This window comes from Podarcis cretensis (assembly GCF_951804945.1).
Source record: "Podarcis cretensis genome assembly, chromosome: 10".
Lineage (NCBI taxonomy): Eukaryota > Metazoa > Chordata > Lepidosauria > Squamata > Lacertidae > Podarcis > Podarcis cretensis.
In genome coordinates this window covers 23,763,768-24,249,178 of record NC_137179.1, presented here as the reverse complement: position 1 = coordinate 24,249,178, position 485,411 = coordinate 23,763,768, and the positions used below count along the sequence as shown (strand labels likewise).

Here is a 485,411-nt window from a genome sequence, read left to right as displayed (position 1 = left end):
TACAGGGCTGTTCAGAAGAAAGTCCCATTGAGTTCCATATGGGTTTCACTCCCAGGTAGGTGGAGAGACAACTGCACCCTTAGTTTTCTTTTAAGTAATTCCCTTTTTATAAGTGCAGCTACAGCATACATAAGCCCATGCACTTGATCCATCTAGTGACCATGCACTCATATAAGTAGACAGCCACATGCATATCTCCGGCCTATCTATCTATTGATTGATTGACTGAATGATTGAATTTATATCCCACCTTTTTCTCCAAGGAGCTCAACGTGGTATACATGGTTTCCCCCCTCCCCATTTAATCCCCACAAGTTAGGTTGAGAGGGAGTGGTTGGCCCAGCTTCATAACTGTGTGGAAATTTGAACTTTGGTCTCCCAAGTCCTAGTCTGAGACTCTAACCACTACACCACACTGGCTAAAATCTGGGTGATCAGCTATTTGGGTTTCAGTCCCTCTCCCTCCCCTTCACTCTCAAACAGCTGATTAATGATATTTCAGCTTTTTTAAAAAGTCTATACATGCATAGTCCCAAATACACTCTACTAGACTGGAGGTTTAAATTTTTAGCTCTATATTTAGAAGATGTTGTATTCACAGTAGTTTTTTGTTTTTATAACCTAACTATATGAAGTGGCTCTAAACAAGCTTTCCCAAACTTGGTGCCCTGGAGATATTTTAGACTACAATTCCCATCAACCCCAGCCAGTACAAGCAGGGAGTTGTAGTTGTAGTCTAAAAACATCTGGAGGGTGCCACGTTGGTAAACAAGCTCCGCTGATGTGACAGTGTTTGCTACAGAGGCATTATGAGTACATCCCTGGTCATATCCTTTATTATCAGGGGAAATGTTATTCCTCTGTCTAACAGATAATTGGCCATATTTTCTACCATGGAGATATCAATTTATTTCTAATAGATCTATAAATCAATGCATTCTCAAACCTTGTTCATAAGGTTCACACAAGACCCCCTTTTCTAATGCATTGCATCTATGCCCTCATTTGCATTATGACCCCAGGAGGCTAAAAGTTTTAATTGGCAAATCAATTGGATATTTTGTTTTCTAGTTCCACCTCAATATATGCTGAATATACAAACATCGTCTTAATGATACCCTTCTCTAATTATACATGTCACATCCATTGTGACCTTCAAATTGCAAAATCTGAGCGATCTCATTCCAAAGTTGGAGAGATTCCCTCCTTCTAATACCAAATCATAGTTCTTCCCCAAGCAGAGCTACATGGGTTTTAGAGCTTGAGCTCCCACCAATAAGCTGTTGACGTCATCACTTTGAGCTCCGGCAGCAGGTGTCCCAGAGAGACGGAGCTCATCCGGAATTGTAGCTATGTTGGCACCAGATACTTGGGACGGGACAAGCTGCCTCCATTAGGGAAGTATGTAACCGTCAGATGAGGGTGAGGAGGAGAGCCAGGAGTGCTGCTAACACCAAGCATGATCCAGCAGCGGAGGGCAAGAGCTTGTTGCAACACAAGCGGTGGCTTTATATTTTAACTTTGCAGCGTGCTCCTGTAATGCAGAATTAACAGTGGTGATGCAAATAATGGCATGTCCTTCTGCTGCTACAGCACAACACGTGGCTAATAAGTATGGTAAATGTTTCTGTCACACAGCATTGTCCCAGGCAGGTCACAGTTATTTGGCTCATAGCTAGAGAGAACTTTTATAAAGGATTAGACAAATCCATGGAGGATAAGGCTATCAGTGGCTACTAGCCGTGATGGCTATGTTCGCCCTACAAGGTCAAAGATGGTATGTTTCTGAGTATCAGTCACTGGGCATTGTACTTATGGCCTTCTGAGAGGCATGTCACTGGCCACTGAGAAAGGGAGACTGGTCTAGAGACTGGGCTTTTAGCCTGAGCCATCAGGCCTCTTCTTGTATTTTACCCCAGACCCTAATTACAGGGAAAACTAAACAGGCAGGATTTCTTTCTGTGGACGAGAAGCTGAAAGGCCAGTATGACTTGTGTATTTATTTTTGCATTCATGCATAAGCTACTATTTATAGATCAGCCTACAATGGAGGATTTCTGGATAGACTTACAAAGATAAGAATGAGTTAAAATAAACACAATTACAATAAAGATACAATAAAACACAGCAAGCAAAAACACTACTATAGCATCAGAAAGACCACTTTAAAAAAAAAACAGAACAGAGGGTCACCACAGATTAAGTAAGTTAAAAACACTAAGCAACTTCACAAAGGGAAATTTGTGGTAAACTACTGCATACGTTTAAAGGACTGGGTAAATAGAAAAGATATTTTCCTTGTGCCAGAAATCCATCAGTGTAGGTGCCCGGTGAAGGGACTGCATTTCACAGCCATGAGGCCATTGCTGAAAAGGCCTCTTCACATCTGGTCACCTGCTGCTCAAAGGGGCACTTGGAGAATGGCTTCAAGACATAGATAGGTAGGCACATGGGAGAAGGGGCAATGCTTCCAGAGCTCAAACTGTGAAAGGCTTTAAAGATAAATCTCAACACTTAATTAGAACCAGGATCCAGTATGGGTGGCTTAATATACCCATAATGCCCAGCCTCTTTCAATGCAGTAGCAGAAGTATTGTGTACCCTTCCCAGCCTATATTTGTTAAGATCTTCTGGATCCAATGATGTTTTTTCTGGAGTGATCACACTACCACCTCCTTTAAGGAGCATAGAACCATAGCATCTTTTAATGACGTATTCCCCACCTCCTGCACCAGCCAAGCTATCCTTTCCTCACTAGATGCAATGAGCGGGTGTGTGTGTGGGTGTGTGGGTGTGTGTGTGCGCGCGTCCAAGCATACATGTGGATGGTTGGGCTTCTACAAACACCTTTTCCACATCCTCAGGTCCTAAGAACTGAAAATCATCCAGTAAACAAAAATCAGACAGTGCCACTGACACCTCCACTGATTGGAATTAAATATGGAGTCCAAATTGTGACAGATACTAATGCTATTTCCTACTGTGTCGTATTTTAAAAGACCACAGACCACTCAGAAAAGCTCCGCAGTGACATTCGGCAGACAATGATGGTGGAGAACAACAGCTTTTTCGATGCCATTGCCACTAGAGCCAAAGCAGTCGTGATTTGTTTCTGGTTGGACTGGAAGTTTTGTGAGTGGGAGGGAGAGAGGGAATATTCTAGAATGCATCTCATTCCAGTTCTGAATCAAGCAGCATTACCTTCTGTCATAGGCATATAGAAGTGTTTCACATTACCTCTGATGTAGCTTCACTCCTCAGCTCCTACCATCAGAAGACTTGGAAATTTGTCAGCTAAGCTTAATGTTACACTACAGTTTACCTTAACTGTTGGGTGTTTGCCGACTTCCCGTAATAACAGCATCTGCCACTGATTAATTAGGTGTTGCTTTTCTCACCAGTCTTCAGGACAGCCATGAGGTGAATTACTGTTCAGGGTTTGAAGAAAACACCTCAGAAACTGAGCAGACTTCAATGTATAGAGCAAAATCTCTGAAAATAAACCACTGTGCAATAATGAATGCATGGAGCTAGTGGATATTGTTTGTTTTTATTCCTCCAGAACTAAATACTTGTTCAAACAACACATTCCAGATATGGCAGTAGCATTCATACCTACAAGGTGCTAGTACCCATGGGACTCTGTGTGCCTCTGTGGATCATTTGCAAGCCACTGAGGTAAATCAGCCCTATAGGCATTCTCTTACTGTGTAAGTTCAGCTAATATTCACATTTCCAGCATCCCAACAGGAATAATGGAAATCAGCTACATTCATGCATCATACAGTGATAATGTATTGAACTGATTATGGTGACCTATATATCTCTTCCTTACAGCCAATCAAGGGTTGGCTCTGCCTGTCATTGGTTCTATCTCCATCTACTGCTGGTCTCCCTGCCACCAACCCTCCTACCACTGGTAGAGGGAATATTCTAGAATGTATTTAGTAACTTTGCCCAGTGCACTCCAATCCTGAAGCAGTGAGATGTTTTGGGGTCCCAACAAGATCTGGAGGGCACAATGGACAGACAGCAGGTATGTGGCAGCCCTCAGCATCCCTACTCATTGTATCATCATATGAGCCAGACCTAAGCTGGGATAAAGCCTAATCATTCTAAGCGACAATCCCAGGATTTCAGAGGTCACAAAATGAACTGAAATACATTTTCTTAATGATAATGATTAGTAGTATATTACAGAAGTGCAATTAAGGACTTGAAGTCAAATATCAAATCCTCACAATATATAACAATTATATGGTAGCTAACTTTAGGAATATTGGAAGTCTCATAGTTTCAAGATTGTTAATGGATGATGAAGAAACACATATAGTTTGGATTATTGCAATGCTAGGTTGATTTTCCAGGATAGTCCATTAAATTGTGACTCACAGTTCAGGGATTTATGCTATGAAGACCTTGTAACTCATTTGAAAAGAATATTCAAGGGGACCTGCAACAAATTGTTGCAATGCAGTGTGTTTCTGTTCAGGTTTCAAGCCACTCCAATCCATTCCCCCTTTATCCTGCCTGCCCTCATCAGTATCCTGTGGCCATTCAATATGCTCAGCCCCCATTAGGGGTGCCACAGAATTCCAACAAAAGTGGGAAAGGGAACTGAAATTGTTGCTGCTTTCAGTCTGCACACAATACATAACTGATTACAACCCCTCTCCATTTGTGTGGTGTTTCCTTTGCATTGAAATGAACAGGGTGGAACAACATCATGACAAGGTAATTAGTTACACAAATTACATAGTTTCACCACAGCAGACAGCAAGACAAATGGTGTAGTCTTTGGTGGAAGATGAACTGCAGCAGGACAGAAACGGTGTTGTATGTGAGGAATACACAGCACAGTGGAAAACAACACCTTCTTACATCCCTTGTCCTCATAGGGATTAGGAATTATGTCCTCTCCCACTTCCGTTTCCCCCCTCTAAAGATTTGTTCCACTTCTGCAAATTGTGGGGTTCTCCCATGCCTGCCAATGCCTGTGTGTGTGTGTGTGTGTGATTCCATTTTTGCTACCTATTGATCCACACTCACCACGGAACATCAAAAACTGAGGGGTTGATGATTAATAAAGTAACAATTCTACTGGTTTCCGGGGATTCTTTTCCTCCCAGCAATTCTTCTGGGACTTGTGGCCAGCTGCTTTTTCTCTTACTTCTCCATTGGTCTTCGACCCTTGGCTTGTATTATGTGACTTTGGAATGTCCAAAGGGATCTGTTTTTCCACCCACCAATTTACACTCTGTCTGCGTGCCGATGGCATCTTGCTAATACAGTCCAGTCGCACTGAGGTTCATCTTCTAATCCACAGTATTAACAGAAGTTGTTCCATGCACACATTCTTAATAAGATAGCTCTTTCCTCTCATGAGAAATATTGGCCCCATGTTGTTCATAGTGAAAATGGGCATTTTTCCTCTTCTTCCTTCAGAGTCAGCCTATATGTTGGGTTAATAGTATGGATTAAAAAATAATAATGAGCATAGGCATGTGGGTGGATGTTATTAAGACCACAGCACACGAAGGGAGGTCTTATTCATCCCTCTCCTGTTGTAATTTAAATGAAAAGCACCACATCCAGCATATGCTGCAGTTGCTGTTAGTAAAAAGCTCCCATTGGTGCCAATGTGAGCTTTCCCCCTTAAAGTCTTAACTGCATTGTGTATGGAAAATTTCAGTGGGAATCCATTCGGGAAAGGAAAAACTAAACCTCCGGTCCCTGAGTGCTAAAGTCCCAATGAAAACTAGGAGCTTACAACTCAAAGGAGGTTGCCATGTGACTGATGATTCAGTCACATCTACACCATACATTTAAAATACGTGGCTTCCCCCAAAGAATCCTTGGAGCTTCAGTTTTGTTAAAGATGATAGAAATTGTAGCTTTGTGAGGGGTGAACTGCGGTTGCCATGATTCTTTTAGGGGAGCCATGTGCTTTAAATAGTGCTTCGAATGCATGATGTGAATGTGCGCCTGTGAACCATTACCCATCTCCAGCCAGAGGTATATTGCTAAGTACAGGATCTGTTCATCTGTCTGAAGTCCTCCCATTATACAGATGCAGTAGCTCAGGTGTGGGTTTAGTCCTCCATATGTTGGTGAACTACAATTCTCATCAACTCTGACCATTGACCACCCATCTCGGGCTGATGGGAGTTGTAGTTCAGCAACATCTGGAGGACCAAAGACTTTCTAAATCCTGTGTTAGCCAGTCTATACTGTGTGAGTCTATAAAATTGGAGTGTCTTCCTTTTAGAACGTGGACTTTGGACCTATACAGGAATGAGCTAGCTGTATAATGGGATGCCAACTGGTGGGGCAGGGAGGGTGTGTGGCCTCACCTTCATCAGTTCTTTTAAAAGGTATGCAGAATCCAGCAACTAGTGCTTTAAAAATATCCATGAAAAGAGGGCATTTCAATATTAAACATTTAATATAATGAGTGCACGGCACCTACCAGTAAGTCATAATAAATGTGTTACTTTTTAAGATGCCACAAGATTCTTTGTTCCTTAAAAAAATGTTACCACCTGTTAGTTGCTGAAGGTGAAACTGGTGTTAAAAGCTGCAGAGGGGTCTGGTTCAAACGCTGACAGCCCTGTGCGGATGTACAGTAGTTGAAATAATGGTGAAAGATAAGGAGAAGGACAGGGAAGCCAGATTCAGGGCCAAACCAGATGTTAAAGGGGGCCTTGCATTTAATGTGTCTTTTTTTTGTAAATGCAAATCACATCAGCTAGCAGAAAGTGATGATTAAGGAGATCAGGGCAGGCATTCCTTCTCCCTGCCACTGTCTTGAGGAAATTCTCTCTTGGAAGGGGGTAGTTGCATTACTAGGAACTCCCCCGTTGCCACCAATTGGGTATTACCTTCCAAGGCAAATACCAGCTTCAGAAGGAAATTCTTCAGGATTGATGCACAGGAGGAAGTGGTCCATGCATACTCTGGCCCTGTTAACTATCACTTGCCTCTGAGCTGTTGCAACCTGCATTTTGCAAAATCCTGCATGTTTTCAAGTCTAGTTTGGTCCTTATAGTGCCGAATGATAACCAGTTTAGCTTGAAAACAAGGTTGACATATAGCACCACCATGTGGCATCTGACAACATTAAAGCAGTAATATAAAGTCTTGTTCACACTACCTACTGTGTCGGCATAGCTGGTTATATAGCATCAGCCCTAAAGGTCCAGATGCTGGAGCAAAAGCCACACATATAGTATCCTCACAGCCATGGTAGGAACTGCACAGTAGCGACCGTCACCATCCAGTCTCTTTTCAAATGGTGCAGCAATAAAATGGCTAGCACATTTGCAAAGCTAAGCAGGGTCCAGCATGGTTTCGAGCTGGATGGAGGACCACGTGTTGAGATTCCAGAATTGCAGGGGGTTAAACTAGATAATCCTCAGAATCCCTTCCAACTCTATAATTCTATGATTCTATGATCATTGCTATTCCAGCATACACACAACCTGTTCCTATCAAAGCATACCTGTCCGGCACAAGGGCTCCTGCTAATAAGGCTGATATCCCTCTTCTTGCCTAAGAAGTAACATAAGAAAAGCCCCATTGGATCAGGCCAAAGGCTCATCTAAGCCAGCACCATGTTCTCGCAATGGCCTGTGATGTCCATTAAGGCAAATCAGTCACTCTCCCACCAACCCAATTCTTCCAAGCCCACCAGCCTTTGTACAAACTACAGGGTCCAGAAAAGAGAGGGGAAATGTGTCTTGAATGTGTGTTGAAAGTATTGTGTGTACACAGCCCAGGAAGCGTCTCTTTAGGGTTCGTGTAGGGGTTATTCCCAGCCTTACCAGGAGATGCCAGGACTGAACCTGGGGCCTTCTGCAGGGAAGGTGGTGCTCTATCACAGAGCTATCCCTCTTCCCTCCTCCCCAGACTTCTACCTGGCAGCATTTCTTTCCATCGTCAAAAGGGAAACTCCTATGAGGATATGTGCAAGATTCAGATATGGATGCAGAGCCTTCCTGAATCAAGGTTCCCCCTTTGCATGTTACAAAGAAGCACCACCAGCTGCATGCTCCTGTCACTGACCTCTTATGTCCAACACTCCTCTTAGTTGCTGTAAATGACTGTTTAAGGGGGTGGGAGTGGTTATTTGGAGAGTTTAAAGTGCTATTTGTCTGACTTGCTAGTTTTGCAATGCAAACAAGGGCTTGTCTGCTCTCATGTTGGTTAGAGGGTTGGGCTTGGTCCAGAGGGTTAAAAAAAAGGGGTAAAGGACCCCTGGACCAGGGGTCAGCAATTTTTTTCAGCAGGGGGGCAGTCCACTGTCCCTCAGACCTTGTGGGGGGCTGGACTATATTTTTTTGGGGGGGCAATGAATTCCTATGCCCCACAAATAACCCAGAGATGCGTTTTAAATAAAAGGACACATTCTACTCATGTAAAAACAAGCTGATTCCCGGTCCGTCTACTGGCCGGATTTAGAAGGCGATTGGGCTGGATCCGGTCCCCGGGCCTTAGTTTGCCTACCCATGCACCTGGACAGTTAAGTCCAGTCAAAGGCAACTATGGGGTTGCGGCGCTCATCTCACTTTCAGGCCGAGGGAGCTGGCGTTTGTCCACAGACAACTTTCCGGCTCATGTGGCCAGCATGACTAAACTGCTTCTGGTGCAACGGAACACCGTGACGGAAACCAGAGCGCATGGAAACAGCAGTACCTATTTGCTTGCACTGGTATGCTTTTGAACGGCTAGGTTGGCAGGAGCTGGGACAGGGCAACGGGAGCTCACTCCGTCACGGGGATTCAAACCGCCGACCTTCCGATCGGCAAGTCGAAGTGGCACCCAGGTTCAAATGCCCTCACAGCCATGAAGCTCAATGGGTAACCTTGGGCCAATCATCGTTGTGCATGCTAATCTACTCTACAAGGTGTGGTGAGGACAACAGAAAAAGAAGATCCCCATAAGAACCTTTGAGCAAGGGTGGAATAATCATACAATAAATAAAAGGGAAATGTACATTGAGCAGCTTAATGGTGTAAATTGCACAAAAGAAGTGCACAGTTGATTTACACCTTACGTGTGAAAACTTTTGTTGTAGTACTGCAATCAAAGCAGAGGTATAGGACACCTTTTATAGATTTCAGTTGATTTAGTATGGAGTGGGGAATACTTTCCTAATGCTTGCTTATGTTTAAATTCACTGATCACTGATATGGGAAGTTAGATACATCTTTAAATGGGTTTCATGGGTACACTAAGAAGAACAAACTTGAGAAAGTTTGGTGTGAGTTGAAATGCCTGTTCTTTAATTACTGTGCTTGCTAGCTTCTCATGTGGCATAAAACTAGAGACTTTAAAAAACCTAAACCTCTTGAGATAGACTGTATTATGCTATGAATCTGGTTGCTACTTCTCTCACAAGTTACTGTGGGAGTCATCTGATAGCAACACACAGTAATTTCGCCCATATACAGTGTGATATTACTTTACTTGCAAATCCTCTTTCTAATTTGGTGCCAATCATCATTTGCTAGCCTCAAGTCCCTCTAAATGATTATAACTTGTGATGACTGAGTTTAGACTACCACTAAAATATTTAAACAAGCCTTTAGATCAGAGGCACTGTCTTAGGTTTCTGCAGGAGCAGGGCAAAGGGATTTCAGTAGGGGAGGAAGGATTTGCAGCAAGGATCAAAGGCCTGCCCTTGGATCTATTTATTTCAAGTGCAAAAGGGAGACAGGAGAGTATTTTAGGACGTTTCTGTATTGAAGGCTTTAGATGTAAATATGTATAAAATAAACCATAATTATTTGGAGGGGCTAATTATTATTACTTCCATGCAAGCAACATTTCTGAAGATTTTTGAACTATCATAGTTAATGACCCACTTGTGCTTATGAGGATTTTAGTACATGCTGGATGTTGCTGAATATTAATAACAAAAAGGTCCCATATAATAATGCCTGTTAGATAAAGTGATATTTAATGAGATACATACAGTAAGAAGCAAAGTAAATGCACAAACCATTGTAGACACACAAGCCACAGTAATTCGTGATGTGTTATATGCATTAGGATGCTCAGAGATCTTAACATTTGGGTTTGTGATTATAATATGCCATTAAACCCTACCATTAAGGCAACAGACCTGTACACACCTACTGGGGATACACAGTTCAGTGGAGTTTACTTCTGAGTAAACATGCTTAAGAGGTTGCAGTTAATTGGAAGAAAGATCTGTTGAAATAAATAGATCCTCTAAATCAATATTGTTAAAATTTAGATGCTCTTACAATAGTCTGTTCCCTGTGTTATTGATCTCTCCTTTCTCCTTCTTTTAGGAGCTTTGTGGCACAATTCTGTGCATGTCTGTGTAGAAGTAAGCCTTGCTAAGTTTCTGTGGGCACATGTTCCCAGGCACATGTGGAGTATAACCTTAGACATCTCCTATGACCATCACAGCTAAGACTGAAGAACGGTTTACGTGAATCTGAAAGCTTGCATATGTTTTCAGGTTTCTAGTGAGTTAATCGTTTAGGGAGCATAAAAAATAAAAAACGTGCAGATGCATAATGTGATATCTCAAGAGGCTGGGGGAATATACACTGGAGAAGATTTGCTGTCGTTCAAAGTTTCTTTAAGACTCATAACAAAATGGATTTGTATTGCTATAAAGCTGCTGTAGTTCATGATCCTTGTTATACATGTAATAATGATAAGAAAGCCAGCTGCCTGCATACTGGCACTTTTGATCACCTTGGTGATAGAGATCAAAATCTCCCTCTTTCCCAGGAAAGCAAGCCAGAGAAAGCCTTTGCAAAGCCATGGCACCAAACTGATAGGTCAGTTTCCTTCGGATTTTGATTATTTCTCCTGTTCTTCCGTAATTCCTCAGAGCTCTGGCCATTTTCTGGTAGGTCATGATCTTCCGATTTCCCTTGCGTTCCCCCCACAGTTCTGCCAATTTCTCCTTGTGTTTGGAAACAAACTGGAAGACTCCATTGGGCTTATCTAACCACTGGATGCAGTTTGCCAGGTCTGGATTATGGAGAGATTCGTGAAGATATTCAAACAGGCGTAGCTTCTTCCTGCCTATCAGGAAATTTAAAATAATAATAATAATAATAATAATAATAATAATAATAATAATAATAATAATAATAAACAGGTCCAATACCTTGCCCCAAAATGGGATATTGGAGACTGGCTGATAATTATCCAACATGGTGGGATTCAAGGGAGGCTTTTTCAATAGAGGTCTTATAACTGCCTCCTTCAGGCATGCTGGAACCATGCCTTGCTGTAAGAAGGCACTGACCACTCCCTTTACCCCTGCTGGCCCTTTTGATGAGCCAGGAAGGACAAGGATCTAGCATCCTTGGGCTGTACAAAATAAAAAGTATCCATTAACACCAGACAAGAAGAGGCCAGTTACATCCACCAGATCTGTATCAACTATAGCATCCAAGTCAGAATGGATCCAAGTGATTTTGTCAGCAAAGTGCAGAACGACTTGTTCACAGTGGTCCATTGAGTGGTCTAAATTCTCCTCACGATGGCCAAATTGTAAAATACCCCTGACCCCACATCTCATTGGATGTCAGGATTTGACACCTACCTTTCCTTTCCATTCTGAACAGAGGAGCTTCTCTGTGTGAGTGAGCACAGCGGTAGCTGATATAAGTGCCTTCCACCACCCATAAAATTGATGGGGCATGCCCATATAATTTTGTGGTCCTCTCTTTCTACTATTTTAGATACCCATTTAGATGTGGCAGACATAATGCCATGCCTCTTCGGCAACCATTTTATGTTATGCCACATCCCCATGGCAGCCATTTTGTGTTATGTCATGTTCCCACAGCTGCCATTTTGTGACTGGTGCCCATGGTGCTTAGTCCAAATGCCCACTCACCCCCCAAAAGTTGACGAACCCTGATCTAGAATCAAAACAATGCACACATGTAATTTCCAGAAAGTTCACAAACCTTTCCTGCCTTTTTGCTGCAAAGGTAAGACATACATCTCTGGATTTTCTGGAACGGTCTGCAGAGTATGGTACTCAGCTGCACCCAGATAGAAATCTGCCTCTGTATTCTTAAAGAAATGTACAATAATAGTGCGAGGAGACATGAAACGGAGTGAAGTTATTTATCTGCTCTCTAGAATTCCACAGTGACCCAAGCTTTCTTCAAGTGAAAGAGCAAAGGTCTGTGAAGCTATGCCTTTGACCTTGCTTCTGATGATGAAGGGCTTTGGCAAATCCCACAGTGGCTATCTGTTATGGGAGTAACTGGGGGGGCAGGGAAGGGCAGCTGCCCCCCTAAATCAATAAAAATACATAAAAATACATAGCAAACTGAGGTTCTATCCCCCCCACCCCAGCAAAAGGTCTGCCCCCCAAACAAAAATCCTGGCTATGGCCGTGCTGTGTCTCTGAGGTGAGGAGGACTTCACACATAGACTTCTATGCACACAGCTTTCCCAGGCTCTAGGGAACTCTACGCACGTAGAGGTCTACATGCAAAGTCTTCCACACCTCAGTTTTTCATGCTAAAGTGAGGATGGTAGGAGCAGGGCAGGGGAAACTAGTCAGGGGTGAGACTTGAGACTCTCTCAAAGCCACACACCTCCCTGGGTCCTACCTATTAAGTAGTGGGTTGACAAAGCAGACGACACAGAGATTTCTCCAAGTAGTTCTTTATAAGTAAGCTGAAACTGAACTGAACTGAACACAGCTCAGCCTTTTATAGGCAGCCGGCTGTCAACATTGTAACAACAACAGCCCAGGGTTTCCTGCCTAAATTAACTGACGTGGACCTGAGTGAAAACTATGTACACAATACCCCCTGGTGGCCAGGGTGAGAACTTCAATATATAACACCACCCATCAGTGGTCCTGTTCTGCACTCTCCTCCTGCTTTTGCTCAGCTGGAAAGCGTCCTTGAACTCTTGCTTGCCTGGATAGAGAGATGTGGGTTGTGTACATGTAGAAACTTCTGATTTTGTGTGACTGGAATATAGCCTACTGAACAAAGATGGGGCATAGGCATCACTTGTTACCTCTGGCCCCACTCTCTATAAGCATGTGGCCCCCAGAAGGGAAATATGGCCCTTGGGCTGAAACAGGCTTCCCACCTCTGATGTCAAGAATGCAATAGAATAGAATGCATTTTTCATTTCTCCGCCGCCACCCCTGCCCTTAAATACTGAGTTTTACTTACTAGTAAAGTCGGTGTTTCACTCCAACTATATATTGGTTTATCTGATAGGTAACTTGGGTTTGCTTGGAGAGAATGGTGATGGTAAGTCAGACAGTTTTTAAAGTCTTCTTGGGGGAAATAGACAGAATATGTCAGCAAGAGGTAAAGAATAAGTGTAAACGCTCATTCATTTACAATATTTATTTGCTGCCCAATAGCAATATGCTGAGAGGATTACAGTTAAATGCTAAATTACAAGTATAAGCAATAAAATGCTAAGCAGAGAATACAAACCGTTTAAAACTAAGAGTATAAAAGAAAATAATCTCCACATGGAGGATAATTCCTGAATAGGGCTGTCCAAAACTCTACTTTATTGGAGAGCTCACTCTGAGATGTGTCTCATTTTACATAACGCAGCCCAAATCCAGGACACCATTTTCCGAGTCCAATATCCCATGCAAGTTGCATGACCCATGCAAGATCATGGACCCAGAAACAACATTTTTGGGGTGCACAGTGCCCAATCTCTTTTTTCCTGGGTTAAGATCTTGGCCCAAAATCACGCAAGAGCGAGGCACCCAAAATGGCCACCATACTCTCGTGGGGGGAAATGGGATGTCACAGTTTTTCCAGGGCAATTGATGGGTATGGCTTACTGTACTGGACTAGGAAGGCCTAGGTTCAGATTTTCACTCAGCCACAAAGCTGAATAGAAGACGGTGCTGCACCAACCATAATTGCCCAGCCAAACAAACCTCACAGGGCTATTGTGCAGATTAAAATGGGAGGGAATAAGTATGCCATCCTGAGGTCTTTCAAGGAACGGACAGGATGTGTGTGGAAATGAAAATATAAATAATTAGATTTAATGCACATTATACTCCAGCAATTGTTTGCTGGATTCTTTCTCCATAATGTAATTTACCATAAGTTTTTTTATGCTGAACACATCAGATTTGGGGGACAGGTGGGGAAACAGACAGTGCATCTTTTTCATGTATATTCTGACATTCGGAAATAATTGGAACTTACACATAATCAGAACCTGGGACTCTGGGCTCATTTGGGAAGAAGAACAGGATAAAGATGTAACAAATAAAATAAAACAAAGCTGGAATATAACTAGTATTGCTTTTTTACCTGGCGCATAATTACAGTCACCATAGGAATGTTGCTGTAACACCTCCAAGGCATCTTCAAGGGCTTGTCCTAGCAAGTCTTGGTCTGTAAAGCTCTGTGACAAACATATAACTGAAAATGTGCAAGATGCAGCTTTGTATACACTATGTCATTATATATATATATATTTCCAAAATATCTCTTTGGGAGTTGCCAGACTTGCTCTGAATTCGAGGTGGGGGGGGCATTTTACAGAATGACAAAAAGCCTGCTGCCCAAATTAGGAGAGCAGTCGGCAGGATAATGTGCAGTTCACCAGGCGCAGCTATCTAGAGACATGCAACCGTTGCATTCATAGTGATGAGTTTCTGAGAGAAGATTTGACTAGGGCTGGGCTGGGTTGAAGTCCATATCATGACAATGCTTTCATAATTTTTGACCTGGTAATATATTGCGAATCATGATGAGTCTATGTGTGCTATGCAGAACTCACAATGTGGGGAAAACCATGAAGCCAGCCAATGCATCTTTTGATTCCTGCACACCCCGTTAACTCTGCCAGCTCAGCTCTCCCCGCCTCCTTCAGGGGGCAGTGAATCACAAGAGCAGGCGCTGGCAAAAATCACAATGAGAGAAAAACCATGAAGCCAGCCAACTACCTATTAAACTACAGAATGGCGGATAAAGTTTATATCTTCACCACATTTTGGTAATTTTCGTAAGCGTACACTGCTCTGCATCTGACAGATCTCCAGCTGATGGATGACTAAGCATTGACAGCAATTAAAGTGACTTTATAAAGAATTCCTTGGAAAAATTGGAAAGCTTTTCTCAAAGAAAGAAACCAATGGCTTGCAAACTTACCATTTCTTTTTTTAAAAAGCAAATATCAGATCTTCAAGCCTGTGTGAAAGCAAAACAGCTTTATTTAGAGCTGGAGTTACTGTTCAAAATCAAAAAATGACATTGAGGTGTAATTTCTCTTCCATAATTGATGGCAGATTCCACTCCTATTACCAATTTAGTTTATTTACTTATGCACTTTCCCCCATTTATTTATGGCACAGACTTAAACTGCCTTTTAGTTCCTCTTCCCAGAAAGCTCTGGGAATTGTAGTTCTGTGAGAGTGCTAAGTGTCTCCTAACAATTTCCAGTACTCTTAACATGCTACAGTTCCCAGGATTCTTTGGGGGGAACCATGACTGTTAAAGTGATATAAACTCAAAAGGAGAGTTTTACTTTATTGAAAAAACTAATCCTACTTCATTGCAAGTATGATAACAGTGAACTATGTAAATGCTTTATGGATTTCCTGAATTAGATTAGAGAAAACTATTTTGCAAAAATGTAAATATTGGGCAAAAATACATATACAAATGTGTTTACTAGGAGAAATACACACAAAAAGCTTACAAATTTTTATGAAGACAATTGTTTTTTTAAAAAACTGGTGTAGAAATGTGGCGAAATGAATTTAAGATTGGAAAAATGAGAAACTGAGAGAAACCAAAATTCACATATTTACTCATCTCTAGTGATGGGAGGGATACACATTTTTTAAAATAAAACAAACAATGATGTTTTACTGGAGTGTACATAATCACACCCAAAGGACTATGGAAAGACAGAAAGAAAGAAAGAAAGAAAGAAAGAAAGAAAGAAAGAAGAACATTACTGGTGAATTTTGATTTCACTAGCCACAATTATTGTGACTCTGCAATTTGCCATGCACAGCAAAAAAATGAAAACACGAGTATTTAAAAACGGGTTGTGACACATCCAGCTGTGTCACAGAGACTGCCCTGGACTAGATACAAAGGAAGCCTTGGCTTCTGCTTAGTGCATGGGATGGAGAATTTGCCAAAAACTGTTGTTCTCCTTGCTGGACAACAAGCTGATCATTGGTCAAAATTCTTTTCTTGCTGACTGTCCATCAAAAAGGGGAAAGAAATGTGCCAGCCTTCTCCTAAGCCTTTAATAGTGATTTTATGAACAGGAATGAGCAAGTGAAGCCTTGTATGGCTTGCAGCTAATATCCGCAGATCAAGCTGCTGTTAAAGGTGACTGTTGGTTAATGTTAGCAAACCTTTAGGGCACAGCAGCCCCTGTCCCACTTCGCACCTGGTCACAGTGCAATCAGCTGAAGTCACTGGCTTTAGAAAGGCATCACTTTTTCAGAGAGCTGGTCGTTCAGAAGAAGCGTTGCATACCCTTCAACATTTATCTGATGAAAATAGGGACGTCCCATTCCATAATGATAATTTTGCTGTTTATACCCCACACATCTTACTGGGTTGCCCCAGCTACTCTGGGAGGCTTCCAACATATATAAAAACATAATAAAACATTAAACATTATAAAAAAAAAACCTTTCTTATACAGGATTGCCTTCAGACAGCTTGGGGGTTGGATAACTCCATACCCTCTAACATTTCTCCAATGAAAATAGGGATATCCTAAGGAAAAGTGGAGGGACGCGGGTGGTGCTGTGGGTTAAACCACAGAGCCTAGGGCTTGTCGATCAGAAGGTCGGCAGTTCGAATCCCCACGACAGGGTGAGCTCCTGTTGCTCGGTCCCTGCTCCTGCCAACCTAGCAGTTCGAAAGCACCTTAAAGTGCAAGTAGATAAATAGGTACCACTCTGGCAGGAAGGTAAACGGCGTGGACCTAATGGTCAGGGGTCCCTTTACCTTTAAGGAAAAGTGGGACATTCCAGGATCAAATCAGAAATTGGGACAGCTTCTCTAAATGAGGGACATCCCTAGAAAATAGGGACATTTGGAGGGTCTTGAGTTGCCATTTATCATCCTGGGCATCAGTTATATGTGGACAGCTGCTGGTGTCCACACAGCCCTGTAGGATGCACTGGAGCATATGCCCAACTTCCACCCATCCTTGCTGCCACGGGACCCCTTGCTTGGCATTAAGAAAATAATAACAGCTGAGGTGCTGCTGCTAGTAGCCACCACTTAGAATAATAAAATTGTAGAATTGTAGAGTTGGAAGAGATCATTTTGCAATGCAGGAATCGTTTGCCCAATGTGGGGCTTGAACTCACAACCCTGAACTTAAGAGTTTCATGCTCTACCAGCTGAGCTATCCCCAAGTTATCTTGGCCCACCCAACCACATTCTGGCTGCTTGCCACACACATCACACCCTCCTCACCCCTGGATGTCCTCACTCAACAGCCGTACTTTTGAATGGGAGCCAAGTGACAGTAGGCGATAAAACAGCTAAAATCTTACAGCACTTATTCTGGAAACACTTACCTAGGAAACGGCACTGATTCAAAGTGCACAGGAACTGCCTTATAGGCAACACAGAAGAAAATTAACTCCACAGAGGGGCTGCGTTTAAATAACCCATTTTGGGGAAGTACTGTAATTGGGGATTTCTCTTTAAAACAAAAGATGCGGCACACTGCAGCCTTAGCTTTAAAAAAGCGCTTTTGCCGCCTTTTCATGAACAAAGGGGAAAAGCAGAAAGAAGAAGGAAGTTTCTTAATGCTAGGGCAAGCATGAAGGTGGACCCAAGGTTAGCTATTCTGTTGGAAAGAAATGGAATCAATGCTTTGAAGAGAAGAAGAAGAGGAGTTTGGATTTGATATCCCGCTTTGTCACTACCCGAAGGAGTCTCAAAGCGACTAACATTCCCCTTTCCCTTCCTCCCCCACAACAAACACTCTGTGAGGTGAGTGGGGCTGAGAGACCTCAGAGAAGGGTGACTAACCCAAGGTCACCCAGCAGCTGCATGTGGAGAAGTAGAGACGCGAACCCAGTTCACCAGATTACGAATCTACCGCTCTTAACCACTACACCACACTGGCTCTGAAATGGAGGAGGATTTAGGCAGTAGAGGCTGGTTCATTAGGACAACTGGGGCATTGCCCCACCAAGCTCTGTCTGCCCTCAACCAACCCCCAGATTCCTGCCCCCTTGCTTACAACCAACCAACTGCAAAAAGAGAGAGAGCTTTTGAACTGGAGGTCTAAATGCAAAAGAGGACAGCTTTAACAGTTGGTAGTTCCACCAACCTGAGAAGTTCTGGGTGGTCCTGGCCCAGGAGAAAGCATTATCTGTGGCAGCTCCCCAGTTGCGGAATTGTGTGAGGGCCACACACAGCTTCATCTGGCACCTTCACTATATAGTTTTCTGTGAATGCTTGAAGGTGCACCTCTTTAAGCCTTGGACACTTGAGGTATATATATTTCTTGTGACTTCAATTTCTTTTAAACTGTTTTTAATGTTGTGTTTTAAATTCATGGAGTTGTAGAACTGGAAGGGACTTGGAGGGTCATCCAGTCCAGTTCCCTGCAATGCCCTGGGACTTTAAGGTAAAGAGTGGGCAATGAAATAAAATAAACATAATGTAGAAGAGAGAATACATCCCTTGTCATTTTTTCTGTATCCCTGTGTATGCTTGCAGATATATGTGTGTGTGTGCGCGTCTATATGTACACACAAACATATATCTTCCTATATACATATAAATGTAAGACTGTTGTCATGCTCTGTAGTTTGCGGCAATGGCAACTCCAGTATGATGAGCAGCCGGCAAGAGAGCGGGGAACAGTGGTGGTGCCAGGCGGCCCAGGCAGGAACGGGGTCAAAGGCGCTTCTCAGAGCAGTTTAGCAAGCTGTTCTGAGAAGCACACGTCTTTATTTGAGCATGTGAACTTGAGCACTGAGCCATGTACCAAACGGCTGAACATCAGAAATGAAAAATCTATAATTAAAAGGGGGGGAGGAGAGAACAGAGAGAACGGAGGGGGAATAAGAGAAGGTCCTGTTTTATTGTGAAAACCCTAACAGGCAATAGAGAGAGAGAGGGAATGCACTTTCCTGTTTCCCACCCTCAAAGCCTAGGCCTGTGTGAGCCACATACTTCAAGCACCAAAAATAGTTAAACGGAAGGAGTTTTGAAAATGTGAGGCATGATGACTCGGCATGGGATTTGGAACCAAAGCTGACTGAGCAGTAAATTTCCTATCAATCTGCCATTCTCCTTTGTAAGTTGTTCAACCGAACTTACCAAGCGGGGCTGCCCTTGAAGCTGTCCCAGAAACTCCAGCGGGTGCAGAATGCTGCAGCGAGGCTCCTCACGGGGTCTCTGCCATGGGAGCATATTCACCCAGTGCTTTTCAAGCTGCACTGGCTCCTGGTGGCGTACAGGGTCAGATTTAAGGTGCTGCTTTTGACCTTTAAAGCCCTTCACGGCCTAGGACCCTCGTACCTACGGGACCGCCTCTCCTGGTATGCCCCACGGAGAGCCTCAAGGTCCATAAATAGCAACACCCTAGTGGTCCCGGGCCCTAAGGAAGTTAGATTGGCTTCGACCAGAGCCAGGGCCTTTTCTACTCTGGCTCCGGCCTGGTGGAACGCTCTGCCTCATGAGACCAGGGCCCTGCAGGATCTGATTTCTTTCCGCAGGGCCTGTAAGACAGAGTTGTTCCGCCTGGCCTTTGGCTTGGAGCCAATTTGATTCCCTCCCCCTCTTTCTTTTTTCTTTTCCTTCTCCTCCTGCGATGAGGCTACATTTTAATATTTCAATATTTTAATGTTGTATTTTAATGTTGTTTTTAAGTTGTAATCATTCAACTTGTTTTTATTTTGCTTGTAAGCCGCTCTGATCCCGGCCTTGGCTGGGGAGGGCGGGGTATAAATTAAAAATTATTATTATTATTATTATTATTATTATTATTATTATTATTATAGTGTAAGAAGCATGCTTAAGACCAAATGAAGTGCGTTTAATTCTTTTTGAATTATACACCCAACGAAACACATTTAAGCTGTCTATGGAAATCAGTGGGGATTAAAATGGCTCATCTTTGGCTGGATTATGGACAGTCTTTTGAAAGCCTTGCAATGGCTGAAGAAACAGAAGGCCTTCTGATATGACTATCTGGTAGCCGTGGAGGTGGGGCATTTTGTATCTGGACTCTTGTATGATATATAACTGATTGTATAGTTCTGGTGCTAAACTCCCCCCCCCCCCGCCCCCACTTTTTCTGCTGGTTAAAAAAGTTTTATGCAGCCATTTATTTGTTTTGTTCCTGTAATGTAATATTGCCTTCTAATTATTCTATTTCTTATGACCTACCCAGGGAGCATACGTCATTTGATAGTTTATATATTGGGTGCCCCCAGAATTTGCTGCCTGAGGCATTCCCCTCATTCTACCTAATGGTAGAGCTGGTCCTAGTTTCACATTGACCACACTCTCCCATTTTATTATATTAGTGCAAGGGTCAAGTTCCAGAAGGAACTTGGAGGGGCTGCATCAGCACATGGAAGGGATTTCTACAGCACACACAATGCATGTTCATGCACACCCATCATATACATCTCCCCAATGCCACAAGGTAGCCTTTTTCAAGGATAACTCCTACTCAGCAGTACTTCTCTGGCAAATGCTTCCTTGGCACCATATAACCCAAGGCAGTGCCCTCTGTTGGGAAGTCCCATTGAGAAGGGAACAATTGAAAACCGCAACAACGAGGAACAGATCTGAACAAACCATTTTTTTTTAATTTAAAAAATGTTTTACTTTTCTTCAAAGATGCTGAAAGCATCATTTCTTCTGTTCATTTCCTAGCCACCGTCACCCCAAAAATACACCTAGCCAAGCATATTTGGATTAATCATCAATCAATTTTTTAAAAAACATCCCACTGTTTTGCACTTGGTTGAAGTGCTACATTTAATATTATATTTTGCTCCAAGCAAAGAGGATGCTCATCTAAAATGCACATAAATACACAAGGAAGTCATGAACGGGGCATATTCCCCTAAAATGTACATCAAAGGTGGCCTTCCAGATGTTGAGGACCACAGTGCCCATCTTCCTTGGCAGCTGGCTAGAGCTGATAGGAACTGGGGTCCCAAAACACCTGGAGGGTCACAGGCTCCCCAGTCCTGATATACATTTGTTACACCAAGAGGACCAAGCAGCCTTACAGAATAGTTGTATGCATGTTTACTCAGAAACCCTACTGTGTGCAACAGATTTATAGCCAGGAAGGTTGTGCATAGGATTGTAAACTTCAGGTGTAATTTCATACCTTCATACTTGGAAGTAAAATCTATTGAAATTAATGGAATTTACTTCTGAATAGACATGTACAGGTTCCGTTGTTAGCAGTGCTTTTTTTTCTTCAAAAAATGTTTAGGGGTACTCTCATTTTGACTCAAAAAAAATCACCATTTTATAGTTCAACTGGAATAAATAAATACAGAACTACCTACTCTGGAAGAATGGCAAACAAAGGTGATTGACTTTATGGGACTGGCTGAGATGACGGGCAGAATCCGGGACCAGGGGAAAGAGACAGTGGAAGAGGACTGGAAGAATTTCAAAATATATCTTAAAAATAACTGTAAAATTGAGGAATGTTAAGATGTCAGGGGGTAAGAAGTAAAGAATTGCAGCAGTAAACAAAAAAAACTTAAGAAATATTTACGAAAAGGAACTAAGACAATGGACTTAAGGGTTGCTAAAGAATTTTTAAACAAGGATGCAGGGATGGGGAGGTATGGGGAAGTCAAAGAAAAAAGGCTATGAACCGATGAGTATGAAGTTATATTGTGTTACACAGTTCTTTATTTTATGTGTGGAAAATTAATAAAAATTATTATAAAAAAAAAAAAATGGAATAAATAAATACAGTAAATGGACAAAAGTACAAAGATTCACAAAATGTTTAGGGATATGCGTACCCCTGCGTCCCCCCAAGAAAAAAGCACTGGTTGTTAGTCTCACTCTGGTCATGTGTCCCACCATTATTATTATTTTTAAAAGTAGCTTTACTATGCTTATTTACCTAAAACAATGTTTTGTTTATACATTGTTAGCATCTCAGGGTGGCTTTCAAAAAAAGTTTAAATCACCATAAAATAAATCAAACCAAGAACATTAAAATGCCCCAAGATTTAAAAAAGCCGAATAAAAGCAGTCAAATGAATTTTAAAAACACAAAGCAGCATAAAAGCAACACCCAGAGGATTTAAAAGCCTACAAGAATTAATAAAAAGACTACAGCTGGAGCTAAAATGACACTAAGGCAAGCATCCCTGGGAGAACATTCCACAGTCAAGGAGCCACCACTGAATAGGCCCTTTAGGGTAGTCATGTGTCCTACTTTACAGAACAGTTCTTTGTATGAAGGAGCCTTCTGTCTGTAGGGCTGTGTGGTCCAAGTCTGCTTGAAAAATAAAAAAAACAGTGGAGAGCAGTTGTATTCTCATTTTGTATTTTTTTGTTGTGAACTGCCCTGGAATCTGATGATGATGATGATGATGAAGAAGAAGAAGAGTTTGGATTTGATATCCTGCTTTATCACTACCCGAAGGAGTCTCAAAGCAGCTAACATTCTCCTTTCCCTTCCTCTCCCACAACAAACACTCTGTGAGGTGAGTGAGGCTGAGAGACTTCAGAGAAGTGTGACTAGCCCAAGGTCACCCAGCAGCTGCATGTGGAGGAGCGGAGACGCGAACCCGGTTTACCAGATTACGAGTCTACCGCTCTTAACCACTACACCACACTGGCTCTCATGAAGAGCAGTGTACAGATTTAATACATAAATAATAAATAAATAAAATGAAAATATTAAGAAGTGGGTCCCCAACTACATGTTTTGGCCAAAGGCTCAGGTATGAAAAGGTTGGAGATGATTGATAATAATAGCTGGATATGCCTCAAGGTATATTCCATATGAAGACAGGAGTGCCTGGTGTGCTCTGGTCCATGGGGTCATGAAGAGTCGGACACGACTAAACGACTAAACAACATATTCCATATGCCTGTGAACAGTTGCCTGTTAGCTAGTGATCCCTGGATATCACTTTGCTGTAGCAGCTAAGCAGATCTGGGTTTTCTCACTACCTGAATGGGAGACCATCTGGGAATGTGTGCTGCTTTGGATTTCACAATGGGTATAAAAGTAAGGAAATAAATAGTATTAGTTGACCTCATCAGTTGCTGGGCTGTGTTAAAGCTTAATGGGTGAGGGAACTTTGCATGTCAGGAGAGAAGTATTCACAGTGCTGGTTTTAAAAGAAGCAGCTAATCCAAACAAAACCTTGTTTGAGAACACGGTTGCTATATTTTCTCTGTTTATCTTTTTCAGTGAATGCCTGGGAACCGGAAGCAAGAAGACACAATCATTGCTTTTGTAAGCAGCAAACATTCCATCCATCAATTCCTCAAGTTGCTGTGATGTACGAAGGAAAGACACTAGCTCCACAATGTGGCCTTTTTGCAGCACTGCATCTGATTTTGTGTGTGGTACACACAAATGTCATATATTTCACTGATGTGACATAAGCATATATTGAAGAACCCCACTCCCTGTCACACCTGAATTTCTCTGAGTGTGTCTCCTTCACACTATTTGATTCTCAGTCATCTGACTAAAACTTGCTATTCTGACGCTGGTAAATCTGCTTGATTCCCTACTCAGAGGGCAAGTTTTTTGGGGGAGCTGAAGTACATCATCATTACCGCAATGCTTTGTATGTAGGGCTGCTTTTGAAGACAGTTTGGAAAATGCAGCTGCATCAGACTGGGGCAAGATGATCTGAAAGCATTACACCAATCCTGGCACAACTGCATTGGCTGCCAATTCATTTTTGAGCCCAATTCAGAGTTCCAGTTTTAATCAATAAAGCCTTAAGTGGCTCAGGACATCAGTACCTTGTTAATTGTGGGGTATGAAATGACAGTATGTGTTGTATAGGTGCTTTGCATTTACTGATAAATTCCCTAGAAATGAAGGGTGCTTCTAGAAAGGGGTTAATATTACAGATGGGTCATTCTGATATCACAAAGGGTCATTCTAGAGGGTTTGAGGGTTTGTGGCTTGAAAGTCAATCACCACAGTGACAGAAATATTTCTTTGCTTCACTGGCAACAGTTTTAATTTATCAAGTTTCCTCTAAAAAGCGTAAACCTGGATTAAATTGGGAGGGGAGCGATATGTGTTCACATTTTGATGCCTAGGATATCATGTGAATTTGGCAAAAAAACACTGATCCCCCACAATAAACCCACTTTTGAAGCTGTATCTTTTTGTTACTCAGACATTTAACTTTTCTGAGGGAACTCAGCCTGGGAGATGACAACACTAGAAACCCACACTAACAAAATGTTAGCCAGATGTTTTCAATAGCCAAAAAATAGGGCAGGGAGCAGAAAATGGTGCACAATCATGCTAAAGTGGAGTATTTGCAGCAGACCTCCACTGGATAGCTTTCGTTGGAAGGATAATGATCCTTTGGCCTTTTCTGTAATCGTAATTATAAAAAGGTAAAGGGACCCCTGACCATTAGGTCCAGTCGCAGACGACTGTGGGGTTGCGGTGCTCATCTCACTTTATTGGCTGAGGGAGCCAGCGTACAGCTTCCTGGTCTGGCGAACCAGAGCAGCGCATGGAAATGCCGTTTACCTTCCCGCCGGAGCGGTACCTATATTATCAGATGCTGTGTTATTCTAAGCCAAATGTTTAAGCACTCTATCTGATGCACAGGATCTTTGCTCACACTAATGTCTGACTTCAAGTGTAAGTTGTGAGAAGGAATCAGTTCTTTAAAAGTATTTCTTAACAATCCATTAAAAGTAGGTTTCTGCTGCTGAAATGTTTTCCATGCATCTCCCTCATGTTTTGGTCTCATATACTGAAGCAAGTGTCAAGACCTAAGTGGCTGGCCATTGGTGTTATAACTTCTGCTTGGGGCTGCTAGATGTAATTGATTAATTTGTGTCATTGGTTCTGTGTGGATTGTAGATTTACTCCTTAATTGTTGAACTTACTTGTGTAAAAGATAGGTATACAGCGTTCAATGTGGTGCAATGCAGACTTACTCAGAAGTGAGTTCCAAGGAGTTCTAAATAAAGGAGCACAAGGCTGCAAGCCCTGGCATTTTCCAAAAAAGTAGACATTTGCCTGAGCACAAAAAAAACTCAGGGAAAAAAGAAGTTATTAATGGTGATCATTGGAGTGCAGCCTTGTGCATGTCTACTCAGAAGTAAGCCACTATTGGTATAATGGTTTGAGTGCTAGACAAGGACCAGGGAGACTGATTCAAATCTCCATTCAGCCACCAAGCTCACCTGAGCTAGTCCCTATCAGCCTAACCTACTTCACATGGTTGTTGTGAGGATAAAATGGAGGCTGTGCGCTGCCTTGATCTAGTAAATGAATAAAACAAAGTCCACATGAATCCAATGGGATATTTCCCAATTAAGTCTGTTGAGCTTAGCGGCAGGAAAAACATCAGGAAAAACTTTCTGACAGTAAGAGCTATTCGCCAGTGGAACAGACTCCCACGGGAAGTGCTGGTCTTTCTTTCATTGAAGATTTTAAGCAGAGGTTGAATGGCCATCTGTCTTGGATGCTTTGGTTGATATTCCTAAATTGTGCGGGTTTGAACCAGCTGAACCTTGGGGACTCCTTCCAACTTTTCAGTCCAATGATTCTGCACAGAGCACACATGAGAGCAAAAAGTCCCGGGTTCAATCCGGTATGAGCGCGCCTCTTGCTTGAAACCCTGGCCAGCGGCTGCCAGTCCGTGTACACAACACCGAGCTAGATGCATAAGCAAGCCGCGCCTCTTCCTTCGCTCCGTCGCCCTAGCAACTCATGGCTTTCGGTTTCGTTTTTCCCTCAGGCCGCAGGGAGATCACGAGAGGCAGGGGCGGAAGTGGAGAGGTGGGGAAAGGGACGGTGGTCGTCGTCTCCTAGCGAAGGCGGGAAGCGGGCGGGTCTCCTCCTAGTAGTAGCGGAGGAGGAGCAGCAGCAGCAGCAGCAGCTTCGCCGGGAGCGCCGGCCTTCTGCAAAAGCTGACCCCCAGCCAGCATGGACCGCTACACTTCGCAGAGGCTGGCCTCCCTGGCCCTGCGGGAGCTGTGCACGTCGGGGGGCTGCCTGCGCCAGGACGAGCTGTGCCGGCGCGTGGCCCTCGGCGTGAGCGCGGAGCTGCTGGGCGCGCTGTTCCAGGACGCGCGCAAGTTCACGGTGGTGACCCGGGAGGAGGCCCCCTCGGCGGCCGAAGGAGGAGGAGGAGATGGAGATGCCCAGGTCGTGGTGGCCACCACCGGGGCGCGGCTGTGCCCGGAGCACGGCAGCGGGAAGTGCCAGGGCGGCTGCCGGCAGCTGCACGTCTGTCGCTACTTCGTGGGTGGCGGGTGCCGTAACCAGGACGGCAGGTAAGGCCGGCGGATACCCCCTTCAACCCCCCCAAAAATGCTTCATCGGTTATGGGAAACGGCTATGTATAGTGAAGACTTACCTACTTTTAAAAATTTTCACCTATGATCTTTTTCTTTTACTACTTTGTTTCTTTGTTCTTTTTTTTCTGATATCTTTCATTTCACTCCTTTATTGTGAATAGCATTTTATAGAGGTATAAATAACTGTAAATATGAAAAGAGACAAAGTATTCTCTAACTTTTTCCCTTGGTTATATGTATTTTCTTTTTCTTTTGTATTTTCTTTTGTTGTAAATATGTATGTTTTCTAATTTGTACTTAAAATATTTTAAAAAAACAAAACCCCAAATACTTCATCGCCCGCGTGTTTGTTCGGAAGTTAATGGGGTGGGGTTTTTTACTCCATAGGGAGCGTCGTCTAGGATTGCCGTGGGTGGGGAGGGGAGGGTTACTATCCAGGAAGGGGGTCGTGCAATCGGGGCAGCGACCCCACGCCCTCAAATACTAGGATTGCTATTGAATGAGCTCTGTTTGGACTTGCTTCCGGGTAAACTTTTGAACCCAGGGTCGGGACCGTAAGAGTAGCAAAAGAATTGCGGTGCGTGGACGGGAGAAGATGAACCGGTTTGTAGATCCCAAGCCCAGTAGCCGGATCGGGGCGGGGCGGGCAGCTCGAGTTGTTGTTCAAGGGAGCATGTTTGAGCTGTGGGGGGCGAGACTCCTCCATCTTCCCCGACTTTTAAGTGTGGGGCGGAGCCTCTCTTGCTACCATTGTTCGAAGTCCTAATCTATACAGTAGTTTATGTGGACGTGTAAGGAAGTACGTACGGTTTTAAACGTTGCCTTTTTTGCATTCTGTTAGTATGTGCAATGGAAATAAGTTGAGTTTATCTTCTGTAGAGGGTTGCATAATTTTGAAGAGCCAAAAAGAGGACACATTTGCCGACTTTTACTTTTTACTATGGAACACCATGTGGGACGCAGGTGGCGCTGTGGGTTAAAGCCTCAGCGCCTAGGGCTTGCCGATCGAAAGGTCGGCGGTTCGAATCCCTGCGGCGGGGTGCGCTCCCGCTGCTCGGTCCCAGCGCCTGCCAACCTAGCAGTTCGAAAGCACCTCCGGGTGCAAGTAGATAAATAGGGACCGCTTACCAGCGGGAAGGTAAACGGCGTTTCCGTGTGCGGCTCTGGCTCTGGCTCTGGCTCTGGCCAGAGCAGCGATGTCACGCTGGCCACGTGACCCGGAAGTGTCTCCGGACAGCGCTGGCCCCTGGCCTCTTAAGTGAGATGGGCGCACAACCCCAGAGTCTGCCAAGACTGGCCCGTACGGGCAGGGGTACCTTTACCTTTACCTTCTAGGGAACACCATACTTTTTACTATGGAACACCAGTACGTGTCCTGTAAAAAGAGGACATATGGCAACCCATATGTGTACATATTTTTACCAAAAGCAAACTTTTGAAAGACACTGGCTTTCTTCTTATTGCCAGTATGCAAATCATTCAGGTTTTTCACTATAAAAATTAAATTTGGTGGTCTTTTGGTAAGGTGTCTTTGTCATTTTAATTTAATTTTTAAGTGGAAGTATTTAGCTTGCTTTTGTTATGCCCAATTCCCAGAGACTTAAACGACCAGTCAAAGGACAGTTTGTGATTATTGCTGCCATTAGTTTTACAGTACATCATGTTTGCATACTATTATTAATGTCTTTTTCTCTAGACGGGACTCAAGGCAACTGATAGATAAGAATGAGAACTACTGAAAACGTAGGGGAAAAACCTCAAAACCCTAGCAGGTTCCTATAAGGGAATGCAGTCCTTCAGATAGTTTGGACCTAAGCTGTATACAAGTACTAATACATAGCGCTGTAAAGGAAATTGCAACTTTGGAGTTCATGAGTTCTTTGTGGCTGCTAAAACTACCACCATCTATCTTTCTTTTTTGCTATGTTTTTACCTCCTTGCTCAGGAGAGCTTAAAACACAATGTGAACTCATTTTCCATGTTTGTTGCAGCAAAAACAACAGCCTTACAATGTCTTAAAAAAATAACCTTTTAAAATTATATAAGCCTTTGTGAGACAGTCCACTTCATTTTGCTTGAACTCATGTGACACTGCTTGCTTTCTCCATTCATTTGTCCTGTCCTAATCATGCACTTCTCCTTTTTCAGGCATCTCTCGAATTTAGGGTAATTCAAGATGATGAAACTTGATAAATTGGGCTTTAAAAAACAGAACCCGTAGTTTTACCTTCAACCTGTTTTTAACTTACAACTTTTAAAATTTTGATGTATATTTTATGTTCTGTGGAAACCCATTTAGAGGTTTCAGCAATTAAGCTGTATATAAATATATATATATATATATTATCCAAAATGCTGTTGGACAAAGATTGCTGAAACTGTAGTCCTATATGTACTTACCTGGGAGTAAGCCCCAATAAACACATTGATATTTATTCCAAGTAAACCTGCATAGAATTGGGCTGCATGATTGATTACCTTTGGCTATGAACATGCAGCTTTAGTTCATCTTTGATGGTAAAAGCAGAATGCAATTACAAGCATGTTTAATGTTTTCGAAATTTACAGGAAGCCATGCAAGTTCATCCATGACTTTCATTCACTCCATAACCTCCCTGTCCTAAAAGAGCATGGGCTCGAAAGCTTAAAGGATGATGAATTGTGTCAGCTTCTGCTTCAGAATGATTCTTCACTCTTACCTGAGGTGAGGACTTTCACTCATGAATGATACTTTTAATGAATCTAAACAACCAGTGAGCATACCCGATATCTGGACCTTTGGACCCTTCAGGAACTTGATTAGAGAACTCCAGCTTGTACTTTATTTTAAATGAAAGTTATTAAACCATGTAGCTGTGGTGTTCTAGCAGCTATTGTAAACTTGAGATAGCCATTATAATGTGTGAGCAAAACTAACCAGCATGTTGTGATTTGAGTTCAATGTGTTTCTTTCCTGGTGCAAGGAATGTGCTTTTTGCTTGGCTTAGAGAGATAAGGAAAAGGTTACAATATGCCCTGCCTAAAGCATTGCAAGAATGTGATGAAATCCCTCTTTAATGATTTGTATGTGTATGCATCCCCCACATTCTTGAAAAGGATATGTGAGTTGGTTGTGTGTTACTACAGCCTTGCAAGTACAGTGGTACCTCAGGTTAAGTACTTAATCCTTTCCAGAAACTTTAGCTAATGGGGCCTCCCGCTGCTGCCGCACCGCCGGAGCACGATTTGTGTTCTCATCCTGAAGCAAAGTTCTTAACCCGAGGTACTATTTCTGGGTTAGCGGAGTCTGTAACCTGAAGCGTATGTAACCCGAGGTACCACTGTCCTTCAGAAATTACTAGCGCAAATGCATGCCTCTTCGTTGGTTATTTTTGGTTCCAAATGGAAGGAGCATGTTTGGTAAATCTTCACTGCCTGATTGTCAGTATAGGCAATTGGCTGTTTACAAGGCTTTGTTGTTACTTAAGTTAGTTCTGCAGGGACGCAGGTGGCACTGTGGGTTAAAGCCTCAGCGCCTAGGGCTTGCCGATCGAAAGGTCGGCGGTTCGAATCCCTGCGGCGGGGTGCGCTCCCGCTGCTCGGTCCCAGCGCCTGCCAACCTAGCAGTTCGAAAGCACCTCCGGGTGCAAGTAGATAAATAGGGACCGCTTACCAGCGGGAAGGAAAACGGCGTTTCCGTGTGCGGCTCTGGCTCTGGCTCTGGCTCTGGCTCTGGCCAGAGCAGCGATGTCACGCTGGCCACGTGACCCGGAAGTGTCTCCGGCAGCGCTGGCCCCTGGCCTCTTAAGTGAGATGGGCGCACAACCCCAGAGTCTGTCAAGACTGGCCCGTACAGGCAGGGGTACCTTTACCTTTACCTTAAGTTAGTTCTGCAGCTTATGATGCTTCTGATGTGCTGGAGATGTTCTCCACTTCAGAGTGGTGGAATACAGTGGAGAAGTCTTCACAGTTGCTTCCTTGCACCTCTTTGGCACTTCAATGGCATCTGGTTGGCCACTGTCAGAACAGGATTTTTGTTCATTAGGGCATTCAGTGGCCTTAAATTGAATTTAGTTGATCTCTGCTATTATGGCTGGTTCTCTTTTTTTTAATTTTTAGGTGGTTTATTTTATTACTATACATTTCTGCCCAACAGCGTCTCAAGGAAATGTACAAGAAGAAAAAAAATTAGGGCAGATGTAAGATTATAATACCTTGAGTTCAAGCACCAGTAGTAAAGGCGATGGCTGGGTTGCCTTGAAAAACCATATTGAAATTATGAGTGGAAAATAAAAATATAGTACAGTGGTACCTCGGGTTAAGAACTTAATTTGTTCCGGAGGTCCGTTCTTAACCTGAAGCACCACCTTAGCTAATGGGGCCTCCTGCTGCCGCCGCGCCGCCGGAGCACAATTTCTGTTCTCATCCTGAAGCAAAGTTCTTAACCCGAGGTACTATTTCTGGGTTAGCGGATTCTGTAACCTGAAGCGTATGTAACCTGAAGCGTATGTAACCCGAGGTACCACTAAATAAAAAAGTTTATATATAAAAAAATATTTATATAAATAAAAAAAGCTCAAGGGCCTTGGTGTAGCTGGATTTCTCATAATGAGAAGTAGTTAAGAGTCATTGGAAGTGTATGTTTAATAATGAAATGATGGTAAGGGAACAGCTGTCGCTCAGTGGTAGAGCATCAGCATTTTATACAGAAGGTCCCATGTTTGATCCCCAGCAGCTTCAGGTACGTCTGGGAATGTTTCCTGTCTGAAATCCTGGAGAGTTGCTAGGCAGTACTTCGTGAGAAGGACCAATGGTCAGACTCTATATAAGATGTATTAATTGCCACGGGATGCTATGATGGGCTTTGCCATAAATATTTGGAGGAAATGGGTCTACAAGTGCTTACTTCTTAGCAGCAATAGCTGGGAATGAAATGGCCATGATTGGAGGCAGGGTGTACCTGGAGCTGGTGTCAGTTGCCATTTTGCCTTGTGAACTTTCTTGAAATCTCACAGGCTGTTTAGTCCAAGACAGGGTGCTGGCTAAAATGTGCTGCTCTTGTAATCCAATTACTTCCATGTGTTTTAATGATTTTATGTACTGTGGATGTAGATTTTGGTGCAAACTAGTGTTTTCACGTGTGTTGTCATTGTTCTGAGGGGGAGATAAAATAAGTAAGTTGGAATGGAAGGCAAAGATTGGCACCTGTGGCATGTCATCTCTGCTTCACATTTGCTCAAAAGTAGAGGAGAAATTATCTTGGGGGTTAAGCCAGAGGGCCCTTGTTTCATTTTAGTAATACATTGCTATTTTTCTAGGAAAAGTGGTGGTGGAACTCACCATGAACACCTCCCTTGTTCTCTTAGAATGGCAATGGTGCCCACCTAAGAGGTGTCACAACTGAGTTCTGACTGGAAAAAAAAGCCCTGGTAATAGAGATGTGAAGCCTCCAGCCCCCCCCCCCCCCAAAAAAAAAACCTGGGTTGGAGAAAAATTTAATCCACCCTTTCCAAGACTTCACATTTCTAGTAACAAGTATTCTGTTACAGAACATCTGTTGTGTTTGAATATTACTGTTTATTCAAGTGAGTTAGTAATGAAAGTTATCTAATTTTTCCTGGCAGCAAGAGATAAAACTTTGCAGCTTGCTTCCTCTTAGGGCGTAGGCAGTGTTTGAAACAGATATATAAGCTAATTGCCAAATGGCACCTTAAACCTAGGTTATGATCGTTGCAATGGAACGTCTAGGCACCCTTTTTTACCATGAAATTTGTTATTTATTATCAAAGCAGTATACAACACATTAAAACATCAAATAAAACAAATTCAAGCTTCAATGAAGATATTTTAGATCCTTCTCTAAGTGACATTTTGCCTTCCCCATATCATTATACCTACTTAATTTATAGATCTGCCCCATAGCAGATGTCTCCTAGGAAGCCAGTGTGGTGTAATGGTTAGAGCAGGGGTCAGCAACCTTTTTCAGCCGTGAGCGGGTCCACCGTCCCTCAGACCATGTGGTGGCCCAACTATATTTTTTTTGGGAAATGGACAAATTCCTATGCCCCACAAATAACCCAGAGATGCATTTTAAATAAAAGCACACATTCTGCTCATGTAAAAACACCAGGCAGGCTCCACACATAACCCAAAGATGCATTTTAAATAAAAGGACACATTCTACTCATGTAAAAATACGCTGATTCCCAGACCGTCCACGAGCCGGATTAAGAAGGCAGTTGGGATGCATCTGGCCCACGGGCCTTAGTTTGCCTACCCCTGGGTTAGAGTGTCGGACTAGGACCTGGGAGATCAGGGTTGAAATCCCCACTCGGTCATGAGGCTCACTGGGTGACTTTGGGCCAGTCACAGCCTCTTAATCTATCTCACAGGGTTGTTGTAGGGATTAACTGAGGAGAGGGGTGAACCATGTGCTCCCTGGAGAAAAACGTGGAAAATACTGCATTTTCTGGCGTATAAGACTACTTTTTAACCCAGGAAAATCTTAACAAAAAGCGGGGGTTGTCTTATACGCCGGCTACAGCAGCATCTCCTGCAGCAACTCCCCACCAAAGGATGAAACAACAGCAAATTAAATCAGAGGACACCAAGCTCTCTAGATGAAGCAGAAATATGCTTGAAAATTGGCACCAGAAGCCCCCGGCCACTGGGAAGTGGAGCGGATTTCCAAGCCGGACTGGAGACTGGTTTTTTTAATTTTTATTTAGTGTGCGTTGGAAGAGGGGTAGTCTTATATGGCGAGTATATCTCAAACTCTATATTTTAACTAGAAAAGTTGGGGGGTCGTCTTATACACCCAGTTGTCTTATACGCCGGAAAATACGGTAAATGCAATAAATAAGCTCATCTGCTTACCTGCGTAAGAAAGCTGGAGAGGCCAGCCAGGTGGAGATGTCCATTGCCAATCTGGCGTCCAGAGATCTCCATGTGGTGCCTGGGGGAATTTTGGAACACTGGGCTGAGTAATACTGACACAACTGAAAGCCACAACTGAAAAGTCACCATGTTGGCAACTAGATTTGTAATTCTTAACATACTGGGCCAGTACGATAGCTTGGTAATGACACACATGGCAGCCCCCATGACTGCTGATTCTAGACACAGAAAGGAGGAGTCCAAGAAAGCCAAGTTACTTATTGCTCAAAAGCTTTTCTCCACAGATTTTGAGAATTTGTCATTCCTAATACTAAGTCATAGTTTCTAACGCTTGAGCTCATGTAGCCAAAACAGCACCACCCATGCACAAGAAAAAGGTATGAGCAGACTTGAGGTTATCCCCAAGGTTTCCAGTTATGCAAAAAACCTTTGGCGGGGGGCAGACAGCCTATTATAACTCATTGGCATGGACTGTTGGCTGACTAAGTTGGGATGTGGAGACTGACAGCCAAATGGGAGGAAGTATAGAATGAAGAGACAGGAAAGGGAGGAGACACTCCGAATCAGGCCAATAAGGACTGAGCATGTTCAGTGAGTGCTGTGACAAGACAGAAAACAGATATGAATAGAATGGAGCTCTGATTTTGTTACAGGGCCACATTCGCGTTGCTCTTGCTCCTTGAAAACATTTAGGCATTGCTACTCCTGTGTTTACATCTTACTCTAGTCTATTTGCTTTAAATGAATTTATGTGTCTTGATTTTTTTCTTCTTCTCCTTCTTTTTGTTGTTAGATATGTCCATACTATAACAAAGGGGACGGACCCTATGGATCTTGCACCTTTAAGAAGATCTGTGTCAAACTCCACATTTGTCAGTACTACCTCCAAGGAGAGTGCAGGTTTGGGAGTACCTGCAAGCGCTCACATGACATTACTAACTCAGAGTGTTACGAGAAGCTGGAGAAGCGAGGAATGAGCCAAGCCACGATCACCAAAATTCCCTTGATCTACAGGAATGCATATGACATCAAAAATAGCTCAACAACATCAACTAGCAGAGGTAGTGCTTCATTCTCTTTTATAACACTATAGAAATCCCCAATATTGCTAGTACAGTAGCTGCTACTCACTGTGAACGTCAGGAACAGAAGGTTAATAATTATAATTATAATAATTTTATTATTTATACCCTGCCCATCTGACTGGGCTTCCCCAGCCAGATCAATATAGCAATACTGTAAATATATTGATAATCTTTTGCCCAGTGAAGGAGATGGGGAGGCAAGGGTCTGTAGCTGCTGCATTGCGAGTTTTAAGAGCTATCTTGGCTTGCCTTCTAAGAAAGGAGAAGAGAACCTTTCAGATAAAATAATGGGGCCATGTGACCAATTATTAAGTTGGCCAGCAGTTTGGACTTGCGAACATAGGAAGCTGAGTTGTACAGGAAGAATAAACAATAAAATGAGTAAAATAAATATGGCATAATAGTTGGAGACAGAACACTGGTCTGTTTCAGCTAATTGGTCTTTTTCACATCAAAGTAATATAGAGTCCTTGGGAAGAGTTTTAACAACAAAACTTCTTTGTGGGCTGTAACCAGTTTCTTTAAATGCACCTCTGACTGATAAAAGCTCATTAACCAGAGCAGCTTCTTTCTTCATGAGTTCTTCATTGTGCACATGACCTAATGTTATATATCATATACTTTTTCAAAATATGCAAGAAATACCCTTATAAAGGACGCAAATAGGAAACTTCACCCATTACATTCTCCCACTCTTCCCAGGGCTAGAACAGCATAACCACTACTTTCATGAAACATAATTTGTAATAGCTGTGAACCTGCTACCTCCTGTGACTAATTATTAGTAATTGGAAACAGATGTTACAAGAATGCAGATTGGTCAGACTTACTGTTGAGTCCATTAGGATTTACAGAGCTCAAAAGTAGAAACCCGGTATGCCTCACATTTACTTAATGTTACATGGGGATCTTGCCCTTTGTACAAAGACCTGTGTACTTGTTCTGTAGCAAAAAAAAATCTGTTTAACTCCTCAGAAGTAGGCTTGCATTAATTAATTGGGCTTCCATGATGTGGTCAGAGATTTCGCTTTGATGCTCACCAAGCAAACATTCTAGTCTATTTTGGTTTGTCCTATATACGTTAAAGGACAAGGATATAATAAGATGTATAACATTAACTGATTGGCCAATAGTGTAACTTTTCTTTTCTTTTTTAAAAAATAATATTTATTACTTTTAAAACTTACAAAAAGGAAAAAGAAGAAAAAAGGCAAAAAGAAAAAAAACAAGAAAGGGAAAAAACAATACAATACAATATATAAACAATACAAAACACAACATTAACCAAAACAAAACAAAAACAATTTTAAAACATACATCATACCATTTCAGTAGTCTATCTTTCATACCCTTGTTTCATCAACCTCCTCTCACCTCCCTTTTTGTATTCCACTTCTGTTAATTGTTTCAGCAATTCCTTTCCATCTTTCTCTATTTTCTGTCATATAAATATCTTAACATATTTTTACCCTTATTTTCCATTAATACTATAATGCTTATTTATGCTTAACTCCTTATAACATTTCTACTAAAGCCATAAGATTTCATTCCAACATTTTTCTAACACTCAGTAATTTTACAATATTTCTATTTCTGAAAATAAACTTTAAACTTTTTTCCAATCTTCTTCCACCATTTCTTCTCCCTGGTCTCGGATACTGCCAGTCATTCGTCAATTCCAAATAGTCCATCAACCTGGTGATCTTCTGTCCGAAGCTCTTAACTCTTTTCCAAGTCCCTTCTGCAGGTCTTCTTCATATTTATACATGCACTTTACTTTGTCTTCTACTGATCTTGTTCTTATTTTCCTTCCTTTGATACTGAAGAACAGATCTCGGGGAAGCTCCAACCTAGCAATGCTTTTATTCCTTCTCGACAGGTCAACCAAATCTCCATGGTTAAATCTAAAATCCATAAGGTATTTCAGGACATGTTTCAAAATTCCTCCAAATCCAAAGGCCCCCACAGCTCCAATCTCCTCACAACCCAAGTCCAAATCCCAAAAGTCAGTAAATCCCTGCATGAAGGGATCTATCCAACTTTCCTTCTCCAGTCCAGGCAGGGCTCCGATCCTCAAAATCTGACTTTTTCTATATTTACTTAATGTTACATGGGGATCTTGCCCTTTGTACAAAGACCTGTGTACTTGTTCTGTAGCAAAAAAAATCTTTTTAACTCCTCAGAAGTAGGCTTGCATCAATTAATTGGGCTTCCATGATGTGGTCAGAGATTTTGCTTTGATGCTCACCAAGCAAACATTCTAGTCTATTTTGGTTTGTCCTATATACGTTAAAGGACAAGGATATAATAAGATGTATAACATTAACTGATTGGCCAGTAGTGTAACTTTTCGATACAAACCTGCCATCTACAGAATTGAATGCATTGTTTAAGTTGTAATGATTGTGCACAATATGAACAACTGCCACATTTAAAATGTCTAGTAGGAATGACTATTATTCAAGCACTGACTTGAGGAAGACAACTCTAACTCTAACTGGGTTTTCAGATCTTGAAGTACTCAGGAACCCAGAGCAGTCAAGATGTTTATTTATTAAATTTGTATACCTCTCTTCATCTGAAAATCTCAGGGTGGTTCACAACATAAAAATACGAAAAGAGAACCCAAATTACATAATAAAATAAAAACAAACCAATAACCCCCTTCCCACGAACACATTTAAAAAGCCATGCAATGTTCATCAGTCAAAGGTTAAACCATAAATGTTTTCACCTGGCGCCTAAAGATAAGTAATGATGCTAAGAATATGCTAACAAAACAAAATGTTGGAAGAAGTATTCATCATACCAGTTGAAGATTACATGCAATAATTTTGGGTTTACTTATAAAGCCTGCAACCCACTTGCACGGGCTTTGTAGTCCAATTACCAGGTGCAATCCTCAGGTTGCGAAACACTGAGCTAGAGTCTGTGTTTTCCTGCTTTCTCAGAAAGAAAATTGAGCAGCGGTCAGGTACCATCAACCACAAACAGCAGCAAAGATTCAGATTTTATATGCTTATACCACATTAGGAAAAGTTGTAGCTTTCAAGGTAAGTGAAATAAAACCTGTGTTGGATTCTATCAAGCTTTTCTTTTGCATGTGTGCGTATGTATCACTGTCCATCCCCCCTTGTTTTTATGCACTTTCAAACTTTGCAAAAATGACCTATTGGCATCATTCCCTAAGAAATTATTATTTAAACTTTATTATTTATTTAGCCTTGAGCCACTTGAAAAATAATGTCGGCTAGTTTGCTAGCCTCTCTCTTTTACTTGCCCCTGCCTGCAACAGATGTACTTTGAAGAAGATCCCTTCATTCTGTGCTTGAGCATATGAATTGAGTGGTGTCTCTTAAATGGCCCGACATGGACTATATGCAATAATAATTCCCCTTATGCCAGGGGTGGGGAATCTCTGGCCCACAGGCCAATATTGGCCCACCAGGGGAGTCCAGTTTGGCCCATGAGGCCATTTCTCCTCCAATCATGCCAGTGTTTAAATCATCTGATGCCAATGTGTGACATCAGATACTGGCCGGGAAGGCAAGTCTCAGTCCTGCTGGGTGCTGGTTTGCAGGCCCTGGCAGAGAGCAAGATGAATGAAACCCTTCATCAGAGAGTACCGTATTGCTGGATGCTGCTTTGCCAGTGTGTTACCCCATGATGTCAGATGATTGACGTATGGGTGGCCCCACTCACTTGTCATTGTTGACCCACAGAGTGGCGGGAGACAAAGATCTGACCTGCTTGGTAGAAGAGGTCTCCCATCCATTTGTGATGGGAAGGTATTATTTGCAAATATTTAAGCATCCTTGCTCTTCTTCTGTTTTCTACCGTGTTGATTTATTAAGTGTTTACTAAACTTATTAGTTTACTTTTGGGGCTTAAACCCCCCCCCCCATGTTAATGGCCCAGAATAAGACCTTGTTATACCAACTGCTCAATATTCTCAGTAGAGAGGTTACATTAAGTAAAATATTTGAATGTTGAATGTGTAAGTTTATGTCTAGAGCAGCGTTTCCCAAACTTGGGTCTCCAGCTGTGTTTTTGGACTACAATTCCCATCATCCTTGCAACTGGTCCTGCTAGCTAGGGATGCTGGGAACTGTAGTCCAAAAAAACAGCTGGAGACCCAAGTTGGGAAACACTGGCTTAGAGGCTATTAGATATACTGCTGGATGTTTAATGGTTCTTACGTTTTTACTGTATTTGTTTAAAAACAAAAACAAAAGTTTCAAAAAAAATTCCCTCTCTCAAACCAACTTTAAATAAAAATGTGCTGCTCTTCTGTTACTCCTACAGTAGCATTAAGTTTCTGCACTTCAGCACCATATTGTAAATGGCTGGCTGTTAGATTAACTGCAAGGTGACTAAGCTGCCCATATGACTCACTGCAAAGTAGGCAGGCTGAATTCTCAGCAGGCAGCAGTAGAATCAATTCTAATAGAGACAGGGAAGTATTAATATCTTTATACTAGCAGGGCTACATCTGGACTATTATGCCATCAGCAACCATTGCACTTGGCTGCTTTGGAAGGTGAGTCAGCAAGACCCTCTCCCAGAACTGCTCCAGCCATTCCACGCGGTTGTTATGTAACTGGTTTAGACAATATCTTCAGCCTGATCTGGCTTTTGTGTAGCTATTGGGGAGTATAAACCTGTCCTCCCCTCCCCCTTGGTCCATCTGGAGATGGCATATTCCTAGTGGTCCTAATATCCAAATACTTTTACCTGTGCATAATATAACCTGTAGGCCAGTTTCGGGTGTGCTGTCCTACTTTCCATGCCATGAACAAGGTTGTCTAGAGCAGTGTTTCCCAATCTTGATTCTCTAGCTGTTTTTGGACTACAATTCCCATCATCCCTGGCCACTGGTCTTGCTAGGTAGGGATGATGGGAGTTGTAGTTCAAAAAACAGCTAGAGACCCAATGTTGGGAAACACTGGTCTAGAGGATAGGTGCTTACCTTCCTCTTCCCTTCCTTTTTCCTTTTGTGTCATGTCTCTTGGTTTGCAATCCATTATTTTAAATTGCAAACCACCTTGAGTGCTTGAGTACACCATATGAATGTAGTAACTTTAAATGACAAATGTCTCGGTTGTATTTGCATGTTTAGTATGAACGTAGATTAATCAGTCCTAAGTGAGCCATGGATTTGCAGGCTTCCCTCTCCGCAACTGGATGGAGACAACTGGTTAAATGGAAAATTCTGAACGCCTTGTCCCAGCTTTCTCCCTGCAAGCATTTGTGGTTCGCTTCACATCCTGTGTGTTTAGCACCAGCCCCTCAGTGTTTCTTCTGTAAAGCCCATGGGTAGATGACCAAGGGTTTTAACACAACTTGGTTTTATTTGTCTAGATAAGTGTATTCGAGATCACTTCCATTTGCCATACAGATGGCAAATACTTAATGGGACCCAGTGGAAAGATCTGAAGGATATGGAGAAAATAGAACAGGCCTACTGTGACCCCGTTGTTGACAGGTATAGATACATTAATAATGCGTTCTAGTTTGGCTCTGAATTTTAGTGATACAGGTCTTTTTGCTGTTTGTTTATATTTTCTTTAGTAATTAACTCTGCTGGTGGATTACTACTTGAATGTTTTATTTTGACTTTTTAATGGCTTAACTGCTTTTGTAGTGCACAGATCCTTGATTTAAGCTGGTGGGGAAACATTTGAAATCGGCTTAGGCTTCATGTGGGGAAAAGAACCAAAATGCATTGTGTGTGTGTGTGTTTGGGCTCTTTTAAAAGTATATTTGTGCAGTCTTAGAAGTCATCTTAGATTCATGGAAGTTTTTTTTCGCCATCTTGAGGTTGAAAGGGAGGGTTCTAGGTCTCAAGATGGCAGAATGGGACTTGCAGTTGTGGCATCCGCATGCTTTTTTAACACTTGGGATATGATCTGACTTTAACCGTGAATAATATCCCACTGAAAGCGAGGGCAGATCCACACCGTACATTAAAAACACGTTCAACACACATCTGAAGCATATGCCTTCCCCCGAAGAATCCTAAGAACTGTATATTCATCTGCACAGAGCTACAATTCCCAGCACCCTTAACAAACTACCGTTCCCGGGATTCTCACGGCAACATCATTACAGAACTTCATGGAGCTAGTCAAAATTGACTAGTCACTATTGTTAGGAAGAAAGCTAGTCTGGGGATGGGAAAAAAAGATTAGTGCTGCAGCAGTAGCCAACTGGGGCAGTTCATCTGTGAAAAACAATCTAAGCTTCAGGGAGTTTTGGGGAGAAGCACATCAGCCTCCTGGAAACTTCTTCATGAAAAAGGGAGAATTTGCAGTACAGCGTCACTGCTTTAAATGCTTTTAACAATGGAATTACTCTTGGTTAAGGGTGGAATAATTTTAAAAAATCATGCTGGCTTGCAGAAAGTAGCAGATCTCGACATTATTAGTAGTAAAGAATATTTAGTTCTTTGGAAATCTTTCCACCCCCACCCCACCCCCAAACCCAATTGTGCACAGAATTTACTACAACAGCACTGCAGACATCGTTTTCTCCAATATGACTTGTGGCATCGCCAAAATTAGACGGCTCTCCACTGCATCTTCTGTGACCATGGCGCCTCACTATATTCTCACAACTGATTGGATCTGGTATTGGAAGGATGAATATGGGGTGTGGAATGAATATGGAAAGGAAGTAAGTAACATGGGGTCATGCTGCGCTGAAGCAAGTCATATTGTGGTGACCCTTTTTGAGCATTGTAAACTGGTGCAGATAGACAAGCTTGAAATCTAGTTGGCATCCCTCTCTCAGCAATTGTCTTGCTTCACAACCTGCTGGAACATTTTTCTGCGTAGTCTTCCTTGAAATAGATCAGAACTCTGTTTAAGACCACACCTGTGGGTCAGATTTATTTGTTTGGAACATTTCTGCCCAGTCCTTCAGTATTGCTGTTCCCAAAACAAAATAGGAAGCATATATTTTTTTAAGTGCAACAAATAAAGCAGGAACGGTACTAAACAAAAAACAAAAATAACCAAGAGCCTTCTTGCTGGTGTTGCCACTGTTACGGAATGTTTTCCCCAAGGAGGCTCAGCTGGTGATGCCTTTGCACTCTGTTTGGTGCTAATTGAAGATCTTTTTTAGTTTCTCTGGCTTTTAAATAACAACTTCTGACTGTGGATTTTGTGCCTTTCGACTACCTGATTTTGCCGAACTTTGAAAATCTATTCCACTTAATGGAGAAACACTGTCTTGCTTTCCTTGCCTCTCTAATGTTCTGAGCAATTGTTGCAAATCCATCCCATGCATGCTTGCTTATAAAGGGCGAATATTTTTTTGTACAGTCCAGTATATCTCACGCTTTAGACCCCTGTAGATTGTAAGGTTTCCTCAAAGAAAGTTCTTGGCTATCTATTTTTAAAAAGGGATGTGATTTCTTCTCTGCTGCTAGGATGTTGATCACTCTGCCGCCACAGTGTCCTGCTTTGACTTGGAAAAAGCCTATCAGTCTGAAGCGTCTCCAACACTCACGTTTTCAGCTGGAAAACACAAATACGAGCTTGATTTCAAAGGTAGGTCTCATTGAATCAACTGAGGTGTGCTTAAATATAATCTGCTGGAACAGGGGCAAGGAACACTTTTTGGGCCAGATTTGGCTCGGCATGGGTCCCAGTTTTGCCCACCTGTCAGGCGTTCTCAAAGTAAAGGAAGGATTGAACTCTGATTAATAAGAATACACACAGAGGCTTGAACCAGCAAGACTCTGGGAAGGGTGCGTATAATAGTCTCTGTCCACCCCCTGGCCCAGGTCGTTTTATTCACAAAAGAACTTTTTACAGAGTGTTCGTACGAACCAATCAGATTTCTTCTGAGCATTTCAACAAACCCCATGTGGGGACAAAGTTAAATTACCAAAACTAATTAAGCACACATACTTTTGGGGTAAACAAAACAGAACTACAAAGGAGTGCATTTGGCAACCCCGGAGGTGATAAACAAGCAATATACATGATAAGAAGGATGGCCAGGAAGACAGCGATCATTATCACCTTCAGATGAGATCTGTTTCCTGGCCCTAAGATTAACATATCAGAAAAGCTACCGTATTTTTCCTTCTATAACACGCAGATTTTTTCTCCTAAAAAGGAAGGGGAAATGTCTGTGTGTGTTATTGAGCGAATGTGTGGTCCCTGGAGCCAAATGGCGCGAGGGGAGGCAAAAAAAATCAGGCAAAAATCAAATCGCGCGTCTCGGAGAAGGGAAACCTGAAAAGAGGAAGCGGCTGCTTTCCTGCATTCTGCCTCAGGGTCTTACTGCCCACCCACCTCTGTTTCCTTGCTGTGTTTGCTCAAACGGAACAAAGAGCAGGGAAAGCCCCTCCCCTCCAGGCAAGCAGAGGGGAAAGCAGAGTGTCGTCTCTGTGCTCCGTGCTGCTGAAAACATGCAGAAGGGAGAGAGAGAGAGCGCGAGAGAGAGAGAGAGAGAGAGAGAGAGAGAGAGAGAGAGCTGGCTGGCTTGGGTGGGTAGGTGAGGGAAAACTTTTGCCTTCCTTTCCTTCCTCCCGTTATACCCCTCTCCTGCATTCTTAGCCAGCTGCTTCTCTGCACACCCCTCTCGTGCTCCTTGTCCGTTCTATGTTTTTCCTTCCCTCCCCACTTAAAATGTGGTTAAAAAGCATGGATCCACATGGATCCTCAGGATCTTTGCATTGGGTCACCCCAAATTCACCATCAGATCACATAGCATGTCCATGGCTACAGCCTGCCCCCCAAAAATCACGCACCCACTGTTGCCTGGGGCTGCAATGGTGCAAAAATGTGGTTAAAAAGCATGGATCCTCAGGATCTTTGCATTGGGTCAGCCCAAATTCACCATCAGAGCACATAGCATGTCCATGGTTACAGCCTGCCCCCCCAAAATCACGCACCCACTGTTGCCTGGGGCTGCAATGGTGCAAAAACGTGGTTACAAAGCATGGATCCACATGGATTCTCAGGATTTTTGCATTGGGTCACCCCAAATTCACCATCAGATCACATGTCTGTGGCCACAGCATGAAGCACAAAAATGATACATCCACTGTTTCATTCAGAATGTTTTTTCCCTTGTTTTCCTCCTCTAAAAACGATGTGCGTGTTATAGAGCGAAAAATACGGTACATCAAAGAAACTTGCCCACTATCTTTATGGCCCAGGATGCCTGTCTGGCGAAGCAACTGGAAGCAACTGGGCTGCATACATGACTTGTCAAGCAAGAGAGATGGGCAGTAGAGGAAATGGCCAGAGATGCACAGGGTTGTGGGATTTGATCAGAAATTATTGTCAATGAATTAAACCCAGTCAGCACAATGCATTCATCGTGGACACAATGGCTTGATGCATATTTTATAATTCCTCACAGTTATGCCACCTGACCCCACACTCTGGATATTTGCACACCTGTCAAATGTGATGTCAGGTGTGCAGCAGGTAGAGAAACAGCTGGATCCACATCATGCATCGTATCCATGCAGATGTCTAGTTCTTTGGAAGACTTTGAAGTGCATTCCAAACCCTTTCTTTAAGCCCTGCTGTTGACAGAATTCTCTTCCCTGCTGTTGGGCGAAGCTCTACCCATGAAGAAAACCGGCTTGAAATCACCACCCATTAGTTGATAGGTGGTGACTTCCAAGTCTGCTGATCAGCCCTGCACAGGGCTCTTCGTAAGTCCCAAATCCCATGAAACATTGCATGATGTCATTGTGACATCAGGTGATTTGACAGGTGTGTAACCTCTTTTCATATTTGGCCCATGGGAGGTAGGGGAGATAAGGATCTGGCCCACTGGTTCGATCAGGTTTTCCACCCCAGCGCCAGAAATCCACCTGGTGCTGCCGTATACTGAGCTAGACCATTGATCCCTCTAGCCTGGTAATGTATACTTAAAAAGCTCTCCATAGCAGAGGTCCTTCCTAGCCATGCTATCTAGTATCTTTTTTTTACTGTAGATGCTGGAACCTTCTGCATGCAAAGCGTATGCGCTCTACCATTGAACTAAGGCCACACAATGGCCACATTCAGATGAACATATTTCCGCCTAATAAGCCAAGGTATGAATGAGCCTTGTGTCTCTGCATGCAGCCCTTTACTTAGGTGAGCAAACAAAATCAGGTGGACTTCTTCCAAGCCATGGCTTGATATTCTTGCTTGTTCTGAAGTTGGTAACCATCGTTTCCTGGTTTGGACTATAGTCAGTTGTTCCTTGGTTCATTTCAAAGAGAGAGGAGAAGGGCTGCATGCATAGCCAGAAGAGTAATTCATATTTTGTTAAGCCAAGATAGAATAAAAAGCCTTCTGCTCAACCGGAGGGATTATTCTGTTTATTAGACGGCGGTGGTCTTTTCTAGGTGTTTAGATGGCTTCTGTGGTACAGGTATAGAATGGACCTTGCATGGAGATCTATCTTCTAAATCAGGAGTTTCAGAAGCCAAATAGGCCTTCTTTCAATTTTGGTTTAATTAATTAATTGGTTTCACCTCTGCTTCATCAGCCAGCAATGAAGTTTCCTGCAGATTATATTCTAAAAGATTTTGAAGGAAGGAATGTTCTCTAGAGGTTTTCTGGCTCTTCTCGGTTTTAGGTTATAAATTGGAGCCAGTGGTATTCAGATCTCTTTTAAGAGGGAGTATAAATGACTTTGGCAGCAGAATACGTTTTCAAATGGAATAAATGTTCTTCTGTATGTAAAGGTAAAGGGACCCCTGACCATTAGGTACAGTTGTGGACGACTCTGGGGTTGCAGCTCTCATCTCGCTTTATTGGCCAAGGGAGGCAGCGTACAGCTTCCAGGTCATGTGGCCAGCATGACTAAGCCAGTTCTGGCGAACCAGAGCACGGAAACGCTGTTTACCTTCCCGTCAGAGCTATTTACTTGCACTTTGATGTGCTTTCGAACTGCTAGGTTGGCAGGAGCAGGGACCGAGCAACGGGAGCTCACCCCGTTGCAGGGATTCGAACCGCCGACCTTCTGATCGGCAAGCCCTAGGCTCTGTGGTTTAACCCACAGCGCCACCCCTGTCCCTCTTCTGTATGTAAGCACTGTTAAATATTTATTTGGCTTCCCCCTTCTCCCCAGCCATGAAACAGAAAAACCTGCGTTACCTGACAGAACGAAGTGTTCGAAGACGACCGAAGTTTGTGTCTGTAAAGGAAGTAGAGAAGAAGAAGAAAAGGTTGGTGACCAAAGTCTGTACTGTATAGAGATTATGCACTACAAAGGACATCAGTGAGGATTTCATGAAAGAAGGAAGCATTTAATGCTTGCTGTCTGCCTTTCCCATTGTCGCCACAACCTGTAATAAGGCCTGGCCACTGTGGGTGTTCCAGAGTTTTGAGTTCAACAATAGAGAACAAAGTGCACTGGGGCAGGACCTTTGAATTAAAGGAAATCCTAAAACACCTAAAGAGCGTTTTGCAATAGTTGAGGGAACCAGCCAATCTCAGTATTTTTTCTTCTAGGTTGTTGTTATTTTCCCCTGTTGTGAACCTTTATTTTAAGTGAGAGGACTGCAGCTGGAGGCTCCTGGGAGAGAGCCTGTCCTCTAAAGCAAGCCAGTGTAGTGTTGGGCTAGGATCTGCGAGACCAGGGTTCAAATCCCTATACAGTAACGATGCTCACTGAGTGACCTTGGGCCAGTCACTCACTCTCAGCCTACCCTAATTCACAGGGTTGCTGTGAGCATAAAATGGGGAGGAGGGGAGCTCTGTAAGCTACATTGAGCTCCTTTGAGGAAAGGTAGGATATAAACATAAATAAATAAAGGATTCTGGAAGGAAAAGAGGTGTGGAGAACTTCGTATCCATGGCAGGAATGTGCCTTTAGGGCTGACCCAGCTCTCATCACTTGCTTTTCAAACCGACTTCCTAGGAAACTTGACTTACTGATCAGGGTTTTAACCTCCTGATTAGTACTGTAGACGGAGAGGTTATGATTCTGGCATGGGTGTTTTGCTGAACAGGAGCTTTAATCCCTCCTTAATTTAATTGGTGTCTTTACACTTGGTTTTAAGGCAATATTCAAAACTTGAATGTGTTCACTTCGCCACATATTCAGCAGGTGTGTGTTCCTCCGGCAGCTTAATATTATATGTAAGCATTAATTCTTAATTTCTTGATCTCTTCCCATTGCAAAGTGGGGCCAAGCAGTCAACAGGAGACAATGCGCACATTCCAGCTCACTGGGACCAGTCAGCCTTGCCAGAACTTGGATATAAGGTAGGATACTCTGAAGTGTGTGGGGTCAGGCTGTCCCTGTAATGCCTCAATACCCAATATGACATCTTCCCTACTGACGTTGTGTCCAGGCACTGTGCAAGATGATGATTAAAGGTAAAGGTAAAGGTACCCCTGCCCGTACGGGCCAGTCTTGACAGACTCTGGGGTTGTGCGCCCATCTCACTTAAGAGGCCAGGGGCCAGCGCTGTCCGGAGACACTTCCGGGTCACGTGGCCAGCGTGACATCGCTGCTCTGGCCAGAGCCAGAGCCAGAGCCAGAGCCGCACACGGAAACGCCGTTTACCTTCCCGCTGGTAAGCGGTCCCTATTTATCTACTTGCACCCGGAGGTGCTTTCGAACTGCTAGGTTGGCAGGCGCTGGGACCGGGCAGCGGGAGCGCACCCCGCCGCAGGGATTCGAACCGCCGACCTTTCGATCGGCAAGTCCTAGGCGCTGAGGCTTTAACCCACAGCGCCACCTGCGTCCCAAGATGATGATTAACTTCTGCCAAAGGAAAAGGGCAGCTTTAGCACTCTCCTTGGCTGATTCTATGCTCCAGAACTATTCACTTTTACTCACATCTTTTCAGATTAGTTTAGTCTGATTATTGCAGAACCATAATTTGTGTTTTGGCAAGGTGATAGGATGAGAGATGTGCATTATTATCTATTTCCCTCCTTCGTAGCTTTCCTTTTTATTCCTCATGGCTTCCATAAAGTGATATCTAACCTATCCAGTAAAATTTAAGAACAAAGCCAGTAAAATGGAACATTGGAGAGCAATGTTAGCAGTTATTTACCCCTTCAAAGAATATAAATGTTTTGCCAGTCTCCCAAAAGTCAGGAGAAAGGCGAGATGCATTAGCCAAATGGTTTGTGGAGATGCAAGGGGTGTGTGAGGATACAGCATTAAATACTGTCTTTGAAGGGTTCCCTGACTTCTCCCATTCAGGAAGCCACTGCACCAAAGAATTAGGGTGAGTGTAGATGAGAACTCTGTGCCTTGCCATTCAGAAAGGTAGCTAAAAGCCTACTGTAGGATAGCAGGGCTTATATCTGTGTTCCATATCTAGTAACATCCTGTTGCTGAATAACTATGTTTACAAGGAATACTTCTCTCAAGCCTGATACCTTCTATACTCCTGAACCAACAGATAAAGATTAAAGAATAACAAAATAGGTCATATTTTAAGAATGATTCAGCATCAGTAATCTTACACTTTGCCCCAGAGATGAGGATGATCCAAGAGATTGTCCTTTAAGTGTCTGGTCAAAAACCTATCTCTCCTTCTCCCCCCGCCATCAATATTGAGGGGCCCGGCACCTCTGGCCTGCTACTCCAAATCTTCTTTATGCACATTTGGAATTACCTTTGTTACATGAGTTACTCTTGCTGCCGTTTTCATGAAGCATCTTTGTACCTTTTGCCTTGCAGCTGATCACCCTTCTCCCATCTTCTAAGGAGTACAGAAATGTCCAGGTTAATTTTCAGCGCACGATGCCAAATGCATTGATTATGAGCGTCAAAAGAATCCAGAATTTGGCTCTGTGGGAAGTATATCGGTGGTAAGTGCAAATTCATTGCTCTGGTGTTATGTAACTGGGTTTCTCTTTACTTTTCCAAAGCCCAGATTTACTCCTGCGTAGCGGAGATCCGAAAACATTCCCGAGTGCTGGATTGAAGTCCTGTTGTGTTCCTCAGTGTTTAAATACTCAGGCAGTGTTCATAGAATCAGAGAACTGTGGAGTTGGAAGGGACCACGAGGGCCACCTAGTCCAGCCTCCTGCAGTGCAGGGATATTTTGGTGTTTGGGCCAAGTAAGAAGGTGATAGGACATCCATGCCTAAATTTATTGCAAGCGTCTAAGCTTGGGATGGGACGCAGGTGGCGCTGTGGGTTCAACCACAGAGCCTAGGGCTTGCTGATCAGAAGGTCAGCGGTTTGAATCCCCACAACGGGGTTAGCTCCCCTTGCTCAGTCCCTGCTCCTGCCAACCTAGCAGTTCGAAAGCACGTCAAAGTGCAAGTAGATAAATAGGTACCACTCTGGCGGGAAGGTAAACGGCGTTTCTGTGTGCTGCTCTGGTTCACCAGAAGTGGCTTAGTCATGCTGACCGCATGACCCGGAAGCTGTACGCCGGCTCCCTCGGCCAATAAAGTGAGATGAGCGCCACAACCCCAGAGTTGGTCACGACTGGACCTAATGGTCAGGGTTCCCTTTACCTTTAAGCTTGGGATAGATCCAGGACCATGGTGTTGAGGAGGGACAGGGATGGGGGCAGTTCCAAGTCTTTTTCCTTGCCGTTTCCCCATCTATCCTCCCTCCTTTTTGTTTCCCCCTTGGGGAAAACATACACATATCCAACCAGCCCCCTCTGAGGTCTCTGAGATACTGCAGATGTGCAAGTATCCAGGTGGTCGATTTTGCACAGAACTTCCCATCAGAAGCTTTGAACTAGACCATGGTGCATTTTGGAAGCTGGGAGGCTGCTTCGCCACCACGGCACAATGTTTGTGCCTGTGCTTTTGCTCCACAAAGACCCTGACTTGTTTGTGTGTAGATTTCAGTTCTGTTTCTTTTGCAGTAATTGAAACAGGAAGCAAAACTGAAAGTAGACAATTATGTTGCTGTTTCTTTTCCTCAGAGTTTTGTCATTTTTGCTCTGTATATGAAACCAGTTTTGATAATCTGATCCAAGTGACTGCTTCTCAGTTTTGGAACTGGGTTCACATTGTTATAGGAATATATATGTCCCTCTCATAAGTGGCCCCTATGTTTTCTACATATCCTGATTGGCGACATTTATAATGCTATCTGGCGCCATATCAGAATACAGGAGAGTTGCTCTCTTGATTATTTCTTAATCCAAGCACATCCCTTTAGACTTGAGGTGGAAGAAAGTGATCTTAAGATACTCGAAAACAACTTCTGACAGGCACCATGCATGCGTTTAGTTATTGGATCTGAGCTCAAAACAGTGTTGAATTGTGCAAAATCACATTAGCGTGGCTGGATTGGGCAGTTGGAAAGGAACAGGCAGCCTTATACAAAGCTCCTGTATTAGTTATGAATGTTTAGCCTCTTGCACCAAAACATCTGATGATGACTTAAGAAATGTGTGATTTACTTGCTTATTTACAGTGCAGTCCCAACCATCCATACTCAGAAGTAAGTCCTGTTGAATTCAGGGGGGCTTATTCCTGTTGAATGAAGTTAGTGGTACCAGGGTTGCAGCCTTACTGTATGTATAGACTGCTTGGATCTACAAAGGCTTCCATAGTGGTTTGCAATAAATAATCATAATCATAATAATAAATAATGTGTAAAATCTAAGGGCCAGTAGGCAAAAAAGCAAGACAGAGCAAAACATCAGAGCTTAACTGCTGAAGACGCAAAGTAGAAAACACAAGTTTTCATTCACTGAGAAGATGGAGTTCTGAACAGATGGGGGCACTACAGAAAAGATGCATCATTGATGCTATCTGGAGCAGGGCTGCATTGGCAAATCTTGAGCCCTGGGTGGATGAAGCTTATGCTAAAGCAGTACTCTCTCTTGTCAGATCCTGGGTGTTTCTGCATTAGGGAACTTTGAGATATTTGCTTCTTTGTAGGCAGAAAGAACAAATGAAGAAGGCAAATGGGGGAAAGGATGTGGATGAAAGACAGTTATTTCACGGGACCAAAAATGACCACATTGATGCTATCTGCCAGCAGAACTTTGATTGGAGGATCTGCGGCGTCCACGGCACAGCCTATGGCAAAGGTAACTTCATTCTGTTAAAACTATCGTGCAGAAGGAAAAGTGGATTGTTTATAATTTAAGGGTGGGAAAGGGTGGTTTGCAAAGAACTGTGAGACTTATAAGGAAGTGTGCTTTAGATTTCTGTCTTAGAGGCAGGACAGTGAGCAGCCTAGATGGGCAGCTGATGTGAGAAAACTTGAAGAACATTCTACTTTTTGGCCTTACAGTAAAGCTTCTATTGGATGATTTGCTAATGTTGCATCTGCTGTACCACCTTGAACTAATAGTCAGTAGCCTTACTCTGCGCTGTGTCTTTTTTGTCTCTTTCCACTCCCTCTCCCCTTTGCAGGAAGCTACTTTGCAAGAGATGCTTCATATTCTGATAACTACACCAAAAGCAATTCTTCTGTCAAGACCATGTTTCTGGCCAGAGTGTTGGTTGGGGAGTTTACGAATGGTGTGTCTTCCTACCTCCGCCCTCCTGCCAAAGACAGCCAGAACTCAGTCTTCTATGACAGTTGTGTGAATAGCACCCAGAATCCATCCATCTTTGTCATTTTTGAGAAGCACCAGATCTATCCCGAATACCTCATAGAATACAGAAATTAGGAGGAGCTTTACTTTGGAGCGTATAACATTGCTTATCTGTCTTGCGGACTGCTTTCAGCAGACATTTTATATTAGGAATGTGGTGTTTTACTTATTGAGATACAGATATTTTAAAAGTGTTCCTGGTTAATTTGGGCAGCCTTTTTTTTTTAAAAAAAAAAAAAAACACCAAACCATAATTGTTTTAATGTAAGTTCCTGACACATCTGTGGGTGGTAAGCACCTCGTTAGAAAAGACCTACTTTCTCTTTCACAGGAGGGAATGACTTCTTTGAGATGGTCTCAAAGCAATTCTTCCTTCACCACGGCTATTATTTTATTTGTGAGCATAAGATTTGATTGATTAATCATACAAGCTTTAATTGGCAAAGACTATGTTAGTGAGAGGGAGGCGGGTGGCGCTGTGGGTTAAACCACTGAGCCTCTTGAGCTTGCCGATCAGAAGGTCGGCGGTTCAAATCCCCGTGACGGGGTGAGCTCCCGTTGCTCTGTCCCAGGTCCTGCCAACCTAGCAGTTCAAAAGCACGCCAGTGCAAGTAGATAAATAGGTACCACTCCAGCGGGAAGGTAAACGCCATTTCCGTGCGCTGCTCTGGTTCGCCAGAAGTGGCTTAGTCATGCTGGCCACATGACCCGGAAGCTGTACGCCGGCTCCCTCGGCCAGTAAAGCGAGATGAGCGCCGCAACCCCAGAGTCGCCCGCGACTGGATCTAACGACCAAGGGTCCCTTTACCTATGTTAGTGAAGTGCAACAGGTCTTATGTGAAACCTCTTGAAGTGGTTGTGTAATGACTTGCTACGCAGTCCAGAGACCACTGCCTCCATTTCTACCTGCCCCGCCCTCTGCAGGATGCACCTTGAAGCTTGATATCATTAGTGCAGCTTGTGAGTGTCATTTATTTTCATTCCCAACAGTGGAATATTTTGTGTGGCTTGGGTCAGTAGTACTTTATGACTCTAGGCAACGACTGCTGTTTTCCATCAGCAAGCCAAATGCCACAGCTTACTCTCCTATGACTTTTCTGCCCTTTTATTTTAGCAGTGTTGATTCCAGTTCTCCCTTGGGACATTGTAGTTTCTCCTTCCTTGGAGGCTTTTAAGCAGAGATTGGATGGCCATCTGTCATGGGTACTTTAACTGAGATTCCTGCATTGCGGGGGGTTGGGCTAGATGACCCTTCCAACTCCATGCTATAACAAAATGTGCTCACTAGGATTTCCCTTTCCTGAAACAGTGCCCCCTTAGTTTATCTGCATGACAGCCTTCATCATAAGCAACCTGGGGAAATCAGTATTGGAAAAGTTTTGGAAACTCGCCATTGCATATATACATGGGCTATATCAACAAAGGTGGCTTTAATCTGGCTGCAATAGTTTGGGCATGCGGAAGCTAAGGAACAATCAGGAGATCACTACAAACTCCTGGCTGTTCCTCTGAAATCCTGCGCTTTCCCAACCCACTCCTGAAGTTTAGCTGTTATAGCTTGGTGGATAGAGTTGGCTGGATGCATCATTTAACTTAAGCCCATTGAGGGGCTTAACTGGTTGAATAACTGATTAATACTGGGATTGGTTTTTTAAACGGCTCAGTTTTTAAGCAGTGAATGTGTTTTGCTGGTCTTGCGTTGAGTTCCTCAAGACACTGTTGAAACTCTAGTTGACATGCTCTCTAGCTTATAGCTGTAAAGCATTTCAATATTGTGAGATTCAAGTGGATACTGTCTGGTATCATTTGCATCGATCCTTTTCTCGCAATGCATCTGTCTTAAGTGAATTAAAATGACTGGAATTAGAAAGGCTCCTGAGTTTGTGGTGCTGTTTTTGCTTTTTAAGATCTCTGTTTCTGTGTTCCATAAGATGCCCCACAGCAGGACAACACCACTTAATGTTCATCTGGCATCAATAGATATGCTGCATACAGGATGTGAATTACATTGTTGCAACTAGGGCTGTAGAGAGAAAATAATACTTGAAGAAAGAGGAGTAGCAAAGAGAGGTGGTTGGTTGGCATTAACCAGGATAAAGTATGGAAGCCATTAGTTTATGGGCAATCCAGTAAATAACTTTTCTTGAAAAGATGTTATTTTGGGGGACTGGAAAGAGAAACTAGGGGTTTGCCTAGAAAGGGAGAATGATATAATCCAGAGAGCCGAATATAGAAGCTGCTTTTGGCATGTTGATGTCTCTGGATTAGTGGGTGTTGGGAGTACAGTAGATGGACATTCTAATGTAAAGGTGACCCATTCATACTTCATTGTTTTCACTTGGATGTTCATTCTGGTGCAACTAATTACATATAACTTTGTGCTGCTAGAGTTGGATTGGGGGCCACGGAAGATGTTACCAGTAGGAGAAGGTACTGCCATCGGTCAGAGGTGCTCTGTAGGGCTACAATAAAAAGATATCCATGCGAGTTTGGGGAGAGTTGTGATGAAGATGGGCTGCCTCTGCCATAGGATAAAATAGCACCACAAAGAAACACAGGAAAAACGATAAGTATATACAAACTCTTTCAAAATACCTTTATTTTGTAAATGTAAAAAATTGTCAATTAGACAGTAAAAGCAAATATACAAATGCTTCACATTTAGTAATCAATAATAGCAGTTTAAATGCTTGTTTACTCAGAAAAGTATTGTTATAGTCATCTATGAAGAAGCACAGTTCCTTTCCCCGATTATTTTTAAATGTGCAGTTTAAAGCAGACAAAAGAATTCATTGAAGATGCTTCATTGTAATAATCATAGCAACTAAAATAATCACTCTGTCACAGCAACAGGTTTTCTGCTTTTCTTTCTGGCAATTAGCCACAAATCCATGTGAAAAGCATCTTGTATGGAGCAAACTTGAGCCAAAACAACACACATCCCAAAAACATCTATATTTTGGCCCCCTTCTCCTCCCTGAGATCTTAATGTGGAAGTTTCATAGTAGAGTTCTGCCACCCTGAAACTTGATAACACTTTGAGCTTTCAGGAGTTGTGTTACCATTTGCCATGTCTATAGTGCTTACTGCGCATGCTGTAATTATCCAATGAACAAATTAATGTGATGTGTTGACTTTCTCGTTGCCAACTACCTTGTGGCTGAGCAAGTGGGAGCTGAGCCGTAGATCTTTAATCATATATGTCTGTCTAGTTCAGGCATCAGAAGAGGGCTAGGAGGAGATGCCTGATGCAAATATCAAAAAGGGGTATGCAGATGATGCAAGCTTCACCTGTTTTGTCTCCTTGGTTAACAGAATTACCTCCCCGCACCCATCCTTCATAGTTGGCTCTGATCCCAGAAGTGAGACAGCCTTGGGAGAAAAAAGCGTGAAGCAGTGGAATAGTGGAGTTTATTTTTGAGAGGTCTCTGCTCCCCTCACTGACGTACCTGTTTCATTGTTAATAGTTGAGGCGCGCACACCGCTGTATTGCTAATAATAATTTTAAAAGATTAAGCAAATCTGGCTGCACAAGTCGTGTCCAGTTTGGCCCTGAGATTCTTTAATGAGGGGCACATTCTATTTCCAGCACTCAAAAGGAAAATTGCGTCCTGCTTTTTAAGTTACACATCTGGCGTTGTGTAAAGCTCCAGTTGTGTTGTTCACGAGTGCCCCCCGTACCTCAGCATATTGCAGCACATCTAACTGCACTATTCTTGTGAATTTAGGTTCTTGGGAAGAAGGCGCTACCATTACCGGCATATGTCAGTTCAGTAACTGGCAATGGAGAATGTAGTCCTAGAATACTATACAGTCGTGCCTGTCTGGCAGCAGAATGGATTGGGCAAAAGCAGTTCCCCTTCCTAGCCTGCAGGCCTAAAGGCCCACCCCCCAGGGTAAATACCCCACAGCACAATAGAAAGGTGGAGAGAGGAATTTCCTGTTCCACAAGCAAAGGTCCACTTCTGTTATGTCACTCCTGTAGTGTACAACAATCATTGTGAATATGTATTTCAGAGACTTATTTGTTGATTTCTTTTGCTTTTCACTAGGAAGTGAACTAAATCTTGATTTACTTGGAAGGTAAGTTCAAGTTGATTGATGCAGGTGCCACTTCTGAGTGAAAGTATGGGGGGGGGGTTGCAGTTGTAACTGGGTAACCACTCTCAATATTTTCAGTTTTTAAAAGTTCCCTTCTACTGAGGAAGAGCCATAGCTTCGTGATGTAGTGCATTCCTGGCATGCAGAGTGTCCCAGGTTGAGTCCCTGGCATCTCAGCTGTGACAGGCTCCTCCCTGGAACAGTGGAGAGTTTCTGCTCATAATCTTATAATACTTGGACCTCTGGTCTGACTTTGTGTGAGGCAGCTTTGTACGTTTTCCAGCGCAATTCGTGGGACAGCCCATTAACTGAAAAGGTTAATGAATGTGCTCTAAATCATAGACTATTTCTGCAGCCAGTTAACATTCACAAAATGCCTCCATTGTTTGGTAAGATTAGATGGTTAAACTTCATTTGTCAAGATTGACTTTGGGAACTGGAGGATATCCTCATAAAACTGTACTTTCGATGGCTTGGTTTTAAAATACCCCATTTAAGTTCCTGTGTTCTCTGGTCGAAGGCCACTGAAACGACTAGGCCTTACTTTTGTGTAGACAGGACTGCATTGTAATACAACTTGCCCCCTTAAGTATTTTTCAACAGTAGCCCAATTTACTTGATATCTCTCAAGATAACAGAACATAAATTTTCTGCTTTCAAAAATGAGAGGGGAAAAGGTTACTTTGGGGTTTTTCTTGTGGTTTAAAATGGCTGCAGTTTTGCAGTTGCTACTCATTTGTAAAGTAACCTTTTCACCCCTAGGGAAACTAAACCCACCAAACCATTCCACTCCTATTATAGAAGACAGTAAGAAGCTGTAGATCAGTGGTGTCCAAACTTTTTTCAAAGAGGGCCAGATTTGATGACGTGAAGGGCCGTGAAGGCTGACCGAAGGGCTAACCAAAGTTGTTAACCTTTTCTTAGGATTTTACCCCAGGAAATAAACTGCCACGGGGCCGGATTAAACCGACTGGCGGGGCCGGATTAGGCCCCCGAAACGGACTTTGGGCATGCCTGCTGTAGATTTTCTGCTACTAGGGCCAATGTGGATTTGTAATTATTTTCTCAAAACAGCTATAATCAATTGCATACCTGTGCTGCAGACACTCACATAGGATGGCTGCACAAAGGATTTACTTGGATAAACAGAACAAATTGCTCCACCTTGTTCCTTGGTCTGGTTAGCTCCAGGATAGCACTTAAATTTGAGGCCCAAGTATATAAAATACTATCAGTGTAGCATATATGTTGGGTGCCAGTTCTGCTTATTTATTTATTTACATGCACACAACCAAGTTCAAACTCTGGCCCGTTTTGGAAAACCAAAAGTTTTTCAGAGTACATCTCAAAAATGAAAATTGTCAGTAACGTGCAATCTGCCTGATTGTTGGCACCCGTCTGTCTCATGAGGCAATGGAGTGTGTCTCCAAGGGTGAAGTCAAACAGCTGTGTTAGCAGCACTAAAGTGACTTCCCTGGGGCACAAGCCTGGGCAGCGTGTGTGGAGGTCCTGTGCCCTTGGCCTGGCTGATGTGGTCCAAAGGAAAACATAATCTTCAGGGGTAAAATTCTTCTCTTATTTTGACACCTAGAGGTAAAACAGTTCTAGTTGGAAAATGTCCTCTGGTCTTTCTATGGCTACCTATGGCTACTCTGATGTACACATCCTATTGTTGGAGAAATTATTGATTTTGGGGATGGCTCAGTTGGTAGTGCATGAGACTCCTAGGCCCATGTTTTGCAAGAGATTCCTGCATTGCAGGGGCCTGGACTGGATGACCCTTGCGGTCCCTTCCAACTCTGATTCTGTGATTATACAATGAAAACTGAAATGTGAGAGAGAAGGGCTTGGTTGGGTTGTGAAGATTGTGCTTGCAAGAAAACCATGAGAGAAGAACAGAACAACATGTATGCAGGAACTATTGCTATAACTGTTAAGTACAAAGGCAGGAGAGAAAGATAACGTTGTTGTGCCTCATGATTTAACCAGTAGAAGCAAGTGCCAGATATAGTCATAACTGCCCTTCTACTTGTAAGTGTATAAATGTTTGTACTGTTTTCATATTTGGTGTACCACTCCATAGTACTTGTTGGTTGAGGTGGTACTGGCCATGTAACACCTAACCCCCCCCCCCCCCCCGTTTTACTAGTAATTGATGTCTGGATTCTGTTGGCCGTTCCAGGCAGCACCCAAAGTATTGGGTTTTGACTGCGATAGTTCCCCAACATTATTGAATTAAATGGCACTTGCTCCTAGTAAGTGGGGTTATGATTACATCCCAAGGCCTTTTCTGCAGAAGTTGACCTTCTGCATCCTATGTTACGTTGCTTTCTGAGCTCCCATCAGAAAATTTGCTTCTCTTTTTGTCCTGAGATTCCCCTGTAGAATTTCAGGAATTGGTCTGCATAGGGCAATTTGGCCTCCTAAGATTTCTTGTAATTGTCATAGAAATTCTCTTCTAAGAAAATGTAAGGAAGTTTTCCTTTTTAAAGATCATAAACTGCTAATTATGTAATGGAATCGTAGAGTTGGAGGGGACCCTGAGCATCGCCTGGTCCAAACGCCTGCAATGCAGGAATACGCAGCTGTTCCTTACGGGGATCGAACCTGCGCATTACCATCACCAATTTCTAACCAGCTGAGGACAAAGGAAACTGATTTTGCTGTTGCTTGTAGACAACCATTAGGAGAAGTTGCCTGATCAACATGCCAGTAAATAGTTATTTACACTCAAAGAATAGGCACAAGTCATCATGGAAGCTAAGTGGATCTCAAGCATCCACATCCGTGTTGCAGCAGAAGTGGAGCAAAAATTGCAGATCTCTTGCACTGCTTCTTCTGTTTTGTTGCATGGCTTTCCGTGGCAGGGTTTGGAAGGGAGTACTAGCTCATTAGCCTACCTGTATTCCGAACTTTGCCATTAGTTCTTAAGGCAACCCCCCTCCAAAAAAAAAGTAGTAACCTGCAATTTTGATAAAGTCAGCCTGCTCTGCACCCAACACAGAAATGGAGGATACCAGCCTCTTAACAGCCTAGTTCTTTACAGTGCCTTTTACCCAATGGGCTGGTGTAAGGAGGGCAAATCACCCTCTCCCTCAGTTCACTTGCCCACATGGAATTCCTGTTTGGCTATGGCTTTTCAGTGAGTTCTTAAATACAAGGCTGTCTTACAAATCTTTTCTGGCCCAGCTAAGATATGGCAGAATCCAATAGGCACCTGTTATTTTCAAGGAAGGGGAAAGGGGAAAGGCTCTTCCAGCACATAGTTTGCAGCAGTCATACATCACACAGCAAGCTGGCATCTCCTTAGAAGGCACATCAAGATTGCTGGCCGTTTTGCTCTATCGAGGAACCACCTTGATGTAGACTCCATTTTGTGGTCCGAGTGTCATGTGAGATTTCACCTTCAAAGGAACCTGGATTGGGTTCAGAAACGGAACACAAAAAGCAAATTAAGAGGTAAACTTCCCCTAAGCCCACTGCTCACTAAATGCCAGACAGGTCTCCTTAGAACAGGTGTGAGGAACATCTTGGCCCTCCAGATGTTGCTGAGCTAATAATAATAATAATAATAAATTTTATTTATATCCCGCCCTCCCCAGCCGAAGCCGGGCTCAGGGCGGCTAACAACATTAAAACAGTGTGACATTATAAAACATTATAAAAATGAATTAAAATCAAAATTGATGGCAACCATAAACTAAAGCTTTGTAAAGATTGCCAGAGGGAGGGGGTCAGGCTGCGCCCTGACCAAATGCCAGGTGGAACAGCTCTGTCTTGCAGGCCCTGCGGAAAGATGTCAAGTCCTGCAGGGCCCTTGTCTCTTGTGACAGAGCGTTCCACCAGGTTGGCGCCGCAGCCGAAAAAGCCCTGGCTCTAGTTGAGGCCAGCCTAACCTCTCTGAGGCCTGGGACCCTCAAGGTGTTTTTATTTGAAGATCGTAAGTTCCTCTGTGGGGCATACCAGGAGAGGCGGTCCCGTAGGTACGAGGGCCCTAGGCCGTATAGGGCTTTGAAGGTTAAAACCAGCACCTTAAACCTGATCCTGTACTCCACCGGGAGCCAGTGCAGCTGGTATAGCACCGGATGAATGTGATCTCTAAGCGAGGACCCCGTAAGGAGTCTCGCTGCGGCATTCTGCACCCGCTGGAGTTTCTGGGTCAGTCTCAAGGGCAGCCCCACGTAGAGCGAGTTACAATAATCCAGTCTGGAGGTGACCGTCGCGTGGATCACAGTGGCTAGGTCAGGGCGAGAGAGGTAAGGAGCCAACTGCTTAGCTTGGCGGAGATGAAAAAATGCCGCCTTTGTTGTAGCTGCAATCTGCGCCTCCATGGAGAGGGAGGTATCGAAGATTACACCCAAACTCTTAACGGACGGTGCTGGCACTAATTGCACCCCCGCAAGAGGTGGGAGTTGCCCCCTCAGTCCCATATCGTCCCGTCCCAGCCAGAGGACCTCTGTCTTCGAAGGATTTAACTTTAGCCGGCTCCCACGTAACCATCCAGCCACAGCCTCCAAGCATCTGATCAGTGTGTCTGGGGCCGAGTCCGGGTGGCCGTCCATCAACAAATAGAGTTGGGTGTCATCAGCATACTGATGGCAGCCCAGCCCAAAACTCCGGACAAGCTGGGCGAGGGGGCGCATAAAGATGTTAAAAAGCATCGGGGAGAGTATTGCACCCTGAGGCACACCACACACCAAGGAGTGGCGGGATGACAATTCCCCCCCAAGCGCCACCCTCTGTCCCCGACCAGAGAGAAACGAGCGCAGCCATTGAAGGACTGTGCCCTGGATCCCCACGTCGGCAAGGCGGTGGTCCAGGAGTTCGTGATCGACCATGTCGAAGGCTGCTGACAGGTCTAGAAGGATCAGCAGCCCCGACCCGCCTCGATCCAGCTGCCTGCGGAGATCATCTGTTAGGGCGACCAGAGCCGTCTCGGTCCCATGACCAGCGCGGAAGCCGGACTGGAATGGATCCAGAGCTGATGTTTCATCCAGAAACCTACCAAGCTGTTCAGCAACCGCTCTCTCAATCACCTTACCCAGGAATGGAAGATTCGAAACCGGGCGGTAATTGGATAGATCTAAGGGATCTAATGATGTTTTCTTTAAGAGCGGGCTCACCACTGCCTCCTTCAGTTCCCCTGGGAATGTCCCGGTGCCAAGGGACAGATTGATGATATCCCCCAGGGGGGCCCGCACCTCTTCTGGACACGCTCTAATCAGCCAGGACGGGCACGGGTCGAGAGGACAGGTGGTGGGCTTTCCAGCTCGGAGGAATCTGTCTACATCAGCTGGGGATATCCAGTCAAAGTGGTCCAATACTGAACCCGAGGACAGTCGAGGGGCCTCCAGTTCCTTTATTGTATCCAAATTGGCAGGGAGCTACACTTCTCACCACCCCAGACATGGGTCATGTTTGTTGCAGCTGATGTGAGCTGTAGTTTTGCAGCATCTGGAGGGCTAAACGTTCCTTATACCTGCCTTAAAGGTAAAGGGACCCCTGACTATTAGGTCCAGTCATGGCCGACTCTGGGGTTGCGACGCTCATCTCACATTATTGGCTGAGGGAGCCGGCGTACAGCTTCCGGGTCATGACTAAGCCGCTACTGGCGAGCCAGAGCAGTGCACGGAAACGCTGTTTTTCCGCCGGAGCAGTACGTATTTGCTAGACTAAGGGTACCAGATTTTTTTCAATGAATCTGGAGACACCTTTAAACCTCAGTGGATTTTGTCAGGGGACTGATTTGTAAATCCGGGGACTGTCCCCAGGAAACGGGGGTGTCTGGTAACCTTACACTAGACCTGGCCCGCTTCCTTGCTTCCCGCTGAACTGATGGAATACCCTATTAAGTCATAGATCTGCAGCTATATGCAACGGGTTAATGATAGCTTTGCAGAGGTTCCTCATTCCCAAGTGTCAATGCTGAAATAAGTTCCGTGAGTGTAGAAAGTATGAAGGTTACAGTAGGGGGTAGAGCACTGGGCTGGGATACCAAGGTTCAAATCCCCCATTCAGCTATGAACTCAAGGGTGGCCTTGACTAATCACTCTCAGCCTTACCTAACTCATGGGGTTGTTGTGAGGATTCAGTGGGGAGAATCCTTTACCTTGACCTCTTTAGAGGAAAGGTGGAATATAGATGCAGTGAATATATGTTCATTTCCTATTTGTGGGCTTGTCTGGTTGGGTACTCTGGGGAGCTGGATGCTACTAGGTAGACCTTTGGTCCCATCCTGCAGTACTCCACTTATGACCATAGACGGGGGTGCCAAATCTGCTTTTGAAAGATTGGGTGGAGATCTGCACAACAGTGTTGAAGACAGACAAACAAAGACTTCTCCTTTGTAAAAACAACTCCAATTCCAACACACAGTTCCCCCTCTATAATATTCCGCTGAGCAGAGAGACATAGTTCCAGGAATCGCTACAAACCTCTGTCTTGGAGCAGGCTTTGAACTCAAACTTCTGCAAGATTCTCAGAAATGCCACCTTTATTTCCATCAAAGCCAGCTGGGTGCCAATGCATCCACGAGGGCCAGCCCCAAAGGGGAGGTAAGAAAGTGGGGGACGCTGCTGCTTGGCCTCTGCTGTAAACCTGTGAGGCAAGAAAACAAATTGATTAAAATAAACCATAAACCTTAAAACTGTATTTTTTCACTTTGTAGTGTGCCTCATCTTGTAAGCAAAATGGAATGCCAGTGAGACCCCAGACACATTAATCTGCCCGTTTGTTCTTCATTTTTAATAAACACATAAGCAGCTCCTCTTGCTAACAGATTAAGGGTGGAGCAGCAAGACCAGCCCACCCACAGTGCAACCCACCCTAACAGCTTAAATTTGCATCTCTACATATAAATTAGCATGTGCAAAATTGGGGGCCTGTTCCCAAAGTCTTAAGTAGCTAGCCATGCCCCTTTCATGCATGCATCTTCCCAGTTTAGCAGGTTCTGGAGACAATGGTAGTTGTACCTAATGGGGGAGAAGATACCATGTCGTCACCCCTGCCAGTTTCAACAGAAAGTGAGAGGTCTACAGCAGGGGAGAGGAACAGCTGTGCTCCTCCAGATGTGGGATGACAGCTCTCATCATCCCTAACCATTGGCCATGCTGGGCTGGGGGAAGTTGGAGCCCGACAGCATGTAGAGGGCCTCAGACATTCCCTATCTCTCACCTAGAGGGATGCGTACCAAGAGAAACTATTGTGGGGTGGCCAAAAGTACTATGGGAATATGTACAGAATTAGGCTAGCACAGGAGATGGTTGATTCAGGACCCCATACAGCAGCCACCAAGGGTGAAAGTAGTACTGTGAAAAAAAGCATTTGCACCAGCATTTCCATCCTGTACCTAATGGCAAAGTGCAGAGCAGCACTCAGAACCGTAGAGTTGGAAAGGGACCATGAGCGTCATCCAGTCCAACCTCCTGCAATGTAGGAATATTTGGCCCAGCGTTGGTCTCGATCCCATCACCTTGAAATTAACAGTCTTTATGCTCTACCAATTGAGCTATCCCAGCTGGCTACATTACAGACATCACTGTCTGGGTGTCAGTGTCCCAACAGCAACATGTAGGCTAGATCTTGGTGGGAGTAAAAGTACATTGTCCAGGGGTGGGCAGAGCCAGAAGCTGAGCTGGGTGTATCAATGAACGTAAAGTTTACCTCTACTATAAACACCCCTGTCAACCCTCCCTCCAAGCCAGCAAGGGTCTGGATCAGAATTCAGGGCCACAAGTCTCAAGAAGGGTGTGAAGCCAGGCTGGTGGGGATCTGGCCTGGGGAGAATCTCAAGGGCCGGAGAGAGGTCTGCAGGGCAGCATTTGACACCTGGGCCTGGTCTATATGATGGCACTTTAAGAAACGCTGGTTAAAATAACTGCTCACGTGAACCTGGCCAAAGCCTGCAAAAGTAAGAGGGCACCATAATCCTTGGTCCTACAGAAGAAGTAACGGAGAAATCAAGGCCCACCAAGTGAGCTATTCCTATCTCTCTTTCACAAATCAATGCCCTTCCATTATCAGCTGTGTAAGAAACGGGGATTGATTTTACTGGGTCTGATCAAAGGGAGAACAACAGACCACATACCTCTCGGGAATAAACTTCTCAGGTTCCGGCCAGATCCTTGGATTGTAATGGAGGTGTCCAACAGCAAATTCTATTATAGCACCAGCAGGTATACGTTGCTTCAAAACTAAGCAGTCTTTTGCTGCTTCCCGGGTGAACCTACAAGAGCAAAGATGGCACGTTTCAAGAATGCGAAGACAAATGCACAGGGAAGACGTACTTGGAGAAGCTTCTGCACGTAAACCTTTCAAGGATGGGCTGCTTTGCGTGAGGGGAGCATGGCTAGGATCACTGAAAAGTGGAGAGAGAGAGAGAGCAGGCTGCTTAGATAATGTGGCTGCCCAGATCACTTAGTTTGGCAACCTGCTTGCAGGGAGCATATTTTGACACTAAAAAGGACTGCCACTGGCTTCTAGCACACTTCAAAGAGTAGTTAGGAAACAAAAATATCTTTCCCCTTGAAATGTGTGTGTGTGTTTAGAGCAGCAGCAAGTGGGAGGAACATCCCCTTGTCAATTCCAGTGGGTGGGTAGTGTGGGTGAAATGGCACCCACAGTAACTTCCTGGCAGTATCCTGAATACCAGCTGCTGGAAACTGCAGGATGGGAAAGTAAATGTTGAGCTTAAGTCCTGCTTGTGGGCCTCCCACAGGTATCTGGCTGGCTACTGTGAGAACAGAATGCTAGACTAAGAAGGACCACTGGCCTGATCCAACAAGGCTTTTTTTATGTGAGATCCTCCTCTCATTCTGCCCACCTTACCCCTGAAAACCCTGCCTCCCAGTTTTGCACCTCTGGATATGGCAGCAGAATTTGGGTGCCCCTTTGGCTTGGCTGTATTTCTGCTTTAAAATCTCTCTAAACGGCTTGGGGGCAAGCACATCTTTAAGTATTGCCATGTCCTATATGACAAGATCCTCAGAGGAGGCCTAGTTCCAGGTCCTGATACCTTTGCTTCCCCTTCCTCACCAAGAACCAGGCCACCTCTGTGGTCTCTCCCCAACCATATTCATCTGACACTGGTGTTTGTTATCCTTTAGGCACCAGGTTACAGCTGTCCTCTCTTTCTCAAGCTTTTAATATCAGATAAGATAAACCTGCCTCTTTCTATTTTTAGTTGCTGCCGTTTGAACTGTGAATATTTTTAGGTTGTTTTGTTTCAGTCTGTTTTGAAAGTTCATCTTTGCATTGTTTCGAAATCAAATAGCAGCGTAGGCAACCTGGCTGGTAAAAAGGTAGAGTAGACATTTTTAAGAAAAAGAAAATAAATGTTAGCCTCGGCACAGGCTACGCAGTCACAGTATCTCAGCCCTGCAGGGCTCAAAAAGCACTTGTTTTGAAGGAATTACGCACCAGACATCTCGTCCCTTCTCTCTGCAGCGGCACCTGTTCAGCCCATCCCAGAGCAACACTAAGCCTTTGGAAGGGGCTAAAACAGCCCCAGTGTTTTTATATTGTATTATGTTATACAATCTTGCTTTGGCAATCCTTCTGGATCAAATGGCAGGACTGAAATCAAATAAAGCGCAGCAGCAGCAATCCAGCCGCTGCCAGATTCTGAATACCCAGTCCTGGCCTGAGAAAGCGTGCACGACAGATTCTGGAAGAGGGATTTCTACTAACCTGAATGCTGGTGGATACATGCGCAGAGTCTCTGCTATCACCATGTCCAAGTAGGGGAGTTCATGTATGTTTTCATAGTCAGGAACACCCTGTAAAAGGTGGGTGTGAGGGTAATTATTTTTTACTATGTTTTATTAAGATATTTATCTCCATCTTACTTTCTCTGATGGGACCCTTTAAGGTGGAATGAACCACCATAAAGGACCATCATAAAGATGCAGAAGAAAACAATCTCCGAGCCAGCTAGACTTTACTGCTTACCCCACCCACATAGGGGAAGGCCCAGAGCATCTGCTCTGCATGTAGAAGCTCTCAGGTTCTCGTGGGGTGGGTGGGTGTTTTGGATCAGGTTAGCCATATTGATTTGTATGCTGTTGGTGGGTTATTGTCATTGTCTTGTTGGGCTGTGTGTGTGATAAAGGGGAGCCATACCTGGGTAAAGGCGTCTTGCCACACCATAGGCCAACCCCAACCTCTCTCACCACCAAAGAAACACAAATGAACAGCAGAGAACCGGCACGAGCAACACTGACACGAAACCCTACATACATTAAGCAAAATAGAAACATCGCCACCCGACCCCACCCCCACCCATCTCCACCCCCTCCATCCCTTCCCCCCCACTAATGTCTCAACAAATGAAACGGACTTGTAAAAATGTTACATGGAAAAAATACGAGATACATTACACATACTTCTGGAAAAAAAACAAAAAACACAAAAAAGAAGCTCTCTGGTTCAATCCCTGGCATCTTCCACCAGGGCTGGAAAGACCTCTGCTCATAACCCTGGAGCACTGCTGCCTGTCAGTGTAGGCTGTACTGAGCCAATTGGTCTGTCAAAGGCAGCTTCCTACATTCCTATATTTTATGCATTCCGTAGTCCGAACTCCCATGATGAATACACTCATGCTAAAAAAAAAATAAAAAATTTGCCCCCCCCCCCCGAACTCCACATTTTTTCTAGTATTTCATCCTGATTTATTCCTGCCCACTTTTGCCGCTGGGAAAGGCCCAGAGGCATATGAGTAATTTCCCTTTCCTCCTCCTCCTCTAGGGAAATTGCTTCAACAGCACAAATGACTGCTCTGTCTTACCAGGCGAGGGCAGCAAAACTATACGCAAGACCTTGATGAATCAAGCAGAGAGTACTTGGAATTCTAGCAGGCTCTCCTAAAAATTCACGTAGGATAAACTGCTACAAGACACCTTATGCTCAGATAAGCCCATCGTTCTATGAAGATTTGAGGGAGCCCATATGGGCTTAATCATGGGATCCAAGATGGTCTGTTGTTCCTTCAGTTGTGAATTTGGCTTTGTTGCATACTTTATTGATCTCGCCTCACACATTATTAAAAGTACAAAGGAGAAGCAATCCTAATGCTAAGAGAGAGGAATGAGGCAGCAAAGCAAAGAGTGACTTATGTGGCTTTTTTCACCATCAAGAGCAGGAATGGATAAGGGTGAAGACAGACCCCTGGGAGACTTTATCCATCCGACTCCATCCAGCCATGATTTCTGAATATGGACCTGGGAATGGGGGAGGAATTCAATGGAGTTCACATTTAAGGACAAATCTATCAATCTGCACTTTTTCAAATGATTATGAAAACTGAAACACAGCCATCCTTCAAAATTCACACTTCTCCAAATTGATGTGGAGAACTGAACTTACGGGAAAATGAGGGCCCATTCCTATCTGCTTCACATGTTGAAAGGAAGCAATGCATGAATCAAGATTGCATATGTGTTTTCCACCTATGCCCCTATGTACTGTGTTGCCACCAAAATGGTAAATACTTCCGGGTTGGCGCCATCGCCGAATGGCGGACTCCCTCCGAGCTCCGGAGGGAGTCGGCTCGGCAGGGGCTGGGTTCTACCGCGCCGGCGACGCGGGGACCCTCAAAAACCATGGGCGCTGAAACCCATGGGCATGGTGACTCGGCTGGCACCATTTGCGCCCCCCCGACCACGCGAAGGAGCCTTTTTAAAGGCTGCAGAGCGGGTGACAGGGGGGTGGTGGTGCTGTGAGTCCTCCGCTTCCTCTGCCGAGCGAAGCCGCATGCCATTTGGCGGAGAGCGCTGACTTCTTCAATTGAAAATTCGGAATAAAAGAACAACCCGTGAGTAATTGGAAACTGGATTTAAAAAAGGAAAAAAATTTAAATTTTAAATTAGGAGTGAGCGGGGGAGGAGCAAAAAGGAAGTCAGCCTCCCCCCTGTTGTAGAGGATTTAAAGCAAAGGATTTAACAACTAAGATCGAGTGCTACCTAAGTTTGATAAAGTTATTAATTTCACGATGGAAAGTTATAAGATTGGGCTGGAGGAGAAAAGTAGATGTGAGCTAAAATGCAACCCCCCCCCCGGGACCGGGAGCTGTCAAAGGAGCTGTCAAAGCTGAAGAATAAAAAGAGAACTTTGCTAGAAGGACTTTGCCGGTTACATTTGTTATGAATTAGATACAAATTGTCTAAAATAAGGAATTACAAGTTACTTTGACTGTTGGGTGGATCTGGAAGGAAACTGAGTAACTATAATCCCCCTAGAGGGGCTGTGGGACATTACAAGTATTGTTGCCATGGAACTTGAACTGGATTTTTTATCTCCTGGGAAACTGCAGAAATGGAATATTATTTTGTCTACAGAGGTCTCTACACTAAAGGAGACAATAGACTTATCTATTGAAGAATGGAAGGGACTTGACGTAAGTTTTGTTCCTGAATAACAAAGCCTCTGTAGGAGAATTTAGAAGCTTTTGGAATTGGAACATTTTTGCAGGAGAGCAGGAAATGAAACTAGAGAAAAATGAGGAGAGAGAACAACAAGAACAACATGAACAATAAGAATCGGACAAAAAAAAAATGGACTTTTTTGAGATAGAATTTCTCCCAAGATTGGACGCTTGAAACTAAAGATGATTAAAAAGATGGCAAAGACTATTTAAAAAGACGGCAAAGTGGATCTCTGAAGGATTTCGGCCTAGAAGTGGGATCTCCAGGATGACAACAGGCATTGATGGACATTGGGGAACGCAACCGGGAAAGGGGGGAGGGAAATTTGGAATCCAAAGGGTGTTAAATTATACTTTATTCTTTTTTCTATCTTTTTAAAATTTTAATCTGTTCTGCATATTAAAGTGGGGAACTCGTGGAAGGGAGCAAGGTCGATTTTAGGGGAGGGAAAAACATTCTTAATATTGGGTTAATTGTAATAAGTTTAAAACTTGGGGTAAGAACTTGTTGAATTTAATTGAAAGAATTGGAATACAAAAGGGGGTGGGGGGGAAGTCCTGGAAAAATGTTAATGAAAATAAGATTTTTCTTTTTCTGTTATATTTGAAAATGCTTAATAAATATTATTTAAAAAAAACCAAAATGCTAAATACACTTGTCTTCACTTTGACAGGGAGAGCCATAAATGACACACCCACGCGACATGCAGGAAAAGCATAGAGGGAGAATACGCAAATTATCTGTACACTTTCTGTTTCTGCTTCCTCATTTTTTGTAATTGCATTTTTAATCCCCTCTGCTCAGTACACAATTCCCTCCCAGGCCATCCAAATCCCCATGAGGCTGAGAGTTACTGCTTGAGCTTCATAACGGAGTGGATTTCAGCCTGGGTCTCGCCTAACACAGTCCAAGATAACGACTTTATCACAAATTTGCAAATCAAGTGTGATAGCATGTTTGTGTGGGTGTGGGTGTGCGTAAATCAACTCTAAATTTGATTCACATCCACAGAATCCAGCACTGTAAAAGAATATTTAGGATCAACATTGACCTCATTGTCCTCCTCCCTGAAATGCATTCCTGTTGACTGCAGCCAGGGTCAGCAAAAATGCCAGCAATATTTCTTGATCACATGGATCAAAGTCTACTGAGAGATCAAAGAATGCAGCCTGGACAGCTGACCTTTGCCAGCTTCTAGGAGCAGGATAATCTACCAACAAAACTAGATCCATCTCTATTTCATACTCAGGCCAACGGAGGTCAAGGAAACCTGATAATGTTAGGCAACGTTAGAGGTGCTTCACTGCAAACTTTTGCAATAACCTTATTGATAGATGTAAGGGCTTACAGACCGAGCAGAATTCTCACACATACAGCATTTTGCAGCAGGGCTTTGCCCTTAACCAGGTCTTGTGTTTAAAGAGAATGCAGAGAGAAGGTAATACTGGATTTTTAAAGTCCACCTAAAATGCAAAGGTTAGACTTTTAGAAGTATGGAAGCTGTGAGAATCGTGGGGAAGGAAGATGATGGCCGATTGTGAAGGGGAAGGACTGCAGCTCAATGGTAGAGACCATGCATTGCATGCCAGTGTTCTGGATTCAATGCACAGAATCTCCAGCAAGGCTGCAACAGTCCTTTTGGGAATCCTGCTAGGTGGACCAAGGAGCTGATTCAGTATAAGGCAGGTTTCTATGTTTCTATGTTCTAAAAACAGGTACATATTCAGAAAAAGCACACACGTCGGTCCTCCTGAGACTCTACCAATTCAGAGCACAGGTGCCTTTTTGAACATTTGAATTCTCTCCCATTTCTAAAGCTCATTACAGTGGTATCTCAGGTTACAGACTCCGCTAACCCAGAAATAGTATCTCAGGTTAAGAACTTTGTTTCAGGAGGAGAACAGAAATCGCATGGCGGCGGCAGTGGGAGGCCCTATTAGCTAAAGTGGTACCTCAGGTTAAGAACAGTTTCAGGTTAAGAACGGACCTCCAGAATGAATTAAGTTCTTAAACCGAGGTACCACTGTACTTAAAGAAAAAATAGTGTGTGCGGGAAAGAGGTTTCCAGTTTAAGGCCCCCTCCAGTTTAAAGCAGATTCACAACACTTTAAATGGTCATGGCTTCCCCTAAAGCATCCTGAGAACTGCAGTTTGTTAAGGGTGCTGAGAGTTGTCAGAAGAATCCCTATTCCCTTCGCAGAACTACAATTCCCAGAGTGGGTTAGCAATCCCTTCACGCAGGGAACTCTCGAGTTATTTGGGAAGAGGAATTGATTGTTAAACCACACTCAGCACTGTGGCTCTGTGAGGGAAATAAGGCTTTCCTAACAGAAACCCTTGTACACTACAGTTCCCCTGATTCTTTGGTGGGGGGAACCATGGCTGTTTAAGGTGATACAGTACTGCAGGTGGGCCTAATGTTCTCCTTGATGTACTACTTTTTCCCTTTATGAATGGAGGGCTCCCCAAGGAGACATACAAGCACCCGCTGCTCCACCAACGCTCTGAAGCATTACAATCATAAGAAGGCATGCATGGGTGTGTAAATCATCCCTAAACCTGAGAATAAAGAATCTAAAATCCTACAGTTTGCAAGAAGGAAGGACTCTGTAAAAGGGAGGGGAGGGGGAAGGAAGGAAGGAAGGAAGGATCTGATTTACTTAATACTGGCTTTTGTGCTATTGCTCCTCCACTAACACCACTAATTCTCCCCCTCTCTAAAACTAGTTTTGTGTATTTCCACCATTTCACTGGTGCTCAATGAATGAAATGTTAAAAAACCTAGCAAAACCAACTGAATTCCTTGTTTTACTTGCCAGACCTTTTTATTTATAAGCCAATGGTCTGATGTAGAGGATTCAGCTGAGATCCGTGGAAAAAAGAGACACTGAACTGTCTGGAAGAGGAGTGGGCAAAAGGTAAAATGTGGTGTTTGGGTCATCTGCAGAAGGTCTGCAAGAGTTTCTGACTCCAGACAATCTCAATAACAAAACAACTTTTCCTATCTAAGGTAGCCTGCTGAAATGAAGAAAGCTAACCCGGAAAAGGAACGACTGTGTGATCGGTTGAAGTCTGAAAACAAACTCATGGGCTAGCTGCACTCTGTACATTAATTCTAACTATTGTACCTGGCTCTGGTTGGTAGATCTTGGCATTCTGGTACAAAGCAAAGTGAACCAGACAAGCCTGGAGTCTGCCCTACCCTCGTCTAGAAGGAAATTTCCCACATCTATGTTGGCTTTGGATTTACACCCTTGAAATTCATGAAAACAAATTGTAACTTGTCAATTATATGGCTCGTGAAATACTTTCCATGATTGCCCCACATAAATTAATGTTAATTAAAATGAATGGAACAAGTTAGTCATGACAAACCTAAGTCTGTCAATTCACTGGGGAGTGAAGCACATATCTCTGTGTTGGGGTGCAATTCACTCTGAAAGTACTCCCAACTATGAAAATGAATTTGAGTCACTCTTTTTTTTTTTTAGCTTAGAAGAATCACTTCTTGTCCCATGCCCAGAGGATCGTAAAGATCGACTTGGTTTGTGCCATGGGAGGTCATCTGCAAAGATATCGTGGGCCCAAGTTAATACAATTCCCATCAACACAAGCAGCTTGGTCAATGGTCAGGGTTGATGGGAGTTGTAGTTCAAAACATCTGGACAGCACCAGGTTGGGATGACCTGACATATTTAGCCACCCTATCCCAGCAGAAAGTATGTGAAAATGATTTGACATTTCCAGCATTGCCTTTCGTACAAGGGAAGCTGCAATTCTGGATCCTACACTCCTAAATATTACCTTACAATGTAACAAACAAGGTTTCATTTTTCTTCTTTAAAAGCACACACTCGCACCAAAAAGTCATTTCCATTCTCTCCATATACTCAAGGAGGTACAGTTTTAAATAAAAAAATCTCTTTACCTTTGATTGGCATGTACAAAATGTAAACTTGGGTGGCAGAAAATTCTGAATGGCAAACAATTTCGGAAAGAAGGGGAAGGACAACAATAAAACTAGAACTGCAAGCAGCCCAGAAACCCAATGAAGGAAATATTTTTATTTTTTAAAAGAAGATACATCCCAAAGCACCCAAACAGCTGAGTAGCACACCGTTTTTGCATTGTAGTTTAAGTTGAGACTTGGAACTTTCCTGCCATAAATGAGCATTCTCTAGTAGTTACTGCAGATGTATTGAAATAAGGAATATTCAACCCACCCACCTCACTATCCTAGCCACCCCCTCCCCTGTCTCCCTCTCAGCAGACTTTTGTGGAATCACTTAGAAGTCAGACGATAAATTTAAACCATTTCTCCTCCAGCTGGCATTGGCAGCGTGGAGGTGACAACGCTTTAAATTAAGGTCTGTGGATATAAAAGGCCCATGTGTTTAGTTTAATCAAATGTTCATTTCCTCAAGTTTATGTTTATATTAAAAGGCATCAGCACTGGTGTGAATTTTCATCTCTCCCCCCCCCCTCCTCCACACACAACAGAGACTGTCATATGAATTCTGAACAGGGTTCCCTTTCAAGTGTTGTTGGGTTTTTTTGCTCGCTCTCTCTCTCTGTGTGTTTTCTTTCTCATCTGCAAGCCTTTGTATGTGATGCTGGAGGCAGAAGGGAGAGAAAGTGCCCATCACGCCTGCACAATGTGGGAATGCGCACCCTTGCTTGGAAGTCTGGCTTTGAAGGGGCAACAGGAGAGGGAAGGGGACCAAAGTGGGTGGTTGTTTCCACCTGCTAAGCCACACCGACCTCCCACAGGAGAATTTGTAAAGGATGGCTATAAAAGAGGACTGGACGAAATTCATGGAGGAGAAGGCTGTCAGTGGCTGCCAGCCACAACTATGCTTTGTCTCCATAGATGTAGGTAGGAAATGCTTCTGAATACCAGCTGCTGGCAACCACAAGAGGGGAGAGTGCTGTTGGCCTCAGGTCCTGCTGGGAGGATTCTCAATGTGAGAACAGGATGGGTGGGTCTTTGGCCTAATCCAGCAGGGGTCTTCTTCATTTAGACATGGTTTGGGCCATCCCCAGGCCCTGACTGCCCATTTGTCATCATGGCCAGATCAGGACATCCAATTCCATTCTGGACCTGAGGCACTGTGATAATTCTCATGTGCCCAGGCTCCCCCCATCAGCTTCAGTAGTGAGATGTGGGGCACAGACACTGCCACTGGGGGACTCGCTTTTCCACACAGCCATGAGTACTGAATGCAATTGAAGGAACTGCAGTTTGTGCCTCTCAACCTGACACCAAGCTGTCATGTTTCATAACTGGATCTCACCACTGGCATGTGCTGAATTTTCAAAACCTTTTGTTACTTTTGAAGGGAAATGTAGTGTGGCAGTGAAAACATATGCACATTCTGAGTGCCAAACTATATTTACAGACTACAGGAAAATGTGTATTTCAACAATAACCTCAAAAGGTTTTTCTGAGCTGTGACACTGTAGCAGCTTCATCATTAGGTTTCCCATAGTAAGGATCATAAAATGGGACTGTAACAGAGAGATGCAGCCCGGGATTGAGCCTAGGACCCAACACATGCAAAGTACACATTCCTTCCAAGGCTGAGCTGTGGGGCCCTCCCATAGGTATTTGTAAATAGTTATCTACAGCAAGCATAGCAATTTTTCTCTTCCATTGGGCAAGTATGTCAATACATCCAGATTAGATTTCCTGGGAATTAAGGCAAGTAATCATAATAACAGAAATAAAATCAAGAACTCCCCACCACAGAGAATAATTATTATTTACATTGACAAGGGGGAAACTTCATTTTCATAATTCTGTATCAAGCATTTCTGTGGCAACTTACAGTTTTACAGCATTTTATAATGCCACTTCACTTTTGTATAGCACCTTTTGTCTGAGGTGCTTAGACACATTTGATAGAGATGAATATAATTAATAGTCTTCTCCATGCTCATGTCATTAGGAACTATAAAGTACACATTATCTCTGTCTTACACAAGGCGAAAAGCAGAATTGCCAACATCAAGTGCTTAAAACAGTGGAGATTGACTTCAGACCCTGAGTTTGTAAGAACGGGATTCCCTTGGGTTGTATGATTTAAGCTTTAGTCCATGAAAGGCTGGAAGTTAGGTTGTGAATTTGAAACTGCTAACTTCAGTTCAGCCTAGATAGTTCCAGGAACCATGCTTTAGGCATGCAAGATGAAGAAGCTACTCCTGAATGCATATATTCATTGGCATGACTGGGAATGAAGTGCATTGAGCCATGGCCTTTCCAATCTCCATCACCATTTCTATACAGGAGGACTGTGAAAACTTCTGCTTTCACTTAGAAGAACCCCTATTTTTGGAGTACATCTGAATTTGAAGAACTGTGATTTGTTTAACCTGACGTTACTTAAAATGAACAGGAACTGAAACCATGGCTTTGGTTAGGACAAACCAAAGTTCCCTAAGTTGGGTGTAACCTGAAACTGTGGTTTGTTCTAAAGTGAAAACAGAATCTGTCGGTATCCTTATCTCATGCACCAAAGAGAGGGAAGGGGAAAGAGCATCAGACCAGGTCCAAGGCTTCACTGTGATTTTAGATCAGCATTCTACAATTTAGACTACAACTCGCATCATCTCTGAACATTGACATTGCTTGATGGGCTGGTGGGAGGTGTCATCCAAGAGGGCCCCAGGTTGGGGGAGGTTTGCTTAAGTGTTCATCCGAATTGGGCCTTTAACTTCAATAGAACTTTCTTCCAAAAAGGTTTGATAGAAGTCAAGTAAATTGTCAAAACTCCCTTCTAGGAAGGTAAACTGCACGCATCCCCTTTCCTGTATGAATCTGCTTTCACATCCTTTCATGAGGATTGTTGTCACATTCTGCCCATTGTGGTTTAGGAGGTTATTTGTAGTTGAGCTGTATGGATGACCATTCATGCATAACAGACATCCATGGTGCAAAACATCACACTGGGATTTGACTCCAATGAGATCGTAAGATCCATGATTTGTTCCCATCCTGCAAGAGTTTCCTCCTCCCACGTCATTCTCTCCCCTTTTCAAACCCCACAGGGCAGCATGCCCATCTGTTTATGATTTACCCGTTACAATGCCTTGTTTCCGATTGCATAGATAAACACACTTGGTTATTTCACAGGCAGCTGGTTAGCTCTAATTACACTGTAACTACATCAGAACCATGGAAACCTTTACCACCCTAGGAGAAGAAAAGAGGTGTCTGAAAAAGAGCTATGCAGGAAACATTATCCTGATTTTGTTTACCCTCCTAGAGCAAACCTGTCTTCTGGCCTTTAATCCTGCTGGTCACAAGAAAGCACTTTTGGATAGAATGAAAACATAATAATTAAAATTTCATAATCCCAGATACCAGGGGAGGAAAAGCTGACAATGGCATCTTTTCAGAGCTTGCAAAAATAAAAAAGTGAAAAAGCAGGCGAGAGATTTCAGCCATCAATAGATTTATTCTGGGATCAAAATATTTTGGCAGAAACCGTGTGTGTTTTCTCACAATTTCATCATGGTTCAGGGACCTTCCCAGAATGGCTGATTCCCAAGAGAAAACTGGTGCCCTTCAAGACCTCTGATAACCTCTTTGTATTCCATGATGGGAGACAGGCAGGATACACGTGAAACAAACAAACTCTTTTTATCAGCCGAGTTCTAAGGTTTGCTGTCTTGTGTGAGATCCAAACACTGTTTTATTGGCCAGCACATGATTTTACTGGACAGACTAGTAAAGTAATGAACAGATGCCAACACCCTGCATATGTAGTTATGGAGAAAGTCTAACTAACTTGCAGCTTAGGAACATAAATAGAGTCTTGCTGCCTCCCACTGAAGGCCTATAAAATGCAGTAACCTGTTTTCCACAATGGCCAACCCATGGGAAACCCAGAAGGAGGGCAGCGGAGCTCTCCCTCATGTTCCGCAGCAACACATATTCAGAGGTGCCTCTGATCCTGGATATAGCATTTAGAAAGCGTGTGTGGAGCAGGAAAAGACAAATCTCTTTGCATGTTCTCCAGAAGCTGAACCAGATTGAAGTAGTATTTCTTCACACTTCTGAGTTCTATCTAAAGGGAAAAGATGTGTATATATCCCACAGACTCTGAAGTGTAGAAAGATGTACAGGGAATATCTGCATCTTCCCTTTTCTTTTGCGTTGGATCTAATGCAGCATTAAGTTAAAGTCACTTGGTAGCTTAAGTGTTACACATATTTTGTGCTAGCAGAGTGTTGTTGCATAAAGAGAATGCATAAGCAGGTTGCTAGAAATTTTGTTGCACACCCAACAGTACGATATATTCAGCAGCAAGTTTCTGCTAGCACAGCTGTTACGTTGGATTTCTCTGTTATGCAACTTTAAAACTTGCCCTTGCACTAGTAGCCAGAGAACATTGGATGCAGCCCACAGAAACAGGAAGCACAAGTCACTCGCCCTTCCTCTCCCATTACCCCAGCAGAACACCACGGTTACCTGTTATGGCTATGGAACATACTCTCCTCTGAGAATCACCTGGTGCCACCTGTGGCCTTGTTTTGGCACCATGTTAAAATCTGGTTGTTTCCTGTGGCATTTGAGTGTGACAGATTTTTTTTGCTTTGTTTTGTTTACTGTGTGAAATTTAATAAATGAAAACAACTGTGTGAAGGAGTTATTGTTTTTGTTTGTTGTTGTTATGTTATGCATTTTTGTGTTTTTATATTGCAGACTGCCCTGTGATCGTCGGATGATGGGTGGTATAGAAATTCAGTAAAATAAAATAATATAATGATAATATTATAATGTGTGTGTGAGAGCATGCTGTTTTAAATGAAATATGCACCCCACTTTGAGATCTAGGGCAGGTTAGAAATATTTCAAATAGGTAAATAAATTGAATTAAACACTATTGGGTGGAGTGAGTGCCTCAGACAGCTGATCTAGGGTGTCATAAAAGGGTGGCAAATTGTGACTAATTTGGCTTATTGCTGTATCTTTACTCCTAGGCATGGAAGGAGGTGCTTGCGGGATTTCTACATCACGTGCAGAATAACTTGGCTAGCCTTCACCATGACTTGGGAAGTGCCTCAGGCCCTGAAAATGTCTGGCCTTGACTGTGCCTTGGCCTTAGGAACATTGGAAGTTGCCTTATATCGAGTCAGATCATTGGCCCATCCAGCTCAGTATTGTCTACAGTGATTGGCAGTGGCTCTCCGGAGTTTCAGACATGGCTCGTTTTGGATGGCATGGGCAACTGGTGAATAAGCAACCATGTGAATTCATGGATCAGAAATCACTTCACTCTTCCCCTTGCTCTGCTGCTGTGCACTACACAGAGTTAAGCCATATGCAGAGGTCTTTCCCAGTCCTACCAGAAGATGCTAGTGGGACATTCTGCATGCAAAGCATATGCTCTACCACTGAGCCATGACCCTTCCCCTTTCTGTGTACAAGAAAAGCAGAGGGTCAAACATGAGGATCAAAAATATAGTTTAGCATTAGTCACCTTTAATCCAACATGGGCTTTAATCCAACCCTCCTAATTTGAGAAAATTGTACATATGCATATAAACATATGAATGCATTGTACTCCTCTTCTAATAATAATTACTTCATTTTGCTCTCCCCCCAATCCTGCTGCTCTTGCTATCAGCTCTAGCTCCACTTATCTGTGGCTCAAACCCAGACAGCTGGGTGATTGTGAGAGAGGAAATCTAATTAAAAAGTCAAAATCCTAAATCGGAGGGGGGGGGGAGCTCTCCAACCTCTCCCCTCCTTCCTGACTTGGTATATAAATAGAGCCCATCAGACTGATGAAGGGTGCTTATTATTTCTTTTAGTGTCGTGAGCACGAAAGGGGAAAAACCCAAAGGGTTTTTCTCTAGAGAGCACACAGCATAATCACTCGCTGCTTGTGTGGGATTCTACTGTAGAAAGTTGAACAGTATTTTTAAGTTTATTTAGGGTGGATTTGCGGGCTGGTGGGGAAATGTCTATGACTCTGTAACACAGAAAGCTGTTTACTGTTCCAGTTTGATTGCTGGGTAGAGGGGGAGATAGACAGACCTAAGACAGGAGAGGCAGACATTCACTTATACATTTAGGGCTAGAGTATTTTTCAGGTGTATTCTGCAACACATCACTACAGCAACAGCAGTGTATTGGGAGTGGATTTAAACCACACACCGTTCTACTTTATTAGGTATTCTGCAAGCCTTACTCAGTGTTATATTATTTTCATCCGGAAGACTTTTTTTTGTACTATAACGCAACGGAAGTGAAACAAAACAATAAAACTGGAACATTTGGGACATATAAAAAGCTACAGGATTTCAGCAAGAAGTTACGGGACACGGAAACAAAAGATGCGTCACCGTCCCAAAACATTTGTAGGGATGACACAGAACCACCCTGATACCATAATGAGCGCATATTGTGAATGCACAACACTCTGCCCCCCACTGTTAGAGGCTTTTGAATGCTACCTGCTGGAAATCCGCAGGAAGGGAGAGTACTTGTGTCCAGGTCCCACTTGTGAGCTTCCCATGGACATCAGGTTGGCCATTGTGAGAACAGGATGCTGGGCTAGAGGGGCCATTGGCCTCATCCAGCAGGGCTCTTCTTATGTACTTAAAAAGGATGTCTGAAGGTGCCCTTAAATTACTTAGTGCACTCTAAGTAACCCTAACATTTTGATTTGTTCCAAGGATTGGCTTTGAAACCACAACAACGAGGGACCATCTTTTAAATTCAAGGTGCCACAGGAAGACCAAAAAATTGGAAGCCTGTTGGTTGCTTTAAATTGGTTCTGCTCAATACTATCAAAGGAGCAAGGGCATGAAGGCAAAAAATACATTGCAACTGTAAGGTTTTTGCTTTCTCTTTCTTACTATTCTTACTATTAGCTTATGATTTACTAATTCTCGTTTCAGTAGGAGGAATGAGCACTCATATATCCCTGGATGAAAAAGGACAAAGCTTCTCACTCCTACAGCTATGTTTCATCATCTCAAGATTTTTTCCTAAAAAATCAATCAACTGTTCTATGAAATATGAGTGCTCTCCTGCTCTTGAACTACAGCATACATATTCCTTTTGAGGAACTTTTTTTCTTTTTTTTAATGGAGCAAACTGGCTTCTTCCTCCACAGCACAGCTATTACCCTTGTCCGTTACCTTTGTCCAGTCATCACATTATTATTGCAAGAAGATGGCTAATGCCACGGTAGTACTAAGGAGGAAGCAATTTGCAGTGACCATAAAAAAATTACTGCCTGTACAAGCCCTTGATTTGCCCTTGTCTCAACTAAGCACATGGAATATATTCTCCAAATCCTGGAGACAGTCCTTGAGTTCCAGTAATGGAGCTGCCTGCAGTTCACATGCAATGCTAAGTCAAACCATGAATTAATGCAGTTGATGCACTTAGAAAATTGCAGCTGGTTTGCTCCTCCCCTGGTCCTGCTGCTGCTATGCTAACCATAGCTAAGCTTAGCATTAGATCTGAACTTGGGCTTGTGATTTGTTTCCATCCTTCCAAAAACCCCCAGCATTCTTATTTATTAAATTTCTACACCACTCTTCATTCAAAGATCACAGGGAGGCTTACAATATAAAAATACATACCATAATAATGCAAAACAAAAACACAGCTTTAAAGGCCATCCATTGCTTAATTAGCCAAAGGCCTGGGAAAAGAGGAATGTTTTCAACTGGCACCTAAAGATATGTAATGAAGGCACCTGGCGAGCTTCCTTGGGAAGAGCATTCTGCAAGAGGGGAGCCACCGCAGAAAAAGCCGTTGTTGTGTTGCCACCCTCTGGGCCTCTCGTGGAGGAGGCACACAAACAAAGGCCTCAGATAATGATTGTAGGGTCTGAGTCTGTTCATATGGGGAGAGGCAGTCCTTGAGGTATTGCGGGCCTGAGCCATTTAAGGATTTGGAATTGGGCCCACCAGTGTAGCCAAGCCAGGCTTGGCATTATACACCCCAGATTTATATATATATATATATATATATATATATATATATATATATATATATATAGGCATTACTGTATCAGCTGCTCATACCAAACACACAACGCACACACATTTCAGGCTCTTTCTTAAAGAAGAGTTTTCCCCCACCCGTAATCCCTTGAGGCTTGTTTCATGATGATCAGTTGCTGGAAAGAAAATAAATAATGGGAGGACACAGAATGAGTTGTTGTGATCTCTTGGAGGAAAAGAGAGAGAGAGAGAGAAAGAGAGTGAAATCCCCAGAGATGAATGGATGAGGGGCTCAGGTATAATTGGAAATTTAAAAGGGCCTGCTTGGTACTTTAATTTGTTTATTGTGCCATTGCCTCCATAATAACGAATCAATGTTTTTCAACCCCCACTTTTTATTATTTCATGCCTGGGGATGAGGAAGTCTTAAGTAAGCAAAGAAAGAAAGAAAGAAAGAAAGAAAGAAAGAAAGAAAGAACACACCAAGTATGCAAGGGTCTACAGAAAAGTGTAATCGTGTGCATGGGTTGCTGCAATTACACAAAAATGGAGCCAGACTAAGTTAGCTGAACTGAGGTACCACTGAAAGCAATGGAACGTAAGTTGTGATTAGCTTGTGCCATTGACTTTAAGTTAGTCTGGGTGCAGCCCATTATTGTCATCTTTGAAAGGATGTGCAAGTACAGAATATGCAGCAAATTTCCTCGTTGTAACATCAGCAGAAACTAGTGTGCACTAAGGCACACTACTGCAGCCTTGCCCAGTTGCTCACCAGCATGGGTGCCAACTTGCCCCCCACATTTGAGGGGGCCCAGCATCACATGATATCATATGCATGCCATGCACAATCTGGGGGAGGGGGAGTGTGAACCAGGCATCCCCCACAAAGATCCCCATTGTGCCCTGCCAGCAGCAGGGGCTGGAGAGCACAGAGAATAAAAATCACCCTCCGCTTCCCTTTGGGGGCATAGGGAGTATGGAGTATGGAGGGAGTGTTTGCTGATAGGAGGCCAATCTGATTGGAGTCCCCTCAATATTGGGGGGCTCGGCCCCCTGCCCACAAATATTGAGGGGGCCAAAGCCCCTTCCGCCCCCTTTAGTTGGCCCCCCTGCTCACCGAAAATGCTAAATCTGCCTTGCAAGATTATTTTGCCAAATGCAAAAACCACTCCAGTGTTGGACAGGTGGCAGGACAATCATTTGCAATGAACCTTTACACGGAACATAAGGGGTTATGGGTTGGTGGTGTTCTGCTTCTCTCCCACCCCCTACCCCCAAAGAAGCAGCTTCCAAAGGGCATGGAATTTCAGACCTCATCAGCAGTGGCACTGAAGGCTTACTTAGTGCAGGAGACCATCTTGCAATGCCAGAGGAAACGGATGAGATGTGATGTATTGTACTGCTGCTATAGATCTTGCTCCAGAGAAAGTAGGCTCTGTTGCTGTGCAGTGGAGCAGATTGCACAATTCGTTTATTCGCTTATAATTTCATCGCATCTGGGGTTTTAAACTAACAAAGGTAAAAGCAACAACACTGCAGATTTTTGTTGTTGTTGTTTTTGTTACATCAGTGAAACTAGCTATGTTATTTAGGTTTTTATCCTGTAACAATAACTATGGTAGAGACACATAAGTTAATCGCAACATTGCTTTTTCAATATGCATACAAGCTTTCCACTGTTTCACAACCACACAGCCAACACTGTCCACCAGGGTCAGGGGTAGAAGTTGGCACCACTGGGCACCTGCTTAAGCCCACTTTGCATCAGGGGTCCCACTGCCAACCCCCAGAGCATGCTGGCTCTGCTCCCTCACTTCTGGGTTGCTGCTGCTTGTTCACATGCCTTCTTCCAGCATGTGGCAAAAGCAAGGAGAAGCTTAATAGCAATACAGTGGTACCTTGGTTTACAAACTTAATCCATTCTGAAAGTCCGTTCTTAAACCGAAACCATTCTTAAACCGAGGCACACTTTCCCTAATGAGGCCTCCCGCCGCTGATGCTCTTCCACCGTTCAGATTCCATTCTCAGACCGAGGTAAAGTTCTCAAACCGGGACACTGCTTGCAGTTTTGGGGAGTTCGTAATCCGAATCATTCGTAAACAGGACTGCTCTTAAACAGAGGTACCACTGTATCTGGACACATTCAGGAAGCCTCGCTACTCCACCTGAGGTCATATTGTCCAAGAGCAACCCCCCCCCCCCGAAACTCCTAGAACTGTCACTACTGTCAATTATCAAGAGACAGGAGACCACCACCTAAACAAAAGACTTATCCCATTCTCTCTCCTCTTGTAAAAGCCTTTGTTACTAGCAAGCCTTGCCACCCCTTTGGATGGCCCAGGAAGGAACACAGAAAGTTGCCTTATTAGAGTCAAGAGTTATTGGTCCATCTAACTCAGTGGCGTCTGCACTTACAGGCAGTGGCAATCCAGACATAGGACATTCCTAGCCCTATCTGGAGGCACCAAGGATTGAACCTGGAACCTTTGGCCTGCAATGCAGATTATTTGCTGCTGATGCTCTACACCAGAGGTTCCCAAACTTATTTGGCTTACTAGCCCCTTTTCAGAAAGAAAGAAAGAAAGAAAGAAAGAAAGAAAAATGCTCCGCGTCCCCCTGGAAATCTACCTTCTTTAAGTGAACAAACAGAAAGATGCAGTGATAAATTTCCGTTCTTTTATGTATCTATATTTCTACCTATGTCCTACATAATTTTGCCATTGGCCAAGTAGGCAAGCAAGCTGCAATCCACTTCCCAGGCCTGGGTGAAGCCGAGGCCAAGCCCAGGAAAACCTTCCACCTGCAGCATGACTCCCAGATCCACAGCGGCACCCAACCTGGCAGTAAGCATCATTACACAACAGATGAAACATGTACGAACGGTTTTTCAAAACTCTCTTCTTCATATTTCCACGGGAACCTCCTTTTTATTCAACGCCCTCCAATTGCACCTGAGCCTACTACTGCCCCCTGCCCCAGATCATTCCAGCACCCTCCAGCTCTACACTATAATCCTCATGATGCATTTTTCATTTTATTAAACCGAGCAAAGTGCTGCCACAACCACTGATTAGGTGCTCAATGAAGATGCTGCTGCCACAATAACAACAGGAGCCCAGTATTCTTTATCAGCATCAAGAGCTGTACTCAGATTGAAAGATGACTCATATTTGGCGGAGGGTGGGGGGTGGGATGCCAACCATGCACAAGGCAAGTTGTTGATACCATGTGGCAGCCTCTACTTGATGGGAAATGAAAGGGCACACGACCCTTTTGTCAACTCTTAATAATGTTTAAATATCATAAGGTCAACAAATTAGAGGCACAGGATCCCCACACAAAGGATTTAGTGTCAAGTTATCCAGGGTACTGAAGCAAGAGGACAGAAGGGAATAAAGCAGCTACAGTAAAAACCAAAAATTGCAGCTAAAATGAGTCTTTTTAAAAAAAGAACCTGACCCACAAGCTCAATAGAAGCCAGAATTTCCTGCTTGTCTCTGGTTGTTGGTTTCACAGGAAACTACAGAACAGAGCAAGCGTCCTTGGAGAGCTGATAAATAAAGATAAGTGCTCTGAACAATGGGATATTTAAGTCTAAATAATTTCCTGGGATTGAAAAGCAATGGGACAACTGTTTCTTATTCATAAGCTTTCTATGAAACTCACATGATATAAAATATGACTTCATCTCATTAAGAAACACTACAAAATCTTCTCTCTGCCACATGCTTTGCTCACAAAGGTATGAAATCCTCCTGCTTTGTCCCTACTTCCTTACAATAATACCCACTTGCTGGCAGCATATTTTGAATGTTTACCTTACCTGCCATCCCATTGAGCTGGCTCAATATTTGCTTGCCTTTTATGAGAACTGGACATTTTTGTTTTCTGAAACATGACACTAAGCCAAGTTTATTTGAAACTGAAAGTAGACTCATTAGAAGTCCCCCTCCTGGACATATGGAAGAAGAGAGGAGGGAGAAAGCATACAGTGGTACCTCGGGTTACAAACGCTTTGGGTTACAAACTCTGCTAACCCAGAAGTAGTTGCTCTGGGTTGCGAACTCTGCCCCAGGATGAGAACAGAAATCACGAGGCCAAGGCAGCGGCAGCGGCAGCGCGAGGCCCCATTAGCAAAAGTGCGCCTCAGGTTAAGAACGGTTTTGGGTTACGAACGGACCTCCGGAACGAATTAAGTTTATAACCCGAGGTACCACTGTACAACAAATCCAGTGTTTTTATTGGGCAGAGTTAGCACTAAACCATGGTTTAATGTGACATACAAACCAGCCCATTATGCACACCCAACGACTGAGCTCAGTATGACTTTTTCTTGAGTAAATATGCACAGGGCTGGGCTATCCGTTTTTTAAAGCAGTTTTCATGTGTAAGGTTCAAAGCTATCATTATAAACATCTGTACTTTGAAGTAAGTCTAAGTGACTACACTGTCTGCAATGAAGACCTGATTCAGAACTGGCCCACTGGTACTTTGGTTTGGCTTAGTGTTATGCCCAAACCCATCCTCATGGTCTGTCTCACTCCAGACAAACCATGATCTGTATAGCCTGTTTGTTCTTGGCTCACTGTTTTTTTTTTATAATATTTATTAAAAATTTTAAAACAATAAAAAACATACATAATAACATAGTATTTTCCAATATCCACATTTCATTCTCATCCTAGGACTTCCTCACACCTCTTGTTCCTGCATTCTAAACTCATAAATTTTGCTAGCAAATTATTAAATTGATTCCGTTCATATAATATAATTTCCCAAGAGTAAATCTCAAATTTTGGAATTTAAAATCACTCTTTTAGAGACTTAATTATAAAATACTTTTTAACCAAAATTTGTCTTTTCTTCCAATTACACTTAAATTTGTATTCTTTATAACTAATTTGTTGAAGCCATATTATTACTAATCTTACATCTTTCTTAACATTCATACAATTTACAATATTTTTGTAGATAATCCTTAAATTTCTTCCAGTCCTCCTCCACCAGTTCTTGGCTCACTGTTTGTCTGGATGAGACAAACCACAAACCCGGGGTTTGGCTGTAATGCTAAGTCAAACCATGGCTTAGCCCTGGGTAGCACAGCACCAGCAAGACAGGGGAAGAAGTGAAGTTGCCTCCATATGTTTGCTATGGCTTCTGAGCCAGAGTGTTCTTTGTGCTGTATGCAAAAATGTCCTAAAGAGAAACCCTATAGTTGCCTCCTTTGGAATGCAAAACAAATGCATGTTAAAATTGTTAGAAATTACCAACTTTTCTCATCCTCGCCCCAACCAGCCAGGAGGACACTTTTGCAGAGAAGCCCACAACACTTCCTCCTTTCCAGTTGAAATCCTCATCTTGAAAAGGTTACCGAGCACATATAGTTTCCATTTGCTTTCAGTGGGAGTTGTAGGCATTCAGAACAGTGGAAGATTAATTTCATATCAGGCAGGGACTTTTAAAAATATCTTTACATCCTGGTGGATTAACGTAATGGTGTATGAGTAACCATATGCAATTTTTAAAACCCTATAATTTAGGGACTACAGCTGGGTATGGGACACATTTGCCTATTTTTTTCAATGATGGTTTAATTTTAAAACAAGCAAGAACAACAAAAAGACCCTATTAAAAAAAAATTAAACCCACTTCCATAAAATAGTTATCCAAAGTTGCAATCATTATCCACTTTTAGAATGTCACAAAAAGCATGCCATTAAAACACGTATGCAGAGAGATGAGTTATAGCTGTTTATGTACTTTGAGACAGGAACCCTCCCCTTTACATCTTTTTTTCCTTGCCATGAAGAATAATTTTAATTATGTTCCCTTGGCAGGAAGCCAATTTTGATTACCAAGGAAAGAAAAGAAAATGACAACTGTCTGAGCTTATTTAAACTTCCTGCTCAAAGTCACTTCTTTCATTCAACTAAACTACTAAGCTAAATCATGAAAGAGGGAAAAGGTGAAATGTTGTGTGAATCAGTAATAATAATAATAATAATAATAATAATAATAAGCTGTAATCAGTTGTATCTAGTGGTTTATTACTTAGAAAACTGATGGCACAGAAAGCAGACATAATTAAAAAATTTAGGAGTACCTCAAATAGGATGTCAAGGGAAGAATTTATGTTCAGCAAATAGAACAGCTGTAACTTAACCCTAAAACAACTCAGAAACACATGGTTCTTACTTGACAACCTGATTTTCCATGGGCATAGAAATGAACTGTGTTGTGTTTTGAGATAAAGGACAAATTTGGGTGTAACATATTTTGGGACAGTATGAATGCTATTCAGCTAAATGAAGGAAGTGAATCTGAGCAGGAAGTTTATATGCTTGGACAGCATCCTTTATTTTTATTTATTTATTTGGTAATTAAAATCTTGTCCAAAATATACAACTCCTGGGCCCTTAGCCACACTGCGTCCAAGATGGTGCCACCCCAGCAATGCACTTTTGCCAGAGGATACATTTGAACAACATACTCGCCACGTGGATTTGCACATTTGGTGCAATGTATTCACCATGTGGAACTGTGCATAGCACATTTCATACAAATTAGCCCTAAGTCCCTAAGTAAAAAAATACCCAAATGGCATCACAAAGGAAACATGGGGCCTGGTGGTCCAGAACCTAGATTATTTGAACCCAGAGACAGAGCCTTTCACTTCTCAGCCAGTGTAGAAAGCCCAGCAGGTAGTGCAGTCTTCCCAGTCTGACAGCCTGCAGATAGAGGAGCCAACTCCTAGGGGCTGAGGTTCCTTCGCTCCCCCCCCCCATAAAATATTTCAGGGGGCCACCCCCCAAAAGTTGATGGGCATTGTCGACTTCCGGGTTAGCGCGATCGGATTAATGGCGGATTCCCTCCGAGCTCCGGAGGGAATCGGCTCTGCTGAGGACGGATCTTACCGCGCCGGCGACGCGGGGACCCTTAGAAACCGCAGGCGCGGAAGCCTGCGGACTTGGTGACTCGGCGGGCACCTTTAAGCGCCTTCCCTGACCCACGAAGAGCCTTTTTAAAGGCTACGGAGAGGGTACGGGGAGTGGCGTGGTGCTGTGAGTAGACCGCTACTTCAGTGGAGCGTAGCCGCAAGCCATGGCCGGAGAGCGCTGACTTTTTCCCCAAAATTCGGACTGGAAAATAAACAACCCGTGAGTAGATTGGAATCTGGACTTTAAAATTTATACCTTTGAATTTGGTACAATCGGGGGATGTGCTAAAGGGAAGTCCGCACCCCCCCCTACCTACAAACAATCTAAAGCAAGGATTGGAGAACTAAGGTGGAGAGTATTGTTTTTGCTGTCAGATAAAAGATACTTCAATGAATTTGACAGAAGAAGTCTTTGTGCTGGAGAGAAAGTGAGGAATTTTGGAAGCTTTTGTGTAAACGCCCCCCCAACCCGGGAGTGTCCTGTGCATAAGCCGGAGGAAAAAGAATAAGGAGTTTGACAGCTGTCAAAGGAGCTGTCAAACAGGCGGTTAAAGTTAAGAACTTTGTTGCTTAAAAACTCTCTGAATTAAAAGTGTTGCATTTGAACTGAGGTGGTTGGAAACAACGTAGCTATAAACAATAAGTAACGGACTGTTGGAAAAGGACTATCAAGTAATTGGAATCCCCCTAGGGGGAACTAGAGACATTACAATGGCTGCAGAGGGAAAATTACTGGCAGAGATAGAAAAAATGTTTTTTCTCGTGGGAATCCTGCAAGAGCAGAGTACGGCTATGAACAAAGAACTTATGACCTTGAATTCTAAAACAAACAACTCTGCTGAATGCATAAAGGATTTGACTAATAAGAAATCTGCAGCTGAACCAGAAGAGACATTTTTGGAACAGGTGGAGAGGAAAGAAGGAGTGGAAAAGGAAAATACCAATCAGAAGCCTATATTGTCAGGAAATAAAGAAGAAGATCTTCGGATTACAAATCTGCGAAAGATGAGAAAGATGAAGGAGGAAGTCCCTGGAGTACCTGGAATTCTGGAATTTAAAAGAATAAAGAAATATGATTGGGACTTCCTCTTTGAGTATGGGAGATCAGCTGACCTTTTGCAGCAACTGCTTTTAAGTATTTTGGATGGAAGAAAACTTGGTGTGACTGCGACTGAACTCCTTCGAGACCTGAGGACCAACAAAATGGGTTACCAACAAAATCGGCGGAGAGAGACTGACCTCGGATGTGAGGAATCCGGGCTAGGAACTGTTTCTGTGGACATAAGGGATGGAAACCGGGGTAGGGAGGGAGGGGAGAACAGAATTTCAAAATTTTATGATTTTTGTATTTGGCCATTATGACATATAATTAATTAAAATATAAAGGGAGAAATTTGTGGGAGGGAAATTAGGTTGACCTTAGAAAAAAGATTTAATGTTTATAAGAGAATTGGATAAGTTAAATGTGGACAAGTAAAAAGAGTTAAGTTTTAAAAATAATAATAATATGTTAAAGATGAGAGATAAGAACTTGCTGAATTAATTATTGGAATTGGGATGTATGAAGAGGGGGTGGGGGGAAGTCAAGGAAAGAGGGTAAAGAAAGTAAGAGTATGAAATTATATATGTTTTGTTTTTGTTTTTGTTTTTGTTGTGTGTGTGTGTGTATAAAATGTGAAAACCTAATAAAAATTTTTATTAAAAAAAAAAAGTTGATGGGCATTGTCATTCAAGTAGTGTGCATGAGCCATGTCATGTGATTGTTTATGTGGGTTGGGGCTTACCTGCCGCCAGCCCCGCCCCCAATATTTTATTCAAGTTGGCACCCCTGCCTGCAGATGTTTTGGATTACAATTTCTATCAGCCCCAGACAGCCTAGGTATTGTTGGTAATTAAAATGTTGGCTGGTTTGCAGCCCCAACATGGGGACTCCAGGAACATCAACAGCAGTGGGGCTCTGCTGTGGTCCTGGCAGCTGCCCCAAAATGCCAGCTCTATCATGTCCCCTCTCTGTATATTTTTATTTGCTATGAAGTCTCAGATACTTTGGGGTATCTCTTCTCCTGACTTTTCTTAGCCTTTGGATCCTGAGCACAAGCCTTTGGCTATATTTCATTTTTCAGCTACAGCTGTGCACCTCTCTTCCAGACAAACCGTTCAGTATTTAATAGAGCATTGTTACTGAGATTATGAATTCAGTTACTTCTTAATTCTCTTTTGATTAAAAAAAAAAATCAAGCTGTATGATGTTAGGCCTGGTTAATATAGGAAATCCTTTTGGTACCTGACATACAATGCCAGTACAGTGGTACCTCGGGTTACACATGCTTCAGGTTACATACGCTTCAGGTTACAGACTCCGCTAACCCAGAAATAGTACCTTGGGTTAAGAACTTTGCTTAAGGATGAGAACAGAAATCGGGAGGCCCCATTAGCTAAAGTGGTGCTTCAGGCTAAGAACAGTTTCAGGTTAAGAACGGACCTCCAGAACGAATTAAGTTCTTAACCCGAGGTACCACTGTATAAAAACCCCCACTATTGACAGCTCCCTCACAAAAACCCTATGTTGATTCTCCCCTTCCATCATTTATTTTTTTACTGTGTGTGTGTGTGTGTGTGTGTGTGTGTGTGTGTGTGTGTGTGTGTTCTAAAAGGGGGAAAATGAGATTACTGGATTCTTTAATTTGGAATCTTTACCAGTGCGGTATGGTCATTTTGCCAACAATGCCTTTGCAATCATGAAGGCTAGAACTGCTAAAAATAATAATAATAAAGTTCATTTTTAGCATTCATTATATTCCAGAAAACAGAGCTAGCTCAAGCCTAGCTTTCCCTAGAAATAACCCCTTTAATATATATTACAAAAAAGGAGCTCCAATGAGAGCAGAAAGCAAATACCTTGCTTGTGCCTCAACCATGAAAGAAATTAAAAGCTATTGTCGGTGCATAAAAGAATGTAGTTGAGCCCCATCGTCTGGAGGAGCAACACCACTCAGTCTCCCAGCTCAAAATATTCTGCTGCCTGAGGCAATGGACAACATGATGTCTCCCTCATACCATGTACATGATTCTAACTCCAAAACTGTCTGTGGGACTGAGTCATCTGCTACACCTCCATGTCATGCCAGCTGGTGCCTTGTTAAGTCTTACCATCAAGACAGAAGTGGGATTACTATACTATGATTGGTGTTTTCTCTGTCTTGCCGGTATGAGAACATGGTTGGTAGAGGAACTGCACGATTACAATTGGTTTGCTGGTGATGGTGTATATTTTCTGTGCTTTTTATGTCTTGGGTGATTTGGCTATGATTGCTTCCCTTTGCATGGTAGGAAGTCAGAATGAGAGCACATTCTGCACTCAGCCATTAAGGTGAGCTTGGGCATGCCAGTACAGTGGTACCTCAGGTTAAGTACTTAATTCGTTCTGGAGGTCCGTTCTTAACCTGAAACTGTTCTTAACCTGAAGCACCACTTTAGCTAATAGGGCCTCCCGCTGCCGCCGCGCCACCAAAACATGATTTCTGTTCTCATCCTGAAGCAAAGTTCTTAACCTGAAGCACTATTTCTGGGTTAGCGGATTCTGTAACCTGAAGCGTATGTAACGTGAAGCATATGTAACCCGAGGTACCACTGTATCTCCCTCTCTTTCCCAGTCTAACCTACCTCACAGAATGAGGATATAATGTGGGATGGACAGAGTCATGTACACTGCCTTGAGCTCCTTGGAGGAATGTGACAAAAACACGCTCTACGTGGGCTACCTCTGAAAGTAACTCAGAAACCACAACTAATCCAGAATGCTGCAGGTAGACTGGTGACTGGGAGTGGCTGCCAGGACCATATAACACCAGTCCTAAAGAATTTTCATTGGCTCCCAGTATGTTTCCGAGCACAATTCAAAGTGTTGGTCCTGACCTTTAACGGGCTTGGCCCAGTATACATGAAGGAGCGTCTCCACCCGCATCGTTCAGCCCAGACACTGAGGTCCTCCTCCGAGGGTGTTCTGCTGGTTCCCTCACTTAAAGAAGTGAAGTTACAGGGAACCAGGCAGAGGGCCTTCTCAGTAGTGGCACCCTCCCCGTGGAACACCCTCCCTCCAGATGTCAAGGAGCTAAAGAACGACAGTACATAACTTTTAGAAGACATCTGAAGGCAGTCCTGTATTGGGAAGTTTTTAGTGTTTGATGCTTTATTATTTTTCAATATATGCTGTAGCTGAGGAAACCCAGCTAGATGGACGGGATATGTATGTATGTATGTATGTATGTATGTATGTACCGTATATATGTATGTATAAATAATATGATTATTATATCACTGCTGGGTAAGTATAGGATCCTGATTATCTTTCACTTGGGCAAGTATTTTACCACAGTATTATTTATCACTATTATCACTATTACTGTTGTTGTTCACCAGCAGGTGCCAGGACAGGCTACAACAATTTAAAATTCAGCACTGAAAACAGCTAAAGCAAATTACAGGAACAGGGTGGGTCCTGAAAACACACTTCTCAGGTGTCAAGGGCCAGAGTGTTTGCCAACACCAGACACACCTCTGTGGGGTGAGAATTCCACAACTTAGATGCTACCACAGAGAATGGTGTCTCACCAGCTGCTACTTCTGATAGCAATGGAACTCCCAAGCAGGCTACACCCAAGGGGGTCTGTAGGGAGGGAAGTAGAGGAATAGTAGCAGATCTCTCGAGAAGATCACAGGATTAGGCTGCCCAAAGGTCATAGACCTGGACATGGGGGATCCTACCGTTGCAATGTTTCTGGGCATTTGCAAACCAAGATAGCTCACAAAAATGGAAGGTTGCCCCCCTTTTGTTTTTAAAAACACTTCAGGTTTCTATTTGTACCTGCCTTATCGCTTCAGGAACTAGAGGCATTATTGGGGGGGGGGGGAGTGCTGCCGCTTGATACATGATAAAATGAAGACTGTTTCCAACACTAGAGATGGGAGTGAGGTGATGAAATGGCTGAAGAATGAAGGCAGGCAGAAAACTATGGGGAGCATTTTGTTTGTGTAAAAGCAAAAGGGGGAAAAAGCCCATCCTCTGATAATATAAGCAGCCTCTCTTTGCTGAGGCAGCAAGGCACAGAGCTTGCTGGAATGTCTGCTTTCATTTCACAAAGGAATTAAAAGGTCACTGGCACCAGTCTTTGAACAGGCGACTGACTGCTTGTCTACGTTGCTGAGACTAGTACTCTGTGGTGCCAGTGGCTTTTCCTTCCACCTCCCTCCCACTTCTCCTCTTGTTTTTCTAAAGGTGCCTTCCTCTGACCTCAATTTGGGACTGTGACCACTTAATCCCGAAGCCAGGGTCACTTAGACTCCTTTAGGCCACATCAAGTATTAATAGCCTTGCCAGGGTGTGCGCTTTTGGCCAGTTGTAGTGCATTAAAAAAAAAAAAAGATCATACTGAAGTTTATAATTGGATATTTGAAGGCATGAATAATGCTTCTAATATTTAAAATTGCATATACCATTGATCATTTATTTTTCAGAGAGCGTGTTTTCAGTGTATGTACAAATTGTTATGTGTTCCCTACATCACCAGCATATGAAAGTTTCAGATGCAGCACAACCCAAATATTCCTGCTTTGCAGGGGGTTGGAGAATATGACCCTTGGTTTTCTTCCAACTCTACAATTCTATAAGAGAGCACTGAAGGCTATTTTATTTTGATTGCTCTTCCTCCAAAAGCAGCCCAGAGTGATGCACAACAAAATCACACCCAAAATTAACACACATAAATACCTATAAACATTGCAAAAACCATAGCACAATCACAAAATCAGTGTGCTTTCATTCTGCAAAGGCTCCAGCCTTGTGGAGTTGTTCTAATATTTCTTCACATACAAATATATTAATGAAGCATACATTGAGGCAAAGAAGGACTCCTTTAGGCATTCTCTCATACTGTTATCCGAAAAGTCCTGTTTTCACATGGCTGTGTGTTTGCATGTGTGCATACATACACCCTTCTACACTGGAAGCTACACTCTAAGCTCTGATGGCTATCTCCTTCAAAAACATGCAGGAGAGACCTCCAGCTATCAGGAGACCATCTCCTGTTGTTATATCTTGTTGAGGGAGCATCAAGCAACCACTCCAGCCTATGACAAAGAAATGGTCGTCCAGCAGCTATAACACAATACACTGACACAACACACACATACAGCTGTGTGGCCTGATGGTTTTTTTAAAAAACATCTGAAGATAGTCATAAGTATCACAGAATTCACACATGTTCTGACATACATGGTGTAAAGGCAGATCCATGCTGCATGCAGCACACAATTGTTGTGTGTACACCAGTGTTTTGGGCATGTAAGTTGTGGACAAAAGACACATCTTTAAATAGCCATGAATGTGCATGTATTGAGGGACATTGACTGGGACAGGGATCCCAGGAAACACCAGCATAAATTGTCTTATTAAGTGTGGAGCCCACTATAATTTCTACTGGAGTGGAGCAACAATCTGCTCAAAGAAAGTCAAGAGTAGACTTTTGTGTGCGTGCAGTACCTCACTGGAGGTTTGGGTTCAAATTTAAAGCCAAAGCACACATCCAGAGACTATGTTCGAACAGTGCAGTAAGTCGCAAACCATGGCTTACTGTGCATGAGTCTACTGCTTTCATTTTGCTCCTCCCTACTAGGACTTGGGAGAAATAAAGCACAATCCCTGGGCTGAGTTTCATGCTAAACAAACCATAATGATAAGGTGAAGTTTGTACTTACCAGTTGTAGTTTGTCTGAGCTAAACAAACCAAGGATTGTAGTTTGTTTACCCACAGTGCAAGTGGGAAGTGGGAAGGCTTTAACATGATATGCAAACTGGTGCTGCAATCCTGAGCTGGACTCAGGTTAGAGGACTACATGTCTTAATACTCCCAAGTAAAAACAAAACAAAAAACCCCTCCCCAATAAACCATTATCCATGAACACAAAAAAACTTACTAGAATACTATGGAGAAGGGTAGAATCCTTCCACTTATGTTGCTGTACATTTCAATTTGGTTTTAAGGGGTACAAAAATATTTTTAAAAAGCAAGGACAAAATGAAATTTACAAGGTGAGAGTAATATATTATAAGCAATCCCTTATGTGGGGGAACCCCAATAAAGAATTAATGGAGGGAAGTGGGGAGGCTGGGATTGGCGAGGGGAGTTAATGGAAGTCCTGCTTTTTTTTGCATCTGTGTATTAACCTTGACACTTTTAAAGCAGAAAACACTCTCTTTTCCAACTTAAAAGGCTCTGCCTAAAGCGCTGCATATATAAGTGTATCACTTCTGTTGCTCTGTAAAGTTGAGGCACAGGAAACTATAAACCAGCCTGCAGTCACCTCAGGAACACAAATACCTTTTTTCCAAAAAAAAAAAAAAAAAAAAGAAAAAGAAAAAGAAGGCAACTACATCAAGGATGGGGAAGAAGAATTGCAGAACTAAAATAAAGCACAAATCCAGTTAAGTAAGTATGTGTATGCAATTTTTTCCTTAGGAAACAGCAACATCTCTTTTCATTTAATTCTCCTGCCTCTTCTTTGCAAATCAAGTGCAATCCATTCTCAGAAAGGGGCACAATAGAATCTCCTTCAGGAAAGCAAACTCTGGTGATGGTGTGTTTTTATTTCCACCTGAAAAACAGTGGGGATAAAGGTGTACTCCGTAGGGTGAAATCTCTCAACTGTTTACCTAGCACAGAAACCTTGAGAAGCCAAACAAGATTTCTTTACAGCAGCTCTGAGCAATAAACCCGACACAGCCAGGCATTTATGATCTGCCTTTTTTCTGACAGCAAGTTTTTGCTTTCCTGATGTTAATACAGTAGAAACCCCTTTATCCAAATTTCAAGTTCTATTATCTAAATGAGTTGTGTTCACCCTCCTAGAGTGTTCTGCAATATATTACTTCAATGAGATACTTATTTATTCAAATTTACCCAACCATCTTGGACAGTTTGCAGCACTCTATGGTCTAAACATGGAATCTAATATCTCAAATGGAATTTGGTAGCAAGAGAACTTTCAGAGAAACGACTGAAATTTTTGGAGAAGGTTTATAATTGAAAGCTGAATAGGGCGTCCATTTGTTAATGGCAGAAATATCAGGGTATGTTTCTCTTTGTTCCTCGCCAACAAGACTACAACTGTACATTGAATTCCTGGTGCCCTGCCATGTGGTCACCAAACACAAGTTTTCATTGCAACTTGCAGATTTAGTTCAAAGACCCAGTAAATTCCAATATGCTGGCCATTACATCTACTGTCGTGTGTGTGTGTGAGAGAGAGAGAGAGAGAGAGAGAGAGATGTGAGAGAGAGAGAGAGAGTCAAATGTTGTTGACAAAGGACAGCTGGACATATAAAAGGCCCTATTACCTTCAGTACCTTAGGGCCTCATCAAACCTAAATCCATCCCTGGTTACCACACACTTTCCAGTGTGTTTTCTCATCACTTTCCTTCTTGCAAAAGGTATAAATGGGGTGTGTGCAAAAGTGCAAAATCAACTTTACCCTGCACGAACTGAATGTGCTGAATCCCACCTGAGAATACTGATGGTCCGGAAGGGCCCTAAGTCAACAGTTTCACTGTGTTGTCTCCCATGGATTTATATGTCAGGCCCAGGGCAAAACTGAATACACTGCCTTGCTGTTCAAAGGCATACCTCAACTGCCAGTTTTTTTCACTAAAAACAGAGGGAATGGAGGTGGGGGAGTAGGGAGTGGAGAAGAAAAGATTTTAAACAAAATTCCGAGGCATATTTGCCTTAAATCAAACGGGGTTCTAATAACATAATAATCATAACGATAGTTTTTAGGGGCAGATGTCCGCAATCTGACCTTGCAGCTCTGTTCAGAATCAATAAGTGTGGCATTTCACAGAAAGGAAAAGAAAAAAAAGAAAGAAAGGAGCAGAGGGATAAACAAGCCTTGGCAACTGCAGGAAGCTCCCTCGTAATTCTGAGATAATGAAATGCTTCTAACCAGGCCTGACTGCTGAATATTACAAGAGCCATCATCTTGTGTGAGTTGCATGTGGCTTTATTTTGTGCTTCCCTGCATGGAGTGAATATGGTTCACAGTGGAGTTGCAAGAAACAGTCATTACTATTTATTCGGAGAGACATGAGTGACTGTTCTAAATAGCATCAAACAGCAGCACCTGAAAGGGCCTGCTGTACTTTTTCTCCCTTTTTCTAAATTAAATTCCCCTTTTGCCAAACACTTCCCCCGCCACACACACCTTCCTGCCTAACTCACCTCACACCTCAGTTCAATACAACTATAGGAAGCAGGATTCAAAGTGAGATAAATTTACAGGTTGCTCACCATTTTAGTGCTCCAAATGTGTGCAACTTAAAAGCACAGTTGTTTATTCTGTAGCTCCGGTGGAAACAGAGCATCAGAGTGAATTGACATCAGCTTGCTTCCTGGGTGGTATATCCTGGAATCTTAAGCATGTTTCCTAAAAGTATGGCTCCCCCACCATCATCACGGCCGCCCTGCTATCTCTACAACAGAGTCAACTATCCTGTTCTAGCCAGCCAAAACTCGCTCTGCTCCTTTTTACGCTCCTCTAAGTTGGTCCCAATTGCTTTTTCAGAGTAGATCTTCTCATTCCAAGAAGCAGCTCATACATTACAGTGCCACATGTGTCCATTTATCTTTGGCTACGCAGAAGAGCAAGCAACTCATTCCTGTGATCATGGCAGCTTGCCTGCTTCCTTGCAGGTTAGTGGAGCTCCCAGGAATTTGTGCTGTAGTGGTGAACTATCAGAATGTAGCTCTGGAAAAATGAATTTGTTGGTTACTGCTTTTGGCATAGGCATCCAGTTTTCAACTGCTCTCTTGACCCCATTTTAGTTTTTGCTGATAAAAAACAAACACCCTCCCTCATGTTAGCCTCCCCATAACCCTGTGAGGGTTAGTGTGCGGTTAAATTGCTAATGTGAGCTCCTTATAGAGAGGGCAGGAAATAGACTATCACTATGATGAATTATATGCCACAAACTTGAGGATCTTGAGGCTTTGCAATAGTGTAGTGGTAAATTTTGCACAACAGTCCCTATAGCTATAGAGTCCAAAACTGCAGTCAACTGTTCTGATCCATTCATTATACCCAAATCCACACCTACAGAACAGTAGTATATAGCATAACACCTGAATTATGAGGCTCAGCTGACAGGTCATGAAATAATAAGCTGACCTTATCCTCTGGTTTCCTCTATGCCAATATGTCACAAACAAAAAGTAAACTTGAAAGCCTTATTATCACCTCCTTCCTTGGAAGCCAATGCAGGTACACTATGCTTGCAGCACCCAGCCCCAGTTGGCAATGGGGTAATGAATTCTGCACCAGTTGTACTTTCTGGATGTCCCATGCAGCAATCCCATGCTCATTGCTGCCTGAATATAAATTCACCCTCTGTTTCAATTCTAGAAAAAAACACTTCTAAGCTGTCATTCCTGACATCATGGAAGAAATTAATGCTCCACTGATTTCTCTCTGAAGGGGGAAGGGGTGGGGAGCCTTAAATCTCCAGGGCTATCTATCACTTGAGCTCTAACTTTTGGGTGTTAAAAGGAAGGGGGGGAAAGGCAATTTTTATTTCACTTATTAATGACAGCTGCTCCACTGTGAAGGGTGGCTTTCCAATATGTGTGCAACTCAAGCAGAGATGGCAGTTAGATACTCTCCCCTGCCCCCAACTTCTAAAACATATGTATATTTATGTGGCCAATTAACAACTTTTTGGAACCTATTTGCAAAAATGGAGAAAGGGTAGATTTCTTTCAGTAATACCAGAATGTAAATAAGGAAAGGAGGGCAATTATTTGCATACTGCATAAAATTTGCATGTAAGAATTTATATGTACTCTACAGTTTACGCCTCCCTCTAACAGGTATGTGGAAGTTAAATCTGAGTGGGGGGCGGATGTGTCATGACTGTAGAGCACAGACATGTTAAAAAAAACACTACCACCAATAGACACAAAATGCCAAGTTATGGTTTTCTTTCTTTTCTCTCCTTGAAATAGCCACAGATCCAGATCATAAGCATTACTGAATGTGTTCAAGCTATTTCAGAGCCAGTCTCAGTGGGTAGTGTCACTGGGCATTTGCAGAAGCCCACACCCTACCACCAAATCTTTCAATAAAAACATTTTTAAAAAAAATTATATCTGCCAGAAATATGGCTCATCATTGAAACAGGAATACTTTACGTAAAAGGGCAACTGTTTAAGTCCTAAGGATTCATTGTAAATCCATAGGGCTCTACATTCTAGCAGAATCAGTGCATGGCTTCACCAGCTATGTAGCAATATGTCGGTCACTTATCTGATGAGCCTGAGTGATTTGAGCAGTAGAGAAAATGCAGAACTGTGCATACTTATGACAAGAACAAGGAGAACGTCAGGAGTCCAGATAGGACATAGGAATCCACTGAGGCAGTCACCTTTTCACTGCCACATCAGTTTATGCAGTTTATACACTTCAGCAGGTGTTAGCAGCAAAGCTAACAGGTGAGAGTAACGGTCCATCTTCTAGCCTAGTATTCTGGCAGGAAGAGAGAGGTTTTCCCACCACCTCCTTATTCTTTTTAATGGAAATGCCAGGGACTGAACTTGGAGTTTTCCTCTTCCTTTGTCAAGTCACCCTCCTACCCAAAGTGTGGCACAGGGATCCAAAGAGTGCTCTTTCTGATTATACTAATACTCCTTCTGTAACAGCTCCTTTAACAGTCCTATAGATGTGGATTTTTTCCCATTCACAGAGGTGTAGTGATGGGGCAGAAGACGGAATATTAACACCACATTCCTGAGACAAAGCTACATGGCCATGTAGTTTGTGTGCTATAATAGAGATTTAGAGGTGCTATCTATCTTCCACAAAGAACAGACATAGCTTCTTACTGAAGAACTTCAACCATTTGCTTTACGATAAAAATACAGTTGAGGCCCAGCACTTTCTAACTCCAATAGAGGAATTTCGTCACACAGAAAAAAGGGCAGAGATCTGCATATATACATTTAGACGTGATGACTGTATTTTTCTTAAAAGCAGCTATGCATCCATATAATTTCTCCCATAAGTGAAAAAGCATCTGGGGATGGATTTTGAGCAGATAAAAAACTGGAGGGTTAAGTCACCCTCCCTCTCCCCACACACCTCCCCCCTGGCTTCCAACTGCTGATTTTCATTAAAAAAATTAAAATAAAACTGAGAGACTGTTACATAGTCATTGGCTATGCACCATCTAACTTGGCCATCTGTAAACTTTTGCATGTTTGGGGAGTTTGAATGTGCGTAACATTAGAGAAAGTGTGGAGAGAATGGCTTCTTTTTCCTGGAATGGCATTTTTGACAGGAGAGAATTGCATTTTTCTCTTGCTCAACTCTACTTCCCACTTTGCCACGGATGCAGTCTTCCTATTAAATGGATGTTTAAATATTTAACAATCTGAAATATTCACAGAAGGGAAAATTGTTATTACAATTTGTTAAATGTCTTGGGACTATCCGCAGAGATGAAAAAATGTTCTGTTTCCACACCTGCCATCAGGCATCCAGGATTTATAATAATGCTAATAACACCTGTTATTTTATTCACAAAGCTTTTTACCCACAGGATATCCTACCTAGCACAGATACATAGGCACATAAATAACTTGGGTGTGGGAATAACTGGAGCTAGGAAAGAGACAGTTGGCAGAGATGTTAAGGGCTGATCCTATAGGCTTGCTACTACCACAGAACTAGTCCACTGACAGCAGAATATGCAGAAGAGTGGGTTGTTCATATGGCATGTGAGATATCATCTTTGAAGAGGAGAGCGAAACAAAAGTCCTTGGAAGCAGCTAAGTAGCACCTGGTCTGCAGCTCAGTGGTAGAACTTCTGCTTTGCATGCAAGAAGTCTCAGGTTCAATCCCCACCATCTCAAGGCTGGGCTGGGTATGTCCCATGCAGACAATCAGCACAGCTGGATGGACTAAGTGTAAAGCAGCTTCCTATGTTCCTAACAGGAAAAGATTTGGGTTATGTCAAGAGCCACCAGGGGTACAACCACTGAATGTCAGCTCTCTGTGCCGCTGCCCTGTATGGTTAGGGCACCTTTCTGGCATTGAAATGTTTTCAGTTTCTGGACTGAGCTGACCCACCCAGACTGATCATTGGGCAGGCCTACACAGGAAGGGCCTAAAAGACATCCTATTTGGCCTGGGACTTTGCCCAAGCAACAATGGTCTTCCTGGTTCTGAGTGTGTTCCTTTACACTCCTTGGCTTAACTCCTGGTTTCTTGGCACCTCGCTTCCCTTTGACGGGAGATGGTGGGGAGCATTCAAAAGTCTGTTCTAGATTCATTGACTGAAGTAGGACTACCATCACAGCTTCGTCACCTCATAATCACTACACTCCCAAGAGTGTTTCTGTCCTTTTAATACAATGGAAGCACATCCACTTCTCCTGTGAAACTGCTGTGGAAGCAATACCTGCCTAGTTCCTCTCTGCCCTGCAGCGATTAAAATACAGCCCTTGGCCAGCTGTTGTCCTTATATAAACCTTGCTTAAGTAAAGATATATAATATATACTTGCTGACATATACTGGTTTTATAGCCATTTCCTCTTCACATGAACTCACAGAACTGGCTTGCCAGGGATGTCTAACAGAATTCTCAGCACTCTCAACAAACCATATAATTCAGAGGATTGGGGATAGGGCATGAGAGTCAAGCCGATATAAAACACTGGGTTTGCTGTGGAGCAACTGAGTGGCAAGGGAAATCTTAATAGTACCTGCCAGCAGAAGACAGAGATGGAGGCACAGGGGATCACAGTCAACACCACGCAAACATGGCAGGTGAGTGAGGGCACCTAGTCCATCAGCAAACAAACACTTCTACAGTGCCAGTTGAAGTGCCCCTATTGTCTCATCCCCATGATTCCCGGTAAGGATGGTGATTCCTCTTCCCTTCAGTTGCCCTACAAGTTATGATTTTAAAGGTGCTTTGCTAATATAATTATCAACTAAGACCATCAACGGGACTGTACATGAGCAAAATCTGTTGCCTTCTCCAATTGATAGGTTAAAGGAAGAAACAAATTCAAAGCTTAACTTCCAGTTGAATAATCTTGACAAAGCCAGTGGAGCCAGTTCAACATAGCTGCCCTAATGTTACTTCTTTGTGGGGCTTTGTGTCATAGGCAGCTTGGAGGACACCAGCCAGGAAACTAGACAAGAATTTATTTGTCTCTTCCAACAAGAACTGAATACCATCTGTACAATATCATTCAGTAGATTTTAATCCCACTACCAAGATGCTAAGTGATTTCTATCTGCCCTCCTGGGCTGAGTTACTGACCAGCTGACTGACCTTGAGGGGAAATTTTCTAATAAAAAAGAAGGGTAACTATCCATTTACAGCATTAAAAAGTGATAACCTGAGAAGGCCCTGAATTGATAGAATCAGCGGTTTATATGAGGTAAATCTAATGACTATGCTCAATGCAGGGCTGGTTCCAGGTATCAAGGGGTCCTTGGGTAAGAAGCCCACAGGGGGACTTTTACTTGAGTGGGTCCACCTTCTCCTTGCCGCCATTACAACTGTTCATTGACTTGCAGTGATGGCCACCAACATGGATGTCTTTTTAAAAAGGATTGGACAAGACCTTGGTGGATAAGGCTGTCAATAGTACTAGCCATATGCTGGTCTATTATATATTGTCCTATCTTGTGGACTCAGGGCAGTTGACAGGATTTCATTAATATTAATATTTGCAAAGGGCACCACGTGGAAATACTTTGCTTTTCTGTGTTTTTTTCTTTTCTTTTCTTTTTGAAAAAGGGTTATGCATGTATACAAACACATACAGATTAAAGTCACATGTATGTTTTAGATACATATGCGTGCACACAAAATTTAACTGTGTTAGTGATTATACACCTGCAGTTTAAAGTAACAATACAGTGGTGCCTTGGGTTAAGTACTTAATTCGTTCCAGAGGTCTGTTCTTAACCTGAAGCACCACTTTAACTAATGGGGCCTCCTGCTGCTGCCACGCCGCCGGAGCACAATTTCTCATCCTGAAGCAAAGTTCTTAACACAAAGTACTATTTCTGGATTAGCGGAGTCTGTAACCTGAAGCGAATGTAACCTGAAGCGTATGTAACCTGAGGTACCACTGTATATGTTACACTGAATACAATTCGCATTAAGTGGTGAAGCACTTTTAAGCTTGGAAGTTACTTAAGGTTAATATTTCATTAGTTGCATTATTCAAGTGTCGTTCTACTGTTAGTGATATTAAGGATGATTAAGAAGCCCCTTTCAAAGCAGCGGACCACATTGGACCCTATGACCATAAGACATTGCACTGGAGACTGATGAGAACACTGCAGTGAACGCAGAATCTTATGAGTAAGCATCAGTTGTAAAGAAAATAAACCACCATAAACTCAGCTGAGAGTACATAGAATAAGCAGCCACTAGGCTTGGAGCAAGTCTTCTAAATTATAAACTAAGGACTCCTGCAGTATTTAATATTATACTGGTAATTCTAAAAAGCTATTTTATATATTGTACTTTCTAGAAGATATCATCAAATATGTTGATTTCATATTCTATTTGATATATGTGATAGCCCATGACTTTTATCTGTTTATTGATTTCTTTAGTTTTGGGACCCGCACTTTTCTCTTTGGTGTGTGTCTTATCTTACATACAGTGCAATCCTATGCACCTTTACCTGGAAGTAAATTCCACTATGTTCAATGATGCTTCTTGCTCACTAAGAGTGCCTAGGGCTGCAGCCTTACAGTTTACTCACTGGGGCAGGGGGAGTCCTTGACAATGTTATCATCAGACTGAAGCAACAGATAAACAAATCCTCATGAATAATCAGGTCCTGTCTGTGGACCATGAAGGGGTAATTACTGCTTTGCCAAAAGGTAAATGTCTTTCTCTGAAGGCAACCTCTGTGAAAACAGCCAGGACCCCATCACCTGCTCTTGAACTACATCCAACTTACTATTCATTCAGAAACATGCTAAGCATTAGAAAAGTGTGTGGGAAATGCCTTACAGTTTAGAACTGATACTTAAAGGTTGGAAACATGCAATTAGAATCCAATCAAAATGGCAGGATTTAAGAAAAGAGGTGAAAATGTAATTCTTATCACCTGTAGGAGGAAAAGTACCTTCTTTTCTCTGGAACAAGAGGAGAGAAAACCTTTAGATGCACAGAAGTGTACTTTATTAGGATCAATGTATTTCACATGAGGCTCTTTTTCAGGGAAACTCTCAAACACATCCCATCTTTCTCTTAAGTTTCCAATGACTCTGTTGCAAAGTAGTTCTTGGTGATTTAAGCAGGGTAGTTTTTTTAAAATGTAGACCACCCTGACAGTACTTCCAAGAGCTGTATTGCTACAGAGACATAATTCAGACAACACACTAAAGCTATGGCTTGGCTTAGCTCAGCATGACACATCAGCAAAACAAGCGGGGAGGAGAGAAGCAGCTAGGAACTCTTCTCTGGGAGCCTACAATCTTGCGTGTTTGTACTAAGCCGTGGTTTGACTTAGTGTGTTATGCAATGTGGACCACAGTCACTGGAGACTAAAGAGATTGGTTGGGAACCCACTCTATCAGCTGCAGGCCCTGCACATCTAAGTAGTCTAACAAACAGATATTGCCTTCTCCCATAGATATACAGTGTCTGGGTTATTAGATCCCTTACATCATCTTCCCGCACATCCTGAAAATTATATACTGTAATACAAAATGCACATAAGCCCTATGCCACAGTGACACTAGCATCAGATTACACATCTAAATTCAAAGCTCAAAGAACTGCTTCTTGGTTGTTTCATCATTATTATTTTTAACTTGTTCCTTAATTGTATTTTCTGCCTCAGCTTCTAAGGTGTGGAAGGCTCCATTCCCTGACTCACCAATGTAGCACCTTGTAAGCTGCCCAGGATACAGGTGGAACTAATCTGAAATGATGCCTAGTAAATGCAACATGTAATTTCAGACTCAAGGCACCAATTTCCCAGTCAGTTTGTAGTGACACTGTAGTGTGACTGTAACAGGCTTTCTGCACAATTATCATCACACATTAGTAAGCTATTCGTTTTGGAGAAAGGAGAAGATGAAGAAGTGTGATAAAAAAAATATTGTTTCCATAATAAAGAAGGGCTCCCCTCCACACAAACCTTTCAAAGTGAGGCTAGCTAAATCGAGGAAAACATATTTTCTGCAGAAAATGGTAAGATCACTGGAACTTTGACAAGACAAAAAGGGAATGCTGCCCCATGTTCAGCATTTCAAATCAATGGAAATATTTATTTGTGAAAACATTTATGCGGGCAATCTGCTCACATGGATATAAAGAAGTCACATATCAGGCAACAGACTTTAGATTAGTTTGGGTCTCACCTACCAGCAAGTGCTCACTCTTATCCTTAATAAAAATTGGTGCAGCATGGAGAACTAAGATGATTATTAATTCTTTTTGGCTTTTAATCTTTTGGAAGGGCAGCACTCTGGGCCCTTCTGAAGTTTAAGAAATTAACATAAGAATCTCAGCTAGTTGTTGCTACCTCCTAGCAATCATTCTTTTGGAACACAGCGGCATATTTATAGCGGTGAATAAAAATCTAGACTGCCTACTTCTAAATGAACTTGTGCCCCAAAAGTTAACCAACAAACTCAAACTAGCACGGGGACATGCTGTATATAAGACTCCTTCACCCCAGTGTGGTTCCCTTTTATTACATATGCAGACCTATCCCCTCCAACAGCATACAAATCAATACAAATGACCTGACCCAACAACCTAGCTCACTCCCCCTCACACAAATAAGTCACACTGCAATCAACTGAACACAACCAACCAAGCTCGGGAAGCCCTAACCTCTCGCAACATCAATCAATCAATCAATCAATCAATCAATCAATCAATCAACAAAGGACCTACCCATGTAATGCTGACACACACACCCTACACTAAGAAGCAATAGAACAAAATAACAGTATCTCCATCTCTCTCCCCCCCTCCAACTGCAAGAGGTCTATGGCAAAAGTGTCTCTCACAAAATGTAAACAAACTGTGAAAAACATTATGAATCCCATGTGGAGACAATAGATGTACCTTTTCATGTTTATCTGTTTGCTTTGTAGGACAAAAAACTACAAATAAACTTAATAAAAACTATTTAAAAAAAAAACTTGCCCAAACACTGAGGTCACCCAAGGAGACCTTCTCTGTGTATCCCAGCTACACAGGTGAGGCAAATGGTGTCAGAAAAAGGAAATTTTCCAGGAATGGCATCCTATATCTGTCCCCAGCCAGGCTCACCTGTAACAACTCTTCTGCTTTTCCGCTCTAAGGTAAATAAACTATTTACACAGGCAATGTCGGTTTTAGTCAGCTCATGATGTTGCTTTCTGCTATTCTAATTAATATGTTTTAAATAGATTGTGTAAATTATTGTATTTTTACTGCTTTACAGTGGTACCTCAGGTTACATACGCTTCAGGTTACAGACTCTGCTAACCCAGAAATAGTGCTTCAGCTTAAGAACTTTGCTTCAGGATGAGAACAGAAATCGTGCTCCGGTGGCGCAGCAGCAGCGGGAGGCCCCATTAACTAAAGTGCTTCAGGTTAAGAACAGTTTCAGGTTAAGTACGGACCTCCAGAACGACTTAAGTACTTAACCTGAGGTACCACTGTATTGTAAATTGCTGTGGGCAGGATGCTAAACTTATTCGAGCGTATGCCCTGAGGTCTCAAAACAGGCCTCCCAACAATCCCCTCCCCATTTCCTATATCTAGAACAGTGATGGGGGATCCTGTGGCCCTCCAGATACTGCTGGTCTACAACTTCCATCATCACTGGAGTTGGGGTTGGGCTGATGGGAGCTGAGTCCTACAACATCTAGAAGGCCACTGGTTACCTAGCCCAGCTCTAGAAAATAAAGATGAGCCTAAGCTGAATCAGGCTCATCTGGCCCAGCATCCTGTTTTCACAGTGGCCAGCAGGTGCCTGTGGGAAGCCTGCAAACCAGACATGAGCACAGCAGCAGTCTCCCTATATGCATTTCCCAGCAACTGGCATTCAGAAGCATGATGCTTCTGACAGTGGAGGGAGAACATTGCCATTGTGGTTAGTAGCCAGCTGAAAGCCTCGTCTTCCAACAATTTATATAAGCTTCTTTTAAAGCCATCCAAGTTGGTGACTGTCACTGTGTCTTGTGAGAGCAAGTTCTATAGTATGTGCTATGTGAAGATCCAAATGTTGATCTGCACAGGCAAAGAACCTGTATAGAAAAGAAAGGTGATGTTGACTCTATTCACAATCTATTCACTTTGAACAGGGCTAGTGGATATTTTAGAAAAACACCAGAGGTTCCTTCTGATCAATGCAGCTGTGTTTTCCACTCCCAATGAGGAGAAATAAAAACATGTGGAAAACAATGTTGCTTTGTAGAAGTCCAATTACTCCCATGATCAATTGCCTAATTATTCCAGCTCTACGGGTTTTTGTTTTTAACATTCTCCCCCCCCCTTCCTTTTCCACACAGCTACGATCTGCCAAAGAAGCAAGCTTGAGTTTGCTAATTAGAGATGAGAAAAGTATCGAGTCAAAAGAAGTACGTTTACCAAATCCATCTTATATAGTTATTCTCTCACATCAAGGAGGGGAAAACAAAATTAATCTTTTATTCAGCAGTAGCTCTTCTAAAAAAAGAAACGCTCTCCTTGGAACCCACCATAATGTTAACATATTTCAACACAGGCTTTTACATTGCTCTGGAGTAACCATAGGACTAAATCCCCACTGAGTTGGAATAACACCATTTACTTAAATCAAGCTATTAGAAGCATGCCTCCTGCTTGCAGACCATCTTTATCAAACAGCAGATCATTTATACAGAAGGATCCAACTGAAAAAAATAACTTCGCTTCTATAGCAAATGGGTTGGGGTGGCTAACTTATGCCACCCCAGATGTTGTTGGTTTCCAGATGCTATCAGCCCCAACCAGCATGGCCACTGGTCAGGATGATGGGAGCTGTGGTTCAGCAACATCTGGAGGGCCACAGATTAGCCACCCCCAGATTTACATATACATCATACGCATCTAATGTCTCCTGCGCTTGACAAAGCATTGGGACGAGTCATCTAACTGAAGCACAAGGCAAAATGGCTGGTCTGGGTGGCAGGATAAAGCCAGAGACAGTACAGATGGGTGTGACAAGTGTGGAGAGAGGAGCAGGAAGTGGGTTGAGCAGGACTATGGAATCAGGAAAAAGGTGGTCAGATTCAAGGAAATGTACTGCTAATAGGCACATCAAGAACTTAGGCACTCCTCACTATCTGAGGGTGTGTTGACCACAGGAAAATCCTATGCATGGTTTCATTTCCAACATTTTTTGTATAGTCACCAAGTAAACAGGTGGCTATGTATGAATATATCTTTAAAGGACAAGTTTTGATGAAGGAGAACCAATATGGCTTCTGCAAGGGTAGGTGTTGCTTTTAGAATTCTTTGAGAGCGTCAATGAGCATATGAATAGATGTTATTATTATTATTATTATTTTATTTAAATCCCACACTTGCTCCCAAAGCAGCCCAGGGCAATTAAAAACTTTCTTAAACGTGTTAAAAACAGCCACATGTGTCAGCCAATGGTTTCAGGCTTGCCAGGGACAGTATCTTTCAGTCGTTAAATGCCTGTGTGAACAGGAATGTTTTTAAATTAATCCTGAAGGTCAATGAGAGAGACTGATGCACCTTACCAAGGAGGGCATACCACAAACAGGGAACCAAGACTGAGAAGGTCCTCTCACAGGTCCTGCCAACCTAGTGGCAGCAACACCACCAAGCCCTCATCTGCCTGAGATAGGATGATCCAGCAGACATTGTGCACTTAGGCTTTCAAACAGTTCCCTCACTAACGATTCATAAGTAAACTTAGCAGTCCTGGGGGATCAGTAACTATCAAAAGAATGGGAAGCAGACAGTAGGACTAAGTGAACAGTTCTCACACTGAAGGGCTGTAAATAGTAGAATCTCCCAAGGATCAGTATTGAGACCTGTGTTGTTCCCCAGCAACTAGTAGTCAAGAGTCGAATCCTGGAAGTAGTAGACAATTACCATAACTAGCAGTCTTTTCCTCCATAAATCTGTATAAACGCCTCTTAGCCATCCATGTTCATAGGAGGCAATTCCTAGGGGACTGAGGTCCCTTCGGCCCCCCAATAAAATGTTTGAGGGGGCTGATCCCCTAGGTTGATGGGCATTGCCATTCAAATGATGTGTGTATGTCACATCTTGTGATTATGTGGGGTGGGACTTACCTGTCCCCCCATATTTTATTCAAGTTGGCACCTCTGTTATATTGACGCCCAACTCTAAACCTTGTGGCAGCAAATTCCATAGTTTTACTATATACTGTGTAACTAAATACTTCATTTTGTCCATCCTAAAGCACTTCCTTTAGATGACCCCAGGTTCTAGTATTATGAAAATGAGAGGAAAACATATCCACCTATTTCCCCCCACAAAGCACATAATTTTATACAGTTCTATCATGGCGTATAAACGTTTCTTGCCTTTCTTCAAAAGTGAAACTCATGGGGGGTTTCCAACCTAACCCATATGATAATTTTGATTTCCCTTCTCTGCACTTTTCACAGTTCTACAATAGCCTTTTTGATGTTGCACAACTAGAACTGCACACAATATGCCAAGTGTGGTCACACCATAGATTTCTGTTAAGGCACAATAGGCGTTATATTACAGACATTGTAGAATGTCACAATGGGCATAATGGCATTGGCAGTTTTATTTTCAATCCCTTTTCTAATGGTTTGTAATCCTTTTGGATTTGAGGTATCCACATGCAAATTACATCCTTCCCAAATAAAAAGAAACCCCCAACATTGAACCATAATTATTTTCTGTATGCAGCGTTTTAGATGGAACATGCATTACAAATGCTTCCTGCTGCTTTGTATTATTGGATGGATAAAACTATTAAGACACACACTCACAATTCAAGTATGTAAGCATCATCAGCCAGAGAGGATGGGGCACAGAAGAAAAAGAAAAAAAGAAAAAAGAAATTCACTTCACTAAAGGTGAAGTTATGCTTTACATAACCATCAAATGTAAATGAGCTATCAAGCTTTCTGGCATCTGGTCATTCAGTTTTCATTCTGCACAATTATGGACAAATAAATGGGATTGGTTGATTTCCATTAATGCTCCCCTAATTTATGTACATTCCTGGAGGTAAAATTCCATTCTGACCCAACACTCATAACAACTCAGATCATTTTTTAAGCTACAACAACATTAAATAGGAGTTTAATTCCATCACCGATCGCTCCTGGGGATTTAATATTTCTTAATAAATTAGACAAGCATTCTCAACTCATCAACATTCAGATCTTAGAAGTAGAATGTGCATAATTTAGCAGTTGATTTTTTAAGTTAGAGAGTAACTTTCTTTTCTTTTCTTTTTTCTTACTCTTGCATACTCTCTCACACACATGAATGGAGGAATGTGTTATCATCCCTTAAAAAAAAAAAAAAGAATGAGTCAACTCAAGAGAAGACACCTGTTTTTCTTAAGTCTCAAATGCCCACGAGTATGTTTGCCAGGAAAGGAGCTACTTGTAATGATTTTTTACTCCATCTTTTCCTGATACCTATAAGATGACATCTTAAAATAAGAGGAATTGATGGTAATACACAAAACAGACTGCACTGCCACAGCTGAAGAGCACTCTTCCTCCCCAAGGAACTGGATGATTAATGGGGCTGTGGTGGTGATGGGGGGGGGGGGGAATTAGAGGGACTTTCTCTTACATGAAGAATAATATTCAAACTAAGCAGTCACCTTGTACAACATGCTCCTTGCTTTCCAATGTTTATGCCAAGTAGTGTTGCGCAATCCTACTGAGTTCTCTTGCCAGAGAATGATTGGTTCTTTAATGTTATACCATTTAAGTCAAAATGCTTGCTTCTGGCTGGCAGATTAATTTGCTCACTAACTCATTTGGGTATCAACAATGTCACACTACATCTACATGACTTGGAAAGCTGAAGAACCACGACTACTACAAAAATCTGAAAACAGGGCATTAGTATTTATCATACTAAAATGGGTGACTCAAAAGTTGTTCTGTACCATCAGGAAAGTTTAAAATTTTAATTCATGTAGTCCAAGATTCCACTGACAACCAAACATGTCTGAAAAAAAGACATTTGATCACTTCAAAAAGGTAAAAGTAAAGGTAAAGGGACCCCTGACCATTAGGTCCAGTCGTGGTCGACTCTGGGACTGTGTTGCTCATCTCGCTTTATTGGCCGAGGGAGCCGGCGTACAAATTCCGGGTCATGTGGCCAGCATGACTAAGCCGCTTCTGGCAAACCAGAGCAGCGCACAGAAACGCTGTTTACCTTCCTGTTGGAGCGGTACCTATTTATCTACTTGCACTTTGACATGCTTTCAAACTGCTAGGTTGGCAGGAGCAGGGACTGAGCAACGGGAGCTCACCCTGTCACGGGGATTCGAACCACTGACCTTCTGATCGGCAAGTCCTAGGCTCTGTGGTTTAACCCACAGCGCCACCCGTGTCCCCTCACTTCAGAAAGAAGGGAATACAATATCCCAGTTCATAAAATATATATTTTCCTAAACATCTGAGATAATTGTACTGATATTGAAGAAAACTAAGTACCATTGAAAACAGTGAGATATACTTCTGCAGAAATATGCATAGAATCAGTCTACTAATGTGTATTTAGCAATACTCTCCCTGTCTCAATTTCTTTGATAATGAGCATACATTTTATTGAAAGAAGCATTACCAATTTCACAGGCGCCTCTTACTCTGAGGAATGGGAGGGAATGTATTTGGATAGTACTGGAAAGAGAAAATACTACAGCAAGTGTACAACTGTGCAAGGTGAAGAGAAGGTGATACTAGGAATATCTGTCAGTCAGAAACGATCTTTTGAGGCTTCTATTCATCTGAACAGACAGAATATACTTCCCTACTGCCGATAAGACTAGAGGGTTACTAGGGCTAGATATTTTTCTTCTCCTGTTCCAGCTGTCGTCACCTTGAAATGTAAACTTTCCAAGTGATGCAGACAAATATTTAAATGCTGCTATCCAGTGATCTCACTAGGAAAGGAGAGATCAGCATTTATTTATCCCGTAAAAGGATTATTTTGTTTTTAAGTCACAGAACTTCTTACTGATACCAGCAGCTCTGAAGTGTACTTCCTCTGCACAAATAGAGAAATCAAAGTGCCTTAGTCTTTGTTTTGCTTTGTGACAGCATTGACAGCAAAATGATTTCCATTGGCAGTGCTTGTTTTCAGTATGTGCGTGTGGGCACATAGGATTCATTTGCAATAGCATCTTTCACCTGTGGAATTATTCTTCCAAAGTCTATTTACGCTGCAGTCTCTCTTGATAAATGCAAGCTTTCTCCGTCAGCATATTTGCTCGGCAAAGCTTAGCATCTGTAGTTGCCAGCTTCTGAGTGTAAAGTGCCTTGAGAGACTGCATGAAAGGCACCAAATACATGCAAATTGTTGTGGGTAGTTCCTTGACAGCAGTGTCTCTGCAACTATCACTTCCATTTTCTCTAATGCTCAGAGAAAGCAGCGTCTGGGGCTAAGGGGATTGATTCCATAAAAACAGTTTAAAATATAAAGTATTTGATTATGTGAGCAGATGCACCAAAATAAATCCTTCTGCCTCTCGCAAGTTGTCTGGAAACTCTGTGGATGGGAAAGAACTCTTCTTTAAGGCGTTTACTCTGAAAATCAACACCTGTGTTGTACTCAGGACTGGCGCCACCCTCAGGAAGAATAAGGCCACTGATGCTGGGCACATGGTGGGTGGCAGACCCTCCCTGTCATTCCTCATGAGCCACCCAGCCAATCCTTTCTCTGAGAGGACAGAGCTGGTTTGTGCACATTAAGATAGCTTGTGGCCCTCAGGTGTTGTGAAAGCTACCATTCTAGTACCAGGATGCCAAAGTAAGAGCCTGACACGGGGCAGAGAAAAGAGAGTCAGCAGCAATGTTGCCACCCATGCTCCTCAGCTGGGCTGCAGCACACATGGAGGCAGCTTTCTTGTGGCCTATCCCAGGGGTGTAGGAGGCTCCCTCCCACCTGCCCCTGTGCGCAGGGGCATACGCTCTGCTGCTCCTGTTTTGCACTCTCTTTGTGGGGGTTTTTTTTTGGGGGGGGGGTTGCCTGGACGTAACATCTTCTTGAATACTGATAATGCTTCTTGCTTGCTTGGATGAAGGACAGAGAAGTTTGTGTCCATATGAAGAAGAAACTATAGACTACTGCATGGGTAGGCAAACTAAGGCCCGGGGGCCGGATCTGGCCCAATCGCCTTCTAAATCCGGCCCGCGAACAGCCCGGGAATCAGCATATTTCTACACGAGTAGAATGTGCCCTTTTATTTAAAATGCATCTCTGGTTTATTTGTGGGGCATAGGAATTCGCTGTTGTTGTTTTTTCTTCAAAATATAGTCCGGCCCTCCACAAGGTCTGAGGGACAGGGGACCAGCCCTCTGCTGAAAAGGTTTGCTGACTCCTGGACTACTGTATAAAGGTAAAATTCACATGTTTTCTCCTGGCCCTGCCCATCATTGGTATGTGGCCCCCTGAAGGCTGCCAGAAGAGAGTGTGGCCCTTGGGCTCAAAATGATTCCCCATCCCTACTCTAGACTGCACACTCTTGAAAGGCTTATAAAAGACCGGTAGACTAATTAATATGCCCAACTTACTGATACGTCTTGCAAGTACAACTGCTACCTTTCCCGTGCATATTGCGTTGCACTTCATTCAAGTGCCATTTGAGTTTTGGTACTTTGATATTTTCAATAAGCAATGCTATTTGCTTAGAATCAGTAAACCTTTGCAAATCTGACCACTGTCTCCGATATCACTGATTTGCCGTTTTAATTATTCATGCCATATCCGAATCTTCAGAACCAAGGAGCTCATATTTATTACAAATAGATCCACACCGCAGTGGGAAAAATGTGAAGGAGAAAAGATGGAAGATTATAGGTGAAGGAGATGGACCAGAACAAGACACACTCAAAGCTGATGAGGAACACAACAGAAGTGGGAGGGTTCTGAGGGTTCCTTGGATATCACTGATTACATATTTACTCAAATTCCATTAAATGTAATACAGAATTCTATATTGAGATAATGGAGAAATTCCTATACAGCTACAGTGGTGCCTCGCAAGACGAAAAGAATCCGTTCCGCGATTCTCTTCGTCTAGCGGTTTTTTCGTCTTGCGAAGCAAGCCCATTGACGGCTTAGCGCTATTAGCGGCTTAGCGGCTTTTAGCGGCTTAGCGGATAAGCAGATAAGCGGCTTAGCGGCTTAGAAAAAGGGGGGGAGGAAAAAAAGTCGAAAAAACTCGCAAGACATTTTCGTCTTGCGAAGCAAGCCCATAGGAAATTCGTTTTGCGAAGCACCTCCAAAACGGAAAACCCTTTCGTCTAGCGGGTTTTTCGTCTTGCGAGGCATTCGTCTTGCGGGGCACCACTGTACTGACAATCCAGAGAGAAACAAGCATGGAGTACCAGATCCCTGCCTTAGTGATTGCCAGAACAACAGGAACATAGGAAGCTGACCGAGACTGAGAATATTAGTTTAAGACAGGCGTCCTTCCCAGCTCTTCCTGGATCCAATGCAAGGTGGATGCTACAGTCTTCCCTAATGACAATGAATGCTACTACTTGTAAATATTTCTGGAACACACTCAAATAGGGTGGAAAGGGTGAAATGGCTGCTGAGTGATACTGATGACTTCGTAACTTATAAAATAGCACTATATGCGTTGACAGCTAAGAAGATCAGGAGAAAAGAACCAGATAAAATAGCGGTCAATTGCAAAGGTGATTCGGACATTTAAGCTGGCACATTCTACCCGAGAATCCCTTGCTATTATATCGTATGAAACAAATAATTTTTAGGAGATGTGATCGTGGTTTATTGTATCTGCAGTGCCTGATGTTTTTATGGTTTTTATGGTTAGTGTTGCTTTTCTTTTTGTTCCCATTGTGAATGATGCCATGGCCTTTGGCTAGTGCAATAAAGTTTATGATTATGGTGGTGACGGTGATGATGAGTGGGGAGGTATGTAAAAAAATATGCAAAGAAATAGGAATATACCAGCCCTGGTTTGACAGGTGGCTTTGAGCTGCATTTGATTTTTGACATGAATCTTTGCATTATATTAAATGTCACACTGGTGCGTAATTTCTGTTTTAGATAACCTGCTTCAGTTGACTCTGTCAAGTACATTCTGCTCTCTCTGGCTGAAGGCATCCCTACCCCCAGCCCTTATATATGAAAGCAGAAAAATCAAGCAAGGGGCCTACTTACATGTTTTGAAAAGAATTCGTCCACCTCTCGTAACAGCTTTTCCTGGCACTCAGGATGGGTGGCCAACAGGTAAGTGGCAAAGGAGAGGGCGCTGTTGGTGGTTTCATAGCCAGCGATCAGGAATAAGGATGCCTGGCCAGCTATTTCATCATCACTCAACCTTTTTGGATTTTGCTTCTGAGGCCGGGCTTTGCTGGCAGATGTCTCATTTTCCTGAATGCAAACATCGGCTTGGCTGACCGTGACAAAATGTTCCACGGTGATGTCATTAGCAGAGCTTTGGGCATCAAGCATCAGTTGGAGGAAATCCCTGCGTCTCTGCAAAATGCACAGTGAAAACATTAAGTCAGTGAACAAGCATGTGGTCATACAATCACACTAATACAGCTATACGGTATCTCTTTTCTCCAAGGGGCGAGCCTTGTTTTTGGCGTTGCCTAACAATTACTCATACTGTATTGTAAAGGCTGGATGATGTGATTCTTTTCATTTTAGCTTCTTTTTTAAAGTAGCCCAAAACTGGGAACAAAGGATGAGTTAGGAGAGGGGCTGCTCAATTCTTCTCCTTCCTTCTTCTTGTCCTATCACATCACCCTCTCCCCAGTTCTTTCCCACCTGCTGGGACCTTGGATCTTTTCTCCCACAGGAAAAGAGAAAAGCAGCGGAGTGGGGTGGTTTTAAGCAGATACATGGAAGGAAGGGAAAGAATTAGGCAGCCCCTCTCCTCAGTGCCTTTCTACCCAATTTCAGTCTCCAGTGGCAACTGTTCCTTGAAAAAAAAAGGCAGGGGAAGGAATGATGTAACAGCCTGACATGTAGCTTGGTGTTCAATGGAGTCTTTGCTTTGCACTGATGACAGGGAACAATAAAGCGGGTGTTGCAGTAGATTTTTTTTGGAAGAAGAGAATAGAGCTAGGGATGTCAGTAAATTCAGATTTTGTGTAACTGCATTTAAGAGCAATCACGATCACTGCCAAATAATCACTGCATCAGTTGATTTGGGGTAGCCACTTACAATCAAATTAATTACTTGAAAATCAAATTTAATCAATCAATTTTAAACCATTTATTCCATTCGATCAACTTAACTTCATTTTTTTAAAAAACCAGTCCTGATCTGAATCGCAGTAAGTGCAAAGCAGATTAGAACATGAGGAGAAAAAGCACACTGAAGGGTGCAGAAGTAACCCTTTGTTAGCTCTTTCTGCTGTGAAGCCCTAGGGCCCACAGAACTACCAACATTCATCCCAAGTCTGGAATGGAAATCATTTCAGAAAATACTATCAGTATTCACCATTGTTGTTGTTTGTTTCTTTGTCTGTTTCAGTCCACAAATGATAAGTGGTGATCCCCCCACCCCATCCCAAATTTGTATTGTGTTTCCTTTGTATTGAAATGAATTACCTTTGAACTAAAATGAATGGTGTGGAATAATAAATAATTATGGAACAGTGCTGCATATGACTAACACAGGTCAGAATAGAAATCAATGCCTTTTTATAGCCCTAAATAGAGCTGACTTAAGGGAACATGAAATTATAATTTAAAAAGTGACTCCTAGTTTTTTTGTTTTTGTTTTACTAGGTAGGCATATTAATAATAATAATAATAATAATAATAATAATAATAATAATTTTTATTTATACCCCGCCCTCCCCAGCCAAGGCCAGGCTCAGAGCGGCTTACAAGCAATAATAAAAACAAGTTGAATGATTACAACTTAAAAACAAAATTAAAATACAACAATAAAATATTGAAATATTAAAATTTAGCCTCATCGCAGGAGGATAAGGAAAGGAAAAAAGAAAGAGAGGGAGGGAATCAAATTGGCTCCAAGCCAAAGGCCAGGTGGAACAACTCTGTCTTACAGGCCCTGCGGAAAGAAATCAGATCCTGCAGGGCCCTGGTCTCATGAGGCAGAGCGTTCCACCAGGCTGGAGCCAGAGTTGAAAAGGCCCTGGCTCTGGTTGAAGCCAATCTAACTTCCTTAGGGCCAGGGACCACTAGGGTATTGCTATTTATGGACCTTGAGGCTCTCCGTGGGGCATACCAGGAGAGGCGGTCCCATAGGTACGAGGGTCCTGGCCGTGAAGGGCTTTAAAGGTCAAAAGCAGCACCTTAAATCTGACCCTGTACGCCACCGGGAGCCAGTGCAGCTTGAAAAGCACTGGGTGAATATGCTCCCATGGCAGAGACCCCGTGAGGAGCCTCGCTGCAGCATTCTGCACTCTCTGGAGTTTCTGGGTCAGCTTCAAGGGCAGCCCCGCGTAGAGCGAATTACAGTAGTCAAGCCTGGAGATGACCGTTGCATGGATCACTGTGGCCAGGTTGGGGTGGGAAAGGTAAGGGACCAACTGCTTGATGCGGCGAAGGTGGAAAAATGTCGCCTTGGCTGTTGCTGTAACTTGCGCCTCCATGGAAAGGGAGGCGTCAAGGATTACACCCAAACTCTTAACAGAAGGCAATGGCACTAATTGGGCCCCTGCAAGAGAAGGGAAATGGTTCCTCATCCCCATGCCATCCCGACCCAGCCATAGGACCTCTTTTTACAATATTACACATTGTGCCAATATTAGTGAATGGGAAAGGACAAAAAACGACACCCTTGTCTCATTACAGATGTTTTTAGCCTATGTGCAAGACAATCCTGGGCACATTCCTCATGTAACATTGCCTAAAATGTTGGCTATAATCCAAACAGCTTGGGTATTCGCCTTGGGTGCTTTTAAGATTCCTGTGCCATGTCACAAGCTACTTTTGACTGTCCTCTCGGTTTCAAAAGAGGTTTGCCATCTGGAATTTGGGGCAGGGGGCTGTCTAAACCCCACTTGGGCACATGGAACTAGTTCCACAGGTCTTTTGATCCAGGTCATTGCTTCAAATATGTCACATTCCGCCTATATCCTATGCTTACTGAGAATCTGTCACCTCATATTTTCACCACCAGTGTAAGAGCAACACACTATTGTGCTCTCATGCTGCAGAGTTCTGAAAGCATGAAGAATAAGCCCTTGAAAATAGTGACTTTTGGCAGGGGTCTACTTAACACCACTCCATTAAAGCTGGTTTGGGCATGCTGTCTATTTTGCAATCCATTGTTAAATGCATTATGGCATTGCATTTATTTTCAGTTCCTCAAACACCAGCATAATCTGTCAGAGCAAAAAAAAAGGGGGGGGGATGCAGAAGCGGTTGCAGAGCTTGACTTTTGAGATGCTGCAGACTGGGAAGGAAAAGCAAGGCTGGAATGCTTTTCAAAAATAATTTAATCTGCTTTACTTTTTTTTAAGATCAAGGGAGAGCTTTTAAATTATATTCTTGGAGCCATGATGGGAAATAAAATTGAGGGAGAGGAGCAGGCACAGGAAAAGGGCAAATGAGATAAGGGCACAAAAGGAATCATTCATTATATATGTCAAAGGACTTTTATCAGATCACTGACATGGGAATGGTGAGAAACAAAGAAGAAGAAATACTTAACATACTGTGCTTTGGCTTTTGCAGTCAGCTAAGTGCTATGACCCGGTAAGAAGAAAAGGACATCCAAAAAGTGTACTGAGGTTCAACAAAACCAACTGTGGGCTTTAAATCTAAATTGTGGGGAATTAATTGGCTTGGCCATCCCCGAGCCCTGTAAAATCTTTCACCAAATGAACTACATTCTCTACAAACGTCCTGTGTGGGTATTACATTGTGATGAAGTAAGCCAATGACATTTTACTGTATCCTTCACCGGCTGGAGAATGTTCTATCACTGTAGGAGCAATATTGAGTATTACGGTACATTTTTGCAGCTGTTTCTCTTTTTTAAAAAAAGAAATAAAGAGAGGATGTGATCAACTAATGAGATATTTTGCTTAATCTCCATTGCAGTGTACAAAACCACTACAGGTGGGGTTGTGTGGCAAAAACTGTAAATGGTTTAGTTCAGAAGATATCTCAACTTTATATCTGCCTAGGAAGCCCCTTCCCTCATTTCTTCTCACGGTGCTTAAAAATTGGGAGCCTTTAATTTACCATAGTTCCCCATAACATCTGAACCAGTAAACTGTGGCTGAAGATCCTGGCTTGTTCTGAATTGGTAGCCATAGTTTCCTGGTTTGAACATAATGGAAAACTATGTTAGTTGAAGACTTGTGGGTTTAATTGTGGTTTGCCAAAAGGGTAGAAAAATAGAAGGTGATGCATGCATAGACAGAAGGTTTGTGCATATCTTAGATTATGAAGGCAAGATATGATTGTCTGAATGAGCTGAATATCAAATAACTTTATAATGTGTTGACTAGAGGGCTCAGACTAACTTCTTCTTCTTTGGCGATGACTCGCAGACGAGTAAGATTGTCTTCAATGAACACAAGCATAGGACTAGATAGGGTATATTTCCAATGCACACCCCCCCTCTGTCCTAGCAAATTGTCAAAAAGTATATGGTAGCCCAAGATGCAACTCAGAGAGATTATTCCACAGCCTGGGAACCACCACAGAGGAGGCTCTCTCATGTACCACTGTCCCTCAAACCACGGAAGGCTCAAGGCTCAAATCACTGACTGCCAACAGGGCCTCAATTGCTGATCTTAGCAACCAGGCAGATAAATGTGTGAGGGGGCATTTCAGATATTAGACTTGCATCACTTGGGCATTAAAATCTGAATTATACAAATTCATATTTATATAGCCCAGTAATCATGTAAACTCATCCTTGCTAACTCAAAGACTGAAATGTCCAAACATTTTGGCTTCTCTTAAGACTGGGCTGTAAAGTGCATGTTATTAGAATACCTTTCTAAGGCTAGACACAAAGAACCACTTCTTTCAGAGCATTGAATGTGGATTGACAGAGGCATGATCGCTCACATACGAACTTTCATCTCACTATTATCATTGTTAACCAGGTTCTTGTAATGCCTTAAAAACATGCAAAACCTGTTTAAACAGAGGTGACAGTGGGGCAAAAGAAATGCACCATGGGAAACAATATCATGTTCTTTAAAACTATCATTCTAGCCTTAGGGCACAATTCAGACAAAATTAAATGAAATCAATTGGATATAAGCACTCTAACTGGTGTGCAAATGTTCCATTGATTTCAATAGGGCTTAAGTGCACTTAGCTTTCTCTGAACCCTGCTTTTAATAGTTTGTTCAGAAGCTGTTTGAAGCCCTTGAAATAAATCCCTGAAGACTTGGGAAGTGTGTCAGTGGAAGGAAGGAAGACCTACATTTTTGTAGGGTAATTATGCGGGGTGGGGGTGGGGGATACTTCCTGGATTAATTCTCATGAGCAATGCTTCAGGTTTTAAAACCTTCCAAAAGTTCAAACAACAGGAGAGGACAGCACAGAACAGGGAACAATATTAAGACCAGTCTTCTTAAATGAAAAGGATGATAATGATCAGGCTATATTACGAGTGCCCAAACTAGGTGTCAGCAAACTTTTTCAGCAGGGGGCTGGTCCACTGTCCCTCAAACCTTGTAGGGGCCTGGACTATAAGGGGGGGGGATGAATGAAGTCCTATGCCCCACAAATAACCCAGAGATGCATTTTAAATAAAAGCATACATTCTACTCATGTAAAAACACACTGATTCCCGGACCATCTGTGGGCCGGATTTAGAAGGCGATTGGGCCGGATCTGGCCCCCGGGCCTTAGTTTGCCTACCCATGGCCCAAACCAACCACAGACCCCTGCTGTGGTCTGATACCCACATTACACAATCTCAGAGTTAGCACATCATCTGTAAACTCATAAATGACCATATTCTGTGACTGTAAAAGAAGGAAAGGAAAGAGAAGAAGCACTATTACGTGTGAGGTGGCTGAAAGAGGTGGGGTTTTTTTGTTTATTTTCAGCACTGGGAGACATTTTACAATGAAGTCTGAGTAATAATGAAATATTGGCATGAGAGGAATGAAGATGGATTATTGGCAGGTGTAAAAACCTGCAAAAACCAATTCAATAAGTATATCAAGCAATCAGATTCAACTGTCTCTCAGGCTCAAAAGGTTGCATTAGGATGAAATGGATAAGGCATTTTGAGTACTTTGAAGAAAAGGTGGGATGCAAATGAGACAGACAGTCAGGCAGGGAGACATCATATCTGGCACCTGGCTCGGCCTTCCCAAATGTTTCCCTCATTGCAAACAGACACCTGCACTTCATACTCTGCTCAGCTTTGCTTGGCTGCAGAATAATTGAGTTGCAGGAAAATGCTACACCAGCAGCAAACTGAAAGACGCATCAGCAAGATGGACACTTGCTTTATATTATATATTCTTTTTCCATTTTTTAAAAAAAATATTTTATTTTTTTTGCACAACAAAGCATCTATCAGAAAACCAAATGGTGATGCAGTCAGAGTAGCTGTGTGAAAGACTCCTTGCCTGATGAAGTTTTGCAAAAGGATAGAAGCCTGACTTTGTGGATGCTGTAGGTAAGAGACTCTTCTAGTCTGTCCAAGACAGACGCCTTCCATTATAGGTTGTGACATGGGTGCTGTGAGCCATGCCTTTTCCAGTTCGTTAAGCCTTCTTAAACACTGCCTGGTCATTCAGGGAAGCAATTTTGCATGGAAGTAGCAAGCTTTGTGTCACACACTGGAAGAATGAATACAAGCCATACAGTGCAAGACATATTCAACTACATTAATAATCCTTCTTTAAATCCTAATTTCTAAGCTTCACAACCATCCAATATAGTGCACGAATATGAAACCTGAGCACGTAATGCAACCCAATTCTTCTCCTCAAGGTCAAACATATTGAGTGTCAGTCTCAATTTCTTTCCTGAAACTGAATTCTGATATCTATCTTTAATTGAAAGTACTGAACACACTTTTAACAAATGAATCCCCAACTTCCAGGCCCTAGTGTCCATTTTTGGTACAATATCAGCTGAAGCATTCAGAAAAATGACTGAGAAATATATGATTAATGAGACATCACTGCTGGGACTATACTGAAAATGTATCTGTGGCAGGTCACAATGATTAATTATTCAGGATAAAGGCTTCCTTTTTTGTTGTTGCTTGAAGCAACAAACCAGGACAAAGAACAATAACTGAATTCAACAAAGGTTAAGTGTCTTGCTTATTTCTTAGTGGTTTCAATGCAATGTAAGCATTCACAGCTGTGACTATAATTTATGTGGTTAGATTTTATTTTTTTCTTTTGCTTTTGTCAAGGGAGTCAGGTCAAATCCTGGTTCAATTGTGAGGTGAGGTTCACTCGATAAGTCACTATCACTATCCCCTCAGCCTAATCCATTTCATTGTAAAGAAGTTGTGCACTGAGCATCTTAGCAGAAGGGCTGGGATTATAAATATAAAATATAAATATAAAAATATTTAAAAATCAGAAGGATATATACAAACAGTGCTTGAAGTGGGGAATGGCAGGGGGACAAACCAGAATAGGAAATCAGGATCTGATCCAAAGACTGCACATATGTTTTCACAGAAGGCAGAGAAAACAGTGCTCACTTCAGAACCAAAATATCTACACACACTCTTGTTCTCATGTACATCTGCATGCACCCTAATTCTGTCTTTCAAGCATTTAATCTTCCTCCCTGCCTCTTTGAAGTACAGACACTGAAAGCTTCTACTGTGCTTGAACTGACAGACTCTAGAATTGCACATAACTGAGGTTGAGGGCAGCATTTTCTCAGCTCTGGAATTTACTCCCTAGACTTCAAGTTTATTAAACTCCAGGCCATGTTTCAGTATCTTGTGTTAGCTCAGGCTCTTTCAGAAATGCTTGTTTGGGGATTTGGCTTGGCATTCAAGTTGCTTTGTTTGCTAACATCAACAGCTGGCTGATGTTTGGTGGTGGTGGGGTTATATACAGTATATACTGAAAACAGGATGAGGCTCCAATGATAGTTTACTTATTTAATAAACTTTGTTTTTGCTATTTATTTTGCGTTTTTGTTTTTGAGGCTTTTTTGGTTAACTTGTTTTTGTGACTGTGTGGAACCCAGTTCAGCTAATGATTGATTGACTGATTGTGTGACTGCTGAAATAGTGACTATCAGTGCAGGTAATAAAAAAAATTAATTATTTTTTTTCATCTACAATTCTGTCTTATTTATTTTATAGTACAGTACATTGATTATTGCTTTCATTTTATAGATCAATGGTCTCGTTAGATAATAAAATTCATGTTAAATTGCTGTTTTAGGGGTTGCTTTAAAAAGTCTGGAACAGATTAATCTGTTTTGCATTACTTTCTATTGGAAAGCGCACATTGGTTTTCAAATGCTTTGGTTTTGGAACAGACTTCCGGAACGGATTAAGTTTGAGAACCAAGGTACCACTGTACACCTTTTATTGGAAAAATGATTTAGTGGCTTGTGGCAGAGCAGCTACAGACATTCTTGGATGAACTGATGATCAAGTTGCACCTCTGTCCGAATTCAGACCTGGGTCTTGGTTACCTAGATGGATAACCTTTTTCACAAGAGCGACAAGAAGAGTGAGGCCTTCTCCCCTCTCTCTCTGTGACTTTTGATATCTACTTCTGATACTCTGAAGTGGTTTCATTGTTAACGCAGTTTGTAATCCGTTGCATTTTATAGTCTTATTTAACTGTACACCGCTTGGTGTTTTCATAACTTTTTGTTGCAAAACTCTTAAATAAATCTGCAAATAAATAAACAAAACAAAAACACAACTCCTAAACCAAGGAAACTAACAATTCCACAACCTTTAGAAGACATTCCTGTATAGGGAAGTTTTTTTAAAAAATGTTTAATGTTTTTTATTATTTTATATGTGTTGGAAACTGCCCAGAGTGACTGGGGAAACCCATTTGGATGGGCATGGTATAAAGAATTAAATTATTATTAGTATTATTGGTGGTATTATTATTATTATTATTATTATGGAATAGGACATGCCTGTTTTCACTGGAGAAATGTTGGAGGGTATGTTGCTGTGGAAGGAAAAGTTGAATCTGTGTGGAGGACTGAACAGTCCCCAAAACCTGGATTGGAAACTGACACAAAACATAACGCAACAGGGCTTTCGAAAGAGGCTTACAAACACTGCAGTATTCATTAAGATATTAATAAAGGTTTGCAGCACAAAACCAATTACTCACATTTCTGTTTTAATTAAAATCACAGAACATTCTCTGGACTCTGTCTCTTTAATAGACTTGTGGAGGTTGGCTTTTAATTGACACATTTTTCATTCAGGTGACACACTTTCCAAGGGAGCACATTGGGAGGAAAAATAAGAGGATACATAAATTATTAGTCTTTTAAATCCAGTTATAACGGGGGGGGGGGACCACCTTCCCTGTCTGGATTTAAAAAGTAGCTGAAATATTTAGGATTGCAGCCCAAGCGCATGCCTTTAAATGAGGAGTGCCTGAGGAATTTGACTTCTGTGAAGTCCAATGTGAAAGGACTTGAACCATGGCTCTAAAGTGCAGACAGGAAGGAAATTATCCTTCAGACTGCACTTCTCCAAATTTTGCAATAGTTTTTCCTCAAAATATAGCAAAATGTGTTTTGAAATGCCTATTTAGGGCAGGAGTGGGAATCCATTTTGGATTTGATATCCCGCCTTTCACTCCCCTTCAGGAGTCTCAAAGCGGCTACCATTCTCCTTTCCCTTCCTCCCCCACAACAAACACTCTGTGAGGTGAGTGGGGCTGAGAGACTTCAGAGAAGTGTGACTGGCCCAAGGTCACCCAGCAGCTGCATGTGGAGGAGCGGAGACTTGAACCCGGTTCCCCAGATTACAAGACTACCGCTCTTAACCACTACACCACACTGGCTCTCTTTTCAGCCCACAGGCTATATTTCCTGGCTGTTGGTGAGCAGGTCCACAGGCAAAGATGGGCAGAGCAACTATATAAATTTTACTTTTGTGCAGTAGGCTAGTGGTTTCACCCATTCACACACCTCTCTCTATCCTCTAGCCAAACAAGCAAAGAGGCATAGGCCTGAGAAGCCAAACGCCCAGGCTGAGAAGCAGGGGCACTGACAGTGTGTGGAATGAGGATAATTCTGGGAGCCAGATAGAGGCGGCACTCGGCCCTCAGGTTCCTCACCCCTCTTTTCAGTCAAAACATGTTTAGAATTTCATATACTGAGCTATATATTTTTGTGCTGCTTTTTTAAAAAAATGGCAGATTAATGTGGGAACATGATGGCGGGAGAGAGAAATTATGAAGACTGAAACTTGTCCATTCCTCCCTTATATACTTTTTACTACAGCATGAGGCAAGGCAGCTGCCATTTTGCCTCACGTTCCTGAACGGGTCGCATCATCCATGCCGTTTCCCTGCCTGCTGTAAAAAGGAAGACTAAACGTGTGCCACACCGTAGGGCAGGAGAGGAGATGCATAAACAAGGGTCAAAGAAAAGCCACTTCATAAGTCCCAAGCCCAAAGTGTAGTTAAGTGTAAGACACATTCCATTATGTGATTTGTAGGCGTCTTGCTTCCTGCAAACGCTTATGTTACAATAAGCTGCTGAAATTCTGAGGGGGCCTTAGCAGTTTTTTGAGCTCCCCTTAAGTCTTCTTCCTCTGATGGAGAGTCACAGCAAAAGAGCCAATTAATCCAAGTTCTGGCCTATGTGTTTTGATGATTCTGCAAAGCAAGAAGATTCATACCTCCATTTTAGCCCCCTTAAAAAAAAACCAACCCCACTCAGATGGAAATGACATTGCGGTCAATTTTCCTCGAGGGCTGATTCAAGAACAATGAATTATTAATCCACATGATAGTTTTCATGATAGGAAGCAGCGGAAAAAACTGAGGAGGAATTGTGTGTTTTAGAAATTCCCTGTTTGGGCAGGTTTACGTTTAGTTGTAGCTTTTATGAAACTCATTTAAAATTTATTACAACGCACATCTGACAATCCTTTTTATTTATCTGCCTTCAGGATTAACCAAACGTGTAAAAAAACCACACACACAAAAACACCCACCTTTAAAATGAAGCCCAAAGTGCTTTGTACTATTATTGTTGTTGTTGTGGAATACCATTTCTGCTTGAATTATTTTCTTTTTTTTAAATCACTGGAACAATCTTATGGCAATGGGTAGATAAGCATTCTTATAAAGAAATAAATCAGGGTGCAACACATCTGAACACAAAGTGGAAGACTAGTATTAAAACAGGGACCCACTCATCTAAACAATCAGTAAGAATGCATGTAGAATTTCGCTTTGTTCAAGGTGAAACTCAACAGTGTACTGAGGTAAACAAAAACAACAGAAATACAAAGCATTTAACTTGAACCCTACTTATCAGCTCAAAAGCCATCTGCATTAGTGCAAAGAGCTTTGAAACACAAAAAGGAGGCTCTCCATGTTGCCAGTTTCCTTGTACAATTCTGATGAGGTACATAGGGCATTTCTGAAGCATGGACCTAAAACATCCCAGTAGGAGAAGACATCTATAGTTTTGGCGGTGTCAGGAAGTTACCTACATTTAAATGGTGGCAGAAAGACCATATGCAATTGAGAGCAAATGGAATGGGATAAGAGCAAATGACATCACAGAGCTCAATCTAAATTACAAAACTATCAACAGTTGAAAGAAATCAATATTTTAGTGTGATGGCACCTACATTTTGCATCTCACTGTCTACTGTTGTATTCCTTTTGGTTCCTGCCTCAAACATTTTTGTTTAGGCAAGCCTAGCCAGATGCATAGATGTTAACATGTTTTAATCTCTTTTTCTACTATTAATTTTAATTAATTTTTTTTAAAAAAATGACAATTTTGATGTTTCTTGTAAACTACTTAGAGGCTTACTAAAATTAAGCAGTACATAGATTTTGTTAATTAATTAAATATTTCTAAAACTTCCCATAATTATTTTTACCTTCCCACTGTACAGTTATTTTCTAGCATACAAGGAAGGCCTTTATTTAATATAAATATTTAAAATAAACATCATTTCCCCCATTTAAGCTATTTGACTTTTTTTAGCTGCAGCAACTTCACCACTGATCCAAATTTAGTTCTTTCCATGCTTTCACAATATTTACAATATTTGCACAAGATTATATTTAGTATGTGCTCAGTTTGTAAGGTATTTGTTAATTAATATTCTTTATTTCTGCAGGTCTGGAATTTGGAAACTTGCATCAGATCATGAAAGGGCAGCAGTAAGAATGGAAGTGAATCAATTAAGCTTGTTTCTATGAAGCCTGCATTGGAATCTGATTGGTAATTGGAGCTCTTACCGGTACATACAAATTTAGTTAGCAGATTTGAAGGGCCCTTGTTTTCTTTTATTTGCTAATTTACGAAACAGGAAATACAATGAGGTCAACAAGGATATTTTAACAAGTGTTATTATAATCAAAGGGTAAGACCTTATTCACACTTTTGCCAAGAAAGCACAGGTCCTAGAGGTTTTCTGCTAGAAGGCACAGACAGGTCTGAGCAGTTTTTCATTTGCCCCAGTTTTATCCAGGAAAACCCACTGTTTACCACTGAATCAGAAGAAACATCAATCCTCAGAAAAACCAACTACAGTGGATGCTCGGGTTGCGAATGTGATCCGTGTGGGATGCATGTTCGCAACCCACAGTGTTCACAACCCGCAGCGGCGCGTCTATGCACGTGCAGGTTGCGATTTGGTGCTTCTGCGCATGTGCAAAGCGCAATTTAGTCTTCTACGCATGTGCGACCCCCGAAACCCGGAAGTAACCCATTCAAGTACTTCCGGGTTTTGGCAGATCCATAACCTGAAAAAACGCGACCTGAAGCGTCTGTAACTCGAGGTATGGCTGTAATGTTTGTTGCAATTCAGTGGTAAACAGTGGGTTTTCCAGAAGGAAAGTAGTGGGAAATTATCTCACAATGGAAAAATGAAACCTAGAACTGGCCAACCAAAAATTTGTTGTCACAAGGGCCTCCTACTCCAGGAGGAAGGGTGCTGGCCTTGAGCTTGTGCTAAGTCTCAAAACACAGCATGAGGTTACTGGAAAATCTGTTCCTCTTTCCAGCTTTAAGCTTGGACCAGGGGTGGGGTGGGAGTGGGGAGTAGCGGAAAACAAGCTCAGAGCTGGAGGTGCAAACCTGATGGGCACTGCCAACCCCAGAATGCCCCTTGGGTACAGAGGCAAGCCCACAGCCCTGTCTCATGTCTCCATTTGCAAGCTGAGGAGAGGATGCAGTCCTGTAGATTTGATTTGGTGTGTAGCTTCAGCCTTAGACTCTTTTCACTTTCTAGAGCTTGGCTTCCCTCTCACCATAACAAGGAGAGCAAGACTACTGAACCCTTAATATGCACAAATGGTGTTGTATGTATTTATGGTTCATTTCAGCTGGGGATGTAGATGAAGGAGATTAAGCTAAAGGCTTCATGGAAGAAATGAGGTTTGAGCTGTGGCCTGAAGGATGTGACGCCATGCAGAAGTTCAGGGAGGGTGTTCCAGCACCAAAGGTATGATGAAGGATGAAAGTGACAAAAGGGAAAGAGATATCTATAATAAGGGAGCACATAGAGAGAGAAGACGCAAAAGAAAGAAAGAGAAAGAGAGCAAAAAAAAAAAAAAAAAATTACAAATGTTTTTTTGAAAACCCAGACTGGAAGAAATGTCATGCTTTTAAATGGATAAAATTACTGGGTTGGAAATTTTTGCAAGTTCTAAGTGCAATTTTCAATACTAGTTTTAATAAGAACATATGAGTCACCAGAAAAGTGAACTTTCTGTACCCTTTTCACAGCTCCAGTTGCAATGTACATCAAGAAGTGCAAAAACATGTAGAAGTCAAGAGCAAAATAATCAGCCAAATTGTTGAACACCTTAAAGGAGGCAGAGTTTGCAATTTGGACTGAGGCCTTTGCTGCGTTTGATATCATCTCTACAGTTAGCAGAGACACTATAATTCTGAAGTATGCTGGATGCTGGGAGTGAAAAATTAGGCAAAGGCTACTGCCGTTGTGCCTTGCTTATGGGCTTTCTAGAGTAGGCATGTCCAAATCCCAAGAGACTGCTATCTACTCCCAGTATTAAAAAAAACTGGCAATGATCTACCCATTGTCATTGGATGGTTGAGCTTTTTGGGGGGAGGATTGCCCAGAGTTGGTGAGCTTTTTTTAGGAAAATCACAGTCGACCGGTTGAACATGTCTATCCTTAAAAAAAAAAAAAAAAAAAGGTAAAGGACCCCTGAAAGTTAAGTCCAGTCACGGACAACTCTGGGGTTGCAGTGCCCATCTCGCTTTACTGGCCGAGAGAGCTGACGTTTGTCCACAGACAGTTTTTCCAGGTCATGTGGCCAGCATGACTAAGCTGCTTCTGGTGAAACCAGAGCAGGGCATGGAAACAGTGTTTGCTTTCCCACCTATTTATCTACTTGAACTTTGACGGGCTTTCGAACTTCTAGGTTGGCAGGAGCTGGGACTGAGCAACGGGAGCTCACCCTGTCGCAAGGATTCGAACCGCCAACCTTCCAATCGGCAAGCCCTAAGCTCTGTGGTTTAGACCACAGCACCACCCGCGTCCCATGTCTCTCCTAGAGGCAACAAATTAATCACTGTAGGAAACAGTGGACTAAATGCACACAATTTGGTTGGGTCATGCATGGCTCTTCCTACCATAAAGAAGTCTTACCTCATTTGGGTCTTGCTGGTCTCTCAAAGCAATCATATTCTTAATGGCATTGATAAAAAATCCATTCACCTCATCTCGTTTCCTATTTGGCAAAATCTGAAGCAGGGGGACCATTACGAATGGAAATGCAACTTTAAGAGAGTTTCAAAAACAAACAAACCATCATTAGCTATTAATGCAAATATCCACAACCCCTACGTATATGGATTTCCTTTCCTTTCAGAGTTTTTAAAATAAAAAATACTACTGCTTTCTTATGTTGTCATTGTTGACTAGAGGGTCGCATATACTTTCTCAGATTACTCTGATTACTGAGATGAACACATGGTTGTAGGACGCATCTCATACATTTCCCTAATTTACAATATTGGAGCTGGGCAATGGGAGTTGAAGTCCAAAATTCTTTGGAGGGCATTAGTTTGGGGAAGGCTGTTCTACAGAGAAACAGGGTTCAATGTGTCTTCAGGGTTCTGCAACATTGCAATGTATGCCATAGAACACTTAATACATTATGAGGCCTTTAAAAACACACACACACACACACACACACACTTTACAAACCAACCTGCAAGGTAAGACAGCTCTGAGAATGTGACTGGAAGGTTACATTAATTCAATTTCCATCATCCCTTTTCATTCTGGAAAGCAGGGTGCCTCATTTAATGCCCTATTAAAGCTTATATATACTTCTCCAAAGAGACTAACTGCAGCAAACTGTATTTACAGACTCTTGAGACAATCACAAGGTTTGTCTCGGGGCTGCAGGAAAGTTTTGTGTAAATGTACCCTTTAACTAAGTGAACCATTAAATAGAAGGTCACTAAATGTTTCTGGTGTGTTTTTTTTTCAAATGAGGAATTTGCCCCGAAGTATTTTTCCCCTCATAGGAACTACCTTGCTGCATAATATTCATAAAGCTGGAGTTGTGTGCATGGCACAAATCTGAGACTTGATCAATTGATTCCTACAGTAAACCGGTAACTGCCTTAAACTAGAGAACAATAAATTCCAAATCTACACACTGCGTGGCTATTATTATAAACAATTAAATGGACTAACATACTAGATTTTGACCAAACTGCAGGAGGCAGTGGAAGACAGGAGTGCCTGGCGTGCTCTGGTCCATGGGGTCACGAAGAGTCGGACACGACTAAATGACTAAACAACAACATACTAGATAGGTGTGTTAAATGGAGAGAGAGAAACTCCATCTACACAGAAAGGTGGAGTGCAGCACAATTCTATGAATGTGTGATTGGGCGGACCTTGGGTTCATCTTTCTGGATACCCAGAAGCCAAGCAGGGGCTGGGTGGAGTTAAAAATTAGACCACATAGTTAACCTTTCAGGTACTGCTTGGTAAGAGTCAGGATTAGATTTAGAAATGTCTTACCAAGGGATTACCTGGGTGGTTAGGGGTTTGCTAGGCAGGGCAAGTCAATTTATTTCCTTGAGGGAAAACAAAAGATCCTATAAGGGGCTGGAAGGGTTTTACTGGTTTAGTAGAACAAATACCCATTTTAGGAGGAATCAGTTTAATCAGAAACAGGTTTAAAGTGGAAGTCTTAAGTAAAGTTATTGAGTTAACTCTGTAAAGTGATTGTGACTGAAACAAAGTATTCTGCCTTATCCAAGTATCCATTAAGTTTTAACCCTCATAGATTGCATATAAATAAAATTCTTGTTTTGTTTCCAATGTGCCTCATCATTACTTTGATGTTGTTAAGGGATAAGCAGTCACAGGTTTTGCTTTCACATTTTAGTAAATGCTACCACATAAAGAGAATTTCAGCCCTCTCAAGTATTACTGACAGGGAGCACCTAAGTTTTTAAAACAACCCAAACCTGACCACGCTACACTGCTGGTGGTAAGAGTGCATAGGATTGTAGCCCTCACCTATTGTTGATTTCACTGTTATGGTTAGTTACATCAAAAACAAAAATAATTGCAACTAATCTTCTTGAACTCTACTGCTTTTTGCAATTTTTTTTTTTTGGGGGGGAGGATCACCACCATAAATGTCTTAAGGAGTAACAAATAAATGATAACATGAATACATTATCTGTTTTAACCATTTTTCCAGTCAATGCTATGCTTCACGTGCCTACCTGAATGTCAAGATCCTCTTCTGAAGCCCTGCTACAGGTGCCCCCAGTACTGAATGATTGCCACCCTGGATAACCACCAGAGAAAGGACCTTTTCAATCCCAGCACCTCAGTTGTGGAGCAGGCTTCCCAAGCATGCTTGCCTGGGGCGATCCTTCTTGTGTTTCTGGTGCCTAGTGAATACCTTTTTGTTCACACAAGGCCTCTTTAATAACTATGTCATTTTGGCCTCCATTTTTCAATCTGTGCTCAATTTTGGGGTGCAGTGAGTTTTTGTTTTCTTGTGGTACTTATGTAACTTTTAATCTGATGGATTTATGATTATTCTGTATTTAAATTATTTTTACTTACTTACTGTAAACTGCCCAGAAAACTTGATGATATGAGGTAACACACAAATGCCATACACAAATAAACAAGCTCATTTTTTAATCTACTTAGGCTGCAATCCTGTACCCACTAACCTAGGAATGGGCCCTAATCACAACCTAATCTTTGGTTTAGGGTTGGCATTGGGGGGGGGGGCAGGTTAAGCATTTTCTAGTTGGAAATTTATGGGGGAAATGTCACCATGACTGTATTATCGAATTTCATGTTATACACTGTTCTCTAGGGCACCCACTAGTCCAAAAAAGGTGTGTGACCCTTAATTTAACTGTATTAATACATTCTCCTTTTACACATGTTTGAGGCCCTTGCATAATCTTTCTTCTTCCCTGTTGCATTCTAAACCACTGTCATGGACAACTTTTGGTTTGTAACAAACAGTTGTTTAAGGGAAAAAATAGGAACAGTTGGACCATGTACAGAGCACTGTGATGTTATACTTACTGGCTAGGATTAAGATGGGTTTAAATAATGAAAGTTCAAAGAATCTTCTGGTGTTCTTAACAAAAGCATCCTCAGGATTCTTCTGGGAGTCCACATGGGTACCAAAAGCCACACTAGCAACAACATCCAGGGTAAAGCAACTGTAATTCCTGTAAAAGATTTAAGAAGGTTGCTGTTAAACTGCAGTGTTTGTCATCCCACATTTCTGTTTCTGCCTTTGTTGCAAAACTGTCTCCTAGGGTTTATTTTTCTGAGCCTATTTAAGACAATTTGAGTTTTTATATGTGCCAGGCCTTTTAAAGATTCATTTCAGGAGGATATGTCAGGAGATATTTATAAAATGAAAAACTAAGCACATTATCTTCTGAAGTTGATTGAGAATAATATTTATAGCTTTCATTTTTACAAATGGTAAAGAAGTTGTACTTTTAAACTACAAAATTGAATGTATACTTGCTAATAATTCTAAACACAACAAACTCCTCATTTTCTGAATCTGAGTTTTGCAAAGGTTCTGGGGCTGATTCACACATAGGTGTTTATCTGATGATGACTGCAACATCAAGTGATAATTGCATTTGTGAATGGGCCAACGTAAATATCACCAGAGGCAGATCTTACACAGGACCTAAAATGGCACACATTATGTTGTAATAAGTCTACACATTAAGCTGCCAGTCATTAGGCATACAGTACTGAGTGCAGAGAAATAAAACATATCAATACATATGTAACACACACACACACTTAACAGAATTCACTTGGTTGCGCTTTCACTCTTCACTCCCATCATGTAGCATCATGTCAGTGCTGACATAGGAAAACGGAAGTCAGATTTATGCTAAGTCAGAGCACAGTCCTAACTACCTGAGTAGTAGAGCTGGTGGGGGTATCAGCAGAAGTGTTTCTCTGCTGGGCTCTGCTGCTATGGAGACCCTTGCTGCATCCACCAAAAGTGAGAGCAAGGAAAAAGCTTTGCTGGCAGTGTTACTGGTGGTGCTGCATCTTAGTCTGGACCTTTCCTGAAGAGGGGCCTGGAACTAGCACAGCAAAAAGGGAAATGCCCCATTTTCTGCCCTGGCCAGCAGGAACTGGCAGGGCTCAGATGTGACAGAGGATCACCTATTCCATGGCTTCCCGGCCACTCTTAGGACTGTTCTGTTATATACTAGCTTATCAGGAGCTGCATCTGGAAACTGAATGAGTATCATAAAATCTTTTCTCAACCACAATCTTTTTCCCAACCACAATCAACAAGCAGCAATAAGAGAGGCAGAATCTGCAAAAGGAAGCTTTCAATTAACACTGGAAAGGATCTTTGTCAAACAGGTCTGAGTTAGACGGATTGCTTCAAGAAACCATAGTTAAAGATGGACCACAGTTTAGGGTTCAGATGTGGTGCTAAACTTTGATTAATTTAAAAAAATAGAAGCGAAATTCTAATTTCCCTGTAACTGTGGCATGGAAGGGAGAGGAAAGAGGGAGGGGAGTGTGTGAGCCCAAGTCTTGTCTAGGCTCACTCCTATCAGGATAAACTATGGTTTATCACGATGGCTGGATGCAGCCACTAATAACATTCTCCCCCTGCCCCCCACGGATGTTACAGGCAGCTACAGAGTAGATACTCCACTTCAATTACTTTTGCTTGTAATTGCTACTGTTAAAATATTGTGCTATAGTAAAATGGGGGGTGGGGCAGATATAATCATTTGAAAGTGACAGTGTCCACATCAAGACAGAAAAATTAAAAACTCCATTTGTGAAATAATTGCATACTTAGAATAGCTTGGCAAATCAAGTACCTGTAAAAACTTCCCTCGCTTCTAATTTATTAAAGTACCTTTGGATGTCAAAAGCTGTGCCAGAATCTGCATAGACCTTTAAGTTACTCAGCAGGATGTCACATGCCTGGTTGATTAGCGGCACCATCTAAAAAGGAGCACATGCACACGGTGTAATTAAAAAACACACAATACATTTCTCTACATTAATTGCATACTGCAGGAGGTAAGTGCTCTCAGGAGCTCCTGAATCAGTGGATAAAGTCATTTTCTTAGGGAGGTTTTACACACGTGCAAACGTGCGCGCACGCACACACGCACAAATACATGTTCCAGTGATAACATGATCTCTGTCCAAGACTGATGGCCACAGGAGATGGTTCCCCTGCTTTCTTGTTTCTGTTGAGGCTGCTCACTGCTCTTAGATGGGAGAATAGGCTGGTACATTCGTGACAAATGGAACCTGTAACTGTAGTGTTGTACAATCTGTTTACCCCAAGCTGGAAGGGGCAACTGCCATGGGAAATGAGAAGCCTCTAGGAGCGGGGTGTGTGTGTGTGTGTGTGTGTGTGTGTGTGCAGTGGCTGCTATATTGCCAGAGTTTGTTGTGTGGCATGGAGATGCTGGGCTCTACGTGCACTTGGCACAGATCTGCCCTCTGTCGATAAGCACAAAGACAAGTGCATGCACAGCTCATCTTCTGCCACCTTTGAGGAGGAAGGAAGACATCCTTTTGCATGAAAGCAAGAGCAGCCTCTGCCGCTTGTGTTCTCAACTAGGATCAATTGCTTACACTAAGCAAGCAGCTGACTGGTCGTTGCTAAGCCTGCACCAAAACTCATATGGTCAGAACACTGCTAATTTGTCTACTAGCTTACCAGCGACCAGTGCTAACTTGCCTTTAGCTAGCCTGTGGCACCATCACTTAGAACATCTGGAAACTGAAATGGATATCCCCCAAAGCTTCATTTGCATAGCTCAAATTCTGACTTTCAAAAGGAGGAACTGCGGACTCCCTCCAAAGCTCAGCCAAGCAGGTTTTCTTATATTTAATACGCCCTGTTTAGACCTTCTAGAAGCTTATATGGGGCCGATGACAGCCCCCTCCCAGCCTCCCTCCATCCATCCATCTGAGGGAAAGGATTTCTCTGCTAACGTAAGAGTGTACTCCTCTGCTCAACTGCCCGCCCCCATATAAACAACTTGCTGCCACCAGATAAAGGGAGGGAATTTTTCTACAATGCTGCCCCATTATCTATCAACCTTTTCTGGGTAACTTTTTATACCACAAATGTTTTCATCCTGCCTTTGTTTTGCTATAGCCCCTCCAGACAGCAATAAAATGGCACCATTGGGAAAGGTGGTGGTTGAGTATCTTAGATGGCTTTAAAAAATGGAATTAGGGAAAACAGTTTTGAGGTCTTTTTAAAATTAAATAAATTAAATAATAAAAAACCATGGTGTATAAGGTTATCAATGGGTACAAATCAGGATGGTTCAGAGTCATATATGCCTCTGAATCACCAGCTAATAGGGAACAGCGGTGAGAGAAGTTTATCACCCTCATCTCCTGCTTGTGACCTTTACAGAGGCATCTGACTGGTAGCAGCTGGAAAACAAAATGTTCTGCTAAATAGGCCTTTGGTCTGTTCCATCAGGCTCTTATGGAGTTCTTAACACAGAGAGGAGAAGGATCACACTCACCGCCTCATCTTCTGCACTTTGATCAGTTATTTGCGTACAAAGGAACATGCATTACACCAAGCCAAGCCATTGGTCCATGTATCTCTGTATTGTCTACACTGACAGCATCTTCCAGAATTTCAGACGGTGGCCTCTGCCAGCCCTATCAATCCCAGCCAGGGACTGAACCTCAGAACTTCGGCATGCACCGTCAATGCTCTCCCAGTAAGCTATGGGCCTTTTTCATAGATGCATATTTGAGAACCCTGCAAAAAGCAGGGTCTCCCAATCATGCTGAGGAGCCTAGGCACATACAATATATCATTAATATTAGTGTTATTTTCACGTATAGACCACCCTTCATCAAAAAACCCTAGGGCAGTGAACAAGCCAAAATAAAATTATAAAATACAAAATGCCATTATTATAACTTATAAAAAAACTAAAACATCAAAATCACAAATTTACGTTTCACAATAATGATCCAGCAGCTGGTAACTTGGTGCAATAGTATAACACAAAGGCCTGTGTTATAAGTGTGTAGAGTTTGTGCACACAGACCAATGGGTTGTAGGATGAAGGAGTAGTGCCGTGTATTAATCTGCTCCTTGATTTGTTGGTTTAGCCAATGCGCAACCCCTTATTCTTCTACAGGCTTTCAGTTCCCTTGCGCCTCTTCCTTGTGGACCTTGCAACACCCCACTGCCTCAAATTATTCTGCTCTTTCCCTATCATTTTAATTTGCCTGCCACCCACAGTAGCATGCTGCTAGCTTACTGTTTTTCTTTTGTTTTAGTTATCCTTGCCCTGGTTCTCTTCCAGTTGACCCCTTTTAAACGTTTCCATAATCATCCCTTTTCATCTGCCAGTCATGTCTTCCTGGCAAAGATGCCTATCCTACAGTGCTCCCTGACAGCTCAAGAATTACTCGCAGTCAATCTCATTTCCAGAACAGGAAACAATCATAATTTACTTTTTAAGAAGAAAGGGGGGGGGGAGATGGTAGGATATCAAATTTCACAAGAATCATCTTGCTTGACAAACACTTCAACAGACGGAAAGCTCACATGTTGTCACTAACAGGACCAGGACAGTCGAAAAATGATGTCATTGTTACCTATTGTGCATTTCCCGTTTTAGACCTTGGGTTTTGCCAAACAGCATGCAGGAGTCAAATAACCTGTCCATGGAGGGGAAATGATCTCAACTTCTGGGCATTTGGATTGGCTGTTTATGACATAACAAAATAAAACATAAGCAATATGCTCACTGCAAATATTTGATCTGCCAATTATCTCATGTCCCTGCTGTCTCGGCACCAAAGTTCTGCCAAACAAGACTGCAGGAGTCTATTGGTGTCAAAAACATTATGGCATAATCCTGCCAGTACATGCCTTGGCACTTCATTCTTCATATGGGCATTTTACAGGAGTGCTTGTTTATGCCACTCTAATGTCAGCACCGTGATCTTCTAATCAAATGTTGTTTTAATTCTAAAAATGGTTATCTACAAAACTGCGCTGCAGCAATATGATTGTTAATAACAGAATAAAATTGCTACCTTTGACTATAATGCCCAGATCAAGGAAGTAATAGTACCATTTTATTCTACCATGGACAGACCCAACCTGAAGTGCTGTGCCCAGTTTTGGGCACCACAGTTTAAGAAGGATGTTGAAAAGCTGGAACGTGTGCAGAGGAGGGCAAGCAATAAAATAACAGTCTGGAAACCAAGTCTTATGAGGAATGGTTGAGGGAGTTGGACACGTTTAGTCTGGAGAAGAGGGAAAATATCCACAAAGTTTATTTCCAGCAAGTTCTATTTCCACAGTTATGCCCACCCCTCTTTTGCATTTGCGTGGGTAGCTGATACTCCTTAGGGTCTCCATGTGTCCCCTAGACTTTCAGCTGATGATACTGTTACATGCCACCCCAATCTCTGAGATGTGAGAGACTACAGGGGTTCTGGGCTTAGGACTCAATATCCTTGTAACGAAGGTCATTGCAGAGAGATGTATTTGGGATGTATGGTTTTATTTACACCACTTGCTTCTATAGCACAGAGCAAATTCTTTGCATAGGCTAAATCATGGTACTTAGTTGCCGACCAAAAGCTACTACCTTGACAGGTTTCCTCTTATACCTTCTACCATCACAAGTACAGGCTCACAGGTTCTGGAAGTGGACCCAGTGGTGTAGCATGGGCTGCCAGCACCCGGGACTGTGTGGAGGGGTGGGTAGGAGGGAGAGTAACAGAAGGAGAACATATGCACATTCAACTGCCTAACAGAGTCTGCATCACCTAGAAGATCACAGCCGCAGAGATAAGAAGAGTCATTCCGTTGTCTGGAGAGGTCACTTCCTGGTTTGCATGGAGTAGCTGTTTTCAGTGGAGCCAAGTAATGGAAGTGCGCAGCTATATTGAGGCAGCGCTGGGTGTTGAAATTTTGTGCCCCTAACAATTTTAGCCTGGGCTTACCGCCCTGTGGGCTGCCCTTGTCCCACTATGCCACTGAGTGGACCCAATGTTTCGTCCAAGCTGACCAAACTCACAGCAATACATTGGACTTGTTCTTGGCAGGAATAGCTGATGTTGTGTGATCAAGGGAGAGGAATCCCCACTCTATTAAATGCCAGGAAGCAACAGGGGTGGCAGGAGGTACAGTGGCTAACTAGGTAGCCACCCTTGCTGATGCCAGCGACCTGCATCCGGGCCAGTGGTAGAAATCCAGCCAATGAGCTTGCATTTGCACAGTGCAGTGCAAGGCCACCTGGAACATATAGGTAAAGGTGGAAATTCCTCCCTTCCCCTTGACAGCCCTGCAGCAGCAACTCACTGTTTCAGGTAGTGGCTAGTTAATATCTACGAGTTTTGCAATTGGATTTCTGTGAATAAAACTATCATGGCTGAGTTTGCCCTTAAGGTAGTATCTGGCCAGAGCCTTGGAATGCTAATAGGTTGGGATATTCAGGTGATGCCCCTAAATGGGAGCTAATATTTAGAAGATTGCTTCCAGAGAAGGGGATAGCAAGAATACATTTTCTTCCTCCCTCCTAGCTATGAACGATGCAATCCAGTTCTGTGTGTGTGTCCACAAATGGGAACAAAAGAATCAGACTGCAGTTAAGAGTTCAGGAAGAAAGAGAGAGGAATAGTTAAGCTGAGTTTAGGGGGCTCTGTAAACAAACAGCATCTAGGAATGCAGAAGATTTGGCATACAGCAAACCTGCTTGAGTGTTTTAAGCTGTCTGCCGCAAATTATGCGAAACCTGCATACTTGAAAATAAACATCAATACTACAAAATGCCTTTTGTCGACTTCTGTGATCTCCTTCTAAAATAAACCAACCCTGGTTAAGCAGCATTGCACTTCTAACCACCTGGGGGGGAAAGAATGACCGTAACTACATCATCTGCAAAATAATTTGAATTATGTGGTCCTACAGTATTCAAATTACCTGCAGTCCTCTAACTAAGGATAATACATTTCCAAATCAGCCCTCCCCTCCACCATGCGAAACAAATTGCTCACCTCTTTTCTAACTTAAGAGCCATTCCTGAGCATCTTCTAAAATTTTATTTGTTCCGGTAAATGCAAATGAATGAAGCAAATGTGTTGATCTCTTTTTTTTTCTTTTCCTTAAAATGGTTTTTCTCTTTAGTTAATACATTACAGTACACATTGAGCTCCCTAACCCCCTTCAGGTAGAAGAATGAAAACAGCCATTTGCACCAACCGCTTAGGACTGTGCAAGGTTCACTGTACATTTTTTGCTTTCAGAAGAGAGTACCAGGGAGGGCTACACAGAGGGAGGGAGGGAGATAAGAGGTGACAAGAGCACAGCAGCACTATCAGGAGAAATAAAAATCAATAGTCTTTGGATGGTGTCAGCTGAAAAGGGGAACAAAGTTATTTATCAAACCTGACAAGGGTTCTAGAGCTACAGAATCTTCCCAGTTGTATTTTTTTCTCTTCTCTCTCACAATGCTAAACAGAGCAACCCTGTAGCTTGGTACAATGTAATCAAACATTCATTCTTAAACACACTTTCTTGCAGGGTTTGAAGTATGTTGGCAAACACTTACATGAGGACACTGTGGAATATGCAAGTAAATTTTATCCGAACATCTCAAAGTAACTTCACTCCCAGAAACCTTTCAGGGGGTAGGGGTGGGCATTGCTATCCGTACTGGAAACCCAGCAGGTTAACATTTTCTAATACACTTATATATGTCTGAGAGCCTAACTTTAATTCGGAGATTTGGTGAGAGGATTTTCTGCCTCAGGTGCCAAAGTATCTTGGTCAGCCTTGGGACTATGAACCCTGACTGGGAGCAGGAGGGGTTACCATCTAATGCTTCTCCTCCTCAGACAGTGAGATTTCTTCAGCTAGCTCTGACAGGGAATGTCGTCGTCCGCCCCCCCCCCCTTTAAGGCCTACTTCATTCTGTCACAGATTCAGTTTATTTCATTTATTCATCTTCACCATAACTGGATGTCATGCAATAAAAACAAAGAACAAAACAAAAACCCACCTTGGATAAAGTTCCAACAATCACAATTAAAAACTCGTATCACAAGTGGGGGGGAGGGGTGGGCGAATCACATATACTGTATTTTTTGCTCTATAAGACTGACTTTTTCCCTCCTAAAAAGTATGGGAAATGTGTGTGCATCTTATGGAGCGAATGCAGGCTGCGCAGCTATCCCAGAAGCCAGAACAGCAAGAGGGATTGCTGCTTTCACTGCGCAGCGATCCCTCTTGCTGTTCTGGCTTCTGAGATTCAGAATATATTTTTTCTTGCTTTCCTCCTCCAAAAACTAGGTGCGTCTTGTGGTCTGCTGCGTCTTATAGAGCAAAAAATACGGTAGTTTATAAAACCACAGATCCTTAGGCCTAAAAATCCTTTAAAATAGCACAGCGGGGTACCTATTTCCAAGACTAGTATCCTTCAACTGCCCAGGTTTTTTGTTGTTATTTAGTCGTTTAGTCGTGTCCGACTCTTCGTGACCCCATGGACCAGAACACGCCAGGCACTCCTGTCTTCCACTGCCTCCCGCAGTTTGGTCAAACTCATGCTGGTAGCTTTGAGAACACTGTCCAACCATCTCGTCCTCTGTCGTCCCCTTCTCCTTGTGCCCTCAATCTTTCCCAACATCAGGGTCTTTTCCAGGGAGTCTTCTCTTCTCTTGAGGTGGCCAAAGTATTGGAGCCTCAGCTTCACGATCTGTCCTTCCACTGAGCACTCAGGACTGATTTCCTTAAGAATGGATCGGTTTGATCTTTTTGCAGTCCATGGGACTCTCAAGAGTCTCCTCCAGCACCATAATCCAAAAGCATCAATTCTTCGGCGATCAGCCTTCTTTATGGTCCAGCTCTCACTTCCATACATCACTACTGGGAAAACCATAGGTTTTTACCAGGTGCCAAAATAAGGGAGAAGGGAGAGAAAAGACAGTTCCAGCCACACCTTATGCCTACAACTCATTTGTGGAAAGCCAAATATTGAGGCCACGGAAAACATACATTTACCCATCACTCTGCTCCGAATATTTTGCGCCATAACTATTTTATGCACTGAACTGTCAACAGTACTGCCGCTCAGGTTTATGCGTACTGAAATGTGTCCGGCGTGACTTAATTTTCTGCAGCTGTACTGGCTGAATTTATGAATATATTATCAACAGTATTTCCTTCCATTTCTAACATTGCAATATTTTAGTAATAGGTTGCAGTTAGATATTAATCTAATCGTTAACTTCCAGTTTTATTTTACAAGTTTGCAGAGAGACGGGGTGGTAGCAGCGTATGTGTTTTGTGACCTTGGGAAAGCCACTACCTTTCTGTCTTAAACCCTCTAAAAAATGTGACACAGGGATAATCATGTGACTTAACTCACCCAGGGTTATTGTGATACTGTGTGTAAAGTGTAGTGGCACCTGCCCTTTGGAATGCCTTCCCATTAAATATTAGACAGGCACAGTCTCTACTGTCTTTCTGGCGCCTCATAAAGACCTTCCTTTTTCAATAAGTCTTTTAAGCAGAGATCTCTATCCCAGTCTGCATGTCTACTGGAATTGTTTTCCCCTTTTTACATACACATATTTACATATATGGAATTGATTTTAGACATTTCGTTTTAAATTGCATTACTTGAGCACTGATATGCTTGCCATCCTGGGCTCCTTTAACAGGAAGGGCAGGATATATGGTAAATTTTTAAAAAGTGCTGATGCTGATGCTGACGCTTCAGTGGGGACCAGGAAGTAGGCCTTCTTCACACTGGTGTCCTGGCTTTGCAATGCCCCCCTCTTTGCAATGCCTGGGACTGCGTAGGGTTGCCATATTTTGAAGAGCAAAAAAGAGGACACATTTGCCAACTTCTACTTTTAACTATGGATTGCTATGACAACTCTACCCATGAAAAAGAGGTCGTGTCCTGGAAAAAGAGGACATATGGCAACCCCACGCAGACATGCACTCTGAAGTTTTAGGTGCCAGGTAAAATAACATTTTATTTCCCTAGGCTTTTAAACTCAGAATCTGTGTTATTTGTATCTTCCTGCTGCTTCTAGGATTGCATTCATGATTCCTTTTTAATTCTTTTTCAAGCAGCTCATATATTTGTGTTTTTAATGCTGGGTATTTTATTGCCTGAACCATGATGGGGAGGAATTACTGATAAGGTAGTGAATAAATTAAGGGTAGGGAAGAGTTGGACTACACCTCCCATCATTGCTGAACATGCTGGCTAGGGCTGAAGGAAACTGGAATCCAACAACATCTGGGGGGGGGGCACAGGTTCCCCACCCTTCATATGAATATAGATCCAACAAATAAATACTCCTCTATCTCTTCATAAGCTTATCTTCCTTCTAATGCTTTGAAATCCTTGGGAAAGTTTGGAAGATAAATATTATTTGCTTTGCAAAGCCAACATGCCTAATCGTTCCTGTTACGAAGGTTGCTCAACTTTTCACATACACAATTCACTGTTTTCTGTTCCCCCATGTTATTGTCAAACTTTAACCTTTCTGGTTGAAACTTTCCATGCTTGGCTTCTGCCAGTACTTGTTTTTAACCCAACAGCAAAGGAAGTAAAATTCCACAAGCATGTTTTGTGGATTTCCTAGTAACAGCATGCCCTTATGGAGGCTGTGGCAGGGTGTGTGGGGAGAAGCAAGATGGGGGCCTTTAGGATCTGCCAACTTGAGGCTCTAAACAAAATATCTCCTACGCCCACAGAAGATTCTACCTGCTTGGCAACACGGCTTCAGTTGATTTCTATCATAGAAAGCTACATTTGTGCAAGAGTGATGACTGGCTGGTTCACAGAGTAGTGAAGAAATGTTTCTATGTTTTAAACCAAGCAAGCTGCTTTACTGCCTCACCTCTACCCTGTCAAGGAAAAAAGGAAAAGAAAATGAGTTTCAAGAAGGATAGTTATAGACCATATCGCCAGGGTATGTGTTGGTTGCATAGGCTGGATGCTCAAGAAACAGCGTACCCCCCCTCAAATTTTCTTTGTTCATGTCAAAATCATTGCACACATGAGCCTGTTCTGAAAAAACACATCAATTAGTGTGTCAGACGGGCTTCTGGCTTCTTAAGTCAGCAGGCAAGGCTGAAAAAAGAAAGATTGGGCAGCATAAATAGAACCCATAAGTACATTTGGTTCACAGAATTTTGTGTTTGTTTGTTTGCACCCCAAACTCTAAACTCCATGTAGCATTTAATCATGCTTCGACTGGGATTTGTTCAGTCTGTTTAGTCTGAAGGTGCAACAGTCTGGTGTTGCGCTGCACGTTGCCACAACACAAAATGCTGAAAAGAAGCTGTGCATGAACCACTGAAAAGCAGGGCAGAATGCTGCCCCTTTCTCCCCCCAGTTGTTCTATACAGTACAAAAGCAAGAATTGCATGTCACTTGAGTTCTTTTGACCAAGATAGGTAAGGTAAAGGTAAAGGTACCCCTGCCCGTACGGGCCAGTCTTGACAGACTCTGGGGTTGTGCGCCCATCTCACTTAAGAGGCCAGGGGCCAGCGCTGTCCGGAGACACTTCCGGGTCACGTGGCCAGCGTGACATCGCTGCTCTGGCGAGCCAGAGCCGCACACGGAAACGCCGTTTACCTTCCCGCTGGTAAGCGGTCCCTATTTATCTACTTGCACCCGGAGGTGCTTTTGAACTGCTAGGTTGGCAGGCGCTGGGACCGAGCAGCGGGAGCGCACCCCGCCGCAGGGATTCGAACCGCCGACCTTTCGATCGGCAAGTCCTAGGCGCTGAGGCTTTAACCCACAGCGCCACCTGCGTCCCTTACCAAGATAGGTAGGAAGGGGTAAAAGCTGATTGCACCAATTCATAAGTACGAACACTGAGAACAAAAACACAAATTTTTAAGCATGTGTGTGTGAGAGAGTTAGACATAAGCACTTCATCAGTTTTGTAGAACTTAGTTTAGCTACAGCAGGAGCGATTGACAGCAAGAGGATAAAAGAGAGGGGAGGAATTACAGAAATGGACAAATATTGATTTTGGGGGAGAAATTTGGGGTTGGCTTCTAAACCAAGTAGTAGTCAGGCAAAATGAGAGGAGTTAAAACTCCTCAAACCACAACCCTCAGCTATACTTCTGCTTTAGGACACATTGTGGTGTTTCACGTTGCCAAAAATGTGTACGTATAAATGCAGATCATAAGAGCTGAGTTTCTTGGTTCATATGAACAGGAAAATACTCACACCCTGTGACAGATCAGTTCATATTTAGTCTTCATACATTTTTTTAATAGAGAAGTTTCTTTTAGAAAAAGTTTTAGATAGGTGGGACTATCAACAAATTGTGGCAGTGTGGAGTGCTGCTATGCAGTGCTCAAGCCAGCCAGACATGCCTTCCTTTAGGATAAATCCTTTTCACTTCCCCATATCCCCCCATTTCTCATGCCCCATAGATGCAGCATTTAGTGGCTTCTGAGGATGCTCAGTCCTCATAGGGGTGTTTTTTGTCCTACAGATTTGGGGGGGGGGAGTGTACTTCTGTAAAGTTCAGAGTATCCCTGAGTCTGCTGATGCCACCCTCTTACATGTGTGGATACTGCCATCACTTCAACAAGGTGATGATCATTATGTGGTGATGGGCACCATTTTATAAGGCTTTAAAAGGGAAATTAACAGAGATAAGGCTATCCATGGCTCAAGGTCATGATGGCTATATTCTACCTCCAGGATCAGAGGCAGTCTATCCTTGATTCTGAATACCAGTTGCTGGGAAAGGATGGTGGGTTATTTCAGCCGTGTTTTGCTTGTGAGCTTCCCACTGGCACCATCTAGGGTGAGGCCCTATGGGCCTTTGACCTAACCTAGCAGGGCTCTTCCTACAGGGATGGACTTAGGCAATATGGCACTCTGTGCAAGGACAAAATTTGCCCCCTACCCTAGCGATGCCTCCCTTCTCCTCCCCTCAAAAATGCCCCTTTGGCTTGGCGCCTCTGCTTCTTATGTCTAATGTTCTTGTCACTCAGATAAGCACTACTGCTATACAGGACAGTGTTTTTAGACAGAGGGCTCTTTTCAGGAACAGGCAATAATATCACCTGAATTTAAATGGCAAAGGCTCCCTCATACAGCATTAGCACAATTAAAAAGTTCCTTAAACCTGCAAATGTAAAAAAATGAAAATGCATTTTAGAAAACAGAAAAATGGGGGGGGATACAAAATGGAGGAGAAATCATTTTTAGGGCTGCTTCAGGCGGCAGCATAGGTGAGTACCAATCTCACTCATGTTGGCAGAAGAAGAAGAAGAAGAAGAAGAAGAAGAGAAGAAGAAGAAGGAGGAGGAGGAGGAGGAGGAGGAGGAGAAGAAGAAGAAAAGAAGAAGAAGAAGAAGAAGAAGAAGAAGAAGAAGAAGAAGAAGAAGAAGAAGAAGAAGAAGAAGAAGAAGAAGAGTAGTAGTAGTAGTAGTAGTAGCAGTTTGGCTTTGATATCCCGCTTTATCACTACCCTAAGGAGTCTCAAAGCGGCTAACATTCTCCTTTCCCTTCCTCCCCCACAACAAACACTCTGTGAGGTGAGTGGGGCTGAGAGACTTTTTAAAGAAGTGTGACTAACCCAAGGTAACCCAGCAGCTGCATGTGGAGGAGTAGGGAAGCAAACCCGGTCCCCCAGATTACGAATCTACCGCTCTTAACCACTACACCGCACTGGCTCTCCAGAATAAAAGTAGTGGTTACTTGTGGGGACTTTCTGCATGGGGAATTGAATGCTTCTGAAAAGAAGAAGAAAATGGCACATCAGATATACTTTGGTGTGTGCTTGAATCACTGTTTTGGTTTCTCCACTCTCTGTTGCCAGTATTTACGGCAAAAGGGAGGGGAGACCCCCATTTGCTACAAACTAGAATATCCTGTTGACTGGCAAAATACACAGAATTGGGGAATGGGGCAATAGTGCAATAGCTCAATGGCAGAGTATCTACCACTTTGCATGCAAGAGATTCCAGCTCCAATCCCCAGCATCTCCAGGTAGGCCTGGTGTAGGCCCCTGCCGGAAACCCTGGAGAGCCACTGCCAGTCAGTGTAAGCAATACAGACCTAGATGAACCCAGAGTCTGAATGAGTATAAAGCAGCTTCCTCTATTCCTAATTTACAACAGGGAGCTAAGAACAGAACTGTTACCGTAACAAAAGAACAACAACCACAACAAGAACAAAACCCAAACTGTTTACAGAGAGGGAGCTGTGTTAGCTCGTGGCAGCAATGCTGAGAAAGAATCCTGTGGCAGCTTGAAGAGTAACACATTTATTATGGCATAAGGTTTCATGTACTAGAGTGCCTGCTGCATCTGATGCAGTGGACTCCAGTTCACCAAAGCTTATGCCATAACAAATATTGAAGTGCCGCAAGACTCTACTGTTGTCACTGCTGCTTGTTTCAACAGTTTGTACGAGTCTCTGCTCTCTCTCCCTTGCTAGCAGTTGGTACTGCCCCTGAACAGCCATACAGCATGAGACCCAACAGCGTGCGTTCCCTTCTCTCCTTTAAATAACTAACTCAGTAAACACAGACATCCATCCCTGCAAAGCACAATGTCCAAGGAACCATTTGTGCAGCTAAAGTATGTCTGACTCATGCCGGCAGGGGTTGCTCTGCACATACCAGGGGCCTTATCTTTCGTTAGGTATAAAAACAGAAGTAAAACTAGAGGATTTTCCCTGTGCCAATGATGACCCACAGTAAGGGAGATTAATTTCTGCCAAGGCAAAGCAAAACTCTCTCTTTCGGCTCCCCCAGCCTCATTTACAGAAGAGGCCTTTGGATTTATTGTTCACACACCCAAACACATTCACACACCCTTAAAATCCTAAGGATTTATTAAATTTGCTATCAAACGGGGGGGGGGGGAGGAAACAGAGTCAGTTGTCTAGGTGCATAACCAATGATATTGTCAGTTCTGATTAATCAGGAGTCCGTGCCAGGCTTATGGCCAATTAGAATTTACCATAATAAGGAGGTGACAGCTGGTGTTGCTAAGCAACAGCTGTCTATAGAGCTAAAGGAGCCAGACACATTTAGATGCTACTGTGGATTTCGACAGCAGCATGTCAAAACAACACAGGCTTCTGACCAGTGGAAAATTTTTACAACCAAAGAACAGGCACTGGAATGAGGAACGTGTTTACTTTTTGAGCCTAAAATTATAAAAGGAGAGAATTCCACCTTCCTTTCAGGGATCAATTTTGAGGCATTACTCTGGATTTTAATCAAGAGTTGCTAGAAGTTTGTCGCAGTCTAAATTGAGTCTCACACTGCTTGAAAAATGTATGGAGAAATCAGCCGCACTGGAATACTAAGATAACTCCTGTCCAGTCTGAAGAATCTGCCTTGCCGCTCTGTTATATTCTAGCAACTTATTGCTATTAGAATAAAAAATAACAACTATCAAACACAAACATGCACTCTGTTTCAGTGTTGCGTGCATTATACATGAAAGAGAGCTCATAACTCTGCAATGATCAGTGAGGGAGACAGCAAAGACTTATTTTCTTGTGGCAGGCAATGGTTAAGGTCAGGTTACTCATGAAAGCAAAAATAAATTACCAGCATTGCCCAGGACTCCACTTTTGCCAGAAAGGTGTATTTCCTATTAGCAGTCCTGTGTTGGTATGAATAAAATAGGTATTGAGCCAATGGAACTGTACCAGGGTACATGCAAGCTATAACCATGGCTACTGTGTTAGTTTGAAGCTGCAAGCTGCAATCCAGAGTCCTCTGCATGCAGCAGATGGAGCCCCACAATCATATGGGGAAACAGCCACTCTGCCACAGCTGAAAAAGAGAAAACTCCGCTGGCATGCATGAAGCTGCTATACTGTCTGGACTGGTCATGTGCTAGACAGTGGGTGGGCAGACTTCATGCTTCTCAGATCTATTTTGGTTTTGCTTTCTTACAAGAACAAGATCTGCCAACCAGAGCCTTGTGCAAAAGACATGCAGTTCAAATTAAAGAAGAGGGTTTCTTTAAATGAACACATTTTCAGTCCCAGGATTTAACTGAGCTCACAGTCCTTTCAAATGAAAATCGACTCCTGGTTCACTTCCTTCATTTCAGCAACTTAATTTGGGTGCGAAAGGTCCTATTACTGCTGCTATTGTTAAACAACTGGAATCCCAGAACTGTTGCCCATCTACCAAAAATCACCCAGAGATCTACCAGTAGACCCTGATAGATCTACTTTCATGAGATAGAAGTACACACTGGCACACATGATGAGATACAAGACAATGAGAACAATAATATACCAAGTAGTTCACAGGGGCTGTCTAGCTGCCATCCTTACAACAACCCCGTAGTAATATTAGTGTTCCTGACAGTTACTGTAGTAATATCAGTGATGATAATAATAACAATAACAATAATAATCTATCTATCTATCTATCTATCTATCTATCTATCATCTATTCCCCACCCATCTGGCTGGGTTGCCCCAGCCATTCTGGGTGGCTTCCAATACATAATAAAACATCAAACATTAATAGTAACAATCTGATCCAATATTTTTTAAAAAATCACAATAACTTTAAAATAAACAACTTATATAATATATTATATAATAGTATATGATAGTATGTTATAATAGTAATATTAGTGTAATGAGTTTGTAGGTGCAAGTCACCCTAAAGTTCTAGGTCCATCATGTGTTAGAATTTAATCAATGCTTGGAGTGTGAAAACTGAGTTGACAGACTAATATGTTATTAAGCCAGACTCTGTGCATTAGGCTGTGTACTAGACACTTCTAAATCCTCTGGGAATAACATGTGTGAACAGCTAACCAAGCTAGGCAAAATTTCCTATGTCCAGGATATAGCCTGGGGTGATGAGCCATTAGGAAAGCCAATGGATCAAAGGAACTCTGTGTGAAACAGCAAATGGATAGGACCCCTCCCTCCTCCACCACTGTCTCTGCTGTGTCTCATTTCCAACAGGAAACACAGCTGGAACCCCTGGACTCTTGCACCGTTGAGAGATTGAGATGGCGTACAACAACAGGTAAGCATCCCTGCCCCACCCACTACTGGAAAGAATCCCCTCTGCTTGAGGCCCTAAAGCAGCTGTCAATCAGAGCAGACCAATCTGGAGGAGATGGACTTTTATTCATAATGTCAAATAATTGTCCCTTGACCTCCCACAAATGCTATTGACGTGGTATGCTAAACTACATCAAATGAAGTACCTCCCAAACCAGTCACCGCTGCCTGCTCTCACACAATTGCATTCTTGAACGGTTATATAAAAACAAACGACAACCCCCCCCCCAAATGCAGGCAATGAGAGAAATATCACCATCAAGTTCTAACCAAAACAATCCAGGAATGCTAACCAAATATTGCTATCCCAACCATGCAGGGCAATTTTATTTTACATAACTTGCTCTCTGGTTGCAAACTGCCCTAGCTTTCCAGCTCTCGTACCCTCGGGAGTTTTCCAGGTTTCCAGTGTCACAAAATTTGCTCCTTTGCAATCTGTAGAGACGTCAGGAGCCAAAGTTTACTGGGTTCTCAGAGAGCATAGACCAGGCATCCCCAAACTCGGCCCTCCAGATGTTTTGGGACTACAACTCCCATCATCCCTAGCTAACAGGACCAGTGGTCAGGGATGATGGGAACTGTAGTCCCAAAACATCCAGAGGGCCAAGTTTGGGGATGCCTGGCATTGACAAATGGGACAAAGAATTCACAAACGAAAACTCACACTCGGTTCTCTGATAAACAGCCTGATAAACAAAAAACAAAACAAAACAAAACAAAACAAAACCCCTTCTGCCCCCCAAAAGAAGCAATGACTTTACATAGGCAAAGCAGCGAGGCATTAAACAGTTTGTCAGCGGATGACTGACAGCCATTAATTACGCAGTCATCTAAACATCACACACTTGGGAAACATCCAGCAAGAAGAAAAAGAAAAGCTTCTTGTACATGGAATCGCAGCACCTGCTTCCTGCAACTTACCTCTTTCGTCTTTGCAGCACTGAAGACAGGGGTCAACAGGCTTCGGACATCTTTCCACCTCTTGTCACGCAGCATGAGAAGGCTGTCTGCAACAGGCTTAGAAGCCAAGACTGGAGTCTAATTGAAGGAAGAGACAGACAAGTACATTTAAAAACAAAAATTCATCTCTTTTTAATAGAAATTGAACTATTTATCACCGGAAAAGACAAAAGCCATTAAATAGTGAAAAACTAAGATAACATGCAGATTCCAGCACTCTTAGAGAGTGTCTACATGGCATTCTCTGCAAAACTCAGTATGGTGCATGTTGCTGGAAAAGGCACCGCAGAAAGACAGGCATATCTTTCCCAGGGACACTCTAGTACACCTGAAAGCCAGCCAAGAAGCTTCCATCCCTCGTTGGAAGGGACCACGAGGGCCATCTGGTCCAACCCTCTAAAATGCAGGAATCTTTTGCCCAATGTGGAGCTCGAACCCACAACCTTGAGATTAACCTTGAGACTTCCGGGTTGGCGCCTCCAGCAATGGCTGAATTCCTCTGATCGGGAGGAATTTGCTTCGTGGAAATTAGGGTCTGGCCGCCACGGTGAAGGCGGGGAACCACCAAAAATCACAGGCGGGAGAAGCCTGTGAATGTGGGATTCGGCTGGCACCTTTCGCGCCTCCCCTACTCGCGGGGAAACCCGGTTTCAGGGATCCGGAGCGACGTGGGGTGAGTGGCGCGGTGCTTCGAATTGACTGCTTCTTTCACGGAGTGAAGCCGCATAGCTGTTGTCGGAGAGCACTGACCTTTTCCTGTGGACAATTTGATCTTAAAACAACTACCCGTGAGTAGAACAGAAAATTGGATTTTTAAACGTCTTAATTTGGCACCGAAACGGGGAGGTTTAAAACAGGAAGTCCGCCTTCCCTTTTTGTAAATAGACTGAAGCAAAGAGGCTGCAAGCTAAAGTCTCAGAAAGTCTTCTGTAAAGGATTAAACCTCCATTGGTTAAAATCATTAACACCCCCCCCCTTGGAAGCAGGAGAAGAGGGGGGAAATTTTGGGTCGTGTAAGCCTGCAGGAGAGAGAGCAAAGAAAGATAAATTACCACCGGAAACGGGCTGCTAGTAAGACTGACGTTTTGGGAAAGTTCATTGACTGTGAATAAAACGTACGTGGACAGATAGCAAATAAGATAAATATATTGTTTCCATTGTTTCCTTCTGCGTTTAAAAAGGAGTAAAAGTAACCGAAAATTGAAACTAATTTTGTTGCTTGAACTGTGTTTAAAAGGATTGATACAAATAGAAATTGTTTCCCTCTAGAGGGAGCCTTTGAAACTGTTACAGGAGTGGAGCTGGGGGGATTACCAGCTGCAGAGATAAGAAACTGTGAGAACCAGGGATTGACCTTGGATTGGTAAGAATGTCGACAGAAGAAGCCTTAGTGATTGCATTATGCAAGATAAGTGCTTCATTGGAACAGCTTCATAAGAAGACGGATGTGATGACTATCAAAATTGACAATTTGGGACAAAAAGTGACTGATTTGGGACAAAAAGTGAACATCTATACAGAAACTATTCAGGAATTGTTTCAGGAATCTACTTTGACATGGCAAATTGTTGAGAAGGCAAGGGAGAAAGTTGTTGTTGAACCTAAAGTAATACAAGTGGAGAGAGTCCCAGTCTTACAGAGGCAATTTGATGAATATAAGTTGTTGCCTTCTATGACTGAATTTAGAGAAAGTCAGATTTTAAGGATTGGAACCCTGCTTGGATTTGAGAAGGAAAGTTGGATAGATTCCCTCATGCAGGGATGTACTGATCTTTGGGATTTGGACTTGGGCCAGGAGGAGATTGGAGTTGTGGGGACTTTCAGTTTTGGAGGGATTTTGAAACACGCCCTGAAACATCTTTTGGACTATAGTGCTAACTACGGAGATTTGGCTGACCTGTCGAGAAGGAATAAAAACATTGCTAGGTTGGAGCCTCCCCGAGATCTACTCTTCGACATCAAAGGAAGGAAATTAAGAACAAGATCAACAGAAGACAAAGTAAAGTGCATGTATAAATATGAAGAAGATCTGCAGAAGGGACTTGGAAAAGAGTTAAGAGCCTCGGACAGAAGGTCACCAGGTTGACGGACCATATGGAATAGACGGAAAGGACTGGCAGAATCCGAGACAGGGAGAAGAGACGGTGGAAGAAAATTGGAAAAAGTTTAAAGTTTATTTATAGAAATATTGTAAAATTAATGAGTGTTAGAAAAATGTTGGAATGAAATTATATGGCTTTAGTAGAAATGTTATAAGGAGTTAAGTATAAATAAGTATTATGGTATTAATGGAAGATAAGGTTAAAATAAGTTAAGATAATTATATGACAGAGAAAAGAGAAGACAGAAAATAGAGAAAGAGGGAAAGGAATTGCTGAAATAATTAATAGAAGTGGAATACAAAAAGGGAGGTGAGAGGAGGTCGATGAAACGAGGGAATGAAAGATAGGGCATTGAAACGGTATGATGTATGTTTTTTAATTTTTTTATGTTTAGTTTAATGTGTTAATGTTCTGTTATGCATTGTTTATATATTGTATTGTATTGTATTGTATTGTATTTCTTTTGTCTTTTTGTCTTTTTTCTTTTCTTCTTTCTTTTGTAAGGTTTAAAAGTAATAAATATTTTTTTTTAAAAAAAAAGAGATTAACCTTGAGATTTACCAACTGAGCTACATGCAGCTGGTCAAGAGATTAGCTCAGATTGGACTCATTGTATCTGCAAGGATCTGGCGCACGTTGGGTGAACATCCAAGAACACTCCAAGTGCCTGTGGAACAAAAGTGCACTCTACAACCAGCTGGTGTAAGACTTCCGAAATCACACTCATCAACTCCTAACGTGGCCACACAATATTTCTTCTCCCATTCAAAAGTTGCACTGCTGCTCACCTGCTGACAGAGCAGCAGCCCAGGGGGGAAGGGCAGTGTGTGGCAGCACAACTGGGCCAGCTAGGAGAGCATGTGTGGCTGGAGAAGGGTGCAGCTTGGAGAAGGGCCCAGATAGAGAGGGGTCCAAAGGGCCACATCTGACCCACAGCCCGAGAATCCCCACCCCTGATCTAAGAGGTCCACCCAGAATCCTTTGCAATGCTACAGAGAGAATGCTAGGGTACCGATCTTAAGTCATGCCCACATGTAATCCAGTAGCTGCACCTGAGCATCCTTTGCAAAATAGGCGTACTTACATGGGAGGCAGGGATGCGGGTGGCACTGTGGGTTAAACCACAGAGCCTAGGACTTGCCAATCAGAAGGTCGACAGTTTGAATCCCTGCGAGAGGGTGAGCTCCCGTTGCTTGGTCCCTGCTTCTGCCAACCTAGCAGTTCGAAAGCATATCAAAGTAAAGGTAAAGGTAAAGGGAGCCCTGACCAGTAGGTCCAGTCGTGGCCGACTCTGGGGTTGCGGCGCTCATCTCGCTTTACTGGCCGAGGGAGCCAGCGTCAAGCTTCCGGGTCATGTGGCCAGCATGACTAAGCCGCTTCTGGCGAACCAGAGCAGCGCACGGAAACGCCGTTTACCTTCCCTATTTATTTACTTGCACTTTGACGTGCTTTCGAACTGCTAGGTTGGCAGGATCAGGGACTGAGCAACGGGAGCTCACCCCGTTGCGGGGATTCGAACCGCCGACCTTCTGATCGGCAAGTCCTAGGCTCTGTGGTTTAACCCACAGCACCACCCGCGTCCCTCATGTCAAAGTGCAAGTAGATAAATAGATACCGCTCTGGCAGGAAGGTAAACTGGCTGCAGGCTGGAGGAGGTGTGAGAAAGTGGCAGCGGCAGCCCTGCACATCAGCTGTTAATAGGGGAGACTGAGCACATGAAAGCGACTACAAATTATCAGAATCGGTGCTCTGCCACTTATTTCTCTCTCCACTTCTTTCAAGTCACCTGCAATCAGGTGATTATTCTGATTTATCGGCTGAATATTCTATAACTGCTCATTCCCATCAAATCCCTCATCAAAGCCCATCTTTTCTGCGAAGGCTTTAGGAAAAAGTCCTACGTCTCCATATCCTACTGTAAGTAACTCAAAGGATGTTTAATGAAAATAAACACATATTTTTCTCCTGTTCATCTCTGTCTCCATCTCGTTGCCCTTCCACTGTTGTCTCCCCTCTGTCAAATGTTAGATTGTGAGTTCCTTGAAAGAAAGACTAAAGGTGCTATAGCAGTAACAACAACAAATTAATAAGTGAAACATGTAACAAAATGCTCCTCCCTAACAGGAGCAATCCTGTTCAGGGTTCCAGCCAGCCACACCCTTTTCTAGGGTACCCTCTATTGCATTCCCCTAATTTTCCATTTTTCTTTTCCAGCCAGCATTCAATGTCCCAACATTACCAAAGGAGTGATAAGTTATTTTCATGTCCCATCGAGACGAGCCCTTATGTCTATATAATATAGCAATGCTACATGAGACAAGAGTCCAGCAGTAAATGGCATACATAAGGTTTATAAGAGATGGTTGAAAAGAAGAATTCGGAGCATTTGCTACTACAATGAACCAGAGAATTGGACAGAATGCAAAAGTTCATTCTTTGTATTTGTTCCCCACACTTCTTTTGCAAAACCAAAGACGCAAACCACGTTTTACAAAATACAATAGCATACTTCATCAATTAATAATTAGTGTAGAGCAGTGGGTATTGTTGGACACGAGCCAGAGAAACCTAAAACCCCTGCTCTGGGGAAAAAAGAAGCCATCTCAGGGCACATGAGACCACCATGTTCTTAAAGCCAAGCAGTTCTTCACATTTCTACAGCAATTTGAGGCTTGTTTTAAATCCTCATGAAAGCTCTTCAGCATTTCAGAATTTATCCTAATAAGCACAGTTTTGTGCACAGTTTTGACTAATGCACATATTTTTGCAAGCAATTTCTTCTTTTGTATGCTATCTTCACTACAATGTACTTATTTTATGCATATTTTAACGTAATAATAATAATATTTTTGTAAACAGTGGTTGGTTGGAGAACTGCATTGCAAAATTTGGCCAGTTTCAAAGGATGGCTGTCGTTGTTTCCAAAACGGCAAATTTGATTGATCTGAATCAGATTTCTCCACCATCTCTGGAGGCTGACACCACCACTTAACAACTGTAAGGAAGGGTAAGGCCAGACCCAAAGGGCAGACATCGTGGTCTGCCTGCTCAGTGATCCCTGAAGCTCACATAAACCCATTATGTCATCGGTTTGTGCCAGTCTTTGTTGCCAATGAACACACTACAGGTGCACCATGAGGGTAGTTGCATTAGGCAGTCCAGTTCAACCTCCATCCACACCTGCCATCAAACAGCAAACCTTGAAATGCAATCAGTCCCATCCCATCCTCTTCAGTTGCCACTCATTGATTGTGGATGAAGAGTGTCGTCCTCCCACCCTATACGTGTGCCTGCCAAGTGCCCTAGAAAAAAATGTGACATCCCTTTCTTGCACAAAATTGTGCTGGCCATTCTGGCTGATGTGCTCTTACACTATGCATCTCCCAGGGCCATGATCTTAGGTGCTGCATGAGATCTCCCTGCCCCACACAAAATGCATGGGGGGAGGCGAGAGCAAGGCATGGGTCACATGACTCACCTGGGCGTGCATCCCAGAAGAGGCACATCCTGGTTTGGGGTCTGAAAACATTGGAATGTATGTATATACTGTCACTGGAGCAAAGTGGGGCTGGAGCTCAACAGCTAGGATACAATGGTGTTTGTGATAAAGAGATGGAATGGAGGTGTGCGTGGCTCAGTTAATGTTTTAGCTGAAATAGTTTACATATACATTTAGGACGGATGTCCAAAGTAATACACATACACACAAAGAATCATCACAAAACTGTGGAAACACAGGGGAAGCAGATGGGAAAAAAACTTCAGGTGCTTGAACAAAGATTTATGTCAGGCCCTAGGCAATTTGGAATAATCAATTGGAGTTGCTATCGTGGTTTATTTACTTGATAGAAATTGCTATACAAAATCTGCCCCCAAAGAAGAATTATTTCAAAACACATCAGGCCTGAAATAAATCTTTCTTCAAACAGCTGAAGTTCTTTCCTCTTTCCTTCCCAAAGTAATACCCACCAACATAATAGAAGTATTTATACAGTGTATTGTTCACTAGCCCATTAATAAAGATACCTGATTTACAAAAAAAAGTTTACTAAATTCCAACAAAGATAGAACTTTGTATTAGCTGAGGCCAAAAAAAAGGTAATTGCCTCACTAATTTCTGCTGAATGCCATCAGCAGCTAAATCTTCACAAACACACCCCACCAAAGTTTCTTGGAGAGGAATTAAAAGAGGGGAAGGGTGTGTTGCTTAAGACTCTGAATATTAAATTATAGAGATGATATAGCTCTAAACTAGTACACCAAACACATAACTACCAACCCATCCCCTACAGTTAGCTATTCAATGCAGACATAAACTGAAAAGTAGGAAATGACACTGGAGTAGTGGTTGGTTGCCATCCATCTGTCTTGGGAGACACTGGAAGAGTGCACCTTTGGGGTGAAGTCACACCATTGGGGAATTACAGTGCCTGATGTGGCTGTAGAAACCAATACTGGAGAGACATACTTTGTTGCAGCTGGGGTAGATGAAGGTGTCTGGTTGTGCTGATGCAGATGTACCATGCCTGAAGCCAGCCCCCTGTTGAGCACGTCCTTAGGGATCCTAACAACTTTCATTCTGTGGACATGACTAAGCCAGCGTAGACGTCACTGAGACAGGGCATGCACACTGAGACAGGTGTGCAAACATGCTTGGAATGTGGACTTGGGAGAGCACATCTTTGTTTGAGACTCTGCCCTTTCATGTGATGCCCACTGAGGTGTTACTCCTGGTGTGTGTAAGCTGCCTACGTCTCACTACCATTAAGTAGCATGCTCAAACGCAAGCCTGGTAGACCTTCATCTTGGTATTGGTCATTAGCATCACATTCTCCTATATCGTTTCGGAGAGATGAACCATTGCCATAGCTGCCTTGCCAATATGCTTGTCCAGCTCAGCATCAATGGAGTTGTTGTTGGTTATGGTGGAGCCCCGGGAGACAATATCATCTATCACACGGGTGTCAAACACAAGGCCCGTGGGCCGAATCCGGCCCGCCAGACCTCGTCATGTGGCCCGTGTAGCCGCCGCCGGCTGCCAGCCTTCACCTTTTATTCTCGCTTTTTTTTTTTTTTACACAAGAAAGCCGCCTCTTCAGCGCATGCGCGGCAGCCTACAAGCCAGAGAACGTCTGCCCTCTAACGGCGCCGGCCGTTCTACACAGGAAACCTCCACTTTACATGCATTCAGGAAACCTCCACTTGTTTTTATATTGAGCGCATGCCATCCTGTGATGTGACAGATCCAACGGCTGCCTGAACCCTTCTCTCCTGTACTGTAAGTCCTACTGATACAACCGGCCCTTTGAGGGTGACCAAACTGCTGATGCGGCCCCCGATGAATTTGAGTTAGACACCCCTGATCTATCACCTCAAGTGTGTGGTCACCATTGCTAATGTGTGGAGTGCTGGGAATGTCCTGACCCAAGATGTTGGTCTTCATCAGGCTGATGGTAAGGTCGAACTCCTTGAGGCTTGGGCCATATGGCTGATGAGTCTCTGTAGATCTTCCTTGGAGTGTGTTGTCAAGGCTGTATCATCTGCAAACAATGTCTCTCAGATAAGGACCCACCACACTTTTGTCTTGGTGTGGAAATGTGCTAGGTTGAACAGGCTCCCGTCACTCCTTGAATGGATATACACACCATCTTCAATCGAGCTGAAGGCATATGATAGCAATAGAGAGAAGAATATGCCAAAGAGAGTTGGGGGAAGCACACAATTCCAGAGTTACTCCAGAGTAACTGCAGTATAATTTGGTGGAAGCATCCCGGAAGCCTTTCCTAACTGAGTGTCTTCCAGATGTTTTGAACTACAACATCCATCAGTCCCAGCCAGCAAGGTGAATGGTCAGGGCCAGGGTGATAGGCACTGCAGTATAAAACATCTGGAGGGCATCAAAGTTGGAGGATGCTGCCTTAGAGTGTTATAAGTAACTCTGGATTCAGGCTTGTCAGTACAATCCCATGCTACTCAGAGGTAAGCCCCACTGAGCTCAGTGGGACTTACTCCCGGGAAAATGTTTTGCAGCCTTACTCCATAAAGTGTAACTTCGTAACAAAGAAGCAAATATGGTACTTCTAGATAGAAGAGCAAAATACAGAAAGAAATGTTTTTAGTTAATCTGTTGTTGTTTTTCTTCTTCTATAGGCTTTGGGGTTTTCTACTTTATTTTCCTCAGAGCACATCATTTTGGGGTGTCAGAACTGGCATCCATTATTGCCCTTTAGCTAGCAGAATTAAAAGCAGTGTATTATAATTAATATTTATATTAACATTATTTATATGCAGTGTACTGCATTAGGTATTTCACAACAAAACCTTTCTTGAAGTCCCACAGTATGTGAAGACCTATGGCTACAGAACTACAAAAATAGAATAATTAAATGGTCAAGCCCAAAACAAAATAATGTGATAATCCCTATGAAAGCAAATCATCAAACAAAGCTTAAAATTAACTGGTATTATTGTAATGGATAGATTTAGCCAGGTCAAAAGATTATCACATTTCCCTGCTAACGATAGAAGACTTAGTTTTGACACAAATAATTTTTTTAGAGGACTGTAAAACTTGTTTCATTGAACTTGCAGGTTGCTAATAACGGTAGCAAGTTTCATAAAATATATGAAGTAATTCTAAAAAATAACTGAAAAATTAAATGAGCTATGCCAGGATGTGTAAAATACGGACACTAATAGAGTAGAAAAGTTGAGTAGAGAATTATACATTAATGTCAAGATTTTCAAAGAAGAGCGCCTAACCTTTTTAATCCATACTTAGGAATTCACAAAAGGTGTCCATGTTTCAGATGAATTAAATTTAATGGGAGTCACAGCACTTAATTAGCAAAGTCTAATGATTCAAAAAAGTTTTGGTTTAAAATCAAGTTCAGTGAAGACCTTTCAGCTCCCTCGGCCTCAACAGGTGTGAAAAGGATATAAGCATCTACCTGTAAGCCAAGTCAATAAGGCCTTTGTAATCTTCTGTATGGTACAAGTCAACAGTCATTACAGATCAGACAAAACCTAAATGTTCACTGCCTCAGCTTAGAGGAGTTTTGTCTGGAGTTAGGGTAAGCACACCATGACACATGACTATGGCTTTTAAGGAAAAGTTTAAAGTAAAGCACCAAAATGGCCAGGCAAACTTCTGATTGCAATATATTCCATTGTGTTGGTGTCACCATGGAAAATGCCTAGAGGTCTGGTCATTCTTGATGACTAGGCCCATGCCATGATAGCTAACAAACATGGCGGCCCATTACTTGTGGTCTAGTCCTCCTCGTGTATTCAAATAATCAAAAATTATTATTTTATATATATATATATATATTTATTAAAATTTTTAAACATAAATGCAAAAATAAAAAACAATGAAACATATATCATAACATATTTTCTTAGCTTCATTGGACTCCCTCACGTCTCCCGCTCCCACTTGCATCATTGTCAATTCTTACCCGCAATTTATCATCTTGTTTACATTCTTGTATCCCATTCATTTAAAATATAATCTAATATTTCTCCCAAAGGTTTATGTTTTTTCCTCAATCTCACTTGTCATCCTAATTCCATCTAGTTTAGTGGTGCTCAATTATTTATGATCTAGCATCCTTCTTAACATTCAACCAAATTACAATGCTTTTTTAAATAAATCTTAAATTTCTTCCAGTCTTCTTCAACTTTCTCTTCTCCCAGGTCTCGGATTCTGCCGGTCATCTCGGCTAGTTCCATATAGTCTATCAGCTGCATCTGCCACTCTTCCAGTGTGGGTAGATCTTGGGTTTTCCAGTGCTTAGCGATAAGTATCCTTGCTGCTGTTGTTGCATACATAAAAAATGTTCGGTCCTTCCTTAACACCTTCTGGCCGACAATACCCAAAAGGAAGGCCTCTGGTTTCTTAGTGAAGGTATACTTAAATACCTATTTCAGCTCATTATATATCATTTCCCAGAAAGCCTTCACTCTAGGGCAAGTCCACCAGAGGTGAAAGAATGTTCCTTCATTTTCTTTACATTTCCAACATTTATTATCAGACAAATGGTATATTTTGGCAAGTTTAACTGGGGTCATGTACCATCTATATATCATTTTCATTACATTTCCCTTCAAAGCATTACATGCAGTGAAGTTCAACCCAATGGTCCACAACCTTTCCCAGTCCTCAAACATAATGTTGTGCCCAATGTCCTGTGTCCACTTTATCATAGCCGATTTAACCATTTCGTCTTGTGTATTCCATTTTAACAGCAAGTTATACATTCTTGAGAGTACCTTAGTCTTAGGCTCTAACAGTTCTGTTTCCAACTTCGATTTCTCCACCTGGAACCCTAACTTTTTGTCATTTTTAAAAACTTCTTTAATCTGAGCGTAGTGTAACCAGTCTCGCACTTTATCCTTCATTTTCTCCAAACTCTGCAATTTCCAATTGTCTCCATCTTTTTCTAGTATTTCCCAATATTTTGGCCATTTGGCCTCCATATTGGGTCTTTTTCGGGCCTTAGCTTCCAGCGGTGAAAGCCACCTTGGAGTTTTATTTTCCAATAAGTCTTTATATTTTGTCCAGACATTAAACACTGCTTTTCTGACAATATGATTCTTAAAGGCCTTATTGATCTTAACCTTGTCATACCATAAGTATGCATGCCAACCAAAAGCATTGTTAAAACCTTCCAGATCCAGAACGTCAGTGTCCTCAAGAAGTAGCCAGTCTTTTAGCCAGCAGAAAGCTGCGGCCTCATAGTACAAATTTAGGTCTGGCAGGGCAAAGCCCCCTCTTTCTTTCGCATCAGTTAATATCTTAAACTTAATTCTGGGCTTTTTGCCCTGCCAGACAAACTTAGAGATGTCTCTCTGCCACTTCCGGAAGCACTCTGTCTTGTCCACAATCTGTAGTGTTTGAAACAAAAACAACATTTTTGGCAATACATTCATCTTAATAGCAGCAATTCGGCCTAACAAAGAAAGTTTCAATTTTGTCCAACTGTCTAAGTCTCTTTTAATTTCAGACCAACATTTTTCAAAGTTATCCTTAAAAAGACTCAGATTTTTTGCTGTTATGTTTACCCCTAGGTACTTTACTTTTTTTAACCACAGTTAGTTCTGTCTCTCTCTGAAACCGTTCTGACTCTGTATCTGTCAAATTTTTTCCCAGCACCTTAGTTTTCTGTTTGTTTAATTTAAATCCCGCCACCCGACCAAAGTCTTGAATCAATTGTAACACTCTTTTCGTACTAGATTCTGGCTCCTGCAGGGTCAAGACTAGGTCATCTGCAAAAGCTTTAAGTTTGTATTGTTTCGCTCCGACCTGGATTCCTTCCACCAACCGGTCCCCTCTGATCATATTCAAGAGCACCTCCAGAACCGAAATAAATAGCAGAGGGGAAATGGGGCAGCCTTGTCGTGTTCCTTTTTCAATTTTAAACTCTTCTGTAACCACATTGTTAACTATCAATTTAGCTTTTTGTTCTGAATATATTGCATCAATCCCATTCTCAAAACCCCGTCCCACTCCCATTTCTTTTAAATTTCCCTTCATAAATTTCCAAGAGATATTGTCAAAGGCCTTCTCCGCATCTATAAAAATTAACACTGCTTTTGTATTTATGTCTGTTTGCAAAAGTTCCAAAATGTCAATGATATTCCTTGTGTTAGCAAACAGGTGTCTACCTGGGAGAAAGCCTTCCTGGTCTTTATGAATTACTTCATTTAATACTTTTTTGAGTCTACTTGCCAAAACGTCTGCAAATATTTTATAGTCCACATTTAAAAGGGAGATGGGACGATAGTTCTTAAGTTGTGTCTTTTCAGCTTCCGATTTTGGTATCAATGTGATAAAAGCTTCTTTCCACGATTCCGGCGCCTTCTTCCCCTCCATAATTTCATTGCTGACCTCCATCAGTGGTTGTATCAGATATTCTTTTAATGTCTTGTAGTACTTGGAGGTCAGCCCATCTGGCCCTGGGGATTTGCCCAATTGCATGTTCTGAATGGCTTGTTCAATCTCTTGTCGTGTTATTTTGCAATTCAGGATTGATCTATTTTCTTGTGACAATTTTGTTAGTCCATTTTTTTCCAAAAATTGTTTAATCTCAACCTCATCTTGCGGCCCTTGAGTATATAATCTTTTGAAATATCTCTGGAAGCACTTTCTGATCTCCACAGGGTTCTGAATATTTCTTCCTTCAATTTCTAAATTTGTGACTGTATTTAGTTTTTGTCTCCTCTTCAACTGCCAAGCTAGCAGTTTCCCACATTTATTCGCCGATTCAAAAGTTTTTTGTTTCATTAATTTAATCTTTCACTCTATTTCCTGGTTTATCAATTTAGAATATTGTGCTTGATGAAGTTTGATTTCTCTCAGGGTCGGCTGTGACTTCGGATTTGATCTTAACTTCTTCTCCAATTCTTTGATTTTCTCCAATATCTTGTCTTTCCTCTCATTTTGTATCCTTTTCTTTACAGCATTCTGTTGTATCAAGAACCCCCTCATTACAGCCTTACTTGCATCCCAGATAGTTCTTTTTTCCACCATAGTGTTCATGTTTATCTCAAAATAGTCCTTCAAGGCTTTTTGGGCCTTCTCAACAATCTCCTGATCTCTAAACAAATTGTCATTCATCTTCCATCTAAAGGAGCCGGTTGGTAGTAGTGTCATGTCCATCTTCGTTGCATTATGGTCGGAGCAGGTCTTTGGGCAGATTTCCACCTTTCTGACCTTGGGTGCCAGACCTCTAGTTATCCATATTTGGTCGATTCTTGTCCAAGTCAGCTGGGCTTCAGAGAAAAATGTTCCCTCTCTTCCCAAGGGGTTCTTCGTTCTCCAAATGTCAATTAAGTCCATATTGTCTGTCATTTCAAAAAAAATCTTTGGTAGTCTGCCGTCCTTTGTAACATTTTGGCTTTGTGACTTATCCATGTTAGTTGATACGACCCCGTTCATATCTCCCATCATAATGATGTTGTCATAGTCCAGATAATCCAGCATTGTCTCATGCAACTTCTTGTAAAATTCCGATTTCCCTTCATTTGGTGCATAGATTCCTAATAACAAAATCTTCTCTCCTTGATGTTGTATCTCAATTGCTAAAATTCTTCCATGTTCATCTTTAAATAAGAATTTGGGTGACAGGCTCTCTTTTGCATATATCACCACGCCTCTCTTCTTTACTCTGTCCGAAGATATAAATTCCTGGCCAAGTCTTTTGTTTATTAACACTTTTCTGTGGAGCCTAGTCACATGTGTTTCTTGTAGGCAAATGATATCCAATTGTTCCTTTTTTAATATGTGAAAAATTTTCCTCCTTTTTTCCGGGATGTTACAGCCATTTATATTCCAACTCAAGAGTTGCAGAGACATCCTGAATTAGTCTGATTATTTTCCTGGCGGTGGTGTCTTGTTCACTGGATCTTCAGGTTCCGAGGGTGCAGGTACCGCTGGTGCTCCAGGCCCAGAGGGTAATTCAATTCCCTTTTGAAGGTCCTCTCCGTATGCGGTCAAAAATTTATCTCTGTCTTCCAGTGTTCTGATTTTAACCTTCTTCCCTCTAAAAGTGAAAGATACACCTTGGGGAAATTCCCACCTGAAGATAATTGAGTTGCTCCTCAACAATTTGACCAGTTCAAGATAGTCAGATCTAAGATCCAACAGTTGTTTAGGGATGTCCTTGTAAATTTCAATTCTTCTATCCGAAATGTCCAGTGACTTTCCGTAGTGTAGGCCCAAAATCTTATCCCTTTCCTCCTTTGATCTCAATGTTATCAAACAGTCTCTGGGCTTCTCTTTCTTTACAAGTCTTCCAAGCCTGAAGGCTGATACGATTTTAAAGTCCTTTTCCTCTAAATTCCAAAACTTGGAAAACTCTTTAGTCAGGAACTCAGCTAAGTTGCCTTCTTCCGCTTCTGGTATCGACCTTATCCTAAGGTTACTCTCCCGGTTCCGCAGTTCTATCATGGAAAGGTAGGTCTGGTGTTCACCTACTTGTTTGCTGAGTGGTCTTACCTCTTGTTCCAAATTTCCCAGTCTTTGGCTAGTATCCTCAGCCGATTTCCGATTTTCTGCCGTGATACTTGTCCAGTTAATCTATTTAAACATTCTGTGTTTTGATCAATTTTGATCAATTTTAGCTGTTTGTTCATCAGCTTTCTTATCCAGAGATTCTACTCTCTTGTCCAAAGATTCCAGTTTTTCGTAGATTTTCTCTAAAATAGAAGCAGTTGCTCCTGAGGCCATATCTTCCAATTGTAATTGCTCAGTTTCTCCCTCCCCTGCTTGTGGCAGAGAAGCAGCTTCTTCTTCTGAAGGCAGAGTAGGTACAGATGATCTGCGTGCCTGAGAGGCTGCGGTTAAAGTTGTTAAAGTTGTTTGTCTAGTTTTTGGTCCCTTTTTTCTTGCGCCACTCATTCCAGAGTTATCTAAAAGTTATCTAAAAGTAAAGTTATCTAAAAGTTATCTAAAAGTCAAAGTTATCTAAAAGTCAAGGTCAAGCTGAGTTGTTCCCATGAGAAAACCCCAGCCCAGATGGTAACAGTCAAACAGGAGGCCGGGAAAGGAAAGTAAAATAGTGTCACTGCTGTAAATCCCGAATCCTCTAGGGGGAGCATAAAATGTCTTTAGGGAAGAGATCAATTCTGGTAAAATTGCTAAAATCAAGTTTAAAGTCCCGGAACCTTCAATAGCAGGTTTTAAGCAGAGTTAGTATTAACAGCCACATTGTTTCAAACAGTGCAAACTGGTATTTCAAATGATGCTTCAAAGTAGCAAGTCCAAACTCCCTCAGATTGTTGCAATTTTTAATTCAAAGTAACCAAATCTGCAGACTGACAGCTCAGTTACTCAGGCAGCTCCAGAACCTGGGTTTCTTACTCAAATTATATTTCCGATAGAAGAAAGGTATCACGATGCAAGTAAAGAACATAAAATCAAGTGCTTAAAGTCCTTATTTTGCTTACAAAAAAGTTCAGCGGTTGCTCAGATCGATTAAGTTAAAAATTCTTTCTTTGCCTCCACTCCTCCAGCTCTTTGCTTTGAAGTTCAGTGACAGCGGAAGACGGACTTCCTGTTTTACGTCGCTCCGCTTTCAGCCAAATTCAATAATTTTTAGTCTCAAATTTTGTAAAGTCCTCTTTACTCACGGATTGTTGCTTTTCCAAATCAGAAGTTTCAGGAAAAGAGGTCAGCGCTCACCGGCAGCAGCAGCGCGGCTTCACTCCGTAGCTTGCGAAATGACCCACAGCGCCGCTACCCCCTCCCCGCTCCGGAGCCCCTTACGGGGTTCCTTCAACGTTTCAGGGGTTGCTTCTGGCGCCCGCCGGGTCCCGAGACCACAGGCTTTTGCTGCCTGTGGGTTTCCGACGTGGGTCTCCGCTTCAAATAATCGAAAATTAACTCCTTTTCATCTGATGGCATATACTCAAATATGCTAAGCAGGGCACTGAAAACCTGGTCTCTGCCTTTAAGTGACGAGAGTTACAACAGGGCCTCCAACAGCTGATAAATGAAGTGAGGTGATCTTCCCAAGTAATTCCACTGGAGTTTCAATGTTTCATAAGTATATGTTGCTGCCCAGAAGGCCTACACACCACATTCACAATGCTCACCAGCACTGTTCCTGTGCCTATAAAAGTACACTTGGCCTCATTCAGGCAGCCTAGTTTGTCAGCCAGCACGTTCCCCTGTAATGCTGCAGTAATGATGTTAACTTTGTGCAGCTCATGATCAGCAGCTTGTCTTGCAAATATTCTCAGTCACTCAAATCGCAGGTCTTCATCTATTCTGAAATACATCAACCTGACACTCCAGCTCCCCAGCTTGGAAGTTTTATAAATAGAGACAGTGTTCCTTCTTCCATATTCCTTCCCCAATAGGAAGAAGTAATTCACAGTGCTTCGGTGAAATGAATTGTTTCTCATCATTATAATCCAGGCTGCAAATGCTGGAAAGATTTATGCCCCGTCTCCTTGTCAAAAGATGTTTGTAGCAGTGGCAATGTTACACTAGTGTGCATGGGTTGCCAGTATGGTGCCCTCAGGCACACCAGCAGAGATGCTGCCTGGCGCCTGCAAGGCCCCATCTTCTTGCCCATTCTGCTGCTGAAATGAGGTTTGGAATAAGCCTCCCACTGTTCTAGGCTTCCCCTGCCAAGGTGCAGCCCCTCTAAAACTGCAATTGGGCTTGAAAAAAGACTTCTATTGGTCTTCATAGCTGTATTCTCCATAAAGTTCACCCAAGCCTAATTGCTGGAAGCTCCTGCCAACCTAGCAATTCGAAAGCACGTCAAAGTGCAAGTAGATAAATAGGTACCACTCCGGCGGGAAGGTAAATGGTGTTTCCGTGCGCTGCTCTGGTTCGCCAGAAGCGGCTTAGTCATGCTGGCCACATGACCCGGAAACTGTACGCAGGCTCCCTCAGCCAATAAAGCCAGATGAGCGCCACAACCCCAGAGTCGGTCACAGCTGGACCTAATGGTCAGGGGTCCCTTTACCTTTACCTAATTGCTGGAAGAGGATTAAGAGGAGTGTGTGTGTGTGTGTGTGTGTGTGTGTGTGTGTGTGTCCCCAACTGTTTCTCCCATTTGCAGATATGCCTGCAGGCCCAAAACACATTGCCAAGCCTTGCGCCAGTCCACCAAGCAGTCTCCCCATCCTTTCTAATGGTCAACACCACCTGATGCTAGACAATAGTAATAGTGCACACTTTTGTACAATATTTACGAGGGTGGGGAGGGGGATATGTACTGTAGAAATGTCACACTGAAGAGGAAACTGCATGAGCTACCACAGAAGGAAAGTAACAATCCTGCTTCAGAGAGTAATGGCTTAGTATGTCAGGGTGATTTATTGACTAGGCAGTTGCTCAGTGTCTTTCTCTAAAATATCTGCCATCCACTTCCCCTGAAGGAGCACAAAAAAGAATCCTACCACAAGCATGTCTCTCCGCCTTTTCCTTACAGATTCCTCTCTCTCCTAAAACAGCGGTGATCATATGAAGATAGAAGGCTGTTCTAGAGCTTTTATGCAGCAACTTAACTCACATCCACACCATACCATTAGAGTAAATTCAATGCGCATCTAAAGCACTTTCCCCAAAGAATCCTGGGAACTGTAGTTTGTAAAGGGTGCTGGGCATTGTAGCTCTGTGAGGATGAACTACAGTTCCTAGGATTCTTTGAAGGAAGCCAGGCACATTAAATGTGCTTTAAAAATATGGTTTGGATCTGACCTTAATCCAGTCTTATAGGTGATGAGAGAAAGGTGCTCATGTACTCAGCAGAATGTGTTTGAATCAGAGCTGGCTGGCTTGCTTATGAGATGAAGAGCCCACCTCAGGCAATAGAAGTGCGCAAGGTGGTGCTCTGCGCATCCCACTGTTTCCGCTGATGCCGGCAAGAGGGAGGCATCTTCCCTGCTCCCAGGAGGAGAAGCCAAACAGCAACACTTTGTGGAACGACCCAGCTGCAGATGTGCCATCAACTTGTTCTGGGTTCCTAGACTTCCGTACCGTCTGTTCTGAATTCCTGCTCCTAACCAAACTCCTCCCCACCCACCCTAAAAGGATGCTGTGGGTCCAGTGGCGAAAAGACTTTGAACATTGATTGTGCGCTCTATATTCAGACTGTTCTTGTTTCTGGGGTATGTTTTGTCTGACGGCCTTGAGGCTGGACTGTGCCAGCCAATGTCTTATTTGGAATTCAACCCTCCTCTCCAAACAAATCTGCTTTGCTTTGTTTTGTCGCTGACTAATTTTGATCACTTCCTAGGAGCTGATGTTTCACAGGCTTGCTCAGTTTCAAAAGGCAGTATAATTTTGTGCAGCTGCATCCCAAGTATTTCTGATCTAACTTGTACTTGATCTGACTTGTCATTGAAAGGGAGCTTTGCACACACCGCCAGTCACTATTATTAGCACCATTCAGTGTCTAATCCATCTGATGTTCTTAGGTCCAGTTATTAGCAGGCATCAACTGTGGTTAGGACAGAAAAGGTGATTTACCTCAGCGAGGAAGAATCTTGATGCTATTCTTTATCGAGTTCTCAGTTTTGCTTTACTTAGTTATCCAACATTGGCTGGGGTTCCATTTGTATCTCACATAATCCCCGTTTTAAAACAGCTGCACTACTTCGCAGTTCATTTCCAGACCCAATTTAAGATGCTCATGTTAGTGTTGTTTAGGGCTTTAAACAAATCATGCCCCAAATACCTGAAATAGCTCCTCATTCCCTTCTTGGGTAGCGGCCCACAAGGCTGCATTCTTTGCAGCAGGCTCCAAGTTGTGGTAAAAAAAGGTACCGTAAATGTAAAGGACCCCTGGACAGTGACTATGGGATGCGGTGCTCATTTCGCTTCAGGCAGAGGGTTGTCCACAGACATTTTTCCAGGTCACGGGGCTGGCATGACTAAACCACTTCTGGTGCAACGGGACAAAATGATGGAAGCCAGAGCGAACGGAAACGCTGTTTACCTTCCCACCGCAGCAGTACCTATTCATCTGCTTGCACTGGCATGCTTTCAAATTGCTAGGTTGGCAGGAGCTGGGACAGAGCAATGGGCGCTCACCCCATTGTGGGGATTCGAACCGCCAACCTTCTGATCGGTAAGCCCTAGGCTCTGTGGTTTAGACCACAGCACCACCCGCGTCCCTGAAAGTTGTGGCACTCCCTCCTCACAGAGCTGTATCTGGCATATTCGTTGTACACTGGTACCTCGGGTTACATACGCTTCAGGTTACAGACTCTGCTAACCCAGAAATAGTACCTTGGGTTAAGAACTTTGCTTCGGGATGAGAACAGAAATCGTGCTCCGGCGGTGCAGCGACAGCAGGAGGCCCCATTAGCTAAAGTGGTGTTTTAGGTTAAGAACAGTTTCAGGTTAAGAACGGACCTCCGGAACGAATTAAGTACTTAACCTGAGGTACCACTGTATAGCTTTCAGCAAATGCTGAAGACACACCTCTGTACCCTGGCTTGTGACACTTGAGAGATATATTTTTGGGATCCATCTTATTTCTGTGATTGTTAAGTTGCTTTAAACTGTTCTTAATGTTGTGTTTTAATTTTTGTAACCCGCCCTGGGACCTTGGGGTGAAAGGCAGGTAAAATACATTGGCTCATATGGGATTGACACAAAACTAAGCCTTCAGTGGTATCAGTCCAGTTTTGTGGAATGTTCCTCCAACAGAGATTCAGTAGGCATCTTCAGTATTAATTTTTAACCTTTTCTATGCTGCCAGGCTCACAGAGACAATTCAAGGGGGGGGGGGAACCCTGTTACAGTAATCTGTGATTTCCCATTTTATGTGGCTTTCGTTTTATATATTATTTGTTGTACACTGGCTTGATTGTTGTTGTTTTTAAATGAAACTACGGTATATAAATGTTTTTGTAAAAAACAAAACAGGGCACCCTTAGGTTTAAGCTCCAAGAATCCTTAGCATTCCTGCAGCCCCCCCCCCACAACCTGTCAGCTCAATGAGCAAACTGTTTTCAACAGAGCAGGTTTTGTAAGTTGTGGACCTTTGCAGAGGCTACCCTGATGTTGTTCTTAAGCAGCCCGCTCCATAGCTCTTAGCTGCCATAACAATCAATAAACTTATCGGGTGGCCTCTTCAGTTAATGCACCCCAGATGAGACTTTAAAGATTTCAACCCACCTGCAGAGCAAACACTTTTGAGAAAGTGAGGCAAACAGCCAACACACAATAGAAGCTAAATGTCAGATAAAGGTTTCCGCTTTGAATCGGGGAACCCTTCCAACGCTCCCCCACTGACTAGGCTATTTTCTCATGCAGAAAAATACCAACAGATTTCTAACCGCATCCAGCCAACTTTTTGTATTTGGGCAATCTCTATTTGCCTTGAAAGAGAAGGATTAATGAGTCTATCTACTGTAAACAGCCTAGTAAGGCTAGAAAGTGAAATCAGTAGCATTGATTTTAAATGGCACCAGTAGCATATATCGTAAAAGAATACAATGATATTATTGATTCTAAAACAAACCTTATTTTTTAAAAGGGGCGAATGTTAGTGGATTCATATATACCAGAGTGGTAGAGTGGCTAAATTTGTCAGACTAGGAAAACAGAGGCCCAAGCTAAGAACCACACTTAGGCATGTAAACATTGGGTCACTCACTAGCTGCACCCAGGCTGGCTGAAAGTTTAAAATGGGGTTGGGCAGGATATCCAGGCATGCAGCCCTAAGCGCCTTGGAGGAAGGGTGAGAGGAAAATGCAGTAAAATAAATGGATGGATGTACTTTTAAATAAATATCGTTTATCGTTTTCCATGAAACATATTGAAACGATTAACAATGTCAACATCAGAGATATATATAATATAGGGGAGGGGAGGGAGGGGGAGTGTTTTGGCCCTGTAATACTGAAGGAGAATCTCCACCCCTATCCTATCGTTCAGCTGAGACACTGAGATCTAGCTCTGAGGGTCTTCTGGCAGTTCCCTCATTGCATGAAGTGAAGTTACAGGAAGCCAGGCAGAGGGCCTTCTCGGAAGTCGGGCCCACCCAGTGGAACGCCCTCCCATCAGATCTATCTGACTTTTAGAAGACAGATAGGCAGCCCTCTATAGGGGAGTTTTTAATATTTGATGTTTTACTGTGGTTTTATAATTTGTTGGAAGCCAGCCAGAGTAGCTGGGGCATCCCATGTCTGATGGGCAGTGTATAAATGTTTTTGGTCCAATGTACATGAAGAGTAGCTGGGATAAAGGTCTCCTGGTTACCCTAAGTCTCTTTTGTTTCAGCAGCCTTATTTAAGGAAATAAGAGGGCACATTTGCTGACTTCTATTTTTTACTATGGATCGTTATGATGACTCTACCCATGAAAAAGATGTATCCTGGAAAAAGAGGAGAGGACATATGACAACCCTAATAAAATGTGAATTTTGTTGGGATTTAGAAACCTTTGCTAATCTATTCCACATCACCCAGGAATCTATCAGTCTACTTTGTGTCCACCTCTGAAATAAACTAGCTGTATATTCCCTTGGCTTAAATGGATCATATTTCCATTAACCACAGTCTAAGGGAGACAAATTATTGCTGTACCTTCCAAGGCTAGCAAAACGCTTTTGGTTCTCATTTGAAACTGGACGTGTATGAATTTTTCAGCACAATGAATCAGTGAATCCTTGCTTTGTCCACCTAATAATAGTTGTAGGTTCTCTGGGTATGGACCATGTCCCAACGCCTGGACAGTACCTAGAACACTGACGGCACTAGATAAATATGAAATCCTAATTTACTAACAGAAGCAAATACAACCATATAAGCAATGCGTAGAAACTCCAAAATCCAAACCGGAAAGTTCTTGTTCAAGTTCACTAGATGTCTCTCTTGAGACCATAAGGCAATGTAAACATCACTCCCATACCTCTGATTACCCAGATGTTTTGGGTGTCCTCCAGGCCATTCAGGCAAATGAAGTTGAACTGTACATGCTTCGCTTTAAACAAATCTCCATGCCCTACTGAAACTAATGGAACTTAAGCACATAATTAAAGTGCTTTTCTAACGAGGGTTTCCCCTCAGAAGTCTGCTTATAAGCCTTTGTTTGAATAACTTGCTGACATTCTCATAGTAAAGAGTGTGGTGCAGCCAAAAATAATTTAACATCAAGGCATTTCTTTCTCTTCTTGAGAGCGGGAAGGCCAGCTGGCTCCCAGGATATGCCTGCTCCATGATGATACTGCTTCTTCTGCCATAACTTTCATATAATGCAATCCCAAACTACAGCCAAATATTATAGCCAAGCATTTTTAATCACTCAAAAAATAACATTCACATTGTACAGGAAATATACTGGGTGTTATTGTGAACACATGACGGGTTAGGAGAGTTGACAGAGATAGCATGCCATCCCTAATTATGCCTTCAGATCAGTAGCATCTTTACTAAAATTAGGACTTTGAGGGCAAATGGTAGGACTTGCTGGATTGTGCCCCCCCCCCCCCGCCACTGGAGTCCACTATCCTGCGAAGGACACACAGACCACTCTGATCCATGTTGAAAATAGTGCAGATGGGTATCTGAGTCGAGCTCTATCTTAAACAGGCATTTTATTACTGAGTGTAAACGTTCTTGTTTTAACAGATGTACTGCTTTGATTATTGCTTGTATTGTGCATTGCTTAGGGTGGCCATGTGTCCTACTTTGCAGAGTACAGTCCTCTGTTTGAAGGCTTGACTGGTCCAAGTCCAATTCAAAGAACTCTAAAAGGGGAGGTCAGATGAAGGCTCTGAAGCTGCCCATCAACAGGGAGTACATGAACAGTAGATGGATGGAGCAGGCACACAGGTCACCTGCTTACAGTCTTCCCCATTAGGGAGAGATGCATATTATCAAAGCAATTATTTCTAACTTTGCATCTATGGAATTTGACATGAGGAAGACAAGAGAGGAAGGAGAAGGAAATGGAAACAATGGAAGAATATGCCTTGATTTCAGCCACACTTGTTTAGGCTCAATTACAGTGGGGTAGGGTGAGTTAAGGCTGGAATCCTATGCCTACTTACTTAGGAATGAATCCCACTGAGCAGAGGGCTTTTTGCTATTATTGCATTGGCTACACTCCTATGTATGCTTACTCAGAACTCAGTCCCATTGCATTCAAAAAATGGGAGTCGAAGAGGATTTTGCTGTAAGAGAGGTCATATTTGTTTGCAATATGCATATGAGTTGCATCAGCAGTGTGGCTTCTGTGGAGTTATTAAGCCATTTTTGTATACCCGGTGGTACTCACTATCTAAGTGGTTAAAGAACGGTTCAAGGGCTGGATTCCTACCCATGCTTTCAGTACATACTTATGGCACAAGTGGACACAGGAAGCTGCCTTAGATTGAATCAGAAGCATTACCGCCTCCGGCCGTGTAGGCAGAGCATAGCCACGATGGCTAGCAGCCCTGCTTGCAACAGTGCTTGTTAGTACTGCTGCCTGCATCTGAGATCTAAGGGCTACCCAGCTTGCTCAAGGAAACAATGTGCACAAGGAACAAAAGCAGCCCCTATAGCAAACGGGGAGCTGCGCTTTTCACTCATGCGTTGTCTCCTCCAGCACCTCAAGGTGACTACAAACCAGTGCCGGATTTATGTATAAGCTAAACAAGCTATAGCTTAGGGCCCCACTTTCTTGGGGGGGGGGACCCCAAAAAAAATTAAAGGGAAAAAACCTGGATGCACATTTCCAAAATATAAGATAAAAAAGAAATAAAACAAAACCTACATACAGCAAAAGTGTTTTGTGTTGTATGGGCTCCTATGATGTAAGTAATGGGCCCCACCTGGTAGCCTGCTCCCTAAAATATCACTGGTTTGCTCATTTCTATATATAGCGTGCCTACATTCTGCATGGACTGGTTGCATGCAATTTATTAGGTCCACAAATTACCATATAGCATATATTCAACACACAAAAAACAGTGACAATTTGTTGTTGACAAAGGACGGTTGGACATATAAAGGGCCCCATTACCTTCAGTAGCTTAGGGCCTCATCAAACCTAAATCTGGCCCTTCTACAAACCATTTACGAATGTCAAAGACATCCCCTTGGCTCCCCCTTAAAGATGGTGAAATGTTAAGAGTGTTTCCAGCAAAACAGCTTAGGTAATGCTATTGTTACATGGCTTCACCCGAGCATCTCACCTGTAAGAGGGTTTGTGCAAAAGCAAGAGGATTCCTAAGGCAACCTGGGCAACAATTTTGTTTCGCTCTGAACTGCGGAGGTTTACTCCTCTGAATCATATTTCAAATATTAGATTACCCTGCTTTTCAATATAGATTACCTGCTTTTGACTACTGTTTCAAAAACCCTGCCATCTGGTGTGTGTCGGTTTTCTCACATACAGCTCCAAGTCACTGGTTGTTCAAGGAAGGGATACTTTACGCTGTTGCAACCGCAGCTCCCTGGGAATGTATGAGTCTGGCTGTGGGAGCCAGATCTGAATGCAGATGACTCACAGGGGAAGCTGGCCCCCACTCTCAGCCCAGTGACCAAGGTCAAGCTCAAGAAAATAAAATAAAAAGTGCAAGCAAAGAAGCAGCAGAGGCATATCCTATCGCTCTGTTGGATAGGGCATGGTGCTGATAATGCCAAGGTTTCAGGGGTTGGGTTAGATGATCCTCAGGGTCCCTTCCAACTCTACAATTCTATGATTCTATAGAAACGGGGCCTTTCCTGTGTTGGTGCCATGGCTCTGGAATATTTCTCAATCAAGATCCACCAGGCCCTCTCTTTTGCATTAGCAACTGAAAATAATGTTATTTTTATTTTCACAGGGTTTTAATGAGTAATTTTAGAGATTGCTGTTGCTTGATGTTGCTGTTTTATATACTGTTTTTAGTTAATAGCTTAGTTTGCTTTCAATTTATTGTTACTGTTTTTTATTTATGCTGGGTTTGTGTAGATGGACTTCACCCCCCCCCCCCAATATCTCTGTAGTCATAACCCCAAATAACAGATAACAGAGGGCAAGGAAGAATCGAAGCCTGCATTTTTGAAACACGGTTTTTTAGGTACCACCTTAAGACGTTATCATTCAACCAGGTCATTTCAGGATAGCATTGTTGCATGTTGTTCCTGTTGGTTTTTCAGATGGATTTAATGTTATTTTGTTGTTTTAGCCTTGTTCTTGTGTTTTTATTTCTGCTTTGTACACACCTGGGTATACGGTATTTTTAACAGTGGACAATTTGTAGATTGTTTAAACAAACAAACAAACAAACAAACAAACAAACAAACAAACAAACTGTGGTTGGGATCACCTGCTAGTTCATATGAACTTCTGAATGCAACCATGTACAGGTTGGCTGAATCGGTGTTCAAGCAAGCAAACTCTGGACTGAAAATGAGTAGACAAAGAGTTATTTTTGTTTTGCAAGCTATTTCTCAAGTTATTAACAAAGCTTTATAGCTGTAACCCAGGACTAAAGCATTTGTGAACATATCTCTTGAGTTCATGAATTTAATTCTTCTCCTCCACTTTTGGACAGATTCCAATCTGAGGTTCTGGATGGAGCTCTGTCTACAGTGTGGCTATTTGCTTACACAAGTAATCCTTTCTGAAACTTCATTCCAGTGGTCAGATTAACATAGATTAAAAAGTATTTACCCTTGCCTGAGGGCATCAACTCACCGATCTGTGTTCCTTCTGATTAGTTTAGATGGCAGAACATTGGGCTCAATTTACAATTTGAATTGCATTCTACCTAACCACCAGATAGGTCTTTTGCCTATTCTTAACACATTTAAATTTATGCTCAATATAGACAGCCAGATTCTTTAAATAAAAGTCTTGTGGCACTTAGAATACCCAACCGATTTATTGTGCCAAATGCTTTTGTGGACTAGATGCATCTGAAGAAGTGAGCTCCTGGTACACAAAAGTAGCTGTCACAATAAATCACTACCAGCACAATCCTATAGTCTCTGGGAGGGCATCCCGGGGTGAGAGGATTCTGAAATTCCCCCCTTTGCAGACAGACAGGGCGATCCGTGGACAAGAAGGGCGGTCTGCCCATGGAGGCTTACTGGTTGCAGCTGCAGAAAGCTCAGTAGCTGTTCCACTTCTGATGTTGGTGGGCCTATGGTGGTAGGAGGCTGAAAGGGGCAGATCCTGTGTGGATCCTAGGAAGATTTTGGATGGGCTGGATCCATTTCCCTGACACAGCCCTGCATGGCGCAGGAAAAATATGATCCCTCAAAGGGGGTAGGGGTGGATTTCTAATGCCACAAGAAACAAGGAAATGCGTATTTAATTTTTATTTTAATGATTTTCATAACATAGTAAAATAATATCTAGAACAGATATAATCAAAAAGACAAGAAAAAGAGGAGGGGGAGAAAGGGAACAAGGAAGGGAAGGGAAGGGAAGGGAAGGGAAGGGAAGGGAAGGGAAGGGAAGGGAAGGGAAGGAAACAGAGTGATAAGAAACATTAAAGATAAATGGGGGGGGGAATTCTGATTTTCCATCTGCCAATTGCATTAGAAAATGATTATTTAAGTCATTCAATCCATGTTCACTACTTTCTGTTAAACCATGTTTCTTTTTAGTCAAAGTGTCACTGTGTCATTCATTTCTTCTTCCCACGAGAAGTCCAAGGGGAAATCCCAAATTGTTGTTATTATTAATAATTAGCTTTACCTCTGATAGTTCCCATCAGCATTCCTCTGCATTGGCTAATCGTAGGTTCTTTCATCCTACATTTCTCCACTATGGTCACATATTGGAACAATATTCCATATCCCCCCCCCGCCACCTTAACGTACATCCTTTAATTCATACCCAGTTCCTTATGCTCAAATTCCAGGAAATGCAGAATTATTTTAATGTATTGTATTTTTTTAAAAAGAAGTATTACTTTTGTAACTATTTAAAACCCAACAGGGTACTTGGTGGAACATCTGCACTCATAGCAGCCTGTACTGGTATCTTGGTTCAGGGACTCGTCTCTGGGTGTGCCTCTGTGACGGCCACTCAAAATCACAGCATTGTAGAGTTGTAAGGGACCCTGAGGATCATCTAGTCCAACCCCCTTCAACAAAGGAATCTTTTACCCAACATGGGGCTCCTAAGGCCCTTAGAATCAGTGCAATGCTGAATCCACTCTTGCCTCCCTGAAAAAGAGGCACCATTTTTTCTGCCCCTCACAGAGCACAGAAAAACAGCAGCAAGCATTTGGAGGGTGAAATCCATTCAAAATTTTCCATATACCATGTGGTCTATTGATTATTCATAGCATTTGTGTTCAGGGCACTTCTCCCCAAAGTTTCCAAGTCGGCTGCAATTCCTGCGCTCATCTTGTGATTGCGCAACATCCCCATAACCCAGCACTGCCTGCTTTGACTGGCAGCTGCTCTCCAGGGTCCAAAAAAGAACCCTTTCCCATCAGCAGCTATCAGATCCTTTTTAAATGGGAAGTGGCAGGCTGAACTAGAGAGCTTCTGCATGCTAAAACATGCATTCTCTCACTGAGCCACAGACCTTCTCATATTCTAAAGTCTAATCAGAAAATTAATCTTAAGCAGCAGGGGTGCAGGGCGGAAGATGATGGCAAAAACTTCTCAATAATGTCTGGGAAGCTTGAGCCTTAGAAGGGAAAACCTCAAAACCTGTAAAGACTGGTTTGCTTTCTTTAAAAGATTTGTTTTATAGTACATGCCTTAAATCACTATTTGGTTGTAAAGATGTATATTTTATTCTGCTTAACATCCACCTAATTAATATTCTGGGGACAGCAGGGCTGAAGATATATCAGGTACTTTAAAACTATGATTTTATTTAATCATTTCTGAAATTTAATGATGGTGTCCAATTAATGAACTGTTTATGGGAATGTTCTCTTTACGATCTCCTGCCACTGCATAGAGTTAAGGATGCTCGCAATTAGGACAAGAGTTGCTCAGTTTTGCCTTGCTCAGTGGCATTTACACGTTGTCCTAAAAGCGTGGTGTGACTTTGCGTGTAACAGGGGGCACGATCCAGCCAGCGTTCAGAGAGCACCATTGGGCAAAACTGAGCAGTGACCAGGCCCAGCTGAAAGCAACAGGATTCATAGTGCAACAGTATGGTTGCAATCCTGGAGTAAGACCCAATGTGAGACTTGCATCCAAGGAAGCATACACTGGATTGGGAGGTGTAGCTCATCCCATTGTTTTCAGTCACACTTAGCCACAACTCATTTTCATTAGATTGTGCTCACTGATTTTGACCTAAGCACAAGCTTAAAGTGTTAAATTGTGGGTGAACATATCAGACGACACAGCAATTCTTCAAACAGCTTTTGTTTTTTCACAGGCCAGAACAGAACTGAACTGAAGGGTTCAGCCAGCCTGCTTATATAGAGCTCCACTAGAACGCAACAGTAACCATTTTCTGTAACTATCCAATCAATGAACGTCACTTTCAATCCCTTATTTGCATATGTGGACCTGAGTGAAAACTATCTACAGTATCCCCCTGCTGGGCCAGGGTGAGAACTTCAGTACATAACACCAAGCATCCCCCCTTCCACAAACAATGAATGTGTTTCCGATGGCCAAATTAGATGTGATGGGAGGCGTTCTATGATAAGGATCGACCATCATTTTTTGGTGTTAATTTAATAGCAGCAGTGTATGTGTGTGTGCGAGAGAGAGAGAGAGAGAGAGAGAATGAGAAACAATACACACAAATTAGGACTATGGTGCTGAGGGAACATGTTTCCTCAGTTACAACACACCCCGTCTGCCAGTCAGATATAAAAGTTTGACCCCATGTGGAAAATTGAATGTGGGGAAATAATGGATGACGCAGTTTAGGCAAAAGGGTTAATCCCCTCCGTCCAACGTTACAGTTCCAACCAAATTTGACAGTCACTCACACACAGAGAGAAGGGGGAGCAGGAGCAGTTGAAGCAGCTGCTGGCAGTGCCAGGCCAGGCTGGTGCAAGTGGAGCAGAATGGGATGGCAGTGGAGGAGAGAGAGAGAGAGAGAGAGAGAGAGAGAGAGAGAGAGAGAGAGAGAAGCACTGCAGATCCATCTCTGAGTCAGAGGCGACAGAAGCAGGCAGGGCCACGATTTGGGGCCAAAGGCTGATGTGGTTGCAACTCTTGGAGCCCAGTCGCCCTTGGGAAATCTCAGCAGCCTGCTTGACATGGAGGCAGCTTTGGGAGAAAAGTTTATGTTGTCTTCCTGACATGTTCCTTTACTGATTTCTAGCGTGGCTTTTACACTCCCTGGGTTTGATGCCCAGCACAGGGAAACCAGTCGTGCTGCTCTAAATCCGCCTCTGCTTGAGTTATTTAGTTCTTGAGAGCTCCAGAAGCTAACAGTGGCTATGATAACTATACCTGGCCTTTAGAAAACTGGTTTTGGACTAGCTCATGACTTGGAAAGGAGAACTAAAACGGGAAGCAGTGCTAACTGTTTAGTGTTGTCATTTTTCACACATACGTAGTGTGGTCATGTGTGCTGCTTTACAGGGGACAGTCCTCTATTTGTCCGGTCCATGTCCAGTTTAAACTTAAAGAGCCATAAGGTGAAAGAGCAACAGAGGTCTTGAAGTTGCCTGTCAACACTGAGTTTCTGGATACTGAGCCGGCATTTAGGCCACCTGCACAGTCTTCCCCATGATGGTGAGATATATTATATTATAGCAATAGCATCAATACATATATGGAAAAAATGTGCACATCTGCACCCCTCTTTTTATTGCTGCCTAAGTGTTCAACCTAATCATATGGATTCTTGAAAGGAGCAGGAGTTATAAATGAAACAGTCTCTGGTAACTAAACACACACACACAGGAAATTCAATGCTCTAAGCAACTAAAACGCTCTGAGCCACACAGAACACAAACTACTAACAGGTGAACGAGGCTTGAATAGACAGCTATGATTCACAGCAAATGTTTGTGTTAATCTAAATTAAAATCAATGCCTTGCTTTGTTGGAATGAGGTCTATGCACTAATTCTTACTTTGTCCCCAAGAACTGGATGTGTTTCAACGTTCAACTCTACATTAATTAACATAAAATAAAAATATGGGTCCAGCATTCAGTTTAGCCAAGTGTATATTAAGTGGAAAAATATGAGGTCATTACTGCCTACCTAGTGATTACATGGGTAAAAATGAAATATATTTAGCCCTGCAGGAAATTAACACTGGGTTTGCTATATTTGTTCGCCTTTATAAAGTGGATACGCCAGCAGGGAACCTCATTGCAGTTTGGATCCAAAACCACCTCACATTCTTGCTGCAAACACAGCACAAAGAATTATTAATAAGCGGCTCCAAAAAATCATTAGAGTGGGAGGAAAGCCTAAAACACTCTTTTGAAGAACGTTCAAAAGAGATTTCCTTGAAAATCTGGCATAGTCAAAGCACAACTAGACAGTTTCCTTCATTCCCAATGAAGGAGGGAGGGGAGATGGGTGCAACTTAAAGCTTAACTCTTACCACACCAGACTGCCCTCCCACTCAAATTATATATAGAGAGTATATATATTACAGTAGTCCTCACCAAAAGAAAAACAACACAGAGAGAGAGAGACGTTTATATGTGGGTTCATTGAGAGCTGGGGATTGCTGCATTAGATTTCCTGGTTATAATGCTCCTCATTTCCAATGTTCCTTGTATACATCATGGATGTTGGATAATGGCACTGTGGCTTTTTGATCAATATACCACCATGTCAAGCTAAATTTCATTCACATCAGTAAACACCAACAAGTTTCACTGGACATGTTGCCACCCTTTATGCTCATTTGTGCTTTTGTCCCCGCCCCCCAAAAACCATTCACCTAGGAAACAACTGTATCCCACAATACCGCCCCAGATTTCATCACATGGCCTGATCCATGTTCCAGGTTAACAGGATCGCAAGTGGTTTTCAACATGGAAATGAGCATCACACTTCTGGTAGATTTCCAGAAAGCAGAAAGTATGAAATTTACCACTACAAATCTGCATTAGAGTTCACTACAACAGACAGCAAAAACAACACAGATAACATTGCCTGTAGGGAGTATGACATTCAGGGAAAATTCTCATACAGAATGCTGCAGTATTCTTAGTCATGTGACTGACAAACTGGGCAAGCCCATTCCTTAGATCTACTGCCCTAGAATTGAACCTACCTCATCCAAAGGTAAAGGTAAAGGGACCCCTGACCATTAGGTCCAGTCATGACCGACTCTGGGGTTGCGGCGCTCATCTCGCTTTACTGGCCGATGGAGCCGGCATACAGCTTCCAGGTCAGGTGGCCAGCATGATTAAGCTGCTTCTGGCGAAGCAGAGCAGCGCACGGAAACGCCATTTACCTTCCCGCTTGCACTTTGATGTGCTTTCGAACTGCTAGGTTGGCAGGAGCAGGGACCGAGTAACGGGAGCTCACCCCGTCGCAGGGATTCAAACCACCAACCTTCTGATCAGCAAGTCCTAGGCTCTGTGGTTTAACCCACAGCGCCACCTGCGTCCCTTTCTATTGCTTGTAGAAGTTGCCAATTCCCCTACGACGTTATGCATCAGCCCCAAATGGCTTGTGCCAAAGATTCCTGAAGGACACTCTCTCTCTCTCTCTCTCTCTCTCTCTCTCTCTATATATATATATATATATACACACACTTTTGCAAAACTGTCCATCACCGAGGACAGGCTAAGGAGGCCCTCCTCTGTATGCCACCTTTACCTTGGCAGGAATGCAGGAACGTGCCTTCTCTGTCATAACATCTCCAACCCTGCACTGGGGAGATTGGATAGCATACTCTCTGACAAATGTTCAGCGTCTCCTTGTTCCAGCACACATTTTTAACTTTGTCTGATTAGTGTGGTCTTCTTTCTATCTCCTACTCTCTACCATTATTTTATAATTACAGTGGTGACTTCAGGTTACATACGCGTCAGGTTACAGACTCTGCTAACCCAGAAATAGTACCTCGGGTTAAGAACTTTGCTTCAGGATGAGAACAGAACAGAAATTGTGCTCTGGCGGTGCGGCGGCAGCAGGAGGCCCCATTAGCTAAAGTGGTGCTTCAGGTTAAGAACAGTTTCAGGTTAAGAACGGACCTCTGTAGTTAACCTGAGGTACCACTGTATATTTTAACTGTATAACTTTTTTTATAAAAAAATATATGCATAAATAAGAATGTAAGATGAGACTGCTGGCAGGCCAATGGTTCATCCAGTCTAGCATCCTGTCCTCACAGATGCCTATGGGAAGCCCAAAGGCAGTATTCGAGCACAACAGCACTCTCCTCTTCTGCAGTTTCCAGTAACAGATATTTAGAAGCATTACTGCCTTTGACCATGGAGTCAGAGCATAGCCAACATGGCAAATAAAACCCAGTGACTTTTGCTATCTTTCCTAGCTCTCCTTGGCTGACTATTCAAACATTTAAATGCTCTATAAGGTATTCTTTAAAAGAAATAAAAATCTTCTGTTATTCATAGGAACATAGGAAGCTGAATTATATTTAATCCTTCACAATTGTCTGCAATGACAGGCAGAGCTCTCTCCCAGCCTTACCCAGAGATGCCAGGGATTTAACTTGCCCTACAACTGAGATGTTCCACCACTGATCTATGGCCCTCCTTTGTTGCCGAGAAATAGAAAGTTCTTCCTGGAAAATCCTGGCTACCGTATTTTTCGCACCATAGGGCGCACCGGACGATAGGGCGCACCTAGTTTTGGGAGGCGGAAAACAAGAAAAAATTATTCTGAACCCCAGAAGCCAGAACAGCAAGAGGGATCTGGCTTCTGGGATACGTGTGGCTGTTCTGGCTTCTGGGGTAACCGCGCCAAGCCTCTTCAGGGCAGCGGGATGAAGGCTCCCCCTGCCCAAAGAGGCTGCGCAGGGGTAAAGCAGAAGCCAGGACAGACGCGTCGCTGAAGGAGCACTGCGCCTTCTCTCTCTCTGCCCAGCGCCCCTCCTTCACAGAAGAGGTGCTGCACAGAGAGGGAGAAGGGGCATCGCCCTTCAGCGAACCTGGAGAAGGAACAGAAGGAGACCCTTCTGCCGCCCCAAGCCTCGCGCGCCCGGCGGGACCTCCCGCCGGGCGCGCAAGGCTTGCAGACACTCGCCCAAGTACGGGGAGCCCTCCGGAGGGCTCCCTGTGCTTTGGGCAACAGGCTGCCGCCCCAAGCCTCGCACGCCTGGCGGGACCTACCGCCGGGCGCGCAAGGCTTGCAGACACTCGCCCGAAGCACGGGGAGCCCTCCGGAGGGCTCCCTGTGCTTCGGGCAACAAGCTGCCGCCCCAAGCCTTGTGCGCTCGGCGGGACCTTCCGCCAGGCGCGCAAGGCTTGTGGACACTCGCTGGGGCTGCAGACTGCTGCCCGCAAGCCTCGTGAGCTCGCGGGAACTCTCGCCAGGCTTGCAAGGCTTGCGGATAGCTTCCTGAAGCCTGGAGAGCGAGAGGGGTCAGTGCGCACCGATGCCTCTCGCTCTCCAGGCTTCAGCGAAAGCCTGCATTCGCACCATAGGACGCACACACATTTCCCCTTCATTTTTGGAGGGGAAAAAGTGCGTCCTATGGAGCGAAAAATACGGTAAGCTCCACAACTTTGCTCCACATGGAATCTGCTCTTCCCTTTTCCTTCCTAACCACCAAATTGCTCTTTCAGGTAGTAAACCAATCAGAATCTTCCGAGAACTCGACCATCCGATTAAACTAAACTGATTTCTTCTGAATAACCTTCCAGCAAACATGGTATTCTGGCGAGTGCACATTTTATCAGATTAAGGTCATTCTTCTCATGAACACACCAAGGCCTGACTCCCAATTACAGACGGCTTTGATTTTTTAAAAAAAAAACACAAACATTTTAGAGAGGTTCACAGTATCTATGAACCGACTCGTAAGCAGAAATCTCATAGAAAACAACTTTAAAAACCAGCAACAACAACCAAATATATCTTTGTTCAAAATACATTTGCTAAATGCCATGGAATTTTTCTGAGCAAGGAAAGGGTCAAAGAGTTCCAATAAGGGTATTCTCCACTTTTAATATCCTGGCTCCTTTGAGCCACCCCAATCCCAGATCCCTGCACCCAGCACATCCTAGTTCCCCTCACCCTCACACACAAATCACCTCCAACTATCCCCATAAGCAAAGATGGGTCCTCTTCCCTAGTCCTTGTACATGATAGATCACTGTCCTTATTCCATCCTTATTTTGCCCTTTGGGGATACCTTGTGTGTTGTCACAGTGCTTAGTACAGTGGTACCTCTGGATGTGAACGGGATCCGTTCCGGAGCCCCGTTCGCATTCTGAAGCGAACGCAACCCGCGTTCACGCGTCTGGTGATTCGCTGCTTCCGCGCATGCGCGTGACATCATTTTGAGCGTCTGCGCATGCGTGAGCGGCGAAACCCAGAAGTAACGCGCTCCATTACTTCCAGGTCGCCGTGGAGCGCAACCCAAAAAGGCTTAACCTGAAGCGACTTCAACCCGAGGAATGACTGTATAGTCATTTCCCCCAAGGTCTCTAGAAGTCAACGGTAGGGTGTGGGTGTGGGTGTATGTGATTGTACACACTTATGCACCTTGTCTATATGCACATATGTGAGCACTAAAGCTCCATACTTTTGGTCCTTAGTATGAAAGGTTTTTAAGTATTTGTGGCCTCTTTTCGGGTGGGTCAGAGTCTGCTAGACCTGTCTTTTATTTACAAGGACGTGTGTTTGTTTTTTAGGCTTTCATCAATTGTGTTTATTGCAATTGGTCTTATTACTTCAATGAAGTTTGTAAGTCGCTTTTACTTTAATGAGTAAAGCGAATAAATAGTAACAACAACAACAACAACAACATAGTGCACAGCCAGTCATTTCACGGGCTGCAGCTGCTGAGGCATGTTTTGAGCTTTCGCAAGCCTACTTTAGGACAATTATATTTTTCTAGCACATCATTATCAAAAGAACTTGCACTGTAAACTAGTGGGAGGAAGGGCTATTTAGGAATGAACGGATACAACAGGCAGAGTATGGTGATGCAGCTAAGCAATTTTACTTCAAAATGTGGTGTGCTAGTTCTGCATACCTTCTGTGGGGGACCCTCCTGCTATGTAGGGCCCTGGACTTTTGGCCCAAAGGCCTGGTCTGACAGCACTGCTAGTGGAGTGGAGCCTTGAGCAATAAGTAACAAGGATGTTGTGGTGCTTGGTTTTCAAGACCCGGTTCAGCAGCTGGGATGTGAGTTTTAGATTTCATTCTGTTTTAGTTTTATGCTGGTTTTAAAGTATGTGTTATTGTTATAGATTGCGGGGACCCCCTAAACCCTATAAATTAATAAATGATAGGACTTGTTTGCAGTACTGAAGGGAAAATTGCAGGCCAGTGGAAAAATACAGGCTAAGCTTCCTTTCCAAGCCAGTGCCTCACCTGGGATAGAGGTGTTTAGCTATACCTCAGTTAAAATTGTTGACAGGGTGTTTTTGGTTTTTAAAGAACAACTTCTGCCGTGTCATCAATTCTCCAAAGGATCACAGATACTGGTAGAGCGCCTGGACCCTCCTGGAATCTAGCTACCGCTCGGCTGAGAGTGGGGGTGGTACCCAACTTTTGTTACATTTTAAGTTGCTTTGACTTACATTTTTTTTGGGGGGGGGGAAACAATTACTGTATTTTTCTCTCTATAAGACGCACCAGACCATAAGACGCACCTAGTTTTTAGAAGAGGATAACAAGGGAAAAAAAGATTCTGAATCCCAGAAGCCAGGACAGCAAGTGGGATAGCTGCACAGCAATCTCGCTTGTTGTCCTGGCTTATGGGATAGCCGCACGCAGCCTCTCCCGGGCAAGGGGAGCCTTCATCCCCCTGCCCAGGAGAGGCTGTGTGCAGCTAAGGCTCCCCCAAGAGCTGCGCTCCCTTTAAAAAGCGTGCGGAGTGTGTGTGCGGCTCTTTAAAGGGAGCGCTGAGCAGAGCCTCCCGCCTGCATTCGCTGCATTCGCACACACATTTCCCCTTACTTTTTAGGAGGGGAACGGTGCGTCTTATAGAGCGAAAAATACAGTAATAAGTTTAAGAAAATATAACAACAACAACAACAACAACAACAACAACAACAACAAATTAATAAATAAGTTCTATGAAACGGTGTATTTCTAAATGAAAAACATGTATTTTGTGGTTTTATATTTTTGATTTTATTCTGTGAACCGCCTTGAGACCTCCGGGTATAGGGCAGAATAATAATAATAATAATAATAATAATAATAATAATAATAATAATAATGGAAAGTTTTCTATCCCACTCCTCTTATGGCCAGCAATAGTTCCTGCCAGAGTTGGAAGCTGCTGCCAATGCACCCTGTCAGGGAACTGCCATCGGAAAGACAGGCGGTGGAGGGGCTCTCAGAAGTCAGGAGAGACTCAGCAGCGGCGGAAGGCAGCAGCAGGGGGAGAGTGGGAGATCAGGGAGAGAGAGAGACGAAGGAATGGCTCAGGGAGTCTTCCAGCGATAACAGCGGAGAAGTCTCAGGTCCTCCCATAGGTACACCCACTCCTCGCCGGAAACTGTCGCGCCGAGAATCTAGACGACGCGTTTCCGTCAAGGAGCTTTTATGCTGGAGTAGATTCCGTAAACGCCCACTGTCGGATGCTGCCAGCGACTGAGGGAGCCATGCTTAAGGGCTCCGCTAAAAACAGAGCCTTGCTAAGTTGAGCAAACTCTGAGGGACTAAGCTTTATGCACAAGCAGCTCATCATCCCATCACACACCCCTAAATATGTCTCCCTAAATTCCTACTGTCACTGCACCCCTAAGGATGCCCCCCCAGTTCATTTATGAAAGCATGAGCTAAACATCGGATCGACAATTTTGTGACTGCTGCTTTAATTGTAAAAACAGCAGCTGCCCTCAATCTCTTTTAGAAAAAGTCCTGGCGTAAGAGCAGCAGGGATGTTCCAGCTCAGGAATGAGCTGTATTATCATAGCTTTGTGGTCAGCATTTATTCTGAAAAGCCGAATGCTTTATTCTCTCAGTTTCATCAGCATAGCATTAGGGGCAGCAGGGGGGTGGGGCGGGGGAGAGAGAGAACATGATAGAATGGTAGTTTTTTAATTTTTTGCACAGTATATGGCACACTTGCAACCAGAATTTCTAAATAAAAGCAGAGAAAGGGCTTGCTCAGAGTAATTTTCAAAGCTTTAGATTCACATTTATTAAAAACCACATAAAAATACTTCTACTTAATAGCCAGAGTGTGCTTGTCTCTCCCTCCATGTCATTCTCTGCCACACACAGTTACGATTTGTAGACTTCTGCTTGCATTTATACAAAGCAATTGGATGGGGTGTGATGTTCTCTAACGTTGTCATTTTGGGCCAAGCAGGTAATATTAAATGTGAGAGACTAGGCATGCCATTATGCAACTTATTTCTCATGTAGGTCCTTCTAAATTTAAACTATATTCTGGTCCCTCCCTCCAACTTTCTGCTTCATAGAAGAAGGAACATCTCCATTGCACACAATGGAGATAGAGAAACCACACAAAGAGCTCTCAGTACCAGAAGTGCTATTTCCAGGCAAATTCAGGGCATTTGGGTATGGACTGGATTGCTGTAGGGAGGGAGGTTGAGTTAGGTGACGGTGACAGCGATTCCGTGTCAATGTCAAGGCAGTTTTAGACATTATTTATTGCTCAGGCATGAGGGCAGTCAAAGGCTCAGAGTTACGGGCAGAGACGCTTTCTGCTGCTGACTCAACAAAAAGGCTACAGCCCTTCAAACACACAATTCCTTCAGAGCAGAGAATGCGGCAAACTGACTCTGTGGCACACAACATAGTTCCTGTCCCGACAAAATACCAGGGCAGCTGAATCAAAGTTAAATGGCAGGAACAGAACTATACTGCATCTTCAAGAAACAAGAGGGTGGAAACCAATGTAGGATTCACCCCACTCCCACTTGAAGCCAAGTCTGCCAAAAGCGAGGGCTCACCCACACTTCTGCTTGTCTCGCTGCTTTCTCCTGAGGAAACCTGCTCTCTACCACTGAATAAAAAAAAAACATCAGTTGGGTTTCCCGCAGATTGATGCTTGCTCTGATTCAGCAGTAAAGAGCACGAATTCCTGGGGAAAGCAGCATGGCCAACGGACCTGGGCCTAGAAAGCACAGGGCAAACAGAAAACCTCTCAGCCTCGTGCTTTCTCAACTAGAAACAAATGGAAGTACAGTGGTACCTCGGGTTACATACACTTCAGGTTACATACGCTTCAGGCTACATACGCTTCAGGTTACAGACTCCGCTAACCCAGAAATAGCACCTCGGGTTAAGAACTTTGCTTCAGGATGAGAACAGAAATCGTGCTCTGGCGGCACGGCGGCAGTAGGAGGCCCCATTAGCTAAAGTGGTGCTTCAGGTTAAGAACAGTTTCAGGTTAAGAATGGACCTCCGGAATGAATTAAGTACGTAACCAGAGGTACCACTGTATGAATGAGGCCATGCAACCTGATGTCTACTACTGACTGGGGAAAAGCAAACGCTAATCAGAACCGGCATCAGGGGTTGGCATGGCTTAGCACCTGCCATGGGCCTCAGGGCTCGGTAGAGCCCCACCAGGGTCCTAATCCATATCACACACATACCACCCCAGTAATGCTAATTGTATAAATGGTGTATTGTCTTGTTTGGCCCTGAAGCAACGGTGCAGTTGTGGCTGAGGCACAAATGCTCATTGCTTATGAGCAATTGCTCTAGCTTCTTAGCCATTGCATGGTACCAGCTGTGGAGCGTCTCCTGCCCTGGTCCAAATAGTGGTGGGTCAGTGCCACAGCAGTACTGCAGAGGAACTGCCTCTGAAAGGCAACTCAATGTACTTTTGGGAGGCTTTCTTGTTCTTTATAGAAGAACAACAAACCTTAGCATTTGTAAGAAGAGTTACTTACCATTCTGTTAGTAAAGTTTCCGAAATCATCCTTCAAGATATGCTTGATCATCTCTGGCTCAGATACCACAATGTACATACGACGACCCATGTAATACCTGCACACGAAATGGAGAATTGTATTAATAATGAACAGAATTGTGCTTGGCTATTTGTTTAGAAAAGCTACCATTTCAGACAGGTCCACCCTCCTAACCGATAAGATGGGCTTTCATAGGGATTCTTAATCTGCCTTACTCAACTGCAGGGCTCTCAGTCAGTAAATTATTCAAATATTACTCTATTTCCTCAATAGTTGTCCTGTTTTCAATCATCCACAAAGGGTTCTCTTTTAGGAACATAGGAAGCTACTGGGCCAGACCACAGGTCCATCTATATCAATATTTCCTACACTGACTGGCAGCAGCTCTCCAAAGTTTCAAGTCGGGTTTTCACCTGGGGATGCCAGAGATGCTGGTTTTTAGAGTGAGGATCAAACCTCTCCATTCTTAAGGAAATCAGCCCTGAGTGCTCACTGGAAGGACAGATCCTGAAGCTGAGGCTCCAAGACTTTGGCCACCTCATGAGAAGAGAAGACCCCCCTGGAAAAGACCCTGATTGAGGGCACAAGGAGAAGAGGATGGCAGAGGACAAGATGGTTGGACAGTGTTCTCAAAGCTACTAGCATAAGTTTGACCAAACTGCAGGAGGCAGTGGAAGACAGGCGTGCCTGGCGTGCTCTGGTCCATGGGGTCACGAAGAGTCGGATTCAACAGTATACAAACTCATGACATAGACAAACACACAAAGGACTCTACCAAATAAACAAGACTTCAACACAGTACAACACCCCCTCCCAAATTCTAGCAAGATTAAAATTACGGCTACATGAGGAAATGCAGCAATAATTGGCACCCAATACACTCTCACACTGCAGTCAGTGGGTGGAAATATTAATCTGCCACAGATGCTCCCTTAGCAGCATTTCAGAGGGATGAAATTAACTTTAACGGACAACATAAAATGAAACTCTTTATGAAAACCTGAATCACATTATGTTTATTTGGATCAAAATGTATTGGAACTAGCAAATTGGTTGCACATTTCCACTCATCGCCCGTAATAGATCTTTCTGAGGATGGTGACAGCCTACAATGAAGTTAAAAGCTATTCTGTTGTACTTGAGTCATAGGATGTTCCGGTGTCATCATGATGAATTCAGTTATTTAACAGGAAGGTGTTGAGTTTGTGGGAGGGAGGGGGGGATAAGGATGAAAACAGAAAACCCACTGAAGCACAAATGAATTAAAAATATACAGGTAAAACCAGTGAAATTGCTTTTATGCAAGGTTTGATCTTCATTTGAGGAAAGATGTATCCAAAAACATAAGGTAGCAAGCACTCTCTTTCACCTCCAACGATGACTGCTTCTCCAATTTCTCTGTTATGTGCACTTACATTTTCCCTTCCCTTAACAGAAAATTAAAAAGCAGCTGAGATGTAGATAGCCTTTGGGGAGAAAATCCAGACAGAGTCATCATGACCTTGATTTTTTTGGAGAGTGTTTTTTGGGTGATCCCCCCTCCCCTCTGCATCTCCTCCCACCCCACCCCAAATATGTTTCAGAAGGTTTGGGGATGCTCTTGCAGATTTAGCAGGAGGACAAGGGGAGGGGAGCCTCAGAAGAGAGGGGGGAATTGCTGAGAAATGCTTCCCTCCCCTTACCGTCAACTAAGCCACACCACTGGATCCAACTCCAGATGTTCATATATACTTTTTCTGTAATTTCGAATAAGTGTCATTCCAAACCAGTTTGTTGCAAAGTAGTATTCTATTTATTTATTTATTAGTAATTCCCCAAAAAAGTAGGATTTCCCCCCACCAAAGAGCACAACACACTTCTGCTGCAATGAAGAAGTTTTATTTATTCATATCCTGCTCTTCAAGGGGCTCATATATACTGATTCTTTCTCCCCCTGCCCCCCCATATTACTGCCTTTAGGAAACACACCATGTTTCTGTAGAATTGGAAGATATGGATTTGAGTGTGAATTAATGACTGTACAATAAGTAAGTAATTCTGGATCAATGACTTAATACATCACAGTGAAGAAGCCCTTGGAGAAATAAGGACAGAATGTTTCTTAATGATGTTGGACTGGAAGAAGACTATGGTTGACTTTAATTCATAATAATAATAATTAGGGGGTGGTGAGGTGAGCCCCCGCCAGGTGGGCAGGCAAGGGCGGGGGCGCAAAATCGGCTAAAAATATGTCCATAAATATGTCTGTAAATAAAAATATTATTGCCTCATAAGAAAAGGTTTTAAATAGAGGGTGAATTGAATGGGGGGGGAGGGGAGAGGCAGAAAGAAGAGCTACCGGTAATTTGTCAATGGCTAGGGGGCGCAATCTGGACAGTTCCGCCAGGGGCGCAAGATCACCTAGCTACGGCTCTGATGGCGAAAGGCCTTAATAAAATCTTATTTAAGAATGCAAAAAATAAAAAATAAAAAGGACACACAGCATGTTTCATGGCTGAGGCAATATTTCGGGAACCTCCATTTCTCTCTCTCTCTCTTCCTAACCACAAAAGCATAGAAAGAGCCTGCTGTATCAGGCTAGTGGCCCATCTATTTCAGCACCCAGTGATCTCAAATTGTCATTCCACATACAGAACCAGCCAACTGGCCAACGAAGAGATCTATCTGAGATAGAGCCACGTATAGTGTGAAACATAGGAGGGAATGGCTAGTTTGGACACCTGGAACTCTTGGTGGTAGAAGATGCAAGGCCATTGGGATCTGCACTGCTGTGGCTGAGATCTATGAAAGACCATTTAGTTAACACACGTGCACACGTCAAATTAATCAGTGGTGCAAGGAGCATGCCAAAATTGTTCTAATTTAGGGCAATAGCCCCAAACTGTTGTGATATATAAAAGCAACAGTGTTATACAGAGCTTTAAGTCTAAAAAGCCAGAGGGGCCTATGAGCTCACCAGTTCTTTCTCTTCGGCTCTAGAGGGAGCCAAAGAGATTTTGTTCCCACAAACCAGATTGCTGGGATAGCTTTCTTGTGGGTAAAGCAGGTGACACTGTTCAAGGGCCTCAGACAGATGCAGCTTTATCATACAAACTCCCAACTGTCCCTATTTACTAGGGCAAGTACCAAACAGGTTCTCTGAGCCACCCCCCACCCCCAATATCCTTATACCTGTCCCTCCCTGGGTAACCACTATGCATATTTTTGCCATTTGGTGATCCTTCTCAATATTTAGTGCAGCTTGCTCCAGCTGTCATTCCTCAAGGCCGAAAACCTCTGCATAAGGAGGGATTATACCTTATGTTCGATGCCAGCACGTGTGAACGAACACACTAATGCCAGGCCCAGCCTGCAAGGCCTCACACAGATGTCTATTTTGAACAGTTAAATAAGCTATTTTAAGGCAATTGTGTTTTTCCTACTATATCTTTAAACAAAAGTTAAAGCTGCCTCCAAGGCTTTAAAATTGGTGGCAGGTAGTCAGTGGCAAACTTCATGAGTACAGCAGCCTAGGCCAACCTGGTGCCCTCCAGATGTTGTTGGACTACAACTCCCATCAGCTCCAGCGCTGGCTAGGGTTGGCAAGAGTTGTGGTCTAACCACATCTGGAAAGCACCAGGCCCACAAAAGCTGTTGTACATCATACAAAAGACAAAGAAGATCTTTAGAAATGTGTGTGACGTGAGGGGAGAGAGGTTTGGTATGAGAACTAGGGCGTTGAAGTGTATGTCCCTACTATCATCTGTGAAATATTAAAGGGAATGTTATTATTGCAAAAAATGTTTATGTTTTAATGTTTTCAATAATGTTTCAAAGGTAGCCCAGAGGCTTCAGGCAACGTATTACACCGGATCGCAGGATAAGTAAGGAAATCTCATTTTAATAAAATTTTATTAAGATTTTTCCATTTAGTCCTTTTTTTCTAGAAAATCAGTTGCTGTTTTTCATGCAGCAGTGATATTTGCTACAGTTCGGCCTTTCCCAGTTTGTGCTCAACTCAAAAGCTCTTTCCCCAAACCCTCACTTTTAGGAGGCTTCGGTGGGCTGGAGCTGGGGGTGGGCATCTCAGGGGTTAGAACCGAATGTGCCGCCCCTGCTAGAGTTCCTGCCTTTTTCTCTCTCCCCTTATTGCAAGCTGATGAAGAGACTGTTCTCTCCACTGACTTGCATCTACTGCCTACATAGGTGTGCAGATGCATGGTATGAGGGTGATTTTTAAAGAAATGGACTCTTCAAGCACCATCTGCTTCCCATGCTGTGTGATAAAGAAATATGTTACAGTACACATTAAGACCCCCCACTTTTTATTACACTTCGCAGTTGCATGTAGCATGCAGTGGTGTTATAAACAAGGGAGATAACAGTGCTGTGTTCCATGAAATTGCATACAATTGTGACCCACAAATGAAAAGGGCTTCAGCACAGATTGCACCACAGTGTAAGTGCAGCACACCCACCAAATCTAGCACAACACCCATTGTATTGACGCAAATAGTTATATATTTTAAATTACATGTCTGCTGATCAGTTGTCATTCTCCTGTAAATTTCTCTAATAAGACTTCAAGGGCCAAAAACGCTGTCCACCTCCTCAGTGATGTATTGTGCTTTTACAAAATACATACAGTTTAAATAAGCATTCATCCAACTAGTTATCATTCATCATTTTCCAATGCAAACCATAATTTCCTTGCATAGACTAGTCTGTGCTACAAAGGGACAACTCTGGGTTATAAATTTCTTTTTCTGTGTTGCTCCACAGTTGCACAATCCAGTGTATTTGATTATGCAAATAATAATCACAGTAACAATTAGCATTTGTATATAGGGTGTTTAAAACGCTATATGCAAATTGTTTTAGCAAGTGAGGGGCAGACATTGTAACGCAATGCACTGTCAAAGGCCACTTATTGGGAATGTGATAAAAATATGAATTGGGTGCTTCCTTATCCACAGGTCAGCCTCTTCATTGCACTACTACACAAAGTTTCCTTTGCATATTGTGTAATAGTTTTGGATATTTTCCTGCCTCTGGTGCGCATAAAGGGCATTGACCATTTTGCAAGCAATCAATCACTTTTTAAACAACCATCTCCCTTTTTGCATTAGATTGTGACTCACCTGTGCTAGGCCCAAAACTTGCAAGCAACGGCCTTTCTAACATCTCCTGTCATTCATCAACACACCATTAGAGGCCAAAGCTTGAGACAATGTACATTAACACAGTAGGATGGTCTCCATTCAGATTTTGCTTCGCTTCACAGGACAAGTACTACATAAAGGGCTGTTTTTGTTCAATATGGCATCTGTGTGGGAAAACACCTGTGCCCCATTCACTCTGTTTACAGCCGGTCCATCAACTTGCAGAAGGCTTTGATCTGCCTATCTGTTATCAGCTCTGTACCGAATTCAAACACATTGCTTGGAACATAGTGGAAAGAAAAACGGGGAGGGGGATGCAGAGGGGGGTTGAAAACAAGGCTTTGCTTTATTTCTTTAGTAGATGCCTGGTAAAGCCAAGCAGAGATCATCTGAAAATCCAAATGCAATGGAAAATGATATTATCTTTTATCTGGCTAAGAGAGAAGGAAACTACACTGAGAAAAGCAAGGGTGGGTGTCTATTAAAAAACTGCGGGATATAAACATGCTGAAGGAAAATGCTACTTTCTTAAGTGTCATTCATTTCTAAAGAAAACAGAGGAACAACCTAAGCCATTCTGTTCCCTATTTTTACAGCAGGTAGGTAAAAAACACAGAGAAAGTAAAGCACAAATGTTTACTCATTTAAAAATAGACACCAGGCCTTCACCACTTGCCTAATTATTTCAGGGGTCAGCAAAATGACCTGCTGCAAATAAAACCCGGGTCCACTTGCAATGCATAATGTTGACTCTTTGGCACGAAAGTGGCGTGTGACGCACAGCCCAGATGCAGTTTTTACAAAAACAGCGGTTCCGAACCTGAGGTATTTGTGTGCATCTTTAAAAGAACAGCACAGTTGCATGCTTATTTTTATGTCAGCATTTGCATTCTCCAGTAGGTTTCCAATATTATTACATAGACAAAGACTCCGTTTCAGAATTCAGAAGGTGGGGTTGGGGGCAGAAAGGTTTTCTTAGCAAAGGATAAAGGGCCGTTCTTGGATACATTCAAAATTAGACTGAAAAGAGGAAGTGTATTTTAAGGGCACTCGCTATTATTTTTAGTAACTCTTAATAAATATAGCAACATTAAGCAACAAAAGCTGGTCACCTCCTTTTTTGTAAAGTAAAGTGCACTGTATCTTTGGTATGTCTATCTAACACCTAGTGTCATCCAATTGTTCATGATGATAGTTAACTCAGTGTAAAATACATGTGGGTTGCTCTAGCTCGCCTGGTTTATCTCATTTCTGTCTTGTTTGCATCTAAAACAGAGATGAAGAGGGATCCAGTCTTTACATAAAGTAAGAATTTGGGGGGTAAGGAGTGCAAGCCACCCCCTACCCGCTCCTTGCCTGACTCTACGGCTTTAAGCAATCTTCTGCCAGCCCATCTTGCTTCCAGTATTAGAGCCAGATTTTTTTTGGGGGGGGGGGCTGCTTAAAGGAACAGAGTGCAGTAGGACATGGCAGAGAAGGCGGCACTCCTCATTTTCCATACGCCCTTTGCACATAAAAATTAGACTTCCTCAACCCTACTTTATATACAAAAGGGTCAAGACATTAACAGCTGCCCTGTCATGTCTAGTTTGGTCTTTGGTGTGTAGAAACACTAAGCTGGCCAGAAAATATAGGTGCTTGTCACCTTGTCAACAAGATGGCGTCCTAGCACCTGTGTGCTACAGTGATATGGACAACTGGGGTGCCATGTTTTAATCACGCCTTACATCATACTCCTTGGAATGGGAAACTCTACATAAACCTTCCAGCATTTCCTCTGGGACTCATTTTGAGGTTTGCTAGATCAATCTGTTATCTTTTATTTGGATGATGTCATCATACTTTCTGGCATTTCAGGGACCAATGAGCTCCACGTCTGTCAGGTCTATTAGGAAAAACAACAACCGAAGAAAGCTCTGCCATGTAATAGCACGTTAAAGTATGAATTTCCATGCAAGGCCGTTGTATGCTTGGGCGGTTTGCCTGTCCAGAGAAGCCAACCTGGGCCACATGAAAAGGAGAACAGAGTTCCTGTCTCTTCTATACAGCTGTCAAGGATGTAGGACCCCTGTCCGCTTTCGCATCCGGAACATTTACTTTTTAAAGAGGTTTTAGTACCTCCTCCAGCCCTTCCCTCTCTTTTGTTCCGTTGGCGGCTGCTGCAATCCTGAATGCATTTGATATCTCGGGAGCCAGAGCTTAGCATTTGAAGCATATTAAAATAGCCAGACGCAGGTGGCGCTGTGGGTTAAGCCACAGAGCCTAGGACTTGCTGATCAAAAGGTCGGCGGTTCGAATCCCAATGACAGGGTGAGCTCCCGTCGTTCGGTCCCTGCTCCTGCCCACCTAGCAGTTCGAAAGCACCCCTAAGTGCAAGTAGATAAATAGGGACCGCTTTCTAGTGGGAAGGTAAACGGCATTTCCATGTGCGGCGCTGGTGCTGGCTCACCAGATGCAGCTTCGTCACGCTGGCCACGTGACCTGGAAGTGTCTTCGGACAGCGCCGGCTCCCAGCCTCTTGAGCGAGATGAGCGCGCAACCCTAGAGTCGGTCACGACTGGCCCTGACGTGCAGGGGTACCTTTACCTTTACCTTAAAATAGCCAGATTGCAAATTGAGAAATGGCAAATGGCATGCAGCTGACTATTTAGGACATACATACCCTTGCCCCTCATTCTGTAATGAACAAAAAGCGGCAGTCTCATAAAAACCTTTTTTTCTGCAGTATGATGCCTTTGCAGCTTGATACTATGCATGCTTAAGTCCCACTAAGATAAAGAGGGCTTACTTTAAAGTAAGAATGCATAAAACTGAATGTATGGATATTTAGGACCACATGACCTCCCCAGGTTTAACCATGTCAACTTAATCATGTTCATATGCTAGATTTGGACATACTATATAGAAACAGTAACGACCGGGGGAAATCTGGGAAAATAATAATCCCATTTATCCAGTCCTCTCTCCTGTTCTTTTCCTTCCTGGTAATGAAATCAGACAAGGCTGCAACAACAGTTTTACATGAGATTACACACAGGCAGCTCTTCTTTCAACTCTCCGCTGTAAATGTCACACTCAAGTGTTCCATACACTATATGCATCAGCAAACTTTTCACTACATCATTTCCTCCATAAACTCTAGCCTTGAAAGTGCTGTCTACTCTACTGTAAAAAAAGGAAAAAAGAAAAAGATAGTCTGTATGCCATTCCACATCCCCATACTGTACAAAAAACATTATTAGCGTGAGCTGCATAAAAAGCACTGAGAAAAGAGAAGTTTAAGGAGTTTAAGTACAGGGCATTGCTAAAGCAAATCCTCAATAAATGCTACATTTACAGTTTCTCCAAAAACAGTTTTCCCAAAAGAGTCTTAAAAAAATAAAAATCCCTGCTTCTCTTAAGGGTCAGCAAGCAACCGCCTGGCGTATGAGAGCTGCTAATTCAAGGACGCTGACGCACAGAGGCCTTTAATTGTTACTCTTCTGTAAGCTTCATGCAGAAATGTAACTGACTTTCCACTCTTTGGTGGGTTAAGTGTTTTGTTTTTTATGTGTATATCCCATATGTTCCAAGTAGCTGTGTGGGCAGGAAAGCAAAATTGCACTGAAACGTGCCATTTTAACAATGTGTTTGGATTTGTAAAATCACTTTTAAAATTTGCACAAGAATGCTTTTTTTTCAATGCTATTGCGTAAATATTTAAATATTTTTATTTTATGTAAGCCACACTGGGCTGTAAGTTTCACACTTGGTCATTTCAGCTCATACACCCGCAACACAAGTGTCTCCAGTGCTTTTTTTCTAAAAATGAAATAAAGGTTTAGGGGTTCTCTCATTTTCCTATTCATATTGAAATACTGCCCCTCAATGAGGCCAAACTAAGATTCGCAAAATGTTTAGGGGTATGCGTACACCCCCCCCCAAAAAAAAGCACTGACCCTACTTCATGTTCTATGCTTTTAGAAGCAGAGAGAGGATGAGCAAAAGAGGGAGGCCTGTCTGGCCTTTGGGAAAGCAGTGGAAAAAAACCTCAGCAAAATCTGGGGCTGCTTTTATTTTATTTTTAAATATATAATTCTTTTATAATGATGCTGCTTTCAATTTGTTTTTCTACTAATTTTATATGTGCCCTCCTTGGTTGCACTTTTTTATTCTGTTGTATTTTCTCCGTGTTGTTATTGTTGTTTATCCACAAGCCACTTGGGGGTCCTTTATGTTATTTATTTTTATTTCATAAAATTTATATACTGCTTGGCTGTAAAAAACCTCAAAGTGGTTAAATAACCCCAAAGTGGTTTCAAAAACCCAGTATGCATGCTGAAGAAGGCTATTATTGTTATTTTATTTATTTAACAATACTAGGGGCTATATTAATAGAGGTTGTTTAATTAAATTACAAAATAATAAACATAGTTTCCCTCAATGTGCATACTGGGTTGTTGAGGCAAGAGTTATAAATCAAGCTGTATACAAGTAGTGAATTAATAATAGTAAATTGTATATTACTTGTAAAGCATATGCTGTACATGCAAAAAAAAAACCAGTTTCAATCCCTCACATCTCCAGTTAAGGTATCTGGTGATGCAAAATACACATCTCTGACTGGCAGTCTGGAAAGGCACTGCCAGTCAGAGTAGCCAATATGAGGTACATTGGACACAAAGTCCAACAGGACTTTCCTGTGTTCCTATTACTCAAACACCTCCACACATAAAATCTATGCAGATGTGAAAAGCCCCTACTCTTCCACCCGTTTTCACATTCAAGTTTCTATACGTGACGTGGGAGTTTTTGAGAAACCAGGACTTTCCCTCCACAATATAGAGAGTACCCAAACCATGTATGTATTGGCCAATATTCCGTAACACCCCAGTTTGATTTTGTGAATTGTTTCTGGGGGACTGTCAAAGAGCTAACCTCTACAACACAGCTGAAAAATGTTTATTGGGATAAGACTATGAAATGCGCCTCTATCAGTGACAGGTTCAGAGGATGTGGGGCCTTAGGATCCCAAGGTTATATATATATATTGGCTTCTTTTCAGCCTAACAAGTTGACATGATTACATGTGAGCATTTGTCATATATGGCTGCTGATGATTAGCTGAAGCAGTATTTCATTTCATTAATACACCATGAAAGCTGTTAATAGGATTGTGCTTCTTTACTACTCCATTTGGACAGGAATGTGATCCTAATAAGATACGAGGTCAGCTCCCCTGCTTGGGAGAGAATGAAACTGTCTGCAGTACTTTATCTTGGCAAACACTGGCAAGCAGAGGGTTTCTAAATGCTTTCCCCACCAAGCTGCTATTGTATTTGCCCACATTTTATTACCCATGCTTCGGCTGTGACATTTTCACTCAGTTGAACCGGAGTTTGTTTTGTCTGCATTTTTTAAAACATAGTGTATGCCTGACTGACCTCTCTGTGATGTCGTGGCTGACATTCCTTGAGTGGTTCAGCCCATTACTATTATCAGCTTCTCAGTGGAACTGGGAATACAGAGCCATGTTTTTTCAAACTGCTATGAAGCTGCACTCCCCTTTTACAATTTCCAGAGGGGCAGCTGTGTCTATTGCAGCAAACATGGCAAAGAGCCCTGTGGCACCTTAAAGACTAACACATTTATTATGGTGTAAGTTTTCCTAGGATACATCCACTTCATCTGATGCACCTCCTTTTACAGTTACAAAATCTTCTCTGTGAATTCTCTACTCTTAGAAAAACGCAACTTGGGTCAACTATATAACAGTACCTTACATTTCTGCATGGATGAAATTTCTTTGAAACAATGAGTTTCCCCCCTGAGGATTTGATAATGATGGGGCTAAACAGAGCAAGGCATTCATTGTCTCAGAGTTAGGGATGTAGAACCTCAAAACAAACAGTATTTATAAAATGAAACCTCCCCTCTATTACTGATAGAATTCAAATTATGGATTTAAAATGACAAAATATTAAATCTTCCCAAATATGAGGGTGCTTTAATATTATGTAGGTTCAGTGATTTACTTTCTGAACTGTTCCAAGGAAAATTTTAGGGTACCCCTTCTGAAATATGCATGTGTCCTTGCGGAATTGGAGAAGCCGAGTCTACCACACGTCTTGATATTCTGTTGTATGCAGAGACAGAATACAAAAGTCAAAATTTTGTGACTTAAGGAAATGCTTGAATGAGTATATTTGTCATGAACAGGCAGGGTTTTGGGGAGGAGGAGGAAGAGGATCCCGGTGTGGGGTGCAGCTGGGAGTGGGTCACATGGGAGCAAGCTGGAGATGGGGAAGGAGAGGTTGTTGTAGACAATACTCACAGGGTGACAGAGGAGGATGGCGGGGCAGGGGCTAGTGCACAGGAAGCCAAGCAGTGGGACCCCTCACCAGAGAGGACTCCGTCCCATGAACACGGCAGGTCCTAAGGCATAGGGAACAGCGGGAGAGGCAGGCCAGGGCCTGCAGCCTGGTTCACTAGCTGGCCAGGTGGGGAAGGAGGCATGTGACTCCTCAGCTGGGGCAAGCTGAGAGCAGGTGAGGGTCACCTGCCTCATCAAGCCCAGATGCTGCAATCAGCAGTCACAGTTATAAGGTAGCAGCAGAGCTGAGGTACTATGTCTGCTCAGTTGCCCATGTTGAGGGACCTCACCTGGGATTCTCCTTGGGTTTTGAGATTGGCTGCAGAACTACTATTTTGGTTTACTTGGACCACATGGATTGGCTTCTGGACTTGGAACTTCGTCTTGGCACCCTGTCTGGGACCCAGGGACGCAGGTGGCGCTGTAGGTTAAAGCCTCAGCGCCTAGGGCTTGCCGATCGAAAGGTCGGCGGTTCGAATCCCTGCGGTGGGGTGCGCTCCCGCTGCTCGGTCCCAGCGCCTGCCAACCTAGCAGTTCGAAAGCACCTCCGGGTGCAAGTAGATAAATAGGGACCGCTTACCAGCGGGAAGGTAAACTGCGTTTCCGTGTGCGGCTCTGGCTCTGGCTCTGGCCAGAGCAGCGATGTCACGCTGGCCACGTGACCCGGAAGTGTCTCCGGACAGCGCTGGCCCCTGGCCTCTTAAGTGAGATGGGCGCACAACCCCAGAGTCTGTCAAGACTGGCCCGTACGGGCAGGGGTACCTTTACCGTTACCTTTACCTGCCAGGTCAGGACAATATCGGACATTTTATTTCTGCAGAAGGAAACACTGTTCACACATTTTGTGTAAGGGCGCACACAGTCTACAGTACACATGTACAATGATCAATGAATATAATCAAGATAGAGGGGGGTTTTCAGCCGGAACTCACCAAACCTCTCAAGTGGGCACCATTGCCATTATAAGAAAACAAGGGAGGCGATCATGGTGAGTTCTGGCACCTCTTTTTCTAGAAAAGTAACACTGAATATGAACATTCTCAGCTTCCAGTTTTTGTGCTTCCACTCCACATGAGAACAACTACTTCTCCTGTCACATCTCCCCCCTCACCCCTTACACAGCTTCTTCAGCTGGGCTCGTAGCTGTCCATTAGGTTGCCAACTAACATTTGTCTGCATGGCCTTTTATTTAATCTCTTACCCAATTGGCAGATTTTTGTTTTGTTTTGTGGATGCAGACAGAACATTAAAGAGAGTTGTGTTCTCCCTCAATATCTCCAGCCCACGTGCAAAAAAAATACATGCAAAATAGATTACATTGACCCTGCTGGTGTCCAACACTCCCCTAGGGCATATGCTCACTCACTTTGACACAGTCTCTCTCATGCTTAGCCTGTTTACACATAATTCTAAATTATACAAACTCTCACTGTTTTCTGGAAGAAAACACTATTATATATCTGATCCCAAGACAAATGAAGAAAGGCCAGAGATGGGAGCGATCAAGAGACCACTGTTCTATGAATTTTCAGTTTGTTTCCATTCGCTCTCATAAAGTGATTATTTGTTTCTCTTACGTTGGTTGAACATTTTGTTGCTCCTGCTTCAAACAATGTCAGCCCTTGTTATTGGAGTGCTAACCAGCCTGAACTGGTCAAATTGTGCTGAGCTGAGGGGCAGATACTGGGATCTCAAAAGCCAGCCAGCTCCAGAATCTGTCCTATGGCACCCCAAACCCTCTGGACCATCCTGGTTCCATCTTGGCCTGTCCCTGCCCTCACAGCCCACAATCCAAGGAGGCCGGGGTGGGTGGAGGTTGAAAATCAAAAGTTGTTAGCCCTATTTTGGTGGAATGGGTAGGCTCCTGTCCTGGTCAAGTACAGTGTGACATTGTCCCTCTAATTCCATCAACTACTATTATTAATAATAATAATATTAGACTGAATTAGCATTCTATGGTTTTTTAAGTGTCTTTGTGAGAGGGGGTTATTGGTTAGTTTCTGTTTTATTATGCATTTTGAGTATCGGTTGCTGGTGATCATGTGGGGAATAACTGTTGGACCCAGATCCTGGGATCTGCTCTAGGTTAAGCATTGGAATCCCCGTCGTCTCTAACTGCTTGGAGATTGGGGTGCATGCAACAATGCTGCTATATCAAGAAAGAAAACCCAAGGGCGATAAATAAGCAGCAGAATAGAGGGACGGAAGAATCACATTGCTGGCTCTAAACCCAGGACCATCTAGTCTAGAACTCTGCTTCCAACAGCAACTTGCCAGACATCTCTGAGAGTTCATAGGCAGGGCATCAAGGTGAACAACCCCCCCGTTTGTCCCTGGCACCTGGTATTCAGAGTATGCTGCCTCTGTACAGAGAGATTCCATAAAGCTAATACAGATATATATATTTAAAAACCCTCTCTAAAGCTACGTTATTAAGGTCATCTGCAGGGTGACAGAAAGTAGAAGATGAAGGGATTACGGCTCAGTCTTCTGGGAACCTGCACACAAGTCTCTGCCTGAAACTCATTTAGTAATTCCAAGACTAAGAGACCTGTGGCACTGTACAGAATAAGTCTGAGATCTGCAAAGAACTGCAAGATTTCTTAGCCAACCTTGACATGGTGTAGGAGAGACCCAATTAGCTTTTTTTGTTTTGTTTAAAAATAATTTATACTTAAAACAGTTGCAGAGAGGAGGACCCTTTGCGCTGGCAATGGGGGAGAGGGAGTTAATTCTTTCCCTCATTCCCCCAAAGTCAATCTTTGCCTTTGTCTCACACACATTTAACTTTGCAGCTTTAATAGCTATGGGAGAGAGAGAAATACAGGTTAAACAGGTATCTTATTTTCCCCCAATAGTTGAGGGGGGGAAATTTCCATCTGGAGGGGGCATGCAGCTGCTCTGAAGGATAACTAAATAAAAGATAGCTGATCACATTAAGCTTGGTCCTAGGTTCTACAAGCAAGAGAGTGATTTGACCATCTTGTTTCCTGAATAATAACATAGCAACCCAATTTTTAAACTGGTGGATTTTCAAAAGTAGACAGAAATATAGCATAAGGCCTGCTTTTTGAAGAGCAGGTACAGGAACTATCTGTAAAAGGTTTACTGATTTTCTTTGCTTTTAATAATGATAGTTCTATATATATATATTTAATAAAGATGGTTTTATGTATATATTTACTTTCAACTGTGGATTTTAACATTGTTTATTATCTTCAATTTATTGTACAGATTTTTCAATCAAGCAGTTTTGAAGTCTTCTAAATAAATAAAACTTGGGGATTTGAGGAAGGGCTGTGCTTCAGTGGGAGAAGGTCCCGGGTTCAAAGCCCAACATCTCCCAGGTAGGGCTGGGAGTATCCCTTACATGAAACACTTGAGAGTCACTGCCAGTCAGTGTAGACAACACTGAGCTAGATGGACCAGTGTCTGACTCAGTATAAAGCATCTTCCTATGTTCCCAGAGGCATGTGCTGGACCCAGACCATTTAGGGCTATACATTACCACTGCATTCATGTTTCACATCCCAACTCTCTGCATGTGTCCGTTGCCTTTTCTGTATCATTGGACTTCAGTTTACTTGTAGCCAAGTGAAGTGAAAGCACATTAATGGATGCTACTGTGCTAAAGCTAAAGCACAGACGTACCAAACACACAAAGGACAGTGCTCTTAGCATCAAGCTATAATTACACAACCCTAAAAGGTGATTTAATCCTCCCTCTGCCAGCAAAGAGAGAGGAAAAGGTGAAGGGATATTTCTTCGTTTAACTAATACAATGCAGCTGCACAAAATTGATTCTGGGACCAGTAAGATTTGGGCAGAGGAGGGAGTGAAATCTAAAACCTATATATGAGCAGGAAAACAACCCTATAAAGTAGTAATGAAGAAATTTATTGACATACATAAAAAAATGGAATGTTATTTCTAAAAAGTCAGTTGAAATTATTGTATTCAGCTCAGCACAATGTGGATATTACAATGAAGAGATGCTTTCTAAAAATAATAATAAACCCCCAATCCACAACAGATGTTAAAGGAGCCATTTCCCCCCCATAGCAAGAAAACATTAACATGAAGAACAGCCCCTGTTGCCTTGTGAGATGTAATTAGTTGTGGGTGATCTCCTTTTGGAGATAACATGCACTGTTCGTTTCAGTTCGAAAGCTGAAAGCTGAGTGATCCTCTTTTCAAAAGGTCAAGCGGCTGATTATTTGGAGGGGGGATTCTTAGATCCTACTCTCTTAAATTTAATTTCCCACATGGCAGGGAGGTTTTCGTATCAGTTTCAATACAAAATTTCCGAAGCAGTGTACAATATAAAAAAGGCCCCATAACAATCAAATCATGAGAAAGCATAAGTATCCTAAAACAATTAAGAACGAAAAATGCAATAAAAAAAGCAAAGGCCCTCAACACCATGAACACAGCAGCAAAGACACACATATAAGCAAGCAAAAGGGAGGTCTTAACCTACTCAGAAAAGGCTAGCAGAGTGGGAACTCTAGAAACTTTTGGCAGGAGGGTGTTCAGAATGCCAGGTTTACACCTGAAAAGGCCCTGTGTCTCCTGGGAGCTACCTGGGCCTCTATCCAAAATGCACAAGGATTTCTGCCTATGCATTAGAATTTTCTTTTCTCCTCCTGCCATGCCCCCCCTAAATTTCTTTGCATGCATTTCTGTCTAGTTTCACGATATTGTATTTCTTGAATTAGATTGGCATTTACCTTTTGTATCCCTTTTTTAAAATTCTGCTTCTTTTACTTATATGTATGCTACAGATCACAGTTTTGACGTGTCCCAAACCACTGAAGTTGTCATTCATCTTTTAAAAAAAACCCAGGAGTCTCTCTGTAGTAAAAAAATTATTAATAATAATATCCAGGGGTCTAATTTCCAATAAAGATTTAAATTCGTGTACTCCCCCCGTTGTATTCTGGTGATAAGAGGAACTGTCCAATATATTAAGAAGACCATTCTCTAAGTTATTAACCTGATTAATCAGACCTTCTGTGATTAATAGATCCAATCTGACATAATTTTTATTCCTTGTTGACATATGTGTAGTTTCTTAGTTCTGGACTGGCTATGCATCAAGCATCAAAGTAAACGTGTTTATGTAATACGTTGTAGAAGGATGTTTTAAAAGTAGGTGGTGTGCATGGGGTGTGCGGGTAGGTGAGATGTTCTGCTTTCATCAAAATAATAAATAAGTACAAGATTTAAGTCACTACCTATCACCACTTTCACCTTAATGAAATGAGCGCCGTAATGTAAAAGTTTCATCCAGAAATTGTTCTTGTTGGGTATTAGGTACATAAATAGAGCATAATGTCAGCCAGGAGTTATCTAGCAGATCGTTGAGGAAGATAAATCTTCCATTAGCTGGACCACTGCTTCTGACCCGTCAAGCTATATTTTATAGTCATCCAACAACACACACAAAAAACAGACAGAATCACACATAGGAAAATGCCTCAGATTAGACCATTTGTTCATCAGTACTGATGGCAGTCACTCTCCAAGGACCCAGATCACATCACCTGTCTCCTAATCTCCTTTTAGCAGGAGATGCCAGGGACTGAACCTGCATCCAAGGCATGTGCTTGACCACTGAGCTATGCTCCCTCACCATATGCAATTACATGTATTGAACAGTGAATATCTTCCACCACTTTCTACTGAGACCTTCCATATAAGATTTTCAAGCACACTCTGAGAACTGAAGGGGGGGCGTTCATTTCCGAAAAGGGGGAGCAGCTATTGTGACTTACGAAACCGTGATTGAAATAATCCTCTCAAGACCTGAGGGCTTTCAGAATAGAAGGCATAGATTGTTTTGACGTGAATGAAGCTGCAAAGTTGCTTTGACATCCTGCTGTCAAGGAAACCAGTCCATACAAAAAGAAAACAATTGTGATGGTATCAGTCAAATGATTCAAGTGACCTTAGGAGAATAATAATACAGGCTCCAGTTTCAAATATCTATATTCATCCTGGGGGTGGGGGGTGGAAATAAAGGTATTTGCTCTTCGTTTTCATTTGGAAGCCATTTTAAATCGGGAATGTGTAAAGCACTGTATCTCCTCCAAGACTGTCAGGTCAAACTCGAAGTCAAACTATATGTACGATGCTTCCACATACTTGCATTCATTCCTTGCATTCATAAGAATCGAGTAGGAGAGGATGGCGGATGATGCTCAGCCATTTTTCAGGCATAACACTGTATAAAAGGTAAAGGTAAAGGTACCCCTGCCCGTACGGGCCAGTCTTGACAGACTCTGGGGTTGTGCGCCCATCTCACTTAAGAGGCCAGGGGCCAGCGCTGTCCGGAGACACTTCCGGGTCACGTGGCCAGCGTGACATCGCTGCTCTGGCGAGCCAGAGCCGCACACGGAAACGCCGTTTACCTTCCCGCTGGTAAGCGGTCCCTATTTATCTACTTGCACCCGGAGGTGCTTTCGAACTGCTAGGTTGGCAGGCGAACACTGTATAGATGTGTGCAAAAACAGCACCACCAGTAGTCCAACAATAGACTCTGCAAAAACAGCACCACCAGTAGTCCAACAATAAAATTTAAAATTTAAATGCTTTTGTTTACATGTCATTAGGTTACATTGAATGTTCAGCTGCCCAGGATTTCAGTATAGAGCTGGTATATTTGTTAGGGTTGCCATATTGCAAGAAGTAAAAATCCAGACACAAAAATTGTTTGGCAAAATCTCAACTCTTCTGATACGGGCTGCCATACATCCCGGACATTTTTGCTGCTTTTTGAAATATATGATGTGCCCACTGCAGGTATTTGTACCCCCATAGTGAGTTTGCTCTGTCCAACTGTATTATTAATATTTAGTGATTTTGACAATTTATGTACCACTTAATTGCAATCATCTCTGCTGTAGTGATCCTTTTAGTTTTCAGTACAGTTCTGTGGATCCTGAACACGTGATGCTCAAATAGTGCGATGAAAGAAGGTGTATGGCCTAGGTTTAAAATGCCAGTTGAACATTTCGAGGAAGCAGGCAAAGCAAGGTTAATCCTAACTCATTTGTCATGCCGAAATTGTGCCACACCTGGGAGTATTCCCACAATATATGTAAAAATTAAACACTGGAATCATAACAGCACCAATAGTTGGCACGTTTACTAATTTCAGGATGGATAAAGGCAGTGGGATGCCAATGGACTCATATGACTATTGTTGCTGGCAAGTCTCTACACTACTTACAAAACAGAATAAAAACTACAGAGTTTAAAACATTAATACATTAACAAAGCAACAACTGGAAGAATCACATCAACAACAATGTCAAAACATCAGCAGTATATAGGGCATGATAAGGGAAATGTAAAGGGACCCCTGACCATTAGGTCCAGTCATGGCTGACTTTGGGGTTGCGGTGCTCATCTCACTTTACTGGCTGAGGGAGCCGGCGTACAGCTTCTGGGTCATGTGGCCAGCATGACTAAGCCGCTTCTGGCGAACCAGAGCAGTGCATGGAAATGCCGTTTACCTTCCCGCCGGAGTAGTACCTATTTATCTACTTGCACTTTGACATGCTTTTGAACTGCTAGGTGGGCAGGAGCAGGGACCGAGCAACGGGAGCTCACCCCGTCGCAGGGATTCAAACTGCCGACCTTCTGATCGGCAAGCCCTAGGCTCTGTGGTTTAACCCACAGTGCCACCTGCATCCCTTCTATAGGACATGATAACCCACTCCAAAATCCAGGAAAAGAGGAATCTTTAACCTGGCACTGAAAATGCCTTTTTATTAAGATGTGGGCCTAACATGCCACAATGAAGTTTTAAAATTAGAGTGGTTAATTCAAGCAGCGGCAAATGTTATCTAAATTAGGTTTGATTCTTTTTTTCCTTTTTTTAAAGTGTAAATTACGAGAGCCTCAGAAGTTTTTCAAAGAAAAAAAGAGGGGAAGCCTCAGACGCCTTACAAGCCTCTAGGCCAAACTTAGCTAATAAGCAACATTTCAAACTGAATATATTGCCAGCTTGCCGTGACCAGAAGGTTAAACTCAGTTTGTTTGAAGCTGTTATCCTCCTCAATCAACTGGGACAAGAACAACAGATTATTCTCAATCCAATGCTTCCAGAAAGTGCCTCTGCTCTTTGTCTTGACCTCTGGATTTTGCCATGGCGTCAGGACCATGTGAGCATATGGATCAAAGGCTGGGCTGCAGGAGTTTGCCAAGCCAGACACATGTTCAAAGGGCTGTGAACGATCGGGTATTTAAAAATGGATAGAATCCAAGGCCTATCCAAGCATACCCTCACTGATCCATTTCCAAAAGGAACCATTTGGGCATTCCCTGGACAGCTTCCAGAAGGCAATACTTAACCCTGGAAAGGAGGAAGGCTTTTGATACAGGCTAAGAAGGGCAACACCTTGCTACACTCTTATTGACAGCTGGAGATTTTATAAGCTGTTTTGCATTTGCCAGACCACAGGATAGTTTTGCAAATGCATTTATAAAATAAAAAAGCCAACTTTAGTAATGGTTTCGAGGAACATGCACAGGTAGCAGTTTTATGATTCATACTATATGTGGCACAGCATTCATATTAAAAGTACTAATTTTCCCTCACCAAATATTCATCATGGGAGCTTGCCCATCTGTCTAGATTTTGACAGCAGCACTTCTCTAGAATACCTGCCATACTTGCTTGGACTAATTTGCAGATACAGTGGTACTTCGGGTTAAGTACTTAATTCATTCCAGAGGTGAGTTCTTAACCTGAAACTGTTCTTAACCTGAAGCACCACTTTAGTTAATAGGGCCTCCTGCTGCCGCCGCGCCGCCGGAGCACGATTTCTGTTCTTATCCTGAAGCAAAGTTCTTAACCTGAAGCACTATTCACGGAATGAGAGCTGTGACATTAACGTGTTGAAAATAATCTGTGTGGGAGCTTTGTATATTGTTGTTTTAGAGAAGGCTGAGTCACAAACCTAAAGTGACAAGAGGTGCTCCTGTCCCAGAGAACTTTGCTGCAGATGGGTGGCCTTTTGTGACATTTACAAATTGGGTGACCCATCTAAATATGATTTTATTTGGAGGAACTTTGGGATTTATATTGTTTGCTCCTTGATCAGTGCTTTTCTTCCATCACACTCTCATCTCTATTGTCACCTCTTCCCCCTTTATCTAATATTTTGACTGATCTTATTAACGTACAGTGGTACCTCTGGTTGCAAACGGGATCCGTTCCGGAGGCCCATTCGCAACATGAAAATAAAGCAACCCGCAGTAGCGCGTCTGCGTACGCGCGGGTTGCAATTCGCCGCTTCTGCGTACGACATCATTTTGCGCTTCTGCGCAAGCGGCGAAACCCGGAAGTAACCCTTTCCGGTATTTCTGGGTTGCCGCGGGACGTAACCTGAAAGAACGTAACATGAAGCAGACGTAACATGAGGTATGACTGTATTGTTTCTCTACGTTTGCCAGAGCTACATGGAAGGCTTAACACCTGCTTTGCACCTGTTATTGTTGAATTTATACTGTTATCAATATAAAATAAAAAATATGAAAACCTTCAGTTACGAGTGCGACTTGCAATAGAATGTTGCAGTTGTAAAACATGCTCTTGCTCACTATTCCAGTCAGCCAGACTTATCACCCATTATTATTATTATTATTATTATTATTATTATTATTATTATTATTACTGAAACTTTTCAACATACTCCACTGCATTCTCCCCCGTTTTTCATCCCCCCTGCAACAGTCAGTCAGCATTATGTGGCTCCTGAGCATGTTCAGTCCTCACTGGGTTGTTTTGAAGGCTCCCTCTGAAGAGTGACTGCCCTTCTTCAAACTTGGGGATTCCTCAAATCCCACTAGCATTTCTATCTTGGCCATTTTGGCTACCATACTTCAAAAACAGAGGGAATGGTCCGCTGCAGTGTTTAAAAGCCACACGAGAGCTAACAATCCAAGTTCTAACAGAAAAAGAAAGAAGGTAAGGATTGAGAACAGAGAAGGTGAATGATCTTTAGGATTTCAGCAACAGGAACTTTTCTTTAAAAGTTCTGCAAAAATCACGTGAACATTTGTAAAACACTGAAGTGAATGGCAAGTTCCTAAATTTTGAACAAATGTAATAGTTAATAGTTTTTATTACATTTCTATGAAATCCTTATCATATCATAATGTTATAATATTCTGTGATAACAGAAAGACAGCCTATTAAACTGAATAAGAATTTCCTTCCCAACATTTCAGTGCTAATTAAAATATTGCAGTACCAAGAAAACAGCACTTAAAATAATTAACATGTCTCTCTTCTTCATCAGAAAGGGCTTAAAATGATTACACATATACCTCTTGGGAATGTTTGGTATTTAACATCACAGAAATATGACATTTGAATTTTTTATTTTGTAAAAAAAACTGTCTTAAAAACGCAAGCTGCACCTACCACTGGCATGCACAAGCTCATCGAGCACCCTCAAAATTGAAAATTGAAAAGTTATTCGGAATTGAAATATTATCTTCAAAATTAAAATATGCTGGGATTTTCCGAAATCCACATGGAAATTCAATGGCCATGAGAATCAGAGCAAAAAGTGCAAATTTCAATCCTTGATCACTGACTTGCCCTGCAGTCCACTTTCCCCATCCCCACCTTGTGGCTGCTCTTTTTTTAAAAAAATATTATTATTACTGAAACTTTTCAACATACAATACAATAAAAAAACTAATCTAAATAAAAATAATATAGAAAACAAAACAGAGAAAGAAGAGGTAAGAAAGAAAGAAAAATGCAAAGCCCTCTTATCAGAGGTAGATCTCACAGAAAAGGGGATAGACCCTCCCAGCTCTCACCTGGGAGCTTCCCTTTCTTCTCCCAGCCTCCCACCCTGGGGAATCTTCCCTTCCCTGCTTCTCACACAGGGTTCTTCACCAGCCAGCCATCACCTTCCTGTGCATACCCTTCCTAACCCAGAATGACCGCTCCCACATCAAATGAGGGCACCTTTTGCGTGGTCGCGCGCAGCCCCACGGATCTCAGTGCAACTCCTGGTAGTTCTGGCTGGCTTCATCCTCCCTAGGCTGGATACCTGGAGGTCTCTGCCTACCTCAGCCAATCGCCCAATCCCGCCTCGGGAGGCGTTGCCAGGGGATTGGCCAGGTAAGGGAAAGGACCATCCTGCCCACACAACAGAAGGTGAATCGTGCCCACACTCCCCCTTGTGGCGGTGATACCATCGCCAATGGCGATGAAACGGGGAACGGGCTCTCTGCTTGAACATAAGTTCTCCAGAGCCAGCCCAATCCCCATACATTCTGGATAACCCTGAAATCTCCCAGATCCCTGGCTGGAGACTAGGAAGGATAAACGCCCAATGCCTGAGCCAAGGCCTCCCTACATCTGAACCTTAATAAAGTTGTGGCCAATTTTAATCCCATCGCATGTTGTCTTGAGTCATTATTCCACTCGGGGGTCGCCTGGGGTTGGGGGGACTCCACCTGTCCATGCAATAGAGGACATCAGAAAACAAAACAAAATGTAGGCATGAGTAAACTGTTCATTATGAGTGCAATCAAGAGCACCCAACTTTGCTTCCCAACCATATTGGGGCTGACAATAATACGCTCTCCCCCACCACCTCTGGTTTTCAATTTGCACCTATTATTCTTGCATTTGCTTTTTCCTCAGTCAGTTTTATAAAAAATGTCACACAACCCCCATTACCTTTGAAATGTGAGTATGAAGCACAGGTACTAAGAGCTAGTAAAAAACATCATTTTTAAAACGATAACAACTAGATGGACAAACAGAGAGACATTCCTACAGTGCGTTTTTTTTAAAGTAAAAGAAGAATGAAAGCCCACCAGAAGTAAAAGGTCAAGTCTAGTTGCTGTAGTGGTCCAAGTGTTGAACCAGGGCCGGGAAGATCCACTTACTTTTGGGCAACATTTGGTAATAATCCCTGGTTCCTATGTTATTCTATCTTGCTGAAAAGCTTAGAACATGGCAGAACGGACAGCTAAACCAACTCAAAGGTTGCGATCCTAGCCCTACTTATCTGGAAGCAAACCCCATGGAATTCAAAAGGACTTAACCTCTGAATAGACTTGGGTAGGAATATGCTTGGAAACGGCAAAACAACAACAGCAAATGCAAATGAAATCAAGAGCTCCTTACCCACAAGCAGGTCCATATTCATTTATCAGTTTCCTGTGTTCTTCCCAAAAGCCCTGTGTGGACATAAAGAAATATTGAAGTGTTATAACTAATTCTTTGCACCACTCTTTCAGAACTTCCTGCTACTTCACCAACCTTCATCCGGAAATCGAATCTGAGAACGCAAGAGTCAATGGCCCCTCTAGCCAAGCATCCTATTCTCTCAGGGGCCAGATGCCTGTGGAAAACTTCAAGCAGGACCCAAGCACAAGAGCCCTCTTCTCGTCTCCTCTGGGATCCAGAAGAATTACTGCCTCCAACTATGGTGGTAAAACATAGCCATCATGGTTCGCAGCCATAGATAGCTTTATCCTCTGTCTAACCTTCTTTCAAAGCCACCCAAATCCTGAATATTCCCGCTTCACTAGACGTCCATTATGAGAAAGGGAGAAAAACATTTCTCAATCTGCTTTCTCCATGCCATGCATAGTTCCATAATGTTTGCTCTGAGCAGAAAGAAGGGAATCTTCCTACAGCCATATCTCTCTCTCATATATATACTTCCTTGTGTGGCCTCTGCAGGCAACTCTCACCTTAAGACACCACACCACCCAAAAAGAAATGCACTGCATGATCTGCTAACAATTGTACCCCAGAGACACTACAAAGCTTACTGTGGGGTGCACCTCACAGACAGCACATTCCTTCATTTGTGCTCCCAAGAATACAGATGTCCCAAGCAGTTTTTAAGGCTTGTTTGTGTTAGAATTCCTGCTCCGTGATTGCAGTCATGGGATTGTTGTCTTTCACATGACGGTCCTAGATAGCCCGTTTCTCATCCATGATGCCTCCAGAACTCTGCACGATCACCTGGGATACTTTATCAGCTTTCCCCCGGGGCGTGATTTCTGGCAGTCTGCTGAGCAATTGCCTCCCACTGCATGTGAGCATCGGAGACAGCAAAGTCCAGCCCTCCGAACCTCTCTGGCATCTTAGATAGCCCGTCGCCATCTTGGAATGTCCCAGTGCGTCACAGATGAAATTCCTGCTGAACACACACACTGTCTAACATCAGACACTGCAGGTCCTACTCGAGTGTAGGAGGAGCTCCTGACAGTTTGTCCATTGATGATACCGCAATCTGCAGGCATCCATCTTCTTCAATCCAGAGTGGACTGGGACATACCTTCTCTGTGTACTCTAGCAAGCAAGAATGGAAGCAGTCAGTAGCTGCTCCGTAAGGAGGGCTGTGTGACCCATAGCCTTGTCCTGCTATGCTCTTGCATTGTTAGAAAACCCAGCTTCAAATATATCAGATGTCAGGATGCCATAAATGGATAAGCGTATGCTGAAATGGTTATGGGCTATCTATTCATTTTGAAGGGGCGGAGAATGCATAGATAAAAGTTAAATTAAGAAGGGTTAAACACTTCGCTTGGAGGCGAAGCTATTTTTTCTTTTTATACTATATTCTTACAGTGAGTGAATTTTATAGAGTATTACTTTAACTTGGCTGGTTTTTAAGATCTGGCTTCTTTTACGGTGAAGAGATATGATCTGTTTCAGAATCATATTTATTGGTGTTTGAATTACAGTCTTTTGTGCCAGTTTCTTGGATGAGCTTGTCATGACTTAAGTTGCAATGTCAGAATAACCTCTCTTCAGATCCTGTGTTCTTTTAAACTCTCAGTTTAGTCCCGAGCCGCCTTTTCTGGAGTCAGCCCTAACCAGAGGGCCAAAACCTTGAAAGGTTTAATCTAAATAATTCAGTGAAACCACCCAAAATACATTTTTATTCTGGGGGCAAGGGAACAAGCAATAGGATCCCCTCTGATGGTTTTAACAACTGAGAGGGTCTGTAAAGGAAGGAATCTTTTAGATATTTGGAGCCTGGGCTGTTTAAGCCTTTATCTACTAATGTGAGCACCTTGAATAGGGCCCGGAAATGAACTGGCAACCAATTCAGGGGGCATATGGTCTCTAAAGGGAATGCAGCCCGAAATCTGGCTGATGCATTTTGGGCCAGTTTCTGAGTTTCAGCCCTATATATGATAATCAAAGTAATGTCGGAGAATGTTGAAGCATTTTGACTCCAAAGAGGCAAGCCACTTTTCTGCATAAATTTTAAGAATTTGTAGCACAGTCGTAACCATATCTACTCAGAGATTAAATCAATGGGACTTACGCCCAAGTAAATGGGGTTAGGGTCGTAGCTTAAACTGGAAAGTCACTTGACCCTTCAACAAAGGAAGTGTTGGAACTGTCAAAGAGTAGAACGATGATGAATAGAGCCAAAGGGAAAGAAGCAGGCTGAAGAGCGGGAAACAGTCAAGGAAGAGACCTTTCTAGTATCCCCCCCAAACAACTTTCATGAGGTAAGAAACTGCAATGGCTAAAAGAGCAAGCAGAGTCCTTTATTATAACAAAGCTTTACTACCAGCAATGTATTTCATTCATTTACTGCCTTGTCCCACCCCCCAAACCACATACTGAAAACAATGAAGTTTCTTGTGGTATTTGTGATTTCCAATAAGACACAAGATATTCAGATCAAATTATCAAGGCTGGAATTTGAATCTCTGGAGACACTGAAACAGCAGCTAATAAAGCTGGCAGCAGCGTTTCATGAGGGAAAATAATGCACTAGGAAGATTCACTGAGTGAGGGATTTCAAAGCATTTCTTCTACTTTCTTTTTTAATCAAATGAATGCTTTACTTGCGGTGTGGTGCATTATTCATTGTAAGCCATTTGGGCTTCTTCGAGAAAAGCAGGATAAAAAAAATGTCTAAATATTTTCTAATAATACACTGAAATGGACAAGTAGTTGCAAACAACAAGAATAGTCTTATCTTTTCTTCTTAATTAATGGAGAATAGTTTGGGCCAGGGCTGGATTTAGGTTTGATTAGGCCCAAAGCTACTGAAGGTAGTGGGGCCCTTTATGTGTCCAGCTGTCCTTTGTCAACAACAAATTGTCACTTTTTTGTGTCAAATATATACTATATGGTAATTTATGGATCCATACACAACACAAAACACTGTTGCTGTATGTAGGTTTTATTTTATTTGTTTTTTATTTTATATTTTGGAAATGTACACCCAGCACTAATATTAAGTATAATATAGTAAGTTGCAATAATATACTAAAAAGAAGGCTTGGGCCACTAGTAGCCTAATGCAATAAAGTTTCTCCATTTCATGGGGAAATGTATCTATACCTAAATGTTTCTATACTCAAAAAGAAAAGCGACCCTTAAAGATGCAACTTCAGAACTAGGGGAATAATACCTAAGGGACAGGAGTTTTCACAATGTCAGAATTGGCTGACCTGAAACTTACACTGGTCAAAATGTACAACTGGGTTACAAGCGCTTCTCTTCTGTTTTACATTCGCCTACAAGGTGGATCACACGTTCACATAAATAATGTGTGAGAGGAGCTCAAAAGATATCTAAGCACCACCTTTGAGAAGTGCAAAGGCTTTGCATATTCAGCCATTTTTCATCTGCCTCTGTGCTGACATCTTTAAGACACACGTACAGGGAAACCAGCTTAGTGATCATGGCCATAAAATTTTTAGCAATAAAAGTGGTTGCTTGTTATCAGCATTATGGGCAAAGTACCCATCAAGCCTTCTTCTCTGCCTGGCAGTCGCAGTGGAAGTGACTCAGCAGAACAAGGCTCCCTAGCCGCACATCTACAGGGTGCGACACAAAACAGTTGGATCTAGCAAATGGAAGAGTCTAAACAAGTGACAGCAAAGGAATGCAAGGCTACATATTAAAATGTTTAAAATGCAGTGTAGCATTTGGGCAAATCACCTGATGCACATCAACTCATTTGGTTCCCTAGGACTACAGCCCAGCCCCTGAACTCCTATTCAAGGAAGCTGTTGTCTCTGCAGGTGCAATTGCTGTTAGAATTTTATTATATTAAATCTATTCAGATGCTGACTTTTGGTGGCTATGTAGCCAAAGCACGTCTCAGAAACCAGCTCAGGGTGTGGGGGACGTAATGGTGTGCCCTAGAGTAGGGCATAGAATCAGAGTTGGAAGCAACCAAGAGGGTCATCTTGTCCAACCTTCTGCAATGCAAGAATCTTTTGGCCAATGTGGGCCTCAAACCCACAATGTTGAGATTAATAGTCTCATGCTCTATCAGCCGAGCTATCCCTCCTGTCTCATGGTTGGCTGGAACACGGGACAGGAAGATTCCACAATGCAACATGTTGTTGAGTGGACCAGTTGTAGGCCTGTCATCTCTCAATATGTGGCATCTCAACAATATGTACCAGACACGATAAATAGGACATGCTGTCTTCACACTGTACACATGTGCACACATGCAGTCAATTCAGTAAACCTATCACAAGGCTGAAATTGCTCTAGAAGCCAGCAGAATTTTTATCCAAGCCTTAAAAAAACCCCCACCAAGTCATGTACACAACTTGTTTCCTTTGATCATCATCTCTAATAGTTGTCCTCTGTGGGTAATATTCTTTAATTTATGTGTGTGCCATTTCAGATTTTAACACACACACACACACACACACACACACACACACAGGCCTTCTGAATTTAATGAAAGCAGCCTTCCTACCCTTTAGAGTTATTGAGAGGTTAGTGTTATGTAATTAAGTTAATCCTCATTTGTAAAGGCTAATTAACTAAATGCTAATTGAATCTGCATATGACAATTAGCACAATGTGTCCTCATTAGACAATTTAAAAAAATTACCCTGACTAAAATTCAGCAAACTGTAAATTATTTTGTAGCTTTTAAAGGCTTTTTTGGAGAAAAAGAAAAGGGGAATATTTCAATGCAATGTTGTGTTTATACATTTGATTAGCCATTTGTCTCATCTCATGAATCAACACTGCAAATAAATGGCTTTTGCCTATATTAATTCCTCCAAGGCTACAAAATATATACCCACTTACCAGGGAGTAAGCTCCATTAAATTCAATGGGACTTACCTTTGAGCAGGCGCATATAGAATTGCATTGTAAATGTATGCAAGTTTTAGGCTAACACTAAACAACAATCACCACCAAAACCAGCCAGAATTTCTTCAAACTGTACAGGTGGTAATCCCAGGACAGATGCAGTAACATCCAAATAACTTTTTAGCATCTTGGTCACGTTTCAAATTTCAGTCATTCCTCAATAATCAACAGTCTAGGACAAAGATGAGGAACCTGTGATCCTCCAAATGTTGCTGGACTCCAACAACTCCCATCAGCTGCAGCCAGCATGGCCAATGGACATGGATGATGGAAGTTGTAGTCCAACAACATCTGGGCTACACTGCCTGGTCTAGGACCAGCATTCACAAATCTAGAATCCTCCAGATGTTTTAGAGTCCAGTTCCTATCAGCCCCGGCCAGCAAGTTTTGTAATCTAAAATATCAAGACATCAAGCTGGGGAAGGCTTACCTAGATACTTCATCATTCTCAGCTCAACAAACCATGTAGTATGTGCTCACAGTTTTTACACAACATCACACCTTCACCCATTGACCACCAGTGCTCTTGCATCTGGTTGGCCACTGTGGGAACAGGATGCTGGGCCTTCAGCTTCTTCTTACATTCTTAAAATTCCATAATTACAACAAACTTTCACATTAATTCCATCAATTATCTTTTGTGAGTCGCCTTGGAGGGGCTTTGGACCTGAAACATGGTATACAAGTGCTATAAATCTACAAGTGAGGAACCTTTCTCAGCCTAAGGGCCACAATCCCCCATGAGTGAACCTTCCGGGGGCCGCATGCCAGTGGTGGGTGAGGCAACTGTTATACAGTAGACTGTTGTCCAGTTACACAGATGTGAGAGGTTTCTCTGCATATATTTTTTTCCAGCCAGGCAAGCAAGAGGCATTATTAACAGCGGAATGACAATTTACAAGCAGGCAAAGTAAATGGATGAGGTCAGTGAAGAGTGTGGTTTGGGGAGAGGGGAGTATGGCCTGGGAAGTGGGTCAGTCTGAGAGGCCTAGAGGACTGCATTTGGTCCCCAGGCTTGAGGTTCCTCTCCCTGCTATACATAAAAACAGAATTACGACAAAGGACAGGTAGAAGCCACCAGAATACCAATTGTTGAGGAAGGGTGCAGCAAACCACAGAGGAGGGCTGTTGCTTCTGGGAAGCCCCCAGATAAGTACAAGGGCGTCTGCCTCGCCAATATTAAAAACAGGGTCCTGAACAAGATGGGCCCTTAGTCTGATCCAGCAGTGCTTTTTGGATGATCCTTTGCACATGTTTATAAACAAGGACTAAATGCTCTGCAAACAAATTAGGGGAGCTGAGTATCTAGGCTTCGTTAATTCCCTTGGCGAGCGTCCCCTTGTAAGAAGTGGAACAGAATGCTTATAACTTCGGGAAAAAGGGAAACAGCAAAGAGAAAGGAATAGGAATGGAAAGAGAAAGAAGGGAACACAATTACTAAATGAAGAAATAACAAATTCTCCAGCAACATCATATGGCACAGACTGGTTCCACACTGTTGAGAGAGATTCCTGAAGAAATGAATGCAGGCCGCTATCCTAACAATGGAGGATTCATAGGTAGCGAATAAAAATCAGCCAGAGCAGTTCAGCAGCAGTTTGAGAAGGAGCTGCTAGGAGCAGGTTGATATATGAGGAGCCTGGCAGAAGTGCTGTCTCAACAGTCCGGAGGGTGAATGCAAATTACGTTGCTGAAAAGAGGCTCTTCACATTTTTTATCTTCCCTCCTGTGGAACTCCAAAGGGCTGGAAGATCTTAGGGTTGGTTGCTTATTATTTCTTCCAAAAATCAAACAGAGTAGCCTAGTAGATCACATAAAAAATGAGTAGCCTTTTAAATACCTGGTATTTAAATGCAGGTATCCACCTGTATCCGACCCCATCTCCTGCCACTAACAGTTGCTTTATATCTCTGACTGTTGCACCTCACTACTCTCCAGGAGTACTGTACACATCCATATCACTGAACATTTCTGCAGCCCTATTGCCAAAATCCAGGAATATTTTCGTAATGTTATATACCCTGCCCTGAAGAGACCCTGGAGACCTGTGATTAGATGTCTATCCTACAGAATGTGGAAGGGAGCTGGGAGGCAATGCCCTTCCCAATGAAGGATTTGCAATGCAGAATACAACAGCAGCCGTCCCTGAGAGGTGGCCTTTGCAGCCTCTGCTTAAATGACTCCAGAGAAGGAAAGCCATCTAGGGATAGGTGAATCCGCCAGATTTCCACATCACTGTGCAATTTAAAAAAAAAACTTCATAAAAAATCATCAGTATCTTAATGCAAAATTCTCCCAGTATATGTACTTTTGCAAGCCATTTATCCTAATGTAATAACTTTTTGTAGGTTGTTTTCATTAATATACTGCTGTACACATCCCTGAAGAACTGCATTGCGAAATTTGGAGTACAGTCAATTTCGAGGGGAAGGTTGAATTTTATGCATATTGTTTTGGGAACAGCAAATTACAGAACTTTGCCTTTAAATGCAAACTGAAGCATTTAGTCCTACTATCTCCCAAGGCCATCTGCTTCACTCTAAAACAGTTCTTCTTAAGAAGTTTCTTCTGAAGCTTAGTCAAGATCCACTTCCCTACAATATCCACCCATTGATTGGAGTCTTGCCCCCTTCACATTTATTTTAAAAGCAGCTGGGCATGGAGAGAAATTGGCTTGGGTTTAACTCATTCCTCTTTGCCATGCTCCCGCAGCAAACCAGCCCCCCTCCAGCTGCTATTTGTCCCATTAGTTACAAACATGTATTCCCCAAAGGTTAAAAAAGCAGGGAGATGGGGGAGACTCTGCATTGAAGAATCAGTGAAAGGAAGAGGTCAGATTCAATTCACCAACACCATGGTTCTTACGCCCACAACTGCTTCTAACTGAAATGTGATGGGAGATCTTGTCCAGTTAATTAGCCATGGATATAACAGCATATCAGTTACATAAATAAGCATCATAAACCCACGTCTACTCAGAACTAAGTCCCACTGATTGCAACGAGCCTTTCCCCAATTAAGCAGCACAGGATTGTAGCCAAGGAAAAGAGCATGAAGCATTTTCAGTGCCTCCCCTGGAATTATGGAATTTCCTCTTTTTCAGAGATCTATCAGTAACTCAATAGATATCTGCCGCCTTCTGCTTTGTTGCTGCACCGGGGGAGAGTGGGGAATCGCTAGCTTTAAGCTTTGGTTTGAGAACACTGGTCAAAAATATTACTCACAGAAACAATTCCTGAGGGCTTCCCTTTGATGGGAATTCAACCATCAATGTGTGTGATATTTTACGAGGCAAAACGTAGTTAAATAGAGAGTTATTAATGCATCCTCTTACTGCAAGATCACACATGCGGTCTGATTACATCTGGCAAGAGAAGCTGTTGCCTACAGTAGTTAATTTCATAAAAAGAACAGCCATGGAATAAAATAATGCACAAAGAACAGAAGGCACCGCCTAATGTCAGGCTAATTGTTCAGCCCACTCTTGTCCATAGCTTAGTCTGGGGCGTTACATCATTTTATTTATTTAAGAAAATAAATAAAATGCCACTTCTTTTCAAGAAAACCTCAAGGCAGTTTGCAAAAATACAAAATGAAACATCAGAATTATTGATTTAAAGACATGTAGGTTTTTAAAAATATTCAGAAGACTATTAAAAGCAACAGCAGCTAAAAGAAATAACACACCAAGTGTCTGGATAGGCTTGCGTAAACCAAAATGTTTTAAGCTAGGTACAGTGAAGGTACCTGCCTGATGTCAATAGGCAGGGAAAGTCAAAGTGTAGGTTCTGCCACATGGAAAGGTCCAATTTCCTACAATGAAAACAGGTCCAAGGGTAGAAGCCTGAACAACCTTTTCTCAGATGCTTCCATACATGAAGAGGAATCATTCATACAGAAGGATGCTCTTATGGTCCCACCTTCTATGCATGTAGGCTTCTTCCTTATAGACATCCATAACTAACACATAGGTATCAGGGGCAAAACCAGCCACATTCCAGGTGCTGTTCCCCTTTCTGTGATTCACACACAAAAGGAACTACAGTGAGATTAGTTCATCTACTGACGATGGATTTCTGTCTGACTACACACCATTTCTCTTACGTCCAAAGTTAAGGAAGTGCATACAAGCTCAAACAATTATGTAAAAGAATTCGTCCCCCCGCCCCAATACGGGACATTTTAAATTATTTGCTTCAATTAAAAGTTGATTTCGCAGCAAATATTTTAATGTGTCGGGTCACGATGAAATGAAAAGAGACAGAATGGGTTGTAATCTAATGCCTCAAGATTTTGCCATACATCAACTAAAAACCTCTTAATGCCTTTGATTAATCTTGCTCTATATTGGATACTGTTAGAGATATGCCCCCCCCCCCAGCATCAATTTGGCAACTATGCACTGATACTATCATTTCCAGAGTAACAATCAATACTGGAATAATGTTTGCATAAATAGCTATGCTTTGTGGGAAACCTTTTGGAATAATTTCAACACTGTGGTCTTTCCACAACATGTAATGCAATAATGTTGCTTCCTTGACTTTAATTATAAAAAAAAACCTGTGTGCACGATGTCTTTAGGGATAATTGCGCTCTCAATAAAACAATTTAGCAGGCTATTTTAGGATAACTTTAAAGGGCCAATGGTCTTTTGGCAATTTAGCAGGTTATTTTGGGATCATGTCAAATACTTTGCTTTATTTTTCATCTCTTTTCTTAGAATTGTAGAATTGGGAGGAATCCCAATGATCATCTAGTCCAGCCCCCTGCAATGCAGAAATCTCAACTAGGTCATATATGACATCCAACCTCTGCTTTAAAATACTCCATGGAAGGAGAGTCTGCCACCTTCTCATGGATGTCTGTTCCACTGCCAAACAGCTCTTAATGTCAGACAGTTCTTCCCAATTTTTAGTCAGAATCTCCTTTCTTGTAATTTGAAATCTTTAAAATTTAAATAGTATTGCTGTTTTTTAAAAAAGGAAACAAAAAATTAGCATACCTAGACTCTTTCGCCATGCAACACCTCAAATTGATCAAACACATTTCCTGGCACACTAGCTCTATCTTTGTTACTAGTAATTTACAGCTAGCATTTGTTGACAGGATGTGTTCACTTTTTGTATGGGGAGCCACCAGGATTAACAATCCACCCGAAGGCCTACCTTTCTTGTGGCTTTTTGGTTGCCGGAACTGAAAAGGCATTAAAACCTGCAAGTTCAATGTGATGTAATGACCTCAAATTCAGTTGTAAAGGTAAAGGTAAAGGGACCCCTGACCATTAGGTCCAGTCGTGACCGACTCTGGGGTTGTGGCGCTCATCTTGCTTTACTGGCCGAAGGAGCCGGCCTACAGCTTCCGGGTCATGTGGCCAGCATGACTAAGCTGCTTCTGGCAAACCAGAGCAGCGCACGGAAACGCCGTTTACCTTCCCGCCGGAGCGGTACCTATTTATCTACTTGCACTTTGACGTGCTTTCGAACTGCTAGGTTGGCAGGAGCTGGGACCGAACAATGGGAGCTCACCCCGTCGTGGGGATTCGAACCACCGACCTTCTGATCGGCAAGCCCTAGGCTCTGTGGTTTAACCCACAGCGCCACCCGTGTTGTACCGGTGATTTAAACCAGGAGGAGAAGTTGGGAGAGGAGGACTGTCCCCAAAATAACAAATAGTCCAGACATGACATCAAATGCTACCTTGTGTATATCACAGGAAAAGAATCAGAGGTGCAATGTAGTACACAGAGCCAGTCCTACCATTTGGCAGGGTGAGATAGCTCCCTCAGGCACAAGTTGCTGAGGGGCAGCAGTGAGGACAGGTTTTTTTGTTGCATGTGTCCTGCCCTGCCCTTAAGCTTGCCTGCTGCCCTCACCATCAGTGTGGAAAGTTAAGATTGAACTGCCTATCCGGTCAGCTTCTGGGCAAGGCCATCTTGTTCTTTGACTCAAGACATCCACTACATTACCAAGCACAAAGGATGCTTTTACTTTCCAGAGACCTGAGGCGGGTGGTGGTAGGAGGGAAACTGAGCCCGAAAGAATGGGAAGTCTAGCAGCTGCCATTAACAATTTTAACAATGCAAAAATGGAGACGAACCAGGGTCTGTAATTTTGCCAGAAAATAGGGACTGTCTTTCTTCGAACAAATAGGAACACGCCTGCTTTGGTAAGGGGAAGGGGTGACTCCAAGGAGCTGGCATTTCAAACACTGAAATGGATTTATCATTATCTTTCAGACAGCTACATGTGGCAGCTTCACCATGAAGGATTTCATGGAGCTGTCATCGCTGCTGTTGCTGCACCTCCCACATCCATTTTGATTACAGACTTGCGAGAGTCAGCTTTTTCAACCTGCTGTCCAAAGCAATGGTTAGTTGCCTCCTCTAATGAGCCTAATTTCATACTGTTCTCATTAATGGGAGAGATCAGCTGCTCTTCTTATCAATACTCATGTCAAGTGAAGGTTCCAGCCTTCTCTCTGACAGAGCTCTATTGGGAGGGTCAATTCATTGCTATCGTGCCAAAAGGCTGTGTGTTTAGCATTTGGCCCAGAGATGGTTCAGAGAAGAGGAGGCTTGCCGTATTTTCTTGTGGAACAGTGGTGATACACAACAGCTGGCCTGAGGATGATAGGTTCAAGAGGAGCTTATACCTTTCCTCGCAAAACGTTTCAGGAACTCATGGTTTGAGAATGCCAGTTGTGAGAATGTAATTAAAACCAAGCAAATAAATGATTTTTTAATTTAAAAAAACAAGGTTTTATTATTATTAACATGAGAGAATTATGTGTGTTCTAAACATTGTGGTAATATTTCCCTTCACCCCGGGCCTTCAAGAGGGCTCTATTTGAGCTATAAACAGAGTAGGCATATTAAAAAAATTTTAAATGGAAATCCCAAATGCCCTTTTTGTAGCATCAAAAATGTTTCACCTCCAGGTGCATCAGGTTAATTAAATAACTGCCCCATGATCCCCCTTGCCCACAAAGGATTTTGGGAGCATACTCCGTTCACATGAGTAGCTGGTTTATACCAGAATCAGCAGCAGAGCCTGGACTAGCAAACGGTCTTCTGAAATGGCAAGTGCCCCTTGACCTGTTCTGCTCCATGCAATCAGCTCAGCCTAAGGCATAACACTCTTTCCTCTGTCATGGAAGTTGCACACTTGCCAACATGGAGCTGCTCCTAGCATCTCTCCTCCCTCTTCTTCATCTGGCACAGATCCTGCACAGATGTTAATGAGGCGTTTTGAACACTGTTACAGACCTGCTAGGCTCACCAGTATTTAGAACAGCTACCTCATTTTCCCACCCCACATTAAAAAAAAAGGATACCACAAATTCAGCCACATGAACTACTCAAGATGATCTCAGCTGATTTTGTGGTGCCTGAAAGCAACACAGGAAGATGCTTTATGCTGAGTCGGAAAACATTGGTTTATTTAGCTCAGACTGACAGTGGCTCTTTGGGGTTTCAGACATTTCTAGTCCCATCTGGAAACGCCAAGGATTGAACCAGGGACCTCCGGCATGCAAAGTGTTTGCTCTACCGGGAATTATATTTGTTTTGTTTTGTTTTTAATTGTGTATTTTTGGTACTTTGTTTTCTGTGTATTATTTGTTTTTTGTGGTTTTTATGTTTGTATTAAATTGGAAACTTGAATAAATATTTTTAAAAAACCACTGAGCTATGGTCCTTCCCCCTAAGCATGCATCTACATGACAAGCTCTGGGCAGCCTTTGACAGGCAACGTGGCTCCACACATATTAGACCTGCATTTAGAGACTTCAGCAAGAAGACACATTAGGGACTTGGTTGACAGGGATATGCATTCAAATGGGGCATGAAGAGAAATGAAGTGGAAATAGAAAACATGCACTAATCGAATAATTTGGACCAAAGTGCATTGCATTCTTAATTAGGCTAGCAGGCACTAACTCTGCAGCAGCGCATGCACTTCCCAGATTGTGGCTCTGTGGCAAAGCCAATTTTCCCACCGCCATTCATAGGGTCAGTGTAATTGGGCATTCTGGTCTCTCCCTGTTTTTATACCTTCTTCCAGAAATGAAGTGTCATAAAAGCAAGGCTCCGTATTTATGGAGGTCAGGAAGGTGCAAACAAGGAGCAAAAGGAGGAGTGATGAAAAATGTAAATAAATCCAAATATGAGAATCTAGCTATGCCTTAATTTACTCTGACCATGAGCTCTTTATTAAAGGGGTGGCCTCCAGCAGAAAGGTCACTCCACCTGTAGTTCCTCCATTATGAAGTACCCTCCTGTCTCCTTTGCTACATAGATATTCTTCCTGCACAGCTCTCCCCTTGCCTGCTGCCACACATCCTGCTCTAGTGTGCCGGCTATATTTGAGAAACAATTACCGTATTTTTCCGTGTATAAAATGATGCTTTTTGCTAAAAGAAATTAGGCAAAAATTGGGTGTTGTCTTATACACGGATAGTGAATGCAGAGGGGGACGTGTGATTAATGGCAGCAGCAAGCAAGAGATTGACAATGGCGATTGGGTGGGTGATTGGTGACTATGGGAAGGCCTGCTGGCAGTTGGATGTAGCTGCGGCAATAGGCAGGCGATTGGCGGCTGGGTCGAGGCAGGCAGGTGACTGGCAGCTGCAGCAAGTGGGAGGGTGGGCTGTTGGTGGCGGCGAGCGGGCGGACAATTGGTGGCTGCGGCGAGGTGTGCGATCAGCAGTGGCTGTGGCAAGCTATCAGCAGCGGCAAGCAGGCGGATGAGCGATTGGCAGAAGTGACCTCCCCCATGCCCCCAAAAGCTAAACAACTTAATTTCTTAATTTTGGGTTTAAAAAAATAGGGGTCATCTTATACATGGGGGCATCTTATACATGGAAAAATACAGTAATAGACTGGTCTTGGTATAACAGCAAGGAAAGCAAGTCTGGTATTTATATGTCAAAAAAGTGTATGCATTTGTGGGCTACAGGTCTTTTAAGACTTGGGATGTCTTACCCGTTATATAAAATAGGATGGGGAAATGGTGGCATCCCATATGTTGTCTGGACTCCATCTCCCATCAACCAAAGCCAGCGTGGCCAGAGTCATGGATGCCAGGAGCTGGTGTCCAGCAACATGTGGAGGGTTGCAGATATTCCACCACAACTATGGAAGATCAGACTTGACCCTGCAGGCAACTCTCCATTTGTGCACATTCAAGTCATGTGCGACCACACACACATGCATATCACTGCAAACCCGGAAGTGGCACATATGCAGCAAAATGGCATGAAAACAGTGCCTAGCAATCCCACAAGCCTTTGCAAGTGCAATCCCAAGAGCCTTTGCACTGACCATTGAGTCCTGTGGAGAGTTGGGAGCTTGAGCAATGAGCATTGGACCGAGCAATTGTGGTGGAGTTTGGCAGATCTGGTAAGTGCTGCTGGGTTTTTTAAAGGGGTTTTCAAGGGTTCCCAGAGGTTTAGAAGATGTTTGCAGGCTTTTTCAATAGTGTTCCCGATATATGCGATTCATAGGAGCCATCTCCTAGGGGCCCAGGTCCTTTCAGCCCCCAGAATAAAATATTTGAGCCCCCTCCCAAGATTGATGAGCATTGCCATTCAAATGGTGTCCATGCACCACGTCTTGTGATCAATTACGCGTGGCGGGGCTTACCTGCTACTGCCACCGCCCACTTTATTCAAGTCGGCATCCCTGACGCAATTTCACTTAAACACGCAGCGCCTCGGAATGTAACCCCTGAGTAAATGGGGAGTTGCATGTATCACATTATTGTAGCTTTTACTATTCCGCTTACGTTTTGCAAGTTGAGCACATGTTTTAAGGGAGAAGGGTGCAGCTGATGGGGAAAAAAGAGACCCCAGAAAGCCGCTGCCAGCCAGAACAGACAATGGTGCGCATACAGTTAGCCAGTATGCACAAAATGTCTTGCCGCAGCACACAGAGGCAATTCCAACATGTTTCCACATAGAAGTCTTCTTATTCTAGTGGGAAGTGGTGCTCAGTCTCCTGTCCCTCAAAGCTAGTGGCAGCAACTTCAGTAAAACTGGGAGCACCCAGCTTAGCAGCACTTCTTGCAATAAAATCCTAATGAAAATAAATTGATACATATTTACCCATATGCCGTGAAGCATATGGTTAATGCGTTTAGACATCACTAACAAAGTTAAGTCTCAGCTAAATTTGTTGGCTTCCGGATAAAGACTGTTCTCTACAGCAAACCAGAGCTGACAGTAATTTTAACTCCACAGCAGCTTTCTTTTTTTCTTTTTTAAAGTATCCAATTTTTAAAAAATGTGTTCCCGACCTACCTAGCAAGTTTCACAAGTACAGTCAGGGCAATTTGGTGCAGGTGTTTAGTCATCCTTTGGAAATGCATTTACGGTGCACGCTTCATTAACCTCCTGATGACGAGCGCTGCTGTTGTTTGAGGTTTGGCCATCACAAAAAAAATGAATGAAAACTGACAGCACAGAGCCCTTTGTGCATTACGCACAAAAAGAGAGGAAGTGAGTAGAGGGGCTCAGGAGCCATGCTTTGGGCACCACCCACCTGGCACACAGCTTTCCGCCCCAACCCTGTTCCCACTGTTCATGCCTTAGTGTGTTAACATGGCTGTGGCGATCACACAGGGTCCCCGGACATTTGACGGTCTACTGACCCTGTGCCACCACTGTGATTGCTTTCTTCGCTGCCACCAACCTGTTTCCCTCGAGTACACACGAAGTCCAGACAGTTGTTAACATTAACTAATAATCAAGTTTATTTATGGCATGAACAAGCTTATGGTTCCAGTTAATTTTTCTTGGCAGTTTCTTAATTGTAGTTCCTTAACTGTCCTATGCGTTCCTAACAACTTCAAACTGATTATTCCAACTATCTATCTGACTCCACCTAACAATTCCTCTCACTCCCTCACCACACAACTCAACCAACCCACAGACTATTCTCCCTCTTCTCCAACTCCCAACTCTCAACTGACTTCCACACAGCTCAACTCTCACTCTAACTCCTCCTATCAGTTTCTCTCTGGCCAATCACATCACACGCATTTAACCCTTTCCTTATGACCCACCTTGGAGGCAAATGCCACATAGGCCATCGGAGATGCTGGAGAAACTTTTGTGTGCTTTGTACGTCCAAGAGGCTTCTTTGATTCTGGAACCTTGCACAACCGGGGCTTCAGAACTGGGGAAGCCTCTGCACAGAGGCAAATGTGTAAATGCATGGAGGCTTCCCCATCTCAGGCAGCCCCACCAGCATATGGTAGGGCTGGGGGGAAGCCAAGGGGACTGCTACCACTGCCCCCCAACCCGCCTCAACTTCCCTCTTTGACTGAGTAACGCATGAAGAGGGCTTGAGAAAGATTACTCTCAAAGTATGGGCTGGGAACAAGATAGCTCAGTTGGTAGATCATGAGACTCTTACTCTTAGGGTTGTGGGTTAGAGCCCCACATCAGGCAGAAAGATTCCGGCACTGCAGATGGTTGGACGGACTAGATGATTCTCGTGGTCCCTTCCAATTCTATGATGCTATGGTTCTGACACAATTTCATAATCTTAGCTTGAGAATGCATAATGTTGATGTTTCAATTATTAAATCAATATGCTAATGCTTTAATTGCATATATACTCTGTGTGAATTGCCCAAATGACCTTGTCAACAAATGTTAGTTATATATAACAATATATAACTATATATATATATATATATATATATATATATACACACACACAGAGAGAGAGAGAGAGAGAGAGAGAGAGAGAGATTTTTTGAAATATGTGTCTCTATAAGAAAATGGATTTGCATGTGAAAGTATCAGCCTCACAAGTCAGTTGGGAATAAACATAATAAGTATGGGTAATTGCACTTTACTTTATGAAATTATACTGCCTGATATACTGTTGCCTGTTTTCCCATTCCCACAGTTCTCCCCCCCCCCCCTTGCGAAGAATCTGGGGTTTGAAAGTTTGAAGCACCCTCATTTTCAAGACAAATAGAAATGGTCTTTTGCAGGGTTGCATCCCCTGGTTGAATTTGTTTTCACAAATGGATCTCCACTGTGAAACCAATGGTGGGGCATTCAGATTTCTCTACATATTGTTAAAATGTAGAGATAGCAGATTAACTCTTGAAACACAGTTTCCACACTTGTTTTCCAACCAAGCCAGCCAAGAATATTGTTAGAACTGAGATACATTCTCCTACCCTATGTATCAATTAGAAACAGTATTTTTTATATTATGAATATATATGACAATTAAGCGAGAATGGCTTGCCTAGTGCAGCTGATGATTCACACAATTTTGCAAAGGTTTCAGTTTGAGCCTTTTGAACAGGCCCTTGTCCAAATGGGGGAACCAATGGGAGAGGATTTGTTGTTTTTAACTGAGCCACGGCTTCCTTTTTTTCAGCCTGTGTAAATACCAGACAAGGGCCATGTTAAGTGCTCTCCCCTCAATTTCCATTCTGTTTGTCTCTCCAAAAGCAACACAACACCACAACGCAAGCCTTTTACTATCTCTGCAAGCCGTAATTAAAACGAGGGCCACAGACAATATACCTTCAACTCATCATTTGTCTCTTCACAGACCTATTCAGTTTATGGTTTCCAGTTTCTACAGCTCCTGTCTCTCTCAAACCTGGGACAATCAGAGTTCTAGTTCCAAAATTACACCAGGGTTGATTTCAAGCCACTCCATGCACTTAGCAGTTTGTTTTCCTTTACTTGCTTATCAAAAGGTGGGGGTGGGGGGTTGGCAGATCCGCGCGGGGTGAGGAATGAGTCGCCTTTTCTGTGTCTCACCCACCCACTGCCACTTTGCCGCCTCCACCCTCCCGACGGCTATAAAACAGCTCAACCCGGCCAGACCAAAATCTAAATTGAGACAAAGCTCCTTGCTCTTCCACCCCTCCCTCCAATGCAGCCCCCATTTTCCATTCAGCAGAAGTGGGCCACTCGGAGGCAGCAGCCCAGGAGCTACAAGTAGGCCAGACGAGAATAAACAGCGCAAACAAAGAATATCCTGTCCACTCCGAGAGAGGCTGAAGAAAGAGTGATGTCTCCATTAAAATTCAAGGCAGGGAAGCAGCACGCAGCCTGTCAGCAGCCTAGCAAATAAAATGAAATAAAAAGGCGAGGGGGAGGGGGAAAGTTTGCAGTGGAGAATGAAGGAAAACATAGGGTAAGGTGCAGGTGCAGCCACAAAAGCCAGGCACTTCACAGTTTTAAGGTTTTCCTCCTTAAGTGAAAAGGAACAAAGGGCAAATCCAAACAATTCTCATTAAGGTTTGTATTTCCCCTTCCTCCTCTAAGGAGCTCAGGAGGGCCTTCTTGGTAGTGGCACCCTCCCTATGGAAAGCCCTCCCTTCAGATGTCAAGGAGAGAAAGAATTACACAACTTTTAGAAGATATCTGAAGGCAGCACTGTATTGGCAGGTTTTCTGTGTTTGATGTTTTTAATTATGTTTTTAGATCTGCTGTAAGCCACCCAGAGTGGCTGGGGAAAATAATAATATTTATTATTATTATTATTATTATTATTATTATTATTATTGATACACATGCCCTTCCTGCTCCAAAAAACACAACAGCTCTGTGAGGCAGGTTGAACTGCTTACCCCATGAGCTTCAAGACAAATGGAAGACTGAACCTAAGCCTCCCCAATTTAAATCCAATATCTCATCCACTCAGCTACAGGAACATAGGAGACTTATACAATGGATGCATACAGATTGCTGCTAATGCCATCACCTTCAAGCACCAGTGATGGAAGTGCACTGGATGTGGAATAATTAGTAATGTGTACACATTACTTAGGACGCGGGTGGCGCTGTGGTCTAAACCACTGAGCCTCTTGGGCTTGCCAATCAGAAAGTCGGCGGTTCAAATCCCAGTGACAGGCTGAGCTCCCGTTGCTCGGTCCCTGCTCCTGCCAACCCAGCAGTTCGAAAGCACGTCAAAAAAGTGCAAGTAGATAAATAGGTATTGCTCTGGTGCGAAGGTAAATGGCGTTTTGGTGCGCTGCTCTGGTTTTGGTGTTCCATTGCTCCAGAAGCGGCTTAGCCATGCTGGCCACAACCTGAAAAAACTGTCTGCGGACAAACGCCGGCTCCCTCGGCCTGTCAAGCGAGATGAGCGCCGCAACCCCAGAGTCGTCTGCGACTGGGCTTAAATGTCAGAGGTCCTTTACCTTTACCTTTTACACATTACTTGAGGCTAAGATCCACAAGTAGTAAGGATGACCTGTGTGGGATTGTAGAAATTGGGCTTCTTATCACTGAAAGCCCTGTCCAGAGGGAACCAATTTGGTTTGGAACACTGGGAACATACAGCTTGCAGACTCTCCCATCTCTGTGCAACTGTAGTCGAGATTAGTTAGAATCTCCAAAAGAAACTAATTTCTGGGATTTTTATGGTTTTCACCAGATTTTGCTTCAACAAACAAGGTCACTGTGAACTTAAAAACATGGAATCCCTCCCGCTCATGGATTTACGTTGCATTTAACTGTGAAATGCAAAAAGAAAAATGGCAGGAAGCCGGTAGAAACAGAAATCCAGAAAGAGGCACAGGATCCAGAGAGTGTGTCTTACCTCTCGAAAGTACAAAAGGTTTCCGATGAAAGGCAAAGGTGGAGGGTGGCGGATGCCCACTTTCTCCAGCCTGGAGAAGCCGGAGGTGGAATACCTGCAAAACAAGGAAAGTAATGAGTTTGCACCAAGCCTTGCTTTAAGATTTAATGGATGGAAAGTCTCATGACTAAAAGGAAGAGAGCCCTAGAACCTAAGGAGCATAGCCGGAGCATAAAATCTCCTTCCCTTGGATGTTTGCAGTATGAGACTGGACAGACACCCCTCAGGGACATTACTGGATTCTGATTCCCAGTCATGGAATATCAAGAAAAGGTGGCTGGTGACCAAATACAGGCAAGGCACTCAGGTTGCAGATACACCTGATAAAATCAGATCCCCATGCCTCTAGCAATCTTAGAGACCACTCAGACCCTGTTTGTGGCTTTGATTAATGATTTACACACAGTGATCAATTGGGAGGGGAGGATTATTGATTCTATAATATCATTCCATTGCCTTTGATTGTGTTCATGAGGCTTCTGCAACTTAACTGCAGGATCTGGTAATTATTAAGAGAACTGCTCTGCAAAGGGACAGCCTATTGCTAGCAGGGAGATATCAGGAGGCAATGATGGGCTCCTGTCCTGCCCCCTATAGGCACGGAATCCAGAACCATCATTTTATTGATTATACTTAGACACCATGAGTTCAGAAAATCAAACTAGTTAGAAAATATTCTCCTATTTTACAACAAGAATATCCCCTTTCCTCCCTCATAGTTTCCAATTAGCTGAAAGTTTACCTTTGCATTAGCCACAATTATTCCAGATTTATAGGCCTAGTGGACACCTAAACTGAAACCATAATTTTTTTGTCTCAAGAAAACCAATAGCCACCAGACAGCAATGATGATTTGGCAATTCGTAGGCTAGATCTCATGCCAAAACCTTCAGAAATAAGCATATACAGTTTCCAACACACGTACACACTACAGATACCATTACTTCTTTTCAGGAGGTCAGAGATAAGGAGGTCAACATTCACAAAGTCTCCCTTCTTCTAAACTAACATATTTTGTATGTGTTTTAATTAATGTATTGTCAACCACTGGAGCCCTTGTGACAGGGGATGTTAAAAATGTAGGTATTATTTATTCATTTTATATTGCGCCAGAAATGTACTAGGTGCTAAATAATAAAGTCCAAAAATAGATTTTCGCACATCTTCCAGTCTTTGACAGAGGAAAACAGGTACAGTACACTTGCTGTATATATTAAGTGAAACAGTGAAGCAATAAGCAGTGTGGTAGGTGAGCAGGTAAAAGGAGCTGGTGACAACCCCCCACCCAGGAATTTGCAGACTGTTAACATCTAACTACACCTTACTTGCACAATGTAGAAACCACATTTGAAGTTAAAGACTTCAAAACTTCTGCTTATTTTTACTGAAACAGATCTTATTCTTCAAATATTTAAAGGAATGTTAAAAATGTTGTGTGCACTAGAAAAGTCGGAGGCTTCTGTTCTCAAGTATTATACAGTCTTGTGCCAGGCAAAGCAGTACGATTTCTTACTTATTTTAAAACTGCCCTTTCATTATCGTATTCCAGAGCAGTTTACAGAACATAATAAAACAACAATATATCAAAAACAACAAATGCAAGCAAAGCCACAGTAGAAGAAGTTATCATTTCACTAAAAGCTCGTTATTAAGATCAGCAATTGCTTGGTTAAATGCGTAAGTATTTAACAGATGCCAAAACACAATGGATGCTGGTGCTTGCTATACAGAGGAAATCTTCCATATCAGAAACAAGGGCCACATTCATGTCATACATTTAAAGCACCATGATCCCACTTTAAACAATGATGGTGGCTTCCCCCAAATAATTCTGGGAGCTACAGTTTATTAAGGGTGCTGTTAGGAGACCCCTATTCCCTTTGTAGAGATACAATTTCTGGAGTTACCTGGGAAGAGGAATCGACTGTTAAACCAATCTGAGAACTGTAGCTGAGAGAAATAGGACTCTCCTAACAACTTTCATCACCCTTAATAAACTACAGCTCCCAGGATTCTTTGGGGGAAGCCAAGAATGTTCAAAGTGGGCATCATAGTACTTTAAAGGTACGGTGTGAATATGGCCAAATATGATACCTGCTCATAACCAGTACAGAAAGAGCTTAAGCAGATGTTATGAGAGATACACAGACGCTGCTGTAATGTTTCTCTTAGCCCCTTCTTCCGCATAACATTTAGGTCACTGTGCCTCCACTGGTGACACGACGCCATTGTGCCATACATTGTCTTGCCCTGTGGCTGACACCCAGTGAGATGAAGCGCATGCAGGGTGATGTTGCCTTTGCTTTTTGTCACATGTGCTATTTGTTTAAATGAGGAAGAAGTAGGGAAAGAGAGATGAAGTAACACCAATGAGTTAAGGCCACAGTACAGCTCTTGCACAGCCATTGTAGGCTATGCAAATATAAAGTTTATGTGACTGACTAGGAATCTATGGCAAAACTAGCCAGATAGCCTCTACCTCGCAGAATCCCAGTTTAATAGCTAAAACGTTTAAATGCTCATTTTCCACCCTTATAATTTTTGGGTGTGTTATATATTTTGCTACGCATGCCTTTGCTTTAGTAAGGAACAGATAAAAGTTGTTATGTATTGAGAGAGGTGGTGCAATTCTTTCTTTTTTTTAAGCTTAAAATGCAATTTCACCAAGCAGTATAAAATTTCATAACATTTTTTCATCATGTAATTACATGCCTTAATTATGTAATTTGACATCTTAATTGCATAATTAAAAGGACATGATGTTTCAGCTTAATTAGACATCCTAATTATTATGCAAGTTCATATGCGCACACTGCGATCCCCTTTGCAAATGCAGATAGACAGATCTTCAGCCATTTTCCTAGATGTCAATAGGATGAATACATTCTGAACTGAATATATAAAGATGCACATATAAATGGAAGGAAGCACCTGTCCCATAGTAGTATTAGTATTACAGTATTTACATCATAATGATTAGAGCGGGCCGCACTCTTCCATCCCTTACACACGGCAGTGGCATCACTTGGCAAAGGCATATCCCACTTCAACACACCTGGATAAGGAACAGGTTGTGATCTCAGTGCAGTCCCAACAGCAAATATGGCTCAAGGAGCCATATTAAGATACTATTTGTACGTTCATCTCTTGCTCACACACATACGCTCAGGCACACATGCAGACTCATTCATGCATTTGCAAGTTGGCATGCGCACACACAACCGTGCTTTTATATATACACATGTATACTATGCTTCTTTAACTCTTTTAAAAACTATCAGCCTCTTTTCCTTTACTGAATGCTCCCCTCATTGCCCACAGCCAAAGACCTTTGCAAAAATTCAAGCCTAATTCTAGGTTCTTCCCCACCCTCCTGCCCACTGAGTTCTATACCGAACTCAGGGCAACAATGAAATTGAGGAAGAGGGAGCTGACAGGCATTGCCTCCCGTTGAACTGAAGTTAAGCATAAAGGCAAGCTGGCAAGAACTGGCTGTGTGCAGGCTATGGTTGATAGAGCAATGCCTCCTTCACTCTGTTGAAGCAGACTCTATTGATACATATAACACTAGCATAAACTTCCCTACACATCTGTTCACGCTATTCCCCTCTTGACCAGGAACTACTCATTTAAAATATCTTAAAGCTTTTTGAAAAACCAGTTTTCTCTATGTTTGCAACATCGCGGTAGCGGACCTCCATTTTCCCAATAGTTACTGGATTAGCCTTACTCCGTATCCTCTCAAATATCAACATCGCTGTATGACCCATAGTACCCCCAAGCAAGATTCTCCTCTTCTTGGAAAAGCATTACTTTGAATGAAATGGCTCCAGCCCTGTTCCCTCTCATACTAAACAACTGATAGAACAAGGCATGTGAACCCCTTATCTAAAACATGATGGAGAATGTCTATTGCTTTCAGTTTCCTCATTTTTGGAGCACAGAGCTCAGTATGCTTTACATCAAACTGACAGTGAAAGAATGCTGATAACCTAGTCCTCCATCACTTTCGCCATTAATCTGTTTTCCACGCTGCTTTTGAAAGATGTGGTGCATTTCCAGGAAGGACACCAGGGCCTGAAGATCAGAGAATCTGCTGGGATTTAAAAACCATCCAGTCTGACCCTTCCACATGCTTCAACTGTCTCTATACAGTGGTACCTCAGGTTAAGTACTTAATTCGTTCTGGAGGTCTGTTCTTAACCTGAAACTGTTCTTAACCTGAATCACCACTTTAGCTAATGGGGCCTCCTGCTGCCGCTGCTGCACCGCCAGAGCACCATTTCTGTTCTCATCCTAAAGCAAAGTTCTGAACCCCAGGTACTATTTCTGGGTTAGCGGAGTCTGTAACCTGAAGCATATGTAACCTGAAGCGTATGTAACCTGAGGTACTACTGTATTTGGGGTTTTTAAAAAACCGTTGGTAGTGTGTGCAGTGCACACTGGCACAGCCATTCTTGCCATGACTGCCCCCGAGTCTCTAGAAGTTCAACATCTAAGCAATGGGCAGCTGCTTCTGGACTCTAGTGTACAGGCGTGCATGTGCACAAACAAAAAGGCACAACACACCTCCTCCAGGTGTGGTGGTAATGCAAGGAGGATGGAGCAAAGCTGTGCCTCCCGATTCCACAGCATGGTGCAGTCCTGTCACCAACACCTGTCACATTAGATATTGCTGACCCTTTCAATGCCGACAGGGGCACAATGTTGGGGGAGGGGCAGGGCCGAGGGGGAAAGCACTTATTTCTAAAACACCTTTAAACAAAACAGTAAGCATTCTCGTCTTGAATTGTGGTGCCCAGAATTGTACTCCAGGCATGATCTGGCCAAGAGAGAATATAGCGGTACTATGGCTTCCCTTGATCTGGGCACTATACTTCTGTTGATGCAGCCTAGAATAGCATTAGCTTTTTTTGCTGCTGCATCACACTCTTGACCCGTGTTAAGCTTATGGTTTACTAAGACCCCTAGATCCTTTTCACATATGCTACCGGCAAGCCAGTTGTCCCCTGTCTTATATTTGTGCAGCTTTTGTCCCTACTGAAATTCATTTTGTTAGCTTGGGCCCAGTCCTCCAATCTGTTACGGTCATTTTGAATCCTGATTCTGTCTTCTGAGACATTAGCTACGCCTCCTAGATAAAAGTTATGATAACAGGCTGAACTATATTATCCGAAGAGCTTTTGACAGTGGCATAACTGTAAGAAAAAAATTATTGATTAGTTACAATCCTATGCACACTTTTCTATGCACAGAACACCACAGAACTTAATTCTGTGTATATGTGCACAGGGTCAAACCACGAGATTAAAATCTTGTCCAATATTTCTTCTGCTATATTGAGAAAGTGTAGAGATTTTAGATCTAAACTCCTGTTTCACAGTATAAGATTCCACTTTTGACTTACTATGTTTCAGAATAGTACCATTATCTGGGTCTGCATGCCAGAGGGAAGAGCAATTTTGGATATAGGACAGGATGCACTTCATAAATAGCTAAACAGGAAATTGTTAATGGTTTTTGCGGTTATAATTATTTGGGGGGGGTGTACACTGGAGGCTGTAAATAAAATGGTGTTTATTGAAACAAGATTTGAGAAGTTGCTTTGACCAGTTGTAAACCAATTCTGTTATTTGCTATTCATACGAATTTATCACAGGGTCTATTTAATTTAAGTAAAGGATTTGAAACAGCATCTGAAGCCCTATCAGAATGAATGACTTCACTATAGCCTCATGTATGGGGAGAGAGACGTTGATTTTTATTTTTAATGATACCAAGCAGGACAAATGAAGACACACATCAGAATGTTACCCTTTCCCCACTATTCCAAACCTTTCCTCATAATGGAAAACAGGAATTTTCACTGAGGAGGGAAACATCCAAGATAGTGTTCACTGAAGTGCTTTCCTCCTAAAGGGCTGATAAAAAGAGGTTTTTCGTTTTCAGTTGTGGCTGCTGGCATATTGGCAAGTGCAAGGCTGAGCCATCTCTCACTTATGCACACCTGGTTTATGAAAGAGAACAACAAACAGGAGAGATGACTCAGTAGCACTTATGAAACACACACATTCGTCATCTGAAGTTGCTGTTGTTCCCATTGTTTTCTTAGCAGGCTGCAGCTGGCGATGATAAACCAGGACAAAAGGGTAATTGGCTATAGCTCTGTTAGATTACCAGTGTTGGGAGATAAAATATATTCTGGCAGGCCACTGAACTGGCAAAGGATAATGGGCAGTTGCAATGTCAAGATTTCCTGCTCTTAACAGCCACTGTTGATTATATTTATAACTTGTCCCTCCCTTAGGGGACGAAGAGGGGGTGTCCTGCCCAGGTATGCATCAGTTACAGATGACCCTATATAAGACTCCCTGCAGGCACAAAACTAGCCCACCAGGAATATCCAAAGTGGTACCCCCTAGCTGCAGCCAGGATACTATTTAATTTACTTATATTTACATACTTTATATCCCAAGTGGACCTGCTGCAAAAAGAGCTTTTAAGCTCACCACCATGCCTAGATTTATCTCATGCATTTGAATCAGCCTGTCTTCAATTGTTTATGGCTGAAATTGTGCTAGTTAAATGTGCGTAAGACACAATCATGCTGCATTACATTTCATGTGATATGTAAACATCACCTGCTGTCTGAGGTCTGTTACTCCAGTTACATCTTACAGTGGGTTTATGACCATATAAATAAATCTGCTCTGACCAACCAAAATATGAATAATTAACCAGTGCTCAGGGCGGCATGAGTGCCACCCAGCAAAAGACCACTGGTTAATTTATAAAACCAGGGAAGGAGGTAATGGCACCATAGATGACCTGGAATTCATATTCTTTAGAGCCAACCTATGCGTGCGGGTTGTGGAGTAGTAACTTTGCAGGCTATGCTCAAGCTCCATGAATCTGAAGAATGGTCACAACATATAACGCAACAGGCTGCTTAACATAAAACAGTGCAGAAGCTTCACCCTGTAGATGAAGCAGTTGCAGCTAATCTTCAGAGAAGATTTGCACGGTCTATATTTATCCAGGGTTAAAAACAAAACCCTTCAGGCTAACAAGTCAGCAGTACAGCTAAAAAGGTAAAGGTAAAGGTACCCCTGCCTGTACGGGCCAGTCTTGCCAGACTCTAGGGTTGTGCGCTCATCTCACTCTATAGGCCGGGAGCCAGAGCTGTCCGCAGACACTTCTGGGTCACGTGGCCAGCGTGACAAGCTGCATCTGGCGAGCCAGCGCAGCACATGGAACACCGTTTAGCTACTACCTCTTAAATCTTTCAGATCCACAGGACAGCTTAAACAAGCACCTGGTTATGTAGTGCTGACTTGATGCTTTCATGCTCAGATTAAAAGTAGCCCCTCCCGACATTTGAGAAGCTCCAGGTTTTTCAGGTGAGAATTACAGGTGCATGGAAGGGAATCTCAGCAGGTAACTAGTGTTACTTCTTTCTTCACTCCCCTTTTACATTCTTGTGCCCCTAGAACAATGTCCATTCTTCAAGTTTAAATACCACGTACATTTAAATTACTTCAAAGCTGTCCCAGCACCCTTTGTTCAGTTTTCTTTTTATAACACTCCTTGCGATCTTGAATAATAAACATAAATTCCTCAGTGTTCAGTTCTGTGGTCAGATTAACAGAGGTGGATGCTGTGGTCAGTTGGGGTCCTTCGCTGTTATGTAATTAATCGAATGCCCCTTTTTCTGGAAAGTAGGTATACAGAGAGCCAACTTTCAGGCTTCCTTAAAAACTCCCCAGAGCTCATAACATTTTGGGGGTCTATAAACCGGGGTCAGGATTCAAGGCCTGCATAACAAAGGGCAAAATGGGTCTTTACCAGGGGTGTCCCCATTTAAGCAAGACTAGTTTTAGTCTCGCTTTAAATGTATTTTTTGTGCTTTCCAAATGTTTTTAATTAGCTCATGTGCAAATCACAATGAGATCATAGCTTAGAAGGCAATTGATAAATTCATTGTACAAACAAATATAACAACTAAATATAGGGTGGCTGTGTATCCTATTTTATAGATAGTCATCTTTTGAAAGAGTCCTCTGTCTGAAGGGCTGTCCAGTCCAAGCCTGGTTTAAAGATAAAGAATGGGCCGTGAAACCACAAAACAGGCACAAGTCATTGGTTACTGTCTTTCAATGCTATGGTGAGCTGTACTGTATTTCTCAGTTTGCATCAAAACATAAATGTGCAGATCACTGTCCTCTATTCGACCTTTATGATACATTCCCCCTCTCTTTTCAGCAAAATGCTGCAAGGGTAATGCAGGAGGGTACAGACTTTAGGGGAATGTTCAAATGCACTCCCCAGTGCTATGAGCTCTTTCCACAGGGAGGCAGCTCCAGTCACTATAATTCTGATATATGCTACACTTTTGCTATAGTATTTGGATATTTTGTGCTCAATTAATTGCTTTTGGCTTTCAGTTACCATCTTTGGGCTTTCTTCGGGAAGGAAAAACAAGATGCAAGCAATAAACGAAATGAAGTTATCCTCTAGAGTGCTATCAATCGGTTATTTTTTCCAGGGAACTTTGGGAAATTTAGCTCTGTGAGGGAACTAGGGGTCTCCTAAGAATTCGGCACCCTTAAGTGCCCAGGATTCTTTGGGGGAAGCCATGACTATTCAAAGTGGTATAATAGTGCTTTAAAGTATGGTGCTGATGGTTCGAAGTAAGGAATCAAAAGGAAGAATGAACACACAGCTAAACTTTTCATGCACCAAGTATCAGAAGGAAAGCAACAACTTTGTACTTGAGGGAGACAGAAACTTGCTGGTGTTCAGAAATCACTCTCTTCCTTACTGCTGGTTCAATATTTTTCTCCTTTACACAGTTTGAACTTGTTCTTGGCCTCCACGAGGAGCACAAACACAAGACTTCCATATGAATGAGGCCTTTTATGTAACTCACAGGTGCCGCTGTATATAACAGTACATGTGTAATAAATATGGCACAGATCCAGCACTCCAGGCACAGCCAATACGTCTTGAAAAGTGACCACCAGGAAAAGTCCAAAGAGGCTATTTTTAAAACCATGAACGCTAAAAAGTAAAATCGCAGCATTAAAACGAACAATTCAAAATACAACACACAACACACAGAGAACAAAAGCAGATAGTGTTATCTCAAAAGATGTTTTCAGTACAAAGTTTGCAGAGCTAAATTTTGACGGTAGAGGCAAGACCTGTTGCACAAACAGACTTTTTACAAGCTACTACAAGTGACAAAACAGGGATGGAGAGAAAAGAGGAGGGGAGGCCAAACATTTGTAGTTCAAAACACATTTTAAAGCCTGTTCAAAGGAGGAGTTGAGAAGAAGATAGGAAGAGCTCCCTGCTGGATCAAACCTAGGGCTTCCCTACATACTTGCTATGAAGCCCATTGAATTGTCTTTAATTCCATGTACTTGTGACAGTTTAATCAACAAATAATCTTGTAGTACCTTAAAAAAAATTATTACGGCATAAGTGTTTGTGATGTTGTGCTCAGGGAGAGTGCTGCTGTGCTCAGGTTCTGTTTGTGACCTTCGCACGGGCATCTTGTTGGCCACTGTGAAAACAGGATGCTGGCCAAGGTGCTAGACTCCAGCCCATGAAAGCATATGCCAAAAAAGCAGGGCAATTATTAGGCTTTAAGGATGCTACACAATTCTTTGTTTGATGTACCAGGCAAACTGGCTATCCTTCTGGAACTTTTCACTATGGGCAGTTAGACAGTGTTCCCAATCCTGCCCCATATTAATAATATTTGAGTCATACTCCAGCCTTTTATCCCAAAATGTTTCCTTGTAGCTTGTGCAAGAGCAAGAATTGCTGACCCTCAGAGCAATATGCACACACCCTACTTTTCTGAAGGAGTCGCTGTTCTGGATACGGCTCCTGACTGAAATGAGGCAAGCCAAGAACACAAACTCATTCAGAAGTGCAACAAGCAGTTTCTGCTGGAGGTAGGTTTGCTTTATTATCAATTTATTCCCTGGACCTTTAACAGCAGCCTAGCATACCAGCTCGGAATGCTGTGAAATGCTTCATGAGAGGATTCCTCCTCCCTAAGAAAATCTTTAATAAAAATACAAAAAAAAAGACACAGGAAGAGGCCATGCTTTTAGTTTTTGGCCAAACAGTAACTCTCTTCTGATGGGATAGATTTGAACATTTAGCCCTCCCCAATACAGAAACACAAAAGAACTGCTCATGTCTTGTGGAATGGAGTCATGCCCAGAACAGTTAATCATACACAGAGGCAGCAAGCAGCCCCCTTCATAGATGACACTCTAGGCTCACAGGGCTTTTCTGTTCATTTGTTGTTGTTTTCTCCCCCATGGCACACCCAGTGAAGCTGATTGGCAGCCATTTTAGGACAGACCCAAATAGCAGCACGCAATTCAGTCATTGCCACAGTACAGTGGTACCTCGGGTTAAGTACTTAATTCGTTCCAGAGGTCCATTCTTAACCTGAAACTGTTCTTAACCTGAAGCACCACTTTAGCTAATGGGACCTCCTGCTGCCGCCGTGCCGCTGGAACACGATTTCTGTTCTCATCCTGAAGCAAAGTTCTTAACCCGAGGTACTATTTCTGGGTTAGCGGAGTCTGTAACCTGAAGCGTATGTAACCTGAAGCGTATGTAACCCGAGGTACCACTGTATGCAATAGCCAGTGGCTTTAAGACTGTAATCCACAAACTGCGTGCCACAGGAGATTTCAACAAGTCCAGCATGCTGTTTCCTTCTATGGCTAAGCAAGCTGCCTTGTCTGCCCCACCAGGAAGTAGCATTCAGGGGCACGCAGCCTCTGAATGGGAAGCTCCACGTGGACATAATGATGGATCTCGCTACTGGCTAACTAGTTGTGATGGAAACATGAAATATCAATGTCCAGAGGCAGCTGTATCACAGAATACCTAGCGCTGAGGAGTCACAGCAGGGGCAAGCTATTGCTTTTCCAACCCTGCTTATGGGCTTACTGAAAGTGTTTGTTTGGAAATGGAGGTAAACATGATGTTGGACCAGATGAACCAATGCTCTGAACCACCTGGGCTTTTCTTACTCTCAGGTCATATACAGCACGCAGCTTGGGAATTACCAGTTTGCGGCATATCCTCGCAAACAGGTACTTGAGATAAAGGATAGAAAGTGCTGTCAGCATACGGCTTAGTGGCTGCTTAAAAGCATCTGGAATAGTGGCAGATGGGGATTGCATGCTCTACCAAGGCAATAAGCCAAACCTCAGTTTTTCCAGGTGGTTATAAGAAGCTGGTAAGGTTGCCAACACAACCAAAATTCTGTAATCCTGGGTCTGGCTAATTTCCAGAACAGGAGGCTTTAAAGCCAAAGCTAAGCTTATTTGTTGTGTCAAAGTGAGACTTTCCACCAGGTGCCGTTCCTTCTGTCACCGTGCCATGGAAGGGAAGAAGATGCACCCTTTGATGCAATTCTTTTAAAGGAAAATTTCAGAAAGCGCTCATCTGGTTCTCATTCTCCACCCTTCCAACATGTATTTGTAAATCTCTGGAACATTTCATTTTCTTTTCTGACTTTTCCCAACATACAACCCTATCAGCTTATGCCAGTCTTTGGGTCTACCTCCGGATGCTCAGAGACAAATAGTTTCTTGAGTGAAAAGAGCAGGTCTCATATCCAGCAGTCTGGGCTATGCTGCAATGTACGGCATTTGCCCAACAATTCCTAGGCTGTAAAGGAATGTGCAAATGAGCACTTTTTAAGAAAAAAAGAATGAAGAAGAACAGGACATTTGGCCAGTATTTTGCTTCTTGGAATCTGATCCTGTAAATAAGCAGTTAAGGAGGAAAAAGTGGCCTTAATACTACCATCTGCAGAGGGTGCAGAGGTGAGGGGCAGCGGGGCAGAGGATTTGCAGGGATCAAGGGAATGGGCCATCATTGAAAGACATCTTCCAGTGGTCTGTAGCAACCCTTCCCATCCAGCAACTGCTGCAAACAGCACACATAGATTCAGGGCAGGTTCCAAATAGCTATTCTGGTTGATATGACAACAGGTTTTAACTATTTCCCCAAAAAAGCAAAAGCAAAATTGAAAAAAAGTTTAGAAAAGAATAATTAGGTGGGGAAGTGGAAGAATGCAAGTCTTTGGGTAATTTAAATTTTTCTTTTAAGATTTATCCATACTGATGTGCCATTTATAGCACATCTCATCTCAAGATGAATGCATGACCATAAAAAAAAAATGAAGATTAAAATCAGATAGATGAATCAGAAAAAAACACAGCATTTAAAGTAAAGGAAGTGTAAGATATAGAGGACCATAAACATAAAACGCAACACAGATTTTAAAGTGTGCACACCTAAAACGCGTAATCTCCTAAAATTTAAAGAATGCTTATGACAAACTACTATTTGAAAATGCATGTTCCTTACACACCCACTCATCCTACAGGCCATGGCAAATTAGGATGGCCATGTATCCCTTTTTTATCCACAGGACAGGCCTGTTCAGTCCGTTTTAAAGATAAAGAACCCTAAGACAAGCAAGCAATTTGTACCTGGACAGCAGACTGAAGATACCCATAGGTCACCTGGTGACAATCTTCCATGATACATATGAGATGTCAGCGGACTCCTTTTTGGTGATCCAGTAGAGGCCACCCACGGCCAAGTAAGGGTAGTTTTACCAATGCTACTTTGCCAGAATAAAGTTGTTTGCAAAGGAGAACTCAGAGCAGGAGGTGACAGAGAGAAGCATGTGTAATATTCTTTAATCCACTAGGTAAGCCATTGCTTACGGTATTCCTGCCTGGCAAAAGAAGCCCCACATTGCAGCATGGCCAAATAACAAAACACTGATTGCTCTATTGTTTGGGGCATGTAAACATGTTTCACAAAAGGTGATAGAATCAGTGGAATACACCAGTGCACTTATTTTGATGAGGAGGATATTGCACTCCAGGACAAAAATTCAAACTATGGTCCTTCTAAGATTTTCTTTTATTTATCCCAGAGGTGGGCAGACTTCAGTTCTGCTTTATCTTTTCTTTTCTTTTTAATTAAAACTCCCAAGATCATTGCACAGTCGTACCTTGGTAGTCAAATGCCTTGGTACTTGGATGTTTTGGCTCCCGACCGCCACAAACCTGGAAGTGAGTGTTCCAGTTTGCGAACTTTTTTGGAAGCCAAATGTCCGACGTGGCTTCCAATTGAGTGCAGGAAGCTCCTACAGCCAATTGGAAGCCACGCCTTGGTTTTCGAACCATTCCGGGAGTCGAATGGACTCCTGGAACGGATTATGTTTGACAACCAAGTTACCACTGTACATAAAATTTGTATACGTAATTAAAGGCCATGGCACCTCTGAGCACATTCTGAGCCTGGGAATTTGTTTCCAGTACCAAACATAAACTGAGTTTGCACTCAGAATTTCATCCTTGGTTAGCTTTTTTTCTTCTCCTCCTTCACTACAGAAGTCAAATTTAGTTGAGGGAAGTGGGTTTATTGTTGCCATTACTAAAACCAATGGAAATCAGAAACCCTTGTCCACTTACTGCAAATCAGCTAAAGATCTACCAATAGATCCCATTCTGCTTTCTGCTCACCCTTGATTTGTGTCAAGGGTGTAGGCCTGTTCCACATTACATTTGAACAAATGAAGTTCATTCCCAGCACAATCTATCCCCAGCCAGCCTTGATCGAGCATCAGTAGAATAACAGAACAGTGGGGAATTCTATAGCCAGCAAAGAAACCAAATGGAAAAAGTATCAAGCTGGGCTTACAATTAAGTCCTCATTTCAGATAGTAGACTTGGGGGGCGGGGGGCGGGATGTAACGAGTGGCAAATTTGGGACAGATTTCCTGTGAGTGAACATACAAGATTTTTCACTCCTTTAAAAAAAAATTCAGTAAAAAGCCAATCTTGGGAGCCCAAAGATTGAATTAAAATAATTTTATACAGCCTCTCTTTTCCTCCTTTTGTAAATCCTCAAATGATTTACAAATTATAACAATATATAAAAGTGACAATTAATGGAATCTAAGCAAGAGCAATGAAAAAAGCAACTCAGCATCATATGATGAATGCACAACAGAAAACTGAATGTCCTGACCTGCCAGCAAGAGGTTAATAAATAAAAGGCATCATGGGTGTTCTGGGACAGAACATCACTGAGTTCTAGGGCTACAACCAAAAAGGCCCTGCTTCTTGGGGAAGCTAATCTAACCTCCAGATGGAATTCTCAGCCGGGGCTCACAGGCGGCTATCAGTTGTTGAAGGGGGAAGGCATTCTCTGAAATTTACTTGGGACAGCAACTTCAGGAAAGTTGTGCCATCTCAGAGCATCTCTTATCTTACCACAGTGAGGAGGACTGCTATTAGGGGGCTGTTCAGTCCGCTGCCCAGGTACAAAGGTTTGAGGGGCAACTTCAAGGCCTCTGCTCACCTTTCTTGATATTTCTTTCCCTTTAGACTGAATTTGGACCACTGTCCTCTGTAAAGAAGGCTGTTAGGCCACCCTAAATAGAAGCCCATGACATCTGCAACACATCTGGCATTTGCAAGTAGACACGCCGGTAAAAGTTTCCAAGCACTAAGAAGACATGAGCTATATAAGGCTCCAAATTATTCTCCATCTCAGATCAAAATCTCAGGTGGAGAATTCCCAGGGCAAGCTTGGTGGTTTCACTGCTGCTCTTTTTTCTTTTTTTAAAAAAATCTTTATTAATTTTGAACAAATCACACCCCCACCAATTTTATACCACTACCACAAAAACAATAAGAAAAAAAAGGGGGGGAGGCTGCCACTCTTTAAAAGCCTTTGTACTCTCCTCTTTCCTCTGCAGCAGTATCTAATATTGGCAGGAACTTGTGTGTAGTTTTTTGCTTCATTTTTAAATTTCTGCAATAAAAGGGAACCCATAAAACGGCCTCCAGTCTTTATGTTCCCATTAATTGCAAGGGGAAATTGTGGAGAAGAATCTCTCATCCTACTACTGTTTCCTTCTGGGTACAGTCCTATGAATGTTTACTGGAGAATAAGTGGCCCTGAATTTAGAGGGGCTTTCTTCCGAGTAAACATGCATACACATGCATATATCAGCATTTACAGGAAGACTGTGTAAAATAAGCCACTTTGACTGACATGCCATAATTGGTATGGAATGTTCCTTCCAACTCCCCTGCCCCCACCCTTATTATCATTGAACACATTTGTAGGGGGAGAAAACAGGATGTTTTGAATCCAGTCATTTCTCATGACCGTGTCACTGCATTGTACAAAAGTAGTATGATTCCCCTTTGGGTTCTCTTAGGCACTACAGAATCCTGAAACAGTTCTCCCCAATCTCCATAATAAAAGTTCATTAAAAACAAATTAAAAGGAAACCAGCAACTTCAACAAGCCTTAAAAAGCAACTGGCTTGCATTCAGATTAGTCCTCCATTTGAAAGTATATTATGAGAATGTATATTTGCTTATGGTTCCTTGGGGGGTATTGACTCCTGGAAAGAGGGAAATTTTGTGGATGGGTGGTTCTGGTGTGTGGGACTGCCTTATGTCATAGATAGATAGATAGATAGATAGATAGATAGATATCTTTATTGTCATTGTCCCATACAGAACAATGAAATTGAAAAACTACATAAAACATTCAAAACCCCCTAAAAACTCTGAAACCCCATTTTAAAATACACTACACTATACTATAAAATACACTATACTATAGTGATACACTGCCTTGTTACATTTCTATGAAATTTCTGGGACAGAAATATTTCAATAAATACAGTGATAGCTGGGAGAGAGAGAGAAAACAACAACCACCCAGTTGAGGCAATGTACCCTGTCATTTCATCCGGTTTCGTGACTTAGGCTGCTAGGCTTTAGCTGCAGTACAATGCAGAAGTAATCTGTGGTTAACCAGATTTTCAAACAATACAACTCTGTTTGCAAAACAAATGTCAAGCTGGTTTAAGTTAGAGGTAGATAGATAGATAGACAGACAGACAGATAGATAGATGATAGATAAGGTGTCTAGATAGACACAGGCTGTCCCTGAACTGAACATCGCAATGCTCATGTTTTTAAATTTTGCACAGCCATAAACTGGCAACACCCTCTGAAGGCAGGTCTGTAATTTAACTGTGCATATACAATTTTGGGCAGAAAGAAATAGGACATTAAGTGAAATGGTTTTTTGTTGCAGGGTGGTGGTAGTGGGGAAGAGAGGCTGTTTTTATTTTGCTGAGAAAGAGAATGCTGTCTAATTTTTACTTTTACCAGTTATTACATGGTGAAATTCTGCTTGGAACGACAGCCTGGGCGTTATTACATTCCAGACATGTAAACTTGCTTCTTGTTATATACAACATATAAAATCAAACCAAAAGCAGTAACCCGATAAACCCCCTCCCCCACATTCTAAAAGGGTGTTGAATGTCAATAAGATCAACCAAAGGCCTAGTTTAAAAGGAATGTTTTTGCCTGGTGCCTAAAGGTGTATAATTAAGGCGCCAGGTGAACTTCCCTGGGGAGAGTGTTCCACAGACGGGGAGCCACTGCAGAGAAGGCCCTGGAGCAGTAAGGTGGGCCTGCAACAAAATGCTGCAGCGCAGACTGCTCTTTGCTCTTTTTTTCTAAACTCCCACCAGCTCTACAGTCAAAACAATCCAGGGGATGGAGCAACTACACTTTGAGGAAAGTTTACAAAGTGTGGAGCTTTTTAGTTGGGAGAAAAGGTGAGCAAGTGAGAACATAATAGAAATGCATAACATTATGTATGGTGTAGAGAAGGTTTCAATACAGGCGTCCTCAAACTATGGCCTGCGGGCCAGATCCCACCCGGCAATGGCAGAAGCCGCCACTGTCTAACAAGTCTACATACATTTCCATCCTTCCCCCTCCCTCCTCCTCCCTTTCCCACTGCGTGCAGGGACAGGAACAGACGTCAGGAGCCTAGGTGTCACCTAGTTCAACCCCCTACAATGCAGGATTCACTGGCCCCTTAGCACGCTTAGTTAAGCTGTTGTGGGTCTGCTTCAACTCCAAAAACTGTACGTCCCTCTTATGCATGGGTGGTACTGTTTTAGCTGTGTGCACAACCTGAACATCAGCAATAGAAGGAGTGATAAAAATACATCTGGTATTCTCCATGCATACACACATTTAATAATAATAATAATAATAATAATAATAATAATAACAACAACTTATTTATTTATACCTCGCCCATCTGGTTGGGCTTCCCCAACCACTCTGGGCAGCTCCCAACAGAATATTAAAAACACAATAAAAGATCAAACATTAAAAACTTCCCTAAACAGGGCTGCCTTCAGATGTCTTCTAAAAGGAAGATAGTTGCTTATTTCCTTGACATCTGGTGGGAGGGCGTTCCACAGGGAGGGTGCCACTACCAGAAGGCCCTCAGAGCTGGACCCCATTGTCAAGGCTGAATGATGGGGGTGGAGATGCTCCTCCAGGTATTATACCTTAATAATACCTTAAGGTAATAATTTATTAAAATAATTGATAAATTATTATCAATATCTGGCTGTCTTAAAGGCACAGGAGCCCAAGACCCCTGCAAAGATGCCTCTGTCAGCTGCCACCAACATACATGTGTTTCGTGCTTCCTCGCTTTCCTTAAAGTACAAATCACAAATAGTCACGTGTCAAATTCTTTTAAGCGCAGAACCTTCACAGCTGCCAAGGAGCACATCACAAAACAGAAAAAAGAAGAAAGGCTATAATTTCACCTCCTTCGTTTTATTATTGTTTGACCTTCAGTTCTTTGTTGCCTTTGGATCGCCTCTGCAACTAGATATAGTCTTTTTCACTGTTTATACTTTTCACACAAGAAACAGCTTTTTGCTGCCAAGGAAGGAAGTCTTATAATTTTATTTTTTGCTCGCAATTGTCTTAAGAATAGCATTTTAAAAATATGTGTGCTGTTAAACACACACAACATGGGAGAAAGATAAAATTCCAACCATTACCCTTTTAGTAGAAGTTCTTGTCGTTTTTTGGTCATTCTCAGAGAAATGACACAAATAACTCAGCCTGTTCTTCACAAGTCGGCCCGTGTTTAATTTAGCGCAGTATTGCATTTATAGATAGTTCCTTCCCCTCCAGATGGATGCCATCATAATTTAGAAAGCTATGCAACATAAATGCATCCATTTACCCCATAATATGGACAGAAGGACACAACACCTGTATTTTAATGGGCACGTTACAGGTATTTCCAAACCCCTCGGTGACTTCCATTGGAAGCTACCAGATATTATTTAGCTTCAAGACTTGAGGGTTAAGAAATGGATCAATGAGAGCCAACAAGGCTTCCTGCCATCTTCCAGTCCCCAAAGATTTCTCTCCAAATGTTCCATCCAGGTGAAAAAGGAACAATCCCCTCACCTCTGCTGGACCTGAGAACACCCCCTTTAGTGACAGCTTCTATCTTAATTTCCTACCAATAACATATTTGCTCGTTAAGTATACTTTTAAAAAATGTCATGTTCTCAGCAACTGTGGTTAATGCAAAATGACTTTACCAGGCCCCCACCCCTGTGACTTCACCAGGGTCTACCTGTGGGTCTCAAGTCTGGGCCCTGAAATCTCAGAGCCTAGGATGGTTCTGACCTGGCAACCAAACATGTGGTAAACATTTAGACTGGAAGCTGTTCGGGACAGGGATCCACATTTTCCCCTTGAGTTACTCCGTAAAGCACTACATATACCCTGCTGTGCAACATAATTTATTTCACAATCAGTACTATTTGACTTGAAATGTGGGAATAAGAAACAAGGACAGCTGAATTCAGTAAAAACAAAATATAGAACCCTTCTTCATCAACTCATGTCGGAAATTCCTTTCCATGTTGGGAAAAAAAGACCTTAAAAATACCATGTATACAAAATCAAAAGGTGAACTACATCAGTAAGTTCTAGATCCTATTTATTTTATTTTAACCAGTCTTTGGAAAGCAGGATACAAGCCAAATCTCAGCCATTGTATGTGGGGGAATGTTGATTCTGCAACTATCCACATCTGTTAAAGGATGTTAGTAGACCCTGATTTTTATAGAACTGTTGCAAATAGCTTCCAAGGAACTGTTTTCTTTCCTTTCCCCCCCCAAAAAGGAAATCTTGTTCATTTGCCTCATATCATAGTAACACGTTATGGTTAGCAACATTTTTAAGTGGGGGATGCGGGGGAGGGATTGTTTGGCATTAAAAAAAAAAAAATTAGGGTCAGTACAAAATTCAAAACTCCCCAGACATAAAGCAGCCCTTGTCTTACTTCTCATCTAAACACACTGATCCAAAATAACACCTGGCCACTGATGACTTTTAGAGAGCTAAACCAGAGCCGGACTTGTTTTATTCCATCCTGTGGATATGTCACCCGACACCAGCAAAGCCTCAATGACAAATCTCTCTGAATGTCAGGTTTTAAAATATTTTGCATGCCTGAGGCCAGATATGGAAAGACCTCAAACACCCAAAATACACACAGAGCCCTTTTATAAATAAGAAACATTTTATCTTGCTTTGCTTTATTCCGGCTTGCTAATTCTTCCTATCACTAGGCTGCCATTTAAAAGAAACCCAAATCCAGATCCTACCAGGGTTCCTTTTTTGTAATAGAAACACAAGCTGCTTTCTTCTGAAATGATGTTCCTCCAGGAGAGAACTGGAGAATTATAGAGCCAGTGGCCAGGCAAGGTGGAGCTGTGTCACTAATCCCTGCATTACCAAGACTGCTGGTTGGAAGAGGCCATTCTAGACACTAGTCGCCCACAGCATCCCAATTGATACTAGAGAAACAACCAGATCCAGCAAAGACTTGCACATTTGCTGGCTTACAAATATATGAAGATTCTTGTGGGTCAGACCAAAAACTCATCTGGTCCAGCATCCACAATAGCCAGCAAGCAGATCTTGAGTTGCATGACTCTTCCCCACTTGAGATTATCAGTAAACTACCCTGGGATGGAATATAAAGTAAATTTTTACTAATCAAAATATACAAGAGCATTTTCTCAACTAGGGTGCCATAATTATGGAATGTTCTCTCAAACAGAGACCCTACTGGCACCCACTGGCATCATGGTGAAGAGAAAGTTGCAAGGAATTAATTTATTTTGCTTTGGCCTGCAAGGATTCACAGCTGGTTGTTGGGGCTTGGCACACTTTTTGGCCCACAAGGTTAGACACCTGACATCATTGCGCCATTAACAGAGCTGAGCTTGGTTCCAGCCATCCCCACCCCCACTCCTGGGCTTTGGGCAAAGAGGTCCTTTTTACTTTCCCTCCCAGCATTTGCATTATGAAAATTATTCCTTAAAATACATGCCCCCTGTGTTCCTCCCACTCCCCCCCCCAAAAGCATATAACAACAGAGACTATTCCCAGTAAAGTGTCAGCAGCTGCAACAGCAAGACGTTTTCTGCTGGCTAAATGATAGTCTATTAAATAAGCAAACATCTCAGTGCTATTAGTAATCTTATTATTACCCACATTGTAAAAACCACAGTGTTTATGACAGCGCTGCTGTCTCGGGGAAATAAATGCTCCATGCACCCAAGCAGGTAGATTGGCCTATATTTTTTCTATATAAAACACACTTACGGTACAAGCTGCATAGAAGAGAAAGCAGCTGGAAGAATATGGCTACAGAGAAATAGCTCTCAAGGGTCTCGCTTGTTGATTGGTTTGTAGATGGAATAAGATTTTTTAAAAAAAAATCACAAAAAAGATACCTCTACTCAAAGTATTAAAATGTTGCCATGGCACAGGGCTCTCTGCTGTTGAGGCTGAGGCTGAGGAGCAGTCGGTAGACAGGAGCAAGACGTAAAGGAAAGGGAAGACGACTATTTTGTGCACATGGACACACACAAAGTGAAGAGATAGGCCAAGTGGGATTTAGGAAAACAGGGGTCTTTATAAATTGCAGGAGGGCAAGGCATGGTCTAGGCTGCATGTGGTCCCCATCCATTCCCTGTGGAGCCCACCGTGCCCTGGGGAGCTCTGTCCACTTCCCCAACTGATCAGTTCAGTCACCAGCTGGGCAGCGGGCAGAAGATAACTCTTCCTGCCACTGCTATTAAAGCATCCCCCATCCTGCAGTAATTAAACATCCCAGATCACTGTCTCCGCTGATAGCAGCAAAGGGGCAGTGATCTTTGGCAGCTTGGGATTTGCTGGGAGGGAAGGCTAAGGCACAGAGAGAGAGAGAGAGAGAGAGAGCAATCCAGATGCAGCCCAAATGTGTGTGTGTTTGTTTGAACAAATATATCTTTGTACTGAATGTGTGTTCCTCACTGCGCCCAGCATCAGCTAGGCAGCCCCTGAATGCCCACCCAATGCCGTGTCTAGGGCAAACAGGTTGCCTACCCCTGTTATAAAGAAAGCAACCTATTAACAAGCATTGAAAATGAGGAGTCCAGTTTCTTTCAGTGCCAGTAGTTCTGTAACAGCTTCCGATCCACAGCTTTGTTGCAAGCAAAAGAGAGGAGTACATGAAACAGGTTATTCCTAGCTTGAAGTAGCTGCTTGCCCCTACATAGCAAGCACTAACTGTTGATTGGAATCCAAACCACAGAATCTGTAAAGCCTCGGACTAGGTTAGCCATTGTTTTGACCAGGGCTCACAATACAACAGAGCCAGAGGTGGTGAAGTGGATCTGGCCAGTAGGTAAGATATAGGTAAGTAGGTATCTTCCATATCCATCATGGGCCAAGTTTGACAAGTCAGTCAACTGGCTCCAGGCAACTGGTAGTTGAGTCTTGTGAAGCACTGAGCGTGGGGCTTTGAAAGGCCTGGTGATCACTGGAGGAGGAAGGGGGCGGGGGGCCGCCCAGGGTGCCATCTCTGAGGGGGGTGACAAAAAGGCACCCCTTGGGGGGCTGGCCCGCCACCCCCTGGCACGGCAGCGCAAGCCGCTACCATTGTGTCGCTGCAAGCAGAGGATCGCACCACCGCCACCGCAGCCGTGAGTGGAGGATCATGCCAGGTGCGTCGAGGATCGTCCCGTCCCTGTGCAACAGAACCCCCCCCCCCCCCAGTGCACTGCATGGCCGCCGCTCCTGGCGCACATGCAGCTTACTCCGCCACTGCTGGTGATCAACTGATCTCAGATTTATAAATGTACTCCTGGTTGGGCAGCCCTTGTCTAATCTAACCCAGACTCTTAGGCAAAGGTGTTTCCCACATTCTGATTTTTGATCCTTTCAACTCCAGGGGCTGCACCTGGGGCATTCTGTTTGCAAAACATTTGCTCTACCCGGATCTATGGTCCTTCCCTCCAGTCATTCAATGTTGTGAGAAGCCTGGTGATAAGGCGGGTGTTGTTTATTGCTTTTTGCAAAAACAGAGAAAAGCCCCTTTTGTTTTTTCCCCAGCCCTCTCTTCCAGCCCTGTGCTCCTATGAAAACTGGCAATTGACCACACATATGCAGGAAGAGGACTATAAACTTCCTCCTTATAAAAAGGAGAGGTTGGGGAGGAGGGGTACCTCAGTTCTGTAAGCAAACAGCTCAGACATGATAGCACAGTGCAGGGAGGAATGTTATCCATGCAGTGATGCAAAATGTTTTGTTACCTGCATTAGCCCAAGCTAATAAACTTTGTTGTTGTTGTTTTTGCGAGTCCTTGGCACATCAAGGGAGCGGCGTCCTTCCCCAACAAAGGAACCATTGAAAGCCCCCCTCCATTTGTGCTAATCCCCAAAAAAAGACAAGTCTGGAGAGACATCTCACCATTGCCCATTGTTTATTTTTCAACTAGGAAGAAGCAGCAGCGAGTTTAGGTCAAGTGCCCGGTGTGATATCTACATTCTGGACTTATTATCTCCAAATAAAGGGGGGGGGGAGAGAAAGGATCAGATAAGAGAATGGAGTCTGATCCTACCTTTACCATGAATTATGAGGCCAGAGTCAGTATGTGGACTTAAGGGTCGAAAATGATGAGGGTAGCTATACCCCAAAGATGACTGTGAGATAACAACAACTCCAGCCAAGCATCTAAGTGCCTGTTTCAGAATTCTGAAACGACACTGTTTGAAGTGTGTCCTCCACATTTATATACAGACACCTACCCCTCCATTTCCACATTTCCAACACTCAGGTTTGTTTAGACAAGGCAGTGAAGATCCACTTTGAACAAAGATGTCTGAAAGCTTGACAGCTTCTTCATCATAATGCCAGGCTTCTGGTACATTAAACTTCTAAAAGATGGTTAAGTTCCTACATTCGTTTTATCAACACTTTCACAGACAGCAAAAAGGAAAGCCACAAAAGGAATATGCACATCCATAGCCAGGCATGGAAGACTCGACTCAATATGCAACTAGAGATAAAAAAAATATTATTATAATAATACTTTGCATGATGAACCACAGCATCTGCCATCCAAAGATACTAAGTTTTGCAAACCCCACACTTACTCTCTCTTTAAAGCCTCATGAAAGCTGCAAACCGTCTCACTGGATGCAACCATTATCCCTGTATTCCAGTTGGAAGATAGGTCACCAAACCACCTCCAATTAGCTTACCCTTTGGGGGGTAAAAGTGAAATCAGCTCTGGTCTAAATTTGAGAAACTTGGAAGCATTTGCTCCTTGATGGGTAGAGATGTATTAGTTGGTGCTCCACATGTCTCTAAAACCACAACAAGGTCAGACAATTTGTCCCTCTCCATAATTCACCAAGCAGGCAGGTTTCTCGAAAAAGACTCAACATGATCTGAATCTAGCAAAAAGGAACCAACGACAAAAAGCATTTGTCCAAGCGCACTGCAGTAGGCACGTGTGCTAGTGCTGGGTGTAATAGTAGAGCTAAAGTAGCATGCACATATTTCATACAGGTATGAAGCTTCAGCAGTATGAGGACATGGAATTATGAGACTAGCAACTTATCATAGCTAAAAGCAGATTGGAACTTAGAAGCAAAGAAAGGCGTATGGAGTATGCTTGAGCAAGAGATAAAGTTGATGAACACAAGGTTTTTTGGTAAGGGCAGTGTGACAAATATCTAAATAAGGAATCGAAGGACGGGAGATGGTGCAAGAAGACAAAATTTGCTGATCGGCTGGAACTGCAAGATAAGGAAGTGGGCGAGATGTTATCGCAGAGGAGCAGACAAAGATCTTTGGAGCCAATCAGAAAAAGACACCCCAAGTTGGATGGAGAGGGGGAAAGGGGATTAAAGGCTATGGTCAAACAGACAAGCAGAGAAAGACAGGTAAATTAATCCCTCCATTCAAGGTCTAACTAAGTGCAGGAAATAAGCAAGAAGGATCTGGTCTATTGTGTTATAGCTATAACTTAATATTTTTTTTAAATCACTTTAACTTGTCTGATCTATCACTGCTTGGGTTCAGAAGGCGAGGTATGCATCTTCAAACACTGTTGTAGGATCCCTACTCATACCTCATAAAATAAAATCCTTATGCAACTCCCAGATCAGAGTCAAAACCTCCCAAGCAGTTCTGTGACCAAAAGTACCATTTAGGAAGGGTCTTGAACCCCCACCTCTGACTCCATAGCTGAAACCATGTGGGATTTCATGACTATAAATTATTATGAGGAATAAAAAGTAAGCAACAAGCTCTTTTAAAGATATTGGAGTTTTCTTTTGCAGTTAACCTTGAATAATATCCAAGAACAGATATTAAAAGCTTGCTGAGCAACATCAACATCTGGGTGACCATAATCCTGAAGTGAACCCCCATCTGTGGGGCATCATATTTCTCTAGTTGCAAAATTAAGTGCAAGCCTGGAGATGCATCCCAGAACCCTCTGCAACATCAGAGAAGGTGATGGACCAGTTTCCTTCCATGCTGTGTTGCTGGAGGCTGGTGCACTTTAGCTGAGAAGATGCTCCAGAACCCTTTGCAACATTACGACAAGTTCTAAAAACGTACCTCTGGAGAACTATAATTATGTATTGAATTAATTAATAATTATTAATTATCTCACCCTATCTCCCATGAGCTCAGCATGGCACACATTGTTCTCACCCAGGCACCAGTTCTAGCCTCATAAGAACCCTGTAAATTAAGCCGAGAGACAAGGTGACTGGCCCAAGGTCAGCCACTGACTTCGACGGCCAAGTAGAGATTTGCCCTGAATTCCAGTCCTAGGAGCTTGTGATGGATCCAGGAGTGAACAGGAAGGAGGGAATTAAGGAGTAGTGAGGTGAATGACTATGGCAGCAGACTGGTAGACAGCCATGAAAGAACCAAGATTGAGACCAGAAGACCTCTGTTAAGGATATGCTAGTTACATAACAGGTTAGTTACCCTGCTTCAGTTTTAGTTATAGAATCATAGAATTCTAGAGTTGGAAGCAACCCACAGAGTTATCTGGTCCAACCTCCTTACTGAAGTCCAACTTATGAGGAGTTGTTTTGTATATTATTGCTAGAACTCTTGTTTAAATGATGGGCTATTTAGAGTTTTTTATATTATTGCTGTTTTAATTTGATTTTACTAGGTCTACACGTGAAGGATGGGCTTATAATTTGAACTAACTAATCAGTTAGCCAAGAGAACACTGATGACCAGAGCTTGGACAGAGTTTTTGCAAATGTATATCTACAAACTAAGAAGAGCCATGACTGGGTTGTAACTTCAGCTGACACCAATCTGTTACGAAACAAACTAAATGCAAAATAAAGGTGAGGAGATCACCCAGGAATGCAAATGACCAATTTTATTGTCCTTTCTTAAAACCCAGCATACAAATGTCCTCAGGAACATTTGCTTAAATGTGGCAATATTGATACTCAGTCAAATTTTTATTGTTTGTAACCAACAACCATTATGATATCAAAACATGATGATGTTCATTGTTTAATTGCCGGAATAATAATTTTAGAATGCCTCAGGTTTTCTCCTGATAGCCCCCTGAAGCAGCCATTCCAGTACTTTTGCATTTTCTTTGTGCACTAGCAATAAGCATAGTCCTTTATTCCATTGGATTACTTTCCCCCTCCTTCTTTTTGACATATGATAGTGATGTGCAGACCTATTTTGTTCAATCTTTCCTTTATGCAGATGTATACATCTCTTTCTTTGGAACACTCTACAAACAGCAATAGGTGAAGGGCTGCAGCCCAGTGGAAGAAGATCTCTTCTGCATGCAGAATGTCTCAGGTTCAATTTCTGGCATTTCCAGGTAGGGCTAAGAAAAGACCTGAAAACCACGGAGAGCCATTGCCAATCGGGGTAGACAATGGAAAACTAGAGGGATCTGACTTAGTATAAGGGAGCTTCCTGCATTCTGCTTTGATTTTGTAACCACAAATAAATGTAAGAAGTCCTCAAAATCCATGTTTACAGCCATGATGATGGAGTAACATGGTTAATCCTTTCCTTCATACTATTTCTCACCTGCCCAAATTATTATTTTTTTCCAATTTTTTTTTTATTAATTTTCAAAAATTCAAAGTATACAAACATACATACATCCTGTTTAAATCTTGGTAACATTATTAAGTGACTTCCTCAAATCCCTTTGGCTGAATTTCATTATATTCCCCTGCCCAGATTAACCTTGCTACATATACCCTCCACCAAAGATACTTGCTCCACAGTGGTTATTCACAGGTACCCATTTGAGTTAGCCACCAACCTAGACAGGGTATTGGAGAAATCCACAGAGAATAAGGCTATCAGTGGTTACTAGACATAAGAAGAGCCCTGATGAATCAGACCAAAAGCCCATCTAGTCCAGCATTCCATTTTCACAGTGGCCAATCAGATGCCCAGAAGCAATATATGAATGCAATAGCACACTTCCATTCATGAACCCTAGCAAACAGTATACAGAAGCATAGTTCCTAAGATACTGGAAGTAGTACATAATCATAGCAGCCATTGGCGAAGTCAATTCTGGCCATATAGAATCTATGTTCATGTCTTGCTTGTGGTCTTCTGGTTTGTTTTCCATGGTGGAAAACAAAATGGTGGGAAAAAATAGGCCTGCTGCTCTGACCAAGCAGGGTTCTCCTCCTTACATTCTTATGGTCCCTGCATGTTTTCACCTACAGGATAAATAATAGCTGGGGTGTGTGTGATTTTTTAATTTACTACTATGGGCACAATCCAATTTCGTCCATGGGGCAATTCAGATCACAGATCCTGAATTTGCAACCGGGCCTTGCATAAACACTTCCATAGGGTGAACCATCTCATACTAGAATATACTCATTAAAGGAAACTACATTGTGTAGGATAAACCAAGGATTATTGCGTCTGACACAGTGCACATAGCAGCACCATGATCACACCCATATATAGGAATGGGCAAAACGGTCAATTTCAGTTTCTTGTTTTTCTTAATCTTAAATTCATTTCCACATCAGTTTGAGATTTTATTTTATTTCCACATCAGTTTCCACATCAGTTTGAGATTTTATTTTATTTTTAAAGCCCTTCAGAAAATTCACCAGCATTTTAAGGTGTTTCTCCAAATGTATACAATTTTGACTATATATATATATATATATATATATATATATATACACACACACACACACACACACACACACACACGTGAGCACACACACATTTTTGCAAAGCAATTTCCCCTAAAGTAAAGCATTTCTGTAAGCTATATTCACCAATGCGTGCATTTTTATGAACACTTTACTCCAGCATATGCGTTTTTATACGTGTTACTTGGCCGGAAAACTGCATTGCTATATTTGGAGAAGGGCAAATTTCAAAGGACTGCTGTGTTTCAGTTTTGGTATTATTTCAGAAAGTATGAATTAGGCAATTTCACCTTTAAATGCAAACTCAAATCAAATTTCTCCCCCATGGCTAAATCTACAAAGAGTCTGCCTTTGTTTCAGCATATTATATCCATACAACCTTATGGAAAGTTTCTCCTGGGTAACTTTTTACTGCCAAGGGGATTCTAGTCCTGAAACACATCCATACTTAAGTGCTGATTACCTATAAGAGCCTCATTACAATGTTATCCAGGAACAAAACAAAATATAATAAACTTCTATGGAAATTCTTTAGGGGAAGAATAACCGATCTATAGCCTTTCATTAAAAGGTGTTTTAATTACCCAATTTAAACAAATACTTGGAGCTTTGTTCTCTGTTAGCTACAGTGTGTGTTTCCAATACATTTTTTAGAGTTGTCAGCCAGTTGAACATTTAAATCGATCAGCCTTCTTGTTATCCATCTATTAATTGATGTCAATATTACAGCACATCAAGGTATTTAATTACACTAACAGTTTCTCTCAGTGAGTAACACATAACACCTTATGGAAATGCTCTTAGTGAAACTTTACTCCACAGATATACAGATGGTGTACAATACCAGGGGATTACAGAAGGGGAGCCCAGTTAAAATGCAACATAAAATTTTTAAAGCAAGGAATCAATCAATTTTGTCAATTCTTGCAACCATACATTTACTGTAGGAATTGCCATCTTCAAAGAAAGGAAAATTCTGGCTACGGTCTGGCTCAGTTATGCATGTGCTAAGTCCCACCGAAGACCATTCAAACTCCCAAACAAAACTGGTCTTCAGGGCTGCAACTTTAACCCAGAAACCGTTGAATACTGAACTCGCGCTGCCTAAAAATGTATTCATATCAGACTTCCACTGAACATTTAATGTAACCACTTACCAGCCCAAGAGGATCAAGAGAATTGCCAGTAAGGTCACTGACAGTGCTGTACCATTCATTTCCACAAAGCCAAGATCAGAGACAGCCATTAGTCCCATTTTCATCGACAGCAGCTGTAGACTGGTAGAGCAGGAAAAAGAAGGGAAGTCTCAGTTTAGGTGGTAAGAGCCGTCCAACTCTTATACAGATGGTAATCTGCAACGAAAGAGGAACCAAGAACGTCAGTTTGACGCAGTCTAACTCCAAACCCAAAACGCCAACTTTTCCTGTTCTTGCTGCCTAACAGATGCAGAATTGAGAGTTTCCTGCATCAATAGGCCCAAGCAACTCCTTCTCCCCCACCCCTTTAATGACTGCAGCATCAATAAATATTTACATAGTTGCTGCCTGAGATATCAGAGCTGGCCCACAGGTTTTGCAGCAAGGGATGAATAAAAGATAAGAACCAGCTCGCCTCTCGTGATCTATAGATTTAAAAGCCTGGAGGGCAGTAGGTGAGAAATCGATGGAACTTCTTTATCACTTTTTAATAGAAAATATCCTAGACAATATGAAGATTTGGGGAAGGCTCTGCTGATTAATAGGAACGGTGTTCGACAGACAGCTCTGGAAATGTGCTACTCAAAGATTAAGACTCCGTCAGGCTTTGGGAGGGCAAGTTTCCTTCTTCGCAGAACTGCTAATATGTGTTAGTAAGGTTCATCTCTGGAAGGGAAGGAAGAATCAGTCTCCATGGCAATGCAATCCTCAGCATTCAATCCGGAGCCCAGTGAAGATATGAGGGGGCCTTACATTAAGTCCCATAGGCGTTTGGTTGGCCACTGTGAGAACAGGATGCTGGACTAGACTAGGCCTCATCCAGCAGGCTCTTCTTATAAATATAAGACTTGATCCATCAAAGTCAGTGCTGCCTACTTTGACTGGCAGAAGGTCTCTGCCAGCAAGGCCCTCCCCCATAGGTGTAGCCAAGGGGGGACAGCTGCCCCCCACAGATCAAGTAAAACAATATAAATACTTAACTGACCAGTCACGTTGGTTTTGCCCCCCCCACAAAAGTCCTGCCCCCCCCCCCACCATGCCTTCCCCAAGATTTTTTTCATTTGAAAACTAGACCTAGGACTTTTGGCCTGCTCTATCACCAAGCGACACTCCCTCCAATCATTGAGTTTTCAATCACAGATGGTGAAGACTAGACTTTCCCCAACCCTTGGGATGTTTTGGACTATAACTCCCATCAAACCCAGCCTGAATGTATGAAGGAATGTGTGGGTGTGAGAGAGAGAGATCAGGACTGGTAGTAAGCCACACCTGACTCCCAACTCCATAAAACTTTCCCAAATGTTCTAGTTAGGTCTGCAACTGTGGCCACCTTTGATCTCTATCCCCCCTCAGGCAGGAGGGGATCCAAGTTATCTTACAACCAGGGTGAAAATAACAGCCAGCTGAAATTCCCTCTTCATTGCAACACCTTCCCGATTCCTTTGAAAGACCTACCTGTTCACCAAAACCATTTTCTTATCTTTTATTACTCAGCTATTGTGAGTGATGGTTTTTACTGACTTGTTTATGGTGCTGTACTGTGGACGGTTGTTTGAGTTTGAAGCGTCCTTATTTTTTTAATGTACTGTAAATTTGGGGGTTTGGTGGATTTTTGTTCTGATGTTTTCCAGCACTTCACCCTAAGACAGATGATAGATGATAGATAGATGATAGATAGATAGATGATATAGATAGATAGATGATATAGATAGATAATAGATGATAGATAGATAGAGATAGATAGATACCCTATCTATCTATCTATCTTAAAAATGAAGGGATGCAGATAAACATTATTTAAACACTATTTAAAATCAATACAAGGGCCAATCTATAAGTGTTGTTTGTTGTCCGAAAGCAACTTAATTTCCATTTTGAAATGTAAACAGCAGCTGCATAGGTGAGCAGAATCAGGACTGTGGCACATGGGAAGGAAGCTTAACTCTGTCCCCTCCGTTGCTACAATCATGATAAAATTCACTCCCACCTTCTCCAAACTGCTACCCGTCTTGACAAGAAAGCTTCTCTAAGTGCCAACAGAAGATTCTCTCTCAGGGAAAAGCAGCAGCTCTGGGGAGTGGGAATATGATTTTTCCCCAGGGCTGAGCAACCCCCCCACCACCACATTCTACAGCCTCAATTCTGCTTACCTCACATCCACAGTGGCATTCAAGTATATACTATCCCACTTTCCACTGCATTTCCCCGTCACTTTGCTTCTGGCAAGAAATCTGATGAGACAAGGGGAGAAGTGGGTTTGTTGTGCAAGAGCACCAAATCAGCTTTCCATGTGCCACTTCTATTTGCCTGCTTATGACTGAATCGCACCCAAAAAAACAGACAGTCTAGAAGCACCCTAAGGCATTTTATCCACAGAGGGAGCCCATAGCAGATGACTTCTCCAGTTTCTCCCTCCTCTGACAGGGCACTGCTCATGCATGTAGACTTTAGCAGCCATACACCAAGACAAACTAGTTGCAGTAATACCTGCAAGCCATTCCAGATCTGAGGAGAGACATCTAGTCACCGTACAAATTCACCAATAACCTTCTTCCAACACAGCACATTGTTTCAGCAAAATCCTACTAGTTGTCACTGGTTGCTTGAAAGCTAGAACGTAAAACTAGATATCCAGCCTCTGGAACAAGCCCAAGTCTAGTGATGATGGCTTTTTTAAAAGAATTAAACACACAAACACAAAGTTTTTTGTTTTTTGTTTTTTGTTTTTTTTTGCAGTTTGGCCATATTTCTTGAGAATTAGAAGTCTGTGTTTTCCTCGAGCAGCTCTGAGAAATGGGCACTCAACAGCCTGAATTCCCAGAACTATAAAAGAACAGAATATATAGTTTCTCCCAAGGGAACAGCTTTGATTTAACATTTGTGGCTTCTCTAATATCTGGCATTTTCTACTCTTACTGTAAAAATAAAATTGCTAACAAAGTTTAAATCTAAGGTGACTTGGCCCTGCTATTACCAAATCATGTTATGTTCCCTGAGCTGTGTAACCAAATGAATGCCACCCCAGCATTCCCTAGAGACTACTAAAAGGGTTAACCAGTTCCCCAGCTCTGCATAGTAGTTCACAGAGACACCCTTACTTTATTGTATTAATAATGCCAGCGGCTTCCATATGCTAGTCACTCTGGATCAATACATGCTCTGCCACTTTACCGCTGTTTCAGAAAGCAACTGCATTAAACTCGAAGACAGGGAAATTACAGCAGACTACCCTTCTCAAGCAAGGAGGGAGTTTTCCTTCAGTCTTTACATTCACTGAGCCAGATGGACACCAATGGCAGCATCCTATGATCTTGCATAGCAATGTACGGTTGCTAAGAAAGGTGAGCAGGGCCTTGAGCTCTCAACAGTCAGCATCTGGGCCCCAGACTGAGCAAGCACACAGGCCGCCAGGTCACAGTCTTCTTCACTATGGCGAGATGGAGTGTTTTAGTAAGAATAAGATGGATAGCTCAGTTGGTTAGAGTGTGGTGTTGATAATGCCAAGGTTGAGGGTTCAATCCCTGTATGGAGCAGCCTCATATTCCTGCATTGCAGGGGTTGGACTAGATGATCCTCATGGTCCCTTCCAACTCTATGATTCCATAAAGTATACAAATACATATAAATTACATATACATATTCTATACATATAAATTAGCATGTGAAAAGTGTATGCAAATCTGTAAAGACTCTTTTCTTTTTTAGTATGCAGAAGTAGTCATTTTATGATCCAGAGCCATTCATGTTAACTCTACCTTTGGTTGTTTAAAATTATAAATGCTTATATTTTTATGTGTTCACGGGATCATTTTATTCTGCGTAAGAGGTTTTTATATTTTGTAAGCCACTTAGAAGGGACGCAGGTGGCGCTGTGGGTTAAAGCCTCAGCACCTAGGACTTGCCGATCGAAAGGTCGGCGGTTCGAATCCCTGCGGCGGGGTGCGCTCCCGCTGCTCGGTCCCAGCGCCTGCCAACCTAGCAGTTCGAAAGCACCTCCGGGTGCAAGTAGATAAATAGGGACCGCTTACCAGCGGGAAGGTAAACGGCGTTTCCATGTGCGGCTCTGGCTCGCCAGAGCAGAGATGTCACGCTGGCCACGTGACCCGGAAGTGTCTCCGGACAGCGCTGGCCCCTGGCCTCTTAAGTGAGATGGGTGCACATCCCCAGAGTCTGTCAAGACTGGCCCGTACGGGCAGGGGTACCTTTACCTTTTACCTTTAAGCCACTTAGAAACCTATTTCAGCATTAAGCTGTATACAAAATAATAATATTAATAATACAAATCTTCATTAAAAAGTGTAACAGAAGGCATTCAAATAGCTCAGGGTACAATGTGTATTTTGTGTGGGGTGGTCCTCAAAAACTATGCTTTTATCCTTGTGGATAAACCGATTAATACATAAGCAGGTCAGAACAGACATATGAATGTGAGTTCTTCTCAAGCCAGTATTTGTTGGTGTGCGGGGTGTGGGGAATCACTTAGGTCACTGTTCAAGCATCTTTAAAGTGCATGGCTTCCTGCAAAGAATCCTGGGAACTGTAGCTTTGTGATGGGGAAACTACAGATCCCAGGATTCTTTGGGGGAAGCCATGACTGTTAAAAGTGGTATAATAGTGCTTTAAATGTATGGTGTGGAGGTGAGCTCAGTGGAGCCAATGTAGGATTTTCTTCCAGTGCCAAAAGAGCCAGGGGTTTTCTAGTTTGGCCCTAAGGCAGTTGAATGCATGCCTTGGAGGAAAGGCAGTAGGATATGGATGTGTGGCTGGGGAAACCCAGCCAGATGGGAGAGGTATAAATAATAAAATTATTATTATTAAGAAATAATCATTCATTCATGGGTAGCCATGACTAAAGCCTGGTTGGCAGACAGTAGTAAGCAGTCAGTGGACTTGGGGGACTAGACTAGTATACCTTAAATGTTCCCCTGACGCCTCCTTCCCAAAGCTTGGGAAGCTTCTGCCCAGCTTAGGGAGGGTGGTGCGATGCTCATACGCACGATGTCCCATGCATGAGCATCGTGTCTCCCTCCCTAAACTGGCACCTCTGGCCTTAACTGTTCCCCTATGAAAAATGTCACCACACGCCATTGTTGGTCGACATATTTCTGAGGATGCAAAATCCTCATACTGAGACTATACTCCCCATATCCACAAGGGGATCTGTTTGCATGCAAGAAAATAAAGTTGCTTACTTATTTCAAGCAAACAAGCTTCCCACCGAACACAGCCATTCAGCACCCACCTTCATGTGCTGGGCTCAAAAGAGTTTGAACAAGGGGACTGAAGGTAAAAAGGAATCACTGCATCAATGTGCTCCCCTAGATAAGCTCCATAACTCCAATTAAATCTGTTGGAAAAATAGGTGTGCGCTGAGATTACACTGCTGGCTGCTGTTAAAGCAACACTGGCACCAACTCGCCTCCTTTGCCTCAACATCAATTGGAATAAACCTGCATGTGAATTGCCCACCCAACCCCCATAACATATTACAAATCAAGACTAGCACGCCGACACTTAAAGAGGATTGTAAACCTTGGAGAACACAGGTTTATAATGGAGCTAAAACACCAACGCACCTTTAACTATAGCAGCCCTGGGAGAAAAGATGTTGCCATAAACTCCGCTTCACTTTCCCAGCATATATGCATTTACAATACATGAACGACATATATCAGCTTCTACACTTCCAACATACAGAGGTCTTACATTTTCCTTTCCACCAGAGGAATGTAGTCTTATCAGCCTGTTTCAAAGGCGGAAGGAAAGGGCTCAAAAGAGAAAGAGCAGGGCAGAGGGAGAAGTAAGATCTTGTTTTTGTGTTGCTGGAAATAACAATCTTGGCAAATAGACAGCAGTGTGCTAGTAAATGTCAAAACAGTTTGTATTATAATGATCTATTTCTATACAATCAACTGAAAAGCCAGAAGTTCTGTGTTGTCTTCTTCCCATGCTACCAGCATGGATCCATGGACAAATGTTTACTTTAAACTATTCATTTTACAGTAAAATGCCCTAAAGTTCAAGGCAAAAGCCAACTCTCCAGCATACACCCCAAACTGTCAGTCAAAGCGGATCTTGACAACAAAGGCTTCGACAAGACAAAATTAAAAAGCATGTTTGCAGAGAGAGCGCCCACCAACTTTTTGTTATTCAAAATTGCTGCTTGAAAACTTTTTTTTTTTCATTCAATAAAATACAGACCGCCCCAGTTAATTTTATGACAGCAATGAATGACATAAAATAGGAAGAAGTCTCTCTTCAGCCAGGCTCCAATACAGGACATTAACTGAGCTGGGAGCTGAGGCGCCAGCTTGTTCCATGGGGGGGGGGGGGAGTGTTACACACATGACATCATACATGTGACATGGAGACAAGCCGGGGGCTACCCTCCCAGCATCAGCTACTGTAATTGGCGGGGAGGAATTCAAGATGCCATTTTGCAGGTGCCTCGAATAAATAAATCAGACTGAAGCTGAGTTGTTTGAGTTCTGCGTGAGGGTTGTGGGGGGAAGAGGTTTCAGCCCCCTGGCTCCAGGCACAATTTGGGGAACGGGCAAGAGAAAGACAAAAGAGAGGCTACCCAGACCTTCCCCTCTCAACGTTCCCTCCCTAGAAAAGGAGGAGTTAAACCTCGCTTCACGGCGAAAATCCACCCCTATATACCTCAGATTAAAACATTTAACTCCCGCAGGCCACACAATTAATGTAACAAGTAGTTAGGCCCCATCACTCTAGCTGCTGCACTCTTTATGTTTCAAATATTAAATTGCAATGGAGTTCTTCGCTAATAAAACATTTACTGTTTCCATCACACCTCGAGGGGTATGATCAGGGCCACGGAGCTGCCGCAAGTGTATACAATGAGAATCCCCTGCAGTCAACAAAAGAGCAAGTGTGGAGAAACTCTGGCTGGTAATATGATTTTGTCCCCCATATATTCCCTTTCAAGGTGCAGGGAGGGTGTTCCATACATGAATGAAGCTGCAGGGAGAAATGACAAATACATTACCCGGTCACCAGGTGCAGGAGATATTATCCAGGGTACTGACTTAAAAGAACAAACCCTGCATTTACCGGTATTTCACAGGTATACGGTAAATGTCAGTGTCCCCAGTTGCATCCAAAAACCCTCCACTTGGAAAAAAATGCAACTGGGTTGAGCATCTGACACACAGAATTTAGGGTAGGTTCGCCTTTGTCCATTTAAAGGTGTGGCAGCGAGGACAAAGTGAATCAGCAGGTTTACTGCATCCATAAAACTCGGAGCACCAAGTCTGAACACATCGAGGTATCATGGAAATGGTGACCTCTGTAGACTCAGAAAGCTACACTTGACACACGGTGTCTAGAATGTAATTATTGCATTTATATCTCCTCTTTCTCGAGGCATCATGCAGGATTCATCCCATCCCATTTTATCCTTACAACAGCCCTTTGAGGTAGTTTAGGCTAAGAGCAAGTGATCAGCCCAAGGGCACCCAGAAATCATCACGGCCATGTGGGGATCTGAATTTGGGCTTTCCTCCCCTCCAATTCTAACCACCATAGTTTGGGTCCTATTCTTTAATTTTCTCATATATATTTCTGTCTTGGTACTCTAGAAGAGAAGTCTAGCATGCCAGTCTCCCTGAAGTGCTAGTTTTATCACATGCAGGAAATGCATTCAGAAAATATCACACCTTCTTCGCCTGCACCTGAACTGATATAAGAGTGTCCAGAATTCTAACTGCTGGTACCAGTGACCCATGAAGGCCTTCATTGGTGCACCAACCTCTAAGCTTTCGTAACAAAAGCAGTCAGTCTCTAGCCCTCCTAGAAAGAGAGTTATGACGCAAATGTGCACACCACTCCAAAAGGCCTGGTGAAACCCTGTTCTGGTATATGTAGAATATCTTTTAACAAGCAGATTTCCACATGAAACCACACTGCAGGGGAGCACTATGGCATGGCACCTTAATCATTATGCAGCATGCCAGAGTTCTCTTCAAGCACCAAAGTGCACTTGGACTTCACTGCAGTTGGTCCTCTTTTTGCCATTACAGCTGGGTCCGCCACTTACGTGAAAGTTCAGTTCTGGGGGTCTGCATGCAAAGGCAAAATCATGCAAAGTCAGGAACCCCCTGAGCATGCCAGAGCCCTCATGCTTCCTTGTCAGATCCTGCTAAGCAAGGAAAACACGCTGGGTGTGCGCACAGGTAGGTTGTATGTATAAATGGGGGGTATTTAACAGGACTCCTTTCAGCAAAGAAATGGCCTAGCATCCAATGTATGCCTTTTTCTTTTCTGTTCTTTCTTTTGCACATGAATCAAACTAGCATATGTTTATGTTTGAAAATGCAAATGTTTCACATATTATTTAGCTGTACAGTGGACGCTCGGGTTGTGAATGTGATCTGTGTGGGATGCATGTTCGCAACCTGTGTCTGAGCATGCGCGGGCTGAGATGCGGTGCTTCTGCATATGTGCGACTGCCGAAACCCGGAAGTAACCCGTTCCGGTACTTCTGGGTTTCGGCAGTCCGCAAGCTGAAAAAATGCAACCTGAAGCAGCTGTAACCCAGGTATGACTGTAATTCCTGCATTGTGGGGGGGTTCGACTAGATTACCCTTGGTTTTCCCTCCCAACTCTACAGTTCTGTGATTCTACTATTTCTATTTTTATTATGCTACTGCTGCTGCCACCTTAGCACTAATACTTTAGGATATCTGAGGCACTTTAGGCCGGTTTTGCCAACTTCTCACACAAATATTATTTTATGGCCCTCTGGCATTTTAATACCAAAAACAATTAAGCTATCAGAGCAGTCAAATCTAGTAGACACATTTTTTAACGTAAGAACCACACCAATTCTTTTAAGCATTGCTGCTTTGGTTTCAGATCTCATAGATTGCTTTCCGCCAAACAAGCAAAAGTGATCCCACATTATTCTCTGTCATTGGTTAAAAACGTGTCTCGCTCTCTGACCTCGAGACAATGCTTGCTATGTTGCTGCAGCTGGTACTTTTCCTCATTTATGTATTAAACTCAGCACTTGTGTCTTGTAGGTCAACTGGCCAGAGTTAGCCTTACTGCAAAACAACCTTCCCCAACCTAGTGTTTAGAACTTCAACTCCCATCAGCCCCAGCCAGCACAGCCATGTTGCTTGAGACTGATGGGAGTCCTAGTCCAAAAAATGTGGAGGGCATTCTGCTAGGAAAGATGCTCTAAAGCAGGGTTTCCCCAACTTGGATTTCCATATGGTTTTGGACTACAGTTATCATCCCTGACCACAGGTCATGATAGCTAAGGAGGATGGGAGTTGTGGTCCAAAACCAGCTGCAGACCCTCTATGCTTGAGGAACCCTGCTCTAAAGCAATGTGAATTCAATGCACCATTGAAGTGAATTTGCTAACAAATGCTCCTGCCAAAAATCCTGAAAAGAGGCTGCCAGTCAAACCGAGGCAATACTGAACTGACAAATGGCTCCGTTTGGACTAAGACAGCTTCTTGGCTTCCTTTCATTTGTGTGTTTGGTTTGGAAACATACCTGTGTCACAAACCCAAATGATCAACTAGTCTCAGACAGGCCTGTGCAGACAGCTAATTTTTTTGATCCTGGAGGAAGTGCTTAAGAGTTGAGTTCCCTAACACGTCATAGCCTACCTGATCCTCCATCAGCCCATGCAGGTAACAGAGAGCTGCCTTGGTGGTTCATCTAAGCTCAGTATTGTTTACACTGATTGGCCATGGGTCAATCAGGAAGATAGGGATCTTTCCTAGTTCTGCCTGGAGATGAAAAGCACAACCTCTACAAGTGAGCAAAGACTCTTCCATTCCAGCAAGTGGAGGCTGGCCTGGCCACATTTACAGTCTTCCGGGGGCGGGGGACCGCTTTCTGCTGAAAGGCAACTTGAGATGCAAGCAGAGGAGGAACTGAAGGCCAGAAGCAGACCTTCTGGACTCCCGGTTTCAGCTTCCCGGCAAGCAGACCTTTAACCTCATGACCACCAGCTCACCCCTGTGAGCTGCTCTTCTCTTGTTATCACCCCGGCATGAAAGCCACCGCAGCGCCAAAGATGGCCTGAGAAAACTTGAGCGCTGCTTGTCAGGAGCCCATCCTTGTGCCAACACCACTCCTCCAGAAAACAAGAGTACAGTGGTGCCTCGCAAGACGAAAAGAATCCGTTCCGCGATTCTCTTCGTCTAGCGGTTTTTTCGTCTTGCGAAGCAAGCCCATTGACGGATTAGCGGATTAGCGCTATTAGCGGCTTAGCGGCTTTTAGCGGCTTATCAGCTTAGCGGATAAGCAGATAAGCGGCTTAGAAAAAGGGGGGGGAGAAAAAAAAGTCGGAAAAACTCGCAAGACATTTCGTCTTGCGAAGCAAGCCCATAGGGAAATTCGTTTTGCGAAGCGCCTCCAAAACGGAAAACCCTTTCGTCTAGCGGGTTTTTTGTCTTGTGAGGCATTCGTCTTGTGGGGCACCACTGTATTAATTAAAAAATAGGTATTTTTGCCTGACACAATTCCATAAAAATTGTGCTGTCATCTTGTCTGAGAGACAGCAAATGACCCGAGGTTGCCCTTCTCCCAAGGTTGCCCTTCCTAAGATGCATGGATGAGTGAAGACTTGGACCCAGGTATTGAGGTCCTAGTTCAACCCTCAAAGGCTGCTCCTCAAGCTGCTCTTTCAGGCCCACAGCCTCCCCCCAGACCACACCCCTCACAAGCTCAGCTCAAGTATTTTTGCCTGGTTGGAATGTTGCCACAAACTAATAGCACTTTTTGCTTACCTGGATGCAGGAGAGAGAGATATGTGCAAACATGTAAAAACTAGCCTACAGTACAAAGACAAAAATTAAAATTTATTACCCTAACTACTTTTGCCTTTAACACTGCTCACCACTGGCATTTGCCCCCACCCCACCCTCAGAAGGTGGACTGGAAAAGATTTCTCACTGCTCCTCACTGCCCCCGTAATTAACTTGAGAAGCCCCCCCACAACCAGGGTGAAATATATTCAACTCAGTACATAACACAGGGTGTGTGTGCACAAGGTCACATTAAACCCCGTGGACCAGAACAGCATCTTTTTCAGCCCCTTTTCCAAATACCTCCCATTATGCTGCTCTTAAAACGACACTAATACAACAGCCAGCTAGGAAGGAACACAGGTACCACACACGTGTCGCCAGTTTCCTCATTTGGAAGCCCAGCAAATGAACCGCAAGGGGAGCAAAAGCAATTTTAGAGGCATAACAAAAACTATACCGTGCAGCTGCAGCCAGAAGTCAGCTTCATTCATTCTCGGGGTCAAAAGGCTGCAATCGCAAATGAGGTTTCTTGATTCATTTAGAAATTGCGGGGAGAACACAGATACTCCCCCAGTTCCTAGGAATGCTGAATCTCTAGAGAACCTCTTCCACGTGTTTATATAAGAAAACAGGCATTCAACCACCCCGCTCCCTTAAAATATCATTAACTTTATTACCAATTGAATGAGCTCAGGTTCTAAGGCAACAGCCTCTCTCTCCAATGCATGATTCATTCAACAGAAACCCTAAAAGCGCCTTACCTTTACAGTGGGAACATGCTTTGCCCACAAGTTTCTTCTGGCTGGCTGACTCTCAAGCAAGAAATGCATTAGTTGCATGCTTTGAAGGCGGGGCGAAGGCTATGGGCTGGTATTTATTTTTGGGGGGTGGACTTCCTCAGATGAGGTACAGGTGTTTCGAAATCCTAACTTGAAGAAGCCAGGAGCAAGGAAACGCTAGAACTACTATTCCCAGCATCCTGTTCTTCCGCCACCACAGGGCACAATGGATTGTGGGAGCTGTAGTTCTATTTTCTACGCTGTGCCTAGAGGACTTTTGCTAGGCGGGTGGGTGAGAAGAAATGTAAATGCAAAAATCCATCCTTGCATGAATAAGGGAGATTGTCGGTCTGTTTCATGTGTTTTTTTACAGTAAGAAAAGATATCTCCATTGTTTTGGCGTTTTATAAAGACTGGCTTATCTTTGCAATACTCTGCTTTGGCGATGGCGCAATTCACTTTCAGGACCTTTCTACATTTTTTAAAAAAAAATATTTATTTTTAATTTGTGTTTTATTGTTATGAAACTAATTTTAACTATTTTAGTTTACCCATTTATATAATTTCCTACAAGGAGCTCAAGGCGGCTGAGATAGTTCTCTACTTCCCTTATTTAACCCGCACAACAACCCTGTGATGTAGGCTAGGTTGAGAAACAGTGGCTGGCCCACAGTCACCCAGTGAACTTTGTAGCTGAGTGGGGGGGATTTGAACCTTGGTGACCTGGAGGTCTTAAATCAGAAAAGAAAGAAATGCTTTTCTAATATAAGAATGAAAACAAGTTGGGAGTGCATCCTCCCCCCCCCCCCCAGATCTGCTAGCTGGAAGGGGTTAGGGTGGGGCACAGGTTCCCTTCCACTAATGGAAAGGAACTTGATTTGGAGTAGGGGGATATGTCCACCACAAAATCCCTGACAGTGCCTGTTGAAGAATTTGCAGGCATGGATCTACCATGGGCAGCATCTCAACCAGCCATAGCTTGTACTGGATCCTGAAATGGGTCAAAGAAGGGGGGATGCTGAAATGGGGCAAAGGTTCCCTAAAAGGTAAAGGGACCCCTGACCATTAGGTCCAGTCGTGACCGACTCTGGGGTTGCGGCGCTCATCTCGCTTTATTGGCCGAGGGAGTGGCCAGCATGACTAAGCCGCTGCTGGCAAACCAGAGCAGCGCACGGAAACGCCGTTTATCTTCCCGCCAGAGCAGTACCTATTTATCTACTTGCACTTTGACGTGCTTTCGAACTGCTAGGTTGGCAGGAGCAGGGACCCAGCAACGGGAGCTCACCCCGTCGCGGGGATTCAAGCCGCCGACCTTCTAATAGGCAAGCCCTAGGCTCAGTGGTTTAACCCACAGTGCCACCCACGTCCCTTAAAGGTGCCCTAGGATCCCTTGTATCCCAAGCCCCTCTGCTCTTCCAGGATGCCCCAGGACCAGACCTCTCAACTACACTATCTTGGACCTAGCTGTTTAATTCCCAGCAAGGGCAGGCTTTTTAGAAAACGGAGAAAGACAAGAACTGTAGCTCAGCGGCAGAGCCCACGCTTTTCCTGCAAAAGGTCCCAGGTTCCATCCCCAGCATCTGCAGGTAGATGAGAGACCCTGAAAGACCCTGTAAGCAATACAGAGCTTGGTGGATCAATGGTCCAACTCTGTATACTGTGCCTTCCTCCCTCATGCCAGATGTTGGCCCCTCGCCTCCTGCCTGGCCAACGCAAGGCAATGCCACATCACTCCCCCCCCCCCCGCCCTCCATCCAACATAGGGTTGCTCTGCTTGTCATTAGAGCCTGGCACCTTATTCTGCCAATACTCAAGGTAACGTTTCCATCCAAATAGGAATGTAGTTTGGTTTTGTCTCCCGTCTTCTGTGCTAGTATAATCAGTCAATTTAGACATAACTGCATAATTAGATATTTCATCTTCCAGTTATTTAATACTGGTGGTTAATGCCCCTCCCTCTCTCTTTAATCTGATTTTTGTGATTAATATATTGCTCCTTTATATGTACTCTGGAGAATAATGAGTTACTACACAAAGCTGTTCTCAAGGCCTACCAGATATTTAGCAAAGCCAGGTCCAGCAGCAGCACATGGAAACCTCAGGCAGTTCCCAGAATGTGCTGGAAAGCTGGATCTGCAGCCACAATTTAAATTTCTCCCGAAGTAGCATCAATAAGAATAACACTCTGAATGGACCTCCAGAATCACAAGCCCCGTGAAAAAGGTTGCTGCTGCACAATGTATTGATTAAGCAGGATTTGAGCCTCTTCGCACATGCATTGTTCCAGTGTTTTTACTAATATTGTCTTGGCTGTCAGGCTTCCCATAAACGTTGGTTGGCATAAGTTAAAAAAAATGTTTTATGTTAATATATACCTAAGTTTGCTTGTTTTCTCCTCCCTCCCCATCCATTTTCTCTGTGTGTGTGTGTCCTGTCTTTAGAGATTGTAAGCCCAAAGGCAGGGTCTTTATTGTTTGTGCTAACCAGCTTATCGATGCCAGGATGTCAGTGCTACCTGTGATTGTATTTAAAGGTCCCCTGCCCCCAACAATGGTGTTACTACAGTCAGTGACATAGCTGTCAACTTACAGATTTGAAAATAAGGGATCAGCAGCCAAAATAAGGGATTTTCCAAGCACAGGTATGTTCAACCTCTGAGCCCCTCCAAGCCAAAGGCAGAAAGCCCAGCCAGCAGCCAAGCGAAGCCTCAAGCAGTGGTTCCCGCAGCGCAGCAACCCGGCAAAGGGGATGCAGCAAGGAAAACCACTGTCACCTCTCAGCTGGGAAGCGCTGAGCAAAGGCGAGTCCCCAGGCGACGCAGCCAATTTGATTGCCACAAGGCATGCAAGCTCCACCCCCCAGTTGTTCTTAGACTCCTTATTGGGTGAGCAACGCAGCCAAGCAACACAGTTGGAGCCTCCCTCCTCCCTGGCTGGCAGGGAGGGAGGGAGAGAAGCTGCTTCCTTCGAAAACCGGGAAATTTAAGAGACATCATCAATAAGGGACAGCAGCGGGACACAGCACTGGGATAAGGGACTTTCCCGCCAAATAAGGGACGGTTGACTGCTATGGTCAGTGATCCCTGATTTACTACTGTAAAAGATGAAAGGATTGCTTATAATTTATTATTTGTACCCCACCCATCTGACTGGGTTGCTCCAGCCACTCTGGGCAGCTTACAGCATAATATAAAAAGATAGTAAAACATTAAAGTTAAACCTTAAAAAGCTTCCCTATACAGGGCTGCCTTCAGATGCCTCCTAAAGGTTATACTTATCTCCTTGACATCTGATGGGAGGGTGTTCCACAGGGAGGGTGCCACTGCCAAGAAGGCCCTCTGCCTGGTTCCCTGTAACCTCACTTCTCGCAGTGAGGGAACCACCAGAAGGCCCTCAGCGCTGGACCTCAGTGAATGATGGGGGTGGAGACGCTCCTTCAGGTATACTGGGTTGAGGCCATTTAGGGCTTTTAAGGTCAGCACCAGCACTTTGAATTGTGCTCAGAAACCAATGGGAGCCAATGTAGGTCTTTAAGGACTGGTTATGTGGTCTCAGTGGCTGCTCCAGTCTAGCTGCCACATTCTGTATTAGTTGTAGTTTCCAAGTCACCTTCAAAGACAGCCTCACACAGAGTGCATTATTACACATATATTTAAGCTCCAGTTATCACTGACTAATGCTTACATCTCATTGCCATTCAACTCCTACCTCACTATTTTCTCTTTTATACAGCTGCCAACTAAGATCTCACTTTGTGCGTCTGAGGAAGTGACTTCGAGTCCAAAAAAAAGCTTGCAGCATAATCAGTTTGTTCGCCTTTTAAGATTTTAATTTCCACAGTGTCCCAGAGTGAAATTAACATGGCTCCCCAACCTGGCTGCCTGCTGCTCATCATATAGGAGCACACATTAATGATTATTTTGATATTCATACTTTGTCCCCATGACTTTTGGGTGGCAACCCCTTTATACAAACAACTGGATCCGCTGCAGCTTGTTTCCTGTCCCATAAATGTGTATTGTACCATGATGAACTCAACGGTGGGAATTATAGTGCTTTTCTCTTCCCTCCCCTCTCCCCACTTTAAAATTAAATGAATAAATAAATAAAAGCAGCTGTTTTGTGTTTTACCCATTCTGATCGCAACCATTTTCAATTAAGGTCTTGCCCTATGTTATGGCCTGGTTAAGGTGAATGAGGGCTTTTGGAATAGAAATGGAAAATTGCACTAGTGTCTCTCATTTGCTTCATAATAGTCCATGCGTCTGAGGACAAAACACAGCTAACCATCCTTGCATATTGATTTAGCTGTTCCTCGGGTGTCCTTCTATTCATTTTTATTTGGAAAATCGGATATCATATTGGTTCATGCGGGTGGTGAGGCAGGGAACCTTAAACATAAGATGTATGAAACAACCAAGAGGAAGTGCCTGCAAAATGATTGCACGTACAGTTTTAGCAGATTACTGGAATAACAGCTAAGAAAAAGCCTGTAACTCACCCCACACTCTGCAAATCCTGACATTACCCCCAACCCCAGCTGCTGAGTAGACAATAAGTGATGGCATTGTTTATAGGTTTATTTTATGGGGTATTAAAAAACTAGCGTCGGCAGGTTTTCTCATGGAATGGAGTAAAATATTAAAGGGTTTGAACTGAGGCGACATCTGCACGCATAGGACCACAGAAGACTAATTGATTCATGAGCGTGTGAAAGAGAGATTCTTTGTTTCAATTTCTGTTGTATTCCTATTTAAATATTTATTTCTCAAATGTAAATTATGTTGTACTCTAACATTCTAGCGGGATGGAGAATTGGGGGGGGGGGGAGAGAACCACCCACCCAATATCTCTTGAACTGCAGCTTACATGTGCCCTTCTGGTGAAAGGAAAAGGATACCGTTTTATAAACAACTCAGTGCAGGGAGTGATTATATATATTCAGTGCTTTTTTTCCTTAAAAAATGTTTAAGGGTACTCTCATTTTTACTCAAGAAAATCACCATTTTATACTTCAAATCGGGGGAAATAAATACAGTAAATGGACAAAAGTACAAAGATTCACAAAATGTTTAGGGGTATGCGCCCCCTGCGTCCCCCCAGAAAAAAGCACTGTATATATTAAACTATCCTTGTGACTATTTGTTGAACAATTTCTTTGACATGCCTGGACTGAATGTCTGCCTGCACAGATTTATGGAGAAACTGAAACGTTAGCAAAGATTAGCAACAACAAGTGTGTGTGTGTGTGTGTGTGTGTGTGTGTAGTGCAACATAAGATCTCGCTGATCTTTATTTTCCAATGAAGAATGTTAATAGGTTTTGCAGTAATACTAATAAGGGGTTGATGCCTTTAAATGCAAAGGCTGAGAGTTGGGAGAGTGTGCAAATTCCAAGTGACTGGTTGAAATAACACACTGGAATTGGTTTATATTTTTACATTGTGATGAAAGCTTTTCATCTTGATTATGTGCAGACAGCAGATGTTATTTAACCCTAACCAAAGAACAGGGCTGTAGAGGGGAAATATTAATAGGAGAGCTACTCAAATAAGGCTTTTTTGTGAATCTTTCCAGCAAATTAAAAATGACTGGCCTCATCTACATTTTGGGGGAGGGCTATGTGTTCCCATATTGCAGGAGGAATAAGAAGCTGGTTTTGTAGGGTGTATGGGAAAGAAATTGTTTGATTGGCATTAGAATGTGAACGCCTTCAAAAATCACACCTCCACATTTTGAAATGAACTTCTCCAACCAAAGAATGTACACAAATTAGGCATATATTAGGGGCAGTATACACAAAAATTCAAATACCTGTGAAAATAACATGGAAAAAATGCATTGTATTAGGGGAAATTACTTGCAACTAAATGTCTATTAAGCAAAATTGCATGAACAGACATGCAGATGCAAAGAAATGTGCACTAAAATGACAACAACTTTTTAGGATGAGGAACTTTTTGGTCTTGTCCACTCAATCTGCCGGAGTCTGTCTTCACATGCAGGTGAAGTCCCTAACTCACTGAGGGTTTGAAACCCATCGGCCACCCTCACCTGGTTTAGCCAGCCAGTGAAAGCCGTTTCCCCAGGGTGTGGCTGCTGTCACACGCTGAGAGTTTCTAGAAGTCACAGGTGAGAACAGAGAGCAGAGTGGGGACCATAGGTGGACAAACTCCCCCAGAAGGAGCATGACATGTCCCCTCACCAGACAGTAAAGGTAAAGGGACCCCTGACCGTTAGGTCCAGTCATGGATGACTTTGGGGTTGCGGCGCTCATCTTGTTTTATTCGCTGAGGGAGCTGGCGTACAGCTTCTGGGTCATGTGGCCAGCATGACTAAGCCACTTCTGGCGAACCAGAGCCGCGCACGGAAACACTGTTTACCTTCCCGCCGGAGCGGTACCTATTTATCTACTTGCACTTTGACGTGCTTTCGAACTGCCATCCCCTAACACACCATAGACTCCAAAAGGGACAGGATGATCCTCAAGGTCCCTTCCAACTATACAATTCTCTGATTCTATCATAGTGTCATTGGGACTGTGTTGCTAAAAGATGATGTGTTTAGCAGCAGAACTCACATTATATTTAGAATAGGCAGCATTTCATAGCAGAAAAAAAGATAATATATTCCAAAAAGTAAAAGTAATAAAACAAGCATCTGTAAGCATATATGTGGCTGGGCAGCCATGACCTAACTAAAAAATTTAAAAGGAAAAGTAGGAAGAAAGTATGTTGCAACAACCAGCACCTGCTCTATGGGGCCCCACCTTGCCTACACTGACCCAGATGCTGCTATGGGGTCTGCTCACTGTCTTTCACTCTCAGACTACCCACAAAGCCTTGCAAGGATCTTTGTATTAGATCTACAGACCCCGATCTCTTGACAGTTGGTCACTGCTTGTTATTGTGAGCTGAAATGTGTCCCTATCTGTGTGATCAAGTTAATTTCTACGCCAGAATAAATGAAACACATTTAATCTGCTGCTAATAAATTGGTTATTGGATTTTCCGTCTCTGAACTTCATGTGCAGGAAGCCATCAGAAATTGATCTGGAGAAGGTTAGAAAGGAGTATCTTTAACAGGACTATAGCTACATTTTTGGAAGATGCATAATGTTGGTGCAAACAAATATATAAACAGAAGAATTCTTGGATGCCAAGATCCAAATCTGGGGCAAGTACACTTTGGTGTGAAAGAACCCCAGCAGAGATTTTTAACCAGAAAATATGCACCAAAGTAAAGTGTGGAAATATAGGCTGTAAAAGCTTAAAATGTGCCCTTTAAAGTGAATTTCAAAATGTCCCCTTAAAAATGTTTCTTTCCAATGTTTCCCTCTTCACCCAGCATAGGAAAAGACCACACGTTTGGTAAGTTAAAAATGGATTACTTACAAACTCTTCAAATGTCAGATTCATGTGATTCAGAAAAGTTTACACAGGGAGTAAAACGTAGCTTACTTACAAAGTGGTGAAAGTTCCTAAATTGTTGGTACTGTATAGGAACTCAAGTGTGGCCTGCAGTTGAGCTGGCCCAACCAGCTCAAACCTCTTCCCATGCTGAGCTTCTCAGGTAGACTGGAAGAGAACAAAGACTTGATTGCCTCCCAAGGTGAGAGGAAGTGGACATAGCTAAGCCTTGCAGGGCAGCTTACTCTATGGTATTAACCCCTTCATGCATTAATTGGACTTATGTGTGTTGGTTATATGGGGCTGGTTATCCCACACATTGAAATCCCAGGGTAGCAAAACAGTAGGTTCTTTATTGGTTTGAGATATACAGTGACCTGTGGAAACGGCTGAGATACTATGCCCCTTGATACAGTAATGGGGAGACCCTTATTTAAATCTCTAGTCATGGAGGCTGCAATCCTTCAAACGCTCTCCTAGGAGTAAGCCCCATTTACTGGGTCTTCTGTATAAGAAGCAATATATAGGACTGCACTGTAAGTGACCTGGAACATTCACTGTCCATCAGCCTTATCTATCTGACAGCTTATGCTATAGTAAATCTGTCAGTTTTTAAGGTGGCAATAAGGACAGATCCTGAAGCTGAGGCTCCAATACTTTGGCCACCTCATGAGAAGAGAGGACTCCCTGGAAAAGACCCTGATGTTGGGAAAGATGGAGGGCACAAGGAGAAGGGGACGACAGAGGACGAGATGGTTGGACAGTGTTCTTGATACTACCAGCATGAGTTTGACCAAACTGAGGGAGGCAGTGGAAGACAGAAGTGCCTGGCGTGCTCTGGTCCAGGGGGTCACGAAGAGTCGGACATGACTAAATGACTAAACAACAACAAGGCTGCAAATTTTTTTGTTGGTTTTGCTGCAACAAACTAACACAGCTACTGCTCTGGAAACTACCTGACAAGGTTGCTGTGAAGACCACGTATGCCACCTTGAACTTCTTAGCAGTAGAGTGGGATATAAATGCAGTAAATACATAAATATCTATGAATTGGGATGGAAATAAGGAGCAGAAATTTATTGCTTAAGGCAGAACTGGAGAATGTCTTTGGCCTTAAGGTTTTCATTCCCTTATGAGCATCCTTCTAGGGCCCACCTGCTAGTGGTGCTGGTGGAGCCAGAGGCAAAGGTGAGCAGAGAAATGGGCAGGACTCTGACCTTGGTACAGTTGGCTTCATTCCAGCCACAGAGGTTTCTACAAAGTCATCTCCAGGCAAGCAAGAGGCATTATAATGGTTAGAGTACATGTTCCAGCCATGCGAAAGCTGGAAGGATGTTCAGCAGGGTCAGTGAAGGACACGTCCTGAAAATGAGTATGTCCTAGGCAGAGTCCTGGGGGGCCATAGAGAAAGGCCTGGAGGGCTGCATTCAGCAGCTGGACCTGAAATTCCACATCCCTGACTTAGGATCAGGACAATAAGAAGAGCAATGAATTGTTCGGGGGGGGGGGAGTCTTGTGGCCCCCTAAAAGACTAGCAAATTTTGTATGATGTAAGCTTTTAATAGACTAGTGTTACCCATACATTTGATGAAATGGACTCTAGCCCACAAAACCTTATGCCACGGTAGATGTGTTGCTTTTCAAGGTGCTAAAGGGCTCAGTGTTCTTTTTATCCCTCTGGAAATAATTTCTCCAGAGAGTTTGCAACCCCAATAAAGACATCAAGGGCTTAGCTGCTTCAAGAAGAGTGTTTTTGTTTTTGTTTTTTAAAGCCACTACACTGAGGAGCCTACGAAACCTCCTCTCCCAGTGGCAGCATTTGTTAGCTGCTTCAGCAGAATTCCAGCACTGCCTTGTCACTTTTCCCAGGCTCTCCCCTGATGGGAAGGAGCGGGGTGAAAGGCACAAGTAGTTAACTGCAGCAGTGGGTGGAGTAGGAAAATGCTTTTCCTCTTTGTGGCTATCAGATTGAGCTAACTTTAGCATGTGTTTACGATCCTCCAACGGGTGCCTGGGGTTTTAGATGGGAGGAGGGGGCTTGGGGGTCTGTGAGTTGCCCCCCCTCCTCGCTTTCCCAATAAACAACGCTTTTGAGCCTGGGAGCCCAGGCTGGCACTGGGAAGACAGAAATGGAATGGGACCCTGCAGTGAAAAGAACAAGTGTGTTTGGCGTAACCAGACCACAAGAGGAGTGGAATCTCAACAAGGGCGACGACTTGCCAACCCTTGCCACCAAGTTTGCCCTTGTCTACTGTAATTTTCCAAAAGGACCTTCACTGAAAGAATGCCATGGTACTGCTTTCTTTTTAAAGCGCCCCTGTTTTCATTTCCCCCTGCCTTCTGTCTCTTTAGGAAACCTCACAGTCAGTGCAGGATAATGGCTGCATAATGGGTTCAGGTGCAGACGTCAGGTGATGCAGGAATCAGGTTGGGAACAGTAGAGGTCAAGTGATGACTCCAGGGGTGGGGAACTTTTTCAGCCTGAGGCAGGGGCACGCAGCCAAAGAGGGCATCTTCTCAAAGTGAGGTAAGATCACCTGGCTTTGAGACGTAAAGGTATTTATAATTGTCTGAGAGAGCACCTCATGGCCTGTGCTTGCCGGATCTCCACAATGAGCCGACTCCACAAAACGGGTGCCAAAAAAGAGTCCTCCTTTGAACAGCAATGAGGGGCGTGGGTGGCGCTGTGGGTTAAACCACAGAGCCTAGGACTTGCCGATCAGAAGGTCGGCGGTTCGAATCCCCGTGACGGGGTGAGCTCCCGTTGCTCGGTCCCTGCTCCTGCCAACCTAGCAGTTTGAAAGCACGTCAAAGTGCAAGTAGATCAATAGGTACCGCTCTGGTGGGAAGGTAAACGGCGTTTCTGCGCGCTGCTCTGGTTCGCCAGTCATGCCGGCTCCCTCGGCCAATAAAGCGAGATGAGTGCCGCAACCCCAGAGTCGGTCACGACTGGACCTAATGGTCAGGGGTCCCTTTACCTTTACCTTTGAACAGCAAGCAACTTAACTTCAGTCGGTTGCAGTGTAGTTAGGATAGTCCCACCTTTAGATTGTTTAGATTTAGACTAATACACATTAGTAGGGTACAGCCAGAGAAGGGAACAGCAGGGACTTCAGGCCAGAATTTCATACTATATGTCAACAGTCAGAACTTTCCTGATGCAGAACATGATACAGGATAACCTATAGGCTACAACAGTTTGCTTTATATCCCTCAGACTGCGTAATCTGCCACCGAGAGGAGCCATAGGCTGTCTCTGCTTTCAGACTAGACTGCTTTCAGACACAGATTGATCTGCATAAACTTATACACTTAATATAACTTAAAGCTAATTTTGGCAACGAGTCTCCCCATATTGTGAGTCATTTTCGAACCGTCACATTTTATACCACCTTAACTGGATCCTGCCATTCAGACTTTCCAAAACACAGTGTTGCTGGAGATTTCTTGAGTAGAGGACCAATCAGTCAGAATTTTCAACAATATGTCAAGGGAGCAGAGAACAGCCTTAAGGAATCTGTCACAGGATGAGTCAATTGTTATCAAGCCAGCCAATAAAGGAGGAGCTGTTGTGATTTTAATTACCCAGACTATGATTTTGAAATACAACAACAACTTTCTGATACCACATATTACACATATTACCCCCATTACATGTGACCCTACTAACAGGATCACCAGACTTATTAAACAGGTTGTGCAGGAAGGTTTGGCTTTGAATTACATTACATCCACAGAGGATGGCTTTTTGATTAACCAATCTCTTAGAATACCTTGTTTCTACATTTTACCTAAGATTCATAAGGCAGAATTTCCCCCACCTGGAAGACTTTTTGTCTCCGGTAGCAATTCCATTCTGGAACCTTTGGCTAAATTTTTAGATTTGTTTCTGTCACCACGCATACCTAAGATTCCATCATACATTAGGGACTCCATGGATTTTGTTCAACAAATTGAATCGGTGGTAATTTCTTCTGATTCTCTCGTGACCCTGGATGTTAAATCTGTATATACCTCTGTACCTCATGAGGAAGCCTGCACCTGTGTATCTGACTCTCTAGGACGACATACCTTTTCAAATTCTCCAGAACATTTTCTTATGGACCTATTAGACATAGCTTTAGAGAGCAATTTCTTTAGATCTAGAGGTACCTTCTATTGTCAAGTGAAAGGGTAGTCCCATGGCTCCTTCCATAACCAATTTATTCATGGCTGATTTTGAGCAGCGCTTTGTGTACAATCCTAATAATCCTTTTGCTTCAGATCTGGTTTTCTATAAAGGTTCATTGATGATATCTTTCTGATTTTTAAAAATGCCAAGAGATTTCCTGACTTTTTATTTTGGATTAATCAACTATCCCCCTTGTTGGTGTTTTCTGCCAATACTAGTCATTCATCAGTACCATTTTTGGATACTTTATTTACACGGACCATTGGTAATTTTTTATCTGTTCCCCTATATAAAAAGGATACCGACTATAACACTTTGCTACATTTTAAATCGCATCACCCGTACAATCTTAAACATAGCCTACCTTTGGGCCCATTTTTGTGTAGGAAAATGAATTCCTCTACTTTGGACACATACCAACAAGCAGCAGGTGAGCTAGAGACTGCCCTGGTAAAAAGAGGATATCCCTGGCATATGATTCATAAAGCCCAGGTGAAAGCAGATGCATGTGTCAGGTGGCACCTTCATGTACCCACAAATAAAATACCACAAAAATGTATTACCTGTTCTTTTGAGTTTATCCCACAGATGATGGAGGTAAGACAAATCATAAACAGATACTGGGGCATTGTATCTCACATTGCAGGTTGTGATCTCCCTCCCTTGATAGGGTTCCGTAGAACCCGCAATTTAAAAGATTTTCCGGTTCATGGTGATTTTAAAAGACCACAGAAAATTTCTCATTTACCAGTTGGACACTTTAAGTGTGGAGGCTGTTTAGCCTGCAACCAAGCTATTGAAACTGCCTCTTATCATGTCCCTAACAGATCCACGATTCTGAAATTGAATGGGTTCACTAACTGTGCCACCAGAAATGTGATTTATTTAACTGAATGCACTTGTCAGTTCATATACATTGGTGCCACGACCCACCCTGTTAAGATTCGTATTTTAGAACACGGATCCCGCATTAGAGGCAAAATCAGAGAGGCTCCACTGGTTGAACACTTAATTGAACAAAACCACACTTGTGATGACTTTCGCTTTTTTTGTTGTAAAGAACATATATTCAACTCACTTCAGTGGTGTTAATGTGTCCAGATTACTTTCCCAGATGGAGTCCAAGTATATTTATAAGCTCAATACACTAGTTCCACATGGATTTTAAATTCAAGATTAGAGTTCGAAGGATTCATGTAATTACATGCAGGTGTGCTTGTGGACTTTTCTGCCACTATGTCTTTAAATTTTTGAGCCCTACCCATGTTTCCTAAGGAGGTTTAACAAACTGAAGGACATTGTCCTCTTTCTATGCTCCTCCATATGGAAACATGCAGATGGGGACAGGTAAGTTTCTATAGAGATTTTTTATCAGTGAGACTGGGGACATTAACTATGTATGTGCGAATAGACTAGTTATTGTCTCACCTTTATTCTTGTAGATATACCCCTGCTTTAAGTCCTTTACATACTGTCTTCTCTTGTATATTATTTACTACAAAGGTGTGTCTTAATTATGCATTCTCAATGTATTTTTAATTTTAATTTCCCCTATTCTACTTGTTAATTCAATGCAATTCTGTTACAATTGATTTTTGACAGCTCGATGACTAAGCTCTTTAGCGACGAAACGTCTGCTTACTGGAACAACATGCCAGCACTGAACCACTGGTATATCACAACTGGACTCTTTATTTACTGCGTTTGCAATTGTTTAAGATAAAACCTATTTGGGAAAGAAACTACTTTTGCCATTTTTATGGGCGCTTATTGTTTGTTTACAGATAGTTGTCTTGGTGGTATTATCTTGCTTTGATTGCTTCCAGGCTACACTGCTTTCTTAATAGTTGTTCCTGTCCATACTACACCCGAGTTATTACCTATGTGTTTGTTTTTATGATAATTATATTTGCCATTCCACCCATATAGGTCTCCAAAGCAGCTCCCATCCACTGAAGGCTCCTCCAAGCATGGCTGCTGGCTCACATCTGGTATCCTACTCAATCCCACACAGTGCCACACCCAGGAAACCTGTCAGCAGGTGGCCATTAAAGGGATATAATTTCTCCTCCTGGGGCCACGGATCTAAGCCTCGCCCATGGTTGCTCTCTCGGCCCATTCTCAAGCATAGGGGTGGGTGGAGAAGCTGTAGCCCTCCAGATGTTGTTGGACTCCAACTTCCATCAGCCTCAGCCACCACAGCCCATGGCCATGGATTGTGGGAGTTGTAGTTCAACAACACCCAAGGGGCACAGGTTCCCCATGCCTGCTCTAGCAGAACCATGCAGCAGAAAAGGTGGCCGGGGGGGGGGGAATGCATCAATTTCAATTTCTTTCAGATTCTCATTCTTCCCGTCTTAAATTCAGTTCTCCACATTTCCACATCACTTTGCATTTAATAAGAAAATCCTCATGAAATTTTGTCAGTGTTGTAGTGCCCGATATACGAAACTTTGCAAAACAATTTCGCCTAATGTAATGCGTTTTTGTATGTCCTTTTTATCGTATGTAATGTTCACTAATATATGCATTTTCACGCACACTTTACACTAATGTATGCATTTTTGTGCACATTCCTTAGCTGGAGAACCGCACTGCAGCAGTTGGAGCAGTTCAAATTTCAAAGGTTGTGTTCCAGGTTCCATATTGTCTTCAACAGTGTGAATTTGCAAACTGAATCAAATCTCTCCTCCATCCGCAGTCCTTAGCCTGGGGATTCCAGGTGTTTCTGCTGGTTCTTAAAGCTGTGACAGGACCAGTATAAATAGCCCATACCTGAAAATGGCCACCAATAAAATTTGACAGCATCTGACAGTTTACAGAAGTGAAAAAAGCATCCTTTTCTCATTACCTACTTGCAACCTTGCTGTTGGCAGCCTGAAATCCCTACTTGGGGCTGCATCAGTGAAAATCAAGTTTTAAGAGCATTTTGGAAGCAGCTGAAGACCTCTGTCCTGCACCCAAAACCTCTTCAGCTGTAGTGGTACAAGCAAGTGCTTCTGCTACTGCAGTCAAAGCCCTAATAACATCAGACCATTCACAAGAACAAATAACACCTGCATCATCACTATTGTTTAATTTATATACCACTTTTCCGCAGCAGCAGTGTTATGTACTGAGTCAAATAGGATCCAAACTGCAGCAGTCTGATTGGTCCTAGAACAATAGGATCCAAAAGGCAGCAGTCTGATTGGTCCTAGAACAATAGGATTCAGAATGCAGCAGTCTGATTGGTCCTAGAACAATGCAGCAGTATGATTGGTTGGCAGGAACCACCCAGTCATGCTCCAGATTGAAGTGAATCCACAACCTGATTGGCTTACAGTAGAATTCCGGAATTAGCCAATCATGTGCAGCCCATTGTGTAAATAATGTATATAAAGCAGATACTTTGAGGGGACATTCATTCCTCCTCACCACTATGAGCTGAATAAAGAGCATGAAATCACTTTGCGACTCTGAGTATATTTCACTGGCGACGAGGATGGGATCCCGCTGAGCTGACTGCCACACACAGCACCGCAGCACCGCCACCTGCCGCACCGCTGCCTCGCACCGTGTATCCAGGCTTCAGCTCCGGGACACAAGGAACTCAGAATGGCAACCGACAGCAGCTTCTCGCCGTTCAACCCAGCATCCGGAGACTGGGAAGCGTACGCCTCCCGTTTCACCTTCCTCCTAGAAGCCAAAGGGGTCACCGATGAAGAAGACGCCAAGAAGAGGGCAATATTCTTCAGCGTTTGCGGAGAGGAGACATTTGAAATCGCCCGGGCTCTCCTTGCGCCTGAAGACGTTGCTACTGTTCCATACAAAACAATAATGGAACAGCTGAAGGGGCACTTTTCGCCACAGCCCTCAGTGGTAGCTCGTCGAAATGCCTTCTATGCAAAGCGGCAAGCCCCTGGGGAAACCATAACTGGGTTTGTGACCTCTCTCCGCCAAGCCGCCCGGTTCTGCAACTTCTCAGAGCTGGAGAACATGCTTCGTGACCGCCTCGTCGGTGGCCTGAGGGATGAGAAGCTGCAACGACGCCTCTACGCTAAGAAGAACCTAACGTTCCAGGTCGCTCTGGAGGAGGCCCTGGCAACGGAAGCTGCCGAGAGGTCGACGCAAGAGGCACGGCCGAGCCAGCCATCCCAACCGAGGGTCCACCACGAAGACCTCACCGACGACTCAGGATCTGACAGGGAGGAGGTGCACCGAGTACAGCAGCGCACTCAAGCAGCCCACATACCACAGCTGCCTCGACGAGAAGGAGGGAACTGCGCAAGCTGTGGAGAAAGTCACGAGAGGAGGACCTGCCGTTTCCGCAACGCAGAGTGCAGGCAGTGCAGAAAAGTGGGACACATCGCCCGGGTGTGTCGGGCTCGGCCCACCCGATGCCAGGCATCAGATGACCAATCCAAGAACCCCAGGTCCCGGGGCCCAACGCACCAAGGCAACTCGACGGAGCTCACGGACTTCCAGGTATACCAGTTGCCCCACCCCAACGTAGAAAAAATTTATGTAGAGGTACAGATAGAGGGGGCCCCATGCCGCATGGAGCTTGACACGGGTTCAACTCTATCCATAATCTCGGCAAGGACCTTAAGGAAACTGTGTCCTACTGGGGGTCCCAAACTCAGGCCGGCCCCATTCACCCTCCGGGACTTCCAGAAACGTAAGGTCCCCACAATGGGGGTGGGGACCTTCAGGGTGCAATACCGAGGGCGGACGCGGCAACTGGACTTACTTGTGGTCAAGGGCCCCTACATTAGCCTACTGGGATTGTCATGGTTTGGACCACTGGGGCTAGCTGTCACCGGGGTGAACCACACTAGCTTACAAGTGGACGTGGACGCCATATGCAAGGAATTTCCGGGGGTTTTCGATGGGAAATTGGGACAGTATACGGGCCCCCCCATTGCTCTACAGCTTGACCCCGCAGTACGACCGGTCAGGCTCAAGGCCCGCCGGGTCCCGTTCGCCCTGAAACCCCGTATAGATGAGGAATTGGACCGGCTCATGGAGCAAGGAGTGCTGGAACCGGTGCCTAATGCCCCCTGGGAAACCCCAATCGTCACACCTGTCAAGCCAAATGGTTCAGTCCGCATCTGCGCAGACTACAAATGTACTATAAACAAGGCCCTCACGGCCCATGCATACCCAGTGCCAGTGGTCAGCCATGTCCTTGCCACCCTGGCTGGGTCGAAAATTTTTGGCAAGCTGGACTTGGCCCAAGCATATCAACAGCTGCCAGTAGATGAGGCCACAGCAGAGGCACAGACGATTGTGACGCACAGAGGAGCATTCAGGGTAAAGCGGCTGCAATTCGGTGTCAGCGTGGCACCAGGCATATTCCAGAATCTAATGGACTCTCTCCTTAAAGGGATTCCTGGCGTCACCCCCTTCTTCGATGATGTGTTGATTGCCGGGCCCACACCAGAGGAGTTTGAGGACCGCCTCCGCACCGTTCTGCACCGTTTCCAGACAGCAGGTCTCAAGGTGAAGCGGGAAAAATGTCTACTAGGAGTGCCCCAGGTGGACTTTCTGGGATTTATGGTGGACGCAGAAGGGGTCCACCCGACTGGGGACAAGGTACGGGCCATTTGTGATGCCCCAGCGCCCAAGAACAAGACTGAACTTCAGGCCTTCTTGGGACTATTGAACTTTTACCATTCCTTCCTTCCCCACAAGGCGGCGGTAGCGGAGCCCCTACACAGACTCCTGGACAAGCGGGCCCCTTGGGTGTGGGGCCAGCGCCAGGAGGCCGCATTCCAGGCAGTCAAGGACTTGCTTGTCTCAAACTCGGTCTTGGCACACTTCGACGAGAGGCTGCCGGTGGTGCTAGCATGCGACGCCTCACCCTATGGCATTGGCGCTGTCCTGGGACACCAACTCCCAGATGGAAGAGAGGTACCGGTGGCATACTTTTCCCAGACACTCAACGCAACTGAGCGGAACTACTCACAAATTGACAAGGAGGGTCTGGCAATCGTGAAGGGAGTTAAAAAATTCCATGATTTCTTGTACGGGCGGCCCTTCACCGTGGTGACCGACCACAAACCGTTGCTTGGCTTGTTTGCCCCCGAAAAGCAGACCCCCCAAGTGCTGTCTCCTCGCGTCCTCAGGTGGTCAATTTTCCTTACCAGCTACCAGTATGCACTGATTCACCGCCCTGGGAAGGCGATGGGCCATGCGGACGCCCTCAGCAGGCTGCCACTACCGGAAACAGGCCCTGACCCAGCACCTGCACAAGAGGTTATGAGCCTGGAGCTGCTTCCTGACCGCCCCATTCAGGCACAAGAAGTTGCACACCATTCCAAGAAAGATAGGGTCATCTCCCGGGTCCTGGACTGGGTGTGGAGGGGATGGCCCAGCAGCAGCCCCGGGCCAGAATTCGCCGGCTACACAACCCGCAAACATGAACTGTCGGCCCACAAGGGGTGCCTGTTATGGGGAAGCAGGGTCGTTGTTCCCCAGCCCCTCCGAAAAAGGGTCCTCACAGCCCTACACGAGACACACCCTGGGGTAGTAAGAATGAAGGCCCTTGCCAGGAGTTATGTGTGGTGGCCGGGGATTGACGGAGAGATAGAGGCCTGGGTCAAACACTGCCAGGCCTGCCAAGAATCCCGCCCAGATCCCCCAAGGGCCCCAGTCCAGTCCTGGGAGTCCGCCCGAGCACCATGGTCACGACTGCATGTGGACTTCGCTGGCCCCTTTCAGGGGAAAACATTCTTCATAGTGGTGGACTCCTACACCAAATGGCTGGAAGTCGCACTGGTACCGTCCACTTCTACGTCCGCAGCCATCCGGGTACTACGCAGGCTGTTTGCTACCCACGGGCTCCCTGACACTCTCGTCTCAGACAACGGGACTGCATTTACGTCAGGAGAATTCCAAACCTTCACAGCGCAGAACGCCATCCGCCACATCCGTTCGGCGCCATTCCACCCTGCCACCAATGGCCAAGCAGAACGCATGGTGCGGACCACCAAGGAAACCCTTCGCCGCATGACGCAAGGGGATTGGGAGTACCGCCTTGCCACATTCCTTCTAGCACAGCACAGCACCCCCAGCTCAACAACTGGCAGGAGCCCCGCTGAACTACTAATGGGTCGGCGCCTTGCAATCAGATTGGACCGCCTTCACCCCGATAGAGCTCAGGATGAGGTAGTGGTGGGGGAAGGCAGGAACCCCCGGACCTTCGAGGCCCAGGACCCAGTGTACGCAAAGAATTTTGGGGCAGGCCCTGCATGGGTACCCGCCACAGTCACCAGGGTCACTGGCCCCGTGTCGTACGAGGTGCTAACAGATGGGGGGCAATGCTGGCGCCGCCACTGCGACCAGATACGCCGACGATTCCCGGGAGAAAACCAGGAGGAGGAGGACAGGTCAGAGGAGTCCCAAGGGAACAGTGGGGCAGTGAGGCCCATAGAGCAGCAGGGGCCAGCAGGAGAGGCAGAATCAGTAAATACAGAGAGGACCCGTGAGGCTGAAAGGACACCGGAACCAGAACCACGACTGAGCGAGCCGGTTGCGCCAGACCAAACAGCCCCATCACAGCCAGCATCCTTGGAACACGAGCCAGAACCTGAACCCCGGACCAGGGAACACCCCAGGCCGCAACGCACACGTAGGCCGCCAGCGTACCTTGAGGACTATGAATGCGACCTCCCGGGCAGGACTGGAACTTAGAGGGGAGGGGTGTTATGTACTGAGTCAAATAGGATCCAAACTGCAGCAGTCTGATTGGTCCTAGAACAATAGGATCCAAAAGGCAGCAGTCTGATTGGTCCTAGAACAATAGGATTCAGAATGCAGCAGTCTGATTGGTCCTAGAACAATGCAGCAGTATGATTGGTTGGCAGGAACCACCCAGTCATGCTCCAGATTGAAGTGAATCCACAACCTGATTGGCTTACAGTAGAATTCCGGAATTAGCCAATCATGTGCAGCCCATTGTGTAAATAATGTATATAAAGCAGATACTTTGAGGGGACATTCATTCCTCCTCACCACTATGAGCTGAATAAAGAGCATGAAATCACTTTGCGACTCTGAGTATATTTCAAGCAGCAACAACAACAACAAAATACCTGAATTGGTTTACAGCACATAAATACTGAACAACAGCAAACAGCAGCACCTAGCAGATATGCTATACACGTTTCAACCCATTTCAGTAATTCTTTCATGTGTCCATTTCCAGAAGGGGACGGCTATCTTGATTCATGCTTTGATGGCTCATGTATGGCCAAATAACACAGGTGTTAAGGGAATAATATAGTTTTTCTTGCTGTTTATCCAAATAGCTACAAACCATTTTCCACTTCAACACTGAGAAGTCAGACGCTGGAAATTACAGAAGCCAATAGTATCATTGGTGAGCGACTTTGTTCTGGAAAGGCTTAATGCTAGCACCGGTTGTTTGCATATAGAATACTCCTATTAGCAAAGAAGTTATTGGACTCAGTGGGCTTATTTTGTTAAGGCACACCAATGAAGTCCTGTAGAATAACACTCAGACTTGACATAGCATCATTTTTTATTATCCTTTCCTTCCATGACTCACCTCTTTTAGCTGTTCGGCTGGAGCATCTATCAAGGGAGCATGTGTCACATACTAGTGACATGGTGGGACTTCCACCAAATACTGTAGTCACACACCCCTCTCACTAGACTACACTCCCTCTGCTTTGCCCCCTCCTTGGGTGCTTTTGCCTGGTTGTTACTGTGAAAAGGTGTTAGACAATGCAAGCATTATCTTGTAGCTTGCCTGAATGGAGGTTGGCGTGTGTCTGCGTGTGCAGGGTATAGATGTCCAGCTTTTGCTTGCCTGAAATGCAGCCCACTGCTCAAAGCTACACCCACTTGCTGCACCCACTTTTGCCTCTGACCCCACCCACCATTTACATGAGTGGGGTCAAGGTTATCCACCAGGGAATGCTGCCCTCTGGCCAAAAAGGGTTTCCTGTCTCTGCAATAGTTCCTCAGCTGGTGTAATTTGAGTAAGGGATTGCTCTGATAATGTGCTTAATTGAATGGCCTTACATAACCATCAAGTATTAGTTTTTAGTGAAATGTTTTGACGTCTCTTTGTTTGACAATTTCTGGCTGATGGAATAGCTTTAAAAGATAAGCAAGGAGCTCACCCAGAGTTTACAGGGCACTTTCTCACTTGTATTTTTAGTTCCTGCCTAATGTGATTGTATTTATATTTTCTTTGCAGGCCTATAATCAGTTTCTATCCATAACTGCAAATCAAGAGATTACGAGCTGCCAGAGAAAGAAAGGAATTCTTCCTCTCACCATAACTGAGCTAAAAAGAGATTGTGATGCTTGCCTCACTCCATCTCTTTTTGCACATGCAAACTCTGTAAATCTAGAACGTTTCAAACAATTAAAAGTTGGTTTTGCCCATGTGTGCTTAAATGTTTCATATTTAAAACATTACATCAAAATGCTTCACTTTTTAAACCCTAGCAAGTTCAAGGAGCTCTGGTTTTGTTTTTGGACCAGAAGGCTCCTCCCCGCCCCGAAGAGTGAGTGCAGTTAGATATGTTTCTATTTCAAATGTTGCTTCTGCACTATAGGGGCTTATTTTCCGCTGACATGTACTTCTGCAATCCCCTAGTAGTGGGATTAATATTGTGGTTCCACAAAGCAGTATATTCTCCGCAAAAATTCAGCAACATCCCCCCCCCCAGCATCCTACAATAGGTTTACTCGGAACCAAGTCTCATTTATCAAAGTTCCTCTTTCTGCCTAAACACACACATACACACACAAAGTGAAAATGCACTTAATTCTAAATCTTACAGTCAAGTGTTAATATGAAGTAGGAAAATGAATACATTTTCTAGTGAGCTGTGCCTGATAAGAAATAACCACCTGAAGCCCAGTACAGGCAGCGACCATTTTAAGCGTGTCCCATTGATCACCAACACGTAGGTCCTTTTGGACCCAGAAGAGGGTGGAATGGGGGGCAGGATGGAGTGGGGCGGAATGGGGCAGGACACACTTATGCACACTCCAGCAATGCGTAAAAAACTAAGGAGAAAGCAAAGCAAGAGGGCTTCTTCCTGCAATATCTTTGTACACAGAAAGCAACTAAAGAATAAGAATATGACTATACTATTGTTGAAACTAGCACTGAGGGAGCCTTGCCAGTTAGCTCAGCTTGTGCGTGATGCTGATAATGCCAAGGTCACAGGTTTGATCCCCTGTATGAGTGCATATTCCTGCATTGCGGGAGGTTAGATTAGATGATCCATGGAGTCTCTTCCCAAACTATGAATTGGTGGTCCTTGTTGTTGTTGTTTAGCCGTTTAGTCGTGTCCGACTCTTCGTGACCCCATGGACCAGAGCACGCCAGGCACTTCTGTCTTCCACTGCCTCCCGCAGTTTGGTCAAACTCATGCTGGTAGCTTTGAGAACACTATCCAACCATCTCGTCCACTGTCGTCCCCTTCTCCTTGTGCCCTCCATCTTTCCCAACATCAGGGTCTTTTCCAGGGAGTCTTCTCTTCTCATGAGGTGGCCAAAGTACTGGAGCCTCAGCTTCACAATCTGTCCTTCCAGTGAGCACTCAGGGCTGATTTCCTTAAGAATGGATAGGTTTGATCTTCTTGCAGTCCATGGGACTCTCAAGAGTCTCCGCCAGCACCATAATTCAAAAGCATCAATTCTTCAGCGATCAGCCTTCTTTATGGTCCAGCTTTCACTTCCATACATCACTACTGGGAAAACCATAGTGGTGGTCCTACTAAATATTATATAAACTCAAAGACAGAAATTTCACAAATTGGAGATATTTATGGAAAGCATATAGAGGGGAGGAAAAGGATGTCAAGAAAAGAGAGTACTGAAAACTCTGCCAAAGATGATGGTATTGTGCCTGCCTTGAATTACCGTGACCTTGCTAACTGGCTCAACTATTGCCATGATAATTTGTGACAGCTTATCATGCAACATAGACCACAATGGGTTGTATCATATTATTTTCCCAAAGACTCAAAACACAGAAGATTTCCTCCTATGCACTACAAGAAAATACTAGAAAATGGTGAAAAATTTTGCCGTCAATGGTTGATATATTCAACTTGAAAAGATTTGTGTGGGGAGTGTTTGTTGGCGCATCAACCCTGCAAGAAACAGGTTCAAAACACTGGGAAAACATTGGAGCAATTCTGTCTTCACATGAAAGGAATACTGACCATTTAGAAAGCTATCAGACCTGAAGAGAATTGATAATAACCAGCAGAAAATTAGGCAAGGATGACAATACTGGCAACAAATCTTGGAATGCTTGATTGCTTTCATCAGAGTTCTTGGCATGCAAAACTTGACATTCTGTGGTACAACTGAAAAGTTGTACAGTGCCAGCAATGGATTGTTTTTGTTTTTTTTAAGTTTATAGAGTATCTAGTCCTTTTTGATCCTATCATGAATGAACATTTGAGTTAGAGCTCAAGAAACAATGTTTTACTACCTAGGGAAAGATATCCAAAATGAGCTTATACAGCTTCTAGCATGTGCTATAAAGCAGAAAATTTTAGCACATTCAAACTCAGCCAAATACGACTCAGTTATTCTGTAATGCACACCTGATGCTAGTCATATTGAACAAATGACAAATGTTGATGTAATCAAATAATCAGATAATGAGCCATCATAAGAGAACATTTCTTGGGATTTGTTCCACTAAAGGATGTCTACAGGTGTCTTTATGACAGAATCTCTTATTGGACAGCTTGACCAAATGGTCAAAGTTATGATAATGAAAGTAGCATCAAAGGCAAAGAAAATGACACGAGAGTGTCCTGGGCATAAACCCACACACTTTTTGTGCCCTGCAATGCACTCTAAACTTTGTAGTCAATGATGCTGCTAAGCGTTGTCTGGAAGCCACTAGTTTCTTCAGTTTGGTTCAACAGATCTATAATTATTTATCTGCAATGACTCAGCATTGGAAATTCTAACAAGCCATATATCAGACTTAGGCATAACTGTTAAGCCATTGAGTGAAACAAGATGGCAGTGTCAGACTGATGCTTTGAAAGCACCGATATACCATCGTGGTAGTATATATGATGCTTTAATATAGATCTTTGAAGATGCAAGCTTAAAAGGTTTATCTGGACATGCTTTCAGAAATGAAACTAAGGTGTTTGCTGATATAATTTATTGGTTCAAGTTTGTAGTATCCCTTGTTACATCATGGTACAATATCCTTTTTGGAGTCAAATTCTCCAGCAAGCCACTAAAAAATAAGGAAGCTGATTTAAATTCAGCTACAAACCAATCACAAGTCATCAAGAATTACCTTGCACCACAAGATCCAAAGCAGAAATTCAAATGAGGTTTCTTCTATGCTGTCTCACACATGGCCATGCAATCTATTGGAGAAAGATTCCAACAGCTACGACGATATAATTCTCTTCTGGCTTCTTATATGATATATACAGTATCAACAAAAAATCTACTGAAAATGTACTTAAGGCCTGAGATTTTTTTTTTTTTTTTGGGGGGGGGGGAATCACTGATGCACAATGTAAACACAGCCATTGATGCTGAAGATCTGTGCTGTAAACTTATAACAATAGCTCGAAGACTTCCAAAGTCTATGCTGCCACAAGAAGTACTTCTCTTCATACTACAACAAAAACTCCTGGATAATGTGCCTAATGTTTCTGTTGCTCTGGATCCTTCTTACACTTTGTCAGTGACAAATGGTGAATGCAGTTTCTCAAAGCTCAGACTTGTAAAACTTACATACGCTCAACAATGTTGGAAAAGACACTAGTTGGCTTGGCAAGTATTTCAATTGAACATGCCCAAACATCAGCACTTGACCTGAAGGAATCGGTGAAAAAATTTGCAAAGGAAAAGGCACACAAATTGCGATTTGGTGCACCTGAAATTGAAACTTTTAAGAGACTTAAATGTTAACACCACAATATTCAAAATTATTTGTGTGCTAGAACATTTTCTTTTGTATTTGAGAAAGGTATCAAAATTTGTTGTATTGCTTATTCTTGCAATTTAAAGTAACTTTAGCAGTTTAAAGTTTTGTGCTTTTCATTTTTTCCCTACATCTTTTTTTGAAAATTGAAGTTAGCAATTTTGGGGTGTGTATTCGGGGGTGCAAGTAGTTAGGCTTGCCTAAGCTGCAAAAATGCCTGGCACCAGGGAAGACAGTGTCATAATGATTCTTCAACATCAATTTTGTTGGATTGGCTATGTGGTTTGGATGCCTGATTATCATCTTCCAAAGCAACTACTCTATTCCTAACTGAAGAATGGAAAGCGAAATACTGGTGGACAACAAAAGAGGTTTAAAGACGGTCTCAAGGCAAATACAGTGGTACCTCGGGTTAAGTACTTAATTCGTTCTGGAGGTCCGTTCTTAACCTGAAACTGTTCTTAACTTGAAGCACCACTTTAGCTAATGGGGCCTCCTGCTGCTGCCACGCTGCCGGAACACAATTTCTGTTCTTATCCTGAAGCAAAGTTCTTAACCTGAAGCACTATTTCTGGGTTAACGGAGTCTGTAACCTGAAGCGCATGTAACCTGAAGTGTATGTAACCTGAGGTACCACTGTATTAAAAAATGCAGTATAAGCATGGAAAACTGGGAAACACTGGCCTGTGAGCGCTTTAATTGGAGAATAGCCTTTGAAGAAACAAACTCAGGACAAATGGAAAAATGAGCCAAGAGGAAGGCACATTTGGCAAACCCTCACCTTGATCAACTCCTGCCTGGAAACCTATGTCCCCACTGTGGAACGACGTATGGATCCAGAATTGACCTCCACAGTCACTTATGGACACACCATTAAAACCATGTTTGTGGAAGACAATCTTGCTCCAATATGAGTGATTGCCAAAGAAGAAGAAGTGTAGTGTTTACTTATACAGTGCTATCAGTATGGAGGCCGCTTCCTACTCTGCAGTGGCTGGTAGGGTAGAAGGTAAAGAGGCCATCAGTAGGTGGAGCCGGATTCAACAATGAGCACTGCTAAGTTATGCAAGAACAATGCTGGTGATCAGTCGGAAAGCAGGCAGAGGTTGGTTGCAACTCAACAAAATGGCAACTCAACGAACTAGTCACTTGCGTGTCACTAAAAAAAGGGCAAAAGACAGCACAGATTGGCATAGTATGTGTGCACGCTAATTAATATGTATAGATGCAGATTTAGAACTAATTACTACTATTTAATAGGAATGCATCTTACCATATGGGAGGAAAGACCAGGTGACTTGTGTACCCGCCTGCTCAGTCTTCTCTGCTGATGATGTGCACACCTTCAATGGCCCTGCTGTCCCTTCTTGTGGGTTGTTGTTTTTTAACCTTTACATGGGTCTTGGACTGCACAATCCTTCAAGAGCGTCCAGATTTGGACTGAACAGCCCCACTGTAATGTAGGACTCATGCTGACCACCCTGCCTATCACACAGGAAAGTTTCTTCTTCACACCCTGCTGACACTCTCTTCTCCATCCTGTTGGCGCACATGGCAGTGTGTTCCCTAAAGCTGCATTTACCGTCATTTGGCCAATGGTTAAAAGTTGGACCCGGCAGATCATGAAGCTTTCCCATTTAATGTACGTTGTGTGTCTGGACTCAAAACGCATAGTACAGCTAGTTTCTGGTCAGCTAAAAGCTTTATAGATCTGAGCTGACTTAATTAGGCCACAATGCATGAACTTGAGTCATTACAACTTGCTTTGCTTTGACACAAACATACATAAGGCCTTTCCATAGGACAAGGGAGAGCAGAATTTGCATGCCCACCTTTGACAACAAAGCACTGTTTGAAGTAAGGGCCTGTTGCCGAGCAGAGAGACATAAAACAAATGGACACAGCCATATAACCTTTTCCTCTCTCTGCGCCCCTCCCGATAGTCTCATTACTGTAAATAATGCTGCCCCTTATTGGAAAAGGCAGTTAAATGTGGGATGAATTCTGATAGGCAGCCATGCAGATCTGCTGCCAAAATGAGGCAAATTACCTTGAGCTAGTGCAGCTCCCTTTCTTTCTTCTTTCTTTGCCTTCAATAACAGCCTCCAAGAAATCACTCCGGTGGCTTCTACGAAGGAAAAGTAGAGCACGATGTGATAGTCTCATCATGGAATCTTAATCAGCCTCCGTCAGGGATGGTTGTGTTTCATACTCCCCACTTCTCCAGCCACAGGACGTTCCAGAGGCAGCTTGACAAGGAAAAATTCGATCAGGAGGAGAAAGTACTGGGGGGTTTTGTAATATACTGCACAGACTGAGCAGCTGGGAAGCTGACAGACAGTATGGGCAGTTAGCGCTACCCACCTTGGTGCCTCCCCTCCATGCAAAGAACAGCAGCAGCTTTCAGATTCTTGAGGGTAAATTCTAGCCAGGTACAGCTCTGAAACATCAAGGTCGTTTTCTTTCAGGCAATATTCACACAGGGCAAAACTCTTTTGTTTACCATTGCTTGCAGCCATAGTTCCATGGCAGACAATGAATTTGCCACCACAAGATATAGTGGTGGCCACAAAAGAGGATTAGAAAAAAATTCATGGAGGGTAAGACTATCTATGGCTAGCCAAGACTGCTATATTTTACCTCCAGTACCAGAGGTGGCATACCTCTGAATACCAGTCGCTTGCAATCTCAAGAGAGGAGAAGGCTATCGCACTCAAGTCCTGCTTCCTAGACGCCTGTCTTGAACCCCTGGCCTACCTGGCAGCAAGTCAGTATGTCAAGTCCAAAGTCCAGGGGTCAAACCAAACAAGCAAAGTCCAAAGGTCAGGAAACGCAGTCCAGGGTCAATCTAAGTAGTCAGGTCTGAAAGTCCAGCAGTCAGGATACAGTCCAGAGTCAAACCCAAAGCACAGTCCTGTAGAGGCCCAGGAGCATCCAAGTTAAGGTCCTTCAACATGGGCAGTTGAGCAGACATAGCACCTCCACTCTGCTCCCCTTTTGTACTTTGCATGCTGATTGAAGCATCTGGGCTTGATGACACATGTGACCCTCACCTGTTCTGAGCCTACTCCAGCTGAGGAATCACACACCTCCTCCTAGAGGTGGGAGCCCCACCTGGCCAGCTAGGAAACTGGGCTGTGGGCCCATGCCTCAAGCCTCCTAGAGCGTCCTTCATGCTGCTCCCTATGCCTCATAGTCCGCCGTGTTTGTGGGGACAGGGGCCCCTCTGGCTCTGGTCCTGCTGCTCTGATTCCTGTGCACTGACCTCCATCCCTTCCCCATCCCCTGCTTGCCCCAGTGTGTCCCAGTCCCGGCTACACCCCTAACCGGGCTTCTCTTCTTTCTCTTCCTCCTCCCTGTCGTCCTGCCAGTTCATGACAAGGCCTTGGCCACTGTGAGAACAGAATGCTGACTAGGAGGGCCTTTGGTCCCATCCGACAAAGGTCTTCTTAGGTTCTTAATTCAAAGAGCTGATAATGACCATTAAAGGCCTTCATGGTATGGAAAAGTGATATAATTGAAATATTACCTTCCACCATATGAACCTGCCTATTTTTAAAAAAATATTGTTGGTGTTCCTTTTATATTGATCCCAATGGTCTGTTCAGCTGGGACTAGGGAGAGGGCTTTTTTTGTAGCCCCAGTGATGTGCTGGGTCTCTTTCTCGAGACAGCCCTATCTTGACCCCTTTATTATGAACTTCTGCCATATGCTGAGGTCATTTCTCTCCTATTGGCAAAGCCTTTGAATGATGTGTTTGTCAGTCCTGCTTTAAGCAGCCGTGCCAATGATCGGTAATGCTGATGCCTTTTTGTTGTGTTTTTATTGAGAACGACTTTAAAGAACAGTCTGTGAAAAGTAAGCTCCATCTCTCCGCTGGACACCTTTAAGATACTGAAGAAGTAGACTGTGGAGTCATTTGCAGACGCTCAAAGTATCCCTATTTTCCATGGACAGGCCCAGATTTACAGAAGCCACCCGCATTTCTGATTTGATCCCGGAATGTGCCGCTTTTCCCTTAGGACATCCCTATTTTCATCTAAGAAATGTTGGAGGGTATGGTAGTTTGTCCTTATTTTCATCTAAGAAATGCTGGAGGGTTATGGAGTTATGCGACCTCCAAGTCAAGGAGATAAGTAACTATACAAACTTTATAAGACATCTGAAGGTAGCCCTGCATAGGGAAGTTTTTTAATGTTTAATGTTTTATTATGTTTTTATGTATGTTGGAAACAGCCCAAAGTGGCTGGGGCAACCCAATCAGATGAGTGGGCTATTATTATTATTATTGAATAAAGGTAAAGGTACCCCTGCCCGTACGGGCCAGTCTTGACAGACTCTAGGGTTGTGCGCTCATCTCACTCTAGAGGCCGGGAGCCAGCGCTGTCCACAGACACTTCCGGGTCACGTGGCCAGCGTGACAAGCTGCATCTGGCGAGCCAGCGCAGCACACGGAACGCCGTTTACCTTCCCACTGGTAAGCGGTCCCTATTTATCTATTTGCACCCGGGGGTGCTTTCGAACTGCTAGGTTGGCAGGCGCTGGGACCGAACGACGGGAGCGCACACCGCCGCGGGGATTCGAACCGCCAACCATGCGATCGGCAAGTCCTAGGCGCTGAGGTTTTACCCACAGCGCCACCCGCGTCCCTCTATTATTGAATAGGCTGTCCCTATTTTCAGTGGAGAAATATTGGAGGGTATGCATTTGCTCACAAGTGGAATGGCTATGGCTTTAAATGAACAAGCAAATGCATTGGACCATGTGAGTGCAAATCAGTAACAAATGTACTGTACATCCTTGTGCAAAAACTGACTGATCAGAAAGGCTGTAAGAGTTAGCCCACCCTTTCGTCCTGTTTTATTTACGAGGACCTTTTTGCTAAGCTCTGAAAAATGTAAATCACTCCCTTTGTTCTTGGATATAGAACAAACTCCTTTATACCATCTTCTCTTATGAAATTATCTTCAAAGAATTCCCCATACTTTCTTCCTCCTCTGACACTTGGCCCCTGTTATTGTTTGAAGGCAGATTGGAATCGCACGATTAAAATTGCACAGTTCTGACATCATTTTATTTTTTCATTTCCTCAGTGGAAATGTCAAGGGAAAAAATACTCTATAATTATACTTCAGACAAGTCTATAATTACTTTCAATTAAATTTTGGCCCTTAATGTTTGAATGATTTGACCACAGTTTGAATTCCATAATCTGATAAGCTTTCTTTTTTTTTCACATTTAAAAGTTTGCTTGTACTAGAAAGTGCATGTGTGTGAAGAACTCAAAACCTCAATACTGTTAAATGAAGTAACTGCTAAATTAAGGGACAGGCAAATTACTTTAGCCTTCTCTGAAAAACCTCCTCCTTATTATTATTATAATTAGTAGTAGTAGTAGTTGCTGTTGTTAAGGAACAACAGTCCATAATACTGTGCTTGTTTATTTTGTCCCACTGAGTTCTATAGGGCTTATTCCCTAGTAAGTGTATATAAAAGTTTGTCCTAATAGAACAATCCTATCCACAAATATGGGACGCAGGTGGCGCTGTGGGTTAAAGCCTCAGCGCCTAGGACTTGCCGATCGAAAGGTCGGCGGTTCGAATCCCTGCGGCGGGGTGCGCTCCCGCTGCTCGGTCCCAGCGCCTGCCAACCTAGCAGTTCGAAAGCACCTCCGGGTGCAAGTAGATAAATAGGGACCGCTTACTGGCGGGAAGGTAAATGGCGTTTCCGTGTGCGGCTCTGGCTCGCCAGATGCAGCTTTGTCACGCTGGCCACGTGACCCGGAAGTGTCTCCGGACAGCGCTGGCCCCTGGCCTCTTAAGTGAGATGGGCGCACAACCCCAGAGTCTGTCAAGACTGGCCTGTACGGGCAGGGGTACCTTTACCTTTATCCACAAATTATGCCAATTTAGCAGGATAAGATCACTTCGGAGTTCCCATTTGCTGGCAAAGTACAGCATTAAAAATAAACCCGCAGGAATATTCTTGGGCTCATGGGACACTAGTGGTAGTGTTAAATCTACAGCTGTGAAGCATTACCATGAAGGGGGAAAGTAGATGCACTTACTTGCATCACCTAAAAATCGGAAATGCATCACCAAGAAGACAACAGAGAATACATATTTGCATAAAATGTTCATATGCAAGTTGCTATGTATAGATGCAAATTTTTAAATAATTACTGTAATTTAAATAGAAATATGTCACACTCAATACAATACACTCAAGAAGAATCGCCCATACCTGGTACCTATAACCACTTATGTCATCCGGATTATAATATGTTATGTCACAGTTCTTTCATTTTTAATGCATATTGTCAGCTGCAGATGTTGAAGCTCGGGGGAGAAAATGGTCAATATTCTTGTGTCTTCAGATATATGCAGCTTTGCAGTTTCCATGCTTGTTTACCTGGAGAGCTTATAGGATTTATATAAGCACACAAAAGTTTTTAATGCTTGAAGTTCAGTTGTGTTTTTATATTATGCTGGAAGCTGCCCAGAGTGGCTGGGGCAACCCAGGCAGATAGGCAGGGTTAAATAGAAAAATAAATAAAATGGACAGAGAGCAGGACCAAGCGATGCTGTAGTGATATCAGGAAAGAGGAAGGGTGGATGATACAATATTCAGGTTGTGGCTGTCTATGAGGATTGTGTATTCTAGTAGACCACTATCACAATTTCCATACTGCTCATCAGACACATTTGTTAAAGCTTTTCCACTAAGCTAAGTGTTTTTCTTTAAAATAAAAAAGAGAGTATTTGAGTATTACAGAAAATCACCTTCAAAGGTGCAGGAAGACCTATGGTGTGGGGGGAGCAGCAGGAATTTCCCCAGAGCTACGTAAATACTTCCAAAAAATAAACAAGCATTCTTATCTAGCATCAGAGAACACCTTGATATCTGAACTGTTTCCTATGAGGCAGCGATCACTTCTCCACCAGAAAAGTCTGGCAGAAAAAGCTTAAAAACAAACCCTTAAGCTAGATCGTGGGTGTTTCACCCTAGCTTTCTGTACCTTATTGACTACTAGATCTGCTTTCTTAAACGCCAATCACTGCCATGGCTTCACTCATTGGCTAAAAACACTGATGGGTGGGAGAAGGCTAGCTTCTTACAAAGCAAAGGATAATAGTGCCTGCGCTTTTTTCTTTTTTTGCCTCGTATACTGGGTTCTTCTACAAATACTAGAAAAAAACTTTCTCTTTGTATTTTAAAATGGAGCTAGGAATCTGGGAATTATACTTCATTTCTCCATTTCCCTGCCCTGTGGATGCCTAAGCAATGGCAGTCCCATTTTTTTTCTCCTGGTGAGAGGGATCAGCTTGTTAGCAGAGTGACTTGAATAATGCAGATGGAGTCCAGAGAGAAAAGAAACTGATAATATTTAACTTGATAAACTGAACAGAAACAGTACATGATATGAGAAGAAATAAAAAGAGAAATTTCTCTTACTTAATAGGCCTTGTTCAGAGCAGAGTTAGATATTCAACAACTGCTCACGGGGAAAGACTCCCTCAGAAACTCAAAGCCAACCAGAACTTGTGTCACCTCAGCAAGATTCATGTCAGTCTGACCAGGTGACGCCATCCTTGGTTGGCTGACTAACCGTTAACAACATTAACCATTAGGATATTAACTGAATGCTCCTAGCTATTGCGTTTCCAACACAGCCGAACTGATCTGGTTGGGATGGATAAACCCAACCAGTTCTGCCAACCAGTTCGTCTCCTTCCTTCCTTCCTTCCTTCCTTCCTTCCTTCCTTCCTTCCTCCCAAATCCATATCTGAACTCGGGTGGATACCCTGGGCTGTTTCTGTACTCCATGGAAGGCATTTAGGCTGCAGTAACCAGTCCCCTTGTTCCTTGCTATTTATTTATCCCATTTGTAGAGGGTTTGTGCTGGCTATCAGTCCACAACAGCTGGCTATGCTGGCACTTGCAAGCCAAATGCACAGCAGTCGTCCCTCTCTGCCTGGAAAAATCACAATCAATGCATTCAGTACAACAGTAACTATTTTGTGTGCCGATTGCGTTATGAAGACAGAAACTGAAATGGCAGATGAATCATTGTTTAAAAATATGAGACTCTCTGATGCAAATAAAATAGGCTCCCTTGACACTTGTGTAATAACTCCAATTTCATTAAATGATCCAGACTCTAACTGCAGGGCTTATTTAAATAAAAAGATTGTGTATATTTAATAGGAAAAATCTCATGTGTTTGCAAACAGGTTTTAGAGGTTTTTATTGCTTGGGATTTAAAGTGTGTGTGTGTGTGTGTGTGTGTGTGTGTGTGTGTTTACACAATGGCCACTTTATGCTCATCTTAATGAAGCAGTGGACAAATTGTTCCATCTTACGCTGCATCCACAATGACACCCTCCTGCCCCAGTTAATTCCTTAATAATATGTTCCTTTTTCTTTATTTCCTTGCTGCATTTCCTTTGTTCTCTTTCTTTCCTGTGCCTACCTAAGGGCATCTCCACAAGCTGCAGTTGCTGCTGGAAAAGACTGGCATTAAGCACTGGCGTTTCCCGCAAGCACATCAGCAAGTACGGAACTCGAGGCACACCTATCTCCTCTCTTTTTCAGCCGAGCATGTGAAGTGCACACGTCACACAGGGAGGAAGGACTGCAGATCAGTGTTAGAACATCTGCTTTGCATGCAGAAGGTCCTGCCTGAAACTCTGGAGGAATGCTGCCAGTCAGTGTAGGCAATATTGAGCTAGATGGGCCAATGGCATGACTCATTATAAGGCAACATCCTGTGTCCCATGTGCAGATGAATCTTTAACCAGCTAACCACACAGGATGAGGAATCCTGGCCCAAGCAGGCTTCCCAGAAATAATAACAGCAATATACGCTATACAGTGGTACCTCGCGTTACATACGCTTCAGGTTACAGACGCTTCATGTTACAGACTCTGCTAACCCAGAAATAGTACCTCGGGTTAAGAACTTTGCTTCAGGATGAGGACAGAAATTGTGCTCTGGCGGTGCGGTGGCAGTAGGAGGCCCCATTAGCTAAAGTGGTGCTTCAGGTTAAGAACAGCTTCAGGTTAAGAACGGACCTCTGGAACGAATTAAATACTTAACCAGAGGTACCATTGTATATGCACATCAATCTCTGACTTTTGTCTTCTGGGTTTCTGGGGGGTTTCCTGTTGTTATTCTGTCTCTCACAGCCACAATAAACCTACAATTAAAATTATGGACTGGTCATTTCTTCGTCAGGGGGAAAACGGGCAAATTTAGCAGGGGATCAAATACTTTCCCCCTCACTGTAGACACACACAGCACACACATGCATACTCCCAAAAGAGCTGCAGAGCATAATATAGTATAGCATTTATTACAATTCACTGGCAAGGGGAGGTGAAGTTGTTAGTAATGTATACAGTGGTACCTTGGAAGTCGAACAGAACCCGTTCCGGAATCCTGTTAGACTTCCAAAATGTTCGAAAACCAAATTGTGGCTACTGGTTGGCTGCAGAAAGTTCCTGCAGCCAATCGGAAGCCCCTTCAGACGTTTGGGTTCCAAAAGAACATTCGCAAACTGGAACAATCACTTCCGGGTTTGTGTCGTTCGGGATCCAAAACGTCCGATTTCCAAGGCATTTGGGATCCAACGTACGACTGTACTGAACCTTGGCTAGTGAAACCTGGATTCCTTTTGGAAATGCAAACAATCTTGCAATGAAATGTTACAATTTAAGCTGCTAGTATGAAGCTGAGACCCCGTCAAAGAAAGAGTGGTATCCAGACTCTGCTCAATAACCTTCCATATACTCTGGCTTATGTGCCACAGACAATGGTGAAACTTGAAAGCCTTGTTATAACTTTATTCATTGGTCAGAAAAAGGAGAGTCGGTCAATTATCCTGGCATTTTGGCAGATAATACCATCCCGATCTGAAAAAAAAACACCTTACAGAGCTGTTCTCCCAGTTCCATCCCCCTTCTACTATACCACTTGGTGAAGTGATTATTTTTAGTGTCACCTTTTCATTGTCTTAAAACCCTTATGGGCTGTACCAGGACTAACAATAGTAATAAGGAGACACTCGCTGATATCACTTCACAGAAATAGCAAACCGAAGAGAGCTTCCGTTTGGTTCTTACTGTTCCCAACGACATTCCAGGACACATTAATTCTCATTGTGATAGTATGGATAGCTTCTTCCTTATTTTTCCAGATGTTAAATATGTATTATTCAGGAACACAGGAAGCTGCCTTAAGACTACTGGTCCATCTCACTCAGTGTTGTCTACACTGACTGGCAGCACCTCTCCCTGATTTCAGATGCTGTATCACTGCTGCTTAGCATTGATTATGTTCATGTATTATGCACTGCTATGTATTATCTATCACCCTGTATTGCTTATTATTATAAATTGTTTTTATACAACTGCTTTTAATTTTTCATGTTACACAGATCACTGATACATAGGTATTTTATGTTCAATGTTGTAAACCGCCCTGTGGTCTTTTGATGAAGGACGGTATATAATTTTTTATATAAAAAAAATAAATTGATGTTGCGCTAGACAGGTTGTAAGAACCAGAAGGTGTCTGAAGTAAGAGCTAAATATAAAATATTGGCTACCTGGGTGAACAATTGACTGCCCGTTATTAGCGAAGCAGAGAGTTATGGGATTAATAAAATGCTTGGAAGTGGAAGTCAGGAAATCATCATGATCTCAGTATGTAGTCATAGAGCAGGTCACGGTGATCAGAGAGACATGCAGCTTCCATTTAGGACTCGTGCATGAAACAATAATTCCTCTCCCCCACTGCCCTTGGCCAGTATTTCAATATATTTTATAATTGCTTTCTTTGTTTTTTTTTTATATTGCATTTTGGCTGCTTTAAAAATATTGTTGCACATCACTCCAAGTGCCTCTTGAGGGACGGAGCAGGTAGGTTGTCAATTAATAAATTGTTAAGAAAAAGGCTATAAAGGCCTCAGGGTTCCAGCTCCCCTTTTATCGTCTTGTATTAGGCAGGTTGAATTCAGCCAGCTGAACAGAGCAGCAGCCAGACCTTCTGCCGTTCTCCTTTGAAGAGAAGGGGCATGGCAGATACCATGTGCCAGAGGCCTGAGAAAATGCAAAGTGTTAATGGGCCCCTGCTCCAGATGATGATCAGCAACATATCAGCATTGCAGAACATGTTCCCTCCAAAAAGTGCTTCGCTATTCAGGGATGCTGGATTTCCTCGACTCTCTTACGGCAATACTGTTTTGGGGGAAATGCAATTTATTTCCACAGCAGGTTAGGTCCAATGCAGTTTGGATAGTTATCCCAAATGTAGTTGCTTTGGTATCATGGACATCTTCTGAGTGGCTCTTGTGATGTCAATGATGAGGAGAATTTTATTATTATTATTAATTAAATTTATATAGCACCCGTCATCTAGGGCTGCCATATATCCAGAATTTCCCATAGTCCGGACATATGGTAAACCATGTTGGAAGTGTAGATTTTGGCGAATTTCTTTAAAAATAGCTCAGAAACTTCTTTTTCTTTAGATTTGGCAAAAGCTCAACAAATTTGGCCCACAAAACACAACTTTTGTGTCCCGATTTTCACTTTTTTGAAATACAGCATCCCTACCTTCATCCAAAGATCTCAGGGAGGTTTACAACATAAAAACACATCTGAAAGTAGCCCTGTATAGGGAAGTTTTTAATGTCGGATGTTGTACTGTGTTTGATGTTTTAATTTGTTGGAAGCCTCCCAGAGTGGCTGGGGCAACCCAGTCAGATGGTGGCAAATAAATAAATAAACAAGTAAGTAAATAAAAAAATAACATTTATATGCCCCCCCACCTGACTGGGTAAAACCCACTACTACATGGTCCTGGAGCAGTGCTGGGTTCACATGGAATGGGCAAAATAAATTTTAAAACACCTTTCCCTCAAAATGTTGTCTCCAATTAATCAGGCAGTAGATTTTTTATTTTATTTTTAATGCACATGCTTATAAAAAACCCCTCAGGCGGCAGTTACCATCTTAGATGAATACTCAGTTCTCCCACAACTATAGGAAAAGCACGCATCTTCTAAACACTATTGAAGCTTCTTGCTTCTGAAATATTGTTTTTACCCAAATTTAATTGACGGATAAATTGACCAAAATTCATATGATTAACTGATTAAATCTTATTTAATTGTATTTCATAACAACAACAGCAGCAGGAGCAGTACGTTTTCAGGTGGAGTTAATAGCTAGCTTCTTTGATTTACTCACGTAAAAGGGTATACAATGAATGAATATATATATATATATATATATATCAGTCAGTGGCATATTGCTATGCAAATAGGGTCTGATTTGATAGAGTAATTTTATGCTTGTAAGATCACCCAACAAAGCCTTGCCTGAGGTCAATCTGGGGCCAGTTTGTGTGAAAAAAGTAGTTGCACTGTACTTGGGAGACCTCTATAATATCAAAGTTCTTCAGAGAGCAAGAGGAACAGAAGGCCTTTTGCCAACAGCCCCAGGAGAATGTCCTGAAGACAACTTACAAGAAGAGAGTTGGCAGTGCCAGGGCAGAAACGGAGCGAAAAGGATGGATCACTTAAAACGAACGCAGGAGGGGGCTCCCTGCCTGTCATTCTCAATACATAAACAGTCTTTTGATGCGGCTCATTTCAAAGGGGGGAGAAAAAAGAGCCACGGAAGCAACAGTGTATGTTTATCTCAAAAATGCATCCCATAAAGATGTTGTTTACAGCAAACCACATTTTTGAAATAGCAAAGGAACAACAACCTAACTCGTTCTGTCAGTAAAACAAGGCTGTAAAATGCAAAAAAGACACTTCTTTGGAAACGAAAGAGGCAGGGGCAAACACAATCACCCTGTGTTGCAAACAACAACAACAACACCACAGCAACCCATTGTATTGTCTCCACGTCTTGTAAACCGCCCGGAAACACAAGAGGCGGCCAGGCGCCATATAAATATTTCAAATGAACAAATAAATGCTCCTGCTGCTGCTGCCAGATCCACAGCCCATGAGAATCACGTTGAAATTCTGCGGTGTGCCGGGCGCTTTGCAAAATGCGCACAAGGGGGTCTCTGCCCCGGGCAGCTTGCCTTCCGACTGGAAACGTCACACCTGCCTTTGCATCTCTGCCAGGCATCCTGAACTTAAGGCGAGGCGAGAGCCCGCTTCTCCAACTTGCACTGTATTCTCTTTTCCTCTCTCTGCCTCCCGCTCCCCCCTCGCCACTCCTCCTCCTCCTGATTGAAATGTGTTGTTAAACAAGATCCCACATAATCTCAGCAGAGGGTGGTTTTTCCCCCCTTCTCCCCCCCCCCCATGCCTCTCTCTCTCTCTCTCTCTCCCTCCTTCTGGGAAACTGCGATCCGTGCCATCGGCACTTGATTATTGTGCAAACTCCCTGTGCTGTTGCTCGCTCGCCTCTCCTCCCCCTTCCCTCCCTCCCTCCCTCCCTCCCTCTCTGTCTCCGGCTCTCTCAGTCTCCCTCTCCCTCTCCTCTCTAATGCAACTTTTGCAGAAACCCCCCCTTCCCCACACACGCCCCACCACCGGCAGGCGGACAGACATGTTGAGCTGAGAGCTTAGGGGGATCCCTCGAGTCCCCCTTCCCCACCCCCCTGAAAAATAAAATCCCCAAGTCCAGGGGGGGAACCTCCAGCCGCCCCCTCCCCCTCCCCCTTGACCTGTTCACTGTGCATCGAGCCCCCCACCCACCCCATTTCTCCCTTCCCTTCCCCTTCCAACCCCCCCCCCACACACCCCCCACCTAACCCCACATCTTCTCTTTTCGGCTTGCTGCCGGTGCGGCGTTTCTGTTTTCCTGGTTGTTGTTTTTTATGGGGGGGCTCGGTGGGTCTTCCGCCCCCCTCGACGGATTGGAAGCGGCAGATATGCAGGAGCCTGCTGGCCGCTTCGGCTGCTCGGAGAGACACAGGCTCAAGATGGCAGATTTCTATTGAGTTTAAAGGGGGGTGGGGGCTGAAATCCTGCTTCATTTATCTTTCGTTGCCATGAATAACAGACATCCTTGCACCGATGGCCCCGATGTACGAAGGTAAGGGCAGACTTCTGGGGTCTTTTTATTCCTCTTCCTGCTTAGACATCTCTCGCTCAGACCCAGGCTCCTAGGTGGGGGGTGGGGGTTGTTGAAAGAAAAAAGAAAAAGGGGAAATCAAGCTAAAAGAAGGGGGGGGGGGAGAGAGAGAAAAATGATGACCACCGATTTGGCACCAATAATTATTATATAGGAGTGCAATTGCCTGGAAAGGAGAGATGTCACATAGCTCCCCTTTGTGTGGTGCGCGTGAAGTATATACTGTATATATATATCTCTATCTGTATGTACGCATATTACTATTAAGACCGAATTGCCTGGGGTTTTTAAAGCGCTGCTTGCTGTCCCTTCTCCCCGCCCCCTTTTGCGATGGTCTCTTCGGTATTTCTCTTCCTCCGATGGCCGAGGGGACTGCAAATGCAAAATGCCCCCTTTCCCCAGCCGGTCGTGCTTTGCAAAAAAAGTCTTATTTCAGTGCCGGCTTGGAACAATGCAACTGACAAGGCTTTGCCGTGGAGTCGCCGGTGGTGTGTAGAATTTATATATATATAGTATAATATAATATAATGCGTGCCCACACTCAAACAGAAAGGTACTTTGATTTCCGAACTCTTCATCTTGAAGTCTTTTTATAAATATATATATATAATAATAATACCCTAAAGGTGCCGCGGTGTGTATGGGTTTCTGTGTGTGCTTTTCTGCTGTTGTGCAAGGCTTTGCCAGGGACGCACCGTGCTTGCATAGTTTTTGCAAAAAGCAGAACGAAACGGGAAAAGGATCCAGATAGGTATATTATCGAAATTCCGTATCGGTGGATTTGCCCGTGTGTCGGGAGAGGCTTTTTTTAAAACAACAACAACAACCACAACCTATTTTCTTCCCCCAAAGACGGCTGGGTAGTTCTTTCAGTTTCAAGCTAAAACAAGCCGGGGTGAATGGGTGGGACTGAGGTTACCGATAAGTGCATGAAGTTGGCTTGCCAGGCGCTTTCATTGGAATCGAAACAGAGGAAGGCTTGGTGGGTTTTTTTCCTGTTTGGGTTTTTATTTTGCCCCCCCCCCCACCAAAAGTGTAATAAATAAATCAGTCCGGCTTAATCTGAATCACCTTGCGCTTTTATAATTCAGCCCTTTCCCTTCGCCTTGGGGGTTGGCATTGATTAAAAAGCGTGACATACATGGGGGGGGGGGCAAAAGGGATCCAGTTTGCTTATATTATTATTACTATTATCTATATTCAATAATGGCCTCGCTCGATCCTGTTCGTTAGCAAAGAGCTGGGTTTCGCTGCAAAGCCCCGGCTAGTCTCCCCCGTCTCTCTCTGTTTTGTGCGTGAAGCAGTACTTTTTATTTTTATTATTATTCGTACGCGGAAAGAGGGCGATAAAACTTACGGGAAACCAGCGTAAGTTGGGAGAGCCGGGTTTCCTCCGCACCCCTAACAGCCGGTTTCCTCGATGTTGCAAAGTTGCCGATCTTGAAGGCATCCGAGGTGGCAAAAAAAATAAAAGGGTGGGAGTCTGGAATAGTGCGACGTCTCCGTGCTTTTTGGGTTGCTGCTAATGAATTAATGTATTTATTGTTGCGTTCGCGGGATATATATATTTATGCGCACATGGATAGATTTCTGCGGAAAGCAAAAAAAACTGTATGATTGCGCACACACACCCAAATTCCAGATGGCGAACCTTTCAGGTCAAAAGGTAACCACTGGGGGGAAAGAAAAAGAAAGCAGATAAAAATTAATAATAAAGTATTCAGCTCGCTTGTCTCCATAAAAGGGGAGGCTCACGGGGGGGGGGGGAGCTGCTGTTGCTGGAAAAGTCCGCCAGTCGAGAGTGGCATTTATATGATTAAAAACTGTATTGGGGGGCGGCGCGGGGGGGGGGGCATAGTCTGCAGCAACTAGAACAGCCTGGCGTGTTAAAAAAAAAAGAAAAGAGAAAGGTTTCTCTTTAAATACCTCCCTAAAGCGCCCTCTGCTGGACCATCGGGTGGCAGCGGTCTACTCTAGAAAAGAAAGTTGCACGTGAATGGAAAAGACTGCAAGGCTGTTTTGAATGGGCAGGGATGGGAGCCGGTTATTTTAGAACGGCGTTTTTAAAATTACTGCGTATTTCGCTTTCACTCCTCCCTTTCTCCCAACAGCTCAGAGTGACACACTTTAATCTCCCTCTCCCCATTTCCTCCCATTTTGCAAAGTAAGGTTAGGCTGCGATAGAACAAGAGAGAGAGAGAGAGAGAGAGAGAGAGAGGGAAAGTGGCCCAAGGTCACTCAGTGAGCTTCATAGCTGAGAGGGGATTTGAACCCGGGTCTCCCCTGTCCTAGTCTGACTCTCTTAACTTTTATGCCACACTGGCTTTTGGATACCCTTGGTGGTGTCTCTCGGTTTGAATTACAGCGCCTTCCCCTTTCTGTCAGCCTCATAGTCATTATTTTGAGAAAGCTATAGAGAAGGACATGATTTGGCTGAATTTGGGAGAGGGGCTTTTGTGTGTGTGTGTGTGTGTGTGTGTGTGTGAGAGAGAGAGAGAGAGAGAGAGAGAGAGAAACCTGACTCTCCCTACCCTTCTCACACCAAGAATTCCAGCATTATGCACTGGATGTGGCATGGCCGGCCCTACCATTGAACAGCATGAGGCAGCTGCCTTATAAAGCAGATGCTGGTGAGCTGCATGTGGCGGCAAAATGATGAGGTGTTAGGGACCCCCTTCCCTGGGGCCCCTATATTACAGTATCATAAGTTATCGTGAAGGGCACTGCCTCATCGCCCATGTGAAAGCAAGAGTCAGTGCCCAATCCAGGTGGCTTCTGTAGGTGGAATTGAGGAGGACTCCTTAGGTTGCAAAATGTCTTGGGTGGGCCCTGACTTTGACCCCAATCCAGAGAAAGTTGAGCCCAGATCACATGTGCCATGACAGTGGGTTCTTGCATGTGTGAATTGGGCATCACCACAGACAGAATATTCCTTATCTCCTCCTCCGACAACAGCACAGTCACTTGACACCTCCTGTTGCCGCTCATTCAGGTCTGGTTCCTCGACGCACACAGATCACTTGCATTTCCTACCCTGGACAAGTGCATAGGTGATGCCAGGAAAAAGCGCCTGTGTTTTAGATGATGCAAGGAGATACAGAAGCGGTCTCTCCCGTGGTCCATTCTGACATGCAAAGCCATCACTTGATGATGTACATGTATGTGTGAATTGGGCCCAGCAAGTGCAGAGAGAAAAACCCGGATGTCCATGTATATATGAACCAGCCCTTGGTCACTCTTGAGTCATGATGAAATTGAAGGGAAGGCAAGTTAATTAAGATTAGCCAAGCTTGTTTCATTGATTTCAATGAGTTTCATTCATGAGACATTGGAAACCTTAGAACTCTAGTAGACAGCAGGTTCTCCAGGGCCTTGGGCAGAGGTCTTCCCATCACCTGCTAACTAATCCCATGGAAGCTGTCACTTTGCATACGCAAATCATGTGCTTACCACTGAGCCAAGGCCCCTGTACATATTTGTCACTGGATGTGGGCCCTTTTATCCAAGTACTGTTTTGCCATTTCCTTGCTGCTCTATTCTGGAACTGCTTGCGTTCCCTCCACAATGCTGATGGTGTGCTTGTGCTAGGACTGCTAAAAAGAGAGACTGACAATTGATGCTGGATCAGTTCACTTCTTCTACAGAAAGCACACAGAAACAAGTCCGCTGGGATGAATCAGCCAGGGCCATGTCCTCAGCAAAAGTGGGCTGCAATTTAAATTTAGGAGCGGAAAATCTCCAGAAATTAGGCATGTAAATTAAGGCTGCTTTCTGCACCATGAACAAGAGTTTAACCTTCAGTGTGATTCTTAAATGGTGCTCAGGAACATGCCTCTCATCTGAATATTCTTTTCAGGAAATCACATGACTAATGGGAAATACTAGACCCAGGCTTGCTCTTTGGTTTTTAGTCTTAATTTGTGAATATTCCACATGTTAACTTAACATAGCAGCAAATGTGGGTGTGCTACCAAATATACACCTACAGCTAACCATGTTCTTGATGGTTTTCCTCTTTTAATACATTTGTTTCCAAAAAGTACATTTGGCACATTCACACATTACATTTTCTTGGTATATGCCTTTCAGTTTATACTAAAAAATGTTATGTGTGAAGAGGCCCTTGGGAATCACAGTGTAAACCTGGGACAGGCAACCTGTGGCCCTCCGGATGTTGTTGAAATACAGTTCCCATCGTCCTTGACTAATACTGTTGCGGGCTGAGGCTGCTTGGAGTCAACAAAATCTAGAGGTTCCCTATCCCTGGCTTAGACTGTTACTGCCTTTAGAGCTTGCAGTAGTAAGTCTTCATCTGAACTACTCCAAATCATACGGATCATTGAGAACAAAACAAAACCTTCTGTTTGGGGCCACAATATAAACAGTCTTAACATTAGGAAAAGGGCTTGGAAGAGAAACCCTACAGGTAGATTGTACCCAACAATTAGTACAGTGGTACCTCGGGTTAAGTACGTAATTCGTTCTGGAGGTCTGTTCTTAACCTGAAACTGTTCTTAACCTGAAGCACCACTTTAGCTAATGGGGGCTGCCGCTGCACTGCCGGGGCCCAATTTCTGTTCTTATCCTGAAGCAAAGTTCTTAACCCGAGGTAATATATCTGGGTTAGCGAAGTCTGTAACCTGAAGCGTATATAACCTGAGGTTATAAGAAGTACAAAACCCTCAGCACTGCAGTGCTTAGTTTCCCTGAGCATAGGAGCACATAGGAGTCTTTGGATACTTATGAAGCATTCCAATATTTTTAACGGTGATCACCTGCTGGTAAATGAACCATTTCTTCTCACTTTGCAGATTAGCTAAAAATGCATGTACTATGTGCTTTGGCCATTCTTACAGCAGCATTGTAAAGTAGTTTGAGATGTGTTTGAGATGTGAGGACTGAGAGTGACAGATTGTGACCTAAGGGTGCCCAATGTGTTCATGGTTGAACTGAGCTTCGAATGGGGCATTTTCAGCTCACTCCTGTTAACCACTGTGCTTGAGGCTCTGCCAAACAACCCTCTTTGCTTAAGCCTGATCAGATACTTCCATAGCTTACCAGCGAAGAAACATGCTTACTTGAAAAGGCAGGACTCCTAGGATGACACATGCCAGTTTTCTAGGTTGATGTGATAACGTGTTCATGTTACCATTGTTCCTTACACTGAGAACGAAGCAGTAGAAATATTGCCCAGATTCTGCCTGTACACATACTAATACCTTAAGGAATCATAATGGCCCTGAAGGTTCAGGCCAAAGGACCCCCAGCTCCTCATCCTGTTCTTACATTGGCCAACTGGATGCCTATGGCAAGTCTGCGAGCAGGACCTGAGTGCAAGTTGTGATTCCCAGGAAGTGGCCTCAAACAGAGGAGGCAGAACATAGATGGCTAGTTGCCATTGATAGCTTTATCTAGCATGAATTTGTCTAAACCTCTTTTAAAGCCATGGAAGTTGTTGGCCATTACTACCTCTTGGGGGAGCATCTTTGTCCAGAGTGCTAAAATCAATGCAAAATATTAAGGATCTTAATCCGCCTTGCATTAAAGAGGCTGGTCAACTGGACTTCGATCGCAGTGAAGGATTTATTTCCACCATCTCCTCCTCCTCCCTGTATTGCAGATCATCACATCCTTTGGAGCTGGAGCAGGAAGAGCTGTATTTTCTCATTACAGACGATGTTCTAATTACAGTGAGACTCATTGCTTCTCAGCTTACTTTCAATAACAAAAGTTTTTCAGTTCTAGCTCCTCCAAGAATCAGATGCTGCTAGGTTACTGATGTGTTGGATCAATGCTATTCTCAGCTTCTGTACATAGCAGAACTCCTAGAAGGCTGGTATCGTCACTGCAGGATGCCAATGCTGTTAATTGGACATGTTAATGACAATGCTATCGATAAAAGGTGGATGTAATCTGGGAGAAGCCACCTTTTCCCAGCAATCTTCCGTTTACACACGAAAGGGGCTGAGTCGCTGTTATTTTGTGGGCCCAAAATGCCAATTTTTAAAAATACTTTTTTTAAAAAAACAAAGTAATAATAATAAACAAATAAAAATAAAAAGGTGTCCCCTGCCCCTGAGATCATTACATTATAACCTCCCAAAATTTCAATACCTCTTGTGATGGTTTAACTCCTTTCCGTTTTAATACAAATTATACAAATAACTTCCGTATCTCCTCAAAATCATTTTTTTCTGAATAGTCCCCATCTTACCTTATTAGCACATGTTAATTTATCATTAATGGCTATATCCCACACCTCTTTCTACCATTCTTCCATTTTATATTCACCTTGCCCCTTCTACATCCCAACTATCAATAAATTTGTGAGCAAGTCCTTCATAGCCTGAGAACCTTCCACCCCATCATAAATTGATAACAATGCTACCTCTGGACTTTCAGTCAGCTTTAACCCAGTGATTTCTGTTATCTCTTTAAACACCCTTTGCAAAAAAAAAAAAAAAAATGTACATATTTACATCCCCACCACATGTGAACATAAGTCCCAGTTTCCTGGCATCCCTTCCAACATTACACTGAATATTCCTTGTTTATTTGATTTAATCTTACTGGTGTTAAAGACCATCTCCATACTAATTTATAGTAATTTTCTTGTATCCTTATAGACAACATTTTCAAAGTGTGTTTCTCCCATATTTCCCCCCAGCTTTGATTATTTGCCCTGTTGTCTTCTTTTCCCACACCTCTTTTAATTGATCTTGTTGATCCTTCATTTCTACTGTTTTATAAATTTCACTGGTTTCCCCTTTTATACCTATCTTTTCTTCTTTATCTCCCCTTTTAATAATCTACCCCCCCCCCATTTTGTATATTCTTTGCAGTTCTTGTTTCCCCTTAACCACTTCTTTGTCCATTGTTCCAGTTGTATAAAGTTAAACTAAGTTATTTTACTTCCTGTTGGAGCTTTTCTAATTTGTTCTTTGCTTCTCATTTTCTCCACCCATTCATTTATTTTATGTATTTTCTTCTCTTTTGCTTCTTTTTAAATTTCCTTTTTTAAATTTACCGGGAAGTCTTCTATCATCACCACCGGAGTTAGTGAGGAATTTACTGGTATCAGTTTTCCTTTATATTTCACCCATATCTCAATGATGTTTCTTAATAAGGGATTTTCAATATTCTACCACCATTGCCTGTTTGGTTTGATAAAAAATCACTAACTTCTCCTTCATATCCTGTGTATCACTCTCTAACTATTCTAACTCTTCTTCTGTTATCCCGTCTATGATATATCTTAACTGATTTGCTATATAATATAACTTTATGTTGGGGAGAACCAGTCCACCTGTTTTCTGGGGTTTATACCATCTTCTTTTCTTAATTCTAGATTTCTTATTCCCATTACAAATCATACCTTGCCAACCCTTTATCTTATGTCTCCTGCTAAGGGAGAGGAAGACGTAGAATTACAGCGGTAAATTTTGTTTGATTTAGGGTGAAATTGAAAGGGAGAATGAATTTATATTTAATTGGCTAAAAGGGTTGTTGAATAATTGTTAAAAATAAAAGGATGCAAAAAGGGGAAGGTATGGGGAAGTCCGAGAAAAGAGGCTTATGGAAATAAGGTTAAGAAATTATGAATTTATGTGTTTGTTTCTATGTTGTTTTTGTTGTGTTTGTTAAAAATTGGAAAACCAATAAAAAAATTATTAAAAAAAAAAATCTTATGTCTCCGATATCTTAATTGGTAACATTCTAAATAAGAAAATTATTCTAGACAAAATTTTAATTTTAATTATTGCTACAGTGGTACCTTGGGTTACATATACTTCAGTTACAAATGCTTCAGGTTACAGTCTCCGCTAACCCAGAAATAGTAAAAAGGTAAAGGTAAAGGTACCCCTGCCCGTACGGGCCAGTCTTGACAGACTCTGGGGTTGTGCGCCCATCTCACTTAAGAGGCCAGGGGCCAGCGCTGTCCGGAGACACTTCCGGGTCATGTGGCCAGCGTGACATCGCTGCTCTGGCGAGCCAGAGCCGCACACGGAAACGCCATTTACCTTCCCGCTGGTAAGCGGTCCCGATTTATCTACTTGCACCCGGAGGTGCTTTCGAACTGCTAGGTTGGCAGGCGCAGGGACCGAGCAGCGGGAGCGCACCCCGCCGCAGGGATTCAAACCGCCGACCTTTCGATCGGCAAGCCCTAGGTGCTGAGGCTTTAACCCACAGCGCCACCTGCGTCCCGTAATCCAGAAATAGTACCTCGGGTTAAAAACTTTGCTTCAGGATGAGAACAAAAATTGTGTGGTGGCGGCATGGCGGCAGCGGGAGGCCCCGTTAGCTAAAGTGGTGCTTCAGGTTAAGAACAGTTTCAGGTTAAGAACGGACCTCCAGAAAGAATTAAGTACTTAACCCGAGGTACCACTGTATTTTTCCAAACCACGAAAGCTTAATTTTCTTATACCCCTCCAGCTTTTCCTTAATTTCCCTCTTTAATTTGTTAAGGTTCTCTTGTTCTAAATTTTCTAAACTGACTGTGCGAGAAAGGCCTTGAAATCCCAGATAATTGCTTCCCATCACCTCTGTCTTTTGGCTATGCTGGCTGATGCTGATGGGAACATCTGGAGAGCAAGCAGGTTGGGGAATGCAGACTTGACTCTGTAGCTCTCCAAGGTCTTGGACAGAGCTCTCGCACAGCACCTAAACAGAGGAAACTAGTACAATATACTGAGTCACACAGTTGGTCCCTCCAGCTCAGTATTGTCCCATCTTTAGGAGCTGGTAGCAACTCCTCAGAGTCAGTGTTTGCCCAACCCAACCCTTGCTGGAGATTCCTGTGGTTGAACTTGCATCTTTATCATGCAAAGGAAGTGCTCTACCGCTAAAGTCTCCTGTGCAAAGCGAGAAACTGCTGTTTAGGTGGCAAGCCAGTCTTGATAAAAGCTTAGCCTTGCAGCCTTCTGGGTGAGATGCAGTCACTTTGGTGCAATTGAACGCAATTTCATTTTTCTCCAGTTTTGGACAGGAATTGGCAACTGTCTATGGATATAGGTGGCTATACATTTGAACTGTGGAAATATGAATGAATGAGGGAAATGAGGCTATTTTAAGAGAGGAAGATCTATACTGCAGCTTTTGGAAACAAAGGAGGATTCCTAAGTTTGCTCCATAATTGAACTTTTCAGCTGCTAAGGAAGACTTGCTGCCAAAATGTGTTCAGCTGATGTGTTGCCTGATTTTATAATCGAATAATTCGGTATTATTAAATTATACAGTTATAATTTTATAGTTCAGATTTTTTTTCTTAGTTTATGGAAATTGTATGTTGCAGTTGTTACTGCGTTTGCAATAATGAAAGCTTAAATCAATTGTTTTTGTAATGGGATTTGTTATTGATCCCGGTGCTGAATTTCTTTGCGTACACACCTTGCAGTAGCCAACAGTTGCAGAGGGAAAATCAGGCTGGCTAAAGCTCAGAAAAAGTTCAGGTTTGCAAGAGAGGTTAAAATTAATAAAAAAAAATGTTTCTTCAGCTATGTCCAAAGTAAGAGGAAGAACAAGCAAGTGGTAGGTCCTCTGTGTGGGAAAAACAGAGAAATACTATTGGGTGACAGAGGAAAAGTGAAACTACTCAACACCAACTTTGCCTCTGTCTTCACCCAAAAGGAAAGCGATGCCCAACCTGGTGATAACAGAATAAATGATAAATAAATAAATAAATAAATAATCCCCATCAGCTTCAACAATGTGTGGGGATAATAATCCTGCCTTTCATTAAAGGGCTGCTGTAAAAGCTGTAAGCTGTGTCCAACCATGTTGTATGGTTCATAGGTAAAGGTAAAGGGACCCCTGACCATTAGGTCCAGTTGTGGCCGACTCTGGGGTTGCAGTGCTCATCTCGCTTTATTGGCCGAGGGAGCTGGTGTACAGCTTCCAGCTCATGTGGCCAGCATGACTAAGCCGCTTCTGGTGAAGCAGGGCACAGAAACGACGTTTACCTTCCCGCCGGAGCGGTACCTATTTATCTACTTGCACTTGGATGTGCTTTCGAACTGCTAGGTTGGCAGAAGTGTATGGTTCATAGGGCCATTGAAATCAATGGACCTGATTAATCAGGTCTCTTCAGTGGTTATACTCAGAATAGGAGCAACATTGCATATGTATGTGAAGCCCTTTGCACATTTGAAATATGCTCTGTATATTTGTCTGTTTGTTAAATTTCTAATCTGCCTGCCTACCAAATGGTGTTCTGGTTGCCTGGAGCCCATATAAAGCAGCCATGAGCCGGATGTTTAGGTAAACAGGAGCTCTCTTTACAGAACAGGATGTTGTTACAGGGCTGCGTGGTGGATATGCAATGGATTCAAATAATTCAGATAATCAGGCATTTCTGATAAATGCTCTTTTTTTCCAAAGAAGATAAACGGAAGGGTATAAAACAGATGCAGCAAAAAATAAACCGGAAAGGCAAACTGAAGCTAATGGTGCATGCTTTGGATTTTTAGCTGCCTTATTCTTAATCAAGAGCTGAAAATATATTGGCATGATGCAGCAAGTGTGGGGCAAAATCCAATAGGCTTATACTAGATGATCACAATGGCCCTTTCAAAATCAATAGGTCAGTTTTCAGTAAAACCATTTTGATTTACATCTAGTAGGACAAAGTGACCCTTTGCACATAACCTGAGAAGGGAGGGCTTCTTGCAATATGTTTCACTTACTAGCTCTGTACCTTGCGTTCATAGACAGAGGAGGTTTCCATTAGTATAGGAAAATGTTGCTACAAGGAACGGGAAGAGGGACTTGTTTTATGGAAGTGAGGAATTTTGTTCTCAAGAACAGGAAGGAAGCACTCTAGTTTTGCACATATAGGTTTGCTTGCTTTGTTTTTCCATATTTACATAGGCCCCCTGTGGCCATAATAACTTACAACGATTTGTTCTCTTCTGGGGTCTTCTGACACACACACACACACACACACACACATACACACACACACACAACTGGGAAAGAAGTTAAGGGCCTGTTTCAGCAATCTAAATGATGGTTTCACTGAACCAGGGTTAGGGCAACAAACCAGGATTAGTACTAACCCTGGGTAAGTGGTATGTTTGCATCAACCTAACAGCTTCCAAAATGTATTTTAAGTCAAGATTGCTTGTCAATCACAATGCATTATGCTTCCCTGTTTTCTTTCTCACACACCCATATTGTGATGAGAAACACTTTCATTGCTACAGTATGCAGGTGTGTTCAGCAGAAGTTGCAGCTTTTGCGCTTATTTTGGGATTCTGGCACATACAGTGGTGCCCCGCAAGACGAATGCCTCACAAGACGAAAAGCTCGCTAGACGAAAGAGTTTTCCGTCTTTTGAGGTGCTTCGCAAGACAAATTTCCCTATGGGCTTGCTTCGCAAGACGAAACGTATTGCGAGTTTTTCCCCTTTCCCCCCCTTTTTCTAAGCCGCTAATAGCCGCTAAACCGCTAAACCGCTAATAGTGCTAATCCGCTAATAGCCGTGCTTCGCAAGACGAAAAAATCGCAAGATGAAGAGACTCGCAGAACGGATTAATTTCGTCTTGCGAGGCACCACTGTAAAACTTGTTCCACTAACATTACTGTGAGTCTGGAGGTATTCCAGACAGGTAAACTCTTTTGAATCCAGACGGAAGTTTGGTGAAGAAAATCTATGAATACGAATTTATGGCCACCTAAGAGCAAAGAGTTGTGTTCTGCTTAAGTCTCATTCATTGTATAAAGAGGTTTCAGAAGGACTTGAGTTGCCTTACAAGTTTCTGGTTGCCTTTTGTCTTGGGGTGAGTTTCAGCTGTTCTTTGGTAATCTATTCAACCAACCACAGCTTGGATTCAGCAGCCTTCCGGGCCCTGTGGGTGTGTCAGGGGATGTCTGTGTGCTTTAATCTTTGTATTAGAGACAGATTATTATATTACGTTTTAGTTTTGGCATCTCTCTCTGTGTGTCTCTCCTTTGCTTACTGCTTCTCCTTGACAACTTTTATTGCAATTTGCAGCATATTTTTAGCAACAGTAGTCAGTAGGCTTGTATGTGGGCGGCTTGTGGAATTAATACCTGTAATTTCTGTAAATTGTGCAAAGTGCCTGACATTGGCGAGATGAGAGATAGGAATGCCCCACTTCCAATACATGGTTTGACTACTGAGTATTGTAGGGTTATGTGAGGCACAGTCTCTGAACCTGCCAAAGCCCAGGTTGGAAGTATGGGCTCCCTAGTCAAATATTTAGATAAGGTCAAAATGAAGGTCACTTTCAGGAAAGATAGCCAGTGTGTAAGAAGCCAGACTTAGAGCTGGAAAAGTAGATTCAAGTTCCTACCTTTGGCTGTACACTAACATGAGGTCCTAGTTAAATCACTGTCTGCATTCAGATGTATTTTGGACATAATAAACCAAGACAAAAAAGAACCTTTTAGGCACACACACAACCCATTTACACAAACCAGCAAGCAAACCAATAAGTCTTCCACTTATTATAGTTTCCCATATTTTTTCTGAACTGGGAAACTGTGGTTAATGACTTTGAAACAAACCAGGATATGAAGCCAACTTAAAACCATGGCTTAAAATCCTGGCTTCATCTGAAGCCATAGTTACCTGGTTTGGACTAAATGGATAACTATAGTTTATGACAGGCTCCCCAGTTTATTCACTTGCACAGGCATACAAACAGGGAAACAAAGGGACTCCGTGTGTGGCCAGCAGGCTATTAAGCCAAGATAGGATCATCCAAATGTGGACACTATCAGTTGAAGATGTCCACTTAACAAAGTAAAGCAAGGTCAACATTAATAGAGGCTAGAAAAGATGAAGACCAGACCCAGCAAATAGGAGCATCATAGTAAGAGACCAGGTTTACAGCTAGCCATTATATTGTACAAATGTAACCTTATTCCTGCTTCTGCCTTTATTCCTGCCTTACCTAGTCATGGGGTGTGGGACAGAGAGCCAGCTGGATACTAGAATGTGCAATAGCAAAGAGATTTAACTGATTTTTAACTAGATTTGCAGTGTCAGAGTTTAAATAAGCACTGTACCAAAAACTCGGGTGCTGCTGCTGCTGCTGCTGTTGCATTGACCTTCTGGCTTGCCACATTCATAAACCTCAGATAGAGAAAATATGAGGAAATGTTTCTGTTGTCTGCCGGGAAGTCCCTGCATTGCAAAACATGATAGACGACAATAGGAAGCCACTTTCGGCTCCAAAGGAAGGGCTGTAGCTCAGGGGTAGAGCATCTGCTTTGCACGCACAACGCCCCAAATCCAATCCCCAGAATGTGCAGATAGGGCTGTGAGAGATCTCCATCCATAGAGACACTACTGAGCTAGATGGACCAATGGTCTAATTCAGTATAAGTCAGTTTCCCGTGTTCCTAGAAATAGAATAATAGAAGAAGAGTTTGGATTTGAAATCCCGCATTATCACTACCCGAAGGAGTCTCAAAGTGGCTAACAATCTCCTTTCCCTTCCTCCCCCCCCCCAACAAACACTCTGTGAGGTGAGTGGGGCTGAGAGACTTCAGAGAAGTGTGACTAGCCCAAGGTCACCCACCAGCTGCATGTGGAGGAGCAGAGACGCGAACCCGGTTCCCCAGATTACGAGTCTATCGCTCTTAACCACTACACTACACTGGCTCTCAGTTCACTCAACTCTAACACCAAAACATGTAATGTAGTTGCTACCCAGACAACAGGTGAATCCCTTCTAGGTATTACTCATGAAATTTACATACAGAAGATTCTCATTTAAAAGATTTAGAACTATAATTAGGAGCCTGATGCTGTAATTTAGTGAGAGGAAAGAACACACGGAAAGGTTAAGAAACTGAACACATTTAAAGAACAGTTAATGAGGAAAGGAGACGGAATGGAGAGACGAAGCTCTTTCTGACTCTGCACTGTAAAACTCAACAAAGCTGTCCATACTTACCTGAGCTCCACCGAACACAGTGTGACTTATTCTGAGTAAACAGGCAGGCAGTCACTCTGCGTGACAGTAAAGGCCTTAGTACAATACACATTTATTTGGGAATAATCCCCATTTAACTCACAGGGAATTACTTTTGAGTAAACAAGCATAGGGCAGGCTTCAGAACATAGGGAAGATGTTTCCTTGAACTGAATCTGTACTATGAAACCTTTGTCCTATGAATTGCTCCATACGTTATGTCTCCATATTAAGACATGCCAACTGGGAATCAATTCTTATTAGCCCTATGGGAGAAATACTCTGAAAAGAGTAATTGGCTGTGGAAATTTCCCGCAGCCAGTTTTCTGAAGTTTATGGTTCCTACTTTGAGTGTCAGCCTGTCTAGTCTGTCCTTCTCATAGTCACATAAGTAAGTATCTGACGCAAAGGCATGTATTTCTTTCTATTTTAAAAGAAGTTTGCATCCAGTTTCACCCTGTCTCTTCTCACACAACAACTTGCAACTCCTCTCAACCACTGGTTAAAATGAAATCGGGTAGAAGCACCGATAATTAAATTGTGGTATTTGGAAATCTGGTATGGGAAGCTCTCCTAGCAGGTGAAAAGGCAGCTAAAGGATAGATTTTTTAGAATAGTGGTATCTATTTATAATATACTTACCGTAAGTGCACCTCTATGCATGCCTCCTCAGAAGTAAGCCCCATTTAGTTAAATGGGGATGGTTTGTGTGTAAGATTGCAGTCAGCTTAAACACACATTAAAGAATATAACAACCTCTTCCCACCCTCCTGAAAAATATAGAAAATATAGAAAAATATATTTTACTAAAGGCTAAGATGAGCACAAGGAGGAATATTTGTGTGGTGCTTCAATTGTTTTGCACCAGAGCGGCTTCTTTTTTTTGCTATATATGATTTGTTTATGTGCTGTGTTTTATTGCTGGTTATGAATTTTTGGTTGCAATTGTAACCCACTTTGGGACCATCTTGTATGATGGATAGAAATATTTTAAATAAAACCAAAAATTGAATTCCTATTGTGGATTTCATTGCATCCATACAAACTTCCATGCTGCCAAAACTAGTTTGAGACTGAGGGCTTAACCAAACTTCCCTTTTTCCCGCTCTTTCCAGGCACAGCCCACAATATAAAGCTCTGTGTATGAATGCCCGTATTTTATTTTATTTTCTGCTTTTGAGCTTTTCCTGCGAAAACCTGCTCTTTAAATCTCAATCAGAGCAAACGTCAATCAGTGGAAAACCCAAAATTTTATTTGCTTCATTCAGCTTTAAAGAGTGTATTTTTGAAGAGGCAAAGCTCAGGGCAAAATAATAATAACAACCACACTCAGACATGGAGCGTTAAAATGTAGACCCCCTTCCTGGAAAGAGCGAGGTGAAAGGTAAGTGTGGATAAGTCCTATATGGATTTTTCTCCCGTTACATGAAGTCCGAAAACACACCTGTCAGCAGAGCCATGAATCACATAGGGAAGGAAGGAAGAAAAGTTTTCATGATTCTGAATCCGCTCCAGTAGTGTTACTTTGCTGCAGAAGCTCCCAAACCTCTCATTGGCAGAAACAGATACTGTACCGGGTCTGAATTTTCCCTATGTGCTTTGTCTCTCCTAAGTGCTGGTGGGTGAAGAGTTCCCATACAAATGTGACGCAGTACTTAGTCATGGAACAGAAAGGTGCACAAAGCATTTGTGCACACGGGAGTAATAAGGCTAAGGAAATAACTGGTTTCTGGGAAATTGCAAAGCACTTCTGACCGAGGTGAATGTTTGAAACACAATTAAAGTTCATGGCACAAAAGTGCTTTTCTGTACAGAGTTCTACTCTTGGTTATGCAAAGCCTTTGCTTTGTTTCCCTCTTTAACACTTGGGGTTTCTGAAACTACTATGCTCTGACAGCTGTTTGTAGGTATAGTCCCCCACCTTCCCAATTTACCTTTCCTATCTGTTCAAGGCATCCGTAATCCTCGCTGCCTGACATCACAGTTGTTTCCGTAGCAACAGATTATGATACTGGAACAAAGGATAATGTCAAATGGGAGGAGGGAATAGGTTGCAGTATTTGTGTGTGACAGTGCATGATAATAACCCTGTATCATAATTTATTCCTGGGCCGGTCAGACAGATCCCCTTTCTATTTCACTTTTCTGTTAGAAAAGAAGAAGCAACAAGACCATACATTTACTGTTGATATCTTCTCTTGCCATATGTAATTTAACTCAATTGCAACTCCAAAGGTATTATGTACTACTTCTCTGGATAGTTAGTAATTCACAGGAACCTCAAATTAAGTCTCAGGACTTTGTTATTCACGAAATAACCCAGGAACTGCACTAACATTTACTTAATTTATTGCCAGAACTACAACTGGACAAACTGCTGTCTGGGGTATAAACTTGCCTGGCAGTTGTTTGACTTTGGGGTTGTTTCACATGGTCTTTTTTTTTTTTTAACCTACACAGAAAACATTTCAGATTTACGCTTGAAAATATAAAGTGTGGATTCAGTGAACATAAGGACAGGAAGATGGGGAGCTGTGATTGGCTGCAGCTCCTTATAGAACATACAGTACATGTTCTGTGGCAAATCTGGATTTACCTTTGCAAAAGGTGCAAAATGGCCCATAAAGTCATTGCTAGTAGGTACAGCGTTTACGTGTGCTGCTCTGGTTTTCCAGAAGCGGCTTAGTCATGCTGGCCACATCACCCGGAAGCTATACGCAGGCTCCCTTGGCCAATAAAGCGAGATGAGTGCTGCAACTCCAGAGTTGGCCACGACTGGACCTAATGGTCAGGGATCCCTTTACCTTTAGCAGGTACAGCAGCGATACGATGCTGTTTCCTTTAGGAATAGTTCAGGGAATGAGTCACAGGGCCTTCTGATAGGAGTCAATACTAAAAAGCAAATTAGGAAACCCTTTATCAGGTCAGCTGAGCCCCTGATAATATTAATCTGATTGGGCTAGTGAAATAAGACAGTCACTAACCTTACGGTTAGTGTGCTTCCATGCGCTGCTCTGGTTTCGCCAGAAACGGCTTAGTCATGCTGGCCACATGACCCAGAGAAACTGTCTGCGGACAAACGTTGGCTCCCTCGGCCAGTAAAGTGAGATGAGCGCCACAACCCCAGAGTCATTCGCAACTGGACTTACCTGTCAGGGGTCCTTTACCTTTTTAACCTTACTTAAGCATTGGGGTGGAAGGATAGCAAAGAAAAACTGCAGTAGATTAATTTCTCTTGTTGGCAGTACAAACATTGTGGAATAGAAACGATTTTACTGAAGAGGGAGGGTGAAAACATGCACATAGAACTTGCTCTGTGTGTCAGTCACAGTTGGAAGAAAGGCAGGAAAGGGCTGCAGCTTAGTGGCTGAGGATGTGTTTTGCATGAAAAACGGGCTCTAGTTTCAACCCTTGCCATCTACAGGTATGGCTGGGAAAGACCTTTGTCTGAAATACTGGAGGGTCATGACACCAGAGTCCAGCAGTGACTTGAGTTGGGGTCTATAGCGTTGCCAGCTAAGGAACCAAACCAGGTTCCTGACTCTGAGCATAATGCTGGTGAAAATTGAGCCCAAGGCTGGCAGTACCACCTGGCCCAGATATCACAGCACAAGGGTCTATAGGACTCGACCCAGAACCTTCATGCTACCCTAATGCTAGCTGGTTGCCATAAATTGTTTCTTTGGCACACTTAACTTTCTTTGCATTGTGCCCATTGCGTTTTTCCAAGTGCAGGTGTGAACTGGCCTAGTGTTGAGTGACTCCTTAGAAGTCCTAAGCAGTTAGGGATTTCTCAATGTATAGAAGCAAAGGAGGAGCAAGAAGTAATTGTCTGTTTTAGCCAGCCAACATTTGGAAGCAGTTTTGAACAGGTTTACTTACTACCTTGCTTTTAGAGACATTGGTGGTAATGCGAGTTTTCCCTCCCATTTGCGTAGTGATGGAGGGGAGGGAACAATTATAGTAGAGACCGTCGCGGAGATGAAAGTTTAAGCTTCTCCTTAGCCTTTTGTCACAGCATTTATATTGGTGGGTTCCTCCGCTACAGCCTTTTCCATTTTTATAAAGTGCGCCTTAAATGTAAAATATGTTTAGTGTCATGTTTAGTTTGGCAAAAGAGGGAGGGAGTTGACTATGAATAAATGGAAGTACAGTGTTACCTCGGGTTACAGACTCCGCTAACCCAGAAGTATTACCTCGGGTTAAGAACTATAACTCAGGATGAGAACAGAAATTGCACGGTTAAGAACAGTTTCAGGTTAAGAACAGAACAAATTAAGTTCTTAACCAGAGGTACCACTGTATGCAGTGCAAGGGCCTGTGAAAGTCATGTCTGTGGAATGGTTTTTTCACTGAAGTGTGTTTCTCCCCAGCTCTGTATTCTTTCAGACACCAGGTAAAAACTCACCTTTTTGCCAGGCTTTTAGTGGCTGATGGCTTAAGTCGTTTTATGGGGTTGTTAATTATGCTATTTATTATTAAAAAAAAAATGTTTATTATGTATTGCCCTTTTTTTGGTAAGCCACCCTGTCACCTTTTTTGGTGAATGGTTTATAGAAATGTCTTAAAATACATAAATGGATTTGTAAAGACAATATCTCTCAACAGAACATTTTACTCACAATAATAATAAAATAAATGGTCTTGTCTTATAATATTGCTGCTGTTTTCCTAAGAGACAATTAGCCTTTGAATAGGGTTGCCATACCTTGAAGAGCAAAAAAGAGGACAGCCTGAGCCACTGCCAACCTGAGCCAGGGAAAGAGCAGCCCAGGCTGAGAAACCGGGACGTTTCCTTTAAAATGTAAAAATCCACCCAGATGGTCATGTCTGGGATTTCCCGGACGTATGGCAACCCTACCTTTGAATGAAGGCAACTGGCCAGAGCAAAACCCAATTCATAGCCAGTGACAGACATCTGATCCTGATTTCTGTTTGCAAACCTAAAACCTGAAGATGTTGTAGATTTGTTGGGTCTGATCTGGTGCTGATTTTTTGTTCTTTTCAACCACACTGAAAGCTGAGTATTCTGAGATCACAATGTCCATATATGTGTCTTGTATCGATCAGTTTGTTTTCCCCTCCCAAAATTTAGTTTCTGCACTGGCTGTTTTAATTTACTTATTTGGAATTAGATTATTTTACTGCAGAAGATTTATACCCTGCGTTTGGATTTAAGAATCATGAAACCAGCTTCCAGTTTCTTGCAAACGTGTGTGTGTGGGAACAAGACTTGAATGAGTTGCTCTGCCTGTCAGTGACTCTGGCTCCACCTACTGCAGCGGTTCTCAACCTGTGGGTCCCCAGATGTTGTTGGACTACAACTCCCATCATCCCTGAGCTCTGGCCTTGCTAGCTAGGGGTGATGGGAGTTGTAGTTCAACAACATCTGGGGACCCACAGGTTGAGAAAGGCTGGCCTACTGCCTGCGAGTCCCATTGGGGACCCGCCATTACTGCACACAAACATGCCCCAAGCCCATACAGCCCAGCAGCCATTGGCTGATGGACGGGGGCGGAGTGTGCTTCCCTTTATCTACGCAGTCCTGGGACAACGGGCAGTTGGCGGGGAGGGAGAAACTGCTCCATCTCTGGCCGATGGATGGAGCAGGTTGGTTTCCCTTTTGCTGTGATGTTCTTCCTGGGAGGCAGTGGGATGCAACCTCCACAGTGCAACCGAAGCATGAATCAAGTTATTTCCACGTTTTCCGCTTGTCTGACAAAATGTGGATATCCTTTAATTCTTCATGTTGACGGGCCTTCAGTTGCATAAAGGAATTGATTAACAAAGCTGTAGGATGCGAGAGGGAACGAAGGAAGGAGAGGGGGAATGGATACAAATGTAAGCGTTTCCTCCTCTGGCTTTGCGAGGAGGTAAAAGACAAATGAAGTGCCCGGAGTTAATCATAAAAAAAAGCCTCAGTAGCTTGCCATTTGTTTTCATATCATCTCGTTAATGCCTGACAATGCTAATAGTCAAATTCCTAGGATACCTATGTCATCTCTGCACATACCAAGTAAATTACTTCTTAGCAGGGCTGTAGCAGTACATGGCACTGATGGGAACATTTGTTATAAATGACTGAGTGATGAGCAAAAGATCTCAAATTACTTCTCACTGGGCTGCTCGCACATGGACGCGTTGAGTACTAGTGTTGGGTGTGAAAACGGCCCCCTCCATTTTGCAGAGCCATTTGTCTGACAAACCTGTGGGGGGCATTTTCAGAGATTTTGCTGGAAAGGACAGGGGTGAAGGTGGGGAGATAAATGCATTTAGCCTTGCGTTTTTCAGGAGACCGGCTTACCGTGATCGATACTGCACATGGAAGCAGAGGGTTACAATCCTGTTGGCGCTGGGAGGCAGGGAGGAGCTTTGCCATTGCTCCAGGTGGCTGGAGAAGTTCAGAGTCGTAGAATTTGCAGAGTTTGAAGGGACTGCGAGGGGCATCTTCTCCCAACCCCCTGCCCTGCGGACTCCTTTGCCCAATGTGGGGCTCAAAGCCATGACCCTGAGACGAAGAGTCACTGAACCACTTAAGCCACAGCAATACAGCAACATTGAGAGTAGCCCACGTGATGGCACAGTGTCATTCTCAGTGGACCAGGCTCAGTAAGGGACACCTGCCAGCAGACTACAGGGTAAGGAAGGAGGTGCTGCCAGGGTGAGAATTCCAGGTGTCAGCATGCAGGGAACAGTGGCCTTCCCTTTTAATATTACCAAGCTGCTGCTATAGGGCAGGTTGCGTTTGTGAATGTGCCATCCAAGCCAGTTTTCAAGAACGTTCTGAGTTAATTACAGGCTACTCTCGGCATTTATAGTAGACTGACAGGGCCTTTAGAGTAGAGTTCTCTCTCTCTCCTCTCTCTGTGTATGTATGCGTGGAGCACAATATATTAAAGTCTACATCTGTTTAGTTTCCTTAGCATCCAGTTTCTTATTTCCCCTATGCCATTTTGACAACTCAACGTGATGAAGTGGTAAAGAACACCAACATATATACATACACACTACAATGAAACAGAAAAGAATGGAAAATAGAAACACTGAGAGAGTTACTCACAAAGCCAGGGATTGTGTGCAAGGGGGGTGGGAATCTCAGCTCTCTCAGCTGGTTACGAATCTTCCATAAGAGCTGGTCACAAAAGGAGTTTTAACATTCTGTCCCTGTTCCCAGGGAACTCTGGGAAGAGTACGGAGTAGGGGGTCTCCTAACAACTCTCAGCACCCTTAACAAACTACAGTTCCCAGGATTCGTTGGGGGGGGGGGAATCCATTGCTGCTTAAAATGGTAATCATCTTGCAGATATATCTCTACTGTGCTGTTGCTTGTCTTTTTCCATTTCATCTTCTATCGTTCTTCTCCTTTGATTCACAGTCTAAAAGACACAACAAGAAAAGAAAAAAAAGAAAGGGGGAGAGCAAACAAACTCCAGCACAATTTCTTAAAGTTACAGTCCTTTTAACAACCAGCTAGGATGGAGCAATTCTTCTAGGTGATGGATGAGGGAGAAGGAAAGTCAAGGCAGCTGGTCTCTCAACAGAATTTGTCCTGTTATGGCAACAAATTTATCAAAGTATTATAATTTTGTGGGTGAGCTGCCCTTTGCTGTATTGTTTAGTGTAAGCAAATTATGTCAAAAATGAAGTTAGGTTTTTCCTATTATTCACATTTTCTCTCTCAGTCCTCAAGACTTGAAAAGACTTGAAAGACTTGAAAATACATGTGTGTGAGGGTAGATGGGTGGTGGTGCATTTCGTTTTTAATTCCATTGCATTATTTATTTAAAATATCCATTACTTTCCTTTCCATTTAAAAAAGATGTCCAAGGTGACTGGCAACTTTTTCACAACCAACAAAATCTAAATATACCTGTAGTAGCACTCATAAAAACATTCGGGAAAGATAAGAATGCAGATAAGAGATGGGTCACAGCAGATGAAAAGTCAAAGGTTTACATGCAGTGAATCTGTTACCTGTAGGCTCATCATAGAATTTAGACAGGTATGCTACCTACTATGTAATTAGAGAAGCTGCTAATTCTCCTAGCTTCTGTGCAGTATTTGTGTTAAATCACCAAGACTATGAGAGATGGGGATTGGGTCAGATCACTCTTAAACTTTGCCCAAGACATGTATAACTGTGTTTCACATCAATCTTTACTTACATTCACCTTCAAACTGTCTTTATTCCCTAGCATGGCTCATTCCCAATGCTCTTGCGTTTATTAAATTCACTTGGCTCCAGCCAGTGGCACAAAGCACTCAAGATTTTGCAACTCTAATAGTTTGAATGGAAGTATATACTGAATTGCCACACCCCTGCCCTCCACAGCTTTCCTTGGCCTTCTCTTTCAACGTACCCACTTTTATTCCCAGAGCTTTGTAATCCTGAATATATTGGTTTATACTACATTTAACCAAGTTGAGCTCTTTCTGTGGAGATTTGTGACACTGTGTTTGCTCAAGAAGCATAGTAGAAATATTGGCAAAATGTGTCATTTTAACCACTACAACTCGGGTGCATCTTTTGATTTGCTGCAATCATTAAGGGGTCAGTGTTAACTTTGAACAGATCTTTGAACATCCCTGGATAATTTTCCTCTGATGTATTTGATGTTTTTAACCTTCCATTTAATTTGTTCACTTGCCGTATTTCATCTTTGTTATTCAACTCCATGTTAATTCCTAAAAGCTCTGATTTAGTTTGATTGAGCTTATGCCCTGACACACTTCCAAATTCTCCTAGTATGTCCATTAATCTTATCAGAGATGAACTAAGGTTTCCTTAAAAAGAAATTCGCATCATCTGCATGTGATGTGACCTTGTAATCATTCTTTGAACACCAAGTACTCTCTCTTTGGCTCTTATAGATTCTGACACATATATGCATGCAATCATCCATTGTAGGTGGGCAGATGTTCTGAATTTTAACTTAGAACACCTGATTCAGGCCCAGCCCACCCATGAGGGAAGGTGAGGCAATGGCCTCAGGCAGCAGGACCCACAGAGGCAGCAGATCCAGCCTCCAAGGAATGCATTACCTGCTGTTGTTGCGGCGGCTGCAGTGGCAGATGCCCCATGTTCCTTGGAGGCTGGATCCGCTGCCTCTTTGGCAGCTCTCTCCATGCTGCTTCTGCAGTGGCCTCTTGGCGAATAGAAGGTGCTGCTGGTCTCTTCCCACACTTGTTCCCGATCTAGATCTTTATTCCCCGCTCATTCCCAATGTAGATCTTCACTCACCCCTTCTTCCCTGGCCAGGGATTCACCTCAGGTGGCAAAATGTCTTTGGCTGGCCCTGACCTGACTTTTGATAGACAAGCAATTCTCTGCTCATCTGCCCACATAATTTACTGCCAGAGAGAACCCCTTTGCAGGTTCTCGATTACCCCTATTCTCCATGGAACCATGATTTGGCTCGTGAAATTTAGAAGGGGGTCGTTTAAATCAAAGCTCTGCTAAGTAGGAAGGAAAGGCACCCTTGGATTGTCAGTCTTTACTGAACGATACGTGAAATGCTGTACACTGTTGTCAGGCCGAGCTATTCCGAAACAATTGTCTCGGGTGGCAGGCACAGGGGAGTGGCGAATTGGTGCCCTCCGGACTCCCTACTCACTTGCCTCACCTCCTGCCGGTCGTGCTGCTGCTATTACCCTAAAACCTGAGAGCCTTCCTTCTCCTTGCCTCTCTTTGAGAAAGCATTTTGGTTGAGATGGACAGGAGAGTGTAGTTGAAAGCACTAAGCTAAGCCATGGTTTGGCTTAGTTCGGCTTAGTGTGTTGTGGTTTGCCTTCTCCCGACAAACCATGAGCCATGGAATAAAACTTTCTTGCTGCTTGAAGTTTTTCTCAAGTGAGACAAACCATGAACCCAGGTTTGCATGGCGCACTAAGCCAAACCATGGCTTAGCTCACAGAAGGACAGTGGTAACAAGTGCGGACGAGGAGCAAAGTGGCCGCTATCTCCTCTCCGGCATCCCATAGACTTGCACTAAGGCAGGCATCCCCAAACTTTGCCCTCCAGATGTTTTGGGATTACAGTTCCCATCATCCCTGACCACTGGTCCTGTTAGCTAGGGATGATGGGAGTTGAAGTCCAAAAACATCTGGAGGGCCGAGTTTGAGGATGCCTGTGCTAAGCCATGCTTTTGCTTGGCAGAGACATGGGGATCCTCTGGCCTGTTGTCCTTATTAGGCCCAGCAGGTGTCTTACTGTGGCCTGTTAGGATGTTTCCTCAAACCATGCCCACCTGTCTCACTTCAGATTTTGCATATGATGTTGGCCTATGAAGATGCAGCTGTGGAAGAAAAGTCGGGAGCTTAAACAGGCTTTCTGTCAGTGCCGATTAGCTGTCATTGAACCCCTTTGAAGTTCATAGAATCATGGAACCATAGATTTGTAGAATTGGAAGGGACATCAAGAGTCATCCAGTCGAGCCCCCTGCAATGCAGGAAAATCTCAACCAAAATAGTCCGTTTGTGTGCTGTCACCTGATATCATAGTTTTATGAGGTCATTGGCGGGTGGGTGTACCACTCACCTGTAAAAATGGCCTGTGGAGGGATGGGTTGGTTCTACTTCTGGCCGCCAGGCTGAAAAACGTCTCCCACCCCTGGCTTAGCATAACGTTTGTAACAGGTCAATGTGCATATATAGGATGAAGCAGTGTGAATTACTGAAATGAAGCCTTGTTTGTTCATCTTCCAGGAGGTTTTAGTTTGTGGACACCTTTTGAGCACAGAGTACCCCACGGCGAAGGGCAGGATCCATCCAGTTTCTTTCCACTCATGGATCTAAAAAACCGAGGCTTTAATTCAGACCTCAAAAGGGTGATTCAGTTCCACGTTGCCAGCAAAGGCAAATGACCTCATGGCATGAATAAGCGAGGAAAGATTAGCTGGGCAGAGAAGTAAGCTGCTACTGTATGCAAATGGCCACAGAATAATTTACCAAAGGACAGATTAGGAGGAAGCTAGGAGCGGGTGGGAGCAACAAGCAAATTATTTGTACATTAAAAAAATAAAATAAAATAATGCAGCACTTTCAATTAATCCCTGTTGTTCATTTGAGATGCAGGGTTCTCTCTCTATTCTCCCCCCCCCCCTTCTCTTTGTTTGCTTCTATCTGTGCCCTTTTCATTTGCAAGCAGGAGGGAGGAAGGGTTTAGCAAAGTAAAGAGTTAATGAAATGCTCAATGGGGGATTATAAAAGAACCAAGCACTCACAGACAATTAAGGGAAGAGAACTGAATATGCCAGGAGGGAGTGTGGCTGGGTAATGGGTGGCTTCATTTCATTCCCTTCCCAATAATGTCGTGAAAGGCTCTCCTATAAGGGGCCAGTGCCACCAGAAGCTGTGTTTTCCTGTGCATTTATATTTATTCATCCAATTTTCAGCCCGCTCACTCCCCAGTCCCAGAGGCTTAGGGTGGGCAATTGCGATGTTAAAACACATAAAACTGCTTTCTTTCTTTTTTGCACATATAAAAAGTAGGTTCTTGTGCAAGCTCTCCCTCGTTTGCAAAAGCCAACCAAAAAAGAGGATTAATGTCGTTGCTCCTGAAAGATGTTGAGACTTCTCTTAATGTCAGTGGGATTGCGCAACCCCAGTGCATGGCATAGTTCCGTGTTAAGGAGCACGTGGTTTGCCCACATTAGATTTCAGACCTCCCCATCAAAGTATCAGGTAAAAGGTGGTGGGGAACAGCTCTGCCTGAAATCCTGGGCACCCCTGCCAATCAGAGCAGACAATTCAGGGCAAAATGGACCAATGGCCTGTCTTGATATATGGCAGCATCTTATGTTTTAACAGCTTCTGGCCCACAGTGGGGGGGGGGGGACACAATTCTCTCCTGGCAACGTGAGCAAGAGGGTGCTTTCATACTCCTTGGTGGGCACCAGGTTAGCCACCGTAAGAACTAGATTGCCCTTTTTGTGATATAGCAGGGCTCTTTTTAAGTTTATGTTTCCCAGAGTTGGAGGGCAACAGGTTGAGAAAGGCTGGGCTAGAGAAGGGTTTCCCAAACTTGGACCTCCAGCTGTTTCTGGACTACAACTCCTGTCATCCCTAGCTAGCAGGACCAGTGGTCAGGGATGATGGGAACTGTAGTCAAAAAAAAACAGCTGGAGATCCAAGTTTGGTGAACCCTGCCCAAATTGTGGCCCCTTCTCTTGGAGCAAGCTCCTTCCAGGACAACCATTCCTTTCATCAAGTAAAGAGAGTACACCCCAGCGCTCCCGCAACCTTCTCCAAGGTCAGCTGCATTGGTGTGCTGGATGTCTTAGTGGCACCCACTAAATGGGTCGTGATGAGTTATGCAGAATGTTGGTGCAGAGGCAGTAGGGAACTCTTCATATCCTACTAAAATACGTTTTCTAAAATAGGGGAAAAGGGAGGAGGGTAAATATCTTCCTGTTTGTTGACTAATGACACATTCAGCTCATACTCTAGCTGTGAGGTCTGCTACTATTTCTAGAGCAACATTTTTCTGCATGAGTAATACCAGCATCTAACTTTATGCATGCGCGTAATGGGTAACCAGAATGTGGAGATAAAGGGGTGTGCTTATGCCGTGGCCTGAAAAGCCACATAATTCCAAAATAATATGTATATTAATGCGAATGGAGCCAGGAAAGATGCTTTTCTCAGAGAGGCAGATGGCAATGTTGCGCTGATAACCGTGTTTACTCCAAGGTGGTTGGCTTCATAGCCGGGTAAAATGTTGGAGACATAATTTTGTTGTTTTCATTTTTGATTTTTTTAAAAAATATAATCACTTATTGTTAGCCCCTTTGGATTTCCTTTGTGGCTATAAATAAAAAGGTAGGATATAAACATTTTAATTGAAAAGTAAATAAAAGCTGATGGCAATGTGTTCTGAGCAAGACTGGCAAGAGAGACATTATTTCTTCCCATCCACCCTTTTATTCTTCTGGTAGTTGATCTTAGCTGGATTCCTCCTTCATGTTAAACAATGAGCATTCTTCTTAACAAGCCTGTCAGGGCCATGTTTGATGTTTTTACCAGGATAAATCCACTCCTCTTTGTTTAATTTCTCAGTCACTCTTGGTGCCTGTGGTCTCTACAAAAATGGATCTGCAGTGCTGTTAATCACTCCTGGGGTATGAACGCCGCATTGCTGAGTTTTATCACTAGGAACAGGATCAAACCACAACACCTTTTAACCGTCCACAGATGAAACAACCCTGATGCATCTCCCATCTTACACAAGATCCAGAGTAGTGGTTTCATTGAAAGAGCATCTTTTGCCAATAAGACAAGCCACTGTAGAAATTAAAAATGGGCTTGTCTCTTTGACAGCAAGGATAACAGCTGCAGAGAGAGAAAACACCCCTTGGTGTTTCTGGCTGCAGAGGTGGCTCTCTTTCTTCTGAACAGTGTTGCGGGTTTCCCAGAAAATTTTGAAAATAAAAAAATTATTGGGGGGAGGGGAGGGAAAATTTTGTGTCTTGTGGAAAGTTTTATGCCATCCATCACTGCTTCTGGCTTTATCACTTTCTTTGGCCCTGACCACTATTACTACAGTGGTACCTCAGGTTACATACGCTTCAGGTTACATATGCTTCAGGTTACAGACTCCGCTAACCCAGAAATAGTGCTTCAGGTTAAGAACTTTGCTTCAGGGTGAGATCAGAAATCGTGCTCCTGCGGCGCGGCGGCAGCAGGAGGCCCCATTAGCTAAAGTGGTGCTTCAGGTTAAGAACAGTTTCAGGTTAGGAACGGACCTCTGGAACGAATTAAGTACTTAACCCGAGGTACCACTGTAATCCCTTATTTCACATTGTTGCAAAGTATTTCACTTGTCCTGCTTGAGAAGCAGATTATCAGCAGTCCTGTGGGAAATGGACATAGATATAGTAGCTTGTTCCAGAGATGGTATGGTTAAACTGGGCCCCAGCACTTTCACCCCTAGATCACAGGACAGGTCAGGACAAAGGTGATCCAAGAACTTTGCCCAACTTTTATGTGTAGCCATTCAGTTCTGTTTGTCTACTTCCACTCTAGCAGAAGCACCATGCTGCCATTAAGTAAACAAGTCCCAGGGCATTTGCAACTATCAGCAATGAGTCAGGAGTCAGTCTGCTGCAGTGTTTGACCAGATGACCAGTGCTGTGCCCCATACAGAAATTTCCACCTGGAAATGTGACATCACGGGTCACTGTAATGACTGCCTCACTATGTTACCGTGATAGTTGCAAGTCCCATATGATAAACTTACACAAGGGGCTGCCACATCACAGTGAGTCATTTGTGATTTGGAGTCATCCTTGCAGTACACTGAAAAAATGTGTTGTTTTGCCCTGGACAATGTCCAATATAGTTCAATTGTTGCCACTGTTCCACTGTAAATGCATTACACTACTATAGGTTGGAAGCAACCATGTATTCCTAAATTTGTGTGTAATTGTTACTGCACTCCGTAATCAGGACAACACGTGAAAACTAAAAGCACCTTGAAACTAATAAAGACGAGGGTCATCATTCATTGACCTCATGGACATATGGAAGTGCATGCGTATGTACACTAGGGAAACCCAACTTCACAAGCATCCCTGCCATTGCTTCCAGAGACAGATGCAGGCAGAAGCGGCACATCCATTCCAGCCTTTTTCTTCTGCCTGCATCCGTCTCGTGGTTCTTAATCTATCTGAGGTCTGCTCACTACCTTTTGCAGAGAGAGATCTGTGTGGCGGGGGGCGCGATGAGCCATCCCGCCCTTGGCCCTACAGATCCACCCTGTGATGGGTCTTTTTTTTCTATGCAAGAAAAAAATCCTGTTTTGGCTTCTTGACTATTCTTGCAGTTGTTTTGTTAGCTTTTTGCCTCTTCCTCGTCCTTATTTGTTTGTCTTGTTGTTTCCCTCCTCCGTGCCTCCTTGGTTGAAGTAAAAAAATAAATAAATCCGGGGAGGGGGTACACCCTAATGAAATCTGCTATTCATGCCTGTGTTACTTCTGTAGTTCCTTTTGTCCATTTTCAAGGGCAAAGCTTTTCTCTCCTTTTCTAGCTCACCAGCATGCTGTCTACTGCCCATTTGTTTTGAGTTCCTTTGTCTCTGTAAACACGAGGCTGGACAGAGTTAATTCTGCAAAGCAGGAGCTGCTGTTCAGAATTGAGTAACAAGATGCTGTTATTGTGCATTAAGATTAAGGAATAAATGAATCCCGATTACCTGAATGGATCCAGGAAATAAAAAGAGAGCTTTATCTGCTCTTTGCATCTAAGCTGCATTTCATTGTGTCTGGGTAGCATCTGGCAATAGAGATTTCTTCTTATAGCTGGATAACACATAGTCCATGGTAGAAATGGAGTAACAACAACAACAGCAACCACCACCACAATAATGATGATGTTGGTATGATAGCACAAATCAATAGGCACAAAAATATATACAAGTGCTGTTTATGGAGCAGAAGACTGTCTGGGGGCCTTGATCCTTCGGTCAGTTTAGCAACATTTTCTTGGCAAAGCTCTCTATGGAGAGATTAAGAATATAAAATAGCTGCTTCTCAAGACATAGGAAAAATGAAGGATGACTATTGCTAATGGATTTCTTATGAGACCCTATCTTAGTTGTCCTGACTTACTAAAAATAATAATCATAATCCAGCATTAGAATGTACTATTCCAAGTCACTATATTTTACCATTTTGTTCGGCAGGAATAGTATTAGAATTTTGGCTGTATTAAAGAATTGAAGTTTGTGTTTACTTTTTATTCAGGAAGTTTAGAATACTGCCCCTGCCCACAGACACTGGACTTTGAACAACCCCAGAATATCTGGACAAAACAAATTTCCTATAAAAATTCCTTATAAGAATTTCCTATAAGAATTCCTTATAAAATTCTCTTTTATAAGCAGCCAGTTCTCATGGTCGATGTATGTATATGTATTTATGAATTTGTGTGTGCGTGCTCAATCTCAGGTGACTGATTACCTATCAGCTTGGATGTAAAATGAGACCACCTAGAGACCACCTGATATAATAATAATAATTTATTATTTATACCCCGCCCATCTGGCTGAGTTTCCCCAGCCACTCTGGGCGGCTCCCAATCAGTGTTAAAAACAATACAGCATTACATATTAAAAACTTCCCTGAACAGGGCTGCCTTAAGATGTCTTCTGAATGTCAGGTAATTCTTTATCTCTTTGACATCTGATGGGAGGGTGTTCCACAGGTCGGGCGCCACTACCGAGAAGGCCCTCTGCCTGGTTCCCTGTAGCCTCACTTCTCGCAATGAGGGAACCGCCAGAAGGCCCTCGGCGCTGGATCTCAGTGTCCGGGCTGAACGATGGGGGTGGAGATGCTCCTTCAGGTATACAGGACCGAGGCCGTTTAGGGCTTTAAAGGTCAGCACCAACACTTTGAATCGTGCTCGGAAACGTACTGGGAGCCAGTGCAGATCTCTCAGAACCGGTGTTATGTGGTCCCGGCGGCCACTCCCAGTCACCAGTCTAGCTGCCACATTCTGGATTAATTGCAGTTTCCGGGTCACCTTCAAAGGTAGCCCCACGTAGAGCGCGTAGTCCAAGCGTGAGATAACCAGAGCATGCACCACTCTGGCGAGACAGTCCGCGGGAAGGTAGGGTCTTAGCCTGCGTACCAGGTGGAGCTGGTAGACAGCTGCCCTGGACACAGAGTTAACCTGCGCCTCCATGGACAGCTGTGAGTCCAAAATGACTCCCAGGCTGCGCACCTGGTCCTTCAGGGGCACAGTTACCCCATTCAGGACCAGGGAATCCTCCACACCTGCCCGCCTCCTGTCCCCCAAAAACAGTACTTCTGTCTTGTCAGGATTCAACCTCAATCTGTTAGCCGCCATCCAACCTCCAACCGCCTCCAGGCACTCACACAGGACCTTCACCGCCTTCACTGGTTCTGATTTAAAGGAGAGGTAGAGCTGGGTGTCATCTGCATACTGATGAACACCCAGTCCAAACCCCCTGATGATCTCTCCCAGCGGCTTCATATAGATGTTAAAAAGCATGGGGGAGAGGACGGAACCCTGAGGTACCCCACAAGTGAGGGCCCAAGGGTCTGAACACTCATCCCCCACCACCACTTTCTGAACACGGCCCAGGAGGAAGGAGCGGAACCACTGTATAACAGTGCCCCCAGCTCCCAGCCCCTCTAGACGGTCCAGAAGGATGTTATGGTCGATGGTGTCAAAGGCCGCTGAGAGATCCAGCAGAACTAGGAAACAGCTCTCACCTTTGTCCCTAGCCCGCCGGAGATCATCAACCAGCGCGACCAAGGCAGTTTCAGTCCCATGGTGAGGCCTGAATCCCGATTGGAAGGGATCCAAATGGTCCGTTTCCTCCAGGCGTGCTTGGAGTTGTTCAGCAACCACCCGCTCAATCACCTTGCCCAAGAATGGAAGATTTGAGACTGGGCGATAGTTGGCCAAATTGGCCGGGTCTAAAGATGTTTTTTTAAGAAGCGGTTTAATGACCGCCTCTTTCAGCGGGTCTGGGAAGGCTCCCTCACAGAGGGAAGCATTCACCACCCCGCAAAGCCCATCGCCCAGCCCTTCCCGGCTCGCTTTTATCAGCCAGGATGGGCAAGGATCAAGAAGACAGGTGGTCGGTTTCACTCGTCCAAGCAGCCTGTCCACATCCTCGGAGGTAACAGATTGGAATTGATCCCATATAACAGGACCAGACAGAACTCTAGCACTCTCCCGCCCTGGCCCTGCTCCCACTGTGGAGTCTACTTCCTTCTGAATCTGAGCGATTTTATCTGCAAAAAACTTTGCAAAAGCATTGCAGGAGATCTTGGGGTCCCTACCAGGCCCCGGTGGTACAGGTGGTTCCGATAAACTGCGAACCACCTGAAAAAGTCTCCTGCTGCTGTTTTCTGCAGATGCAATGGAGGCGGCGAAGAAGGCCCTCTTCGCCGTCGCCATTGCCACTTGGTAGGCTGATTCATAAGTATTTATAGCCAAGCCAGGCCAAACAGAACCAATGGACTATCTGAGGTTTGGCTGCGCTAGAACCTGAAGTGGATAATGCTGCCCCTTTCCCCTTTACGAAGATTGCATTTTATTTTGTACCCTCGAATGTTTTCCCATAAGGGGACTAGCCTGAAGACCAGACACCTTGGCTCATCCTGACAGATTCAGACCTATGGACTGGTTCTGATTGGATTCTGTGTCTTGCTTTGCTTCTAACTCGTTTAAGAAATTATTGAACCTTGCCACTTAAAATATACACCTTTAAAAACGAAACAAAAAAAGATATAAGCGCTGGGGGAAATAACATGTCCATTGGCAGCACATAAAATTTATGAGAGTGAAAAAAAGAGGCGATATGACAAAATAATCAGATCAGCTCTTGCTGGGTTAAAATTTAGTTGTCTCCTGTGAGTCCAAGACATTTTGCTGCCAGAGGCGAAGGACAAGACACATCCTTGCCCTATTCCCACATGCAGAAGCCAACTAGACTGGGGGCTGCATTTTATTGTGGTACTGGCAATGGCATAGTGCTCTCTCCCTCAGGGCGGCAGCCTTTTTGTAGGGGTGTGGGACAAGCCACATGGCACACACAGCTCTGTCCTCCAACAGCCACCAGACTCGGAAGGAACAGCTACATCCCAGCATCTGCCACCAGTCATAGAACCCTGCCTAATGGTAGGGCTGGCTCTGACAGTGAGACAAGCGGACATATTAAGACCAGTGTCCTCTTTCTGGTGTGGCTGCTAATCCAGGAGTTAATCCCATCACCTGTACAGTGTACCTTGGTTCTCGAATGCCTTGTGACTTGAACTTTTTGGCTCCCGAATGCCGCAAACCCGGAAATAAGTGTTCCGGTTTGCAAATGTTTTTTGGAAGCCAAACGTCCGACGTGGCTTCCGCAGCTTCTGATTGAGTGCAGGAAGCTCCTGCAGCCAATCGGAAGCCTCACCTTGGTTTTCGAACGTTTTCGGAAGTCAAACGGATTTCCGGAACAGATTCTGTTTGAGAACCAAGGTACAACTGTAGTTGCATTGCATTGACTTACTTACTTGGCAACTGTGCTTTGGGGCTGCAAGGTTTTGAGTTCTGCTTCCTGTTAACACTAGGATCTGTTCACCAAGGGGTGTGGGGATTACAGTCCCCCCACACAGTCTTTTTTGTTTTTTGGGGGTATTGAACTGAATTGATTACCACTCTTAATTGCTAGTGCAAGGCATATAGCTTTCACCACAGTTGCACAGAGAGAATGCTATCACTCTTGGCCATCCATGGCTGATATTAATTTTAATATTATAAAGTCAGGCTTTGGGAGGCTCTGAGCTATTTCTGTCTGCATGGTATGCAGCTGATTTGCGTGCCTGCTTTTTATTTTCCTTCCTTCCCATCCATAATTCCCCTATTCTTTGAATTGATTCAGGCTCTGCTGCATTCCTCATTGGCCATTATTTTCTGTCTCTTGCTTGCTCCCCTGTCAGTTCACATTTCCTAATGTCTTTCTTAAGTCCGTTGCTTCATCTTTAGTCATTTAATTCCTTCTTGGTTTGCTTGCAAGTGTAACCAAGCCATGTTAGTCGTACATGCTGAAAGCAGTTTTTTCCCCTCACATACCACCAGTGACAAACCATCTCTCCCACCTGATAATAATTGCGTTTGGATCCGGCTGCCTGAGGTGGACACCCTACCTTGCCTCATGGGTGGGCCGGCCCTAGTAGTAGGACAAAGGCACAGGCTATTTTTTTAAAATAAGATCATATTTCTGATCAGCTACATGCTCTTGTCTTTCTCCTGTCATATTGCAAGGCTAGTTTTCATTTAGCAGTAACACTGAGGTAATGCTATATATAGCTCTGTGAATTGCCATTTTGGAATAAAAATGCATTTTTAGCACTATTAAGTATAAATCAAAAGTGAAGGTGGGTCTCCCAGGTTGCAGTTTGGAGTCAGAGGAGGGTTTCAGGTCTGGACTGGTTGAAGACCACTGGTATAAAGCAGCTTCCTATGGGGGCCCCTTGAAATGGGGTAAAATGGCTGCTGTAGCTTCTTAGTGTAACCTCTCTTCCTCATCCTGTGGTTGCTTGTCCAACAGTGTTGGGCTGAGAAGGTAGTAGTGTAATGGGTGAAAGGGAGGTTATTCCAGAGACTTGTGACAATCATGTAGTCTCTGTCATTGCAATGGAAGGGGCCTTATGTGGTATTGTCCACAGGGCTCTCCAGGATTTCAGACAACCACTCAATGCTTTGCTCTCCCCTTACAGAGAATGCATGGTTGCGATCAATACACGATGTACCTGTTCCGTTAATAACTTGCTCTCTGCATCTGTTTTCTGTGATTTATTTTTAATTTGCGCTTTCGAAAAAGGTATCTGATGCACCGCACCTACAGTTGCTACCGCTCACACAGAGAACAGACTTTGCTCTTACGGGTATTTTAAGCGTACACAAATTTGACATTAGCCACTGACTGGCACTAGCATATAGGCTGAGTTCAAAGTGAAAGAAAACCATTTGGGTTTGCTCCAAAACCAGCCAACTGGGACTGAGGAAGAAACTGGGACTGAGGAAGAAACTGACCTAGTGCTATGTGTAAAATGGCTTAATATGTGGAATACGAGTCGGTGTGGAAGATTCTATTTCATGATCTTTCCCCCCTAAAACAGTTTTATGAAACCCTAGTTGCAGAATATGACCATGTGTGGGAGATACTATTCCATGACTGCCTCCCTGGAACATTTTTATGAACACTCCACTCGTATCCCAGTTGCCGCAGCCAAACTTGGGGTTTGGTCAAGAGTTTTATCCAATGTACATATAGAAGTGGATCTGCTTTTCATCCTGTCCTGTCTTATTTGAAAGCCTGTCTCTCCTAACCGATGTTTATTTAAATTGAAACTTTCAGCATACATATGGGATTTGGGAGTGTGTGGATTATTATTTATTTTATCCGTACATCGATAAGTGAAAAACGTGTTGTAGGTATTCAGGCAGGCTTGCCTTTGGATTTATGAAGCCCTTGGAAATGTACTGTATGTGATTTTCAGAAAGGCTGTGTCTTTTGCTCAGCAACAATGCTTTCTCATTCTAGGAAGCTGACAAAATACCGAAGTCTCTTAATACTGCTTTTGAAAAGGCATCAGAGGTGGATTCTCTAGCATGACAGAGACAGTTTGGCATTCCTCCTCTAAGGAGGATAAAAATAATATAGGAATTCACAAACCATTCTTACCAGAGCAAATGCTGTTTTAGTCCACAGTTTCTGCAACTCTGCATGTCACTTCCTTTAAAAACAACAAATGTTCTTACCAAGAGGGCTGCCAGTTTTGAAATAGTGTCTTTGTTTCTGCAAACTAGTCGTTTACAGAACTTTCTGTCTTCAGGGTACCCTTTTAGCACTGACTTTTACACTGATAAACGTCACCAGGCCTCATCTGAAGCACAAATCTAGCCTATTAGGTCATGCCATCGCTCTATAGCTGGTAGACCCATTGGGTACTTACTGGGGCCTGGTACCCCGAAATACTGTGCTAATGTTTGGCATCTGGAAGGTACCATTTCACTTTTTCAGTGTCCCTAAGAAAGCCTTGTATGGAGCACTGTGGGCAATTAAAATGGCAACGCAAGCTGTCAGGCCCTGGTTGCAGCACTGCTGCCTTCCTGTAACCCTAGTGGGGCCCATTAAAGTAGGGGGTGCCCCAACCCACTGCACATTTTGTCAATGGCCCTCTCAGATCTGGTGCTGCACATTGCAGAGGGAGATTGGGAGCAGCAGCCAAGCATGCTTGCCTGACATTACTGACCTTCTTGTTGGAGAACCCTTCTCTGGAAACCTTCCAGAGAAACCCAGGGCTTTCTAGAACATTCTGAAAACCACTGCTCTAAAATGTTAAGCTATCCGTCTCACTTCTAAAATGGAGAGATGCTTGTTCCACAGACGATGGGGACAACAGAATACATATCTCCCCATCGTGATATCCCCATTCAGCTATGACATGCAAGTCACTCACACCTCATTTCTTGCTGCTTCTGGAGAACTTCCAAAGCAGCACCAAATCAGTTGTGAACAACACACATTTTCAGCCTCCTGCCAGCTGTTACATAGGGATGATCTAATACAGGTGTTTATATATTCTTACTGGCTTTATACTTTGGGAAAAATAAACGATACTGGCTTGCTCCAATTTCTTGCCAAGCTTTGTTTGTTTTTTTACTGGCAGTGAATACCCAGGGTCTCTGGGCTTCAGCTACTTCCAGTCGTTTAATGGAGAGTTACTGAACCTGGAGTCTTATACACATGCAAATCATGGACTTAGGCCATCTCCTAGGTTAAGACTGTAAAATGTTTTTAAACTGAAATTAAGCAAACTGAAAAACAGAAGGAAGTTATATTTCTTACCACCCATCTAGTTGTACTTATTTTAGAAGTCTGTAAACAGTAGGAAAATGCTGTGTTAGGAGCAATAAGCTTAAATAGGATGCAAAGTGTTCCATCATTGTTATTAACTGGAATGATCATAACATTTCTTTTCACATCTATCTGTTCAAGTTGATTTGAATGGTGAAGAAGGAGCAATCATCTCACCCCTCTCACTTACTATTTATTTTAGTGCATTTTATTAAAGGCTCCTTCTGTTTCCTTCTCTTTGAAATGAATAGTTCCATTCCATTAATACACACACACACACACACACACACACACACACCAGCAGCAGAAGAAGATGGCCCATGTAGTCCATCATCCTATTCCTGATGATAGCTGAACCCATGCCTATGAGAAGCCTGCAAGCAAGACCAGAGTCCAAGAGCATTCTCTTCTCTTGTGCTTTCCAGCAACAGGTATTCAAGAGTGCCTCCACTGATAGCCCTATCCCCCATGAATTTGTCTAATCTTCTTTTAAAGCCCTCCAAGTCGGTGGTCATCAAGGCCTCCTGTGGGAGTGAATTCCATACTTTGCACTTTGTCTTTCTTTTGTCTACCCTGAATCCTCCAACACACTTTCTACATCTCTTACTATGCTTGCTGTGTATTTCCAAACCACCTTTGTTTCACCCAGAAGAACAAGCTTGCCAAAATGCAGAAAAGGAGAACTTGCGACTTTTAGAGCTTCACTGTGTGAAAAGCTGTAATTCTTACAAATGTCTAATGCGAGAGCAGTGGCATTGAGTTTAAGCTGCTAACTCTTTGTTGTGTGTGGAATACTGATGGAGACTTCCATGGAAATAGGAATATTTGAATGGATTTTGAAATGCTCTGGTTACGTGGATTCATTAAGCTTTGGACTCGAGTTCACATGCCATTTTTGTGTGTGCATGGGCTTTACTTACATGTAGGCAGCTTCTATCAGCTGAGCCTCTTCCACTTACATTCTCAAGTGGTACAGTCCATAAACAGATTTATCCATTATCTGCTGTTTGTGAAAACTAGGCAAGTGGTCCAAGGCCACTGAGTCAGTCCGGGCACTGCTCCCTAGATCACAGAAGTGTCGTACAATTTGCTCTCTTCATGAGAGACGTAATAGTAGATTAGATTCCTTTGGTTCGTTTAGGACAGACAGGAATACACTCCTGAGGAAGTTGTAGGTGGGAGACGGAAGATCTTGCACAAATAACCTATTGCTAAAGTCATCAGTGCTGAATCCATGTCCAAAACATCCTTTCTAGTATTTAAGAGGTCAGTAGACATATTCATCTCCTGGGCACAAATATGAAACATTCCTGTTCCCTTTGTTCTGAAAACAATAGGCCTCAAATACAAAGCACAGGCCCACATTCATGCAAAAGTCACCTGCTCTGTACGCAGAGACGCAGTGCTGTGTTTCGTACAGATTAGAATGCTTCTTCAAAGCAGCTGAGTTAATCGGTGTTATGTTTGATATGCCAGGAGGTTCCAAGGAACTAGCATTTGGAAAGGAAGGCCAGTTCTCAATGGGCAGAGGGGGTGGACATTGCCTTCTGTTAGATGCAGACTGGGTGGGAGTTTTTGTTAGCTCTTAAAGTTTGTGCCACCCAAAGTTGGGCAAGATAAAAACCTTGGAACAGATAGCGAGCTGTGACGCCAGTTGCCTGCTTGTGCTATTTGTTATAGGGTCAATTTTTAAGGAAGAGTGCAATTTAGATTGTAAGGGCATTTTCAAAGACAATGCAGAAATCAGTGTTTGAATTTATAGGTTTCTTGGTCACAGTTGTTGGCATTGTTGAATTCATGTGGAACTATTTTGCACGTTCCTGATTTCACGTCCCAGTTCTTAAGAAGAACATAGTGTGTACAATGTATGCAGATGGGGTGTGCATGAAGGGGTGAGATTGCAGTTGGAAACCCTGGCATATACCATCTGTTTGGTCCATATACATGTACAAATTGTACATGTAGGAATCATATAAATGGGCCTAGTGAACTTGTGGAGATGGAGGACTTGCCACTGCTGTCCAACTCCCCTCTATGTATCGTCACAGTACAGAGGATTTTCCATTGAAGAGCACTTACTGTTTTGATTAGAAGAGGCTGTGCACCCCAGGAAATCAAAACTCAGATTTTGATATTCAGCAGTGGCACTAATGTTAAAGACTGGGTGTCTTTAATAACTAGATAAATAATAACTAGATAAATAGGGACTTTCATCTAGGCAAGTTTCATGACTCTGTAACTATGCTGGCATATGTACAGCCATGTTGGTAAGAACAACCAGGCTACATTATTGGGGCACCATCCTTTCCAGTGTTGGGTGCAGGGTCTACGTATGTAAGAATGACCAGAGGGCATGACAGAGCATTGATCGCCCTCTACACCCCACCACGGAACATGGAAAGCCTCTGTCCTGGGCTTTGCTGCTTGGTGAAGGAACTCAACCTCAGGTTTCTGTTTCTTCCAAACACTTTAATGTATAGATCTGAGCAACTTGTAGGCATAGCAGGTTGCATGCTGAAGGGCAAACTGAGACATTAATCCAACAACCTACATGGCCCCTGCCTTGTGGGATGGGCACAACTCTTAACATAGCAAATGGGAGGTGTTCCTGCTCTAGGCAAGCCAGTAGGTCCTTTTGTGAGTGGGTGGGGCCTGTGAGGATTTTTCGTGTCAGTGCTGGCATCTCTGGGTCCTCTATGATGGAGGTACCTGCTCAGTATCTGACTTAGAAGCTTCCCTCAGGGGAGCCTCCTTACTGAAAGGCATGACAGGCGTGGGGCTGTCTAGAGATGTCTGACTAGAGATGTTTGAATTCTTAGAGGTGGGACAAACCCACTTGAACGTTCCCCAGGATCCGGCCTCTGGCGCCCTTGGTCACTGGTGTCCCCTGCCAGCTCCAGCATGTTTTCAAGCCCTGATTTTGCCGCCTACCTCATGCTGGGGCCGATATTATTGCATCCCACTTGCAACAAATTAATCATGACATAGCTCCATTGGTTTCAATGGGAAGCAAGTTCAACTCACTTAGTCGGGATCCAAGCAATTGTGGTTGGATTTTTGAAGCATAGGGTGTGACATCTCCCCCCTCCTTCATGCCACACAGATTTATTTATCTGTTTGTATAGACGACGTGAAGCATCTTTTGCACCCATAATGGAACCGGCGAGAGTTCTGGCCTTCTTTTGTTTGGTTCACTTTATTTTTGCTCTGAGGGAAACCTGTATATTTGTATGGCCAGCATCTTGTTTACGATCTTCTGTTTACCAGAAGGTAGAAGGTCCACCTGCTTATTTACTGGCTATGTTTTTATCCAGCCCTTCCTCCAGGGAGCTTAGAGCGGGGTGTATGTTGTTATCTCCCAGCTCATTGTATCCTCACAACAACACTTATGAAGTTGGTTAGGCAGAGAGAAAGAGAGAAACTTTACTCAGGGTCGCCTAGCTTCATGGCTGAGTGAGGATTTGAATATGAGACTTATAGGGCCAGCCCAATAATTTTCCCCACCAAAAGAGAATTGGTAATAAGGAGTCTCCCTCTCCAAATCAAAGGTGCATAGTATCCAAATTATTAGGGCACCCAATGCAGAAAACCTCACAATTACCTCTCCAAGGGTGGCCATGTTTCCTACTTTACAGACGGCAATCTATCTGAAGGGCAATCGGAGGCAATCCAATTGATTATTGGAAATGGGCTTCTCTTTGAAGGACTGTGTGGTCCAAGTCTGGTTTAGAGGTAAATAACCCTAGGGAGGGTAGGAGGGACATTGAAACACTGGGCAGGCACACATGCCACTGTCTTTCCCACAATGATTATATAACTTCTATTATTTTAACTGTTTCTAAATAGGCACCTATACATAGAAACTGGCATTTGAAAATTTTGTGCAAATCTGGTGTCTTCTTTTCTCTCTTTTTTTGTGGGGGGAGGGGTTAATGCCTAACTTTCCCCTCTGGCTTCTTCCTGAAATGTAGCTAAAATGCAGTAATGAAAAAATAGCAATTGATTTGCTACCTTTTCATGACACTAAAAGGCAGCTTGCCTCAGGCACCTGCTTCACGCTGCCTAATGGTAGGGTTGGGACCTAGGGGCTTCCCAGTGCTAGTTCAACACTCTCGCTAGGAAGCCATGCTAACTTGGTCCCAGCAAAATGAAGGAAAGAGCTCACTGGCCGGAAACCTGACCTTTTCAGCCCAGCCTGTTGCTGATACGAGTTTCCAGTGACACGTACAAAATAAAGTGCTGAATGTCACGCAACAGCCTTGCTATAAACAAAACACTTATAAAAACACTATGAATGTTAACTGACTCAGAGACTCAGTCATGGAATTATATAAATCTGTTCCTACACCTTGTCCTGACAAAAGTGGTTGAGAATAAATGTGTGAGGAGCAGACTGTTACTTATACATTTGTTTTGATTTCCTGCCTGACCCATTCTGAAAACGCTTCTAACCTGTGCTTTTTTGTGGTGGAAGGGGTGAGGCACTGGCACTCATATGTTGATAAAAATGCTGTGGGTGATAGCACAAAATGGCTGCCATGGGCAGCAAAAAAAGGGGTGTGTGCTGGTACTCCTTACTGGTGAGTACTGTCACTAAAAGAATCTATTTCTGAATTAAGACAACACCAAATATAACTTAAAACCTAGCCCAATTAAGAACTTATACTACATCCACAATATGATTAGGTTCCACCTTTAGTGCACCCTCAAGAAGATGAAATGCTTGTTATAGGGCAGTCACCAAGTAAACCTCCTTTGTAAACCTTTCATGAACAGCTTTCAGTCTTGCAAGATTATTTTTACTTAATTCTTGAGGACCGCAAACCAGAGCCAGATGTAAAATAATGGCTATGGGGCAGAGTCTGGTACAAAATGGTAGCGAAGGGGGCAGAGACAATGGCCTGTTTTCGCCTGTGAACGATGCGCTAGGAAACCCTTCATACGCACTTACATCTCAGTTACCCCAGATCAGAAATCCTAACAGCTTACCGTATTTTTCGCTCTATAAGACGCACCAGACCACAAGACGCACCTAGTTTTTGGAGGAGGAAAACAAGAAAAAAAATATTCTGAATCCCAGAAGCCAGAACAGCAAGAGGGATCACTGCCCAGTGAAAGCAGCAATCCCTCTTGCTGTTCTGGTTTCTGGGATAGCTGCACAGCCTGCATTCGCTCCATAAGACGCACACACATTTCCCCTTACTTTTTAGGAGGGAAAAAGTGAGTCTTATAGAGCAAAAAATACGGTAATTTAGGAGAGGAGAAAGCTTTTGTGTTATTGCTATTGCTACAGAATCCGCTGAGTATTTACCGTATTTTTTGCTCTATAAGACTCACTATCCCAGAAACCAAAAACTAGGTGCGTCTTATGGTCTGGTGCGTCTTATGGAGCGAAAAATACGGTACTTCATTCTGCTGGCAGAGCCCAATCTGCTTTGTGCTCACTTCTGCTGTAATCAATAGGACACTCCCCCTTTGACCTGGAAGCTCATGGTAAAATGTATGAAGAGTGTATACGAGATCAAGGCCAAGGGTTTAAACTAAGCTATTTAGAGATAAAGAAGATTTTCCACTTCATCATGGAAAGGGCCTTTGCAGTCCAAGATTATGGAAACGGGGCATCTTTGTCTGTTCCTCTTCAAGGCCGGCCCAATATATTTTGCTGCCTGAAGCAAAGGACAAAATGTTTCGATTCCCCTGTTCAACTAGCAGCTGAATTTCACTTCAGCACTAACACCCATTTTCCTCTGCACCTGAGAGCAGCAGTGGACACACCTTCCTGGCACACATAAGAGTCCTTTAGCACCTCTGCTCCTCTGGCCCCAACATCTGCCTGCTGTTGTGTTTACAACCTGAAGTCTTCTGTGTGGTACAACCTTTTGGGATTGCCCCAAGCCCACTGGTGTGGTGGGGCTGACGATTAAAGCAATTGTAAGAAAGGTTTGGGGTTCTGTGGCAAGAATTTGCAATGTGAGAAGACACAGGGGGAGCTAGCAGTACAGTGTATCTGCTCCTCAAAGCCTCTGCTGACACATCTCTTATGGAAAATAGAACTTACTTTCCCTCGGGATGAATTCCCAGTGGGGCGTATGGGCGTCAGCTGGTGCAGTTTGTACAAATCTGTCCCATGTACTAATTAATTCTCCAAACACCTTTGTGTGACAAAGAGCTATTATAAGAATCCATTTTTCTTCTTCTTCTGAAGCTGGAAAACGTACTCATAAAAGTTGAGCAATGGGATGAAGTCACATACAAAATCAATGCAAACTGAGGCTCAGGCTAGAGACCAATGTTCTGGATAGCCTGCTGTCTTGAGGCACAATCAGCAGATTGTGACTAAGTTACTTGGGACCTGCTTCATTCTTTTTTGAAAGATAAGAATTCAATAGAAAGTGTACAATTCAATATATTCGCCTTTCTATTTAATATGGTGGTGAGGCTCCTTGAAAGTAAAGAATTCACCCCTCTTGTTTGTGTAGCACCATTTTCATTAAATGCAAAAGCGACTCCTTGCTTGGGTTAACAGAGAAGTGGTGAAAGTGATATAATTGTGGTAAATAAGTAACTACATTTGAACTTAACATGATTTCCAGAAACTGCTTCATCCCTGTTTTATAACCACAGTCCCAAGAAAGAGGCATTGAGTTGTTTCTGTACTTGTCTGATGGTTAGTATCAAAAGGGAGGTGATTCACACAGCAAGTTTATTCTCAATTTATGGCTGGCTTTGAAAACAAGGAAGTAGAGTGGGAAGATGTTCATGAAATACATCACAGACTTGTAAGATCTGGTGGCCAGCAAAATCAAAGAAAATAATAACTTTGCTTCAGTGCAGAAATAAACGAATCACAACGGTGTCAAAACCCATACTCAAATAAGTGTGTGTGGAGGGAAAGCCACAAACTCATTCATAATTGAACTTCAGTTTTGCAGTGCTCGAACCACATATGGCTCAAACAATTCCATTTTAATTGTGTGATTTGGTTGAATTGTGTATTGATGATGGTTATGGAGGAACAGGAAGTGCAAGTGACATGCTTCAAGTTACCTTTCTTTCTCTCCCAAATGGCCAAAGGGGGTCTCTCATATCCCTTCCATATCCAAATCTCAAAGGAGATACAAGTGTTTGTTATGTGGTGACAGCATATGCAGCCACCTCACTATGTGGGAAGAGTGAAGGGCTGCATCTAGGATTTTATGGGGAAGTGTAATAACAGGGACTGTGAGATAATTGCATTTCCTGTCCCCCATCTCACTACTCTGTCTACCTGCCCTCGCATTAAAACACCTCTGCTTATATAGTTTATTTACACAGTATTGCAAACTGTTCTCCTTTCTTCTACTTTTATTTAATCTGTCTATTGATCTGTTCCATTCCTCAGCACTCCAACCCCCCTCTCCTTTCCCTCCATCCCAGTTTTCTTCTGCTGCTGATTGCATTTGTGAAAAGTACACGAACATCTTACACTCGCTTAGGAAGCAACTCCTGCAGAAGCTGTTGGGTGTTTGCTTTCATGGAACCAGAACCAGGGATCTCCGCCAGTTAGGTAGTTTGCAACACATAGCAAGTACAGTACTCGGCACACATTTCCCTATCGTTTTACAGGCTGTCCTACCTGCTCAGCCCCAGCCCCCACCCTGATCGCCCTGAACCTCAGAACTTCCTGAACGTTTTGCTGCCTGTCATTCGGCTGCTGTTCTCCATAACCTTAGCTTTTGTTTCACCCTTAATTTTTGCACAGAGCTGTTTTCAAGTGTTTTAAAGGCTAAACACATTATTTCAGTAGTCCTGTCAGCTCTGAAATGTACATTACTATTCTCCTTGCTGTAGGTCAGGGCTTATCCATGTGGTGCTTTCCAGTTCTTGGACTGCAACTCCTGTTAAACTCTGCCAGCATGGGATGATGGCACCTGTAGTCCAGTAACTTCTTAAAGGCACCACATTGGCTCTTCCAGCTGCAGGTGGAAGGATGAAGGGCAGTGACTACTTTTCTAGTGAGTTTTGGGGTGACCTGACTTTTGAGACCTGACTCTCACAGCTCTGAGCCACACTGAGCCACTTTATTGCAAAACTGTCCCTTCTGACCTTGCTGTGGTCTTCTAAGGTTTGCTTCACTTCTGCTCCCATCCCCATTACCCAAGAGACTCCTTAATCGCAAAGTGATTGAGGAATGGTTCCTAACTTTTATCCTGCAACTTTCCTATATCTGTCCAAGCTACAAAAAAAAAATATTTAGCAGAAAATTACCGCTACTAAAAAGCAGGCAGAGAGGGAGAGGGAAACATTTTGAATCTTCTTTAAAAAAAAAAAAAAAAAGACAATCCCAGCGGCTTGTGACATGGGCACTAATTAGACTAAAAATGGTGCTGAAGCAGTTTGGAATTATGAAGCCCTCCATGAATTCAACTTAAATGTTCAGTGCTGTGACGAGATCCTCAGGCAACCTCAGCAGGAATTGTTTTTCTAGAGCATTCCTAATCGCTAATGCTACTCTCTCTCTCTCTCTCTCTCTCTCTCTCTCTCTGTGTGTGTGTGTGTGTGTGTGTGTGTGTGGAATATGTAGAAGAGGACTGAGTTTTGTTTGCAGATATATTTATCTGGTGGGGAGAGAGGCAATTGGAATTTCTCTCTGTCTCTCTCTCTCTCTGTCTCTTTAACTTTCAGGAGCAGACAGGTTTTAAAACAACAACAGATTCCTCCCTCAAGGTAAACTTGAAGGCATTTATTTCAAGTGGCTTCTGTGCATCATTGGGATGCTGAACAACTAGCCTCATGCTGTCCACAATATTTTTCAAGCAGCCTGTGTCATTCTCCTAGTCAGGGGTTTCTGTGAGTTACTGTGCGAAGTTTCATTGCTTGGTTAATGTAGAGCGTAGCCTCGCTTTCCTGCCACCCGTTAGGCCCAGTTTATAAATCACAAGTCAGTGGTACAAATGAAGAGGAAGCACTGCAGTGACTTTCAGGTTCTGTATTTAGCCACCAGCTGCAATTCCTTTTTCTTTTCCATTCTGTGAGGCAGTGACTATAAAGCCCTTTCTGTGCTCTTCTGAATTTTATGTGGACAACGTCAATGCAGGTGTGTAAATGCAAAGCGCGTTTGCATGATGAAAAGCAGTCCTCATACAGGAATTAGTGCCTGCACAATTAATATTTGGTCAGGGTTGGGATGAGAGAAGCCTGCAAAAGAAGGTACAAAATAAAATAAAAAACCCTTTGAAGCTAACTCATTGAAAGGGCAGACAATTTAATGTCCCCTCCTTTTCTCTGGCAGAGATTCAACGGGGACAACATTTCGTCACAACCTTTACCACTTGAATCATGCAGCCTGTCATGGAGCTGTTTAAAAAAATGAAAACTTCGCTAGAAATGTTATCTCTTATATGCCCAGTAGATCACTGAGGTTCATAGGACAGTTTCTCCTATATGCTCCATAAATATCAAAAGCCTGCTCCACAGTAACTTGGTGTGGAATAGCATTCCTTTTGAGACACATCAGGCACCTACTATCTGTGCAGAGTTTTGTGTTACTGCCCCTGACATTGTACCTTCATTTCATGATACTTTCAGCTTACCATCCACATGAGTAAACCTGGAAGGAGCATTTAGTGAAGTCTTGAATCATTCCTCATATTATCTATGCGTTGAAAAAATATAACCCGGTGCACTCAGGGCCTTTGTTATTGACCTTATCATCTACACACACTTTTTCATTCCCTTTGGAAAACGCTATCTGCTTTGTGTCAGTCTCTTTCAAATGTTTCCGACTCAGAGATCCAATTTTCTCCCTTATTTAGTGACATTTGTCAATGTATGAACTTTAATCAAAACGAGCCCTTCTTTCGCTAACTCTAGACATGGGCCTTAGCTAAAACACAACCTGCTGAATCAAATTGAAGGATAGTATAATATTGCAAACTACATTAAGGAAAAGGTCAGGTGCCGTTGGTGCGAGATTCCTATCTCTTTGCCCCACAAGCTTTAGAATGGTGCATGGCAGCCGTTTCCTCTCTGGGCAAGCCAATGGGCACCTTTGCGACTGGGCTGGGCCTGTGAGGTTTGCTCATGTTGGTCAGCATTTGTGTTTCCATGTCTTTGGCGACAGAGGTACTGGCTGAGTATCAGTATTACTATCAGGCGCCCCTCAGAGCAGGACCCTTACTGACGGAAGTGACAGGAGGAGCCAGCAGAAGCCCATTAGATGGTGGCTGGTTGTAGGTGTCTGATCTCACAGGGGAAGGACATTTCTCTTGATAACTTGCTTCTACCTTCCCCACAATCCACTCCCTGGTTTTTCTGATCCCCACGTCCCTCTGGCAGCTCCAACATTTACTAAGGTCCTAATTTTGCCTCCCTGCTCCTGCTCCCTGATCTCCTACCCCTTCCATGGCATCTCCACCAGGCTCATGACAGATGTTTCAGGTGTCCCAACTCCCAGCAGCCTCCAGCCAACATGACCATTTGTCAGGGATGATGAGAGCTGGAGTCTAGCAACAACTGGAGGGCTACGGGTTCCCTACTACTGATATACTGTATATGCTATATCTGATTTACATACGTTGGTGAGTCGTACTCAAAGTGGGTGGAATCCCAGTAGAGTTAAAACCATCCTACCTCACCCCAGGGTACTGCATGGAGGAAAGTTATGCCAGTATTGGGGAAAGTTACTTGTCTCAGAACAGAGCTGTTTGTGGAGCTAGGGGAAAAAGCATGATGGGCTTAAGCCTTGAAGGGAGAGGGAACTGTCTTTCCAAGAACTGGCCACCTGCTTGCTGTCTTCTCCCAGCTTCATAATCAGCTCATAATTCCATCCTTGTTCCCCACCCACTCTCCCAACTTCTGTCATATGTTGTACTGTATTCAGGCACAGCAATTAACTGCCCTGTTCCCTAAGTGCAACACAGCCTCAGATTTCCCCTCCCCTTTCTTCATAAGAAGAACTCTGCTTGATCAGGCAAGTGGTCCATCTTAGTCCAGCATCCTATTCTCACAGTGGCCAACCAGATGCCTATGAGAAGCTCCAAAGCGAGACCCTTCCCCTAGCCCAGCATAAACTCTGCTGCAGGCCTGTGTTTGTAGCTCTGCCAAGGAGCTCTGTCTGACCCTGCATAATAAACCTGTTCCGTTACCTGTTCCGTGGAGTCTAAATCCAAGAGTCAAGGTTCAACAGATAGCATACCATCATTTGCACTCTTCCCCCACTGTGTGTGCAATCTGGATCATGACCATAAGTGTGCTTTAAAAATAAAATAAAATTGTATTACTGACGTCTGGGAAAGCCTGGAACCAAAGTGGCCACCTGATGGGCAAAATTGTTCCTCTGTTGTGTCTGCGTAGCACCAGGAGTCCTTTATTATTTATTATTGGAGAAATACTGAGGGGCTGTCGGAACGGGGGTGGTTGGGAATGTACATCAAGCTCAGAAAGGTTAATGCCAGAAAGGGAACTATGACTCTCTTCCAGTGGGAAGAGAAATCATGATTGCAGCCTTAGCCAGATATGTTTGTGTCCTGGATGACAAGTTGAGTAATATTGCTGCAGTTCTCTGAGCTCACCATGTGCCTCATGCTAAAATCCATTACTGCAACATCATCACCCTGTGGAAAGTCAGGGGATAAGCAGGGGGGAAGCGAGGGGAAACTGGTATCTGAGTCACTGGAACTTCAGAGGTCGCCCCCCCCCCCGCGCTTTAATATATGTATATATATATACTGGATTCCATCAGCTTGCTAGGAAATTACAATAAGCAGGGTTTACTCACACTGTCCTTTGTACTGGAATACACAAAGGCTTTTGCATAGCAGGTTATAAGCATACAGAGGGTTCTTTCCCCTCCCATTCTCCCTAAGAAGGGATTGGCCCTAGCTGCATAATCTAGGTGCGTTTGAATTTTGGGAACTCTGGGATAAATCGGCACACTTAGTGGGTTGGCAGTTTACACATCAGCAACCCAGAATCCTTATTCCGAAGGGCCTTTCCTTGGTCCCAGCAGTTATGAATTAACTGAAAGGTGTGTATTTGCTTAATTGAGTCTTTTATTTCTGTTAACAGTTCCGAAACGGTGCAGGACATAGGGATCTAAAGGCTTGTTAGAAGGTGGCATGCATTCTCTCGATGGCCTTCTTTGGTACCAGGATTGTGTGTTGTTGTGGAGGAATGGAAGTGGGCATATGGGACACAAACACACTCTAGCTTGGAGGCTACTTCAGCTGTTCTGTGAATGCCTTCTTGTTGTTTCTGTGTTTCGCTCCTGAAGTATTTATCTAGCCTTGGTCATTGTTTCCCCCTTTCTTTTGAATGTTGGAAACAAGTCAAGGTTATGCTTGCTCTTAAAATTTCCGAGAGGCTGCCAGCTCAGCACATTGTCCTTTTTATCCCCGGGGTGGTGAGAGAAGGAAGAGATGTTACTTATTTATAAACCAGGTTAATTGCTATAAAATATTTAATTGACAGAAATCTAACATGCATGGTGACATTCTTATCTTTATTTAAAAATATTTTCTCCTTCATACATTGTGAGTTGCTTCATGTATTTCCCTTTTCCCATGCATGTTCCAGTTTCTCACCCTGCATTTAGCATTCCAGACATTTATTCCATCTTTAAGCTACCAAACTACTTTTTTAAAAACAACAACAACCCTGAGTTCAAAAAGCATTAATGAAGTTGGCAAAGAGGATTGTTAAAAGGTAAGTATAGAGTTGTGGGGAGGAATAGGATCTTATCAGTGGAGGCCTTCTGTTTATTTCCTGTATGGTCTCCGGCCTTCTCTTCACCATTGTCTGTTGAGTGTATGACGAAATTCCCGCCTAGAGATACCTTTTCTCTCATATACAGGGCTATATTTGGACAGGACGGGGGATCTTTCTGCTATGGTCTCTTCATGCCAGCTGAGGCATGAAGGTTGCGTCCTTGCCCACAACAGCCATTGATAGTGTCTTGGTTCCCCCATCAGTAGAGCCGCAGACAAGGGTAACCAGGAGAGACAACAAGAGGACCAGGAGGGAAGGCTCTGTTGTCATGGTGATGAGTACCCTTCCTCCGCTGCTAGGAAACTTGGATGTGTAAAAGGATGCCATTACGGGTAGGACAACAGTCAAGTCCGTTCATAAGCTAGCCAGGCAGTGGGCTAGGGGGAAATAGCAGGGAGAAAACCTGCAGAGAAGGGAGCAAGACTTAGGGTGATTTAACCTCTTTTCCCCTAGTGACTGAAGGTACAAGGGGCAATTAGACATGGAGGCAATTTGGCTAGCTTCTCTCGCCTCATGAATTAATGAGTCCTGGGATTCTGTTTCATTGACTAAGGGGTTAACCATGGCATTGCAAATTAAACCTTGGCCCCTCAGGAAACCCTTTCCACACAGATTTATCTGCCGAGAAAACCCAACAGATTTGCAGCAGATCCCAGGCGGGTGCATTCTAAAGCTACAATCTTACCATACATTGAACATGCTATGAAACAACTTGAAACAGTCATGGCTCCCCCCACCAAAAAAATCTGGGAATTGGAATTGGGTGCTGAGAGTTGTTAGGAGACCCCATCCCCATCACAGAGCGACAGTTTCCAGAGTGGTTTAACAACCAATCCCATTTCACAGGGAACTCTGGAAATTGTAGCTCTGTAAGGGGATGGGGCCTCCTAACAGCTCTTAGCACCAGTAACCCAACTACAGCTCCCAGAATTCTTTGCGGGGAGTCAATGTGGCCGAAGATGCATTGTAAATTCACTCAGGGCTGCTTCCGTCAGTGCTGACCAAGATAAACTGTGAGTGTTTGGCGATGATGGGCAAACTGTCTTTCAGGGAAATTGTTCCGCCATTATTGATCTTTTCATTGAGAGCTCCTTGGAAGCTTCTGAAGAAGAGCGGGGTTCCTCAGGCCATAGTGTTCTAGAACAGAGTTGAGTAGAAGGTCAATCAGGATGACTGCCAGATCTCTGGAAAATTTGAAGTAGATAAGCAGAAGTTTCTGGCTCACAATTGTCTAATAAGAGCAACTGCTGAAAAGATTTCCCCTACTAAAAGGAAAGCTTGGGGGCAGGGCCAACTCAAGACATTTTGCTGCCGGAGGCAAACCAGAAAATGATTCCCCTGGGAATTGAAGTTGGTTAACAGTGCTTGGAGCAGAACAAGGGGGGAAATTGGGGACGGGGGGGGGGGATTTCATCTGCCAAGCCAAAATATTTGCCCTGTCTGGACAGCCACCTTAGTGAGATGTTGAATTCCTCCCTTTGCCATTGCAGATTTTGCAGTAATAGGACCAGATTTCACTATACTGTAGAATGGTGTGTTATTTCTTTCCTTGTCTTCTTTTAAAAACTGAAAATCTGGTATTGACTAGAAAGCAGTTTAGGTAATGAGAGCCTGACCTGCTGGTGGCCCAGGAGACCCAAAACCTGAGTCTTTTGCATTGTCCCACAATATTTCCTACCCTTTCTCCCTGCTTTTAGTAAAAGACTTGGGGGGTGGCATTTTGCTTCCAGGGTATGTGGGTGACTTGCCAAGTACGCTGCCAGTGAGTCTCCCCAGGCACTCACCATCTTAAGTTGCCCAGAGGCACTCTAAATATTTATGCAAATTTGTGTTGTGGGCCTGGGCTCCGAATCCTCTTAAGTACCTAAAAATGGACCTGAAGTCATTTGCACAGCAGAAGAACTAGTCAAGGGGAATGCAGAGTTACTGTCAAGCTTTGTGTAAGATAGCCACATGAAGAGCGGGCAAAGGTTTTCATTTCCAGCACGTATGGCATCACCAGCTATTTTTGTCTTGAGTTGACTACCTTGCTTTGCAAATGCACCTTAATTTGGATCTGACACCCCTAGCTGACCTCATCCAGGGACTCTTATGGAGAGAAAATGGGAATTGCATGTGACCTCTGCTAGGGTTTTGAAGTCGAGACATCGGAGATAAAATATGAGCGCAGTATCGTTACTACTTCTCAGTTGCCCGAAGGCATTTCTGCATTGCAACAAATCTGCCTGACAAGGCTATTCTGAGTGCACTTTAACATTAATTTAACTTGTGTCATTTGCTTCATACGTTCTCCAAAGCTGTACCTTTGTATGATCTGTGGATGTTTGAAGGTATCACGTTGTACGGCAAGCATGGTCTGCAGTGTGGTAGAAGAAGTGAATGGGGCTGGGTGGAGAGAAGGGAGATTTCTCTCTCTCTTTTTTGTGCTCTGGAAAGATGGGATCCCAATGAAGTTGATTGATAGCAGGTTCAGGGCTGAAAAAGCAGTTCTTCACATAATACAGTATGTACAGGTAACTTACAACTTGTGCACATTTAACTTGTGCACATTCAGCTTTATGTGCTTGGCAATTAAAAATAATAATTAAAAGGGGGCGGAAAGGAGGCAGGCCTTGGGGCGGGGGCCTTGGGCAATCCCACCTGCTATTGCACCCAGTGTGTTTTACTATACACAAATTTGGCTTTACATGCCACCTCTGGAATGTAACCCTATCCATGTGCTTGTCTGTAATTAAATGAATGAATTTAATTGTTCCTTAATAATAATAATAATAATAATAATTTATTTGTACCCCGCCCATCTGGCTGGGTTTCCCCAGCCACTCTGGCTTCCAACAAAGATGAAAAATACACTAAAATGTCACATATTAAAAACTTCCCTGAACAGGTCTGCCTTCAGATGTCTTCTGAATGTCAGGTAGATGTTTATCGCTTTGACATCTGATGGGAGGGCGTTCCACAGGGCGGGCGCCACTACCGAGAAGGCCCTCTGCCTGGTTCCCTGTAACTTGGCCTCTCGCAGTGAGGGAACCGCCAGAAGGCCCTCGGAGCTGGACCTCAGTGTCCAGGCAGAACGATGGGGGAGGAGACGCTCCTTCAGATATACTGGACCGAGGCCATTTAGGGCTTTAAAGGTCAGCACCAACACTTTGAATTGTGCTCGGAAACATACTGGGAGCCAATGTAGGTCTTTCAAGACCGGTGTTATATGGTCTTGGCGGCCGCTCCCAGTCACCAGTCTAGCTGCCGCGTTCTGGATTAGTTGTAGTTTCCGGGTCACCTTCAAAGGTAGCCCCACGTAGAGCGCATTGCAGTAGTCCAAGCGGGAGATAACCAGAGCATTCACCACTCTGGTGAGACAGTCTGCAGGCAGATAGAGTCTCAGCCTACGTACCAGATGGAGCTGGTAAATAGCTGCCCTGGATACAGATTTGACCTGTGCCTCCATGGACAGCTGTGAGTCCAAAATGACTCCCAGGCTGCGCACCTGGTCCTTCAGGGGCACAGCTACCCCATTCAGGACCAGGGAATCCTCCACACCTGCCCGCTTCCTGTCCCCCAAAAACAGTACTTCTGTCTTGTCAGGATTCAACCTCAATCTGTTAGCCACCATCCATCCTCCAACCGCCTCCAGACACTCACACAAGACCTTCACCGCCTTCACTGGTTGATTTAAAAGAGAGGTAGAGCTGGGTATCATCCGCATACTGATGAACACCCAGCCCAAACCTCCTGATGATCTCTCCCAGTGGCTGCATGTAAATGTAGAAAAGCATGGGGGAGAGGACAGAACCCTGAGGCACCCCACAAGTGAGAGCCCAGGGGTCTGAACACTCATCCCCCCCCACCACTTTCTGAACACGGCCCAGGAGGAAGGAGCGGAACCACTGTATGACAGTGCCCCCAGCTCCCAGCCCCTCAAGATGGTCCAGAAGGATGTTATGGTCGATGGTATCAAACGCCGCTGAGAGATCCAGCAGAACTAGGAAACAGCTCTCACCTTTGTCCCTAGCCCGCCAGAGATCATCAACCAGTGCGACCAAGGCAGTTTCAGTCCCATGATGAGGCCTGAATCCCGACTGGAAGGGATCCAAATGGTCCACTTCTTCCAGGCGTGCCTGGAGTTGTTCAGCAACCACTCGCTCAATCACCTTGCCCAAGAATGGAAGATTTGAGACTGGGCGATAATTGGCCATCGTGGCCGCATCTAAAGATGGTTTTTTAAGAAGCGGTTTAATAACCGCCTCTTTCAGCAGGTCTGGGAAGGATCCCTCACGGAGGGAAGCATTCACCACCCCACGAAGCCCATCGCCCAGTCCTTCCCGGCTAGCTTTTATAAGCCAGGATGGGCAAGGATCCAGGAGACAGGTGGTTGGCTTCACTCATCCAAGCAGCCTGTCCACATCCTCGGAGGTAACAGATTGGAATTGATCCCACACAACTTGACTAGACAGGACTCTAGCACTCTCCCGCCCTGGCCTTGCTCCCACGGTGGAGTCTACTTCTTCCCAAATCTGAGCGATTTTATCTGCAAAAAACTTTGCGAAATCATTGCAGGAGATCATGTGGCCCGTACTGGGCCCCGATGTCGCAGGTGGTTCCGCTAAATTGTGAACCACCTGAAAAAGTCTCCTGCTGCTGTTTTCTGCAGATGCAATAGAGGCGGCAAAGAAAGTCTTCTTCGCTGTCGCTATCGCCACTTGGTAGGCTCGACGTTGAGCTCTAACCTGTGTCTGGTCAGATTCGGAATGAGTTAATCCGCCACCGGCGCTCTAGCTGTCTCAACGATTGTTTCATTGCCCTCAGATCCGTGGAAAACCACGGGGCTCTCCGGGCTCCATGCAATCGGAGAGGGCGCTTCGGAGCCAAACCGTCAATAGCCCTGGTTAACTCCACATTCCAGCGGGCCACAAGGGAATCGGCTGAAAGGCCATCAACATGGGATAAAGCATCCCCTACCACTCTCTGGAAACCATTTGGATCCATTAAGTGGCGGGGGCGGACCATCTGAATTGGTCCCACCTCCCTGCAGAGGGGATGGGTTGCAGAGAAGTCCAGTTGCACCAGGAAGTGATCTGACCCTGGCACTTCTTTCCTTTCGCTTTTACTTAGTGTCAGATCACCAACATCCATAGAGGTAAACACCAGGTCCAAGGCACGTCCGCGGCTATGGGTTGGGCCAGACTTATTCAGGGACAGCCCCATGGAGGCCATGCTTTCCACCAAGTCCCGAGCAGCCCCTTGTAAGGTCGTGTCGGCATGGATGTTAAAATCCCCTAGGACAACCAAGCTAGGTGTCTCCAGGAGAACATCCGCCACAACCTGAAGCAGCTCGGGCAGGGAATCCTTGGTGCAGCGGGGAGGTCGGTACACCAAAAGGAATCCTGTACTGCCCCTATTGCCCAACTTCCAGAACTTGGAAAACTGGGTCGTCCCAATAGGACGCCTGGATTATTATTCTAGTTAAGTTGCAATCTTGCAGCACATTTCTGTAAGCACTGTTAAATCATATATTGTCTCTTTTCTGAGTGACTATGATTTGTTTTTTCCCTATTTGCCAGATTTTTAACTACAGATACTCTCTCTGCAGTGGCACTCTGGTTAAACTTCCGATGTCTGACATTCACACGTTTTTAGCTTTTAGTTGCGTAACAGAAAATATTTATTGGTGTTGACACCTTAAATCCTGTTGACATTTTGAATCACTTTCCACCATTTTCCAAACCTATGATCTGTTATTTCATGAATTGCTTTCAGTAACCATATCCCAGTATTTATAAAAATTATTCGGCAACCCCACTCATCATTGTAAAATATTAGCATCAATCACAGCAGGATTTCGTTTTAAAAGATTATTCAATTCCTGTGGTATCATCTACCATCTATAGAGAATTTAAATTGGGTTTCCCCGCAATTTCAGTTTGAATTTCATCAGCCTCCATACTCCTGATTTTCACTATACCAAGCTTGGCAATTTTAAACATGCAAATAGGGAAAAGCAAAACAGAAAGGATTGGTCCATTGCTGGCACCTCCAATGGCACCACAATACCCTTAGCACACCCACAACTCCCTGCCCCTTCCAGTTTTTTGTTTTTTGTTTAATTAGAAGGGATTTTTGGGTGGTTTTTAGAAGTTTCCTTTTTCAGTTGCTTGGGAGAGGATTGCAAGGTTTTGGAATGCTACATTGAGTTTTTGTTGTTTGTGGGGGTTGACTTTTTTTAGGGTGTAGGTGTTCTGCCTGTTGTTTTGGGAAGGAAGTTTGCAATCACATTTTTCATCTGTGAAATGTGCATTTTGTGGTTCCCACAAAAGCTCCCTAGATTTTCAAATATGCTTTCAGGCCCATAAAAGGTTGGGGACCACTAGTAAACGACTGTTAGTTCTGTATTGATAAAATCTTTAATATAGTTCCTAGGGAGGCTGGGTATTTGATTCCCCCCCCCCTCCAAGCTCCGTTTAGATGACACAATTCCCCAAATACCACCTATTGCTTTCCCCTTCACTTTCAGATTTCATCTACTCTGCCTTCTAGCAGAATAAACTCTTATAAACATGCTCATTGCTTCACAAAGGAAGTTGCCTCACTGTACCAGGTCAGACCAGTTGTCCGCCTAACTCACTGCTGTCTGCTCGGGCGGACAGCAGCTCTCCAGCTCCTCAGGTAGAGAGGAGTTCTCCTCATAACCTGCTGTGCCAGCCTTTTTTAACTGGAGGTGCCAGAGACGGAAACTTCTGCATGCAAAGTATCTGCTCTTGGCCTGTTCTTATACGTGTTCCACAGCTCTGTGTTCAATCTTGTAAACTGCTTTCCGCATTCTTTATGCATGGACCCGACCAGTTTGAATTAAGCCCTAGCTTCAAGGTGGTAGAAATCCGTAGGAAACAACACCTAAAGCAGGAGTCAGCAAACTTTTTCAGCAGGGGGCTGGTCCATTGTCCCTCAGACCTTGTGGGGGGGCCGGACTATATGGGGGGGGGGATAAACAAATTCCTATGTCTCACAAATAACCCAGAGGTGCATTTTAAATAAAAGCACACATTCTACTAATGTAAACACACCAGGCAGGCCCCACAAATAACCCAGAGGTGCATTTTAAATAAAAGAACACATTCTACTCATGTAAAACCACACTGATTCCCGGACTGTCCGCGGGCCGGATTTAGAAGGCGATTGGGCCAGATCTGGCCCCCGGGCCTTAGTTTGTCTACCCATGACCTAAAGGATCCAGGGTGCAGTGGGGAGGAGCAAAATAAAGAAAACCCAGAAGTCACATTATTTAATTTTTCCATGGTTTTTCTTACATGCATGTACACTGATGTGTGTCTTATCACTTACAAGGGTCAGGCATAAATGGAGGCACTCTAGCAATTAATAAATTACAACTTGATGACCCACTTTGAATGTAGGGACTACCTAAACTTAAACGTATTTTGTTTGGGGTGATGTCAGATGATCACAAAAAATTCTCTGTGGTATTTTGAGTAGGGAATGGTTGATTCACACGTGCAAGCAAATCACTTGATAGGTGAGGAACATACTTGTGCGTGTGAACTCATCACCTCTAAGCACTCAATCAAGATTTTTCAATAGCTGAAAGAATATTTTCCTGTTTAAGGGTGACAGTCCTCAGAATAAGAGTGTAGAATGAATGTTGTGTGGCATCTGTCAGATAAATAACAATGATATGCAGATTACATTAGTTACATGCCAGTGAACTATGCAAATTAGGAGGAAGTCTAGCTTATTGTGTATTTTCAGTGTGACTTTCTTTGTTGAACACATTTTCTATGTTGGGCATAGGCCAACCATCAGGGGTGATTTCAATTTTCATTCAGGGAATGGCAAGACATTTTGTGTGTGTTTGTGTGTGCATTCATAAAGGTCAAAATGGTCCAATTTTAAGTCTGTTTATAGATGACTTGTAGCAAAGCAGTGTGTTTTAAGAACATTTGTCATAGTTATATTATTATGCCTCACAAGTGAATTCACAAAAGAGGTCATTCACCTTTTTATTTAAAAGCAGAGGGTAGCCTTCCACAACCTGCTGTCCTCCAGACATTTTGGACTACAATTCCCATAAGCCCCAGCGAGCATGAGTGTGCTAGCTGGGGCTGATGGGAACTTTTTCATTTAAAAGCAGAGGGTAGCCTTCCACAACCTGCTGTCCTCCAGACATTTTGGACTACAAGTCCCATAAGCCCCAGCGAGCATGAGTGTGCTAGCTGGGGCTGATGGGAACTGTAGTCCAAAATGTCTGTTGGGCTCTGTGTGGTGGAGGCTGGCATACATACACCGTACATAGTGCTCTTGAACTTTCAAATACAGTGCAAGTTTATTGCTCAGGAAGCTGGAGCAGCACTCTGGAGAAATAATCATATATAGGAGTGAGACTGCCCCTCTCCCCGTTTTTCTTGAACAGTAAGAATGTACAGACTTGCCAGTGGAAGCATCTGCTAGCTTCATATCTGATATGGAAGATGCTTTCTGTCAGAAATTTGTGTTGGATTGTCCCAGCAGTACCCAGGCCTAGCAGTTTACCTAGCACAGTTTTCTGTAACTAATATTCCTCTTTACCCATCTTTTCAAATTATTGACTTCTAGTATTGACAATTCTGCTCAGACAGCTTTGAGTGAAGTCAACCAAAACCAAGTTACATCAGTTGTATGACTCCTGAATTCTCATGTAATTGGGATGATGAGACCAGCTGCATGACCTATGCCTTCTAACCCATTTTTCCCCTGATGGGGCAAGTGGCTGTTTTCGGGGGGAGGGAGGGATTTATATCCAGGAAATGCCCCAAAGAAGAAAGAGTTACAACGCTTCACGTTGCTGCAGATTTGATATATACCGTATTTTTCCGTCTATAAGACAACCCCATGTATAAGACGACCCCTATTTTTTGAGCCCCAAATTAAGAAATAAATATTTTAAACATCCAATGTATAAGACAACCCCCAATTTTAAATTTAAAAAAAAATGGGGGGGGGAATATAGTCTTATACACGGAAAAATACAGTATATATTTTAGGACCAACCTTTTTCTCTAGACTTTAAAATGTTTTAAATTTAATATTGTATTTTTAAATGGCTGTAACCCATCCTGGGGCCTTATAGTGAAGGGTGGGTATGGAATCAAATAAATAATAATAATAATAGAGAAATGATACAGTCTTGATTCTCTGGTCTCATCTAGCTTGGTCCTTATGCTTAATCAAATCATTATTCTTTTTCATTCTTCCTGTTTGTGTACAGAGACAGCTTTACAGGAATCCTTAATTTAACAATTGTTGTCCTTCTTCTGCACAGATTTACATTTTGTAGCTTATATATTTGTGGACTTTTGCTAAACATTGTGGGTTTTTTTGCATTCAAAGGACTGGTCTTTTTTAAAAGGTTTTTAAAACCTGAATTTTTGATGTTTTAAAACTCTTGTATGTTTTCTTGAATGCCATGGGTGTAAGAGTGACCTATAAGTATTGTTACGGCTAACTGTTTTAACACTTTTATTTTCTTCTTGTGTTGCGGTGCAGGTATGGCCTCACATGTGCAAGTTTTCTCCCCTCACACCCTTCAATCAAGTGCCTTCTGTAGCGTGAAGAAACTGAAAGTGGAACCAAGTTCTAACTGGGATATGACTGGGTACGGCACACATAGCAAAGTCTACAGTCAGAGCAAGAACGTGCAGTCCTCTCAAGCCGCCGCCGCCATCAACGCCTCTCTCCAGATCCCCAACCCCAGCATCCCTTACGAACAGACCATCATCTTCCCAGCCAGCACGGGGCACATTGTGGTGACATCCGCCAACAGCACCTCCGGTGTGGTTGCAGTATCTGGGCAAGCGTTAGGTGGACCACACAACCTGATGCGTCGAAGCACTGTGAGCCTTTTGGACACCTACCAAAAATGTGGACTTAAGCGCAAGAGTGAAGAAATTGAGAACACAAGCAGCGTGCAGATTATCGAAGAGCACCCACCAATGATTCAGAACAATGCCAGTGGGGCTACGGTAGCCACCACAACCACATCCACGGCCACATCCAAAAACAGTGGCTCCAACAGTGAAGGGGATTACCAGCTGGTGCAACATGAAGTGCTTTGTTCCATGACCAACACGTACGAAGTGTTGGAATTTTTGGGCCGCGGAACCTTTGGGCAAGTGGTCAAATGCTGGAAACGTGGCACCAATGAAATTGTGGCCATCAAGATCCTTAAAAACCATCCATCTTATGCCCGGCAAGGTCAAATTGAAGTGAGCATCCTGGCCCGGTTAAGCACGGAAAGCGCAGATGATTACAACTTTGTCCGAGCCTATGAATGTTTCCAGCACAAGAACCACACCTGCCTGGTCTTTGAAATGTTGGAACAGAACCTTTATGATTTCTTAAAGCAAAACAAGTTCAGCCCATTGCCCCTTAAATACATCCGACCAATTCTGCAGCAGGTAGCCACGGCCCTAATGAAATTGAAAAGCCTGGGCTTGATTCATGCAGACCTCAAGCCAGAGAACATCATGCTGGTGGATCCATCTCGGCAGCCATACAGGGTCAAGGTCATCGACTTTGGTTCTGCAAGTCATGTGTCAAAGGCTGTGTGCTCGACTTACCTTCAGTCCAGATACTACAGGTAAGTGACCTGAGTCAAATAAAAACATCAGGATAAGTGGAGCGTGTGGCGCAATGGGTCAGTGTGTCTGGCTCTTAACCAGAAGGTTGGTGGTTTGAGCCCAGCCAGGGATGGCTGTGTGCAGGATTCCTGCATTCCAGGGGGTTGGACTAGATGCTCCTTGGGATCCCTTTGAACTCTGCAATTGTATGGCTGTGATTCTATTCCATAAAGGCATTTGCTGTGATACTATAGAAAGCACTGAAATCTACCCGAGATCAGGAGGAATCCTATTGGCCCTTTGAGTCACCTGATACCACTGACTTGATAGATGCAATACCACTTTCTTGCCACCTGCCATGGTGGCACTATAGCGTGTCAGAGCTGGCCATTAGCTCCATTGTCTAGCTTGCTCTCCTATGATAATGCCGATAATAAGAAAGTTGGATCCCACTGCAAGTCCCCTTCCTGTTGCCTTATGCCAAGATGTTTCTTGTCACGTGATGTTTTGCAGGCTCCTACTGCAGGTGGTGCTGTGGGTTAAAGCCTCAGCGCCTAGGGCTTGCCGATCGAAAGGTTGGCGGTTCGAATCCCTGCGGCGGGGTGCGCTCCCGCTGCTCGGTCCCAGCGCCTGCCAACCTAGCAGTTCGAAAGCACCTCCGGGTGCAAGTAGATAAATAGGGACCGCTTACCAGCGGGAAGGTAAACGGCGTTTCCGTGTGCGGCTCTGGCTCTGGCTCTGGCTCTGGCCAGAGCAGCGATGTCACGCTGGCCACGTGACCCGGAAGTGTCTCCGGACAGCGCTGGCCCCTGGCCTCTTAAGTGAGATGGGCACACAACCCCAGAGTCTGTCAAGACTGGCCCGTACGGGCAGGGGTACCTATACCTTTACCTTTACTGCGATAATATTTTGCATGTCAAGGGCTTTCTGTTATTTTTGCTGCAGTAGACTTTACATGGTTACGCTATTGGAGGTAATCAGCGACATAATTCTTGATTGACGTGATTCCTTATGCTGATGGATTTGATCAAAATACGCTGTGCGAGTTACCAGTGTGGCTCGTGTGTTAAATGCAACAGATGTTTTGCCTTTAAAATTGCAGGTAACATTTGGCACTTATGAAAGACTCTTTTACAGGATGCACAGAGGATCAGCAGCGCTGCTTCTCCTTGTCTCTTAAAATGCAGATTTCAGACACTAGAGGGGGGAACCTAATCAGGGCTGGAGAAGAGTTAATTTCCAGAATGTGGAAGTTTGACAGTGTAGCATTGCAGCAGCTGATTTTTATCTGTATGTCCTTTTGTTCTGAGAAGGAGAAAACAACAACGCTGCTTTCTTTTCTTAGAAAAGGTTTATTAAATAAAACATTCAACAGTCCTATCCTTTAGGGCAGACATGTTTTTGCTGCAAATACACGAAAGCTTTAAGGCTTTTAATTTGCTGGCTGGATGGGATGGGATGGGGGGAGAGAAGGAATCCATGATAATTGGAGCATTTTGCTACTGCATTACCTATGATGGTGCAGAGCCAGCCCATGTAGACCTGGGATGGGCATCCATAAGCAACAGAAATGAAAAGGGTGGAAGTGTTTGGTTTTCTGAGAGGAAGGGAGTGTTTTGTAATGTGTCTGGGAAATGCATAATGGTTACTGTGTCTTGGATTTTGAAATGATGTGTGAAGGCAGCCAGTTTTCAGATCATCAGACTCAGTTTAACTAATCCTTCTTTCTTTATGGGGAAGAAGAAAAGGAGCTGGGGTTTGTTGCCACAGTAGGGGGTTTCTGACAAAGTCATGAGGAAAATTAATATTGCTGCCTCTGAGGGTGGCAATGGAGGGGAGCGTAAGGGGGTTCTGGTGAAACAACGCTCCATTCTCTGCCAGAGATAGATACCTTTAGGCGAGAGGCAAAATTGAAAACAAAATAATTTGTTTTACACTGGTTTTTGTTGCCAGGCCATTAGGAAGATGGATGGGGTAGTATTAGGAAAACATAAACTGCAAATGACTGTGATTAAAAAAATGAAACTTCCCAACAACCAATCCTGTTAGATGAGAAAATGGTCATTCATATATATATATATATATATATATATATATATATATATATATGATGTACAGTGGTGCCCCGCAAGACGAATGCCTCGCAAGACGAAAAACCCGCTAGATGAAAGGGTTTTCCGTTTTTCGAGGCGCTTCGCAAGACGAATTTCCCTATGGGCTTTTTTTCACTTCCCCCCCCTTTTTCTAAGCCACTAAGCCGCTAATAGCCGCTTTGCCGCTAAGCCGCTAAAAGCGCTAATCCGCTAAGCCGCTAATAGGGTTGCTTCGCAAGATGAAAAAACCGCAAGACGAAGAGACTCGCGGAACGGATTTTTTTCGTCTTGCGAGGCACCACTGTAGCTTGAGATACTTAAATCCCTGCTTGGCAGAATCTTGGAGAAAATGGTAATCTTGATTTTGAAGTGGCAAAAGGCATGAACTTGCAAGAATGGATTTGTCTCTGAAGCTTCGATATCAGTACCGCATGTAGTTTGCTTGGCGGTGAGGAAGAACCATTGAATATTAACCATCACAGACAGACTCTTTGCATCACTTGAAGTTTGTTCCCACCAATAGAGAGGCTGGCTGGCATTCAATGAGCCTTAGCATTCACCCTAAGTATTTTAATTAACAGGCGCTCCACTGTGGCATGAATGCTTGATGCCTCATTGCTAGCCCATTCTGGCCGTCAAGATGGTGTAATTAGAGCAGGGAGGACAAGGCAGGGCAATCATCTGGTGGTGTAGGAACAAGCTTTCCCCGCCACCTCCTCTGTCACTGTTTGGCCACTGCCAAGGGAAAGGGTCACGACTCAAATGTCCCTGTACTACGTGGCATGTTATGAACGTGAACTTTTTGCCCTCTCAAGTTACTGTACTCAGATGTAGGTTGCCTGTAAGGAACTGCACCAGGACTTGCTTAAAATTAGCCATTCACATTTTTGTGCCGTGTTTGTGACAGACTAAGGATGTGTACGCATTGCCAGCTTAATGTGCAGCGAGGTGGTTCTTTTTCTGAGTTTGGATCGAAGCCTTTTGGGGGGAGAATGCATCAAAATGCAGTGTTTCTCAAGAAACAACAGGATAGATATAGGATATGGATTGTGATCAACATCTTATGTATACTTCCCAAACCAGCAGTGCAAGTGTACCGAATGCAGAATAAAAGGGAATGTGTACACAGCCGAAGGATCTCTCTTGGGTTCCCTACCCCTGAGTTAAATGATCTTTGGTAGCAGGGACTGGGGAAATGTCAGTGATAAGCAAAGCAGTTGTAGATTGAAAGCTTGGAACCAGGAGTCTGTGCTCAGGAGCCACAGTGGATATGCTTGATCTAGAAACCTTTACAGTACTCGCAGGACAGGGGGAACCAGTGACTAGGCAGGGTGGGGCAGGTTATTCTGGACTGTAGCAGACGCAGATGTAGGGGAGCGTGACCAATTCAGTTGCACTTGGGCACGGAGCCTTGGGAGCTCTGCAACTGTTATGTACAATGGAAGGCAAGAGGCAAGGGTGCTAAAATTTGGTGTAGCACAAGGCACCACTGAAATCTGACACCCCAAGGTCCACCACTGACTGTAGGAACACTTCACGACCCAGGGAACATCCTCAGCTTGCAGTTTCAGTGACTCACCCTGTAGGGTAGCAGGATATACATCTGTGGTTTCCCAAGCCACCTTCTGACAGAAATACTTCTCCCTAAAACCTCAGATGGATGGATGGTATTTTCTGCAGTCCTCAGTTACGGTACATGGGTTAGTGGAGCCATTTACACAACAGTGACTGGGATTGAAACATAATGCTGCGGAAGGACCATGCCTTAGAGACTGAGTGCAACATTTGCATGCAGAAGGCATTGGGTTCCATCCCTGGCATCCTTTAAAAAGGATCAGTAGGAGGTGAGATAAGAAAGACCTCCATCCTGAGGCTCTGTTGCCAGTCTAGCATCCCAGGGCTAGATAGATAGATAGACTGACCTGGTATAAGGCAACTCCGTGTGTTCCTCGTGTGACCTTGTGCTGCTTAGTTTGCTCAAGCGGTTTATTTTAGAAAAAGCCTGTCTGCTTCCCTGATTTTGTTATTGAACTTACGAATATGAAGTCAAGGTCATGTAGAGTTCTTCCATGGAAAGCATTTCCATAATCCCTTTTATAAAACCAGCATCTTATTGCAACCAGATGGGTATACAGACTTTGCAGATGTGTTCTTGGTTGCAGAATGCAAGCATGCCTCAAATGGCCCGGGTTCTTTTGTGTGTCTCAGTCCAAACAGTTTGACCACAGCATATTGTTATTTTCAGCCAAAAGCCCTTGGGGACAGGCAGAGAAGCCACTTCCTAATGAGCATATAGTATTAATTCAGTGAAACACAAAGATTGCTTCACCTGTATGGATGGACGAACCTGTCACTCTCTCCGTTTCTTGCTTTTCTAGTCTTAAATTCAGTTTGCCCCGCTTCTCCATCAGCTTTGTTTGTTTTTGTTGTCAAGTCCTCATGAAAATTAATGTTTCAGAACCCATTTGTCCCAATACAATAGACACATTTTGGCAAGCAATGCTTCTCAATAGCATAGATTTTTATGCACACCTTCTCCTATTAGACACATTTCCGTACACTTCTTTTGTTCGTTTGGAGAATTTTTAAGGATAACTGCATTTCACTTTACATATTGTTTAAGGTAGTGCAAATTAGGTAGGCTTGTATCAAAAGATGAACTGAACTGAACTTTCTCCCCATTTCCTAGTCATGTGTCATGGTAGGGAAACGATTGTTCCTTCCTTTCCCACTTCAATCCATTCATCTCTCTTGCCATGTGATCCTCAAAGCACACACCTTAATTTATTTTAGCCTCAGTATGTAAAATGAGAGCAGGGCTGGCCTTAGACATTTTTCATCCTCTCACTTAAAGCATTAGAAAGTTCAGTTGCTGCTGTTTTAAAAAACGGAGTCTGGAGCCAAAAAAGAGAAAGAAACAAAAATGTATGTGTTCTGCTATCAGCTTCCTGCAGTGACTATTTCAAGATGCTACAGAGGAAAGCCATCTCTGATTGTGGGAAGGAGGTGATGCTTCTTTTCTCCTTTCCACTGTAGTGCATAGCCTACATAGCTAGTATACTGCCAATCTGTACTTTCAATTCTCTTTTCAGACCTGTGTTTAATTCTTAGGGGGGACTAGGGCTCGAAGGTGGAGTCTCAAACTGTGTAGTGTTCTAGGTCACCCAATAAGTAAAGTAAAAACACATTATTACAGTGGTACCTCAGGTAACAGACGCTTCGGGTTACAGACGCTTCAGGTTACAGACTCCGCTAACCCAGAAATAATACCTTGGGTTAAGAACTTTGCTTCAGGATGAGAACAGAAATCGTGCAGCGGTGGCACGGCGGCAGCAGGAGGCCCCATTAGCTAATGTGGTGCTTCAGGTTAAGAACAGTTTCAGACCTCCAGAACGAATTAAGTTCTTAACCCGAGGTACCACTGTATTATTATTACAGTGGTACCTCGGATTACAGACGCTTCAGGTTGCAGACTCCGCTAACCCAGAAATAGTACCTTGGGTTAAGAACTTTGCTTCAGGATAAGAACAGAAATCGTGCTCCGGCGGCATGGCGGCAGCGGGACGCCCCATTAGCTAAAGTGCTACCTCAGGTTAAGAACAGTTTCAGGTTAAGAATGGACCTCCGGAACGAATTAAGTACTTAACCCGAGGTACCACTATATTTTAAAGGGGGGATGGGATCGGATGCTAGGGGTTTGGAGCCTCTGGGCCATTCCTTAACAACACCCTTCACTGTATGTAAATAGGCATTTTCTCTATATTTGGAGGCCAAGAGGCTACAGAGTATTCTGCTGTGGTAGAAAATCTGTAGTGTATTTGTGGGCTTGGAACTCCATGGCACTGCACCTTGCCAAATGAGTGGAGCTGGGTTGTAAATGGAGGAGTCTGAACAAGTGCAGGTAAATGGCTTGAACAAGAGCTTCATTAATACTTAAAAAAATAGAAAGGTTCAGGTTTCGGGAACTGTTCAGCCCATGATTCAGCACCTGTAAGTTTCTGCCACATTTCCTGCTCTCACTGCACCTGCGATGTTCCAAATTAACCACAGACGGACTGGCAGAGGCTTAATGGCAGCCAACTGGCAAGGAGAAGCTGACAGGTACCGAGTGCCACCCCGAAGACCCTGGGGTTTCAGACTCAACCACCCCCATTCACTGCAGTGGGGCGCAGCTCAAAGTCCCCTAGAAATGAATGGAGGGTGCTCAGCTTAAGCGCTGCCATGATAGGAAATTGCCCAGGGGGCAGTGTGGTATTGTGGTTAGGGCATTGGACTTAGAGTGTGGATATCCAGCTTTAAAACCCTACATAGTCACAAAAATTGGAGACCTTAGACTTGTCTGTATAGTGGGCAGGGTGATATGCACTGGGATGGTGGGAGCAGACCTTGTGTGTGTGTACGTGCTCCCCCCCCCCCCCAATGGATATACATTCACGTGTTCAGGCAAATAAATGCCTTTTGTCTGCATGTATTCAAATATATGTTCACACCAATGATACCTGGAAACTTGTTTTCAAAGAGACTGTATTTTTAGTAGTCCAAATTCTGGACTCTACATGAATTGTATTACAGAAGATAAGCAACCTTTCACTGGAAAAGGTTTAATTCTTAATTTATTTAGGGAGCTTACTGCAAGAATGCTTGAGGACTTTTTGAAAAATGTGTCAGCTCATAATTAGTTTTTAGCAAGGAAGTACACTTGAGTACCATCCCTTTCCATTGCTTCAGTTCTAGATGCTTTTTTAAATGCAGATTACATTGCCTCCTGTGTCAGCTCTGCAGTGGTGTTTAATGAATCCAGACTCTATCCACTTGTCTTTACATGCTCGCCTTTACATGCTCCCCACTTGTCTAGGAGGAGAAATTAGCAGTTTTGTCAAACGCCAAGGGGCTGAGGGATTTTTAGAGCAGAGCTCAGTTGCTAGATGTGGCTTTTGGCTGTATTACAGGATTTGCAGTTCCTTTCACCAACCACCTGTGATGTTGGTGCAGCAAATAAGAAATTAGTTAGTGTGTAGGGATTTGGACCCACTGTTTCTGTTTACTCTTTAAGATGCAAATCCATTGGAAGAGTCAACCTCAGGGCATGGCAGCGTTAGGGGCTGTGAGAACAGGCCCCAGTCTTCAACTGGAAAAAAAAAGAACATGGCCCAAACAAAAACAAAAAAAAACCCCTAATATAGTCGTAACAATCCATTCGACTTTCAAAACGTTCAGAAACCAAACCATGGCTTTTGAGTGGCTGCAGGGAGCTCCTGCAGCCAATTGGAAGCTACGGAAGCCCTGTCGGACGTTCGGCTTCCAAAAATAGTTTGCAAACTGGAACAGTCACTTCCGAGTTTGCGGCATTCAGAAGCCAAAACATTCGAGAACTAAGCTGTTCGAAAACCAAGGTGCAACTGTAAATGTCAAAAGGCTCAATCAAACATTTATCCATCTTTTTCTTTACACACATTTTCTTTCAGGTTTCCGATTTTAACGTACCAGAGCAGTGTGGCTTAGAACACATTTCCCTTTAACTCTTGCGATAATTCTAGTCTAGCTAGGCATGCCCCGCCACTTAGAAACCTGTTTTCTTTGGTGGTGAGGCGTGTGGTTTGAACAGTTTGTAGAGAAGCAAGCGGAACATAAATTATTGAAGGCAACCCAGTAGTCTTTCTTTGCGTTCTTCCCTTGCTTTATTACATTTTTAGATTACTCACTTGACCTGCCCTTTTTCACAAAGCCAGATAACATACAGATATGTGGAGAATCTTTCCAATCGCTCTCAGCCTGCCTTCTCCTGAAGCTATCAATAAGAGCCTTGACATGACAAGCTGAGAGTGTGAAGGGAAAAGAAACACATGATTGTGTATGACCTGCTGTATGAAATGAAACGTTACAAGAGTTTCAGGAGAAGCAGGCTGTGCCTCTTAGAGTGCCTGGCTCTGTGAACCAATTAGTTTCTAAGGTGCCCCTGCACTTTTTATCTTTTCTTTCCCCGTCAGGAAAGGGATCGGCGGCTAAATCTTCAGCAAGTAAAACACTCAAAAAGAACGTCTCCACCACAGAGTTTAAGGATAACTAATCTCTGAAACTATATAGTATGTACTGAATTGCATGTTGCTATTGTAGGCATGTACTGAGGTGATGACATTAATTAAGGCAGCAGTTGTATACCCACTTAGCTAAGTGGGATTTGTGTCTGAGCAGACATATATATAGAGATATGCTGTGAGCCATAAACATTTCAGTGCAACTAGGAACTAGTGGTGGGGGAAGAAAATCCACTCAGTTCACGTTTAAAGGCAGGCCTACCTAATTCACACTTTCTGAAACAATAAACGAACCAAACCACAGCAGTTCTTTGAAACCTGCACTTCTCTGAATTTTGCAATGCAGTTTTCCAGTCAAGTCATAGGTAAAGGTAAAGGTAAAGGGACCCCTGACCGTTAGGTCCAGTCATGGATGACTCTGGGGTTGCGGCGCTCATCTTGCTTTACTGGCCGAGGGAGCCAGTTTACAGCTTCTGGGTCATGTGGGCAGCATGACTAAGCCACTTCTGGCGAACCAGAGCAGCGCACGGAAATGCCGTTTACCTTTCCACCGGAGCGGTACCTATTTATCTACTTGCACTTTGACATGCTTTTGAACTGCTAGGTTGGCAGGAGTAGGGACCGAGCAACGGGAGCTCACCCTGTCCAAGTCATATGTACAAAAATGCAAATGCTAGCGTAAAATGTGCAGAAAATACATATATTATTGAAAACAGCATATAAAGATGCATTCTGTTAGCAGCGTTCAAAACTTCCATTGTTCTAGGCGCATTTTGCAACAGGGAATTTCATTAGCGAGAGCAGTTTCTGAGCTCTGGGCACAGTACTCTGCCTAAGATTTCAGATTAAGACTGCAGAGTGGAAGGAAAGGAGGACCTTTTTCTGCCTCCCCACTTCCAGCTACTCTCTGAAGACTGGAGAAGAGGGTGTATGCAGGGGAAGGACTAGACCAAGTGAAAAATGAGCATAATATTTTGACTGCTGTTCATTCATTTTCAGCTTTGTATTCTTGTTATAAAAAAGTGTGCCTAGACATTCCATTGTTGCACCCATAACCTAGGCTTAAGGTGCCATATAGTTTCTAGCTTTCAAATCTCAGTTTCTAACACTCTGTTAGGGAACAGTGCTTTCCAGAAATGTGTTTATTAGGCAAAAATGCATAGATACATACATACATTAGGAGAAATTCACACAAAATGCAGATGAATTTTCATGAGGACTTTTTTTTAAAAAAAGCAAATTGATATAAAATGTACTTAAGATTGGAAAGTGAGAAACCAAGAAAAGCCGAAAATTATAAGATTTGCCCATCCCTACTGGGAACCAAAAGATGGCAGGAAATTGCAGATCAACTGTGAATTTGGGGGTGAAGCTAACTAGGGTGCCCAGCTGGGTGGGGAGGACCTGGCATGGTTGGAGGTGCAGATGTGAGAATAGTGTAAATAGTAGAAAATAAACGTATACACAGAAGGTAAATATGTTCAGATATATAGTAGTCAGTAGTCATCAATACCCCAGACTTTTAAGTCTCACTTCTCTCCTATGCATTTGCATCTTGGTTTTTTTTTGAGGGAAAATGGGTCTTTAAGCAAACACAAACACAACACAGCCCTCTCTCCCACCATTCCTCTTGGTCGCCCTGTTCTGTTAGCTCATTGCTTCTGGGGGATTAAGAAGATTGAGCCAAGAGGAAAATGTCATGTTCCACTGTGTTTCCCTGTGAAATTAACAGAGACAAATAAAAATGGAAAGGAAAACTGACACAGTCCCACATTATACAAAACTCAGAAGTGAGTGATGAAGCACAGCATTATTTCAACAAAGGAACATGTTGATGACACTGAGCCTCTATATTTATTTACTTTTAATCCTAAGAGATGTTTTCTCCTAGTCGCTAAAATGTACAGTTTATTATTTCCAACAGAACACTGGTTATCTTTTCTGTCAGGCTAAATGTATACTATTCAGAATGATGTTACCACCTAGCAAAGTATTCCTGAATATTTATTTAACCATCCTGCTTAGGAATAAATAATGTCCAATTGGGGTGGGCAGGGGAGAAATTCACTGCTAGTCCTAGATTTTACTCTTATACAAATTTTCTCTTTCATTAGTAATATTAATGTGGGATTGTTTAGAATTATCATTGGCTGTTTATGTGGTGTATGCATACTCATAGCACTTTGCACAGAACAGACTTTAAGGTTTTTTTTTAAGTCATGACATCTGGCTCCCAGCTGGATCTGTTGTGTTAACCTGTGCAGAATTGATTTCAGTTTTGTGGTCATAGGAAAGCACTATGGAAATAAAAAGAGGTAGAAACATTTTAAAAAGGGTATAGGTGCATGATGATTTCTCAGCAATCAGGTGCCATAGGCATGAGTCCCAAAAGTATATTTTATCACTAGATTGCTCACTTCTTGAAGGCTTCAGATTAAAAGTGCTGAGCCAGAATAAAAGTGTGCCTCCACTCTCCACCTAGCATGCATTTTCAGTTTCTTTGCCCTTTTTCTAATCTTAATTTTCTTTGCCTGACCTTTCCCCCAGCTTCTTCTCTTTTTCTCCTCAGAACTTCCCGTGATTCATTATCACAATTAGCATTTTTACTAGCACTAAATCTTTTTGTGTTAGATTGTTAGATATTAATTAAGTGTGATTTGGTTAGTGGATTAGATTTCATTGTAATATTGGATTTGTGTCACAATGTACTTCTTGAATTGCTGATTTTGTTTCGTTTTAATTTGTTGACATTTTTGTAACTATGCTCAAATATGTTGTTGTATTTTGATGCTAAGGGAACAGGGTGGCGCTGTGGTCTAAACCACTGAGCCTCTTGGGCTTGCCAATCAGAAGTTCGGTGCTTCAAATCTGCGTGACGGGGTCCGCTCCTGTTGCTCTGTCCCAGCTTCTGCTAATCTAGCAATTCCAAAGCACATCAGTGCAAGCAGATAAATAGGTACCGTTGCGGTGGGAAGGTAAATGGCGTTTCCGTGCGCTCTTGCTTCCATCATGGTGTCCCTTTGCACCAGAAGCAGTTTAGTCATGCTGGCCGCATGACCCGGAAAGCTTTCTGTGGACAAAAGCCGGCACCCTCAGCCTGAAATAAGGTGAGCACCGCACCCCATAGTCACCTTTGACTGGACTTAACCAGACAGGGGCCCTTTACCTTTACCTGTATTTTGATATTTATTTGATGCATATTGGGAACCGTTTGGGCACAATCCATGTTGGAAAAGTGGAAGATGAATAAACTCGTTACAACCTAACCTTTCTCCCATTTCCCCAGATGTCCTCATGGGGACATCTTCAAATAAGGCCTATGTACATAAAATTGAGGGACACGGGTGGCGCTGTGGGTTAAACCACAGAGCCTAGGACTTGCCGATCAGAAGGTCAGTGGTTCGAATCCCCACGACGGGGTGAGCTCCCGTTGCTCGGTCCCTGCTCCTCCCAACCTAGCAGTTTGAAAGCATGTCAAAGTGCAAGTAGATAAATAGGTACCGCTGTGGCGGGAAGGTAAACGGTGTTTCCGTGCACTGCTCTGGTTCGCCAGAAGCGGCTTAGTCATGCTGGCCACATGACCCGGAAGCTGTACGCCAGCTTCCTCGGCCAGTAAAGCAAGATGAGCGCCGCAACCCCAGAGTCGGCAAAATTGAATGTGCACAGGCCAATTTTGCACAGTTGATTTCCCAGATAACATCCAGTAATTAACTCCATGATCCCAGCCTACATACCATTAGGAATGGGGCAGAAGCAGCAGCAGGTGGGCAGGGAGAAACAAGCCTGTACTCACTCCCTTCCATGTGTATGAATCTGATTGAAGAGCAGTGTCATCCTGGTCCATCCCACTGTGTTTGAGGTGACATGGTGGTACGAAAGCTCAGTCTGTAGTATTTGATCCATTCATATATACTCACATATACAAATCATCACTTGACGCTGCAGACATCAAATCGATGAGCATTCATGTGTTAACACATCATGGCCTCGCCTGGTGCTTATTAAGGGACTGGAACTGTTGCTGTTGTTTGTTATGTTTTCCTCTAATGCACTGATAGTGAAGACTGCACACATTGGCTTTATGATGATTGTGCTGTACCCCAAAATAGATACTTGCATCACCATTCACACATTACGTCTAACATGACATTCTCAGCCCAGGAGGATGCATATCGCTACTCCCGCAGTCCACACATATCAGCAGGGTATGTTATCTCAGGAGAATATGGAGATGTATGACTAGTAAGTCATACATCTTACTAGTATGACTGCATTTTGTTTTCTGATTTCACTTTTCTAACAGACATTTCGAGATATATATTGCAAAGTTTCACTGGCTGGGTTATTATTTATTGAACTGAACTGAACTGAATTTATATACCACCCTATACCCAGAGGTCTCAGGGCGGTTCACGGAACAATAAATATTTGCTTGTTATAAATATTTGTTGTTGTGAATATTTGCTTGGGCTTCTTTGCTTTACACATAATGGGTGGCAACGATTATGGAACCGGCATAAGCTGTGCTGCAAGACTTTGCCCACCCAAAATCACTTGGCTTCCCCTCACTTCCAGCTTCAGGGTACACACTGCATGCTTCTTATTCGTTAGCAGCCTTGCGTCAAACCAGAAATTCAGGTAGCTGCCCTCCACATCACTTTTCAAAACCTTCTGTCTATAGATCAATACAATATGTCCAAAAGAGAAGTCACCAAAGAGTAATAGTACTCTTACTTTTATATCATTTGTTATGCAGCTGCCTTTGCAATAGCAGAAGGAAAGTCCCTGACCGCTTATATATTGTCTATATATTTGTTTAGTTTGCAGAATGGCAAAACAGAAAGGGCTTCTGTTCACAAGCCTCTTTTTCTTCCTGTATTATGTCCATGTCACACTGTGTTTCTGTGTGCATGCACATTTGTGTGCGTGTTTACATTGAATGAGAGTCAAATGCTTGAGTAGGGTGGGTATATTCAGTTCTGCATCTCTGATCTACATATCTTGGCTAGGATTGAGAGACAAACATTTCTGGGAAATACAAATCACTGCGGATCTGGGGCAAAGTTTGGATTCCATGGAAGTGCCTAGAATTGCAGTGGCATTGCTACTCAAATTATGTCACCCTCTGACTCTGGCTGAATTTAGCCAAATCATTCACTCTCCCCATGCCTTTCAACAGTAGGTAAAGGGTAACTCAAGCACTGGAGAAAGCTGTGGGGTATCTGGGCAACTAAGCTCTGGTTTCCATATGACAATGGATGATTATTTCTTTCTTTATATTATTTATATCCCATGCCCTTAGTACAAAATACAGTCCCAGGGAAGCAAAATTGAAATAAATAAATCGGGAACATCTGGCATTGATTTAACAATTTTAATGTTGCATTTAGAAAAGAAGCTAACGACACATTTTCAAGCAAATCAGCTGCATGTCAGTCACTTTTTCTTTCTTTAGAAGTCTGGAAAATACAGGATCATGCCCTCTTTCAAAACATCCAGTATAACAGATTTATATTTAATAAATCATTTTGACTTTTTAAAAATTGCTCTGACTCTGATAAATGGATTTCTAAATAACTTGAATATCCCCAAATTTAGTAAATCAGATTTGGGGAAATTAAAAGTACCAATAATGCTTGATGAGTTAAGAATAACAATTAGGAATTCAAAAGATGGGAAACCACCAGGAACAGATGGACTTCTTGGATAATTTTATAAGGTATTTCTTAATGAAATAGAACAAGTGCTATTTTGTACTGTTCATGATGCTATCTGTTTAAAGAAATTATTCCAATGACTTAGATAATCGCTAAAACAGTTTCACTGGGGAATATGTGGATATAGATTAAATGAGATTTATAAAGGAGAGAAAAATGTCTGAAAATACAAAGAGATTAATTGATATAAACATGAAATCAGCGAAAGTAAGCAACCACGTGCATTATTATTTCTGGATCGTAGCACCATAGAATTGAAGAGTTGGAAAGGACCACTAGTTCAATCCCCTGAAATTTAGGAATCTTTTTTGCCCAATGTGGTGCTCAAACCCACAACCCTGGGAATAAGAGTCTGGGCTCTTATTGACTGACATATCCCAAAAGCATTTGACTGGGTTGAATAGGTACATCTATTTAAAACAGAATATTTTAATATGGAGGGCAAAGTTAAAAGCTGGATCAAGCTTCTATGTTCATTGCCTACAGTGCACATATTGGCAAGCAGACAGTTAGAAGATAGGTTCTGTTTCCCTAGCAGGACTAGACAGGGATGACCCTCTTAGCACTTCTTTTGTTGGCCATACTATAGAATCTTTAGCTAGACCTATAAGAGGAAAGGAAAGGTTAATATTCAAAGAACACGGTATGGATATTGCATACGAAAATGCTATTGTATAATAATGATATAGTATTGATCTCTCATCCATGAAGTTCCTATATATATAAATATATATAAATAAAATGACTGAATATGGGCATATTTCGGGATATAAATAAATCTGAATGGCTAGGGAACAACTTCACAAGTGATATATTCCGTGAACCGCCTTGATATTCTGTGAACCTCCCTGAGACCCCCAGGTATAGAGTGCTATGCAAATAATAATAATAATAATAATGTAATGCAATAACTTGTATACATAACAAAGATTCCACAAACAAAACAAAAGCACTGTGAGATACTTAGGGGTCTGGATTATGAATAATTTAACTGAAATAGTAACAATTAATAATGAGAAACTATATAAGTTAATTGGATTTGGAAAGATGGTTGTTTATATATCACAGATAGGGGAATGTTAGTTATCAAAATGAGTTTCTATTAACAAAGTATGTCCAGATTTATCACCTTTAACTTCACTGTTTTCTAATGAATGTTTAAATAATGGGTTGGGCATTCATAGAATGGAAAAATGCATGATTAGACAATATAAAAAAATCAATTATACCTTTGAAGAAGCTACAGGGTTTATGGGGGAACAAGGCCTCTTTTGTTTCAGTGCTTTCTTTGTCAAATTAGGGACACAATGCTTCTCTGATAAGGAAGAATAAAATATTAAAAAAATAAAATGAATGCAAAATGGTATTTACATTTAATAAAGATAAAGGAATTATAAGCAAATTAGAACATAATTTCAATGAAAGAACAAAGGGCTAGTTCTTTTGTAAGAAATTGGGAGAGGCATTGGGCAAGAAACTAATCATGATTATTGGATTTGGCTAGGGAACCACACTGCATCCTGGCTGATTTCAGCTGACCTAAAGGAAAATTTTACTTTTTAATGTCAGTTGTATCTTACACCATATAAGCTGGATCTGAAATATAAAATAGGACAAGATAAGTGTTGATGGGGGAAAAGCAGAGTAGCTTTTATGCATATAATTTGGGACTCTCTCTTTTTGGAATACGGTGTGTAATGCCCTTACAGAAATGTTATGTTATTATATATCTCAAGGACCTAAGATTGCTTTGCTTAGATATTTAAAGACATACTTTCAGAAATTTGAAGGTAGCAATTTATTTATTAACAGCTGCAAAAATAACCGTAGCTGTAAATTGGCGGGAAAGTACTGTACCATCTTCCATTTAGTGGATTGAAAAAACATGGTCCCTACTGGTAATGATTAAATTAATGCACTATAAAAGAATACAGGTTAATCAGCCAGATAGTTATTTGGGAAAATAGACTATGTTTTAATGTTTTGCAATAACAAATGTCAAGGCAAATATCAAGGCAGTACAACCATATGATGCTTTCAGTTTATGATAACCGCCCCCCCCCCCCCCGGTGTGTGTGAAGTTCAGGTACTATTGTAATAAACAAATTATTTTGCTCTGCTCTTCTTCGCTCTGTTATTTTGCTCTGTTATTCTTTGTCTCTGCAAGCAGAATAGTTTTATCAGGAATCCATACAGCTATAAGAACTGTACAAAGCCAGCAGGGTTTGTTGTCTTGGGAGAAGAGGAAGGGTCATAAATCTTATTAGTACGATTGCATGTGTTGTTTGATTTCATTGTCTGACGCAGAAAACTTTTGCTTTTTTTATATAAGGTCTACAGAGCTTCACTAGATAGGTTATAAAAAAATTCTGTATACAGTCGTACCTTGGAAGTCAAACGGAATCAACTCCTGAAGTCTGTTCGGCTTGCAAAACATTCGGAAACCAAAATGTGCTTTGTGAGTGGCTGCAGGAAGCTCCTGCAGCCAATTGGAAACCACAGAAGCCCTGTTGGACGTTCAGCTTCCAAAAGAACGTTCGAAAACCAAAACACCCACTAGGATTAATCCTTCTGCACATCACTGCAAACTTGTACAGTACATTTGTACCTTGGATCTTGAACACCTTGGCTCCCGAACGATTGAAAGTTTACAGTGGTGTGCAGAAGGATTAATCCTAGGTGTGGCATGAGTTTTACACAACCAGCAGGCCATAGTCTGGGAACTGATGTCTACAGCACCTTCCAAGTGATCAGGTGCAGGGAGCTAATGCAGGGAAATCCAAAATCAAGAGTTGGTTGAATTCATGGGAGCTTCTGGTGGCTATTAGCCCCAGGAGCTAAAAAGAGACTCCATGTTCAAGAACAATATGCAGTAGATTTTTGGGGCAAACAACAGAGAACAGTCATCCCCTTCCTTTGCATCTGGGTAGCCATTGTTGGAGACATAATGGTAAAGTTGATTGACCTTTAAAGTCAGGGTTCAGCAAGGCAGTTCTTATGTTCAGTAGCTATGATGAGTTGTGTATACCTTAAGTATGCTTGCTATTCAAGTCCAAATGCACAGGGATGGAGCAGTTTGTGGATCATAAGTGTGCTTCACAGTAGCCTTTTTCAGATGAAATGCAGCATTGAGTGAACATATAGGACGATGGGAGTCGCAGATTGCATGTCTTGACCCACACTCATGACATCTATGTGTTCAACTGAAGGTCAGGACAGAATTTATGTTTGCCCAGTTCTGCGCATGTAAGGATTTGTTTGTGCAATCAGGAACCTTGAATAATCAGGGTTCAACTTACAAATGTATTGCCAAAACGTCTGGATTCTGTGCATGACAAAGGCTCTTCCCCAAGCTTTACAAGCTGTTACTGGATACTCTCTTGTCAAGATCTATAGTGGCGCAAAGCAGTAGCAAGGGGTTTTGGCACTCTTAAAACTTGAAGGTTGTATGCCAATTGTCAAGGTGATGAACTTACCTACCTGTGCTGTTCTTATGCAGAGGAGGAAGCTTACTGCTGCAGAGCCATCATGGGAAATTATATTGCAAGAATCGTTCTTTGAGAGTGCTCTAGTAATCAGCTCTGTGCATATGTTGGTAGGAAGGGGAAGGAGCAGATTTTATTTCATGTGCAATGAAATGGTCATTCACTTATGATACACACTCAAGAGAGGGGAGCAGGTTTTTGTGCTGGATGAGTAGCATTTGCAAATTACCTGTACATCAGAGATGTGGGTCAATTCTCCTCTATGTCCCTAGGCTTCATGGGCAGCCCCAGATGACCACTATAATATTGAGGACATTGGATAAAGTCCCAGAAAAAAACAGCAATGCATGCCAGTTTGGTGCAGGAAAGCAGTGTGTTAGCTGTTCTGAACACCAAATGGACATGCTTTCTACCCAGCAGCAAAGCTAAAGGTGGGTTTTTTTTGGGGGGTGGGGGGTTAATTAGTAGCAGCAGGTAACTTTTGTTACCATCCAGAAACGAAGTTGCCAATTTGAGAATTCCAAGGAGTAGAACAAAATGGCTTGATGGCATGTGGAGGAACATGTTCTAGAACAACGAAATGGAGTAGAAGAAATATGGAGAGCAGCACAAAAGGATGCACTCACTTTTTCAGCGCTTGTCAGGAGTCAAGTCCAAGGTGATTCTGAACCTCTGATTTGAGCAGGTTTAGGATTCAGATTGTGTGTGTGCCCCCACACGCATGCAGTCTCTATAAGAGATCCCATTTCCTGGCATGTAGCTGTCCCTGGAAAAACCCCTAGTTTTGCTGTTTGGGGATGCCTTGTTAGAATGTTTTTAGATGTTGTTAGTGTGAGGACAGACTACTTAGTTCAGGGGCATGTGGCACATGAGTTTAGGTCCAGACTACTCTGGAATGATTTCTCCTCATGAGGCCCTTCTTCTTTGCAGCTGACCAATAAGATTTCCATCATTTGAAGATTCATAAGTGCTGAGTTTTGTGTGATGAAAGCCATAATGTCAACAAGGCAGCTGTGGGTGGTGACAACTGATGTTTGGGGTATTATTCTTTATTTTCCCCCTGCGAGTTTTACACACAAACACAGCTCTTCCCCCCCCCCACTGCCCCACTTTTGCGGGTGGAAACTTTATTTTTAAACTTCAGATTCATATATAGTCACAAGATTCTGGGAGCTGGAACTTCAAGAAGGAGGCAAAACCACCAACTCGTATCATGAGACTAAGCAAAACCAGGCTAGTTAGGATCCCTGTAGCTGGCAGGCAGGCATCAGATGACAATGGTGCTTTGTTTGCTGCTGACCAGTGATGTGGGGGGGAATGGTTCTGTGTTCCATTAGCAGTCCCTAGAGCCAATTGCTTCTAAGCACTCCCTTTTTATAATCTAAACATGACACAGGAGATGCCTGGGATACAAGCGTGATGATTTCTCAACTTGCCAGTGCAGGGCAAGGAAAACGGACAAGCTTGTAACCTTTAAAAGAAAAAGGGAAAGGGGGAAATCAAATGCTATGTACCATTATATGGAAACACAGGGCCTGACGTGCTTCTAAAGTACGTACTGGAAAGCAGACTTGTTAAATAAAAAGACTACAAGCTGTGATTACCGTAAGAGAGGCAGAATGTATAGCAAGAGCAGGATGTGGGAAATACCAGCTCATTATTACTGTGACAGGAGCAGTAACAAAATAAAACAGAAAAGGATGAAGTAAGCAGGGATTCCCCATGGTGCAAGGCAATGATGAGAAATGGCTGAAATCTGTTTGTTTTGGGAGAAGCACATAATCTGACTGGGTTTGCTAAGAGCTAGGGTTCATCAAGGGTAGGGTTGCCATCCGTTCATAATTTTTATAGGCCGCTGACTATTTCAAGAACTCTGTCCATTAAAAGAGAGGAGGAGAAAAACATTTTGTGCTGCAGAATTGCCTGCTTTGTTTGTGTGAAGGTAGAATATGCAAACATTAAAATGAGCTGTCTTCGGTTTCAGAAAAGCATAATTTTGGAAAGAGGGCAAGTTCCCAGAAGGAACACAAAGTTACAGTAAATAATATTTCAAAAAAGAAGAAAAGAAAACAACGCTACTTGTTTTCTAGAAATAGCCAGAAAATTTAAAAACATGCCTTTTTTTGCAGAGCTATAATGAATCATGTTATTTTGACATTGACAGAAAAACAAAGTTGCCAAGTAAACTAGGAAGAGATTACAATGACCAGACATACTGATCTGTTTTTCAGCTCCATGGTTAATCATTAAAGGTAAAGGTAAAGGTACCCCTGCCCGTACGGGCCAGTCTTGACAGACTCTGGGGTTGTGCGCCCATCTCACTTAAGAGGCCAGGGGCCAGCGCTGTCCGGAGACACTTCCGGGTCACGTGGCCAGCGTGACATCGCTGCTCTGGCGAGCCAGAGCCGCACACGGAAATGCCGTTTACCTTCCCGCTGGTAAGCGGTCCCTATTTATCTACTTGCACCCGGAGGTGCTTTCGAACTGCTAGGTTGGCAGGCACTGGGACCGAGCAGCGGGAGCGCACCCCGCCGCAGGGATTCGAACCGCCGACCTTTCGATCGGCAAGTCCTAGGCGCTGAGGCTTTAACCCACAGCGCCACCTGCGTCCCTGGTTAATCATTAAAGGTAAAGGTAAAGGTACCCCTGCCCGTACGGGCCAGTCTTGACAGACTCTGGGGTTGTGCGCCCATCTCACTTAAGAGGCCAGGGGCCAGCGCTGTCCGGAGACACTTCCGGGTCACGTGGCCAGCGTGACATCGCTGCTCTGGCGAGCCAGAGCCGCACACGGAAACGCCATTTACCTTCCCGCTGGTAAGCGGTCCCTATTTATCTACTTGCACCCGGAGGTGCTTTCGAACTGCTAGGTTGGCAGGCGCTGGGACCGAACGACGGGAGCGCACCCCGCCGCAGGGATTCGAACCGCCGACCTTTCGATCGGCAAGTCCTAGGCGCTGAGGCTTTAACCCACAGCGCCACCTGCGTCCCGGGTTAATCATTACACAGCCTTAAAAGCAGTGGGCAAAGATCCATGATTCCACTGGTGGTATAATAAGTGCCTTGATACCCAGAATGGTTGGACTGTCCATAATTTGCCAGGTTAAAGGAATAAATGGCTTTTTACAAAACTGGCGATGGCATGAAACCTGAAAGGCAGCATTGTGTATAGTTTACTGTAAAAGAGAGAGAATTATAAGGAAATTAGGCAGGAGCACCTCAGAATTCTCCTTTTATGACGGTAATGAGATTTCCCCCTTACCAAAGCAGTCCTAATAACTTCCTTCAAGTGGCTCCGGGAAGGCAGTGCTTATCGAATGAAACAAACGTGGCCTGACAGCAACTCGGTGGAGAAGAGAGGGAGGCTGACAAACAGGCAGGCAGAGAGAGCATTATCAGACACTGCTTCAATAGGTTTGCATAAATGACGTGTGATTGCAACCACTGTACACAAACCTGCCAAGTGTGTGCGTATGTATGTGGTGGTGTATGTGTGTGTGTGTGGCTGTGAACTCTCTGGTATTCTGAGGGGACTTTTCTGTTCCTGCCTTAACTCGCCGTAAAATGACAATGATTCAAGAAGCAATGGTTTTTGTTTTTTGTTTTAAGCAAGAGAAGGAAAACAGGAACCTAATTCTGAGACTAGACACTGGCAGCTGTGTGAGGAGACGTGCCACAGGAAGGTGAATTTCCTGAACTGAGGTGGAGGTCAGGTTGTGGGAAGGAGAAGGGCAAACACGAACTAAGCTTCCCCAAGAAGATTTCCTATTAAGCAAAAAACGTGCGCTTTCCAGGAAATTGAGCTACCCGGCAGCCACTCGAGCAGAAGGAGCGCTTCAGGGGGGGAAAGCAGGGCGGTGGGGAGCAGAGTAGAGTGATCTACGCTCTGGAAAGACTTGAAGAAAAACTCTCACTGCTCTGTATTTCCCCAGCACGTTCACATCCTGCATTCTGTACCTTGGGCTGCAAGCTGGATGCGCGATGCGATGAGTGGCTTGTGTATACCTATAGGGCTGAATTCAGTCCACCCCAAGTGCAGCACCCATAGGGCAAAGTTTCCACTACAGTGGTACACCTCAGGTTACATACGCTTCAGGTTACAGACTCCGCTAACCCAGAAATAGTACCTTGGGTTAAGAACTTTGCTTCAGGATGAGAACAGAAATCGTGCAGCGGGGGCACAGCGGCAGCAGGAGGCCCCATTAGCTAATGTGGTGCTTCAGGTTAAGAACAGTTTCAGGGTAAGAACAGACCTCCAGAATGAATTAAGTTCTTAACCCGAGGTACCACTATATTTTAAAGGGGGGATGGGATAGGATGCTAGGGGTTTGCTGGTGAATATAGGCACCCAACTCATCATGCCTGTATGAGGAATGGGAGGTTTCTGGGCACTCCCGTATTTCTGCCTAGCCTTCCCTCTGTTAAGGAACATGAGTTTAGAGCGTCCACTCCATAGACTGTACTGTAACAGCCTAGCACAATGTCTATGTGCACACCTAATAAAAGGGGTGGGGAAACTGGGCTCCATAATATCCTATGGGCACCCGTTCAGTAATGGTCCACTTAAGTGTCCTTCAGCATATTTAGTGCATCTGCCTTGGTCAGACCATACCTGGAAAACTGTGCCACAGTTTAGGAAGGATATTGACAAGCTGGAACATGGACCAATATGAAGGTGACCAATATGATAAAGGATCTGGAAGCCAAACCTTGGAATGGTTGAGGGAGTTAGGTATATTTTTACCCTGGAAAAGAGTTGACTGAGAGATGGATGATGTAATAGCCATCTTCAAATATCCAAAGGGCTGTCACGGGGAAGATGGAGCCAGCTTGTTTTCTCTTGCTCAGGAGGGCAGGACCCAAGCCAGTGGATTCAAGTTACAAGAAAGGATATTCCGACTAAACGTCAGAAATAACTTTATGACAGTAAGAGCTGTTCGACAGTGAAACTGACTCCCTCAGAGGTTTCCTTCCTAGGAGGCTTTTAAGCAGAAATTGAATGTTCATCTGTCATGGATGCTTTAGTTGAGATTCCTGTATTGCCGGGAGTTGGACTAGATGAGCCTTCAGGTCTCTTCCAACTCTTCAGTTCTTTGATTCTATGTCCTAATGTACAGCTGCTGTTAATCAGAAGTTAATACATGTAGCTATGTATATTCTGTGCTAAAAATTCTCCACCTAGAAAAAAATGATTTCCATTTTGTTTGCACTATGCACATTAAGCAATCTTGCATAACGTCTATCTTGAAGAGAAGGTACATATACCTTGCATATCCAGCAAAATCAGGATTTTGCTGTGTGCATGTATGTGTGCAATTCATTTGTGGACCAGTCTATGGTTCCATCTGCTTCTCCCAAAGGATATGCTTCTCTTCACAATTCTTAATGTTTTTATGCAGGTGCCCCCTGCCCAGACATCAAGGACATTAATGTGTCACTAACACACCTTGCAAATGTTAAGCACACCAACAAACAATGCCCATGATTCACCTTTGTGAGCATATAGATGCAAGTGAGCATATAGATGGGATCAAAACATTGCTCAAGAGTTGGGGACAGATAACTATGGGGACACGGGTGGCGCTGTGGTCTAAACCACAGGGCCTAGGGCTTGCTGATCAGAAGGTTGGTGGTTCAAATCCCTGCGACGGGGTGAGCTCCCATTGCTTGGTCCCTGCTCCTGCCAACCTAGCAGTTCAAAAGTACGTCAAAGTGCAAGTAGATAAATAGGTACCGCTCCGGCAGGAAGGTAAAAGGGTGCGCTGCTTTGGTTCACCAGAATCAGCTTAATCATGCTGGCCACATGACCCGGAAGCTGTACGCCGGCTCCCTCGGTCAGTAAAGCGAGATGAGCGCTACAACCCCAGAGTTGTCCACGACTGGACCTAATGGTCAGGCGTCCTTTTACCTTTACCTTTTACCTATGGAGAACTGGGTAGATTGTAAATCACATTCTAAAGTAACACCAAGGCTGCAGCCTTAAGTGTGCCTTGAAATCTGTGGGGTTTAATTCAAAATAAATAGGGATAGAACTAGGTTGCCAAGGTAGTGTTTAGGATTGCAAGTTTGTGCATGATTTTTATCACACGAGAACTGCAACACCAAGTGACCATTTCCATGTGTGAATAGGCCCTTGAAGATACAATCCCATATGCAATGCTTTCGTAGTCAGTTCGTACATCTGCTGTACTGTTTCAAGTGTAGATAAATCAATTGCTTTATCTGAACTTGTTCACCTGCTGTAAGTCTACTCTATTGTCTTCTGAGATACAGGCAAGAATGGGTTGAATGGATTACCAAAATGACTATTTTTCATAGTGCCATCTGGGCTCTAGCTGGGAGGTTTGACCTTCAGTTCCTCTTTTCGGTATCTCTGCCACTTAGCAAAGGCAAGGAGATTATGATGCTGAAAATGGTCTCAGGCTTACAGTTCAGTTCCTTTGTGTCAGTGCTGAAGTAAGTAATCAACAGTAATTAGCTCAATAAGGAAGATGCAAGAAATCAAATCAGTAACAGATTGCTTTCTAGATGAATTCCCTAATAAGATCTTTGTAATATGTAATGGGTTATACATATATAGTTTCTGAAACCAGTAAATACTTAGCTATAACTACATTCATAAAACCTTCCTTAGTGGTTAATAAATCAGAAGGACTTTAAGGAATTATTTTTCAAAGAAGGCTGCATTCAATGCTGGCATGACTGACAAAATTATCATCATTAGGAGGTTTTTTTTTAAAAAAAAAAATGTGCACAGTACTCACAGACCTTGAGGCATGTGTACATAATTAAAATGCATGAAATGAATATAAATCATATACATGATAAATATTAAAGGTAGACTTGTAATTAATTTGACAGATTGACTCTGATCATGCACACTTGGATATCCTTATTTGTGCAAACTGTGTGGGTTAAGGAGATAAAACTGAATGGCTGTATGCAAGTCCAGATCCTTACAAGATGCTGGTCCGGAGCCCTGAGCTTGATGTCTGCATGTGAACAGTGGTCCACATTCACTTCCATGGAGGGAAAAGGTTGGAGGCAGTGTCAATGGACAACTTATCCCTTTTCTGGTACCTCGGGTTAAGAACTTAATAATAAAGAATACTCCCCTCCAAGGAACAGTCAGATGGTGACTTATGTGTAGTGTTTGCATTCCCCCAACAGTATGTTCTACCCCCAGCTACTCTTGAGGATACTCCATGACCACAGTTCAGAGATCTGCACACTGGATTGTACCCCCAACATGATTCTGGGCTTCTTTAGGCACCCTCTACTGGGTGCTCCGGGGATGCGGGTGGCGTTGTGGGTTAAACCACAGAGCCTAGGACTTGCTGATCAGAAGGTCGGCGATTCAAATCCCTGCGACAGGGTGAGCTCCCGTTGCTTGGTCCCTGCTCCTGCCAACCTAGCAGTTTGGAAGCACGCCAAAGTGCAAGTAGATAAATAGGTACTGCTCCAGCAGGAAGGTAAATGGCGTTTCTGTGCGCTGCTCTGGTTCGCCAGAAGCAACTTAGTCATCCTGGCCACATGACCCAGAAGCTGTACGCCGGCTCCCTCGGCCAATAAAGCGAGATGAGCGCCGCAACCCCAGAGTCGGCCACGACTGGACCTAATGGTCAGGGGTCCCTTTACCTTTATATTTATTGGGTGCTCCATGAATGGTGTTTGAAATTCGGTAGAGGTTCAAAGCAATTTTTGAGTGGCATGTTGGGTTGGTTCTTGTTGCAAGTTCTGCTCATCTGAGGACAATGGGAACCATTTTAATTACTTTACTTTCACTCTTGAAATCTCCCTTCCAAATCCAGAACTGCATACATGGACATAAACATTTAAAACTAACATGCAGCTGTTAACCTGATGGACCAATAAACCCACTTTTAGGATGCCTGGGTGCAATAACTACTCTAGCACAGTGTCAATAATCTGTAATGTTTTGGCCATGATGCAAATTGATCTAAGGCATTGATGTGCTAAGATGAATCTGTTTCACTATGGCTGTAGCAGTTTTATCAGCTGAGCTGGTGTCTGGACTGGAGCAGGGCAGTTGGGGCACAAACAAGGTGGCTGCTTCAGCAGAAGCTAAAGCATTCAGTGCTTTGTATAAATAACCTTCTTTTTCTTTTCTTTTGTACTCCAACACAGGATAACAACTCAATGCATCTGATGAAATGGGCTTTACGGCAAAAATAATTTTCTTAGTAAAGGGGTGACAAAGCTCTTTGTCATTTCTGTACTCTGTGACTCTAAGCATACTTATAATAACTTAAGTTCCAGTGAAAGCAACAGGACTGACTTGCAAGCAAATTTAATTGTGAATAGGATCAGAACATAAAGGAAGCTGAGTATTTTGTGGTGGTGGTGGGAGTTGTTCCACATAGTGAAAGAAGCTCACATAGGATGCTGCTTTCTGAGTATTGCTGCAGCTTGGCAGAAATTTTGCATGGGAGAAGAGTTACTGCTTTCACAGGCGCTCACATGCAGGCAGGCTTTCTTTCTTATGAATCGTCAGAAAGCTCCTTGCGAAAGATCTCCCCCCAAAGAATTTGCCAAGACGCATTCATTAACAAAGATGCAGCTTTACCTCCAGCGACAACTCATTAGCGAAATAGGGCATGGGGGAAGTGGGAAATGGAGGGGAGGGGAACACCCGAGCGGGAGAAATCAGTTTGCAAAATATGTAACCTACTCAGCAAAGCCTCTGTTGTTTTTGCAGTCCACTGTACTAAGCTGCTGAGTGGCTTTCTAATCTAATCATTTCACTTGCAATTCAAATGACTTCCCAATTAAAAATGAGCTAATAAATTCTGAAATGTAAATCAGACTCCATTACCTTTTATAATTGCAATGCCAGCTTCAGTCTTCTCTTTGCTCAAATCAGTAGGTACAGGCTTCCTCAGATCTGTGTATATAAGGGATATAGGCTGCATTCATTTGCCTCCTTAATGAACTCCTCCATTATTCTATACGTCAGTCAGCCTTACAAAATTGCACTCGCTCTTGGCTGGCTGGCGGGTGCCGGGGGATCGCGCGGGTGTTCTGTGATCTGCAGTGGCACAGGTTGTAGCCCTATCCCTACCATACAGAAATGCAGGCAACGTTTTTGTAATAGTTTGCGCGCACATCCCTTTACCGAGCATAAAGGAAACACCCTCAACCTGTGGAAACTGGGATTTTTATACAGGGAAACGGAGGAAGGGGCAAAGAGGGGAAGTGCGTGTGGCGATTTCAGTCACCCATGCAATCACAAGCTTCCAACGTTGGCATTGCTGCCTCATAGTGGGATGGCAAAGTTCAGGCTGCTGAGGCTGCAGCTCGTCCCTGAAATCCATGGAAGTAAGCGCCTTTGAACAGATGTGGTTTGGGAGTTTCAGCACACGTGGCACCATCACAGAGGAGGCAGTATCCCCGGGGACCACCTCAGAAGATGGTAGTGGGATGGCTGGACCGAGGGCAGGTGTGACCCAGGAGCTCCAGGAAAAGCCAGTAGTAGCTAGGTCAAAAAAAGCACCTAGTCCTAGACTGTATAGTATACACACCTTACATTTAGCGCGTGTGACTTTCCTCAAAGAATCTTGGGAACTGTAGTATACCCTCCACAGGGCTAGAATTCCCAGCACCCCTAGACAATGCACAGTTCCCAGAATTCTCAGGGTGTGTGTGCTTTAAACGTTTCATGTGTACTCTATGTGGAAAAGGCTGTGCGCAGTATTTTCATAAATACTGCAGCGTGTGCCATCTCTGTTGCAGAGGTAAACTTTTTTGCTGAGTTATGATCTTTTCTAGTGAAGACCACGGGTTTCTGCTTTATTGGTTTCATTGATCACCTCTTAAAACAAGCACACTGGTAAAGAAAAAGAAGTGAATTATCGAGATAATATTTTAATGGACTCTGTAGGTCAGAAACTGTTTTGTTTTTGGCCTGTTGACTGAGATATGATTTTTAGAAGGAAAGCAAGACATTTGCCCCAGCCATGTAGAGATGTAAAAAAAAAAGTTCAGTTGTGTTTTTTTGTTTTGTTTTTTTTTGAAAACTATTTGCACTTCAAAATTATTTTGCATTTGTTGTTTGGAGATGAGACTCATTACCCATGTAGCTATAGGGTATTTTGAACCGTTTTAAACTTTTAATAATTGGTGACTGGAACAATAAGAAGTGTTGATTGGTCACAAGAGCAGGCAAGAAACTGCTCAGATTTTCATTCTTTTAGTGAGTATTGTTAACTATCAAATGGTTTACCATCCTGGGTAGATTAGTTTACAGCTATGTTATACAGTTACTTCAAAAAAATAGCAAAATATTTTTTTAAAAAGTTTAGAGCAGTTTAGTAAGAGGTCCTCAGCTTTAAGCAAATTAGTATAGAGCATAATTTACCTTCTGCTCTCATTTAAAATGTGTTTGGGGGAGAAAGTGTCGGGAAGTGAAGGTTATTGGTTCGTTTTGTTTTTGCTTTTATTATGTATTTTTTGTTTTTATCTTATATTTTTATTCTGTGAACCACCCTGATACCAAGCGTACTATCCAAATTTAAAAAATAAAACAATAAAAGTAAATAATATGCATCCACGTACTTTACAGGAATTACTTTTTGTTACATTTTGCTTCATTTTTCTTGGTTGCCCTTTGTAATGAATCAGGAGACATTCACGTAGCAATGCCTCATAAACTGATATCCAGCAGACAACTTTATTCACAAATTACTTTCAGGTACATGCTGCTGTAGGAGAGAAACAGTGCTGTTTTATAATGCAACCACAGGTTACTTAAACGAACAATCAGTATGGATGACTACTATGTCAAATTTATGTTTAAACAAGAAGAGGACCAGATTTTGCGTGTGTGCAGTACAGCTTCTGTGACTTTTCCTGATGGAAAAATAATCTTTCAGATAGGGCCAAGTGACACATTTACTCACAACCCTTTATGAGAGCTGAACAGCCAAGTTGCCAAGTTGGTGATCCAAACTGTGGAAAATAACAGCAAAATGCCTCTGTGACACGCTTTGTTCTAAACATACGAGATGCTCACAAGCCCGGCATCGACCAAATTGTTTGTTTTACAGTGGTTTATTGGTTTGGGGGATGGCAGGGGGTCGTAGTATATTGAATGCTTTACTTCTGCCATCTATGAAATAATTTAGAGATTGGTTAAAGGTGTTCTGTTGGTCCATAAAAGTAATTCAGTTTAACTGAAAGTATGTTATGTTGATGGCAGCAAAAAGAGTTTCGAATTTCCAACAGGTTGATCAGCTTTGCAGGTATTCTCACATGTATCTGAGAGGAAAAACAAGCAGAGTGGGCTAACTAGAAAAAAAAGAGTAAATTCTAACTTTGAAATGTACATTTTCCCAGTCTCCCAGAAAACATGTACTTTCTATTTTCATATAATACAAAGCTGTTTGTTTTTCAGTGTCTCAGAATGATTTTGACTGATTTTGAGAAACTAGTTAAACCAAAGTTATCTGGATTTAAGCCGATATTTGACTGCAGTCATGCCGTACGTACCTTTGATTTAGGATGGTAGATTTTTCAGAAGACAGCCCATCCTCTGCTTGAAGGGTGGTCAAAGGACATTTGAAGGTGTTGGTTATTTGAAGGGCTGTCCGGTCCAAGTCTGGTTAAAAGACAGATTTAGAAATAATTATCATAAAAAATCAGAGCTAAATTTTATCATGGTAGCTACCCGTACTGATCTACAGTGGTACTTCGGGTTAAGTCCTTAATTCGTTCTGGAGATCCGTTCTTAACCTGAAACTGTTCTTAACCTGAAGCACCACTTTAGCTAATGGGGCCTTCCGCTGCCGCCGCGCTGCTGGAGCACGATTTCTGTACTCATCCTGAAGCAAAGTTCTTAACCCGAGGTACTATTTCTGGGTTAGCGGAGTCTGTAACCTGAAGCGTATGTAACCTGAAGTGTATGTAACACGAGGTACCACTGTATTCGCTTAAGGTGTATGTGTCCAGGGCCATTTATATACCATTTCACACAACTGTTGTCCCCAGCAGTACCTGGTATATAAACACATTGTTAGAAAACCGCTCCAATTAAATAGTTGGAGAAAGCATACGGCTATTTAAAAGATTATTCAGTGCCCTCTCGTTTTGTGGAACCAACAAAATAGCAGGGCACTGGATTGCCCTATTTCTTTCCATCACCCAGTCCTTAAGTAAAAGTGCTCCTGTTTGATTCACTCTCAGTTCACTGATTATTTCTGGCTTTTTGAAGGAAAGCCCTGCCCAGCTCTGGAGCTTTAACAGCTTCTGCCGCTGCCACCCTTGCGTGCGGTGCTGCTGTGTTGCCATGTCAACCATGCATGTCATTTGTTTACATTTGATTTGGCAGAACACTTCATGATAAGAACCAAGGTCTCAAGTGACTTTGAACTGGGGAGGGGAAGGCAGAAAGAGGGAGAAAGAGAGGAGAGTGGTTGAGGTAGGAGACAGGAGCGATGGGAAAGTAGGGAAAGGATGTGCACCCCCTGATATTCAGCACCACATCTATCACCCATTGCTTCTGTCAAGCCCGTTCCTTCAGAGGTGGTGCTGTGAATGAAAGATGATGATCTATCATAGCTGAAATTGGAGCTGTGAGCCACTGACTGATTTTGAGAAACTAGTTAAACCAAAGTTATCTGGATTTAAGCCGATATTTGACTGCAGCCATGCCGTACGTACCTTTGATTTTTCAGAAGACAGCCCATCCTCTGCTTGAAGGGTGGTCAAAGGACATTTGAAGGGGTTGGTTATTTGAAGGGCTGTCCGGTACAGATTTAGAAATAATTATCATAATTTTGAATGAAATCTCACCTTAGCGGGGTGGAAACTGACCAAGTGACCCATGCTGATTAAGCGGTCTATAAACTTTTTGTAAGTAAAAATAAAACAAGAGAGAGAGGATCGTATTTCCCACTTGGAGCTCCATGGAAGAAATTAGCATCCACATCACATGCAGTGTGAGGCTTGTGTCTTCCTGGCTTCAGAACTTGAATGAGAGTTGTAAATGCCAACAAACTGAACACTGCTTCAGGTAATAAAGCCGCCCCACCTTTCATGTTCAAGGTGGGTTTCCCCCTTTTTGTAATTTTTCCCTTCTTATAAAAAAATGATTCATTGATACACATTGACCTACATCAAAACTGAAAACAGCTCTAATGACTGGGGTGGTAATATGAGTTTTTGATGCACAAGCTCCAGCCAATTGGCACTGCTTATAAACAGATTGATCCCATTCAAGTACCACTGTGTACAAAATCTGCTTTACTGTTGTTGTTGTTGTTGTTGTTGTTGTTGTTGTTGTTTAGTCGTTTAGTCGTGTCCGACTCTTTGTGACCCCATGGACCAGAGCACGCCAGGCACTCCTGTCTTTCACTGCCTCCCACAGTTTGGTTAAACTCATGCGGGTAACTTCGAGAACACTGTCCAACCATCTCGTCCTCTGTCGTCCCCTTCTCCTTGTGCCCTCCATCTTTCCCAACATCAGGGTCTTTTCCAGGGAGTCTTCTCTTCTCATGAGGTGGCCAAAGTATTGGAGCTTCAGCTTCAGGATCTGTCCTTCCAGTGAGCGCCTCAGGGCTGGTTTTCTTAAGAATGGAAAGGTTTGATCTTCTTGCAGTCCATGGGACTCTCAAGAGTCTCCTCCAGCACCATAATTCAAAGGCATCAATTCTTCGGCGGTCAGCCTTCTTTATGGTCCAGCTCTCACTTCCATATATCACTACTGGGAAAACCATAGCTTTAACTATACGGACCTTTGTTGGCAAGGTGATGTCTCTGCTTTACTAGTTATTAATAAAAGAACACCTCAGAGCATGTCTGTTTACCAAGCAGTGTAACTTGCCTCCAACACTCTCAGTGTGATAATGTCATTTCTTACCCTGTGTGTGTGTGTGTGTGGGCACATTATAATCATTCTTTATTTCTTTTTATTTGCATGCCGCTTTTCCACAAAAGAAATTATGCTCGAAGTGGCTTACCACCAACAAACAAGGTTGCATTTCAAACAAATGCTACAAAAGCAAATATAATGCCACATTCCAATACTATAAATATAACAACATGCAGCATCTGGTAGCAAAAATAACAATAATCGTTCCTGTAAGAAAGTGGCGGTGGTTCCAATGAGTATTGGCTAAAGAAAACATTAAGTTTGGAACTAAAGTTGGGTGCTACTTTTCTTCCCAGGGATGTTACGAGAACTATATTGATCATTTGGTCACATTAGAAGTTGTTTTAGCTCCAAAATAGGTTTTGAAAAATACTTCTGTGCAGAAAAGCAAATTGATTTGACAAGCCTCAGTTATTAATTATTTCTTAATGTAACACATACACACACCCCGCAAACCCCTAACTGGAAACGATTGGTAAGGACCTCAGCTCTGAATATGCTTTTAATTATTTTAGAGTCCTTCCCTCCCATGTTTACGATCCCAACAAGGCTAATAATTTCTACATTTCCTTTTTCCATAATGTCATCTACCTGCTCACCATGTCACTTACACTATTCTCTCTCTCTCTTTCTATATATATCACTTGTTGCATATAGTGCAAATATTTAGCGTTCAAGATGAAATTAATGCTCGTTTCATCAAGAAACAAAGTTTTCTGATAATTTCCTTTTCTTTTAAAGTCTTTCTAAACTGCCTAATATTCTAAAATCTCTAAGCTGTAAACAAAAACACAACATATAAAACAGTGTCATAAAAACATAGAAACGACATCAAAACAAGTGAAACGCTATTATTATGAAAATAGATGAAAACCTTCTAAGAGTAGTTAACATTGGTAAAAAGCCAGATGGGTACTTTTGTTTATTGCCAAGGCCAGTTCTAACATTAGAACAAAAGAGGCAGCTGCCTCAGGCAGCTGATACTGAATGTCATGGTGAAAGGGCATCATATTGTTATCAAATTTTAGTGGTGTGGAGGATGAAGATGGAGAGTTCTTCTGTCTCAATTTCCAAAATAGCATAACTTTCCTTGAGTTCTATGCACCTTAGCCTTGGAAGCAGGGAATGCCATTTTCTGCTGCACTTCAGGCAGCAAAGTGTGGCCAATGGGCAGTCACGATGGAAGGGTGTAGTTCAGCCACATCTGGAGGGCGAAAAGTTACCTACACCTGTCTTAGGTGGATGTCTTCCATTGCTCTCCTGCTTGAGATCCTTTCACTGGCCAAGGCTTTAACCTGGGGACCTTGTGGAAGCAAAGGATGTTCTCCATGGCAGGCCTACAAATCCTACCCGACACTGGTTCCGTTCACACATCACAATAAGCAAAGTGCAACCTTTGGTATGGACATAATGCTAAGCTAAGACATGTTTCCTTCCAGGATGAGGGAGGAAGGGAGGAGACTCTCAGGCTTCTCTGAGGTAAACCAGCCTCCTCACAACATGGTGCCCTCTAGCCAGTATGGCTATGCTGTCTGAAGCTGTACTCCAAAACATCTGGAGGGCACCAGGTTGGGGAAGACGGCAGGTATGGTTTACAATTACCTGAGAACTGGGTCATTCTCTCACAAAGTCTGAAATGGTTGCATTTTGGAAGTGAAGCGCTGGCAATACATAATTTGACATTTGTGACCTGGTTACAGTATGTGAAATAGTAAAATTTGAGGTTTATGTTTCAAAACATGCCAGGCCACCTGACCTGGGGCTCGGTCATCTGGTCTGTCCATTGACCCTGCTCTTAAGTTCCTTTCTTCGTAGTATAAACCTGTTTGCCTTTCGCCCCTCTCTGTCAAATGTTGAAAAGTCTGGAATTGCCTCCCACTGAAAGCCTGAGGAGATCTGCCGTTACTTAAAAAGAGGCCTTTTTATGCCAGTCTCATCTGTGACTGTTGAGCGAGGCAGAGCAGAGGCATCAGAAAATGTTTTGAAAAGCGGAAACACCGGTAGCTTTCTTGCATGATTAATATCGTGCAGAGTGAATGGCTATGAGAAACAAATCCTGAATGCTGGGGAAATAAGTTCAGTATGATCACCACATGTGCCATTATTTTTTCCCCACATTCCTATCTGGCTCTTTGGTCCAAAAGACAGTCGCCTGCAGCAGAGTATTTATTGGCTCTAGCAGGTGCTCTGGCATATTTATGGGCTCTAGCAAACCTTCCGGGAAAGGGCTGTAGCTCAGTGGTGAAGCATCTGTCTTGAAGGCAGAAGGTCCCAGGTTCAACCCTGGAGAGCCGCTGTCAGTGCAGACAGTACTGAGTTAAATGGACCCAAGATCAGACTCAGCATGAGGCAGCTTCCTGTGTTCTTATCTGGGCCACTTTCCTGCAAGCAAGAAACCCCAAAGTAAACGCATCTAGATGCTGTGAGAAGGCAGGGTGGGAAAGGATTCTTGGGAGAACCCAGCACACACAAATTTGTGGGAAATCCAATTTGCTGTTTGTTGCACTTTAGCTTTCAAGAGAGGGTTTTTGTGGGGAAAGCTCTGGGGTGGAAAAAAAAGAGTGCTCATAAATGGAGAGTTAAAGTGTCTGGAAAGCACGTGGCAAAAGTGTGGATAAGCCCAGCCCCCCCTCCCCCCCAGTATCTCCAAGCCAGGAAAGTATGAGGCACATTCTAGCCAGGCAAAAACACTTTAGGAGGATGCAAAGCTGGGCTAATGAAGGCTGTGGCTGGGGAGAGTCTTGAGGGCCTGGTAGAGAGGCCAGGAGGGCCAAATGCATCTTCTGGGTCTGAGCTTCCCCAGGAATGTGCATGGCTGTCACAGTAAAGAAAAAAATTCATTGTCGTGATGCAAGAAGAAAATACATCACTGCATTGGGATTACTTCTGTAGGAACTAATGGACTAATTGTAATGGATTCATTGGTACAGTTAGGTAATTTTAGACCTTCAGCTTAATGGTCTTACAACCTATACCCGCTTTAGATGATCATGTGTAGGTCTTCACTTCAGAATGCCACAAGTCACTTCAAAATGTGGGAAGTCTGCTGCCTTTGGATCCCCTCCCCCTCCTCATTTACGCTAAGTGTGGTCCTAGATGTTCTGCTCAGGACGTTTTGACGACTGATGACACCACTGGTGGTATTTTTGAAGCTAGGTAGTCATAAATGTGTTAACTTGGAAGCAAATTCCAGTGATTCAGTGGGATTTTCTTCTCGGTAAATGAGTTTAGGACTGAAGCCTAAATGTCAGGACTAATTTACAGTTTGGTAGGATTATACAATTGTATTTAGGGAATGAGGAAGTTAAGCTAAGAGCCTGTCATGGGAAGCTCAGACCAACTATTGAGTGTGTGTGAGTTTGGAAACTAGACACAAAAGAGATATAGTACATGTTCAGCTTGTAATTGTTCCGGGAAAACAAGGACCTATTATTGGATTAAGAACATGCCAAAAAAAAAAAAAAAAGTCTCTGCCTATGTAAAGATTAGATGCCGTCAATCAGCAAAGTTAACCAGCAATGTAAGAAAAGCAGTATCCAAATGCATTTCATAATACAGTACATGGAACTACTCAACCGAATATAAAAGAGAGCTAATTGTGCCAAACAGTCTCCTCTCTGGGGCACTTCCACACAACAGTTTATTGTAGACTTGGTGCTGCTCATGCATGCAAGTTTTTCACAGCATCCTCATGCATGAAGGTTTTTCATGATGCCATTCTCATCAAAATATGCCAACCCATGCTTTGACCCATTTCATTTTCCCCATTGTACCATTTCCGCTTGGCTGGATTAAAGGTAAAGGTACCCCTGCCCGTACGGGCCAGTCTTGACAGACTCTGGGGTTGTGCGCCCATCTCACTTAAGAGGCCAGGGGCCAGCGCTGTCCGGAGACACTTCCGGGTCACGTGGCCAGCGTGACATCGCTGCTCTGGCAAGCCAGAGCCGCACACGGAAACGCCGTTTACCTTCCCGCTGGTAAGCGGTCCCTATTTATCTACTTGCACCCGGAGGTGCTTTCGAACTGCTAGGTTGGCAGGTGCTGGGACCGAGCAGCGGGAGCGCACCCCGCCGCAGGGATTCGAACCGCTGACCTTTCGATCGGCAAGCCCTAGGCGCTGAGGCTTTAACCCACAGCGCCACCTGCGTCCCTTGGCTGGATTAAATGGAATTAAATGGAAAAATAATACTGGACGGCATCTTATATTTCCCCTGCTGTTAATTCTGGGATATATCCTGCCTTCTTACACATACAGAACATACAAGGGGCACTGCTGGATCAGGCAAACGGCCCGTCTAGTCCAGCATCCTTACAGTGGCCTATGGGAAACCCTTATGTAGGACCTGAGAGCAAGAGCTGCCTTTCTTCCAGTGGCTTCCAACAAGTGGTACTCAGAAGCATACAGGGTGACACTGTATGGACACTGCACAAAACTGGCATACGTGAGCAGCATTGAAAGTACAATAGGTGCCCATGTAGGACTGCCCTCCAGCGGAGGGCTCAACCTGTTCTGCAGGCAACTGGTGGCCCACAAGCTCCCATCTGGTGATTCTCAGAAAGACACTGTAACAACTGAGAATATTTGCAGCTCACCCTGCACTTCACTTCTATTTTTATTTTTACTGACAATTGAGATGGATGCCATTTTTCCATCACTTGGACCTCACCTGCGGCTAAAGCTGAAAAGCATAACACCTGACTTTGCAGGACTCTGCTCACAAACACAAGCATACCCATCACATTGGAAAGGCAGGACCGTGGTTACTGAAATATAAGTTATTATGTGTTTTGCTTTGGAGTACAACGGTGAAAATTTTATTAAGTGCTCGGCTGACACGCCCATCACTTTTCAAGTGGTATGTAGAAATAAAATGTTTAAGTACAACTACTTTTAAGAGGAGATGATGAGAGTTGGGGTAGGAAAGATGGAAGTCATTTTTTTAAAAAAAAACAGGTGATTTCCAGCAGCTAAAAATAAAAATGACTTCTTGCTATTAAATTTTGTTGTTATTGTATTGATCCAGCCAGTCAAATATTTTAGTTAGATGCAGGTCTCGGTGTTTCTCATCTCTCAGTCTGACTGGATAGGGAACTGGGAAGACCGGAAGTGAAATGACATGGGGGGGGGGGGTTTACTCTGGATGCACACCACAGCTACGTAATGGACAGGCTGTGGCCACATTGAAGAGAGGGCCCAGATTGCTGTCACAGCATTGGGAAGAAAACAAAAGAAACTGAGAGAGAAAGGACTTTAGGAGGACAGAGGGGGAAACGGAGAAACTAAGAAGGGATCGAAGAGAAGTAAATGCAGATACAGTCAGACAGACAGTAGAGAAAACCAATTCTAGGTTTAAGTGCAGTGACAAAAAGAAAGAAAAAAGAAACAAACATTTCCAAAGAGAAATTGTTGCAAATGGTGTACAGTGGACGCTTGGGTTGCGGATGTGATCCGTGAGGGAGGCACGTTCGCAACCCACAGTGCCGCGTCTGCACACGCACGGGTCGCAATTTGGTGTTTCTGCGCAGGCGCGAGCGCCAAAACGTGGAAGTAACCCGTTCCGGTACTTCCGCGGTGCGCAACCCGAAAAAGCGTAACCTGAAGTGTCTGTAACCCGAATTATGACTGTATTGTGTTTAATTCTACTAAACTCTTAAGTATGACTGGCATTGGGTGAAGCCCCATTATCTGTAACAATTATCATTATTAGGCTTGATTTCTTTTAAAGGAATAAATTTAATTAGTCGAAGGAGAAGAATTGTGGGGTGGGAACCACTACTATAGGGGAGAAAAGGGTGTAGGGAGGAAGCCCATTGACAACTACTGAAGCTTTATGCGCATGCAACATCTGTCAGCGTGGACTATTTTTGCCCGGAAGAACACTTACATACCCAAAATGCCAAGTGAGAAATAGCCTCCCTAAGGTGTGCCAGCCTGGGACGCAATCAAAATTCAGATCCTTCCTCATATTCTTGTATTGTCCCAGCCTGTACATCTGTTTGGTGTTACAGGCAGAACTGGGTAGTGGCATATGCTAATCAAGCTAATGTTATTTTCATATTACTTTGTAGTCAGCTATCTGGGGGCTTATCTAATATATTTCAGACACGAGGACAGGTTGAGATTGGGAGGGATGATAGATAGATCCCTGGACAGTGTATTAACTGAACAGCATGAAGTAGGCAGGCAGAAATGATGGTGTTGGAGGGAGAGGGAGGAGAGGCCAGGGATCCTTGCCGCGAGAGGCTCGCCATCTTGCATGTAGTTAGCCATTAGTGACAGTAATCTGATTACAAGACCCCAGGAGCTGGAATGGTAAATGGCTACTGCAGAGGGAGCTTATTATCATGACCTCTGGAAAAAAGATTGCTTTTGCTCTTAAAGATGAAACCGGAGCTGCTCCTGCATTCGGCCCGAGAAATGTAATGTCGATCTGTACATGCAGTTGCAAAGTGCTGTCAAGTGTGGGCTACCTGGCGGACACGAGCGCTTTGCTACCACGGCTGCTTGATATCCCATTAAACCCGATGAAAGGACAACAGGTTACTTCATTAAATTCAGCTTATAATGACTCTGTTTACCGAGGAGTGCAAAAATGGACATTTAATAAATCAAGTTGCAAAGAAGGCCGTCTCTTTCTCCCAGACTCAAAATAACAAGATGTCAGGGGTGCATAATTTTATTTATTATTATTTGATTCTGTTTATGCATCATTTCCCATAATCTATCTGAAATATTTCACAGTAAAAACATCAGCAATAAAAGCAAGTCCATATGTAAAAGCAATTAAAAGCCGTTTCACGTGTAAAAGCAGATTTCAGTTCCAAGGAGTTACAGACTGGGATAAAGACCTGTACTTGTTGAAAGAGGTCTTCAGTAGGTGCCAAAAAACCAATACAGTATAGATGTCGCCTGCCTGTCTTCTAATGCCTTCTTTAAAAACTGAGATGGGGAAGTAAGATAGGAATGCGATTGGAGCAGTTCTGAGAGAGGAGATGCTTCACCCTTTCCACTCAGGTCTTTTTCCTGTACCCCACGGATTAAATCAAACTCTCCCCAGTTGGTTTCCTTTCCAGGACAAAAGTTACAAGGGAAAGGGGTTAAGCATCCACTCTCTTTATCTGCTATTACTTGATGAGAGCCACATATATTGATGAGATTCTTTCTCACATGCAGACCCCTGCGGCTGCATGTCAGTGAAAAGAATAAGCCATTAGGAGATTGATCGTGCATTTTCTGGCATGGCATCAAGTCTGGCCCTCAGCTTTAATAGGTTCACTTCTTTGTTTTCATTTCCACCTGACTAGATAATAAAACCACCAATTGAAAACACCTCCCCCCCCCAGTGCTGTGTAAATGAATGCTCCCTGCAGTTATTGCACACCTTTGCATAGATGCGTCGAACCACACTTTACAGGAAATGGAGAGCTTGCAAGCGCACCCCCCCCCATTTAAATAAATTGGCACATGGTCATACGGTGATCTCATGACTTCTGCATTTGTAGCCTGAGCAACACCCCTAAATTTATTTGCAATATTTAACTGCCCTTCAATTGGAAGATTCTGTGGTGGCAGACAAACATGTCAATAAAAGTACCCACACAACATAGGGATACAATATTTAGAAACAACAACAAACAAGACCAAAGGCATGCCGAAAACATGAAACTAAGGAACAGAGATGGTAATTCTAAGTAAAATACCTAAAATGCCTGAGCAAATAGGAAGGTCTTAACCTGGTGCCCAGTGTTTTGTAGTCAGTACCAGAGATGTCTTATTGAGGAAGGCATTCCAAATCATGGAAAAATCACTGAAAAGGCCCTCTCCTGTTCAATTATACAGGGTTGTTGTTGTTTAGTTGTTTAGTCGTGTCCGACTCTTCATGACCCCATGGACCAGAGCACGCCAGGCACTCCTGTCTTCCACTGCGTCCTGCAGTTTGGTCAAACTCATGCTGGTAGCTTCGAGAACACTGTCCAACCATCTTGTCCTCTGTCACCCCCTTCTCCTTGTGCCCTCCATCTTTCCCAACATCAGGGTCTTTTCCAGGGAGTCTTCTCTTCTCATGAGGTGACCAAAGTATTGGAGCCTCAGGTTCACAATCTGTCCTAGCAGTGAGCACTCAGGGCTGATTTTCTTAAGAATGGATAGGTTTGATCTTCTAATTATACAGGGTACCTCTGTTAAACAAGGTACTTGGGAAAGAGCTTCTGTAGAAGGTCTTAAGATATGAGCACGCTAGTGGAATATATTCTCTTGTTCCTGGGAGCAGGATATAGGTCCAGTTCAGATGCCATGGCAACCTGGTTATTGTAAACCAGTGGAAGGAACTGGGAGGGCAGACACCTTTAGCACATTCCTCAAGCGGCGGACCACACCTTAGCCATGGGATCTGGACCAGGCAGTTGTCTTATGATGGAATTCTTATCTAGATCTGGCTATTTTGTGACATACCTTTGGCCCTTCTAGGCCAGTATTGCCTACTCTGAACGCCAGCATCACTGCAGGGTCTTTTCCAGTCTTGCTATCTGAGAGCCTTGAAGCTAGAGGTGCCAGAGCTTGAATCTGGAACCTTTTGTATGCAAACAGTTCTATGATTCTGTGTGCTCCGTCAGTGAGTTACACACCTTCTGCATTTCATCGTTTAGGAGACGAAAAGAGGCACTGTAAATAAAAGCTGGATAACGTCAATATAAAATGGCAGTTGTCAGGTGAAATAACATCTGTTCTGCACTTTATCAGCAGAATAAGCAACCCCTTCGTATAAATATAAAGCTATATGTCTATTGAAGAGATTTTGTCAGCTATGTTTAGAAGGCACTTGGGTCTTCATTTCTTTTGAAAAAAGGGGGGAGGGGCTTGGAAATGAAGATAAAACTCAGCTCCTTAATCCTCAGAAGTACTTCCAAGCATTTAATAATGAATCCTCTCATCCAGTTCCCCGCTTCAAGAAAGAACAGGGGAAAGAGATAGCTTTAAAATCAATTTTTCTTTTCATGCATTCAGACAGTATCTTTTGCTCGTTTTTGTTTGACTCTTTTATTCTTTTGTATAAACAGAAAACGAAACAAAAAACAACCTACACATAAATCGTAAGAGAGGAAATTAGAAATGGTAAAAATTAATTTGATTCATTCTTCTTTCACTGCAGTTCTATCTGTTTTGTTCAGAGAAGTTGGGGGGGGGGGGACAAAACTTCTCCAAACTTCCGCTGCATTCACTGTCCATCTGGGAAGACAAGGAAATTCAGGAGGCCTTCATTTGCCATTGCTCTTGATATCTCGTCTTCCCCAGCTTAAATCAACACAAGGCAAACACTGAAGTGAAGAGAGAACCAAAGGCTGCTTTTTGTTTCTGATGTTGCCTGTCATATTTCTCCTGGCTTCTGAGAATATGTTGTTACCATGGATTTGTCAGCTTCAGCTTCAGGGTTGTTCAAGCCGTTGCTTTTAGTGTGCTTCTTTGGACAAAGGTGGTAACTAGCGCTGCAGATTTCTTTACATCAGGGCTAGCTAAGCAAGAAGGTGGAAGCAAGCCTGACAATTTGTCCTTTTTTACACGGATGTATCTACGTTAAGGGACGCGGGTGGCGCTGTGGGTTAAACCACAGAGCCTAGGACTTGCCGATCAGAAGGTCGGCGGTTCGAATCCCCACGATGGGGTGAGCTCCCGTTGCTCGGTCCCTGCTCCTGCCCACCTAGCAGTTCGAAAGCACGTCAAAGTGCAGGTAGATAAATAGGTACCGCTCCGATGGGAAAATAAACGGCGTCTCCATGCACTGCTCTGGTTCGCCAGAAGTGGCTTAGTCATGCTGCCACATGACCTGGAAGCTGTACGCCGGCTCCCTCGGCCAGTAAAGCGAGATAAGCGCCGCAACTCCAGAGTTGGTCATGACTGGACCTAATGGTCAGGGGTCCCTTTACCTTTACCTATCTACATTAAAAATATGGCTGCATCATGAAACTTAGTGTATGTCCATTGTTCCTGTGTTTAGAGGATACTTCTATCTGTTTGATGTCTTCTTGGTTCAGAATGAAGGACTTGGGTCTCTGGGTTAGAATCATGGAATTGTAAAGTTGGAAGGGTCCCTGAGGGTCATCTAGTCCAACCCCCTGCAATACAGGGTTCAGCCCTGCATTAAAACCATACTCCTCAGCTGAGTCCTGGTACACTGCATTAAAACCATACTCCTCAGCTGAGTCCTGGTACACTGAGTCCTGGTACTCCTCAGCTGAGTCCTGGTACACCTGGTAGTTCCCTGACTCTGGAATGTCCTCCCCAAGAAGACATGTCTGGAACTGACTACAAAACATTTGGCAGCAGACTAAGAATGTTATAGGCCGCTATAGGTTCCAAAAGCAAATTAGGGGTCACACGCAATGAATAAGATGCTTGACAGACAGAATTTTAACAGATGAAGCTTTCCCCATAATTGCATTTCCATACTAGAACAGGCTTACACTGTTTAATTTCTGCCTGCCACACAGGCATTGTTTGCTTTGTTCCTGTACCTATACTTTTCACTGCAAGTTTCTCCTGTTGGAATAGAGGACATCTCTTCAGCGGGGAAGATGCAGAAAATGCCTCCCACCCCTCCCTTCTGATTGATTAGCAACAGTAATTGACTAAGCAACTTTAGCAACAGCAGTGCCTCCATATTTGTTTAACAAACCTTAGAATGGTTGCCTCCACTCTTTGCTTTCTAACTTCCGTTATGGACTTTTTTAAAAAAAAATTAAGCTCAGATTCTGGGCCCTTTGCTTTGGGGAGTGAGGTGGGGGTGTGTGATTATGAGGATGAACTAGAAATTGTTCAAGGTTCTACCCCATAATGAACCTAATATCAAGAACTACTTTCAGGCGTAGCTCAAAGATTTTTGAACCAGTTCGTTCCAAGCACTGCTACAAATACATAAGATAATAATAATAGTAAGGGAGTTGGAAGTGGTTCATCTCTGTCAGAAACAGCGAGTCTTGTATCACTTTCAACACTTAGCCATTTTATTACACTGTGAGCTTTTGTAGTCAGTCACCCATTCCTTTTGATCCATATCTGTAGAAGCCCTGACAATGCTGTGCACATGCATAATAGGATAAGCCTGACATGCAATGTCAGTGGGGGTGGGAGTTTATTTTGTCCACTGGGTGACCGACTGGCTTTTGCCAACTTGCTAGCTAAGGTTTAAGGCAGCTATAAATCTGAAATATCTAAAGGGTTCCAGGTTGGCAGAGGGTGCCTTAGACCTTAGTCTATCGCACAGCCTAATCTTCCTTGCAGGATTGTTGAATGGGGAAAGGGGAAGGGATAAATAACTACATATGCCATAATAAACAAACAAACAAGCAATTTATACCACTCTGGGTGGCTTCCAACAAAAGATTAAAAATACATTAAAACATCAGTCATTAAAAACTTCCCTGAACAGGGCTGCCTTCAGATGTCTTCTAAACGTCAGATAGTTGTTTATTTCCTTGACATCTGATGGGAGGGCGTTCCACAGGGAGGGCGCCACTACCGAGAAGGCCCTCTGCCTGGTTCCTTGTAACTTCGCTTCTTACAGTGAGGGAACCGTCAGAAGTCTGGGTTGAACGATGGGGGTGGAGACGCTCCTTCAGATATACTTTAGCAAGGGCTAAAAAGGTTGGAATATTGACATCGCAAGTATTGGGTAGTTTCTGTCAAAATATGTCTGTGCATATAAGTCTTATGAGACATATGAAGCACCTGGTTTTGGTTTCAGCCTGAAATGTGTGCCAAAAGTAGTAATCCATCCACCAGATCCATTTTCATTATTTTTTCCACCCTTCCAGATTAACAAGAGCCACGGTGCAAAATCTACCTGCTGCTTTGTCAGTATGGGGTGCTGCAAGCGGTTAAAAAATCCCAGCCCGGCTTAATTAGCAAGTTTGTGGTAGTTTATATTCAGCTGTGAGTAAAGAGATACAGCTCTGATGCAGGGTGGAGACAGCGTGGTCGTTACAGCTCTAAAAATGACATCTGAGCATAGTAACCTTTCTGGGATAGATGACTTGTGATCAATAGCCTGCATCATTTTCACTTTGACCTTATCATAAGCCTCCCCTTAGAACGATAAAGGAAATATAATTATTCCTTACCAGCGTGTTGTTTCCAGTAATGGGTTTAGGTGGGAGCTTCTTACATTTTAGCTGCCTTTTAAAAAAGTTGGAAAATCCCGATTATATTCATTTCTCACCGAATGACATTTTGTTAAAAATTGTGTGGCATTTGTTTGTGGAGTAAGCATAAGAAGCTGTATTACGCTGAATCAGATCAGCTCTGTATGGCCTGCACCAACTGGCAGTAGATCTCCAGGATTTAAGGGGGGGGGGATCTCATCCTGTTGTACCCTGGAGAGGCCAAGGATCACTATCTCATTTAATCCAGAGTAACAAGGTAAACGGCATTTCCGTGTGCGGCTCTGGCTCTGGCTCTGGCCAGAGCAGCTTCGTCACGCTGGCCACGTGACCCGGAAGTGTCTCCGGACAGCGCTGGCCCCTGGCCTCTTAAGTGAGATGGGCGCACAACCCCAGAGTCTGTCAAGACTGGCCCGTACGGGCAGGGGTACCTTTACCTTTACCTTTAACCATGCAAAATGGGCGTTTCAGTTTCTCCTTTTCTCAGACTATGGTGGAGAAACTCTTGTGTTTCAGAGAGTGTTCTTATGTCTGCATTTGCTGGCCTGGACTGGTGGAATATGAAAACTGGTCTGTTATGTACAAGTGATAAAGAGTTTCTTTTGGCTTATAGACTTTCTTTTCTTTTGGATATAGTTTCTTTTGGATATAGACTTTTCTTTAAAGAAAAGTCCCATTCCTCGCATACTCCCGAGTTATGGAAACAGTTCCAGATTGCTTATTCATCCATGCATTGCCATTAGTGACCGTTAACTTCATAACAGTAATATCAAACTGGAGGCAGAGGATATCTTTTTGAGAGAGCTGAAGGTGATGCAATATCATTGGCACAAATACCGTACATTCACCCCATTCTTATAAACATGTTTCTTCTTCTGTGCTTCTGAACTCCTCAAAGCTTCTTCTTTTTTTTCATTTTATAATGTATATAAAACGGAGAGAACAATGATAACAACTGGCAAAAATTAAAAGATGAAAAACCAAACTATAACAGCGCGCGAGTAAGGACTATCAACTTTATCAGATCATCAGGTATAATTCCAGATTGGCTAGGCTTGCTCTGAGGGTCATCTTCAAAATGGTGGTTCTGCTGCAAATGTCTCAAAGGAATGCCAAAACATATAAAAAGTGTCTGGAGTTTCTAGTTCTTGCTGAAATCTCTAGGTGTGCTTTTCTCCAGTACAGCTATATTCCAGAGTGAGCGTTACCAAACATCCAGTCCAGTGTAAGATTCTGGGCTGTTTTCCATGTTGTTACTACTATGTGTGTTACCAAGATCAAATACAATACCAATTCTTTTGACAATATATTTACATTGGTATCATAACAAATATTCAGAAACATTAATTTTGGACAACAAACAAGTTTCCTTAGCAATATTTATCATTTCTGTCAAAATTAATTCCAAAACAATCTTGAACCAACAGCCATAAATGATAACATGTACCAAGTTTGTTGCAACCTCACCAACAATTAAGTGATATAGAAGAAAACATTTTTGGTATTTGCAAAGGAGTGTGCCCCTCAAAGTTTGACCAGAGATGATAGCACAGGAAAAAATAAGACTGTGCTCAGATGGTGCCTGTTCCATCTTCCTAATACTTTCTTACTTGTTCATTTTCATGTTTTATGTGATCTTTCACATGATGTAAAAGTAAATTATGGAAACCAAGGGAAAGTTTAGCACTCATTTGCATGTGAATTGTTTTAAGGAAAAACCTATTTGCAACCATCATTACACAGAAAATTTTGGGAGATTTTCACTAATTTCCCCATGGTTTTCATGATTATGCCACTGCCACTCATGCAGGAAAGAATAGGGTTCTTTTCCACCATTTAAAATATATGACAGCATGGCAATATATCAATCAAAAAGCCACAATTCCACAAGGCAACAGGTAGGTAAAGGTAAAGGTACCCCTGCCCGTACAGGCCAGTCTTGACAGACTCTGGGGTTGTGTGCCCATCTCACTTAAGAGGCCAGGGGCCAGCGCTGTCCGGAGACACTTCCGGGTCACGTGGCCAGCGTGACATCGCTGCTCTGGCCAGAGCCAGAGCCGCACACGGAAACGCCGTTTACCTTCCCGCTGGTAAGCGGTCCCTATTTATCTACTTGCACCCGGGGGTGCTTTCGAACTGCTAGGTTGGCAGGCGCTGGGACCGAGCAGCGGGAGCGCACCCCGCCGCAGGGATTCGAACCGCCGACCTTTCGATCGGCAAGCCCTAGGCGCTGAGGCTTTAACCCACAGCGCCACCTGCTGCCCCTAAGGCAACAGGTACTGCATTGTAAAAGGAATGTTAAAAACTGGGTCAGAAGCAGTAGCACCAGTAAAACTTGCACAATAAACCTCACATCTTTCAAGTTTATCAATAATTATTGTGTTTCCACACTGTGTTTTCCAGTAGGCATTGTGCAGTGTTATGATTCTCCTAGATTGCACTTTCGTATTAACTTTCTTGTTAATTAATTTGTTTCTGCAGTTATCTTTTTATAGCATTTATCTTTCAGTAGCAATTTAAGCTGTCTGTCCTTTCGTCTTCTGGGAGAAAAAAATCTTGGTTAGGGCGGCATTCGTGATTAGCGCTCCCCCCCCCCCAAAAAAAAAGTTGAAAGCAGCTTCTTACGGGATTGGATGTGGTAGACAGGATGCAGAAACCTCTGTGCTGAAAAAGAGGAGAAACCAGGATGCACCTATTAGGGCTTGTCTAGACTTTTGCTTTGTCCTGCTACTTTTCCCTGGGAAAACCCACTATGTCAATTGGTTTTTCTGCAGATGGACATTCGTTCTGATGCAGCAGTAAGCTGTGGGTTTCCTTGGGGGAAGCAGTGGGACCACCAAAAATCTGATCTGACCCATGCCTAGGAATCATGAGACAAGCGAAAAACATTTAGGCATTCTAGGCACAGGACAAGGGGAAGTGAGGATGAGCCCTTGGTCAGATTAATACACAATATTCTGTATTTTGATCAGAAAAGTGGGTGGGGATTCTGAATCAAACTGGTCAGTTCATTTGACAGTGGGAATACTAAATGCCAAAAGGGGGTTGGGAAAAGTAGGCATTCTACACATTAAGAAACAAAAGGAGTTTTTTTCCAGAATATATGATGTGGTCCCCAAATACAAAAACGTCGCCATGGAGAAATAACTCTCCGGTCGAATCACCTGCTGTTTGAACTTGACTCGGCTTGACCTTTTGAATTTGGATTGTCACATTCTCTGTGTGTGCTTCAACAGTTTTGAATTGCTTCTCCCGAGCAATATTTCTTGTGATGCCTGCAGATGAGGTTTAAGAACTCTGTAGCAGTCACATGCATTCCCTGTTCCTCCCCAGCTGGCACTTTTTACAAAACACACATACAGGGAGAGGCAGAGGATGAGTTTGATTCTGTTTATTGCCATGGAGGAGTTTTGCTAAACAAAATGATCAGGGAGGCACTGGGTTAGAAACTGGTGCCAACAACCTTTTATAACACGCAGTTGTGTTCACTGCGCATGTTAGTAAAAATGCATACAAAACCGGGTGCCTGCTGAATGAGAAGCATAGCTCTTTGTGCTTGTGACTTTGGACTGGGTTGTTTGCATTTCTGTGGAGTGACAATTGAATTCCCTTCAGCCAGAAGAATTCCTATTAAAAAGCAGTTTCTTGACCATTTTTGTGGAATACATCAGCTATTTGTTAAGCAGTCACATTAAGAAATGGCATTTACTGCAGGGAAAACGGAAGACAAATTTGAAACAAATCAAACTGGAATCTTTCCAAATTCTACCCTTTGCTGCTTAGAGAGATATTTAAACATAGCCTAAGGACACATACTCAAGTTCACTTAACTTAGATTAGTTACTCGTCATCTTAATGTATTTTAACTATGACTTAATACTCAAGGATAGGGTAACTGAACGGTAGTCCCCCCCTGCACTTATTGAATGTGGGTCCGGATAAATCCTTTTGAGGACCTGAAAATATTATTATTATTATTATTATTATTATTATTATTATTATTATTATTATTATACTGCCCTTCATCACAGGTTCTCAGGGTGGTTCACAGAATAAGAAAATAAGTTTGTCACCCACAGAATTCTGTTCAGTTTTCTTTTTTGCCTGTCTTGGGCCTGGAAATCTTGACTGTTTCAGCAGCTGTTTTTGTTTTCCCTCAGTTCAGGGAGAAAAACAAAGGGACACTAAGGAAATTGCAGTCCTCCAGATATTTCACCAGACAAGCCTGCTTCCGTTAAAACGTCCTAAGCCAGCTTTCCGTACTTGAATTGTCAGCTGTGTTCTGCATATTACCCATAAGCCAAAGATAGAGGTGAAAGTGTGTCAGGCAGAACTGGAGGACAGATAAGAGAAGATGTGGGAAAAGCAGAGTCCTGTATTTGAACTGATTATTGTAACTGTGATATATCTATAATATGTCACTGAATGATCAAAAGCTGTATACTGCCAATCCCAAATTGCACTTGAAATGATGGTGTTTTCTGTTGATAATGAATTCACCCTCATTCACCGCTCCCTTTGCTCATTCATTAGATCACTCCCTCCAACTGTTTACATTTTGGACATTAACTGGAACATATACAACAACAAAAAAATGTTTTGAGACAAAAGTTTAGCACTGTTGGATATTTTTCTTGGGAGCTAGGAAGATCAGTTTGCATGAACTGCACAGTCCAGGGGAGAATTAACTTTCATTGCATTGGCATGAATGGAACCCCATAATAGTCATTCTTCCCCTGGTGGTCAGATGCCTCCTCGGAAAGATGGAGTATGCAGCACCCAATCTATTGTGAGTCATCTTTTCAGGATTTTGCATAGGAAGGGCTTTTGTTTGCACAGTATTATTTCACCCCCCTCCCTCCCTTCCACATTATGCAGTTCCCCACACTTCAGGGGCGGGAAGAAGAGGCTCTTTGAATAGCCTCTTTTGTCCATCACATCACCCTCCCCTCTTATTCCCATTGCCTCAGCAGCACCACCTCATTCTACATTGATGGAAGAATATTAGCCCATTGTCAGACCAGTATAATTCTATGCATGTGCATCGGTTCAGAGATGAACAAATATCTCAGCTTAGGTGGGTTCATGGTTGGGTTTTCAGAACTTCTCTGTTTTCTTGCTATCAGAAGACAGGAAGCCAATCAGACCTTGGGAAATCGGGGTGACTTGAAAAACGACAGAGGAGGGTGTATCAAGTTTGGTACTTGCAAGGCCTTGAAAGCTAGCCAAGTGGTTAAGGCTTTTATCTCTAAACCCAAGCGATGCTGGGAATCAACACCCGACAGGCACATAAACCCACTGTTATTTAGTTAGAATTGGTAGGTATGCTATTCAAGCCAATCAACAGCTCTGTTCTTTTTTTTTTTCCTCTTACATGATCACACTTCTTTCTGTGTGCTGTAAATCCTGAGACACATTATTTATTTTGATTCTACCCTTCCTCCAAGGATCTTCAGATGATGGACATTGTTCTCCTTACTCATCCTTGTCCTCAAAACAACCTTGGGAGGTACAGTAGGTTATCCTGAGAACAATAGACATCTACACCATACATTTAAGGCAGTATCCTGGCTTTCCCCAAATAATCCTGGGTACCGTAGATTGTTAAGGATGCTGAGAGTTTTTAGGAGACGCCCCATCCCCTTCCCAGAGGTCCCTGTGGAGAAGGATTGATTGTTAAACCACTCTCAGAATTGTGGTTCTGTGTGGGGAATAGGGGTCTCTTAACAATTCTCATTACCCTGAGTGGGGATTGCTACCTGGGCTTCTAGTTCAACAGTCTAACCACTGTACCCTTTTGGCTCACTTACTGGTGCTGGTTTGGCTGAGCACTTCAACTAGGCTTAGCTCCTCTTTGAAATGGAAATCTGATTTAAGAATATGCTTAATCGGGGACCATTTGAATAGTTTCTCCGTCGGGTATGGAAAGAAAGGGGAGCAGCTGCTGAATGATGGCTGCAAATGGTTGCATACCACATACTTTTCTGATAGGTTTATTGATAGATTAAGCAGGGCAGTTGTGATCTATATTTCCTAGGGTTGTTGGGGTTTTTTTTTAAGAAAAGTATTTTGCTGTGTACTGCATCCCCCGAGATGCACAAGCTACTATCAGTTGTTCCGTCTGTGAAATTTCAACCCTTCCTTTCAGTAAACAACATGAAGAGGGGAAAGGGTGTGTCAGACGGGAACAACCATAACTAAAGCTTTTGTCTTGTTTCTGAGAACAGCTGTGCTGTGTCCTCCAGCTCAAGGCTTCAGTCTTTTGTGAGCTGTGTTTGTGTGCTTCCCTCTAGCTGCTCTTAAATTGAACAGGTGTTTCCCTTCCAGACTCTTGCCTACTTTATAAGGTATATCTGTTTGGATGTCTACGCTGCTGCCATCATACTGCTTACAGCCTGCTAATAGAAACATGCCTATTTATTTGGTCATGCCGCACTGAATAAAATGGGAGTTTATACTGCTGTACTTCCCTCAGAGAGCATGCCAAAATTAATAGGGGTGGTTTCGCGCAAGTGGAAACATGTGGTCAGTTAGGTTAGATCTTGTGGTACCCTCTGTGCCATATCACAGACAAATGGCAGGTGTCAATGAGAGTCAATGTTATGTAGGACCTGGACAGAGAGAAGTCCAGATTCGGCTCCCCAGAAGAAGACCTTACCCCTTCCAAGGAGCTGTTGCCCCCTAGGGGTACAATTGGCTCCTTCCTTACTGAGTTTTAGGCATGGCCTGAAAACACACCTCTTTAAGGCGGAGCAATGCTGTTCGTTTGTTTTATTAGGATCCCTGCTTCAGTTTTGTTTCATGATTTGGATTCTTTTAATAGCAGGACTTCTCACTTGATTTTTTATTTTACCGTTTTATTGTGTATTTTGTTATTTTAACTGGAGAGATGTGTAAACTCCCCTGACATCCTTTTTTTGATGAAGGTCAATTAAAACATTGTAAACAAACAAATGAATATTAAGAAGCAGCAGTGTATGAAGGGAAGTCTTTTTTTGACTCTGGCTACTACTAAAGTCTTAATAGCAGGTGTCAGAAGCAAAATGGGCCAAGGTGGAATTTTCAATCATAGGCTCTATAGCCTATTTGCTATTAAATACTCTGTGGTAATTACAGGCTCCAGAAACCACTTGGTAAAATTATACTTATCAAGGCCAAAAGTAACTGCTCTGTAACCTGCCCTCTGTTTTAAGAAGACAGAAATAACAGTGCACATACTTGAGGAGTGGGGGGAAGGCATGGTTAAATCTGCCCCTCACCTCTCTATGACACCCTCAATTACCTAACATTTTAGTTATGGAAACCAAGGGCTAGCAGTTACCATGTCAGTGATGAATATATAGTTGCTGCACATTATACTTAGGCTATGTAACCCAAACCTACCCCTGAATGTTGTCTGACTTCATTCCTTCCAGCTTATTGAAGTCCTCTGAGGTCTTAACCCATAGCCTCTGAATGAAAGAAAAAGGAGAGAACAGTAAATTGACCTGCGGTTAGGCTTTAGCTGTAATTCCTGACCCAGCACTGCTGTTTGAGGAAGCCTGGAATGCTTATCAGGGTGTCTATAATTATGTGTTGGGCCTGCAATCCTGGATATGGTTTGTCTGCTTAAAAACAAGGCCTGGTTCACACATCCATGCAGCATCTTGCTTCTGTCAATAAATGGTCCGACACAACTGCACAACGCTGCAAAGGAACCATGTGTATCACCTCACACGCAGTTTTCTTTTTCCAGTGGAGTCAGTTCGCATATTCAGCTGCCACTCATCAATTGTACAGTCCTTCCAACTCTGTGATTCTATTTTGGAAAATTTCTTTCCAAATAAGTCTGCTTAGTGTGGAACTGTTAAGTCTATGGCTTCCTGCTCTCGAGGTGGATATGAGATGAACAACTTATTTATTATATTTGCATCCCATCGCCCACAGCAGCTCTGTTGTCAAAGAGGTTAAGGCAGTAGTTTTCAAAAGCCCACCATGGGATAACGTCTGTAGTTTAACGGCAGAGTGTATGCTTTGTGTGCAAAAGGTCCCAGATTCAATCCTTGGCATCTCCAGGTAGGGCTGAAAGGACTCCTGGCTGAAGTCCTGGAGAGATGCTGCCATTGTTGACATTAGCAAGATAAATGGACCAGTGGTCCTACCCCATAAAAAGCTTTATGTCATACAAGCCCTTTTTACACATTCAAGGAATTTCGCCACCTGAGGACCCTTGTCTGCTAAAGAACTGCTGCGAGTCTGCTTTACAGAGGATTATATACACAAAACCGGGAAGCATCCAATGATATAAAGAGAAAGGAGAAATGTATCTCAAAGATGCTGGCAGAAAAAAGGGAAGCTCCCAGGTGAGAGCTGGGAGGGTCTACACACTTTTGTGTGAGACACAGTTTAAGATCTACCTCGGATAGAGGGCTTTGTATTTTCTTCTTTTTCTTCTTTCCCTTTTTCTTTTCTTTTGTGTTATTTCCTGTTTTCATTTTTATTTAGATTAACCTGTTTTTATTGTATTTGATGCTGAAAAGTTTCAGTAGAAATATTTTTTTAAAAAAAAAGATGCTGGAAAGGATGAATATTTATTACTAAATTCTCCTAAGCTTTTGCCCCGCAAGGCCTTTGAAGTTGATGGGTTTTTTTAACAGTATGAAAAGAAACAAATAAACCCCTGAATAAGACACTTGAGCCAAAACGTATTGGGCCTCACTGGGACTCTGAAAGGGGATGTTTACATCTCCCTCCATATATCTAGTGCAGGGATGACTGGATATATGGCCTGCTTCTCCCATCCTTGATGTCTGTGTGCCTCCTGAACATGCTCTCCAGTGTCTGAGTGTTCAGTTCAACTTAGAATTGTAGTCCAAGCCCCTGCAGTGCAGGAATATGCAGCTGTCCCATGCAGGGGATCAAACCTGTGACCATGGTGTTATCAGCACCATGTTCTAACCAACTGAGCTATCCGCTTGTGAATAGGGGAGTCTACATCCATATGTGTAAGGCTCTCTATGTGATCAGAACCGGGGGGCACAGTCCCACTTCCCCTCTGTGTGTTGGAATATTCATAGAAGGGGAATTTAGAATCCTGGGATGTGCCCTGGAAACGCACCCATTCCAGTATGGTGTGCATTGCAAGGTGTGATTGCAGCAGCTAGCAGTGGTCTATCTGCATTCCAGGAGTATTTGTGCACCGTTAATGGTCTTCTTTTTGAAGAACCCATGTAAAGTTTTGCAGGAACCCTCGAGTTCTTTGAATGCACTTTGAAAAACATTGGGCTCAGAGTTGAGGTGCTGTTTGACCTTTACAGCTGAGAATAGCCTTGAGCCGAAGGCAGCCAACCGGTCTTAACAGCTTAGCCTGACCCTGTTCCGTTAGCAGGAGTTTGTAGAAATATGTAGAAATCGGCAGGTGAAGCTTTTCACAGCACAGTGAATCAGGATCACATGCTCATTCCTACTGATCAGTGTGCTGTCAAAGGTGCCATCAGGCTTCATAAGCTGGCCATGAGTTTACCTGTCCTCAAATCCAATGCTCCAGCCCAGGGTTCCCCAGACTTGGGTCTCTGGCTGTATTTGGAATACAATTCCCATCATCCCTGACCACTAGGGATGATGGGAGTTGTAGTCCAAAAACAGCCGGAGTCCCAAGTTTGGGAAACCCTCCTCTAGCCCAGCCTTTCTCAACTTGTTGCCCTCCAAATGTTGCTGAACTGCAACTCCCATCATCCCTGACCATTGGCCAATCTGATGAGAGTTGTAGTCCAACAAAGTATGAAGAGCACCAGCTTGCCAGGAAGGCTGCTCTAGGCGCAACAGTACACTGCTTTTCACAGCAACTGCGCCAGCTCTGCAAAGTGGAGTCACACTGTTTCATGGACAGTATGAGAGTACAAAAGCAGAAGCAGGAGAGTGTTTCTTCTTATTAAATATTTCACTCTTCAGGCTCAGGAGCTGCAATTCAACTCTGTGTGACCTATGAAATCCCAAGTCTCTGGAAAACAGGTTAAAAAGCTGAGCTGGAAGGCTGGGAAGGTGTCAAAACAAATACCATTTTCAAAGGAGAGATAAAAAACCAAGATGCCACGGCATGCAGCCTGTGAATGGATTACAGGGCAGAGATGAGAAACTTGCATAGCACATAAGGTCCCATCAGGAACATGTCTTGAACAAGAGGTCCTCAGCTAATTTGCATATTTTCATTGCATGCAATTAGCATGATTGGTATATCACTTTCCTAAAGATGCCAGATGTTAAATTTTCAATTGATGAGCATGTTGCATTTGCAGTGCAGTATTTTGAACTTGGTTACCCTCAGACATGAAAAAAATAATTGATCCAGACTTCTGCAAGTACTATGGAGTGTTGCAAAGCATACGAAATTTAAGCTTCTTATTTATTTCTTTGCTTATCGTTTTTATTAAACATTTTTAGCTGTTATGTTTTCAGATACATACAGTATAAGCCAGAAGAGCTGAGACAGCCTTCACCAATTTGGTACCTTCCAATGGTTTTAGACTACATCTCCCATCAGCCCTGGAGATCTTGTGCCAACTGGGGCTAATGGGAGTTGTAGTCCAAAACATCTAGAGGGTACTGAAAGCTGAGCTAAGAGCTTCCTAGGGATGGGTGAGGGTACAAGGAAAAAGTTGGGGTATATGGGTTTCCAATAAGAAGTCTTGGGCCATATTCAAGTGTCCTGGAGCTTGCAAGGGGACATGTCTGCTCAACAGAGTGGCTCAAAGTTCTTTTCCAGGAGTGACATTAATGTACCAAAAGACATTACTGGAATCTATGCTGTACTTCAGCATATTATGGAATCCTCGTGTTGGAAGGGATATTGGAGGCCATGTCACCCCAATGCAAGATCAACCATGCAGGATGCAACTGCACCATCGGACTTGAGAGCTCTTTCTTCAGTGGGTGGCTGCTAGCTGTGCTTAGGTTACACCCCAAAGTTCAGTTGAAATGTAGAACTGCGTGGTTAGTTCAAAAGAAAATGCGGAGGTCGCCTCGCGTACACAAAACAGAGAGGCAAAGGGAGTGTTGAGTCTCATGTAGGCCCGTTCTCCTAATGATAAACTGTGGTTTGCCATTACATCTGAGCTACGTCCCCCTTCAGTTTGGTCTTTTACTGCAGGTGATCTGCACTTAAGTTGTGCACCATTCCTTACACAGAAATGCTTTTCTGCGTCGGACATTTATTGCAGTTGTGAAGAGGCCCTGGATGCTTTATCTATTTGTAATACAGTGGTACCTTGGTCCTCAGACAACTTGGAACCCAAACTCTGCAAACCCAGAAGCAATTGTTCCCGTTTGTGAACTTTTTTTGAAAGCCGAACGTGCTCCGTTTTGAGTGTTACGCTTCCGATTTGAGTGTTATGCTGACAATTTGAGTGTTAACGCTGACGATTTGAGTGCCACACTTCCATTTTGAGTGTTATGCTGAGGTCTGTCTGTTTTTGCTATTTATTTTGCGTTTTTGTTTTTGCGGCTTTTTTTGTTTTGTTTTTGTGACTGTATGGAACCCAGTTCAGCTACTGATTGATTGATTGTGTGACTGCAGTTCATTGTTTATTGCTTTCATTTTATGGATCAGTGGTCTTGTTAGATAGTAAAATTCATGTTAAATTGCTGTTTTAGGGGTTGTTTTTATAAGTCCAGGACGGATTAATCCGTTTTGCATTACTTTCTATGGGAAAGCGCACCTTGGTTTTGGAACATTTTGGTTTTGGAACGGACTTCCGGAACGGATTAAGTTTGAGAACCAAGTGTTCTCTAAGTGGATGGCCAAGATAGTGGGGGGTTGCATGCGGCTTTATGCCTCCCCTCCCCATTTTTCAATATGTGTATGCTTGTCCTGCTAGGAACAGGCAATAAAATCCATTCCTGCACTGGCTAAGTTCCTGCAGGTGTTATATGGTATCCTGAGGCAGGTTTGGCATTCAGAGAGGATCTAGCTCCCAAACAGCCCAAGCTGTGGAAGCTGAAAGTCCCTGGCAGTTGCTTTTAATGTTTCTGTGACGTGCGGCCGAGGGAGCTGGTGAGTAGGAGCAGTAATTAATTTCTCTGACAGAAACACCAGACAATGAAATTACCCTGCCACAGAGCAGGGTCACTAAAGTAAATATTCTGCTGGAGGCAGGTGGAACGTTGGCAGACAGTCACATGGCGAGGGCCGACCAATGGCGAGGCGAGGCTTCTTCCGCCAGGGAATTGTGAGCAGAGTGAGGAGGAAAGCTCCGGGCCCCGGTGTGCTGGTTTCGCAACTTGAGAGGTTGAGGATGGCAGGTCCCAAACCAAAATGAAACAGCTGTTGCAAAGATGCAAGTCCTGCTGTTATTCGGTTCCAAGGGGAAGACAGGGATGGAAGGAGCGGGGGGCCCAAACCCCAGCAGCGTGACAGGCACTTTGATCCAAATCTTCCCCAATTGCTTGATGCAGGAATTAGATTTGAATACAGGGTAGAAGGGGTGGGAACTGAGGAAGTGGGCAGCTGATTTTAGCTGCCTGTAGGTTATAACTGCTATCTAAGACATCTGAAGATAGCTTTAGCTTCCTCCCCCTCTCCCATTTTACTCATGCCAGCCTTTGTGTCCCATAAATAAAAACAATACATTGAGACGATGAGATGACACTTAAGAGGGTAAAAGCTAGTTTCAGAACATAGTTGTCAGAGCACTTGACCAAAATGAATATGCAGGTACAGTGGTACCTCTGGATACGAATGGGATCTTTTTCTGGAGCCCCGTTCGCATCCTGAAGTAAACATAACACGCGTCTGCGCGGGTCGCATTTTGCTGCTTCCGCGCATGCACGTGACGTCATTTTGAGCGTCTGCGCATGCGTGAGCAGCGAAACTCGGAAGTAACGCACTCCGTTACTTCTGGGTCGCCGTGGAGCGCAACCCGAAAATATTTAACTTGAAGCTACTTCAACCCGAGGTATGACTGTATCTATTCTGTGTACAGTGGTACCTCGCAAGACGAATGCCTCGCAAGACGAAAAACTCGCAAAACAAAAGAGTTTTTCGTTTTTTGAGTTGCTTCGCAAGACGGATTTCCTATGGGCTTGCTTCGCAAGACGAAAACGTCTTGCAAGTTTGTTTCCTTTGTCTTGCAAGTTTGTTTCCTTTTTCTTAAAACCGTGCATTCACTTCGAGGAGCAACTCATAGCACGCGGTGTGGTAGCCTTTTTTGAGGTTTTTGAAGACTTTGGTATTTTTGAAGCTTTTCCAAAGTCTGTGCTTCGCAAGACGAAAAAATCGCAAGACGAAAAAACTCGCGGAACGAATTAATTTCGTCTTGCGAGGCGCCACTGTATTTATTGCAGGCCTAGATGAAGCTGTTTAAATAAAATTCCAGTGCAAAACATGGTGTTCAAACTTTTTACTCTTTTGTGCTCTCAGAAATCTTTACTCTTCAGCAGTCCTCTCTGTCCCTGCACTACCCAAAATTTGGTATCATTTTGTCCCTTGGTAAGAAAATAAAAGACTGCTTTCTCATTCCTGGTTGCTGCAAATTGCAGACTAACTTCCAAATGGATAAACAAGACATTTTAAACTGTCAGCTTACTTTGGCGGGGGAGGGGGCAAGTATGTAATATATTTAACATTTTTAACTACGTAAATGTTACACATATATTGTGCAGGGCATTTTCACAGATGACACTAAAAGCACCTTTGACCCTCTCTTCTGCTATTTATATGCATGTTGATAACGTGGGATATATAAAGAGGACGAGGACCATTTGAAATTGATTCTACATTCTAGCTGTGTAGGTTTTAATATTCACATTACAGATCTGCAAAATACAAAAAAGCACTTTTAGTGTCAAGAGTGGAAACCTCCTTAGTGTTTTACATAATAACTTGATCTGAACAAAGCATGCAGTGTAATCAGTATACAGCAAGGCGATAATGAACAAAAGGAAACATTTATTTCCCATACACCACAACTCTGCTGATTGGAACTCATTGCATGGAATGTGGTAAGTAATGGTCAACATTACAGGACAGTTCCAGAAATAATCAGCTGTTCTTTTCTAATAGCCTTCTTCTGAAAAGCATGGCAATGAAGCTTTTTGCATCCCCGCTATCTGCGTGCTTGATCTGAGTTGCATGATCAGCAGAGACATAACATGTATCTGTTGGCAGACTGCAGAACTTCAGCCCTCAGTTGGTGGATCAAATGTCTGAATGGCTCCCCATATTTTATACGTGCTGGGAACCATAGCTGTCAACTTACAGATTTGAAAATAAGGGACCAGCAGCCAAAATAAGGGATTTTCCAAGCACAGGTGTGTTCAACTTCTGAGCCCCTCCAAGCCAAAGGCCAAACGAAGCCTCAAGTGGTGGTTCCCACAGCGCAGCAACCTGGCAAAGGGGATGCAGCAAGGAAAACCGCCGTCACCTCTCCGCTGGGAAGCGCTGAGCAAAGGCGAGTCCCCAGGCAATGCGGCCGATTTGATCAGCACAAGGCATGCAAGCTCCACCCCCCAGTTGTTCTTAGACTCCTTATTGGTTGAGCAAGCAGCCAAGCAACACAGTTGGAGCCTCCCTCCTCCCTGGCCGGCAGGGAGGGAGGGAGAGGAGCTGCTTCCTTTGAAACCCGGGAAATTTAAGGGACATCATCAATAAGGGACAGCAGCGGGACACAGCGCTGGGATAAGGGACTTTCCCACCAAATAAGGGACGGTTGACAGCTATGCTGCGAACGGCTCCCCTGCATGTATAAAACTAGCACATCAAGGATGATCATACAAGTTTGCTGATTGTACAGCTTGGCTTTCACACATGCTGATCTAAGATTCTTGCCTGCTGTAGTGTGTGTGTGTGTGTGTGTGTGTGTGTGTGTGTGTGTGTAGGGGAGAAAGTGAAGGAGGAGTTGACACTGCACAAGATCTCCCATCTTTCAGGACAAGAGGTTTGGAACAGGGTGGAAGAAGGCGTGCACAGCATAGATAGGTATCACAGCAAAGCCTTGTTTCCCTTGGTGTAAGCCTAATGCACTGATCCTAACATTAAAAAATGGTGCAGATTTGGAGTGCTCCAACCCAGAGGACCAGGCTTATAGGGAGCCTGTGTATTTTCCCAAATGCAGTAGCATACCAGACTGTGGAATTTGCTTTGCATAATTGCATTGATACGACAGGAGAACAAGTTTCTCCCAGGCTGTGTTCCCAGAGGCTGGTTGCAGAGACTTGGTTACTAGCTTAGACCGCCTGAGCATGTGCGGTCAAATAAGCTGTCAGATGAGCTTGATAACTCAGCAGTAAGTGGGTGGGGAAAAGTCTCCTCCTTTGCTCTGAGAAGCACGTCAAGCTGCAATTTCACACACATACACAGAAAAGGGGCTGGGAAAAATTGCGAGTGAATCCTTTTGAAGCGAACGCTGTGCTGTGTTCATGAAAGCTGCTCTATTCCCTTCTGAGATACAAACAATGATCAAGTGGATAGTTACAGGATGTTCGTATTGATTATTTTACATCAGAAGGATGTGTTTTCCAGGCAGTTCACAGAGGGTCTCGCTCCTATCCGTTGGGGTTGTGTATATACATCAAACCACCCAAAGTGGAAAGCTGAAAAACTGTTCTTCCAGGTAGAAACATACAGTATAAGATCTAGAGTAATGGTGCCTTTAGGCAGGTCCAGCACCAGATTTTTTTGGTGATGGTCAGGAGAGAGAAGAGGAACTCAACCCAAGCCCGTATTAACCCATCTGGAGGGAGCCCTATGGAGCATATACAGGGTGAGTCCTTTAAAAGAGGCCCTATGGATACAGAGTACACATGTTCTACAGGGCCTCTTTTAAAAGACTCACTCTGTATATACCCAATTGCTCTTGTCCTTTTGCTTTCACCATCAGCCCCATGGCTGCAGACAGTGTCCATTTCCATGATGAAATTTCCCTACAAGGGTGTGAGGAAAAGCTGCTCTCTTTTATTCCTCTTAAGGTAAAGGTAAAGGGACCCCTGACCATTAGGTCCAGTCGTGACCGACTCTGGGGTTGCGGCGCTCATCTCACTTTATTGGCGGAGGGAGCCGGCGTACAGATTCCGGGTCATGTGGCCAGCATGACTAAGCCACTTCTGGCGAACCAGAACAGTGCACGGAAACGCTGTTTACCTTCCCGCCGGAGCGGTATCTATTTATCTACTTGCACTTTGACATGCTTTCAAATGGCTAAGTTGGCAGGAGCAGGGACCGAGCAACGGGAGCTCACCCCGTCGCAGGGATTCGAACTGCCGACCTTCTGATTGGCAAGTCCTAGGCTCTGTGGTTTAACCCACAGCGCCACCTGCGTCCCTTTTTTCCTCTTAACTAGTGCCTAAAAAGAATATCCCTTGAACTGCTTTCAGCAAATCCTCCAAACTTGGATTTGTTTGCACATTGCTCCTTCCCTTCTCCTCTCATGCCTAGGGCTGAAATAATTGCATCCTGTTTAATTCAAACCATAGTTTGCTGTACAACAAAACCAACAAACTGTGGTTCAAGTGATCGCTTCAGACCAAGATTGCAAACCGAGATCAAATTGTGGTTTGCAATCCTGGTATGGAAAAATCAGGCAAACCACAGTTTCCTGTTGGGGGCATGATGATAGGAAACTGTGGTTTGATTAAAACTGAATGCAATGAATTAAGCCCCGTGCCAAAGAGGAGGAGAGGATAATATGAGCTGTGCTTTTTCAGGATCTTGCAAAGAGTAATTTGGAGGATCACCTGAGTACAGCCATAGTTCCTAGGCTCAGTAGCTGACTGTGTGGCAGGTCATGAAATCATAGAATTGTAACGTTGGAAGGGACCCCTGAGGCTCATCCAGTCCAACTTCTGCAACGCAGGAATCTTTTATTCAACATAGGGCTCAAACTCACAACCCTGAGATTAAAGGTCTTATGCTCTACCAACTGAGCTATCCCAGGCATTCATATTGCTTTTGCTAAGAGCAACCAGATGTAAAGGAGGACAGGGCTTGCATATTAGCAATATAATTTTGGTAGGTGCAGCTTTCCTCACTCCTGCATGCTTCGGCCGAAATGCCGTATATTGAACAAATTAATTAAAGATACAGAATATCTGAAATCTTTTGCATGCACATGGTTTCAGTCTGAGGAGCAGTTAAGCTGCCATGTGTGTGAACCTGGGTCTCAATAATTTCAAGCAAGACTTTCCCTTTTTGGTGAAAATGGGTTAAATATTCATCACAAAGAAATGTAAAAGGGACTCTAGACAGGATTGGGGGGGGGGGGAGAGATAGAAACACTTGGCTGTCTGTCAAAGGCTTAAATGGGCTTGGAGACCGGCTGAGCTGACCTTTTCCCCCATGGGATTTTCCTAAGGTCTAGCTTCTTGTCAACTTACTGATTGCAGGGTTGTGTGTGTGTGTTTTAAGAAATCTGACTTCCTGGGTTTGAAAGATAATGAATTTAACTATGCAGTGAAAATTGAGCAAATGCATACCTCTCCCCAGTATTTACAGATTGTGGATCCTGCTGCAGCTGAGATCTGGGAGATCTCACCATACACTGTTAAACAAAATGGGACTGCTCTTACAATGGAAGAAAATATCTGAACTGGCCTGTAGTCATTAATCAAGTTACACTGCTTTTCCAAAATGTATTAAAAGCAGCTTACAATAACGAACTTGAGTGCTGCATATATAGTGGAAAGGAAGAATAGCCTCCCCCCAAAATAATAATAATGGCAGCAGAGAGAGGAAAAAAAAAACATTTAATCTCCAATAATACAAATCAGAAACAAATATTATAAATAGTTGTATATCAGCCCCTAAAACAAAACTAAAAAAAACCAAACACCTCTATGAGAAAATCTTAAAGGCCAGACAAAGGCAAAAAGTGCAGTAATTTATCAGTTTCTAAAAGGGGTTGTTCCTTCAGCTCAGGGCCATGCACTTGCTTATTATGCTGTTCCAAATGTACATTTTACTTCATTTAGGAATGTTTTCTTTTGAAATGTTTTAAAGTGTTTTTTTTTAGAACTTTGCTGCGTTAAATGTGCATTCTGTACTTGACCTCCTCTGTAATGTTTCCTTTTGAAACCTTTTAAGATACTATTTTTATTTCCTGTTAATTATGTTGCTTTGAATGTATACTTTATATTTAACTTTTTTTTCAGTAAAGTTTTATTCAGGATTGTTGTATTATTGGATGTTTTAATGTAGGTTGTAAACTACATTGAGATTTTTTAACTTAAAAGTATAAAGCGGCATAGAAATGAAATAGATAATAATAATAATCCTGTTTCTGGCAACAGAAGTTAACACCTTTTTATGGACAGGTTCTCTGTGCCTTTTGGCCAATGAAGAAGTCTCAGTTGTATCTTTTTTTGTGTAGTGTTGCAGCATTAAAAATTGCATCAAGGAAGTAATTTCCTCCCGAAACTTGCTAGGCATTAACAATTCTAATAAACTTTTTTGTGGGGAGGGTGGCCTTTTGAGAACTCTTAGTCCTTTTTTCCTTTTAGTTATACCCATAGTTATCTGCACAATAAATGCTTTAAAGCTATAATCTTGCATTCACTTACTTGTCAGTCAGTCCTGTTGGGATTACTTCTGAGTAAGCGTAACTAGTAGGATTGCAATATAAGCCTTATTTTTCTATTGCAGGATGCCTGTAGAACACAAACAGTCTATTTGATGTCTGATGTGGTTGGACTTTAACTCCCATCAGACCCAACCAGCATGGCCAATGGTCAGGGATCATGGGAGTTGTAGTCCAGCGACATCTGGAAGGTTACAGGTCCCTCACCCCTGTCCATCTCATAATGAAACAGCTATGTTTTGCAATAGCTAATGCTCTCTCTCTCCTGTTGTTCTTCCACAGAGCCCCTGAAATCATCCTCGGTTTACCCTTCTGTGAAGCAATTGACATGTGGTCTCTGGGGTGTGTAATTGCAGAGCTTTTCTTGGGCTGGCCGCTATATCCAGGAGCTTCAGAGTACGACCAGGTTGGTATTGCTGCCTCTTTTATTTACTTGGGCAAGAGTGGTCCGTACTTTCCTCCCATAGAGATTGAGGGGAGGAGGGAATTGGGGGGGGGGGGAGGCAAGAGTGACACGCAATCTGGAGTTTCAGGGGGGGAAACTGAGCTGCCATTGGTCATGATTCTTCATTGGCCAGAGTGTGTTGAACAAGGTGGGTGGATTGCTTGATCTGTCTACAGTATTTTATGGCATTTATATCTCACCTTTCCACTATCATGGGACCCAAGGCAGCCCAGATATGGTTTCCTGCTGGTCACCCAGTCACTGACCAGCCCCAGCCCAGCTTGCCTTCATCAAGGTGGGGGTTTCCTGTAACTTCAGACTACATTCTCTTATCTCCCACTGCAACACCAAGGTGCTGCATGGCCCCAGTTCAACAAGTAGTGCCACTCTGTACCTTTTTAACTCTGTGGTGAGACCTCTTTATTGCATTGGGAGTTAAGAGTGGAAAGCCAGCTCGGTTTTGGACCAGCAATGCCCATAAAGACAAAGATTGTGTATGACTCTAGTCCTTTTCTATCTTCATGTGTCTTTATGTCCCTCCTTCCTCTTCGCTCTTCCTTACTATCTTGAAATGACCTTACCTGTACTTTTAACTCCTGAGACCACTTTTTAATTGTTCGTCTGTAGTGTTTTGGTAGTACTGTGCCTTTAAGGGCTGACCGCCTAGGTGATCTGTCAAGCAAGAGTCTAACTTCCAGGTGGCTAGGAAGCTCTGTAGATGGGTGTCTGGTCAAACAGTGAACAAAGCAGGCATCCTTACTCTACTGTAACAGCAAGTATCAATGCAGGTTTATTTGTTATCTACATTGCAGTATCAGTTGCCTCTTGTTGCCACTGAAGACATGTTCTGAGGCAGAGGTGGAGAACCTGTGGCCCTCCAGGCATGGCTTGACTCCATCTTCCATCAACCCCTACCAGTACGGTCAGGGATGATGGGAATTGTAGTCCAAGAACCTCAGAAGGGCTGCAAGTTCCCCATTCCCATACTAAGGATTGAGAAGCAAGTGAGCGCTCATTCACGTTAACACTCCTCTTGCATCATCGCCATAGGAGGGGCAGCAGCAGAGGCCTAAGTCAGTGGCGTAGCGTGGGTTGTCAGCACCCGGGGCAAGGCAAGTAATTTGCGCCCCCTAACCCGTGGATTTGCGCCCCCTAACCCTACCCCTAACCCTAACCCCCAGATGTTTCGCCCGGTGCGGCCGGCCCCCCCTGCACCCCCCACGCTACGCCACTGGCCTAAGTCAAAGGTCAGGGAGATCCTTGGGCTAGGTTGTTTTCTAGGAGCCCACCGTTCGGTTTAACACTGAAGGTAGCACAGTGATGGGAAAAACGTTGCCTGCACAAACTTTGCTTATTGTCAAGCAGCTGTTGAGCTTCTCAGAAAAAAAAGTTGGTGAGCCTGTTACTGGCATTATCGCCTGTTTTGTTCCAGTGCCTTTAGCAGTGGTACGACACAAAGGCAATTAAGCAGATAAAGCCTTGCACATCGCTTCTCTCCATGCTGCAGAACATTTTGCCTGTTTATCGGGCTGCTGCTTAAAGAAACAGGAGCAAGGCCAGAAAAAATGGTGGCAACCCTACCTTTTACTCAACCATCCATTGAATGCCAAATATCTGCGACTATAATCAGCGCAAAAGTCTACGCAGCCAAAATCTAGTTTTTCAAAATTTGGAGCTGCCTTTCCCAGTTCCCAGTTTCACTGCCACGGTCTTTGAGACTTTCTCTAGAGGTGACATTTGGAAGATGGTTGGTTCAAAGCCCCAGTTCGCCTCCTTGCTTCTGTTCAAGAAATTTGTTTGTTTGTTCATTTGGCAATAATGAAATAATAATATAAAAAACAAAAATGGCAGCTTAAACCAGTAGACAGTATTATGATAATTGGCACCAGCTCTAAAAATATTAGAACCAATCAAATAACAGTCAAAAGAAAATAGAACACATTTGCAGTATAAAATAGGTTCATGTTTTAAAACCATTACGAGGCAAGCAGACAGAAGAGTTTTAATGGCCATACCACAAATTCAGCAAATATGCTCCAATCTAGCAAAGAAGAGCCTTCCATGGAAACAGATTTCTGCTCATATAGCTAATGGGTGCTTAGGAAGGTGTGCTTTGTACCAGATTGGATTATCAGTCCAGCACAGTACTGTCCACTTTGACGGGCAGCAGCTCTCCAGAGTCTCAGTCTGCTTCTTCTTAAAACCAGGGACTCCAGGGATTTATTCCTGGGACCCGCTGCACCCAAAGGATGCACTTGACCTCAGCTTCTTTGTCTAGGGGTGTAGACAATTATTCTTATGCCTTCCTATCCACATTGTGATGCTCATCTGAACCCTACTGAAGTGGTTGGGTGCATCTTCATGTAGGATGTGCCCTGGGGCTACCAGTTGTCCGTGGTGAGATCTGTTTAGTGGGATGGAACATACAGACCTAAACTTATTTCAGTCGGAAAAAGATGGCGGAGGGGACGCAACCCAGCCTTCATGGCATCTTGCTCAAACAAGTCCTCCTGAAATTAACATTTGAGGATCAAAGCCAAAAGTTGTTAAAGGCTCTTTGGCAAATAAAGCATGCCCGCAAGGCATACACACACTCTTATACCTTCACTGCTCTCCCTTTATCTTTGCAGTTTATGGATAAAGCAACGTATGTCCGCAGGCTTCAAAGGCTAAAGGAGGAGTGCGGTGGAGTTTAACTGCAGAAGGAAAGATAATTTTATAGCACCTAGTTATTTAGCCTCTTAATACATCATAAATATTACTAATGGTTAAAGTTTGTGGGCCCTTGCCTTCCTTTTCAGTCCTTGGTTTGAGGCAAACTTTCCATGCCCTCACTCCCATTTCCTCCCATTATTTCTTCTGCTGCTTTAGATACCTAAAGACCCCCCTCCCCTATTCCAGCCCCCAACCTACTGCAGATCCCGGCAAGATAAATCTGGGCTTCTTTCTTATCCTTCTCTTACAGATCCGATATATTTCGCAGACGCAGGGCTTGCCAGCTGAGTATTTACTGAGCGCAGGGACGAAGACTACGAGATTTTTCAACAGAGATACAGATTCGCCGTATCCGCTGTGGAGGCTAAAGGTGAAGATGTTGCTTCTCAGCTTCCTTTGTTGGGGCCTGCATCTCACAATGCTGAAACATTATTGAGGCCTGTGGGCATTAAGGCGGGCAGATAGGCAGTTGATACAACAATGTGATGTGGCTTTTGGGTGGCTTGGCATATTAATGCCTCAGGTCTTCAAAATGTGTGCAGATTCATAGAAAGGGCTCAATGAAGTAGGTTGGACTCCTCCTCATCTCCCTGCTGGGATTGTTTTGGGAGAGGATGTTGTCTCTTTGCATAAGAACATCAGAAGATCCATGCCGGATCATACCAAAAGCCCCTTTAATACATCATCCTGTTTCAAACACAGGCCAAACATCCTGAAACTAATTCTATACACCACCACGTTGCTCTTACAATAAATATAAATATAGTGAGGGGAAAGGCTGTGGTTGCCATTTGTTGAGTATGGTAAAGGTAAAGGGACCGCTGACCATTAGGTCCAGTCGTGGCTGACTCTGGGTTGCGGCGCTCATCTTGCTTGATTGGCCGAGGGAGCCGGCATACAGCTTCCGGGTCATGTGGCCAGCATGACTAAGCCGCTTCTGGCGAACCAGAGCAGCACACGGAAACGCCGTTTACCTTCCCGCTGGAGCGGTACCGATTTATCTACTTGTACTGGCATGCTTTTGAACTGCTAGGTTGGCAGGAGCAGGGACCGAGCAACGGGAGCTCACCCCGTCGCGGGGATTCGAACTGCTGACCTTCTGATTGGCAAGTCCTAGCTCTGTGGTTTAACCCACAGTGCCACCCGCTTCCGTTGATTATGGTAGCACCCCCCAAAAAACCAAAGCCAAGTCTAGGATGATCAAACATCTATTCCTTGCATCCATTCTGTTAGTAGCATGACACTGTTCCCTGCCCCCCACAAATGTAAAAAAGCTTTACACAAGCATTGAATAGGGGAAGGATGCCACCATTTCCCTCTACAACCGTGTGTTACCGAGTCTGCAGCTCACATCTGATGAAAATTTAGCAGCAGTCTCGAAACTCATGGATTTACTTCAATTCCTGTGCAATTTCATGTGAGTCCAATATGTAAAACAGCCAATAATGCTACTTGGGAGCTCGGCCGAAAGGGGTAGCAATGAAGGTTAAATAGAGTTCAGAGCAGATGCAGGTAACTGACTTTTTCTTGATTCTGAACAGACCCCGGATGATCATGAGGCAGAGACGGGGATCAAGTCAAAAGAAGCAAGAAAGTATATTTTCAATTGTTTGGATGATATGGCACAGGTAAGAATGCTGGTGAAATATTCAGGGTAATATCCAGCCAAATAACCCACCACAGGATAACAGTGTATTCTCCATTCTTGTGCAAACTCCCATTGGAGAATTTTGGTGTTATATGCTTAAATAATATGGGGGGGGGCACTCCGGTGGGTCTGCTCAATTTGTTGCTGCTGCACTCACTGGTCATATTCCTCGGCCATGCCTTTGGTGCCATGTGAAGGGGCCTTATGTGTGTATATTGCAGTACATGTAAGGGCCCTCCATGCATTTGTCATAACCTGTGGGGCAGGCATAGGCAAAATCAACCCTCCAGATGTTTTGGGATTACAGCTCCCATCATCCCTAGCTAACAGGACCAGTGGTCAGGGATGATGAGAGTCGTAGTCCCAAAACATCTGGAGGGCCGAGTTTGCCTATGCCTGCTGTGAAGCAACTTGCACAAGGGGAGACTGTCTGCATGCTAGCTTTGCCTGCACGGTTGAGGACTCTGTGAATCTTTGATCTTTCGTAGGCTGTTCCCCGGATCCTGCCAAACATGTGTAGGCATCAGGCTGGGTGTGATTTCTCTAGGCCCAGGACTTCCAGAAATGTAGTTTTGCTACTGATTCAGTTTTTTCCTTTTAGGTGAATATGACAACAGACTTGGAAGGCAGTGATATGTTGGTTGAAAAGGCAGACCGGCGGGAGTTCATAGATCTGTTAAAGAAGATGTTGACGATAGACGCGGATAAGAGGATAACACCGATCGAAACCCTCAACCACCCATTTGTCACCATGACGCACTTGCTGGACTTCCCCCATAGCACCCAGTAAGCTCCTTTCTCTCTACTTTGGGTTGCAAGTCTCAGAGCAGTGTCTGCTCAAATGTGCTTTGAATTTGAGTCGCAGCCAAGCAGAGTGAATACCAACAGAACCTGGATGCCAGGAAAACCATTATCATGGCAAGAATGTTTTGATAAGTGTGGCTGCCATCTCTTGATCCTGACAAGGCCTAAACTGAGTTGCTTTAGCAGCTCTGGGCCAGTGAGACATTATTCAGGAATGAGCAATATGTTTTAGTGGCTTGTTCACCTGTTCCCTACCTTCTGCAGGTGGTAGGATTAATTTTCATGCAGTAACTCTGTGGGAGGATAAGGTAGGTGAGTGGACTCCAAAATCAGAAGTTTCACTGCCAGAATCTGTGAGAGAAAAGTTTCTGAGAATGGAAAAAACAGACACGCTATGTACTTTTGTAATTCAAGAAATTAAATTATTTAATTTAATTTTTAATTTTTGTTTAAAGGAAAGGCCACATTCACACCATACATTTTAAAAACACTATGGTGCCACTTCTATTTTATCTATTTATTATTATTTTATATTAAATTTATAAACTTAATAAATTCACTCAAAGATCTCAGGGAGGTTCACAAGATGAAAATACAGGATAAAACCACAAATTAATAGTTAGAACACACAAAAAAACCTCCCCTTCCTACAGACACATTTAAAAGGCTGTACAATGTTAATCAGTCCAAGGCCTGGTTGAAGAGGGATGTTTTCGCTTGGTGCCTAAAGTTGTATAATTAATGCGCCAGGTGAACCTTTTTAACAGTCATGGCTTCCGCCAAATAATTCCGGGAGTTGTAGTTCATTATAAGACTGCTTATAGTCTTATATATTATATATTATAAGACTGCTTATAGTCTTATTCCCTTCCAAGAGCTACAGTTCTCAGAGTTATTGAACAATCAGTCCCTTTTCAGGGGGAACTCTGGGAATTGTCCCTCTGTGAGGGAAATATAGGGATCTCCTAACAACTCTCAGCACCCTTACCAAACTGCAGTTCCCAGAATATTATGCAGGGAAGCTGTGACTGTTTGAAGTAGTTTAATAGCACTCTAAATGTAGGGTGTGAATGTGCCCAAAGTTGCTGAGGGAAGTCATGGAAACACTTTCTTTCCTGAGGGTGGAAACCACTTCTGAAAATGGCAGCCACAAGCCTTATTAACACACTTCTGTAATGTGAAGCGCAACTTGCCTGCTGCTGTGATGTCATGGCATTTTGCATTTGCTTGCCCTTGCCCCACATCATTTGGCTATGAGTTCCATTTTTATACCACAAGACAAGATAAGCTGTATTAAACATGACAGAGGTCAGGAGGGCGAGAAGACACGGGACCCTTACTTTCAGCAGCAGCTGGGTGTTTTCAAGTAACCTGTAGTTACACGCTAAGAGGTGTCTGAACGAGCATTTGTCAGGAGTTATTGATCTCTCTGGAATCTTGCCACAAAGTGGGAAGCTGGACTTACTGACCCCAGAGAATATATTACTTGCAGTAGAGCTTCTTTGCACGACTAAGGGAATGTGCTCATGCAGGACATTCAAACTGTCGTAAAGTTGCATTCCTTTTTATTTTATTTGATCCTTACAAATGAAGGAGCAGAAAATGGTAAGGCGTATCCATTGAGTCTGCTTAATACAGGGATCACGTTAGTAGCAGGGACTCAGCTTTAGAACTGCTCTCTGTAGTGTGTTTCAGTGCAGGGGCTTCTCCTCTTCCTGGCATTCCTAGAATATTTAAACTTGCTGAGGTTTGGTTTCAGGGCTGGAGTGGTTTTAAGGATTAAGGACAACAAGCAACAATGTAAACTGCACAGAAAATAGGCTATGATTCGCAACTGATGCTTCATTGATAGTACAGATCATTGTGATGCTTTTGAGCCTTGGAACACACCAACATTACATCCTTGTTTCTGTTTTGTAACAGTAGCTTCCATAGCTGCCCTCAAACAATCCCGGGAACTGTAGCATGGCGAGTTTGATAGGGTTGAGAATACTAGCTGCCTCTTGCCACTCCTGTGCCAGACCGGCAGTTCTCTTATTTCCTAGAAAGAAGTCATGTCTACCAAACAATTTAAGTTTGGTGTATGTACATCAGTGGTGAAATGGGCAGTATCCCTTTGGCTTTCTTGCTTCTTCATGCCCTCTTTCTCATAAACAGTGTCAAGTCCTGTTTCCAGAACATGGAGATTTGCAAGCGGCGGGTGAACATGTACGACACAGTGAATCAGAGCAAGACCCCATTCATCACCCACGTGGCCCCAAGCACATCAACCAACCTTACCATGACCTTCAACAACCAGCTCAATACAGTTCATAACCAGGTATGGGGAACCATCATAATGCAATCTCTGTGTGTGTTTGCGTGTGTATATGCAGGCTTGGCCAGCTCTCTTTGAAACTTTTCCACACACAAAGACTTCACCAGATTCTTGATTAACTCTTATTAGTGGAAAGGGATCTGTATACAGTGGTGCCCGGCAAGACGAAAAACCCGCTAGACGAAAGGGTTTTCCGTTTTTCGAGGCGCTTCGCAAGATGAATTTCTCTATGGGCTTGCTTCGCAAGACGAAAACGTCTTGCAAGTCTTGCGATTTTTTTTCGCTCCACACCCTTTTTCTAAGTCACTAAGCCGCTAATAGCCGCTTTGCCGCTAATAGCCACTTTGCCGCTAATAGCGCTAATCTGCTAAGCCGCTAATAGGGTTGCTTCGCAAGACGAAAAAACCGCAAGACGAAGAGACTCGCGGAACGGATTCTTTTCATCTTGCGAGGCACCACTGTATTCCCCACTCTGTGTGATCACAAGATTTTGGCATTTGGTGCAAAAGAAAGGCACTTGCAATTTACAGGATGGGTGAGAGGTCAGCGAAGGAACCCTCAATAAATCCCTGGCTGCTCTACCTAAAAGAAAGCTCTCTCTGCCCAAGAGAGCTTCTCTCAGTCAGAGTAAACAGACCAATCAATTGACTCACTATAAGGCCATTATTTCAGTCTTTCATAGCTTCCATAGCTGCCCTCAACAGTCCATAATTTCATGAGGAGAGTCTGATAGACTTCCTTCTTTGTCATTCCACCTCTACAGGTGGAGGAGAAGGAAATATCCTTTTGAGGGACAAGACAGGTTTACATATATATTTTTCTTCCCACTCACCCTCAGCAGATGTTCTTGGTTTTAAAGAATCCAAATTCTTGAACAGAATACATGTTTCTTGAAAAAATAATTTTTAAAATCTTTTTAAAAAATCTGATACACAGGCAGCACCATACGTGTCAGAGGGCAGAAACACCAAAACTTCTCCCAGTATCTAGTAACTGCATATGCCTGCAAATATCCTGCTGTCACCCACGTTTAATATAAGGCCCTTACAGAGTCATGTAATCCACAAGCCTCATTCAGAAAGCGGAAAAGAGCCGGTGTGCTGAGCAGGTAACTCATCAAAGTGAGCCAAGCCACCAACTGCGGATCAAGTCATTCACACACATTATAGGATTAAGGAATTAAACACATAAAAATATTTAGCAATTTTCCAGTCTTCCTTTTCATAGGCAGAAACGTATATGCATCATTCTGTGCCTGCATGACAACAGTGCACTTACCCTCCTGCATTCTTTCTCATATACGGACACACAAGAAATGCAGGTTGCATTCTTTTGCCTGATTACACGAGATGAAGTCTTAATGAACGTAGTGGTACTTTCTTCAGAGTAGACGTGTATTGAATTGGACTGGTAGACCCTTCCTTTCCCCCACAAAACACACACACACTGCAGGGGATGTTGGCTGTGACACATTCCTGACCTTGATGCTACTGGCTGCTTTGGGGAGGGGGGGCTGCAGGCTCAGTGTTCCCCAGTTGTTGCCGTTGTTGTTGTATTCTGGTCATTTCTCAATCATGAGCAGAACAGTGGTGCATGCAATGGCTAAAGAAAAGTCTTCATCCTTACTCATCCTTAGCTTCCACCTTTTTACTTATACCCTCCTCCCCTCTTTCTGCTGCCCTTCTTTATGTTGTTTGCCTTTCCTTTTTGCAACTTGTTGTCTTGCCTTATTTATATTACCTTCCATCATTATTATTATTATTATTATTATTATTATTATTATTATTATTATCTTTTTTCCAACATTGCCATCTCCTTCATATTATGTTTTTATTCCATTTTAAATCCCACCACTCCTTTAGGCCACCACCCTGGCTCCCACCTCCACCACCAGTGCCACTATTTCCTTAGCCAACCCTGAAGTCTCCATACTAAACTACCAATCTGCACTCTACCAGCCCTCGGCAGCCTCCATGGCCGCGGTGGCCCAGAGGAGCGTCCCCCTGCAGACGGGGACGGCGCAGATATGTGCTCGCCCCGACCCCTTCCAGCAAGCCCTCATCGTGTGTCCTCCAGGCTTCCAAGGTAAGAGACGCTGCTTATCTGCTACAAACCTGCCATTCCCTTGTCTCATTCGAAGCGTTTCTGCTTATCGGGCCAGTGCATTTCTCTGGGATGCTCCTAGCATTGACAAAGGAGATATGCTTGGCAGGCAGAAACGAGAAATGAAACCCAGGTAGAAGTTAAGAAGAACCTGCTAAAGGTAAAGGGTAAAGGTACCCCTGCCCGTATGGGCCAGTCTTGACAGACTCTGGGGTTGTGCGCCCATCTCACTTAAGAGGCCAGGGGCCAGCGCTGTCCGGAGACACTTCCGGGTCACGTGGCCAGCGTGACATCGCTGCTCTGGCGAGCCAGAGCCGCACACGGAAACGCCGTTTACCTTCCCGCTGGTAAGCGGTCCCTATTTATCTACTTGCACCCGGAGGTGCTTTCGAACTGCTAGGTTGGCAGGCGCTGGGACCGAGCAGCGGGAGCGCACCCCGCCGCAGGGATTCGAACCGCCGACCTTTCGATCGGCAAGTCCTAGGCGCTGAGGCTTTAACCCACAGCGCCACCTGCGTCCCTAAGAAGAACCTGCTAGCCAAGACCAAAGACCCATCTAGTCCAGCCACCCAGATGCCCGTGGGAAATCCGCAAGCAGGACCCTCGGACAAGAGCACTCTCCTCTCCTGTAGCGTTCAGAAGCACCCCTGCCTCTGACTGTGGAGGCAGCATCAACCAAAGAGGGGCCACCAATCAGAAGAAGAGGACCTGTGTTGCACTCAGGGCCGCCCAGGCTGAGTCCTGAGGAGCCTCAGTAAAAAGATGGAAAGGCCTCTTCCTGAGACCTTGAGGAGCCACAAGCAAACAGGGTAGTTGATCTTGGACTAGGCCAAGGCTCTGGAGCCGCATGTGGCTCTTTTTCACCTTTGCTGCGGCTCCGAGGTGGATACTAGCGAGGGGAGGAGGTGCATTGTGCGCCCCGACACTCCCCACTGTGCTGTACTGGCTGTGACGTTGCATGGGGGCGGTGCGTGCGTTAGTCACGCACCATCCCGACGTCACCTTCCCGGTTTTGCGGCTCCCAGGTTTTTTTTCTTTGGAAATGGGTCCAAGTGGCTCTTTTTGTCTTAAAGGTTGCAGACCCCTGGGCTAGACAGATTAGCCAGTCTGACCTGGTATAATCTGAACTGGAGCTTCACGGCGGAGTATTTGAGTACAGCGGTACTTTGGTTCTCAAACTTAATCCATCCTGGGAGCCTGTTCGACTCCCGAAACAGTTCAAAAACCAAGGCTCGGCTTCCGATTGGTTGCAGGAACTTCCTGCACTCAAGCGGAAGCCACGGCGGACGATCGGCTTCCGAAAAATGTTTTCAAACCAGAACACTTCCAAGTTTGCGGCATTCAGGAGCCGATTTGTTTGACAACTAAGCTGTTCAGCAAGCAAGGTACCACTGTATTTTAATAATACTCAAGAAGTATGTGGGAGACAAAATGTATCTCCTGAAGTGGTAGCGTAAATATGCTCCTGGTGACGCAGCTGCACGAGAAAGCAAGACTTCCTTGGCTCTTTGCAGCTTCCGAAATGTCGTCGGTGAAAATCACGCAGAGCATGTTGCAGTAGTTTAGTAGCTGGAGTGCTATGAGGCTTGGGTTAAAGTAATGCTTGGTTGATTGCCAACCTGGTCCGCTCGGTGCCCTTACGGGTATGGTGTCTGAAATGTGTCCCTCTTGGAATGTTAACTAACTCCATTTTCCTGGCTAGTAACGCGACTGAGAAATAATCCTCCTGCAGATAATTTCATAGCCTGGGCATTGGTTCAGAAAAGCTTATAGTGCTGCTGCTGCTGCTAAGCTATTCTTTGTCCCCATTAGGGGAAACCACATGCGTTTTGGGCAGACCCATAAAGGAGCAGAATAACTGCCTCTTTCCTTAGGTCAGGAAGGATGGAGCTTGGGTGAGAGCTTAGACTGGAGGCCTACATAAGAGCTGGAAGCTCTACTATTCCTGGCTTTCAGTCAGGCCCTGATTCCAATAGGTATTTTCATGTACTTCCTCCTCTGCTGAGTAGCCTCATGGGCAGCTAACTGGCCACTTCTGAAGCCCGTGCCTATCTCACCGTACCTTTTGCTCCTGTGTTCCTGGGAGTAAGGGTGGGTGGGTGTGCACATGAGAAATGTCCAGAGACCTAGGTAGTTGGTGTGGGGACCTTTAGTCCTGGGGAAAGGGATATCCAGATTCGATGGCTCCTCCAGATCATGGGCAGGGTGGAGATCTTCTGGAGAGCTCTGCTCCTCTTGCCCCTCACCTGAGGAATGAGATCTGGGCAGGGTTGAAACCCTGCAAGTTCCAGGACTAAGCCATCAGGTTAGAAAAGCATGACTCAATAAATCAAAGCTTTGCCTAAGACGGAATATTCCCCTGACCCATCAGTATAGCTGCACCCAATACACAGCTGTGTGATGTGATCCTAACCTTTGGCAGATGTGTTGAACAAGGGTGCAGGTTGATGTGCATGGGTTGGGTTGCAGTGCATTACAGCCATGGTCAGTTTTTTGGGAGGGGGTTTACTTGGTGGGATTTGGGACAGGAAAACTGAAGAAAAGACCAATTTCTTCTACTCAGGAGCTGTCCCTGCCTTCGCACACATCTGGGTTCTGCTGCCGTCTGGCAGCCTGCGCTGCTGCCACCTGGCTCCTTCTCTCTCTCTCTCTCTCTCTCTCTCTCTCTGTCTCATTTTTATCCAAAGATATTAAAGTTCTTTGCAGATATTGATGTCTCGGCGCACTGCTGTGCAGCAGACGTTTTATCCTTTTTATGCGGGGTTAAAATAACATAAAAGAGCTCGAGGGTGAAATCCTGAAAAGTCCCCTGAGTCTTATTTACAAAAGCTACAAAGGGCATTTTGACTATTTTGGGCAAATTTTTATCCTCAATTATTTCTTCAGCTCAAAAGGCAGGACGGCAGAAAGGATGACAGGCTGCTGGAGTCTTAATTTCTCCCCTTGTGTGTAGCAACAGGCAGCGCTTCCTCCGGAGACGGAGATGTCTCTTTTTCAGCTGTGGCATTCAGCCTGCCTGTATTGGGAAGCTATTGGGAAGTGGCACAAAAATAGATGTATTGACTCCGCTTAATTTCTACTCCACCCCATCCCAACGGCTCAAGGAGAGTAGCAACCATTCAAAGCAACACAAAACATAAACAGATAAAAAAACACAGGCACAGTATTTCTTCTCTTTCTCAGAAGGGAATGGAAACGCACCTCCTTTTTTGTTGTTCCTTCTGCCTTGTTTTGCTGTTGTTTTTTTCATATCCAGGCCCTGTGTCTTCAATGTCCCGGTGTTGCTGTTTGGGGTTGAAACGCTCTTCCTGTCAGTTTTTGGATTTTTTAAAGTTTTAATTGTTTCAATTTGTTTCTGTTGAAGTCAAGCCATCATGCCCACTTCCCAGGGGTCCATTCAAAAGTGGCAAAACCCTGTGTGGGTTATATGTCCCAGACTGGGGCAGGGAGAAGGGTGTTTGGTGATTTTGGGGAGGAGACAAAAAGGTGGACTTGCTGATTCCAGCAGCACTCTTTTTGGTAACTGCACACAGTGGTGTCTGCGGGTGGTCGTGGTTTGGGTAAACTGACCTTGCAGGCCAAACTGGACCCCTTCGTGGGTCAGTCTTGGCCCACAGGTTCCCAGCCCCTGGTGTTCAACTAGGTACCACACTTCTCCACCCCACCCAAAAAACATGTAGCTCTGCCTGGTTGTGTGTTAACATTTACACTGAAGCTAGCTGGCCTCTTCAGTATGTGATGGAAAGCTCAGCGAATCACTTGGCTTTTCCCCTGTTACTGTCACAACCATCTGGCTTTCCTCTGTTGCTGTCATTGCGGTTTCAGTGTTGACTTGAAAGGGCAAAGCGACCGCCGTGGTTCCTATATCACAGTTCAAGATCAACCAAGAAAGTTTGAATGATCACAAAGTGTTTCAATATCATTTGACTCACTTATATCCTTATCGGTATGCTCTTTTCAGCCTTCCGAATGCAGCATATTTGCTCTGAGTTGGCAGGTCCTCATTTCTGTTTATTTTATTTAATTTATCACAGGGATTTATACCTCACCCTCCAACAGCTTCCCAGGGTGACTAACAAAAAGTTAAAACCACTAAGCCTTTGTAAGGTTGGGTATGACTCTTTTTTTATGAGCGTATGGTGTATGAAAGGTGTTGCTGCATATATTAAATTACAATAAGGCAGATTAAAACAGCAACATTAAAACAATCAGCAGAAGTAGCATAAAAGGAGTCTGCAGATGTAAAAGCAGCATAAAATTAATTCACAGTGGATTTTACGCAGTCCAGGAAAAGAAGAACGTGTTTCCTTGGCTCCCAAAAGATGTCAAGGCAGGGGCAAGGCAAGTTTCCCTGGGGAGAGAATTCCACAGTAAGGGTGCCACCACCAAGCAGGAACCGTCTGTCCCGCCTCAAATGGTGAGGGAAGCCAAAAAGGATCTGGGTTGAAGAGCCTCCTTTATTGGATTGAGGTATAGTCTGCATTCACAGGATTGTAGAGCCTGATTTTCAGAGATGCTAAAAACTGGCCTAGTGGGTCCAGCTTTGCTTATCATTGGCTAGGCCACAACTGGAATTGAATGCCCAGTCTAGGTTGGCATATTATTATAACCGTGTACAGACATTGCGGAGAACTCTGTGGAGAGCAATAAGGTGGAATAATACAAAGGAGAAACTCCTTCCTGCCTAAGAAAAAGCTAGCTAGTGGAAAATCAAATTTCTCCTGAAATAAATTGATAGATCTGAGCTGTGGTGGTGATGATGCTAGAATTACAGTTTCAGGCTTTATGAAATCTAAAGCTAGTAATTTCCTTTCTAATGATTATTTGCCTGAGGTACTGCTGGAAATAGCAGAGCCAGCCTTCAAAAAAAGTCCTAGTGGGGTGAGTGAGGTATTCTTTTTCTCCCTTGTATTTGTAGCACCCATATATTAATCTATGTGGAGGGTCTGTGGGCCCTGTGTTCGGGTGGGGAAGCCTTACAGTTCAATTCTTTTATTGTATACGTGTTTAGTGAAACACGTTACATTGACTTGTGCTTCTGTATGTGCTTTGTGTTTCTTTTTGTATTGAATCGTTCTGGCCTATGGTTCTAAGTGATAACAATTTATTCACCTAAACCAGGAGTAATCCGCTTCGGCCAGCGCATGGAATGTGAGAAGAGACATGTTCAAATGGCAGGTTTCGATGTGATAAAATGGCATGATTGTCAACCAGAAAGTCCGTCTGGCCAGAGAGGAGAGTTGCCCAGGAGAGTTTAAGGTGCTTGTTCCTAGAAAAGCAACTGATGGTGGCTAACACTTTTTATCTTTTCATTGCACAGGGTTACAGACGTCCCCTTCAAAGCATGCTGGGTATTCAGTCCGGATGGAGAACGCTGTTCCAATTGTCACTCAGGCTCCTGGGGCTCAGCCCCTTCAGATCCAGCCAGGACTTTTAGCACAGGTAAATTTGAATAGAACCGTAGAGTTGTTTAAGGGACCCTGAGAGTCATCTGGTCTGACCTCCTGCAATGCAGAAATCTCAGCTAGATCATACATGATAGATGGCCACTCAACCTCTGCTTAAAAACCTCAAAGGAAGGAGAGTCCACCATCTTCCGAGGAAATCCATTCCACTGTCGAACAGCTCTTAACTGTAAGCTGTCAGTCATAGTGCAAAGAATTGGATGCAGAGAGCAACTATTTTTTCAGTTTATTAATTAGGAGAGTGCCGCTTGTGTGTGGATGCTAATTTGGATTTTGACTATTAAAGGGTTCATGATGCTGCAGTTTTTTTACCCACCAGCTTTTAATTCCCTAGATCTGTCACTAATGCAGATTCCCCAAAGCTGTCACTATTGACCCCCTGGGATCAGGTTGAATAAAAACCCAGGGGTTGGAAAAGGGCCAAAAAGGACGATGGGTGGGGAAGAAGTTTACGAAGTATAGTGTGAATACTTTAATTAAAAACTTACGAGTGTGAGACATAAAATAAAAAGCATAGGAAAATACAGGGAGCACCTTCCTTGACAGTGAGGAACATCTGCATTTAATAAGATGATTCCACAACACAACGGTTTTCCTTTTTTTCACATTTAATGATTCCTACTCATGGTGATTGCCGATTTTAAAATGTTGATTATATATTGATATTTCTTGACCTTGTTTCATTTAGATTCCTATGAATTTGGGCTGACAAATTTGTATATTCTTTAAGTGGTCTATGAACTCAGTCTAATGGCGCCTGAGAACATCATTTGCTATCTCTCCATTTTTTTAAATCCACTTGTCCCAAAGACAAAAAAAAAAAAAGACATTGAGGATGAACGATCTGTTCTACATCTTCTCTTCATTATGTTAGGGAAATAAAGTCTAAATATTAATAATGACATCACTGAACATGGTGCACTAGGAATATAGCAGAGGTCATTTTAGGTCAGGTGCAGCAAAGGTCTGAGTCTTTATAAGGCAGCTCCATACAGGGTGCAGGGCATTCAACCACAGCTGCCAAACACTTAGGCTGTGCTGCCAGATACTTAGGCTGCATACACACCTTACATTTAAAGAATCCCAGGGATTATAATTTGCCTTTCACAGAGCTACAGTTCCCAGCAGCCATAGCAAACTATAGTTCCCAGGATTCTTTGGGGAAAGCCGTGTGCTTTAAACATAGGCATGCATATGCAGCCTTGGGGACTCTGACCATCCCATTATATGAGCCCCCTTGTATTCCAGACTAATTCACTTTGAATCAGTGCGTCAGAGCGAATGTCGTTGTCTATGCCAGAGCATTCCAGCGTTCTCAGGCATCAGCAGACTCCAAAATCCTGCCAAAGCGTTGCCTTGCCTGGGTAGCATTCCAGCGAGTGTTAGTTCAGTCCTTTTCCTTTTGCCTGCTGCCAGCCCAGCTTATCTGGGAAAGGCAGTATGGAAAAGAACTTGAAGCTTGCCTGATTTCCTTTTCATTAACTAAGTGGTGCCTCCTGTTCCCATGAAGAGTCTTTGTTAAGCAGCTGCCTCTTTGACATGAATGAAGTCCACCTCCATGAAAAGCACGCCATCCTTTTCCAAGTGGTACACTCGAGGGGAAGGGGGGGTGGCGGCAGGATGGAAAGACAGACCTACCCACCTCATTTAAAAAATAAAATAAATGGGAGCAATACAAAAGGACGAACAAGAAAGGAGGAGGGTTTGGTTCCTCCCCAAGCTAAAAGAAAGTAAGTGAATTTTGCAAACGTAAATATGTAAAATATTTGGACCGAAGCACCGTGTGAAATGGTCTGGCTGTGAGCGTGTACAGTTTCAAAACTCAGACCCCAAACATATTCCAGACTTCTCAGTTGGCCTTAGTACAACTGGCAATCCCAGTAGACAGACTCAAAACACGGGGCTAAGCCGAACGCTAAGGCAGTAGTGGAGACTGTCCGTAGAATCATTGTACCACTTAAACAGTGGCTAAAGATTGAAGTGTGAGCACAGCCTGGGGTTTTTACATTCTGCAGGAGCCCCCAAAAATTAAAAAACTAGTCCTGCACTTTCATAAAGGGCCACTCCCATGATTAATTGTGACAGGTGACAGAAGGGTAGTTGTATGGCAGCGTCCAATGAGCCATAGGTTCCCCACCCTGAACTTTTCGAACGAAACAGGTAGTCCCAGGCAAGGATCTAGAATTTCAAAACATCATGGCAATAAACAATTAATACAGAGGGTCAAAGGAATAAATTCCACGTAACACATGAAACTATCAGGTAACAGCCAGCCTCAGCCTGGTGCCTTCCAGGTGTTTTGGACTTCAACTTCCATCAGCCCTGGCCAGCATGGGCCAATGTTCAGGAATGATGGGAATTTTTGGCCAAAATATCTGAAGGGGCACCAAGTTGGGAAAAGGGCTTCCGGCCCACAGGCTGTGACTTCTATGGATGCTTAAGCCCTCACAGCTCTCAATTTAGAAACTGACCTCTTTGAAGAACATTTCTAAGTTGCCACCTTCTTTCCTAGCTTGAGATGCTGTGCATTTAAGAGCTACATGACAAACAATAATTCAAAAGGTACAGCTGTCCCCAGTAGGTAGAAAGCTGTGCCTGTTGAGTTTTTGGCAGGAGGGGGGAAATAGCAACCCTGCTTTAAGGTCCCGATACTGTGAAATATTTACGTCCAACATCACTGGAAGGGTAAGGCTGATGGGCTGAAGCTGGTATATTATCTTCAGAGATGTTGATTGCAGGAAATGTGATATGCAAGTCAGATGAAGTGTGCTGCATGCAACTCCTGGAGCAGGTGGTGAAAAATCAGTCATCACATCCAACCTTTTAGGATTTGTTTTTACCCACACGAGGCAACTATATCAGTTTGCCTGACTGTACAGGTGAGAGACAGCTCTGGTTGCACTCTTTGTAAGCATAGCTGCAGTTTCTTAAAGAGATATGACCTATTAAGGTAGGACCGCCATGATTCCTGCTCAGGGCTTGTCCTATTGGTGGGGAGGGGAATCAGATTTTGCATTAGAGAACCTGAATTTCTTCCTTAACAATTGGAAGAGAAATGTGTGTGTGTGCGCGCGCGCACACACGCGCACACACACACAGATCACAATATCAGGGTTTTTCATGAGAATGTAGACTAATGCCAGCTCAATACATTTTGCCAGTCACAGGTGGTATGGTAAGGCAGAGACACTTACCTGACCTCCCAGCAGGTGAATCATGGCTACTTAACAAGTGGGGGAGGAATGAGGTAGTAGGGAGGGCAGCGTAATGCAAACACACCAGCAGCAGTGCCGACTTCATTCAGCCAGTGTGTTTGAATGTTGCAGACCTCACTGCTGCTTCACCCCTTCTGGTAAGTAGCAGCGACTCACCTGCCATGCTGCCCACAATGGCATTTTGTTGCCCGAGGCAGAGCAAGCTATGCCTCCCCTCCCTGTGAAGGTGCTTAGTACCCAAGACCAGCCACGTTATTTTAGTACCTGAGAGAGAAAGTCACTGGCAGTAAAAGCATAATAATAAAAACAAATGAATAACAATGTGCTCCCCTTTCATGACTTAGCTACCCGAGGTGGTCACCATACTAATGTTAGGGCTGACTGTTGGATAGAAACACATAGGCAACCATGCAGACTATACACCAGGGGTGAGGACTGTGTGGCCCTCTAAATGTTGTTGAGCTCCCACTCCCATCAGCCTAAGCCAGCAAACTCAAGGGCCAGGGCTGATGGGAGTTGTAGTCTAATAACATCCAAAGGGCCACAGGTTCCCCATCTCTGCTCTACATATTCACTCAGAAGCAAGTCCTGCTGACTTTAAGGAAAGCTGACTCCCAGGTCAGTGTGTGTAGGATCAGGCCGAACCCAGTGGGGCCAATTCCCGAGTAAGCATGCATAGGGTCAAGTCTTTATGTGGCTATCTGAGGACAAAATGAGTGCTTAGCCATGGAAATGGATGGCGCCCCAGTCAAACCAGTGGCCTGGATTCTCCCAGTTAACCTTTTCCATGCAAACGGCTAGGAAAAAAGCCTGCTCCCGATTCTTGAATGCCTGAAACAAATTATTCATTATTTTTGAGAGTAAAATCCAAAGTGCTTTTGTGCAGAATTTCGGCCTTCGGAGTGTTGAGTGCTCACAGCTGTGGGTATTAAGCTGCCACCCTTGGTTTCCAGGAGCAAGCAAATCTTTTAGCACATGCATTTCTTAAATCTGTTCTCAGAAGGGATTAAGTTGCCCTGCCGTGTCATGCAGGGGGAATCTGAATGTGACCTACTTGTAAAATATAATATGACTCCAAAATTGAGTCATTTGAGCAAGATGACACTTGCGCATGTCTTAGGTGACAGTCTGTACAGAATTATGCTTACATGGCAGTGAGGCTGCTCACACGAAACAGGCCTTGGCACCACCTAGCACCACTTTAAAGTAAAGGTAAAGGTACCCCTGCCCGTACGGGCCAGTCTTGACAGACTCTGGGGTTGTGTGCCCATCTCACTTAAGAGGCCAGGGGCCAGCGCTGTCCGGAGACACTTCCGGGTCACGTGGCCAGCGTGACATCGCTGCTCTGGCGAGCCAGAGCCGCACACGGAAACGCCGTTTACCTTCCCGCTGGTAAGCGGTCCCTATTTATCTACTTGCACCCGGAGGTGCTTTCAAACTGCTAGGTTGGCAGGCGCTGGGACCGAGCAGCGGGAGCGCACCCCGCCGCAGGGATTCGAACCGCCGACCTTTCGATCGGCAAGCCCTAGGCGCTGAGGCTTTAACCCACAGCGCCACCTGCGTCCCACTTTAGAAGATACCAAAAGAAAAGAGGACTTTGCGCCCGTTTGATGGAACCTAACATTTCACAATCCGAACACTTTCTTGATAATATAGTGCCTATATTACTTCAAAAGTCCCCACGACATTTTTAAAGTCACTGATGTCAAATGGCACATGGGTATTGGTTGGCATTCATCCGGCTTGGGAGAAAATGGAAGTGTGCACCTTCCGGGGGCGAAGTCAAACAGTAACATCTCAAATATCCCACTCAAGAGTCTGATCCTATGTAAAAGGAATGTATTCCTTTACGCAACCGCGGCAACCAGAATCGTTGTGGCAAAAAATTGGAAAACTGATAAAATACCAGAATTATTAGAATGGAGAATCTAATTTCTTGAATTCACAGAGGTGGCAAAATTAACAGCATCAATTAGAGGCTACTCTAATCAAAAAATTAATAAAGAGTGGGAATGTGTTAAGGAATACATGCAAAAAGTCGGTGCTGGAGCTTAAAAATTAATATGCAAAAGTTTAAAAGGCGCAAGGAGATAGGACAATAATATATTAAGGATGGAATAACAAATAAAGTGAATAGTTGAGGGAAGTACTGGGCTGTGGGGGAGGGAGGTGAAGGGATTAATTGAAACTCTTAAAGATTGGTATAGGATTTAAGAGATTTAAATTTTCATAAAGATTCTATAAGGAAAGCAGAAAGCAGCAAGAAATATCAAGTAAAGGTATCGGAGAGGAGATCAGTGTAAATGAAAACATGAGACTTATGGTTTTGTTACATATGATTTTATTTTGGAGTTGTCTGTTTTGGAGTTGTTTGTTGTAAAGAATGTATATTATGTGAAGTGAATAAAATAATAAAGGATGGGGGGGGGAAGAGTCTGATCCTATGAAGGATCCACTCAGGAGTGATCCACGGTCAGAGGCAGAAACACTTCTGAATACCAGTTGCTGGAAAACACAGGAGGGGAGGGTGCCATTGTGCTTGAGGGTTTCCCACGGGCATCTAGGTGCCACTGTGTGAACAGGGTGTTGGGCTAGAAGGGCCATTGGGCTGATCTCGCTCCCTTTGAACTCATTTGGACTTCTGAGTAAAAGTGTATGGCTGCCTGTGCAAGCCTGCTAGGGTGAATAGCTGCACTTTTGTGCACACTTACCTGGGAATAAGTACTATTGGGTTCAGTGAAGCATATTCCCTAGTAAGTGTGCATGTGAAATCCAGTGCCGTATATACTTTCCCAAATGTAAGCCCCATTGAACACAGACTTTGAGGTCAGAGCGCAGCCCGAAACACCCTTGCAACCTGATTCTGTGCATATTTACTCAGAAGCTAACTGAGTTCAATAGAGCTTACTTCCAAAGTAAGTCTGCTTAGCATTGCAGCCCTTACAAGAGAGTAAGTCCTGTTGCCTAGGATTATGCTGCTTCCACTGCAACAGATAAGAAACGTGCATTTGTACTTAAGCTTTTAATACCAGCAACTTTGTCTTCACAGCTGTCTTTGAAAAGACCTTGGTTTAAAGTTGGGTTGGCGTCCTCTCGACTTTATAGCATGCTGCTCTTTGCCTTGTCCAAAACTGACTGAGCTACACTTGTTGCCTTTGAATTAGTTTCATGGGATTTTTTCCCCTGCCGACTTATATTGAATCTGTTCTGTGCGGTATAGTTTGTAACATGCTTCTTAAAAAAGTACGGGTTGGCACTGAATTTTGTGATCGTTCTGTTCTACAGCAAGCCTGGCCTAGCGGTACTCAGCAGATCCTGCTCCCCCCAGCTTGGCAACAGCTGACTGGGGTAGCCGCCCACACCTCAGTCCAACATGCAACTGTAATTCCGGAGACCATGGCAGGGACCCAGCCCCTGGCAGATTGGAGGTAAACAGGAAGGAAAACTTGTATCTGTCTGTAAGGTACCAACTTTGTGAGAGCCTCAGTATCTGTGATCCCATCTTAATTGCATAATGGCTGCATGAGCTAAGCACATAACTCCCGGGTGCTTGTTTTGTATACACGGTAGTGATTGGCAGGATGTGGTGATGTTTATCCAATCTCCTGACAGTGGAGTCGCTGCTGCTTACAGAGAGGGAGAGGGGCAATGCAGTGGGGACGTTGGCACTGTGCAAACACACCAGCAGGAGCCAGTATGTTGCTCTTGCTGGCGTGCTTGCACAGTGTCAGCCTCCCTGCCACTTTTCCCTACCACTCTCCCTCCTCATAACCAACAGTGACTCCACTGCAGGAAGGTCAGCTAAGTGCCACCACTCCACCTTTTGCTACTGTGTATGTATAGCATTTTTAATATAAACAGCAGGAGCTGTTTCCTATAAAGAAAACTGCTTTGAAAATTGCAAGATTCACTCTAGGGTCTTCTAGGCCAAAGACCATAACCTTGTGTGAAAAAGTCATCCCTGGTCAAAAAGAACGACTACCTTGAACTCTTCTGATTTCTTCCCTACTTTTTGTCCCAGGGAACTGAATGAAAGTTAATTCTACACTAGCCCTTTCCCCCGAAATTTGTTTGCTCTCTTTTTATGTAGTGATCAAGTGACAAACTTGTCGTTTTTGTTTTATTGCAGTGTTTTCAGGAGTGTCTTGTATCTTTTCAGGCCTGAGTTTTGGCAAATATTTTTGCAGCAATAACACAGGTGTGGCACCAACCTGCCTGAGCAAGACCTGCAAACAGAAAACATTTAATTAAAGGCGCACAAGCCCTTAAAAGACTTAGTAGTGCTTTGCTTGCCCACTTCTGCTCAATATTGACTATGCCACAACTAGAGTCATATGTCCAGTGTGTTGCCATATTTTGGGAATAATGCTAAGATGTTGGGCATAATTCATTGGAGAGTACAGTATTGGCGTGGTGGAATGTGAAGAGAATGAGTCTATTTTATTGTTTAAGAAAAAGAAAAAACAATTAGAAGAAATTGGTAATCCTTCATGTGGGTACAGAAACTGACGCTGGGGCAGTTAAGCTAGGCTGTTCAAGAGGTTCTTCATCACAAATCCTCCAGCTGCAGTCAGCAAGTAGCCATAAGTTAGGCAGGACCTGCAAAGAGGAAGCTTTTAATTAATGTTGCTGGGGATCTTTGTTGAGTGGAACTTAACTTGTGAATAGTCATAATAGGAGAATATTAGTAATGGGTAAGGAAGCTACTGGATAATATAATACTATATTAAGAGCTTGAGCAGAACTTCCATTTTAATTATGCTTTCAAGCTAACTGCAGAAAAGCAGTGCTTCAGCAGCACTAAATTTAAGCAACCTAATGTTTGTGGTGCTTACTTGGAAAGCTTGTGCATAACAGCCTTCAACCTGCTGCTACCTTAACATGCTGTAAGCTAAGTCTTGAATATGGGACTAGATGCAAATGATCAAGTCTTGAATATGGGACTAGATGCAAATGATCAGCTCTCGTGGGCTAGGGTCAACATGCACATAAACTCTTAAAAAAAGAACAAGAAATGAAATGAAAAGGTTATTTCTCACAAGTCACACACTGTGGGATGCATTACTGTATTAAACAAACTGTTTAATATAGTTTTGCAGACAAAACATTAGGAGGGCTGGCACTGCCTCTCCTACCCGGCACCCAACTGATCTTTGCAAGAGGCTAAGAATAAGGCATTAATAAAAGCCACCGTTTCTCCAGGAGTGCTTCCTCAGCCTCTGTGCTTGTAGCAAAAGGACTTCTCAGAAAGAGCAACCGGCAGCAGCCCTTTTATGATCTTTGAGCTTCCTCTTGCTTGCTTCCCCCATTAAATGCTTCTTAAAAGCTGTATAGGGACGACTCTCCTCTGTACGTCGGCACACACTGCAGAAGCTCTCTGCAGTTTTGTTCTTGGATCGCTAACTGCTTCCATGGAATTGCGGATGGAAGTTGATACTTATTTATTGCCCTCTTTGAAGCCTTTGTGCCGAGGCGAATAATGGAAGCTTGCAACTTGCAGCAGGCAGATGGAATTGTGGTGGAGTTCCGCTCCTCCCCTGGTATCCCTCCCACATTGCTGTCTTCCCCCTGCTCTATCCATTGTCAGAAATAGTCCTTGCCCTTGTAATGCGAATGCGCGTCAAAGGAACTATGGCAGTGCAAGAGGCCGTGTCAGTGGGGCCATCGGGGCAGAACTTTGGGGGAGATGTCCAGGGACCCACGCAGCAGAATGAGCAGGATGGGCCCCATATGCAGCAGGGCTGCCATGCCACATGTTGCAGTAAGTGAAAGAAAACGTGTTGCCGCCTAAAGAGCCCGTAATTCGCTCCCCATAAGGCTGATTAGAATCTAAACTGACCTACCTGCAGCACTGAGCAGTGCGTCTTACTGAAAAGAATACTAGCCTGTGGCTAAACCTCATGTGAGCCATTGGTCAAGTCAGTACAGTTGTACCTTGGATCCTGAACACCTTGCAAGTCGAGCGTTTTGGCTCATGAACGCCGCAAACCCGGAAGTGACTCTTCCGGTTTGCAAACTATTTTCGGAAGCTGAATGTCTTACGGGGCTTCCGCATCTTCTGATTGGCTACAAGAGCTTCCTGCAGCCAATCACCAATTCCTAACGTTTTGGAAGTCAAATGGACTTCCGGAATGGATTCCGTTCGACTTCCAAGGTATGACTGTATTTCTAAAAAAGCCTGATGCCAGCGCTGAAATACCCTACATTGAGCTTTCTGGGATGCTGTTGTGTTTGTCATTCATTCATGAGCATTCTTCTCGAAATGTACAAAACGCCTTTCTCTCTGCTTTTCTCGCAGGGGCACACACGCTCACGGAAGCCACTACAATCCCATCATGCAACAGCCGGCACTTTTAGCAAGTCACGTCACCCTTCCAGCAGCCCAGCCCTTAAACGTGGGTGTCGCTCACGTCATGAGGCAACAGCCAACCAGCACCACCTCCTCTCGGAAGAATAAACAACACCAGTCATCAGCAAGGTATGCATCGGAAAGGGGGCGGGGATGATATAAAGGAGGGAGACAAGGAAGGTATTTTCTGTTCGCTGTACTGCCTTGTGATTAAGGTGAGAGACTAGGTCAGGGTGGGAGACCTGGGGTCCTCCAGATGTTGCTGCGACTCCTAACTCCCATCAGTTCCAGCCAGGATGATCAATGGTCAGGATTGGTTGGAGTTGTGGTCCAGCAACATCTGGAGGGACACAGATTCCCTTTCCCTGGACTAGATCAGGAATGGGGCTTCTGACCCTCCTAAATCCATCTGCTTCCTCTTACCTTAGTAAAGGCACCCCACACACCACCCTGCTGCACATCAGGCTGCCTTTACCAAAACATGGAAATTAATGTGCTGTGGGAACCAGGTTGAGTGGGTGTTACTGATTTGCTCTTGTTTTCATTATGTGTTTTGTGTGTGTGTGTGTGTTTTTCCACCTTGCATTTTTATGTTGTGCACCTGGAATCTGTGGATGGAGGGCAGTATACAAATACAATTAAGAGGTGGTGCTGCCCTGGGACAACCCTTTAGGCTGCTGTAATTTTTATTTATGGACGAAGCAATAGGTCTGAGAGGGAATTGACAAAGGCTGCAAAGTAAATTTGTGGATTTGCAAGAAAATAATATATATGTATATATATGTGTGTGTGTGTATAATTTTAAAAACCAGCTTGCTCAGTAGGTTTGCAGATGTAGGAAAAATATTGGGGGGGGGGGTGAACAGGGTGTAAAAAACAAAACCCAAGCAGCCCAATGGACTAGGCATGGTCAGTTGCCCCAGAATGCTTAGACTCTGTTGTTGGGGAGAGGGAAATGGGGGCAAGGCAGAAGAGAATGGAGTGCAGAGGAAGATGGTGTGGTGTCTGGGAAGAACACTAAAGAGGAGCAGCCTGCCCTGAGGTATTTTGTTTCAGATCCCACTTGCTCCAGTTACAGTTTCTGATGTGCCACCTTTTTTGGAATGGCCACAGAGGGAGAGGGGACTGACAAGAGTGCAAATGGTGCATCAGCAGTTCCTTCCCTCTGGCTTAGAATTTCTCTGATGGGACTTGAGTATTAAGTATTAGCATACTCCACATGCCCTGCAGAAGGTTCTGCTCTGTTTCCCATGAGGAAGTTTGAAAGCCACTCCAACAGAAGCCTATGCAATTGGACCTGTTTAAACCCATTAAAGTGATGTCTTGGCAAAATAGGAGAATATTGAACCACTTTTAAAGGCCTGTTATTTCTGCTTCAGCGAATGAGTGTGTGCGCATGTGTGTATACACATATGCACAGACATAGACACACAGAGAGCAGATCAAGTTAAATATAGACTGTGTGATGGCAGAGGGTGCCTTATGCCTTACGTTTGAGATGATCGTATTGTTCATAAGAAGCAGATGAGTCAATGGATTATACAGACTACCGCAGATTAATGACACTTGGAAGTTACCAGTATCTTGCAATTTCAAGGGTATTCAGCTAATGCTCTCTAATTATTTCTTTTCCTTTCTCTCCTTGTTTAAACTGGGGATATAAACTCAAATGCTACTAGAAGCACAGGTGGCTCTGTGGTCTAAACCACTGAACCTCTTGGGCTTGCTGATCGGAAGGTTGGCAGTTCGAATCCGCACTATGGGACCCTGTTGCTCTGTCCCAGCCTCTGCCAACCTAGCAGTTTGAAAGCATGCCAGTGCAAGTAGATAAATAGGTGCCACTGTGGCAGGAAGGTAAATGGCTCTTTGTGCCAGAAACGGTTTAGTCATGCTGGCCACGTGACCCAGAAAGCTGTCTGTGGACAAATGCCGGCTCCCTCGACCTGAAAGCGAGATGAGCGCTGCACCCCGTAGTCATCTTTGACTGGCCTTAACCATCCAGGGGTCCTTTACCTTTACCTTACCTTGTTACTATGAATGGGCTTCTGAGAAGAGGGGATTTTAGTGACATTCCCAACAAACAGAAGCCATTACCCACACTATGAAATACTCCCTGGATACCTTCAGTCTTATATGTGGGGAAATGAGATCGTTCACCCAGTTAACACATCCATTTCTATTGTGATTGCTTTGTGGCATGACACCATTTTGCTGTGCACTTCCCCTCTCCTGTGCTGGAGAGAACCTCTAATTTTAAAAAAATAATATAAAATAAAATATGAGTATATGAAAGCACTGCAGTCTCACTGCATCAAGACTGGCTTGCCTCAACTTCAAAATTATGCCCCCTTCTATTATAGATGAAATATCACGATTGCCAGTGAATACTCTGTCTCTGTCTTTATATGGTTGGCCTAAGTTTTTTGACTGAATGAGTGAGAAATGTCTCAGTTTTCCCTCTGTCCCAGTCTATAACAGGGATGGTGAACCTCTAGTATCCCCAGCCAGCACAGCCAGTGGCCAAGGATGACAGAGGTTGTAGTCCAGGTGTGAGGACCCTTTGGCCCTCCAGATGTTGCGTAACTAATTCCCATCATTCCTAGCAAGTGTGGCCAATTACCAGGGAAAAGATGGGAGTTGCTGTCCAACGACAGCTGAAGAGTCACAGGTTCCTCATCCCTGTTCTATAGCTTCTTTGGGAGGAAGGGTAGGAATGGCTATTTAATCAATCAATCAATCAATATGTCTGCTCATTCCCTGAGGTCCAGTAACAAACCTTGCTTCAGGTTTCGTTACCGTCAGAAATGTGATTGTTCTCCACTATTAATAATCTATGCTATGTGCAAATGCAACCTGTAACTTATTTCTGCTGCTGCATTTATTGGATTATTATATAGATTGTGTGCTTTTAACATACTTGTTTACAGTGCTTATGATTTTATTGCTTTGGGAACTCCTTGTTGAAATGTGGATTATAAACACTTAACATTAAATTAATGCATTAAGTTGTGCTTGCAACAGGTGACTGCTGGGTGCAATGATAATACCTTAGACTGGAAGGGTGGCTGTTGTTATTTCCCACAAATGCAAAATCCGTAAAAGGAGAAATTATGAGAGAGTTGGCCAGATCCCTTAGTTTGGCTCTCTGCACTGCAAAACACAAGCCAGGTTCTGCCCTGTGACACAGCAGATATAACTGCATGGGCGAAATGTCTGGGCACGTATTAAAACCACTCCCAAGACTGAATCAAACTCCTCCCCAGTGGGTGTTGAGGCACATTGTCATGGCAGATGTTTGAACCATTTGCATGACTACACTGTGCCTCTTTTGTGGGTGGAATTTAATCGACGTATCTGTCAAAACATTGCTTTTAATGAACACTAAAATCCCTCTTAATAGCATGGGAAAGAGAGGAGTTGAAATGGATCTGCACTTTGCAGAACACAGAAGTGTGCGTTTCTGCTCTGCCCTGGCCAAGGCCAGAGACCTTAATGAATTTACAGCCAGTCCCTGTCTCCGTACAAATTGGCTGCTTTAAATCCTTCTCCTTTCTCTGCTGCCCTTGTTTCGTTTACTTTGGGTGCATTCCAGCCTTCTGTGCCCACGTGAAATGGAGAGCAGAGGCTGCAAAGGCCTGGTTAGTTAATAAAAAGGGGAACATGCTCTCCTAGCACATTTCAGGCTACCAAAACACCCCCTTTCCTACATATCTGTAGTGTTTACACAGGGAAGAGGGAGAGGAGACCAGGCCCCTGCAGACTGTGCGATTCCCGCGGCCTCCACTTTGCATTATTGTAACCCAATGAGTGATATGCTTCTTTTGAGAGAAGAATGCTCTATATTTCTCATTGGTATTCAACAAGCACCATGAATGCTACTGTGCAGTCATTTGTTATGCAAAGGACTCAGTGCAGTGTGATATGTCCATAATTCCCTCCCTTTGATACATTCCAGCTACTCCCTTTGTTCACTCTCAGACCGAACTGAAAATTCAAACAAAGCCTGGCTGCAGAGCGTTTCCTCCAGAACCAAAACTTGACTTGCTTTGAACACTTGTAATGTTTTGCTGTTAGAGGGACCAATAACAACAATAATAACAGTAATGCCTGGGATCTCTGGCCTAGGCAACTGTGAGCAATTGCCAGTATCATCATCATCATCATTTATTAAATTTATATACCCCCCACAGGGGGTATATCACAGGGTGGTTCGCAACATAAAAATACAAGACGAGAACACAAAATACATAATAAAACAAACACAAACCAATACAGTGGCACCTCTGGTTACGTACTTAATTTGTTCTGGAGGTCCATTCTTAACCTGAAACTGTTCTTAACCTGAAGCACCACTTTAGCTAATGGGGCCTCCCGCTGCTGCTGTGCCACTGCCGCATGATTTCTGTTCTCATCCTGAAGCAAAGTTCTTAACCCGAGGTACTATTTCTGGGTTAGTGGAGTCTGTAACCTGAAGCGTATGTAACCTGAGGTACCACTGTAACTTCCCTCCCACAAACACATTTAAAAAGCTGTAGAATGTTAATCAGCCAAATGATTGGTTTAAGAGAAATGTTTCCCCTGGCGCCTAAAGAAGTATAAGGAATGCGCCAGCCAAAACTTCCTGGGGAGAGCATTCCACAAGCAGGAAATCACTGCAGAAGAGGCCCGTTCTCCTGTTGCCATTCTCCAGACCTCTCATGGAGGAGGCACGTGAAGAAGGGCCTCAGAGGATGATATCGGGGTCCCAGTAGGTTCATATGGAGAGAGGAGGTCCTTGAGGTATTGCAGTCCTTAGCCGTTTTAGGATTTTTTGGTCAAAACCAGCACTTTGAGCTGGCGTAATATGCTCAAGCTCTCACGCCCCGGTGAGCAACTAGGCTGCTGAATTCTACACCACCTGAAGCTTCTGAACTTCAGAGGCAGCCCTATGTATGTAATGCATTGCAGTAATCTAACCTAGAGGTTCCCAGAACAGAGTTAGGTTATCCCTGTCCAGATAGAGGCACAGCTGGGCCACCGGCTGAAGTGGATGAAAAGCACTCCATGCCACTGACGCCACCTGAGCCTCAAGTGACAGCAAAGGATCCAGAAGAACCCCAAAGCTACATGCCCACTCCTTCAGAGAGAGTGTAAAACCATCAAGAGCAGGCGACCTCCCATCCGTCCGACTTAGGGAACCAGCCACAAACAGTGCCTCTGTCTTATCTGGACTGAGTTTCAGTTTGCTGGCTCTCATCCAGTCCATTACCCAGGCAAGACGACAGTCTAGCACATCCACCGCCTCACCTGCAGATGCAACATGAGCTGGGTGGGCCAGTGGCCTAACTCTGTATATAGAGATTTCTGTGTTTCTTATGCACGGAACTGTGCTGTGAGGAAATGTACATAAATAAGCTAGAAGTGGAGAAAAGATGTTGCAGCGGCGGAACTGTATGCATGTAAATGTCTCTTCGTCTCTCTTCAGAAATATATCCAACTTCGAGGTGTCCTCGTCTCAGACGATCAGCTCCCCACAGCGGTCTAAGCGAGTAAAGGAGAACACCCCCCCTCGCTGCGCCATGGTTCACAACAGCCCTGCCTGCAGCACCTCTGTCACCTGTGGGTGGGGTGATGGGGCTTCCAGTACCACACGGGAGCGGCAGCGGCAGACGATTGTCATCCCCGACACACCCAGCCCCGCTGTCAGCGTTATCACGATCAGCAGTGACACGGACGAGGAGGAGGAGCAGAAACATGCACCCACCAGGTGAGGAGGCATAGGGCGTGTTTGCTGGAGCGTGGGTACATTGTCCTCACGTGTGGGGGTGCCCGAATATGCGGGCATGTGCAAGAGAGAGGAAGCGAGAGGTTTAGAACTCTGGTCCGTCAGACCATGGCTACATTGACATCACACATTGGAATCAATTTAAATGGCCATTTAAAGTGCTTTCAACTGGCTTCTCCCAGAGAATTCTGGGAGCTGTAGTTCTTTGAGCGTCCTGAGAGCTCTTAGGCAGCCCCAGAGCTACAATTTGCAGAGTGCTTTAACAAACAGTTACTCTGCACAGGGAACTCTTTAAGAATTGTAGCTCTTAAAATTGTTTTAAAGGTGGAAATTTTCATAGTTAGAAAGGGCTCCTGCTGGACCCAGAACAAATTTATTTGCTAGCTGTGAAAGGCCCATGATGTTCCTGCTCTTTACTATACCTTACAAAACACATTTCATAGGTTAACCATACATCTAGTGAAACATGTCAAATGCTAGAACTATTTTTTTTTTTTTACTTTTTACTTTAATGTGTGGGGTTTTTCACTCCACTGTTCAGCCAAAAAGGCTCCCAGATCTGCTTACAGTTAGTAGCAATAAGATGGGCTCTATGCTCAGATTAACTATCTAAAAGACACGACACAAAAGGAAAAGGGATTAGGAGGGAAGACGGGGAGAATGAAAGTCAGACCTAGTTCTTAGCCAACTCAGGCATTTACAATTATGGGCCTAGTCAGGATTTTTGTTAGGGGGCAGAACCTCAGTTAGCTATGGGTTTTTATTGATTTTGAGGGGGCCAACTGCCCCTCCCTGCCCCACCTTGGCTATGCCCATGTTTGCAAGGACTTTATAACTTCCCAGTGAGGTGGGAAGATAGCTCCCTGCAGTTTCTCAGGGTAATTTCCCTCTTGTCGTGATGGTCTTCCTGGGAGAAGAAATTCACATTTTCATATCAAAATGGGAAAAGGCACTAAATGCAATAGAAATTGGTGGACAAGATTAAGTCTGTAAAGAATGAGTTGAGATTAAATGTCTTGATCTTGTTCCAGGCATTGGGGCTCCCCTGCACACAGGCGCTCCCCTATCCAACACTGCCTCCCCATTCATTTCAATGGAACATGCCAACCTTGAGTATCTATTCTTTCTATGTGTTCCGGTCAATGTTGGGTAGTGGCTAATGTATTTTGGACTTGGAGCAAGAAGACCTGAGTTCAAAACTGACTGTCTCTCAGTCTAACCTGCCTCACAGGGTTGTTGTGAGAGTAAGCTTGGTGGGGGATTCATGGAGGAAGGATGAAATAAAATGTGAAATACTAATAAACAAACGAATGCAGAATTGGATTCGATGAAATTCTCATGCATCCAATTCATGTTCATAACAACACACACAAGTCACTGGATTAGTGCAATGATGCATTGCATTTTATAAGGCTGTGGTTTTTGTGTGTGATTCTAATTGGTTACAGATAGTCCTCTGTTTCATGCATTTGGGGTGCCTCAGAATCATGATGTATGAACAACCAGCCATGTTATGGAAAGTTCCATTAGTCTGAAAGTTCCATTATTCTGAAAAACTAACACTCTGAAACCCTAATTATTTATGTTCAGTAAACATTTAGCTATGTCAGCATTCTGAAGGCTCTACAGTTTAGGTTAGGCTGTGTATGCATAGAGGCAATGCACAGTGCTGCTTGGTGGCTGTGAAACCTATTCAGAGATAATTAGGGATTAGTTCTTTCTCTCCCCACCCCCCCACCCCAATTTGCTCCAGAAATAACCCAAAGTCACTGTATTAATATCCTGGACATACTTTGAGTGCCTGGAAAATTAATTCAGTCTCCAGATGGGATCCAGATCAGGCCTTTAGGCCCTGGCTTGCAACAATGTCAAGCATGCCAAACATCACTACAGGGACAGGAAAATCTTAATTTTGGGTTTCATAATGATGGTGCTCATATGGCTACATTTGTTCCATATCAAAAACAATCTATTATAAATAAGGATGCAGACAAATGCCACGCAATATGGGAAGAATTTCTCACATTGAAATAACAATATCTAGTCCTGTTCCAAGATTTTCTGAATGCAGAGTCTTTTCTTGGATGGCAACCCTAAAGTGTTATTTATTAGGAAGTAAGCCCCACTGAATTTAGTGGGACACATTTCCATCTAAGCAGGCATAGAATCAAGCTGTAAATGAAAACGGCCCAGTTCACAAGTTATGGTAAAGCATACTTAATGCTTTACTGTAAATGCGAAGATTGATCCTGCTTTGCTGCTCCCCAGTGTGATCCCTAGCTTAGTGTTATGTCTGAAGTGGAGGTCATTGTTTGTTTCACTCAGACAAACCATGGTTGTTAAGCCAAGAACAAACCTTGTCTTCGGGCCTTGGTTTTGTTGAAGTGAATTAACCCCCAGTTTGCATGAAATGGTAAGTGAGGGATGGTGGTTTGTTGCTCTCACTTGCACTCAGGGAGGAGCAAAACAAAAGTTATCTGCACGTTCATGGTAAACCATGGTTTACTGTGACATAAGAATGAGATACGTGGAGCATTTTTAAAAGGTTAAGAAAAATGACTTCTTCGCTAACAGTGCAACCCAATTATATTTATTCGAAGTAAATCCCATTATAGCCAGTACAGTTTATTCCCAGCTAAGTGTGTGCCAGATTATATGTACACTTACTTGTGAATATGTCCATTGAACACATTGGAACTTGCTCCAAACTAAACATATAGGATTGTGCTGAAGAGGTTGAATTTCGATCCGCTATTTTTATGCATGCATTTTGCGTAACAGTTTTTAAATCAATAGGCGTTTTACACTTGCTGTCAATTCTCATGATATGAGCAAGAGCAAGGAATGCAATAAGAAACCCAGGGGCCTTCGAGTGTAACGTAATGAAAGAGTGCCACCTCATGGAGACAATGGATAAGTGTGTAAAACTGATGATCATATATACTGTGGAATTTGTATTAGATGAATTTTTAAAATTAGCCAAGTGCATAGTTCAATTTCTTGCCCAAATAAATGACCCGGGAATCAACAGGCGCTGGCTGTTCAAGTGATGTTATCATAGCGCCACATCCCTAATGTGTGACTAGGCTTTCAGTTCAGAGGTTTTCACCAGTATGCTGTGCTTGAAAACTGTATATTATTTCTTCAGAAGAGAAAGCTTAGCCTAACTTAGAAAGCGAAATATAAAAGTTAAGTGGAGGATTACAGCAGTTTTATAAAAAGGATAGCAAGGTCTTCAATGATAATTTTCTCACTATCTCTTAGAATGGATGAGTGAGCACAGTTAAGGATAGAGCCTTCCCTGCCCTTTCAGGAGATGTGTGGAAGGGTGATTCTTGACTTTTGTTTATTTACATAACGAATCTCTACCCTGCTTATTAACCCGAACCAGGATCCCGCCCCCCCAAGCAGTGAACACAAGCATCAAATTACACTAAAGCAAAAATAGAATTCCATCTAGAATTCCACAAAATTCAATTAAGAGTTTTAACCAATATACACAGCCTATAAAACAACAGCACCCAAGACTACAGCCTCACTAACGCAGAGCCCAAACCTCTTTGAATAAATTTGGCATTTATATACAGAGCTTCAATAGGTTCCTTGCAGGGTTGCAAGGGTTCCTTCCCCAAAGTTGGATGAGAGAGAAGGAACACAAGAAAGGTCCTGTTGTTTTATCTCTGCAAATTCAGGAAAGGGGCTGGCATGGGAAAGCAAATCCACTCTGTCACGGTGGACAGTTGGTTTGGGCCTTTGGCTTACTTCTGACAGCTGCAAATAGCTAACAGCTCCCTCTAGAACAGGCTTTCCCCAACTTGGGTCTTGAGCTGTTTTTGAACTACAACTCCCATCATCTCTGAACACTGGTTCTGGTAGCTAGGGATGATGGACCTGTCCAATGCGTTGACAATGTTTTGATATTTAACTACTGTTCCTCTACTATGGAACCCCAGGAGCGCTGAGAGTGCCATCTTTAATGTAGTAACATTTCTAGATTTACGGTGGTTCTGTACTCAATTCTCCCAATCCATGTGGGAACTGCAGTTACTACTACTACTACTACTACTACTACTACTACTATTATTATTATTATTATTATTACCCTATCTTTCATCCTAAGGTCCCAACACTAAAGGTTACAACACAATGGTTAAAAACAGTTTTAAACAACTTAAAATCAGTTTGCCCTGTGAGCCCCACCTTCCTTGGGGTTCCTCAAGCCCTGCGTCCTGAGGAAACGCAGATGCCAGGGAACCCAGGCCGGGGAGCACATAAAGGGACCATCAAAGGTCTGAGGTAATTATTGGGGCTACCTAGGGCTAATTAAGGAAGCCCTACGTGCCGTGAGGGAAGGCAGAAACCCCCCTCTCCTTCCCTGAGGCTACTTAAGGCCCGTGTTCCCTGAGGGAAGGCAGAAGCCAGGAAGTCCAGGCTACGGAATTGCTGCCATCAGCTCCTGAAGTCAGCCTGAGGTTATTTAGCGCTACTCATTAACATTTTTAATTGTGAATTGCCTAGGCAAAAAAAAAAAGAGGGGGGGGGCAGAATATGAATGCAACAAGCAACTAACTAAAAGTTCAACAAAAATGCCACTTCCCTTGAAGTAGCTTTTTTTTTTTTTTTACTCACACTAAGCCTTTTAGTAGCAGCAGCAAAAGGCATGGAGGGAATACGAAAATTTAGCGCTGAAAAGCTTCGGGAAAACCCCATTTGGATTCTTTACAGTGTTTGCCTCCCCGTGAGATGGCTTCCGCCAACATACCTAATTGCCAAGTTCTTTATATACACGATCTGTTTCTTGTCGTCATTTTACAAAAATTGCAGTTGCTATAACAACGTAATGCAATTGGCAAAACATCGCTGCTGTTTTCCGTAGTCAGGCTTGTGTGTGTGTGTGTCTTTCAGAAGATGAGCCATTTGAGCAAATTTCTGCAGTTGCCTACTCTCTAAAGTAGGTAGAAATGTGGAAGGTGTTCTGTGGGAAATTCTCAGTGTCATTCGGCACAAAGAGTAGTGTGAATCCAAAAAGGCCGGTGCATTTTGTGTCACAAACTTCTAGCACGACACAAGGGAGGTTGATGCTAGTTTCTCATAATTTCACATTCTTGCAGGCAGATTAGCTTGAAAAACTGCTTAGCCTTTCTGAGTTTACACTAACCTAAGGAGAGGAGCAACAGAGTGAATGTAGAAGCAGAAAATGAGGGATAATGCATCATATCCAGACACACTCAATTTAAATCAACTAAACAATCAACATTTGTTCCAGTAGCACCTTAGAGACCAACTAAGTTTGTTATTGGTATGAGCTTTCATGTGCATTTCAGTGTATCTGAAGAAGTGTGCAAGCACACAAAAGCTCATACCAATAACAAACTTAGTGGTCTCTAAGGTGCTACTGGAAGGAATTTTTTTATTTTGTTTTGATTACAGCAGACCAACACAGCTACCTACCTGTAATCAACATTTGGTCTAAGTTTGGGGTAGCCAATGTCCTGCCCTCCAGATGTTGGCCTCCAACTCCCATCAGCCCCAGTCAGCGTGGGATCATGGGAGTTGTAGTCCAACAGCATCTGGAGGGCACCACATTGATAACCTCAGCGCTGAGATGTATTCACATTTTGAGAGTGATTAGGTTAAAAGCTGGTGTGTGTGTGTGTGTGAGAGAGAGAGAGAGAGAGAGAGAGAAGTCTTCAAAATAAAGAGAATGTAATAAATGTTAAGTGCCACCATTGAAAGGACAGCCTGAGTTTGCATTTATGCACTGGCTCAAGCGGAAGCCTAACGCGGGAAGGGCCTGGTTTTGTTTTGCAGCCCCCTGTCTAAGCAAAGGAAAAATGTCATCAGCTGTGTAACTGTGCATGACTCCCCCTACTCTGATTCCTCCGGCAACAACAGCCCCTATGCAGTGCAGCACCGAGGAGGGAACAACAACGGAAACAGCTACGACACGAAGGGAGTGCCGGAAACGCATTGCAACGGCAATCCTCGGACGATCATCGTGCCGCCACTGAAAATGCAGGCCAGCGAGGTGTTAGTTGAATGTGATAACTTGGTACCAGGTAGGTTGGCAACATCTCTCAGTGTAAAACAAAGTCCTTAGAATAGGAGTTCCCACTTCATTCAGCAGTTCCACAGTGAGTCTGTGGATTTGCGGTTGAAGACGGGAGATGGTAAATCCACTGGATTAAATATTCATACTGCTTTTTAATTGTCCTTTTATTGCTGCGTTTATTCCTTCTGTCATATTTTATTGCATTGCAATTTCAATTCCATTGCAATGAAAGAAGCAAGAATGATACAATTTAAAATCATACAGCATGTAGCACAGCACACTACAAGTGTTGCAACAGGCAGAAATACCATTAATTGCTCCACCAAGATCCTCAGCAGTTTTCAAGTGGGGGAAAAATGGTTGTGAACCACTACCCTAGAGAAGAATCCCTTCCGCTTCAGGATCTGTCTTCCATGCTTTCAAATCCCTGCTTGGCCATTATTAGCAGGTTTGCTGCATTTCATTCATGTCATACAGCAGGGATGGGGAACCTGCGGTCCTTCAGATGTTGTTGTTGTTCCTAATACTATTTAGAATTTAAAGAATTTATATATCATTCTCCATTCAGACATATCACAGAGGTATACTAAACAAGTAGAAATAAGATACAATAACAGTACATTAAATCCGTCTGTAAAACCAACAAGAGCAATGTCCAACAGTCTTGCACTGACTCCAACTTTTATTAGCCCAGGCATGGTCCATGGTGATTGGGCTTTGAGTCCAACAACATCTGGGAGGCCACAGGTTTCCTATCTTCGTGTTACAAAAATATTTCATTTTACACAGACCAAGGGACTTGGGGGGGGGGGGTTGGAGGGGGAGTGAGTCCCTAGCAGTTATTTCATGCCTAGCAGACTCCACCGCAGACATCCCGGAAGGGAGCTCGCAAACGCTTTGCTTCTCCCTTCTCCTTATTTGCGTATGTGAGAGGCTAAACTGTGGTTTGGCTTAGCAATGCATAGTGTTTTAAGTTCTCTCCGTATAATCCACAAGCTGTACCCAACGTTTGTTCTTGGCTACAGCTCATGTTTAGTGAGGAGAGGTCTCAGCCATGAGTTCCTGATGGCACGGCGTGGTAAGTCAAACCTTGGTTTAGCTTGCCACCATGCAGCAGCAAAAAGTCCTGGAGAGGAACATAGGGGCTACAGGCTCCTTTCCGGGACTTTGCCTGCTCTCGTGGTTAGTGTGTTGTGTGAACCAGCTCAGTGTGTCAGGTACCACGCATGGCCTTGGGAGAGAGTTGCCCTTCAGGTCTTGAATGGCCTTAAGATAAAGGCTTCTGATGACTATTAGGCATACATGACACCATAAATGCATGCTCTTTCCCCTGCTGCAGTCACCACCAGTCACCACTCGTCCTCCTACAAGTCGAAGTCCTCCAGCATCGTGACCTCCACCAGCGGTCACTCTTCAGGGAGCTCGTCTGGAGCCATTGCCTACAGGCAGCAGCGGCCAGGACCACACTTCCAGCAGCAGCAGCCTCTTAATCTCAGCCAGGTAAGCAAAGGGAGAGTGGAGAGAGGGCAGGCAGGCAGGAGGCTCCTGCAAAATCTTTCCAAACTGCCCAAGAAGTGGCACGACCCACAGGAGACTGCCTATTTTCATTCAGACCAGCTTTCGCAGATTTCTTTGTACTAATCTGGCTTCAAGTGCAGGGATTCTTTATTAATTTGAAGCATTTTCACCATGCTCTTTAGCTAAGAACGTGTTCCCAGAGTGGCGTAAAAAAACAACAACAAAGCAGGAGGAAGACATTTCTTGCTCTCAGGCTTACGTTCTGAAAAGGCATGGCATGGCATGCAAGGGAAAAAAGGGTGGTGAGGGTGGAGGAAGAAAGAAACCAGCCACTAGTAGTTAAAGTGACTATTACAACAACTGGGTGGGAGGGAAACAGTTCAGGTAGCTCGACAATTGCTGCTGCTACTTGAGAGTTTCTCAGCAGACAAGGTGGGAAAGCCTTGTGTTCCTTCTCCCCCTCTCTTGTTCTTCAGCCTGAAGCTGCTGCCTTTTGGATTACCCAAGAGTTAGGAAGTAAGGTTGGGAACAGAGCTAATATATCTTTTCAAAGGATGTTCATGAAAGTGAGTGCCAAGTTTGGGCGCCTGCAACCATTGGTGAGGGCCAGAAATCTTACCAGCTGCTGGCAAGGGGGTTGGGATGGGGCACAGGTAGAATGACAAGAGTGACAGTGGCCAGTCCACCTCGCAAGAAGAGCATCTTGCCATCTTGAATGCTGGGGCCTCTCTTTAGACAATTTCAGGGTGCTTGTGCATCCCAGCTAGGAACTGAGCACTCATACAGGTATTTCAGATATTCCTTGCAGGAGTGGGACCAGTGGATGGTTGCAGCATTGCAGGAAATGCAATTTGCCAGGCAGAGGAGAGAGAGATTGCAACCATCAGAGAAGCCAGAAATCCAGAAACTGTGCATGATGGAAAGGGATAGAAAATAGGTTGAGATTTAAGCCTCCCGAGAGGATGATGTTGTGCTTGAGAACTGTGGCGATTAAAACTTCACCCTCGTTTTGTTGGCGCTCCTCTCTGAACAGGCCCAGCAGCACATCACGACGGATCGCACAGGGAGTCACCGGCGGCAGCAAGCCTACATCACTCCGACAATTGCTCAGGCACCCTATTCCTTCCCACACAACAGCCCCAGCCACGGTACGGTCCACCCCCACCTGGCCGCGGCTGCAGCTGCTCACCTCCCCACGCAGCCTCATCTCTACACATACACTGCGCCGGCGGCTCTGGGCTCGACGGGGACGGTGGCCCACTTGGTGGCTTCCCAGGGGTCGGCCCGCCACGCTGTCCAGCACACCACATACCCAGCCAGCATCGTCCACCAGGTTCCCGTCAGCATGGGCCCTCGCGTCCTTCCATCGCCCACCATCCACCCAAGTCAGTATCAGGCTCAGTTTGCCCACCAGACCTATATCAGTGCGTCTCCAGCCTCTGTCTACACTGGATACCCCTTGAGCCCAACCAAGGTCAACCAGTACCCTTACATCTAAAACGCTGGAATGAGAGGGCGGCAAATGGGGAAATGGCGGCGGCACACACTGAGAGGGAAACGTGGCTGCTTTTGTTCTGAAGGACACCGCAGGCGAGCAAACAATGCAATGGGAGGCTCAAACGGAACTTGAACAGAGGAGACTTTGAGGAGGCGGAAGGAGAGTTGAGTCGATGCCAGTCCTGCGCTTTTTATTTAAAAAAGGAAAAAGAACAGAAAAAAGATAAAACAAAAAACAAAAACAAATAAAACATTCTGCACCAAACTACGTAGTGGGAGAAGTGGAAGGGGCCATCGTTGTCTGGTCCCGTTTTTGGATAACTTCCCCAGTAGAACTTTTACAGATTATTTTCATCTGACTACGTTTAGGAATTTGCTGTTCAAAACCTCCTAATACAAGGTTTCATAGGCGTTTGGGTATATATATTTTTTAAATTAAAACCAAGAAGCATACAAATTAGGGATTTATCCAGAATTTCAAAAGGGTTATCACTTTTGTCATTTGCACTGGTTGCTGTAACCCAAAATAAAGGAACAATGAAAAGTGTGATGTGTTTTCTGTTGGGAGGGGGCGAGCATAGGATGAAGGGTGCTTGGACTGTTCCAGCTCCCTCATTCTCAGGCTTGGCAGCAGGGGCAGGTTAGAGAGAAGAAAAACACACACACACACACACACATGCCAAGCAGAAAACACTATTGGGTGAAATCAGGGGCAACAGAGATATTTGTTCTTACTCTAAGCACCCTGGATAAATCCCTGAGAATTGTTGTTCTTAAAAGAAAAGCGTATTTAATAATGTACAATAGAATCTCATCTTCTTTACTTTGGAATATTTTCTTTCTTTCTTTCCTTTTGGGTAACCCTTCACCATTTGCAGTCCAATCCTAACGTTCCCTGCTCCATCAGATAAATGCATACGCTGGGACTGTGCTTGGTAGCTAACCCATCACAGAGCCACATAGCATGGTGCCACGCTAACGTTGCCGTGACATTGCCGTCCCGTATTGTGAGCAGATAACACAAACCCAAATGTTTAGGATTGGGCTGTTAGTGTAGGAGTAGTTCTAGCTTGACCTTGGTAGAATGTAGCACTATATGACACATAACACCCTTTTTTCTACTTTGTGTTAAATTCCAATGATACCAATAGACTATTCCTCAATGTGATTGCACAAAAAAGTGATATAACATAGGCATGTAACAAATGTGATTGTCCAGGTATATATATGTGTGTGTGTGTGTGTGTGAGTGCGAGAGTGTGTGTATGTGTGAATGTGCGCATGGGCGCACTGATGCTGCCTTCTCTTGTGGTGTGGTCCTCAGCACAGCCATTGCAAACTGTCACAGTCTTAGTTTTACATCATTCCCTTGTAGTGCCTTACCAAACTACAGTTGCAGTTTTAAGGGTTTACTTCCACTGGTACGCCTAGAAACTGACTGAGGCTGGTTGGAAATTAATCTCAATTCTTTTTTCTTCTTTTGACTGTTCTTTAATGTTGCTTTCCTTCTTCTAGACTTTTTTGATTCTTCTTCTTATTATTTTCATCTTTATTGGGTAAGTTGCAAAGGTCGAGGGAGAGGGGTGGTGTGGAATATGACTGGAGCAAGGTGGAAGTGGGAATTTGAAAGGACCCAGACTGGCTCTTAGGCCCGAAAGCAGCTTTCCAAGTAGTTCCGTTTTGTTGGTGGAGTTTCAGATTTAGCTTTCTGTCAGGATGCTTAGTTCTGCCACCCGGCCAATTCTTTGCAGCTTAGTATTCTTACTAAAGCATAAACAGAAGAAGAAGAGGGTGGGTGAGTGAGGGCAGGCTTGCTTTGGATCAGAAACACGTAGTACCTCATGTTAAATTCCTATGTCTGGACTGGGGAGGTGGGGGGAGGTGATTAGCTGGGACAGACTGTATATATATTTTCACTTGAATGCTTTCAGTGGGGGAAAAAGAAATAAGAGAATTGGGAGGACTTGTTTCTAGAGCATCAGACTCAGGTTTGCTCCAGAAGTTGCTTTTTTTCTGGAGAAGTGCTTGCACTGGCACTTGGGCAGCTGGGCAAAGCCAATGGCGCTACTTTGAACTGGGTTACGCAACTTTAGCAGGAGGCCTGAGCCCAATGCCCGGCCGTAGGGGGTTGATCACTTCTAGGCAGTGTGTTCCGAAGGTCCTTTGCTTATGAAATGCTGGCGCTAAGCCTGACTTGGAGACACAGTGATGAAATGCTTCGTGGCTCACATGGTGCTTTCTTCATCCCCCCCCCCCCCATCTCATTCGTATAGTGGATATTTTGTTTTAATCACTGTTCAGGTTTGCTATCTGGGCTCCGTATCCTCAGCTCCGAATAATCTGAACACTCTTTTTTAAAACAAACAAAAACAAAACAGATTTCCAAAGAGAAGCTTTCGTACCATGAAGCAAAGTTTTGAAGGTTAGAGGGAAACCGTAAAACGCTACACCAATGCAAGTGGGTGCTTCTGCTGTGTCAGTGCTTAGTATTATTATTGTTGTCGTCGTTGTCGTCGTTGTTTGTTCCCTGTGGAGATGTACTTGTATCGGTGGTCTGAGGCCTGTCTGCCTGCATAGCCGCTCAGTACCGCTACAGCTGTATTTGTGACTTCAGACAAAGGAGTGTTTAGGCAATATGGTAAGATGTTGGGATATGGCAGGTCAGTTAGCTGAGAGAAGAGGGAGGGATCCCAGAAGTGGTAAAGGCGAAAAGGTTTCTCAAGAGGTAAGTTGGCAAGAAAGACAAGCACAGCTGTAATATCTTGAAGCAGGCATTCGTGTTTTGCCTGGAGGGAGTGAGGAAGAGCTCTCACCATGAATACTTGGTTGGACACAGTTGTTTTCCTACGGCAAAACCCTCAAATTAACCCTCTTTTTTCTCTTTTAAAACCAAGCACCATTTGCTTCTTGTTTTCTTCCTTCTCCCCCTAAACGTAATAATGTAAATCCTAGTCTGATCTTTCATTGGTTCATGCACCTTACGTTTTCACATTCTGGAGAAAACTCTTTCCAGTTCCTATCCCATTAAATAATTTCCCTCAATTTCTCAGTGTAACACCTTTCATTCCTCCCCTAGCCAATCACATCTAGAGTGGAAGCTTCATGCTGCTTGTGTCATTGAGAGGAAGAATTTTCTTATGTTGTTGTATGATTGTTATTAATTTTAATGTGTTATAATTATGTTTTACTCTTGTTTTACTCTTGCACATGCATTCCTGCATCTTCGTATTATTATTATTATTATTATTATTATTATTATTATTATTATTATTAATCTCTTAATAGGGGATTGGTTGTTATTTAAGTAGGGTTTCCCCCCCCCCCCCCGTGTCAGTGGCATCAGAATGCTTGTTACACATGTAGGATTCGCAGGGAAAGGGAGGAACAGGGAAACTGGTTGAGAAACTAGTTTAGATCACATGAAGGAAGAAGCAGAATTATAAACCCAGTTCAGTTGTAACAGGAAACCATGGTTTCTTGCTAAGTGAATGAACTATGGCAAGTGCTGAGCTCTCAAATTCCCCCCTTCTCACTGTTTTTTCCACACAAGCAAGGAGTTGCTCAGAAGCATTCCTGTTTTAAGCTAACAACAATTCTCTATCGTGTCTGAACTCTGGAAGCTGTGGTTTGTTGAAACTCTGATCAGTGAGAACAAGCCAGGATCTGAAACCATGGTTTGATTTTGGCCTGTTCTCGCTAACTGTAGTTTAAACAAGCTTCAGTCCCCTGAGTTTGAACACAGCAAGGAACTGTGGGTAGGTTAAAATCTGAAACATGTGCATCTAAATCTCCTTTTCTGGTGCATGAAAGAGGAGAAGGGAAGGAGAGTGTGTGTGTAACCCCAAGGCTTGCTGCACCTCACTCACATAGCAGGAAATCATTTTTCCCCCCTATTAGGTCTGGATGGTGCTATATTGTGACTGCTAAACAATGGCATACCATTGCAGTTTCTGATACCTTTATGTTATTTCAGAAGTGTGTTATTTTAGGCACAAGCCAAACATCTACTTCTAGCTTCAGAACTGGATTTAAGAAGGATACTGGAATCATGTAGACTGACCTTGCCTTATAGGAATTGATGTCTGATGCTTTGCTCTGATATCAAAGAACTTAATAAGCAAGGCTTTATTACCAGGTTGAAAGCGGTGGGGATGTTAAGACTCTGGATTTAATGGTCTCAGGCCCGACCCACCCATGAGGTGGAGTGAAGCAGCTGCCTCAGGTGGCAAAATCCCCTGAGGCGGCATCCCTGTGGGCACTCTGCCTGCCCACTACTTCTGCCAGAGGCAGGGCAGGCAGCACAGCTGCAGCCCAAGCGGTTCCTGTTTTACCTCAAGTGATGACACGCGCTGGCTCTGAATGGTCTTGTGGGGCCTCGTCTTGAGATGGTAGCATGTGTTAAGGTCGCTTATTTTATACAGTCATACCTTGGATCTCAAACGCCTTGGCTCCCAAACAAATTGGCTCCTGAACAATCGAAACCCGGAAGTGAGTGTTCTGGTTTTTGAACGATTTTCGGAAGCCGAACGTCTGGCGCGGCTTCCGATTGGCTGTAGGAGCTTCCTGCAGCCAATCAGAAGCCACGCTTTGGTTTCTGAACATTTTGGAAGTCAAACGGACTTCCGGAACAGATTCCGTTCGACTTCCAATGTATGATCGTAATGTGATACGGCTTGCTGCATTTGGGGGCCTTCCTGCTCATTCTGTGAGTGGGATCCTAGACTTCTGCCCCAAAATCCTGTTCTGGCTGCACCACTCAGAGAATGCTTTACAATCCTGTAATCAACTGAAGGTGTGAGTATTTGTAGTTAAGTTTTCCACTTTAAGAAATTCAGTGAGGAGGTTCTGCAGTTTCACCCAAGTGTGATGATATTTATGGTGCCAGTTAAAGAAAGTGCATGGTTTGGTGACTGGAGCTGTTGAGTGTTGAAAACTGAAAAACTCAGAAACTGAGTCTAAGATATGGTTGTCTGTTCTGTCCTTGATCATTGCTCAAGATTAAAAGCTTGATTGTGTGGCAAAAATAGTTTGCATATCCTCCTTCCCTAAGGACCTAATGCTTTCTGTTCGTAATTAATTCTTATTGATACTTGTGATGTTTTAAAGTTTTGCTAGTTGTACACAAAGATGGTATTTATATTTTTAAGAACCTCCATCCTATTCTCTTTTTTAACACTCAGCAGAGAATGTTAATTCTCTTCTACAACATGGAGGTTTTTTTTGCAGAGCATCTTCTTCAAGAGCACCATTATGCCATACTTGATTAATTCATCTCCATTGGTTTATCAGGAATGCAAGTGATTGACTGGTTTGTGGCAAGAAAGGATTGGTTTTAATTACATAGACTGAAATGTTTTAGTTGTGTATTTTGCTTTGTTTTTGATATTTGTGCATGCAGCTCCCTTTTTCAGTATAAAATGGTTCTGATTTTATACAACAGGAGACTGAAGGGCTTCGGATGTAGCGGCGACAAATTCATAGACTGTGCAGATGTGTGTTTTTCTCAAGCTAGGTTGGAAAAAGGACTGTAAATCTCAGCCTGGTCAGAGGGTGGATTAGTTTAGAGGCCAGAGTGAATGAGGAAGTAGCTAAATCAAGCATCCAGAGATGAAATTGACATTTGCAGTACTAAAGGAGAACTGTGAGTTTCTTCTACAGGCAGGGATGCTTTTCTGAACCTTTTTTTAAAACACACACACATACACACACAATCATAGTAAGGTGCTGGTGTTTTTAATTTTCATTTAATTTTTAGTTTGCTGGAGTCAACTGGAAAGAAGGGAGTGAGAAGGAAATATTGCTGTTTGGGGCATGTCCTTTGGAGGCTTTTTGTGGATCCATGAAGACGTCTGGTTAAAATGAGAGGAAGTGACCGTTTAATAACAGTGGTGTAACAGTACTAGCATCTAGGTGAAATCATGGCTGAAATCCTAGATACACTTCTGTGGAAGAAAGTCCCATTGAACTCCATGGGGCTTTCTTCCGTGTAGGGGTATATAGGAGTGCATAGTAAAATTGCAGCGCCTCAGAGAAGAAATGGTTTAATGTAGTGTGAACTTTGGAAGGAAGCAGCCTGTAAAATGGAGTAGGTTGTTGCCCTCTAAAAGTGTACATTTTCATGTTAACACAGTGATATAATAAGCCTTTACCCATAGCAGTTTCCTCGCGTAGGAAGGAGGCACAGATTATTTTTATTTTGCAATTCTTAACAGCTTGTACTGTTCCAAATGACAGTATGCAATGAAGGAACTGCTTGTTTAATGAATGGAAGCAATGCCATTGGAGACCTGGGTAATTTATTCCCTAAATCTTTTATCAGCTGACAGCACAATCCTATACATGTCTACTCAAAAGCAGTAAATTCATTTAAGTTCAATAGGACTTATTCCCAAGTAAGTGGGTATAGGACTGCAACCTAAATGCCATTGTTTTGAACTTCTTCCAGTTTCAGTGAATTTGACCCTGTACTTAACATGATGACTAATAGTTTCATCTTCCCACCCCCCACCCCCCTTCATACTAGCTCACAGGCCAGTGAAGGAATGCTTCTGTCTCCCATCCATTGTTTTCTTAAGGGACTATACCTCAAAATTTGGCTTGAAATAAATTATGGTTTACCAAACTTGAAGGAAAATTTAAACCCATGCCTTTCTTTAACCAAAGAAAAAAAATGAATAAATATGTACCTTAGAGTATGTCTCTGCCCATTCAGAGTTCCCCAGGCACATGTTGTGACTTTTTGGACAAGACATGCTACGGAGTGCCGTTTTTTCTTTCTGTTCTTCCACGTTTGTCACACTTTTAACATTTTTATTTAACATATTGCGTTTGAAGAAGTTTGCATGGGAGAATTCGGTCCTATTTGCTGCTGCTGTGCAAACCTTACTGTGACTAGGTGAAGTTTTGTGCCAGTGCTGGTAAAGATAATCCATCTCTAGAGATGCCCCCTATTTGGGGGCTGATAGGAGCTGTGGGTCACCACGAAGGCACCAGGTTCATAAATGCTGTCGTGGGGCAGGCGGCATTCTCTGCCCCTTCCTGTGTCTGGTTTTTGTTCGGTTCCTACACACTATTGGTCTTTGTGCCTGCAGCGGGAGAAAGGGAGTATTAGGCACTCTTGAGCCACACTTCCAGTTCTCATCGTCTTACTGTTGTCTTACCTTACTGTATAAAACACCTGGTGCATAAGCTAAGACTTTCTTGACCCAGAAGTGTCAATCAGATAGAGCAAGTTACCCCACATCCAACTCCGTACTATAGTGACATTATATAATGCGTTGTTGAGTTCCAGGTCACCTATGCAATATTTCCCGTCAGGCAAAGCTGATTTCTGCTGCTCTAGTACCGGGCCACGGTGAGAGATCATTGGGAAATGGCCCTTCTGGGTATGCTGCTCTGTTCTACCATCACACTCGGTGGCTGGGTCGTGTTGTAGCTTTTCTTTAAATCATTGTCGTCGTAAGGGTTGGATTCGTATCAGTCGGCTGAAGAATTTAGCTTGCTTCTGCAGATACTTTCCCCTGTTCTTACTCGGTGGTGTGGGGGAATAACCACACAGGGATATTTATGTATTTGCAGGGCGTTAGGTGCCTGTGTATTTTGCAGGATTTGCCAAGCTGGGCCAGCGGAAGACTAATAATACCACTGAATGTAAACAAACAAAACGGAAAAAAAGCTCTTATAGCAGAAGGAAACATATATGTAGCAAGTGTGTCATTTTGAGTGGGCAGAAGTTGTCAGGAGCCTCCGATAGCTTGTTTTTTCTGAATATAGCAAATAAGAGTGAAACTCTCGTTTCTTATGTACGGGTTAGTATTGTCCTTCCAGTTTTAGCAGTGCTGCTATACCAGACTTTTGTGTGCATATTAAGAAAAGAAAAGGTGTATATTAATCTTTTGCTTAATGTAGTTAAACTAAGAAAGGCAATACTAAAAGCATTCCCCCCCCCCAAATGTGATGTTTTTACTGCACTGATAGAAATTGTGGCATCTCTAGTCTAACTCTTCAGCTGTAGGGAAAGTTCCATGCCAGTTCGCACAAATATCTCTGTGTGAATGGTACCCATAGACCTCTCTCTCCTTCCTTCCTTCCTTCCTTCCTTCCTTCCTTCCTTCCTTCCTTCCTTCCTTCTGTCATGAAAGAGGTGGGGCAACACTGCTGAAAGCAAATGAAATGTCTCACTTTCAGGACAAGGCTAAGAACTAAAGGTGCTGGGGTAGAGCTAATAATAACAGAACTTTTTAAAAAGCCAGTACATTTTGAGGAAATTTGAAATACTTTGGTCTGGAATTTCTATTAGAAAATATATGCATTTGCCATCCATCTTTATTATTATTATTATTTTTAACACTACTTTTTGTATTTTTCCTTTTTGCTTCTTTGCTATGGTTCTAGAGTAGACTCTGTGTTCTAGATGTTTCTAACTTTCTAGAGCTCACTGACTCCATTGGAAGCAAACCCACCTGATCAGGATTCTGGATCCCAGTTGGTTCGACAAGGATTCCAGAATTTTGATCAACACTTTGTTTTATAAATAAAGAAGGATTAAAATATTTCTCTTACAAAAAAAAAACTGTGACCTAATGGCAATAATTACCTCAAATGTGGGCATTCATCTTGGTTTTAGCCTTTAAAAATAAAAACAAACAAACATGTAGCCAGCTTGAATTTGGGATTAAATATATATATATATTAAAATGCCCACCCTGGTCATTGTTGCTTTGAGTGATTCTTTAAAAATAAAACAATGAAACCAAGGATTAAATTACTCTTTTATGTATTTTAATTAATTGTGATATTGAAATGCACATGTAATTATATATGTTCATTGCTACTGTAAAGTGCTTCGACCTTCTCGAAGATATGTAATGAATCACATTTTAAACCAATATGAACTGAACAACCGACTGTGGCTACTAAACATTTTCTGGTTGCATTTTATAGTTACAATGTTTTATAGTTTACATTGAAACTGGTACTTTCTAACTAAATGTTCTGTTTTAATTATACCTTCAGAATCTCAACACTGCTGTCCCTTTAACATTTTAATTTTTTACGCTCTCTTTCTCTTTTTTAAGTAGAACTGTGTCTTCAATGTGTACATTCTGTTCTGAGATATAACATAGTAGGTAGAAGGTCAGACCAGATAATTCCAAAGTTAAGAGGAGCAAATCACTCCGTACATATTAACAAGTAAAGCCCAACAAATGACCTATTTATTTTTTAATTAAGAAGGAAGAAAATAATAATTGAAGCTCTTGGGGACAAATCAGGAAGCACAATAATTCCCAGCTAGCTCTTTCCTTTAGGCTCCCATCCTAAACACACTTACCAACAAACACATTGTGACTTGCTTCTGAGTAAAGCGTGGGATTAAAACCGCTGAAATCTTAACCTGAACAGACATAACCATTGTGAGAACCAAGTATTCAAAGCAAGCGGCGTATTGTATAGCGAGTGGCTTGGAGCTCGTGAACACACAGATGGGTAATGCTGCGGGCTTGCCAGCTTCATAATCATGGAAGCAGAACTGTCTGCTTAGAATTACCTTGTAAAAATGGCAATCGTGGATCACAGGTGCATTAGGCATTTACCTGTCCCTGAAAATTTTTGGAAGCCCTGCACTTGGTATGCCTCTCCCAACGCCCCCAGGGTTGATCAATTGGCAGCTGTATCCATGAAAATCATAAAATGCAGGACTAGCTACCAGCAACCCATGCACATGTCTCACAGCTGGGAAACCTGTGATTAAGTCCTCAAGGACTGAGACAACAAATCCTTGGATTGTTTTGAGAAACAATGACAGGCAATGCTGTATAATTCTGTAATCATGCAGTCTATCTCATTTGTCACTTGGAACCCCCTAAGCTAAATATGAAGAACTTGACCAGTACCTTGTAAATTTAATTTGCCTATTAGCCAATGACAGTTTATCGGATGCTGTTCTGTTTTCATATTACCAGTTGTCGCGAATTATGTGTTTGGACGCAAACGGTCTTTTGCATTCGTTTTTCTCGTCGTACTTATGTTTGTTTGACGTGTGAGGGTTTCTTTCTCTTACTGTCCGAGTAACCAATGAATGGAAACGTTCTGCTGGGCAAAGAGGTGTTTTTAGACAATAAATCTACAGGAACTGGCACAAAAATGACTTTATCCAAACAGCTGGGCTTCATTGTGGAGCTGACAATCTCAGCAAAGTTCCTAACATTTGTTCAGCGCTGGCAGATTAAGGAGTTGCAAGGAAAAGGCGAGGAACAGATTGTTTTTAGGTCCTTGTTAAAATCTCTGCTCCCACTAGATTCAGGGGGAGCCCCCCGGCCCCTTCAGCCAATTTAAAGCCATGGTTTCCACAGTATAGCTCACATTACCAAAGTGAACTTGGCATGTGGCTGTGCCGCCATTTTGAAAGCCTAATGGGAAGCCTGATTTTAGGCCTCAAGAAAACTGGAAGAGGTTGGGATTCCCTAGCCCTTGGGCACGGTTAACAACAAACAACTCTTTTACCGCCCTTAGCAACCACTCATTTCCCCTTTTATATCAACGCTAGTCGTGGAAATATCACCATAACCCCACTGAAAGGGCTATAGATTGTCTTTCCAAACCCTGGGCTTGGAGTCTGTAAAGCACAAAGGAGTTTTTAACATAGCCGTCTCCTCAGAAAGGGAAATGGAGCCTTCCCTGCTTTCACTTTGGGGTGATTGCAGGCAGCGCTTCTCTCTTTTCCTCTATAAATGTTGGGATTTTTTTTCCTTTCTGAGGTGGTATTTCCCTCGGCTATTCCACAGCACGGGTCTCTGAGGTGCAGAAAACACCTCCTCATCCCTTGTGCTTTACCAGCGAAGTTAAAAAGATAAAGCTAGGCATTTCCCAGTGCCAAATTTTTACACAGACAGAATTGGAATGTATAATCTGAAAATTCTATACCAAAATCAGTATTTTTTTTTTCTTTCAAAAGAGGGGGAAATAATAGCTTTATTAGAAAGGGGAGGAAGAAAGGGGATATATTGGCCGTTAGAGTCTTTTTGTGGTAGTTAAAATAAAAATTGGGGAAGGTATTTGTGAATATATGGACTCTTTTAACCCATAGTTTAAGGGATGTTTTATGCCTCTTAATTTCGCATAAACCCAGTCTACTTTGAATTGAATGAAAAACACATACTACATGAAAAAAAATTTTTTAAGGGGGAGGGGGAAAATAATTGAAATCTATTCCAATGCAGAAAGACACCTCCCCACCCTTCCACCTGATTTATATTTGTAAGGCTTTTGCTTTTTTTCTAGATACAGTATCATCTCAGTTCAAAAAACCCATGAAAGCCCTGGTTGGTTGTATTCTTTCACTGTACGGTTCTGTATTGAGTGTTAATCCATGTTAAAACTTTGTGAAAATTATTGTGTGCAACCGTATTTTCTTGTGTATTGTTTCTTTTCTTTTCTTTTTCTTTTCTGTGAATTGTCCCCTTTGTTTCCTTTCTTTCCTCCCACTTTTGTTATTTTTCTGTTTTGTTTTCTTCTGGTAATGTCTTTGGGGGAAAAAAAAACCCAGAAAAGAAACTGACGTGTTGTAGAACTATATGTAACCTATTCCTTAGTCTCATATTATAGGTATGTTATAAGAATGGATATTTTACTTGGCTTTAGAATGTTTTACAAGAAAACTAATTCTTAACCAATCAAGTTCTTGCTACTAAAAAAAAGAAAAAAAATGCTTGTGTTTCTCATCATGACGTTGTGTGCTTCTAATTAATAATCATTTTCGTTGTAGAAAAATGGAGTGAATTTATATTAGACTTGAAAACTAATAATAGCATTGTAAATTTATGAGATGATTTTAACAGAAAAAAAGCATTATAGAAGAATATAGTTATTTTAATTGTAATATTACTAACTGTAGGGTGAGAAAGGGCCCCCCGTTGTGGTGAACTATGTTATAGCTTGTTATTCACAGTTTCTTTTTGATCATTTTTTCGGTCTCTGAGGTGAAACGAGTTATTAATCAGAATTTGTAAACTCACATATGCATATTGTATATGTGTAGAAATGTAATCACACTTTGTCTTGGAATTACATTAAACTGTTTTAAGTCACTGCATCGTCTGCTAGTCTTTTAACTGGCATGGGTGTGATCGCTATCCTATACGCATCTGAGTAAGTTTTATTGAGTTTAATGGGACTAACGGCCAGGTAAGTGAGAACAGGATTGCAGCCTTAGGCTTGCTTTTAGTTTCCTCTAAAAGTCTTGGAAACAGCATGTGATGAAGCTTGGGCCTGTGTTAGGTACCATTTTTAATATCTGTCGTGCCCGATAGGATGGTTGCCTTTTCTGAGAAGCAGAAAATGTTGGAGATCGTAGAGAAGTTGCAATTGATATGTGATACCTTGTTTTCTCATTTCCTAATTTGTTCGGTGTCCTAGTCAGTTATGATTGATTGGTTAGGAATGATAAATGATTTTTATGTATTCTGTCTGTCTTTATCCACTGGGATTCTCAATTTTAATATTTAGTTTACTCTATCCCCTCTCCCTTTTATAGTCAAAATGGGCCTCCCAAAGCACCAACAATTAATACAAGTAATATTAGGGATATGTGGGTGGAGGCTGTCTCTTCTGAACTCTGATCATGGGTGATAAGGCTCAGGCTTTTCCCATCTCTCAATTGGAAAAGCAGTTGAAACACACAAAAAGTCCTTTCACTGACCTTCCATTTGCTTGACCCTGGCAGTAAAGTGGTAGCCAATATTACCTGGGGAAGATAAGATCAAACCAAAAGCCTATCAAGCCCAGCATCTTCTTCTCACAAAGCCCAGCCAGATGACCACGGGAAGCCTGTGAGGGTAACCTAAGTGCAAGAGCACACTCACAACTTGTGGTTTCCAAAAAACAGGATTCAGATACGTACTGACTCTTGACAGTGGAGGCAGAACATAGCCATCCTAGCTAGTAGCCATTGAGAGACTTACTCTGCATGAAGTGGTCCATGGCTGTTTTATAGCTGCCCAAGTCGTTGGCCATCGCTGCATCATATCAAGTGAATTTCACAGCTTCGCTACTGTACTGTATGAAGTATATTCTTCTGTCTGTCCCGAATCTTCCAACATTCAGCTTCCATTTTTCTCTGCTCTCTCTCTGCTTGCTTCCTAGAGGCCATGAATAGTTTTACACAACCCTTACCATGTCTCCCCCTTAGTCACCTTTTCTCTAAACTAAAATCCCTCATCTGTGGGGCTGCAGGTTTCCCATGTCTGTACTACATAATCAGCCGGTGAACGTCTGGCGACTCCTTTAGCAGGCTAGCAGGAACCACATAGACTAGAATCTGTCTTGTCCTCTTAATGTCAGCTGTTCCATTGCAATAAAGCGGCCAGCCATTATAACCAATTCATTAAGAACATTAACAATTAGGCAGCAGGCAACAATCAATATTCCTTTGGCCAGGGGGGAAATAGAATGTCATATGCCCTTTACAATCCTGACTCCTCTGCAGGGGAAGCAAAGAAACTTGACTGTTCTTAATGTTGCATGTTTATTAAGATCGGTCAGTATAATGAGTATTTTTCTTTTAATAGTGAATATCTTGAAAGTATCGTTTATCTCTTTTAGTCCTCCTGAATATGGCATTGCACCAAAACATGGTGGGCATTTTGAATCTTAAAACCTTTGGTTTTTCAATATTTTATCATTATTTTTCCTCTCCCTGCCCCCTGCCCCCCCCCCCAAATCCCCTCGCCTCCAGCTTATCTCTCTTTTGGTGTGGCATTCTTTCCCTGTGTGTCTGAGGATATAAGGCAGCTTCCCAAATCTCTATCTTCTGCCTTTATAAAGAGAATGGCAGCAGACCTGGGGGCTCAT

The 485,411-nt window shown here is 43.3% G+C and overlaps 4 protein-coding genes and 4 long non-coding RNA genes across 15 annotated transcripts; 3 read left to right on the top strand and 5 right to left on the bottom strand.

Annotated features, from left to right (window-relative positions):
• Positions 1 to 9,944: 9,944 nt before the first annotated feature.
• Positions 9,945 to 15,833, bottom strand: SPIC (Spi-C transcription factor; the record flags this gene model as incomplete). Its single annotated transcript, XM_079992038.1, has 5 exons — positions 9,945 to 11,070; positions 11,967 to 12,075; positions 13,203 to 13,363; positions 14,325 to 14,435; positions 15,830 to 15,833. 5 exons carry the CDS (start codon positions 15,831 to 15,833, stop codon positions 10,616 to 10,618), a joined length of 840 nt encoding a protein of 279 aa, XP_079848164.1. The 3' UTR covers positions 9,945 to 10,615.
• Positions 15,834 to 26,015: 10,182 nt separating this feature from the next.
• LOC307225000 (protein mono-ADP-ribosyltransferase PARP12-like) lies at positions 26,016 to 51,610 on the top strand. Its single transcript, XM_079992535.1, has 12 exons — positions 26,016 to 26,510; positions 29,103 to 29,238; positions 34,204 to 34,471; positions 37,447 to 37,548; positions 39,857 to 39,980; positions 40,993 to 41,170; positions 41,928 to 42,048; positions 45,590 to 45,686; positions 46,647 to 46,728; positions 48,164 to 48,294; positions 50,341 to 50,492; positions 50,821 to 51,610. The coding sequence occupies exons 1-12, from the start codon at positions 26,161 to 26,163 to the stop codon at positions 51,078 to 51,080; spliced, it is 2,001 nt and encodes a 666-aa protein (XP_079848661.1). The 5' UTR covers positions 26,016 to 26,160; the 3' UTR covers positions 51,081 to 51,610.
• Positions 51,611 to 53,587: 1,977 nt separating this feature from the next.
• Positions 53,588 to 271,601, bottom strand: TBXAS1 (thromboxane A synthase 1). 5 transcript variants are annotated; one of them, XM_079992705.1, is made up of 14 exons: positions 271,442 to 271,601; positions 259,849 to 260,043; positions 231,172 to 231,265; positions 211,602 to 211,654; positions 187,919 to 188,015; positions 149,400 to 149,516; positions 133,271 to 133,359; positions 131,431 to 131,579; positions 128,494 to 128,624; positions 113,904 to 114,221; positions 64,794 to 64,882; positions 63,193 to 63,330; positions 61,541 to 61,703; positions 53,588 to 58,522 (listed from the first exon to the last, which is right to left on the bottom strand). In XM_079992705.1, the coding sequence occupies exons 2-14, from the start codon at positions 259,950 to 259,952 to the stop codon at positions 58,448 to 58,450; spliced, it is 1,617 nt and encodes a 538-aa protein (XP_079848831.1). In that variant the 5' UTR covers positions 259,953 to 260,043; positions 271,442 to 271,601; the 3' UTR covers positions 53,588 to 58,447. The 5 variants fall into 5 exon arrangements, with proteins under 5 accessions (XP_079848831.1, XP_079848834.1, XP_079848832.1 ...); XM_079992708.1 differs by having other exon boundaries at positions 259,849 to 259,968; XM_079992706.1 differs by lacking the exon at positions 271,442 to 271,601 and adding an exon at positions 265,464 to 265,553.
• Positions 124,035 to 128,108, top strand: LOC307225332. Its single transcript, XR_013842898.1, has 3 exons — positions 124,035 to 124,314; positions 125,992 to 126,095; positions 127,202 to 128,108. It is a non-coding gene; the product is annotated as an uncharacterized lncRNA (long non-coding RNA).
• A 37,070-nt stretch (positions 271,602 to 308,671) lies between the features above and the next one.
• Positions 308,672 to 326,019, bottom strand: LOC307225372. The gene is made up of 3 exons (XR_013842943.1): positions 325,967 to 326,019; positions 313,540 to 313,695; positions 308,672 to 310,120 (listed from the first exon to the last, which is right to left on the bottom strand). It is a non-coding gene; the product is annotated as an uncharacterized lncRNA (long non-coding RNA).
• HIPK2 (homeodomain interacting protein kinase 2) lies at positions 309,457 to 483,650 on the top strand. Of its 4 annotated transcripts, none has more exons than XM_079992216.1 (15): positions 309,457 to 310,050; positions 368,689 to 369,781; positions 431,954 to 432,077; positions 435,082 to 435,201; positions 436,373 to 436,459; positions 437,081 to 437,265; positions 439,441 to 439,603; positions 441,463 to 441,685; positions 447,024 to 447,145; positions 453,669 to 453,811; positions 456,682 to 456,861; positions 462,197 to 462,478; positions 468,308 to 468,555; positions 469,888 to 470,048; positions 471,100 to 483,650. In XM_079992216.1, the coding sequence occupies exons 1-15, from the start codon at positions 310,032 to 310,034 to the stop codon at positions 471,562 to 471,564; spliced, it is 3,615 nt and encodes a 1,204-aa protein (XP_079848342.1). In that variant the 5' UTR covers positions 309,457 to 310,031; the 3' UTR covers positions 471,565 to 483,650. The 4 variants fall into 4 exon arrangements, with proteins under 4 accessions (XP_079848342.1, XP_079848343.1, XP_079848344.1 ...); XM_079992217.1 differs by lacking the exon at positions 309,457 to 310,050 and adding an exon at positions 310,452 to 310,577 and having other exon boundaries at positions 468,392 to 468,555; XM_079992218.1 differs by lacking the exon at positions 309,457 to 310,050 and adding an exon at positions 310,453 to 310,577 and having other exon boundaries at positions 441,559 to 441,685.
• On the bottom strand, positions 379,445 to 382,079 carry LOC307225415. Its single transcript, XR_013842988.1, has 2 exons — positions 381,683 to 382,079; positions 379,445 to 379,606 (listed from the first exon to the last, which is right to left on the bottom strand). It is a non-coding gene; the product is annotated as an uncharacterized lncRNA (long non-coding RNA).
• Positions 432,166 to 435,075, bottom strand: LOC307225397. Its single transcript, XR_013842970.1, has 2 exons — positions 433,353 to 435,075; positions 432,166 to 433,185 (listed from the first exon to the last, which is right to left on the bottom strand). It is a non-coding gene; the product is annotated as an uncharacterized lncRNA (long non-coding RNA).
• Positions 483,651 to 485,411: the final 1,761 nt, after the last annotated feature.

Coding starts and splice junctions, on each gene's coding strand:
- LOC307225000 (XM_079992535.1), top strand. CDS start 26,161: ATGGACCGCTACACTTCGCAGAGGCTGGCCTCCCTGGCCCTGCGGGAG. Junction 46,729..48,163: donor TGCCAGAACTTGGATATAAG/GTAGGATACTCT, acceptor TTTGCCTTGCAG/CTGATCACCCTTCTCCCATC. Junction 50,493..50,820: donor CGGCACAGCCTATGGCAAAG/GTAACTTCATTC, acceptor TCCCCTTTGCAG/GAAGCTACTTTGCAAGAGAT.
- TBXAS1 (XM_079992705.1), bottom strand. CDS start 259,952: ATGAAAATGGGACTAATGGCTGTCTCTGATCTTGGCTTTGTGGAAATG. Junction 114,222..128,493: donor ACCAGCAAGACCCAAATGAG/GTAAGACTTCTT, acceptor TGCATTTTGCAG/AGACGCAGGGATTTCCTCCA. Junction 64,883..113,903: donor ACGAATTCTTTTCAAAACAT/GTAAGTAGGCCC, acceptor CACCTTTTACAG/GGTGTTCCTGACTATGAAAA.
- HIPK2 (XM_079992215.1), top strand. CDS start 310,475: ATGCCCCCTTTCCCCAGCCGGTCGTGCTTTGCAAAAAAAGTCTTATTT. Junction 310,578..368,688: donor TTGCCGTGGAGTCGCCGGTG/GTGTGTAGAATT, acceptor GTTGCGGTGCAG/GTATGGCCTCACATGTGCAA. Junction 369,782..431,953: donor CTTCAGTCCAGATACTACAG/GTAAGTGACCTG, acceptor GTTCTTCCACAG/AGCCCCTGAAATCATCCTCG.